At 47.8% G+C, this 553483-nt stretch overlaps 40 protein-coding genes, 1 long non-coding RNA gene and 2 other non-coding genes across 70 annotated transcripts in view; 15 read left to right on the top strand and 28 right to left on the bottom strand.

Annotated features, from left to right (window-relative positions):
- RNF141 (ring finger protein 141) overlaps positions 1 to 4991 on the bottom strand; it is a 12604-nt gene extending 7613 nt beyond the window's left edge. The window contains exons 1-4 of one of the 2 annotated variants that reach the window (XM_062494602.1): positions 4904 to 4991; positions 2875 to 3074; positions 1310 to 1418; positions 174 to 355 (exon numbers count right to left, since the gene is read on the bottom strand). In XM_062494602.1, coding sequence (XP_062350586.1) covers positions 174 to 355; positions 1310 to 1418; positions 2875 to 3059 — 476 coding nt within the window. In that variant the 5' untranslated portion in view covers positions 3060 to 3074; positions 4904 to 4991. Of the gene's footprint in view, positions 1 to 173; positions 356 to 1309; positions 1419 to 2874; positions 3075 to 3481; positions 4066 to 4903 lie in introns of those variants that run through there. The other variant, XM_062494600.1, reaches the window with a different exon arrangement.
- A 3755-nt stretch (positions 4992 to 8746) lies between these two features.
- LYVE1 (lymphatic vessel endothelial hyaluronan receptor 1) lies at positions 8747 to 17036 on the bottom strand. Its single transcript, XM_062495190.1, has 6 exons — positions 16955 to 17036; positions 13389 to 13548; positions 13143 to 13282; positions 10485 to 10784; positions 9627 to 9705; positions 8747 to 8933 (listed from the first exon to the last, which is right to left on the bottom strand). Exons 1-6 carry the CDS (start codon positions 17034 to 17036, stop codon positions 8747 to 8749), a joined length of 948 nt encoding a protein of 315 aa, XP_062351174.1.
- Positions 17037 to 23270: 6234 nt separating this feature from the next.
- IRAG1 (inositol 1,4,5-triphosphate receptor associated 1) lies at positions 23271 to 50891 on the bottom strand. The gene is made up of 20 exons (XM_062494447.1): positions 50823 to 50891; positions 45805 to 45905; positions 44641 to 44711; positions 43172 to 43345; positions 42168 to 42242; positions 41644 to 41693; positions 41181 to 41222; positions 40011 to 40601; positions 38067 to 38145; positions 35561 to 35681; positions 34671 to 34701; positions 33456 to 33596; positions 31275 to 31406; positions 30375 to 30516; positions 29675 to 29724; positions 27990 to 28097; positions 26715 to 26782; positions 25210 to 25329; positions 24456 to 24587; positions 23271 to 23511 (listed from the first exon to the last, which is right to left on the bottom strand). The coding sequence occupies exons 1-20, from the start codon at positions 50889 to 50891 to the stop codon at positions 23271 to 23273; spliced, it is 2538 nt and encodes an 845-aa protein (XP_062350431.1).
- Positions 50892 to 52103: 1212 nt separating this feature from the next.
- On the bottom strand, positions 52104 to 87452 carry LOC134045400 (uncharacterized). Its single transcript, XR_009933299.1, has 3 exons — positions 87186 to 87452; positions 55171 to 55234; positions 52104 to 52143 (listed from the first exon to the last, which is right to left on the bottom strand). It is a non-coding gene; the product is annotated as an uncharacterized LOC134045400 (long non-coding RNA).
- A 28527-nt stretch (positions 87453 to 115979) lies between these two features.
- On the top strand, positions 115980 to 136226 carry CTR9 (CTR9 homolog, Paf1/RNA polymerase II complex component). 2 transcript variants are annotated; one of them, XM_062494273.1, is made up of 25 exons: positions 115980 to 116099; positions 117828 to 117926; positions 118694 to 118933; positions 119321 to 119438; positions 119999 to 120088; positions 121371 to 121519; positions 123824 to 123931; positions 124442 to 124549; positions 124672 to 124908; positions 125647 to 125736; positions 125840 to 125968; positions 126073 to 126256; positions 126836 to 126924; positions 127193 to 127378; positions 127555 to 127642; positions 127878 to 128026; positions 130039 to 130155; positions 130325 to 130470; positions 131864 to 131935; positions 132766 to 132901; positions 133326 to 133472; positions 133917 to 134074; positions 134383 to 134479; positions 134793 to 134905; positions 135140 to 136226. In XM_062494273.1, exons 1-25 carry the CDS (start codon positions 116055 to 116057, stop codon positions 135549 to 135551), a joined length of 3507 nt encoding a protein of 1168 aa, XP_062350257.1. In that variant the 5' UTR covers positions 115980 to 116054; the 3' UTR covers positions 135552 to 136226. The 2 variants fall into 2 exon arrangements, with proteins under 2 accessions (XP_062350257.1, XP_062350258.1); XM_062494274.1 differs by lacking the exon at positions 131864 to 131935.
- A 14884-nt stretch (positions 136227 to 151110) lies between these two features.
- On the bottom strand, positions 151111 to 161289 carry EIF4G2 (eukaryotic translation initiation factor 4 gamma 2). The gene is made up of 22 exons (XM_062495348.1): positions 161138 to 161289; positions 160482 to 160592; positions 160291 to 160356; positions 159758 to 159883; positions 159296 to 159398; positions 158488 to 158619; positions 158330 to 158396; positions 158095 to 158246; positions 157552 to 157662; positions 156951 to 157034; positions 156767 to 156865; positions 156440 to 156581; positions 156188 to 156348; positions 155612 to 155725; positions 154711 to 154836; positions 154372 to 154476; positions 154072 to 154287; positions 153531 to 153789; positions 153106 to 153310; positions 152480 to 152691; positions 152249 to 152370; positions 151111 to 151935 (listed from the first exon to the last, which is right to left on the bottom strand). Exons 1-22 carry the CDS (start codon positions 161287 to 161289, stop codon positions 151870 to 151872), a joined length of 2931 nt encoding a protein of 976 aa, XP_062351332.1. The 3' UTR covers positions 151111 to 151869.
- On the bottom strand, positions 155394 to 155570 carry LOC134045879 (small nucleolar RNA SNORD97). The gene has a single exon (XR_009933336.1). It is a non-coding gene; the product is annotated as a small nucleolar RNA SNORD97 (small nucleolar RNA).
- A 72847-nt stretch (positions 161290 to 234136) lies between the features above and the next one.
- TALDO1 (transaldolase 1) lies at positions 234137 to 240629 on the top strand. Its single transcript, XM_062494411.1, has 8 exons — positions 234137 to 234309; positions 236309 to 236432; positions 236843 to 236950; positions 237526 to 237657; positions 238085 to 238260; positions 238397 to 238594; positions 239715 to 239860; positions 240369 to 240629. Exons 1-8 carry the CDS (start codon positions 234213 to 234215, stop codon positions 240399 to 240401), a joined length of 1014 nt encoding a protein of 337 aa, XP_062350395.1. The 5' UTR covers positions 234137 to 234212; the 3' UTR covers positions 240402 to 240629.
- Positions 240630 to 246109: 5480 nt separating this feature from the next.
- GATD1 (glutamine amidotransferase class 1 domain containing 1) lies at positions 246110 to 251904 on the bottom strand. 2 transcript variants are annotated; one of them, XM_062494771.1, is made up of 8 exons: positions 251839 to 251904; positions 250991 to 251067; positions 250507 to 250612; positions 249836 to 249943; positions 248982 to 249076; positions 247742 to 247835; positions 246889 to 247000; positions 246110 to 246374 (listed from the first exon to the last, which is right to left on the bottom strand). In XM_062494771.1, the coding sequence occupies exons 1-8, from the start codon at positions 251894 to 251896 to the stop codon at positions 246368 to 246370; spliced, it is 657 nt and encodes a 218-aa protein (XP_062350755.1). In that variant the 5' UTR covers positions 251897 to 251904; the 3' UTR covers positions 246110 to 246367. The 2 variants fall into 2 exon arrangements, with proteins under 2 accessions (XP_062350755.1, XP_062350756.1); XM_062494772.1 differs by lacking the exon at positions 249836 to 249943.
- A 9441-nt stretch (positions 251905 to 261345) lies between these two features.
- Positions 261346 to 261738, bottom strand: CEND1 (cell cycle exit and neuronal differentiation 1). The gene has a single exon (XM_062494631.1). The coding sequence runs from the start codon at positions 261736 to 261738 to the stop codon at positions 261346 to 261348; it is 393 nt and encodes a 130-aa protein (XP_062350615.1).
- Positions 261739 to 270654: 8916 nt separating this feature from the next.
- On the top strand, positions 270655 to 278709 carry LOC134044787 (NACHT, LRR and PYD domains-containing protein 12-like). Its single transcript, XM_062494179.1, is given in 9 exon segments — positions 270655 to 270724; positions 270727 to 270767; positions 270769 to 270853; positions 274898 to 276596; positions 277125 to 277259; positions 277492 to 277662; positions 277879 to 278052; positions 278176 to 278346; positions 278508 to 278709. Coding segments are annotated over 9 exon segments (2748 nt in total).
- Positions 278710 to 279089: 380 nt separating this feature from the next.
- On the bottom strand, positions 279090 to 291868 carry LOC134045072 (antigen WC1.1-like). Its single transcript, XM_062494658.1, has 31 exons — positions 291638 to 291868; positions 290447 to 290767; positions 290037 to 290354; positions 289657 to 289959; positions 289269 to 289583; positions 288777 to 289154; positions 288393 to 288701; positions 287928 to 288305; positions 287703 to 287846; positions 287454 to 287549; positions 287156 to 287239; positions 286782 to 286922; positions 286481 to 286594; positions 285714 to 286009; positions 285444 to 285597; positions 284942 to 285049; positions 284302 to 284470; positions 283950 to 284011; positions 283652 to 283738; positions 283261 to 283581; positions 282851 to 283168; positions 282471 to 282773; positions 282083 to 282397; positions 281591 to 281968; positions 281207 to 281515; positions 280742 to 281119; positions 280517 to 280660; positions 280268 to 280363; positions 279970 to 280053; positions 279596 to 279736; positions 279090 to 279408 (listed from the first exon to the last, which is right to left on the bottom strand). The coding sequence occupies exons 1-31, from the start codon at positions 291693 to 291695 to the stop codon at positions 279293 to 279295; spliced, it is 6738 nt and encodes a 2245-aa protein (XP_062350642.1). The 5' UTR covers positions 291696 to 291868; the 3' UTR covers positions 279090 to 279292.
- On the top strand, positions 291865 to 294683 carry AIP (aryl hydrocarbon receptor interacting protein). Of its 2 annotated transcripts, none has more exons than XM_062494180.1 (6): positions 291865 to 292504; positions 292644 to 292823; positions 293018 to 293206; positions 293379 to 293555; positions 293642 to 293783; positions 293869 to 294683. In XM_062494180.1, the coding sequence occupies exons 1-6, from the start codon at positions 292406 to 292408 to the stop codon at positions 294072 to 294074; spliced, it is 993 nt and encodes a 330-aa protein (XP_062350164.1). In that variant the 5' UTR covers positions 291865 to 292405; the 3' UTR covers positions 294075 to 294683. The 2 variants fall into 2 exon arrangements, with proteins under 2 accessions (XP_062350164.1, XP_062350165.1); XM_062494181.1 differs by having other exon boundaries at positions 293642 to 293775; positions 293869 to 294079.
- Positions 294684 to 294897: 214 nt separating this feature from the next.
- PITPNM1 (phosphatidylinositol transfer protein membrane associated 1) lies at positions 294898 to 305892 on the bottom strand. 4 transcript variants are annotated; one of them, XM_062494165.1, is made up of 23 exons: positions 305343 to 305892; positions 304514 to 304728; positions 304319 to 304440; positions 301755 to 301979; positions 301355 to 301669; positions 300943 to 301038; positions 300739 to 300846; positions 300569 to 300630; positions 300254 to 300498; positions 299569 to 299758; positions 299358 to 299465; positions 299122 to 299264; positions 298717 to 298895; positions 298212 to 298382; positions 297865 to 298014; positions 297617 to 297765; positions 297433 to 297543; positions 297183 to 297299; positions 296826 to 296974; positions 296575 to 296724; positions 296064 to 296247; positions 295705 to 295833; positions 294898 to 295599 (listed from the first exon to the last, which is right to left on the bottom strand). In XM_062494165.1, the coding sequence occupies exons 1-23, from the start codon at positions 305418 to 305420 to the stop codon at positions 295333 to 295335; spliced, it is 3663 nt and encodes a 1220-aa protein (XP_062350149.1). In that variant the 5' UTR covers positions 305421 to 305892; the 3' UTR covers positions 294898 to 295332. The 4 variants fall into 4 exon arrangements, 3 of the variants coding, with proteins under 3 accessions (XP_062350149.1, XP_062350151.1, XP_062350150.1); XM_062494166.1 differs by having other exon boundaries at positions 295319 to 295619; XR_009933271.1 differs by having other exon boundaries at positions 295576 to 295599; positions 295705 to 295829.
- A 303-nt stretch (positions 305893 to 306195) lies between these two features.
- Positions 306196 to 307683, bottom strand: CDK2AP2 (cyclin dependent kinase 2 associated protein 2). 4 transcript variants are annotated; one of them, XM_062494170.1, is made up of 4 exons: positions 307172 to 307679; positions 306921 to 307031; positions 306696 to 306828; positions 306196 to 306582 (listed from the first exon to the last, which is right to left on the bottom strand). In XM_062494170.1, exons 1-4 carry the CDS (start codon positions 307256 to 307258, stop codon positions 306515 to 306517), a joined length of 399 nt encoding a protein of 132 aa, XP_062350154.1. In that variant the 5' UTR covers positions 307259 to 307679; the 3' UTR covers positions 306196 to 306514. The 4 variants fall into 4 exon arrangements, with proteins under 4 accessions (XP_062350154.1, XP_062350155.1, XP_062350153.1 ...); XM_062494171.1 differs by having other exon boundaries at positions 306921 to 307014; positions 307176 to 307678; XM_062494169.1 differs by having other exon boundaries at positions 306921 to 307021; positions 307168 to 307675.
- Positions 307684 to 308741: 1058 nt separating this feature from the next.
- LOC134045147 (calcium-binding protein 2-like) lies at positions 308742 to 309914 on the bottom strand. 2 transcript variants are annotated; one of them, XM_062494769.1, is made up of 7 exons: positions 309873 to 309914; positions 309611 to 309772; positions 309460 to 309490; positions 309247 to 309381; positions 309066 to 309175; positions 308841 to 308988; positions 308742 to 308767 (listed from the first exon to the last, which is right to left on the bottom strand). In XM_062494769.1, the coding sequence occupies exons 1-7, from the start codon at positions 309912 to 309914 to the stop codon at positions 308742 to 308744; spliced, it is 654 nt and encodes a 217-aa protein (XP_062350753.1). The 2 variants fall into 2 exon arrangements, with proteins under 2 accessions (XP_062350753.1, XP_062350754.1); XM_062494770.1 differs by lacking the exon at positions 309873 to 309914 and having other exon boundaries at positions 309232 to 309381; positions 309611 to 309710.
- Positions 309915 to 310913: 999 nt separating this feature from the next.
- Positions 310914 to 313373, top strand: NDUFV1 (NADH:ubiquinone oxidoreductase core subunit V1). Of its 2 annotated transcripts, XM_062494485.1 has the most exons (10): positions 310914 to 311022; positions 311107 to 311189; positions 311267 to 311437; positions 311517 to 311700; positions 311784 to 311973; positions 312312 to 312524; positions 312593 to 312759; positions 312835 to 312916; positions 312995 to 313140; positions 313219 to 313373. In XM_062494485.1, the coding sequence occupies exons 1-10, from the start codon at positions 310969 to 310971 to the stop codon at positions 313300 to 313302; spliced, it is 1374 nt and encodes a 457-aa protein (XP_062350469.1). In that variant the 5' UTR covers positions 310914 to 310968; the 3' UTR covers positions 313303 to 313373. The 2 variants fall into 2 exon arrangements, with proteins under 2 accessions (XP_062350469.1, XP_062350468.1); XM_062494484.1 differs by having other exon boundaries at positions 312835 to 313140.
- A 374-nt stretch (positions 313374 to 313747) lies between these two features.
- Positions 313748 to 315293, bottom strand: NUDT8 (nudix hydrolase 8). Its single transcript, XM_062494433.1, has 4 exons — positions 315057 to 315293; positions 314856 to 314988; positions 314161 to 314238; positions 313748 to 314086 (listed from the first exon to the last, which is right to left on the bottom strand). Exons 1-4 carry the CDS (start codon positions 315266 to 315268, stop codon positions 313856 to 313858), a joined length of 654 nt encoding a protein of 217 aa, XP_062350417.1. The 5' UTR covers positions 315269 to 315293; the 3' UTR covers positions 313748 to 313855.
- Positions 315294 to 316053: 760 nt separating this feature from the next.
- MTCH2 (mitochondrial carrier 2) lies at positions 316054 to 319142 on the bottom strand. 2 transcript variants are annotated; one of them, XM_062494431.1, is made up of 13 exons: positions 318999 to 319142; positions 318827 to 318911; positions 318633 to 318739; positions 318469 to 318495; positions 317973 to 318026; positions 317834 to 317891; positions 317687 to 317738; positions 317540 to 317599; positions 317186 to 317279; positions 317031 to 317078; positions 316704 to 316771; positions 316380 to 316455; positions 316054 to 316249 (listed from the first exon to the last, which is right to left on the bottom strand). In XM_062494431.1, the coding sequence occupies exons 1-13, from the start codon at positions 319083 to 319085 to the stop codon at positions 316163 to 316165; spliced, it is 903 nt and encodes a 300-aa protein (XP_062350415.1). In that variant the 5' UTR covers positions 319086 to 319142; the 3' UTR covers positions 316054 to 316162. The 2 variants fall into 2 exon arrangements, with proteins under 2 accessions (XP_062350415.1, XP_062350416.1); XM_062494432.1 differs by lacking the exon at positions 318469 to 318495.
- A 419-nt stretch (positions 319143 to 319561) lies between these two features.
- AGBL2 (AGBL carboxypeptidase 2) lies at positions 319562 to 322905 on the bottom strand. Its single transcript, XM_062494430.1, has 11 exons — positions 322853 to 322905; positions 322339 to 322446; positions 322112 to 322262; positions 321271 to 322035; positions 321031 to 321193; positions 320787 to 320913; positions 320599 to 320696; positions 320412 to 320521; positions 320272 to 320338; positions 320076 to 320162; positions 319562 to 319957 (listed from the first exon to the last, which is right to left on the bottom strand). Exons 1-11 carry the CDS (start codon positions 322902 to 322904, stop codon positions 319601 to 319603), a joined length of 2085 nt encoding a protein of 694 aa, XP_062350414.1. The 5' UTR covers position 322905; the 3' UTR covers positions 319562 to 319600.
- A 1262-nt stretch (positions 322906 to 324167) lies between these two features.
- On the bottom strand, positions 324168 to 334528 carry FNBP4 (formin binding protein 4). Its single transcript, XM_062494429.1, is given in 18 exon segments — positions 324168 to 324363; positions 324470 to 324627; positions 324717 to 325041; positions 325099 to 325247; positions 325354 to 325673; positions 325815 to 325996; positions 326950 to 327083; positions 327367 to 327471; positions 329551 to 329669; positions 330725 to 330733; positions 331594 to 331804; positions 331892 to 332230; positions 332386 to 332503; positions 332584 to 332734; positions 332826 to 333021; positions 333166 to 333302; positions 334146 to 334226; positions 334387 to 334528. Coding segments are annotated over 18 exon segments (2949 nt in total). The 5' UTR covers positions 334511 to 334528; the 3' UTR covers positions 324168 to 324272.
- Positions 334529 to 334980: 452 nt separating this feature from the next.
- NUP160 (nucleoporin 160) lies at positions 334981 to 359533 on the bottom strand. Of its 3 annotated transcripts, XM_062494427.1 has the most exons (36): positions 359226 to 359533; positions 358209 to 359084; positions 357896 to 358106; positions 356724 to 356946; positions 356564 to 356642; positions 355536 to 355650; positions 354714 to 354872; positions 353764 to 353841; positions 353140 to 353237; positions 352466 to 352550; positions 352175 to 352243; positions 351462 to 351545; positions 350863 to 351033; positions 350679 to 350778; positions 349415 to 349580; positions 348761 to 348876; positions 348494 to 348654; positions 347255 to 347388; positions 346913 to 346983; positions 345208 to 345367; positions 344690 to 344759; positions 341896 to 341994; positions 341530 to 341649; positions 340746 to 340841; positions 340557 to 340651; positions 339981 to 340077; positions 339786 to 339891; positions 339508 to 339668; positions 338943 to 339003; positions 337721 to 337831; positions 336605 to 336728; positions 336296 to 336397; positions 335932 to 336073; positions 335618 to 335743; positions 335439 to 335543; positions 334981 to 335343 (listed from the first exon to the last, which is right to left on the bottom strand). In XM_062494427.1, the coding sequence occupies exons 2-36, from the start codon at positions 358409 to 358411 to the stop codon at positions 335257 to 335259; spliced, it is 4185 nt and encodes a 1394-aa protein (XP_062350411.1). In that variant the 5' UTR covers positions 358412 to 359084; positions 359226 to 359533; the 3' UTR covers positions 334981 to 335256. The 3 variants fall into 3 exon arrangements, with proteins under 3 accessions (XP_062350411.1, XP_062350412.1, XP_062350410.1); XM_062494428.1 differs by having other exon boundaries at positions 348494 to 348662; positions 348754 to 348876; positions 358209 to 359533; XM_062494426.1 differs by having other exon boundaries at positions 358209 to 359533.
- A 383-nt stretch (positions 359534 to 359916) lies between these two features.
- On the top strand, positions 359917 to 368030 carry PLEKHG3 (pleckstrin homology and RhoGEF domain containing G3). Its single transcript, XM_062495594.1, has 16 exons — positions 359917 to 359941; positions 362482 to 362789; positions 362881 to 362981; positions 363080 to 363149; positions 363250 to 363296; positions 363384 to 363534; positions 363745 to 363879; positions 363995 to 364177; positions 364387 to 364479; positions 364562 to 364648; positions 364761 to 364794; positions 364881 to 364988; positions 365151 to 365354; positions 365471 to 365478; positions 365555 to 365761; positions 365996 to 368030. The coding sequence occupies exons 2-16, from the start codon at positions 362520 to 362522 to the stop codon at positions 367553 to 367555; spliced, it is 3258 nt and encodes a 1085-aa protein (XP_062351578.1). The 5' UTR covers positions 359917 to 359941; positions 362482 to 362519; the 3' UTR covers positions 367556 to 368030.
- A 645-nt stretch (positions 368031 to 368675) lies between these two features.
- On the bottom strand, positions 368676 to 386590 carry SPTB (spectrin beta, erythrocytic). 2 transcript variants are annotated; one of them, XM_062495591.1, is made up of 37 exons: positions 386545 to 386590; positions 384158 to 384235; positions 383038 to 383235; positions 382812 to 382963; positions 382457 to 382630; positions 382256 to 382347; positions 382093 to 382173; positions 381885 to 382000; positions 381580 to 381692; positions 381313 to 381500; positions 381114 to 381231; positions 380604 to 380762; positions 380218 to 380520; positions 379918 to 380068; positions 378962 to 379829; positions 378741 to 378878; positions 377890 to 378649; positions 377595 to 377797; positions 377421 to 377511; positions 377200 to 377346; positions 376453 to 376716; positions 376103 to 376318; positions 375928 to 376017; positions 375563 to 375838; positions 375090 to 375220; positions 374636 to 374840; positions 374180 to 374554; positions 373795 to 374039; positions 373576 to 373714; positions 373419 to 373503; positions 373133 to 373329; positions 372938 to 373047; positions 372583 to 372667; positions 369821 to 369990; positions 369569 to 369742; positions 369455 to 369497; positions 368676 to 368987 (listed from the first exon to the last, which is right to left on the bottom strand). In XM_062495591.1, the coding sequence occupies exons 3-37, from the start codon at positions 383183 to 383185 to the stop codon at positions 368817 to 368819; spliced, it is 6978 nt and encodes a 2325-aa protein (XP_062351575.1). In that variant the 5' UTR covers positions 383186 to 383235; positions 384158 to 384235; positions 386545 to 386590; the 3' UTR covers positions 368676 to 368816. The 2 variants fall into 2 exon arrangements, with proteins under 2 accessions (XP_062351575.1, XP_062351576.1); XM_062495592.1 differs by lacking the exons at positions 368676 to 368987; positions 369455 to 369497; positions 369569 to 369742; positions 369821 to 369990 and having other exon boundaries at positions 372387 to 372667; positions 386545 to 386586.
- Positions 386591 to 387828: 1238 nt separating this feature from the next.
- On the top strand, positions 387829 to 389900 carry CHURC1 (churchill domain containing 1). Of its 2 annotated transcripts, none has more exons than XM_062495604.1 (4): positions 387829 to 387880; positions 388015 to 388150; positions 388969 to 389039; positions 389475 to 389900. In XM_062495604.1, the coding sequence occupies exons 1-4, from the start codon at positions 387842 to 387844 to the stop codon at positions 389565 to 389567; spliced, it is 339 nt and encodes a 112-aa protein (XP_062351588.1). In that variant the 5' UTR covers positions 387829 to 387841; the 3' UTR covers positions 389568 to 389900. The 2 variants fall into 2 exon arrangements, with proteins under 2 accessions (XP_062351588.1, XP_062351589.1); XM_062495605.1 differs by having other exon boundaries at positions 388966 to 389039.
- A 547-nt stretch (positions 389901 to 390447) lies between these two features.
- GPX2 (glutathione peroxidase 2) lies at positions 390448 to 391602 on the bottom strand. Of its 2 annotated transcripts, XM_062495602.1 has the most exons (3): positions 391473 to 391602; positions 391072 to 391242; positions 390448 to 390993 (listed from the first exon to the last, which is right to left on the bottom strand). In XM_062495602.1, exons 1-3 carry the CDS (start codon positions 391557 to 391559, stop codon positions 390643 to 390645), a joined length of 609 nt encoding a protein of 202 aa, XP_062351586.1. In that variant the 5' UTR covers positions 391560 to 391602; the 3' UTR covers positions 390448 to 390642. The 2 variants fall into 2 exon arrangements, with proteins under 2 accessions (XP_062351586.1, XP_062351587.1); XM_062495603.1 differs by lacking the exon at positions 391473 to 391602 and having other exon boundaries at positions 391072 to 391296.
- A 581-nt stretch (positions 391603 to 392183) lies between these two features.
- On the bottom strand, positions 392184 to 395756 carry RAB15 (RAB15, member RAS oncogene family). Its single transcript, XM_062495596.1, has 7 exons — positions 395619 to 395756; positions 394313 to 394373; positions 394109 to 394169; positions 393943 to 394020; positions 393775 to 393864; positions 392730 to 392795; positions 392184 to 392605 (listed from the first exon to the last, which is right to left on the bottom strand). Exons 1-7 carry the CDS (start codon positions 395740 to 395742, stop codon positions 392450 to 392452), a joined length of 636 nt encoding a protein of 211 aa, XP_062351580.1. The 5' UTR covers positions 395743 to 395756; the 3' UTR covers positions 392184 to 392449.
- Positions 395757 to 396937: 1181 nt separating this feature from the next.
- Positions 396938 to 401997, top strand: FNTB (farnesyltransferase, CAAX box, beta). The gene is given in 13 exon segments (XM_062495595.1): positions 396938 to 397140; positions 397143 to 397390; positions 398367 to 398431; positions 398588 to 398660; positions 398880 to 398971; positions 399256 to 399402; positions 399477 to 399560; positions 400160 to 400246; positions 400322 to 400451; positions 400534 to 400666; positions 400759 to 400870; positions 400956 to 401070; positions 401539 to 401997. Coding segments are annotated over 13 exon segments (1500 nt in total). The 5' UTR covers positions 396938 to 397037; the 3' UTR covers positions 401650 to 401997.
- MAX (MYC associated factor X) lies at positions 401659 to 404929 on the bottom strand. Of its 4 annotated transcripts, XM_062495598.1 has the most exons (5): positions 404862 to 404926; positions 404658 to 404684; positions 403512 to 403619; positions 403183 to 403306; positions 401660 to 402794 (listed from the first exon to the last, which is right to left on the bottom strand). In XM_062495598.1, exons 1-5 carry the CDS (start codon positions 404895 to 404897, stop codon positions 402610 to 402612), a joined length of 480 nt encoding a protein of 159 aa, XP_062351582.1. In that variant the 5' UTR covers positions 404898 to 404926; the 3' UTR covers positions 401660 to 402609. The 4 variants fall into 4 exon arrangements, with proteins under 4 accessions (XP_062351581.1, XP_062351582.1, XP_062351583.1 ...); XM_062495597.1 differs by having other exon boundaries at positions 401659 to 402794; positions 404658 to 404929; XM_062495599.1 differs by lacking the exon at positions 404658 to 404684.
- A 447-nt stretch (positions 404930 to 405376) lies between these two features.
- On the bottom strand, positions 405377 to 408626 carry UNC93B1 (unc-93 homolog B1, TLR signaling regulator). Its single transcript, XM_062494814.1, has 11 exons — positions 408543 to 408626; positions 408322 to 408463; positions 408087 to 408240; positions 407849 to 408010; positions 407643 to 407772; positions 407470 to 407563; positions 407267 to 407391; positions 407011 to 407193; positions 406668 to 406941; positions 406312 to 406430; positions 405377 to 406218 (listed from the first exon to the last, which is right to left on the bottom strand). The coding sequence occupies exons 1-11, from the start codon at positions 408624 to 408626 to the stop codon at positions 405952 to 405954; spliced, it is 1734 nt and encodes a 577-aa protein (XP_062350798.1). The 3' UTR covers positions 405377 to 405951.
- A 1890-nt stretch (positions 408627 to 410516) lies between these two features.
- LOC134044943 (aldehyde dehydrogenase family 3 member B1-like) lies at positions 410517 to 416843 on the top strand. Its single transcript, XM_062494473.1, has 11 exons — positions 410517 to 410614; positions 410707 to 410916; positions 411267 to 411429; positions 413429 to 413539; positions 413627 to 413747; positions 413868 to 413953; positions 414149 to 414230; positions 414396 to 414782; positions 414963 to 415129; positions 415304 to 415403; positions 416483 to 416843. Exons 1-11 carry the CDS (start codon positions 410517 to 410519, stop codon positions 416674 to 416676), a joined length of 1719 nt encoding a protein of 572 aa, XP_062350457.1. The 3' UTR covers positions 416677 to 416843.
- A 428-nt stretch (positions 416844 to 417271) lies between these two features.
- LOC134045066 (aldehyde dehydrogenase family 3 member B1-like) lies at positions 417272 to 422207 on the top strand. Its single transcript, XM_062494649.1, is given in 11 exon segments — positions 417272 to 417372; positions 417644 to 417681; positions 417684 to 417805; positions 418803 to 418913; positions 419003 to 419123; positions 419245 to 419330; positions 419523 to 419604; positions 419838 to 420224; positions 420407 to 420573; positions 420750 to 420849; positions 422014 to 422207. Coding segments are annotated over 11 exon segments (1509 nt in total).
- Positions 422208 to 423257: 1050 nt separating this feature from the next.
- On the top strand, positions 423258 to 425156 carry NDUFS8 (NADH:ubiquinone oxidoreductase core subunit S8). 3 transcript variants are annotated; one of them, XM_062494862.1, is made up of 8 exons: positions 423279 to 423336; positions 423431 to 423511; positions 424020 to 424067; positions 424152 to 424214; positions 424300 to 424389; positions 424475 to 424647; positions 424727 to 424855; positions 424943 to 425156. In XM_062494862.1, exons 1-8 carry the CDS (start codon positions 423279 to 423281, stop codon positions 425072 to 425074), a joined length of 774 nt encoding a protein of 257 aa, XP_062350846.1. In that variant the 3' UTR covers positions 425075 to 425156. The 3 variants fall into 3 exon arrangements, with proteins under 3 accessions (XP_062350847.1, XP_062350846.1, XP_062350848.1); XM_062494863.1 differs by lacking the exon at positions 423431 to 423511 and having other exon boundaries at positions 423258 to 423336; XM_062494864.1 differs by lacking the exon at positions 423431 to 423511 and having other exon boundaries at positions 423281 to 423336; positions 423994 to 424067.
- Positions 425157 to 426835: 1679 nt separating this feature from the next.
- TCIRG1 (T cell immune regulator 1, ATPase H+ transporting V0 subunit a3) lies at positions 426836 to 432013 on the top strand. 2 transcript variants are annotated; one of them, XM_062494265.1, is made up of 19 exons: positions 426836 to 427133; positions 427342 to 427420; positions 427508 to 427737; positions 427829 to 427923; positions 428067 to 428193; positions 428281 to 428363; positions 428483 to 428576; positions 428647 to 428859; positions 429326 to 429476; positions 429554 to 429693; positions 429939 to 430096; positions 430168 to 430258; positions 430339 to 430457; positions 430634 to 430847; positions 430985 to 431075; positions 431134 to 431273; positions 431360 to 431480; positions 431566 to 431737; positions 431829 to 432013. In XM_062494265.1, exons 1-19 carry the CDS (start codon positions 427017 to 427019, stop codon positions 431908 to 431910), a joined length of 2517 nt encoding a protein of 838 aa, XP_062350249.1. In that variant the 5' UTR covers positions 426836 to 427016; the 3' UTR covers positions 431911 to 432013. The 2 variants fall into 2 exon arrangements, with proteins under 2 accessions (XP_062350249.1, XP_062350248.1); XM_062494264.1 differs by having other exon boundaries at positions 430985 to 431089; positions 431163 to 431273.
- A 9529-nt stretch (positions 432014 to 441542) lies between these two features.
- On the bottom strand, positions 441543 to 449698 carry RAD51 (RAD51 recombinase). Its single transcript, XM_062494546.1, has 10 exons — positions 448979 to 449698; positions 448032 to 448142; positions 447471 to 447608; positions 446964 to 447081; positions 446319 to 446410; positions 445550 to 445644; positions 444573 to 444686; positions 444127 to 444256; positions 442656 to 442777; positions 441543 to 442384 (listed from the first exon to the last, which is right to left on the bottom strand). Exons 1-10 carry the CDS (start codon positions 449393 to 449395, stop codon positions 442261 to 442263), a joined length of 1461 nt encoding a protein of 486 aa, XP_062350530.1. The 5' UTR covers positions 449396 to 449698; the 3' UTR covers positions 441543 to 442260.
- A 358-nt stretch (positions 449699 to 450056) lies between these two features.
- On the bottom strand, positions 450057 to 472393 carry KNL1 (kinetochore scaffold 1). The gene is given in 28 exon segments (XM_062495229.1): positions 450057 to 451155; positions 451262 to 451384; positions 452484 to 452602; positions 453129 to 453238; positions 453373 to 453441; positions 453713 to 453813; positions 454300 to 454401; positions 454508 to 454547; positions 454911 to 454979; positions 455403 to 455490; positions 456251 to 456367; positions 456855 to 456945; positions 457173 to 457288; positions 458275 to 458373; positions 458514 to 458581; positions 458686 to 458831; positions 459179 to 463431; positions 467450 to 467502; positions 467835 to 467872; positions 468378 to 468417; positions 468756 to 468811; positions 469216 to 469277; positions 469480 to 469539; positions 469767 to 469806; positions 470663 to 470717; positions 472170 to 472188; positions 472191 to 472306; positions 472309 to 472393. Coding segments are annotated over 28 exon segments (6441 nt in total). The 3' UTR covers positions 450057 to 451049.
- A 228-nt stretch (positions 472394 to 472621) lies between these two features.
- Positions 472622 to 472703, top strand: TRNAS-GCU (transfer RNA serine (anticodon GCU)). The gene has a single exon. It is a non-coding gene; the product is annotated as a tRNA-Ser (tRNA).
- Positions 472704 to 474821: 2118 nt separating this feature from the next.
- RPUSD2 (RNA pseudouridine synthase domain containing 2) lies at positions 474822 to 478617 on the bottom strand. The gene is made up of 3 exons (XM_062494711.1): positions 478138 to 478617; positions 477422 to 477718; positions 474822 to 476530 (listed from the first exon to the last, which is right to left on the bottom strand). The coding sequence occupies exons 1-3, from the start codon at positions 478615 to 478617 to the stop codon at positions 475739 to 475741; spliced, it is 1569 nt and encodes a 522-aa protein (XP_062350695.1). The 3' UTR covers positions 474822 to 475738.
- A 137-nt stretch (positions 478618 to 478754) lies between these two features.
- Positions 478755 to 482612, bottom strand: LOC134044875 (protein-L-isoaspartate(D-aspartate) O-methyltransferase-like). Of its 2 annotated transcripts, XM_062494361.1 has the most exons (8): positions 482357 to 482612; positions 481517 to 481621; positions 481152 to 481183; positions 480606 to 480710; positions 480258 to 480378; positions 480052 to 480137; positions 479768 to 479937; positions 478755 to 479489 (listed from the first exon to the last, which is right to left on the bottom strand). In XM_062494361.1, exons 1-8 carry the CDS (start codon positions 482469 to 482471, stop codon positions 479477 to 479479), a joined length of 747 nt encoding a protein of 248 aa, XP_062350345.1. In that variant the 5' UTR covers positions 482472 to 482612; the 3' UTR covers positions 478755 to 479476. The 2 variants fall into 2 exon arrangements, with proteins under 2 accessions (XP_062350345.1, XP_062350346.1); XM_062494362.1 differs by lacking the exon at positions 480606 to 480710.
- A 186-nt stretch (positions 482613 to 482798) lies between these two features.
- CCDC32 (coiled-coil domain containing 32) lies at positions 482799 to 487659 on the top strand. Of its 3 annotated transcripts, none has more exons than XM_062494488.1 (4): positions 482799 to 482844; positions 483040 to 483277; positions 483984 to 484140; positions 485753 to 487659. In XM_062494488.1, the coding sequence occupies exons 2-4, from the start codon at positions 483049 to 483051 to the stop codon at positions 485910 to 485912; spliced, it is 546 nt and encodes a 181-aa protein (XP_062350472.1). In that variant the 5' UTR covers positions 482799 to 482844; positions 483040 to 483048; the 3' UTR covers positions 485913 to 487659. The 3 variants fall into 3 exon arrangements, with proteins under 3 accessions (XP_062350472.1, XP_062350474.1, XP_062350473.1); XM_062494489.1 differs by lacking the exon at positions 482799 to 482844 and adding an exon at positions 482924 to 482941 and having other exon boundaries at positions 485774 to 487659; XM_062494490.1 differs by lacking the exon at positions 485753 to 487659 and having other exon boundaries at positions 482828 to 482848; positions 483984 to 484144.
- Positions 487660 to 491680: 4021 nt separating this feature from the next.
- Positions 491681 to 492766, top strand: LOC134044952 (prolactin-releasing peptide receptor-like). Its single transcript, XM_062494487.1, has one exon. It carries the CDS (start codon positions 491681 to 491683, stop codon positions 492764 to 492766), a length of 1086 nt encoding a protein of 361 aa, XP_062350471.1.
- Positions 492767 to 503856: 11090 nt separating this feature from the next.
- On the bottom strand, positions 503857 to 504866 carry CHST14 (carbohydrate sulfotransferase 14). The gene has a single exon (XM_062495557.1). It carries the CDS (start codon positions 504858 to 504860, stop codon positions 503889 to 503891), a length of 972 nt encoding a protein of 323 aa, XP_062351541.1. The 5' UTR covers positions 504861 to 504866; the 3' UTR covers positions 503857 to 503888.
- Positions 504867 to 519125: 14259 nt separating this feature from the next.
- Positions 519126 to 551280, bottom strand: BAHD1 (bromo adjacent homology domain containing 1). Its single transcript, XM_062495120.1, has 7 exons — positions 551246 to 551280; positions 529882 to 531513; positions 526387 to 526748; positions 524664 to 524823; positions 523673 to 523749; positions 521526 to 521617; positions 519126 to 519354 (listed from the first exon to the last, which is right to left on the bottom strand). The coding sequence occupies exons 2-7, from the start codon at positions 531494 to 531496 to the stop codon at positions 519165 to 519167; spliced, it is 2496 nt and encodes an 831-aa protein (XP_062351104.1). The 5' UTR covers positions 531497 to 531513; positions 551246 to 551280; the 3' UTR covers positions 519126 to 519164.
- Between the last annotated feature and the right edge of the window lie 2203 nt (positions 551281 to 553483).

The raw sequence follows: 553483 nt of genomic DNA, 5'->3' as shown, positions 1-553483 counted from the left end.
GCAGCTCCCTTGGTGCAAGGGAAGGCATCTGTTCATGTTTGTGATGGTACAAAGCCTGCAGCTGCTGAGAGTGAGCAGTTCTCATCAGCAGGTATTTGTAGTTCAGGTCTGAAGCACAGCTCCCAAAACGCTTATGCTGTAACTGGGTCAGAAGCTAAAGTGTATCAAAATACCTTCCCATCCACAAGCTGGCCTGACAGGAACTCAGAGACATCCAACTCTCAGCAGCTTCTTCAGAAGTACCACTCTGTGCAAGAACTCCTGCTGCTTGACTGGTGATGTCTTTATAAAGTTGAGTGAACTGATATAAGTTCAAGATTCTGGAAGCTTCCACGATGCCACTTGTTTTATTTATCTTAAGATATAAGAATTGTTTACAATTACTGATCAGATTTTAACTTGGCATTGCTCAGAATGTTTGTAAAGCACTGCAGTTCTCATGAAAGGCAGCAGTTCCCTTCCTAAGTGTCCTTCACCACATTAACAAGCTGCAGTCTGCCTCAGCAAGAGCCAGGACTGCCCACAGCTGAGGAACACCACAGGCAGCACACCACAATTTTAGGGCAAGGCAATTACCATCACTAATCAAAAATGGATTCAGGTGTGAATAGGTACATAACACCCAAAAAACGGGCTGAACTGAGAAGCAAGCATATAATTTGATATCTCAACTTAAAACTGCCTACAGTGATGGCTGCCTTAATGAAAATTAGGAGTAAACAGAAAACTACTAATTGTTGGTTTCAGAGTTTGAGGGTTGGCTTGTTTACCCACATGTTAAGATTGCTCAAGGGATTCAGGATCATTAAAGGACTTCACCTGGTAGGATAGAGAGGGGAAAATCTCCTCATTAGACAGAGCCAATTTCCTAAGTTTTTGTCATAAAAGAAAACATTTAATCTTTAGATTGATTTTCTAAGGGATCAGACTATGTACAGGCACACTAGCTCAACTAATAATGCCTGGAAGACTTAATTAATTTCTAGTACTAATTTCAAAATCTACAGTTTGCAGTCTGTTGTACCATTGGATTACGTGACCTCACATATCACCTGCATTTGTAACTGAAGGGCTGTAAGTGCTCCACTGGAAGGCATCATTCCTTTAAACTTAGTTATAAAAATGGTTTTGTTGCTATGCTCTTTGCAGAAACTTAGAATTTAGACTTAATTCGTCTCCAACAGCATCTTTGAATGCATCATCTGTTTCAAAACACATGTAGCAGGTGCTGGATTTTACAAGTAAAAAACTGACAGTCCTCAAATCTTTGCATACAAACTGCCCATCAAATTAAAATGTTCACACTTACTTTGGTACATATTATCCTAACGATCACCTTCCAGAAAGCAGAAGAATCAGACCCAGGCTGCACTTCAAATAACAGATGTTTGTCTTGCCCAGAAGCCAATTTTGCAGTACTGAAACAAAGCAACATCAGTTTAACACCGTGTGTGGACCTGCAAAGATCAGCAACCTCAGCCAAGTGGGATTGGTTTATGACTGTGATTTATGGTTCACCTGTCTGCTCTCTGTCCTTAAAAGAGATTTTAGCAATACTGCCCAGGGGCATCAAAGTATAGTGTAATGACCTTCTTAGCATGTCACTGAATACACAATCCATTTCACTTCAAATTGCACAGCAAACTTCAGAAAATGTTGTGCAAGTCTTTTGACCCAGCATCAGCAAGCAGGTGTAGTTTACAGACACTTAAATTCATATATACTCTCACTGCTTATTACACTAATCACACTAATTGTCTCCAATCTGAAAAGGTTATTTCCTCAACAGGTATATATGTAAAAAAAGTTCAGCATATGCTGATGAAGTGTATTTCTGTTAGTTTATATTAATAATGAGGTAGTCAGGTGAACATGTCAGGTGACCTAAGATTTGTTTCTTTAATGGAACACAGACACAGCTGTCTATTCCATAAGAATCAGAATGCATTCAGGCTTAAGTAAACACTGGAAAGAAAGAAACCACCTGAATAACAGTACGTTGGAGTGAATTATGCTGATACATGCCTGGAGTCTCAGGCAAAGTCTCAGGTTATGTTTTCCAAAACCTATTTATATGTCTACCCAGAAGACAGCTGTGTGTTCTTCAAGGTCATTCAAAGAAGTATGACCCTCACCAAGATAATTTCTAAACTGAATAAAGTTCAACAGCAAACATTACAAAGCCCTTATCCATCATGTGCATGTTTCCACTTCATTTTATCACTCTCATTTTATACCATAAATACAGGCTAAAAATGACAACACTGCTTTTTTGCTCATTTCCTTTTACTGTCATTGTACTGCTCAAACAAAAGGCAGGCTATGAAAAATCTGACCAAAAAGCAGCCTTTTGTTTGGGATTATCTAGGTCACTGGTTTGGGACAGTAAGATACATCTCATCCTTAATGAGGAGCAGCCTTGCATGTCTGCAGAGGTGGCAGGGATGGTCACAAACAGCTCTGCCTCTGGTGCCACCCTCCTCATGTAGAGATCTGCTGTCCCTAGCAGGCTACCATTGCTCCTTCCTACCCAAACTGACAAGCAGAGAGGAAGCAGCATTGCATCTTCAGGTGGAAGGGAGAACAACAGGGGACACAGGTGACACTAATGAAAAGATGATGCTAAATCACCTCTTGTGAACTTTTAAGAGAGAGCAACACTTGCTGGAAGAAGAGCACTGGAGAAAAGGCTTTTGGTTTTGAAGTGTAATTACAGCCATTATAAAAACATTAAGAAATTAAGGAAATATTTCAAAACCATTGAGCCAGTTCTGCCTTAGCCAGCACACAATAATATATTGCATACGCTGTAAAACACAACAAAAACAAACAAAACCAAAAACAAAAAAAAACCAGAAGCAAAGTAAGGCTTACATATCATTAAGTTCAGCTACTCTTCCCAGAAACTCTTCATAGGTTAGGAAACCACTTTCTTGAACCAAAGAAGCATGCTTTGCTACTTTTTCTGGCAACTTGTTAATTACAGTTTGTGTGTGGTTTGAGATCTGTTGACCCATGGTGAAGTTCTTCACCTCAGTTCTGTAGAGAGAAGTTCTCATTCATTTGTAGAGTCTCTGCCAAAAACATTTGAGAGAGTTACATTTGTGTGTTTGTGAGGAGCTACTCCCTCACTTTCTTTTAGCCTACAGTAATTATCCCACAAGTAACACAACTTGAACAGTCAGATCAGAAAAAACGCAGAACACTTCAAAGAGTCTGGAATGTGGCATTATAATCTTCCAGCAATAATTATATTAAAAAGAGATAACTTTCCACACAGATTCAGCTCCAACACACACATATATAAATACATCCAATGGAATGGGGAAAAAAAAACCCCTTAAAATGGTAATTAATGACAATCTTTGTTTATTCTAAATGTTTGTGTGTGGGAATGTCATAATGTCTGCAAATAAGCACATTAATGTCTGTTTATACACAGACATCACATTAGGAATCATCTTCCTTACATCAAACTTACATTGGCAGATCAAAAGAACTCCCACAGCATTCTGCAACTGGTAAGCCAAGGAATCCATGTCAGTATAAACCAATTTAGAGACCTCCCTATCTGCACAAAACACTCAACTTTAGAATGTATTACAGAACTAACTTGCTCAAATGTCTTCAACTCCAACTCACTTCATCTTTCCTTCACACACAAATACTTTTTCCCCAAAAGTCTGCCCAAGGATTAATGTCATGCCCCTCCAAGTATTTATCTACTTACTCTCCTTGATCCCTCTACATTTGACTTCCCCTGAAATGCCTCTCCGCAGAGTTCATTGTTTGTAAAGCAAAGCAGTTGTGCCAGGCCCTTTTAAGACTTCTACAGATAAGAGGTATACAGGGAAAAATGAACTGAGGAACATCCACCTGAACTCAAACACGGAGCAATCTGACAGTAGCTGCGTTACCAACCCCAGATGACAGGCATCACAGAGAAAGCAGCGCTTTGCCCTGCAGGCAGCCGTAGCAGCACGTGGGCTTAACAGCATCCAGAACAAAATTCACAGCTGTTGAGATCTCACCACCGTGTGAGAAAAACACAACACACCAAGCGAGCTCCTCTCAGAGCATATCTATGCAATTTCATGACAGTAAGCTTCCAATTTATGTTTGGAATTGTGACCAATTTATTTCCCCACACAGATACGCTCCCCCTCCAGCCACTCTTCTCTTTCCCGACGGCTCCAGTCGCCTCCTGCCCCGCTCTCCCGAGAGTTTGGTGAGCACACGCCCAGGCCACACGCAGCACAACCTGCCACCTTCCAGGACCTGTCTCCTCCCGATCTCCCAGCCTTGTGCTCCTCCGAGCTTCTGAGGGAGCACCGTGCCTCCTGCGGGCCTGCCCAGCTCAGCACCTAAACCCTAGCACTGAAAAACTGCGGCAAAACACCTGCGAGGATGTCTGCAGAACTGGGTATCGGGAAAAGTTTCACCCCGAGGGTGGTCGAACACTGCAACAGTCTCCCGAGGGAAGTGGTCACAGCATCAAGCCTGAGAGTTCAGGAAGCGTCTGGACAACATTCTCAGGCACATGGGGTGACTCCTGGGGCGTCCTGTGCAGGGCCAGGAGTTGGACTTTCATCCCCGCGAGTTCCTCTATGAAACGTTCCCTGTTGTTACCCTTCAAGACCCGACACACCCACGTCATCCGCAGACCCACGAGGTGCCCCGAGCGGCGCGGAGGGGCCCGAGCACAGCTCCTCATGGCCCAGGCGCGCCCCGCCCGCCCTGCCCCGGTGCGGGCCCTCAGCGCCGAGCGCGGGACGGGCCCCGCTCAGCCCGGCTGCGTCACAGCCGCCCCGTCCGGCCCTGCCCTTCCCGCACCCGCACCCGCCGGCTTGCCCCCGGGCCGTGCGCTCGGCGCCGAGGGGCGGGTCCCGCCCGCCCCGCTCACCGCATCCCCGGCACGTCCCGCGGAGGAGCCGCCGCCGCCCCTCGGGCACCGCAGCGGCCGCTCCCCCGCGCCGCGCAGGCGCGCGCTCGGCGGCGGCGCGCGGAGGTGACGCAAGCCCGCGGCTCAGCGCCGTTGCCGGGACACGGCGGACGCGGGGCCGGGAGCGGGGCCCAGCCAGGGCAGCCAGGGGTAGCTGAGTTGTCGCTGAGCGGAGCGGGCCCCGCCGGAACATCAATAGAATCACAGGATCATTTAGGCCGGAAAAGACCTCTGAGATCATCGAGCCCAACCTATGACCGAACACCGCCATGTCAACCAGCCCATGGCACTGAGTGCCACGTCCAGTCTTTCCTTAAACACCTCCAGGGACGGTGACTCCACCGCCTCCCCGGGCAGCCCATTTCCATGTCTGATCCACCTTTCTGTGAGGAAATTCCTGCTGTTGTCGAACGTGAACCGCCTCTGGAACAGCCTATGTCCTCTCATCCTGTCCCTGATTTCCTGGGGGAAGGGACCGAGCCCATCCTGGTTACAGCCTCCTTTCAGGCATCTGTAGAGTGTGATAAGGTCATCCCTGAGCCTCCTTCTCCCCAGTCTAAACACCCCCAGTTCCATCATCGTAGTTGTGCTCCCGACCCTTCCCCAGCTCCATTGCCCTTCTCTGGACTTGCTCCAGCCCCTCAATGTCCTTCCTAAACGGAGGGGCCCAGAACTGGACGCAGCACTCGAGGTGTGTCCTCACCAGTGCCCAGCACAGGGGACAATCCCTGCCCTGCTCCTGCTAGCCATACTATTATCCATTCTGACACACTGCAGAAGTGCTGTCTAGACTTGGTTTATTTAAGAAACACTCTGTAATACCTGCAATAACAAAAACGGAATCACTTTTCGCTTTGCTCTACCTCAGTGCTGCACTGCCCAGAGTTCACAGTGTCTTCACTCTTAACTATGATTTCTGTTAAATAGTGATTTAAATGATGCTTAATGTAGTCCGAGTGCCTGGCTCAGTGGGATCATCCCAGGCCACAGCTGCTGGTGCACATCCCGGTCTGCAGGGAGGATGTGGGTGGTGGATGTGAGTAGCAAAGGTCGATGCTCACTGACCTTTTCACAAACAAACCCCAACACCCATAAAGGACAACAAGCCATTGAGAAACAGACATCCTAGAACATCCTCTGGGTCATCCACATCCTGATGCTGCAATATTTAATTCTGCATTTTTTTTCCTTAATTTAAAGAGGAGAAAAGGAGTAGTACTTCCCCTTCCTGCCTGCTTCTGTTCACACATGAACACACGTACTTCCCACGACAAAGGCATCCCTATATTCCAGACAGGGATTGGGCTGGACTGGAAACCCTGTTGTATTTCCTGCAGGCCAAGCACCCCTTTTGCCTAAGGTCAGCAAACATCTGTAGCCTCAGTGTGGGAATCTGAGTATGTTACCATCAAGTGACAAGTACAGATTGTGCTCTCCTGCTCAGTGGGATGAATTATTTGTCCAAAGTGCTTGAGCAGCTCTGGCACATCAAGGAGCTTCAGAACGATTGAGAAGGCCTCGTTAAAAAAAAAAAAAAAAAAAAAAAAAAAGTGCACAACACTTGAGAAAAATCAGAAAGAAGAATGAAGAATTTTTCTAAAGTTTCTGCTACCTGTAGTTAAGGGTTTGCTGTTTGACACTCTTGGTCTAGATACTTAAATAAATATTTCCTGTTTGTGCTGTAGTAGTGCATCCCTTGCAATTCCATTAGGAATGTTTTGTACTTTCCAATTCCAATGTGACTGAGTTGTGCCAGCCACACAGACAATATAAAATCCAGTACTTGTTGATTAGTAATTAGAGCTGCCTTTATTCCATATAGAGCAGTGTAACAGCTCCTTTAGCCCTTGTGGTGTTGGCATAAATTGTGTAGTGAAATGGAGGGGCAGATCAAACCATGGGCATTGGTCAGGTAGCAGTGGGAAGGTTGGGAAGAAAGTTTAGGTTTCTAGGTACATGATAAAATAAGACACTTAGAGGTTAAGGCAGTATCTTATTAAACCAGGATAGATTTTTTTTTAGCAAGTAAACACTTCAGGAGACAAAAAGCACCCTTATTTAGCTCTAAAACAGAAGCAACATTATAATTATCTCTTGGACATAGGGGAAAGAATAGAGAAACAGGTAATTTCTAATCTCTAAAGCATGGAAAAGAGAAACAGAAGGGAGATTTTTTTAAATTTCCCGAACTACCTGGAATCCACTATGTTTGCCTGTGTCCTTGGGCCCATTTGCTACTCTGGCACCTTCATGACTGGTGGCTGTAGCTTTTCCTGATGGCCTTACTTGTGCTGTCTACTCCTCACAGAGAAATTCCATTCAGGATACAAGGTGTTACCATGATGTGTGCAAGGAGAGGAGTTACTTAACTGTCTGGAAAAGCTGTGTCTAGTGCTGTCCTCTGTTGAATGTTTTTCTGCTAAAATTCTGCTGATGGACATCTGATATGAGCAGTTTTTAGAGCTGTACTGAATCCCTTGGAGCCATAAAACATTACATAAAACATTTCTGAACTATCAAAAGAAAAAAAAAGGCAAAAAGAGAAAACAAAAAACAACCCAGGGAATCTCTTAAGTATGATGTTAGAAATACACTATAAATCACTACTAGTGGAATGTAAAAACACAAGGCATTTAAATTTTATGTGAATGAAAAACATTAAAGTTCATAACTCAGAACCCTACACTGTTGAAAACACAATATAGTTGAGCAGTTCTATTGCTATTTTAAAAATTGTTATTGTTATCTAAGACTATGTTTTTAAAGCTGCCTGATGAAGGAAAGAAAAATCTTCCTTTGGCATAACAACCTCCTTCACACATAAAGATAAGTTATCTAAATTCTTTATTCAGGTAAATATTTGATAAACTGCTAATGTTGTTATTTTATAACAACTAATTACTTCTGTAACACTAAGGTTATATGAATGCTTTTTACCATGAGACAGTTTTCATGAGAATAAATTGTCCAGACAAACATATCCACCACAGTTTATTTTTTAGGGAGTACTGTAGACATCCCATACCACCTGAGACCTGTATTAAGAAAGCCACACTTGGGTACACACAAAAGATCTCCAGTATAAGTCTTGTTCAAGGGGTTTTTTGTCCCCCTCTGTCAAATATCTGATGTGGAAGAATGATAATGGTTTCAATAAATAAAACAGTAAATTATGATACATTGAAGGTACCTAAGAAAGTTATTCATTGCTGTAAATATATATATATATATATATATATATATATATACACACACAACAGCATCTTTGTACCCTTCCTTGGGTATTTGAATGACAGTGGGATAATCCTTTGAGTTTTTACTCCCCTGTAAACAGAACTGTTTCTTCTGTTTGTAAACAGATATTTTTAAAAACAGCGTGAAACTACTGAATGGAAATAAGCTAATCTACATGAGGAGGAACTACAGTGCCAACATTTTATTTTAGGCATTAGGCTAGCAGACATCCTCCAGCCAGATATAAAAGCAGTTTCAGTATATATTGATGTGAATTCCATGCAAAATAGTTAATGTAGTGCATGTCATTAATAGCATATTCCTAACTGCTTCTTTATTAAAGATGAAAAATGAGCTGTAATATGGATTTGTAGAATTTTTTCAAGTAAATAAGATACCATGTTCTTCTGCAAGAATATTTGTTGCCAAAGATGTAATTATTGAAAAGCAAGGTATCATATGTTAAAGAAAGAGAAAATACGAGTATTTACAATCACTTATGTTTTAAAGCACTGCTAAGTTCTGTGTGCTTCATTTTATATTTCCGTCAAGAACTGTGCATTCTTTCCTTTAAACTTCTGCTTCTAGACATTTTACTGTGGGCTCAGGCTTAGTTTTACACTCTTCTACCTTATTTCCATTATTCTGGGTTTCCTTCTCAGGTGTTTGGTCGTTTGATTTTGTCTCTTTGAGAGCAGTAGTTACAACTGTTTCTTTTTGCTGATTCTTGTTTAAAAATGGGAAGGTTTTCTTGTACCTTTAAAAAAGAAAAGAAGATAGTAAAGCAGAAATACTGACATAGGTTGGTAGAATCACTCAGCTGGAATTAAATTACTCTGCCATACTCCAGTAGAAGTCTCTCAGAGGACAGTGGCATGCTAGATCATTGTGCTTTTTCCAGCAGTGTGCTTTCTAAAGAAATATTTTCATATTTTTTTAAAAAACAGACAATGTATATTCAGGATTTGTGGTATAAAATTATAAAGCTGTCTGGGCTAGGGTGAACTGCACACTTTTTAGTGGCATTTAATGATGCACTGTATTGAAGGTCCAAGTTTGACAAATGAGTTCAACAATTATTTTTTTTCTGAGCAAAATCATAGTGCAATAATAAAAACTTTCACTTTGAGTGTGACACAGAAGAAAAAAGAAGGATAAAACTGCATAAACAGATTTATGTATGAACAGATGCACATTTCAGTGTTGCTATTTTGACACACTTGGCATGGTTGACCAATTATAAATAGGCAATATTTTTTTGTGTTCCCAGCAGCAACAAACCTATCTGCATAAAAACGGGGCTTAAGATTTTTAAAATTTGTGCAACACTGTTATGTCATCATCATTACTTCTCTGCCCTTTATTATATATTTTAAATATTCAGTGAATGCAGTCTAGGAGCTAATTCAATCCAAGAGAGGAAAAATACCCCAAAAAACCAGCAACTTACTTTTTGATATAACAGACTGCTAGAACAACTGAAATAATGAAGAAGAAGATTGCCAGTACAAGAAGTGCAGTGGGGATACCTGGAGATAAAAGTGATATAAGCACAGAGTTTTTATTTATGTACTTAAAGCTGATGATCTGAATGCTTAAGAGCAAAAATCTCTTTGCCTAGTATAAGAGTACCTACAAATGAACTGAAGAATAGAATATTAGGAAAATCAAAAGCTGAGTTACTCCTGCTCATTTCTTTCAGGATAGGCTAAAACTGGTACTTAGGCCATCCCTGACAGATATTTGTCTAATCTGCTCATTGAAGGGTTTTGACAACCTGCTTAGAGAACATATTCTTGTGATTAACTATCCTTACAGTTAGCATGCTTTTCCTCATATTTAGTCTGTTTCTCTACTGCTGTGTATTAGGATTGCTTATTCACACCTCATATCTCAAGAACAATTCTCCTTAAAACTTTCTTGGCTACTTTTGGTTTTAAGAGCCTGGTGAGATTTCCATTACACTGGGAGTCAGATTTGCCAAGATTTGGCAAAAATCTTTGCCAAGATTTTTTTTAGAAATTTATTTACCCCAAATCACATTAATCAGAATGAAGGTACATAATTTCATATTAAAATTTATCATAAAGTATAAAATCAGATCTTAGTTCTTCTTAAAAACTATTTTAAAATCCTCTTCCCTATAAGCTTTGTTCTGCAAAACCATAACACTCCTATTCTGCCTCCAGGTTCAGCTACATTGAAATGGATGGTGGAGCAGCAAACAAAAATAGCAGTGAACAGTTTGACTACTGACTTCTACATAATTAATTATTTTCATTAAATAACTACCACATAAGGCCTTTACCTCCAAATACAACAGCATCATTCTTAAAAGCCAGGTGGGGAGTATGCTTGGGAAAGTCAGTGGGCAAATGCTCCTCTGGCACTGGTGTGGTGGGCCCCTCTGTTGGTAAGATGGTTTCAGTCACACATATGACACGAAATCTCTTTTTCAGGAATTCTTCTGACTCAGTCACAGTCACAGTGGGCACTGCTGTGATGTTCTCAGTCAAATCAGAGGCTGAATATGCAGTGAAGTTCCTTGATGCAGTTGATGAAGGAAATGTGGTAGTTGGGTCTGGTTGACATGAATTAATCTGGACATCTGCAGCAGGGAAAAGAAATGTATACAGGTTATGTTGGATGCCAGTTTTGTGCTTACTGCACACACATTTATTGTGTTTTTATTATTCAGTCTTTCCCTTCTGCAAACTCTTTTTTTTTTTTTTAATTCACAAAAGCTTTACCCAAACCAGGGTATTTTAAATATGTGGTTAAAACCTAGATTATACAGCTTTTATCATTACTCACATAGTTGCACACTCCTTTGAGCAAGTGTGGTCCTCATTTTATGATTCTATACCAGTGACTATATTCCTTATGAAAATGACTTAGAGTAATACTGCATATAAAACCTAAAAGGATAACCTCCCACAAGCTTAACTGCAGATTCAATATACAAAAGTATTTCAATTCTATTATATATATATATATATATATATATATATATATATATATATATGTTCAACATATATGCATGTACTGTTGATACTTGAAAAATCAATTTGATTTCCTGTAAAAAAAAAAAATGTAGCCCATAGAAGTTCCAAATAAATTAGGCACCAATGTGAGATAATAAAGAGATTTGATTCTAAGTGGGGAGGAGAGGGTAGGAAGTAAAAAACTTCAGATTTGAAGAAAAATAAGTAATTTCCAGAAATAAAGTAATTTAATAGAAGTGGATGTTGTTTGTATAAAAAAATGTAGGTGCAAGTGAAGTTTTATATGGAACTGGAAAAGCTGAGTTCTGAATCAGGTTCCTGTGAAAATGTTAACATTCTACATTGCTAGTGAAATTCTGTAAAGCTATAAAAATGTCACTAAAATAACAACCAGGCTACAACATAAATACCAGGGAAACGATGTATGTACTGTTTTCCAAGAGTGAATCCCCACGGGAAGTCTGATGACGCAGTCACCTTTACAGAATAAAATGCCAAAGGGCAGGGAATTGACACTTTTTCCACTATGAGAAATGAAACAAATTTTCAAGAGTTTTGGCAAGTGTTTTGGCATGAGAAAATTGACAAAATGAGCTTCTGACAAATATATTTTGGAAAGACATTGAAAGAAATGCCTAGAACAGGCAACAGTTTGGAAATTAGGATAAAGGACTGCAGAATCATCCCAAAGTGAAATGGACATTAAATGGTTTTCTAACAATTGAGCAATATTCTAACAGTGTATATATGTCTTTATTTTCTTTGAATTAAAGCAAAACAAAGCAAATAATCTGGAGTGACTTGCTGCCTCTTCAGCCTTACCCAATCTACCCAACACTTTTGATGCAGAATTACACACAACTGATGCAGTGAAAACACCATGCTGCACAGGCCTTCTCTCTACAGCTTTATCCTCAGTCTCTTTGGAAGCTCCAGTGTTCACAGTCACCAGGCAGGGTCTCAGGTTTTACATCTTTACATGGGCATATTCTGCATCTCCATCTTTCTCCTGCTTTCCAACCCTTGTTCACACAGTGTTCCTGAAAACTTTTGGGATTTTTGACATATTCTCTTGTCCTTGTTATCTAAAACTTATTGCCAAAGCCTAGGAACTGATTATAAATAATGAAATGATCCTTTATTTGGTCTAATTATTGGGATATTTGTTATGTAATAACCATAGATATGGGACAAAAGTAGAAAAACAACATCTCTAATTGCTTATTTTTATTTAATACTACAGAAGCTATTGAGAAACTATATTGATCTAGTGTGCTGAGATCTAAATTATATCAAGGCCCAAGTCCTGCTGTTGGATCTTCAATCTGTAAATAGCCAGTGAGGGGAAGGGCAGGTCTTTTCACACCTAGGATGATACAAATTAAAAAGAGCTGTTGGATTTTACTGATTATAGATTGGGAATCTAATTTGGTTTTATGGTCTCTTGACAGTTGTGGTTTATAATTTAATCGGGTTTAATGGATACACTTCCCTTTATTTAAAAAAAAAAAAAAAAAAGAAAATTAAAAAAACCCCAAACAAACGAAAAAAATCCCCACAGTTTTCCTGAAGTACTCCACTCTTGGCCTTTTTGAAAGAACAGACACACCACATGCAGATAACCCTGGTTAAAGATTCAATCATTCTCTTTTAAATTATCATGCCCAAATAATCAAAACATATTAAGAGCATTGTGTCAACATTATGGAATGGTAAAAGCAATTCTTCCTCAAGAGCTCTCATGGCAGCACCAAATTATTAATTTGGATTAACTGAATTCACCTTTTGCATTTCTTGGAAGCTTCAGAGCTAAGAACAGCTTGCCAGTGTTTAAGACATGGTTGAAAGGGTCAACAAATTATAGGAAATTACTCACTTTTATGATTTTTTAATGCAGAGTTTAAAAAAACAAACTAATATAAGACAAAACACACAGAAAATGGACTGTCATGCTTACATACCTGAGGAATTGAAGCAGTAGAGATGAAATTTTTTATCCCTGTTAGCATTCCATTTTGCTATTCCAGTTTTTCCTTGACCACATTTCTGGTTGGATGTTATTCGGGGAATAACAGCAAATCCATCTTTCACCCATCCATAGCTACAATTAAAAACATCAGTGTTTTTAGTATGAGATTTATCACCAGCCTCAGCTGTGTGTGAAGGTCTTCACTAAAGGTAGTGGACCACTAACTGATGGCACATACTTGCATGTTTCAAAGCCATGTTTCAGAGCCTCCTCAACTTGTTTTTTGCTTGCCAGCTGTAGATTGAATTGATTACATCCATTACTCGCTTCTGAGAAATTAGCTTTCTGATCAAGATAAATTCCTATACCCTTGATCCTGCAAGGTGAATTAATGGAGCCTGTAATTAAGCCACAGAATAGTCAAGGTTAGTACTGGAATATTAACATTTATTTCTCATTAAGAATTTAAGAGCAAATGAATTTAACATTTTTTTGAGGTTTCTAGCTTGAGGATAGCAGAAAAGTAATTCCTAGAATAAAAGACATTTTTAAAATAGAACTTATTTTTTTAACACAACAGTCTGGGATTTCAAAAAGTTTGACTGTCATTAGACTAAATGTATATACAGCCTTTTTTCCTTACTTTTCTTTTTTAAAATAAATTAAAGCTAGCTGTTGCACCAAGGCATTGATTCTGTTATTACACCCTTCTTTTGAAGGCAGTAAGGTATATAATAGCAAAGAAGTTACACATAATGTTTAATGGAATTAATATACCACTAAGAAAATAAAAATATTTTATCATTTCTGATGTTACTTATTCCTCCTAAACTCTTTTTTCTTTCTTTTCCTAGCTTGGCATGATGCTTCCATCCCCCCAGCCACTGTCAGGTGTTCCATTTACTGTGTTTAGCAGGGAGCAGGAAAAGAGGGGATAGGCCAGGTGAATTTAACACTCTTCCAGGCAGTTCATCCAGCTTTTTAAATAGCCACAGCTGGCACACTCTGTGTGACACCTGCACCAACACATGCTTAGCTCAGGTTACACCTGCTCTTCTTTCTCATCTGTGTTAAGGGCATAGGACAAAATTCAGGATTTGACACAAATAAGGAGAAAGGGTATTACTATTTTGCCTCCATATTTTACTGGGAGCATTTACTGGAAAAAAAAAAGAATATTCTTTTGGAATTATATGCAGTAATTGCCCTGTCAAATCAAACATTTCAGCATTTCATTGCAGACATGTCAGATAACCATCAGACCAGACACAGGTGTCACTTCCTTGCTCAATATGTTTGCCAGACTGTATTCACTAGGTGTGTACACTAATGCATATTTTATAAAATCTGTGCTTCAGAATACAGGCAGTCCACAAACTCTCAAGGCAGGATGAAGTGATGCCTCCAAATCCACTCCATGACTTCTTAACATGACAAGTTAAACTGAATTTTATGAATGAAAATACAGAACTGGCAGCCAAGCCACTCTTGTGATGCGAAGGGGATAAAAAGTAACTAAACTTATGCATCTTCCTAAACTAAAAAAACAGACAGGATTTTAGCTCCTGCTCCCAATGGATGTGGTGGGGCTGGAAATGGCTTTTGGAAAATGATGCATCTCTGCTGTCCTTACATTTAGTTTAAATATTTGGAAGAGAGATCTTTGAATCAGGTGGCTTTATCGCAGCAGAGAGGGAAAGCTGCTGAAGCCTTGAGCACTCCCCACAGACACAGTCTGTGGCTGCATCCAGCCCTGACCTGAGCACAAGTCAAGCCCAAACACATTGCAGGGGATGCAGAAAAGCCCTGTTGCTCAGTGAAGGTGTGTGTGCTGTTATCAAGGACTTCAAGTCTACCTTATTTAATCGAGTATTTCCCTATCTTCAGATTTGAGCCAATACAAACTTTTCAAAAGGCTGAGAAAGGAAGCTTCTCAGTGACCAACTTAACAAATTTCAAATAAAGCTGAGCAGCTGACTGAAAAGAATTCAATGAAATATTAGAAAATTACCTAGGTACTTGTGAACTGCTACACTTATTAATAATTCAGTAACAGGACAGATATTTTCACATGTGCATTTCATGACAGATACACAGCATAATATAGACATTCAGTGCCAGAAACTTAAGTTGCAAATTACAAGAAAAGTGACACTAGGATATGGACCAAAGTTGTGTCTTAAAATTTGCTAGGCCTTTTAAAACAAAACCGTGACATAAATGAAACATTTTGTAAAAGTTATGGATTTCACACTGTGAGGAAGGAATCCAAAAAGAGAACAGCTACCTCTTCAAGTCTCTTCATCTCTTCTTAAATCACCTCTGAATGCTGTTCTAAAGATGACTGAGTTTGTACAGGAGGAAGACTAATCCTTTAGAAGTACATTATCCTTTTTGGTCCACGAGCTACACATACCTGTACTTGAAGCTCTGCTCTATTTAGGTAACCTAGTACTGGCACATTCTGCTCAGTATTTTGGTCTTGGGTTAAAAATTTGGCTTACTGAAATAAGTGGGAAGACCTTGACAGAAGAATCTCACAGAAAGAAAAAGTTGCCAGAGAACAGGAAGAAAATTGTTCAGTTTTTGTAAGATATGGATGTTTGCCTTGTGTATTAGTTCCCTTTTTGCTTTTTTGGGGGATGGGAGCTGTTTTACTCTTTGCTTTGTGTCTAACCTTCACTGTGATTTATTAGAGTTCCCTTTGGCTGCTAGTGTCAGGGAGCAGCAAGCACAAGGCTGTTCCACAAGGAAAGGGGCCAGGAGCAGAGGGTGACAGGGCTGTGCCCTCACCAGTCAGGGCATGGTCCCACAGCACCCGAACAGCAGCACAGTGGGGACAGTGGCAGGTTTCACTGCCAGCCCCAGGGAGCCAGACAATGAATCAGACACCCAGAAAGTCCATTTGGGAACAGCAGGAGATGGTTCTACACATGCCTGAAGTCTATCCTGGAGACAAGGTTACCTACAGCCTAAATCTGGAGTCCACATGCACAGCCCAGTCAGCAAATCACTACAGGAGAGGATATGCCACAAAACAGCTCCAAGACACAGCTGGAGATCAGCCCTGATCTTAACTGCAGTTCTTGGAGCCAGGAGGGTGCATGAGAAGGTCCCAAGGAAGGGTACCTCCTCAAGCTCTCCTTTTCCCCAGTGGAAATTGTACCATGTTGGTTTTGCTGGAGGACACTACTGTTGTTAAGTACTCCAATCCTGTGGAATTTCAGCAGGACTTGAGCAACTAATTCACTCAGTCCAGAAGTCTTTCAGTAGGTGAGAAAACCAATTGTCTGCAATAACTGCATATGTTCTTTAACATAAATAGAACAAGAATTAACTCCCTGAAAAACAGTGAAGCATCTGGAGGCTTCTGGTGTGCATTGAGCATCTGCAGATATATCAGCAGCTACTGCAGATCAGATGGATGCTGCCAAGTTGATAATGGAATTTGAAAGAGAACTGGTCTCATGCTTTGCTCTTTGAGGATTGTACAAGACTGTTTGCTCTGGTATTTAAAATAATACAAAATAAAGTAACATTTCAATAGATCTGAGCTTAATCCTAAATGCAATACCAGATCTTTAAAATAAGCAGTTCTGTGGCATTTAGATAAAAAAGATTTCAGTATTTTCAGCAATTGAATTAGACCAAAAATGAAAGTTTCCCTATATGCCAGTTTTTGTTGCACTGTATTCTCATAGCCCTGTGGTTTCCTCTGCCAGAAACACATTTACACATTCCCCACATTTTTGTTTGTAAATGCAGCTACTTTTTCAAGACTTTAAAAAGTGGAACTTTACATACCTGTTACAAAGTAATTTTGAGCCAGGAATGTCATAACCCAGATGAAAGACACTGCTGAGGTAACTCCAAGATAATTTGCCATTGCCACCAACTTGAAAAACTCTGAAAAGTAGGAAATTCAAGGTAGTTTGTCTCCTGTGCTAAGGAAAGTTAAGGTATTGGATGCTGTCAGATGATGAGATGACTTCTGGAAAGCAACTTCAGCTGTCACTGCACTGCTTCATAGAAAGAATGTCAGAGCCAATGCGTTGATTGTCGCACTCCAGGGCGAGGTCAGGGACCAACCGGAAATCCCTAATCACCCTTTCCACCCGCTTTCATCCAGGGGTTCCTGGAAAATTTCACTACTGCTGATTCACAAAGCACGACTGAGGAAGGGAGATAAGGCTGTTAGACTGCTAAGTCAGTAAACACTTTGAAAGAAATTTTTCTTTTGTTATTTTTTCCTGTTTTACTGATGAACAGATCATTATTCATGTTATCTATTCATCTGGTAAATAAAACACATCTTCTATTGTATCACAATATGCCACACAAAATTTTTCTTTTTTATTGGATGGAAGGGCATCCATTCCCCATTGTCCTATTTGTCTTGATGGACTAGTTTTAGTTGTTTTCTTTTTAATTTAGAGTTCCAATGCCAAAGTAGTTCCCATAACACAGAAGTAATGTAAAACCTAAATCTGAAGAGATTTGGAGATTCATTACTGTATATGGGATACCTTGTGAGACCATAGGTGCAGAGTCAGCAGCCAGTGCTGTCACTGCTGCCTTTTGTGACATTCCAACAAACAGTGATTCCCATGGATTGATTCAAAACACAGATGAACCCCACAGCTATAACTTAGAAAACCTTCAGGAAGTTTTAGAAAAGATTTTTTTTTTCAGAGGTTCCAATAAACAAAGAGCAGGAATGGAGTTCAGGGAATGGGCTAACTCCTTTACTGCCAGTCATGTCTGCTACATCTACTTTACTGCTGACAGATGTTTGTCTAACCTGTTCTCAAAGATTTCCAGTGACAGATTCCTAACATTTCCTGTAATGTTCTTGTTCAGTGTCTCACTGTTCTTTACAGTTCAAAGGTATTCCCTACTCTAACTTGACTTAGTCATTCCCTGCTCTAAACCCATCACTTCTTTCCCTACTGGCAATGGACATGGAAGATAGTTTATGCTCCCTTATGTTTTGCAACTATTTTACATTTCTAAAGAGTTATGCCTCTGCTCCCAGTTTTCTTTCAGCTAAGAAAACCCTGCTGCCTCACTCTCTGGCTCCATGTGATGCCTTGCCAATGCCAAGACTAATTAATAAATTGCTTTACCTGCTTTACAGTTTGAATGGTGTCAGTCTTTATTTTTGCAACAGTATGATTGTCTTACATCATGTTCAATTTGTGATTGAGCAAACTTTTAGTTGTGCAGTGTCTCCAATGTCTTGTGTTTTCATAGTCTGTAGACACAAGTGTAACAGTGTAAAACTACCTGTTTAAACTGTGGTTTGCATTTAGAAAGTCCCCAGTTAATATACGAGATGGCACTAACTTTTAATGGGACACAGGCACATCTCCTGCAGCAGCATGTAACAGGGCTATTAGATGATGCTCTGTTCACTTTTCCTCACCTACAGAGCCTGAGGACAATGCTGGGGGTCAGGGAGTTCATTCATCCATAGCAATGATGAAATGAGAATTGGGTTATGTTTGGGCTGTGGTTTGGAACTGAATTTGATAAAACTCAATGAGATCTTTAGACAAAGTTCTAGCTCCAATTTCTTTTCCATTCCTTATTGTGCTGTACTTACCTGCCTCTACAAAGCCATGGTAATGTCAGGTACTGTAATCAAACTTGGCTCTCACTTGAAGAAGGCTGTAAGAGGATTCACTTGCATTTATAAGGTCGAAGCAGAAACCAATTATTATTCTGTAGCTCCCATGGACTATAGACTGTGGCTGTAAAATACTGAGAACATTAAACAAAATCTTACCATTGAAAATGCTTACCTTGAACTGCTAAGTATTTCCTGCCATAAAAAAAAATTAATGAATAGCTGAGTTTCTGACATTTTAAAATTGCATGTTAATTATCCTGCCAGATATCAACATTTTGTGCCTACTATCCTCACCATGGCAAAGTTCCTTTAGTCAAACTCTTGATGTTTAGTAGGACTTTTAGCTGTAAAAATGAGATAAACACCTTTGCAACACCAAACAAAAATGTGACCTCCTTCACAAGGTCTTACAGATTTGGAGAGGGAGAAAAGAATTTTAGAATGACGAAGCAAGACTGAAATAACTTTGTTTTCTATCTGTTTCTTCCTTTTTGTAGTTCAGCTGTTCCAAAACTGCGTGGAAGATCATTTATCTGGACTGTAACAGTACAAAAGGTCTTTAACCTTTTGGTATGTCTTCTTCATAATCAGTGTGGTAAAAAAACCCAGACCTATACTGAATGATTCATTATTCTTTGACCTAAATACTTATTGTAACCTATATGAAAAATTCTCAGCCTTTTACGTCAGCATGTTTTAAAATACTGATGAGGGTTGCTAAACAGAAAACTTTTGATAAGGCATAACACACGTAACTGCTCTCTACAATAATTTCAAAAGGAACCTTGAAACCTGAACAACAGTAGAGGAAACAAAAAAATGTTCATGTAGGAAATACAAATATCAGGGTCTTTCCATGGAAACAGTAATTCCTTTCCAGGTTGTTGATGTCCCAGAGTGTGTCCCCTGGCAGAGACCATCAGAGATTCAGAACTTGAGGATTGACTCCTACCTGCTGGTCAGGCAAGTCTGCTCCCCACAAGTCCCAGACTTCCCAGACCTCCCAAGTCCACAAGGACAAGAAGCACATAAAAATTCCTGACCTTTTGCCCAGAATACGTGGGTTACAGATTTCCCTTGTGGCTTCCCATGTTCAGCCTCCTCCGTGACACGTGGCCTCCCTCTGAAGCAGGAGTTAAAACTCTTTCCAGGATATTTCAGCTTCCTCTCTCAGCTGGTTTCTAGGGCATGGCAGGGATGATCCTGCTTCCAAACACTTTCTCCACTGACACAGGAGTTTGCTCTCCTCTTCTGTACCTGAAGTTTCCTGAAGAACTGGAAGACTAAGAGCAAGATCCTTGGAATGTGTAACAGTGTAGTCAAGGCAGGACTTATTTCATGAGGACACAGCCATCAATATGCAAACAGAGCATCCCAAATCTTGAAGGTAAAAACACTGAGGACTTTGAAACCATAATTTTATTTCAAAACTCAAGTATGTGATACTATACAGTACAATACCAGCACACTTGTGCAAAATCTTACAATATTATAAATTTAAATATGATACACAAAAATAGTGCCCTTTTGAAATCCTTTTGCTAGAAACATTTGTGCTGTGCAGGAGAAACCATAAATGTGTCTTGTTAAAGCAGGAAAATAAATATTGCACCTCAAGAAAACTATTTCAGTGTTAATAGCATAAATAATAGGTCTGTTTCTTGTTATTAGATGTGATCTTTGAACACAGAAGAGGTTGTTTGGCTTTTTTTTTCCAGATAAAGCAAACTAATATCCAACAGATAAAATTATATTTAGAATAGTTTTTGAGCTTAATCTAGTTTCCTATTAAACAAAAGGTGTTTTAATTAAATAACTGAAAAATATAAGCATAGCTATTTAGTGTGCTGTTAGTCATTGTTGTTTGTTATTTTTAGTGGACAGTTTGCTCCAAGTATTATAAAAAGAACAATTTTTCTTTTTAGCAAACTGTATCTTCATTTTTGCACCTATTAAAATCTCTTGCCTCTTTCTGTTCATTTGTGGCTAAATTATACTTGCCTTAGACACGCAAGTAGTTCAGTTCAAATCAGTACAACTTCTTATGGGAATTGTTCCTTTGCACTAATTCCACAAAAAGCCAGTGTGCTGAATTTTAAGAGAGGATGGAGACCTCATTCACTCACTGACCAAAAAGACTCCTTCACATGCTTAACACTAAGCAATTAGAGAGTCCTGTTGATATCAATAACTTTCTATGCGTACTTATAATAAGTTGTTGGACTTAAAACAGTGCAAGTGAAAATAATAAAAAAATAAAGTTAATTCAATTACAGGCACTGTTAATTATTTTTCTTCAGTGCAGCCCAACATTTCCACGATCACATAAATATGTGCCATAATTTTTGGCATAGAGAAATCTGAATTTTTAGGACTATTTACCTTCAATCTTTATTGTCTTACGAAGTTATCAATGTTATTTGTAATGCATATTAAGTTAAAGAATCTGATTTTAAAAAATAAGTATTCAAGAAACAACTGACAAGTTTCTTCAAATACTAAAAGTACACGAAAGGTCACAGTAGTTCTTCACAGTCAGAAATTCTAACTGAACCAGATTCCAAGTAATTTACAAGAAACCTTCCCCTGTCTTATTCTTTACCAATTGCAGTTTTAGACCAAATCACACTTTCCCGTTATCCTTTTTGAACTTCCTTAAGCACACTATTCCTTGATGTATATACTTTAAAATATTAAAACCCCTTCTAACTTCTCATGGACTCCCTTCTCCACCCACCTCTCCCCAAAAAAGGTGGTAGTGGCCAGCTTTTTTATTTTTTCCATATAAATGTCTCCTAAGAAACACATGGCCAACAAAATTCACCAGCAGGATATTTGTTACTAGTATGTGAACTAAATTTCTGACTGAGTTAGAAACCTGTTTTCTTTGACAGTTAGCTTAAGGTTCAGTGTTTCCACCAATAGAAGACAGGACAATATTAACTACATCAGAACTGAAATTACAGGACTTCATAACACTTATCCTTTTGCTGGAAAACAGACCCATATCTCAATCAGAAAATACCAGGAGAATGCAGGACAGGAGTGCAATCGAGCGTCTCACTGGATTTGCTGTTGTGACTGTAGCTATGGAAAGACAAACATGGTTCACCTTCACTCAGAAGTGATGCTCAGCAGGTACAAATGGCACACCTCCAGTGACACACATTTTGATCTCAGCCCTGGTTGCTGGGTGTTGTACAGGCAATGGCTTCACCATTTTCAAATTGCTTGTCCAAAAATTTCAGCTGTCACATTCTTGTGTTAGAACTCACAACTCCCAAATAGGCAGAACTGGCATAAAATCTGGGCAACAGATCATTCTGTCCTGATGTGGTAGTTCATCTTTGGAAGTGTATCAGATCAGTCATGGCATCAAATTCTGAAAACAAACTACTGAAAACACACAGTGAGCTCTCCTAAGCCCTCACTGCTACCATGGCCTGATTCATGTAGGCACTGGATGGGTTCTGGCTGCTCTCAGAACTCTGTTCCTGCAGCAGATCTCAAAGGATGCCTATTTCCAGTGTGAGCAGGAGGGCAGAGGCTACAAGAGGCTACTTGTATAGAGGTGTGTTCACCTCTATACAGAGGTTTGAAGAGCTTTTGTTTCCTTTTTCAATAAAGAATTGAAGATTGCTTCCCATGTCCAAGACTGCTCTGTTTCAGGCTTGGGTAGCACATGGACCCTTCCAGGCAGCTACCACTTTTGGCTGTAACCAAGGCTGTGACTCTGAGTGGCATACATAAATTTTTTGGAAACTTTTATATATCAGAAGTTCCCAAACTTATTAGATGACATCAGCTGTGCCACCTAGGCCCCATTTTACGTTCTGCTGAGTATCCCATTTTTAAAAAGTGGTGGTCCCATTCTTAAAGTATATAATAAAACACATTTATGCATGTACTTAGCATTCCATTTAAATAATCATATAGATAATTCCTCTTACAAAATTACTTCAGCAGCAAGGCATTTGGTCTTAGAATATAATTATACTCTTCCATGGAAGTGTTTCTATTTCTACCCAATACTCACGAATAAGGAAATTAATTAGCCTCTTAAAACCCAAAGGAGTTAAATGCCATTAGTACTTCAACAATCAACAATAAATTCAGGAAATGCAAAGTAAAGCACTAACTGCAAATGTGGGTTTTCTGATGGCTTTCAAAATTTCAATGTGCAAATCATTCTTTTAAATGTCTGGCAGGTTGCTGATTACTGCCACAACCTTACCATGAGTCAATACTACTTTATTTGTACTTTACAATAAGAGTCCTTTATAATAAGAGGACAGACAGGATTATTTATCAGATTGGCATCTTGGTAAGGAATTCTCACCATGTATCCCAAACCTGGTGGTGTGGAGTAACTCACTTGCTTAAGGGATGACATGGAACAGCCACAGGGATGACTAAGCACTACCTTTAACAACAGTGCTCTATTACACAAACTTGTTCAGGGACCATAAGGGCGTGATTGTTCCTCTGTTATTCCGTGTGTTGCTCCTGTCGGAATCCTGAGTTCCACAAGGAATACTGATGGGCTGCAGAACAGCTGGCCTTCCCTTCAGGTGCCTCTGACTTTTCATCACAGGAGTTGTAGGAATGGTAGATTCCCAACACCACAGCAAAAATGACTATTGCAGCCACTACAAGCCACACCACATTCCAGTGTTTGCAGAGTTTGGGGTACAGGATATATAAATAATTAACGATGACTTCAAGTCTGCTGTAAAATGAAAAGAAAACTATTATATATTAATCAAATGCAAATTTATTATCTTAAGATTTTCAATTTGAAAGGTGTCATAAGTGGTGCACCATCTTTTTTCCCAATACAAACACCTTGTCAAAGGAGGATCAAACTGTAAAGTTCTTTTATGATGAGCTGTACACTCAGATATTCCAACTCCAACTATTCTATGTGAGTAATAGTTGTGAGACAGCTGGAGACTCTAAACTTAACTCCTATTTCTACAACCTGTCACCTGGCAAATCTCAGAGTTTATCATGCAAAATTCTGCACTGTTCATACCTTGTTCAACTAAATTAAATGTTGGAATACGTGGTAAACATTTCTTTCCAAAAGTGTGATGACTAATGATGGCTGCTCTCTGCAGGTGGCTGAAATCTCAAATCAACAGATAGCTATAATGGTTATGGAATGGAAATGAATTCTTCTGTATTAACCTGCCAGAACCTGGGATTGGGCATATGACTTGCTTTGGCCAGCATTCAGTTCCTCTGCAATGTACAGACAGAGAGCACTGGGTACAGATGGATGCTGTGTCACTCTAGTGACAGTAATGATACGCGGCACTAATTCAGGTTCCTAAATTACAATCTTTATGAGGCAGTACATATCCTCAGAGAGATTTTGGCATCTAAGGAACTTTTATGGAGCATTCTTTTACCTCAAATCAGAACCAAACCCCAGCAAGATGAAGCATCTTGATGTCAGCATACAGCTTTAACCGGGATATCAAAATCAAAAGTTTTGCGTTTTGCAACTACACTGTCTTGGAATATTCCTTTTCCGTGAAAATACTGGTATTTCAATATGCTTTCCCAGGAGGAAAACATGCCAAAACAACAGTAAAAAACACTTTATTGGGTACCACAAGTAGAAAAAATTGGCCCCTCTTGTATGGACATATTGCAACACTGCCTCACCTGCTTTTCAGATTTTTTATCTCATCTTCGTTTTCACTTTCTTCATGTTCATCATGACTTTCTTTGGGTGTCTCTTCATCTTCTTCCTTCAGTTCCTGAAGTTCTTTGGCTTTCTTCAAGGCTTCCTGATATCTTAATCAGACAAAACATTTATTTCTTAGTCCAGAATGTTGTATAAGCGTGTTCTCATTTAATGAAAAATTAGCTTTATGTTTTGTTACATGCAATAAAACACAAGTAGTAGTGTTGCAGCACTTGAGCAAGAGTAAAAATTAGCTGAAGATCATGAGTAAGGCAGACAGACATCCACCCTTCCTGAACAGAGGGTTATATTAGAGCTGACACTAAATTTATCATTTTGAACAAAGAAAAGGGGTTGTTCTCCACAGAGAACAATTTCTGTCTGTTGTAAAGGAGTCAGTAAACATTTCTCGATAACTTTCCATCATTTGGAAGATCATCTAGACACTTCTTTTTTTCCTGGAGAATAAATGCAATTCAATGCTAAAGTCAGATGACATTACGGATTCTGCAGGAGAGGATCAAAATTTGTCTTACTCTTCACATAATACAAAATTCTTTGCTTGACATTCAGAAACAAATCCCAAAGTTTTTTATTGCCCCAAAACATACTGTGTAAAGCACTTTGTGACACCAACAACATAACTACTGTATTTAAAACTCAATTTTAAAAGCAGATGTCCTCATCTGGTAGCACATATTCACAGATTTAGTTCACAAAAAATACTCCCACCCCTTGTTATAGGCTTCCTCTTCTATCTTGGCTTTAGTTTCAGGACTGATTTCTTCCAGCCCACTCTGTGTCAGGACAGAAGTTGAGGTTTCACAGTCAGGCTCTCCATTTGACTTCCCACTGCCAAGAAAAAAGAAGCAGACAAATAGAAAACAACATCACAGAAATGTGTTGCATTTGGAGTATGCTGCAATTTTGTGAGTCACGTTTTGTCTGTTTAAATCTACATTGAAGAAATGAAATGTATTTCAAAGGAAAAAAAAACTAGACACCAAGAAAAATATTAGTTTCATGATGGTGTGATTTAAGAACAGTAATTATTATGTTTCTAAGGTAAGAAAACTATAATTTTTATTCTTCTTTAAAAAAGAAAAAAAGAGTCTTTGTTTCCTGGCTCATCCATGACATTTATTTGCAATTCATGAAAACATTTCCCTCAACTTTCTAAAAATCATCTTAGAAATTGTAACCTGCTAGATAAGAGGAACATAACAGAAGTCATGTCAAATACTAATTCAACAAAACATTGTTTATATTTGCCTTTTAATATTCTCCTGTGCTGACTTTATATCTTGAACTGATGCACAGGTTAAAAAAATACACATATCTTTTCTCACTAGAACTTTTCTCAAGTAAAAGTTTGGAGCATGTAGCCTGAAGATAAGCTGTTTTATATTGCTGTCTTCCTGCAGTGCTCTCCTGTCATTTATTTAATCTGGGACAGAGAGTTTAAGTGATTGAGACATAGCACATCTGTCAAAGTTAAGGTTTAATAAGCTCAACAATGGATCATCCCATTTCAACTTCTGGAATCTCACCCTTTTTGCAGGCCTTATTTTCCTGGCATTAAAATAGTTCCACCTGATTGACATCATCTGTGGAGAATGGATTTCCTCTCAAGTCATACTAAGAGTAGAATATATTTTCATTTGGACTTTAAACAAACCATGAGTATAAGCTTGAAGTGCTTAAACATACGAAACTGTGCTGGTCTAGGTAATTCTACATTAGTAGACCAGCTGGCCCATGCACACACACTTATACTCAAAGCTGAATTTCAAGTTCTGCCTCTGCTGTTTGGTAACGTGATTTGTTTTCTTAGGTGCAAAATATTGATAAGGTTTTTTTTTTGGTAGTTGTATTTTCTCACAGAATTTCTGTACAGTTTCAAAAGTTGCTCTAGATCTTGCAGAGTTCTTTTGAATAGTAGCAGCCAGTACTGTAGTTCCCCATTTTTGTTTTCTCAGTTGCTGCATACTTACATTCTTAGTAAAGCACAAGGTAAAACAAAGACATAAGATAAATTTTGTCCTGCCTCAGCACTAATCTAAAATACATGAAAGTCAATATTATGTAGTGATATACACATTGAAAGCTTTTAATTTGCATGTTTAAAACGTTCTAACAAGTAGTAGCAATATCACAGTATTTCGAAGTATGATTCTTTAAATTATCATTTAATATTAGCATTTAATAGGTACTGAGACGACCTAGACAAAACTCACTTTTCTGGAAGTGCTGGCAGAGCAGGAGTAGATGTTAGGCTGCTCCTTCCATTACTGGGTGATTCAGACTGTAAAGTGAAACACAGCAATAAATGTTACATTCATTAATTACTTAACATTCATAAAGAATATGAATAAACTAAATAATTCAATACCAAGTAAAATTCATTAATTAATTTCAAATGAGTGTTCAATAAAATGACAAAGGCAGTGTGCTGCTTATGTTTCCTTCCCACACTCACAAGCAAAGTATCTTTAATGTGGTGCTCCCATTAACCAGAGTAAACAATGGACTTGCACACTAAGAAATTTTTCTGACATTTCCTTTTACCCACTTTATTTTTCCACAGAAAATGGTCTCCTTCATTTATTGATCCCTGAACAGTAAGATTCTTCTATTGTTCCTCTCCTCCTATTCTAAGAACATGAATTTATTAGCTGAGTTTTCAATGGGATTTTAAACAAAAATAATTCATAATAAAATATGGCAAACAAACACACCTAGTTCCTGAAACAATTGACTCTGAGTACATAATAAATAAATTGCACAAACAAATGCTTTTCTTACAAGTAAAACAGATGAATAGATTTAGCTTCTCAGCAAAATCCTCATTTAAATAAACCTGTATTTTTAACAGAAAATTACATAGGCTTTAATGTTATATCCCATCTTAGCTCATCTCTGAACAGTCAGTATGTCTTGCAGTTTTTCTCCAAAGCATTTGTATGGGTTTATTATGTTCAGATTACAATTTAATTTAATTTATTAATGTTTTACAAACAAAAATTCAGTATAGAGACTGATGACTCCACTGACCCCAGATCATCACAGAAACCTCTAAATAACTACCATGTACCTTTCTGTACATTAATTACATTTATTTCTGTTCCGTGGACTTTTGGCAATGAAGAACAGCAGTCCAGCTCTCTTCTGTGGTTTCTGGTTGAAATTTCTCTCCTACAGTGAACAACTATTTTCACTGTGTCTTTCCTGTATGTTACTTCAGATTCAAAGGCAAATCGCCTCACTAACTTCCAGTGCCTGTGAATCAGCAGCCTGCCCTATTCAGCTGTTCCCAAAGGGATCATTCGTGGAGGTAGATTGTGATGTCCCTTACATAACAGCATTGACCTTTGTCCATCCCTTTCACTGGGATGGAGTCAAAACAAGTTAAACCAATGAAAAAGCTTCCATTTTACAGTAACTATGGCTTGCCCCTGTGCAAAAGTGGTTTAGGAAAAAACTAGTAACTTTAAAATGTGTGTTTTACTTACCAGGGATGGCATTGAAGGTATAGGTGAAGCTGTTGGTGACTGACCAGGAATGTTCAAGGAGTTAAATTTAGGAACAACTGCAACACTGACTCTCCTCCGAGGCATATTCTGGGAGAAACAACAATTATTTTTTCCACCATACAACAAGACAGAATGAAGAACAATTCCACGGGTTAATTCGTGTGGCAAAGATGTAGGTCAGTGTCCCCTTTGGGAAAAGGAGAGTTAGGAGCAAAAGTAAAATAAAAGGTCATGGTTTTCCCTAGAAATTCATCTTGTACTGCCTGGTATGGCAAGTGCTTAATGTGAAATGAGGTGTGGCACAGAGATGCTGCTCTTTTCCCTCCATACTGAAAGCCCAGCAGTGTAAATCACACAACAGAAATGTTCTGAGTTTATATAGTCAGCTCTTACCATAGGCCTTTGTCTTTGATTAAAGCAGATGCATAAAGATGCTGGGGAATGTGCCAGTGTCACAATGACTGGAAATAATGAAGTCTCACATGAAACTCTTATCTTGCTATGTACCTATTTTGTTATACTGTACCCACTATGATGTATTAATTACATGTAAACCTATTAATTATAATTTAATGAAACAAAAACATCCACTCCTTCCACAAAAGAGCAGCCCTTTCTCTCCCCCACCCCTGAACTGTTGCATAGGATCATGCAGTGCTGCTTATATTTCCCGAAGACCATAAAATTTCTTTCTTATGACAAACTCATGCTGACTGTAACAATATATTCTAGCTCAAGTACAGATTATGTAAATTTTTGCTGTCATCTGGTAGGTAGCCAAATGCTTCATCCTATAAAATCTATGTAAAATCTATGCTTCCAACTGAGTAAAAACATCAAAACACTTATAGCATCTAACAGCTTTGTTTTAGTGCATATCCAAACACTTCTAAGATTCTGCTCTAGACAACTTTACAGGAAAGGAGTTAAACACAGATTTAGTAAATGCTTAGGAGTCACTCCATGGTTCTGGCTCTAGACAAAACCAACCATACCTATTCATTAATGACAGCTTTATTTAATGTGCTCCTGAAAAGCTACACTGGGAAGTCTGCAGCCATGGTAGGCAGTCCATTCTGGTGTTTGGGTTCTTTTTCTCCTCTTTATTACTTGGACTTGTCTCTGTTCAATTTAGCGTTTTTTTGAGACCTCTGCTTCAACCTATGGGATTCTTGTTCTGAAATCCTGTCTTGCCCTCAGCGTGCTCTGTGCTGTAATTCTTTATATCCAACACTCAGAGGCAGTAGGAATAAAGTAAATGTAAAGAACTACAACCTAATCAAGTAAAAATATAAAAATAAACAGTAGACTGAGTATAATGCACCTGATCATCAAATTTCATACCAGTCACACTGGGACTCATGCCTCCCAAATCACTGGTTGTTTTAGCAAATTTTGTGATAGACTCGATCTCCAACACTTGGAAGTTTTGCAGAAATAAAACACTGCAGTTTCTCATCAGGCACTATCATTATTGCACAAAGTCATATTAATTCATGTATCCAAAATTGCAAAGCATATACACTAAATTGCATGGATGATATTGAGAATTTACTAGCACTGTTTTGTGCTGGTAAATTCTCAATTTACAGCCTAAAGAACTCTATACAGATGAAGAAATTTCACTACATAAAAAGTTTGTTTTCTTTATATTGTAGAAATACCTTTCCAACAGTGAGAGACATGGATCTAGATGAACGAGGAACCCCATCTTCTGCACAGAAACAAAGACAAAGAATAGAAAGACTATATGAGTATCTCTAATTAACATTAATAGAGCCCTTGCTTATATTTCAGTATATTTACACAGGGCCTGTAAGTGACCATGTCTTTATTGTCATACGGTATTGTCGTACAGCTGTCTTCTCAATTACACCTGCACAAGAAATTTGAAATAATTGCAAATAACCAAATCATTACTGTTTTCACTGAATCAGGCTAAAAGCCCACTCTTGGCCTCCATATACAATTTCTTGCAAAGGAAAATCCTCATACTTCAGTTTCCAGCAAAGGAAAGAAAAGGTTGCAAAAGAAAAAATACTGGTTTTAATCATGAAATTTTGCCATCATCTGGTCCTAAAAGGTAGTTGGATTAAAATTGTGCAGGGTACATGGATTTGTAAGAGGCCACAAGAAAATATGACTGGGTCTCATCAGAATTTGGTAAGTGTTGGTGATTTCAAATTACTGTACTATAGCATTAAGTATGGCTCATATGAAACATTTTAACTTATTTCTGTAACTTAAAAATCTGCTGTAGATCAGAACTTCATGAACAGGTTTCACAATACTTTAAATCATTAATTGCACCAACATCTCTGAATAAGAGGCAAGACAAACCCTTAAATTTTTATTTTTCTTTACCAGATGCACCATAGCTTCTGCTAGAATTCTGATTGGCAAGTTTCTTGAACTCCATTAGTTCAGCATGATCCTTTTCATATGTCCTTTTCAGGTTTTCCACATACTGCATCATTACTTCAGTTGCCTTTGACATACGCTTCTCCTAAGGAAAAAAAGAAGAAAATATCCAGGTAAACTCTACACGTGTCCAACAAATCACTGGCTCCATCATGTATGCTCCATGTCAGGGCTAAATCTGGAGCTGTTGTTCTTAAGGAAATTATGGTGCCTCCATGACTGAAAATTCCTAAGACAGTTAGAAGAAAATGCCAATTCATATGCATTTCACAGAATATAATAATTTATTTTGTCATATATTCATACACCCTGCCTGTGTGCCTATCTGATTACTTATGTGGTATACCACATTTGTTTTCAAACCCCCAAAGGGCTTAGTCACTGGCATCAATCTGGTTACTTCAGAGTGCAAAGGAAACATTCTTGAATCCAGGAGGGTATTGATGTGTTCTCATTTATACTTAGTCTGCTCTCATACTCTTTGTAATTGACTGAGCTATTGTCAAAGGCAGGTGACTGAATTAGATGAGTTTTTTGACCCAGAAAAAGTTTACTTCTTTGTGCTGCACTGATTTGAAATTAGTTTCTTGTGATGCAGCTGTAGCTCTGAATAAAATATATGCTCCTGTTGTACCGATGTTAAACAGATTAATGGGCAATCTTCTGCCGCTGGAATTCTATTTCCAGGCTGCAGTGGTGTGTTACCTGACGCTGCAACAGAAGTCTTTCATCTGTCAAAATGGCAAATAAAACTCAAATAAAATAAAAAAATAACCTCTAGCCCAGCTGGAAAAGAGTGAACCTGTGGGTCCAGGATACAATTAAACACCAGGATGGCCTCACCTGGCGAACGGCTCCGACCATCTCGGCACGGCTCGAGAGCCTGGCAGCCAAACGCCGCAGCACCGCGATGTCCTCCAGCAGCTTCTGGTAGGCTTCCCTGTGCTCATAGTGGTGCCACAGGTGAGCTGAAGACTGAAGCAAAAATACAGCAGCTTTATCAGCATGTTTTTAGTTCAAATGGAGTGGCCAAAGCCCCAAAATGGGGTAGGAATATCCAGGCAGAACTCCACATGGAGAGATAAGCCCCAGAGGGGTGCCAGCACTTGCCACCACAGCCAGCCCAGAGCACTGCTGTCCTGTCTGAGCACGGTGCTTCACTGCAAACTGCAGCAACACAGTTCCAGGAGTTATAAAGGGCTTAGCACATTTGCAATACTTTCCCTAATGAAATCTATAGTGAAACATGCCCTGCTACCTGTGAATTCTACAAATGCTAAGTTCATTTCAACTAGCACTTAAAAATGATTGCTGAGGGACGAATGACATTTTCATTTTCTGATCACAATGTATTAAGAAGGCCAGGTGTGTTCTTTCAGTTTCATGATACTTCACTTATTTGGAAAATAAGACATTATATACCCAAGAATTGCAATGTTACTTTGATAATACATTGCAACCAGAATTTGACTGCAAGAACCAAAAAGGCATAAGGGAATATGCTAGAACTTCAGATTTTCCTTTCTTTCTTGGCAACTGCAACCTCCTTACTTTCTAAAAAAATAAATCAGAAATTCATGTAGATTAGCTTTCTCTTGAAATTAGGTTTCTGAATAACACATCAATTATCACAAGACTGACTAAAAAAAAAAAATCAGAAAGACTGGTAAAACCATCATAAAGTTTTAAGCCATAAAACATGTGCCTGTCCTACAGGAATGAAGATAACCTCTCCACGAGATTGGAACAAGGCTAGGTCTGTATGAAAGGGATTTTACAGAAGCCATTACTGCTTTTTATTGCTTGTTAGTTTATTCCATTGTCCAGAACAAAAGCTTTCATAGGGAAGGCAATTTCCATTTTGTTATAAATCATGTAAAAAAGCTTGTAAAAGCCAGACTGTAGCATGTGAACTGCTTAAAGGAAGAAAATCCTAATCATATCTGTCCCGTGCTGGCAATATGATCCTTGGTGCCTAATTAGGGATTCTTGACAGAAATACATGGCAAATCTAATAGACTTATTTCAGTCTGAAAACCCTGAGATTTAATAGGCTGTTTCTGCTTGCTCTTTACATAGGAAACAGAGGTAAGAGCAGCAAAATAGTCGCAACATTTTAATGGAAACAATTAATTTGAAAATGGAGATTCGGAATTCCAGATGAAAAGATGTGAAGATCACAATATTTCTTTAATGGAATATTTTCTTACCTGATGATGTTCTTGATAAAGTAAATGGGAGAATTTTATGTTCTCCTCACTATTTTCATGAATTACAGCACCTCCTTGCAATTATGAATGCTGGGTCTAAGGATATTTCATTTATCAGCCTGCTGTCCAACCATCCCTCCCTTTATGCACAGAGACATGCACAGCACTTAAGTTGACGCATTTTAGCAATTTTTTGTAATTCCAGTTAGAAAACGCAGAGAAAGCTGGCAGGAAGGACTCAAAACTACTGCTGTAAAGGAACTCCAGGGACAGCTGGAATGAAAGTGTACTTAGGCCCAAAACCTGATCCTGAGATTGTATCTATTCTTTTAAGTATTCCTTGCTGTTTCTTTTCACATATTGTGCCTTCTAGTATCTGCAGTTAAGAGGCCTTTCAAGTTACAGATCTCAGGATTCAGGTTTCAAATCTTTTTGGTATCTCTCATATCTGGACGCTTCACATTTACTGCTAAAGAAGGTCTTGCCCCGGAGAGCATGGATCAGTGTTCAAAGTGCAGTTCTGAATGCTTTTAGCTATGTCACAGACTTATTTCAAGAACTGAACAGCAAATTCCTAGTATTTATTCCTGAAATCTGCTAGACCCAGGGAAGCATCCCCTAGGCATTTCCAGCAATGCTGGCCCACTCTGGCAGAGTATGCCCCGTCCCAGAGTAGTAGGGAGCTCATGGCAAGGAGTTTGAGCAGCAGAAAATGAAGGTTTGGAGCTGAATTTACAAGTCAAACACATTTGCAATGTGTGTGCACTTTCATGAACACTATAGTTCAGGAAAAGAATTCCCACTGTTTTCTTACCGTAATGGCTGCTTTAAAGTTTTCCAGTTCCTTCTCAGCATTCTCTTCTGTAAGGTTTCTCTCTCTCTCTGCCTGCTGAATTCTAGATTCCAATGTATAACTATCATTTCTAAAGGCCAAGGAGAGTTGTACAAATACATTCTGTTCGGATTAAAAAAGGCATTTTCCAGTAAGTCTCACAGTAATATAATTTTCAATAACAACTTATGGATAAGGTATGTGTTTAACAAACTTTGCTGCTTAAACAAGTATGAAACTTAAAATTGAAAGTATTTTTTTAATTAGTTCTCTTTGAAAAATCACTTCTATTTACTTCCACTGAAATAGGAATAATAAACGTGTTGCTGCCTTTTCTCCTGGATGTTTTTCTGGAAGTTCTGCAGGGCAGAGACATAATGAAGGAAGCTGCCTACCAGAAAGCACCACAGTCACAATGGATCTGTTTTCTAGCTGGACTTCCTCCAAGGGTCCCCAAGGTTTTTAAACAGATAGTCTGTGCAGAGGAAGTCCAGGGATGAGCTCACCACGAGCACTGTTTTACATAAGGGTTAAACACCTACCCCTGAAGCCAGCAAAAGATTAAGTGCTAATATTTTTATTCTCTTGCACCCTGCTTTTAAAGTCTGCTTCTTTCTTTACAAGAGTCATTATTTCTTAGGATTAATACTTTGCAAAGCACAATGCAACAATAGTTCCAGTAGATTGCAGCATTGTAAAGATAGATATTTTTCTTGACTGGTATGTGATTAAAAAAATACAAGAAACAAAACGCACAAGCTAAAGAGCAACCTGCAAACAAAATTATTGGCTTGGAGAGAGAAAGTAAAAATTATGTAAACTAATAGCAGGATATTATTTAAAAATGCCCCAAAACTGATATTGGCTAATAAAAATGCAATTAAAATTGCTTAGTTTCTCATCTTATTTCATCTAGATTTTTTAAACTACTTTAGAATAATAAAATTATTTCCAAAGGGAACTTGTATTTCATTATAAAAACACAAACAAATGTTTTGCTTATTCCTGTTCTGTGATTTTACAACTTCTATTGCTCATATTTCACAAAATTGTTATTTTGGTGGAGTTCAGTATGGGGTTTTTAAAATGAGAAATATATTTTGGGGAAAAAAATCACCCTATTACCTCATTCTAACAACCACCCTTAAAGTAACCTCTTAAAATTGGAACATATGTCTAAAATAATAACATACTTACTTCAACTTCTTTTTCAGTGAGTGGTGGGGAGCTAGAAATAAAAGATAAAAATTCACATTTTAATTAATTTTTTCTCTAAAAACAAAGCTATTCTAATACTTAATTGAAAAGAACATCAAAATGTATGTTTGCGTTTCAAGAGTTTTCCACTACTTTTCAGTTTTTATTATAATCAAGCCATGGTCTCTCAGAAGTCCTTCACTTCATGCATTTATTTATATAAAATAACGTATATAACAATTAATTCATTATAAATGTTAAATATTTATTTCACCTGCACAGAGAATCCTTATTGACAGTTCAGATAACTGAAGGCTCTGGTGGTTTTGATACACGACCATGTGGGTGAGTGAAGGAATTATTTTTGGCTGAATAAACTTGGAATTGTTTTAATGTCTTGGAAAGTTCAAATCAGTGAATTCACAAGTGAGTCCTTCAACTACATTGCAAAATAAACTCCATTTCCCTGAAAAATTGTCATCAGCAGAAAAATTGCAGAACCCTTACATGCCCAACTTCTACCACTGGAAAGCATCATCTGGCCTGATTATTTTCATGGGGGTGAGAAATAGTATTTTTAATATGCAGATATTTTTAATATCTGCACCAGCAATCCTGGAAACCAGGAGTGGAAAAATCTGTATAAAAATCTACTTGTAGCATGCAATTAAGGCTTAAGACTTTATATGTAGAACTCACAAACTAATTTTAAAAGTTGGCCAGTTACTGGTGCATTCCCCAAAATTGTTCAGAAAATCCATGTTGCACATTTTAAGGTGCAATAAAATAATTTATCTCCTTATGAATGGAACTCCATAAGGGATATTTACTGGAGACCATTAGTGTGCTTTCTCCTGGATGATGTTTTTCCACTTCTAATGAGCTTTTACCTTCCTGGAAGTGATTTGTGCACTCGCAGTTTTCGCAGCAATACATCAGGAATGCTGGGCATGACATCAGAGCTGTTCTTTGTCTCTTCCTCTTCAGTGGGGGAAGGGAGAGGTGAAGGGCCTAAAGACATTTTCAGATTAAACAAAACATTATGTTACTTGAAAAGTCATGCATTCTTTTCTGGAATATTTTAGCTGAGGTTTTCCAATAGAATACTGTTATTTTTTAAGGCTTTAAATGCTACCTGCCAATATGAAATGTAGTATAATGTACTATACTACAGATTTTGTACACCATTTATTGTTACAAATTACATCATGTACCTGTTTGCACTGTATGTTCATTGAAACAGGATATAAAGGTTATGCTTAAATTCTCTGATTCTGACACTTTCATAAGGACCAAGACATGGCCAAGACTTTTTTTTTTTAAATTCATGTTACTCAACTTCAGTATTTTCATTTTATTTAATTTTCCTTATCTCCTTCTGTCTTACCAGAATTCATGAAGGACTCTCTGATAGGAAAGGCAGACTCCCCAGTCTGAATCTCAGACTTGGGAAGAAATCTTTTGCACAGTTCTCCTGTTCATAAGTTTAACAGAAGGATTCTTAGACTTGCCATGTAATTAGTGTGTAAATCTGGAGAGCATTAACATGAAAGACGGAACAGAATGGGAGATTCTTTCCAGCTACATTTTAGTGCTGTGCATTTGCTTTATATTAAAAAATCCCAGTATTTACTTAAGAACAGTCACATGTGTCCCCATAAAATCCAGCCTGACACCACAGTGTCTCCAGATTTAATGCATTCCACTTACCTAAACTTGTGTAGATGCAGAGTTGTGTTTACTCAGACAGTGACAGTAACTTGCCATTGATAAAAACCATGATGGAGACATGGTACTCTGGATTCATAACAGCAATAATGAAGTATCTGGCTATTTCCTATTGTTCCAGCAAAATCACCCCTCCAGTTGAAAAGGTGGCTTCTATGACAATGTAAGGAAGTAGGTCTCCCTAACAAACTAAGAATTTGACCCCTTGCTTGTTTTCCCTACTGAGGACAAAGAGTTCACCCTTAATGTTCTGGCTATCATTGAGATAACTGACTGGACTATAAAAAAACTCGTGATACTCATGAGATCCATGCTGAGAAGCTGGATAAAATAATGGATAAAATATGGATAAAATTATTTTTCCATAATGTTTTCCTCAAGACTTCCAAACCTGCCAAAATTACATAGCAGGCTGGTAAAATGGCAACTATTTTATACTTTCAAACAGATCCTGCTAAATAATTTCTGGGAAATTATACATTAGCAGAGTGACAGGAATAATATTATCATATCTAAGAATCCAAAGATATAATCACTAGATATAGAGGGCAAGAAGTCTCTTTTAATCTTAATTCATTCAGATTGAAGACGAGTCCATTTCCAGACATGATATGAGATGTAGTATCTCAATCATCTCTCAATGTAACAGGAACTTCAAGGCCTGATGAGCTAGTCCCAGTGCAAATGTATCAATTAGCAAAATGAACAGTATTTTAAAAAATTGAAATTGTCTTTGGATTAAATCCATAGTAACCATCTCCATTCCAGTTAATGTCACATTGAACAAGCCCTGAACTAACTATTTAAAAAAAATAAAACAGAGTGTTGGTTGAAATATTTTAGGTTGATATATTTGGTTTAAATATTTTAGCTAAGCACTACTGCTATTTAATTCTTCCACATGTTGAATTATCCTCAGGTTTATCTTTTTGCTCCTTGTTCTTTTAGATCCTTTTAGATGCAGCTACAGGCATCCAAATCTTTTTTTGCTTGTGTTAGATTGGAGAAAACGTTCAGTGCCAGATTTCTTTTTCCTCATTTCTGTAGAGTTTTAGGCCTTTTCCTTAAAGAAGTATTTACTTTTATTTTTCCTTAAAAATCACAGAAATTGAGGTTAAAAAAACCCACTTATTGTGAGATATATTTTTCCAATCCTTTAAACACATTTATGATGCTTCTCTGGCCTTACTTTTTTCATTCACATTGACATGTGGACCAGAAGTGAAAATGCCATTTCAATACTTGCCACACATATACTAAAATAAAAAAGCAGGAGAAAAACCATCCCATCTCTTATTTATACTCTGAGGGATCAAATTCACCATTATGACCATAGTGTCTTGCAGAAGTTGCATCCATTTAATCTATCACTGTTGAAATGTTTTTATAGAAAGTTACTGTAACTTCAGTCCTACAACTATTAGGTACAAGCCAGACTCCATTCCATGTGTGCATCTTTTCCCTTGGTTATAATAATACCTACGGTATCTTTTTGGTTCAAATCATCAAGAAATTGAGGTACTTTCCATTATTGGTCTCTCTTGTTCATCATTTATTACTGTTCTCCATAACTGCTTCAACTATTATAATTTTTTCTCCTCACCCCACATAGTAGTCAATTATAAAAATGAGTATATAACATTCCTTCCAGTTTTTATGATACTGCACCTTTTTCCTGTTCTGCTGCTTCACTAAGTTCAGGAAGTTTAAGTCCAACTAAATTTTGATTTCTCATCAAAATATGCTCCTGTGAAGAGAAACAATAATACTTCTAAGTAACTGAACCGCAAATCTCAATTTAAATATCCCTGCCCCTTGAACATTGAATATAACATTTACTTTAGTTGATAAATATAATAGAGATATTTGCATTACTATAGTCAGATGCTACATAACATGGATATTCATAACTTCACACACACACTGGAATATTATATATTTCAAATTTCAGGCATTATCTAGAAAAATTCCTGGTCATGCAAACAAAGATTAGCAAAATGTGCCCCTTATTCAAGTACATCTATAGAGTTTTGGTAAGGGAGAGCTTTAGTAACTGACAATGAAAAAAGCAGTTTTGGATATAGCCACAGTAATAACTGAGTATCCCAGATAACATAAGAAATTAAGAAAATCCTATATATGAAACTTTGCCACTTTGTATTAAGACCAGAGTTTGGGATGCTTCACTGTTACTGTGTTCTACCTCTATTTCTTACAGGTAGGAAAAAAGCACTCTCAAGGATTAAACCCTGTCTTATTTCTCCTTTTATCATCTCCTCCTCCTCTCCTTTCATATTCTCACATGTATTTAAATTCACAAACACCTGCTTTTGTTTATGAGTAGACAGTTCCTACTGGGGACAGAGCTCAAATCTTGCCTAACTGTAATTATAGATCATGGTGCAATATTTTTTTTATTCTGTTACTTGTGCTTAACAGCCTCTAGGTCATTCAAAATGCTAGAATTAAAGAATTATAAAATGGCTTGTGTTGAAAGGGACCTTAAAGATCATCTGATTACAAACCCCCTGCCATAGACAGGGACACCTTCCACTATCCCAGGTTGCTCCAAGCCCCATCCAACCTGGCCTTGAACACAGCCAGGGATGGGGCAGACACAGCTTCTCTGGGCAGTCTGTGCCAGGGCCTCACCACCCTCACAGGGATGAATTTCTCCTGTAATTATATGGCTCAAGGGTCCCTATAATCAAAACTTCCAGTACATATACACTAAGAGTATGGGTATTATATCAAGAGGAAAACATGAATAATGAAGCTGCCATTCCCAAACAATACAATGGGAATGAATTTACCAAAGTGCAGAATTTGAGGTCCTCACCTGTCAGCCTTGCATTCATCTTAAAATATTAACTGGGGGGTCAAGGAAAATATCCTGATCAAGCTGTTCAGGAAAGTTCCTGCTGCTTCTTTTTTAATTTTTTTTCTTTTCTTTCAAAAGTCATTATTAGTAACAGAGACATGTTCATTGCTTTCTTTTGGTGGTTTATAATTTAATGAAATGTCTGCTTTTATTCTTAGGGTTTAATTCTTAACTTTTATTAATAATTTAGAAAATTATTTAACAACAGATTAGTTAATAGATAGTGCAGCCCAAGCCTATTAATTTAGAAGCTGACAAATTTGCAGCACATTATAATGAGGAACTCTAAGTCTGGGCATGCTCTACCTGCCCTTGCTATCAGAGATGCCCAGTTTTACAGATCTGAACGCTTTGACACATTTTCTGAGAAGGTTCAATAACCAGCTAATCATTACAAACCCATTTCCTTTCCTCTGAGATCTTGCAAATGTAAACATGCAAGAGCACTTGCACATGCATATGTACACATGGAAGTACCACAGTGCACTTGATGCATATTTGAAGAGAACTAAGAAACAGAGTAATTCCATGGAATTTACTTACAGGTTACAATTTAGTAAAGTTGCAAAGGAAAAACATGGTACAATTCTGTATTGATTATGCTGAAACTGTTTCCCATTTTATCAATGTATGTTGCTTGCAGTGATAAAAATAATGCTAAACAAGTTGGAAGTTTAGTAGAGTATGAAAACGACTTTTTAAAATAGGATACAGCTGATGACAGGACTTACCTCTCTGAGCTTTGTCAGCTTCTGCATTCGAACTGGCTGAACTTGGATTTGAAGGTCTTTGAATGCTTTTAACTGATTGCTGGATTTATTACCAACAAAGCTTTTATCTTCCTCACATGGTAATTTTAAAGGGCTTTTCTCTTTCTGTCCAGGCTCCAAGCTATCCCAGGACACAGCCCGTAATAGAGGAGGACGTAGTCCACACAGTTTAAATTCTGGTTTACATGGAACTTTATGGTCCCTCATTTCTGGAACAGGAATTTTTAGCTTTGAGTCCATATTTCCTATTCCTGGTCCTGGTAGATGGGTTCTTAAAGGAACATCATTTTCTTTCCCTTTCTTGAGGAATGATTTTCCAAGTTCATTTTCACAAACATTCATGCAAGTATTAAGAGACATTCTGCCACCATCACCAGCTGAAGGGGAGAATTTAGGTAAAGTATCCATATGTTTACGTGGATCAAAGTTTTCCTTTTGGTCAGAGAGCTTCTCTTTGGAGTTTTCAAAGCTAGGAGAACGAGGAACCAACCTTCCCTGAGAAATCTTTCTTTGATCATTCTGCCTTCGATCAATTAATCCTTTTGCAGCATTCTGAAAGTACAGAGACACATATGAAACAGAGAAACAAGTCCAGATTCCTTTTTTCCCCTGCCCAAGGACAGACTTTCATTGTAAAAAGCCATTTCCTTTTCAGTGACATTTACTTCTGAATATGTGCTGTTGACAAAAGAAATAATTTTTAAAAGGCACTTAAAGAACACTGAATTGGGAATCTCCTCTCTGAACTTTAGAATTAACCTCTCCTATTCCAGAGTCCATTACAGCAATCCTCCTAAAGCCAATCTCCTTAGCATCTTAATGTCATGGAAAGTCTAAACTACTGACATACATCAAAATGGCTAAAGCAGATATTTTTACTTTAAGTATAAAGTTACTTAGTATCTTGGTTTTAACTGAGCTAGAGCAGGGTGTATGATAGGATGGAAAGATAAAGTGATAAGCCCGCTGTCCTCTACTTCTTTTGCAGGTGCTTCATAATTTCTTAGAGCAGTGTCATTTTCTTTTCACTCTGTGAACAATCCTTTCAGCATTTTTAGTCCAATCAGTAAGTCATATGCGTGCAAAGACAAACCAGCAGATTTTGTTCAGCTCTTAACGTGAAACACTTACCTCTGCAGTTTGCCTGTCATCCTCTTTCACAATTCTGTTATTCTACCAAAAAAGGATGAAAAAACTGCCTTACAAGGTAATCTTTCACACCTAGGCTACAAATGTTAGATATAGATATTAATGGCTGAACTTTGAATCTCTTAATTTTTACATTTCTTCTTCTATTTATTTATGAAAAAAACTTCAGGGATTTTTTTTTTCATAGATTAGGGTTATATTGCATCTTTTTCTAGTTTCTACACTTAACAGATCTTTATGATCTTTCAGTTCTTGTTATCTCATGGATTTTCTTCAGCATAAATATTTATTCATCCCTTGCTGTACAGAGAAAATACCAGTAATCCAGTTTTGGTACATCAAATGGTATTCCAAACATACAATTTTTATCAGGGACTAAAAGGACAGGATATTATAATATACTACTATACTAACCAGGTTATTGCACAAACTATTCAGCTCTTACCTGCCCTGGAGATACTGACTCAATATTAGTGGTTGTGCATGCATCAGACCCTGAAAGATACACACATAATTAGGGCATATCCTGATATTTTGCTCAATTTTTTTACTACTATAGCATTAATAAACACATGTGCACAGTTTCCCACAATACATGAAGGACAAAAATTCAAATGTCAAAAATACTATTAAAAAGGAAAAAAAAAAATTCAAACACATAGCAAGTGAAACATCATTAAAGCTTCTCAAAACTCCATTATTGATAAAATTTTAAAAACAGAACATGTGAACTTGCAACACCACAGGAATAAAAATATAATAAAAACATCTATACACAAAAATATATTTTGTATGCATTCAGGAGCTTAATCATATTCAGGTCTAGATGCTTAAATCTACTCTTCACAAGAAATACTAAACAAATACACTTTTGGTGAGCTTTTATAAGTTAAAGTTTGAGCCTGAAAATGGTTGGATTTGATGACCTTAGAGGTCTTTTCCTCCCTTAATGATTCATGATCATTTTACCTGATGCAAGTGGAAGAGTGAGAGAGCTGTTCCAAGATGCTACAGGTGAAACTTTGGAACTAAGAGTAGGGGAAACTGTTTTATTAAAACAAAGACAAAAACAAAAAGGTGATTTTACTTTCTAGGCTTGTACCTTCTGTATTTTTAGAATTCAGATGAGATTAAAACATCAATAGCATGGTCATCAATGATGTGTTTGTCCAGAACCTGACAAGTAATTTTAATTGCCAGGCTGTACTTGAGCACTTAGGAGTTTAGAGTATGTTTCACATCTTGTAGGCCAAAAATGGATAAATTTCTATTGATACAGGGCATCCTTGTTTCTCCTCAGTTTTCTGATACTGTAAGCACTAAGGAGATGCAGCACAAGAGAAGATTCAGGAGGAATTTAAGAAAAAAAAAAAGGGGTGATGTAAGTTGTGGGGTTTTTTTTCCCCTGCAGAGAGTGTCAGGCCAATTTTAAGACAGAGCTTTGTTTGAAGTGGCATTTCAAAGCAAAATGAAAGTCCTATTTCATGGTAAAATGGTATTTTGTTCCACTTTTCAAACACTTCACATAAAAGGAAAAATCATTTAAATTTACATTCTGGAATAAAATATTTTCTTCTGCTGTTTTTAAAGGAGTCCATTTAGCTTAGTTTATGGCTATGTTCAAGAGGCAATGTAATTGTGTCTAGGGGGAATGTTTTTTCAGCAGGATGAATCTAGCCACTAAAATTTCATTTAAACAACAATTTGTGACCATTTTTCACTTTTCAATAGAAATATTTCATGCTTTCTTGTTACACTGTTTGCTTGTAATTTTACTCCATTTTACCCTGACACATCTGAGTACATGGATGGGTCATTTCTATTTTATGTGGAACCTTGTGGAGGACAAGAGGGACTCTGACCTTCAAATTAACCAAGTATAAACAGCAGCAATGTATAGATTACAGTAGGAGTTTCCCTTTACAGATGTTTGAAGGAGAATATAAAATCTGGTTTTCAGGATCTGCTCCTACCTGTGGGTGATTCTGAGAGGCTGCTTCTTGACTTTCTGCCTCTGCGTGTTAGAAACCTCTCACTCACTTTTTTTGCTTCTTCTAACAATTCAAGGTTCTTCTTTTTGTCTTCTTCTGATATTTTGACATCTGGTAGTGGATCATTCACCAGATCAATCACATGACCACTATTGTCTGTGTAGAAAATTAGAATTAGAGCTGGACCTTCCATTTCCAGGTATATTGTGGCATGTGAGAGTAACAAGCTCAAAACAAACCTGTAAATTCAAACCTGGAAATATAGCTTTGAGCTTGCATGTAACAAAAAATTAATGTCATTTCTAATGTTACAATCTCAAGTTCAGAGGAAAGCCCTCAAACCCACTAAGATTAATGCACTGCGATCAAAAATTCTCTAAATATGTGAAACAGGCTTTTCCAGCTGTGTCTCCAATGTAGTTTTTCTCGTTTCTAAATAAAAGTACCATTAGATCCATCTCAACTAACAGGAATCGTGTTTCTGTTGTAGATTGTGTTTTTTCATGGTATTGTCATGTTCAGTTTTTCAAGGCTAAGAACTTCAATCAGCAAAGACTTATGCACAATAGTTTTAACAATTAATTTAACACTTCATTAATCTGGAGCATTAAAATTGGTTGAAAACAGCAAACTTTGAGCACTGATTTTTACAACTCTCTAGCACATGATGAAGCAAAGAAGGCAGGCAGCTATCAGAAAGGCCCTTCTGTGTCAGTCAGTATAAATGGCTTTTATGAGCACAAAAAGAACAGCTTGGATGAGGGGGAGGAAAGTCATCAGGTAATATGAAAAAAAAATAATTAAAATTTGACAAGAGCCATCTGTTTCCAGAAAAGCTAAGGACACAAGCAAGCAGCAAAAACTCAAGGGTTTTTGGTTTGTGGGTATGCAGTTGTTTCACTACTGGTTTTTGATTGATTTTTTTTTTTTGGTAGCGGGAAAAGTCCTTCGACTTTAATTTCCTTACATTTATCTCAATTTCAAAGATGTCAAAAACCGTACTTACAGACTGAATATTCTAAATCAATCTATTTTCAGTGTTTTGGTTTAAACTCAGATTTGTATCTTGGAAGTTTGAGAGACAGACCTCCCATGACAATTTCCCTATCCTAGCAAAAGAGAAGCTCAAGTGTAGCCAAACCAGTATTTTGTATTCTACAAGAAATAAAGCATGTATATGTTGAGCCTTCTGAAAATGTTAAATTAAAGCACCAATTAACAACTTTCTGAAAGTAACAATGTGTGTATTTCCCTGAAATGATCTGCACGCAGTCCACTTACAAACTCATGATTACGATTCAACACCCCAGCAGTATTCCTTGTGCATGCATTACAGAGTGTGCACAAAGAAAAAACTGTGGTCAATACAGTCAGACTCTCTATATAGGTTTTTACTGCATGTCACATTTTCTGAGAATACATCCTAGCTGAAATGAATGATCACTTCTTACCAACAGAAGTCAGTGAACTTGTTGAATTCCTGGTGGCACGGTTGGAATGTCTCCTATGAGGACTCCGAGGCCTGGAGAGAAAAGTGAATGAAGAAAAATTATGGAGCATGGCACCATAAAAGCCCTAATTGCCTATTAAAAATTCATTTTAAAAAGAAAGCCCTTTGATTAAAAAAATTAAGACAAAAAGCATTTATTGCAGTTCCTCTCATCTCCAAGCAACTGGAAATTGGAGGAGATTACAGAAATAAAATTGCAGAAATTGATCTGATAAAGGAGTTTTTAAACATTTACTATTAATCTCATCCACTGTGAACCTTATTTCTCAGAAAACGCTCTACATTTCTTTAGATTATTACCATGACTTAAACTCATGTAAGAACGGTATATAGCAACAACAAAAAAAGAAAACAAAAAAACAACCAACAAAAAAACAAACACAACATAATTCCTTAGGCTTCCACACTGACACTACCATAGGCACTTTCTAAACTGCAAACCAGGTAAAAGTCTCAAACAACTGCAGAAATGTAAATGCTGATCCTGCAAATAATTCTGCTTTTGAAGGGCTGCATATAAATTCTGACTCTAAACTAATCTTGAATTTTGGAGAAGCACACTTTTAAAAATACAAACAAATTACAGATTTACAAAATATATTTTCTGATACATTTTTTTCCCCATTTTTTAAGTTTAGTGGCAGGTCAATAAAATTTAAAAGCCCAGGTCAGAAAGTATGCTTTATCAGAGTAAATATAACAACCCTAATTCAACTCAAAACTGAACTGAACTTTTCAACTTCAAACACAATTATGTTCAGATATGCTTAACCTCAAGAAGGTATTCTTGTCCCATTTGTGTGAAGGGGCCCAAAACTGCTTCAAAACCCCTCATATTACAGTTTTCAAACTAGATATTTGTTGTCCAACTCAATGAGTGGGGTTGTCAGGCTCAGTATTCTGTGTAACTCTACTCTTTTAGTATCAATTATATTCCTGTTCATCCATCCTGCATCCTAAACACCACCCTCAAAATGCAAAGGCAATATGACCAAATTAAAGAGATACAGCAGCAATATTTTCATACAACATACATTTCAGAGCAATGCTTTAGAAACACAGCCCCTGACATTTATGGATGGATTGGTAATGTATGCTACAGTACCTGTTAACCAGATTTTTATCAATTTCTACATCTGATGTAACAGCATTCTCTGGAAGAACAATAGAAGGTGTGCTGCATGTTGTCCCTTCAACAGCTGTGTCCTGAATGGTATGTGACAAATATAAAAATGTAGTTAAACAGAAATTCAAACCACTGAACATTGACTCTCTGTGTGGAAATCAATGTGTATTTCTCAATTTACCTAAAAGAAAAAGTAATTGAAATTAGAGATAATTAACTGTAATTCAACAAAACAAATGTCAATTAGAGGCCTATACTTAAATTACTCAAAAGAGATGATAGAGACCTGGAATTTCTGTTTTCTTTTAAAATTTTTAATGCATGCAAGCTAAATTCAATAAGCATGGAGTTAATGAGAAGGCTTTAAAAAGGCAGACAGTCTGTTTTTCACACAGCAAACCATTCCTCTAGTGAAGTAGATGTCCAAGAGTTCAGTGAATTTATGAACTGAATGCAAGAGTGAAAAACAGCTCTTTGTAACAGGGCTAAATTCAGCACACAAACCTTCCAAATAATAGTAATGTATAATGAAAGCTTGAATAAACACAGTATTAAGTGTACACATGATACCCAAAACCCCAAAAATAATTCAAAGTTATCTTGGTTTTCCCTCAAATTACATAAACATATTTTTTAAAAATACAATTTCAATATCTAATAAAATAAAAGGTAATTTTTAAGTGCTAAAAGAAACTGGCAAGCTGGTACTGAATATTAATATGTGCTTGCCTGCTTAAAAATATGAGACCTTGTCTCAAGAACTTAATCCCACACCTTCTGCATAATGATACCACTCAGCTGAAGAAAAGGAATCTGTTTCCTGTGAGCTATCCCAAATGGAGATGCAACAAGTTGACATAAAGTGTTGTGGATGCCTCTCATGTGGTAAGAACATGATCACTTCTACCCCAAGTACTGCATTCAGATTAAAACCAAATAACAGCTGGAGAGAAAGCTCCCCAGCAGTGGCAATGGACTGCTGTCAAGTGACTTGTAAAATTTAAAGAATAATTTGTAAATTCTCAAATCCTAGTTGCTTTCACTAGGCACTGATATATACGAGTGTTTTGTTTTAGTCTGTTATTTGGAGCCTACAATTTTCTTGAAACTACATCCTGAAGTGTCACAGGTAATTTGTAAGGCAGGTAAGAAAAAGCTGTTGTAATAGCACTAATTTAGGCATTAATAGAATGAAGCATGCAATAAATCACAGTTTAGCAAGCCAATTTTAGACTCTGGAAGTGTTCAAGGCCAGGCTGGGTGGAGCTCTGAGCAGCCTGGTCTAGTGGAAGGTGTCCCTGCCCATAGCAGGGCTGTTGGAACTGGATGACCTTTAAGGTCCCTTCCATCCTAAACCATTGTATTCTATTCCATAACAAAGCTGACTCTTACTTGACTGCTAATGTCTATCATTTACCATAGAATTCCTTGAAATATCTCTTCCAGTGCTGCCTTTTATTCCTGTTGAAATAATTTATTTTCTGATCAAGTCAAAGGACTCTAGAGTACTTGGAAAATGGTATAATATTAAAATACATAGTGTAATCCTTCTACCCTTCAAAGGCAATGAAAGATGCCTTGATTTGGACACATGATTTAGGATTCTTGATTCTACTGTAAATAGCGTAATACTAAAATAATTTTTTTCAAGCAGCTCCACACTTCCATACTCATAATTCTCATATGAACTTCTTTGACAAGTTTACTTTGTTAGCCACAGGAGAGCAGGATGGGGAACACTGTGAAGATTTAAATTTAGGAAAAATATCCTTGTAATTCTGAAAGTGTTAGAATCCCAAAGCATATGTGATTCAAATGCACAAGTGGCATTTTATGACAATAGCTTGAAAGCAAGTTTTAGTAATATCCTTGCAGATATTAAAAAGTAACAATATATTTTGTCAATGACAAAACTTCAGATAGGACTTGTAGGACAAAGCAGCTGAATACACATGCACAGTGCTTATACTAATCTCATGACTGCCAAAAAGCAAAAACTTTTGAATGATGTAACATCAGCCTTGAAGTCACTCAAGTCCATTTTAGGATTCTAAAAACAACTCATTAAAAAGAAAAGAAAAAAAAAAATAAGAAAAAGGGGGAAAAAAAAAAAGAGGCTGCAGCCAAGGCTAGTTCAGGTCGGTCAGGTAGAAAACATTAATCCTAGTCAGCAGCTATAGGAGTCCAGCATCTACACAAGTGAAACCTCATGGTCTCCGTTGTCCAAACCTACGTTGTCCAAACCTACATTGTCCAGGAGAAGGGCAGGAACAGCCAGAGCAGGAAGCTTTTTGCAGGGCCAGCTGGCTCCAGTCAAAAGTAATTGCTACAGACTGAGGAGTGCTCAGGCTGCCCTACAGAGGCCTTGGAAGAGAAGCTTTAACAGGAAGCTTAAGCTGCCTCACATTTGTACAACTGCACAGAGATGACACAGAAGATTTAAATCTGAGTGCCTTTAACTCTGCCCTCTTGGTAGCTTCCAGACCTGTCTGCTCCTCAGCTATTCCCAACAGTTGCCTCTTTTCCTAATTCCAGTGGCTCCCTGCTACCCAAGTCTTTGCTTCCTTTTTGTCCCAAGCCGTCCCTCCCACAAAAATGTAGGGTGAAACTGACTCCAGCTCTGTGGCTCAGGTGGGAACTGCTCCACAAGGATGACCAGGAGCCAAACAGACTTTCAGGGAGGCATGTATAAGGCTGAGAGTGTGGCACGGGCAGTTTGGTCCATAACAGAACAGCCAAGAAGATCAGGGATTCACAGGGTGGATGTAGAACCTGCAGACATTCTGGCTGCTAAGTCCTACCAGGCCCTCACTAAGCATACAGAGAATGTGCTTTTGAAATTTTTATAATCCAGACAAATTGGGATGATTTTTACATTAATGGGATGGAGAGGGGAAAATAAATACAAAGATACTCTGCTGAAAGACCTACAATGCCAGACAGTCAAATGATAGAGCTTTACTGTATAACACCTGAATTCTTTAAAGCACTGGGGGGGGAAAAACCAAACAGGAAAAAGAAAACCCTCTGCCACCTGGCCATATTCTTAAATATTAATTAAAAGTCTGGACTGAACTTCAGAAAAAACATTGGCTGCTGTAACAAATACTGAAATGAAAACCCACATTTGTTTTGTCAAAATGATTTTGAGACACAGAACCCAGGCTTTCCCATCATGTAAAAGCATGATCATACTTGAAGCATACAGAAAGCTACGTGTGATGTAAGGTTAATTTTCTTTTTGACAGAACTATTTTTCAATCTGTGTGCATTTGGACATGCAGGGAGAAGGTGGGGAAGAATCTTCTGAAACAGAACAAGGAAGGTGTTAGTCACCAGACAGTATTTTAGATGAGATGAAATTCCAGAAACTGGAAAATTTTGTTGAATGGCAGAAAACAAATTCACCAGCTCTTAGCTCCTTCTGATGCTCTCTCCTAGTTTGTCCTTATCTCACAATAAGAAGCTGTTTTACTCAGAGTGACTTACAGTCATGCTGTAGAACTTGACCTGCAGCAAGAACCAAGAGTGACAACAGCTAAGAACAAGATCAAATTTTCACAACGTTGGCCAGTGGCAAACCTTAAGTAGGCTAATGAGCAGTGTAGTGTGTTGGTTAAAATCACTCCACTGCGATTTTATGCCTAAAAATAATAATTTATCTAAAATGAAGCTTTTTGCTTCATGAACTACCACATTACCATAGCAGATTTAAGACCTACGTCTAAAAGGCCTGGAAAATATATTAAAAGTTTAATGCTTTTATCTTAGGAGGCTGGAAATTTTCATTTCTGCCATTTGACAAGCACATTCAGGACTAGAATCACTGATGCCTGCTAGATTTTCTTATTTTTCATCTTTGGGTATGTTTCATACAGCAAGTCTTTTGTACTAAAATACTTTTTGCATAGGTGAGTTTAAAAACCCCAGTAAAATCTTCTTGAGCTAATATATGTTATCAGATGGTAATCTTGATGAACTTGTATCCAACTGAGGTGTTTATCTTAAGGCAGGAAATTAACACTCAGCACCATGTGCAGTCCAGATGGAAGGCAGGACAAATCAGTGCAGTGCTCACTGCTGATATTTTCCAACAGTGTTAAAGTAGCGGATGTTTTCACCTAAAGTCTGGAATGCAGTGTCCTCAAACCCAATTGACAGTGTCACATCTTTAATTGAGGATGTGCCAGACTATAAATCCTCTCTTTCTTTCCACCAGTTTGCATAAAAATGAATTTGGATTTGGATAATCTGTAATTTGTTAATCACAGTAAGGTTCTTTACTTCAGCTAAGATAACAACTGAAAAAAAACCCAACCCAATCCCAGTTTATTAAAACAGAGATCTACTTTTTATCTGTGGTATAGATAACTGAAAAGGGCAAAGACCCATCTGTTGTTGATTTTTTTTAAATTTTATCTAGAAAGAAAACATGTAAAAACATGTAGATGCCACACAGATTTGAAGCAAACTGATGAATAAGCCTGGGGAGCACCCACCTGCCCTCTGTATAGTTCCAGTGTATGTTCAGCTACTGCTGTGGCAAATAAAGCACTGAGGAAGACTACAAACCAAAAAAAGCCCATTTTTATCTTTCACACGCACAGGAGTTGCATAACATCCTCTATAGGTGTAAAAGCAACATTAGCTGTTGAAGTGCAAGCCTAAGTTTTGTTCTTAAAGTTTTAATAACATCAGAAAGGACATTTTTGGACAGCTTTGATATATGTGTCTGTTCTGAAACATTTGTAAGCCTCCATAAGAAAATGATAAACAAATGCTTGAACAATTTCTCGTCCCTTAGGTTATAAAATATTTGAGGAACTCTGAAGATGTCAACTAAAGGATCATTCGTAGCTTCATCAATTAAGCAAAACACCCTGATACAGAGCAACAAACAGATTTGATCTTATAAACCCCTAAATATACACAAACATGTCTCAGTCTCAGGTTTCCAGCAAGTGTCAGAAAACACTTTTGTAAGTAAGAGAGCTTACTTTGGCTGGAGGAGAACTGCTGTGCTGGGCCTCTTTTGCTTGTCCCTTGTCTTCAGGTAAGGTTGGCATGGTGAGCAGCGTGAAGCACGTGGAGCTGCAGTGGGCACTAAGAGGACCATGCACTGCTGGCAGTATCTGTTTCAAGTTAGCCTGAAGGCATAAGCGCTGGGAGGCCTCGTGATCTGCAGGCTGGGTTAGATGCCAAAAATACAAATCAAATCCATTTAAAACTCTATGCTCGAAAACTGAGATCACTTTGCAATAACAAACAGTATTAAAGTTTAAATTAAAAATGCTATCTTGTGTTTTATTAACTAAAGCTTTCAAGGTCAAGTATAACTCAGCAAATGCATTCAAAACAGACAACCTTCCATTCTTGCTGCTATTTCCATCTCTTTCCTCCATTTTACAGGTTTTGTTTTGTCACTATGACGTGAACAAACTACCTTCTCTAAATACCCTCTAAGAAGTAAATAGCATCCTGGATATCACAGAACAGCAGCATGGTTCAGGTTGGAAGGGACCACAGGAAGTCATCTGGTCCAACCTCCCTGATCAAGCCAGGTCACCCCAGAGCACACAGAACAGAATTTCATCCAGAAAGTTCTTTAATATCTCAAGTGAGGGAGACTCCACAGCCTCTCTGGACAATCTGTTCCAGTGCACAATCACCTGCACAGTGAAGAAGTTTTTCTCATGTTCACATGGATCATTCTGTGCATGAGTTCCTGCCCTTGCCTCTTGTCCTATTGCTCAGCACCACCAAGCAGAGTCCGGATCCATCCTCTGACACCTCCCTTCAGATACTGACAGACATTGCTAGGGTCCCTTCAGTCATCTCTTCCATAATATGCCTTTTAGTAACTAATAGCCTTAATGCTAGAGATCATGATCTCAAATCTCAGAGAACCAAAACTGGAACCCTAGAGGGTGGCACTTCTCCTTTGAGCAAGGTGAGTTGTGCAAAGACTTGGTGTACCTCTGCACAAGACAACAAGGTGCAAGACACTCCCAAAGCAAAACAGCAGAAATGCCCAAAGAGGGTACAAAATATCACTACCTATTAGCTGAGAAAATTCTCATTATTAGTATCAAGGGGAAGCACTGCATTCACAAGGATAACATCAGCATGAAAGCCTGTACCAAAGTCTGAGGATCAGCAGTGCAAAGCACAAATCAGTCCTTAGAGTGGTGTGGATGGACTGCAATACTTACTGTGACACCTGCCCAGGAATCAGGGAGCTGTCCTCATCAATACTTCAGTGTGCTCATCAGTACATTGGTGTCCTCATCAATTCATCACTGTACTCCCCAGCAGTGCCTGCAGGTCACACACACACAGCTGAGACCACCTGGTGCACACACTGGTGTCTCCACTAGGAACTGCTGACTACTGCATTGTAAATTCACCTGCTACAGTTTTCCCTTCCATTTCAGGGGTGGGAAAAGAAATGTATTCGGGAATATGTTGGTTTATTGAGGTTGCCAATTATATTTGTCAAAATACATCTGTTGCTTTGAAATAAAAGCAAAAAGAGGCAAAACCACTCACAAGAAACACTGAAGCAGTCTCAGTAGTGACAAGTGCCTCACCTCAGCTCTCACAGAAGAAAATCTGTGTTGTAAAACCTACAGAATGTGTGAAAACTTTGGACTACAGAAGCAGCAAAGACCCATGCTTTTATTAGGTTTATTCCACATTATGCTGGAAACTTAATTTTCTCTTTCACTGGAAGAGGAATACAAGGCCATCTCATACGAAATTTAATGCAGAACAAATAGATCGGAAAAATGATCCTACACACATTGGTGTGTTAAGGACAAAGTAATTATATCACTATACTTCCTCAATAACAATTCTGAAAAAGATGTAGCACATGTGACATCATTATGAAGACCAAGATACAGACTCTTTTTGAACAGTGGGCATAAAGATTTTTCAGAGCAGTGCATGCTATAGGGACAGCATGTTTCAAGCTTTTCTAGATATGTTGTACCTGTTAGAGGTGATTTTCTAAGTCTATAAATGTAAGTGGTAATTCACATTTGTATCATGATTTTACCCACCTCTGACTTCAAACAAGAGTAGAGGAGATTTTCTATTAATAAAATCTTTACAAATGGTTATTAAGGCAAAACAAAGTCCCTAATAGGATGGAAAATACATATTTATGATTATGTACATTTTAATAAATCCACAGATTAGACAGATAGCAGTAGCACTGAACATCTGTGTGTTTAAACAATTAATTCAAAATATTTTTTTTGCATCAAACCCAGTCACCAACTATTAGCAACACATGAAGCTGGGATGGAAGCAAGGTAACTAAAAAAAGTGACACAGACTTGCATTTCATCTCTGTAACAAAATCCTGGCATACAACACAATTTCTGAGTTTGCAAGGACTCAAATTCAAATTAAAAAAAAAGAGAGAGAGAGAAAAAAATATAAATCTGGCAGTTTATCTAATCCCTCTTAGTGTTTGCCCTATGAATTTATTATGGTACTGATATATCTAACCCAATGCTGGGCCTGAAAAATCAGGAATGTTTCAAGTCATGGCCAAAGCATGTTTGCAGTCCTACATGGAATTGTAGAAGCTATTGCACCAAAGTGGTTTATTCCCAGTCTTAGCTGAGTTCTTAGAACATACTAAACTTAAAAATAATGCAACTTATCTAGAAACAAGAAAGAGCTATTAAGCACATCAAGTTTCAGTTCATTTTTCAGATTTAAAAAGCAAAAAACCTTTAAAAGAAAAAGAAATAAATCAGCAGGCTTGTCTAAGAATAGAAAGGGACAAATCCTGAGCTGTGTTGTCCTAGAGATGCAGCACAGAAAGTACAGCCAAGGGAAAGCAGAGGGTAGAAAGATGAATTTATGCCACCTTAACAACCCCCAGATTTGGAGTGGACTGAGTTCAGGCTGTCTCCGACACAATTAGAGCCCTACTCTGACTCCTTACAGAGTTATCTTGCAAATAGGAATAAGCTTCACATCTCTGTGCTGATCAGTAGGAAAATTTCTTCTGACTTTCTGTTTTTTCCTGATACCACTCCAGAAAACCCCAGTTCTGAGGACAGTGCTTTAGTATATGAAGTGAAAGCTTGCACATTATTAATATTCTTAGGCTTCTTAAATCAAACACAATGTTTGAACACCTTGACTGCTTTGCTGCAGTCCACTACACTGCCAAAGTGAGGGGTGTTGCATATTGGTATTTCAGTAAAATGATGCAGTTCAATTAATAAACTATATTATTTAGAACTCAAAAATTATTAACTTTCAGTCTAAAAGCTTTAACCTGAGCACTGTTCTTAAAGTCAGTAGCCCAGACTTTTTGAAGACTTTATGATGCTTTCCCAGCACAAACATCATATATTGGAAATGCAAATGGATATACCATGCTCTGCCAGGAGTTTGCCATTTTCTGATCAATTACTGCCTTCTGATACTGATAGGAAAGGCAAAGGTTTAGAAATTATGGGAACTTAAATATTAGTGAATTAATGTTCTTCCATCACTGCTGAAGTGACTTTATGCTCCTTTAGCTGGGCAATGAAAACAGGCCCAGTAAATGTCACATGGAGTCAAAATGCATCGGAATAGGGGGTTTTGTGAGAACAGTCTGGAAGAATTAGAGAAGTTTAACTTCATCTCAAAAATGTAGACAGAAAATAAAGAAATGTCCTTGGAACATTGATGTCACTGGAAGGTACATTTTTTCTTTTCCAGCAGAGCATTAGGGCAGAATGCAGCCTCAGGGCTTACAGAAATTCACACCTCTGTTTACAAAACCAGCTGACAGTGTTACCGAGCCCTGAGCTGGAGTGTGGAGAGCACGATTAGCCTGGTTCTAAACCTGGTTCCAAGCCTGGCTCACCTGTCAGCTATCAGCCTTGGGAATCATGCTGCCATTAGCTTTGCCAGCTTTGTCTCCTTTTCACAAGCACAGACATGTTTCAGTCAAAGAAGGAAATGATATGTTAATAATTCATGCAATACAGTGAGGTACCCACTGAAACACCTGCAACTATTGACCCTGAAGACACTGAAAAGAGAGATGAAAAATACACCTGCACTTCAAAAACAGTCAAGGTGCATGAGCATATATTAGCATCCTAAGCACAGAGATAGTTTCAAGATCCTGTTAGCTGTATTTTTATTTCTTTTTTTTCTTCATTGATCAAGCTCTGTCTGGCCTGCCTCTATCTTATCAAGGAATGTCATTACATCATTGTAGTGTTTTATCAAAGTAAATTATTCCCCCAAAACTCCATTCTTTCAGAAATGGCAAGAGCTTCAAAATTATATTTTAAAATCAAATACTTGCAGAGATTAACTCACATGTCACAGGCAAAGTGGATGTGGGTGAAGATCTACAATCTCAGTATGTACGAGCCTTGTGCACCTACAAAATGTGTTAAAAAAAACACAAGTTACCTATCCAATTCACCAAATTCTGCTCATTCCCACACTAAGATGAGACAATCTAAAGAAAAAAAAAGTAAGAAAAAGAAATAAAAGAAAGGATGGAGTGTTTTTTAACATTTTGGTCTGTTATTATAAACTTACTGCTTAAAATAGTTAGGAAAAAAATGATCCCCTGAGCTCAAATTTGTAGTCAGATACAGATCAGTGAATGCAGAGAACTTTCTTTTACCACTGTGTAGGCTTAGAGTACAATCTCCAGGAAATGGAGATCTGGGAGCTCTATTCCATAAAAGGGAAAAGTATTTAGAGGCCCTTGGCTTTCAGTGTGTTCTCTCTGCAACTCATTTTACCATAGTAGAGAAAGTTAAGTATAATCAGTTCACTTCCCCAGGCTGAGTCATGGCTGAGTCCTTGTCAGTGAAGGCTCAGAGAAAGGTGCTTTACTCCATCTCCCCTGATAGCTGGGCATCTGACCCCAAATGCTCTGCCACATCTCAACAAGGGACACAAAAAAGAGCAGAAATTAAAAAAGAAATAATTTTTTTAAGATTTCTTGACCACATGCTGCCTGCAGTCGAATCTCATTTGTCAACAAGAGGAGTTGGTTGCTCGCTCATGGATGCAGCTGAACTGCACAATTCTGAGTGGCTATTAGTGGCTACTTTTTTCTGTGTTGCCTTGTAAAGTGGTTGTAAAATGTTACCATATTAAAAAGGTACCTTTTTGCACTCCTTTTTGTATAGCTGTAAAAATATATGGAACTCATGTAACATTTTGGATTTGCAGCTTTTAAGTACTTAAGACCCAGTAAACTTCCTTCAAACAAAGTCAGAGCAAAACAGGGTATTTTTCTTGTGTTTGTACCACAAAAGGGTTTTCAAAGACAAAGCATGATTATAGTTTAAGATACACAGTTTGCTGGCATACATTAACTATCCCCTAAAATGTTAAAAACCCAAATCCACAACACAACAAAACAAACCCCCTAAAAACAGATCCAGAATATCTTAATAGAAACACTTTGAAATTTTGCATTAGGACTCCACAACTTTTGTATAATAGGAACATTCACTGGGAAAAGGAAAAAAATCCCACAACTGAAGCTGACTCATGTACATTCTTGCCCTTTGTGACAAAAGGTCCTACATGGAAACTGGAAGACATTTTTTAATTGTCTGCAATACAGGAAAAAAAATTGACTAGTAGTTTCCTACTGCATCTCATTTTTATGACAAATGAGTGGTTTTTCATGTTAAATACTCAAGATTGCAAGATATTAAGATCCTGCTTCAGCCAATTCACCAAACCACAGAATCATAGCCCCAGGACTAAATTAAGGCACCTCTGTGACAACCTCAAAGATTTGAGTTCCACTCACACTAACATCCATACAACAGCCCAATGAAAACCTGGAAGACAAAGGGGTGTATCTCTTTTTAGGATTCAGAACAATCCCACTGGGGCATGCAAAAGGTACATGCAACCACTGTGTGAATTCAAAGGATCTGTTCTCATTCTGAGATTAATTCCTGAGTATTGAGATTCCTGAATGACTTAAATAATACTTCTTGACAATCAGAACACTTCCAGGTTGCAACCTCAGAGGCAAGCAATAAAAGTGACTAATTCTGTCACAAAAATATTTTAAAGGAAGAAACTAGCAAAGGTTGAAGGAAAATACAATTTCTATAAATCTTCCCTCAAACTCAGTGGTTACAGACTTCCTCGGAACTGCAAGCTACACATGTAGGACTTGATTTACAGAGCAGAATGACAGGAAAAAATCTGCTTTTCTGCTTCCTGTTTTCCTCATAGCTCAGGAACACATAAAACTGGATGATTTTCAATAATCTGCTTGAATGGGAGAAAGGAAAAGTTAGGTCAGGCAGAAAGTACAATGTTCTGATGCATGTCCAGCCTGACATGCATCCTGGGAGAATATCTCCAGTAATGGGTAGTTATGACACTGTTGAGACTGAAAACCAAAAGGTTTGGGGGTGAAAGGTGATGCTGTTCCATTATCAACAAGACTAACCCCTACAACAAGGCATTTGATTTGGTTATGTATCAAAATTTACATCAGAGTTTAAAGAAATCTGAAAACTAACTCCAAAAGGGTTTAGTGGAAAATGTACTGGAAGTTCAATACTTAATGCTTGAGGATCCATTTTGGTCCCAGCTTTAGCTTTAGCATTAAGAGAAAAAGCAATTGGGCCTGATTTCACTCTCAGGCAATCTTTTTAACATAGCTATATGGAAACTTAAGACTTACTATAAGATCATAACTGTGTTTGAAAATAGCACTTTTCTTTTTGTAAAATGTCAGCTTCATTTGTTTTAGCAATGTTTTTACAGTTTCTGTTCTGTTAGCAGTCAGTTTAGATTTACTTCTCTTGCAGCAAAGTATCTAGAGGAGTGGCTTACAATGACTTTTTTGGCTTGCAAGAATTCTAGAATTTTATGCTGCAGACAATCAGCAAACAGATGAAGAATGTACATATTTTGCAAGCATTGAGGAGCAGTATTCCACTAACTTTTTAGACTAGTAGACCCAGATTTTAAAAATAAGGTATTTCTTTTACAGTAAACCTATTTTAGACAGCCTGAAAATTTCCCAATTCCACTTTTTTTTTCTTTTTTTTTTTTTTTGGGGGGGGGGGGCAAGTAGGAATTAATGTTGCATGAATCAAACTTTTATAAATTACTCTGGTTTGGATGCAATTTTTTTATTTTTGGGATTTTTTTTGATATAGCACCAAAAAACATAAGGAAATGAGGTTATAAGCAGCACAACCTCCCCATGAAAACAAATAGTTTTAAGAATTACATACAAGTTCAGGAAAAAAACATATGGTCTGGTTCACCTGTAGTTTTTTTTAATTCTGGGAGTTTTCTTTGAACAAATATTCATGAGACAGAACACCAAAATAGTAATTTTATCTGGTTAAGTCTGTGCTAAGATACTGGACTCAGCTCTCTTATAAGAAGGATGTCGTACTGGCATCATTTTTAAATTTTTTTCCATCATTGGGCTTTCAGCTGGAAAAGCAAGAAGACAAGAAGAAGCACTGCTCAGCCAGGTGGCCTCTAAGGAGCCAGTTGGGATGAACTTTAGGTAATTTAAAATAAAATTAAATATATATATATAGATAGATACATACATACATATATAGCGAGAGAGGGGGAAAAAAAGACAGTACTTGTGATATTAAGGAAAAATTAATCCCTGATTTATTCAATATTATGCATAAGTTAAAGAATTCAGCCAACAATAGCAAATCTGGTGATCAGAAGTCTGTCAGATTTCAAGGCATAGTTGCAATATTTCTTTACTTGCTGATTATTTTTTATAGATTTCAAGGGAATACAATTTAAAGGAAAAATGTGAATATAGAGTGGGAGGATATTTGGCATGGAGAATAAGGATTTCTAAGCATAAGTAGCAGCCTATAAGAAAGTGTGAAGGTAAGAGTGGGAGAACACTACATTTAGTGTCATTCAGGAGGGCAGCTCAAAACAAACCCAGAGCTAGGAAGTACCTGGAAAGAAGTCTGTTACAACATAAAGTCAGTGACCTTAAAACAGGATAAAATAAAAAAGAAATAAAAATAAAAAAATTTAAAAAAAAAAATGTTGAAATTGTATGTGACTAAAAATGTTGCTCTTTTCCCTCCTCCTAGACAACTTATTATTTGAAAGAAAATTTGTTTCAGAGGCAGTGCCAGTCTCGTTGTGTAGTGCTGAAGGACCCCTCTGATGCAGGACCTGTGCACTGATAAATCTTCCAGCAGAAATGGTACCATTCAGAATACTAGGAGATAATAATGCCACCCAACATGCTTTTGCCTAAATGAGCATCATGTACAAAGTCACACAGACTCACTTGGGTTTCTTTCTTCTTCTCACAGATTTGGAGAAACCCAGATATATTTCTGCTGTCTGGACTGCATGTATTATACATCACATTCTAGTTACACATTTATTTTTGTTTATGGTGTAGGCAGAGTTGGGAGCTCGAGACGATATTTTCTCAAATTGCCATTTGACTATATCCTTAATCAATGTAAAAGAGAAAAAATACATTTGTGTGGAAAGGAGACAGCTAAGATTAGGGGGAAGAAAATCAGTGTTCCTTGGTGTCAATTCATCCTTTTTTTAAGAAAAATCTTAAGGTTTGTACATGAAGTGAAATTTCTGAAAGCTATTCCTACATAGAAACATTCTATAAATTATTCTGCTTTCTATATTCTATAAATATCCTGCTTTGCAGGGCAGCAGGATATCAACTTTGCATAATTTGGAAAAAACTACTCTTGAAGGCCTGACTTAGAAACATAAATAAGTTGAAGGCAATTAGGGCAGAACACTATTGCTTAGTGACCCAGGAGTCTTGTTGCTAGTCAAGCAACAGATTTTCCAAATGAAGAAATTAAACTAAATTCTTTCTTTTCCAATCACAAAGGGTAATCCCAAAGGGCACGCTTCGTTGAACAAACCAACAATAAAGAGCTTTCTTTGGGATCAAGAATGCAACTGCGGGCTTTCAAGCAGGAAGATTATACTTGGCTTTCCATGTTGCATAGATAAATGTCAAAACAGCAAAACAAGTGTTGTATTCTCATTTTATGCCTCCTGGACACAATCAGATTGACATTTGCTTAATTTAATGATACATGGACACATATTTTTGCACTGCAAAAATGAACACTGCCAAAAGAGCATGAACATGTTTCACTTCTGTTTTATTAGAAAAGAATTATGGATCCTAGTTCACTGATTGTTTTTTTCAAATACTGCTGTACAGCAGGAGAGGAATATCTTCACTATCAACTTATTCAAATAAATAGCCATTGTGTGGATTTTGACTGCTTACTTTTTTTTTTTCCTACAGATCTGGTAGTTCACTCAGCTGGGTTGCAATGTCCCAGCTTGGATCTAGAGATGCTGTATATTTGGTCACAAGAATTGTTGCTTTTGCTAGAAACAGTTCCAATTTTATTCCAAGAGTACCCATTAAATCTGCAGGCCTAGCTGTCTGTGAAAAAGCAAAGCTCATCATATCTCCTCTTCCTTCCTGCCAGCGTACAATACAGAAGTGTGAAAAAGCAGTGTGAAAAATAACATTTTGTAATGCCACCTTTTAAGCTTTTTTTTCCTAGAAAAAGAAACAACTTTGAAGCCAGAAGCAACACTAATTTCTCTTATCAATATCTAGCTCTAAAAACAGGTATAACAACAGCAGCAACAACAAAAACAACAGTAATAATAATAGATTAATAATGCGAAGGATGATTGATCCATTTTAGTATTCTTGAAAGAGGTGAGGTGGGGGAGGAAGTCCTCAGTGTCTCATTCAGGTGTGATGTCAATGCAAAATTGCAGCCAAAAGCTCTTTCTTTCTCAAAAGATCGATTAATGCAGTACAAGATTCTGCAAACACATTTTGTAGAAGGTCTTTTGCCTGCATTGCTGAATCATCTACACATTTCTGTGTGCTGTGTTATTCCTTGCTACTGACTGTATGCTTCTGAGACTTTATAAATACCCTGACTAACCCTTCAGATGTAGTCACACAGTGTTATTTTCACACTATGAAGTTCTTACAGTAAGCATTCTCAAACTGATGTAGCTTTTCATTTAAATTTAATTTTTAGAAGGTGTAATAGGAAGAGGTAGCGTATTTACAGCACAAGCCAACTTACACACTATGTAAAGGCAGACTTTCAGTAGCTTGGATGAAGCCTGATCTTGATTTTTTTTTTTTTTCTGATATATAAAAGCTAAGGCCCACAATATTCACAGACAGAAAGATCACCTTGTTATTGATGCATTTAGCAAAGATATTCTATGTGCATTTTACTGGCCAAGCTAGCAATGAATTGGATTGGATGACCCTCCAATGAGGCACGTGCTGAATTGGCAACAAATTCTTCAGAGTCCCTCCTTGGCTAAATGGGCTAATTTAGGCAGTTCTGAATTTCAAGGTGAAACCAACAAAGCATATTTGATTTAATAATTTGAGGGCTGCAAAAGTGGTGCATTAGACAGGATGATGCAGTAATTAAGACAGAGGTGAAATAAATACTCCAAAATGCACACATCATACAGAAACAAGCTGTTAGCACAAAGACTGTTTCATCAGGCGTGCTCATGGCTGTTTTTATATCTCACACAGTAAAATATCAATTTTCATTCTTTAAAAGGTTATTTTATAACACAGCCACAGCACTGAGTTAAACTTCACTCATAAATAGCATTTGGTGAACTTTGTGAGACAAATCCTTCTGCAAACAGCCCACACAATGTCTTTCCATACTTTGCTTGGATTTCCAATCTCAATTATTGATGCATGTTCCAAACTCCCAGGGCAAACAAAGCATTGAAAGCAAAAGACTGAGGACAGCTGAGTTCTGACTGAAACTTTTAGTGGAGCAGTGCATCATAATACCATTACAACTGACTGACTACACAGATGCTTTATCTGATTACTGAAAAGTAATGCTCTGCCTACTGTCCTTAGTTTGAAAACACCAGTATCCCAAGGGGGAAGACTCAATCTCAGGTAGCACTTGCAAGCCTCTTTCAGATAATCTCTGGCTGGATCTCTGACTTGGGAAGTGTCTTGATTCTGTCCTGCTCTTAGATCCCCAAATCAGCTTCTTGGCCTGAACAACATGTGGCCAGGAGGAGACTTTCCAGTGGCTGCAATCAAGAACCCATGGCCAAAATTATAGGGTAAATAGTTTGCCCTTTTTTGTCCTTATTTGAAATACAGATGTGGTAGCCTCATGAAAATTCAACTTGAGCTCTTTAATTTAATGTGGGGAAAAGGGAGAAAGCATACTTCATCACTTCAGAAAGAATAGATTTGCTGACTTGCAGAAAGGATGGTCTGAAAATGAAAGCAAGCAGCTGTTTGTGAGAAAAGAGAAGCAAGTCCCCATTTCCTGTGTTCTCGAAGTTCTGTATGCTATCGGAATCCAAAATGAGGGACAAGGGATTATTGATAGTACAAAAAAACCCAAACAAACCAATCCAAACCAACTTCAGAGCTGCCTTTCCACTACATCATACAAAGTCTCCACACACAGAATCTCAGGATTGGGAGCACATGGTAATGCTAAAAAGAAAAAAAGGGACAATTCAAACTTTTATTTTTCAGGTGTCCTTAAAAGTAAAGTAAATGTTCTCTTACACCATCCAATTCAAAAGCACCTCAACCATTCTATTTGTCTTTCAGGTATTAACATTGAGGACCTGGAGGAGAATTTAACCATCTACTTGTAGTTTCCTCACTTTAAGGAAACACTGATGTATTCCACATATGGACCAGACTGAAGTCAGCATTTCCAAATGTGCAACATCAAAGCTAACCTTTGATGATTTAAGTGAATGAACTACATAATTCCTCTTACTTTTAAACTTTTCTCAGCAGGAAAAAAATGAGGCCTATTGTGGCTGCTTGTTAAAATTCTAGTTTCAGGATTGTTACAGTTTGCACTCTAATTGGGAAAATATCCTTATTGGCTTGCATCTTCTAGAAAGCATGGTAAGAAAAATAACTTCTCATTTTCTTTTAGAAGGCTACCAGATATAACACACTGAGAACACATCGTTAGCTAACCTTATTTCTTCCATTTTCAATTATTGTTTTTCAAAACCTAGGACTAGGAAAGTTAATAATAAAAATCAAAGCCATCAGAACAAGAAAGGAATTTTTATGCATTGACTGGCACATAACTGTACCAAAACCCCACATTTTCTGGGTAATTAGACAGTTCAGAAAAAAGCTTTGAGGAAAACAACAGCTCTGCTCTTCTGGAATAGCACAAGCCAAATGTAGCAAAATGTTCTTCATGTCCTTTGTCAAAATCTTTCCCTGATAAAATTATTTAGCCAACACCATTCCATTCCTGATTATATCCAGGAGCTGATCCAAAAAACAAAGTGCCAGCTTTATGCACAATCTCATCTCATCAACATCTAAAAAACCCCACATTCATTTGGTATGGTTTTATCAATGTTGTGCACAGGGAGGCCCTAGGGAAGGGATGAGCTTAAACCAGAGAACTACTTCTGCAGGGAAAGAGAATTCTACATTTTGGGGGCTACATTTCACATACTAGTTTTGACATTTTTACCTCAAAACCTAAAATTAAAATAGGGGATGTGAGAAGGGCATAAAAAGGAACAGAGTTACTCATATTCTATTAAGCTTTTAAAAAACTCCAGGACATTCCATGGGTCAAGATTTGCCACAGAAATATCAGACCTACTGCAATTGTCTGGGTTTTTTTTTTTTGTTTGTTTTTTTTTTGTTGTTTTGTTTTGTTTTGTTTTTGTTTTTGTTTTTTCAGGGCACCCCAAGTCTGCAGTAAGAGCAGAGAATAAAGCATGGAATTGCATTTCAGTCCCTCAGTTCACAACCGGCAGCTCAGCTCTGATGCAAATGACTGAGTTTGTACAACACCTCTTGTTCCATTGCAGCTGCTGTTTGATATCCCCAGGGAGAGGAGCAAGGAGACAAAGTGGGGAAGGAGCAGCAATCATATCTTGATGCTGAGCTAAATTGACACAAATTCATGTTTCTTATTCCTGTTTCATTGCAATTTATAAGCCATGCTAGAACTCAGCATTGCTCTTGTCATCACCGTAGTAAGAAATTGAGATATGTATCTAATTATGCTAATTTTATAACTTTATATGAGTCCAAATGGCATCCTGTATTTGCCAGCTTATAAACAATTTGCATACAATAAGTATGTAGTCACATACATCAGTATTTCTTACCTTAAATTTCTTTTCTTTCTTTATGTCAAATAAAGTGAACAAGGTTGCATTACATTAATGAAACCCACTATTTTAAGTTTAAAGCAATTGTAGAGAATTATGGGATGAAAAAGATTCAGTGATTCTAATATATTATGAAATAAAAACCACAAAACCAGGTAAAGTATTTAGAAAGTATCTATTAAAAGAAGATATAGGAACTCACTGTAATTTTAACAATACCATAAATCTACATAGATAAGACTAATCTTTAGTAGAACAAATGCTATAATACCAATGCTTCAAAAGTTTTATTGTTAATCAAAGTTTTGGGGTTTTAGAATGCCTCTGGACAACATTCTGGCAAATACCCAGGAAAAAATGCTGTGCATTATCTACCTGAGGTAATGGAAGGAAAATAAAAAGCCTTAAAGAGACTGAGAATAAAGGCACACAATGAAGGATGCTCATTCTTTCCAAACACCTCCTTCAATATTTTGATGTTGACCTTGAGCTGCTTTGCTATTCTGTCCAAACAAAACAAACTTCTGATTTGAGGACTGATTGCTTTATAATTTTATTATCACTTAAGACTTTCATCCTATTTCCTAACTTTTAGATAATAACTGTCCTAGATAAGAAATTAACATAATATTTTATTACTAAATAGATCCAGATACAAGAATGATAAATTAATACAGGACTGTCCAGCAGTCTAAATTTGTCTATTTCATTACATTCCTTTACAGAAATCAATAAGCATTTTAATACAGGCAACATGTATTTTTCAAGGAGAGGTTTTCACAAAATTTTCTATTAAGCACCTTAAGGAAACTGCTCCCACAGGACAAAAGAGAAATACCTCCTGTAACTGAAGGAAGAAAATAAAGGACAGAAGTTGTTCTGAATGGTGAAGACATTACACTTCCACAGATACTGAGGTGTTCAACAGTGTCCTGAAGAATCTGGAAAAGTGGGGCTGTACAGATGATTAAAGATGAGATGGGAAAATCAGAGCTAAAGACAGCCACAGTAGTTTACACGGTACTGAGCACCTGACTAATAAAATGTCAGGTGACAAAGGCAAGTCCATGCACATGAGAAAAAAACAAATATAACATACACTTACTTAAATAAGAGCCCATAATTTTGTTTTACAAGTCAGGAAAGAGATCAGAGTAATTTTGAATAGTTCTCTGAAAATAGCATTCAGCAGCAATCAAAAAAGGCAAAAATGTTAAGAATAGGAAAGAACTGAGAACAGCATAGAATATGAGACCAAATCTTTAAAACAGTTATAGTCACAAAAAAAAAAAAAGCACACACACCCGAAAAGAACAGAAACAAACCCTCAACAACATAAAAATAAATGGTTCATAAAAGAAGGGTTGGTCAGTAATTGCAAATGGTTTTCATGCAAAATAGACACTTCTGGATAGAATCAGGTTACAAAATGATGAATAGACTGAAGAGGGTGGCCTATTAATTATTTGCTCTCAATTCCTCACAGTACATATGAACAAGGATGCCAAAAGCAGTCACTAGGCAATTGTTTGAGCAGAAAACACAAACAGAATGCAATTAAATAATTGAATTTGTTACTACAGGAAGTTGAAAAATAATTGGAGCACATAAATCAGTTCAACCAGAGATCAGATACGTTTAGAGGAGAGGTACAGTAGTAATTCTATACAGCCCCTGGACCTGGAAAGGCCTGAGCTGCAGATGGTTGAAAACAGTGAGTGTTAAAAAAGGATTCAGCTTTTGGAGTAGCATGAACAAGATCCTTTTGTAGGATCAGATGAATGGTTTGGAAGACCTGGATGTGCAGGCCTTACGCTCACTGGTGGAAACAGCTTTCTGAAAGAAACTGATTGTGAGAAAGTAAACAAAGGAAAAGTGCCTTTTTGTCCATCATGAGTAATTGGCAATACTGAAGAAATGGATGGACAGAACAACAGGCATAAGAAAGCAGTGGAAGAAAAGGACTTTTTTTTGTACATTTTTCTAGTTAATACAAACAGTACATGGTAAGTCCACAGCCAGGACTAAGATCCAGGATGATACTGTGCTGGATTCCTAAGCAGCTTCCATGAACAAGTAAACATATCTCAGGCTGAAGAATGTCTGGCATCTTGCTGCTTTGTCACGTTTTAGATTCTTGCAGATGAGCAATCTTCAGATATTTTTAAGAGGCTATTTGGGTGGAAGGTCACTGAAAGTGTTTTCAGTTCTTTAAGATGCATCATAGAGAAAGAATTGAATTGTACAGGAGAAAGGACAGTAAACCAGCACTTTCCAAACTTTGCAGTCTTACACACACATGCACACACGCACACTAAAGGATGTCCCCAATTTTATGGCTCTGTGAAGAAAATCCTATTTGTCTTTGATGTCTTTTAATAGAAAACGCAGGTGCAAATCAATATAGAAACTTCCAGAAAATCAAGAAGCTGAGACTGGCGTGAAGGTTTACACAGCTCTTGGTTACAAAGTATTATTGCTGTTCTCCATCTTTTTCCTGCTTAGTATCACTGAATCCCAAAACAGCCCAGGTTGGAAAGGACCTTAAAAGATTGACCTGCCCAATCCTTTGTGGGAAAGGGAGCCTGGATGAGGGTACTGAGCATCCTCTCTAACTGTATTTTGAAAACTTCCAGCAACGGGGACACTACCGCATCCCTGGGGAGGTTGTTCCAGTGAATAATTGTTCTCACTACAAAAAATGTGTCTTTTTTTATTTTGAAATGACACCTCTCCCTGTCATATATATTCAGCTGCACAGTGCTGCCTACACTCCTGGTCCAAAAGCCTCACGTGTGACTGAGTCAGAAAAAACATGCTCAAATCAATGGTACGAACTGGGGAAATGTCTTAAGATGCTCTTGTACTCCCACTGGTTTTCTCTTAAAGAATATATAGCAGTAAGAATAAATCCATTTTCTGGGATAGAAGGTTGAAATATACCCTCTCTTCCTCTAATATTTCTTATTAGTTCAGCCAGTGTAAACATCAGGCAAAAAAGTGCAAAATACAAAGATATAAGATTGATCTAAGTTACAATGGTTGGCCTTCCCCCCTGAGATATTAAAAGCTTGAAAAAGGCCACATGACTTCACAACTCTACAAGGTATTTCACACTGTAAGTATTATTTCCCTTGTGTACCTAGTAAACTCAATCTATAACAGAAATTCCACAATAAGGTTGCTTTACCAACAAAGAGACAATACATATATCATTCTATGTTTTCATTCATTATGGCTAGATCCTCCATCATAGATGCACAAGATCAAAACAAACTACATTTAATTCTTGTCTAGCAAATTTTGTAAGAAAACTACTTTATTTTCCACAAATAACAATCAAAGCTTCCACTCACTACAGAAAGTGACAAACTTCCAACGAAAGCTTCCACTCTTTACAGACAATCTGTACATTTTTGTAGTTTGCCTCTAAACCTGCAAGTTTTCCCTGTGCTGTTTTACTGCAACATGATTTATGCCTTTAACCTAGGCAGGTCACATCCTGTCCTCCTATCATATGGCTTGCAGGACAGGACTAAGCAGAGAAAGCTTCCTAATATCAAATCCTGGGAGTAAAGGTAAGTAAAAGAACATGACAAACAGTTCTTCCAAAAGCTAAATTTTTAACTCAGCATCCCTCTTCCCCTTGAAGCTCTCAAATTCAGTTTTGCCTTAGGCATTGTAATCTGATAACCATTATGAAACTTTATCTAGGTTGCTTGTGCCTCTTTATCAATTCAGTTAAACTGAACACCACCTTCGCATTAGTCCTATTATAGTTATTAGAACTGATATAAAGAAATGAAAACTTGATAAGCTGAGGAAGCAATTGTTGTCACACAGACAATGCACACACCTGCTTTATCTTGTCAACTGAAATTGCTGTTTTCATTCAAAGATTCCTCTGTTTGGATATGGCTGGGTACAATTGCTAAATGCTGACCTAAGAACTCTTTCAAGCGCTTCTACCAAAACCAGTAACACCAAAGTTGATGTTCTCTGCAGGGAAGGATCAGGAGAAGAAGAGCCTAGACCCATTCCATTCTGTTCATCATCTTCAATACTGTTATTATTTACAATATCACTTGCCTTCAACAGACTGAGAGGCATGAGAATATGTATAAAGGGAACCTTTCATGAGGAATTACTTTGGTCTGAGGCTATTTGTCTCCTGAAGTTTTCTGTTTGTTTGGTTTGGGTTTTTTTGGTTTGGGTTTGTTTTTGAATCACCTTAAATTCCTGTCTTTAAATCAGGAATTCAATATAGGCTCTCTAAATTGCATTCTGCAGGAACCTTCTGCTTCTTAGACAACTACAGAGAAGCCCAGGGAGACAAACTTTGCTAGGTTAAAATGAACCTTTTTTATAAAATGGCCTTTCCTGAAGTCACTTATTGCAGATTACCTTCCAAAAAATTTGCTTGGGGCAGTGGAAAGAATAGTAAGCTAAAGACAGACAACTTCTATCCTTCTCTTAATTACATTGGCTAAGAAATTAAATTCTTAAGAATTAAAATCTTACTTCTCTTTATTAATGTTCTCTTTTATCCAAAACCTAGGCTGCAGTAATTAGGTAATAATCTTCCTAATATTTTTCCTTACAGATCAAAAGAAATAAGAGAGAAATAGAAACCTAGAACCTAGAACTAAAGTTTCTAGGTTTTCTATTTTAATCTATGTTCCACTCACCTTTTTTCACATACTCCCTTCATTTCTTCTTTATACTCAAAAACTGACTACAAACAAGTTAAAATTGCCAAGCTAGCTTAACAAACAAAATATATAATGTCCATACTTATGCAAAAAAATTATATCCATCTAATCTATCTAAATATACATTAATACAAATGATATTGCTTATCTCTGCAAATAAGATGATGTCAAATTCTGTTGAACATATTTCTAATGCATATAATTTTTTTTTTCCAACACAGACTTTTTTCTTGTTTTTAATGTTTCTTAGTTAGAACAATGTTTATTTGAATTTCCACGGCACTTAAAGACAACCTACAAATTCATTTTCTAAGTGTTCCCTCTAAGTGCAATGTTTTTAATCCTGTTGAAAACAAAAAAAAGTATATTTTTACAGAACAACGAGGATAAAGTTACTAACTGAACATGCCATTTACATTTTTTTGTTAATGGAAATATTTAAATTTAAAGTCAGAGGTACCTTTTTTTTTCTTTTCTAAAATACTCATTATCCACTTAAATCAGAAATTATTTGCTGAAGACACTATGGAATTTAGAAGATAAACAGGACAACTACAGTACCTTCCGTAACAATTTATTTGCCAGCCTGTGTGAATGGCACTTCACTTTTCTATTACACACAGAAAAATCCATTTCAATTCTAAATATGTGTTCAGCATGTTTTTGAACTGAGGTGAAGCAAAAAGCAAATTTCAATCACATAGCTTGTTTGAATTATAATCAGTACCTTAAGTGAATATAACACAGAGCTTCATGAATATTCAACTACAGAGTTACCAATCACACTGTAGCAGCGCTTTTGGCATTAAAAATTTAATTTTCTTCATTTTTTTGCAGCAGGGTGGAGTAATGGAATTTTATTTAGTTCACTCATTAGCTTCATACTCTGTCTTCATCTGTATTTCTTCAACTACATCAACCCAAAGGTCAGGCATTAGTAAGTCACACAACTTTTCTAGTCAGGTCACTCTGCAAAAACAGGCAGCAGCTACTTGTTCAGTTTACTCTCACAAAACAGCAGAAAATAATGGAACTATGTGCTTAAGAAAGTGAGGGATACAATAGTTCAGTTCAGATCCTCTTTAAGGGATCTGGTTCTTCGCTGTATTACAACACATCTTTCTCTATATCCTTCAAATATTTTGGGAAAGATTTTTTTTTTGCATTTTAATAATCTCAGAACAATCAAAATACTGTGAATGGAATTATTCAACACTTTCCAATAAACACTTGCCAATAGAACAAAGATTTACTACTGTGAAGAAGAAATGATGACTCCCCAATGCACTTAAATGAAACTGGCCACTGGTCTTGCTTCTTCACCTGAACTGTTTATCAGATATTGGTACTGTGGAATAAATACTGCTTCAGGCTGGGTCCAAATGATTAAATTCACTGTAGTAAAACTCCTCATTGTGTTATCTAAAAGCAGTTGTCTCCTTTGTTGCACTGCTGAACTAAATTTCACTTTTGTTACATACCTGAAACACATTGCAATTCCAGTCACCAAGAATGCACAGTTACACCCTGAGTTTTATGAACATCCATCTACGTGGAGCATTCAGTTCAGTGGAATAATGTTTGATAGTTATGAGAAAAGATAGAGCTTTTTGGATATTAGTTGGGCAATCCAACAAGGATTTTTACCTTCTAGAAACATTATTTTAGGGTTTCATATCTTCTCATCTATGACCCCATCCATAATTTTTTCTGAACAGCTCAATTAGAATTGTTTATAAAGCAGCATTCAATTTAAAAACTACCAAATGGGCAACACATATGTTAATCAAGAAAAAAAAAAAGACTGAAATACGCTAAAAATTGTCAGAATAACAACTGACCTGTGCAACTCTCCTGTGTACAGGGCTCTTTACTCACTGCACTGGATGAGACCCACAAATGAGAAATTAACCCAACTGTTTCAAATAACAGAAGTAAAATTTAAAATGCAAGCAGAAAGCTTATTACCTATCAGAGGACTTTAAGATCTGGAATTCTCATGATCAGCATAGTGCTTTGCAGCACAAGTGAAGAAAGGATAATGAATATTCAGTAGTCTGATGGCTGGAATGCTGTAGACAGGAGCTTCCTGTTTTAAACATAAAGAAACAAATTTAATATTAGATAGAAAAGGGTGTGATTTTTTTGTTTGTTCGAGCAAAATGAACAACTCCTTCCAAACAGATGATCAGGCAGAGAAAGAAAACTGGGTGTTACTACAGGTTAATTTCTTTCAAATAATCACAGAATAACAAACCAATGAATAAAGAAACAAAGTGTGCGGTCAGTTTGCTTAAGAGTAAACGAGATCTCATTCTGCCATTTTTTACTGAAGTTTACTTCAACAAAAAGAATCTCTAGAAACTTCTGAAGTGAGCTGAAAGAAGACAGAAGGTGTTGTTCTTTAACAGAATCACTATGTCTCATTTTGAGAGCATCTCTTTAGTGTTGTCGGTTTTCTCAATGTCATTTTTTAAAAAGGAGAAGAACAAAAAATACTCTTCATCCATAAACCAAATATCTGCATACTTTGAATAACCTTCAGAGAAAGAGACCAGTATTTTGCTGTATGTTAAAAAATCCCAAACCCTAAACCTATGACAGGTGATTTAAAGGGAACCTAAAGTAGTGGGTCCAAGTGATCAGCATTCATGATGCAGAACTCCTGGAGTTTCAGCAGCCTTAGAGCTTGCCTAATGACCTTGAACATGCACAGAAGGACATAATTGGTGGAGAAACCACTTCAGATGCAAGGAAATTTTCAGGGAACAGATTCCTGAACCCCAGTTGCCTTCTTTAAATGACCAGAAAGAAGATAAGGGCTGCTGTCTCTGAGTATTACTTTATTCTCCCTGGCTGAGCTCCAAAACATCTGTTGCATAAGGAAAGTCTAATTAGGATGGCTGCCTCTACCCGGACAGCTGACATTTACTTGCCATGGGAAGAACCTGTCCGCTACCAACATTCCCATGAACCTGACTGACATGCCTACACAGTGGGCTGAGCAGAGTCTATAGCCTGTTCCCAAAGACTGCAGAAACCTCAGATCTTTTCCTTTTAGGCATTGAGGCCTCGCTGGAAAAATCTGCAAAAGAGATGAGGGTGTGTGTTACAAACTAACAGTGCTCCACACCACTTTGGAAAGCAGACAAACATACGGACTGCCACCAGCTATTAGAACTTGGTGTGAAATCACAGGAGTTAACAGCCTGCAGCTTTCACGATCTGTTACACAGACATTTATGATTTTTTTTCCAAAATAAAGATAGCAGTGCAACAACAGATCATTTAGTAACCTATGTCTCCCTACGTTAAAAAAGGGGTTGTCTCTAACCAGCTGAGCTATCAAAACCTGTTCTTCGGGTACGTTATTTTGATGATTTTGTCTTATCTCCCTCATAGCAAGTTTACATGTCTCCTAGTCTCCTACCAGTCAGGAGAGCCAAGAGACAGCATTTGCTGTGCCTGGCTTTAAGCTTCACACATGCCATGTTGCCAGCTGGCAGATCAAACAGAATCAGTGATAATTTCAGCTCACAGTGGAGCCTTGCCTCTTAGCAGCACTAAGCTGGGTCTCTCCTCTCTTACCACACCACTGATTTTCACTTGTAGGAGTGTAATACTTTTGTAATCCTCTCCTGCCAAATTCAACAAGTTGGACAAGTTCAAAGGGTACTGGAAGGGAATGAAGGGAGGGCAGGGAAGAAGGGGGAAAGATAGTTGGCTGACAACCAGAAAAACAGCATAATTTTTAGTCCAAGGAAAACAATACCAAAAATAGATTTTGGAAAGAATAAATGCATAGCTAACACTTAAAGGAGGCTAGTGGACAACATATAAAGAGAAATGTGTCTCTGAACAATAGCCATGTCATACTTTTTCTCTAGAAAGAAGCTTATGTAACTAATGTCTTGTGTTCAGATCTCCCTCTTCCTCCTGCGCTGCCATAAGCTGATGATGAGTTTCAAACTAAGCTGATGCAGGAACTGGCAGATATCAGGAAGTCTGTATTTCCATGGCAGATGCAAGTTCAGATGTACAACATCTGAAACAGGGACTATATAGAATCACTTAGAAATACAGAATAAACTGATGTGTTAACAACTGTGGTGAGGGTGCTGTAGACACAGTTTTAAGGTTTGTTTCAAGTATTTGACAGTGTCATGAAAAATAAAAGCTAGAGTTTTTAAGTTCCACACATCACCTCTGTTGTCTTCTCTTATTCATGTGACCACATATTCTCAACAGTAAAAGTTATAATTTTGTAAATGAGGCACAGATGTGCTGGTTTTACAGGCACACAATGAACAGCCACAGAAGCACCTTCCAAGCTTGACATAATAGGATAACTTTTGGAATTTTAATTACACAGGACTTTAATAAACAAGTATCAATAAATATTTATGGATCTAACATTTGGACTTCTCTATTAGATTTGAAAAAAAAAAAAAAAAAACGCCCCAAACCAAGCAACAACCAACAGAGCAAACCCACAATCAGTGCTGTTGACATTCTTGTTTAAGGATAAACCCAGGTAATTGTCCAGTACTCCATGTGGAACATGGAATTGAGAAGGAAAGTAAACAGAATCCATACAGAGGTTCATAAAGACACAGGCTTCCACACTCACTGGAGTTTGTGCAGCTGTAAAGCTACAAATTGTCACATTTTTCAACACTTAAAACCAAAATTGAAACATTACAATTAAATCCCAAAGATGCTCAAGATCCATTACAGAAAAATACTGTACTGAGATTGCAAATACAAGCTTGTAGTAATGAGAGGGGGTACAATAATGTATGTAACATTCCAACCCTTATTTTGAGTAAAACTGTGATCCATGTACATGGCAGTCATTTATCCAGTATTTTTAGAAAAATAAAAAAGTCCAAATGTATTTAGAGGTACTGCAGAATTTAAGTGGGCCTTCAAACTACAGAGCATCATTGTTGCCTCTAAGAATCACTTCATCTACATGTTTATAACACCCTTGAAAAAGAGCATTAATAAATAACTAACAACTGAAATAAAAGTTAAAAATACGTATTTCTACCACTGATACATTCTTGATATCAGACCTCTCAACTGGACTTCTAAGAGTATGTTAAAGAAAATACTTGAAACAATTATGTGACTGTTGTGGATTACCATTTGCAAATTGACCTGCACAGTGTTCTGCAATTTGAACCTTGAGGATTCTTCAAGCTAATTGGAATAAAGAGAACCAGTTATTTTGCTTGCAAACAAGGCTTCAATTTCTCCAAGCCTTTCCTCTAACATTCCTTAGGAGTCAAGAGAACGAGGCACAGAAATGTCTGAGGAAACAATTCAATTCCATAACCAAATTACAGTTGCCAAAATAACATGCCTTCCTCTGCTTGCTATGTTTTATGAAGGAAGTCAAATTTCCTGCTCTCTTCGAGAAGCAACTGAATGTTCAAGGCTTTGAGCCCCACAGAGATGCTAAAGATTCCATTAGCTACTATTTAATTTCTTTGCTTTGGGATAGCAGGGTTCCCATAACTGCCTCAGGAGCAAGGACATTTTACACTGACCACTACGATATTACAGGGAGAAAAATCTACACAGGGCCAATGCAGTCTGTAAGCAGGTTTTCACACTTGCTATCATGGGACTGAAGGAATTTAGGGAAAGGTCAACATTTTCAGCAGCCTGTCTTGCAGAGAAATGGGAACTTGGTCCAAATATTCAACATATAAGTTATATAAAGCAACTGAATTCGGTAGGGACACAACTGTCCTGTTTGGGACCCAACTGTTTGGCTCAGCCAGTTTGGAATTCACAGAGTTGGGACATATTTTGCTCTCAAGTGACACCACAGGGCACCTGGAACTATGGGGCAACTCTGCAATATACTGAGCACCTCTGTCACATTCTCAGTCGCACAATCTCCCTGTCCAGGAAAGGGCTGGTAATGCACTGTGGCAATTTGTACACCATTTTTGATATTTTTATTGCTATAGCAACTAAGTGTAGGCATTTAAACATAGCAACAGACTTTTTATAGCACTTTCTTGGATGTCAAAATGGCACACTGTTTTATTTTCCAAGCAGATGCTCAGAAGATAAGTACACATGATGATTGTACAGTACCCACCTTCAAAAGGACGTAAAAACCACCCAGCTTCACAACTTCTGAATCATATGAGCTGACAGATGGGTCTAAGATAAATTGTGAGTTGCAAGGTTTTTGTTATGAGTTTAAGAGACTTTGTTCAGAGAAAACATTTCACCAACTACTACCTAAGAATAAAATTAGGTGAAAAACTCGATGGATCTGTGCCCATTTCATAAAAAGCTGTTCAAGGAATTTACCAAGTCCTGGTCTGAAGGGGAAAATGTCCATCATTTTTTGATCTTTGCCTGTTAAGCAGCACAAAAAGGGAAATCAGCTTCATATTTAAGTGGAGCCAGATTCTCATGAGGGATCAAGGTCCACTGAGACAGACCAATAGGTCATGCACATGGGCAAAACTCCATACAATCCAAACAGCAACAGCGATTTACAAGAAAGGAGTTTAACTTGCTGGATGGTTTAAGGAAATACAACTCATCGTTTTCATAATAAGAATCACAGAATGATTAGGGCTGTGAGGGACCTCTGGAGATGATCCAGTCCAACCTCCCTGACAAAGCAGAGTCACCTGGAGCAGTGACACAGGAATGCATTCATGTGGGTTTTGGATGCACCCGGAGAGACTCCACCAACTCTTTGGACAGCCTGTCCTAGTGCTCTGACACCCTCAATGCAAAGAAGTTGTTTCTCATGCTGAGATGGAACTTCCTGTGTTTCAGTTTATGGCCATTGCTCCTCATCCTGTCCCTGGGCATCACTGAAAAGGGTTTGGTACAATCCTCTCTGCCCACCTTTGAGATAATTATAAGCATTAATGAGATCCCCTCTCAGCCCTCTCTCAACTGACCAGGCCCAGCTCCTACAGGCTCTCCTCATTAGAGATGTTTCAGACTCTTCATCCTCTTTGTGGCCTCCACTAGACCCTCTCCAGTAGCTCCTTGTCTCTCTTGTCCTGAGGAGCCCAGAACTGGACACAGCACTCCAGGTGTGGCTGAGTAGAGGCAAGATCACCTCTCTTGATCTGCTGGCCACACTCTTCCTGATGTAGCCCAGGCTACCTTTCTGGTGTGCAGTATTTTTCCTCTGGGTCCTTAATTTTAGCATCATTTCTGAAGTGATCAGTAAAAATCATCACTTGGTATTTAATGTAATTTCTGAGCACATTACTAGACAGGGAAATACCAAATGGCAACAGGACAGATTTCCTTCCATTACAATTACACGTCAGTTTTGTAGAGACTGAGACGGTTGATGCCTACCATTTTACTAAGAAGAACTTTTAAAATCTGTTAAACAGAAAGTGTCAAAGCCTTGCACAAAATTAATCCAACAGGAAATATCAAGAGTTTCTTATAAGGGTACAAGGTTGTTAATACTCCAGTGACTCTATTCCATTATTCCATTACATAATAGATGAGTTTTGGAAGGGACATTTTAATGTTCCTGTGTTTTATGCCGAAAAAATTTCAAATAGATCCCAAAAGCTCAACATGAAGATAAAAACTGAGTTTTACGTGCTGAGATTTTAGAATATATCCCACAAATTCTTTCTCCCTGTCCCTTACATTTTTAAGTAATGCATTGAGCAGCTTTCACGCCTTCTTAATCTTGCTTCAGGTTCCTAAGATACTTGGGAATTCTGATAAATCTGCTTGAGTTTCAACAGTCTGCTCCCCTAACTATTGCACTTACCAAAACCAGCTTTTAGAGCAATGCTGATCATTTTATCTATCAAAGAATAGGAACAAGTTCTTAACTGCAACAGCCCACAGGGAAGTCCAGATGGGCACCACTACACTGGCATAAGGGAACAAGGCACAATATGTAGGTTTGTTTCCAAGACTTTTCCAGTCTGAGGTGATGTGCAGAACATCAGATTGACTTAGTACCTCCTCCTGGGACAAACTCCACCCTCCCCTGCAACTAGATCCCAATCATGTAATTCTATTTTCATGAGCCCAGAGGTCAGCACCTTTCATTCACTATTTAAAATAAAAAAACATGGGAAATTCAGCAGCTGAAATTGGGAGGCAATTTTCATACATCATCAAATTATTTCCCTTCTTCTCCAAAAGCTCTCCTTCAGCTTATGGCTGGACACTTTATTTTTAATTTTTCTGTTCAGCAGTTACAGCACAGTTCAGCACAAGTTTGGAAGTTCTAACAGGAAACATTAATTGATATATGAGAACTTACTATATTCTACTACCTTCTAAAAGAGACTGGAGAAACTGGGAGAACATTCAAAAACAAAATAGAGGATTTTTCTTACCCAAAATTTCAGAAAAAGCTATCATTTTACAGATTTTGTAATTTGTTAGCACAAATTAAGTCCAAAATAAGATGGGTGAAAATAGACCTGCTTCACCTACTCAGATTGTCCTAACTGAGTCTTTACCTTTGTGGTGCTCACTAAGTGCCTCCTCTGGCAACACTGAAGTCAATGGAAACTTTGCTGACAGTTTCAAAAGCAAAGGCTTGGAGCCAAATTCCCCATGTATAATTTCAGCCTTACAAAACATTCTGCAGAATTATATAAACAGCAATAATTTTACTCAGAAGGCAAGTTTCTACCCCAAAGCAGCTATTGTACTTGCCTCAGCAGCCCAGAATTTCTATCACACGTTCATTTTTAGGATGCAAAATATTACAGTGGGTAGGAAAACCATGTGCAGCTCCTACATAAAAAGCTTTCCCCACCACCACTGTTTGTTATATCAATTTTTCAACCCCTTTGCTCTTTGCAGAAATTAGTTTGCAGTAACTAATCCAGTGGGCCGTATTTTATAGCCATGAGATTGCAGCTCTCTTTGGTCAATCACCAGGAATATTTACACATAAATTAGGGGACAGCAGTGACTCTAAAGTATGCATGTGCACCACGACAAAACACAACAGAATATGCTTTAGTTGGGGAAAAGACTTCCAGCTTTACATACTTACCTGACATATGTTAGCTGGGAGGTTTGCATGCTTCCCTCCCTGCTCCTCCCATCCTCCCCTGTCCCAGCAACCCCTGTTAGCATAAGGCAAGACCATATTCTACAGGTCTTGCTCATCCAAACCCACAGATCTCTACAGATGTTTACCATGCTACAGGTTCCTGATTACTTGTGACACCTAAAGATTTTGTGATTTTCACATTTTAAGGATGGGTGAAAGTTCTAGCACATTGTAAGGTGTTCTTGATTCCAGTTATGAAACGGAAGTGAGTGTATGGTCTTTGTTCTTGGTTTTGTTGTTTCAATCGTTTAGATATTTAAAACATTTGGCAATTCTTAAGTAAAATTTAATTCTCTTTTTTTTTTGAGATTGTAAAATTAATAATAGACACACTGAAATTAACCTAAAGGAACAGAAACATAAAGCAAAAAACCCATTACATCTAATTACTTAGATCAGAGGATTAAATCCAGGGATGCTATTAGAGCTGAAGTTCTCTGTCAACACCTGAGGTTACAAGTCCACTTGCTCTAAACAACAAAATCCTCTCTCCTTTTCAGAATACTTAGGACCTACTTTCCAGGGAGGGAAAGTAAGTTATTATTTCAAAGCACTACCCTAACAGACTTAGCTCTCCACAACAGCTCTACACATGTACATAAGCAGTAATTCATGTCTTGAGTCACTAGCTTAGAAGCTTACAGAGATCCATCACCCACTCAGATTTCCTTTCTGTCAGTGAGACTGAGATCCAAAACATCTCTTTGACCCACTTTTCAAAGGAAGCACAGACAGAGAGCACATCACAAAGAAATTCTCCAGCTTAGTTTACAGGAAGGCGGCAAGTTAGGACAGCAAAAAGATGTATCTCTGCTCACAAATCCCCCAGATCTTTAAATAGCCCACAAACCTTGAAACAGCAAGGATTTTCTTTCCCCTTCCACTCACAAACCATTTAATCCTTCTTTTTCCTGGTCTTACACACTTCTCTAAAAACAGCAAATAGATGAGGAAGGAGAACTCCATGTGAGGAACATGCACAGACATCCTGTGAAAGGAGAAGCTTTCACATCTGTCTCTCCCAGGTCCAACTCCCTATACTTCACTTGCTCACTCTGTCCTAAATAAGCTTAGAAAAGTTATTTGACACCAAACTATCCTTAAAAGCTGTCAGGAAGCAGACTGACTGAAAGGAGGATGGAAGTGGCTGGGGTTAAACATTGGAGTTATGAATGTGGAAGCTAGGTAATTCCTAATTTCTAATGTTTTGGTCCCAGATAAATAGGACTATAGTTATTAAAACTGACTCAGACACATAAAAAGATAGGAGGTAGGGAGGTATACATGTTTCATGCCCACAGACAATTTAGAACTTAATCCAGAAAAATGTGAAGTAGATGGATTTTTAAAAGTTAAATACAATGAAAATCCTGGCTTCTTATCAGCGCTGATGTTAACACAATATTTACCACTATGCACAAATGAGCAACTTGTACTGTATTAAATACACTTTTGTCATGACATCTTTACTGAAGATAAATTTACACATAGGTACTTTTTTATATATTCTAAGTCACAAAATAAAAAAGAATTGTGTGAAATCAGAACAATAGTTGCTGAAGTGCTATATCATGTAGTAAAAATATATAGTTGGTTCAGAGTTGGAGGAGTTAGACACAGGTTACTTATCCCAACCTTTACACATTGTTAAAAATAAGTTATGGAAACTTAAACACCTTCTAGAATACCATCTAAACTTATACATCCTTGCACAAGTTGAAGGGTTGCATAAAACATCACAAGTGTGAGGCAAGACCAACAGATCAAAACAAGGGGCTTTGGAGGCCAGAAATACAAGAATATTTATAAGTGAGAACCCTCAATATTCAGCATTTCATGTACTGGACTGATCCTTAATTTCCACTGCTCTAATAAACTTAGATTTCTGTGAGTTATATCATTAGATTATTAGGCTCCAAGTGTGGTATAATTGTTGATTTGGGATATTATTGTTGATTTAAAACATGAAGGTGAGCTAGAATTTTAACCTAAATATACTAAGCTGTTCACTAATAATAGTCCAGAGAAAAATAAAAGGAAATTCATTACAAGTTTTGCAACAAGATCTGAAATGCTTTAACAAGTAAGCTTCATTTATCACAGTCTCTTGAAGCTGAAGAAAACTTTCACTAAAGTGTACACAACACCTACCATATGAAACATAAATGTAGCAACTTTCAGCACTCACAAGAACACTGTCTATACTCAGAACTCTAAATTCTCCCAATCTCTGTATGGCAGAAACTAAAGACTATGCCTTAATCACTCTGCAGAGACAGAAAATCACTACTGATTGCAGAGAATGTTTTACCAGGTGAAGCCATGCTATGCAGATTTGAAAAAAACAACTCACTAACACAAGTTGTTTGTAATGTGATTTAGTAACAGAAATCTAAATCTTTAATTTCAGCTATCACTTCCTTGCACAGACCTCATTCTTTCACGTTGTTTACATTCTGCTGTCTAGAGCAAAAGAAGACCTTAACATACACACTAGTAAGACAAAAATGTCTTTTAATTTGTCAAGGAAATTAAATACACTTTAGTGCAGGGTACCTACCAAATGGCACAGATAAAACTGAAAACCAAAATATCAGGAAAAGCAAATAATGAGATTTTTCCGTACTAAAGGAAACATGTTTTGACACTTGAAGATACTTGTTTTTCTCTGTACAGCATTCCAATTAAACACAACTTTGTGGTAATAATTTACATTACAATAATTTACATAACAGGACTAAATTCAAACACAGACTTTATAAAAAAATGGCTCTGGAAATGCCTTCTTAAAAGATAAGTTCCAGACAAGTAGGTAATCCACCAATATGAACCACTCCAGCAGTGTTCAAAGCATAAGGGAAGAAAAGTCATACAATATTAAAAAAAAAAAAGGAGAAAAAAAAACAAACAGGAAAAAAGCAACCTGTGACTTATCTGCTTCTCTGTAACATGGATTGCTCCTAAGACTCTCTCTTGGTTAGCACAATACAGATGACAATATCTGCGAAGCAGATTGCCTTGAATTACTGACTAGATACCTTTATTAATCAAGTCTCAGTATAACTAACACAGCTTTTTCTTGTTCATTCTGATATAGTCCCCAACAGCTTGTAAGCAGAACCAGGTTGCATTGACTACACCCAGTTTTCAAGCAGCTAAAATCTGACAGAGAGATAGAATTTGAAGAGGGTGGAAGAAGAAGCAGCTAAAATCTGACAGAGAGATAGAATTTGAAGAGGGTGGAAGAAGTAAAGAACCAGCTCCTCGGTATCACAAGAACAAGGTACTGTACCTTTAAGGAGGAAAAATGGTTCCGTTCTGTTTCACAGCTGAAAGAGAGCTTATTCCTGGTTATAGAGATTACTTACCTAAAACTTCAGTTATTCTTCTCTTTCCCCTCGGGCCAGCCTCTCTTTCACTCTTGGGAGCTTTTACCATTTAAGGTCAATGTTACATCTGGCTCTAGTAAGTAAAGCTGAAGCAATTTTTAACTCGGAGATCCAACAGGCTGCCTAACATTAGAATGAGAGTTTAAATTTAAAGTAACTCTTCAGAAAGCTTTTCTTGCCTCAGAGAATTACAGAATTAAAGGCTCTCCTATTCTGGCATACGTAGTCTGGGTACAACATGATGCAGACATCCCATTAGCATTCTTCAAGTTCAGTGCATATAAGCTCTACTTACTTCTGATTAAAATGGGCAAGTAGGAAGAACAGATGAAACAGTTTACATCATGTTATGTTAACCCTTAGAATTTTTTACTGACACAGATGCTATTATTTTTCATTGCTCTCTCCCTCGCTTTGTTTGGTCAGGAGTCTAAATTAGAGAGCAAATAGAAGGCATGTGAACTTTAAAAGTACACTGGCTTCAGTCCAGTCATGGGCTCTGCTCTCCACTTGCAGAGTAGGAATAATTCCCAATGAAGTCCACAGAATTTGCTTGTTTCCCATGAGAGAATGTAGCTACAAACGAGGCTTGAAGAAGGAAAAGAAACCTGAAACCTTTACCAGAGTACATTCAGGTACCTACAGAGCAATCACGTGCATGTGATTCAGAGCTCTCAGCTCTAAAACTAACAGATTTTACTTCAGCCCTTTAGCTACTTCAGAGTATTTACTTACGAGTATTTCCATTACATCCACAGATCCTAACTAGGAGTCCTCTAATGCCAGGTGCTGGGGAGTTATAAAACCTAAGAAAGCCAAACCCTGTCCAAAAATCCTTTCACAACTGAAGTAAAGACCAGAGAAAAGAAGGTGGGTAATGGGGGAGGAAGCAGATTGCATGTAAAATTATTGCATAGTAAGTTTTGAGGGGATATATTAGAGCTATCTCAAGAGAAAGAAGCAAAAGATACTAAATTAACTGTCTTTTGACAGTGGCTAAGTGGATACGAACAGTAAGGCAGAAACAAATCAGACAAAGGAAAGAAGTCAGGATTTGATGATTTCACTGGGAAAGCACCATAGGGGACTGGTGCATGGCTTGTAGGAGAAGTGGGCAAAGATCAGTTGATGGCAACCTAGCACAGAAAATAAGAAGCTGAACACCTGCTTTGTGTCACATCATGTTTCAGCTGGCATTAGAAAGTCTATTATTCTACACTTAAGACATTCTTAGTTCCAAAGATCAACATAGAGGAAGAAGGCTCTGAAAAACTTCTCTAACACTGATGCTTCAGCTTGCTCCCCACATAAAGGGAGTAACTAGGTTTTTCCAATATCTTTTCATATATTTATGTCCTTTGTCCACTTACAGTCCTTGACACCAGCACTGACTCTGACAAGGCATTTTAACACACCTCCTTTCATCTTTCTGAATTACTACTTCATTACCCACAAACTGCTGTTCTGAAATAGCCTCTTGTGACTCAGCACAGTTTCAGTCTTCCATCTAGCTATCTGCAGCGACAGAATTTTTACTAGCATCTGTAACTCATCATTTTTCAGTTTTATTATTTCAGAATTTCTAGGCCACAAGTGTCAAATGCTTCATATGTCTACAATAAAAGCTATGTTTCTCTTAAATCTGCTTTCATCCCTTTCAGAGCAACAACTGCTCTGAACCCAGCTTGGGCAAGAACAAGTTGTTTACTGTCTTTCAGCATTATTGTCCTCTGGGAAATAAAACTTCTCACTGAAGTTGCTTGTTCATTGGTCTAGCATCCTACAACCACTGTTGGCCAAATTTAACCCAAATTTGTTAAAGTAATTGAGGCCTCAGCATATTTTCAGGTTCCCAGAGAGTAAGTGAAACCAGTGCTTGTAAAGCAGATTTAAGCTACTGCCCCTGTTATGGGGAAAACCTGTAGTGGCAGAGTTTCAGTTTTGTTTTGTTTGGCCCCTCCACTTACACCACAAAAACATGACCCCTGCTGTCCAGGTAGGATTTAGGGGACACAGCAGGATCCTGAAGGTATTCACAAGAGGAGAAAAACAAAGCTTCCATCAATTTTCTGCTCCTGAAATTGGTTTGTATATTCTATTCTATAGCGTTGGCAGATCCTTTGCCCAGAGATTTGTTTAATGTGAATGACTTCAGGCCAAACAGAGGTGAAAGCTGCTAGCTAAAATCTAAATTACTGAATGAGGAAATATTGGCAGTTAAAATTTAAATATTTCAACTAGATTGTTAAAATTCTATAAAGAAGGTAAAGTAACATGTACCATATTTAAAAGTCATTTGCTTGCTTTTTCTTTTTTTAAGATCTGGTTATATCTGTTTTTGTACAAACATTCTAATACAGATGGCTTGGCCACTCCCCCATAACAAAACATATTTATATTGCCAGTATTCCAGTATTGTATACCCCTGGGAGAGCATGAAATTCTTTCTTCTATAAGTCTTTTGAAGTATTTCAGAGTAGCTAGATGCAGTTGTCTGCAGTTACATATGGCTTGGTAGTTATGGGATATGTGTGCCCCCATTCCACGAGTTAACTTCCCATTTCCCTGATTTTCTCAGCTCTGTGACCTATGAAAGCAGCACTGCAGGAGTAGCAAATTTAACATAGCAATATTATGTTTCCTGGGTTGGGCTCCTGAAGTTCTAGGATTTTTCCTTGTCCCTTTGAAGAGATGCAAACCAGCACTAAACACGAGCACTAAAATCCTTGCCATACTGATGCAGGCCCAAGTAGAGGTAAGATCCATACAGGGACTTCATTTTTGGAGCACAACCATTTTCAAGCACAAGCTTTGTCTAGCAACAGCAGAAAAGTGATCTTGCCACAATCTTTGGGTTGGTTTTTCTTTTTTTTTTTAGTTTTGGCTTTAAGTGGGCAGTCTGGGAGATAAGAACTTTAACTCAAATAGAATATTTTTGTAGAAATAGTTGTAAGTATCTTCATTTGAACATTCTCATATTTTTAAAGATTTACATTATTATTATTATTTTTATTTTTGAAGATTTTATGCTTCAGGGCTTAAAGATACTTTGCATTAAAATGGTGTTTATTATCCTTCCTGTGCATATGTAACAGCCATCCATAATGGCAAGTCACAATTACATGCTCTAATTTTTATCCAGCGACTAAAGTATAAAGATTATTCATCAGACAGGCTAAAAATTTGCAGCAGAAGGGATGACGTGCACTTAAAACTGGAGTTCTAGGACACAAGTTTTCACTCTCCATTTTAAAAGAATCTCAAAGGTGTTTTTATCAGTTACAACTTCACTTGCACCACATTTAGAATGCATCTCTGTCCATCTCAGGTCCACCTTACAAATAACAATGTGCATTGACACTTTTCTTTATTTAATCATTCTCATCACCCGATTTCTCAACTGTATGGAAAAACTAGTTACCTGAGTTAAAGTTTATGCCAAATTTTTGCTGTGTCCCCTTGTTTTCTTGCACAGAACATTTTTCCAAATTTGAATATTTAGTTCTGCATAAGGTTTGGGTTTTCAGTGGCTTTTCTGGCTTGTGTGTCGCTACCATCATAGCACACACAAAACTGAAGTCACCTTCTCTCATCTGATGGCACCCATTATGCAAATCTTACTTATGTATGCAATTCTTATCTGCCAGCTTCATCCAGACAGGATGGAAAAAAAACAAAATAAGAACAATTTTGCTAAGTTAATATATGAAACAAGATAAAAAAATCCAAGGCAAAAACACGCAATAAAATTTTCCCATCTGGGACTTATTCTGCTGAATATTAAATCCCAAATGCAACCCAGAAAAACTGAACTAAAATATGTGCTGGTTCAAAAGGGTGGTCTTAATCAATAGCACTTTGCCAGTCAGCTATGCTAGATCATTTATGTAAAATGTAACAAACTTTATTAACTTTTAATAATGTTTATGCAGCAGCTTATCTAGGTAAGTCTCCTGAAAGGCGGGGAATTTGCTTCCAATTTTCTTCAGCAAAAGAGAAGTTCATCACATGAACCAGAAATGCTAAATTAAAAGAATATGCAATTACAGAGACTGCAGAAGGAGGTAAGGAGATGTTTACTAGAGCCCAGTCATCTTAAAGAAATTATCTCTATGGATAAAAATGGAAATCAAGTTTGCTTTGATGTCATGATTGAGGTACAGATGATCCTGTACACCAGCCCATGTTACATGGAAAGATTGGAGACCTTAGGGACAAGGACTCAAAACGCCTGCAAAACCCCTCCTCATCAAGCCACAATGAGTCTTTTTATTTATAAAAAGCTAACATTTTTCTCAGTCCCAAAATAGCCCGCAAATAATCTCTATATGAGAAACAGGCAGGGGCTAAGAAACAAAACATCAATCTGTTTTCCAGCTTTCATTGCCAGATGATCAATAAAATGATCCAAACTGTCAAACACATTTTCAGTGCCCAACTCCTTCTGGACAAATGTTGCTCAAAGCATTTATAGCAATCATTATATTTTATTTTCCCATATTCATGCCTTTTTTTTTCCTTCTCCCTTTAAGAAAGTGGTTTTAATAATGGAGTTCCAATAAAGCACCAAATTAGGATGTTTATAATAACTTATGGGAAAGCAAAACAGTATCAGAAATCTAAACCTTTGTGGGCAAGGAAGTTCCTCTGTTTCCATGCCCTTAAAATCTAGCCTGCCAAGGAGCTAAATATATCAAATATTTTTCAGTACACATAGAGTCTTCCAAGGTCATGGATGCATTTCAGTTAGTCTAATTAACTATTTTCTGAGTTTGAGCTTTAATTTCTGTTAATAGCAATTGAAACTTCAGCATGCCTACAGCAATACATGATTGTCCTGTGTTCAGGAAAAGCCTTTTGGGAAGATGACACAATTTAAACAAACAGACAAAACCAACAACAACAAAACACTTATAGCTTTTTATATTTTGGGGGGGTGGGGGAGAAGAAGAAAAAAAGGAATGTTTATAAATCAAAGAAAATTTTCCTGAAGGGTTGACACAGTCATAGCCATTGGGTAAATAATCATCAATAAAGAGCTTCTCCCATCAGAGCTAATTTACTGTTTTGATTTTGGGGCTGGTGGGGGTAAGGGGTTAAAATGTGAACTAAAATACCAGAAAAAGAGGAAGGATGAAGTTTTAAAATCACTTTTCTGGGGATCTTTTAGGAAAGCTGAAGAGGTTAATAATTACTATGACTAAACTGACCTTGGTTGTGGGAAATTAGACAGAAATTAAAAATTAGGAGAATTCCAAGGGAATACAAGCTTCTCCTTCCACATAGCTGTAGAGACATAATAGCATACTCTGGTAATCTGAAGTACAAGTGAAGGAGACTGGTACTGCACACCAATCTAGGCCAAACCAGTAAATGCTATACTTCTTCCTGAATTCAGAATTCATACTGAATTTGGCCTTCCTGCCATATTCCAGTCTAGTGCAAGAGAAATTAATATATTGCAAGAAGATACTTAAGATTTGCAGGAAAAAAGATGCAATACAGATATTTTTTTAAGGATTTAAGATGACAATCTCTTGTGAATTAATAATACAAAAATGCTAATCTCATGTGAAACTTGATACCAGCATATCTTCTACCCACACTAATCCAGAATGTTTGCAGATTCAATTAACAGTCCTAGATCTTAAGAATTATTTGCAGGCTGAAGTTTACATTTACCACACAGTAACAATAAACTTCTCAGGAAGCAATGTGTGAAGATTTTATTAGGTACCCTGAAATGGTGACTTCCATTCCTACAGCAAAAAGTAAAGGTAAGTATAAATCCTGGTCAGGGACTGATTTTGGTTAACAGTTGCTTTCAATGCTGCAATTTTATGCTGCCATTTATTCTAAAGTTTCCCAAAATATGGATAGAAAACTTATTCTACCTTTACCAGTGGAATTTTAGAGAAAAGCTTTAATACACACTTCTGTTGACTGGATTACTGCTGCTGTCAGACCGTGGCAGGGTTCATTGGATGGTTTGTGTTTTTTGTACTTTTCCTTAGACAGTGTCAAGGCGGTGCATTTAAAAAAGGAAAAAAAAATAGTATCAGTAGGAATGTCTGTTTATGAAATTGTCTTTCACTTTCCATTGTAACACAGCACCTTTGCATTTTCAGATATTTGAGATATGACAAAAGGTGATCATCTGGGTCAAAGCGACTGCTTCAAAATGTTGCTATTCAGCCAGCATGTTTCAACTGTTAAAAAAAAAAAAAAGGCAAAAATTTTTATGTATACACTACATATATAAGAACATTTTCTAAAATTTTAAAGAAAAGGGATTCTACAGAAAAGGAATTGAATTTGGGACTGCAACCATAATTTTTGCTTGTCTCTTTGGCAGTGTGCAAAGAGTACTAATTTCTAATTTTTTAAAAGGCCTCAACACATGTCTATTGAGCACACGTTTGCAGTTTCAGAAAACAACAGGAATTGATTATGCATAGTCAGTATCACCATATGCACATAGCTAAATGTTCATCTGCCTTGAAACCTTTGCAAAGCTGGGATTAATAGAATCATTTATTTTATATATTTGCAGCTTCACATAGAAGTAGCTGTTGGTGCTTCATTCTTTGCCAATGTTTAACAGGATGCATTGCAGTGGGAGTTTTTGCCAGGTAGCCCTTAAAGCACACTGCATTTCTGCCATACCTCCAGAGCTGCCTAAAATATAGTTTTATGATTTGTTGGAAAGATATACCATTATCAACATGAGACTCTAACATTACATTTTCTCTACTGGCTCCTTCTACACCCCCCTTTTCATCCTCCCCTCTGAATTAGATTGCATCTTTTTCACCTCCGACCTAAAGCCTAAAACCTCCTCTCTACATTTGTTCCTGTACTTCAGTCTGATCATATTTTCCTGGTGGGTGTTTATTAATGAGAAGCCACTGACCTATTTTTCTGTATGTTCTCTTCATAAGAGCCTACTCAAAGTGAATTTCCTAATTCTAAAAGGCATAAGTTTTTTGTTCAAAAATGCCAGCAAAATTAGGAATTTTTATTTAATTATAAGCAATATTTTCTATTTTTGATAAACTTGTTCACAATTCAAAAAGCAAATATTTATCTGTTATTTTAAAGGAAATGTTAAGCTTAACAACAGTATTATACAAAGAAATTTAACACTAGAAAATCTCATAAGTAGATGCCCCAACCCACACATATCTATACATATATATATTTATATAAAAATTAATGTCACTTTGTGATATACTGAACTGTCACAAAATGAGACTGACATGCCTGTACTAGGAATTGTATATTCCAAGATGAATCAAGTCATACTGCAACCAGGCAATGAAACACTCATTGGTTCTGTGTTGTAATCACCAGAGCAAGTGATTCTGCTTTTTGAGATTGTTTTTGCTTCATTTGAAACACAGAATCTTTATCCATGACAGCTTCAGACCTACCACTCATCTACTACCCCATAACAGGAAAAAAAAAAAAAAAAAAAGACACAACAATCCAGGACAAAACCAGAACAACTCAAATGTTACTTAGACATAACGAATATGTGAGAATCCAGTAACTCGGATGAGATATGAGGTTCGTGGAACTGAGAGAGTTTAACTAAAGGGTAAGCATATTAACTGACCCTGAATCCAGCCACTCCATATTCTGATGCTGCCACCGTAGTGAAGTTTAGCAAGAGAAGAAATTGCCAATATTATTTACAACTGCATCTTGGAGTGCCACAGTATCCTGCTCTGCCTGGTTGTACAGTAAGATATCAAAGTTAACAGATGCCCCAGTACTCCTGCAGGTCCCAGTATGGCAGGGAGTTCACATTCCCTCTTTCTCCCTCCAGTGGGGTTGGAACAGAGTGGAAACAGCTCTTCTACTTTTGTATGAGAGATCAAACACACAAGTTCAAAGCCCCTCCACTTTTTACCTTCTCTCCCCTAGATGTTCATGAGAACATCTGGGCTTTTGTCAGAAGGATGAGAACTGCTGGCAGCAGCTTGCCTTCTAAAGCTGCTTCCCTCCACCCTGAATGGGATTCACACATAAGCATGTGCTCAGAATCCCTGAGCAGTGAACTATAAGGAATGTAAACAGAGCATAGACAAAAAACCACATTCGATTCCTCCACACAGTGATGGACATGACAGTGAAGGAGATTTGATGTTTTTCCTAGAACAAGCTGCATAGCTTTTACCAGGGGAAGGAAGAAAATTATTCAGCATTGTTTCATCATGCTCTCTTGACTGGCAGCACTGGTTGCATTAGCAGGGGATTGCTTCAGTGAGGAAAAATGACTGTCAGCATTCCTTTTCCCTGGAAATGCTTCCACTGTTTCTGAATTAGCCACATGACCTCACAGTGGTTCAGGTGCTATATCTGCTTTTCACAAAAACCATGTACATTTCCTAGCTGCCTTCATCCTGTACTAAATCAACTTGTCAATCAAATTTTATGACTTCTGGTTTTCCTTCCCTCTGAACCCTGGCTAGGGTGCAATGTAATTGCATTGTTCTTTGAGGGGAACCTGCTGAATTTTTTTGCTAAAAATAGCCACCAAGGTAACAATCACTTCCTGGGAATTTTTTGTCCTCTTGGAAAACCATGCAGTTGCAATTTTGAGTAGAAGCAATTATCCTTTTTTAAATTGTGGTCCAGAGAACCCCAAGAAAAAGCTGCTCAACCAGCACACTGAAATCAAAGTGCTGCTTTTTCACTCTGGCATTTGATCCCTCTTTGGGGAAATGCACAGCTAGCTGGGTAATACTTTCTGATACATTTTTTAAAACTTGCTTTCTATCCTACTTTTATGCTTCCTAAAAAACCCCCAAACTACTATGCTCATTCTGTTTTATTCAAAGACATATTTTTTACATTTACATTTCTTACACTTACTTGTTGCTTTTCCAGTTTTAGTCTCTAAAGACTAGCATGGCTGCTAAGCCTTGTACCCTTGAATCTATTCTGGATTGTATCTTCTTATCAACTCCTCAAAAGCCTGATCACATCAAAATGTTTCTTGGTATTTGTTTATACAGCTATCCCTGTTTTACTTGCTTTACAAAAGAATATGGAATGCTGTGTCTGGCAAATACATTCTTCCCCACAGATTCAAACGTATTTCTATTTGGACATTTTCTAGCCCAAAATACATTTTAAAACCCCCTTTAATTTAGGTTTCTCTTTTCATACATAGTTCACTGCAGTGACTGAGTTTACATCCAAAAGAAACAAAGCTCTGAAAACTTTCAGTAAAAAGCAAATAATTGGGAAAGATCAGCATGAATTGGGAGTGATTCAGTCAACAGGAGAACTAAATACAGAGAACCTATTTCAGCTGGAGTAGAGAATATGCACAACTATTTTATATCAGCCAATTACAAAAAAATAAGATGCCAAATCTCATATTATCAGCTTCTCATCTTAAAAATGTAGACACTCAAATCTTAAATGAGTATGTGAAAATGCCATACAATTTTAGAAGCCACAGAAATCAGTAAATAGATGTAGCTAAGTCAATGCTCAGAATAACTTCATCCTTTGCCTTTGATAAGAATGCAGATAAAGCTATATAAATTTAAGCTCTCTATCTAAAGCCTGTTGCTGTTTACAGGAAACAAGCTCACCATCAAATAAGAGAGGTTTAGAGGTTTACCTCTTGGAAAAAAATCTCTTTTTTTAGAGTTTTTTTAAAACAGTTGTTTACACAAGTGGTTTGGTGATTAAACTGTTAAATGACCTGACATCAGGAGGGGGCAAGAAAAACTGTGCAAAAGTCACCAAACCAATTTGAATTTTACGTGTCTAATTCTATCAGGATTACTATGACTTGTAGCACTAAGCCATCTTACCAACAGGAATCCAGCTGCAGTGATGTATTTTTCACCAGAAACTCTTTGTACACAAGCAAATTCAGTGGAAGTCAATGGAATAGATAATTTTGGGAATTGCTATATGCATATATGCATATTAAGAATTTTCACAGAAGTATCACTATGAAAATCGCTGGATCCATAGAACAAGGGGGTTTTTTTGCTGATGGACTAGATACATTGACCAAGCTAGGAACAATGCAAAAGGCTGAAATTTCTCTACTGTTCTGACTATAAAAATAGAGTATTAAAAATATTGTTCAGAGTTAGCAAGAGCTGCTAATATTAGCCTTCTTAGGGATGATGTTTGGGAGTCATTCTTAAACAAAGGGGGAAAAAAAAGAGATGGAGTCTCTTGGGAAGAAGTCGTGAGTCATGACTGAGTCCACAGAAACAAAGATGAGACTGGCATAATCTTCACAAAGCTGGAAAAGGAAAACAATAAGGAACAGGCAAGGTGAGGAGCAGAAACCTAGTCAGGATAAATTGTACTAGCTGGATGAACGTCATGGTTTAGAAGACAAAAATTACAGATTCATTAACATCTTTCAGCCCCCAGACTGAGAAGACTTTCAGGCAGATAAGACAAGACATACAGAAAGGAAGATTTTGCTGTTGCTTTTGTTGAAACTGGGCATTTTTCATACCCTTAAATAAAGCTTCATGCTGTTTTAAGACTCCCTGAAAACTGAAGTTTCTTGTAGCCTATCATTTTTGGGAGACTTGAACCATAGCCTTAAGACGAAGAATCTATGGAGTAATGTGAGGAATCTCTTAGTTACTTGTCCTCAAACAGGATAACCCCCCAAACATTTAGGATGTTTCCAAAACAGCAGGGATTTAGATTTCTACTACTGTGAAGCAGCAGCAGAGGAAAAAAGCCAGAGTCAAAGGAGGAAAACATGTCAGTGCATACCAAAATCCTTGGAAGCTGACTGCATGCAAGCCCTGTGGGCTCAGGAGCCCAACAAAAGTCTGAGCATGAAGAGTGTGATCACATTTATGGAACAATTTGAAGCAGAGCTACGTTTAAAGCCCTATAAGCATTAAGATGTGAGGCACTTCATCCAAACATCTACTGTTTGCTAAAACATACAGAGAATTCCAGTTGATTTCTCAGCCCAAGAAGGAAAAAAGATGTAAATTTCAGCATAATCAAAATCAAACTATATTTGCACTATAGAAAAACAAAATTATTCCCTTACTGGATCAGTGCCATGTAAACAAGAGAATTTAATAAAACAGAAGCACTATTTGAAAAGTTCCAGTATTTCCTCATATAAAGCTTAAGATTATTTTCTTTCTAAGAGTGATTTAACAGTTACCTGCCATTTTACTATCCAATTTTTGACACTTCAGTCAGAAATCTAATGATGCCTCTAGACAAAATATAATTCTATATCAGGTGTGGTTACCACAGACCACCCTGTGTCCCTTCTCAGCGTGGTAAAATTGCCTTCCTTTTGTGTACACCTTAATTTGCTTGGATATCTTGTTAACATACAGTATTATGGGTAAATTTAGTTATATAATGGATGACTGGGACTCCACCCAGCTGCAGAGAAATAAAAATGCTAAGATTTTACTTAGAGTTTTCTTGTTCTGCCCCTCTACCTCTCTAGACTAACCTATAATCCACAGCATTCCATATGCTGTGGTCTTACGAGGAAGCGTGCTCATACTTTGTCAGGCACACCGTTCTTTTAATTAGGATGTGGTAAAACAAGTACTTTTTTTAAAAGTATTTTTTGCTAAACAACTTCTTAAAAGTGGGTGGATAAAGTCCTCAGTAAAACGTAATTGTAATCAGACAGGAAACTGGGAACAGTCACCAAAGCTAATAGATGTCACTTCTTAGCCAAATCACAGGAACTTTAGAGTAATTCTTCTGATTGTTAGAAGAATTCAACTCTTGCAAGCCATAGGAGCAAGGAGTGGGGAAGAAGGGCTGTTTGCAAATACATGGTAGAATGAAGACTGCAAAGGAGAAATGTTAAGCAAACATTGTTCCCAGGAAAGGACCTGAAGTAATTAGGAAGTGTGATGTGTTCATACAAGTTAAAATATTTAACAAACAGGATTTTGGTATGTTTTTCTGATGAAACATTTAAGGAAATGTTTCATCATTTAAGGAAAGAAAAAACAAAAGAAAAACACAACACCTCAAAAGGCCTTCAGCAACATGAGAATTAATTATAAGGCAGGAAAAAACATCTAAAATCACTGAAATCAGACCCAAATGTGTAGTCCCAAACCCAAACATTTTCTGCACTGTAGATTTACTTTATGCCCTGTCTGATCATTCAGAGATTAAAGAAAGCCACACTTATTCTACATTCAAATAACTTGTATATGCAATTTCAAGAAAGGGAAGGAAGAATTAAAATGGTTCCTTTTAAAGCCTATTAGCTTTTGAACCCCTATGCTGTTTTATCTGGGATAACTGCATGCTTATGCTGCAGGAGCCACTTTATTCTTTTCCCTGCAAACTCAAAAGTCATTAACTGACTTTTAAAAAAGTCCTCCTCTGAATCTGTGCAGTCCTAATGCTCTACAACAAACAGAGCAAAGCCATCTTTAAGTGAGATATTGAAGACAGTCTGGGCATTACTATAACTTAATTAGCTCTATGCTGCCTTTGCTGGGCTAGTGCTGCCTTAGTACTGATATGTCACACTCCAGCCTACGGTGAGCAGTGGCCCTGTTTTTATGTACTCTTGCAGAAGGCATCTGAGTAAGCAGCTTGAATTATCCTACTTCAAATTAGTCCTTTTATAATCCTATATTAGCCTATAAAAGTGAGATTGGTAGAGCAGTATGCTCAGCTGATCTGAACATGTTGATTTATCCAAGGATAAAACGAGAAATTAAATGAAAGTATCTGTCTCAAATTCCATCTCTTACCTTGCTGAGGTCTCTCTTGTTTCCTTCATCTAAGATGGATTCTTCACATGCGGAGTAACTTCTCTGTTCACATTAAGGGGCAGAGATAATGCAACACTTCATATATGACTACTAAACAGGATTTTTTAATTGCATGAGAAATGTTCAAATGGGAAAACTTTGCAAAAATGTTTTCATCGTCTGTACAAGCAAGAATGTAGCATCTGCATGCCTTCTATATAACTCAGGCAACAATATCCTGGCAACCACATTTCAATGGAACAAATCCAGGTAATTAAAATGACTAGATCTAGCATCCTTCTCTTTTTATCATCCCACTTGATAGGCCAGACTTACTCATTTGGAAAGTGATGGTCAAAAATCTGCTAGGTGTAGAGAAGTGAGATGTTGTCTGTCTCTAAGCTACAGAGTCTTTAATTTTGTGTGCCATTGCCCATTTAGCTTCTCTTTCACACACTATCTTCCTGAGAACTTCAGAAAAATGAACTCTCCTGTTTAATATGCTGAACCTTGCAGACATCTGCATAGTTTGGTGGATTTCATTTATACTTCACTAATAACCCTGTCAAGCTTTGTAATTTCTGTATAAAGGCTAAAAGGATTAAATTCACTGCACCAATAAAACCACTCCATGCATTACCATCCTCATCATGTCCACTGACTCATTTTCATAGATTCCTAATACCATAAGTCAAAACCTTGGCTTCCATTCTTCTGCAACTGCACAGCCTAATCCCCCTGCAGAAGCCAAACTTCTGCTAAATGGGACTATGGGGCATGAGTTCAGCAATGAAGAGCTTTTGGATTCCCTTTTTTTTCCAGTGGTCATGTGAGCAACTGCTCTGGATGTAAGTTGGTGTCTGAAGATTTCAGCAGTCACACCATTCCTCTGAAAGGGAAAATGAGGCAGGATGATACTCTGCAGCAAAGTACAAATGAATGACTGTTGAACTAGATCATATATTTGTCAAAACAGACCTCAAACTGAAAAAAAAAAAAGGGAAAAAAAAGGATCTTGCATTTTGGTTTTTAGGTGCAAAAATTAAATGTATCTATATTCAAATTCATTATGTCTAAGATTTAATCCTCAGCCTTAGATACCACACAATGACCTCACTGTCTGAAAGAGAAGTTAAGAAACAGGCTTTAAGGTGACAGTCACAACAGAGCTGGTCATCTACATAAATACTTTATGTTTCCTTGCACTGTATCACCCCACTCTTACCTGCAATTCCCACAGCCTAACCTGTTACAACTACCTCGTTCTCTTCCTAAAATGCAGCAACTTGATTAATGGAAATTTCTGTTCTCACTGTTTATATCTGAGGTTGCTGGTCCTTCCACAATGATCCATTTAAGCAAAGTCAAATACTCCAGGAAAACTCTTCAGAAAGTAAGCGGGAAAGAAAGAAACTAAATCCCTCTTTTAAGAAGGTTGGCTCCTCATTCCCTTTCCCAAGCTTACCTCCACAGTCATAACTATCAAATTAATAAAGGCTTAAATGCTCAAGGTGAAGCAGATTATATTCCCTTAACTGTACTTTGCCTGATTAAGACACTGACCTAACACTACAGGTCTTGCATAGGAATAAGTTTGTTTGTTTCCTTGCACAGGAATAAATATGTACATACCAGAGTCCTGAAAATACACAAATATACACAGTGCTGATTTTTCTTATGGAATCACAGACAAAGCCTTGCTTTGGAACAGTTTGTCCACATTTGTTCTCGCACTTACTCTCTTTTCCTTTTCAAAATTCACCTTGAATTTTACCTTGCCAAGAAACCAAAAATATTTTCCCCTGTTTGATTACATGCTCAGTTAATACCAGCTCACATTCTACTGCCCAATTACTGTGCTGAAACTTAAGATACAAGACGAGGAAAACTTGATAGCATTTTCCACACTTACAGCAAAAGAGAAAAGCACACACACACACATCTCCTGATGCCCAAGTGGACAAAACACAACATGTTAACAGAAACTAAATACATTGCTGTTCGCTTCTGCAGAGGATGCCCTTTTAGCATTTGGAAAGGGCAAGAATAGTTTCATTATGAATCATGAAGTAGAACAGCTTTTGTTACAGATTCAGAATAGCTCACACCATTTAATCTCCATAAATACAAGGATTACTTGAAATGGCTGGGATGTCTCATCTAAAGAGACTACAATGTCATAGCAAAAAGGAATAGATGGAAGCGGAATGATTCATTTTATACTTTTACAAGGCTACTTTTATTTCAGCTTTTAAATAACTTCAAGATTTTTTTGTTTTCAATTAAGCTGAATGAGGGTAGGTTTAGACTAGATATTAGGAAGGAATGTTTTACTGTAAGGGCAGTGAGGCACTGCAGCAGGTTGCCCAGAGACATTGTGGACTCCCTATCCCTGATACTCAAGGCCAGCCTGGATGGGGATCAGTCCAGTGGGAGATGTCCCTGCCCACAACAGGGAGTTGGGACTAGATGATCTTTAACATCCCTTCCAACCCAAAGCATACTGTGATTCTGTGAGTTCTCTTCATAGACACTACTAACACATATAATAGAGCCTGCATTGAAATGCAAAATAATTAGTTAATAAAGTCATACTAAATGTGAGTGCACAACACAAGGCTATGCTGGGTATGCACATATTTAAATTCTTTAGCGACAGTTAACTGAATCTCTAAAAAAATAATGAGCAATGCTTACTGAACTTTCCAACTGCTGTCGAAATTCCAACAATAAGAGCACATAAACTTTCAGTCCAGGAAAGATTACTTTTCTTCAGCCTTTCAAAGACCAGTGAAAACTATTTCAGCTGTCAGACTCAGTGATGAAAGTCACAATGATCAATGATCACATGTTAAACTTGCTGAAAGCTAACTTTTATCAAGGTTCTCTGTAACAACTGATGTAATACAGAGTATTGTGATAATATTTTGGTGCCATTGTTATCCAGAAGAAACCAGTGGATAAAAAGAAAGCACTACAAGAATGGTGCCCAGAGGTTTCAGGTAGTATCCACACTGCTAAGATCATTGATTTCTGGTATTAGAGTCAAGTGCATATTCAGTAAATTATGCTTGAATTATGAATTTAAGATGTAAAGGCTATTTTCTTTCTACTTCATGAAAAAAGGAGGAGAAAACACAAACATTTATATTTATAAACCACAAGCTGCAGCTCCCAGTCTTCCACCACTGCATTCCTCTACTAAACCTCACTTGGATGAGAGATACAACTAGCAGCAACCATCTCTGGCCTCTGTGTACATTTGAAATGGAGGCACATTTGTTGTATCCACAGACTGCTCTGTCTTGAGCACTTCCAAAAGCAATCCTGACAAAGGACTAAACATACAGCTGAGTCTTTAGGAGAGCAGTTACTGCTTCATCACCTCCCTGCAGTACTCGCATTTCTCACAGCAAGGCTGACATTCTTTTGAGACTATAAAAGGCAACAACAGATAAATTAATGGAATTTTTAGAACAGAGCAATAAAGTGCTTTGAAGTAGCAAGCAACTAAAAAAGGAAATCAAGCAGCCATTACATCAGCTAAATGACAAAGGTATCTGAGAATCACTTCAAAATTTGACCTGCCGTAATCTTATATGAGAACATTACTGGTATACATGTTTAGTAAAAAATTAACTTGATCCTTAGGACATTTTAAACTTCTCCCAAAGCCTTGGTTCACAGAAAATTATGTTGTACGAGTCTTATTATAGTTTAATGAATGATGAAATACCAGCTGTTCTTCACTGAGGTTTAAGCAAAGCATTTTTACCTCACATAGCAGAATCTGTCCAGTCAGTCTTAATTTCTGTTTAGCTGTGGGTGAGCACACACTTCATTATTTCCAGCAGCTGACCTGTGACAACTGCTGAGTGAACCTTTGAGAGTTGTTGCCACATGCTCTTCAGCTTTCCTACCCAATCTCCAAATATTTCTGACCACACAAGAAAATTTTAGAGACGATGTGTAGTCTGTGTGGGTTCAGAGCCTGGAACAAGAAGCCTAAGTCTGACAACACTTGGCTTTTTGGTTTGCACCGTCCATACCACATCATACAGTCCTTCAATAAGTGCATATCTCCAAAAAAAGGCAGTTAAATGCATTTTTTAAAAGCAGTTTAACAGATAAAAAAAATCTTCTAAGGGACAGGACAGCTGCAATGTCACTCTACTAAGTAAATCAACTCCAAATGACTTCAAAGTCATACCTTTCTTCTCAACTATCACTCATATATTTAGCTCAAAAAAACATGATTAAGAGTTCTGGTCCTGAATTGTTTCTCTAATATTGCCTGCCCTCCCAACCAGCATTCAGTTTCTTGATTGACATAATTCTTCATTATTTCATCTATCTTCATTTCCTTTTCCTCAGCTTTCTGACTATATTGCTCAGAATAACCTTCCTGACATTGTGATTTTCAGCTTTTAATGACATAACTATTTTTCCAATTCAAAGTCAGCTCTCTGTTAAACCTCAGAAATGTGACTTCTATCAGAAGATGAGAGAAATTAGTTCAATGCTTAGCAAATCTTTCCCCAGGGGTCTAAAATTTTGCTATACACAAACGTATATGCACTGACTAAAGCATATCTGAAAGTTGACTGTTTCTTATACAGTACTCTTCCAATGGTCAAACGATTTTACGTGCTAACATTGTTTTTTTCTACAGATCCAAAGCCAGTGAACAGATTGGGTATATTTACTGTGAACAACACCATGTATATGGAAGCTTCACTTTAAGATAAGGGGAAACTGAGTACCCGAGCATACAATGAAAAATTATCCTAGAAATCTAAAGTGTTTGCTAAAATGCAATGTATTACTTTGCTTCACACGTTTAAACTGTACTACTGTTATACTATATTGGATATATTTACAATAACAATAATGTATATTGTTAATTTTTTTTTCTTGCAAGACAGAGAGATATCAGAACATTCATTCATTCATTATTAAACTTGCTGCAAGCTAATTTTGCCAAAAAGATGCTCAGAAAAATAATGAGAAAAAAAATCACACGAAATTTACTTTGCACCCCATTTACACCTCCACCAGTGAAAGCTAAGAGTTCTTCTTTAAAAATGATCCCAGTTTTACAGGAGCAAATGCTTTGAAAATTCTACAGTGAAATACACAAGTGCTGATAAACATCTCTTTTGTTTACAATGTGAAAGCAAGAGCTGGTCCTATTTCACTGCAGACTGCCTTTAATTCAAATGAAACTGAAAGACTCGATGAAGGAAGTGTTTTTAACAACTGCAAGCATAATATAAATACACCTACTGAGAACAGAGAGATGAAACCTCTCGATCAGCTGCATTATGGTATTTTTTTTGGTTTTTGTAAACTGTTATTATGTGCTTCTGCATTCTATTGATTTTACTTCCCTGGTTTAGTCATGCTTCAGAAGACAACCACCTAAAAGCAATATGAGCACTCGTTTAAATTCTTAGGGTTTGTGCCAGAGTCCTAAGTCAAGATTTTCTTTTAAAAGGTGACAAGTTCAGCTGTGTAACTCCTATTCAGCTGAAAGCTTGGGGAAGAAAGATGCTGGGCTGAGATGCTTTGGAAGACACTGGCGTGATTAACAGAGCTTCTCTTTTCCCATGATGCAGGAAAAATGAAGCAAAACCAAAACCATGAAGCCACATGTGATTATTTCATTCATTCCCAACAAAACTTCAAAATTCAACATGAGGACAGGCCCAGCAAGTGCCATGAGACACTAACAGACATTTCTGAAGGCTTATAAAAGTTACTCACTCCTTCCTTTTAAATGGGGGTAGTATAAATCCAAAAGCATTGGAAACAAATGTATCTTTGGCAATGGGGGACAGCAGGACACCAGAAGAATGTCTTTTAATCATAGCTGTTTATAAAATTAAGGGCACCAACATAAACAATACAACATATAAACACAAGTTTGCAACTGCACCAGTTAACATCTGCTTAAGAGGCTTTAAGCAAAAACAAGCCTTCTAAATATCATTTTCTGACGACCTCCTCTTAGACCCCTTGACTACTTTAAAAATAGGTTTTGTTTGAAGTTTGGGGGGGGATACAATTATTACCAGCAGCATGAAATATCTGTGACAATTCTTTTGGCTGCTTATGGTTGAAATAAACATTGCCAAGGTGCATTTGTGAACTGAAAAAAACAGGTTTCATAATGACTCACATGCCATTGTATAGTTAAGAAGCAGCAATATTTTATTCCTGCTAAGACAGGACAGAAGTATTCCTATTCAAAGAATCTTTTCCTCTGTTTATTTTACATAGACATCTTTACAAAAGTTTCAAATTATTTAAATTTCACAAGTGCTCTACTCAAAACATTTCAGCACATCAGAAATTTCTAAATTTATTCACGAAGTTGTTTGCTTCCTTAACATATAATGGCTTCAGTGACGTAAACAAGACATCTTTTGTCTATTTCACTGGATGCATCATTCTAATTTACTATACCTAAAGTCCTAAATATTTGTATATTTATCTGATAATGTTTATGTGGAAGACTTATTTCTGTCTTGTTTCTACATTCTACCTATTGAACACCAGCTCTCCTTCATCACTGCTTGGAAAGGATTTTCACCTTTATAAGGCATTGTGGAAACCTAAGTTTTTCACAATTAGAAAGTTACAACTGGGCTGCTTGAAGCCTTTGCAGCCAAGTCTATAGTTTTCCTCCTACTGCTCTAAATACCTCTCCTAAATGTTTTTACCGGGTACGACACAGAGATGACACTTCAGTTTGGATTTGGATTTATTTTGAAAACTAAAGTTCATGTGACCTGGGGAGCTGGCAGAAAAAATATTCTAATTCATTATAGTCTCAGTAATAGTTGGATGTTCTGCTTTTCTGCTACATTGCTCTGACAAATCCTTTGCTAAATATGATATTTTTTTCAAGAGCACAGGCAGAATTTTGAGATCTTTCTTGCTGCATAAATAGAATAGCATTATTTATCAAGCTTTATTTTCATTAGAAGTGTTTTATTACAATAACTTATTTGTTACACTGCAGTTGATTAGACTTAATCCAGTACTATTGAAGTCCTTACCCTGTAGGTATTTGTGCACCAAGTCATGCATAAAGATCTTTCTGGAGACTGAAGGAAATACCTGCGTCCCCTCGACAATGCATCTCTATTCTTTTAAATATTTTAACTCATTTTACTTGGCAAAGCTATCTGTTTGCTAATATTATTTAGGTCAATTTCTCTCAAATTATTCTTACTGACTAAATATATCAAGAGGGAGTGTTTTTAGACTGCCAGCTCTTCAGAACAGGAACAGCATTAATTTTACAATGCCAGAAACAACAATGTTATGATCTTTGTGTGTTACTGTTAGTTAAATAAGAAACACTGCCACAGAACACAGATGGGTAAATCTGATCTGAAGTTAGCACCCTGCCTGTTCCTACTTCTCCCTCCATTATTTATTGAAGTTGTTTGGATTTGTTTAAAAAAAAACCCCAGTAACAACAAACTTCTATTTTTTTCCCTGAAAATGACTGAAGAACAAGCTTGCATTGCTTCCCATCACATTAAATAGAATCAAAGCTGAAAACAAAAAGCCATTTCCATTAAAATCCAGTACATGTAACTATCGTTGATGTATAGCTGTCCTAACAATATTTTTCCACCCAAAGCATTGTTATGATTAACTTATGTGCCAAAACAAGAAAGAGTAAGTGTATCTTAACAAATTTTTCCCTTTTGATGCTGCCCTTTGAAAATAAAAAAACAGTTTTCACTACTAAACACTAGTATACAAATTCTGTAAATTTAGGGTAAAAGTAATACATTTATGTGGAGGAAAAGTTCAAATTTTATATGTGCTTACACAGTATGGTGGCAATCCCACATTTAAATGAAACCAGTGTAAGTTTATGTCAAGAACAGAGAGAGAGACACAGATCCTGACTGGATGTAAGCCTCTTGCAGGAGAGACAGAAAAGGAAGACAGGAACCAAAAATAATGGCAGATTGTCACAACTGACATTTTTTGATGCAGGCAAGACTGCTCAGACTTTACAGGAAAAAATAATTATCCATATTCACAGGGAAAACTCACATATCTGAGGCCCCCTCCACTTCAGTGACAGCAGTAAGAATTTTGCCATTCAGTTTAGAGAGCTGGACAGAGCCTCAAGGGACTGATGACAAGGACAGTGTTGTCCTGTTCACAGCTTTATGCACAGTCCACAGCAAGATCTTTCAAAAGATGCTTTTTGCAAGGAGGATTGCCTGCATTCCCAATTAAATATTTTTGACATTCATCCTGATGAATTTAGCAAAGAATGTTGCTATTAAATGTATTATTTTCAATAGCCAGACCCCCAAATCAGCACTGTACTTTTTGCAATTATTATCAGCTATTGTGAGAAGCTTTTATTTATCTCTTTCTCCCCCTACTTCAGTTATGACTCATTTTCTCCTCATAAAAAAGTGTAGTTAAACAGTAGATTAAATTGCTCCCTTTGCTGTTTGAGATGGTTTTTATCTACCAGACTGCTTCCTTCAGAAAATAGAAGCATGTATATGTCACATTAATCAGTCTGTGAGAGGATAACTAAAACATATGTGTAAAAGTGTGTTTTATCAGCTACAGATAGGCTGTCTCAAATACCATTGTTCATCACTCAATCCACCATTATGGATTTTTGTTACACTTGCTGTAACATGATTGTATTGCCAAAAAAAAATTCACCCATTCTAATTATGACCTGGAGAAATATTAGCCTGCTAAACAGCAAGAAAATAGAGCAGTAATTACCTCCTGGGGAAACAAAATTAACAAAAACATTAATGTCATAATAAAAAACCCAAACCAAACAGGAAAAAATAAAGTAACCAACCTTCTTTGTTATAAACTAATCATACCTGATTTCAAAAATCCTATTTAATTTTAACTGCTGTCTTTCTTTACTGGTTTGATACACAGCAAATACTTACACTGCTGCTTTATTATCAGTTGTAAGAGCTCAAGTCTGAACATGCTACAGATTTTGCAGTTCAAACTCAGATTTAAAAAAAAAAATAAAAAATCAAACCAAGAAATCCAACCACACAACAAGCTCCACTCTACCCCTCCCAACTTGTCTGGAAAGAACTGTCTCAGGAAAACTTGAGTATAGTAGGATGCCTTACACATCTGATGCTTTGCAGCACTCTTGCCAGACTGTTGAGCCCTTAGGTTCTGTTTCCTCTCTGGGTTTCATCAATGAAACCCAAATGCAGCCAAAGGAAGTGTGCCAAGGCAAAACTCCTTTGGCTCATTCATTAGTGGCCTGCTAAGTGGCAGTGTCAGGAAGTCTGCACAGGATGGGAGGACAAGAAGCAGCAGTGGCAGGGAAAGAGCTAAGCAAGAAATCATTAAGAGGTGTTTACTTATCCCATTATGATAGGCTCCATTTACAAAGCTTAGTTCACTAAAACTTAGTTTTAACTCTAAACCAGTGAACTCCACATGGAATTGTATGCAAGAATTCTACAAAGTTGACAAAAGCTTGTGAATATGGCAATAAAAATCTTACTATTTTTGCAGTCATAGCAAGACAACATTACACTGCTGCTTATTGTCCATCCAATTTGGCTCATGTCTGCATGTAAATTTTTAGGAGCTGCAGTAAATTGCCACAGCATTTAGATCCCATGTAAGCCATTTTCTCGCTCTGTAAAGCATCTTGTATTCCTAATCTTGCCTCTAGAGTATTGTCCCTTTTCATTACATACAATATTTTACAGAGCACACACTGTATGGAGCACAGAATCATAGAACCATTAAGGTGGGAAAAGACCCCCAAGATTATCAGGTCCAACCTTTTACTGATCACCACCGTGTCAACTAGACCAGAGCACTAAGTGCCACATCCAGTCTTTTCTTGAACACCTTCAGGGATGGTGACTCCGCCACCTCTCTGAGAAGCCCATTTCAATGTTTAACAGTCCCTTCTGTAACAAAATTCTTCCTGATAGCCAACTTCAACCTTCCCTGGTGCAGTTTGTGGCCATTTCCTCTTGTCCTGTCACTGGCTGCCTGGGAGAAGAGACTGATGCTCACCTGGCTGCACCCTCCTTTCAGATCACTGTAGAGGTCTCCCCTGAGCCTCCTTTTCTCTAGGCTAAAGACCCCCAGATCCCTCAGCAACTCCTCATAGGACTTTCCAAACCCTTCCCCAGCTTCATTGCCCTTCTCTGGACTCTCTCCAGCCCCTCAGTCTTTCTTGCAGTGAGGGGCCCAGAACTGGACACAGCACTCAAGGTGTGGCCTCACCAGTGCCCAGCACAGGGGACAATCCCTGCCCTGCTCCTGCTGGCCAGACTATTGCTCATCCAGGCCAAGATGCCATTTGCCTTCCTTTTGAAAAGATAGTCAAAAAGTAATTTATTATTTCTTTAAAATAGCTTAATAACTGAAAGAAAGGCAAAAGTCCTGTTTCCGTCCTTTATACAGTTGCTCTCTACACATATCCCTACTAAAAGAACCAATAGATAATCCACTATAACCACTGCCAGTCTTTCCAAAAGAAATGGGAAATTCCCATCAATTTTGTTTCCAAATCAGAGGTAGAGCATCTGTGTAAAGCTTCTTTTACGAGACTTACTGATCTTACCTGTTTGCTTTTAGAAAGTTTATTGTTAGCTGCATGGATTTGGGAAAATGCATTACACACAGTTGCTTTTAATTCCAGGAATTCAAGAAGCATTGTTTGTAAATGCCCCTACAAGTGTTTGTAAGGAATTCCCTTCCATCACTCTATTCTTTTTTTCTTTCTTTAGAGATTCAGAATAAATTTTGGGAAATGAAAGATTTCAAATTCATTCTAACTTTTTACACAATATACAAAGCACGTGAACAATCTTGACATAAATCCCATTGATTTTATTTTAAACAGAATTTTTGGAACTAAGTTCAGGTTGCCTAAACAAGAGCAGCACATTGGATATCATCCTTTTTTGTTTAATAGTGAACTTAAGTCTTCCTTTAAAACTCCTAAGGAAACATACGGATAATTTCACAGAGAAATGTCACAAACCAAAGCCCTACAGAAGAAAGTAAAAATAAACAATATCCTCTTCTCTTCACTCATCCCATTAGAATAGCAACAGAATATAAACTCAGCAAGAGAGTAATTGGTCATCCTGATAGTAAAAGTCAGCAAAGAATTGCAACTTTACAATATTAAGGTAACAAAAGAAAATCACAAAACTCTCACTCTAATTTTCTACAAAGGTGAAATAAAACTTGTCATGTAAAACTATACAATGAAGTGCAATTTCTACTCTTTTCTTTTTTCTTAAGACTATACAAAATAGAATCTCATTATGCAAGTCCAAAACTGCTTGGCAGCCATTTGAGGGCAATGTGCTAGCGTTTGTGGTGGAGGAGGAGGGGAGGAAGAGGAACACCAAAACACAGGAAGTTACATGAATGATCTGCAGTGCTATGTGCTCGATTTTAATCAGTCAGGGTAACACTGATGTCACAGTCATGGCTTAAATCATTACTTACTGCTTTGTAAGTCTGAAAGCACTAGGAACCTGTGCCTTTTGCAGTCTTCCAGGTGTAACTGAGCTTATCCCCACAATCTCATGTATCTCAACTCCTTTCAGTAACTGGATGATCTGATGCCTGACTTTGATTTCCTTTTCAAGAAGAATGCTCCAAGCACTGCAAGAAGCAGGAGTGCTCAATGTGCTGTTGTTCACAGCAGCGGCCACCACTGTACCCCAGGAGTCAAGAGTAAACCTTTCACATTGTTAAGGTTTGGTCAGGCCCTCATCATTCTCCCCCATATCCCTTCGGAGCTACACTTTCTGCAGGAGATACAAATGTTTAGGGTTGGGGCCCTTCTCATATTGCCACTGTGGGAGTGCCCTGCTGTGAATTTTTTGTTGTTTAAAGCCCAGCTATTCTTCAGTCTTGGTCAGCATTCAGAAAAGACAGTGCTGTCATTAGCAGTTGTCCTAAACTGATCTTTAATTCTTCTCTGCCCCAAGCCTTCCACATCATTCAAAACTCACTACACAAGAACTTTCTCATCTCTAAGCCATCATCTTCAAACACACTAAAATACCACATTACCTTCACAGATGTTTATGCCTACCTCTCTTTGGCAACACTTATTACTCAGCTGCATGTTTAATAGAAATTCTTATTTTTGAAAAAAAAAGAAAAAATAAAAGTGCTGCTGATGTCACCTAACTGAAAAATAAAGATATCTTCAGCATTTTGAAACTAGGAATATTGCATAGTTTTTAAAAATGTTGTTTGGGGTTTTTTTAAATACTATTTCAGTTGGGAGTATATATTCTGACTTTATATTATTCCCACATGGCAAAAATCCCCATTCATCAAAGATAAGAAATACTTATCACTGATCAACATACCCTACCTGCACAACTGGACCTGCTTCCAACTATTATACCAAGGAGGCACTGCCAGTGGCAGAAAGATCTGCTGCTCCAGGAACCAGAGATACTGCAGAGCACCTAATTCCTGCCCAAGTTCTGACCACAATCCAAACACTCACCATACCCTGGCTCTGCTGGGTGCTGATAACAGAGCAGTTCCACCTGCAGCCCTTTCCAACCTCCACAGGATTCCACACCAGCTGGTATTGCATCCTGCAAGGACACACACACAGCAACACTCCCAATTGCCTGTGGCTCAGGAGGCCATTTGCCTGTTAAAACTAATTTGTTTGGAGAGCTGCCAGAAATCTAAACTGACATTTCACTAACCCCATTGATTGTGTTAAAGGGATAGCCCAGCATCTGAGAGGAGCTAAAATTTTAGCTGAACAGCATTCAAACATAGTTGATTAAATGAGGAGAAAAGTGCTTTTAAGAGGCCAGAAATCTCTTTAGGAGTTGTTCTAGTTCAAAATCCATAGATGTAGGCAAATATTTGTGTTACTCTGACAATACCTAAAGTATTTACTTTTCTAGGAGTGAAAAGAGAATTTTAAAAAACAAATTTTTGACAGCCCTATTGAATACATAAAATCAGAAATATTTTGTCTGAATAAATATTGTAACTAACACTTTGTCAAAAAAAAGTGGAAACTAGACAAAGATGTAACAACATTGCTTCTCAGACCGAAGACAGTAGCGAAACATTTGCTTTAAGGCAATTATACAAATTATTAGTGCATCCCAGTGGTTTCAGTAAATATCAGAAGTTCTTTAATGTGACAAGGGTGTTGATAAACTCCCTAAAGTAACACCATGACTGGAATTTTACAACAGACATTTGTTCTTCAGCTTGGAAGTCTGCAATTTTGTCACAAATACACTCTTGAAAAGCATCGCAGAATTGGATAAGCTAAAGGAAAATGCTGTGTCCTACAAAATTCAAGAGTTTACCATTTAAACCAATAAAATTTCAGCTAATATAAGCAATTAGATTGAAAAAAGGATTTGTAATTAATTCAAGTAATGATGACAGCCTAGGACATATTAAAACAGGAAAAAGTTTCCTTAATAAAACTCACTGATTTGGAGAAGCCTCTGCTTTCTATAAATCTGTCCACACATTCAATACAGCACCTTTGGAAAAAAGGGTTTTAAAACATTAGAGCAATACTCACTTGTAAATTGTTCCTGTTGCTATCTACTTCAGCTCTCCAGTAAAGGGGCTGGAAAGAAATAAAATCATACTCTTGAGTAAGAAATAGTATGGAAACCATACTTCCTAAAGACCCCATAAATCAACAATACTTTGCTTCGACAGCACCTGCCATGCTGGTCAAGCTTGCCTTACAGAAGTAACAGACAAAATACTTTTAGAACTATTTTTTTTTAAATGATTGCCTATTTTTATCACAGTTGAGGAGCAACCGTTCAGAAACCTATTTACTAACTTTGGAAGCAGAAATGGTTAAACAATTTTTTTCTGGTCTTCTCATACAAAATCACTGTGCTTCAGCGCTGGGCATGCTTGGCATCCAGCCTCACAAATGCCTATAAAAGTGGTTTGGAGAAAAACTGGGTCTGATTGCAGTTTGTTACAGATGATCCAAAAATGTAGACACATTACCTTGGCCATATTAATTTTATCTAACTTCGAATTTGGCTCTCTGAGGCAGGGATTGACCCAATGACCCCCAGAGCCCCTTTCATTGTAAACTATGCTGTGATTCTATGAATGGAAACTCAAAACACATGGCAACACTTTTTTTTTTTTAATGTCAGCATATTATTACTATTTTATTTATAACTCAATAGTGCCCTCTGCTGATATTTTCCTGCTTGGTTATTTGCATGGAAAAATTGTGAGGGTATGTTATTGGAATGTGTTAACACTTTTCCTGCAAATGAAGGAAGGAAGATTGCAGAATGTTCTTGTTTCATATTCAGTCAGCACAGGGCAGAGAATGTAAGTGATCAACACCTTTACCAGGTCAGTTTGGAAATTGGGTACTTAAGGTCAAAGAAGGTCTCTTCACCCTCTGCCATTAAATTTTAGGACATTTCACAGCAGCCTTCAGAGCTACAGAACAATTCTACCCAGAACACATAAAATCCTCCAAAAAGAATTATCAGCCTCCCTTGGTACAACAACAGCAGGTGCATGCAGGTAACTTGAAAGAGGAGGTTAGAAAGAACATGATAGAGAAACCTCTCACACCTGGAATAGCAGAATTAGCAACCATTCATCTTCACCTGCCTGAGCTGTAGTTCTACATATACAAAATTGTGCAAGTGATAAAGAAAAAAAAATTATTATAACCTTTAGTAAAGAAAGGATTTTGGTGTAATTTAATGTCCTTACCCTTGGCAGAGTCTTCTTAGGAGGGCAACATAAAAACTGGTTTTAAGACACAATTAAAATGGATGTATGCTCAAAACAAACATTACAACACACAACAGAGCTTCTCCAAACACTTCTCAGGATTATGATTGGCTGTTTTGGAAGTTTCTCAGTTGTGTGAGAATTAAATTTTATTAGAACTGCTATAAAGGTTTGCAAAAGAGAGTCAAAGTTATCCCTTCAAAATTTTCAGTCTACTTAAATTTAATTTCTAGGCAAAATTATTCATTTTTTTCCAATTTTACACTAATTTCCAAGCTTTGAGGTACTTTGCAGAAGTGTTTGCTCTTATTTTAGATATATAATTTCTAATTGTGTTTTTTTTCTTTTGTATTCCTACAGTCTCAGTGGCCAGTAAGAGTTCCTACTAAATTGACTATTCCCTAGTTAATCAGGAATAATAGCCTATTAGCAATCACCGTGCTTGAACCATTCTGAGGACAAGATATACAAATATTTTCATAACAGAGGTAAGATATTAGGGAAAATATTTACAGAAGTGACATGGTCATTCACACATACATGAATTCAAAAGATTTCAAATATCCTTCATAGTGTTTAAATGTCTTTCATAAACATCTGTTTACAAAGAAATGCTCTGTTTATATGCCCATGGAAAATAAAAATTACACTAATGAAAGGTAAACCCCCATCTTTTTCTGTGTACTGTTGAATGGGACTGAACAGCAAGGGAAATTCAGGTTAACTTTATGAAAAAAATTCAACAGCAAAGTTAAGCAATGACACTGATCACCAGAAGTGTCGAAAGGTTTCCACCACTAGTTTCAGAAAAATGATTATCAGTATTGTGTTCCTTAGGTACAGCTACTGCACAAAATGGCACAGTTAAATTAAGAAATAAACGTGTTTTTTTAAGATTATATTAGAAAACACAATGACCCTTGACACTGTTCAAAAACTCTCAATATTAGAAGTACATCCGAGTAAAAATGTGAGTATCTGGTTTGTTGATTGTGTTACATTTGATTAACACAAAGGAATTATGCCTAAACAATAATTAGTCATTAACTAGTTAAAGGTGTTTCTCTTAGAAATTTTGGGTTTCCAGCACATTATGAATTACCATACACGCACCCTGAAATCCTAAATTATCTGATAAGGTGCAAATGAGAGCCCAGTGAGGTAACAAGGAGTCACTTGTGAAAGCTGCACCTTCCTTCATTTGAATGGTCTGATCTGTATTCATGTATAGTCACTTGACTGATATAAATAAACTTTTACTCATACTTGCAGAGGCAACACAGTCCTGTGAGTTTCTTTACTGGTGTCTGAATCAACAGAATTCTTGACTGAGTGCCAGCAATAGCTCTCTAAGTGGTAAATGTGCAAGCTGGAAAAAACACGACTTTTCCATTGCAGGATGAGCTTGCAGCTAGAAATGATTTATAAACATACAGCAGCATGGGTGGCAATTCCAGCAGCAAGGACCACAAGGAACCAACAGTACCTGACTGATTTGGCAAATGAAAGCAGTTTAGAACTTCAGGCACGCATCCACATGCATCCTACTGAGAGAGAACAATTTAATTCCTAACACTATTCCGTCTTACTCACTTTGAGGATGGTGGATATTGTTCTATTAAGTGCAAACCCCAGCATTTCCAGGCAGTTCACCATACAGCATTTCTAGTGTAGTAGCTTGCTGCTGCTGTGCCTAGACTCCATTAACACCACAGGCTGGAAATACTAAATCCAATATCTCCCAGTATAGCCAGCCTGATTTATCAGGGAATACCAATTCTCAAAGATGCTGGAAGAAGGAATCCCTGAAAATTTACAAATATACACTTTTTTCTCCCTAAGTATGGTTACCTGCTTCTGGGAAGCTGCATTTAACAGGTACTCAGTTAAATTACTTTAAAATTAATATTTCTTGCCTCTCACACACCACCATTACACTCTTGCCACGTGGCTTTAGAAGTTGAGGAAGAACACCTACTCAGAGCAATACGTGGAAACAGGTCCCAAATGACCTAGTGAACCATTCCTTAGAGTATCTCCTTGCATCTTAAAATAACTTTTGCTTCTGGCTGATAACATTTACTGGTTCTCCTCCAACCTGAGGCCTTAATTCAAGAAGATAGCAAGGCTTCTGCTTAGTCCAGAATCAATGGCTCTACTTGCATGGATCAAGTTAATTGTAAACTTACGTGCTGATAGGAGATATGAAAACAGGCTTTGAGCATGGCATCCATCCACATCCCTTCTCAAATCACTGAACAAAATGTCCCTGGCCTTCCAAGAAGAATGTGCATATAAACACATCAAGTGCTAGGGAGAAACACAGAACAGACATTTCTTAAATAAATTAATAGCTAGATACACACTGTGCTATTACACTGGAGTTTTAAAGTAATCTGATTAATGTTTTCCACCCCCAATGTAAGATGATAAAAAAATAGTTTTGCTTTATTAGCAAGATGCATGTTAAGACATAAGATAGAATCACTGGCATAAAGGCCAAGTTTGAAAAGACCATATTATTTTCCTGGGATGAAATAAATTACAGATAATATTCCTACTTTACAACTAGTATTTAGATCCAGAAGAATAATAGTTTCCATTTTGAGTGGGAAAGAAATTAGAATTATTACTTTTCTCTCCCATATATTTACTGTCTTTTCCTTTGGAACAAAAGTTATTAGTGTGTCCGAGAAAAATTAATTACTTCTATCTGAAAAGCAAGAGGTGCTAATGAAACATTGGGGAGGAGCAAAATTGAACAGATCATTCAGATCTCATCAGGCAGGACAGGACTCTGCCCACAAAAAGTAAGGATGTTGATCTTTGTCACTTTTAGTGCTTAAACAAGAGTAGAAAGGGTTGTGTAAGAGAAAAAAAAATAGAGGAGGTACAGAAGAAAAGTAAATTATCAGAGGAAGGATTTTGGATGTTAGATACATAAAAATGAAATTTTTTTTCTATTTAATTCCTACGTATAGAAGTCAGTATAGAGTTTATATTATAAATCACATTAATGAAAAGGATGTTAGAACAAGCAGCCACCTCCAGGAAACAGAGAAAGATTTGTTGACATATTCCCATAAGCTTTCTTCATCTTCAGGCTAATTCTCAGGCTTCATCCTTCCTGAGAATTTCAGCACAAGTGTTCACTGTTATTTTTGGAACTGACTTCTGCACTCAAGTCCTTGCTTCTATAAAGTGTTTTCCCTTCCTTAAGCTTTCTGTTAAAAGCTTGGGGTTTAGAGAGCATACAGAGATTTCAGAATGCAAAGAATTGTTTTAAAAGGGATATAACACAAAGAGGATATATTTTAAATAAGATGAAGTTCCTTCACTACTTTGTAGCATTTTCCAAAGTACCATTATACTGCCAGAAGACATTGAGTTCTATATTTATTCTGTAGTCTTTTTTTTCCATTTTCAGTAACACAAGTAACTTTCTATTGAATAGGCAAAGTATTTTATTCTAAGCATTTTATTAAAAACAACTGTCATTATCAAATGCCAGCATTTTAGGGCCAAGTACCTGTCAAAAAACCCCCAAACATTTCATGTGTACTAATTAAATCAAAAAGACTGGAAGATGATGGAGATGCTAGATCTCAGTTGTTCTTGGGTTAGTTACTAATATTTCCATTGAAGCATTAATATGATTTAATGTGTTAGAAATGCACTGTTTATTTCAAAGAATGTGGTATCAGAACTCAGAAGTCCTTTTGGAAGAAAGCTTTGGCAGGGAATAATCAGTGTAGTCTCCTCCTCAAGCTTTTGATTCTTTTCAGTTTTCCTCTGAATAAGTGCAAGCTTTTGTAAATTAAGTATTTCTAAAAGAGAGAGGATACAGAACAGCAAAATTCCTGAAGTTCATCATAAGTAAAACCATAAAAAATTAATCCCCCTCTCTATTAAAAGTCTTAAAGACAGCAATTTTTCTTAGCAAACATTATATACCAAAAATCAGTGATATTTTCATTCTTTTAATTTCACCACTGTAATGTCATCTGATACATCTACAGCCTTTTGTGTAAGCCTCACTTGTTCTATTAATAGCTGACTTGCATTTTAAACCTGTAATGCTGATGCATAATCCCTGAAAACAGCCTCCACCAGGAAGAGAAAGGAGCGAGGGACTAATCGGCCTTTTCCCAGTAACTCTTTTTATGGGGTGTTTATAATTCAAATAAAATTCATCATTGAACAACTCAGTGTTTATCAATCACATCTTCCTGGAACAAGTAACGTGTTGCAAAACACTAAGCCAAAAAGGTGACTCCATAGGAAAATGCAAAGCTGTAAGCAGAGAAAGTACAGAAGTCCAGAGGGTAAGTTCAAATCCTCTAAACAGAATGCTGGATAGTGACTGTGAATAGGAATCATCCCTCCGCTTGCCAGAAGGTGGCAATAATGACACTGTACTTGCATGGCCAGCTTGATATTTAGAAAGTTGGGGAGGATTTAAGCGCTAAAAAAAGAATTAACTTTGAAGAACTGCACTGGTACTACTAACTTCTTACGGCACTCTTCATTTCCCACTAGACCTACAGGGGACAAAAAAAACCAGTCTGCATCCTACAGCTGCCTCTCTCGAGTTTTCTAAGAGAAACTCTATGAAGCAAAGCCAAGCTAAGACTGGACTGTTTCCCTGAGTCATTTTTTTAAACCACACTTTTATAGCTACTAAATGCACGACAGAGGAGGTCGATGGCTATCTGTGAAAACCTAACAAAAACTGAACAAACAGTTCTGTCCATTTAGGTGACCACCTAACTCAGTAGAACATCATTTTGTTTAACAGATAAATATGGCAAACACAATCATTTGAAGAAGCATGAACAAAAATAGTAATAGAAGTTAATAACCTTTTTATCCAGCAGAAAATACTGAAGCTTTTAGTAGCTACAAAAATATTTCTTGGTCTGCAAATACATGACACTTTCCAGTGAAACATTGACATAAACCAGGAAGGACCATCCATTATTATAGCTCTGGTTTGTTACACTTCATGATGCTTTGAAGGAAAAATACCCACAACAATGCTCAAAATCCATTTAATATGGCCTACTTCAGCATTCCTTACCAGTGGGATAGAAAACCCTAACCCCTTAAAGTAACAAGTTTGAGATACACAGCTAATACAGCAGCCTCTGGAACCAGCACAAATCTAATTTAAGAAAAAAAATACCCATTAAACCCATTCAATTTCTTAACCAGTCTGCCCAGCATGCTAAATCTGCTTACTACCTTTTCAAGATGTACATATTGTATCAAGGCCTAAAGCAGATTGATAAAAGTTTTCATAGCCCTGGACAGCTCCACCAGGTGTATTCTGCCACTGCCCTAAGTACAGTCCAGAGTTTTTATCCTAAAAATTAACTCTAAAGCTATTTTGCTACTAAAATATCCTGCTCTGACCACCCAGCTGTTTCCAGTTGGGGATTGTTTATTTAAGGACATGCATCTGAAGCATAAATGGTAATTTGCTTGCAAAGAGTAGTGGTTAGGAAGGTAAAGGTCTTTTTTTTAATATTGTTATTAAAGTAGCTTCATTAAGCTCAATTTTCATTCCTGAAAAAGACTTATAATTTCATATGATAATGAAGTTTTCAGAGATTTTTACTATGTATATAACACATATTACATGTGAAAGCTCAATTTGCTGTATCTTACTTCTTTTAGCATAAGTTTTTCTTGTTTAACAAGATCTTCTTAACAATCCAAGTTTAAAAGTAGTAAATTAAATTTCCTCAGTAATAAAATCCAATGAAATAAAAAGACAGCAGGATAAACCAAGAATCTTCTCTTGAAATGTCCCTAAGCACTCATAAAGTGGGGGGGAAAAAAAAGCAGCTCTTTTCACTAGAAAAATAATTTACACACTAAACAGATGCTACATAGCCACTAGTGACTTATTATTATGACTGTATATGGGAAAAAAAATGAGTCTTCCTACTTTAAACAATATAAAAGTCAATAGTATAGCAATAAAACAGCACTCTGCTTTCCTGACACATTTCTCTAAAATAAGTATTTATGGAAGAAATCTACTCAAACAGTAGAAGAAATATTTGGTACAATGCATTGGAGCAGGTAACTCAGTTCAGAATAATTAGTGTATAAAGAAAAATCAGAAGGTCACATTCAAAATGTTAAGTAACGAAAAATGCTACTTACTTTGGCTTCACAAAACAGGCGACATTGCCAGTCATCTAGTCGTTACCACTACAATATATAGTATTGTAGTAATTCATACTTATTTTTAAAATAAAATTAGCTAATTTAATGCCCTATACTTTTATATTCTGTAGATGATTAACCGTAGGACAAAATCAAGTTACTCTAGGGTTTAATAGACTGTGTAAATAACATCAGAGGCTGAGGTTTTTACAAATTATTTCTGTAGAAATGTGTCTGAGGATTTTTTTTTTCCCACTGGGTACAACCGTAAAGTGGCCAAACTGGGTCATGTGCTTACTGTGTTTGTTCCAAATATGCAATGTGTCTACCATCATAATTTTAAAAACACCATTTGGAAGGCCAGGTGTGTAATTCCTTCTTTACTTGGTACCTCTGTGTGGCTCAGTCCCTCACACACTTGTTATCAAATTCCGTATTCGTCATTAAAAACACTCACCTAACTGGAATAGTCGGCCAAGCGGCGGCTGAAAAATTGTAAATACAAAAACGCAAAAGCATCAAAAGCATTACACCAGCTGAGCTAGCCGGATAACACCGATTTGGATTTACACACCGGTTTCCCAAAAAGACGGGGGAAACCCGCACGTTCTAACGCGTTTATTTGGAAACGTTTTGACGACTTTGAGGCGCCGTGAGGAGAGGCGCCGCCTGAGGGAGCACGCAGGTAAATCTGCTCGATCTACCACCAGGGGCGGGCAGCGCTGCCACTCAGCACGCTCCGCGGGTGTGTGCATACGTATATATTTATTGCTAGGGGCGGCTCCGCGGGTGTGTGCATACGCGTATATTTATCGCTAGGGGAGGGTATGCGGCTTTATGCATACGTGTATATTTATTGCCGGGGTGGGTGTGAGACGTGTGCCCGAAGGAGCAGACCCCGCCCTCACACCGCCCTCACACCGCCCCGGGGGCGGGCCCGGCCCGCTCCGCCCCGCTCCCGAGCACGTCCGGGTCGGGCGCTGCCGTGAGGGGAAGTGCGCGCGCGGCGGCGGCCCCGGTTCGGCCAGTGGCGGCTCCGGCAGAGCTGTCTGCCAAAATGTCGCGGGGCTCCATCGAGATCCCTCTCCGGGACACCGACGAGGCGAGTCGGGCGCGGGGAGGTGCAGGGAGGGCGATCCGTCGGCGCTGCCGCCCGCGGTTGCGCCCTGGGCTCGGGACGCGAGAGCGGCTCTTAAACCCCGTGCCAGGGGTCGCACACAGGTGTGGGTCCGGCCCCGCTTTGGTGCCGCAGGGCGGAGGACCCACTCTAAAGTTATTTCGCAGTGAGGCTAAAAACTTAATTTAACTTTTCTTTATTTAAGGTGCGCTGTCACAAGGCAAGGTTAGATTCAGGAGAAGTGTTGTGGAGATGTGCAGCGTGTGACAAAGTTTGATGTTAAATCATTGCGTGGCAGATACTAAATAATAGTGTAGCTAAGTAAGGTGTTGAAACATAATGCTTACAGGTTGAAGAATATTCTTTGTGAATATATGCATACGCATATCATACATATATGCGTACGTATATACGTGTACAGACATTCATACGCACAAATATATATACGGAAACTAATTTCTACGTGGCTGCCTTTGAGGTTTTAACTCACACAAAATCACTTTATTCTATGGAGTTTGCACGTCCAAGGGCTTTTTCTTTTGTGACAGAAATTTCTGTCTGAGGGGTCAGCGTGAATTGTGATCTTGGTGCTGCTGTTCAGGCTAGGACTACTTGGATCCCAAAGTTCTGAATTAATCACTAGGGAATGCAGTCAAATACCCCTCCACTCACCCCTGCTCTTTTTTGCTTCTATTTATTTGCAGCGTTGGTAATACCTGTTTCTCGTGCATAACTCCTTTAGTTAATGGATGAGGGCCACTGTCAAACAGGAGGTACTATGCAAGACAAACTCAAAACTAAAGGGTGCAAAAGTTAAGCAGAAATAGTTTTTTCTGCTAAAAAAGACATTTTAAAAAGACTTTTCTAAAGTCTTGCATAGTGAAAACTCTAAGCCTTTATAAACTGGGTTGCTCTAATTCAGCCTACAGTGGAATCCCAGCATTGGTAATCAGGGCATAGCAACTGCACTTCTTTTTTGCTGTAAAATTAATTTGTAATGCAGATGACTAATTATTAAAGGCTGCATGGCTGAGTAAGGTGAACTAACAAGCAGTTAAATTATGTTCCCAAATATACTACCTGGGGAGTACCTGTTGCCTTTTCTTCATTTTGTATATCAGAAGATCAGATCAACATGGGAGACTAGTGTTCACAAAACAATGCCTGAATGATGAAAAGTTCTTGATGTCATCTGCTGGTTATGTCTACAGCTGTGAATATTCAGAAATTTAGCTGCCTCAATAGTCTCTTAATTTCCTAGGGCATAAAGATGACTTTACAAAATTCCAGGCTTCTCAGTCTTAAGTGTTGATTTTCTGACACCAGATGACTTGGACGATTTTGTGTTTGAGCTAGATCTCTATATTGCCTGTAGGAAAAGTTTTAGAAAGTCAGCAGTGTGCAGTCAAGTTGATTACTAGCTGATTTGGAGCAAGAAGTTGAATTAGGATCTCTGCTTACTCTCCTCACTTGTATCCCAAACAGTGGTTTGTTTTTTCTCTAAAGAGGCCATCACTTTTATCTTGTACAGAATGCAGAATATATCATCATCTCTCCTTTCTTTGTCCATAACCTTGTTTGAACTCAAATAATTATTTATGTTTTATGCTCTGACAGGTCCAGTTTCCTTTGAGCTTAGTGATGGACAATGTTTTTAATTTGTCTTTGTTTTTAATGCTTTGTGAAAAGATGATCTGTGTTGTTTGGTCCTAGGTTATCGAGCTTGACTTCGATCAGTTGCCTGAAGGTGATGAAGTTATAAGTATACTGAAACAGGAACACACCCAGCTGCACATATGGATTGCCCTAGCGGTCAGTATAGATATAAATTGTGTATTTAAATAGTGTATTCACATAATCAAATCATAATTTTCATTTCCATACTCTTATGACCAGTGATACCTGAGTTCCGAACTCAGGAACTTTGTGGGGTCATTCAGTCATTGATTCTAGGCTAGATGTTTCTGATTGACATATGCATATTACAATTTTAATTTCATCTCTTTTTCCTGATACAATGCCTCTGGGGGGTTACTTTCTATGTTGTTTTTCCCCTCAGTCCGTAGTTTTCTTGGTTTGTGCCTTTTATTACGTGCTTCGTGAAAAGGGAGAGGGCAGTATCTATCCTGTGGAAAGTATGGTTAAATGTCAAAACCTCAAAGTAGTTCAGAGGAAGAACAGTGGATTCTTCACTTATAAATAGCTCAAAAACTTGTGTTTTAAGGTGGTGAGGCACTGGCACAGGTTGCCTTTTGAAGCTGTGGGTGCCCCATCTCTGCAAGTGTTCAAGGGCACATTGGATGGGCTTTTGAGCAACCTGGCCTGGTGGAAAGTGTCCCTGCCCATGGCAGGGGCATTGGAACAAGTATCTTCCAAGGTCCCTTCCATCCCAGACCATTCAATGATTCTAGGACAGAAAAATATTTAGCATTATCAGAATACCTTTCTCTGATGATACCTACATTTAATTCTGCTTCATCCCTATGTCCTGGAAAAAGAGTGTGTGGTACCTAAAGCATCAGCTTGATATATTATTTACTCACTGGGGTGGCGTTGTTTGATAAAAATGTGTTTTGTAGCTGGAATACTACAAGCAAGGCAAAACAGAGGACTTTGTGAAGCTGCTGGAAGCTGCCCGCATCGATGGCAACCTGGACTACAGGGACCACGAGAAAGATCAGATGACATGTCTGGACACTCTGGCAGCCTACTATGTCCAGCAGGCTCGGAAGGAGAAGAACAAAGACAACAAGAAGGAGCTCATCACCCAGGCCACCCTGCTGTACACTATGGCTGACAAAATCATCATGTATGACCAGGTAAAATTGAGACCTGATCTAAAAACCATTTTTGTAAATTGGTGATTGTAAAAAAAAAAAAAAAAAAAAATTGATTCACTAAAGGGAAAATGGAAACTGCTAAGGCTTTAAAGTCGCATGTGAGCAAAACTTGTAAAAAAAACTTGAAATGTGCATGGTGCCTCCAGGAATAATTCTTTGTAGCTTGGCACTCCTGATAGAACTACTTCAGTCAACCTTGGATGTTGATTGAAGGTTTGGTATTCTCTTGAAATAATACTCCTGAATTGGTATAATTCAAGAAAAAATTTAACTGTAAAAAGCATTATAAGGCAGTTAATCTTTCATATAGTTCAAACTTCATATTTTGCAAAGATAAATGTATTGCAAATTCTTTTCCTTGTCTAGAATCACTTGTTGGGAAGAGCCTGCTTTTGCCTGCTTGAAGGTGATAAGATGGACCAAGCTGATGCACAGTTCCACTTTGTGCTCAACCAGTCTCCAAATAATATTCCTGCACTTCTCGGTACGAGTTTATGGATATTTCTAAAAATATGGTCTCTCTGGTTGACTTTTGGAATGTATTATGTGTTTAAGGGGTTGTGTGTAGAGAGAATGCGACCAAGATACACATGGCAGAGACTAATCCAAATTTGGGAAGTACACATAGGTGGAAGAGCTAGGAAAAATTCAGTACTAACTGGCATCTTCTGAGACCCATGGGCATAGATCCAGTCGAGCTATTTAAGCTTCCCTGATGGTGGCAGTGAAGCTGGACATGCTGTTATGGGTGAAGTTACCACTAGTGAGGGGTCAACAGACTGTAACTCTTGTAATTTAAGTCATTCACTAGTCTTAGTGTCTTTCCTCTGGACCAATAAGGAATTAAGTTTCTTTTAATTAAGTTTTACTTAAGAAATATATGAAAATCTGAATTTCATGTCTTTTCATGTTTGCTTTTTTCATATACTTGGCATCATCAAATGCAATAAAACTATCTTTGTCTGAATTTTCTGATGACAAATAATACTTGAGCTTCTGGTTTATAATCTTGGTTTTATTCCTGGTTCTAACATGTTCTAACAGGTAAGGCATGCATTTCTTTCAACAAGAAGGATTATAGAGGAGCCCTTGCCTACTACAAGAAAGCACTGCGTACCAATCCGGGCTGCCCAGGTGAGACAGAAAGTATTTGCTACTGGAAGAATTTGCTCTGCTTGCAAACCAGCTCAGTCTTCCTCATTCAAATTCAAAGGGCATTTTTCTGGTCTATATCTGTCAAAAGAACCCCAACCCTCATTATAGAGGGATTTAGGCATTCATTGGCTTGAAAAAAATTTCTTTATATTCAGAGAAGAAAGTTGTGTTTAGGAAAATACTGTTCTTTTGTTAAGGATTACTTTTTAAAGAGGTATTAGAAAATGGGATTTTGCATGTGAGAGAAATTAAAGTTATATGGGGAGTGAGGGAACTGTCCAGGACTCTTGCAGAATTTCTTTCTCTGTAAGCTCTTGGAATAAGGCTTCAGAAATGACATAACAATAATGAAATAAGACATAAAAAGGAAAATTCTACTTATAGTGCATGATGTGAGTTTTTCTGGTCATGTATTATTTTCTTTATGCAAAAAATTTGGGCAAGTGATTTTTACTGGCTGTAAAAGTGATACATGGAATTTAGATACATTTATTCAAGGTATTTACATTAGGAACATAAATACCTGAAAATCTCTTGAGAGATGTGATAGACTTTGCCATAACCTGTTTGAGAAAAGGTTTATTGCAAAGTTGATGTGTGTTCTGTGATCTGCTTTACCATAAGAATGATTGCTACGAAAGCCTTACTTTTCAACAAACCTCTTTCCTTTGCTCCCCTTTTTCTAACAGACACCGGTTTGAAACTGCTGTTTATCAATTCTCTGTGCTCTTAGATCACAAGCAGTTGGAAAGGGCAGTATGATGTGAATTTTCTGTATTAGTCCATCTGTACTTGGTCATGGAAGTTGGAGGATGATAAACAGCATGTGAATCAGTTGATCATTTGAGGAGAAATGCCAGCTAAGTTGTTTATTCATCTGTGTTTTCTGAAGGCCTGCTAGTTTGGGGTGAATTTAACTTACCTGAGAAATGTCCAGCCCTTCCATCTGGCAATTTTCTAATGCTTTTCTCTGTTATTTTTTAATACATCCCCATAAAAGTAATTTTTTATTTGCTTGGCACTGAAGTCTGTGGGAGATAGATAAGTGTTCTGGGGTTTATGAAGAAATAAAGTCTTACTAAAACATTTAAGTTCATTTTGTGGCCAGCCAAGTACGGGCTGCTGCCTTGAAAAACAGCAGTTTGTTAGATGGCTTTACAGGTTTTAAGGAACTATGAAAAATTCTGCTTTCACTCCAGATTGTGGAAGAAAAAAAAAGGCATAAAGTTGGGATTCTGAATGATGTCATGTTGTTCTCTAGCCGAGGTTCGGTTGGGAATGGGCCACTGCTTCGTGAAACTGAACAAGCTGGAAAAAGCTCGCTTGGCCTTCAGCAGGGCTCTGGAGCTGAATTCCAAGTGTGTGGGGGCCTTGGTTGGACTGGCTGTTCTGGAACTCAATAATAAGGAGGTGGGTCTGACTTAACAGTCTGAATCCATGGTCAGTTTACTTTTAGCTAAAAAAAGCAAGTTTTTTATCCTTTCAAAGACAGTCCAGTTGTATGGGTATTAACTTTTATGGTTGAATAATTTCAACCTGCTGAATGATACTATAGACACATGCTTGTGATGTGAGCAACACATTCTGAATAGCTTTCTTATGCTGTTAAAAATCTTCAGGTCTGTTGTTTATAGAAGACATGTTTATAGGTTTCTGTTTATAGGTACAGAAAAACAGTGCTAGGTTAACTGTTTCATTTAAAATAATAAAAATCCATGGTGAGATATGTGAAAGAAGGTCAGGGTAAAAGACATATTACCAGGAGGTTAGAACAAGTTTTTTAGAAGTTCAGGAGTTAAGAACAAATTTTCAAACAAGTTTCAAAGTTACATTCAGGCATGCATGCTGCATGGTAAACCAGAGAATAGGCAAGAAGAAATTTTAACTGAGCTGATAACAGTAGAATTAAGTGGTGATCCTCCTTTCTAGGTATTGTATCACTAGAAAAATACATGCAGATATAGCTTAGTTGGGATCATAACTTCCTTAGCATGAATTAACCATATCAGCTATTATCACTGGAGGATGAGACCCTTAAGGGTTTTTTAAAAAATAAATATTGTTATATAATTGTATGTGGCTGAAATTTAGAGTGCTGCTTTCTGTAGTTCCCTAGAAAGATCTCTTGTCAGCACAGAACGTTGGAAAATTTGTTTGCTACTTCGTGGGGGGAAAAAAAACCCCTGTTAATACTTCCATGAAGAAACTTAAAAAAAAAAGAAAAAAGTGGGCAAAAGAGTTTGTTGGTTTTTTTTTTTTCATAAAACTACAGAGAGAACCAAAAATACTGTAAAGTCAAATTTTAATAAATTTCACGGATGAGAAATTGATGGTATTTGGTATCTATCTTTTCCTGAAGATTTTTTCACTGAAGTCAAGGGATGAGCCCACTCACCTGAAGATTCAAAAAGCTATGATTAAAAGCTGAGCCAGTCAAAGATATTTTGTGTTCTTTCTAAGAAATACATCATCTATGCTTTACTTCAAATTGTTCTCACAACTTTGTGTTAATAGTTAGTGTAACATTGAAGTGTTGACACGGGGAAGGGAGAACACTCCGGGGAAAAGATTCTCTCTGAGTCATTGCTATCTTTATTGTGCTTAGATATTTCTAATAGTTCTTCCTCCCAGAAGATGTTACGATATCAGATCAGGGTTGAGATGACACTGTGCTCTCATTGAGGTCTATCTGATCTACTTTTCCTAAATGAAAGCACTTAGAGCTTTGGGATCTCTACCCTACTGGATTTGGTTGAAATAGGACATGAGACTCAAGTTATCGGAGAGCTTGGACAAGTACACAGTGTGATTATAAACATTTAACTTTGAAAATGAAGGCAGGAATGATTCAATATCTCCTTATCCAGATGTATTGTTATGCTAGGTTTGGAAAGATTGAACCTGTTCAAAATGAAATTGATTTTTTAGCTGCCTTCATGCTACATTTTAACCTCTTAATACCTAATCTGTTCAACAAGACAGCTTTCTGCTCATTATAATTGCAAAGTAAAGCACAGCCATTAGATGATTTCTTTATACCATTTTTGGTGTTTCTGTTCAGAAATAAATACACATTAAGCTGACGTGCTTGCAATACAGATTTCATGGTTGTCCTAAATAAAGAGCAATTATTTTATCAGTTGTGGATTTGAACTTGTAGGTAAATCACATTTTTGCCCGAGGGAAGCTTTCTTTAAGGTGTCAAGTTTCTTTAGAAAAGAGTAAGTTGATGCAATGATATTCCTGTGTAAACACCTCAAACTTGTACTGATTTAAAAACGAGATCTAAAGTTGTTATTTAGAATTTGAACGTGAAAATATCTTCATTCCACTGTTGAATGAATTGGGTAAAACATTGAAACCCAAAGCAGTCACTGGGGACACTGAACAGGAGAAGGAACAGAAGGAAGGCTGTCAGGCTGAGAGTGTGACAGGTCAAAGGACATCAAGACTAAGTCTTCTTGGTTTTTTTGCTTTTTTCTTTTCCTAGAAAGTTCTGCTCTGCTCTTTTCCATCCCTGTATAGTAGCTTCATTTCCCATTTTCCACCTGTATGCTGCAGGAAGAAAAGCTGGTAGCTGAATTTCCTTTTTTTTGTGAGCTCAGTGTGGTGTTGTCAGAATTCCTGAGCAGCCTAGACTGAAAAATAGTTTTGAAGATGATAACAAGATACAAATATTGAGGTGCTGCTGATACCTGTCAATGTTTCATTTAGGCTGATTCCATCAAGAATGGTGTTCAACTCCTCTCTAGGGCTTACACAATTGATCCCAGTAATCCAATGGTGTTGAATCATTTGGCTAATCACTTCTTTTTCAAGAAGGTAAGAGATGGCTAAAATTTTACAGTAAAATGCTTGATAACCTCTGAACAGCAAGAATTCTGTGTTAGAGTCAAACATATTTCATCAGGTGCCTAATATCTGTTAATCTAGATGAATGAGGTTTTTGGTCTGAATTGTGTATAAACCTTTCTCAAGAAAACCAAGAAAAGGTACACTTCAATCAAAATCAACTTTGTGTCCTGGAGGCGTTTTTGATTTTGGGATTTTTTTTTTTATTTTGGTTGGTGGGGTTTTTGTTGGTTTGTTTTATCCCTTCCTTACTCTTCCATGCTTTTAAACATGAAATAGAGAAAAGAATCGTAACAGCTAAAACGAAATCTGCTGTTATTTAGTCAGTGCTGTGATTAAAGCTTTGTTATATTTTCCAGCTATCCATGTTTAAATCATAAAATCACTTGTCTGTAAATAAAACCTTCAAAATTTCTTTTAACTTCTTTTTTTTTTTTTTTTTTTTTTTTTTTTTTTTTTTTTTTTTTTTTTTTTTGTCAGGACTATGGTAAAGTACAACACTTGGCTCTTCATGCTTTCCATAACACAGAAGTGGAAGCAATGCAGGCAGAGAGCTGTTACCAGCTGGCGAGGTCTTTTCACGTGCAGGTAGGGCAGTTTCTGAAAGTCGCCTTTGAGCTCACATTTTTAAAAAGTCTCTGTTATAAAAGTTCATAAAAAGCTTGCTTTTAAAAACACTGACTGTTCTTCATTTAATTCCTTTTAATTAGGAAGATTATGATCAAGCTTTCCAGTATTATTACCAGGCCACTCAGTTTGCCTCATCTTCTTTCGTACTTCCGTTTTTTGGATTGGGTCAAATGTACATTTATCGAGGGGACAAAGAGAATGCTTCACAATGCTTTGAAAAAGTCTTGAAAGCCTATCCTAACAATTATGAGACTATGAAAATCCTTGGATCTCTTTATGCAGCTTCAGAAGACCAGGAGAAACGGGATATTGCAAAGGTGAGTTTTCCTTCCTCCAGCACCATGTGTTTACGTGGAAGAGTAGAACTTGGAAATCAGACTTGAAATCAGATTGTTCCTTAAGTTGAATAAAACTCAGGGTTAGGTGGCTGTAGATATGGAATATTTCATATGGGCTGTCATGAGGGATCATCCTGTCTGTGAAGAGTCACAACTTCTAGATAGAACTGAGACTACACTGGGCTCTGAGTAAAGCAGGAATTCAGAGAAGCCCCAGCCTCATGTTTCTCTTTGGTATGTGAAAAGGGCAGAATTCTTTACATATATATATATATAAAAATATATATATTTCACTGAAGGTGGGAAGTTAGCTCATGATTTTGTGAAGACAGCAAATCAAACGGTGATTTCCAGAAAGCATTTGTCTTGGCTTGGCTTATCTGGAAGGACAGTAGTGCTTTTTTTTTTAAAATGAAAGATATTTTAAATCTAATGTAGGAAATGTTAAGATATTTCTCTAGCTTTTCATGTTGGTGTAATAGCCTTTGCTTCTCTAAGACTTGAAGCAGGTGTTCTGTTCTACAGAAGAACAGAATAATGAAGGAAGGAAACTAATGCAGATTTATTACTGTGCAGATGTTTAGGATATTTGCTTCTGCAGTGTGGTATATCTTTCTAGTGTTATGGTTAATGCCTTCACTCTTTCTTTTATTTCTATTTTTTTTGAACAGGCTGTGTGTCTTTGAAGTGGCCTGATTATCTTCTGCTGTTTTTCAGGGGCATTTAAAGAAAGTCACAGAACAGTATCCTGATGATGTAGAGGCATGGATTGAGCTAGCCCAAATTCTAGAACAGACTGATATACAGGTATTACTACTACACACTTGGTGTGTTATGTGTGTGCTTTTCACAAGAGCATGTAGAGCTCATTCTCTTCTTTCTTTCATCCACTTTCTGTTTCTTTCTGAAGGGTGCCCTGTCAGCCTATGGAACAGCCACACGCATTCTGCAGGAGAAAGTACAGGCTGATGTCCCTCCAGAGATCCTGAATAATGTGGGTGCCCTGCACTTCAGGCTGGGAAACCTGGGAGAAGCAAAGGTATGCGGTTACTCAGAGTTTGAATGGTGTTTCTTGATCACACAGAGGTTTTTCTTTGAGGATATTCTGGAGTGCTTCATTCCTCTTTCCTTTCTGTCCCTCAGAAATACTTCTTGGCGTCGCTGGATCGTGCGAAAGCAGAGGCTGAGCATGATGAGCATTACTACAATGCCATCTCTGTGACAACATCCTACAACCTTGCCAGGCTCTACGAGGCCATGTGTGAATTTCACGAAGCAGAAAAGCTCTATAAAAACATTTTGAGAGAACATCCAAATTACGTTGATTGTAAGAAACTTTTGGCATTTCAGTTCTACAGTTGTCCTTACAATACCAAAAATCTTGTGGTTGACCGTGTCTTCTGCTCTCCTTTTGTCTTTCTTCCTTTGTTTTCACAGTAGTTTTGGGGCTGACCTGTGATGTTTGGCACACATCATGCCCCAGCCTCATCTGTAGCCTTTTCGCTGCTTGTTTTCCATTTTCACCTGCAGATACCCTTCCAAAGCTTATGGAGGTGGGAGAGCTATTTAAAGTGGAGGGAAGGGAATTATGTAACTGATAGATCCTTATTTCTTTGCCATTTTTCAGTTGTCTTTAACTTACGAAGCAAATTTAACACATTTACAATACTTTAACTGTCCAAAACCTGCAGTTTTTGTATGGCCATCATGGGTGCAAGTTCCTCTTCATGTTGTATTTCTCATTGTGAATAGAATGTGAAAGATGTCTTAGTGATTGCTGCCTTTAGCTGATGAAGAGAAATACTGCTTTTGAAACTCATGCATGGACAATATTTTCTTTGTTCAAGATGACTTTAACTGGTTCCCTGTTCCTGATTTTTATTTTGTTTTCCATTTTTATTTTCAGGCTACTTGCGCTTGGGAGCTATGGCCAGGGATAAAGGGAATTTTTATGAGGCTTCTGATTGGTTTAAAGAAGCACTTCAAATAAATCAGGTTTGTAACCCTTTAAGCACTTAACATTAAAGCACTCTAAATAATAAATTAACTTAAAATTTGCTTTTCCTATTTTTGTGTTTTTATTCTGTTTGTTCACATAAACTAGGGGAAGAAGAGAGAGCTGCCAGATCTGCTCTCTGTGTTTTGTTTGGGATTGTTTTGAATATGGAATTATGTTCAAGGAGAGTAATACCTTATACTTGGAAAAGAATCCTTGCAAAGGAAAAGAGTGCTTTTGTGTAACTTGGAATGAATTTTTATTTAGGATCATCCAGATGCCTGGTCTCTGATTGGCAATCTTCATTTGGCTAAACAAGAGTGGGGTCCAGGGCAGAAGAAATTTGAAAGAATATTGAAGCAGCCCTCCACACAAAATGATACTTATTCCATGCTGGCTCTTGGCAACGTCTGGTTGCAGACTCTCCATCAACCCACAAGAGACAGAGAAAAGGTAATGGGCATCTGTCTACCCTGTGTATGGGTTTGTTTATTTTTTGCATGTTATTAGCTATTCAGAAACTCTTCTTGATGTCCATTTGGCATCTTCTAGTTCCTAAAACCTCTGGGTAGATCTTTTCATACCCCATTGTAGAAGTGAGTGACAATTTGGGGTATTTCTTTCTGCAGGAGAAACGTCACCAAGACCGTGCATTAGCCATCTACAAGCAAGTCCTCAGAAATGACCCAAAGAATTTGTATGCTGCTAATGGCATAGGTGAATATCAGATTCTAGTTTTCCTTCAGAAGTGATCATATCCTTATACAGAGCATTGATTCTAATTGAGAATTCTTTTTTCAGGGCCTGAGCACTGTAGAGTGGAGCTCAGGGAATGGCAGCTATGTCAGTTTTTGAAGGGACACTTTATTGAGGCAGTATTGAATTTTCTGTGGTAGGAGTGCACAGTGCATGAACCTGGAAGCTCACACTGTCCATATTCCTCTCCCCTCAGGAGCTGTCTTGGCCCATAAAGGATATTTCCGTGAAGCTCGTGATGTTTTTGCCCAAGTGAGAGAGGCCACAGCAGATATCAGCGATGTGTGGCTGAATTTGGCACATATCTATGTGGAGCAGAAACAGTACATCAGTGCTGTGCAGATGGTAACATCACGACGTTGAACTGCCTTCTGTCTTGGCTTAGATGACTTCTAGATGTCTCTGTGTTGTCAGAGCAGCTGGGAAAGTTGCTGAGCAATGTTTTAACAAGTTCTAGGCCTGTTTCTAACAAGCTGTTGGCTGTCAAGTCTAGACTTAGTAACAGACTGCCAAATGTGGGTGAGGGCTAACAAAGCACCTATCAACTTTTAGACGTTTTTTTGTAGCAGTGTTAGAATTTTGGTTGTGGAATAGATCATTAGTCGGAGGGGTTTCAGTCAATGCAGTTACTGTGTGTGATTTACATTCAGATGTTTCCAAAGTAAGTAAATACAATTCGCTGCTGGGATTTTCTTCTAAATAGCAACAATTCCTGTTTTTGTTCTTGTAAATGATCACATGAATTATTTAAGAGCTGCCTTAAAAGCTGACTGGGCTATAATTTCACTCGCCACAGTTAAAATCACAAAATAATTGATGTTTGGAAGGAGGCCGTTGAGGTCAGCTAGTTTAACCCCGACCTGCCCAAGCAAGTAAATGTTCAAGTGTCAGCCTATTCTGAGTAAATTGATTCAATTTGCTGATGAAAAGCATGTGTTGAACAGGACAGAAACTGAGAACAAACTTGTGTCATTTGAGTTGAGTCCTTATTGAGGCTCAAAAATGCTTCATTCAGAGCTATTCTGCAGCTTTTTGTGATGCTTAATGAAGAAGTGTTACTGGGCCTTTCTTACATGATCAGGAGCTCAGTAGTCACTGTCCTCTACTGAAGTATTGTTAGCAAGCTTTGGCAACAAAGTCACACTCATTCTGTTGAATTGGGTCTGTTGCTTTTTTAGCACTTTTTTGTTGACAGAAAAACCTAATGAAAGTTCTCATTTTAGCAATTGTTTAAGCAGTGAATTACAGTGGGGAAGTGGGTATCACTTTGACCTATCGATTTGGGAGAAAAAATATTTTACTCATTTGCTAATTTATTTAAGAAAGGATGTGATTAGAAATGTATTTATTTACTGAAGTGGTTTATTATTCCCTGGGTTCTACTATGCAGTCACAGTGTGAAATACGTTATATTGGACTCAAAGGGAGACAAATTGAATTTACTAGCCCAGCTTACTGCAGCCACAGTAATCATCCTGCTGAGTTCTCTGCCCTAAAGCATACAAATCTGAGGCAGCTTGAGCTAAACACAGAATCTCTGATGCTGAAGGTGTTCACAACACAGTGAGATTCAAGAATAACAACATCAGGTGTTGCAGTTCAGGGCAGTTTTTCTGTACTTGAGCTGCAAATAAAACTTACTTTGTATTCCTTGCTATTCTGGAGGCTTAGAGAGGGTGAAGAGCTCTTTGAGAAAAGAGTATGTCAAACAGAAGATGCTTTTTACTGAAAAGTATAAAGTATGGTATCTTTGAAGTCTTTAATTCTAGACCCACAGAAGCTATAGTAACAATTGGAGGAAGTGATATCCCTTGGCATAGCCAAGTTGTTCAGCTGAGTAGACAGAAAAAATTTGGTGTTAACTGGAATGTCTGGTTTTTTTTGGGTTTTTTTTGTCTTTCAAGCTAAGTACATCAGATATATGGAATTACTATATTAAGTATATTTCAGTTGGTAAAATATCTGATATTAATAAAGAAAATAGATCATTTGTTTCCCCCACCGTACTGTGGAGAATATTTGAGTGGTCTTAAAATGAGTCATGTTGCCTGGACTTTGTTGCAGTAAATGGTACTTTAAAAAGTATTGTTTTGTATTTAAGACCTGCAGAGCCTTCTGGGCTGCGGCCAGTTTCTAGACAAAAGCAGGTACTTGCTATGGACTACGAGAGAGAATGTTCTGATCAGTGCAAAGGAAGCACCCATGTAGCATAACACACTTCTTTATAAAACAAAAGCAAAAAAAAAATATTAGCAGTAATGCTTTTTAGGAATAGAAACATTTGCTGGAGTTAGCTAACCAAAATAACAAACCTCTGTCGCCTATTTCTTTGATTTTTTTTTTTTATTTTATTTCAGTATGAAAACTGCCTCAGAAAGTTCTATAAGCATCAAAACACTGAAGTGTTGTTATATTTGGCCCGGGCACTGTTTAAATGTGGCAAATTACAGGAATGCAAGCAAACTTTGTTAAAGGTATGGATCTAGAACATCATGCATCACAGAATGAAGTTACTGGTAGTTGATATGTGTTTGTGTTTCTTTAAATTTGGTGGTCTGGGATTGAAATGATGTTGTTCATTCTCTGTATGTCATTTCTGTATCACATTGTAGCTTATCTTAAAAACACGTGGTTTTTTTCCAGGCCAGGCATGTGGCTCCAAGTGATACAGTCCTCATGTTTAATGTAGCTTTAGTACTGCAAAGGCTTGCTACCTCTGTCCTGAAAGATGAAAAAAGCAATCTGAAGGAAGTGCTTAATGCTGTGAAAGAACTGGAGCTTGCCCACAGGTAAAGATGATTTGTTTCTAATCATTATAATCTAATTTGTTGTCCCCTTACAGTATACTTGCATTATTGAGCACAAATCTGATTAGAAGAGCAATCATCTTCTGCAAAGCACTGTGTAATTCTAGAGTTGCTGGTAGGAAAACAAAAGATTGGGCCTGACAAAACTGTGTGTTCAGATTTTGTTCCAGAACCAGTTTCATTTGACCAGATGCCAATGTGTGTTTCTCAGAGAGTTTTGTTATTGCTGTGACCAGGATGCTCTTCTTCCCAGAAATGCACAGTTGAAAAGATGTTGACAATTATTCTACAACTTGAATACTATTTTATGACTACTTTCAAAGCCAGCTATAAGGCTTAAAAGCAAATCTGTTTATCTTACATAAGAAAAATTAATGACTGGCAGTCCCTTAAAACTAATTTTATCCTCCTTTTGGCAAGTAAAACTCAAGTACTGTCACAGTTTAAGAACTGAAGCAGGCATTTGACATATTTTAGTTCTGTTTAAAAAACAATAATATAACATTCTTTGCAGACAGCAGTGTGATTAATCTGATCCGGTTGCCACCATCCTTGAACAGAGCTTTCAGCCATTTATCCTGCTCCTAGGTGTAGCTGGTGCATGATTTGTGCATTCCTAGCTCAGCTGTTGAGGATAGAAGTTCTAAATTAAATTTAATGAGAAGCTTGTTATTTATTGTCTTGAAGAAGTTACATGAATTTATTTTTGCCTATTAACTAAAATTTTTGGAAAATACTCTCCATAGTCTAGAACTCAAGTAAGGAATTATTATATTCATATGCCCAAGAATTTGAGTCTAGCACAAAAACACTTCATTTGAAATGTGTCTGAGGGTATATGGGAAGAAACTGTGGAAATCTTGAAAGCTAGAAGTAATTTTATTTTAAATTGGAGAAACTTTTCAAAGCCCTGATTATCATAACTTACTGATCTACTTGAAAGTTTGTTGTGTTCTCAAGGGCCTGTCCACTAGGTCAGGGAGACTGTTCTGAAAGGATTTTTGGAAAACAAGTTTTCCTTCCTTCTCTTATGCTGAATTCAAGCATGTAATCTATTACAGATAAGGAATCAATCTGTTGGGGTTAGAAATGTCCTTACTGGTAGGAGCCAGCAAATGAAATCTCAGAACTCTCAATTTTTTCCTCTCCACAAGTGCTTTTGAATGCTTTCAATTAGGAGAACTCTGAATGCACTTTTTAACTGTTAAAAGGTGCTGTATTAAAAGGTGTTGGCACAGAGGAAATTGGAGAGATTTCCTCATGAGTTTTACAGGTTTGTAATTCAGGAGTAAATGCTTTGTTTTAAGGCAAAATTGAAATAAATATGTAAGTAATGCCATACTTGCTTACTTTGCTTTCTTGTGATTTCCTTTAGGTACTTCAGTTACTTGAGTAAAGTAGGTGATAAGATGAGATTTGACTTGGCACTTGCTGCTACAGAAGCCAGGTAAAAAAAGAAAAAAACAACCCACAACACAAAAAATATCCTTCATTCAGATTCTAAGTGGAATATTTTTTTCCTGGATTGTTTTGGGGGCTTTTTTGTATTAAAACTAGATTCCAAAATTTCAACTGTCAATTTGTTAGAGCACTAGAAATACAAGTGCAGGGTCACTCCTTGCTACTGTTTCATTCTTTTCCTGTGTTTCACTTCTGCACATTCTTGTAAGATTTCCATAGCCCCATGCAATTACCATATGTTGGCCATCCTGCACTGTACATCTGAATGGTTATCATTGATGCACTTCGTGCAGAAAAGAAAATTTCAATAGTAAAAGAAATGTCATTTTGGCATCAGCTGTAAGAGGGTGTTGAAAGCTTTAATGTTTGATGTGACTTAGACACTTTATGCAAACTTAACTCTCACACTGTTGAGCTTTTTAAGCTTGAATTTTGCCTTACCTTTCCAGTTAGGTTTGTTAGGTTGTTGTGATTAAATACAAGTTCTTATTAACCATACTTCTGAAGCTCTCCAAATTGGTTGGCGCGATTCCTTTTATGTTCATGTGTGAGTTTTGTGTATATGAATTGGCTGAGTTTGAAGTGTGAAGCAATATGTTCTGAAATGATACATTGGAAGATAAATTAGCTTACTAAAAATGCTTTAATTTACTCAAAAAGCTGCACTGCTCTTCTTTGTTATTTAAATTAGCTGTTTTTTTTTTTTTTTTTAGTTCATTGGGGATATGAACATAGTGTCGTGGTGCAGGCACTTCATAAAAGCACTTCTTTTTGTGTTTGCCACCTTGCCTTACCTGCAAACCTTGGATTTTGCAGGCAATGCTCTGACTTACTGAGCCAGGCCCAGTATCACGTGGCTCGGGCACGCAAGCAGGACGAGGAGGAGAGGGAGCTGCGTGCCAAGCAGGAGCAGGAGAAGGAGCTGCTTCGCCAGAAACTGCTTAAAGAACAGGTTTTATTCCACTAAATTCTGTATATTGCATTTTATAAGTGTACAAACTGACAGAATGTGTGCTCCTGCTGCTCTGGGGTGGTACCTAGTCACTGTTTTTCTTAGTCACAGTAAGTGCTAGCTGAAAATACTACAGCTAACAGGTAATGCTCTTTCTTCCCCATGGTCCCAGAAATACTTAGTTGGATAATGAAATAAAATAGATGTGCCAGAAGTTCTGTCATCAGACTTTTACCTATTGTACCACTGGCTTTTTTGTAGAAAACTTTTTGTAAAAAACTTTTTTTTTCTGCTTCTGCTGTGACACAGAGCATCAAAAAGCAATTTTCCAGTCTCCTGACAGCAAATAATTTCTGTGCTTGCTATAATAATCACCATGGTGGTGCAAATACAGTGGTAATGGTTGGCTTCCTTGGTGTTTCAGGAAGAGAAGCGCCTGAGAGAAAAAGAAGAGCAGAAGAAACTTCTGGAACAAAGGGCTCAATATGTGGAGAAGACCAAGAATATTCTGATGTTCACTGGTGAAGTAGAAGGAACAAAGGAGAAAAAGCGTGGTGGTGGTGGAGGCAGGGTAGAACAGATTTTTTTAATCTCTTATTTTGTCTTTTCTTCTTTTAAACCTCCTTAATTTTCCCCTTCTGATATATGGTGTCTTGCAGGAGCACAGGTTTTTAATTTCAAACTCCTAGGCTTTAGTGAGTAAAACTGCACATGTTTAATGTTAAAAGGTCAAAACTGGAAGCTAATACTTAAAAGTTCTGAGTGTGGTGGCATCACTAAAATTCTTCAATTGTTCAATTGTTAAAATAACAGAAGATTATCTTATTATGTGCCAGTTCTGAATCAGTTTCTAAATGATCCCCATCTTGTGCCAACTTTGCCGTAGTGTCTAGAAGGTCTGTATTTTTTCATCTCTTCCAGAACGTGTTCAGCTAAATTTCCATTTTGAAATGTTTCCTGGTAGCTTTGTAACTGGGTTTTAAATAATAGGTTGCATTGTCTGTGTTTCTTACAGCGTTCCAAGAAAGGAGCAGGGGAGTTTGATGAGTTTGTCAATGATGACAGTGATGAAGATCTGCCCATCTCCAGAAAGAAAAAGAAGAGGAAGGGCAGTGGCAGTGAACAGGATGGGGAAGAAGAGGAGGGTGAGAGAAAGAAGAAGAAGAGGAGAAGGTAGCTGATACTTTAATAAATTATTTATTAATGTTAATTTAATATTGGACTTCCCTGAGCAATAGCAGGGCTTTTAAGTAAATTTTCTGCAGTATTTTGTATCAGTTTAAAAACAAACTTTTGTCAAGAGGTCACACGGTTACTTTTTATTTACACATTACACCTTATAAGACTTAAACAGTCCACACTCTGCAAAAGAAGTAGGAGTAACACTTGATGGACATTCCTTAAGACTGGTATTTTTGTGTGTTTTAAGGGATTTTTGCAATGTTATGCTTTATGCCATATAAAATGTTTTTCTGTTCAAGACCCCAGAAGGCAGAAGAGGGGAGTGATGATGAAGAACACGAAAACGGCCCACGGCCTAAAAAGCGACGTCCACCCAAAGCAGAGAAGAAGAAGGCTGTAAGTTAAACCCTGAATAACTGCATCATTCTTTAAATATGCTTTTGGAGTTCAGCATTACCCTGGTCAAGAGAGATTTATTAGTGTTGAAAATTACAGCAAAACCTCTTGAAGCCAACTGGCCTTAGAGCTTATTTTTATCCTCCTGCACTGTTGCTGCTTCATGGATGAAAATGATATTTCCAGAGCCATCTAGAATTAAGTGATAGTAAATGGAAAATTTTTTAAAAGCATGTCTTTTTTTCTGAACTTGTTTCTACATTTGGGTCCTGTGCCATATGAACAAGCAGCCCTTTGTGTTCCCCCTATACAGCCCAAACCAGAGCGTCTGCCTCCTTCAATGAAAGGAAAGATCAAATCAAAAGCCATCATTTCATCCAGTGATGATTCTTCTGATGAGGACAAACTCAAAATTGCTGATGATGGGTAAGAACCTTAATTAACTTTGTATGAACTTAGACTTTCAATGCGTGCCATCACTAGAAAATGCAGTGTTAATAACACAAATATAATGAGAAGTTTTTAACAGTACTAACAACATCCCTTCCCAGTGCAAATGAATTCCACTCATTCTTCTAATACTACCATTACCCAAATCCTGTCTAGCTTTATTTATCAGCTAAAGGCAGCACCTTTTAATACCTTTTTCCCCCGCCACAGGCACGCTAGAAATAGCAACAGTGATTCTGAGGACGGGGAGCAGCAGCACAGCAAACGCATCGTTTCCGATAGCGATTCCGATAACAGGAACAAGTCTGGCAGCGAGGCAGGCACTCCCCGCAGGTCCAGCGCCCGCGCATCCGAGGAGGAGTCTGACAGTGACAGGTCCCCGAGGAAGAGGCGGCGCTCGGAGTCGGAGCAGTCGGACAATGAGTCCGTGCAGTCGGGGAGGAGCCGCGGCTCCGGCGGCTCCGAGAACGAATCGCGCCCGGCTTCGCGCAGCGCCGAGTCCGACAGAGACTCCGAGAGAGGCTCTGACCACGAGGGCTCGGCCAGAGCTTCTGGGAACGAGTCTGAACCAGAGGCGTCCAATGATGAGGGCTCTGAAGGGGGCTCAGATGACAGCGATTAGAGCTGAATTACAGACCATCTTTTAAAAACCTTCATGTAAATATGTCTCAGTTACAGGGGAGATAGAATTTTTATATTTCAAAACTGTGATTTAAAAAGCATTTATGTTTTAGTAGACTGTTGTGAGACCTTCTTGTGATTGTTTCTGTTAGTTACTAGTGAATGTTTCTCTAAGTTGCTTTAATGGTGTATTTTTAAATTGAAACCACTGTAGGTGCACAGAATCTCTGTCCTGTAGTCAGCACACCGAGGATGGAATGCATGTAAAAACTATGGAACATAAAATCTCCTTTGGTGGTACAGTGTGGCTAAAACTTTGTTCTCTGATTATACATGCATAGATGGATCTTAAAATCCTACCAGATGCAAGAAAGAGCTGTGGATATTTATCTTTTTCCTCACTTGGAGTAAAGGTCAGTAGGGAGGTTTTTTCTTATTTTCTGTTGAAGAATAAATGTACCATGATGCAGCTCTTTTATGTTTTCAAGAGTTTGTTCTTTTGCTTCTGTTTTTCTGTTAAATAATTGAAAATGTGCAGGTCATAGAGAAATTTTATAAACCAGTGATGCAGATGTAGATGAAATATTTAAATTGGCTGGTAAAGACGTTTGGGAGAACTCTGTATTACTTGAGAAAGGTGAAGCTGCAAGTGTTGCAATAAAAATGTTTTTGCTTATTTGGTTGGAGTGATTTATTTTACTCCTTAGAAGGTATAAGCGGAATATCTGAAAACGTTGATTTTGACTGTGGAATCTATTTGAAGGAGGTGGCCCTAACTGTATTGTAAGTACATGGCTTTTTGGGAACTAAGTCTTTTCATATAGTGTGTTCAGGAATAACAATGAAAAGTTGCAGTGCTGTGGACTAAAACTGGTTTCTCTCTGTGGTTCTGAAAAAAAAAAATCAGTATTTTGTACCAGGCCAAGGAATTATTTTTTCTTTTTTCATTGGTCATTAAGTCCTGTGTTGAGCATTTGCTAAGAGAAGATTCTGTAGGTCTGGATAGTGTACTAGTAGACATTATGGCCTAAATGGAGGCCGGGATTGTCACTACTGATAGTTCACTTGAAGCACTAAGTGAAAGTGAAGTTTCCCATGCTGCTATTTCTGGTTTGCTGTGAGCATGAGCTGTTCTCATTGTGGATGGGTTTTTTCATGTGTTTATGGGTTGTTGGTAACCATAGCAGACAGCAGAATGCAGAACAGTCAAGATGTGTCTCTTTGTGGCTCCGTTGGTATCAAGTTTCTGTCTTTAGCCTTACCTAAAACGTAGCATCAGAGTAGAAGAACAACCCTCAAGTTTGCTGGGTCAGAGCAAAGCTGAATCATGACCCAGAACCCCAGGGAAGCAGTGGACAGCTGAGGTGGGAATGCTTGGTGCCATGTGGCTTCATTTACGAGGCTGTGGAGAAGTGTGAGGAAATTGGTGCAACGAAGGAAAACTGATAACATGCCAGGTGAAACAAATGGAGTACAGACAGCAGTGGCAGGTGTGAGAATAGCCAGCTCTTACTAATGGGAAGGAAAAGGATGTACAGCACTTACTATGGGATCTTAGAAACTTTTCTCTGCCTAAAATACGTCTCTGCTGCTATAGCTTTATCTTGTTACTAATTCTGTCTTCCTTGTGAAAAGTCTGAAGATTTTGTTTGATACTGTATGTACAGGAAAATACATTTTGTGTTGGCTAAAGATAGCTCTAGATGAAGAAGTGTTGAGTGGGTCTTCAGACCTAACATGCAGCTGGAGAGAAGTGCTTCCTGGAAGGGTAAAATAAAAGAGGTTTTCAGACATCTCTTGTGTGAGAGGTATTTTTTGTGCTCTCCACAGAAAGGAGTTGTGTAAAGAGAGGTTATGACTTAATACAGCTTGAATTGTGTGATGTACAAGAGGCTAATCAACAGAGAAAGAAGGGGAACAAGGGATGCTTTTGCTTCACTGTTCCTCTGCTTTTATGTGGCAAAAGAGGAATCAAAAAGCCACCAAAAACCAGAAGTCATTTTCTCTTCCCTTGAAGAAGGAAAGTTAATGGGAGCATCAAGGTTATATAAAAAGTCATGTGTTGCTGTAATTGGAGAGAAAGCTGTGTTTTAGCTTAATTCATATTTCCTAATGCTTGTTTTCTGAAAGTGCTGTGGTGGAATAACATTGTCGTAATTCTCTCTTGGCAGCATTCCTTGCCTTCTGAAGTAGGTGGTTGGCTTGCAGCTATTAAATTCCTTTATTTTTAGCAGTAATCTATTCCTGGATAAAACACAGCAAGTCAGAAGTGTAACACTAGTGCCTCACTAGAGAAGTGGTTTATTCCTAGTTTCCATTTTGCATGCACAGTTGCAGGATGTGGATTGCATCCATTCAATCCACAGTTCCATGACTCTAGGAAGCGTTTCCTGGTGAGCTCTGTTGCAGCTCAGCATTTTGGTGTCCTCACTTGTGAGCAGCACATCATCCCCAGAATACAAGAGGAAAGAGGCATGTAGAATTTGCTCTCATTCCTGAAATTTGTTGATCTGGCCTTTCACAGAGCCTTTCAAATGTAACTTGTCAAAAAAAATATAAAGTTACTGGGTTGGGTACTTTGGTTTTGGGGTTTTTTGTGGTTTTCTTTGGAGGAGGGGTGGAAGAGGGGAGTTGGTTGGGGGGTGTGTTTGTAAATTTTTCGGTTTTTTAATCCACTTACTCAATTTTCTCTTTCAGAAACTTTACCAGGTCAGTACTTGGTGGGAAGGAATAGCTGTCACTGCTGAATGACAAAGCATCTGTATGTAACTCGATCATTCTCTTCTTAAATGTCCACTTCTAATATAACTCAGAAAACCACAGTTCTCTATCTACACAGAAGTAAGGAATATATCTGGGAATGTGCTGCAAAGGAAGGGTTTGGACAAGGCAAGAACTATGGTAGGAGCACAACAGCAAAAATTTTATCAGTTCTTTCTATAAGGAAGTGCCACTTCCTGGGAATAAGTTGCTTTCCACATTAAATATTTCACTGCTTAGAGCTGTGTTTCTTGCAGTGAAGTTTTAAACTTATATTGGGGGTTAATTAATACTGGTGACATCTTCTATTAAGACTTGAAGGCTTTCTAGAAGTTTGCTCCCTACTTTTTTCTTCCTTACTTTGTTTTGCAGTTTTTTTTAGACTCCCTTGTTAAATAGTGGTAGTTACCTTACAGTCAATAAATCTAGAGTTTAGAACTTACCTGGAGAAGTTCTTACAGCTGGAGCAGCAGGGACAAATTCAGTATCAATACGAGTAACAAAACAAGTTGGCAAAATGGATGTGAACAAAGGTATGTAACTGGGTGCTCATTATTCTCATTGCTATTTTGTTATTTATCTAAGCACTAATTGCTCTGCAGAACAGGGTTTGAATAAGAGAGATAATCTAAGGGAATACCAGATATGGGAATACTTAGGAGAGAAATTGAAAGTCAGTATACTGAAAATGGGTATTATTTCCATCCTGTCTGTGAATTTTGGTCCACATCTGCTCAAACTTCATGCTTTTATACAAGAAATACTTGGAACTTCAGGATTTTTTGATCTTGACCTATAGAAGGTACAGTTGTGTAGTCATGTAGCTTGTAATGTCTTTTTTACCTGTGGTTCAGGACTATTGGAGAGATTAAGAATGCTCATCATAGTTCTGTTGTTCTTTAAGTGCCTCTGGGTTGTTTTCTTCCTCTTTGTAATTATTCCTTTGCCCTGAGGCAAAAACTTCTTTCACTGCAGCTTCCAGAGCTTGGGGCTGGCAAACTTGATTGAATTTACCTCCATTTGAAATGATAAATGTTAAAGAGTCCCTATTGCTGCTTCTAAATATGTGTAATCATTTTATTCGTGTCCCTTTATCCCCCTGTTTGGAGATGCTCCCAACATTGTTGTGGTGTTGCCTGAACCCCAGCAGTGCTGTTTGACTCAGCAGCACACATGAATTTCATGCCTTCCTACCCAGCCTTTGCTGATTAAAATACAAATACCCAGTTTTGGCTGAAGAAAATGGGGTTTGAGCACCTGAGAGTGAGTGTTTGTGGCAGTGACTTCCAGGGTATTTTCTTTTGCCTTGGAAGGTTCCAAGCAATGCTCTGGCTCTTTAAATGTTTTTGAACCCTTCAGAGTTCTTAGCACATCTCTTGCCTCACTCATATGCAAATCCTATGTGCTAATTGCAACAGCCAAAGCATTCTTGGACACACTGAGGAATACCTAAAACATTCTTGGACATTTTGGGGAATACTGTGGGCCCACTCTGGTTCTTAGGGCCTCCTGTCCAAGGTGCAGTTGAGTTGGTTGTACAATCTATCTTCAGTGACTGATAGGTCTCAGCCAGAATGTTGCAGACTGTATCTGCTAATTCAGTAGTGACTTTCTGATTTAGGGCACACACAGGTAGTAGTAGAGAGCTCATCTTTGCTGGCTGCTCATTCTATAGGACAGAGGAGGTAATTTAAGAAGAATCTCATGCAGTGCTGTATTCCCTCTGGTTCCACAACTCTATTATTAGAGAAAACTGGTTTTGGAGTCTTCTCACCTTTGCAACTAGAGGTTCTGGCTGTACAGACACTGCTGGACCACATACTCCTCCTTTAGGCAGAGCTAATACTGATAAATACTACTAAATACCAGTCTACCAGTCTGACAGTTAACTACCAACTCTGCAGATGCCTCAGAGAACATGAAACATCTCTTCATCCATCTCCACTCTTTAAAGACAGATAACTGCTTTGTTCCAGCTTTAAATAGAGTTTGAACTGCTCTGAACTGTCTGTATCTGTTATGCTGTCCTAAATTATTCCAGTACGTGTTCCATTTTCTCATGGGAATCTGTCTAACTAAAAGGTAACATTCTTTTTTCTTGTGGGAAGCTGTCCCAGACCAGCTGGAGAGGAAGAATTATTGTCAGCAGCTATTTACTAACACTAAAAGGAAAGAGGAATTAGGTCTCGTTTGGGTTTGCAGGAGCAAAGCATGTGCATGCACAAATTCAAGGTGGTGATTTTAGTCAAAGTGTTCATACTAACAATTCCATATTCATGCAGCTGTTTTGGTTTTTGGTCACTGCATTAGGGGAATTGGCATAATTCTTGGAGTGTTCTTCATTTCCTTCTGCAGTCTGGGCTGCTCAAGGTTTACCCAGACAGTAGCCAGGGTATGGCTGTGAGGGAATCAGGAGCTGCCATATTAACAGCACGGTATTACTGGAAGGGGCAAGGAAGGAAAGAAAATCAGTGATGTGTCAGATCAGTGCTTAAGATAGATATTATTTATAATCTTGACCCTTAATTACTTGGCTCTCTGTAATTCTATCTTGGATCTTCTATGTTGTTTTTTTTGCTCTGCACTCACTTGTCTGTAATTAATGCCCCTAGAGACACTCGTCTTGCCATGAGTGTTTAAGTTTCTGTTGCCTTTAAACAGTGCAGGAAAAGGATATTTTATTCAGTGCATGTGCAAGAACTATTGATCTATCCAACTGTAAAACCAAAGAGTGGAAATTGCAACTGTAAAATCAAGTGAAGTACACATTAAAAACAGGAAAAATGTAACATAAAAGACATAAGGATCTAAATGGATTTGTCCAGTCCAGACTGTGCTGTGATCCTAGAAGAACCCAAGATTCACCTCAGCTGGCTGCAGTGCAAGCTCTACATAAGTGAGAGGTTGGTGGTATCTATAATATTTGCATAGAAATTGTTCTCAGTTAAAAAGAATTGAAATTTTTAAATTGTTCTCTATCCTGGCCTAAATTGCCCCAAAACAGCAGCAGTTCCCTTCAGCTGTACTTTTGCAGGATGTCCTGTTGCTATATTCCAGCTGAAGTGATGTTGTTATTTCTTAGGTTTTCATACATTTTTGTATTTGGTGTTGCTTTTAAGAAATGTGTAAAAAAACATGGTGGGCAAGGGGTGGGTGAAGATGTGGGATCCAGATTGTGCATCAGGACCCCATTTCATGTAGCACTGACATGAAGCTGCTTTGGGGCAGGATGATTCCTTACTGAGCTGTACTGAACTTTTGTCTGATGTGCAAGGTTTTTGGAGCATAAATTGTACCTTGATTTTAAAAATGACAAACATTGTTGCTTGATTAGTAATAGAACCGCAGCCTCTTTCTCCTTCTTCATGAAGTGTAGTGAAACAGATCATGTTTGGTTTTGAATGGTTTAATTTAAATAAAGAAAACTATAAACACATAATTTTGCTATTAGAAAGGCTGAAGTGCTGGCCAAGAGTATGACTTGAAAACAAATTAGGGCCAGAATTGTCTTACAGAATTAAACCTTTATTGGTAAAAGCTGACCATCCTTGTTGTGATCCCTACATTGAAGAGCTGGGTTTTGGCCAGGCATGACTTGATTCAATTCCTATCCAAATTAAACTGCTATGAAGTTGCTTTGCTTTCACTGAGTGCTTTTTGTAGGCAATTAATCAATATCCCCTGGAGAGCTTCAGCAGAGGCTGTGGTTATAGTTGCTCAATCACTGAGGTTGCCAAATAATCACATGCATTTGTTTTGTTTGGGAAAACTTCCTGTGATGATTTGTTTAAAAAAACCAACCCAAAACAACCACAGACCAATCATTGGGAGTGGCAGTGGGGGGTGAGTGTGGGATGCAGAACCAAAAAGCCATGAAAAGCCCTCTCAAAATCCACATACTATGTGGATTATCTGGAAAAACTTCACTAGACAAACCTGCAGTCTTAGATGTCCCAGTAAGTGAATCAGAACTGCTTTAGGTACAGTCCAGGGATTTTTATCTCCCTAGACTTATGGTCCTATCCTATTTAGCATCCTTCCTCCTGCCTTCCAACTTGGGTTTAGTTTAATGCCCATTCTTGATGGTCTTTGCTTTGAACTCCCTGGTCAATGTCTCAACTACTAATTGCTACGAATGCAGACATTGCTTCTGTTAATAGTAAAGAGGATGTGTTTCTGTGATCTCTTTTTAAGAATTAGTAAATCTGACATGACTAAAATGAGCCTGTGGTGTAACTTTGGGATATAGGAGAAAAGCTGCAGCAGTGCTGGTTATTCCACAGCCAAGAACTTCTTTTCCTGAAGCAGAAATCCTTCTGATTTGCATCTCTCTGATGGAGATGGCCATTTGGATGAGCACATGGAATATGCTTTCTTGTGGATGCTCTAAGTGGTTCATGGGACCAGAAAACAAAGTCAACTTAAAAATCAACAGTGAGAGCAGAATTCAGCTGAGGGTGTGGGCAGAGAAAGGGAGTGGAAGCCATGTCCTGGCTGTGCTTCTTCCTTTCCCTGTGAGCTGCTGTGCCTCGAGAGGAAACGGCTGCTGCTTTAGCCCCTGGTAACAAATGTGCTAAATCCACACCCAATCTTGGGAATCATGTTTAGAAATTTGTTATTTGTTGATTTTTTTTTAAATTTTTTTTTTGTAACAAAAGTCATTGGTAACATTAATCTCAATTAAAATGCTACCCTGTAATTTCAGATTGACCTGTGAAATTGAGATATGTAGAAGGGAATGTTCTTGTCACTTCAGTTAAAGGAAATTATAGCCATGATTAATGTCAAGTGGAAAAGGATTATTTTGAAAGCAAGCTAGGACTGCACAGAATAATGGAGAGTTATCTTGGAGAACACTCATGTAGAACATGAAAAGAATAAGCTAAAAATCCAGCTGAGAGAATCAGGAGAGGACAAAGCTAAATTTAAAGCAAAGCAAGCTTCTTAAATAAAAGGTATTGATATATAATAAATCTAGGGAGTTCTGTCAGATTACAGGGCTTCTTTACCTACTGTCTGCTTCCCAGGAGTTCCTTTTGATTAATGCAGTTGTCCCTGAGCAGCAGAGCATCACGTTCTGTATTCAGTATTGCCATCTTGTTTGATCCTGATTCTTGTTTTACCTGCTGCTTTTTCTCTAAGCCTCACCTGCAAGAACAATGGGAACTAACACTCCTCATTTTGGGGTTTTTTTGTTTTGTTTTATTGTCTTTGGTTGGGTTTTTTTGTTTGGCTGTTTGTTGTTTTAAGTGTTCAGCCTTTGTGGCTGCAGTGAAAAGCCTGGATGTCTGAAAGGAAGCACACCAGGGATGCAAAACTAGAAAAGCAAGGAAAAACAAGCCAGAATTTACTATGTGTCAAAATTTCTAATTCAAACATTCTGGATTTAGATTTTGGTGGACTCATCTCACATCCTTGAAGGGTTAGGGTGGAAAATGAGGGAGGTAGCACAGGGTGATGTGTGGAGAAGCATGTGTGCATTTATTTTCCTTTGTGGTGGTTCTGAATTGCATAATTGTCTCCCCTGGGCTCAGAGAGAGCTGTCTCAGCAATTCAGAGCTGCAGCAGCTGAAGAGGCTGTAGGGAAGTGGGGCTGACACCCTTCAATAGGGCAAAGAAGAGAAGGGGAAGGAATGTGGGTTAGAGGTGTAGAAATCCAGTGTTTCAGAGAAACTCCTGAAGTCTCCAGAAGCAGAAAAATCAAGAATGAAAAACAAAAAGACAAAATAATTCTGTAAATAATGATTACCAATTTGATAAAATGAGCACTTGAAAGACGGTATTAAAATAATAAGAATTTCAGAAACCTTGAGAGACATTATGGCCAAAATTTTCATTATGTGTATTGCTGGTTTTGTTTTTTTCCCATAGAGCTGTATTTCCTGCATCAGATACTACAGGTTATGTATCTAAATTTGAAATTCTAATTAAATGGGTTGCTGTAAGTGCTGTGTGGAGAAAATTACTATGTTGGTTTCCAAATTGCATCAATCTCATGCTGTCATCAGATGAAAGAAAAAAAAAAAAAAAAAAACGGGGGCTGGATCAATCACATTCCTAAATTTTCCTCTAGCAACAATGGCACATTTTATTAGTGTTACAGGGCCAGGTGATTTAAGTGAATTTTATTTATCTTCAGACATCTAAAAATTAGCAGTCTAGACACCTTGTAGAGACTCATGGCCTGGCACCCCCGGGGGGCAAATCATCCCATCCCAAGGTAATTGTGTCAGGTAGGAGGGATGAGTCACTCTGAGGAACCTGTTCCCGTCTGCTGCCCCAGGAGTGTGGGGATGTCTAGACGCCCAGCATTTGGATAGTTAAGTAAGAAGAATCCCACCCTGCACCACAGGAGCTCAGATGTTTTCTTTGTTATTCACTTGAATTAGTTTTCAGTTTAGATGTATGTTTTCCCTCTCTCTCTTCCCTAGACCAAGCCAGTAGGATCAAGCTTACATGAACCTTTTATCACACTGAGGAACTGAAAGGGAGATTTCCCAAACAGGCATGAATACAGCTGGCATCCATCTACCAGCTCCTTTCTTAACTGTGCTTTTGTGAGATTCTTTTGTTACCTTTAGGGGTTTTTCTCCCCAAATTGTGCTTTATGTCTGCTATTTCAGCCAATGCCAACAGAAAACTTTATTCAGATTGTCAGCCAAACTAAGGATTACTTCTTGTGGAGCTGTGAAAGTGCCTAGTAAACAGCATCTGGGAATTGAGAACTCCTGGAGGTGCTGGGGCAAGTATACAGACACAGCACAGTGTTTAAGATGTTGCAGGCAGGGAGACTCTTCCTGTGTGGTGCACATGCTGGGATCCAGAGCTCTCAGCCTGAGCTATTCCAGTGCCTGCACCAGGTTCTGTAGGAAGCCCATTCCCTCCTTTCCAGGCTCCACTGTCTAATTTAGCTGCAGGGTTGTGTGTCTTACTGTACAGGCAACAGGTATAGTGCCAGGATTCAACTCAATCCATAGTGTCTTTTTATGTTCCTTATTGAAGGATAAAATCCAAAGCTCATGTGATGTCAGAAGGAACAGGATTTCCTGGATTTATATTTTTCAATCCAAGGAGCAGCCTGTTTCTAAAGCAAGAGGGGATGGAAGAGTTTGAATCAATGACATTTCCCCTTACAAACCAATTTAAGTGTGTAGAGTCTTTGAGGAGATTATGTAAAATATGAAATGATTCCTGAATTGAGTTGCACTTCAGTCCTTCATGAAGATTATTATGGAATTTGCACTGGCAAGAATTCCACAAGGATTGCTGATAAATACAGAATGTGCTAGTCTATAACTGATGTCTTTTATCTTTTATCAGAGCCATTCCAGCCCCTGGACTGCCACAATCAGTGCACTGCCCCTGACAGATTTCACCTGTTGCAGGTATGTGCTGGGCTTTTACTACATTATGGTCCCTACCTGCATGGTAAATCTACCAAGATATTTATCTAATTGAATTTATGAAGGGCATTTCATCACAGCTAAATACTTCATGGTCTTGCCAATTAAATTACATCAATCCTATAGCTGGGAAACTTTGGGAAATTGGAGGTCACCATGGAAACCTTCACTGGAGCAGGAGATGAAACTGCTGTGTTGATCAAGTGAGTAATCAGTTACGTACAGCCTAAATGCAGTGCAGTGCACCTCCCCTGCCTCTCATGGCTGTGTCGTGCTGGGCCTTTTCCCCACAGCCTGGCTAGGGCTCTCTTGACTTTAAAAATGCTCTTTGTATGAAACTGAGTGAGCCCTGCCCTTTTCAGCTGGGCTCACAGGGCTGTTTAAGGTTAACATGGCAGCTGAACCGCAGGCCAGTTCCTGTTTTGCTGTCAATATTGGGAAGAGGGATTAGGACTAATGCTTCTCCTGTTACTCAGAAATATTAACATCCTAAGCTTAAAATAATCAAGTAACTGAATGGTATTTCTCCAAGAGGAGCAAAAAGAATAAAGAAAAATGGGGATATACATGACATGTATGTGTGTATACCTGTACAAACAGAAAAACCCAAGTTTTTAATCCTTCCCCTGCTTTATGCCTCTGGGAAGGAACACAAAGCTGGCCTGCTTCATGTGCATGAAGCCTTGTTTGTTACTCTGCTCTGGAGGCAGCGGTCTCCGAGACCTGAAAGAACATGCAGTCATTTCCTAAAGAGTTAAACAAAATCCCTAAAGAAATGCAGATCACCTATCTTTCAGTTTTAACACTCTGTACTTTCCACTTCTCAAATTTCATTTTGTCCTACCAAAAAGAGAAGCATCCATTTTGTAACCGAACAAACTCCTCCACACTACCCCACCAGTTAAAGATCCCTTTTCCTTTCACAAACTTAAGTGGTTTTGCATAGCTTCTTAGATAATAAAATTATGGGAATACTTCACACATCAGATCCTTCAGGCACTTCTACTGCTAACGTAAACAAAAACTAAATGCAAGATTGACGTTGTTCTAAACTGCAAAATATTTGAAGATAAAAATCCCCTCAGCTGGCTGCTTTCCTCACTCCAGCCATGTATCCATGCCAAGTGTAACTGTTGCCATGGCTGCTTCGTCAACTCATTAAAAATAACAGTTCACTCCTCTCCAACTACTCTCCCTTAAAGGAAAGGGATGTGGGCTCCCTAAATTAAACCCAGACAAGCCTGTGTACTTTTACAGCACCACTTAAAAGGAACTCCTACCTGAAGAGTTAGTCCCTGACCATCAGGGAAAGGCCTGAACCTGTTTGAGAGAGTTCTCGGTCTTTTAGAAGTGAAGCTTGTTCTGAAATGCCAGGATAGTGGTGGACCTAGGAAGACACTCTAACTGGCTTGCATCTTGCTGAATAACAAACAGCTCCTTCTGAAATAATGACAAGTTTTTTTTGGGGTATATCTTGTGTTGTATGTAGAACCACCCTGCCATAAAAAAAAAAAAAACCCTCAAAGCCATGTTGATACAGTGTCCATTAAATCACTGTTACACCCTGATGCTGCAACTGTAGCTGTACAGCTTTTCCCTTTCCTATCAGAGCACAGCTCCCAGCCCAGAGCTGTTTCTTTTGGCTTTTACAGATACAATTGTTCCAGGCTAGAGCTGTGCCTACAGATCTTTGCCCCCTGAACTGAGCCAGGATCTGCCTGCTGGGCAAGAGGAGTTGCTGTGGGCTCTGGTTCCCTGGCCAACAACATTGGCGATAAAAAGGAGCAGTGATCAATTTACAGGAGATTTATGCAAGATGAGGGAAAAAGCCACTACCTTTGTGTGATATTTTGACCTATTCAGCCACTAGACTCACACTCTTGTCCCATGTCATATTCATTCAAATAATTTGAATCATGGCTTATTTATCAGCTTCCAAGTATCAACCTCCTCCCAAATTTAGAGGAATCCTTGTGGTTCCACATAGCCCAAGCCCTTGCACCCATCCCAGACCAGGACAAGGCTGGAGCTGAGCAGCATTTGAAGCAAACACTGCTTATTTATCAACCACAGTTGATAAATGGAGGTTTCTCAGATGAGCACAAGCCCACCACCCTTCACAGTGCTGTACCAGCTCCCTGGGAATTCACTTCTGAGTATAAGCATGAATTAGCAATAGATTCTTTTTTAATCAGCCTCTGTAGCTGCTTGCCTGGATTGCAACATAAGCCATGAGAATTCATGGCTCAGACGCATCCTAAATTTTTACGGTTCAGGAGTGCACTGAAATGATCAAATTGTTTGGATTTACACACTGTTCTGGGGGAAAAGCACTCAAAGTCCAAATAGCATTCAGAGGGAAGCTTCCATCTGCTAAAAGAGCAGGTCAGATAAGCCACTCTTAAAAAAATTTTGTTCTGAATCCAGCCTCCTCCTTTTCCCACACACCATAAAGGCTTCTTCCTGCACTGTTCCCCAAGAAACAGAACTGCATAGCAGTGATGAAAGTGTTTTGACTTTTAGGAACGGATCAGGTGATTTGGAACACCCCTCCCGGGGGGCAAGAGGCTGAAGCTGGGGTTGTTGAACCTGTGTAAGATTCTTCTGACAAGGGCAGGTATTGACAGGGCAAGGGGGAATGGCTTCAAACTGAGTTTTTAGGCGAGATAAAAGGAAGAAATTCTTGAGCAGATTGCCCAGAAGAACCTGTGGCTGCCCCATCCCTGTAACTGCTCAAGGCCAGGCTTAATAAAAGTTTGAGCAACCTGGTCTCTTGGGAGGTGTCCCTGCACAACACAGGGGGGGGTAGGAACTAGATGTTCCAGGATTCAGTGATCAGAACATATTCTTGGAATTCTCAGATTTCATACCTAAGCACCACTGCAGCTTGGACAGATGCTACTACTGCTATGATCAGTGACAAGGCAACAGCTGAGGATTCACCAGACAGGTCCTTTTCAAAACCCACACCTGACAGCGTTAGGGTTCCTAAATAAGAACTGCAACCTAATTGTGAATTTCAGAGGATCAGAGTTGCTGTAACTGGTAGGAGAGGTGTAACATGCAGCTTCTCTCAATGGTCCTGGCAGTAAAATTATACCCAACACTTAAAAATAATATTAATAAAAACCATTATCATGTATCAGTTACAGTGGTTTAATTTTGACTGAGACTTCACTATGGAGAATTGAGCACTCTGTTTACATTAAGTACAATGCCACTCAGTCAACAGGAACACAGAAGTGAGACCAACCCAAAGCCATCCCATTCCAGATTAGCCACACATTTTGCACTTGAGCACTTAAAAACTTCAAGCAGCAGTAAAGACCATGAAGGTGCTACCCCGTCCTCATCTATGGAGAGGCCACTTTGATGTGCACACACTGCAGTAAGCACCATTTTTACATCAGTTTGAACAACCCAGACCTGTTCACACCACATGAGGTTTTCCCAAGTCACATGATGTTAATTACACCTTTTTGTGGCATTTTCTACTGCTTATGTTCTAGTCTGCATTTTTATTCATTCTTTCTGTAGTTTTCTCAACTGGAGTTCCTAAGTCAGTGATCAGTTAGCAACAACCCAAACTGCACAGTCTCCATGCACTGGTATATAAACGGCTGAAGTAAGGACATGTTAGACTGGGCAAGAATACAAGGCTTAGTTACTATGTCAAGGAGCCCGCAGCTGCCAGCTCAGCCTTCTCCAAAATGTGGCAGAAAGGCTTAGCTGCAGATTCTGTATCTATTCCCAAGTTTTGACTTGCACATGCTTCTACCTTTTCCTCTCACCTCTGGTATAAATGGAGTTGGAAACCACTCTTTCCTGACTTGTAGTTCCTCTCCATCTTCCCTCTGCAGTGCACAAGAGCAAAGTGCTTCAATACAGATTACCCGAGAGACAAAAACTATTACAGCACCACACACCGCTAAACCCACCAGGAGTTAACAGCAAGGTTTAAAGATAAACTGACAAACTTGGAGCAACACAACACTATTAGAGAAACAATAGTAAATTTCACTTCACAGCACCTTATTATATTTAAAAATGCAATTCTTGAACAGAATTCTGAACTAGGACTAAATGAACCCTACAACTACTTGTATTCACCCATCCTGTTGAGCACTGAAGTGCAGAACCTTAGTGCCTATTGCACACACACCTGAGCCTGCACATGGAGTAAGGAGTAAAGTCTGCCCCCCTGTAGTTCTAACAGTGACTACATCCCTCTGCAGATAGGGAAGAGCTATGGGCTTCCCAGGAACAACACACCATTAAATGTTCAGGGAAGCCCCAGAATATCAGCACTCACCACTGCTACCGAGGTGCAGCTCCATCGCTCACAGCCAGCTCTCAACCTCGAGCCACTGAACTGCAGCTGAGCATTCCTGTCTCCCTTAACCGCACCCCACACCAGTATCCTGCTCTCCCCTAAAGTACTGAATGCACCCAATTTCTGAGATGGTACCATGGCATTCTGCTAGCACTCAAGCTCAATACCTTTCATGCCATTTGGCTGGTACAGCACAGTACCTGCATTTCCTGGGCTCCACACTGTACAGAAGTTCCCAAGGCAGCAGCAGAACTCCCTGACAGATCATGGCTCACTCAGGAGGTCAGAGCTGTGACTGGAGCCAGGGAGCCCTCCAAAGCAAACTGACCTGCTTTTCCAGCCACAGCATTACAAGATGCTCCAGGCCAACTCCAACTCTCCCTCCCTTTCCTCAAAGCAAGCCTAATTATCAGCTCTAGTCCTTTTCTTGGGCTCCACTTCTGCACCTTCTGTGATGCATTAACAGTTTACAGGCTACAGCACTCACACCACTGGCAAACAAAGCTCCAGTCCAGGAGCCACTACCCTTTTGGGCACTACAAATACACCTTTCTCAAGTATCAACGAGGACAAAAAAATTCACTGGGGACAAGGTTCTAGGAAGTAAGGTACTTTTGAGTATTTAATAGATGACATTTCAAGCCTGTACAATGCAACATCATTCAAAACTCTTTTGTAGGGATTTTCTGCCAATCTGATTTGGTAAACAGGCAGCTAACAGACAATGCCACTTGATTCAGAAACATGCATGTGGCCTGGGGGAAGCTCAAAGCATTACCAAGTCAAAAGCACATACTCACTGATAAAGCATACATTGGACCACAAGGCAAACCCCTACCATTTCTTCAGCAGAATTCCATCATTTTCCTCCTGTCACAACACATCTGTAGTAGTGTCTCATCTTGTCTGTGACCTTATTTAGAATTCATCTGCGTATCCAGACAAGGAGAGTAAAAATAATTTCAGGATGGCTGCAACCTAAGACAACTCCCACTGATGTTTCCTTTCTTAAGTGAAGAAGTCATCAGCCAAAGCTTTTCTACTGGGAGACATTCAGAAACAAGTCAAGTATCACAATGTTTATTGATAGATACAAGTATATAAAATCAGGGCATGAACATGTCTTGATAAATTAAGTAGACTTAATTTCAGTACTGTAAGAGGGACCAATTCAAATTTCTCACCATGGCATGTTTCACACCCACAAAAACCTCTTCCAAAGGGCATTAAACCATCTCTTCAGCCGATCAGTTTTTGTGCAAGTAAACTGTTCCTTTTTAAAAAAGACTTGTGCACTTGCCCAGGCTCAAGGATATTAAAACCTAGCACATGAAGCCCATTACTAGAGGTAGAAATACAGGCAAATATACTATTACGGCAACAACCATCGATTACAGTTAAGGATTCTCTGTAACAACCAAATGGATAATCAAATATTGCAACAACTCAAGTATTACACTGAGCAAAGTGCATTTCTACAGTATTCAGTGTTGCTATTCAGTTTCTAACTTAAAAACAGCCTATGGTAACTGGCAGCAAAGAAGACCCTTGCAACAGACTGCTTCTGCTCGAGAACTTAGGATGTAATTATTGCATGCTGCTAATACACTGTTATCTAAACATTGAAGATACTCTAAAATATTTTTATTGTAGACTATTAAGACATACTACAAAAACCTTTCGCAGAGAACATCCTACTGACATACTTCTGCTTTAAATATTGTGAAACATTACAGCGGAATGAATTTTCGCAGTGGTTAGGTCAAATGCAGTTACATCATAGCAACAGTATGTTTGCACAATTTAAGGCTTTGGCTGGTTCTTTAGTCAGCTTCTTCTTCAGATTCTTCTTCTTCAGCTGTTTCCAGCCAGGTTAACCACTGGTTTACCTGCAGTTACACAAAATTGGTTTAAGGGAGCAGGAATTGTTTCCCCATTAGCTACTTCTGCAGAACACTCATCTTCCTCCCCAAACTCATCTTAACCCTTGTTCAGCCACACCTGCACCACACACAGGCCTCCAGCAAAGAGAAGAGATTTAGCTCATCTTGCTTTTAACTCCTTCCTAGTGAAATATTCCATGAACTTTCTAGATCTTTACAAGTCTTAGACACTACAAAAAAAATAAAAGCTTTCTCAGACACTCCAGAGCAACAGAAATAACAAAAACCCAAAATTATATTCTAACAATAGCAGATTTACCTGGAATAAAGCTTTGCCTTTCCCTGGAAACTCTTGAGTAATGTCTTCTTTCCACGCCAAGAAGGCTTCTTCTTCAATGATCTCCATGTCATAGAAATGAACAAAGAAACGCAGTAACATGCCTATGGAAGTAAATTCAAACTTTGTTAGCCTGATAATCTTCTTAACAGCTTACTCAATGTAAACAGAAGCAGGGACAAGCCAGTTCAGGTAAGACCTCAATGCACTTACCTTTTGGAAAATTATTGTTGTAGCAGTGCACCTGGAGTGCATATAAAGCACTCACTTGCAGATCAACATGGTCATGGAGGAACTTCTGCATCACTGGCTTGAAGGAAAGAAGCAGCTGTTTTTCTTGTTCAAGCTGCTCTTTAGATGGAGCAGATGAAGAATCCGATTCATCACTGGGTGGGTTTACTTCACTAGAAATATACTGCAAGAAACTGGACAGAAAAAAAGCCAAGCTAAGTCCTGCAAACTAAGATCAAAGCACTTGACACAGTTATCGCTACAGCCATCCTGCAGTTAGGAGCAAGCACATGACTTTTTTGTGGGTCACAGTGCACTACAAAAATCCTTGTTTTGCCTTTGTTACAGCTCTATATTTTAGAAAAAACACATTGGCCTGGACTTCCTCCCAAAGAAAACCCCTCCCTTCACACTGATGCAAGCCTGGAGACTTGCTTTTATTCTCAAATACAATGGGATTTTACTAGATAAGGTTCACTGAGAACAATCCGTCTCCCCATGTATCGCATCTCAGATTTCTGCAGAGCTACATTTGAGCCTCTACAGAGAGTGCCTTACTGCTAGCTTAACCATGCAAGTACCTAGAATACATCAAAACAGCAATTCACCTGGTCATCAATATATTCACAAATCCCTTATCTACATGAAGCTTGGGTGAAATGTTATCTTTAATCCACTTATAGATGGCTTGAGGGGATGGATCCGATTTGATTTGCTTTAGCAGTTCCTTCTCCAGTTTCAGAAGCGGGAACAAGAAGCTAAGTCCCTTCCCTTCCAAGATCTCCAGCATGCGGTCCTTGTTCTGGTCGATCTCTGACAAGGAAATAAAGACATGTGTTAGTGCTTCCCAAGAGTTCTAAGTGAAGGGTCATGGCTCCAGCCACCCCTTAAGAAACATCACTCTTAACAATTATGACAGCTGTAATTCCACCAAGATAGCCCTGCACGTTATTCTACTCCGGCATAAACTAGAACAACATCTCTAGGATCATCTTAGGATCAGGTGACAGAAGAGCTCTGTGGCAACTCTTACCTGGTAACATTTTCTGCATGTTCACTTTGCTTTGTTGGAACAATTCTGTTAGCCATTCACGGTCTTGTAACTTAGCTAACTGCTGAAGACAGAGCAGGAAGAGAGGGAAATGGGTGCCACTTTCCAGTGGTTGAGCCAATTCAGAAATGCTCACCAGGTCTGAAATAATGGCACGGGCTGCAAACTGTGCTAAGTAGGATTTCACCAATGGGATGTCCACCTCCAGTTTGGGGCACTGGTCCAATACATTCAGGAATGCCTAAGAAACAGTACACACAGGATGAAATCCTTGATTCTGTTCCTGTGCAACATAATACTCATAGAATATCTTCTGTAATCACTTGCAAAGAGGATCCCAGATTCCAACTGCCCAAATACTACATGTCTTTTCATTACTTCTTATGCCCCTCATAGGTTCACTTACTATTTTTACCTCCCCACATTAACAAGACTTAAAAAATATTTGCACACTGCCTTTCCAGCAGCTACACACCATAAAGAGACAAAAAACAAAGACTGCAAGATTATCAGACTACAGTACCTGCATAAAGTTGTCACTGGTGGCTATTCCCTCCTGCTTGAGCAAGCTAATCAAAGTACTTGCTTTCTCTTTGTCCTCATCTGATCTGTCTAGGGATTGAAGGATTACTTTGCTCAGCATCTCAGGAATGAAGTGTTTCGGAGCTCTCATTTCTCTCACAGTATTGACAGCATCATTAGCATTTCCATTGTTCAGATACTCAGTCACAACAGCCTCCTGGAGAAGAAAGAAGTACAGTTGAACATTCTTTTTGAGGAGTACATCCAAAGCTCTAAGACCCACTACTGCACACTAACTTACAGTTTGTTTAAGCAGCTCTTCCTTAGAAGGAGGTGGTTTCTTGGTGGTCTTTGCAGGCTTCTCTTGTATAAGTGGTGGATTTGTTTTAAGACCAAGTTGAGGTGGCTGAAAGAGACCAGAATTTATTTCTTTGCAGCACATCTACCTTTACTTGTATCAAGTTTTACAATACAACATGTAAAAAAGCAGATGGAACTCAGGTTTCAGATGTTCTTTTCCAAGTCTTTCCCTGCTCTGTGCAAAGACCTCTCCCCCTCCCTTCCCACATTAAAAATTAAGTTTTCCCAAGTATGAACAGGAAAGTATAGCCAACAACATACAGCCATTTTTTCTATTTACCTGTCCCAAAGGCGGTGTCTGAGTGCGTGGTGGTTGAGCACTGGGAGGAATCATAGTTATCTGGGGCTGAAGCTTTGGCACTTGGTTTTTATTCATTAGAAAAGACTGAGCAGGTCTCAGGCTAATCTGTAAACAGTAAGTCGAAGAAAAACTCAACTGTTTATAAAGTATTCTGACCAACAATACACAGCCACGGACTCACTCCAACTGATCTCACTGAAGCATGACTCCATTTCTACAAAATTAACACTCAAGTACAGATGAAGCCACATGTGTTCAGAAACTCCCCCAAAAGCAAGTTACTGGCATTTAATTCAACTGGTATAAAAATCTAGAAATGCTCCTTTTAGATGCAGTATGTTAGAGACCCAAGATAATAAGCATGTTTGCTGATGTATTTTACAGCCAAGATAAAGCTACCAAATTGCTCAGAAATCGGGATACAAGTCTGGTTAACACTCAAAATCACAATGCAGTTTACTCTGCATTTGAAATTTTGCCTATTAGCCAGTTCTAAACAAAAGAAAACAAAAAAATTAACCTGGTCCAGCACTTCAGGGTTTCTAAAGTTCAGGATTTTCTGAAGTTTTAATTAAATGTACTGTTATCAATAGGATGCATGGGAACTGATGTCAGAGTAGTGTTTTTGGAAGTGTGTGGGAAGGAAGGGACACCCCAAAAAATTGCCCTCATATCTCAGTCTTGCTCATAGGACGCTGGATACCCTAAGGGAAGTGGGGGGGGGGGGGGGGGGAACACAAGGTGAAAGAGGAAGGGACAAAGGAGGAGAATGAGGAGGAGGAGAAAGAGTTCCAGCATTAGTCCTCATAATAACGCGTCTTGCTATAATCATTGGGCAATATTTAGAATAGGCTGTAAATAATGTAGGCATGTCATGTACCTCATCTGCATTAAGCTGTCCTTTCTTAGAAAACCGAGGTGGCATATCCTTCGACTGTCCTTGTTGCTGGGATAAGAGTCCCTGATTCTGGGTATGGTAGAGTTGGCTTTGCCCCTATTTCAGAAAGGGAGATATAGAGAAAGAAGTGCAGATGATGGAGTGGTGTACATCATATGGTAAGTAGTACCAGAAGGACCAGAGGAACAAAGATTCTATTTGCCAGGAAGGGAGAAAGAAGGAGCAGGGGTGGTGGGAGAGTAAGCATCTATCCCTAAAAACAGGGCTATCTTTTAAATAAAACACACCGTTCTGACCCACCAAAGCCACATGCACCTTTTCTTGCAGTTAAAAAAAAAAAAACAAAAACAAAAACAAAAAAACCAAGAAGTGTATGTACTTCTTTCATCTTTTGTACAATTTAAAAAGTGGTTTAGAATTTTTGTATCAGCTGAGCATCAGTTATCAGAATCAAATCTGAATAGGTCTTTCAACATAAACAGACTACAATCCATAACATACGCATCTCAGGAAGTGCTTCTAAACAAGCTGAAATCACTGTGTGAACATCTCCCTTACCTGACTTTTCAGAAAAGATTTGCCTAGGTCTCCAAACTGGGATTGAGCAGAAGGCATGAGGTGACCCCCATGGCCATTGAAGAGTTGGTTTGAACGATGGCGTCCCATGGTGGGTGAGAATCTATCCTGAATAACCCCTGGACCAGTACCAATTCCGCTACCTGGATTAGCAAGGAGACCCATGACAGTTTTAGTTCTTACCCAACACAGCAGAGCCACAGCCATCCCATCACCCCTGCAGTGCCACTGTACCTGGCATTTGTCCAAACATATCAGCAAGCCCTCCGAGTGGGTCCCTGTCAAGTTTCATCCTGGGTGGCATAAAGGGTCCCTCCAGAAAGAAGTCGCTTCGCATCCCTTGAGACATAGGAGCAGGAATAAAAACTCCCAGATCCTTTGAAACAGGAATTATAACTCTGGTCAGTTTCAAACAGCAGCCTCAAGAAATCCAAGTTTTTAGCCCCCAGCTACTGAAGTCCATCTGGTTTTAACCCTCAAGTCAACTGTCACACTGTGAGAACTACTCCCAAAGGTACAGCACCACCAAGCCAGGCTCTGGACCTTACATGGAACACTCACTTTTACTGCATCTTGACGGATTTGATTGATAGTCTTTGGTCCATTGTCAAGAAAAGCTTTGCGAGGAACCCAGTTGTGTTCTCTCAACTCCACAGTATCCTTGGAACAGAAAAAGGTTATTTAAGAAAGGTTTCAAGACAATTTTACAAGAAAAAAGCAGCAGGAAGCCATTTTATCATCATACCTGCAGCAGGAAACGAATCCTTGCTGGCAATTCCTTACTTGACATCAAGGAGCGCATACGGGCAAAGTACTGATCCATTAAGGACTGGGGAAACAAAAGTTATAAATTGGGGTAATTCTATCAGTGACGTTTTCACAAGGCATTCAAGACAAAATAATGCAACAAGCTGCCCTTTTCTGCCATCTCTAGCTCCCTGATGACAGTTTAAAGATCTAATGCATCAAGACACATCAATCAGAGATAAGCAACACAGCCAAAATTCTGTTCAAGCTTACATTCCAAATTCTCATCTCTCCAATCACCTAACTGTGCTAAAAATAGTTCCTCAGCATATCTTTGCAAGCAGTGTTTAGAAAAATCAGTCTCACTTACATGATTTCCTGATGACCCTAACTACATCCTGGTGAAATGTTTAAAACTGTTTTAAAGATTGGCTTTTTCTATCAACAGAATTGGTCTAGGTGCCATAGCTACCACTCTTTTCTCTGAAAAATTAAACCTGTTTTGTATGTATGAATACCGAACACAGAAGATTCAGGCAATCAAAATTCTTAGCCACATAATTTAATTACGTTAATGACTGCACTACAGAGGCACATACCTTGGCTTTTGCATGATCTAATCTAGGTCCCACTGTCCTCATTATCTGACAGAGGCACTCCAAATCCTCCCCCATATCTTTGAGTTGAACTCTCTTCTTCTTTTCCAAAAGCTGAAAATTTAAAGGGGAAATTTAGGATTTAGAATTTTTATAAATGACCACTTATAATAAGCAACAAGCTTTGTACACTGACACATACAAAAACACTGTTTTCTTCTGAAGGCAAACGGACAGAATTCATTTTAAGAACTGACAATTCTTAAGCTGGTGTACTTTGAAGCACCTATGGCACACATTTCTGCCTTGGCCAAACTGCATTTTCCCTTGGAGACAATGCCTATGACTTTGAAAAAAGCTGATTTTACTTCTTAATCATGCCAAAAGATAATAGTAAAGCGACGGTTAATCATCAGGCAACATTTCTGTGGCATTTTATGAGCCTGCTCCAAGACTCCCAAAGCATCACCAACATTTCAAGATTTTTTTGTTTTCGTTTTTAAGTTCTGTTTTTGCTCCTAGCCCCCACCTAGTATGAATACTCACTGTTTTGATGCACTTATGAAGGATAGATTCATGAATAAGATCAAGCTTGCCAAGTTCTCCAATGAATTTGATGTTCCCCAGCATCTTGATCTTGGCAATGGCTCTCTGTTCCTCCTCCTCAGGGAGGAGGGGACCATCATGCTTATCATAGACTGGAAAACAAAGAAGCCTGTTTTACATGGCTGTGGGAAAAGATGACAAATAGATCCTGTATTAAAGTAGTCTTAAAACTTACTATCAACATTTCTGGTTCGGTTTTCAAATTCATCTTGAAGTTTAGATATTAGGAGGCGTCTGAATGTCTACAAAGAGAACAAAGAAGACGATTAAGCTAATCAGGTCAGCTACAAATGCATGCAAAATTTACCATTCCAGACTGAGAGATGCACTCACTGTGCTTTGCTTCTGTCCTGGATGACTCTCTGCTGATGGGCCATCAAAGTTGGGTGCATCTTCTGCCAGTCGCAGACATAGTTGAGCGTACAGCGAGCTATACTTGGGCTCTTCAAGGGCTTTGTCTACGATCTAGAGAGATTCAGGTTGAGTGAGGCAGCAGCCGGCAGTAGGGTGCAAGTGTTATTTGGAAAGTCAGTTACAAGACACAATGCATTATAACCACTCTCATCTAGAACATCCTGTCTTCTGCTAAATCAAACAAAAACAGTACAGTCCAACACTGGTCTTAACGCTGAAGCAAAGGACAAAAGCCATTGCGTGCTACTGAACAGCCTGTATAACCTTTGGCCAACAAGACCCAAATTTATTATCCCAACACCTAAGTTAGTATCACCAATCTGATCTCATGTCAAAAAGTGATGTAACAGTTACATCAGTGTCCCAAGAGGTCACCAGTGGTAGCCTTTCCAAAACTAAGAGGCTTCCTCCTCAGGAAGAGAAAGAAGGGGAGGCCAAGCAAATAAGACAGCTGAACTAGCATCTTAGATTATTTTAAAAAATCATCATAGAACCCCAATTACATTTAGTGACCATGGAGACTTCTGAATTAGAAACTTACAGCATTAAACCTACTTCCTCCACAGTAGATCCTTTTTTACACAGCAAGCAGGGGCAGGGTGCGTGCTTGATAATCCAAATACACAAAAGCATTATTCATGCTACTTCTGTATACCATCAAAACCAACCAACCCCCTGCTTTTAGCATGCAAGAAAACTGTAGTTAAATTAAATGCAACCAGCTTACCAGCAGTATGACCCCTTTTAGGATGAGCTTAGATTCTACACCCACATTGAGGAGCTCAAGGCATAGCTTGTCAAACTTTTCAGGAGTAAGCTTATTTAGTATGCTATAGAGGAACAAAAACCAAAAACACAACATACAGATATTGTAAGCATGCTAGAAGTCACTTTAGACTCAACTGATTTTTTTACTTTTTAAGTCCATTAAGAATTTTAAAGTGCAATTTTCCATTCAACTGTTTTTGGGTTTTTTTGAGCTCTTCAGACTGAAGTACCATTGAAAACACTTACTGTTTACAAGAAGTACTTTAAGTGCTTTCCCTGCTAGATTATCAGGTTGGCTCCTTGCTAAAGGACACACCTCCCCAAACTCAAGGCCCACATCCTCCTTTCTTGCAGCCCATTTCTTAGGTACACACTGTTCATAAAAACAGCAAGGAAAGAAGTAACTTTGTGAAGAACTTACCCTCTTACTTTCCTGAAGATTGCATCATGTCGTTCTTTGTCGTTTGCGGAGTCGTCATCTCGTCTAGTGCTTCGTGAAGGAATCCATTTCTGAGCGTTTTGCCCTGGGGTTTTCCCCAGGAACTCGCTGCAGAATTTTGAAGAACATGGTTATTAAAACAGTAACAAGTGGTTTAAAGAACTGCCCTTTTAACCTTTCAGTGTTCCCTTACTCAAACCAATTCCATTACTTGCTTTGTTAAGAGCACACAATTGCCCCTACAAACACTGCAATATCTGCTGCACAGAAAGTACTCTGTCAACATCAACCTCTGGCACCCGAAAGTTCTCCACACCTTTTACATTAAATACATAAACAAATCCACGCACCTTCTATCAGCCATGAGGTATACTTTGAAGGGCAGACTGGAAAGCATTTAAGGGTCTTTAACTGCCTAGGTATAACTTTAAAGCTAGCCTATTTTCAGTTCCATATTCACTATCAAGCACGCTCTGACTTTGAAACAGTGCAAATCAAAGAGCAAGATGACATACCTGTTGCTGGCAGTCTTGGGATAGTGCTGAGGTGCACCCCTACCACCTCCTCCGCCTGAAGAAGCACTGTAAAAAACAACCATAGAATACTGGGTAAGCCCAAGCATCTCAGTTTTGGTATACACATCACATAAATTTAAGATCTCAAATGAGGTTTTCCATTGCTAACTACTCAAACAAACAAAAGGTACCTGAAACGAGAAGCACCCCCTTCTGCAATCGCACTCTCCACTTTGGCGGCTTGACAACGAAGAATCTTCAAAAGAATAAAATTAAATTGACGGGGTAGGGAAAAACAAAACCTAGAAAGACAAACCAAGCATTCATATTATACTTGTTTACTATCAGCCATAGCATCTCGTTTTAAAAAGTACAAATGTTTGTTAGTGAACGAGAACCCTCCAACACCGAACTTTACAAAAAAAATAAAGCTTTCATTCATGCAATACTCGGGACAGTCACGGAAATTCCGATTTCTTTATTATAGCTGTGTTTTCCAGCGAGGGTAAGGAGAAAGAGACAACGGAATCATGGACTGAGCAAAAACCCCAAATTTACCCAAAAGCCAAGAGTACTCTCAGAGAAGAACAGAAGTACTTTCTTCCGATTACACAGCACAGTGAGTCCTTTATTGACGTGATTTAGAAACTACGATCTATAATAGCACGACAAAGCAGCCAAGTTCTGAAGTGAAAAGCACCAGACAACAAAACGCACGCTTGATACTGTAAAAGGCGTGTATTCTGCGTCTAAATTGCACACTAAGCTACCAAACAATGAAAATAGGTACCGTCCGCCTACTACCCCAACCTTCAGCTTGCAGCAAGAACCTCACTGCATTGCTCACGTAGCAGAAAGGCGAGCACGGAGACAGAAAGGCCTGGGGGAGAGGGAGAGAAGCCTGAAAGCGTCCCGGATGCGCTCGGGGCCCTCCCGGAGCCGAGCGCGACGAGATTCCCCCGCCCGCCCGGCGCGGGCACGAGGAGCGGCTGCAAACATGGCGGCGGCGAACAAAAGGCTCGGCCGCGGAGGGCGCCCCCCGCAGGAGCCGCGCGGCGCCGCCGCCGCCCACCCCAACCCTCCCCATCCCCGCCCCGCCCGCCGGGCGCCGCCCGCTGCCCGAGCCCGCCCGGCTCTTTGTTCTCCGCCGGGGCGCCGGGCGGGACCCGCTCCCCCGCACCACGGCCGCCACTCCGCGAGGCACGAGGGGGAAGCAGGCGGGATCGCCCCGCACAGCGGCGCCCGAGCCCCCAAACAGGAAACGTAGGCGAGGCTGATGCCGCCTGACGCGGCGTTTCGGCGGCTCGCTCTCCCCTCCCGCGAAGGGAAGGCAATGAACAATAGTTTAAAAAAAAAAAAAAAAAAAGTAATTAGAAAATCCTCTCGTCACCTCCCCACCAGCAGTGGGGATCCTCGGACCGCAGCCCGCTATGTGTACCGCGGCTATGCCCTCCAAAGCACACCTGGGGTGGGCACTGCGGGTGCCCGCAGACCGCGGCCAGATCACCATCCTGCAGCCGAGCCGAGGCAACTAATGGCCCGTGCGGACAGTCACTACCCAATCCCGTCTCCCTCGCTCTAACCTGAAACGCCACTACTCAGCCTCCCCTCCGCGCCCGGCGGGGACTGCCGAGCTCCTCCACCCCTTCGCTCAGCGGCGGCGGGGCTCTCAAAGCCGGCAGCGAGAGCGGCCGCCGGCCCGGGCCGCCATTTTGTGCGGGAGAAACAGACAGGCAACTGACAAGAAAATGGCGGCCACTCCGGGCAGCCGCCATTTTAAGCTGCAGCAGTACCCGCTCACTCCCGACCCCAGACCCGCGCTTCTCCCGCCACTCCCGCATTTCTCACCTTCCCTAAGGCCTTGTCAGCTTCCCCGGGTCCCGGCGGCTACCAAGGGCAGGGGAAAAGGCAAGAGAAGGGGGGGGAGGGGAAGGGAGCCGGGGACCGGGGCTGGGGAGGGGAAGGGGGGAGCGCGCAGGGACAGGGCGAGTCTCCGAGTCACCACAGCAGCAGCAGCAGCACCGGCCCGATGCCTCCCCCCGCCACCTCCATAGAGCGCCGACCGCCGCCGCCGCGTCTCGGGCGCTCGCCGGCAGCCCCACTAACTTTATCACCCTTCACGCAACCTACCCCACCTCCCGCCGGCACCCGCCAATCGCCGCCGACCGCTCCACCCGTCCTGCCAATCACAACCGAGGAAGGGGGCGGTGCCAGGGCCGGGGTGGGCGGTGGAGGGAGGAGGTTTGGTTGCGCCGTGCCTCCGCCGCAGTGCAGCACCGGTATTCACGAACACTGCTACGCCAGGGGTTGCCGGCGCCGCCGCGCAGGGCATTGGGGCCTGCGCAAGTGGCGTAGCCGCTCTATGGCGGCCGTTCGGCCGTCGCGTCCCCGTGCTGTTCGCTGCCGAGCTGCAGCCCTCACAGAGTTGCAGTGCCGGGGGCCTGCTGTGCGAGCTGCAGGCGCGTTCACAGACGGGTATTTTAATGTATATGTGCTATCATATATGTTCGTAAAATTTTTGTTTGTTTGCCGTTTTTAAAATTGTATTTGATAAATTTCTTTTAAGCTCCCTCCGTCAGCCCACATTTCAGATTTGGCTGAGGTAAAAAAATGAGCCGATAACGGACGGTAGCCCTGGGCTTGCAGTCAGAGCCGAAGGAGGATGTTTGCTATATGAGCTCCAGGAGCCTGTCTGTAGGGATCCAGTTTCAGGTTTGCTTTTGGGGTTTGGAAACTATTTCTCTGCATGTGCTTTCGGCCGTGAACCGGCCTGCCCGGGGCTACAGGCACCCCTGGGACATCCAGGGCTCGGGAGAAACGTTTGTGTTTGTCGTGGTAAGCACTCAGCTAGTGGAGTGTTCCTGCTCAGTTAAACAAAACAAAGATGGCCAGGCTTCCAGCTGTAGGTGAAGTTTGAGTCGTGGAGACTTCCAGAGACACCCGTGAGGGGTTTTATCCTTTAACAGCCCGGCTTCCATCGCAGGTCGTGGCTAAAGCGGCTGCCACCGTGGATTCCGAAAGGTCTAAATGTAGTTGCCCTGGATGGGGCAGGGTACAAAACAAGGGCTCTGGAAAGGTGAGGAGAAGCCCCACAAACACCCACATCTGCTTTGTTCACACATCCGCCTTCAGCTTTCGGTTTGTGTGACTCACGGTTCAGATGACTGGGAGAAAGTGATCCATGGAGTAACTCCCGAACCGTGCAGATGGCAAGTCCAAACACATGATCCTGCAGAACTTCCAGTTTCTTTCCAAAGACAACCTCATTCCTAATACTTTAAACACAGCGTGCCACCACGTCCCAAGGGTTATGTAAGGCCCAAAGGGGGCTGCCATGCAGGAGTTCTTATGTTGCATCTCATCTGGGATGAAGCTTCTTCAAGGTAGGTTTCCCCATATCATACCTGTAAGCATTAAACACAATTTACTCACTGGATTGTGTTATGGAAAATTTCAAACAAACTACCTGAAAGTAAGTTTTGAGCTCATATGTGTTGAATAAAGGTGACACAACTGTGACAGGTACTTGTTATACCAGAATTTTTATATAATGGCCTTTTCCCACATGTAACAATAACCACACTACTGCAAGAGCTTAGACTTCACTAGTAAATCTGCAAGAACAAAACTGTGTAGAAAGCCACTGAAATCCGTGGAGTCCATCTTGACAGGAGGCAACAATGGGCACAGAGGAAACAGCAAAGTCAACTAAATTTAAACCAGTGTTAAAACTGATGAAGATTATTGAACATTTTCAGAGTAAAAATAATAAAAAAATACTTGCAAATCTTAAAAACAGAAGTGAAAGCAGGGATTTTGTTTTGGATCCAATGGCAGAATATTCTCATTCAGTCTTTCCAGCATAAGCATTCCAATACTGTTAGACTGTAAATGCAAACTAAGAATTTATATATATTTAGGGAGGAAGGGCAGGAAGGGAAGAGGACAGATTGGAAAACCTGAAAAACATAGTAGGTGCATAGTGACAAAGTGTCACCTTTCATTGTGTTTTTTAAAGCATGCTATAAATACTTATTTCCATAACAACAGAAAATCCCCCAACATTTGGTCAATAAGAGAACAGCGATGCTTTCTTAGAGCTGTGGTTGTTTTTTAGGATTGAATGCTGAAGGATTCAGCAGGATATATGGTGTTCCATAGTTCACACTGACTTTAGCAGGTGGGAACCAAAGAAGTTTCTGTGCTTGGCTGCTCATAGCATCCCTTCACATGTGCCACACTTTGTCAGCTCAGAGACCTGCTGCACAAGTACAATTGATGAAGGCAGTGAACCATAGTGCAGAGGACAAAAAAAAAAAAAATTGTGAAATGCCTTCTATTTTATACATCTCACCTGTTCCTTAAATTCCTTCGCTACTTGCCATGGAAGACACCATTATTAATGTCTGAGAATGTAGCAGCCAAAATGTTTGTTTTGACTATTTGATAAAAAAATTACCTAAAGAATCTTTTTTTCAGTCTGTGCCCTTGACTTTACCAACAATAAAAACCCACAGCCCCTGTCCCCCTAACAAACAAAACCAACCAACCAAACAAGCAAAACAACCAAAAATCCAAAAAGCAATTTTGTGGTAGTACCACCTTGCATCCATCAAGTCCCCTTTGTGATTTGTCCAAATTCTACCTCCCCTTAGTATTTTTCCCCTTTTTCTCTTCCACTTGCACTGGACACAAGTGATGCTTTAATTCAAATCAGGTGGTTTCCAGTTGGCATAGTGGTAGTTCTGGATTTGTTCCTGCGAGTCTGAACTTGCAGAATCGATACATAATTCCAGCCTGAGTGCAGTGCCACTGGTTATTTTGAGAAGGGATGTCTGTCAAGTGTCCTGAGGAGCCCTGTGTGCTGCAGGCTGTGCGGCACAGGAGCAGGAGTTACTGCACAGATGCAGCATCTGGCTGAGGGGAAGAGAGATGCCCTTTGCTGCACGTGTGGGAGAGAGCAGAACCTGGGCAGGCTCCTGTGAAAGCAGCCCACAAAATGTGGGAAAGGAGCTTCCAGGACTGGGAGCTTTCTCTTCCTGTTGCTGAGCTGGAATCGCCACAACTTACCCGGTGTAATATGTTGCCTTGCAGTGATTCCAAGGCTGGCCCCTGCTGGGTAGGGGTTCCAGACAGTGCTGGGGACAGGGTGGCTGGGGTAGTGTGGCACTGCACCACCCCAGTGCATCCTGCATCTCATCCCGTGCTGGATGTGGGGCTGGCCGGGCTGGCTTTATTCAGAGTGCTCCATTAATGCACTGTGGACATGCAGATAATGTGAGCCAAAGCACCCGTGTAGAGAATTACTGCACTGGCAATTCACACCCGAGTTTATTCCATGTTAGTTTTTCCAACATAATCACCCTTTGCACCTTCTAATTTTCCCAACAGTTTTTCAGCCTGTGCCTTTTCAGGGGAGCCTTATTTTTCTCCAAAACCATAGTGACCCACCTGATAAATGAAGTAGCTGGCACACACGTTTAACCAAATGTAAAATGTACTAATTTAGTTTTTCCTGTGGTAGAAGCCTCTCTCAAGAAGACCTACCCTTTAGAAAAAAAAAGAAAGAGAAAAAGAAAAAAAAGCAAAACCCAAACTGAAAAACACACCTATATTTTTAATTTAAACATTATTTTGGCACTTCTACTGAAGCAGAATGTTCTTAAGAGCAAATCCATTCATACTGTGCAGATTCACTTTTATAAGAGTTGTTTGCATTGTCTCTTGGAGAAATGCACTAATAATACATTGGGTATGTGCCTAAATTTTACAATATGGCGTGGATGGTGTTAAAGCATTGCAGAATGATTTGTGGTTGTTCTATACAGGATTTTGATTTCCAAAGTATTGGTGTTAAACTGTGTATCTGTAGAGGTCACTTTGAGTGACACTGATTTAACACTCACTGAGGCAAGAGCATTCCAATCCTTCCAAACAGTGGTGCAGTTTAAGCCACCTGGGAGGTCCCTTCTCTTTTCCCTTCCTTTGGGAAATCCATTGCAGTAGATTCCACTGAGTCTTCCATTTGATAAATTATTTTGCTTTCTTTCCATTGTCTTCTGAAATGCTGCATCCAATACTTTAACTCACCAGCTGCTCAAAACCAGACACGCTAAAAAAATATATTTAAAAATCCACCTCCTGATTCCCAATTTAAGACTCAGAAGACTTGCTGGGTTTCTCAAGTGGAACAATACGTCTGGCAGTTACAACTGCACAGGACTCTTAGGGTGGTTCTCCCTCTGAAATCTGGAAAGATACCTGGGGTGTGACTTGAGAGTTAGCCAGTGAAAACTGCCTGGAATAGTCAAGTGTCAGAGATAGTGAGATTTCACCAGGGAATGTTTGTAGAGGCCATGAGGGAAGCGAGGCAGTGCCCATAGCAGCACAGCTTGCTTTGCTTTCACAGGCCTGTTTAGAACAGGGAATATTTTTAGCCGATATAATTGTACTAATGCATAATCATCATAGCTTGCAAAGAGGAAGATTGCATATGTATTCCCAGAGTGGTTTAGGACAACAAACCAACCAAAAAATAAACCCAGCAGTGACTGTCTTCTCATCAGGTCTGGTTCAGTGAAATATATAAGCTGCAACATTTTCACATTCTCTAGTCTTCTAAAATGACAGATTTGTTCATGGTCCTTAGCTCAGCGGAGTGAGTGTGCTGTGCTGCAATTTTCTGTTTCTGGCATTGGTTAGCACCGGCTTTACAATAAAGTAGGAAAGATTTCAAATTTATAGTTTTCATTATTTGCCAGGAGAAGAGCTCTTCTTTCTCCGAACCACTGCCAGCTCATGTTTGAGTTACCTTAAAGCATGTTCATAATTTGTAATTTTTATAGCTATTAGAATTTCTATTTTCTATGCTAATATCTAATTTTGGCAGCTTTTAGGCCCTCCAGTAGCACATTTTAGTGAGTTCTGTGGTTTAATTGTACAGTGTTTAAGAAGTAATAATCCTTGTATCAGTTTTAGGATGTATTGGCTTGATTCCATTGTAATCTGCCTGCTTAAGTGGTTTTGTGGCAGTCATCTTCTATATGAAATCCTTAGCATATTCAGGAACATCTACTGCAGCTGAACACAAAGTACAGTTAGTTGAGTTGGAAGTGCATCCAAATGTCCTATAGCTGCATTGCATTAATCCTTTAAAAACATGTATTATTGATGACCTCAGAAGCATGGATGGGAACTTACTATTACTTGAAATGCTGCACATGATCTTACCTAACCAATTTTGTATTCTGTTTTTCAGTGCAAAAGATGCTGTGTCATGGTTTGTGTGTGAAGAAACAGTAGGAATACAGCACAGAACATTTATATACATTTATCTGCTTGTAGCAGAGGGCTTTTGTTGGATATAAAGTGTTATTCCTTGCTGTTTGCCTTATTTTTCCATGGATAGAAACACAGAATGGCTTCTTACAGTTTAAGGTAATATTCAGGCATAACAGTTTTCAGTGGTTGCCTTTAATATGATTTCTATTAATGAAAAAAGAGAGCATCAATTCTCTGTTAGATTTGTGTAAAGACCATGTTTTCTGATATTTAGGGATCAAAGTTCCACTTGAGCTAGAAAAAGGATGAGGAAAATCGACTTTCCCTCTAAGAGGAAACAGAAACACAGGGAAATCAGGCAATTAGTTATAAATCCAGGTTAACCTTTGGAAGGCAGTGAAGTCCTTCTGTGTTACCCATTTGAAAAGTTCACAACCTTTTAATTTAGAAAGAGATTATTATTTCTATGTATGAGTATGTTATTACAAACTTGTATTTTTAAATAGGTTCAAGAATGTTAAACCATTAGATTACAATAAACAGGATTTCCATTGTTTGATCAATGGTTCCGTTTATTAAATCCAGTCTACTTAGAGTATGTTAAAATTGTTTTTCTGTAGATGCATTTCTGTAGATTAATTTTATATTGTCATTCTTTGCTTCCTTATCCATTTAAAGCAAGTGAAGCTGCTCAAGTGTAGTTGTAATGTTTTCCTTATTTTGGTGAAATCTCTTTTGTTTTTAAAGAAATTGCATAAAGAAGGCGTTTTGGGAAGACAGATGGGAGAAGAGAACCAAAGCCACTACCAGAACATGACCTAAATCAGGACAAACATTGGAAGACTGTCACATGTTTACAAAAAAAAAAAAAAAAAAAAAAATCTGGATCTGACTCTGAAATTTCCATTAACTGGTAGGTATTTCTGGCTTCATGTGGCATGATTTCATGTCATATAGAAACGCTGGTCCAGAGGAGGGCCACAAAAGTGATCAGAGGGCTGGAGCACCTCTCCTATGAGAAAAGGCTGAGAGAGTTGAGATTGTTCATCCTAGAGAAGAGAAGACTTTGGGGAGGGTTTAATGTGGATTTTCAGCACTTGAAGAGCACTTTTAAGAAAGATAGGGACAGATACAGAGCCTGTAGCAATATGAAAAAGGACAATGGTTTTAAACTAAAAGAGCGTGGGTTCAGGTTAGATGTAAGGAAGGATTTCTTTACAATTTGATGTGAAACAGTGGCACGGGTTGCCCAGAAAGGTGGTGGATGCCCCATCCCTGGAAACACTCAAGGTCAGGTTGGACAAGGCCCTGAGTAACCTGATTTAGTTGAAGGTGTCCCTGTTCATTGCAGGGAGGTAGGACTAGATGAGCTTTAAAGTATTCCATGATTCTATGAAAATGTTAAATGTGTTCTGTGGATTGAAAATAATTAATTCTCTGAGGCAATACAAGCTATTTCACCACCATAGAATTATTTCCTGTTAGCCAACTTCACAAGTTTAATGAACAGGAAAGTGATAATCATTAACAAAAGGTAAAAAATGCATCAGAGATATACTTGAATAGCATGGTCCCATTTCTCTAGATTCTCTTTTGTGAAATTTTGAGTAAAAATGGAAGGTCTGAAAAGAAAAGATTCTGAAAACCTAGTTCTTTTGCAAGTTTTTGAGCTTGTTTGGCTTTGCAGCCTCACATGGATGTATGGGAGTTGCTGAATTCTGGTTGGGGAATGATATCAAGAAGGGCTGCAAGGTGAATTTGGAGGTATGGGTGAGTTCAGTTGTATGTGTGCTTATTGTAAAATACCTGCAAGCAGAAGAATCTCCAACTGGAGTGATTTTTTCCTTGGTAAAAAGGAAGTGTCTCTGTTGGTAAAAAGGTTTGTCTCTGGGTTTTTTTCTGATAATTTGTTGAAGTTTAGGGTGTTTGTTTACTTTGTGCTTTGCTGGGTTTTGTTTGTTGGTGGTGGTGGTTTATTTTTTTTTAAGTGGAAACAGTATAAATAAGCATAATTTCATCCTAGGTAGTTATTCTGGTTAACATAAATAATTTTCTGAAATTATACTAATTTTGAAAGGCTTTCAGGTTTAGCATTTACATGCTGTGTGTCTGAAGGAGAAGTCCCACATTCAGTGAATCTGAGTTAACTCCTCTGCCCACCGACACATTTGTTTCACATGTGAATAGCTGAATCCCTAGACTGAGATGCTGTTGGCTTGAATTTACAAAAGTTTATACAGGGTAAATTCTACAGGTAATTTCTGGGTTAAGTGTAAGAGCTGAGCCTCCTGGGACTGAAGTATTGAAGAGACATAAACTCCACTCTTGAGTTAACCAAAAGCTTTAATTCCTTCTACAAATTCCTAGTATTGTGTTTTTAGCAATGGAACTTTGTTTAGGCCCTAAACAGACAGTGAAGGACATAACCACTGACTTAAGGTCAGTTTTATCAGGGATGAATTTCACTCAGTGTTTTATCCATAATGTATACTTTATTGACTCATTTATTGAATGCAGCAGCTCTCAGAGAGTTAGCTGAGAGCACTGCTATAGGGTGCTGGCTTCACATCCTGATACTTCATCTGGTTCCATTAGTAAATAACAGGTGTGTCATGGTTGTTTCCTAAATAACTGGTAGAAAAGCCTATGAAAAAGAGGAATCAGTAATTTGGAGGACATAACCACTGACTTAAGGTCAGTTTTATCAGGGATGAATTTCACTCAGTGTTTTATCCATAATGTATACTTTATTGACTCATTTATTGAATGCAGCAGCTCTCAGAGAGTTAGCTGAGAGCACTGCTATAGGGTGCTGGCTTCACATCCTGATACTTCATCTGGTTCCATTAGTAAATAACAGGTGTGTCATGGTTGTTTCCTAAATAACTGGTAGAAAAGCCTATGAAAAAGAGGAATCAGTAATTTCCATTTAAAGCTTGCTCTGATTAAAGGAGGCAGGTCAGAAGCTGCACTAGAAAATCTCAGCACAATCTCAGATTCTTACTCCTGTAAGGAGTGAAAGTACCTAGAGAAGCAGAAACATACATACACAAGTAATGTTTCAAAACTATCCCTGCCAATGGGTATTTCCATCATCAGTTAGCTTGGTGAAAGCTTTCTGGAGTTCTCTACACTTGTCCTTCTCTTCCTTGGCTCTGACTTTCTTAAGTAATAAATGCATTCTTAGTCAGCTCCCCATTCATCTCACTCCCAGCAACCATAAGGTAAATATACTCACTAAACAGATATAGAACCATGATAGCAGTGTAACAAAGAGAAAAAGTACAAGGATGAAGATGTGTGTCAGCAGGAGAGCACTCTGGAAGATGAGCCCAAACACACACAGTTTATAGATTAATTGAAATTAGAATTTGGATACCTTCAGACAGGAGTCTTAAATTAAATTGTTAAAGCACTTTCTAAGTAAATTACAAAAACAATTAAGCCAAATCAATTTTGTGCAGTAAGAATGTTTGATTAGAAATATAGTACAGTTTATGTGGTCATTTAAAAAGATAATTAAATAACTTTTCCTGTGTATACCTACATAGAAACAAATAAGGACTAAAGCTGTCTGCCTTGAAAGTGGAGTAAAACAATAACTACATTCAGTGAATCTTCATACCACCCTCATCGTTTTTCAGTACTCTAGGCTGTGTTTCTCTGTTTCAGTTTTCATGAAGTTTGGTAGCAACAGGTCTATCACACCAGCTGACAGGCTGAGGAAGAACTTGTACAAAGCTAGATTGTATTATGGAAGGAAATTATTCATCCTCCTACCTGGGACCACCCAACATTATACTTGGCCTGTTTAACTCACAACTGCATCTCCAGATGATGCATTGCCAGGAGGGTCACTCCCAGGAAAGGTACTTTCTTTAAGAGTACACATGAAAGAGACTGACAATTGCTTTGCACTGTGAACCGTGAGCAGCAGCACAGCGTGAGCAGCCAGGGCAAGGAAAGGTGCCAAGAACAGTTACACTCCAGTTCATTGACTGAAGTGAACCCTGGGTGCAGAGTGCTCCCTTCTAATAGTTTTTTCCATATTGTGTTCATAAAAGTTGCAAAGCCATAGAAGCCAAGTTATGGAAGATAGATTTTATTTATAACAAGTTTCTTCCTGCCCAAGTTGTATCATAAACTGCTACAGAAACATCAGATAGAATACAAGAAAAAACTCCAACACACCTGGGCAGGCGTTTTTACCTTCTGGCAGCTACATTTTGGATACTTCAGAGATCCTTTCTCTCTTCTTATCAAAGTTTCCTAGACCCTCTAAACCCTTGAGTGTAATCTTACCTAGTTCAGTGCCAGTGGAACAGGCACAGTGGAACAGGAAATTTAACTTCATAGTTGCTAGAGGTTGTTGTCACTTCTCAAAGGAAATAAGAACAAAAAGTATTTTAAAATAAATTGTAATCAATATTCACATAAGTGACTGTCCAGATCTGCAGAAACTCTGGGTAAGACAGCATTTGGAGAGCTGGTATTTGTGTTGCTGATACATTAAATCCATTAGTGACTTCCTCCACTCTGATAGTGGTCTCTTTCCACAAATCTTTGAAGGACTGGAGGGTTTCACAGGTTGCATGTCTGTTTCAAGACCAAGAATATTCTAATAGAAAACACATTCTAGTTGGTATGGAAAAATTTCATCAGTCAATTATTGCTTCTTTATTCCATCTGCTATTTCATTGATTCACATAGTTTAGGCAGAAGGAATCTAAAAGAATCTAAAAGAATCTTCAGGCTTCTCTGAGAAAATGCAGAACATCACCATGGTATTTATGTTTATAGATGTGAAAATCTCTGTAAATAATGCTGAGAAACATTAATTGTTTTTTTTTGGGGGGGTTAACCAACTAGCAAGGAAAAAAAAAAAGAAAAAAAAACTAACAAAACACTTCAGTATTTATACTCCAGGCCAGCAAGGCGTCAGAATCAGTGAACCTCAGGATTCAAGAGAGGAATTTCCAGCTTGAAAGTTTACTGGAAAGTAAACAAACAAAACCCATGTCAGAAGTTTCACTTCTCAAGCTAACTGGAGCTGATCATAAAAGGGTTGGCACTGATGTTTTAAACTATTTGGTCTTTTACAAGATGCAAAATTGTCACTTCGGTTGTCCCCTCTGAGACCTGATGCCACTGAGCTTTTGAAAGGAAGTCATTACTAATGCAGTTGGCTCTGCCTGGAGAAAAAAGACTGAAAACACTTTTGGTCCCTTTTGATGTCAGTCAGTGATCTGGCCTCACATGATGCCAGCTCCTCTATGTGGTGTTACAACCTCTTAGAGATAATAGCTTGAATTACCTGTAATCTAAAAAAAATTTGGTCAGACTACTGTAATAGCAATTCTTGTTTTTAGGGTGTCTTTTCTGAGAGGGAGAAGTCAGAGAACAGCATCTTTCCTCACAGGACAACAAACACAGAGAGTGGGATGGAAGTTTCCTGCTTACAGTGAGAGAGTACAACACATGCTTTACCTCAATTTTAAGTATGGTTACTTAGAAAAGGAGTAGACAAATTCGTAGATAAAACTGTACAAAATAATCTTGCTCCAAAATGTTTTTGTTGTTGTTGTTGTTGTTGTTACTGAGTTGTAAGATTTATGCAGGCCCTATTGTTGCTAATTTTTGAAAGGAATTTTAGAAATAGTCAGTGAAAACAAGGTTTGTTGTTTGTTGTTTGTAACAAAGGAAGAGGGCAAGACTACCTAAAACACTACCCACCAAGCTGATGTCTAATTGAAGAAGGAGTGGCATTACTGTCTTGCTTGCAATACTGTGAGAATTTATGGTACATTTGGCTTGATAACCTTTCCTATGAGACCAGAATAAAACCTGTTTTGTGCTAAATATATGTGTTATCTATGTTGTATTATGAAATTAATTTGATAAGACAGTTTATTGGCTATTTTCTGGTTATAATTTAGATAAAAAGATAGAAAAGAGTAGTCACATTTCATACAGAATATATAAATACCAGAGCATCTCCTTTTCTCATTCTCCACACTGCTATCCTTAAGCAACCAGGATTGTTGAATCTTGGTTGGGAACTGAAGTATTTTGGTTCATACATGAAAAAAAAAGTTCCTTTCAATTCTCCTTACAAATTAGATGTGATCTTTGCTATGTAATTGACAGCAGATCTTTCAATGTTATTTAAGACATGGAAATACAAAGTAGGGTGGATGGTGTACTATTTTCACAATGAATTAAGAGTTCAAACTTAGTATTTTACTTTTCTTGCTACTTGTCAAAAGAGATCAAAATTTAAAAAAAAGTGGAGGGAAGAGTTCAAATTACAGTGCACAAAATTGAAAATAATAGCTCAAACTGTTATTTCTTATGACACAGGAAATAAAGGTAAAAGTTGGATTCTGTATTTGGGATCTCAGAGTAGAGATCATCTTGGCAAAGATGACCACACAGCCCCAAATGAGAAAATTAATTACTTCCACCTTTGAGATTTCTGTCCAATTTACTCCTTTTCAGAAACTCAGAAATCAGTGTTTATAGCACTGAATGTGTACAGAACTTGTGACACTCAACAGGAGATCAGAGACAATTCCCTCTACAGTTTTTCCCCATGAAGTTTTGATTCTTTCTGTTGACCACATGGATTTATCGTAGTGCCAGATTATTCTGGGATGTATATCCATGTGGGAAAGCTTAGGAACAAGGCTTTTCATCCCAGACTGTCTATTTATTGACAGATCTTTACTGTAAACAGCAAGTGCCTTCTAAGGAATGTGTTCAAATAAATACTATTGTTTCTTAGCTTTTTAAACATGTAGGTGGTGGTCACATAGATCATTATATTATTAGAAAGCCATTAGTAGTAGTAGTAGTAGTAATAGTAGTAGTAGTAGTAGTAGTAGTAGTAGTAGTAGTAGTAGTAGTAGTTATTTTACAGGGAGTACCATAACAAAACTACCAATTGATTTTTATCTCAGTAAATTAGCCCTGGTTGAATAACTTATCTCACACATCAAAATCTTCACTTGTGTGTCCTTCATTTTTGTCTGCTTTTGCTTTTCTAGATACTTGTGTAGTTTCTCTCATTATAGAGCTATGACCAACATAGAAAAATATTGATATTAATAAAAGTATTAATGTAAATTTCTGTCTTGATACAACCTTTCACGTAGTAAATATAATATATGTTCCATGTAGGGGTTTTCACAGTGCTGTAACAAGGACAAAGGAGACACAGTACAAGACCAAATTAAGATGCAGTTAATTAATCTGTGTGATAATCTTTGCAACTGGGAAAGGAAGATTAAGAAATAAAGTCGTTGTCTTCATGGAAAAGTGAGTACTTTTTAAGTACCACGTTATGAACCATTCTACCATATAGACAGTAAAAGGGCATTTTCATGCCAAAATGCAAAGCGGTGTGCAATATCTAAAAATACACCTAAACTGAATTAGGGAAAGTTTGAGAAGCAGGATATTTATGACTAGATGGAGGACATGCTGATTCTGATCCTGAAACTTTATTTTTGTAAAGCACTTCACTATTGAATGTGGTTATACCTTTGGATTTTACTAGGATTCTCTTTGTTCAAAGTAGATTAACCCATATTCAGAGTGGGAAAAGCTGTTTTGCTTTTCTGTCTGGTATGAATATCTCCACCAGGAGTGAGCCAGGGTTGGTAGTAGGCTCAGATTGAGGCGAGTTTTCCTTAATGTTTACTTCCTTATGTAGGCAGACCCCGAGCGAGTGCGTCACACAGGAAGTCTGGGGAGTTACTCCAGATTTATGCTGATGTAACAGGACACGAGAGAAAATTTATGACTTTCTGTCCCAAGCAGATGGAATACTGTTAAGTGACAGCTCCAGCAGGAACAGATTTGGGTAGTACTTTTTTAAAGGCTTGTTGAAGGAGAATGTTTTAAAGAAAAGTTGGAAATAGCAGAAAGAGGAATGATGTTCTTTTTTGAGGTTTAAATAATGCCTGAGTAGTGCATTACAGGTCCATGCTGCTTATAATGCTGGAATGCTATCCAGTGGCCTCTGTTTCCCCAGTTTTATTGTCAACTAATCTATTTAAATTTAGACTATAAAGGGGAAAGACCAATGCTAGTTCTGATCCAAGATGTGGGTACTCCTGGTCTGTGCTGGACTTGTGGTAGGCTGCCTGTCCTTGGTTTGTGATCTTCCTGTTCTACTGCTGAAGTACTGAAAGAAAAATATTTATAATGCTAAAAGAACTGAGAGAGACCTTATAAATGTGCTAAAAAGCATCAGGGCAGATTTAAAGGTCTTTGTAAAAAGTAAAACACAAGTGTGGGCTTTTGCCTCTCCACCAGTGTAGTAAATGTCATCAAACTTCCCATTAGTAACATGTTGTGTTTTCCAAGAAGAGAAAAGCCATCATGTTCATCCTATTCAATTTTTTAAAACATATCTCTCTCTGTCTCCTGCTTCAAAACACTATTGAGGAGACTGAACAAAGTTAAACCCAGCAATTCAAAAGTCAGATCAATTAGCCAAGATGGAATTGGACTTTGTGCTAAAAGAATGGTGAAAAGTACTAACAGAATGAACAGACTGAGGCCTTCTTTAATTTAGATATTGAAAGGTTCTTAGTATCACATATTTTCTGGATAAATTTTACTGAATAGAATTTATTTTTTCTGGCCTAATGTTTTCCTTTGCTCAACAGCCTTATGTTCCTTTTTGTATGATGCATGTGATATAATAAATAATTCTATTCTGTTTTCCAATCAGTATTTGTTAGCTTCCACAACTCAGATCTTATTGCTAGGCAACTGAATGAGAAATCTCCATCTCTGTATGAAGCAGTTTGCTATATCCATGCTGACCCTGTGCTTAACTATACATACATCTATAAAATTACCTAAGTGCAGCCATAAACATCAAATGTAAACATGCTGAATATCTTACCCATATGGAATTTATCTTGAAACTGAGTTGTTAATTGTCAAAACAGCTTGGAAAAAGGCACTGATTTTCCCCTCCCCCATTTTAGATGTGTTTTCCTCACTTGTACCTGTCTTTAAGGGCAGCTTTAGTGCTGACAATTGCTTTTCTTTTGGTCTAAAAGAAATAGGGATTTATGTATTAATCACTGCAATTTTTTCACATCAGGATACTTCCTTAATTTAATTAATGCTTCTGTGAGATTTTCATTACTGTGATTCTCTGTTTGCAAGTTTTCCAAAGGAATTAGAAGGTAGAGGACTTAGTATGAAAACCAACAGCAGGGCTTTAGCAGATTGTAGTGACAGCCGTCTTTCTGCAGTTTTTACAAAGCTTATACAATTAATAATTTACTGAGGTCTTATTTCCATCTTGGTGCTTGATTGCATTTCCAGTGTCATCCAGTGTATTTTGGTGATCTTCTCATGATATGTCCTCTGCAATGTTATTGTCTTATTACTAAAGATTTGTTCTTATTTTCTTCAATGTTATTTTTGTTGCTAGAGTATCACTGTTCTGCCATGGAAAAAAGGGCTTCTGTCGTCACACATTGCACATTTGTATGACCTTTTTATTAAAAAAAAAAAATTAGATTGTTTTTTAACTAGTTCATGACATGCTTTTAACGTATGTGTGGAGTGGGAGTCTCAGGAGTGTAGAATTAAGGTCAGAAGGGGTGTGTGGAGGTCACCTAATTCACAGTCCTACTTCAGGCATGGTTACTCTCCAGGGTTCAGGGCCTTGTTGTGTTCTTTCTCTCTCTTCTGCTGAGTGCCAAGACTGGACACAGAATTCCAGTCAAGGGTGTTTTGGCTGTGGCTGACAAGTGCTGAGTAAAGAGTGACCAGGAGGTGACTCTTACAGGCATTGCTTAGACATGCTGCTGTCACCACCCCTTAGCTGGTGGCTTGGCTGGCTGAATTACAGCTTTCCAAGTAAAAGACTAGGAGGGAACAGGTCCCTTCAAGTACCCAATTCTGCATTTTTAATTCCTCTTTAAACCAGCTTCTGATCCTTCACTGAGGATCTGCAAGAGGAGTTTATGTATATATTTTCATATAGGTAGACCTAAAATTGGTTAGTATAAATAAAGGAGCTGAACTGATCCATTTTTCTGTTCTAATTTTGGTTCTGCTGTGATTAAGGATGTTCCACTGTCCTTCCTGTTCAGATCAGAAATAGATTGGTTACTGACTCATGTTAGAAAATACTTCCTTTAAATATAGAAATGATCGCATGCTGTGGGTGATCCCATGGACTGGGGCTTCAGGTGAAAGGAGGATTTAAATTCTCTTTTCTGCTTTGCTGTCATAGCACTGCTATTATTTATGGTTCCCACGTGGCACCGCTGTTTTTCTCACCTCCTCAGCCTCACTTGCTGCATTTAGGGGCTGAGGCAATCTGGCAAGTACAGTTGAGGGAACGGAGGAAAACTGTAGCTCTGCCCCATACTTTGTGTTTTCATACTTTGTGTGGGAGCTGGGAAGGCAGATGCTGAAGCCCTGCTGAAGTATGGATGGACACAGGTGTTTGTGCTGTGAGAGACTTGGTTCCTGTTCCTGAGTGAAGCAGTACTGCTGGGACCCGGCAGGCACTGTGTGTACTGGTGGCACTGGTTGCTCAGGCTGGCTCATGTGGCAGCCCGTGCTCAGCTTACATCAGGTGCACAAAAGAGCAAATACGTGGAAATAGAATAAGTTTCTCCTTTCCTTTCTTCCAGTTTGAAGTGAGCACTTCTAAAGAGGAAATGGTACCTCACTGTCAGATTCAGCAATTAGGGTCTCTTTTAACTGTAAAAGTTGGTGACAGGCAGTGCTGGTTGCAGTGATGTACATCTCTGATGCAAACCAACCAAACTGCACAGGAATATTCCCTGTAAGCCTCCAAAAAGCCTTCAGATTAAAGAGAAGCTTGCACATGCTCCCATTAGGAATCCACTGAGCTGTCCAGTATCCACAAATTGAAGTTATTATGTTTGGTACAGTTTGCTCAGTAATAACTTTTAGTTTAAGTCCTAAATTAGAGTCACAGAATCATTATGATTGGAAAAGACCATAAAATCCGAAAGGTCCCCAAGTCCCAGCACCACCACAATGTTCACCACTAAATTACTAAACCATGTCCTCAATGCCACATGTGACCAAGATGTATCTACTAGAAATATTATTCCTAGTATAATATTGTCTTATACACTACTTATTTTCTTTAACAGATTCTAGCCAGTCTTTTTGTTTTCTTATGAGAATTTTGTTGCAAAGTATCTAATTATTTAAGATGTTACAGATGGAAGCATGAAAATGGTATGTTATGAAGTAATTAGAAATAGTACCTGCAATGTTAATATTTTTATATTTTATGTCTTTAAAGAAATCCTACATTTTCGTGAAATTAGCTTGTTTTTACTAAAAAAAAGAGCTGTAGATGTTGATTTCTGATAGGATGATTTTCTTAACATATATCACTAAATCTCTTGATTATAAAAACTTGTATCTGTGTGGTCAGGCAATTGGAATAGATGATCATTTTAGGTCCCTTCCAACTGAACTATTCTATTCTATTTAGTACATTTATTTTTGCATGTTTGGGACAGAAAAATCAGGGTAATTTTCAAAAAACAGTTCAGTCTTCAAATAGAGTTGGTTCATCCATCCTTTTCAGCCTTTCTGCAATATTGCTTCAAAGCAGCAAAACCTATCTCAGTGGTGAGTTCATATCCAGACTAAATAAATCCATTTTATTAATCTGTTAGTTCTCTCACCCTAATTTTGCTCTCTCTCTCTCTCTTTTTTTTTTTTTTTTGTGCTTCAGTGGAGAGATGAAGCTGCTTGCCACAAAACAGGCTGAAATCAACACACAGGCTTTCAACCTTCAGGGAAAATGTGTTGGATTTTCAGGATAAGCATGATGGCAGACTGTAAACATGATAAAAGGAACTACATAGCCCACACATTCAGTACCTTCATCTTTGTGCTTGTAGATAACGTGCTGTAGTTGCCACAGCTTCAACTTTCCATCCTGAACTTCCTGACATAGGTGAATCTAACTTGCTCCATTCCTCCCAGGCAAACAAAACGATCTATTTTTTAAATTATTTAATCACAGGATGTTTTATTAAGAGGCAAGCTGAGGTGCAAAAAGGAAATACATTCTGCGGTGCAAAATTTGGCTCCAGCCTGCCCACCACCTTGAGCTAATATTGTCCATGTCTACATTTGCAAGTGGTGCCGTGCAGTTAGAGCCAGTTTGCCTTTGGTGCCAAGAACCTGATGTTCACACTGCATGTGAGTGGGTGGAAAGGAGGGAATGTGCTTTGAACTTGCTCCAGTTTGCTCCTGTGAACTGAAAGTCCAGGAGTAGCTGGGGCACAGGAGATGTTCTGCAGAGTGCATCTTTCAGCTTTGTGTCTTTTCAGGGTATCTGGCTGTACTCTGTGATCTGAGCTCGGTGAAACAAAGTAAGGTGAGAGGGAATGAACAGGAGATTCCCTTCAAAAGCATATTCCTGGTGTGAACTTACAAACTCATAAAGATGCCTCCATTGACTGGATGGTTTGAAAAGTAAACATATTCTGCCAGACTGTAGGGAATTAGTACCTTCTGCCCTTTGAAAATAAATTCTCCTTATATTCACTGATGCTTAAAAAAATATTCTAGTATTTATTCCCTGTGCTAGGGTGAGAAGGGAAACATAGTAGAATAAAAAAGTGTTCACAAGGGAAGTTACTTGTCTGGCTAATAACAAAGGACTCACCTGGTAAGTGATGACATTCTGCTTCATAACTAACATAGGGGGTACATGGACAGAAAGAAAGGTGTCTTCCATATATGTAATTTTACTATGTCAAAGCTCTCACTATTTACCTTTTTCTAAAGCTGCAACTAAGAGAGCTTTCCCTGATTTCAAATATTTTTATTCTTCATAAAATGAAAACTGATAAATTGAAGGCCTTGCATGAAATCCACTTAATTCCATAGCATTAGTTGCAGACAATACTATTGCTACCTTTATTCTTCTGAGTCAATACTGTAAAATAATGCAGTAGTGAATACAGAGAAATATGATAGTCCTGTAATAATGGTGGAACTGAAGAAGGTTATATAATTCAAACACTTGTGAAAGTAGTAGAGTGATGGATTTCTTGCCAAGGCTTGTCTTCTGAGACTGTGATTGTTTACAGGAGTTGTAGCATGGAAGCCCATGAGGGAAGATGAGATGAGGAGGCTGATTCTGTTGCCTCATTCAGATGAAGCAGGACTTGCTCTGAGCAGTGAATGCATTCATTTTCATGAGGTAGTCTAAAAATGGACTACAAAGCAGGATGGAATCCAACCCTACATATTAGCATTCAAATTCTGTTTAAACAACTGTCTGCACAGCACTGGATTGCACTTGTGTTTGGTATGGCTCACAGTGGAAACCAGTGACACCAGTATGTACCACCAAGGTGAGAACACAAAGCCAGAAGCCATGGCACTTTTTACATAGACTTACTTAAAATAGGTAAGTGGTCAGGTGAGCAGAGGTAATGAGCCATGTAGAAATCTGTACCAAAGCTTTTACAAGCCTTAGCATGAGAGCTGCAGCATTTATGTAGCTTTACACATGAATATTGTTGGCCTTTTTAAAGGAAGTCAATCCATAACTGAAAAGCTCTCTTTTAAAGAAGAACATGTAAAATAAGCACTCTTCTAACCCAAACTCTCTCTCCCCCTTTCTGAACCACTCCATATTGTTGTTCCACATGTGATAATTCCTTCAGCACTGCATCAGCCTGTGTGGTGGTCAGTGGGAGTTTTGCCAGAGTACAGTGTAAAGCAGGTTTTGGCAAACTGTGATTGCAGATTATAAAAGGCTTGTGGTAGAGTTAGAAGCCATAACACTGTGAAAGTTGGCTAAGAGAACCAGTATGTTTCTCAGAACTCAGCAGAATCCCTGGACCTGGGAGTCCTTTCTTCATACTGCTGATTTTAAGATCATGTGGTGAGCAGCATTTAATTTCTGTGAGTTGGAGATATTTTCAAATTCTGCTGGGTGTCTGTAAGCACCTTATTTGGGGAAAAATAATATAGTGTAGTGTACCACATTCAAAAACTCTCAGACCCCTTAGCATTTGAGGTTTGATCTTATTTTAATTGTATTTAGGGCCTGAGTAATTCTAACCATTGCTTGAATAGTAAATGCTACTTGGTCCCTCAGGACCCTTTTTTTGAAGAAAGGCAATGGCATATGTAAGAATTAATTAATTCCCTGCAGGTTTTTGTATTCTCTTCAACTCTCAGTCTGATTTTCTGGATCTTTCTGCCTGTTCATATGTATTCAGCAGCTGAGTAACTATGGTAAAAAAAACTGAAAAATACCAAAACTCTATTTTTCTCCTCCAACCTTTCAAAAGATACCTGCAACAGAGAGGGTCAGGAATTTTAATGCCAGCTGATTTGAGACCTAGGAGAACAAATAGCTACATAGCATTTTTGCCAGTGTAATCTTTGGTCATTAGTATTGATTGAAATGAGGCTTAAAAATGTGTTTCTTCTGAAGTCTTTTGAAAAATGGTGGCTGTCAATACGCTTTTAAGGCTGAAACATCTATCAGCAGCCCTGTAAAGATGGTGAATTAATTCTGCTGAAGTACTGACACCTGTGAGAACTCCTCAGTGTGTCTGATGGGGAATAAGAGGTAACTTTCAAATTTTGGATACAAATGGAGGAGAAGAATAACAATTCTCTGTGATGTGCCAATTTATGAGCAATGAGTAATTGCACTATGCAGGTTAAAAGCACCTAATTTTTGAGAAAGCAGCAGGGAAGAAAGTGTAAAATTATGTACTGAGGTCTGACCCCTAAAATACTTAACTTTACAAAAATTATTCACCAAAACCTGTAGAACTCAGAGAGAGAGTTTCCTGGGAAAAAAAAAAAGCTGTAAATGCTTGAGAATAACTTCTTGAGTTTCATAGGGTTGTGATCTGATTATTTAGTTAGGCTTTTTCTCCTTTGAGTTGATATTTGACATCTGTCAAGTTAAAGGTCTTGCACGAGAGTGAAAGTTATTTTACAAAAATTATGTGTTACAGAAATAATTGATTTCCAAGAGCATGGTCATGCTTATGAAGTCTTGACAAGAACATTTTAATGAATTTCTATTCTAGAAGGTAGCATTACATATTTAAATAAATTTAAAACTCCCTCAAAAAGACAAAAAAAACCCAAAAACAAACAAACAAACAAACAAAAAAATGTGCAAAGAGTAAAGTCAAGTAATTTCAGGTAATTCATGCAGATTATTCTTTCTGATATTTTATGTACAGATAATCTGTGAAGTCCCTTGAAGCAGAACAAAAGCTTTAAGGATACTCTAAAGATGTATTGATAATATTCATAAATGTTATCAGTGAGGAAGTAAAAAGCAATTTTTCCTGAACTTTGCCTCAATGAATGATTGTTGACAAAGGACTCTTCAGGACTAAATGTCACATCTTCTTTTTTTCTGTGCCTTGTGATAAGTTGTGCAATCAAAGTGCTAGGGTCACTATTTTTTTTACTAGGAAAGAGTTTATTATGACTACGTGCCCAAATGTTTTAAGTTCTCTGTAACTCTGGTGGCACAATATGTGATGGAAGTAAAGGAAATCAAGGTAATATTTGTGTCTGCTAATACAAACACAGCTGTACCACCTCTTACTAGTTAGGTAAATACTCTGCACAGTTCAGGTCTGGAAGTAAATATCAAAGATGACCAGTGTTAAATGTGTTGTTTAGATTAGGCCCTGGGTTCAGTTTGTTTCCTACTGAAGTTTTCAGTGCTGCTATTGACAATTCCCACTTACATAAAACCAACTTAAACAGATAATTCTTTTGCCTCTACAGCTCAATAAAATAAACTCAAAAGCAATTTCCTTTCCTCAAATACTTTTTATGTCTTTAAGGAGTGAATTGCTGCATAAAACTACTAAGCAGGGCTGTGATTATTTTTGTCATGCTTTTAGCCAACCTTTCTAGAATGGAAAAATATTTTAATTGTAGATCAGGTGCTACTGAAGATCTTTCAAATAATTTGTTACAGTACATAAAACAAATGTAATTTTGATTTGTTCTGTGTATAAATAGCTTCTCTAATGTATTAGATTTTTCTCAATTACTCAGATTACTCATATGTTTCCTACGTTATCAACAGATTTTTTATTTAAAGAAGAGGGAAGATTGATTCTGACATTTTCTCAGTTGTGTGCAATGACACTTTTGAAATCGTAACACTCTCCTGCCAGCTACGGATATTGACTCAGGCATGAGATTTTCGGAAGACGTGCTTACTTTAGAGACTAGTTTGTCATGTTTCCATCTGTTGGATGAATATCTTTTTGACTAAGTGTAAAACCCCAAATACATGTCATCCCAGATGCTCGGGAAATTTTTCACCCAACTGCTGAAAGGATGGGATGAAAAATCCTTTCAAAACACCTGCCAAGTGAGACTGCACAATCCTGTCCCAGGCGACTGGAACAGCCACCTGAGGTTTGGAACTTCAACAATCCCAATGTTGAAAACAGCAATCCATGAGACAAATCTTGCTGCTGGGTAGTGTATGATTACCCAGCAGGTGGGAGATGTAAATCAGGAGCCTGGAGGGAACTGGGAGATATGAGAATGGCAGAGGGTTGTGCGCTCAAGTGTGTGCCCTCTGCAGCCAGGTTCCCGGAAACCTGACCTTGGGTTATTTTGGATGCTGGCTGATAAGAACCTTTTCCTTCTTGTCTGAGCACTGAGACTGAAGAAATTTATATTCCTTCTCTTTGCATTTTATCCTACTGGCTGTACCAGATAGGACTGATAGGGGCAGGTGAGACTGAAATCCCACTGTGCAATCTCCCTCGCTGGCGTGCAGAGATTTCTGTCCCTCACAGGGAGTATTTGTTAGATAGACCTTGGGAAGTGTTCCTTCAGGGTTCTAAGAACAGTGTGTTCACTTGTAAATACTCTTCTATTTCCCTTTCCCCTTTCACTGAGATAGAATAATGTTCTGGTGGCAAAGTCTCTGTAGTCCTTCTGTTGCTTCGCTTCAATAGATGTGGAGGGATCTGTTGTTTAAATAGGAAGTCTTCTCTGCAGCACCAAAGTGCTTTCATTGATACTGGCCTTTTCCTTTCTTAAAAGTATTCTACCTATTGATGTATTTGTCTAGGAAAAAGTAAAAGCAGTTAAGGCAGAAAGTAAGCAAGAATGACAGAAGAATCACTTTGTACTGTTGACTTCTCCACAGCAGGTTTGATGAGAGCAGATAAAGACACTTTTATTTTTTTATTCAGTATTGAGTTTTACTTAACATAGCCACCAGCAGACTTGGTGATCCTATGTCCCATTTTATATGGTGTGATTTTTACCATGCAGCTTAGCCTTTTTCTCTGTTTTTTCAACCCAAAAAGCAGGTTTCTTTTCTTTTGTACTTAATTTTGATTCTGACCAAGGCAGTGAGCAGCTGTGGTCTTGCTATAAGTTGCTACTGTTATTTTCCTTATACTTTCCCAACCTCTGCCTGCAGAACAGGAATGTGAGTCTGGAAGTGACTCATTGGATCACAGAATCCACCTCTTTGCTGCAGAATTCATCACATCTTATAAACTGCCTTTAAAAACATCCAAACTTGGTCTTGAAAATGCTTTGTCATGCACCTCACCTGCTCTGAGATATCCTACATTGTTTAAAAAATGCTGTTAATGAACTTGAAAGGCCTCAGGTCTCCTCACTGCTGCTAAGTAAGCTTTTTTATCCCATGATATCCACATGAAAATAGGGTGTGTAGGTGTTTCTTTCCAGTTGCTCTTGCCAGAAAGCTGCTCTGGGACCCCACTGATTAGAAACATAATTATTTTGCTCAGCCTTCATGGCTAATTGATCTGTGCTTGGAAGTGTCTCCCAGCTTGCAGATTTGGTCGATTTTGTACAGATTTGCAGTTTCTTGTGTTGTCAGAACTCTTCTGGGGAGGTTTCTTTCAAATAAGTCTAGAATTGCTCACTGAGTTGAGTTACGGGAATGCACAAATTTATTTTGTCCATTTATATTACGTGAAGAATGTAGGAGTAGGGTAGAAGATCCAGGGTTGCTGAATGATACTGTAGTAAGGGAAAAAAATGCCTGGATTATCTGAGTATGAACAGACTGAGATTGATTACAAAAGCTTTGTAAATAGAAATATTTCAGGACATCTCAGTTGTGTGTTTAAAGTCAGCGTTGCAGAATTCTACTCATACATAGGGAGGATTTAAGTTTAGAATGCATTGAAAAGTAGTGCTACTGTCTCTATGATTGTTTTTCTAAACCAGTGGGGGGAAAAAAAAAATAACAAAAGCAAAACCTTTAAGAATGCTTCTATGATCACGTAATATCTGAGTTGGAAAGGACCCAGAAGGATCGTCGTGCATGGCCCACATGAGGATCAAACCCACAATCTTGGTGTTAATTAGCAACATGCTCTGACCAACTGAGCTCGTCCCAGGGCTTTTATAAAAGGAAATAGCATGACCCAAGTCTATGTCTTCTGGCAGGAACAGGAATGACAAAAATATCCTTAATTTTTTTTTTTCAGATTCTTTTTCCTCATTCACAAATTCTGTTGTCTTCTGTGGTGAATTTCTATGACCGCTGTTAGCCATGCCATTAAATTGTTCTTTTTCTTTTCAGTTCTTATTTCCTGGTCTGATAACATAACATTCTGAATTGGTTCCATAATTTAGGACTGGTATTATAAATAAAGCAGATTATTTTTGAATTTTAAAAATATTGTGTAAGTAAATTCCACCTTCATCTGATATTCTAAGAATTTACAGTCAGCCTCTGGCAAGGGAAATCAAATGGATTTTTAGATAAATGCAATACAAATTCCAGAAATACCTCTTTAGAACTCTCTTTTTTGATTCAAGTGCTAGTAATCATGGTGTTGTTCATGAGAGATTTTACTGATGAAGTAGGATAGGGCTCTTTCATATATTCCTTGGAGCACTTTATTGATGCTTTCAGGTCACATTTGCACAAATTCCTGCTTTTGGAAGAGCTCTAGCAAAGGCAGTTTGATCCAAGAGCATAGAAGGAGGAAATTTAATAGTGCAAGTGGGGCTGGCTGTGTGCTTCCAAAATTTTAAAATGGCTGCTTAGGGCTTGGTAACTGAGGAAACCTCCTCTGAGTCCAGTCATTCACCCCCACCTTTGTATGAGAATTGCAGATCATATTAACAACCATCTCTTGAGTCCTATTATCCCATTTTGGACTCTGCTACATTCACCGAGTCTCTCGACAGTATTGAATATTTTTGGCTGCAAGGGGCAGCAGCTGTAGAAGGAGGGGGTTTTGTGTGGGAAAGTTGCAGTGTCTGTTCATATATTATTCTGCCACATGATGTCCTCCTAAGACAGGTTAGAATTACAGAATGCAGGCACTCAAACTGTGCAATTCTTCATCATTCAGATATGTATTTATATAAAAGGTTCCCATCTTGTAGTAAATTATTACTCTCATAATATTAATAAGTAATACTATTACTTATATGCTAATACAATACTAATATAATAAGTAATACTATTATTCTAAACTAATCAGAAATACCTAATCTGTAATTTGCTTCAGTTGCTGTATATGAATAGTGAACATTTCTTCTGAGCTGAGCATTATTATTACAGCCTTATGATCACCTGCATTAAAACCCAAAGCTTGATAAACTTCAGCATTTTCAATTTGTTCAGTTTAATCTTATTGGTATAGCTCACTAATTTGCTGAAACATTTTGTGCTAGTTGAGTATTTTTTGTAGGAAGGCGCATTTTGAATGTTGCACACATGTGAGCATTGTAATTAAACTTGTGAATAAATTGCTTTAAAAACAAAAATTAAACAAAATGCTACTTCTATTTAGAGTATGACAGAATTAAGGACTTTTAGGTACAGGGTCCTGCTTTTCCTTTGTGTCATATTACTTGTTGCTTTAAATAACTCTTTCTGTCAAAAATTGGTGTGCTTTATAATGCTAATGTAGTGGTTTTTTGTGTACCTAGGGCTGCACGAATGTTAGTTTTCTGTCAGTTCATTAATTTAGAGGGGATAATCTCCCACCCAGGCAAAGGAAGATATTGAAACTAGAGAAGTGGCCTTGAGGATTCTGATCATGGTGCTGAGCAGCTGGTTCACTGTAGGTCAGTAGTGCACTGAGTTATCTCAGCTCTCAGTGTAGTGCTTCAGAACATTAACCAAAACAAGGATAGAAAAATAACCCTGCTTTGTTTTCAGCAGAGTCAACAGGTCTGTCTTCTCTCCATACTTCATCTGTGTCTGTGCATGTTTATATACATGTACCAGTATGTGTATCTCATCATATAGAACCCAGCAGAGATACAGGTGAAACTTCTCCCCTTGCTCATCTGAGCTTTTACTGTGTTAGAGATTTACATTGGGCATGACCTGTTTATAATAGCACAGGTTTACAAGGTGGTGGGATAGTAGCAGAAAGAAAATTTTCCAATACAGATACCTCAGTTGTTGAAAGTTTACTTGCAGATCTGGCTCTTACTACATCCACTTGACGCTTGGACTTTTGACACACTGCAGGGCTTTCTTCTGGTATGAAATTTAAGTTTAACCTAAACTTCAGTTTAGGATTTTTAAATGGGCTCATTCTTCACTTAAAAGAGGAGGGAAAGGGTCACACAGTGAATTATTAGGGAAATGAAAAGAACTGTTTTCTGTGGAATACTCAGTAATTGGTCCATCCCTCTACCACTAGTTAATTATACTAATCATCACACTATTTCGACATAGATAATGTTCACAAAGAAAAATGAAAATGCTGTTCTAGCATGCCAGTGAAATATGATTTGAAACATTAATCCAGTATTTATTTAAACAATGGTTATAAAATACTTAATTGCACTTTAAGATTTCTATTTCTGTCATCCTACCAGGTGAAAAATTCCAAAGTCAACATATGTCAAGCAATGCAGATGCCTCAAGCACATCAAATACCAGCCCATTATAAAGATTAATGAAAGAAACTGAGCTGCAATGTGCACAGGTATTAAATATTTAATTCTATTTCTGCTCTTTGAGTCTGAAGCAAAAGGGAAATATTCCTCTCCTCTCCCAACCCAGCCCTGTTTGTTGCTGAGGAATGTTAATCAGCTTCCTAGTGCCAGCAGGCTACAATCACCAACTACTAATTAGTTTTAGATAATGATATTGTTAATGTGGCTCTAGTTTCTCAGAGGCACCCGACTGAGCTTGACTCAGATTTATTCAGTTATTTATTAAGAATGTTATTGTGCAGTGTGAACAGTTTGAACATGTTTAATGCCAAATATTCATCTTTCATTTAATAGTATCAACACACGATTTTAAAGCAGGTTTTGCTAATAGAGCAGCTGATTTTAAATTAAGTTTCTATTTAACAATGACAGTATTTGTCTCCTTGCTACTCCAATTGTTAGATTACTCTCTTGGACATGTTTACTACTCAGGCAATTATCTAATTACCTGAAGTAAGGACACTTAATTGGGGAAGTTTTTAAATTAACTTCCTGTCACATTGCCTCTCTAGGAGGTCTGTTCATGGTCTCATGTCAAATGCTGCTATTTTTGCAAGGCATAAAATTCTCTGCTAGATGTTTCACAAACAAGGTTATAAGTTGTTGGAGCTGCCAACTGTGAGGCATGTAATGCTGTTGTCAGATGTGAGGTTTTGTATATTCCCAAAAAGCTAGCCTTAAAACTCTTTCCCCCATTAAAGCAGAGAAGGAATGCCATTATCCAGGAGATGACAATACTGTGGAATACCTGGAGCTGTATTAGGGAGGGAGAAATGAGACATTTCAGCATCTACATGAGGATCTCAGTTTGGAACCACCTTTCTATCTGGTAAGTTTACAGTGGAAGATTGTGTTTAATGGGTAAAAACATGAAAAAAATCCCTGTTTCCTTGTGACATTGTGTATTGAAAGTAAGACTACAGGAGGCAAATGTGTAACATGTTTCCTGGCATCCTGTCTTTGCTTCTGCTAAACATTTCAGGCCTTACTTGACCTTTAATCCCTTAAAAACATCAACCCACTGTCAGAAGATTGTGGTGGAAGAATGTATCATATTGAAATATTTTATATTTTATGCTTTTTGTCTTTTCATGGCTGTCTTCTTCTTTTACATTTTCAGTATTTTAGAGTAAAAGCCTGAATTTTCTTGATACTCCCAAAAGATCAGGTGTTTAAAAGCATGATTTTTGTCAAAGTCACATGTCTAAACTGCAGTTCTGAAAATGCAAGTGCTTTCTTTCGGTGGGCATGTGGAATGCCATTTTTGGGTTGTTTTTGTAGTTGAAAATTCCCCAGTATAATTAAAATATTCTCAATTTTGACAATTTGAGCACTAGAAATTGATAGATTTGTTATTCTTTTGAGTAAATATCTGGAAAGCAGGTTTCAGGGCATATGTAATTGTATTTATGCCATCAAGAAAATGTGTGCTGTTTCTATATTCCACTCAATAGAGCATCTGTCTGAGATGAAAAATACCTCAAGTTTTTGTTTTGGCTTCCAGTAAAATTTCTATTACCAGTAACAAATGTAAGAATCATTAATGAGATGCTGGGTTGCTCTGTCACATGTGATCTTCTACTAGGCCCAAGAAGCCTTGAATTATTTTCTTTGCAATAATGCACCTTCTGCTGGAGGTTGTAGAATGGTTTCCAGCTTGCTTCTTAATACTTTCTTTGGGAAAATGGAAGACATGGATTTGAACTCCCTCATTCTGAGGAGAAATCAAGGTTGAGCTTTATATTTCATAGGTGATTGCTAGGCTCTTCTATGAACAATAATAACTTATTTGTTTTTTAATTGTGTTTTGCCTTTCTACTTCCAAATAAAAAAATACACTCGGAATGTTTCAGCATTGTGATCAGCCCAGCTGAAGCCTAGAGATATCAGGATACATCAGTTATAATGAAAATACAGGTTATATGTAAGTGTGAACCTAGGTTATCCTAGGTTTTAGGCTAGCTGTGTCCTCCTCTGCTCACCAGCTGTATTCTGTGGGAAGTTTGTTTTAAAATATGCTTTCCTTATATTATGATTGTAAAAAACATTTCTTTTCTTTTTTTTTTTGTTTAATGTAATGGAGGGACAAACCTATTCAAAGGTTATAATTTATAAATTGAAATTGTCTACGGTAGATAGAATTTGAGGTTAATGGCATTAGAGTATGATAATTTCTGAGTGACTGTGCATAGCCCTGAACTTTATACTTAGGAAGAAACCTTAAATCAGGAGGAGATTGCTTCATATCGTTTTATTGAGTATGTTTCCCAGACTTGCTGATCAAACAGGGGATGCATCTCAACTATGAGATACTGGAAGCTGATGAGTAAGATCCCATTGACAGAATAACCTTCTCCCTAATTTTACTAGGCACTGAAGTGAGACTGACAAGCCTGTAATTACCTGGGTCTTCCTTCTCACACTTCTTGAACTTTCTGAACTTTCACTTTTCAGTCACCTGGAACCTTTCTGGGCTATCAAGACTTTTCAAAAATAAGGAGAGAGGTGCTGCAATAACACCAGCCAGCTCTTTCAGTACCCTGGGGTGAATCCCATTGGGCCCCATAGGAGATGAGGGTGAAATAGCAGTTTGGTTGAACAAAACAAACTGTTGAAACAACAGTTTGGTTGTACTCCAAATGGTCAGCTGACATTTCCTTTTCTTCTTGGAAGCACATAATGCACATGGACATTTTCTCTATTTCTGCCACACCAATTTTCTGCTTCCTTTTCTCCTGGAAATAGGAAATGATTGCACTTACCAAGGTGCTAATAACTGTGAACTAGTTCAGTGGAGAGCTCGTGGTTTTATCATTTAGACATGCCACGTTGCTGTGTGTCACACAACATCACTCATAAGAGGATTATGGTGTGCTTAAATGCATCACTCTGTGACAAACTCCTCAAAACTTGAATTTCTATATTTATTTGGAAACAAATTCCATAATGATGGTGAGTATTTCAAGTCCTCTGCTAATTTAAATTCTCTTTAGTCTGTCTTGATGTGTGAGCAGTGCAGATCATGAACTTGTCAGTCAGGCGAAGGCAATATTGCTTTACAGCCTTCTAATTATTTTAAAAAAAAAACTCTGTACACACAATTGTCCAGTGAACTTTTGAGGGTAAAGCTATCTTTGACATCTGAGAATCATGATGCAGTGATGCAATAGCATGTGAATCTACTTGGAGGAGTTCTGCTGACTTTTATAATAAAGAACCTATTCAAGTTGACTCTTAAAATTGCTTTACTTTCCTATTAGATACCTAAAGGTATAAGATTTTTTTTTTTTAGCTTTCTTGCCTTTGGTATGACCATGTTGACTGTCACCAGTCACCTCCTTATTTCCCATGTGACTCAGCATACTTTCCAGGCGTATCTGCTCCATGACCTTACGATATTTGAGTTCTGCTGTGCCAATGTACTAACTCATGAAAACTCTATTTTGGCATCCTCAGTTTCCCAGACTTGGGTGAAATATTTCATTTTGGCTTAATGATGTTTTTCTGTTGTGGCAAAAGGCTTTACAAAGAAGAAAAGACTAGCACATAAAAGCTATTTTACTTCAGTCAGACCCAATACACTGATTTATTAGGGAACTTGACCAATGGGTTTAGCAGAGAGTGAGACATCATGGCAGATATCTGTCTCAAGATATCTTAATTTTATCTCAATATGGTTAAATCTCCCCCAGCCCCAAAATATTTTTGTAAATAATTACAAGAGAGTTTTGAAGAGGTGAGGATATGAAGGACAGTGGCTGAATGCCATTTCTGCCTTCTCTGTTGTTAGAAGATATAGGGAAGTTGATGTCTGCCAGAAAGGTAAAGCTGAATGCTCTTTTTGTTGGAGATACTCTGTGTTTTTCAGGCCCTGGGTTCCTGACGTTGCTATCTACTTCCTGAAAACCTGTAGGATAACCCAATTCTAAAAAATATATTTTTAGCTTGTTGTGTCCATCTTTTGAATAAAGAAGTCACATAGCTTTTTACTAATTTTCCTTAATGTGGCTTTTTTTTGGCATGTTAAGTACCTTTATTTTATCATGTGGGAAAAAAATGGGGAAAAGCCACTTTCTTATAGGTATTTTAAGTAAATTTCTGATTTTTTTTGTGTTTATATATGAGCATCTCAGGTGGCAGATATAACATGAGATACACTTTTTAAATGAGAAATGCACGGTAAGAGTGAATTAATCCAAACTAAGACTGAGAAGAACTCAAGGATTATCTGCATTTTGATTTTCTGTTACATCCTGAGGCTGTTATCGCTGAGTGACATGCTCACAGTTAAAGGCAGTTTTGTGCAACCTATTTAAAACATTTTGAAACACAATTTTAGAGTAGCTAAAGTGGAAGTAGATGAAATTCATTTGACAGTGCAGTCTCGAAGATGTATAAATGCTCAAGCACAGCCATGAGTGTACAAGTAGTTATGTCCAAGTTTATGCCATGTGCATGTCAGTGTTGGTTTTATGGACCTGTAAAGGAAGCCAGTTTTTCAAGACATTAACTGTTGTTCTTCATCCCAGGCTTGTAAGACAACTTACTTATAACACTCTCTTCTCCTTCTCCTATCTATCCTTTGCAAATTTTAAAGGTAATATTCTCTTTCCTCTGTCTTTGCACCCTAGGAGTTGTACATATTGGAATTAAGAGTTGTAAAAGAAACACCACTTGTATTTTAAAAAACAAAAACTACTCTCAAAAGCAAAACAAACCTGTCTTCACCTTGTCAGTTGACTAAGAGGCTAAATAAATCAGGAGTTTGGCTTCCTTACCTCCTTCCTGAAGAAGAAAAAATGTTTGGTTTTCACAGTAAAGCACTATGCAAGTGTAATGCAAATCTAATTCAAATTGTATTGCAAATCTATGCTTTCTACACCTATTTTTAAGGAACTCCTGATGTTTCAAGTTGTTTTCCTCTTTTATGCCAGAATAGTATGAAATGTTTTGGCCCTTCTCCTGAAATTGGATTGTCCAAGTCAGAATTTCAGCTTTTGCTTTTGGGAATTGTGTGTGACTATCACCAAGATGTGTATCACACACAAAACACTAGCACAACATGTGGGAGGTCAAGATTTAAATCTCTGTTCTTGGTTGAGAGCAGTTTATCCTGCATTACCTGGAGGCATTCATGGATTTGCATATGGATTCCCTGTTTCAAACCATGCCACTAGACAAGCTTATCAAGCCTGAGCACAAGTTTATGTGAATATATGAATATATGCTTCTCCTATGATATAGTTCTGTGCAAAGAATGCAGCTTGGAATAGCAGTTATGATAAAGTTTCATTTAATCAAGAATACTCTGTTCATATCTATGTGTATAAATAGCAAATAATTAGTTATACTCAGAATAACTCATTAAAATTACATTTAAAGCCATTAAAGTTAATCTGGGCATTTAAAAGGTCGTTATCAAGCAATTAGTTTGCTGTCTGTTGAATACTGGACTTATTTTAATTGCATCTGAAAGGGGAAATTGGAAGTGGAAGAAACTTGCAGACAAAGCAACAAAAATAAATAAAATTACTTGCTGTTTGGTGAAAGAATTCTCCAGAAAAGCAAATAGGGATTTCCAAAAGTAGACTGCCTTTCTGATTGCCTGTTCTTTCCCCTCCCTCCTTAACTCTGCAGAAAAGCTATGTTTCTGTCACTTTTTCATTTCCATTGTGGCTACATCAGAGAAGACCAAATTATTTCCTGAGTGATGAAATGAGGGGGGGGTTAATTGAAATATAAAGTCCTTATTCAAACACGAATTACTAAATCCCAGCATTCTGTGCTGCAATGAAAGATAATGTTCTTAAGCTCCCTGTTTCTCATCGTCATCAGGGAGGTGTCCCTGCCCATGGCAGAGGTGATGGGACTAAATAATCCAAAAGGTCCCTTCCAAACCTTAGCATTCCATCCTCACTATCCTGCATGTGCTCTGCCATGGCTGCACAGTAAAAGCATCCCAAACTGCAGCTGCTTTTTGTCTTTATTTTCTTGATGATTCTTTTTAAGTAAAATAACTAGCAGAAAACTAATTGTATAAACCTTCTGAATTACCACGGTAGTCAAATGACTGGGAGAGTACAATGCCAGAGAGCAAACATTTTGGGGTCACTGGAGACTCATTCCATTTGTAACTTTTCAGCATACTGAATATGCTTGGGGATATATAATATATATAATTCAGGAACACAATTTGGTGGTAATTTGCATTACAATAAGAAGCTGTTAAGCAAATGTTACAAAGTGGTTTAGGTACTGAATGAGGTAAGAAAAGAGACAGAAATTAGACTGCAATATACTGCTAGTGGTTTCATCTCACCTTCCTTTTTTAAGGATGTGTTTAATCCTTTACTGAATTTTTTGTCATTTGTCTCCTAATTTTATTAAAACATTTCAATTCTGCCTACTTAGCTGCTTTGTACTCTAGAGTTACATATGAATGGACCTGTAAAGTGGAACATTTTCACTGGCATGTTCACAGAATAGCACAGTGATATATTAACATTTCTAAGAGTTTCAGTCCAAAGAAAATGCTGCAAGCCCTTGTTGTGAAATAAAGAACATTCTACCTGACACTTGGGCCAGATTCAGCTAATAATTTGGGTTTTTAGTCTTACTGTTTGCCATGGAATCATTGAAGCATCAGCTTCTTTCCCAGATGTTTTATTTAATTTGTGCTGTTGTTCTGCCACGGTGGGTGTGACCAAAGGCTCTTTAGATGATGCCTCCTCACTGTTGGAGTGGGCAGCAGTTCCCTCCTTGAGCAATGGCTGGCTGGCCTCTGGCCTGCCTTGGCCACTGACTGCAACCTCTGCTTTTATTCCAACTATTTCCATCTTGTTGTCTTTAGTGTTTTAAAGTGGGGGGTGAGATGAACTGGCGAGTTAATTGGAGTGAAAAGGCAGACAAATTTCTCATTGTAAAGAAAGGAAATTGTTGTAGCTGTGAAAGATGGAATCCTGCTAATAGCTTTTAACTGAGGTCTTGGCCACTGAGATCAAATAGATGGGTAATACTTCCCTGCCTTGACCCTTCCTGAGAAGATAAATTATGCTTTGGAGAACCTGTCAGCAGAGAGGTGTGGGCTGTCCCATGAAGGAGGATGGTCCAGGAGCCAAGAGTGACAAGGGCCCAGGCAGAACAGTGCCCTTATTGTCCCCAGGGCAGTCCCATATCCAGGTCTCTGGACCCTCGGGCAGTGGTCCTGGGGCTGCAGCTCCCAGATCAGACTGCTTGGGCATTTAAGGGCTGTTGGTGCACTCAAGACCCTGATGGAAGGTTTGTAGAGAATAGATATCCATGGTGAGCTGGCACTTGTATAAAAGTTTTTGTGCAGCTGGCCTCTGGCACAATTTGGAATAAATTTAAATGGTTTAAATTGTCCCTGAGATAATTATTCCCACATTAATGGAATACATTTTTGTCATTTTCTGATACAACATAGTGTATATTCTCACTGTGGATAATGGCCAAGTTAATAGACTGAATATAAGGAATTAAATCTCTCTATCAATACTCCTCAGTATTATGTGGTTTTGCTGTATTATGCAGAGCACTATGCTAATACAGTCACAGGATAAAATTGTGCACTGTTAAGTCTTTGGGGCTTTTGGCCTTGGATTTTTTGGATCACAAAGCTTTTGATTGCAGCATGAATCTTCTTTTAAAACATTTAGGACATTTCAGTGGTAAAATACCATACAGAGTGTTTCAATTCCTTACCATGTAGATTTCTCAAAAGCTTGTAAGAGAAGAGCCATTAACATTTAGACTTTTGGTTGCTTTCTCTATAATCTTCATGTTCAAACAAAACTTTGGATCATGATTTGATGTTCAGCCTCTGTTCTGCTCATGTGTTTTATCCTGTTGTACAAATTATTATCATATGTGGTTATTTAGCTTGCTCTAAGAGGGAACTGAGTTTTAGGTTAGAAATAGCTGGCCTTTGAGAGCCTGGCAGTTTTAAGGGAAACCTAGGCTGCAACAAGGCAAATATTAAAATACAGACTCCTCAAAAGATTAAGTACCAAACTTCAGTAGTTATGTTAGCAATTTTTGTGTGCCTTGTAGTGTTTGTTCCATTCTCTAATTACATTTTGTGCTTAATGAGATCATGTATTTTTGAATAGTGAATAAGTATAGAACTTCTTTTTGAAAACTACGATTTTCTGCATGCTTAGATTGTTTTGCTGAAGTAGTCTAGGCCAAAAGTGAAATATGCAACTTTTAAATGGAGATCTGATGTATTTTGAAGACAAATTATGACTATTTTTTGGAACTGTTTTTATGACGTTTTTCAGAAGAGCTACATCCCAGCCCCCTTTTAAATCAACTCTGCAGGGAACTATTTCTATTTGAATGTTTTGCTTTGCTAGTCTAATGGAGCTCTAAGTTCTAATTATGCTTTTAGATATATTAAAAAAACCCAGCAAAATAAAAAAAAACAACCAAAGAAAATTTAAAAAAAAAGTTGAACAAACACAAGCCCATCATCACCACCACAACAAACAAAAGAAACCAATCAAACAAAAACCAAGACACAAACCAAAAAAACCCACCTCAATGTCCCAAAACTTTGTCACATAGAATTCATTAACTTGCACTGTTAATAGTAAGGCTAATGCAGCAGATCAAGGCTGTAGCTGCTATTTGAATAACTTTGCTTTTGTTTCAGCACAAGCAATCTACAGTGACTGTTCCTGTAATGGTATTTCCCAGAGATCCTCAGGGACACTCACTTCGATTGGCAGTGCTGTAGGACAGGGCACTTCTGGACAATTTATGCCCCTTAAAACAGCCGCTCAACATTTTTGCTTAATGTGCAGTGTTCTATCAGGGCTATAATTTACAGCAAATTGAACGTATTTCCCAGTCCATTTAAAGATTCTTCCATTGTTAGAAGTCTCATGTCCTCTTTTATTTTTGTTGTTATTTTTGTGAGGGTTTGTGAGCTTTGCCTGGTGCCAGTGGCGGATTTATCTTGCCTCTTCTATATTTAATTATAGTTCCAGTGGAATTCTTGCTGTGAAAAAGCAAGTCTGACTTGCATTCCCTCTGAAGCTGTTCTGACAAGTAAAACAAAATAAATTTCTGCATAGTGCTATTCTTAATGTTTCAGGCCACATTCCTGACACAGAGAAAATAATTGAGAAAAAGGATGGATACTTCAAAGTTCTCCTTCTTTGTTTTGTGGTGAGTAGTATAGGATCCCTGCTCAGATTTGTGTCTACATGAGGTTCTGTGAAAACCTGGAGCTCTGACCTCAGTGACTGCTTGACCCTCAAAGCTTCAGAAGTATGAGTAAGGATACACAGATTGTACTTCCCAGGATTTCTTTTAGCAGTAACATAAACCTGTCTCAACAGTTACATCATATTTTGTGACTGTTTTTCTCTGTGGACAATGAATCTTTGTACCCATTTTTCCTTTTTATATTGTCAGTGTGTGCTGGTAGCTTCATGGAAATGGCTTCATTTGTTCTTTTCACCAACTTTGCAGTAGAGTTGTCTCATTTAATAGATATAGTTCCTTCTTTTGGTTTGTCCCTGTGTGATGCACTTTCCTAAGTGAAATTAAATTCCCATCATCTTTTAAAACCAAATTCTTTAAATCTGGTTACAACCCCCTTTATTTACTTCTAACTTGCTGCCCTCTGTCCCATGTAGTTACTCTTTCAATCCTTTGTCAGCTTTCACTGACAAACTGGGTATACAAAAGCTCAGCCCAGGCTGATGAGATTTGGTGCTGCCAACAGCAATCTTTCTTCCTTTGTCTGTTGCAGACTTTGGACTTGAGGGAGCCTTTTAATTCTTCTGTTCAGAGGTATTTGAGGACGAGAAACATCCCTAAGCTTTTTGATACCTGCTTGTTCTGTTCAGTCAGGAGACTCTAGTCCTTGCTCTATTCTGCCTGTGATGCAACTCATTTCTAATTTCTTGTTGCTCTATTCCTCAGTTTGATTCACAGCGGGCTTCTTAGGATGGCTGCTGATTCAGTGCTGGGTTTGGGTTTTGTTTGGGTCATTGTTTAATCTGATGTGGCTTGTAGCTATTGGAGTGACATCAGCACCCTGTTTGTATGATTTTTTCCTGGTGTAGTTCTGGTGACATGTGAACAGGCAGTTTAAATATGTCAAATTTGCATTTCAGTTGATGCACCCACCACTGCTCTTTATTGATTTAAGTGGATCTATGTTGCTTTAAAATGATGAAAGAACTGCCCTTTGTTTTCAATATGTTATTATGATTCTTAAGCTGTACTTGCCATGTTGTAGCTACTTAGGTAGCCACACAAAAATGATCAGGGCTGCACCTTAACATGTGCTCAATGTTCAGTACTAGGTCCATGATCCCTTTTTGCTTTTCTGTAACTATTTCTGGTTTTAGAAGTAGGCCTGGCTTTTTATTTTCCAGGCTGCTTTCAATTATAGGGAGAAAACATCAGGCTTTTGACAAATTCTATCACAAAGCAGATTATTCTTCTATCCTTAGAATATTTCTTGAGCTGTACTAGATATTAAGGTTGGTATATTTTCCACTGAAGTCTCCCACCAAAATGAAAGTGTCGTACAAAGAGAGTAAATGTCTCTTCATGCAGCTCCAGCTGCAGGGCTGAGGTATAAATGGATGAGGAAAAAAGTGACAATTTGCTTTCAAAGGATCCAGTAATCAAGAATTGCTTTTCTCCCCTCTGCTGAGAAAAATTGAACTTATAATTATAGTGTACCCAATATATCAGGGCATGCCTTTCTATTTTTATCTAAGCTGTCTTCCATCTTTTCTATCAAAATGTTATAATACTTATAATTCTTAATTATTGTAGCCAGTTTCTGTCTCTAACAATCTTTGATATTTCAGACTTCCAATCATGTTTGTGGTTCAACGAGCTCCATCTACAATGCAATAATTAGATCTACATGCTTTCTATTTGTTACAGGTGAATAAATATTTCAGTGCTGTGATTTTACTCTATTTGCTGTGTTTTGCAATATTGCTTGGTTATGACATGTACTCCCACAGCTGGTTGCCCATTTAGTAATTCCTAATATTACACAAAGTGCACATCCTGATTAGACAGAAGATTCTGTGTCTGCAGATGAGCATCTCATCTGTTGTGTTTTTGAGAGGCTGGTCCTTTTTGGCTCCAGAATCTAATTTTATGGAGTGAAATTCTGCTTTTGGATAGTGCCAATGATCATCTGGTTAGGCTTGCTTTACTCTTAAGGACACTTTAAATGAAAATAATTTTACTATTTACTGATGGAAAGAGTATTGTGTAATGTGATTTATAATATGAATAATGAACATCACTCATATGCCTACAGTACCTGGTACTGTACACAATTATTGTTATAAAAAGATAATTTAATTGATTAAAGAGCTTGCCAGTACACTTACCCCTAACTAAACTCTGTGAACAGAAAGTTAAGCACTGGAAAGGTGCCTTCCTTAAACTCAGGTGTTCTTGCTTTAATTGTCTGAGAATTTAGAAAATTACTCAACACTAATTACTTCAGTATCTTTTTATATGTGCAATCTACTGCAGAATGCTAGAAATAGAAGTGTTATCTTTTCTTTATTAATGCTTATTTGATTTGGAAGCCAGGGAATATACTAGGAAAACTGCTTGAAGATGTGCTTTGGAATATTGTAAAGATGAATACCCCAATGGAAGAATATTTCTGCCATACCCTGCAAGTGGTTATTATGAAATCTTGGAGTTGAATGCTACCATTTTTTGTTGCAGATGCCATATTGTATGTAGGACAGAGGTAGTGAGCAGCTGAATAAGAACTGATTGTGGATTTCAAGTTGCCTAGGTACTAAACCATGTCTAGTTATAGTTATTATGGATTTACTTTGCAGCTGGGATCAGAAGTGCACATTCTTTCAGGAGCACAGAAATTCATACAATCACCATGTGGTAATTTGCCTATTTTGTCTTCTGTCAGTGTCTTTTGAAGATCTTTTATCTTCTATCTGTTAACAACTGAGTGCCTTTATTGACAGGGCCAGGGAGACTCTCCAGCTCCTACCAGATATCAGTGAGACTTTGATTTAAATATGAGTATGCAGAAGTGAGACCTGGTATGGTAAGAACCATTAGCTGCAGGCATGTGATGAAGCAAAAGCCCTATTTTGCCCCACTCCTTCCTGTTAAGATGTGTTGAATCTAACCTCAAGCAACGTGGGGAACAGATAGTGAAAATGGAGCCAGAGTATTGGGAAGGTTTCTTCCCAGTCTGGTCATAGAATAATGGAGTGAGGGCCAGTGTGTTGGAACTGTTCAGCATCATGGATGGTTGATCTCCCTTCCTGTGTGTGAAAGAAAGTAGGGAAAAGGTTGCTGGTGACATGGAGCACATCTCCCCTTGCTTTCCTCCTCCCCACATAAGAAAGTATCTGTGACTCTGTGAAATATAACTCCTTGCTTTTGTTTTTGAGAGACAAACTGGGGGAAAAGCCTTCTTCACATACAAGGGGGATTTTTTCCGTCTTGTTTAAAAAAAAAATCAGTTTGTCAGCCTTTACTCAGCTTGTTCCCAGTTCAGCTGCATTTGATCAAAACATAGCAGCTTCCAGCAGTATCTCTCTTACCTCATAATATTAATTGCCATTAGGAAGCTGGATAGAGTATTGCAAAGATAGTTTAACTATCAATGACAATAAATACATGTCAGAAGCATGTTTTTGGGGTTTTTTTGTGCAAAATCTACCTGGTTTAACAGTGAACTCTAAGGCAGAGAATTTGTTTTGGTGAACCATTAATTAAGAATTTTGTCTCTTTGACCAAATGAATCAAGGTGTGGCACAACTTTAATCTCTGTGGAAATTGGATCCTACTTTTCGTTCTTACACACCTTTGCCTTCTCAGTGACATGTAGGATACATGACAGGCATATCTTTCTGAATATTCATAACACAGATGTGATATGATAGGTTTAATCTGAGCTACAGCCATCTACAGGATGTAGACTGTATTTCCACTGGATGTCACTCTTAGATTAGATCTGTGGGAGTTTAACACTAAGGTGTTGTCTGCATGAACCTGATACCTGTTGGTTTGTTTTTTCAAAGACATTTATTTAGCCTCATGGTTCTAAGTGTATTTTTAAGGAGAAAAAGTACTAAAGATAGTAATGATGACATGCTGATTTAGTTTTTACTTGTATGATTCTAGCATATTTCTGAAGGGGTGGTGAATCTGTGTAACTCAACAGTGTAGAGATGCACTTGGATAAAATTCTCAGGTATTAAGAGAACATATTCGTGAGTGTATTTCAAACTGTTCCCTTCTGCTTGGGAGAGCTGATATTCCACAATAGACATCCAATATTTTTTTGTATTTGATATCTAACCTTTCCTTATTTAGTTTCTTTGGTTACAACTATGTTGGGGGTTTTTTGTTGTTGTTTTTTTTTTTTTTTTTTGGGGGGGGGGGTTAATTTTTTAAATTTTTGGGGGGTTTTTTGTTTGCAATTGTAGCTTTTCTACAGCCAAAACCAGAAGTGGCTGGCATGGAGTGGGACAACATTGCATTCCTTTCCATCATTTGCTGAGGTAAATTCAGTTTACAAGAAGAGACTTTACCCTGGTAAATACATTCTCAAAAGTCATTTTATGTTATGCGAATGAGCTAAACTGCTTATTAATTGATGTTCTGTAGTACTCTACTAGAAGCAGAAATTTAAAATATATCACGCATAGGTTTTGGTTGCCTGTGTTCCATGAAGTTGTCACAGGAGTCTCCTGGTTCTGTGGTGTTTTATTTTGCACTTCTCTTCAGGGTCGTACAGAACAGCACAAAGCTGCCCCTCTGTATTCACATTTCAATGACACAATTCAGAAATTTGTGTCTTTGTTTTGACACTGACAGTGTCAGAATATATTGGTCACAAACGAGCTTGGAAATTAATGTTCCTTTAAGGTGAGTTGTGAATGTTATGTCTTTGATACTTAAATATCACATGACTTTGATTCAAAGGCAGAGCAGAGGGGATGAAACTAATATAGATGTAGGAGCTTCCCTCTCTTCCCTGTGACCACATATCACAGGAGACACTTATGGGGGCTGGAAGTAAAGCCCCATGGATGAATTTGGAAGTTCTCTACCATGATGGCTTTTGCTCCCGCTGAGCTGCTGTAAGCAGCTGATGCAAGCCTAAAGAAAGAGGTTAAGTGTAAGAGGTTAATCTGTTGTAACTTAGTTTTTCAGTTCTCAGTGACATTTACTCCATGTATATCCCAAAATGCCAAATCAGTGTGTTTGTATTCCAGCCTCATCTGTGAGTTACTGAACACACATAAGCAGGCCTAAATTACTGCAGCTTACCCTGGCAGCCCTTGGCAGCCCATCCTTGCTTGGTCTTTTAGGCACTGACAAGGCTAATTTCTTTTCAGTGTCTGTTAAAGGGAGAGATGACTGTTCATGCATGGTCACCACATACAGCCTCTTTGGTTTTGTATTACTCCTATACAGACTTTGTTCCTATTAGAAAAAATAATATATTTTTAATATTTATATTCCATTTTCTTTGATATTTCCATTGAAAATGCTGGCAATAATTATCATTAATGCATTTGATGGTAATATCCGTGTATTTAGTAACCAAAAATACACCTCATACCCTACAGTCTGACTCATTTTTGGGAGGCTATTGATAATTATTGCAGCAATGTTTTCAACCCTGGTCTTCTGCTAAAAGGAGTTTTCCAGTTAAGAGGTAAAAGTACAAGGTACTTTTAAAAAAATGTAATTTCCTTTCTTGTATCTACTAATTTTCAAAGAAAGGTACATTGTAAAAAGCATAGTATTTACATTCATTTAACTCTCCAACTTCTGCTAAATTTTAAAGCACAAAATAAAATATTTGTCTTGAAATAATTATATTCTGCTCAGTTTAAGCCTTCAGAGTTATGCTCAGGCCATGCATTTGGGTCATTCACTACAAATGAGAAGCTGACACAGTCTGATCAAGCAAGGCCTTTACAGGTGAGAAGAGACACTTTAAATATTTAGATTTTTATGTACAACTGGGAAAACTACCCCCTCAGGTTTCTTTCATCATATATTTAATATGCATAATAGTAGACCTAAACCCCTTTTCTCTGTGTCTATTAATAATTGGCTAATTCTTACTTTAATTTGAATAAATTCAGATCATGGTTATTCAGTCTTATCCTGAACATATGTTTGCATTAGACACTGAAATGTAAATTAATTGGTTCAGTTGTGTGATTAGCTCACAATATCAGTCATCATGATTTTCCTGCTGAAAGGCAGAACCTGGTAAATATGATCTGCCCTGCTTTTCTCACCTTCCCTCTGGAAAAAGAGAGGGACATGGACTGAACAGCACATTATAGCTGTTAAGAACAGTTCTGTTACCAGTTTTATAAAGAGAAGCTCTCAAGGGTCTATTTCTGTTGTATTCACAATACTTGCTGTATTCATTTATGTGAACACACATAAAGACTATTGAAAAAAAATTTTTTACATATATTACATTGAAGACAATATTGTGTGCAAAATGGTGTGATTTGAGGATAATCCCTCCGATTGTGATTGGCATTTGTTTCCATGCTGGAATAGCATCCTTTATGAGTGAATATGGACTGAAGCTTGCCTGAGGGAAACCTGAGGCCCTGACAGAGTCAGGCTTGGAGCTCAGCTGGAGATACAGAGATGCTTTCCAATGTGATCACTTAGATCAGCCATTCATTGACTGTTACTGGTTTGTTAAGTTTGATTCTGCTTCAGGAGCAGGTGTGTTCACTAGATCTTAACTGTTTTGTTGTTGTTTTAAACTGGAAAAAGCTGCACTCTGCTTTCTTACATTTGGGAATATGTCTTGCAGTGGTCTTGATTGTAAATTCAGATGTAACACTAGCAACTAGGTAAGTGGTGTCTATATATTGAAAAAAAAATGCTATTTGACAGTTTCTGAAGAGTAGCTGCTTCATCTAAAATAATCAGATAAAGGCCTGGAAGAGAAGAGGGGGCTTAAATATAGGCTGAAAAAGGTTTACAAATACATACTTCAAGGAAGGTAAACAACTTCTATGAAGGACTGTATCTTATCTCCTACCCTGAAAATTAATGGCAAGAATCAGCCTGAACAGCAATGGAAACATTGTTTCCCTCCTGTCTCCTGTCCTCCCCTTGAATCATGCAACAATTCATAAGGAAATTCATAAGGAGTGTCATTTGGATGTTTTTAGGCAACATGTGAACTTTCTTCCCGCATACAGGGTTGCAAACATGGATGAGAAGTACCATGAATCTTTGCTAGTATAGGGGTTTGTTCCAAAGAGTGAGACTGGAAAATATTGATCCCAAAAACTGTCTCAGTTCATGGTGGGAATGATTTTAAGAGTGAAACAGACCAGTCTAGGAGAAATTATTTAGTTGACCTCAGAAGAGAATATTCCTATGAGGAAATTCAGCTCAGTTTTGCTCCCCACCCCTGTGCTCTTTATACCAAGCAAAGAAAGGAGGCAGCTGCAGAGGTACCTAAAGCATCAGGTAATTTCCTGAACTGTAGGTGGGGAGAGATGTTCAAGGTGCTGCTCATGGAAGCTCTAGGAAATGTGGAACAGCAAGACACAAGGAGTTGGGTGTGTTTGACATCACGTTGAGGGTATGTAGGCACTGAATTTATTTATGGCACATGTAATCCTGTTCTGACTAGCACTACCCTGACTGGCATTTTTAAATTACTTCACAGGTTAAACTATTAAAATTAAACCGGGTATAGATGTCAACTCAGAAATCCTCTCCCTGGATTAAGATACATGGGTTGAATGAAATCACTGCTGTCAAGCAGGTGATAGATGTGTGAAGAAATGGAGAAATTCCCTCTCCATGCTTGGCAAATCTAGTACAATTCACAGGAATGAATCTTGTATTTTTTGAACTGAAATAGGAAATATAATGATACAAATCAATATATTTGTCGTACTGGAACTATCTATGATGTTAAATACAGGTAAAAGTCCAGCAATATGTTACTGCTAAACAACATAAGCCTGTAGACACTTAAAGGAGGGCTAGTTCAGTCTGTAGGTCCCTGAAGAAATGGAAGGATAGGACATTTTGCTTTAAAAATGGTATGTACAGCACAATTATGTGTTTTCCTCCATTATTTTAGTGTATGAGGTACATTGGTAGGAGTCAATTCAACATTAAGGACCGACCTTACAACCAGTCTGTCACTGTTCCAGCTTACCTTGACTCCCCTGTGGCTATATTGGCATTTAGGGATTGTTCTTGATTAGAGATGCCATCTTTTATTTGTTCTTGTATTTAAAGTTTGCATTTTTGTTCCTTTTTATTGCCTTTGCATGCATACATTTAGAACAAATCTATTTTATTTGATGGGAACAGAGTTTTGGAGATTTTTTTTCCCCCTTCCTTTTTAACCAATACTTGTTTGCTACAATTCAGGGTTACGATTTCTGTGTCAGAAAAGCCCTAAATATAACATGGACTTCTTTTTGCATTTTTACTTCATTATTTCACCTCTTAAGGTACATTCAGTGTCTTAACTGGGAGTCCTTAAGATTTTCTTAGGTTGCCATCAGGAAAATGATTGGCAGGCTGCTAATAATTTCCTGCTGTGGGGAAGCTGACAGTGGAAAGAAGGTAAGAGGAAACAGCTTCTCTGGTTTGAAATGCATGAAAGAGCAAAAAATCACTCTACTAACATTATTTTCTTCCTGAATATATGGATTTTTTTCTTCCTTAGGCCTCCAATAAGTGTGGAAATAATAAGAAAAGGATGAAACATTGCTACTGCATCAAACATTGTAAAAGTAGTTTGTTCAGTTTTCTGTCCATGTTGCATTTCCATTGCTTTCTCCATAAGGAACAGTAAACACTTTTGTTGTTGCTTTAATGAGTCATTTGTGTTGTTGCCTTGCATCATACCTTCTGCAGGAAGTTTCTCAGCTTTTCTCTGTAGCTTTTGACATTAAACACTGATCATCAAAGCAGTATTGTGGAATTAGGGTGTAACTTCAGAGATTTTAGTGTTTGTTCTTTTAGAAATGCAGAAATAACAACTGACATAAGTTCAGAAGATTTAGGTTCCCTTTTGACAAAGCTGTCAACTTTTGACATTTCTAGTCACTTTTTTTAACAACTCAAAAAGAGATTGATCCTTTATTTTTGTAGATCTCTTGCTGATGTTCTTACAACATTATTCTCAAAGAATTCCAGGGACCGATAGTCTTGATTTGTGTGGCTCTATTTTATTCTAGATGACTCAGTGCATAGATGACTCAGGCCATTGTTCCTAGGCAAATGAGTCAAAAGTCTATAGCGTCCACCCTGTTTTCATGGTAGAAGGATCTAAAAAACGTTATCAAAACAACTTAGATATGACCTATGATTTTTTTTTTTCTAGATAGGAACGGGTGAAAATTTACATTCCTGTCTTGTGACTGTTTAGAAAAAGTTGTTATATTGTTTCTCTCTATTGTTACACTGTTTCTCAGACAGCAATTTTCCCATGGGCAACATCCCCCCTAACCTTTTGCTGAGTTTACCTCCATTTTAAACAAACAAACAAACAAAAAAACTATAAAACTGGAGATTGCCTGGAGGGGAAAAAAAAAATCAATCACTGCTTGATATAAGATGTACAATGGAAGGGAATGTCTGGATGTAAATCCTGTTTGGCATTTCTCTTACATTCTGGGAAGATGATTTATCCACTGAGCTCGTCTTTTTTACACTGAGCTGTTCTTTTTATACCCTCAACTCGAGCATTTCAGTTGTTTGCTTTGTAAAGTGAATTCCCATACAATTACATCACCAAAGGCAGGAGTGAGTATGGGTCAAAGGTTGATGCAGAGGATTAGGGAGACATTTTCAACCAGAGGAGAAGAGGAGCCATAATCTATACACTCACATGTACACAAGAATAAAATTTCTCCTCATACACAAGGAGAGGGCCTTTTTTTACAGTAGCTGTATTAAAAGTATGAAAAAAAACCCCGTGGGTTTTTCCTGTGTTTTGCCCCTTGCCCCCAAAATATTTTCTGCTGAAATTTTTTCTTGCTGAAAGTTTTCCAAGCATTTCTAATACCAAAAGAAAATTCATATAGTGTGTGAGGTTTATCAGTCAGATGTTGTAGTAACCTTTTCACATGAACCAAACTGATTGAGTGTAAAATAATGATGTATTTTGTACTGATGGGCAGCAGGAACACTTTAAAGTTTCTGTGGTGCTAATCTGTAAATCTGGTTGCAGAGAAGAGCATTTGTCATGCTGAGGGGTAAATCCAGTGTCATTGCATGGATTATTTTACTGGGTTTAGTGGGAACTTTTTCTCCAATGATAATTTTATCTGGATTATGAATGTGGCTTGCTGCATTAGGATATTTCTGAAATGGACATAATAGGATTTGTAAGAGTTCCCACATATTGAGAGGAGGATGTGCACCAACCTCCCTCTGTTCACCAGGCAAGTTCACACTTGACCTAAGGAACCTGGAAAATTGGAATTGTGAACAACAATAATCAAACTCTTTTAAAAAGTTGGACCTTGAAGTTGTTGAAGTGCATTGGGTTTTGCATGAACAGGAATGTTAAATACCCTAACAAGTTTGCAGTGAGCTCCAAGAGAAACTCACTGTCAGGAAGGCTTTGTGGATATTCTTGTACACAGTGATGTGTGTCTGGATTATTGCTAATGGTGTAAGAAGTGCAATTGCGTCAGCCTCAGTTTTCGTAGTTCACTGATCCAAGGGACATAAACGAAGCTTACCTTCTGACAATCTCATTACAAGTTCATTTTTCTAATTAAAATTTAACAGTCTTTGTGTTTTCCTTGCTACTATATTAATTAAACAACTGTGATGCTGCTCAGGCTGCAGATCAAATCCAGCAAACAGGAAAGAAAGTGAATTATGGCTAGGCTATTAACTCAGATGAGAGTCATGAGGTGTTCTAAGCCTATTTTCTATTGGAGTTCTGGGCTTTGAAATTCATGTTGAATCAGAATAAGGCTGAGCTGTAAACTGTGACCTGATTCAGGTAATTTTGATTCCTGCATAGAAAGTCCTAAACCAATTAATGCTATCATAGAGAGAACAGCTAGCTTGGATCATATTCCTATATTTTCAGATGTTGCCAAAGTTGTGGTTAGAAAAGCTGTAGTTAGGAACTAAAGAAGTGCTTGGGTCAGAGTGACTTGGAACTGCAGGCACCCAAGAAGCTCCTTGTCACATGAACGACCTCTTTTATCCCAAATAATCTCAGAAGGGGCTATGGGTACATATAGAACCCTGTGTGGAGCTAATTAGCTCCCATGTCATTGGAGTTTGATCAGATTGAAAGTGAGGGCAGTCAGGTGAGTGTGGAAACCTTCCTTAAACTGGTGAGATTCATTAACTTTGCTGCTGTTATTTGTGGTGCCACTGACAGGAATGACACTGTTGGGATGACTTAATTTACCTTTATAGGAGAACCTGTATTGCACAATTGTAAAGAGTTACTAAAAGCTTCCTGTCTAGAAAAAAATGTTGTGCTAAACTCTTTATTTTTTTATTGATTTTGATGGGTGACCCTCATGCTTCCTTTAATGGGTGTGCATGTGAGGATAAATCTTTGAATGATCGGTTTTCACGTAGTGTCACCTGAAATACTTAAAAAAAAAATAGTTGGTAAGATGCTAGTTATATTTGACAGGAAAAAATTCCAAATTTGGTTATTTTCTGATACTTTCATACATGTGAATTTAAGTGTCTCTTCTTGTTCTGCTATCAGAGTTATTCTCAGTCCTGTTTACTCCATGCTGGTTTTAGGGGAGATTGAGGACTTAATTGTTAGTGTGCAGTAGCTCATTTTTCATTCAATCATGTGGTCTTGGTGTGATAATAAAAGAATTGGAATGGGAGGATGGGCCCTAACACATTAAAAAAAACAAATTTAAGGTTTGTTTTTAATGTGACAATTAAAACTAATTAACCTTTAGACCATGTTTGAATCCAGTGAGATTTCAAAGTTTCTTTAAAGAAAGCGCTGTAACTTAAAAATGTGACTTGTTAATTTAAAGGTTTAATACCTTTAAATTAGCTAAGTAATTTGAAAGAAGTTACTTTGCCATCACTTTGAAACTTGCTTCCATTGGTGGCTAATGGCACTTGAATTCTTTTCCAGATATAATCTGTTTCATGAGGGTGGCTTCATGTTGCAATAATCCTTCTCATAGCATTTCTAGCATTTGACTCCTTTTTTCCTTAATAACACTCTTGGCAACTAGTGTGGAGCAGCTTACTGTTTTAATAACACTCTTGGCAACTAGTGTGGAGCAGTTTACTGTTTCAGGTGTACTCTGCTTTTTAAAAATAGCACTGAAGCTCTGTAAAGTTTGCTTAAGGGCTCTTCTTGATGACTAAACTGAGGATTATCAAATACCTGCAGTGTTTCCAACATGCAGAAGGGATCTCAAAATCTGTGGGTTTGTTTGCATTTCCTGGACCTAAGAAAAATGTCTGGGGGTTTGGAGAAAATAGTTTTGTCTTTGTTTTCTTGTTTGGTTGGGGATTTTTTTCAGTAGTAGTTGTTGCACAAAGCCTTTATAAAAAAATCTGAGTGGGGTTGCAACACAACTCATTTAAGTCAAGAATTCTGTGTGCAGTGTTCCCAGATGGATGTTCCAAACCCCTGCAGTACTCACTGGGAGAAATCCTGATGGTTTCTTTCTATGTTAGAATATTATTTCCAGTGCCTGATGCTGGCTCATAAATGTCTGGTTTAAAGTTTTTTCAGAAGGACTACTGCTCCTCAAACACGGTGAGGATGGTGTACCTTAGTGACTTTCTAGTTCAGAGCTGTTTCAATAATTGCATTTAAGTAGATGTAGCTGATTCTGCTGTGTCTGAAAGGACTAAGCCTGCAGGGTGTCTCATTAGACTGTTTGTGTGGTTTTTCTTCAGCTTGGAAAAGAAGTGCAGTGAAAGGGCACATGACTAACTTGCCTTATTTTCTAATGGCAAAGGCTCTTTGGAAAACTTCCAATCCAATGACCATTCCACTTCAACAAAGCAGTGTCAGAAAATAGTCTTGCCCCATTAAACATGGAATAATTATATTATGTTGCCTTTATTAATTTGATCAGTGTTTTTATAAATTGATTCATTTAAAGAATACAGAAAAACAGAGTCTCTGAAGATAGAAAGACTCAGATTAATTTAGAGATAAATACTTTTTATGAGTTGTTCTTTATATTCCTCCATTAATTTAAGGGCTTGGTTTAACTATGTTATTCTAGTTTTTATCACATTTCCTATGTCAGAACCTGTTTGCATGTCAATTGCTTAGGTAGCCTAAAATAGTGGGATGAGCAAGCTCTGGGCATACTCAGTGGTTTGTATTCCCCTCTAGTTAAAAAAAATAAGGCCCCTTTTCTTCAGTTCACCCTATTTGTTTGCATTACAGGTCTCTATTGCTTGTATTGCTACATTGCATATGGCTTGAAAAGGGGCTTTAAGCCAAAAACATCAGTGTGATGGAAAGTGATCCTTTCTGAGAAAAGTGTGGGAGCAGCATCTTTCAGATGGAAAGATGCTTTCCCCTATTAGTTCCTAACAGTTCTACCAGCCTGTGGTGCAGATGTTCACCCATGTATTTACATAAGCTCCATAAAGCAGGATGTTCAGAATGAGGAAAATATGAAATAATTATGAATATGCACAGCCATTTGCTGGCAGTTATTTTTGCATATAAGACTGAGAGGCAAATGATGTTCTTACTGAATTCCAAGTCAGAAATGGCTAAAATTGGTATTTTTATACAGCCAGGAGCCATATGTGAGGTTTAAGTGGGTGTTGGAACTCTAAATTGAGCCAATAGTTAAACTCTGTGCTGTGATGAATATAACATATTGTGTTGGTCATGTGCTTTGTCCATTGAGGCAAAATGTTACTGAGAACTAATCCAGATTAAAGATTATGTAAAATGCAGTTTAAGACTGCTTTGTAAATCATGCTGTAAGGACCTGGAGTAGTCCTCATCCTGGTTCCAAGTGCGTTAGTTATCAAGGTCTTTCTACAAATGGCGTGCTCTTGGCAGACGGTGATGGTGTGACTGTCCTCTATTGGCAGTGAGGAAATTCCAAACTCTAGATCAAAGGTATAATGAAACATTTACTATATGGCACAAAGACTTGGTTGTGTGGTTTTGGAGTTTTTTTAATGTGGGTATATGCTTGCAAATCTAAGCTGAGATGTACTGATTCAAAAACACCAAACCCCAACATCTGTTGCTTGTATGGGTGTTTTGAGTTCTAAATCTGCTGTCCTCAGTGTTTTTGCTCTTTTTTCATTTTGGTTAATAAAGCCCTCTGTTCATCTGTTAACTCGGGCACTGGATAACAGCAGCATATTTGAGCTGGTTTCTGTATTGTGTTGGATTTAGTGATACTGGAGTAATTGCCACAATAGTGTTTAGCTCACTGGGAGTGTGAGGACTCACAAAACACGCAGCAGGCTCTTATGAGGCAGGGGGTAGCACCACTGCTGTCACAATACTCAGGTGCTTGACTTGACTGATGGGTGCTCCCTTGCTTGCCAGACAAAGTATTCTTCCCTTCCCTTCCCTTCCCTTCCCTTCCCTTCCCTTCCCTTCCCTTCCCTTCCCTTCCCTTCCCTTCCCTTCCCTTCCCTTCCCTTCCCTTCCCTTCCCTTCCCTTCCCTTCCCTTCCCTTCCCTTCCCTTCCCTTCCCTTCCCTTCCCTTCCCTTCCCACCATGGGAGTTGGTTTGGGCTGTGTGGCATAGCCAGAACAACAGGTTTGGTTTGATGGTCCTGATTTAGGCTGAGATGTTGGAACAAAATGCTTCCTAGCAAGCACTCCAAGGCAACATGATTTTCATCTCTTATTATTCCCTTTCCCATTTCCTGTCCCTTTTTTTCCTGCTGGCATACTTCCCTTTCTCCTATCCAGTCTTCTCCTTCTCTTTCTTTTTATCTTGGTCCCAGTTTTGCTGCATCTGTACCCAGATCTGACATTTCTGATGCCATTACCTAGATACTCCCAGTCTTTCGTGGTGCTGCTGGCCTCTACTCTCCAGAAAATCGCCAGCACTCTCCTTCAATTATCTGTGGAATTCATCTGTTTTTTGTGTTACTTCCATATTCCTACCTGTGAAGCCCAGTTGTTCTTTCATTTTTGCTGTCTGTACCTCTTGTCAGCTTCTTACCTGTGGCATTTTTCCATGCCATGCTCAGCTGATTTCCATGTCCCTGCAGCCTTAGTAGGCATTTAAGACAAACTCTCCTTCTGCCATGCCTTTTCTCAGGTGGAAGGGCTTCTCTGGGCAAGAGCAGGTTTTTTGATAATTCAAAATGTTTATGAAAGGCTTTTTCCTTGCCCAGCAACCCAGAGAAGTAAAATAAAACAGTCATGGCATGTCACTGAGCACTGAAACTGAACTTCATCTAGTACTTCATCACTGCAGTTTAGTTATTTTAAGAAAAAGCTTAAATATTTTGTGACTCATGGGCTTCCTGTTGTCTCAAAAGTTGTGCTGTCATTTCTATGGAGACAGAGATTCTTTTTCCAAGGTAGCACCAATATTCCAAAGGTTTCCCAGGCTAACATAATAATTCTGTTTGGTATCCACAAAGATCAGAAATGGTCTTTCAGAATAGTAGGTAAGAGAAAAATCAGTTCTATTACTGGTCAGATGAACTGGATAAAGACATTAATATTCATAAGTCAAAATTGATATGTAAATAATAGTAATGCTTTTACTCACATAATACCCTTTTTGCTTGAAAGGAAGCAAGAGGAGTTTTCTTTACATTATCTTACTTTTACAAGTTTTTTGCCTTTGGCACAGCCAAATAAATGGAAGTAAAAGGAGCAACTATAACAATGCATAGAGGATGTAATATTGGTCTGTTAAAACATTTGATTTAAAGAGCATGTCTGTTGTCTCTGACCTGACCTCAAGACATTGGGAGGATGAGTTTTGATTCCTGTGGAAAACAGCCACCCTTCGCATCGAGGTGCCTGTGGCCAAAAGTAGCTGCTGCTTGCTAAAATCACAAATATCACAGGTGTCTGCTAAGGAAGCCAGGAAATGGAAAATATAAATCCTCTCCCTCCAGGTTATTATAATTTTGAAATTAAGGAGCTTTCAGGAAAATATATGGGAATAGAAATAAAAGTTCTTTACTAGAAAAATAAAAAATAAAATACAGTAAGAACCCAGTACATACAAAACAACAATACAACACCAAAACACTGACAGAGTCAGAATCCAAACTGACACCCCATCAGTCAGTCAGGGTGTTGGTAGCAGTCCTGTTGAATGGTGGCTGCAGTCCTCCTGCAGTGACAGATGTGGTTCTGTTGGAGCAGTGCTGAAGCCTGTTGGAGTGCTGGCCTGGATTTGGGAAGAACCAAGTATCCTGGAACTGTGAGGTTTTTCCTGTCAGAAATCCATGATGAGGATGTTTTCCCTGGCTGTCCCAAGGAGAAGGATCAGCTCTGGAGTTGTTGCAGCCAAAGGCTGGGGATGCATCCCCTGAAAACCAGTTCAGGATTGTTCATCTGAGTCTGCCCCTGACCCATGGCTTCCAGGGACCCTCCTGGTGTTCTGGATATTCCCAGGAGAGGATATTCCACCACCTGCCTTTTGAGCCAGGAATTCCAGACCCAGTAATTCAGTCACATTCTATGTGAGCTATCCCAATAGCTGGATGGGAGAGAGAACACCCCACATTGCTGTTTGAGACATTCCCAACTGGAATGGGGACCGGCGGGGCATTTTGGAGCACTGAGGCCACAAGTTCAGCCTCGAATGGCATTCACAGGGAATGCTGAGGCATCCCATGCCTGTGGTACTCAACAAAACATCCCTGATGTGGAGCAAAAAGAGGAGGGGGGAAGTCCTGGGTTAATGGGAGGATGTTTCTTGAATGGAATTCTTAGAGGTGCTGGTCATACCATGGAATCATGGGGTGGTTTGGCTCGGAAGGGACACAAAGACCCTCTGGACTCTGTCATCCAATTCCACGGCAAAGAATACATCCAAAACTGCCTTCTCACCCTCATGGACAGCAGGAATGTCTTCCACAGCTCTTGTTTAGGAATGGGAATGGCTGTTTGAAGCTCTGACAGGAGCACCTGGAGACCAGGTAAGAACACCAATGGGATTGTTTTGGCTGCTGCTGGATGTGGTTTTCTCTTTTCAGGATGTTCCTCTGATTGGTGTTTTCACAGTAGTTTCCAAGGCCTCATTTGAGGGTAATTCCAAATGTTGGAAGTAGCTGGGAAACAGTGGGGAAGAAACATGAACCTGATCCATTTCTAGTAATTCCCAATTTCTCCCACAACACCGTTCTGGGTGAAAGCTGGTTAAAGGATAAAGGTGCCGAGGAACCAGTCTTGTAACGCCCCCTGGATTTCTGACAGAGCGAACCTTCCAATAAACCCAGTACACCTGTCTGAGACACTCTGGGATCATAAGGTTTTTTTAGGAAAGCAAAACAAGCACAGAGACAAGGGAATAGGCTTCCAGTTCATAATGATTTGATGGATATAGGAATGATTCTTGCATGTTTGATGCTCCCCTTTTTATTCCCTGAATAATATTTAAATTATTCCTTTAACAAATTATCTAAATTTGATAATTTAAATTTGAGAGGAAATGTTACAAAATAAATGCATGGAGAGATGACAGAATCCCAAAATGCTTTGAGTCTGAAGGGACCTTAAGGATCATTTCATTCCATCCCCTCCCATTCCATCCACAGCCCAGGGTGCTCCAAGCCCCATCCAGTCTGGCCTTGGACAGTTCCAGGGATGGGACAGCCACGATTTCTCTGGCTTTATGGGCACAGGAGGAAATTTGCAGCAGGAATGGAGATGTCTCCTTTGCTCTGTCCAGCCCCAGCAGGACTTTGGGAGGCAGAGGGTGTGGGAGCAGGAGCTTTGCCCACGGCCTCGGGGGAGTCTCTGATGTCCCAAAACGCAGCAGAGCAAACGTTTGTGGTTTAACATCCCCTTAAAAGGAGATGCCAAGCCAGGAACAGGAGCGGGCTGTGGAGCAGGGATGGTGCCCAGCAGCGGGGTGACCATCCAGAGGGTGCCACCAGTCCGTCCCTGCTGTCCAGGTTTGGGATGAGCAGGCTGGTGACTGTCCCTGTGTTTGGTCTGCAGGATGAGGAAGCCACCCGTGCCGAGGAGGAAGATGAGGAGGTGTGGGAGGATGGAGACAGCGGCCACTGAAGGCTGGGGAAGGCAAAGGTCCAGGTAGGAGATATTGCTGTCCAAGGAGAGGGACTTGTCTGTCCTGCTGGCATTTTGGGGTGTGAAGCCAATAGAACAAAGGGTCTGATTCCATTTTCTTACTCGAGCCAGGCTGTATTTAAAACAGCCCAAGGCAGCAGAGAGCTGGAGTAATTTCCTAGCAGGGAGCTTGACTTGGAAGCTGCATTCCAAACTTTTGTCCACGTTTATTTTATCTCCCACATGAAGAACGCCTAAAGAAGCAGAGGTGGGGTGCTCCTAACAAAAGAACATCCAAATTCTTCGGTGCTAGAGGGCTCAGAATTAAAGTATGAGTACAGGTGCCTTTAGGACACTTCCAATTCCTTAGGGTATGAATGGAATTTAAATTAAATATCCAGTCCTGACAAGCTTATATGAACTCCAAAGCCTCTGCAAGTGTTTTACAGCCCGGGAGGGAGACAAGAGTCTGGAGTCTCTCCCCAAAAACTGGCTGCTGCTTTGTTTGACCAGGCATAGGAATGATTGTCTATTGCCTGGGGCTGTCCTTATGGAGAAGGGTTTATTTATGTGCTCTGGGTTTATTCAGTGCATCTTCAAAATGATGGAAACCGATTCCATTGAAATGCCAGAGGTGCCAAATGCTTTCCCCAGGTAGAGCTCAGAGCCATCCCTGTGGGAAGGGGTTTAATGCCCATTTTCCCAATCCCTCGAGGCAGCAGCACTGGAGCACCTGAGCTGAATGTGCCCTGGCAGGAGGCAAATCCAGGGAGTGGACAGTGGGAGTTTGCACTGCTCCTGGAATCCCAGACCTGGAGCTGTGCTTCAGAGATGCCAGGAGATGCTGCCTCACTCAAACCTCATGTAAAGCTCAGCATCCCTCCTGCTCCCTTGGAATTATTGTTGGTCCCTTTGCTGCTGTTGCCCAATATTGTTATTGTTACTGTTGTTACTATTACTAGTATTATGATTGTATTAAATTCCTACTCCATGTCTTCCATAGCTCTTTGCTTTGCAGAGGTGGTGCTTTAGGAAAGCCCCTCCAGCCTGGGAAGATGCTTTTGGCTCCAGAGTCATTCCCAGTCCCAGGAGCAGCAGGACCTGTGCTGTTCCCAGCAGGTGAGGCAGAGCTGCCTTTCCTTCCTTCCTTCCTTCCTTCCCTGCTGCACTTTGGCTTTTCGAGGGCTGTCTGGGGGTCTCAGGGAGAAATTCTTTGTGATTCAGGGCAGAATTAGCCCTGGTCCCACTAAAAGCAGGAGGAATAATTTTATCCTTGTTTTTGGATACATGTCTTGTGTTTTCTCTCTGTTGCTGACACCGTGTGGTGAAACAGCAGCTCCCAACCTTGTCAGTGCTGCTCCCTGCAATAGTTCCAATTTGTGACACAATTAATTCCCTGCTGGAATCCCAGTCACAGCCCCAGATTGATGTGCAGTTTAAGGTCTTGCACCCTGACCAGGGCAATTTCCTGTTTCTAGGCATAGAAAATGGGGAAAACTTGGACTGGACTGTAGCCAGAATTCAGAATGGGGGAGTGAGGCAGTGTGCTCAGCTCAGGCTGGGGTTGGCACAGGGGGTGGTTCCCCATTGGATGACACCTGTGTAGAACTGATCCTTTTCTTCCTTCATCCAAAGTCCAATGGCAAAGTATGCAGTAAGTCACAAGTGGGGCCTGGAACGAAAATGGTTCTGTTAAAATTAGGCAAATAATTCAATAAGAAAAAAATGGGCATCCTTTCTATGTATGAAAAAAGTGGGGAATAAAATGTTAAAAAGGGGCACTTTTATTTGATGCCATCTCTTTTTAATTTTTTTTTTTAATAGAACCCTATAGAGAGCTATCAGAAGTGGGAAAGACAGGAGCCTTTGACTTCCACAGTGGACCTAATTTCCATTTTCTCCTCTCTTTCAGGACAGGAAAAAACACTTAACTCGTCCCATCTTTGCCAAAAGCTTTGGTGTTTGAGCAACCAAACCCAACAGGCTCCAGCCCTGCTGGCCTGCACTGGAGGGTCCCTGGTCCTGCCCATGGTGTGGGATGAGTCCCCAGAGTGTCCCAAACCCAGAGGGATCTGCCCTAGTTTCAGACTGTCCTTGTCCTGGTCCCTGCAGTCACCAACACCTGACACAGAGAGTCCTGTCCAGAGGGGCCTTTGTCACCTTGTCAGGAATGTGGTGGCAGCCCCGGGAGCAAGTTGGAGGTGAGAACTGGGGCAGTGTCTGGGACTGATCCAGGCCAGGTCAGTGTTTCCCTGTGGGGATTGTCCCCACACGCTAAGTTAAGCAGGATCAGGGTGACAGATGCTGAATTTTGTGCATCCTGAGAGTTCCTGTCCCCCCTGGAGATTTCCTGCTGGGATGTGGCAGCTCAGGGAGCAGAATTAAACCTGCACCTCCCGTGGGCAGTGCTGGCCTTTGTCTCTCTGTTGTGCCATCAGCCTGTGGGAATTTGCTGCTGTCACTGCCAGTGCCACCCCACCTGGGGCTGCATCCTCCTGGCAGCCCCTCCCAGCCCCACGCTCCAGCTCCAGTGGTGCCTGTGCCGTGTTGGGAGGGTTTGCTGGGAATGTGCCTCATCCCTGGGAGTATCCTTTTGTTCCAGAGCAGCCAGACAGAGCTTTTGGGCTTGTCAGCTCCAGAGTTTGATTGTAAAAGTCCCCGAAAGGAAGAATAACAATGAGGTTCGTTAAAGTGGTGCTTTCAGACCCCACCTGACAGTCTGTGCTTTGTGTTGGAGGTTGTTGTGTATTTGCACCGCGGGGAATGAATGTTCCCTGTCCCAGTTCAGCCCAGCAGATCCAAAGGCTCTTACAAGAATATTTATCCTTTGCTTCCCTTTGTGATAACTTAATCCCCACCCTGCCATGAGCCATTCCTTGAGTTCTCCTGGAGAAAACCTCATGGCAGAGACAGTTTGCAAAGGAGTCCAGAGCTGTGTTTGGAGCAGGGAATGCTGAGAGCTGCATCTGCTTGTGCTGCCCCAGCCTGGCAACATCCACATGGAACAGCCTGGGCAGATGGGATTAGATGGAGCAAAATCCCTTCATGGAAGAGATTTTCTCCTGTGCAAACCAGGCATGGGGCAGGCAGTGAACTTTGGAAATCAGCTGATTTCCCCCAGGAAGCATCATTCCCATCAGCATGAATGACAGGACCTGTGCCCACAGCTCAGGATTCACCCAGCCAAAATCAAGAGCAAAGGTTGGTTTGGGTCTGAGAACTTGAAATAACTTTGAAAGAGAAGAAATCACCTTTTTCTTCTTCCTTTCTTTCTTTCAGATGCTGGAATTGCCTCTGTGGACGTGTGCTGAGCTCTTGCTGCAGGGGACTGCCAGGCCTTAGTGGCTGCGAGGTCATGTTCTTCTCACTGGGGAACTGGAAATAATTATTAATTAATTGCAGAAATGTTTTCTGAAACTTTCCCCCTTTGGTGCCCCACCGTGTGGGACAAGGACAGAGAAAATGAGCAGAGAAGCAGCCTCAGGCTGGGGAGGGGCAGGAGAAAGGCACGGAGGGCAAAGGGACCTCCCTGGGGGTAAATGGAGGTGAGGAGTGGAGAGTTTAGGGCAAAATCTGAGATCATCTACAGGGAAATAAATAAGGGATATTTTTGAGGGAAAAGCTGAGGTAATGAGTTCACTCACCTTGACCCAAGTTATGTTTGCACAAAGTGGGACCAGAGGTGAAGGGCAATCCAAAGCCAACCCTACACAAACTCTAAATCCCAGGATAAATTCTACAAGCTGCCCATTGAGGGACTAAAAATCCAGAAAAAATTGAACCAAGAGCATTAAGAAGATTCCTGGAAATCCCATTACAGTGTTCTCATAGCATTTTTAACAGATCTTTGAGCTTTTTATGCCAACAGTGCATTTCTCTGTTGGGATTATTCACTCTGTGGGCTTTGGATTTGAACTTCCTCATGGTGGCCCTGACACAGCTCAGGAGCTGGTAGGAAAAACAGTTAGAGCTTGTGGCAGGGGCAGGGTGTTTCCAGATCCAGCTGGATCCAGGCTGGTCGGGAGGGATCTGCTTTGGCTCCTGTCTTTTCAGGGAAAGAATGTTTTCAATTGATTCAGATGAAATTTCAGCAGCTTCATCTCCCAGCACTTCCTGGGCAGCTGATCCTCTCTCCCACCTCTCCTACTCTCACCTACTGCCCAGCTGGGGCCAACTGCACAGAGGGAAATTTGTCCTGCCAGCAGCAGGGGAAGGACAGGAGCACTCACACCCTGGGAGTTGGATTGTCCCTTTGGAGGATGCTGGGATTTAGATAATTCCATATATTTGGCTGCTGAAATCTTCCACTCCAGGGCTCTGGCTGACAGGGCAGCACAAAAATTATTCTCTGTGTGTGCCTAGATGTGGGGTTCATCTTTGCTAGTTCAGATAAATTACAGCTATAGCCCTGAATTCCCTGCTGGAATAATCTCATAGTGCCACATGGAGTGTGGATACTCCCATGCAGAGCTAGCTGACTGTTTGACAGCAGCTCTGTCAGGAGCCAGGAAAGGTTCCAAGGAAGCTCAGTGGGATCAGGACAAAGTCAGGTTTCTATTCCATAGAATTTGTTATTTATAACTCTCATCCCCCAGCCCCACCCATGTCCCTGGGGGACACTTGACAGAGTTCCCTGGAATTCAGCAGGTTCTACCCGCGAGCTCGGGCTCCAGGTGGCATTTTCCAGTGGAGAAGGTGCTGGCCGGAGGCGCTCCCGGCCGTGCTGAGGCAGCCCCTGTGCCCAGGGGAGGAAATCTCACCCTGCAGCAGCTGAGTTCATTCCAGAGCCTCAGGAATGGCCTCTGGAAGCTCTTTTCCCTGAGGAAAGGAAGGCACATCCCTGCTCTTGGGCCACCTGCGGTGTGACCCATCTGTGACAGCTTCCCATCAGTTCTGCAGTTCCAGCCGGCTCCCTGAAAAATTCCCAACTTCATCCAGACAAAACTTCATCCATCTCTAACCTTTTCTTTTAAGGCATCTCCGAGGGCAGTGCTTGGGATTTCATTTCTGTGAGGGAAATTCCCTTGGCTTTTGGAACCGTTGGAGGATGTCCCCAGGCAGGAAGCGAAGGGATTGGGGGTGGCTGGGACATGCCCCGTGCCTGTGTGGATTTAATTTCCATTTGCTGGGAAGTGCTGCGGGGACCGCGGGCGAGAGCGCGCGCACCGGGGGCGCTGTGCTCGCGCCGCCGCTCGGCGTCCGCCAGGGGGCGCCCCGCGGGGCGGGCGGCGCTGAGGGAGCGGCGGCGTCCGGGGGGTTCGGGGCCGGGCGGGGACGGTCCCCGAATCCCGCTCGCTTCCAGCCGGGATCCAGCGCCTGATCCGAGGAACGGCCACCTCCTGCCCGGTACGGCCCCGGCTTCCCGCGGCCGCACCAGCCCGGAACCCCGGCGGGACCCCAACCCCGCACCGGCCGGAGCAGGAGCGGCTGTGCCGGGCTCGGCCCCAGCGCCCGTCCCGGAGCGGCTCCTTTCGCCCGTGGTGATCCCGGTACCGATCCCTGCCCCGATCCTGCGGCCCCAGGACCCCCAGCAGCCACCGGCAGGATCCAGCCCCGAATCCTGGGCCCGGGTCCCGTTCCTGGCCCCACCTCAGCGCCTCGAGCTCCGCGCAGCGCCGGGAGCAGCCCCCGGCCCGGGGCTCCGCTCAGCGCATCCGGGACGAGCATCCACAGCGCAAAACGGGCGGGGCCGGCTCAGGTGTGAAGGGAATTTTGAATTGTCATAGAGAAACCCCGAAATTAATGGATATTGGGTCACGGTAGGTGGGAGGGGCGGGCAATGTTCTGTTTTAAGTTAAAACACCTTGGGAAAAAGAAATCCGTGGAACAGCTCGTTTACTGTCCCGGACTGGTTTCTGTGTGATCGGCTGTGATTCCAGCTGTTCACATGGGATTTTCAGCCTGTGGGAGTCCAATGAAATGCCAGGTGTTGAGCATGAGAGAAAATAATGGGAAATCTCTCTTGATCAGGCAGTGCCCAGCATCCCTGGCTGGAATTTGGGGATCCCAGCACACCTCCCCAGCACATCCCACTGCTTCCTCAAGCCCCCTTTAGCCAGGATCCTTTTTTTGGGGTTAGGGGCACCTAAACCCAGCAGAATTTGCTTTAACCAGTTTTGAGGATCTCCCCTCCTCACCCCCTTCCTGCTGCCAAAACCCAGCTCCCCATCCCCTCAACCTCTCCAAGGAATTACACTCGGATTTCCCAATCCAGCAGGGCAGCAATACTGTTCTCCTCACTGTGTATCTTTATTTGCAGTAATTGCTTAAGAGATAATTAAAAGAAATTCACAGAATGAAGAGACAATAAAGAAGAGCTGCCAGCTCCAACCAAGGGGTGCTCAAGCCCCTTCTCAATTACTTGCTTTAATTAACCAATGCAAATGAACCCATTAAAACCACACTGATACGGTTTTATTCTTTTTAATCGAGTTCTACAGAAATATTGCAGAATAGAAAATAATATCTTTAACCCCAAAACTCTTCTAGGAGATCCACAGGGCAGGGCTGCATTGCACCCCCACACTGGGAGAAAAGACAACCCCAGACTGAGATTCCTGGGGGATTGGTGCAGCTTCTGCCAGCCAGAACAATCCTTGGTCTGAACACACACCTGTGAATCCCTGGAACCTGGCACTTCATCAGTATCCTCAGGGGCTTTTTATTAAAAGCAGATTTCCACAGAGAATTAATGAAATACAGAAAATGAAACAGAAATGTAAAGGAACAGCTGCCCCAGCCCAGCAGGCTGCAGCATCCAAAAGAAAATGAACAGAAAGATTATGATTGGGACCATCACCAATCCCAAATCCCTGATGTGGAATAACACTCTATAATATAAATCACCTTTCTCTTAGTGAACAAACCCTTCAGCTTTGCTTCCAATGCACCAAGTTCCCAACTGTGGCCACCAAGATTCTGCCGGCCCGTGTCCACGGTGGGATGCAGGGAAACACGCTGGGTATGGTCCCTTGGGAACGCTGCCCAGGAAACACACGGAGCTCATCTGTGCCTGCAGCCCCAGGGGAGATCTCTTCCCAACAGCTCTGGCTGTGCTGGGTGTGTCCCGACGTTCCCAGGCTGACGCACCACAGCTTCCTCCGCCTGCTGCCTCGGGAAGTGTCCCAAGGTGTCACCAGGAAAGGAGCCTCTTACAGACACAGAGTCTTGGGATTCAGGGGAAGAAAAGGAGTTTTCAGTCTTTAGCATCTCCCACTCCGTCAGCATTGATAGCAAACATGGCTTCAGCCTCGGGAAGACACGGAGAGTCGTAGATTTTACAGATCCTGGTCTCACCTCGGCCTTTCCGCAGGTACAGCCTGACAGGGAGAGGGAAGGAAACAGGTCAGGAGGGACAGCCTGCTCCCAGAAAAATCATCCTAATCCATAGAGGAGTAAACAGAGCTGTGTGAACTGCCTGAGACATTCATTTCCCTGAGGACTGAGGCTCAGGAGGGAAGCATGGGCTGGGTTCTTTCCCTGACTCGGCCGCCGTGGCCAAGGCCTGGAACAGCAGCTGCATCTGGCAGTCGCTGTTAAAGCCCTGGCAGAGATCACCTTGTCCAGGGTGTTGCTGCCAGAGGTCATTCCTGCAAAATCAGGGGGAAGAAAGGGATGAACCTGGAGTTAGCCAGGAGCTTTGGTCCAAAAGACTGGAAGAAAAACTCTCATCCCCAGCAGAGATAAAAACAAATGGAAAAGATGCAACCCATAGTGATGAAAACAAAATTGAATGATTGGAACCATTTGAAATGGATAAGAGGAAAAGGCCTCGTGATACCAGGGGAGATTTAGATCTTTCAGCCACGGCCAGGAGCTGCTCTGGATGGAAAGACCCCTCCATGTCCATGCATGTGGCTTTTCCCTCACTGAAACCCAGTTCTTACAGTAAATTAATCCCAAGTTTTTGCTCCTCCATTCTGCCACAGTTCACATCAAATACCACTGGATTTGGAGCCTTTCAGTGGCCAGGGCAGCTCCAGGTGCCACAGGCAGGACCTTGGTGGAGGCTTTCCCTTGTCAGCAATTGCCAAGGGACCCTCCAAACACCAATCCTGTTGTTTTCATTCATGGAACTAGTGGCATTCTCAACCCCGCAAGAGGCAGAAGCAACCATAACCCTGGCCCTTCCTCACTAGTTCTTTCAAAATAAGCCAACGTTTTGTGTGTCTGTTCAAATTACCTTCCAAGGCATTGATTTGTCAGAGAGGGTATTCCATCACTCCTGAAATCCATTGGGATTTAGAAATGGACACAAAATAAAAAGGAATAATTTCCTGTTCTGCATGGAAATAAGTAACAGCTCTGCACCCCCGGAGCCTCAGCTCCTACCTTGGAACCTCATGAACACACACAGACACGCACAGTGACACTGGGAAGCCTGGGCAGCCTGGAGACAACTCCCTGCCACTATAAATAACCATCAAGAGAAGATAAAGATCAGATGAGGGATTATTCCCGTGAGCACTGTTTGCTGTTTAACCCCCAGCAGCTCTGCAAGGGAAGGAATCCCAGGAGTTTTCCACCACAAGTGGCAAAAATATAGGCTGGCTTCATCAGTCCATCCATAGGTCTTGTTTCTCAACATCAGCCCACCAAAGTGACCCTTAAGGATCAGGTGCCAAAGACGCTGCACGGCGCTTTGGCTCTCCATATGTACAGAGCCATTGGAATTACAGAATGGATTGGGTGGGATGAGACCTTAAAGATGACCCAGTTCCACCCCCCTGCCGTGGCCAGGGACACCTTCTGCTATCCCAGATTGCTCCAGGTTCTGTCCACCCTGGCCATGAACACTTCCTGGGATGGGGCAGCCACAGCTTCTCCGGGCAACCTGTGCCAGGGCCTCCCCACCCTCACAGGGAAGAATTTATTCCCAATATCTCATCTAAACCTACCCTCTGGCAGTGGGAAGCCATTCCCCCTTGTCCTGTCACTCCAGGCCCTTCCCCAAAGTCTCTCTCCAGCTCTCTTGGAGCCCCTTTAGGCCCTGGAAAGGGCTCTAAGGGTTCCCTGGAGCCTTCTCTTCTCCAGGATGAACATTCCCAGCTCTCCCAGCCTGTCTGTGTAATGCTCCAGCCCTTGGAGCACCTCCTGGCCTCCTCTGGACACCCTGGAGGGTCTCTCCATTCATGCCAAAGCCATCACAGGTTGCACAGACAGAAGCTGCCTACAGGAGGAATCTGCCCTAAGGGAAGGGCACACACAAACCTTGCTCTGCTGGAATCACAGAGCCAGGGAAGAGCAGCATGAGCTCCCAGCACTGCTGGAAAATTTCAGCTGAGAAAAGAGCTTTGTTTCACTGGAGACAGCAGCTCCCCCTTGGCTTTAGACACAACCAAAGGCAAAGCACTGATGAGAGGCTGAATAAAACAGTATATTCCAGTCCTGCCCACCTCTCCTCCAGGGAACTGACAGGGTGCAGGGTTCAGACAACTCTCCTTAATGAGAAAGAATTCTAGAAAATGGGCAAAAGCCCCTCCCCTTTCCTCAGAAGTCTTGGAAAGCTCACTTCCAAACCCAGAACCAACCAGGCCACCCTTTTGCCTCAGGCTTTTTTACCAAGGGAAAGATGGCTCTTCCACCTTTTAACAGCCTCAATGCACATTTTTCATCACCAGCTACTCCATGGTACAAAACCTTCATCGAAGTAGTTTTAGTTCAGAGTTTAGAGGCTCCATCTGCTTCCTTGTTTCCATGAGCTCACACCTTGGAAAGGATCAAACCCCCAAGTGCCACCAAACTCCTCCCAAATTCCATACCAGTCCTTTGCCATGATTTAACACAAAATTTCCAGCTTCTAATCTTCCAAAACTGGAAGCCCAGACCAGCAAAGCGCTTGACCATCCACTTTCCTGTCATCAGCTCTAGCCTGGCAAAAAACCCTCAAGCCAGGCTGGTTTTCCATGGCTTTCTGTTCTAGTCTTTATAAAGATTTATAAGATTTACTACAAAAGAATTCAAATCCATAGCAAAATACCTTAAATCCAATTATATCAGCAAAATAATTTATTTTTCTCATTCACCCCATCTCTGGTCCTGGTAGGAACATCAAGTGGTACAGCTGCAGTGTAGAGCAGAGAAAGAGTTAGGATCATTTCCCCAATTGCAGTTTTCTCAGTGAGGTTGAGAAAAATAAGGAGAATTTAGTTTATGTGAGAAGATTGGAGTCTTGTTTTTAATGACTGGCAGGCAACACACATAGGAAAGCATTTCCACCTGTCTCAGCACAGGCAAACCATAAATAGCAGAATGGAATCTTGGAACAGAAATGATCAAGTGCCTTTAACCAAGGTGGCATTCCCCAGGCAGTGGGAGAGGAGGGGAGGGGTCTCCCTTCTCCTGGGATAGCTGTTGTACATGTTTACCTGCCTTGCACACTCTCAACAGCAAATTTTCCTTATGGATAACACATCAGAAAAAAAAAATTGCAAGTGAATTGTTTATTTGCCAGGATGACAGCCCTGGGACAGACTTTTTCCTGCTGTGCTCCTGTTCTTTTCAGAGTAGCCTGAACAAGTTTTCCAGCCAGGAGACTCCATCTCAGCACAAATAGCCACCCCAGTTATTTACACCTCAGCTCTTGGCTGCAGAGAAGTGTCCTGAAAGCCCCAGCAGGGGCACAACCTTCAGCACAGGTCCCTTTGCACAGTCCAGGTGCACACAAAGCATACACCAGTCTCAAATCCTCCCTCCTAACTCAGTCACCTTCTGGAATGCCACAAAAGAAGGAATTCCAACCTAACTGGGATTTCCTTCCCCTCCCTGGCCTGCTGGATTCAGTCTGACTGCTCCAAGCTCTTCCCCCACTGTGGAATTACAACTGAAATGTTCCACAGGGCCAGGAGCTGTCCCAAAGCATGTGAGCTGAAGACAACCCTGCAAACCCTGCAGTGGTATCCAACATAAATTAGTGGTTTCAACATTCTTCTGACTACCTAGCACAGCTAATGAGGGCAAGAAAATTAATTCAAACTAAGCACAATGGGCTCATTTTCCAACACCAGGTTTTGAAGGTTCACAAAGAACTGAGCTTCCCCAGTACAGGGATTTCAAACCACTGGCCAAACCCAGTAGGTCAGAAAGTGAAAAACAGAGCTGCTGGCAGTGCTGGAAGCACTGATTGCCCTAAGTTACAACAACTTGACCTGAACTGAAGAAGAACATGAGCCCCTGCAAATACGGCATCAGGTATCTGTGCAGGTTACATTTCATAAGCAAAAAGATCCATGGGAAGTACATTAAAATTGTTCCTACCTGTCCTTTCACAAGGCAAAGCTGTATTTCCACACAGCAAATGTTTTTTGAATTATAAAGATAACACTTCACTCAGCTGGAGAAGAAAAAGATGAGATCTGCTAAATTTCTCTAAACCAGGCAACACAAAACAAAACAAACAAAACAAAACAAAACTTTTCAGTTTGGGTCAAAAAGAACCATTCATTCCACTTTTTCACCATTTTCAACAATCTACCATATTCATTTTGTCTCTCTTCAAACAAAAAGTCAATTCAGCTTTGAAAACCGTATATTCTGGTGTCCCAAGCCAACACATAAATGCATTTCTCTTCTCCTGTGCCCAAATACATCTTAGAATAGAAACATCCAAATTCACTTTTCCTGGGAACCAGCAGCTCAGTGTTGCCTGATGAAAACCCCACAGGTTTCCATGGGTTCTGCCTACTTGGATTTTCAATTCCTCTTCCCCCAGCTCCTCCCTGCTCTGGCATCCGGGGGCAGTTGTTTCCACTGGGCAGGACAGGGAGGGGTTCACACCTCATCTTCCCCGGGAGCTGCAAGGGAGCCTTTGGGTCCTGCTGTGTCAGCCTCCCCAGGCCCTAAAGCAGCATTTCCTTCCAGGGGCTGCCTCACAGCCTCCCAGGAAGGCGCCATATCAAACCCCAACAGCTTTGGTTTGCTGCTTGTTCCCAGCCCCAGGGGATGGTCACTGAAACAAGGGCTGAGAATTTTCCTCAGAAGAGGAGCAGAGGGACCCTGCCCCTCCAAAGGCAAACTCCCCGCCACCACCACTCCTGTTCCAGCACTGAACCCACATTGGCCCCGTTTTCAGATGGGCCTCCACTAAAACTCCAGTTTTTCCTCCTGCAGGAATTTTGAGGCCCAGGGAGTGCCCAGGAGATTTGCCAAAATCCGCTACGATTTCACAGTGCGAAACGCCAATGAGCTCTCAGTGCTGAAGGATGAAATCCTGGAGGTACGTGACCACTCCTGGGAAAAGGTGGGTCCTCTCCCCTTCCAAGGGGCAGGAGAGAGCTCAGGATACCAGCTAGCACCAACTTCATTTTCCCTGGTGGTGTCTGAGCAGGGACACGGAGCTTTGCTCAAATCCAAAGCTGGAACTGTGCTGTGCTGTGTCACTTCCTCAGCTCAAACACTTCAGTCCCATCTTAACCACAGTGAGGAGGGAGAACAACAACTCCCTGTCCTGCCCTGCTCATCCCCTGCTGGGCACAAATCTGTTCATAACACCAAGTTATTTTCCACAGTCCTCAGGAGTTCTGTGAGGAAAGTGACACTGGATGAAGTGTCACTGGAATTTTCATAGAATCACAGGATGGCCTGGGCTGGAAGGCACCTTCAAGCTCATCTCATCATTAATGTGTTGCTCATTCCCAGTTTGTGCTTCCTGCCCCTCCTGTTCTGCTGTGAAGCAAAACCTGGAGCTCTGGGATCAGCAAATTACTGACTGGAAGTAGCAGAGAGGACTGAAAAGGTCTCAATCCCCAGTCTCCAACTGTAGACTCTCACAGATCTGTCCTTTCATCAGGCAACAGCCAAGGGGTGACGGAAGGAGAATAAATAGCAACACAGAGGCACAGGAAAATGGGAACGTGGTTCTCAGAAACAGAGTCCATCCCCCCAACCTCTGCTGCCTCACAAGGGCTGGGATCTTCCCCTCTTGCTGTGAAGCCTGCAGGGCAGTTCCCTTATTTCACCAGCCCAAAGGGAACTAGTAACTCAAACCCAGGAAGATGACAAAACCCCAACACCAGCCCTCAGGGAACAGAAGCCAGTCCCCTGTCACCACTGGAGAGCACTGCTGGGAGCACAGACTCTGCCACATCAGACTCACACCCCTGAGCACACCTAGAGCAGGAGCTGGTGGGTATTGAGGGGTTTTATGTCCTTTGAATGGGGCAGGAGGAACAGGGTGAGTTAGAAACATGAGAGAAACAACTGGTTAAATTTGTTCACAAAAAACGTGAAAGCAAGGTTGTCTCTCTAGTCACACTGCAAGAAAACACAAAGCAGCTTCTTAGATCCCTCAGCTGGGATTCTGTGTTCCCTCCTCTCCTTCATCCTGCAGAAGAATTGCAGAAATTCTAGGTTCTCCCAAAGAGAAAATGAGGTTTCAAAACCAGAAGGGAGACTCTTGGCTCAGGGGGAAAGGGGAGATCCCCCACTCTCCTCCAGGGCTCTCCAGTCTCCAAAACCACTGAGATCTCCCTGTACACATTTGTTCCTGATGGTATTCTGAAGGTCCAGATGTCATCGCTCACTCTATTGCTCCAACAGAGCACTTCAACTTGTTCTTTAGAACTAAAATACAAAACTAAGTGCTTTTCTGGGCTGTATTTACAGAGTTAATAAAAATGCTGAGCCACATCCCCATTTTCCTTACAATTTCCCCACAAACACATTTAATGGGATTTTTGACTGAAGACTTGATTTCATTCCCTACCTGTTTCTATAGAACTTATTCACCAAATGGATGAGCTGAATGATGAGCTGCTAAAGAAGATCACAAACAATAAAATTCAGCCTCCCCACAGGAATTTCAAAGTGGAAAAGCCTCAGCAAGTTCTTGTGCCCCTCACCTTTGAATCCAGCACTGAAGAAGTCAAAGCCTGGCTGGAGGCCAAGTCATTCAGCAAAGAGTAAGATTTGCTTTGTTGCCACCTGGAATTCCTGTCCTTCCCGGGAGAAGGAGCAGGGGAGGCCGCTGGCACCATCTCACCTGGGACAAGTCACTGGGATTTACTTACAGAGCCTGTGCTGCAAATTAGATTTCAACCCTATTAAATGCAGGCTCCATAACCAGGTCGTTCAGAGCCCAAGCTCACTCCCTTTCTCTCTTATAAACATTTTATTGGAGAAAAATAATTAAGGAACTAAACCCACAGCCTGAAATGCCACTGGAATCAGAGCTGCCACTCCAGCAAAGGCCCAGGGCCCTGTGATCTGGTCCCAGTGCAGCTCCCAGCCCCCATCTCCCATTCCTCACTTCTGACACAAGGCCACGTGCAGCACAACCATCATCTCCCCACTTTGTGTCTCCCCAGGACTGTGGAACACCTGGGCATCCTCACTGGAGCTCAGCTCTTCTCCCTTAACAGAGAGGAGCTGAAGAAGGTGTGTGGTGATGAGGGAAACAGAGTCTACAGCAAGATCACAGTGGAGAAAAAACAGCTGGAGGTAAGTATTTTTCTGGATAATTCCTGCTGGAATGGGGGCTGTACCAGCACTGTCAGCTCATTAAACAGAAACATATTTTTAGAAGTACAATTGAAAAAAAATAAACAAACCCAATGCAACCAAAACCCACACCAGCAATAAAACAAACATAAAAATTCTGAAGTGTCTTTTAAGCAAAAAGGCCCCAAATCTATAAGGGAGATCTCTCTGTTTCCACTAATTAATCTGCTTTTTACTGATAATCACCCAACTCTTTGAAACTAGCTCTACTCCTACAGCATTCATTAAATACTGTAATTTAACTACGGCTTGAAGTTCAAATCCAAACTCCCTGTTTTGTTTCCATTCCAGAAAAGCAGAGGAGAGTCAGAGCTCCAGGAAATCATGAAGCACCACCAGGAAAGGATTGATTCTGCTAATTAAAGTCTCTCTGCTTTATTTCAGCTCTTAGCCCTAAGTAGTGCAGAAAAAAAGGGAATGAAAGCAATGATTCCCAGCCCAGGCCAGGGGCAGCAGAGCTCCCCTTGGGGTCCAGCTGCCATCAGAGTGACAATTCCTTGAACACTCTTGGGAAGGGTTGACAATAAGACCATGTCCCACTGGGAAAGGCGTTTTAATTTTGCATGAAGTATTTTTTTTATATCTATATATTTTATACTGGAATTTTCCATGCATGCTATCGGAGCAGGATTCACACGGGGCTGGATGTACCACAAGGGCTGGGCTCAAGCAGACAAAGACCCCCAGAGCTTTTCTCCGAGGGCTGTCCCTGCTCCCCCCTCACTGGCGGAGCAGGCGTGGCACACAGCTCAGGGGAGGCAGCCCCAAGGCCTGGAGCCTGCACCACGGGAATAAGGCTTTGGAACCCTGCACTGGTTTGGGTTTAAGGAAAGGACATTAAGCTCATCCCATTCCACCCCCCATCCTGGGCACAGACGCCTCCCACAAGCCCAAGTTGTTCCAAATCCTGTCCAGCCTGGCCTTGGATGCTTCCCGGGATGGGGAGTCACAACCTCTCCGGGCAACCTAAGGCAGCCCCATTTCCATTTCCTCCTCAGTGCAGGTGTCCCCTGCAGCCCACAAGCACAGGCCTGGTGACAACTCCCTGTCCTCCTCCTGTCTCCCTGTGCCCCTCATTGGACAAGGCTAGAATGGCAACACACATTCCCAAAGTCTGGCCGTTTCCTTAAATCCACAGACCAGTTAATGCTGTCTCTGAGCAGCTGAAATGAGCTCTTAGTACCTAGAAACTAGCAGGAGTGGCAAAGGGATCTGAATGTGGAAATAGCCGAGTTCCACCTGCAGAGGCCTGGGCTCAGGGCAGCTGTGCAGCCCTTCCCTGGGCCACTGATCCTGCACTGGAATGTTGTGGTGTTGCCAAACCTGGCCTCAAACCAGAAGATAAGCCCTGACCATTTGCTCCTGACCCAGGCACACCCACAGCCCTTCCCAGGGTGTTGGTCACTCATCCCCACCTTCACGTTTTCACTGCAAAAAGTCAGCTGAAATGATTCCCAAATAGCTGAAACCCCAAAGCACACTGGGAAAAGCAGGTTTAACTCCACATAAATGGGCATAAGGGAAAAAAAAAAATCTAATTTAGCACAGGATGTTGCTCTTGACTTCCTGTTTTCTTTCATAAAGTTATGTGCATTTGTATATAACAATCTGTAAATAGGGGTGAGGAAAATCTCTTTCCCTAGAGGCAGAATTTGTGGTTATGCTTCCAAAATTTACTCACAATCTCAAAACTCGAGCAAGCAGCGTAGTTCCTGTCCACAGCAAGGCTGGCACATTGCATTTCTATTTCTATTTATGTGACAGACCAACATGATTGCAAAGCAGTGAAGCAAACACAGCTCCAGAGCTGCCCACAGCCCAGGGACAGTTGGGTTTTCTCTCTCAGCATGTGCTGTGTCTTTGCCCAATTTTGTGCCTGTCCTTGTACATTTAATGGAAAAAGCTTTAAAACAGCATCTGGGGAACTCGTGTCTAAATCTGAGCACACCCAGTGCACCTCAGTTTTGACTTTATTCTTAAGTGTCTCCAATGGATAATCTCTTTTCTTCATTTGGAAGTAGACACTGCTGGCACCAGCAGAATTAGGGTGCAGGCAGGGGAGGATCCTGGGTTTAGTCACAGCCCTGCTGGGATCTGAGAAGGGCACTCACCTTGTCAGGGAGGGATGAAGAGGACAATCCTCCTGAGGAGCCCTGGCTCTGGATTAGGGTGGAGAAGGGAAACAGGATGGCAATTGCAGGAGGCAAAAAAGTTTCTAAAACGAAAATAAAAACAAATGTTGAGCTAGGAAACATATTACTTTCTAGTCCTGGGGTGTAGAGGAAAGCAAATCACAGGGAATTACAGTTATCTGGGATTTTAACAGGAATGTGCACGACAGCTCTGTTAAGCTGGGAGCCACAGGAACACTTCCTAAAACAAATATCTCAGCAGACCTTATTGCAGAGGTCAGTTTCACAAATTTCCACGTGACTGAGCTGTGCATCTGTTCTGTTTGTACTGCCTGCAGACATTGCTATAAAGTACTGTACCTTGATGTACCTGAGCGAAGGAGACAATATAACCATGCACTGTACAAGAGTTATTAAAATAGTTAAGTTATAAATCCATGTCCGTCTCTTTCACTGGCTTTTCATAACGGCTTATCACTGAGATTCTCAGAAACTCAGCAAAATGTCTGAAACCACACATTTCCTTTTGGGTTTGGGGACTGACATTCAACAGGAAGGGTGGTATGGCCCGGATAGCTGTGTTTAAAAACAGAGGTGAAAATCTCACACATTATAAGAATTAAGTATCAGAAAAGCTGCAAACTGAACCCCTTTTCTGGTCTGGTCTAGTGGAAGGTGTCCCTGCCCATAGCAGGGGGTGGAACTGGATGGTCTTTAAGGTTCTTTCCATCCCAAACCCTTCTAAGAATCTGTGATTCCATGACTCACAAGTGAGGCTCTCCTATTCCTTGGCAAAGAAATCCGAGTCAGTACGAACCTGTTTCCTCCACAGTCACAGAATTCAAACAGGACTTAAACCTAAAGCTCCTTTGCATTATCCTTTCCTGGGTTGGGCAAAGCATGAAAATGCTGTACAGAAGCACGTTCTTGCCTATCGGGAAGGGGAACTTCCGTGGCAGCTGTCCCAAGTGGAACAATACAGAAAGAAGGAATAGCATAACCCCATGACACAGCCAAGCGACAGATTATCCAGCGTTTCCAGCCAAGGGCCGGCCATTCTCTGTCTCAGCTGAACAACCACACTAACAAGATCGCGTCCTCTACAGCCCAAATAAAGTTTAGGCAGACCAAGAGCCCAAACCACCGGCTCTGCTGGGTCGGGGGCTCTCTCAGCGGCTGGAGCTGTACCGCACAAGGCATTTCGAACCTTTGCAGGACGGCAGGGCAGGGAGCACAGAGCGCTGAGCTCCTGCGGCAGCGGCGCGGCTCCGAGCCTTCCCTCACGGCCGCCTCCCCTCAGGGCCTGCCCGCCGCCATCTTGCGGCACCGGCGGCGCCCGGGCCAGCGCGTCCCTGAGGGACGGGTGGCTCGGGGGCCGTGCCGGCCGAGGGACAGACAGGCCCCCGGGTGGTGCTGGACACCGGAGATCCCGGAGCCGGGAGATCCCGGGGCCGAGACACTCCCGGCCGCGCTTTGCTGGGAACAATGGCGGCGTCAGGGTCGCCAAGGCGACCACCCGCCCCGACCCCCAGCGCCACGCGCCAGCCAATCAGAATCGTCCTCTCAGTCCCTGCCCCGCCCCGGCTCCTCCCGGCCGCCTCCGTCCCGAGTCTGCGCTCCTGATTGGCCGCTGCCGCCCAGCCGGGTTGGGACTGGCGGCGGGAGCGCGCGGGCCGCGGGTGCGCGCGCAGGCCGGTCCCCCCCGGGCACTCACCGTCCCTTAGAGGCGCGCGAGCTGCCACAGCCGCTGACATGTCGGTGTCCCCCGTGAAGCGGCAGAAGATGGAGTCGGCGCTGGACCAGCTCAAGCACCACACCACGGTGGTGGCCGACACCGGGGATTTCAACGGTGAGCGGCGGCGCGAGGGGATCCTGTCACCGCGTCTTCTCCTTAGCCCCCTCTCCCGCCCCCATCACGGAGAGTGGGCGCGCCCGGCCGACGGGACGCGCGCTGGGGGGGAGCGAACCACCCTGAGACCAGAGGGGGGAGCGGGGGGGAGGGCGCTCGGTGGCGGCGCCTTGGTCCCCATGCCAAGGCAGATCCCGCCCAGCCAGGACGTTTTCCAGACCCTGCCGTGATCTCCTCCCAGCCCGCCCTGACCACCGCGTTCAGCTCTGCGTGCCGTCAGGAAGAAGTGCCAAACTCAAGCCAGGCTCTGCTGTGCTAATGAATTCGGGTTTTCTTCCAGCGACCTGTCTAGATGTGGGACTTGTTTGGGTTTTTTTTCCGAACTCAAGGCAAGGCAACCCGGTCCAGTGGCAGCGAGTGGAACTGGACAATCTTTAAGGTTGCTTCCAACCCAATCATTACAGGATTCTGTAAAAATAATGCCAGAGTGTTTTTGTTTCCATTATCTCCTGAGAATGAGCCAGCACACTCGTTTCTGAGAAAGGGAGGTGGCCTTCGATTAAAAAGTCACTTGTTCCCAAGCTGTCACTCCTTGGCCCAGCACGGACACTGAGCCTGCTTGGCCCTACAGAGCCAAGAATTCCCTCCCTGGATGTCTGTGGGTCGTGTAGAGCAGCCCTTGAATCCTGTCCTGTGCTCACCCAGGCCTGCAGTAATCCCTCCACTGCTTGCCTAATCCTGTTGGTGTAACAGCAAACAATCCCAAATGGCCACTGTCAAATGTCTTAAGACTACTAAACTTGAGGTGAAGAGAGCACAGGGGTGGCAACAGCTCAGACACAGGAAACAAACAAACCCCCCAGGATGGCCAAGGGGGTGTTTGTGTGCAGGCAGCAGCAAGGACTGTAGAACATTCCATGGGGATCATCGAGTCCAGCTCAGGATATCCCCCCCCCAGTTGTTCTCTGGGCTGCTTTTACCACCTGGAGGTTATTCTTGGAGTCCTAACAAGGCAAGAACCTTACCTGGCTCACTCCTGGCATGTTAAACACTGGTTAAACACTGGTGCTTGTTGCTGCTGCTGGTCCCAGCGGTGATTGTAGGTGTCAGTACAGAACAGAGTTGCATTTCTGTGCTCTCTGCTTTAAGCAGTACCCGCGTGAACTCAAATTCTGAAGGACCTGTTTGTATGGAGTGGACCTCTCTCCAGGATCCTGATCACTGCCTTGGAGGGATCTACGGAAAAAAAAGGGTTTATTTTTAGTGCAGTTGCACTCTCCCACTTGGGGTTTCATCCCTGACAGAAATACTGAGGAGAAGGGGCTGGTAATACATATTTTGTTATTTTTTTGACATTTTGATTGCATTGTTGAAACTACTGAGTGGCCTGCAGAGGTTCTGCCCCTGGCAAAAGGGGTTTGATGTGTGCCACAGGCTTCCTGGAGCAAAACCTGGCATCATCTGGAACAGGCGTAGTCCTGGGCTTGGGGTAAGACCAAGGGTCAAGTGTCTTCCTGGTAGGACAAGGAAATGAGAAGAGCAGATACTGAGACACTGTAGCTGTTTGGAAAAGGTTTAAAACACAGTAAGAAAAGGTGCTAAGGTGTTGGAGCCTCACAGGTGAATTCACATGTCCTGGCCCCATCAGTTGGACACAAACAAAAGCCCGAATTTCTGCTTGAAGTGAAGAGCTCCTGTTTCTCGTTCCCCTCTGTGATTTCTGGAGCTCAGCTATGCTGGTTGGGATGAAGTTTGGAAATCAGTGTTACTACTTCCTCCATCCATCATTTCTACAGATTTATACTTCTGGGCAATTTCTGCAGTTTATAAACTTTGAAGTGGTTGTTGTGTAGTCTGGCACAAGCCAGCCTTCAGGCAGTGTTTAAAGCTGATGTGCTCTGTCATTAACAAGTGTTTACATTCTCACCTGGTTGAGCAAAATCCTTCTGATTTCTCAGGCTGGCTGGTTGTTTCAAACAGGCTGGGTTTCTTTCTTTAGCCATAGATGAATACAAGCCCCTGGATGCCACCACAAACCCCTCCCTGATCCTTGCTGCGGCTCAGATGCCGGCGTACCAGAAGCTTGTGGATGATGCTGTTGCCTACGGGAAGAAGCTTGGTGGGTAAGTAAAGAGGGGTTTCATCTCAGCAGACCTATATTTAAAATGCCTTATTTACACATAAGCAACGTGCTTGGGCTTCCCCCTCGTGTACTTGTGGATTTGTCTCCTGCCCCAAAAAGCCTCAACACTTCTGAGAAGAATTCCTTACACCCATTCCAGATGTGCTTTTAAGAAGTGCATCCACATTTCTCAGCTCCCACCTGGCCCTCCTTGATCAGGAAAACAACAGCACTGTAGGAAAGAGTGTCCAAAGGCTAATCCTGCTGGCAGGACAGAAGTGGCTCATTTGAACTCTGGAATTTAATGTTAAATGGGCTGTGAAATTTGATCTTCAAATCCACAGCAGAACGTAAACTCGCCTTTTTTTTTTTTTTACCTCCATAAATGCTTTTGCTCTTTATGGTTTTCAGGTCAGAAGAGGAGCAGATCAAAAATGCTTCTGACAAACTTTTTGTCTTATTTGGAGCTGAAATCCTGAAGAGGATACCTGGCCGTGTGTCCACAGAAGTAGATGCAAGGTTGGCTCTTTTCCCTTTGGGTTACCCTGGGTATTTGTAAATACAAAAAGTGACCTCATGTGAGCTAGGGAAAGATTTTTTTTTTCTTTTTTTTTTTTTTTAGATTAGAAGACCAGCGGGACTTATATTAATATTTAAGAGTGTGGATTTCCCTTAGTTTGATTAGAATTCTGTAACAAAAACAAGTAGCACTGACCTTGGATTTTCATAATCTTCCTGTTACTGCTTAAGCAAGGGGAACTTCACACATCCAGTCATAGTTTTGCTCATACTCTTCTATATGATAATAGCTGCTCAATTTAGCAAGAGATCTGTTTGAACAGTTTTTTTCAAGACTTGCACAGGACATGGCTGTTAATTTTCTCAGTGCCAATTTTTGTTAATCATCAGCTTCTGAATTTATTATGAGAAACTTCCTTCTCAAAGGTCTGACAGTCCATGAGGGATCTGAGAATACAAACCTGCTGTTGGCATGTAAATGCTGATAAAACAGGATAGTGGTTTTCCATTGGGCCCTGGGGGGAGAGAATTTTAAAAAAAAATCCGTTTTAAACAGTGTTGCTCTTGCTTCAAAGGTTGTCCTTTGATAAGGAAGGAATGATTCAAAGGGCCAGGCGCCTCATCGACCTCTACAAGGAAGCTGGAGTCAGTAAAGATCGGATTCTCATCAAGCTCTCTTCAACGTGGGAAGGAATCCAGGCCGGCAGGTAAGGCTGTGTGTGCCTGGTGTGCTGATTCATGGCATGCTCCTGCCTGTCCACAGGCACTGACATCACATTCTGCACTTGAATAAACAGCAGTGCTGAAAGCACGGCATGAGGAAGTCTGTCATGGGCACAGAAGGTGCTCTGCCACAGCTTGCTGTTGAAATAGGGAGTTTCTTCATACAAGGGCCAGGCCACAGTTTCCTGAAATACCCTGCTAAGATGGCTGCATTTGGCTAGAGGAACAGCATTCATAAAGCTGAGTTTGGCAGCACAAAACTTTTGCCTTTAGCTGATGACTTTAAAGCTGACCAAGTGCACCCCATTCCTAAATGAACTCAAGGAATTCAGTAGTTTGAACTTAGCTTGTTCCTGAATATGAATTCCATAGGTGAGCAAAGTGCTGTTCTAAGCCAGCCTGTGTCTGCAGGGTTCTGGAGGCTGAGTATGGGATTCACTGCAACATGACCTTGCTGTTCTCCTTTGCTCAGGCTGTTGCCTGTGCTGAAGCTGGAGTTACTCTGATTTCCCCATTCGTGGGACGGATCCTGGACTGGTATGTTGCAAATGGAGACAAGAAAACCTACGAGCCTTCAGAGGATCCAGGTGAGCAGAGATTTAACACTGCAGAGAAAACAACAGCTGCTAATTTAAACAGTTTACTCGTAAAAATGCTCTTATGGAAGATTTGAGCATGTTCTAAATAATCACTTACAATAAAGTTGCTGATTTCTACTTGTAGGAGTGAAGAGTGTCACCAAGATCTATAACTACTACAAAAAGTTTGGCTACAAAACCATCGTGATGGGTGCCTCGTTTCGCAACACGGGCCAGATCAAAGCGCTCACAGGCTGTGACTATCTCACCATCTCACCCAAACTCCTGGCAGAGCTCAGCAAAGAGCATGTCAAGTTAACTCCCACACTCAGTGTCAAAGAGGGTAAGTCCACTCCTAGAGGATTGTTCCATCTTCCTTTCTTCTCCAATGTTGAGAGTCTGGGGTTCCAGTCAGTGCTGTGGTACTTGCTGCCATCCTGTTTTAGGGATAAATCCAATTTCCTAGAGGAAATATTGTAGCCTCAGAAGGAAATACTGTAGCCTCAGTACAATATCACTGCTACAATTGCTGACACACTGAGCACTAATTGGATTACAGTGGTTTGGAGTGTGCTTCCATACTGTGCACCTCTCCCCACAAGACAGGAAAAGTTAAACTTCACATGCTCAGGATTAAATTTTACTGAACAGTAGCAAAGATGCCAAACTTGGTTTCATCTTAATCTCTAGACATGCCAAGAGGTGTTTTCCCTCCAGAAATTAGAAAGTAATCATACACAAAACTAAGTGATTTGATCTAGTGATCACTGTGCCACAATGGCTTGGAATCCTTGTTCCCATTACACTACTTCGAGTCCAGGTTGGATGGGGCTTAGAGCAGTCTGGGATAGTGGAAGGTGTCCCTGCTTGGGGCCAGGGAGTGGAACTGAATGGGCTTTAAGCTTCCTTTGCACACAAATCTTTCCAGGATTCTGTGATACTCTCCCTTTTCTGCAGCCTCATTAAAATGCTGGTTTACATCTCAGAAAGCAGCTCTGTGCACAGCTGTAGCCATGGGCTGCTGCCCACAGGCTGCTGCTGGCCTGGGAGCCTGCTATGAAGTGAGCTTTTGTTAGTTCTTGCCAAACAATCAAAGCCCTGATTGTTTAGAATATTTGCTTAGAATGTCTCACTTGCTGTGGGGCGGTTGCACAATTCCTCAGAATAGGCCTGGAAGTGTTGTGCCACTCACCAGCAGGTACAAGATAATGGCACACACACTCTGTTAAGATATACTCATTTATTAGCCTACTTTTTTTCTTTTTCCTGTTTGTTCTCCTCCAGCCATATCAGGAGCACTTTCAGTCTCACATCTCAGATTGTGTTCCTGCAGCAAGTCATACTGAAAGCATTTAAAATTTTTCCAACATCTAGAAATGGTCAGAACTCAAGGCAATTTTAGGAAGTCTGAATTTTGTAAGCATCTGATCACCTGGTCTGTTTCTTTTTCTACTTCTGCACAGCTCAGGCATGTGATCTTGAAAAGATCCACCTGGATGAGAAGGCATTCCGCTGGCACCACAACGAAGACCAAATGGCTGTGGAAAAGCTCTCCGATGGGATCAGGAGATTTGCTGCAGATGCAGTTAAGCTGGAGAGGATGTTAAAGGTAGATACCACGTTCCTCCCATGTACTGCAGCCAGCCTGGTGTGGCTGAGGATTAAACTAGTCTGGTCAGGTCTTTGGACAGGTTATGTAGAGCAGGCCACCTGAATTCAGTGAATTTGGTAAGCTTCACTGTATGCCAAGAAAGAATTTTTGCCAGGTGTGGGCCACACCTGCAGTTTGAGGCAGCTTATCAGGATAACTGTCAAAGTGAGAAGTCCCTTAAATCTAATTCTGAGCTGTCAGCAGCGGTACAGGACACAAATAATCTGCAGGTAGTGAGCTGGAAATAAATCATGTTTGTACTTGGAGGCACTAAAAAAGAGCAGATCTGCTGTCAAAGTGTTATGTCAGATTGTGGAGAGGCTTTCACACGGGATTCATCAAACTGTGTGTTTTGGGGAAGAAATACTGATTGTAAGTATACCTGATCTAGGCACTTGGTGACTGGCAACTCCTTGCATCATTCCTGGACTCTTACTCAGCCGTGCTTTGTTTATCTCTTTTCTAGGAGCGAATGTTCAGCACTGAAAATGGAAAATAAAAGAAGAAAAAAATAATAATCACCATTTCCCTGAGTGCTCTAAACTGAGGTGGATCACCTGAGGTTCAGTGGATGTACAAATGTCTTACTGTAAAAGTATCATGCTGTGTATGGATAGATTTCTGTATCATGCTTTTTTTTTATCAATTTGCAAAGGGACAAGTGGAATTTCAAATTTTTGTGGCACTTTTGTCAATACATGCAAATTAAAAACTACTTGCCTTGTAACATGGTCAATTCATTGCTGCAGGAGACACCTGATAGACAGGATTTTAATTTTCAAATTCCAATTTCAAATTCCTAATTAAGTCTTCAGTCCTAACACACAGAAGAAAAGTTTTTAATTTCAGGTGGTTTTAAAGAGCAAACACATGTTTCACAAGCCCCTCTCACAAATACTCCTGTGAGACACATACATGTGTCAAAATACAGATGTATCTTAATAGTTTATATAGATCCTGTTCTATGAAGAGTAGACAAGAACAAGTGATAGGACAAGAAGGAAATGGCCTCAAGTTGTGCCAGGGAAGGTTTATATTGGATATTAGGAAACATTTCTTCACTGAAAGCTGTCCAAGCTGGCACAGCTGCCCAGGGCAGTGGCCGAGTCCCCACCCCTGGAGAGATTTAAAAGGCATGTGGATGTGGCACCTGGGGACAGGGGTAGTGGTGCCCTTGGCAGTGCTGGGGGAATGGCTGGACTTGATGATCTCAGCAGTCCTTTCCAACCCCACTGATTCATTCCATGGTTCTGAGAGAGCCCTACTTATACGTGGATGCAATTTGCTGTTTCCTGACAAAGTTGGCTGAACTTTAAAAAAAGGGAGAAAAGGCAGTAGTGTGGCTCCAGCACTGACACACACGTGCTCTCTCCAGACCAAGGGAGGCACTGATCCCTCACCCCAGTGTGACACAGCAGTTCTGCTGTCAGCACATCCAGAACAACCTGGCAGCTGCTGTTCCAGCCAAAGGAACATCCAGCTACAAGCAGACATGGACAGCTGGTGCTGTGCTCCCAGCCTGCCCTGGGAATAGTGCCAGTCTACCAGAGGGAGGTGAAGTCCCCAGGGGACTCATCCAGCCCCTCCAGCTGTTGGTGAGGGGGGAAGCAGACGAGGCAGAAAGCAGGCTGCCCAAAGGGAGGTGACCTTTTTTCCTGCCAAAGTCAAGCCAGCACTAAGTTTGACCCTGCCCCTCTCTACCCCTTCTCAATTTGACTTAATTTTGCATTTTTCACTTACTAAACAACAGAGAATTCCAACAGAGATTCCTAGAATGGTTTGGGTTGGAAGGGGACCTTGAAGATTCCACCCCTCTGGCATTAGCAGGTTGCTGTGCTCTACCACTGCACCCACCAGGACAGGGTAGGGATTTGGGCACACAGAATTTGGGGACTTGGTGCTATTAAACTGGCTGGTCAGGGGCTTGAAGCCTCTGGAATAAATGTCCCTTTTTCCCCCTGAGTGAGGCAAGAAACTTCATGGAATCTGTCCCCTCACACAACTGAGACACAACTGGGTCAATAACACTGTGGAGCTCAAATGAAACTGAAGCATTTCAAAAGGTGCTTAAGAGAGAATGAAGTACTTCAGTGAAAGGGGATGAAGAGGTGCCTGAGTAACAGTTAAGCCTTACTTCACTTACCAACAGACACCTCTCAAGAGGGGAGTAAGTTATGCTTAAAATGTTCAGTCATGGGGTCCCTTCCCTGCTGTGGTGGCAGCTGGTGTTTCCTCCTCAGCACTGGGGTTCTTTTCTCTGCAGCACAGATGGATGTTGTGAGGTGCCTGACATCCGTGGCTAAGCCACAAAGTCCACATCCTTTCTGAAATGGTGAAAAAAAACCCAAGCACCACATAAACCTTCAGTCTGTACAGCTCTTTCATCAGTCACACAAAGTGTGTTTATTCCTTAACCTCTTCCTCAACTTCCCCACTCCTCAGCAGACAGAGGGACCTCTCCCAGGGCCCTGTCTGTGCTCTGCTTACAAACTCCTGGGATTTCCCAGATCTCCATACCTCCTCAGATTAAGAAATCAGGAGATATCTCTTGTCTCCCAGAAAGGTCTCTGGCTCTCACAGTCACATGGACAAGACTCAGGATTTAGGGGCAGATACAAGGTTTGGGGAAATCCCAAAGACTCAATACATAAACTTTAAAGCATTGATTAAAAATTACAGCACCTTTCCCAACCTTTCCTTGTGGTGGCTGCTCTCTGATTCCAACATCCAGCTCTGTGCAAACACACAGAGCTTTGAGGGGGGTTGGAAAAGCTTTTCCTTCCTCCTCCAGCCATGCCTTCCATCCCATCACACATTATGCTAAGGGAGACACACTACTGCTCCCAGCACATCCTCCATTCTTGAAACAAGGTACAGCAAAGCAGAGCTGTTGGAAGAACAGACACAATAATACACCCATTTATAGTCATCCTCCTGACATGGAATTCAATTTAAAATTAGTCCTTGGATTCACTGGTTATGTATATCCATTACAGCCATCACAGGCCAGTATGGATGGCACCAAACCCAGACAGCTCCATTTGAAACTTTAAAGTAAACCAAAGAACCACTTTCATCTCTTCTGGCCCTTGTTTGAATGCACACAAGATGAATAAAGCAGCAGGTTACATTTAAAAAAAAAAAAAATTAAGGGTTTGGTATTTTTTTTACAAGATTGTACTGTGGAAACTCCAAGGAAATAATCTTAATTAAATATGTTAATACACAAATGGAATGCTGGCATGACCAACAACCATCAGCTGCAGACAGGGCCAGATTTCAAACATCTTGTCATCTGTTTCCTGACAAAGTTGGCTGAACTTTAAAAAAAGGGAGAAAAGGCAGCAGTGTGGCTCCAGCACTGACACACACGTGCTCTCTCCAGACCAAGGGAGGCACTGGCAAAAACATGGAAATTGAGATCATACCCACAGCCAGGTCTTGGGGCTCTGTTTTCCAGAGTTAAGCAGTTTCCCAACTGCTGCACCAGCACCCCTCTTCCCAGCTTGGGTGTAAACCTGCCAGAAAAGGCACCCATACCTTAGGGATGGTGGGCTGTCCTCTTTTTGGCGAAGAAACCCTTTGAGGGGTGCAGGACAGCTATGAGCCAACATCTGTGAAAACTCATCCCTTTGGATTCATCCTGCTTCATGTGCTGCAGAGACACTCTGATGCTTCTAGCAACTACCTCCATATCTGCCTGTAAAAATATCAGAGGAAAAGAGGATATGGTCCCAGCTGTTAAGACCAGAGATGATGTAGCACTGTGAGTCCCAAAAAAATCAATCAGTAAAACCCTAGAAAATAAAACCAACCCCCCACCCAACTAAATAAAACAATAAAACCCATCAGCTGAATGTTACCAGAAACAGATTTCCAAGGAAACAAGCCTGGCTGGTGACATTCCTAGGACCAAAGCACCAAGCACTGCACGACACAATGCTGAAATAATAAAGGTTTGTGTGGGATGAAATCTCCTAAATTTGAAGTTTTCAATTCTTTGGGAAGCAGTTTCTGCCCTGGAGACAAAAACCACTCTGTATAGGCACCACTGCTTGGATGCCTGGGATGGGATTGTTCACAGAGCTCCTCAGCTGGCACCAGGCACAAGGTACAGAAGATACAAACTGAGGTATCTAAATTTTTCCCACAGGAAATTTAAAAGGCAAGAATTATCAAAAAATAATTGGATAATGCCTCCTTGTGTAATGTCACTTCATTAATTGATGTAACTATCTTTTAGGTAAAAGAAAATAAAATAACAGTTTGTTTGTAGAACAAAATTAACACAGAAAATAAACAGAATAAAACTTTTCTGAACATACCTGGATGACATTCAACAACTTTGTGCTTTCTACATTCATTTGATCTTCTTTTCCCACAGTTTTTGAACATTTTTTTTCCAATTCCTGGCTTAAATTGATCATACTGTACAAGAACTTAAGAGCTATTGTCACTAATGGCCTCAAGTTGTGCCAGGGGAAGTTTAGATCAGATATTAGGGAAAATTTCTTCATGGAAAGGGACATCAAGCACTGGAACAGGGCAGTGGTGGAGCCACCATCCCTGGAAGGGCTCAGAAAACACACGGATGTGATAGCTGAGGTTGAGTGGTGAACATGGTGGTGGTGCTGCACTGATGCTTGAACTTGACCTTAAAAGCTCTTTTCCAACCTGAATTCCATGATTCTATGACTCAGATGGCTCCCAGTTTGTCAGCAAGACATGTGAAGGTGACACAGTCCAGCCCACCACATCCAGAGCCACCCCACAAAGCTGTCAGCCCACACCTGCACACGTCACCTCTCCAGTCACTTGCTGCTCCACACCCTTCTCCCCCAAATTTTCCCAAGAGCAACTTCATGGCTGAACAGATAAAAGTGGATGTGTGATGGGAAAGAGTGAAAATACACAAAGGAACTCATCTTTTTTCTGCTCTCATGTGGGAGGAAAACCACAGCACCAACAAGTCCCCAGGCAGTGTACTTTGTCCAACTGTTTGCTTCCCAACAGAGTCACGATCAGAGCAATTCCAGCAGATCCTGGATGCCAAAATAAGGAGAAAATTGCACAACAAGGGACTGATCAAAGCCTGTAGTGGTCTGAACGCTGTCTGCTCACCTGGCAGCAGATGAATGAGCCTGGACAGAACCTCATTTAAGGAATGAAAACAGGACACAGGGTAGACACCAACGTTCTATTTTTACAGGTAAGCAGTGAAAGATGTAGTGATTTTGGCAAAATCCCACAGAAACACAGTCCCTAAAGAAATACAGTCTCCCATTTCACAAATAAGATGTGGCTTTCCAGACTGAAAGGATTCCCTGATGGTGTTAACATCAAATCCCCAAGATGGCTTGTCAGGAATGAAGATTTAAATTATCAAAGCTCAATTTTAATTTCAAATTCTGGTTTTAATTTTCATCAGTGCCAAAGATCTCTAAGATGGGCTCCAGAATGCAACAGCAGAAGACCCAGTAAAACCCACAGCAGTCTGTCTTTTAAAATCACACTGAATTCTTGAGACAAGAGCTTAAAAAATGGATTTCCATAGAAAAGACAGAATTTCCCTAGTAGATGACTTGTTAGAAGCAAAATTATGTAACATCCTGGTAAGAGAACAAAAATGCAACCCCATTTCTTTAGGGCACTGAAGAAATGTTGCCCACAATTCCAAGAGGGAAGGAAAATCAATTATCTGAAAGTTAATTTATCTACTTTCCAATATATTAAGTATGTTTGAGCCTGAAACAACTTAAAAAAAAAAAAAATCTCAGTCTGAATGATTATTTCTTTCCATGCTCAGCTTCAAGTCACACCTGCAGCTCAGAAGGAAGTTGGGAGTCCAGACTCCACCCTACAGCTGACTCCTCAGATGGGACCCACATCAGCCACGTGCATTTTACAGTGCCCTAGTCCACAAAATTCCAGCAAGAGACAGCAGCAGTTTACTTCCAGAGAAGTATTTCCAAGAGAACAAAACCCACAACATAAGCAGCACAAAGGAGAACAAGTAAACAATTGTAGGACCGTGTTTTTTTTTTTTAAAAAAAAAAAAGCTGAGCAAACTTTTTAAACACAATTTCAGCGACGTGAACAGGAAGAAAACAAGGGCATGCTGTGCAGCAGTACAATGCCAACAAGGGTTTAGCTTCAGCAATTTGTATTCACAGCACCAGCTTTGGGGGGGGGGGGGGGGGGCGTTTGAGAAGACAGTTCCCCCATCTGTAAACTGAGAGTCTAGTGAGAAAATGGAGCAGCAAAAATGTAATGGCGTGTCCCAGATTCTTCTGACAACTTTCATCCATTCCATCCACACAGAACCTGGCACTGCCAACTTCCCTGCCACAGGCACTTCAGAATCCAGGACAGGGGTTCAGACGGGTGCTTTATCCAGGTCACAGCCATGGAAATCCTCAGCCTGCTGGCTCTTCATCCATCCTCTTTGCAAACAGATCTTCTCCTTCATTTCCTGCTCAAGGAAACACACCCAGACATGACAGGACCTGTTAATGCACAGCCAGGACAGGACTGGTACCACACACTCACCTGAACAAAAGAAGGGGTTTTTGGTTATTCATATGTGCTCTTCTATCTGACAAGATGACACTCAAACAAGCCAAGCCATTTCCAAAGAAATTAAATTCATTCATTCCCAGAATCGTAAATCAGAGCTGACTCAAACCCAGTCTGCCAAAGCTCCAGAAACATGAAATGCTCCCCGAACAGAAATGTTTAGTGAAGCTTATGCAGTATTTTACTTTGCCAGTTCCACTAAAGTTGTGCATTTCCCCACACATTTTCATCTCCTCCTTTGAAATAATCAAATGCTCTTTGTCAAAAGACACAACTGTATCAAACAGAAGTGACACACAGTTCAGCAGAAAACCAAGGGGGAAAACCCCCCTTCTGAGGGACAGTATTCCCCAAACTAAAAGATGCTCACCACTGGCTGTTCCCAGTTCTTATGCCCAAATTTGCCTCACCTGACGTTGCAAAGAATCAGAAGGTTCTGGACAGCAGGAAGGGTGGAATTCTCATTCTGTCCTGTCACCAGGTGCCTGTCCAGCACCACATGGACAGCATCTGGGCTGCTGGCTGAAGACAGGAGGAAAAACACAGGGATTGCATTAGAAGACACAAGTTCAGTGCCAGAATCACACCACTGATAAACACACCACAAGACATAACTATTTTGGCCAGACAGATTTGCTGGGTGCTGATCTATCACCCCAGCAGAAAGGGACAGTCTCAAGCCCCTCATCCTGAAACAATTTCCCTAGAAAATCCTTTTCTGAAAGGACTGGACTGGGTCCTTGATTACCCAGGTGGGTAAAGCACACACATCTGGAGATTTTCATCATAAAAAACTCAAAGTATGCATTTGAAAGTTACAATTACCTCACAATACAACATAAACTCTTTTTATGACAGATATGAGCTGTGATCAGCATGCTACAAAAATTAAATACTCATTTTCTGGCCAATTACAACACCCCAGCGTGCTCTACCAGCAACTGCTCAGCACCCCAAATAGAATTTTTAAGTTACCTCATTCCAGACAGACTCCCAGATGGGTTTGGGTTGGAAGAGATCCTAAAGCTCATCTAGACCCATCCCCCTGCCAGAGGCAGGGACACCTTCCACTACCCCAGGCTGCTCCAAGCCCTGTCCAGCCTGGCCTTACAAATGACCAGTGACATACTGGGAATATGCCACTGGGAATGCCATATGAGAGATCCTGCCAGAGTCCTGCGCAGCTGGATACAACCAGCACACAAATACCCATTTCTCAAAGGACACACGAAGTGCCCATCCTGCACACCAGGCATGACTCACCACTGAATGTAGCTCCAGAATCCTTCACAAAATCCTCCATAATAATGGACAAACTGGCAAAATTTGGCTGCCTTACCAGCTCGTACACAGAGGGCTGAAATAGATCAAAAGGAAATTAGTTTGGCTGGTTTTTTACAGAAAAAGCCAAGCAAAACCATCACATTATCTCCCTGAAATTTATATTTCTCTTCCCTGTACTATTCTCCCAACCAAATGGCCACAAGGAGCTTTGATGGATTTTGTGTAGGGAGCAAACTGGAAACTCTTAAGTGAGTTAAATAAAGAGGAAACAACATGACCACACAATTTCTGCAGGTGTGATTAACTTCAGGAAAGCACACACCTGTCTGTCTGTGGCACACAAATATTTGGACACAGATGCTGTGCCACCTGCAGAGTCCAGAAACAGTTACCCATGCTGGAATGAATATGGGAAACAGCTTACAGACAGAAAACATAGGAGCACTTCGAATTTTTATATGCAAAAGGAAGGAATTTAATTTTATGGCTTCCACAGCAACCATAGCTAGGCCACAATGTGATTTAAAATATTTCATTGTGGACTATAACAATCCATATGGAGCCATAAATAATCCTTAACTCAAACAGAAGCACATGAGAACACTAATAGCTTTTGTGAATCACAAAATCTTAATTTCTTAACTTTCCATGTGAATTTTCCAAGCTAGAAAGCTGTACTAGGGCAATTAGCATCACTCTCACACTATAAAATGGGCTGTGAGGTCAGAGCACAGAAGATAAAAGTACCAGCAGTAACTGGCTGCTTTAACTGCAAGCCAGTTTGTACAAACAGCCTTTTCTCCAGAAACTTCTTTTTTTCCTAAGACTCCCTCTACCTTTTAAAAGGAAACAGCATCTTCAGAAATACAACTTATCTTCAGCATTCATCAAGCAAAAAATGTTAGAAGTCCTCAACAACAACTGCAAAGAGCTGCAGCAGGAATTTCCAGCTTTTTCTTTTTTTTCTTTCTTCGGTTTAAAGTCTACTGAACAATCACAGGGAAAGCATTCCCCACGTGCCACTTAAGTGGGACAAACCCTTTGTGCACTCAGGGCTGGGACCCTTGTCAAAGACAGCTCTGTACATCTTGCACAAGCCAAGGGTACCAAACTGATAATTTATATTTAGAGAAAGTTCCTGGGTAAGACCAAAACCACCAGAAATCACACAGCAAAAGAAGCCTCCAAACAGCAAAAAACAGGTAAAAGCTTGACTTACCCCTGTCAAGCTGTATCCCTGGAAAACCCAGGATTTATCCTCATTGGTGGCACAACACAAAGCTGCCACTCCCTGTCCCACAGCACAGATAGGCTCTAGAAAGGAATTAAAGCACATTTGTGAGCATCTCCAAATGCTTAAAACACAGGTTTTTTTTCATGCTGCCCTCTTGCAGTGAAATTATATTGCACTGATAATGTTCTTTTAGGTTGGAGGGGCTTTCCTGCACACTGTAGCAGCAGTTATTGTCTATAATAAGAATTACTACAATTATTTTATTATTATTACAATAAGAGGAACAAGAATTGTAGTTTTTAACTCCAAATGCAGAGACAGCTCCACAAATGCTCAAATGTGGAGCACACCCCAAGGCTTCGTTAACTGCAGCCCTAATGATGTTCCTGGGACATTCCACACTTGGCTCTGAGCCTTGAATGTCACTGATTTGGACAGAGCCATTTCTGTGCCACTGTAAGGCAGCAAATCCTTCTTCTGAGACAAGCTCTGAAGAGCTACTGGCATTGCTCTTTAAGATACTTTAAGACCTCTTTTTCCTTTCCAAGGCTCCCTTTTTTCTATTTAAGACACATTAAGACACTTCTTTCCTTTTAAGACTCCCTTTTTCCTTTTAAAGACATTTTTGGATACTTTTTTTTCTTATAAGTCTCCCTTTCCTTTTCTTAAAGGCCCATTAAGACACTTGTTTCTCCCCTTGAAGACACACTTTCCCTTGCCAGCTCTGAATGCTCTTTTAGCCATGCAAACACTCTGAAGTCTCTGGAAGGCAGCTATCCTGCAGAGGTAGCACAGGAGCCCTCTTCCATTCACCCAGCCCCCTGAGGATGTTCACCTACTGCTCTCAGTGCTGAAGTGCTGCAGGATCTTGGCCAGGTACCCACTGTTGGCCAGGTCAGTCACAGCCCCAGGACAGTTTGGGATCAGCAGGGCATGGTACCGAGCCCCTGGTTGGGAGGAAAGTAGGAAATGATTGTAGGACAGGTAAAAATCCCAAAAAACCTGACCATAAATCCACTGCACATTTGGGAAAAAAAGGACAAACCCACATAAATCAGTCAAAAATGACCTAAAGGTCCTTCTTAGGATGAGAGACACACATTTTTAATGAGCCCAGACAAAACTTACAACTGTTCTGTCTGCTGCCTCCTACTCCAGCAAAGTATTTATTTTAATAAGCAACAATGTAATGTGTGCTTATGTAAAACACAGACATTATATGAATATATTGGATATATATTAAAAGAGAATAACCATTCCAAGATAAATAACAAAGTTGCAAAGCAGTTGCCAGGACTTCCTCTTAAACAGAAGGTAAACCAACAACTGCAGCTGCCACGGTTTTTACTTGAAACACAACCTTCCTGCCTTTTCTGTGTCATTCTTCCCTAAAATCCTGGCTCTAAGCAGGGGGTTTCCCTTACAGTGAGGGGAAAGCCCTTACAGTGACCCTTTCATTCACTGTTTTCCTGACAGTGGAGGTGACAGTGGCCCATGGTGACACCCTTACCATCAATGGACTCCAGCTTGGCAGGGCTGGCGTACGATTTCATGCGGAAGTCCTGGATCCAGCGTGTGTTGCCCTCGTTCACATCCACAAAATCAATGGGCTTCCCCTAGGGATAACATGGTTCACACACTGTGGTCAGGATCACTGCACAAGCACCCCTGACATTGCCTGAAGGATGGCCATGTGGGATTTTGAGATGCTTTCAGCTCTCAAAAGACTGAAGTTTTCCATTTTTCCCACTGAATTACTGTTAACAGCCTTCCCTCCATTCTTTGTGGGAACAGATACTGGACAGAGAAGTCCAAATCCATGCTGTAGAAAGGCCTCAATCACTCCAGCATTAAGAAACAGAATTAAAGAGGTCCCATAATGTCTATGGCCAATAAAACACCTCTCAATATATTTATAGTACAATTATCTCATGACAACTGAGAGATCAATTGGTTTCAGGCTGAAATCACACTATTTGTCCATTTTCACTCACCCCAGGAGTTGCCACTTGCAGGTTAAAGGCAGAGCTGGCCAGAGTAAAGCAGTGAAGGAATGACTGGGCTGAAACACCTGGAAAACAGATTCCAACACCTTAGGGAAACAACTGTGATAGTTTAATGCAGACCACACTTTATCCAGCAAAGTACACAAGCTTGGGCGTTTGCTCATCTTGAAAGCTCTAGATAATTCCATATTATTACTTTATTATAATTTTAAGATATGAAAAATACACAGCCTTCATTAGAGGTGAGCTGTGTGCTGGGGAACAGAATCCTGGAATGATTTGGGTTGGGGGGGACCTTAAAGCCCATCGCGTAGCAACCCCTTGCCATGGGCAAGAACACCTTCCACTATCCCAGACTGCTCCAAGCCCTGTCCAAACTGGCCTTGAACCCTTCCAAGGATCGAGCAGCCAGAGCTTCTCTGGGCAATCTGTGCCAGGCCCTCAGCCCCCACAGGCAGAGATTCTTCTCGATAACTTCCGACGTGAGCCGACCCTCCCTGCCCTCAAAGCCACGAAAGCCACACGCAGAGAAGCCAACCAGCACAGCTGCACAGGGAGGCAGGCCACACCTGCAATGCGGATGGAAAACGAGCACAGCTGTGCAGGGAGAGCACACGTGGGCACACGGCTCGGCTGCGGCGTGAGACACACACACACACCCACCCACCCACAGGGCACACGGGACAGAGCAAGGCCTGTGGGGCGGGCACACTCTGGCACAGCAACACCGGGGACAGCCCCAAGCGCGGCACCGCCCCGCCGCTCGGAAGGGACGGGGAGCGCGGGACACCCGCAGAGACGGGAACCGGCGGGGTGCCCCCTCGAGAGTGTCTCACCCGCGGTGGCGGCGCTGGCGACGATGAGGCAGGAAGGCTTGGCCAGCCGGTCCGACATGGCGGGGCCGGGCCCTGAGGGCAGCGGCGGCACCGCCTCGTGCGCCCGCGCGTGCGCAGTGGGCGGAGGGGCGGGGAAGCGCGCGGGATCCTGAGGGGGGCGGGAAAAGCGCGGGAAACGCTGAGGGGGCGCTGCCGCCGCCGTGGCCTTTGGAAGGCCTCGGGTGTCCCGGGAATCCCATCCCGTTAGTGCCGCGTCCCATCGGGAACTGTGATTGTTTCCTTATTTCCCCGCTTTTGTAAACCTCAGTGTTAAACTTCTGGGTTTGCGTCTGTCATGCCGTGTGCGAGTTTAATGGGTGTATCCCTTGCTGGCTGCTGGTGGGTTATAAAATGAAAGATATAAAATAAAGACAGCACAATGCCACTCTTGGCTATTTTATTTTATTATTTTATTTTATTTTTATTTTATTTCTAGCCTGGTTTCCTAAAGGAAATGTAGCTTATGTCACCTTGTCCATCTCTTCAATCATCTGCCTCCTTTTCTCTCCAGAACTGTGTTCTGAATCCGTACACTGGTTAATCTGGGTGTTCCTCACTGCTCCAGCTTAGATACCAGAAAATGATTTTTAAAAAGGAAAAAATGCATCTTATTCACTGTTTGGTTTTGCTGTTGTATGGGGTACTTCAGGACTTAGTGCTTCTCCAGCATGCTAAGCCTTTATATCACAGAGCATCGCATTTATGTCTTATTCTCTGCTTGTGACCCCAGTGCTTTTTAAACAAACACAAACTTCCCATCCTCCCTACACTGCCCCAGGCATGTGCAATTCCACACATTGGGAATGTGTGACTGTGGCCAGTGGGAGGCTCAGGCCCCCATCCACCCCAACCTCTCAGCTCCAGCATTCCCACTCAGAAAACAGGAATTTATTTGATCTCCTGCTCCTGCCAAGACAAACTAAAACTCGAGTCCCCAGCGTGTCTCTGCAGCAAAACCCTCAGATGATTACACTTTTGCAGTTGAGGGATGCCCTTTTGTCCTGACCCTGTGGAATTTGCAGGATTTTTCTTCCCAGTTCTTAAGAAATTAATTTCCAAAAGCCTGCAGGCTTCTGTCGGGACACTGATTGAAGCAGGTGCAATACAACATCAACCCTGTGCTGCCAAAACCCTCCTCCCTTCCAAGAGCCTGGAGGGAATCTGTGCACAGGGACCCACAGACATTACCCAGTGCTCAGGGAATGGTTTGTTTGGGAGGTGTTCCCATGCCACCTTAGAAACAAAATCAGAAAACCAGCACGAGAAATCTGGCAGGAGAAAGAAAGCAAAGAACTGGGGGTGAAGGCTGGAGACCAGTCTGCGGGATAGGGAATCTTTTGGATCAGAAATGTTTCCCCTGTGTCTCTGAGTAAATCTACGGTTCAATTTAGTTCCTATCTGGGAATAACAATAATCATCCTCTGCCTGCTTTCCCTGGGCAGGCTGGAGTTTATCTGGGGAAGGAACTGCCTTTTCTCACAGTTCTCAGTAGGATCACTAATCCTAGAAAACATTGAGCCTTCAGGAAACACAGACATAGAATCCAGGAATCATAGAATGGTTTGGGTTGAAAGGGAGACTTAAAGCTCACCTCGTTCCACCCCTTGCCATGGGCAGGGACACCTTCCACTATCCCAAGTTGCTCCAAGCCCCATCCACCCTGACCTTGGACGTGTCCAGGGATGAGGCAGCCACAGCTTCCTGGGGACAACCTCCAGAGGGAGCACAGCAGGTTCCACTTACACCCCCAGGTACACGAAGATGTTCACGGGAGGAATTATACAATCTCTCTATGTGTGTGTATATATATCTATATATAGTTTATTTCTCACAATCCTGGTAAGAGTTACAGGTGTATTTGGGAATCATTTACAGTTTCACAGCATATGGAGTGGCCATACAGCTTGTGATGTAACATACAGTGTGTAGAGAGCACACGATTCCGACCCATCCACCCACCACTCACACAATGGGTTTCCAAAGCTAATACTAGATTCAGCTACGGAGAAAGCCTGGAAAATGTCAGGGTACAGCGTTGGGTGTCATACAACACTGTCAGTCACAATGGGACAAGCTAAACTACTTTAAATTTTCAATCTAGTATTTCTAGTCTACCTGCATTATTGCATTTATACGCTTTTTTTGTTTTCAAAGTCAAAGTAAATAGAATACTATATGGGAAAGGAAAAAATTCTTGACTATTTTAGGATTTGAGCTGCAGCCCATACAAAGTGTCCATAGAAGCATAGACAAGATTATAAATTCAACAAGGTATAAATTAGCTGGATAGCTTTGTGTGTAGGTAGGTGTCCATTTCCCTCCAGGAAATGTGTCTAGCAGCATATTGTTTCTGAGAGCAAAAAAAAAAAAAAAAAAAATCCCAAACCTGTATGTTGAACACAGGTAAAGATGTGTAAGTGACAAGCAGGTCTGGTTGTACAGGGAAGAAATCAAGGTTTCACTTGGAAAATTCCTATCATTTGGAAAGCACACTCAGGAGCTGACTCAAAACCCACCGATGTTGTTGGAAAGGTGCCTGAGGCTTCCAAAGGAACAGCAGGCATTTCAGTCTGACTTCCAAGGGCTTTGGATCAGTCCCTGGAGAAGTAACAAAATCCAAACAAACTGAAAACAAAATAAAAATCCCCTGTAATCTGACCTTCGAGTTCCCTTCCTACAATTTTAGCTCCTCCACAAACTTATAGCCAACTTGCACCAACCACTGGAAGAGAATTGGTTTCCTGGGGAGATGAAAGTTTGACTTTTAAAGGCTTCAGTTGAAACAGTCCTGGGAAAAGGCACCAGGGTTATGAAGGGCTGCTCAAAACTCAGTAAAGCCAAATTATTCACTTGTTGGTTGGTTGGTTTTTAACCAAATAAAATTGTGTGGCACCCTTGTTCTCATCAGCTTGCCCCTGAAGCTTGGCTGCTTGAAGCGGCCGTGGCAAAACCAGGGATACGATGCAGGGACTTGATTGTTGGAAAGGTGTTTTTAAAGATTCCTCTTGTCCCGGTGGGAGCTTTGGTGCTGCAGCATCATCACACAGACAGAAAGAACCTGTACGTTCATGCTTGGGATGCTGTGCTGGGACTGAGAAATGGAAAGTTGATGGAACTGTTTGAGAATTGCAAGCTGGGAACAACCAGAAGAGAAACATGAACAGCCAGTCCAAAGCCTATTTAACCAAGTTATGCTTTTCAGAAAAAAAAAAAAATCTATTTAATTTGAAGAGCATCAAAGAGTAGAGGGCACGAGTCCCAGAGTACTGCATATCCAAGCACACACTGTCCAGAGGAGGAAGCAGAGCTGTAGCACAAGGTAGATCCAAACTCATGAACTGGAAAAGCCAAAAGATCTCTCACAGGATTTTGAGGCCTATTATGGTCAGTTGAATGAAACATGAATTTTAGAGGCCCGGAATCCCACAGTTCTCTATTGCACAGTGACACCTGATCAGCTCATTCAGATGCGACAATCCTTGCACTTCCTGCACCCTCACCCCTGGCACAACAGCTGATCCTTCCAGGGCAGCAGAAGTACATGTCAACTTCAAAACTTCTCTTTTCCCTCTGTTTTTGGTGCACCAGAGGAATGAGGGAGCACTGGTTGCAGCCAAGTGCAGTGTGTGCTCACACCATGTCCGCCCCTCTCAAGCAGCCAGAACACCTCACACCTGACTGACAGGGAAGGAAAAGAACAGGACCTTCCTGGGGATTTGTCATCCATGACAAATCCTGTGGCAGATGAGCACTCAGCCTCTTGCAGACTTAGACCCTCAAATGTGAGGGCAGAGCAAGGCTTCACACATTCCCTGTGACACACAGTCTGGGGGGACCAGCACTGCCTGTATTTTTGAGGGACCACCCAAAACCCGCCTTAGCCAACCCAAAATCTGTCCAGCCTTGGGCTATGGAGAGGCCACATCTGTAGAGCTGCCTAGGAAGAAATTAGGGAAAGAGGATACAGTGCAGTGGCCAAAGAAGGAGGAAAGAACGAGCAAGGAGTCAGATCAGAAACCAATGGAAGTAGTTAATAGTAGCTGAAGATTTGGTGTGAACAGACATCCCAGGAATTATGGAATTTAAAAGGAAAGCAGCTTACAGGGCTGGACTCATGGTCTCAAAAAGTAGAGGGAAAAGCAATCATAAACTCCAAGGCTTTTTGGGGCTGTCAGTCAAGTGTCACTCGTAAGACCCAAAATGTGCCAATAGATCCTCAGCATTAGCAGATTTCTCCCCAGAAGAGTAAAGGATCAAATACCTCCAGTGTAAATAGCAGGAAATATTCCCAATTCCAATGTCCCACAGCGAGAATTTACTGGAATACAGAACTGTTATGCTCCAGATCAAAGCCAATTCCTCTTCTTGGTAGGAAATGCCCAACCTGTGCAACAGAACTGCAGCCAGCTTATGAATATGATGTGATGCTGCTTCCTGCCTCTACGAACCTCACCCAGCTTCGTGGTGAAGGGAATGACAGCAAGGCCTGGGAAGGGAATCAGCATTCCTGCTCCAGCATAAAGGATGGACCAGGAGGATGGAAGTGCGAGCAGGCTGCATTTGCAGTCCTTGTCGTAGAAAAGCATGTGGAAAGGGAACAAAGTCCCTCCTAAAGTTCTGTCAGTTCCCCTTACTCATGCAAAATTGCTTGTAGAAAACTTCAGGTATTTTTCTAACCCTTTAACATTGCACAGAGCCAGCAGGAATTCATCTGGGAAAGGCAATTAGCAGAGGTTAATTTGCATGGCACCAGAGCTCATCATTTTTGCCTTTTTCTGAGGGAAAAATAAAAGGGGGGAAGAGGATATAAAAGTCAGCATGTCCTTACCAAAGCTATTAAGATTATTAAAGAGTGCTTTTTCTCTTCACTTCTCTGCTCTGTTTCTTGCACCCTCTCAAAAGCTTCACCGACTTGAAGCTTTCCGTGGAGCTGATTGAAATTCCAAGAATTTCACCTTTCAAACATATTTTTTCATTGCCTTCCTTTTTTGGTTCATTTCTCAAAAAATCTTTTTTTTTTTTCCAATCTTTGGCACTGTTATTTTCAACCAATTCTAAGAACAGTTAGAAGGCTGCTAAATTCTAAAACCCAGTAGCATTTCCAGGAAAAGTAGGGAATATTTTAAGGCATAAATCATCTCTCACCAGCTCCAGGGGATTTTGGTTGCACTGCTGTTGTTCATACAAAAATCCCGATGCAGGATCTCAATCCCAGGCAGGGCTGCCTTGGAGAAGAAACTTCCCTTATGCTCAGCCTAAAGAACGTTGGTGTCAATTTAAAAATAAATGTGTAATTGAGATGATTTTATGATGACCTGTGATCATATCCCTGGTGCCAACAAGAACTCAGCGGCCAGAGCATGGTGAAGCCAATGGAAAAATTCCCCTTGTTTTCAGTATTCTATGGATCGACCTTCAAACTTTAGTCCATAAGAGACACAAATGGATGTTTAATTTATCACCCAGCCTGAAGGAACTAAGAAATGCTTCAGGGCAAGTGACTGTTGAGTGCTGTGAGTGAGTCCCAGACAAACAGCACCTGCAGGAATGTGTTCTTACCCTCCCAAAAATGCTGCTGCATTATCCCCTGGCTGCCAGATTTGTTTTCATCCTGCTGCAGCACTGTTAGGAATAACAGGACTTATCTACAGGGTATTAAATCAGTAGGAAGAGGAAGCAGAAGCATAATCCATTTCATCTTTCTTAAAATAGAAGCAGCAAAAACCTTCTACTGAGTTGTCCAAGACAGCAAAATGACATCTTTATATTCAACTAAAATTTACGGTTCCCTAAAAAGAGATTGAGATCAGGTGCAATGATTCAATTGAGAGTTTTGGTGACAAGCTGAAAGGTCTGAAACCAGTTTTGCCAATATTTAATTTATCAACTTGACCAAAAGAGTAAACTAGCAATCTAGATCTCGTCAAACCCCAAGCACAGACTCTAACTAGTTTTAAGTGTTAATTCACTCTCCCCACGGAGATGTCACTGGAAGGACTTCATACCACAAAAATCACACAAAGAAGGACATCAAGCAAATAACGGCGTGTGCTCAGTACGAGAAAAAGACAACTATTTATTTAGCACAGCGAGGTCAGTCATTTAAGCCTTCTGCTTCGACAGATTTGGGGCTGAGAGAGGGGGATTTGCTCCCTCGGCCTGGTGCTCGCTGGACATTTTTTGGCTCAGAACAAAAGCACTGCACAGCCTGGCACAGTTAAGGCAGGACAGGAGGTGTTTGCAAGTCAGGGCTGCGGCGCGCTGTGGCGTCTACGCTGGATCTGCCCGGCTCAGCTCTAGACCCGCGCTTGGAAAAGCGCTACAGCACGGTGCAGGATAGTCTAAAAGTGCCTCATTTTAAAGCAAAGAGCTCACATGACTACCCAGGGTGGGAGCACACCACACACTCAGCACTTCACCAGCCAGACATTCTTTGCACTGAGGAGAAACCAGGACCGGAAAGGAATTCAGGAGCTGCATGGCGTGGTGGGAATGGCACAGAAAAGACATCACGGACACTTGGTGGGAATGGAGGGAACAAAGGAAGGGGCATCTCCAGCTTGGATTCTCTCCCCCTCCCCGACTGCAGCAATACAACACAAAGGTTTGTAGACATACGCACGCAGGATGTGCTTCAAGGCACACACACACAGACACAGACGGGTGTTTTCCAAACCAAACTGCCAAAGAGGTGGGTTCCAGGTGCTGAACCTGGACAGCAGACTGTTAAGTGGAGAATCCCTTGGGAACAGGACAGATCATGTTCAAAAATCCCTTACAAATAAGACATACCAGGTTTGCCAGTGCAGGGAGGGCTTGAATGAGCGACATGCTCCAATGAGCAGCCCTATCACCACCTCTGTGGTGTTTCTGGATGAAATTGGTGGCCTTGCATCCGAGTGCTCTAAGGGCAGGCAGGATTTGGAGATGGAAAAAAGGTTAAGGCCATTGGCTGAGAACTGTTTTTCCCCTCCTCTGTTGCCAAAGGTGAAGACAAGGAAAATAAAAACATTCTAGAAAGTAAAACTGGAGACTTGAGTGAAGTAGGTGCTTCACTTTCCTCCTCCAATCTATCTATCTATGCTGGTCAGGGCAGAATAGATAGATGCTGTGCCTAATGTCACACACTGCTAAAAACAATCCTAGGCCAGAGCTGAGAGGGAGGGAGGGGACAGGAAAGGTAGAAACATGTCTTGAAAACAGAAGTCACTGTCTGAAAATCACCACCCTACTTGGCAAAACGTGAACCAGAGCAGGAGGGGGGTGATTTCCCTTCCTTCTGAGCAACGTAAGCAAAATTCCCAGTGAAAATTTCCCTGCAAAGTTGTGCTGCAGAAATATGAGGGGAGAGGAGGACCCTTCTGCTTCTAACCCTTCCCCAGGCTGTGACACACTGCTTCTGGGAGACACATCCACAGCTCATGCCAGGAGTGCTTTAGGCTACCAGGATCTCACCTGGAGCTGTAGCCCTTCTTCCCAAAACTCCTGGGAGCCCAACATGCCTGCTCCAGTCTCTGTGCTGGCAAAAGTGGAGGCATCAACCTCCAACTGCACCAGGACATGGTGTCTGATATTCCCAGAGGCCATACACCTTTGGGAATATTTTCTGAGCTCACCATAGGAATAGCCATAGATTCCAAGACCATGTGCATTCAGCAGGTCAGATTTGGAGGTAAATAAGACAGACATATCCAAGAGAAGAATTGCCAGGTCAGGTTATATCCCCTCCCACTGTCCCATCCAGGGACAGTGCCAGAGGCAGACACTGCATAGGCAGCACCTGAGGAATGTACACCTCCCTCTATCCCTGCAGCCCCTGAATTCATTCATCCATCCATCCATCCATCCATCCATCCATCCATCCATCCATCCATCCATCCATCCCAGTTAAAGGTGCACAAGGGGCTCTGTAACAGAACTTATCCACTGTGTCACAGCCTCTTTCTAATCATCACTCTTGCCCCTGCCCATGGGCTGTGGCTGCTGACAAGCTCCCATTGGGCCTCACCTAACCTCTGACCCAATTTAAACCCAAAATGTAAGGGGTTTTTACAACACTATTTTGCAGCAGCCAAGAGAAGCCTAATGGAAGCTTTCAGAGGCAGATGTCCTCACCTCTTGTTGTTTAGTGCCGAGCATTGGCCAAAGCACTAAACACCCTCTCTCCTCCCCCTCACAACGTCTGGCTTTAGAGCCAAGGTACTCACCCATGAAATCAAGCTGATCCCGAGGGCAGGGAATTTGTTTCCATTTCCAAAGTGTGGACGAGTTACAAATCCCTGCTACTGTCACAAGAGGGAGGTAAGAAATCCACCCAGGACAGATTCCAGTGCCTTTGACAGGGGTTTCCCTGGTATAAAGCAGGTAGGTCAGTGTCACTCTCATGGGGTCCCAGGCCCTCTCTGCCCCTAATATCAGCTCATGTCTCCCCCTTTTCCTGTCTTTCCATGTGCTGAGACCACAGCCTTCAGTGAGGGGAAAAAATCCAGTGAAAGGCCTTATCCAAAGCCCAAAAAATGAACACAAATAGTCCAGCCAACCTCCAGGGAGCTTGGACTGAGGCCACAGCACCCTGCAAAGCCCAGCCTAATTTCAGGAAATACTAGATCCAAAACAAAGTCTCTCTATCCCAAATGCCGCCTCATGTGACCCTGGCGAACCCTGGGATCCCGAAGGCCACAATGGGGCTTCTCCAGGCCACAGCACAGCCCCTCTGGTCACTGTCCCGCTGGCAGCTCAGCCAGAAGAGTGACCTGAAGTGACATCCCAGGCTCACACTCGGCTCTGCCACGCTGCAGACCCCACCTGCAGCAGCCCTGGTTCCTCTGGAGCACTTCCCAGGCAGGTGTTCCAAGGCGGGATGACGAGCAGATGCACAGACACCCATTAGGGATCGCCAGTGGCTGCTGGATCAGGGAGCTGCCTCTTTCCTGCCACTGCCCCTGCACTTCCCTTGTCCCAGGCGGGCTGGAAAAACACCCCCAGCACAGCGAGCCGGGCCTTAGCACTCTCCTTCCATCTTCTTTACCATAGCCCAAGTTAAAACAGAACCAAACAGAAACCAAAACACAAACTGGGACTCCGAATGGGACGTAGAACACTTCGGACTTGAAAACGGGACTGCAAGGGGGAAGGGGGCGGGGGGGTGTCTCCCAGGGAGGACAGCAGGGGAGGGGAGGGGACACCGTCATTTACACGGATCAGGAGAAGCTGTAATCTATACACAGCGGTATAAGCCCAGATATATTACATGAAAGAACACACTGAGTGCATGGAGTTACCCACAGCGGGTCAGACTGGCACAGTTATCTTGAACAAGACCCTGGAGTTGCAGTTGGTGTTTGTTATTGACCTATCTAGCTCACTCTCTCTATATATAGCTATGTATAGAATTTCTCTGCATGCATTTGTCTCAAAAGGAGCTGTACAGCTGGGCTGGGTTTCTCATATCCCACCCCGTCTCGGTCTTCATTTTTTCCGGGCTAGGAATGCCACTCCCACAATCACAGCCAGCGCAGCCACCGCCACTCCTCCGACGATGATCAAGGGCTTCATGTTGTCGAAGAAGCTGCCCGGTGACTCCTCGGAGCTGTTTCCCTTGTGGTCAGAGTCAGGGGACTGGCCGCTGGCCTCCTGCGTCTCCGTGGCAGCAGGGCTGGGTTTCAGGTTGCTGTGGTTGTTGGCGATGGCGGCGTCACCTCCGGCCTTCTTGGTGGCCGTGGCAGGAGCAGGCTGCTCTTTGGGGGCCTCCTTCTTGTCTGCATTCGTGGCAGGCCCAGGGTTGGGTTTTTCAGGCTTCCCGGAGCTGGCGGCCTTGGCGTCGGGTTTGTTTCCGCTTCGGACGTTGCCTTTGGAATCCATCCTTAGGGGTGCTGTGGGCAGCGACTGGATACGCGGAGCTATCCCAGCTCTTCTCCCTTGCCTGGCTGCTGCAGGAAGCAGAGGAGCCACCTGAGCTCAGGACCCGGGAGCGCTGGTCTTGGGATGCTTGTTAAGCTGGCAGTGTCCTACCTGGACATGGTACAGCACCTGGAGGGGGAAGCAGAGCAAGGAGAGGTGAGTGACAGGGCAGAGCAAGCCAGTGTTGCTCTGCCTGGAGGTGATGGAGGAGAACAGAAAGGAAGATTGGAAAGCTGCTGGCTCCTTCTTTCAGAACTGTGAACTCTAAAGCATTTACTACAGGCTCTGTGCCTGTAACAATCACAGAACCAGAGAATGGCCTGGGTTGGAAGGGACCTTAAAACTCACCTTGATCATGCCACAGGTAGGGACACCTTCCACTGGATCAGAGCCCTGTACAGCCTGGCCTTGGACACCTCAGGGATGGGGCAGCCACAGCTTCTCTGGTCAATGTGTGCCAGGGCCTCAGCACCCTCACAGGGAAGGATTTTTCCCTAATATTGAACAGGAACATCAAGTTGGACTGACTGTCATCTGTGGCTGCCACATCTGGGCATCCACAGTCCAAGTCCATCCTGGCTGTGTGTGTGAGGCCACTTGTTAGGAATCACAAACTCATCCAACCAAATAAACCTTACTTTGCCTTTGTTCACCTTCTCAGTTCCTTATGGTAAGGAGAGAACACTTTGTTCCATGGGAAAAGAGATGGATAGATCCTCCCTGCCTCTCTCCACCATTTCTTTTGCAGCACTATCCCAAGGTCCATTTAGGAAGTGGTTATGTGATCTTGTGTGATAGTCTCCCTCCAGATGGATACTGCAGGAAAACTAGGATTAGTTCCTCAGTTCTCACAGGTATCAGAGATAAAAGGATTATTCCTGCCAGCATTTTGGTGGAGCACCAGCAAAACAAAGTGCCAGATCCTCAGCTGGTGCAAAACAGAGAATTGACTGCACAGATTTCCTACAGAGCTGGATCTCGTAGTGACAAAGACATCTCCTTCCTGTCATCTCCTTTCAGGGTTTGCTGGACTTGCCCATGAAGCCAAACGGGATGCTGGTGATCAGCTGGGGCTATCTTGCCCAGGAAACTGGTGGAAGCAGTGAACAGCAAGGCTGCACCATGGGAATTCAGCAAAGGGACAAAGCGGGCTTTGAGGGGATGTAAAACTACTGCAACAACCTCACCCCGCAAACCTGGCAGGGCAGAGTGAGCTGAGGATGGAGCTCCTGTGGCTGCACTTCCATGTGATGGGAGGAGAAGACAATGCACTGGGCATTTTGCCACCAGGCTCTGGCAGTTCAGCACCACATCAGCTCCAAGCTCAGGAAATAAAGAGGAACCAGGAGGCAGCGTCGGATCCGAGCCGCCGGCTTTGCTGGCTCCCTGCTGACCTTCAGGGCTGCCCGGAGCCTGCCGGGAACTTTCTGCCTGCTAAGTGAAATCAGAGCTCATTGTCTGGATTGAGAACTGAAGAGGCTCCTCAAAAACCTCAGCCAGCAAAGGTTCCTCCCACAGCAGCTCAGAGAGCAGATCATTCCTCTAATGACAGGAACAAAGTCCCACAACTGCAGCAATGATCTGTGCTGCTGACTCTGCTGGAAAAGAGGCTGACAGATGTGGGGCTTTCATCTCTGTTCAGGCAGGAATGGAGGAAATCCCACAGAAATTACAGGTTTGGGACTAGAGCAAAGCTGAGCAACACCTTATGGCTCCTAAATATAAGATGGAAACGCCTCCCTCTCCTGGTCTCCCTTGCCAGCCATTGCTTGGTGGCCACCAGCTGTGCCAGTGCCAGTCAGCTGGAGCAGACTGAGGGAACTGCAGCACCGAAATCATGGAATTCCATAGCTCTCACAGAATATCCTAAGTTGGGACCCACAAGGATCTTCCAGTCCAGCTCCTCACGCTGCACTAGGCCTGGTGACCATAAAACCCCATATTTCTATTGACTGCAGGTGGACAGTGCTTGCATTCCCTAATTTGGGATACTAAACCCTTTTGGAAAGCCCAGCGTGTTTGCTGAGTGTGCATCAGACACTTGGGCATCCTGTACCACACAAACACCACCCCAGATGCTCACCATCTTCAGACCTTGCTGTGGATTGGGAAGGAAACAAGGACCTGCCAAGTACAAGAATATTTTCCTCTCATTGCTCATTCTGTAATATTTCTGTAGATATCACCTGCCTCACCTTTTCTTATGCTTCCAGAGAGCATCCATACTGCTCTGTCAGCACAAGTCCTACATAAATCCAGGGATGAGGCTGCACACAGTCACTTCCAGGACTCTGCTCCTCTGGTTTGGGACCAATTTATCCTTCTTTTTTCAATCTGGTACAATGAGACACAAAGAAATAGTAAGTGGAGCCCACAACTAAAGTGGCCTCAGAAGTTAAAGCAGGAAGAGTCAGATTAATCGTGGCATAAATATTAATTTACCTTCTTTATCACTTTGATATCAGTTAACTGGGCCACTCACTCTGATATTTGTGTGGTTACAGCACATGGACCTACAAGCATTAAACTTCTGCTCTTTCCCTAGGAAAATCATGTCCAGCCTATGGAGATTGTGAGGTAAATCAGAGAGGGGGAACTCACCTTTTTGCTGAAAAATGGGGACCCTGCAAGCCTAGGCACCTTAGTCTTTATTCACACCCCTCACTGAACCAGATTCCTGGGAACAGGAAAGCTGTTTTTGCTTGGAGCCCGTGCTAGGCCATGGAACTTTGTCCTACCACCATGCCCTGCATTGCCACAAACAGAATTTCCTGATTCTAAGTGCATTTCCACTAAAAGCAACACAAACCCCTTGTGTAGCTTAGAAAAGGTTTTAAAAGATGCAGAAACCAAACTAAGCCAAAAATCAATATTGGCAGTTCTTAAGTGCCCACATAAAAGGGCTTTTGTCTGTGCTTTTCCATCACTGCAAGTAGCCACAGGATTGCCCAGCACCTCTGCAGACCCTCTGGCCTGGCTCCTCCTCTGGCTCCTGGGTACTCTTAGCAGCATATCCTCTTCCATCCCAGTTCTTAACCCTCTTTTCTGTGCTCTTAGCTCCCTACCTAGGGGATCATCTCTCCATCCTCTACTTCCAAGGGCATGACCATGGGTTCATCTTTAAGCACCTCTGTCTCCCCCAGGCTAAAGAAAGAGGTGCTTCCCTCATTTCCAAAAACTAACCCTGCATATGAGGGTCCCCCGCCTCCCTTTCCTTTGTTTCCTCCTCCTCCCTCATTCCATCAGAAAAAACAAGTTTTTCTCTAATGACACATTTTCCTACCTTTGCTTTCTTCTTTATAGCTCCTCACATCTTTTTTTTCCTTCATTCTCTCTTGTCAGCTGCTGTCTCTGCCTGTCTACCCATTCCTCCCCCTTTCCAGCTCCTTCTCTGCCTCCTACACAGGCAGCAGCACTAGGGAATAAGATTTTGTGGGAGACAGGCTTCATTCCCTCCCTTTTCCCTGCTCCATACTATTTCTGTTTAACAATCAGTGCCCTTTCAGGAAGGTTCTCATTGCCAGCAGCTAACCAGCTCTTTCCCAGGCTGGGAAGTGGGAGCTGGCATAATAAAACCAGGGATGATAAAGGAGAAAAAAGGAAAAGGAAAGCCTTCCAAGTTGCTGCTGCTGCAAAGATTGGCACACAAACGCCACAGCTCCCCTGGGATGCTCTCAAGGTCAGTGCAGTCGGACTCACCGAGCGCAACAAGCTGCCCTCCACTGGAGCAACAGGAACTGCTTCCCTTGGCTCCCTGAAGGGCACTTTTCCTGCCTCAAATCCCAGCAAATCACCAAACACATCTATTCATCTGTCTCCCGCGTGCACAGATGAAAGCTGCATCAATCCTGCACCAAAGGCAGCGGATGAGTCACTGCTAAGCTGTGCCACAGCACAGCTCCATCAGGATGGCCCCTTCCCACTGCAGGGATCAGCCCCATCCCATCTCCAAATCCTCTCATCCTCCCCTACTGCTTCCATTTGGAAGGAAAAGTCAGTCACTTTGCAAGGCCGAGGAGCTGCTCCAGGGTGTGGGTCTGGGGTGCAGTGGGAAGCTCATCCATAGGGTTCTTCCCTCTGTTATGAAAAGCAGCACATTTCCATCAGGTCCTTGACTGCCCCACTGAAACTGGCAGCAAGGAAGGATTTAACAACACAGTGGGGTTATGTATCAGGATTTATCCTGCAACAAAGGTCCATCTCCATACTCCAGGTGTCCTGCAGTTGGAAACATCCACCTTGGAAATAGCTACTGACCACATCTGTCCTGGAACAATGCTGTGCAGAGAGAGACAGAGATGGCAGGAAACACCTTATCTTCAAATCCTCTCTTCATCCCCTAATCTCCTCTTCCTTTCTTCGTCATTCCTGCCTGTCTGGAAGAAAGACAGTCATCCTCCTGGGCACAGGACAGACCGACCCTAGCTCTCCCTAAGGAAACAGCAGCTGGCACCAAAGGTGGCTCTGGCACAGGGAGCTCCAGGGAGCTTGGGGGGATCCTTTCCCAGCACTCTCACCATGCCATTCTCCTCCACCTTCTCATCTAACCCCCAAGGAATGCAGCTTGGACCACGCTGTCTTTGGGAAGTGACCTCAGGGATCTGTGCCTGTCCCCTCTGCCACATGTGGAATGATCTGTCCGGGCTGGAAGGATTTGTGCCCAGTCCCCTCCTTCAACTGTGCAGCATTCCCAGTGCTTCAACTCCCAATTTCCAATGGGTAAAACCAGCATTTCTCATTTTTCTGAGCTACTGGGGGAACAAATGTGTTAAAGGCAGGGAGATGCCAAGCAAGCACCCAGGAGAAGGACGGCAGAGTAGTGACTAAGCTTTTCCCCATGCCCAAGAAGTGCAACAAAGATGGATGAGGTAATCCACTGCCTCTGATATTACCATAAATATTAAAGCAGCTTTACATAAGGAGCTTGTGTTCCCTCAGCTGCCATGAGCAGCTCCCCAAGGAGGATTTTAGCTCCCTTCCAGGCTATTTCAGCCCCCAGCTCCTGACACAACACACGGCAAACGTGATACGACGCAACACAAACCTCACACCAGCAGAGCCACTTGTCACAGACACTTTTGAGCAGCCTCAGTGCTGCACAGCTAGGGACAGACTGTACAGGAGCCGGCTGTGCTTCCCAGCCCTCCCAAATCCGACCCTCAGAGACAGCAGCACTGAGTCACAGCAAACACTGGTGACCCACTTCACTCTGATGAGATATTTATGAATCCTTTTCCCAATCTGTTGTTTGTTACTCCCCACATCCCTCCCCCCATCCCTGGATTAAACATTTCCCTCTCAAACAATCCCTTTGAATCTTGTTGTGGAGAGTGTCAGATGCTGGAAGTATTTTAGCAGTGGCAGCAGCCTCAAATCGCTGCCACGGGGGGAGATCTCCCAGCCAAGCCTCTGCTCCACGGCTGCGGCAATTCCTGCAGCTGCTCTGAGCACCAGCATGCTCCTCACTGGTCCAGCTGGTGCTGGCAGTGACCAAAAATCTGCACCCACCACCCCCACAGCCCCCAGAACGTGGCCAGGACTCCCCTTCTCAGCCCCAGTGCCACCAAGACATGTCCCCTCTCTCCAGGCTGGGCAATGCATCCACACTCAGAGATTGGATTGTACCTGGCACCAAGGTGAGGTGTGGGAACAGGATGGATTCCTGTAGCCTAGCAAAGGCATCTTTGCCCTTCATTTGCAAAAGGAAAGGCTCTGGGATGCAGACCCTGGGCCACCAGCTGCACAGAGGTGTGACACCATTGCCAGTGTCCTCTCCAGAGGCTGCCCAGCCATGCTGCTCACACAGGTGACACAGCACTTCAGTCTCCCCACCAGAAGGAGCCCAGGAACAGGACATATATGGTCTTTTTCTGCACCACAACCTCTGCGGATGACAAGCTCTGAGCTGAGCGTCACCTCTGCAAACCACACACATCCTGTCCCCAAAGAGCTCTTGGGATGGATGTGGCAAGACATTTTATTCTCTGAGAGATGGAGGCGGCATTGCAGACACACCACACTCCTGCCAGGGGCTCATCCTGTGTTCTTTTGTGGGGGTTTAACCCCAAACACAGCTCCAACCTACCCTGTACACAGCCACATGCACAGCAAAAACCAGGCACTGCCAAGCAGTCATGGGAGAGAGAAGATTTCATCTCCAGCCACGTGCTCCGACTGACTCCGTAGGGGTGAGCACTGAGTCACTCCTGGCATGGCCCTGACCTGCTGCCAGCAAGAGATCACATCTGGCAAGGCACCTCAAATGCCACCAGCCTCCCCCACACAGCTGCACTCTCAGACACATCTTATAGCAAAATAATTTCTAGAATTTGATAGAATCTGGAAATACTTTGCTGAGGCTGGGTTGGAAATACCCTGCTGCAAAGCCTGGCTCTTCAGTGTCCCAACACAGTCCCCAAGTCCCTAAAACAGAGTTCAGAGCAGTTCAATTTACTTTGCTAACCCCACCTTAATCTTGGGTTTGAACCCCCCTCAGACACAAAAATCAAATTCTCTTTTCCCCTGTAGAGTTTCATTTTTTTTTTGTAGCAGATCAAAACTGTAGTTTTTATCCTTCAAAAAGCACAAGGTGTTAGATCTTGAGCCTCTCCTTTGCAGGGCTGAGCATCCCTCACCCCAAGACAGAAATTCAGGGCACAAAGGAAAGGCTTCTCATCCAGGATGACATTTTTTTTTCCACTGCAGCTGTTTGTCAGGACACTGGATTGAAGCACTGGAGCAATAATGGGGAATACTTTGGGAGCCACCACAGCAACACGAATCCTGGAGCCTTAACCCATGAGTGTGACTCCTCACAGGGATCTGGGTACATCCTGAACCCTACCCTAGGCAATTCCTCATCTTTTGACTTTTGCAAACACATCCCGTTCATTTCTTTATAATGTTTTTCCAGCCCTCCCAGATCAAAAAATTCAATTCCAGTAACACCCTGGGTGGGACCATGGGGTTTGTCTTGGTTCTCTGCTCAGATCTGATCTGTGATGCCAGCTCAGGGATAACGTGACAGAGTCAGCAAACATTCCCTGCCTCTTGGAAAATGGTGAATACTCATTCCTTCCTACCACAAAGCCCTGCTCCTTACCCTAGGCCTGCCAGCACTTGGGAAAAGCCTTTGGGAAGAGGGCAGATGCTTCCAGATTGGGGGTGCTGCTCCTCAAGCAGCCACGAGCCAATCCCAGCTTCAGGAGGCTGATTCCCTTTTTGACAGACCTTGCTTTTAGGGCATCTTTCTCCCAATCCTGTATCCCAAATTCAATATCCACAAGCAAAAAAAAAAAGGATGAGGGATATATGTGACAAAGGGAAATAGCCCCAACCACTGCAGGAAGCAGCAGCAAATTCAACATCCCTCCCCAGTTTATGGGCATCTTAAATCCATCCCTTCTGCCTGACGCACCTTGTGGCTCAGCTGGGGCCAGCAAAAAGGTTCTAGAGGCAATTCCTCACATGCAGAGCTGGGTCTGGAATCTGGCAGCCCCTGGATCTGCAGGCATCAGCCTGAAAACTGTTGCTCTGCAGCTGAAATCTAAGAAGCCACTGCAGGCAGACAAGGGGCCAATTCCATATGAAGCAGTGACCTTCCAGGGAGGCTCCCCACACTCTCTGGGTAAAACCTATCCCTTACCTTGTGCAGCAACACCAGGGCACTCTCCTTCCCAGCAGAAAGCTGGAAAGCATCTGGGGAAGGATGGCCAAAGCTCCTCCAGCATGGAAATCCCTGCTCAGGAAGCTCCATGCCTCCCTCCATCCCATCTGTCAGCCCCGACACCTGATCCAGATGGGGACCATGTGCCAGGCTGTTCTCCAGCACCGCATCCTAACAGCCTGCCAGGGGAGGGGATGGATGCAGTTGGATGAAAATGCACTTTTAGGGGAGAATTGGGATTTCTTCCCCCACCCTACCACAATATCACAGGGTTAGATGTTGGTGTTGGGCATTGCGGCTGAGAAAGAACAGATGGAAAACACTGAAGGTCAAACCTGTGAAGGTCAGACTTTTGGAGGTCAGTCCTGAGATGGAGCAGGGAGCTTAATCCAGCATAGTCCATCCTCCCTCTCCTGACGGCATCCTGCCCAAGCCCCACCCAGGAAAACGGGGCTGCGGCGGGGAGGTTTCCTCTTCTTGTCCCAATACCCAAGTTCTGCCAGCCTGACCTCGATTCAATTTTTAAAATCCTTTTCTTTCTCCCTTTGCACCTCCCCAGAAGCCACCAGAGGGACAGAGAAGTAAACAGGAGCAGATCAACAGGTCCCTGCAAGCAGACATCACAGGGATGCACATGGATGCGCAGAGAGCAGGTACATCAGACTGAAGAGCCATTCCCAAAGCATTCCCTCCCTGGAAGCACCCACCGTGACTCAGGAGGCCTGGTCTGGTATCCATCCCTCTCCCACTCCTTCTGTGAATATTCTCCCTTGAAATAGGCACTACTGCCTCTCACATCTTTCTCCTTTTGTTGTTGTTGTTGTTTTGGGTTGGGTTTTTTTTGTTTGTTTGTTTGTTTGTTTGGGGTTTTATTTGGGGGGGGCAGATTTCCCTTTGTGAGCTCCTCTCCCGCACAAACCAAGGGTGAAATCAAAGGATACACTCCCTCATTGACATCAAGTTCTCCCTGCCCAACAAAACATCACCCTTTCCTCGGAAAGGGTGAAGGCTGAACCGAGCTGCCGGCTGTTCCCGCTTCCCTCCTGCCTCGGGACTGACAGAATGAAACAGAATCAATAAATCCATCCACGCAGAGCAAAAGGCAAACAAATCCCACTGCCCATGCAGACGGGAGGGGGGAGAGGAGCCGGAAAACCTTTTCTGGGAGGTGCAGGCACTCTCTCGCCAAGGCTGGGGGGGCTCATCCCGGGATGCTGCCTGCCCTCCTCCCTCCCAGCAGCCCTGTTTCCGGCACATGGCCGGCTCCGCTTCCCCGGCCCCGGCCCCTCCTGCCTCCGGAGCGCTGCTGCGGCATCCAGGGCCTTCTCCTTCCCTTCCTGTCCCGCCTGGGATCGGGCGCAAGGCTCCGCTCGGGCCGGCCGGCACAGCCCGCAGAGGCGGAGGCTGCAGGTACGTGGAGGCGGCAGGAAGCAGCGGGCAGGAGGCACCCGTGCATTTCCAGGAACACCCTCTGTGGCTGCCTGACCTTCAGGGAGCGAAACACGGGAGCTGCGACGGGAAGGGGGGCCGGCCATCCTCACCTTGCTCTTTGTTTGGGGTCAAAAAAAGCTCTTTTTGCCTCTGGTGGGGAAAGCTTGTGGGGTGCTGGCTCCAGAGGCAGCCGGCCTCCATCCCAGGCGGATGGAGGAGGTGGACACTCACCTCGAGCAGGTAGCTCCATGTCTGCATTTCGCTTTGTCACCCTGTGCAGGAGATCCGCACGTCCCGGAGCCGGGAGCCTCGGCCCTTCCACCCCGCGCCCCCCATCCCAGCAGCATCCCTTACCTCTGTCCTCCGGCCGGACGAGTCACACCTTGGGAGCTGGCTCTTGCGCAGAGTGGAGGGAGGGAGACAGGCAGAGGTGGGGGGGGAGGGGGAGCATGGGAGTTTCCCACAATGCATCTCTGCAGACTGCATGAAGATGGAGAGCGGGGAGGGGGGGAGAGGGCACGCCAATCCAGAGGGAAGGGCTGGGATCTGGAGGGGCAGGATGCCAAGGAGGGGGTTGCAGGGTGGTAAAGGCAGCCCAGCTGCATCTTCACATCCTCTGTCATTTGGGGCTGAGCTGGCTCGGCAGTTCAGGGCTGTCCCTGCGGCACTGGCCCCTCTGCTGGTCCATTTGTTTCTCCTCCAAATCCTGCCTGGATTTGCAGCAATTACATGAAACACAGCAACCAAACAGGGGGGACACACTGGGAAAAATATCTGGGAGCAGGCCAGCCTGATAAATTGGGATGCCTCCATGCAGACCACAAGAGAAAGGAGTGTGAGGCTTCCTCTACTAGCATAAGGGATTTCCAACCGAGATGATCCCTGGCAGTGAGTTAAGGAATGTCAAACTGACTTGCCAAGGAGAAGCTCTGCACAGTGCAGGGAGGACACTGAAATACTGCACCTTGGGGTAGTTCTGTGCCAGCTCTGTTTCTTTCTCCCCAGAGTGCTCCTTGTCCCAGCAGACTGGGTTTTGACACCCTTTGCCAGAGCAGAGCCGGGCACACAGCCCAGTCCCACTGCAGAGCGCTGTCAGGCAGCCAGACACTGCCAGACACAGCCACCTCATCCTCAGCCTCATCTTCATCCTCATCAGCTAAAAGCAAAGAGCCTCTCTGTTACAGCCTCACCTCTCCAACTAGGTACAGGGCTCAAATTCCCATCACTGTGTCACTTCCTGCTTGTATCCCAAACCTCATCAGGTTCTGGCATTGTCTGGAGCTCTTTTAGACCTTATTTCAGAGCAAGTCAGGTTGTCTGCTACTTGCCCATCTGCCTCCATCAGTTATTTGGGACTCACCAACCACCCACCAGTGCCCAGCCAGGTGCATATCATGTCTAAAAAATACTCAGGTGGCTGAAATCCCACTGTGAATTAAAATCCTGCCTGTGTTTGAAGAGAGCTGCAGAATGAGGGGCTGGATGCAAGATCCCAAATCTCCCAGGGCAGGCTGTGCTTTCCAGGGGCTGCTTTGGGATGCAGTTACCCACATCCCCTCGAGGCAGGGATGAGCAAGGTTATTCCTTCTGTAGTCCTTGGCTCCAGAGCCAGCTCAGCTCAGACAGGCTGGCACGGGACAGGATTAGCTGTGGCTGATGCTGATGTTCCCTCTGTTCCCTGTCTGGTCCTGCACCCAGCAGTGCCAGCACTCCCTGCTCTTTCAGAGACTTGTACCAGGCACAGCCAGGACATTTCCATGGCTCCAAACAGCTGCTTCCCCTTCCTAACGCCTCCCAAATCTGCTGATCTACTGACAGCAACAGAGGGGCTGAATTCCTGCAAAGCTGGTAGAAATCCACAGTTTAATGCAGTTGACACCTCCAAAATGCTGCTTCCTTAGCAAAATTCCTTTGCTACTTCTCTATCAGGCAAGAATATCCTCAAGGTGGCAGGAGAAGGGAGGGAGCCTCCTGCAAGTGGGAATCGCTGGGTCTTGTCCCCAGAACCTGGAGGAGCTGAGGCCAGGGGTTCTGGCAGTGGTTTCCTTGTGTTCACACACTCTGCCTCTGCCTTTGGAGATAAACAGCCCCATGTGACACTCTCACACGCCTTGGACCGGAATTCACGTTGTATTAAAATTCTGAATGTAAGCTTTTTTTTTTTTTTTTTTTTTTTTTTTTAACTGAGGTAGGAAGAAAGGAAGCGAAGGAAAAGCTGTAAAAACAATAAACTTCCCCCTTCTCCCCATGGCAGGGTCACATCCCCCCTAAGGCAGCGCAGGCATAGCAAGCAGCAACCCTGGCTGAGACACAGCAAGGTGAAAATGGCTTTTTCAAGGTCAGAGGGAGTGGGAAACATTTAGAAACAGTGCTGGTGGATTTGCCCCTTCCTCTCAGCTCACAGCACCTCCCAGGAGGAGTTATCAGGGATAAGGACAGCCCTGGCTCCTGTCCCCCCTGTAAAACCCACTGGGGAATGTTGGTGGTAGCAGCATTCTTGGGAAGGAACACAGAATCATGGAATTGTTCAGGTTGGGAAAGCCCTCTTGATATTACCAAGACCAAACATTCCCCAGCACTACCCAAGGCCATCACTATCCCATGTCCCCGAGTGCCACATCCACATGGCTTTTAAATCCCTCCAGGGATGGGGACTCCACCACTGCCCTGGGCAGCTGTGCCAAGACTGGACAACCCTTTCAGTGAAGGAATTTTTCCCAGTATTCAGTCTAAATCTGCCCTGGCACAACTTGAGACCATTTCCTTTAGAGAGAAATAGTTACCCCCACTATTATTTGACATCCTGCAAGCAGGAGGGAGAATGTACTGTCTGGCTCTGAGCAGGGAAATAAGGAGTCCATAAGGAGTCCTTAACTCCCAATGTGCCTTAAAACATTCTTTCCCCCTTTCCTAGTGTCCCTCACAGGCAGCTTTGCTAAACACATCATCTTGAAGCTTTTTTTTTTTTCCATCATGGAAAGAAAACCATCACTCACAGAAAATAAAATTATCAAGAGGGTTACCCCCTCCTAATCCAGACACAAGTGCCCTGTTCATAAACTGGAGCAGGCAAACCAGGAGAGCAGGTCACAGCACAGGCTCACACCCCTTTCATCCCTGAGCATCCAAAGATCCTAGAGGAGCCTCTCTCCTTTCCTAGAGCCCCAGTTACAGCCTATCCATGGCTGGAGAGGGGAGAAAAGGCCACACAGCCACAAAACCATGTGGCTGTTTGGGCAGCACTGTTTTTTCTTACCTCAAACTCAAAGAAAGCAGGATGGAGGATGTTTCTCATAGTGGTATAACTTGCTGCAGCAGCCAAGGTGGGTTTGCCTGGCAGCGGGAAGTCCTTGCAGTAAAAATCCAAACCCTGCTCCCCCTGGGGTGCTATTAGTAGCCTGGAATGCTGAGCAGCCTCACCTGGAGCCTCCCCACTGGCTGGCATGGGCCTGGGCTCTGAGTTCAGTGCTGGTCACTCCTTGTTGAAGCTGTGCTGGGGACAGGGTCACCGGCTGTGTCCAGACAGCTCATCCCTGCAGTGAATTACATGGCCTTGTATTTCCTCCATAGATGTGTTGTTTAAAATCCCACAATGGTTTGGGTTGGAAGTGACCTTAAAACTCATCCAGTGCACTCAGCACCTTCCAGCAGCCATCTGGGCAGACTTTTTCCTCCTGGGATGTGGATTAAGGATATTTCTGTGGAGATCTGTGCTCTGGGGCCCAGGGACAGTGCCTTTGTCCCCTGGAGAATGAGTCAGAGGCTGCAGGCAGCCCCAGGTAGTTGCCTTTGCTCCCAGGTGGGTGAGAATGATAAAACAAGAGTTGAGAGATCAGGATCAGGACGCAGAAGAAGAACTGACCGGAGTCCCCAAATCCTCACAAATTGTGTCCTTAGTGCCCCAGCCAGACTGAGGAGAGTACTGAGCATTGAAATAAGTGGCTGCTGGTGTGTTGGGAGCACAGGTGGGCTGGTGGGGAATTTGTCTGGGGTGGGGGCTCACCCTGCTCCTCATCAGCACAGAGCACAGACGGGACAGCAGAGAGCACATGGTCCGGGAGCCCCACCAGGACAGGGAGCTGGGCACCTGTCCCAGGGAGAGCCCCTCCTTCCACAGCCGCTTCACCACCCTGACCATCACCAGGGAGCCTTGGAGCAAGCCTGGAGCCAAGGATGGAGCTGTGGGAACCAGCCAGGGATGTGCCAATGCCAGCGACAGAGCAGCCACCACCACCATCACCGCTGCACTGTTTGAACCCGACAGAGATGGGCAAACCCCACAGGTTGTGGTGCTGGTGGGGGCCCCAGGGATGGGGAAGACAACGATGGTCAGGAAGGTGATGGTGGAGTGGGAAGAAGGGACACTCCACACACAGTTTGACTTTGTCTTCTGCATTGACTGCAAAGCCATCGTCCTTCCCATGGAAGCCAGTGTGGCAGACCTGGTTTCACGGTTCTGTCCTGGCCTGCGAGTGCCAGCTGGGAAGATCCTGGATGACCAGAAGAAGATCCTGTTTATTTTTGATGGTTTTGAGGCCCTGAGGTTTTCCTTAGTTCAGCCCAAAGCTGAGCTGAGCTCTGACCCCAGGGAGGTGAAGCCACTGGAGCTCACCCTGATGAGCTTGTTGAAGAAAACTGTGCTCCCCAAAGCCTCTTTGCTCATCACCATGAGGCCAGCAGCTCTTGGAAGCCTCAGGCAGTGCCTGAAGGGTGAGTATTACATGGAGATACTGGGATTTTCAGCAGCCAGGAGGAAGGAGTATTTCCACAGGTATTTTGAGAACCCCAACAAAGCAGACATGGCCTTCAGGTTTGCCAAAGGCAACAAGATCCTCTATAGCTTGTGTGTCATCCCTGTCATGAGCTGGACCACCTGCACTGTCCTTGAACAAGAGCTTTGTGGGAAGAAAAACCTCCTTGAGTGCTCCAAAACCACCACAGGGATGATAATGTTCTACCTCTCCCAAATACTGAAGCACAGGGACAGAAACAACCCACAGGTCCTCCAGCAGTTCCTACTCCAGCTTTGCTCATTGGCTGCTGAAGGTATCTGGAAGCACAAGGTCCTCTTTGAGGAGAAGGAAATCAAGGACTGTGGCTTGGACCAGGCAGGTCTTCTCCCATTCTTCCTTAATGAAAGGATCCCAAGGGAAGGAGAAGACCATGAGAGTGTCTATGCCTTCACCCACCTGCACCTCCAAGAGTTTTTTGCAGCAATGTTTTACGTTCTGGAGGATGATGGGGAAATGGCCAGCAGTTTGGGGAAGCTTGAGAAGGATGTAAATAAATTATTAGAAAGCTACAACAAGTCCAGAAAAGATTTGAACATAACAGTGAGGTTCCTCTTTGGTCTGGTTAGCCAGAAATCCATAGAGTACATGTACAAAACCATTGGGTGCAGAATTTCACCACGAGCCAAAGAAGAGCTGATGGAGTGGCTTCAGGGGAGGCACAGAGGCCTCTACCACCCTGGCCAAGCACTGAAGATTTCAGAGATAGACACTTTCCATTTCTTGTTTGAGATGAACGAGAAGAGCTTCACACAAAGTGCATTGGGTGATTTCACTGACCTGGACTTGAAGGACACCAAGCTGACCCTGCATGACCAGATGGCTCTTTCCTTCTGCATCCAGCGCTGGGCTGGACTAGGCTGTGTCACCCTCCAGGGATGCTCCTTCCAATGGCAGGATCCTGAGGCAGAACTGGATGTGTCAGTGCCTTGGTAAGTACTGCTCCTCCTTGCTTTAATGACCCAAGAAAGATTTCTCTTTCTCTATCCCGAAGGATGATTCAGCTCCTCCCTCCCACTCACCAGCTTGGCCTTTCCTTGGGTGTTTAGTTCCTCTGCAGAGGATTTACTTATTCTTGGTGAGAATAAGGAACACATGGGCTCCTCCATCCGCTGCCCACCGTGGGATGGATGGTGATGGAGCTTCTTGGCTCGACCTGGCCAGGCCCATCTGTGCCCGCCCAGCTGTCACTCTGTCTTCCTGTGCCCCTTCTCCCTCGAAAAGGGAGATCCCTGGTGTTGGAATGTTAAGTGCACCCTGTGACTCACATCTCCCCGGGTGGCTCCAGCAGCAATGCTCGAGGTTCTTCACACCCTCAAAGCCACAAAAGTCTCTCGGAGGAGCCCTCCCATGTGCTGGAGGCTCTGCTCGGGATGGGGGAGTTGTGTGCCGGTGTCAGAGCCGGGAGCTCCCCGCACTGCTGAGGGCTGTGCGTGCCCCGCGGCTCTGTTTCCCTGCAGCTCTGGAATCTCAGGAGCCGGAGGACATCCCGGTGCCCTCATCGTGCGGCGGCGGCGGCGGGAGGAGCTGCCCTGTCCCATCCACCTGCTCTGCCGGGCTCTGCGGCACCGGGACAGTGCGCTGCAGGTGCTCCGGTGAGAGACGTGCGTGGAGCCCAGACCAGAGCTGGGATCTGGGGTGTGGGTGGAGGCACCCCAACCACAGTGCAGTGGGTGAGGGGGTTGGTGCTGCCCTGCTGCTCCCTGGGGACATTGGCAAGCGGTCATAGGGCAGCCAGGCCCTGTTTACCTCAGGGTGGGTGTTGTCCCTCGGGTTTGGTGGACAGGTGAGGTGTGCTGAGCCCCCATTCTCCCTTCTCTCCTGCAGGCTGCAGTGGTGCCAGCTCTCCGAGAGCTGCTGCGCGGAGCTGGCAGTGCTGCTGGCAGAGCACCCTGGCCTGGCCCGTCTGGAGTTGGCTGACAGCTCACTGGGTGACAGTGGCGTGCGCCTCCTCTGTGAGGGGCTGAGGGCTCCAGGCTGCTGCCTGCGCATCCTGCGGTGAGCAACCCCAGAATCCCTCGGGCATCTCGGAGCTCAGAGTGGGGGAGGCGAACCAAAGCGGGGGGGGGAGGGGGGGGGCATGATACCTCTATCCCACTCATCCAGGGGAAGGAGCTCCAAGGTTGTGGCTCCAGAGTGGAGACCGCCACCATGGTAGGATGGCATGAGGGCACTCAGGAGGCTCTGAGGGTCTTTCCCGGGGGTTCCCGTCAGGCTGCGGTATTCCCATATCACCAGCGCCTGCTGCGAGGACCTGGCCGCTGTGCTGAGCACCAACACGTGCCTGGAGGAGCTGGATTTATCCTTCAGCGAGGGGCTGCGCGATGCCGGTGTGAAGCTGCTGTGTGAGGGGCTGCAACACTGTGCCTGCCCACTACAAACACTGCGGTAAAGGGCCTGAAAGTGGGGAACTGCTCCCTCCTTCCTATCCAGAACTTTCTCCTTCCCACCTGCAGCAGTTCACCCAGCAGAGGCCAAAGCCCCCCTGCCCTGTTTCCCTCGGTCCCACAGGCTGGGCAGCTGCCGGCTGTCGGGCGCCTCCTGCCCAGCCCTGGCTGCACAGCTGCTGCAGGGGCCGCGTCTCACCTGCCTGGACCTGAGTGACAACGAGCTGGGAGCCCACGGCGTCCTGCAGCTCTGCCAGCAGCTCCGGCATCCCGCCTGCCCGCTGCGGAGCCTGGGGTGAGGGCCCTGCCATGGCCTCTTCCATACCTGGCATTCCCGAGCCGGGGAGAAGATGCTGCGGGACAGGCCGGGCAGCACCGGCATCACAGCTGCTTCAGCACCTCCCTCCCAACAAGGTCTAACACCTTCTCCTCTTTTCCTGTCTCTCCCATGCCCAGGCTGAGCACGGACGGCTTCAGCCGGGCCCTGCTGCAGGAACTGGACGCCCTCCGGGCACTGCAGCCCACCCTGAAGATCGGGAACCTCCTGGAGCATGACGTGCCGCAGGCAGGGGCCATGGCCCGGCTGCCCTGCCACCGCGGGCTCCTGCCGGGGGGCAGGAAGGCGCTGCCCTCCTTCAGAACACGTCCCCTCCTTTAGGAAAAGCCCTTCCAACAACCGGAGCCATTCCCAGCCCAGCTCTCGGTGCTGCCAGCGGGTCTGAACCTGCCCCACCCGCTGGGCACACGGAGGAGATCCTGCTGAATCTGCGGGGCAGGGAGAGGGGGGTCCGGGTCCTGCTCTCTCCCTTTTCCCCTCGGTGCTCCTGGGAACAGCTGTGTGCATTCGGCTGTGATAAATAAAGACACCGCAGACAATCCCAGCAATCTCCCAGTGCTCTCCTCCCTGATCCCTTATCCCATCATTCCCAGCAATGTGTCTGTACTTCCACTTTGTGTTCGGCACCCCAAATTAATGGCCGACATAGCCATGATGCAGATTCGTGTGCTGGAGTAAGGCCCCAGCCTTGGGAGTGAATCTCTGACCAGTTTGGGCTTTATTAGGAAAAAAGGAAAATTTACATTAAAATCAAAGAAAATCCCTACACTGGAGCTGTTTTCCTGCCGTGCTCCACAGGGTGGGGTGACCTCTGTGGACGGGTCCAACCCCTTCCTGGGGACAGACCCCCCCCCCCACATTGCCACACACATGTCCCCGGGGCAGGGCCATGGCCAGGGAATCTTCATGGAGCTGTCTGCAGGGCACTGCTGCCAACATCATCATAGTCCGTGCACCCCGGGGACTGTTCCAAGGGGTCCCTTCTGGCTCCTGCAGGAGATGGTGGGGAAGAGATCGCACCTTGGGGACAGCACAGAAAGGTGCCTGAGGGGGCAGGCAGCTCCATGTCCCCCCGCTCGACAGACCCCACTTGGAGTCTGGACCACAGAACCCATGGATCTGCTGCTGGGTCCCTGCCCACATGCTCAGCCAAACCCTACATGGATTGGCTCTGCTGAGGGGACAGGGCAGCTGTGAGGCCTCTCACCTGTGGGCAGGACACAGATCCAACTCTGCTGTGCCACTTCCTTGGGCATGTCCCCAGTGCTGGGAGAGGGAGGCTCCTGTAGCACATCCAGGACATCGTCGTAGCCGTCCGGGATTCCTTGCTCAGTCCAGGCAGGGAGGTCTGGGAAAAGCACAGGGGTCCATGGCAGTGAGCAGCAGCCCTGGCAGGGCTCTGGCTGCACCATCCCCTCTGGCCTTCCCACCGGAGTTGTACTGCTGACCCTTGGGTCCAGCAGGGAAAGGCAATGCTTCCCTGCACACTAACAAGGGCACGACTTGTCCCCTCAGCTCCCCAGCCCGGCTGTGTCCCGTCTCCCCTGCTCTCCCTGCTGCATTCCTGACCTGTGGCCCTACCTGGGGCTATGTTGGTGTCACTCCCCTCCATGCTCTCCTCGCTGTAATATGGCAGCTTCTTGACTGATCCCTCGGACAGGGAACCTGCAGGGGATAAATGGGGACATGGGCGTGGCCTCAAGGGGCACCGCGGGTGACAGAACCTCACACCACACAGCATGACTGCTGTGGGATCCAGGGGCCACCCCGGCCCATGGCCGGGAGCCACTGCTGGGCAACCTGGACTAAAAGCTGCCACGGGGATGTCAGGCAGAGCCTTCACTTGGGACAGAGCTGGGACACCAGGTGCTGCACCCACCTGGGTGACTGGGCACCACCTGGTACTCCGGCTTGGCCGTGTAGTCCAGCTCCTCGTAGACAGCGTTGGAGATGGCATCTGCAGCTCTGCCAAGGCCTGGAACCAGAGGCAGCATTTACCTGGGGTCCTGGGCACCAACCTTGGAGGGCACCAAGATCACCCCTGCCCACCTCCCGAGCTGTTCCACAGAGCAGGAGGACCTGGACCCCCAAATCAGGTCTGTCCCGGCCCCCACCCACCAGGACCCACCTCGGCGCCAGGCACGGACTCGGCACAGCAGCACGGCCAGGGCACCCAGGGCCAGGCACAGCAGCGTCCCCAGCACCACGCACAGGATAACTGGCACAGGCACCCTCTCGACAGCCACTCCCGGGGTGCTTCTGCTGGGAATACCTGCGGGGACACAGCCAAGCAGTGAGGAGAGGGGGATGCCAGCCAGCCCACTGTGGGGGGCACAGGCACGGGCAGAGCTACCTGTGCTGGTGGCACCCTCGCGATATGGAGTAGCATCTGTCCCAGCGGTGCCATCGCTCTCCTCCTCCTCCTCACAATCCACGTGGGCGTGCTCGCCATCGCTGCAGCTCTGCAGGTGCCAGGGTGCCGAGGGGCACCCCCAGAGTGAGCGGGCCCCGTCCTCGCAGCCCACCCAGGCCAGCCAGGCACGGGACGGCTGCTGGGCACGGACGGACAACAGCGTGCCCTTGTGCCCACAGCCCAGCTGGCGGCACACGGCGCCGGCCGTGCCGGGGCTGGTGCCGTTGAAGCACACGCGGCCCCAGGTGCCGTTGTAGGACACCTCCAGGTACCCATGGCAGCGCCCACGGCCGCCTGCCAGCCGCACAGAGATCTGCTCTGCAAGGGGGACAGGGGGGTCACGGCACAGACAGGAACATCCCTGGGCCTCAGCCAGACCGTGATCTGGGGGTGCCCGGCACTGACCTGAGCACACGGCCCCCGCCCCAATGCCGCTCCCACACTCGCGCCGTTCCAAGCGTCTGCATTCCCAGAGAGACTCCTCAGTCCCGGAGCAGTCGGGGATGTACGGCCACAGCGGCCCCGTGTCAGGACCGAAGGGCCCCGAGCTCGGGGCCTCCAGGGCCGTGCCACAGCCCAGCTCACGGCACACAACGGCAGCGTCCTGCAGGTCCCAGCCCTCCTGGCACACGGTGCTCCAGCTGCCACCGGAATAGACCTCCACACGCCCGGCACAACGGCCTGAGCTCCCCACCAGCCTCACCTGCCGGCTGCCTGTGGAGAAGGAAGGATCGAGCTGGGGTGCCTGCTTCGAGCACCAGCAACTCTGGCCCTTCTCAGGACACCCACTTGAGCAGACAACCACCATCTCCTCAAGGCTTTTGTTTGGTGCAGTGCCCACCAATAAGACATCTTCCATCTCCTCCTTCTTGTCATCAATCTCCTCAGTGTTGCTATTCAGCGCAGAGCCCACGCCCAAAATGAGGTCTGACTCGTCAATTATGATGCCCACGTCGATGGGGCCGCTGCTCAAGGCAGCGTCCGATTCCAAAGCGGTGTAAACGTCTTTGGGAATGCCGCAGCCCAGCACCCCGCATACCATGTGGACATCCCATTTATTCCACTGCTCAAGAGGCACACGTCGCCAGGCCGGGCTGGTGATGGTCTCTTCCAGCCGCCCATCACACAAGCTCTGACCGTCCACCAGCCGCAGGGACTCAACAATACCTGTGAAGTACCCAGAATCAGCCCTTCATCCGAAAATAACCCTGTGTGTTCGGATCAGAATTCCTGGGGAGTCCCAAAAGCCCCTGAGGCTCCTCCCGCGGGTGCCGTACACACCTGAGCAGTTGACAGCAGCGGCGTTTCCGGCGGCACAGGGGGGCTTCCCCAGCACGGCCACGGGGCACTGGCCCGGGTGCCGCTCGCTCCCGCTGCAGCCGAAGGTGTCCGGCCGCAGCGGCCCCTCCCCGCTGCCGAAGGAGCCTCCCGGGGGCACGGGGAGGGCGCGGCCGCAGCCCAGGTGGCGGCACAGGACGTGCGCATCGGGCAGGTCCCACTCGGCGGCGCACACGGACCCCCACGTCCCCCTCACCGCCACCTCCACTCGCCCGGAGCATGCCGAGCTGCCGTTCTCCAGCCGGAAGCCCGTGTAGGCTGCGGCGGGAAGGGCGTTGAGGGCGGGCACGCTGCACGGAGCCCAAGAGCCCCCGGTGGCCCCGGCACTTACGGGAGCAGATGATGCTGGCGCGGCCGCTGCAGCCCTGGCTGGGGGCCGGACGCCGGGCACAGGCACTGAGGAGGGGCTCGGTGCCCTTGCACTGGAAGCTCCCGTCCCAGAGCGATCCCGACGCCGCCCCAAACCGGCCACCGCCGCCCATGGCGAGCGCCTCACCGCAGCCCAGCTCCCTGCACACCACCTGGGCCGCCCGCATGTCCACCAGATCCTCGCACACGCCAACCCAGGCCCGGCCCTGCCGCACCTCCAGCCGCCCGGCACAGGCTCCGTCACCTCCGAGCAGCCGGGAAAATCCTGCAGGAGCAGCGCAGGCTCAGTGTCAGCGGATGAAGTGCACGACGTCCCACACGTCCCCCAAGCCCAGCTCCTACCTTGGCACACAACGGCAGCGTCCCACTCATGGAGGTTCCCGTAGGGTCCCCAGCCACGGATCTCGCAGTCCCAGAGAGTGGCCTCGTAGCCTTCGCAGTCCACCATGGCCAGGCTGACGTTCCCGTCCCCGACGCCGAAGCGCTCGCGGGCGGAGTAGGCACCGGCAGCCGAGCCACAGCCCAGCTGCTGGCAAACCACCTCGGCGTCCTCCAGGTCCCAGTCGTCGTCTGCCACCGAGCCCCAGTGTCCCCGCAGCTTCACCTCCACCCTCCCGGCACACGGACTGCCGCCGCCCGCCAGCCTCAGCTCCACGCCATCTGCACCGGGCCAGGGACACGGCTCGCTCAGCCCTGCCCGGGATGCTCCAGCACAAGGTGGCCGTCCCAGCACGGCCGGCGTGTCCCCTCACCTGTGCACGTCACCCCCGCGTGCCACTCGTGGCCGCAGAAGTGCCGTCCCCATCCGAAGTGCGGACACTCCTCCAGGGCATCCTCGGTGCCGTTGCACAAGTAGGGCTGCAGCCAGATCCGCCCGCTGCCCTGCCCGAACGGCGCGTACGGAGACGCCCGAGCCACCCGGCCGCAGCCCAGCTGCCGGCACACCACGGTGGCCCAACGGGCTTCCCACTCGAAGTCGAAGACGCACACGGAGCCCCACTCGCCGTCGTGCTTCAGCTCCACTCGCCCGGCACAGCGCCCGCCGCCGCCCACCAGACGCAGCTCCCCGGATCCTGCGGCACGGAGGCTGCTGAGCCGGGCCCGCCACCGCCGCGGGCCCCGCTCCCGGCGCCCGGCACTCACCCGCACACAGCTGCACGCACACCAGCAGCCCCAGCGCCACCAGCGGCCCCATGCCAGCGGCTCCGAGCCAGCGCAGCCAGGGCAGGTCTCGCCGGCGCCCGAGCCAATGCAGGCAGCGGCAGCAGCCGGGCAGCCTTTATCAGGTGCCTCATCTCCCGGCTCTGGGGCCGCCGCCTCCAATAACCTGCTCCGTGCCCAAATATGAGCCTCGGCTCCGCTTCTGGCGTCACACAGTGGCCTCGCCACAGTGGGCTGCCACCCGGATGTCTTTCGGGGGAGGCAGCCCCCCCAAAGACACCTGCGCTGGGGGTGCGCTTCCTGTACCCCCCGTGCCTCCAGCTCTGATGCTGCTGCTGCAGCCTGGCAAGAGCCCCCCTGATGGGTACAGCCGTCACCCCACATAGCTAGCGGGAGCATCAGTGACACCCCTTCCAGCTCAGGCAGCTGCAGAGCTGCAAGCCGCCGTGCTCGGGGCGCTCCCCTCCCGGGGTGCTCGGAGCCCCGCGGGGGGTGGCAGCAGCCCCCGGCTCCGCGCGGTGCTGGCAGGTGCCGGGTCCCCGGTCCCTCGCGGCGGCGCTGGCACATGGCGCTGCTGCCGCAGCTGTGGCCCCGCGCTCGCCTCGCCGCCAGGGCAGGAAGGAGGCGGTTACCCCCCGGCGGCTCCCGGCCTCGCCATCGACCGCACGCAGCTCCCGACACCTGCGCTGCCGCCGATAACGCCGCGGCTCCGCGCCGCCCCTGCTCCACCGCTCCGTTCCCCTGCGGCTCGGCAGCCGCGCTCGAAAGGAAACTTCCCGGCCTCACCCTTCATCAGACTCTCTGTCGACACATTCCTAATCAAGGAACCGCTTTCCCTGCCGGCACCTTCACGGCTGCGGCTCCACGGACCCACGCTGGCCCCGGAGCTTCCCCAAACACCCACTCCCACATCCAGACCTCACCTTTCCTCACGCGTTGCACCCCAGCTTTCCCACGGCAAAATGACAGGAGTGGCCCTCCCTAAATCCATTTTCTGCTGCCGCAGGAACACACAAACAGCCCCACCTGGCTCATTCCTCCCTGGACGGTCCCAGGCAAAGGAACCGGGCTTGATCCTCCACACATTCCAAGCACACAAAATTCTCTTTAAAGTCTCTCTTCCTCCTGATCCAAGTCTCCTACTGTCTATCTCAGTGTACCTCACCTGACCGGAACCACTGCGTTCCCCGGCCCTTTGTTATGCCAAGGTTCGGCTCTTCCCGGCCTCTTTTCTCGGGCTCCCCATCCGCCTGCACCGCAGCAATTCCTCACGGGCAGAATGTGCCGGTCTCTCGTTGTGCGCCGGCGGGAGGAGCTGCCCTGTCCCATCCGCCCACTCTGCCAGGCACTGCGGCACCGGGCAGTGTCCCGGAGCCGTCCCTGTCGCAGACGCACGCACTATGGACACTGAGCCCAAAGCTGGGGTCACCTGGGGTCACCCCAACGGCAGCGGGCTTGGTGACCGGGTGGCTGCTGCCCCGGCCACGGGGGACAGGAGCTCTCCGAGTCCACCGATACCTCTGGGGGCCTTCGCTCGGCTCGAGCCTCTTTCCAGGGAGTTCTCATCGGGCTGCGCTATCGCCGCCTCACCAGCCCCTGCTGCGGCCGGGACCCCAGGCACTGTCCCGCCCTTCCCAGCTGCAGCAGCTCCCCGAGCGGACGCCAAAGCCCCCCTGCCCTGTTTCCCTCGGTCCCACAGGCTGGGCAGCTGCCGGCTGTCGGGCGCCTCCTGCCCAGCCCTGGCTGCACAGCTGCTGCAGGGGCCCCGTCTCACCTGCCTGGACCTGAGTGACAACGAGCTGGGAGCCCACGGCGTCCTGCAGCTCTGCCAGCAGCTCCCGCATCCCGCCTGCCCGCTGCGGAGCCTGGGGTGAGGGCCCTGCCATGGCCTCTTCCATACCTGGCATTCCCGAGCCGGGGAGAAGATGCTGCGGGACAGGCCGGGCAGCACCGGCATCACAGCTGCTTCAGCACCTCCCTCCCAACAAGGTCTAACACCTTCTCCTCTTTTCCTGTCTCTCCCATGCCCAGGCTGAGCACGGACGGCTTCAGCCGGGCCCTGCTGCAGGAACTGGACGCCCTCCGGGCACTGCAGCCCACCCTGAAGATCGGGAACCTCCTGGAGCATGACGTGCCGCAGGCAGGGGCCATGGCCCGGCTGCCCTGCCACCGCGGGCTCCTGCCGGGGGGCAGGAAGGCGCTGCCCTCCTTCAGAACACGTCCCCTCCTTTAGGAAAAGCCCTTCCAACAACCGGAGCCATTCCCAGCCCAGCTCTCGGTGCTGCCAGCGGGTCTGAACCTGTCCCACCCGCTGGGCACACGGAGGAGATCCTGCTGAATCTGCGGGGCAGGGAGAGGGGAGTCCGGGTCCTGCTCTCTCCCTTTTCCCCTCGGTGCTCCTGGGAACAGCTGTGTGCATTCGGCTGTGATAAATAAAGACACCGCAGACAATCCCAGCAATCTCCCAGTGCTCTCCTCCCTGATCCCATCAATTCCAGGCATGTGTCTATGCATCCATTCCTGCCCCACATCCCCAAGGAATGGCTGATGTACTCAGGATGGAGTCGGCTAGGAAAGAGTGAGGTTCCAGCCTTGGGAGTGAAACTCTGACCAGTTTGGGCTTTATTAGGAAAAAGGAAAAATTCATACTGAAATCAAAGAAAATCCCTACACTGGAGCTGTTTTCCTGCCGTGCTCCACAGGGTGGGGTGACCTCTGTGGACGGGTCCAACCCCTTCCTGGGGACAGACCCCCCCCCCCCACATTGCCACACACATGTCCCCGGGGCAGGGCCATGGCCAGGAAATCTTCATGGAGCTGTCTGCAGGGCACTGCTGCCGACATCATCATAGTCCGTGCACCCCGGGGACTGTTCCAAGGGGTCCCTTCTGGCTCCTGCAGGAGATGGTGGGGAAGAGATCGCACCTTGGGGACAGCACAGAAAGGTGCCTGAGGGGGCAGGCAGCTCCATGTCCCCCCGCTCGACAGACCCCACTTGGAGTCTGGACCACAGAACCCATGGATCTGCTGCTGGGTCCCTGCCCACATGCTCAGCCAAACCCTACATGGATTGGCTCTGCTGAGGGGACAGGGCAGCTGTGAGGCCTCTCACCTGTGGGCAGGACACAGATCCACCTCTGCTGTGCCACTTCCTTGGGCATGTCCCCAGTGCTGGGAGAGGGAGGCTCCTGTAGCACATCCAGGACATCATCGTAGCCGTCCGGGATTCCTTGCTCAGTCCAGGCAGGGAGGTCTGGGAAAAGCACAGGGGTCCATGGCAGTGAGCAGCAGCCCTGGCAGGGCTCTGGCTGCACCATCCCCTCTGGCCTTCCCACCGGAGTTGTACTGCTGACCCTTGGGTCCAGCAGGGAAGGGCAATGCTTCCCTGCACACTACCAAGGGCACGACTTGTCCCCTCAGCTCCCCAGCCCGGCTGTGTCCCGTCTCCCCTGCTCTCCCTGCTGCATTCCTGACCTGTGGCCCTACCTGGGGCTATGTCGGTGTCACTCCCCTCCATGCTCTCCTCGCTGTAATATGGCAGCTTCTTGACCGATCCCTCGGACAGGGAACCTGCAGGGGATAAATGAGGACATGGGCGTGGCCTCAAGGGGCACCACGGGTGACAGAACCTCACACCACACAGCATGACTGCTGTGGGATCCAGGGGCCACCCCGGCCCATGGCCGGGAGCCACTGCTGGGCAACCTGAACTAAAAGCTGCCACGGGGATGTCAGGCAGAGCCTTCACTTGGGACAGAGCTGGGACACCAGGTGCTGCACCCACCTGGGTGACTGGGCACCACCTGGTACTCCGGCTTGGCCGTGTAGTCCAGCTCCTCGTAGACAGCGTTGGAGATGGCATCTGCAGCTCTGCCAAGGCCTGGAACCAGAGGCAGCATTTACCTGGGGTCCTGGGCACCAACCTTGGAGGGCACCAAGATCACCCCTGCCCACCTCCCGAGCTGTTCCACAGAGCAGGAGGACCTGGACCCCCAAACCAGGTCTGTCCCGGCCCCTACCCACCAGGACCCACCTCGGCGCCAGGCACGGACTCGGCACAGCAGCACGGCCAGGGCACCCAGGGCCAGGCACAGCAGCGTCCCCAGCACCATGCACAGGATAACTGGCACAGGCACCCTCTCGACAGCCACTCTCGGGGTGCTTCTGCTGGGAATACCTGCGGGGACAAAGCCAGGCAGTGAGGAGAGGGGGATCCCAGCCAGCCCACTGTGGGGGGCACAGGCACAGGCAGAGATACCTGTGCTGGTGGCACCCTCGCGATATGGAGTAGCATCTGTCCCAGCGGTGCCATCGCTCTTCTCCTCCTCCTCACAATCCACGTGGGCGTGCTCGCCATCGCTGCAGCTCTGCAGGTGCCAGGGTGCCGAGGGGCACCCCCAGAGTGAGCGGGCCCCGTCCTCGCAGCCCACCCAGGCCAGCCAGGCACGGGACGGCTGCTGGGCACGGACGGACAACAGCGTGCCCTTGTGCCCACAGCCCAGCTGGCGGCACACGGCGCCGGCCGTGCCGGGGCTGGCGCCGTTGAAGCACACGCGGCCCCAGGTGCCGTTGTAGGACACCTCCAGGTACCCATGGCAGCGCCCACGGCCGCCTGCCAGCCGCACGGAGATCTGCTCTGCAAGGGGGACAGGGGGGTCACGGCACAGACAGGAACATCCCTGGGCCTCAGCCAGACCGTGATCTGGGGGTGCCCAGCACTGACCTGAGCACACGGCCCCCGCCCCAATGCCGCTCCCACACTCGTGCCGTTCCAAGCGTCTGCATTCCCAGAGAGACTCCTCAGTCCCGGAGCAGTCGGGGATGTACGGCCACAGCGGCCCCGTGTCGGGACCGAAGGGCCCCGAGCTCGGGGCCTCCAGGGCCGTGCCACAGCCCAGCTCACGGCACACAACGGCAGCGTCCTGCGGGTCCCAGCCCTCCTGGCACACGGTGCTCCAGCTGCCACCGGAATAGACCTCCACACGCCCGGCACAACGGCCTGAGCTCCCCACCAGCCTCACCTGCCGGCTGCCTGTGGAGAAGGAAGGATCGAGCTGGGGTGCCTGCTTCGAGCACCAGCAACTCTGGCCCTTCTCAGGACACCCACTTGAGCAGACAACCACCATCTCCTCAAGGCTTTTGTTTGGTGCAGCGCCCACCAATAAGACATCTTCCATCTCCTCCTTCTTGTCATCAATCTCCTCAGTGTTGCTATTCAGCGCAGAGCCCTCGCCCAAAATGATGTCTGACTCGTCAATTATGATGCCCACGTCGATGGGGCCGCTGCTCATGGCAGCGTCCGATTCCAAAGCGGTGTAAACGTCCTTGGGAATGCCGCAGCCCAGCACCCCGCATACCATGTGGACATCCCATTTATTCCACTGCTCAGGAGGCACACGTCGCCAGGCCGGGCTGGTGATGGTCTCTTCCAGCCGCCCATCACACAAGCTCTGACCGTCCACCAGCCGCAGGGACTCAACAATACCTGTGAAGTACCCAGAATCAGCCCTTCATCCGAAAATAACCCTGTGTGTTCGGATCAGAATTCCTGGGGAGTCCCAAAAGCCCCTGAGGCTCCTCCCGCGGGTGCCGTACACACCTGAGCAGTTGACAGCAGCGGCGTTTCCGGCGGCACAGGGGGGCTTCCCCAGCACGGCCACGGGGCACTGGCCCGGGTGCCGCTCGCTCCCGCTGCAGCCGAAGGTATCCGGCCGCAGCGGCCCCTCCCCGCTGCCGAAGGAGCCTCCCGGGGGCACGGGGAGGGCGCGGCCGCAGCCCAGGTGGCGGCACAGGACGTGCGCATCGGGCAGGTCCCACTCGGCGGCGCACACGGACCCCCACGTCCCCCTCACCGCCACCTCCACTCGCCCGGAGCATCCCGAGCTGCCGTTCTCCAGCCGGAAGCCCGTGTAGGCTGCGGCGGGAAGGGCGTTGAGGGCGGGCACGCTGCACGGAGCCCAAGAGCCCCCGGTGGCCCCGGCACTTACGGGAGCAGATGATGCTGGCGCGGCCGCTGCAGCCCTGGCTGGGGGCCGGACGCCGGGCACAGGCACTGAGGAGGGGCTCGGTGCCATTGCACTGGAAGCTCCCGTCCCAGAGCGATCCCGACGCCGCCCCAAACCGGCCACCGCCGCCCATGGCGAGCGCCTCACCGCAGCCCAGCTCCCTGCACACCACCTGGGCCGCCCGCATGTCCACCAGATCCTCGCACACGCCAACCCAGGCCCGGCCCTGCCGCACCTCCAGCTGCCCGGCACAGGCTCCGTCACCTCCGAGCAGCCGGGAAAATCCTGCAGGAGCAGCGCAGGCTCAGTGTCAGCGGATGAAGTGCACGACGTCCCACACTTCCCCCAAGCCCAGCTCCTACCTTGGCACACAACGGCAGCGTCCCACTCATGGAGGTTCCCGTAGGGTCCCCAGCCACGGATGTCGCAGTCCCAGAGAGTGGCCTCGTAGCCTTCGCAGTCCACCACGGCCAGGCTGACGTTCCCGTCCCCGACGCCGAAGCGCTCGCGGGCGGAGTAGGCACCGGCAGCCGAGCCACAGCCCAGCTGCTGGCAAACCACCTCGGCGTCCTCCAGGTCCCAGTCGCCCTCTGCCACCGAGCCCCAGTGTCCCCGCAGCTTCACCTCCACCCTCCCGGCACACGGACTGCCGCCGCCCGCCAGCCTCAGCTCCACGCCATCTGCACCGGGCCAGGGACACGGCTCGCTCAGCCCTGCCCGGGATGCTCCAGCACAAGGTGGCCGTCCCAGCACGGCCGGCGTGTCCCCTCACCTGTGCACGTCACCCCTGCGTGCCACTCGTGGCCGCAGAAGTGCCGTCCCCATCCGAAGTGCGGACACTCCTCCAGGGCATCCTCGGTGCCGGTGCACAAGTAGGGCTGCAGCCAGATCCGCCCGCTGCCCTGCCCGAACGGCGCGTACGGAGACGCCCGAGCCACCCGGCCGCAGCCCAGCTGCCGGCACACCACGGTGGCCCAACGGGCTTCCCACTCGAAGTCGAAGACGCACACGGAGCCCCACTCGCCGTCGTGCTTCAGCTCCACTCGCCCGGCACAGCGCCCGCCGCCGCCCACCAGACGCAGCTCCCCGGATCCTGCGGCACGGAGGCTGCTGAGCCGGGCCCGCCACCGCCGCGGGCCCCGCTCCCGGCGCCCGGCACTCACCCGCACACAGCTGCACGCACACCAGCAGCCCCAGCGCCACCAGCGGCCCCATGCCAGCGGCTCCGAGCCGGCGCAGCCAGGGCAGGTCTCGCCGGCGCCCGAGCCAATGCAGGCAGCGGCAGCAGCCGGGCAGCCTTTATCAGGTGCCTCATCTCCCGGCTCTGGGGCCGCCGCCTCCAATAACCTGCTCCGTGCCCAAATATGAGCCTCGGCTCCGCTTCTGGCGTCACACAGTGGCCTCGCCACAGTGGGCTGCCACCCGGATGTCTTTCGGGGGAGGCAGCCCCCCCAAAGACACCTGCGCTGGGGGTGCGCTTCCTGTACCCCCCGTGCCTCCAGCTCTGATGCTGCTGCTGCAGCCTGGCAAGAGCCCCCCTGATGGGTACAGCCGTCACCCCACATAGCTAGCGGGAGCATCAGTGACACCCCTTCCAGCTCAGGCAGCTGCAGAGCTGCAAGCCGCCGTGCTCGGGGCGCTCCCCTCCCGGGGTGCTCGGAGCCCCGCGGGGGGTGGCAGCAGCCCCCGGCTCCGCGCGGTGCTGGCAGGTGCTGGGTCCCCGGTCCCTCGCGGCGGCGCTGGCACATGGCGCTGCTGCCGCAGCTGTGGCCCCGCGCTCGCCTCGCCGCCAGGGCAGGAAGGAGGCGGTTACCCCCCGGCGGCTCCCGGCCTCGCCATCGACCGCACGCAGCTCCCGACACCTGCGCTGCCGCCGATAACGCCGCGGCTCCGCGCCGCCCTTGCCCTGCGGTCAAGCCATTGTGGAAGGGCACAGGTCCCATCTGATTTTTGGGGGACGCACCTGCGTAAGCTGGGACGGAGTACCACCGAAAGCCAAAGCGTGTAAGACGGGAGAGCATCAACTCCCTTGAAGTCTCTGGTGTGTGAGGGTGAGGACGGGGCTGAGCCACTCCGCAGCAGTGCTGAGCAGTTAAGAGTGCTGGCAGAAGAGAGTGCTTTTTACGAGGTCATTCCTGCAGCAGCGCAGTCACCTCCATTGTGCTACCAACCTTTCTGTGGGACCCGCCACCTGCCAGTGTGCTTGTGTCACCCTCGGATGGCTTCTAGACTGGGCTGAACCCTGGTAAGACCTGAGCTGTCCCCCCAACTGTGTCGCACAGCCCTGCCGTGGATGCCGATCCTTCCCGCCCGCACGCAGACCCGGCCGGGGTTGGCGGGAGGAGACCACCCGGTTACGTTTTCTCCGTGGCGGACAGGGAGCCTCATAGTGGGTCCCGGCGACATTATTAACCTCCTATCCTTCACCGCGGCCTTCCCATGTAGGCGGCAGTGTCACAAGAGGTTTTTACTCCGGAATGCCTCCCGTGTCTCCTGGAAGGGCACACGAGAAAGGTGGGGGAGACAGAAAACCAGGAGAAGCAATATAGGAACCGGCTGACTCGCTGGCCACGCCCCCTGACCAAGACTACGGCCCTTTCAGAGCCCCCGCCCCTCAGAGCCACCTCCTGGCCGGCAGGGGGCGCCCCGTGCAGCCACCACTATCCGGAAAGATCCGAGCGGCGGCGGAGGCGGCCGAGACTGGGTTGGCGGCGCGGGTGGAGCAGACACGATGGAGCAGCAAGTCGAGCAGCTGCGGGCGGACGGCGTGGACAAGGAGGTGCTGCGGGAGGGTACCGGGCCGCTGCCAGACTTCCGCGACGGCACCAAGGTCAGGTCTGCGGGGGGAGGACGGGCGGGGTGGGGGATGTGGGAAGCCAAACGCAGAGAGGGAGGCGCGCATGCGCACGCCCCCTCCCCCCCCGTGTGCGTCGCCATGGTGACACCGCGGGCCCCTCCTGCTTGTTCAGGCCACTTTCCACTACCGGACGCTGCGGTGCGGCGATGAGGAGACGCCGGTGGACGATAGCAGGGCGCGGGGGAAGCCCATGGAGCTCATCGCCGGAAAAAAGTTCAAGCTGCCGGTGTGGGAAGCGGCGCTGCGAACCATGCGGCCCGGCGAGCGTGCGCGCTTCCGCTGCGACGCCAAGGTGGGCGGGACCAAGACCTGTCGGGGCGTGGCTTGTGATGCGGGGGCGTGGTCTGTGCGCGTGGGCGGTGACTTCTTGTTGCGGGAGGGGGTCGCGGGCAGCCTGGTGCGCTCCGGCCGCGGGGCGCGAGCGTGGAGCATCCTGACATTCTGCTCCCCTCCCTCTCTAAATTCCCGCTCCCTTCTCTCCCGCAGCACGTCGTGCTTTACCCGCTAGTGTCCAAGAGCCTGCGGAACATCGCAGCAGGGAAGGACCCGCTGGAGGGGCAGCGGCACTGCTGCAGCATCGCCCAGATGCATGAGCACTACTCCCTGGGGTACCCCGACCTCGACGAGCTCCAGAAGAATCCCCAGCCTCTCATCTTCGACATCGAGGTGCTGAAGGTGAGGTGCCAGCATGGGGAGCTCAGGCATGGACACATGGTCCAAAAAACACACAGATGTGGGATGTGGTTTAGTAGTGGCCTTGGCAGTGCAGGACTCGATCCTAGAGCTCTTCTCCAACCTAAACAATTCCATGATCCTGTTCTCTGATTCCATGATGGGGTGCTGGCAGGTGGAGCCACCCGGCTCCTACCAGCAGGACCCATGGGCCATGACAGATGAGGAGAAGCTCCAGGCTGTGCCCCAGATTCACAAGGAAGGCAACGAGCTGTACCGGCAGGGCAAAGTGCCTGAGGCAGCTGCCAAATACTACGATGCCATCGCCTGTCTCAAGAACCTGCAGATGAAGGTAGGTCTCCCCAGAGGCACACAGGCATCCCCAGGAATGCAGGGCTTGAGAGCTGCCCCTTACTCCCCCTGCTCTGTCTACCACAGGAGCAGCCAGGCTCTCCAGACTGGATTGAACTCGACCAGAAGATCACACCCCTGCTCTTAAACTACTGCCAGTGCAAGCTGCAGTGTGAGGAGTACTACGAGGTGCTGGACCACTGCTCCTCCATCCTCAACAAGTACGAGGGTAAGGAGCCGTGAGCCATCGCAGGTGGTTGTGGTGGGCACCAGGAGACCCCCATGCTCTGCTGACCCTGGCTCTCTCCCCACAGACAATGTCAAGGCCTACTTCAAACGGGGCAAGGCCCATGCAGCCGTGTGGAACGTGGCCGAGGCGCAGGCTGACTTCGCCAAAGTCCTGGCGCTCGACCCCTCGCTGCGGCCCGTGGTCTCCAAGGAGCTGCGGAGCCTGGAAGCGCGACTGCGGGAGAAGGACGCCGAAGACAAGATCCGCTTCAAGGGCATCTTCTCCCAGTAGAGTCTGCAGCAGCGAGGGAGAGCCCAGCGCTCTCGGGACAGGTTCTTTTAGATATTCCACATGTGGAATGGTCATGGATGTTTATTAATGTTTAATACAGATTTTACTTATTTGAAGTCAGTGGAAATGGCCCCAGAGCTTGCCATGGCTTGGGGACACAGCCAGGCACTTAGGTGGCAGCATAAAACATCGCAGCACACAGCTGAAGCTCTTTGCTGGGCTCTACACTCTGGTTGCTGTCACACCGGGGATGTGTGGGTGACAAGAGCCCGCTGCTCCCTGCCAACTGTTATCACTTATTTGGTGTTTTTATACTTTATGATGGCCATGGAGGAGTGGCACCAAGCCTCAGCCCCAGCTCCAACCCGTTCATGCCTGTCCTCCTCCGTGCCATGCCATTGTCACTTCCCCAGGCTGCTGCTATCATCCCAAACCGGTGTCTCCTCTTGTCATGTCAGTGTCGGGAATATTTTATATAGAATAACAGCTTGTTCCTGCTATCTCTATAAACCTCTGGTCATGCTATGGCAAGATAAACTCAAGTAAAACCAGTCACATGCCCTGGTCACTACAAAAATTTGCTGCTAGAGGTAAAGGAGGGGAAACCAAGTTGGAGAGGGGGAGGGTATCAGTGTCAGCACAGCCCACACACCCCAGGCTCTTTTCTCTGTCTTAAATTGCTTGTGACCCAACTGCTGTGTCCCACAGCCATCTCCTTGTGGGATGTGGTACCCCTGGAAGCTCCCCAGGGCATTCCTAGTGGGTGGGAACCCTGGCTACCACAGGCACAGAGCAGACTCATGGGTGCTGGCGCCTTGTCATAACATCTCTTTATTCAACACCAAAACGAAAGGGGAGAACAGAGGAACCACTCTGAAACCCCAACTGAGCCCTGCCCCGTGACACCAGACGGAAATAAATACGTGGGGAGGTGCCACTTGGTCTGGGGCACAGCCACAGCCCCCAGTTCTGCACAGGGATAATGACCCTAGGGTGCAGACCCCACTGGGCACTGCCCAACGGCCCCAAAGGACCAGAGGGAATGGGGGCAGCAGGGAGGACTCAGGGTGGCTTAGCCCGGAGGGGATCACTCTGGTCCTCTGGGGGGCTCTGAGCCATCTCCCAGCACCCTCCACTCTCACGGGACCCAGTGCCCTCATCTTCCTATGGCCTTGTGGCCCAGCACCAGCTCTGTCCCCAGGTGCTCCTTGCTGAGAAATCAGGGGCGTGGCAGAGGGGGAACATGGCTGTGCCACCCTCACTCCTCACCCTCCAACTTGAGGCTGACGCTGCGGGGCTTGGCCCGGGACAAGCCAGGGGGTGCTGAGGGGGGCCCCCCATCCCGCTCTACCTGGCTGGAGCCCCGGGAGCGCAGGAGCTGGCTCTGCTTCCGCAGGAAGTCGACAGGCGCTGGGCAGCCGTAGGTGCCTTTGCCCAGCACAGGTCGTGGGGGGCCCTTGGGGGAGTGAGCCAGGGCTGCGGCTTCCAGCTGGGCCAGGTGGGCAACATAACCCTCGGAGAGGAACTGCAGGGCACACAGAGAGCCTGAGCCCGTGGCCACAGTTGGCTGGTGGGGTCAGCCATCGTCCCCTGCATCCCCAGTCTGTCCCCAGCTCTGCCACCACCCTACCTGGCACTGGTTTTGGAACTTTTTGACGGTCCGTCCCACGATGTAGATGTGTGCGGGCGCAAGTCCTAGCGAGCTGTAGACGGAGACATCCTTAGTGGAGCCGTAGCCAGCGACTATGGAGATCTCTGCCTGCCCAGGGAGAAGAGCATTAGGGCAGAGAATAACGCTTCCCACAGGGGCTGGGACAATCTCATGTTAAGAGGGATGGCAGGGAGCTGCCCTGAGAAGCTTCCAGCTCTGCCATGATAGTGCAGTCCAGCTCCCAGCATCTCCACTGGGATGCAGAGGTGCACGGGATTCAGCACAGCCTGCACCACCCCACCAGCAGCCCTGTGTCCTGGCAGCTTCCCCATGTGTACCTCGGTGCGCAGGCTCTGCAGGAAGGCGGCTTTCTGGCGCAGCGGGTCATGGGTGAGCCCGTCGCAGAAGGAGACGGCACCATGGGGAAAGTTGTGCTGGGAGAGCCAGGCCACCACACGGTGCTTCTGCATGTCAGGGCGTCCTGTCACGTAGATGATCATGTACCCCGAGTCCTGCCAGTGCCTAGGAAGAGACACGGGTGGCTGCCTGGGTGGAGACAGTCCTGCTATGGGAAGCTGGGATCACCCACTACAGCATGTGTGGGTGCTGCCTCCAAAAGCTCCCTGCTCCCAAGGATTTTATCAAGGAGAAGGCACAGCAGAGCTGTGGGGATAACATCGAAACTCGGAGAGGATTATTTTCCACAATAGGGCATCAGCATAGAGATGATGTGCTGGAGGCAAGGGAGGGTGGAACACTCTGCCCTTTGTCCCTGCTCTGACACCCCCCAACTGAGTTGTCACACCATGAAAGATGGAGAGACTGACTCCCTGATTGAAGGGCACCCACCTTACAACATCCACAGCCCCTGCCCGCACTTTGGGGTCACTGCCCATGATGGAGACGCTTGCAGTGAAGGAGCCATCAATGCTGAACACAACGGACTCAGTGCCACGGGCCACCACGGTCAGGTATGCCTCGGCGTAGCTGTGGTCCCCTCTGTGAAGGCAGAGGTGGTGGCTCAGCACTGGCTCTGCTGCCAGGGCAGCTGGTGCAGCTCTGCCAAAAGAGCTGGCAGAGAAACTGATGCAACACCTCACCTGACCACCATGCGCACAGGGTAGATCCCAATGGCCAGAGCCTTGTCTGGAGGGATGGTGAAGGTCAGGCGCCCGCTGCCACTTGTCACCTCAGTGCCGTAGTACAGCCACTTCCCTGACAGCGGCTGTGTCATGATGTAGATGTCCACCTGAGAGAGGGAAATGGGCTGGGCACTGGCTGAACCCCCACATCCTGCTGTGTTCCCATCTGCAAGTCCTTACAACCTTCTCCTGCCATCCCCCACAGGATGCTAACCACATCCTTCCCCTAACTGTGGGTGACACCAGCCCCATGCCTGATTCTGGACACCCCACCCTATTTGAGGTGTCCTGGTGGCCCCCTGAGCCCAGCAATACCTTCTCCCCAGTCAGTGTCACTACATCCAGTGGTCCATACATGAAGCGCCCGCTGAGGACCTGCGCTTTGCCCTCGCACACAATCACATCGCAGGCGCGGTGGTTGGCTGTCACATTCTGCAGGCACACAGGGTGTTCAGAAGCTCCTGGGGGAGCTCCTAAGGTGCCACCAGGACACCACTGGGTCGCGGGATTGTCCCAGAACCCACACACCCCAGGATGCCCCGGGTGGCTCCCACTGGCCACATACCCGGATCTTCACTTGGGTGCGCTTGCGCTGCCACTTCTCCCGAGGGATGGCGGGGCTGTAGATGGAGTTCTCCTCGCTCTCTGCAGGCTGCGGCCCCTCTTTCTCCATCACCTGCTGACAGCACAGTGCCAGCTCAGCTTCTGCCGGCCATGGCTTGCCACCCACCCCATTGTGCCCACCATACCTGGCGCAGAATGAAGGCCACCACATCGGAGGATTCCCAGTAGCTGGCGTGGAAGAGGTGGGGCAGGGTGATGGTGGGGAAGGCAGTCAGGGCATCGGGGCAGTACAGAGAGTAGTCGATGCGCTTTGGGCCCCACCAGCGCTCCAGGACTGCAGGGAGAGATGGAATGAAGCCTTTTCCAGACCTCATCCCTTATTGTGCAGCCTAAGGTGCCTGCATAGGATGGGGTGAGTGGCAATGACACTTACTCTTGACAACCTCACTGGTGCTGGCAGGAGTGGGGAGCTCTGTTGGCTCATTGCCCTTCCAGAAGCCCCCAAAGCTGCCAGTGGGGGTAGGGGGAGCAGCCACATCCACTTTGGGCAGGAACAGGGCAGAGTGTGTCTGCAGGGCCTCCGCTGAAGAGAGAGCTGGATGAGCACACCCAGAGCACATAGGAACACCCACCATCCCAGGACACCCCTCCAGTAGAGACCCAGAGCAGTGGGAAGGGCTTACACATCCCTCTCTCCCCACCCAACCAGGATGTGGGTGCTCTGGGTACCCTGATGTGGCCCCAGGGTGCCTGGCACCAGCTTGGTAGGAATCTGCTCACCCAATAGGGATGAGGTGCCATCACCCAGGGGGTACTTCTGGTATCGGGGCACGCTGAGCGGGGGCACAGCGTGGAAGGCCTTGGCCAGGAGGGGCTCCAGGCGGGAGGCACAGGGATCGGCAGCGTGGAAAAGATTGTAGATCTGCTCGCAGGCAGGACGCAGCTGGGCCACTGCAGCACAGAGCAAGGTCAGGGGTGCCCACGAGGGCTGGGGAGAACCAGGAGCAAAACACCCAGAAAGGGTAAAGCAGGACACAGCAAGAGGAAAGGCTGGAGAGGGAAATTTGGGGCACCAGGGATAGGCTGAGGCTGGCACAGAGCAGGGACACTCAGCCACCCACCAACACCCACACACCCAGGGCTGGGCATGTGAGGGCCTCAAACCCAAGCAGGGCTCTCTGGGGTACTCCTGGGGAGCTCAGGCTTGTCTCCTGAGCACGACTCAGGGATTTGAGCCTTGCAGGGAGGGTCAGGGGCTGGCACGGCAGCAGGCAGGGATCCTCACCATCCAGAGCAGGCATGACGGTCTTGCGCAGTGCGAGCACCAGCCCCAGTGGGGAACCGAAGAGGAAGAAGCCGGATACCTTAAATTCCAGGCGGGCGCTGGCACCCTCTGCCCCATCCAGCGCCACGGCACTGTTCCGGGGTGCCTCTGCCTCCATCAGGGTCTCACTGGACTGTAGGCTGGGACAGCAGAGACAGTGGGCATGGGGAGGGATGGCAACACCATGGTCCCACCATCCTGAAGACAAAGCTGTGCCTGGTGTGGCCCTATTATCCCAGAGGAGCTCCAGCAAGATCTCCCTGGGGCAGGTAGCCTCCAGGAATTTTTCCTTCCCAGCCTGGAGCAGATGGGAATTGCACCCTTTCCATAAAGCACAAGGTAGCCAACCATCCCCCTTGGGCTCACCTACACATGGAGCTCTGCTGCTGGCTGTCCCCCTGTGTCCCTGGGGGCTCAGGGCTGGCTTGGCCCAATACTGGTGCTCCCTCTGTCCCATCAGCCAGCGGGTCTGGGCCGCCAAACTGCTCTGGGGAGATAGGCTCTGTGCTCTGCAGGGAAAGGCAGCAAACACTCAGACCCCATGTAGCCCCCAGTGCACCCCCAAACCCTCCCCAAGGGGTGTTGGAATGCAAGGCACTTGCCAGGCTGCCACGGCGGCTGCTGCTCCGGCTGCCCCCTGAGCCCACCCGGCTCTGGCACAGCGCATCAAATCCCAGGATACCACCCATGCAGTCTCCCAGCAGCACCACCTGCAGAGACCACAGATCCACATGGAGGGTGACATCCCTAAACCCTCCATGCAGGATCACAGCTGGACCCCAGAGCCAAGCTTCCCCCCAGATTCCACCTCACCTGGCCACAGAAGCCGGTGCCCTCTCCGGAGTGCAGGAAGGCTGCGTAGACCTGGTTGGCGCGGGTGATGATGGTGCCCACGGCGTGCTGGTAGGTGCCTGAGGAGGTGGCCAGCAGCGGAAGCGCTGCCAGCGGGATGTGGTCCTGGCTGCTGGACAGGCTGTCCCTGTCATGGCTGTAGGGGCTGAGCCTGAGTGGGACACGGCAAAGGATGAATGGGACTGTCCTGATGTCCTCATCCCACTGCATGGTACTGGTTCACCCTGCCACACCAGGAGTAATCCCCATCCCCTTCCCTCCCACCACAAGGTATTTGCTCACCTGGGATGCTGTATCCAGAATTATCTCCATCCCATCCAATTCTATGCCATTTCATGCTGCCCTGAGGTCCCCATGCTTGCTCAACCCAGGATGCTGCACAAGGAGTAAGCCTCATCCTACCCCATCTCATCCCACTCCACTGTCCTCATCCCACAACAAAACACCTGCTTGACCTGGGATACTACACCAGGAATTACATGTATCCCATCTCACCACACAACACTTGCTTGACCCAAGATGCTGCACCAGGAGTAAACCCCTATCCCCTTCCCAGTCCTTAATGTCCCACCAGAAGTGGGACAGAAGTCCCCTCTCCAAGGACTCCATCTCCCCTGTTCCCTGCTTTCCCAGCAAGAATCCATACTTGGAGACAAGGGCGTAGGCCGCAGCACAGATGGGTGGGCAGGGCACCAGGCGCAGGGCCACATGTCCCAGTGCCTCAGGAAAGTGGACGCGGGTGACAGCATCAAAGGTGGCTGCCAGTGTCTGCACATCAGCCTGCTTGGAGCCTGGCTCGCCCGCTCCCTGATCCAGGATGTTCCCGCTGTGGAGGATGAGGAAGAGCGCGTGGATCCGGCACATCTGTTCTGTGCTCTCTGCTGCACCAACCTGCAGGAAGAAGAGCAGTGAAGTCGGGGGGCACGGCAGGAGGGTACAGCCTGAGGGAGGGGACACGCACCTCAGGGAAGGTGGATGTTCCCAATCCTTCACCATCCCCTTTGGTGGCACTGGCTCCGTCCCCTGCGAGCACACAGCCCTGGTAAGGCATCTGGGGTCTCCAGTTGGGAATCAGGCCCCTCCCAAGACACTCACCCCAGGATTTGGGGCCAGAGCATCCCTATTGCTCACCCAGTGCCTCGTCCAGCTCCGCTGGCCGCTCAAGTGTGTCCAAGAAGTCATTGGAGCTCCACTTGGTCATCTCCTTGGCGAAGACCTCGTCGCTGTCAGACAGATCCTCTGTAGAGGCAGGAGGGAAGCATGGGGTTGGGGACCTGCATGCCCATCTCAGACACTCTTGCCCCCACCCAGCCTGTTCCAAGATGGTGACAGTACCATGGGCATCGAAAAATTCCTCTTCGGAGCTGTTCTCTGAGTCCCGGGCAATGTTCTGCATCCGCCATTCCGAGAGGCTCTGAGGAGACACACCCCCTGCCACCCACGGGGGGGGTCAGCACTCACAGCCCCCTGCAGAGAGATCCCTGCTCCTGCCCCACAGCTCCCCCTTGGTCCTGGACACAGACCCCCAGGGAGATCTGTGACCATCCCTGGGTCACCCAGAGTCCCTCTAGGAGACCCAGGACCATCCCTGGGTCACCGAAGGCCCCTTCAAGAAAACTGGGACCCGACCTGGGACACCCAGAGCCCCAGCCCAGGACACCCAAGCCAGGCAAAACAGTCCCATGGTACATCTCCTATGGATAGCGTCAGCATCCAGGGCATAACCATAGCAGACCTGGTCTCTCACCTCCATGCTGGGAAGAGTAGGAAGACCGGGAAGAGGTAGACCACTGCTTGGCAAAGGTATCATCAGAAGGGGTATCAGTCCCTGCCTGCAGCTCAGCCTCCTCCTGCCCACCAGGACCATCTGGCTCTGGCTGCCCCCCAGGGCTGATCCCAGCTGTGGGTGGCTCCTCGCCCTCGCCACACTTGGCCATCTTCTGTGCCAGCATTCGCGCCGTCTCCTCCTCCAGCTGCCGGATATCCTCCATCGTCAGGTCGGTCCACTCATCCTGCCAGCACCAGGCTTGGCGGTGAGCGCGCAGCATCACCTTCCTCAGTCCTACAGGGAGAAGGGGGGAAGCAAGTCCAGGGTGATCCCGCGGCTGCCCAAATGACCCTCCAGCTACCCACGGGTCCGAACTCACCCACATCATGGATAAACTGCTCGATTTTGGACTGCATCCCCCAGTATCGGAACTCCACCTTGCAGAGCTTGTAGGCGCACATGAGGGGCCCACTGGCCGCTGCTGCCTCCAGCCAGTCATCCCCCAGTGGCCCCCGGCCCGTCTTGGATGAGTGGTAGAGTTTGGGATCCTCCTCAGGCTTGTATTCCCCAGGGGAGATGGGATCACGCACAATGTCAATGGTATCTGTGGGGGGAACGGCGCTTGTCACCCCGCAGCACTTGGCAAGGGGGCACAGGTAGGAAAACAAGGAAAAAGGGAAAAAAAATCAGGTCAAATTGTTCCCACAAGCCATGCACCCAACACAGCTGGCAGCAAACACTCTCTGTCCTAGAATTCTAAAATCTTGGAGTTCTGGAATCATAGAATCCTGGAAGGGTTTCAGTTGGAAGGGACCTTATGGATAATCTCATTCCATCCCCTGCCATGGGCCCTGACACCTTCCACTATCCCAGGTTGCTCTACACCCCATCCAACCTGGATGAAGCATCTACTGCTTCTCAGGGCAACCTGTGTTAGAGCCTCACCACCCTCACAGGGAAGAATTTCCTAATAGAACATATAAAATCTCATGGCTGGAACATCACAGACACCCTTGGTGCAGCTAAAACATCCCCATCCCTGTGTGGGATCCCAATCCAGCACTCCAAGGAGTGGCACGGGGGGGAGGGGCTGGGAGCTCATGGAGAGCCAGTGCTGGCACACACACATGCATTAGCTGGCAGATCTGGCAGCTACAGAGTGATCCCAGCCACCCTGGGGAACATGGGGGCTGAGGACAGGGACAGTGCCTGAGGCAGCTTGGCACAGCTCCTGGCTCCACCCCCAAAAAGCCCAAGGGACCCCCAAAAACAGGGCACAGCAAAACTGCCACATGACACAGGGAGCCTCAGGAGAGCCAGGGGAGGGAGGGCAATGAGCCCCATCCCCAAACTAAGGTCATCTCTCCCAAAATGAGGATGACCTCCCAAGACCAGAGAGAGGCTTCGGAATGACACCCAGAAAAACACTATCCAACAGTTGTTCAGGTTCAGTCCAGCATAAAATCTCCTAGAATTTGGCTTTTCCAGCCCTGCCTTCAGGTAATGGTGTGGGGGATCACAGGGCACCCCACTGGCTCCCAGTACCATCCTGTAGCACTGTCCTCATTCCCAGGTTGTGCCAAGCCCTGCATTTATTAGACCCCCTTGATGTCCCCAAGGTGCTGTCAGCCTCTCTTCCTCAAGCTTGGGCTGAAAAAAGGGAGAAAAAGAAAACTATAGATGTCCTGAATCCACAAAAATGACGCAATGCAGAGCACAATGCCAAGCATCTTGGATAACAGCGGCAAAGAGCTGGGATAGGACCTGCTGTCCCCAAGCAGCTCCTGGCTGTATCATTCCCATCACAGTCCAACTCCCTTTGCTTTTGCCACTAGGAGAAAGCTGCCAAGGAAGCAGTTATCCCTGCGGATCACCCAGACCATGTTTTTTCCATCGCCCTTTGAAATGTGAGAGGGGTTTAAATCTGTCAGTGCTACAGGACACCAGGGCAGAGAAAATCCCAGCGGGATCCACACTGGGGCTGGTCCCACTCCAACCCTGCTCCCTGTGGAAGGCAGCAGCCACTAGAGATGCTGTGGAATGCCCATGGGACAGGCACTAGAGCGGGCAACCAGGCAGTGGGCACAGGGCCATGCCCTGATGCCATCTGCTTGGCCCTGGTTGCTTCCTGAGGGCAGAAGGGGCAGAATTCCTGCCCCCAGGTCTGAGCCATCGGTATCCCAGCCGGACATCCCCAGTGCCGCAAGAGCCAGGGAGAGAAATAGGTCAGATGAATCATTTCCTCCGAGTGCCTATTTTAGGCCTCCATTTTAAGAGGCAGCACGTCACATTCCACACTCTGGCGCCTGAACTGACCATGTCCACACCACTGGAAATGGGAACCCAGCGGAGAGGGAAGAATCCCACCCTGAGCTCCCAGTTCTGCCCACCAGTCTCCCCAGAAAGGAGCCAGAGAACAATCTGGAGCAAAGCCCTGGGGAGAGGGGAAGCAGGGCAGGGAGTAGGAAAATGGGGACATGTTTTTCCAGCTCTCCCTGCCCCAGCTGATCCAAAACACCCCACAGGACCCAGGTCCCATATACACCAAGAGAGACTGAGAAGGCAAATCCATGCCAGAACAAGGCTAGGACATGGAAGGAGAGGGGAGCAGGCTGGCACTAGGAAGGAGAAGCTGCAAACGGAAATAGAGGCAAGGGATGAGACAGGACAAAACTGTCCCTGAAAATATCTTTAATGTGGAACTTAATTCAGCAGTGCTGAGAGGGAGGGGGAAGGGAGCTTGGAGCAGGGAGCCAGGGGCAGGGAGCTCAGGATCCAGGGAGCTCTTTCCCTTCCAGCATCTGTGAAACATGAGGACCAGCAAGGAGAGTGAAGTTGAGCCCCTAAGTCCCCATCACAACCACACACCCATCCCAGAAGCGCTACATGGGAATGCCAGCAGCCACAGTGTCCTGTCCAGCTCCCCAAGCCAGCCATACCCACCCAAAATCCTCTGCCTCTTCTCTGCTGCACTTAGGTTGAAGATGTTTGTCTGCTGCCCTGCATCCGGGCGGTAGTATGTCTCAATCTCAATGGAAAATTTCTCCACAAAGGGACACGTGTACCTGGAAGGGCACAGGACTGAGCCCAGGGGCACGGCCAGTCCTGCAGCCCACCCCGCCGCCTCCCGGCTCCCACCTGGTGCGTGTGTAGGGATAAGCATTCCAGGACTCCTCCTCCACCTGGAGCGCAGCTTTGGGGAGCAGCGCCCGGAACCAGCTGGGGATGTGGGAGCCGACGTGATAGATCTTGTGGGTGTATTGGCCGCTGCCGCCGGGGCCATCACTGTAGGGTCGGTTGGCCAGGATCTCCACACCACTGCCCTCACCACTCGACTCCTCCCGGCTCTTCTTCTGCACAGAGATGATTGCTCAGTGCAGCCTCTCCAAGACCCCCATGGGTGCCCAGGGTCCTCATACACTCCCCTCCCCATATGCTGATATCCCTCAGCCCCACACCTGCTCACAGGACCCCCTGCTTGGATCGGTGGTCCCAAACCCACCTGAAACCTCAGCGACACACTTGGAAACCTGCCAGTCCCTTAGGATCAGCCTCCGTTGGGATCACTCCCCTCTGTGCCACTCCAGCCTCCATGCTCAGCCCTACAGCTCCCCAGGTCCCCACACTCAGCCCCACAGCCCCTTACACTCTCCAGCACCCCCTGATCAGCCTCAAAGCCCCCTATGCACCCCCAGCCCTTGCACCCTTCATGCTCCCCCAGTACCCAGTGCACCCCCCAGGCTACAACCCCCAGCCTCTCTCAGCCCCTTGCACCCCCTCAGTCACAGTCCCCAGATCCCTGCACCCCTCCAGCCCCCCACGCCCAGCCCCACAGCGCTGTACTCCACATCCCTCAGGCTCTGCCCACAAACCCCAGAGCCTCATCCCTCATCCCTAACCCTCATCCCCCAGAGCCTTACAAGCCCCAGGCTCCCCCAAGCCCTCCTGTTCAGCCCCGCATCCCCACCTGGATCATGTACAGCTGGGCCACCTGGTACTCCTCCAGGCTCATGGGCAGCAGGATGTGATACTCCTTGATCAGCATGGCGGCGGCGGGGGCCGGCGGGGGCAGCTCCTGAGGGGGCTTCCGTTACACCGGACCGGGCCGGCTTCGGGACAGCTCGGGCCGGTTCAGCACCCTTTCAGAACCGCTCGAGGCGTTGCCAGCTAAGCCCGGAACCGCTCGGTCCAGATTCGGCCCGTCTCGGAGCCACTCCGCCCCCGGGTTTGACTGAGTCCGATACGGCTCGGCTCAGGGTTCGGTTCGGTCCGGTACCGCTCGTCTGCGCTCGGTCCCGGGTTCGACCCGCCTTGGCAAAACGCTCGGCTGAGTCCGGTACCGCCCAGCACCTCTCTGCCCCAGGTTCGGCCCGGCTCGGAAAAGCTCGGCCCCGGGTTCGGCGGAGTCTGCTACCACTCGGGTCCCGGTTCGATTCAGTCCGGTACCGCTTGGTCCCCCTCGGCCCCGGGTTCGGCCCGGCTCAGTCCCACGTTCGGCTCAGTCCGGTACCGCTCGGCCCCCCTCGGCCCCGGGTTCGGCCCGGCTCGGCCGCACTCGGCTCGGCTCCGTTGCCATAGCAACGCTGCCCCTCCACTCCCTCCCGCCCGCCCGGTCCCCGCCGCCCCCCGGCCCCACCGAACCTGCGCCGCTCCTCACCGGCCCCTCGGATCGTGACATCACAGACCGTTCCCACGGCGACAGCCGTGACGTATGAGGTTGGGGGGGGGCCGTGACGTCAGAGAGCGGAAGGCAGCGAGCGCCACTCACGGGCGCTCCGCGTGTACCGGCACCGCCGCCCCCGGGAAAACCCGGTGTTTTATTTAAAAAGCCACTTTTTAAAGTGTTCAGCGAGTGGTTTGACCACTCCCGCACCTCTCAGCTCCGGAACACCTACGCAGCGCGGCTCCAAACCCTCCCCACGACTGCCCCACCTCTACCCCGCGTCCCACCATCACCATCGGGACCCACCCCCGTGGGGACACACCGAGGCCAAGTCCCAACATTGTCCTTTATTTATAAAAACACGCATTTATAAAGAGCGGAGAGCGCGGGGAGGGGGGGCTCGGGCAGCACGGCGGCCCCCCCGCCCCCGCCGCCACCACCGGGAGGTCCCGGGGGGTCCCGGGTGGCAGCTGCCGTTACGTGCGGGCGTTTCGCTCTGTCTCTGCCAGGCACTCCCTGACCAGCGCCCGGGCGTGGATGATCCCTGCGGGGAGAAGCACAGGGACACCTCGCATCACGCTCCAGTCGCTCCCCGCGGGGCTGGGGAGCCTCGGGAGCGCAGCCCCGCGGCCGCCTGGTTTTCCCCGCCGCCCCTACCCCGCTTCAGCCGCTCCATGGCGCTCTTGCTGCCGGCGTAGGTGGGCCGGATCTCCTTCCCCATCTCCTCGATGACCGAGAGCAGGTCCGTGTAGGTGCTCTGCGAGCCCTGCGCCCCGGGGGGCTTCATGGCCTGCGGGAACAGGGGCACACGCAGGGACGGAAGAGTTGGTGGCCGCCCCCGCCGCCGCGCCCGGCCCCACCGGCCCCGGTCCCGGGCCTCACCTGCACGTAGCCCATGGACGGCGGCCCGAAGTCATTGAAGAGCGGCCGGAAAGGGGCGGCGGCGCCAGGGACGGAACCGGAGGGCGACGGGACACTCGTGGCTGCGGGAAACTGAGGGTCACGGCCGCACTCCCCCTTCCTCGGTACCTCCCTCATCCGGTACCATCCCTTCCTGGGGTACCCCCCTCCAGTCCCGCTCCGCTCCCGGTGCCCCCAGTCCTCCGCGGATACCGCGGGGTTCTCTCACCGGCGGACGGTGCCCCGGGCCCCGGCGGGGCGGGGCTGGCGCTGGCGGCTCCGGGGGTAGCGGGGGCGGGAGCGATGGGCTTGTAGGACATCCCCGACGGCCGCCCGCCGCTTCCGGATCCCTGGAGCGCCGCGGCGGGGGTCGGCGTGCGGCCCCCGCGCTCGCCCCGCCGGTTGTATCGCCGGTGCCCGCCTCTCTTCAGCTCAGCTCGGCCCCGCTCGGCCCGGCGGGAAGCCGGGAACCGGAGCGGAGCGCGGCGGCCCCGGCCTGACCCGGATCTCTCCCCCCTCCGCCGCCGCCGGCGCTCGCGGTGATGACGCAGGCGCGTCACGAGCGCGACGTCACCGCGCCGCCGCGCGCCCGCCGGCCGGTCACCGTGGAGACACGAGGCGTCGGCCCCGCCCCCTCGGTGCCTCTCCGGCCACGTGATTAGTGTGTAGGCCACGCCCCCTCACCCGGCGAGCCCTCTCCGCGTCACGTGACTGACCGGCGCCACCGCCTCGGGGGGAGGGGGCAAGGTAGGGGCACCGTGACCGGCACCGTCGGCACCGCCGCGCTCCTCCGGCCGCCAAGGCACCCCATGTGGACACACAGCCCCGAGCCGCCGCCGATCAGGGCGCCCCGACTCTCTGCGGGGTTGAACCCCGGCCCGGACTTTGATGAGCATCGCTCCCGCCCGCCCCGGGAACCGGCCCCACCCGCCGGCCGTGCATTCCCCGGAGCCCTGTGCCCGCACAGGTGAGCGGGTGTCCGCGGTCCCGGCTCCCTGTGGGGCTCCCGTGAGACACAGTGGGAGTCCAGGGTTTTGGGGAATGGCACGATCCCAAATAAACCCTTTGGAAACAAAGCACAAAACAAAAGTCTGTAGAGAGAGTTTTATCATTTCAAAAGGGCAAAAATGGCCCCAAAACTGCAGCCAGGGCAGGGAGGGTACCTGCAGCAGCCCCGCCTGCAGCTGGCTGAGGCCCTTCCACCCAGCAATGCTTTATTTCTCTCCTCGAGGGTTTCCTGGCTGAGCTGCCAGGAGTCTCCCCTGTGCCAGAGGCTGCCAGAGCATCCATGAGGGTCTGTGCCAGCCCCGAAAGGGGAGGGATGCCTCATCCTAGGCAGGTCTGGGGCAGGTCTGAGCTCAAACCATGGTGATGGGGTGGGTTATGCTGTGCAGTCCACATTAGACATGGTGCGGGGGGAGCCTGAGGGGCTCAGTGTGGCACACAGAGCGGGAATGGAGGCTGGAGGGATGAGCACAGCTGAAGGAGAGGAGACCACAGTAGTGTGACTTTTAGAGTCAGGTCTGGGTGGGAAGGGAGATGATGCAGGGAGAGCAGAGATGAGGGCGACAGTGGTCAAAGCTTGGCCAAGCCTGTGCCAAGAAGGGTCCCGACTTTGGCCCCGGTGCCTCCCACCACAGTCAGAGCTCAGCATAGGAGCAGCTCCAGCACCCGGCTCTCACCCCAGGCATGGGCGCCACTGCACCAGCACTGCCCCAGCCCTTGGAGCTGGGGGTCCCTCTGTGGCCCCCTCCTCTTCGTAAGGCACGGGGGGCTTGGGTCCCGCATTGGCACACACCGCCCTCAGCGTGACATCATCCGCACAAACTCTGTCGGGGGAAAACACATGTGGAACATCCCAGATATCCCTGGGGTCGCTCCTGGCCCCTTCCCTACTCCTACCTTCAAAATCCACCAGGCCATCGCCGTTGAGATCCACGTCCTTGAGGATCTCATCCACCTCCCGATAGTTGAGCTGCTGCCCCAGGAGCTTGCGCATGGCCTCCCGCAGCTCTGCCATGCTGATCTGTCCGTCCCCATTGGTGTCAAACTATGGACAAGGTACCGTTGCCACCGGCCACCCTGGCACATTGGCAGCCTACCCGACTGTCCTTGCCATCCCTGTACCTCACGGAAGGCATCACGCAGCTCCTTGATCCCAATCATATCCGCTGTCTCCGCCAGCATCTTGGGGCCCATCAGCTCCACAAAATCATCAAAATCCACCTTGCCCCCGGCTGCGGCAGGAGAGGGGTGTTAGCAGGGCATGGGGCAGGGATTGATGGAGACCCACTGCCCCACCACATACTGATCTGCTGGGACAGCTCGATGAGCTCCATCTCCGTGGGCATGTAGCCCATGGTCCGCATGCACTCGCCCAGGTCCTTATAGCTGATGTAGCCATCGTGGTCCTTGTCGAACTCCCGGAATGCCTGCTTCAGCTCTGGGGACACCACAGTGTAACTACTGGCACCCTGGCACCGCCACCTACCTGAGCTGGACCCCCTCCCCAGCTCCTCACCTTCAATCTCCTCGGGCCGCAGCTCCCGGTCCTGGGGAAGAGAAAACAGGAAGAGATGAAGGAGGGGTCCTACTCCCAGGGATCCCACAGGGATTCTGCCCTAAGCTCCCTGGGAGCACAGGCAGCACACGGGGAGGGGACAGTCGCGTACCCGTTGGGTGATGGCGATGCTCTGCCGCAGGAAGATGCAGGCTGGCCCCACCAGCCCTTGAAGCACCGAGTATCCCTGCATCGGAGGAGTCTGTGCCACGTCCAGCACGTCCTCAGGGTCCCCTGCGCCGGAGCTCGGAGCACCCGAGCGAGGCTTCCCATCCTGCGGTTGGAGCAGGCGTCAGCAGCGAGGGGGGGCAAAGCAGGGACCCTCTCCTCCTCCTCCTCCTGCTGCCCCGCGGGGTGTCACAGCCCTGCCATACCTTGGGGAGCCGCCGCTCAGGGGTCTTGGTGCAGTTGCCCATGGCTGGGGGCTGCCCCCGTGCCGCAGGACATGCCTAGCCCCGGGGGGGGGGGTTGGCTGGCGCAGACCGTGGGGCTGCCACCGGGGATTTGAGGTTTTTATGGAATATCTGGGGATATGCAGGGCAGGCGCGGGGGGGTGGGTGCCGCGCCCGCGTGCATAATCCTCCGGATTATTCCTCGCTCGGTCGCCCTGCTCCAGATGTGGGCAGCCGCCCAGCTGTTCCCCAGTCCCGCAGCCTCCCTGCGAGGGTACGCAGGATCCCCGGCACCCACCGTGCTCCGGCCCTGTCCCCGCCGCCGGTTACCTGCCCAAAAGCGGGGGGCGGCCGGGGCCCCGGCTCCTCGGCAGCCTGCTGACGGTCCATGGGGGACGCACCACTACGGTTTAATCTCCCCCGGCTCCCTTCAGTGCCCGCGGTACCGGGACCCCTGAGACGAGGGGCCAGGCGGGAGCTGCGGGCAGCCCTCCGGCTGTCGCCCTGGTGCCGGGGGGTGCCCCGGCAGGCTGGGGGCGCGGGGCTGCCAGTGCCGCGCCGCTGCGGCCCGTGGAAGAGGAAGAACATTCCGCCCACTCCTGCTCCTTCTCCCCACGACCGGGGCCAAGCGGGAGAAAGCCAGGTCGCCCCGAACCTGCGCTCGTCCCTCGCAGGGACGAGGCCACCGCGGTCCTCGGTACCCGCCTCGTCACCCAGGAGATCGGGTGGAGCGCAGCGACCCCCCGGGGCGCCGGTGGGGGGGAGCGGGGCGCCCCGGGGGGCTCCGGTGGGGTGGACTGGGGGCTCCAGTTTCAGCGCCGAAACCCAACCCGGGCCCGGGCGCGGGGCACGTGCCGGTGCGCCGCCAGCGAGGCCACGCCCCCTCTGGGCCCATGGGCCGGCCCCGTGAACGCGCCCCCAATTCTGGCCCCGCCCCCTCCACGCGCCCCCGCCCCAAACGGACCCTGGCCCGGCCTCTCTCGTGACGTCACTGGCGCGCCGCCGGCGCTCCCCCTGACGTCACCGCGGGGGCGGCTGAAGGTGACGGTGGTCGGTCCCGGTGCCGGTGCCCCCCGCCATGGCTGGCAGACAGCTGCTGGCGTTGCGGCGCCTGCCCGCCGCCTCCTTCTCGGTGAGCGGGGACGGGGCGGGGTGTGCGGGGACCACGCGGGACGGGTCCCGGTGTTCCCGGTGCTGAATCCGTGTGTCCCCGCAGACGGCTCCTAAGAAGACGCAGTTCGGGTCGCTGCGGGATGAAGACCGGATCTTCACCAACCTCTACGGGCGGCATGACTGGCGGTGAGTAGCGGGAGCAGCGTGGGGAGTGCCGGTGCCCCGTGCTCCGTGCCCGGTGTCACCATGCCCGGTGCCCGCAGGCTGCAGGGCGCGCTGCGCCGCGGCGACTGGTACAAGACGAAAGAGATCCTGCTCAAGGGCGTGGACTGGATCCTCGGCGAGATCAAGACCTCGGGGCTGCGGGGCCGCGGCGGCGCCGGGTTCCCCACCGGACTCAAGTGGAGCTTCATGAACAAACCCCCGGACGGGAGGTGAGACCGGGACCGGCCACAGCTCCGTTACCGCGGCCCCGCCGTATGGGGATCCCCCTCTGACGTGAGCTGCCCACAGACCCAAGTACCTGGTGGTGAACGCAGACGAGGGAGAGCCGGGCACCTGCAAGGACCGGGAGATCATGCGGCACGATCCGCACAAGCTGCTGGAGGGCTGCCTGGTGGCGGGGCGGGCCATGGGCGCCCGCGCTGCCTACATCTATATCCGAGGGGAGTTCTACAACGAGGCCTCCAACCTGCAGGTGCGGGGGAGCACCCCACAGCCACCCCACACCCCCTGGCGTGGCTCATGATGCTCCTGGCCTCATCACCTGCCCTGCTGCAGGTGGCCATCCGTGAGGCATACGAGGCTGGGCTGCTGGGCGGTGATGCCTGTGGGTCAGGATACGCCTTTGACGTGTTCGTGGTGCGCGGTGCCGGCGCCTACATCTGCGGGGAGGAGACGGCACTGATCGAGTCCATCGAGGGCAAGCAGGGGAAGCCCCGCCTCAAGCCCCCCTTCCCCGCTGATGTGGGTACGTCCCGCAGCTCTGTTCTGAACTCCCAGCTCCCCTCCCAAAACAGTTGTCCCCAGGACACCGTCCTGTTGCAAGGACAACACCACAGCCAACAGCACGTCCGTTGAAGGCTCCCTCTGTTTCATAGAATGGTGTGGGTTGGAAGGGGCCTGAAAAGACTGTCTCATTCCACCGTGCTTCCATGGACCATATACCAGGGTCTCAGGTTGCTCCGAGGCCTGTTGAACCTGGCCTTGGACACTTCCAGGGAAGGGGCAGCTACAGCATCTTTGGGTCACTTGTGCCAGGGCATCATCACCCTCACAGGGAGGAATTTTTTCCTGATGTTTTCCCAGGTGTGTTCGGCTGCCCCACCACAGTGGCCAATGTGGAGACGGTGTCGGTGGCCCCCACGATCTGCCGGCGCGGCGGCGCCTGGTTCGCCAGCTTCGGCCGGGAGCGGAATTCCGGCACCAAGCTCTTCAACATCTCGGGGCATGTCAACACACCCTGCACAGTGGAGGAGGAGATGTCAGTGCCGCTGAAGGAGCTCATCGAGAAGCACGCTGGTGAGCGCTGTGGCCGAACTGGGCCGGAGTGGGGCTGGAGCTGCCTGTCCTGATCCTCCTCTTTACAGGAGGTGTCCGCGGAGGCTGGGACAACCTGCTGGCCGTCATCCCAGGTGGCTCCTCCACGCCACTGCTGCCCAAGTCTGTGTGCGAGACGGTGCTGATGGACTTTGATTCCCTGGTGCAGGCGCAGAGCGGGCTGGGCACGGCCGCCGTTATCGTTATGGATAAATCGGTAAGGGATGGGCACCCCATGACTCCCACAGCCACGGTGGGACCCTCACCTTCCTCACCCTCCCTCTCTTCCCAGACCGACATCGTCAAAGCCATTGCACGCCTGATTGAGTTCTACAAGCACGAGAGCTGTGGGCAGTGCACCCCGTGCCGGGAAGGTGAGCAGGGAGCAGTGGGTGAGTGGTTGTGGGGCAGGACACTGCAGGGACCCATCCCTCTTCCCCCTATTCCCGCAGGCGTGGACTGGATGAACAAGGTGATGGCGCGGTTCGTGCGGGGCGATGCGCAGGCTGCCGAGATCGATGCGCTCTGGGAGATCAGCAAGCAGATTGAGGGACACACCATCTGTGCTCTGGGTGATGGCGCGGCCTGGCCTGTGCAGGTGAGGGGCCTGGAGGGTTTTGAGGGGCCAGCAGCCTTCCTCCCCCCCATTATTAACCAACTCCCCTGCTCCATGCAGGGCCTCATCCGCCACTTCCGCCCCGAGCTGGAGGAGAGGATGCGGCGCTACAGCGAGGCCAAAGCCCGAGTGGCGTCAGCATAAGGATTCACCACCATACCTCCCTTCTCCTGCTTGGAAGGGGTTTCTGGGGTGCTGGCAGCACTCAGAGGGTTCTCCAGAGGGTCCTCAATAAATGCTGCTGTGCTCCCAGGCTCTGCTGTGGACATAGAATGGTGGGAAGGGGCTGATGGGTGGGGTAGAAGGCCTCTGGGTCCTTCTGTACCTGGAGCAAGAGATCCCCAGGGATCATGGGGTCACACAGCTGGGGCCTGGATACCCCAGAGGAGAGATCCTGGATTTCCATAAGGCTGGGGGTGGGGCAGAGGCAATGGCTGTAAGGTACACAGTCCCCTCTTCGGGGACCCTACGCTCCGTGTCCCCGCTGCAGTAGCACCAGGACTCCTCCTCCTGTGCCTGTGCCAAGGGACAGCTGTCCTGGCCCCACTCCACAACTCAGAGCCAGGGGCAGTTCCAAACATGGCTTTTACTGAATCACAGTGTGTGACATCATTGCTGGGCTTGGAGCCGTTTCCCCATGCACGGGTGGAGAACCGAAGCAGAGGGACCCCACAGCTGCCCCCTGCCCCCTCCCTGCTCAGCCCGGGGCTTTCCGGGGAGGCACGTGGGTCTTCCTGCGGTAGTGACCAGGCACCAGCAGCTCCAGGGTCAGCTCGGTGACAATGGCCGTGAGCCCCCACACCTTGTGGGGGCCGTTGAGGAACACGGGCAGGGTGTATCCATAGCCGCTGGCCGTGCGAAAGTGGGTGTAGCCCTGGTTCTCCTCGTGGAGCAGGTGAGCCAGGGGCAGGGTGAACACCTCCTCCACCTGTCAGCACAGAGCACAGTGACTGGGAGCAGCTGCCATGGGAAAGGGAGCAGGCCTAGGGAGGAGTCACTCACCTCGTCAGGGTTGGGGTTCAGTGTCAAGGCCTCCAGCGGCCCCAGGTTGGCCACGACAGGCGCCACGGTCATTCCATGCTGGAAGGTATGTCAGCAAGGGACAGGGTGACACCCTCTCCTCAAAGTGCCTGGGCCACCCAGGCACCCACCATGTGTGTCACCCCCCCACCAGTGCCATTGCCTTGTGTCCTGTCACCTTGAATCCCCAGGACTCTTGTCACCCATATTCCTGCTGCCCTGTCCCTATTGCCCAGAATCCCCATCATCTGCAACACCTATCACCTGTGTCTTCAGCCTCCTGAACCTGCCACACATGACCCTATTACTTTGTCCTTGTCACCTGTGACCCTGCTGCCTTTTTCCTGTCATCCCAATCCTCTGCTGCCTGCAACCCCTGCTCACCTGTGTCCCTGTCACCCAGAACGCTTGCTCTGTCACCTGTGTCCCTACTGCTTTGTCTCTGTCAAATGAACCCTTCCTCTGTGTTCCCGCGGCCTTCTCCTGTCACATGTACCCGTCACCCCAAACCTATCACACCAAAACCTTTGTCCCCGTCACCTTGAACCCGTCACCCATGACCCTACCGCCTTCCCTGTCACCGTGAACCCATCACTGTGTCCCTGCCACCTGCCCTTTTGCTCTTGTCCCCGCACGCCCTCGTCCCCGCGCCTCCAAGCCCCGCCGCTCCCCGGTACCCGGTCGGGCAGCGTCCGAAGCTGTCCCCAGACGCTGGTGGCTGTCACCGCCACCCCCAGCTCCTCCCGCGTCTCCCGCAGAGCCGTGGCCACCGCGTCCCCGTCCGCCGGGTCCCGCCGCCCACCGGGGAAACTGCGGGAGGGATCGGGGATGGGGGTCAGGGCCGGCTTGGTCCCAGTGCCCGCTCCCCCCGCCGGTACCTGACGTCGCCGCTGTGGGGGCCGGCGAGGCGGCGGGAGCGGAGCGTGAAGAGCAGCGCGGGGCGGCCGCGCACCGAGCACAGCGGCACCAGCACCGCGGCCGCCGCCGCAGCGCCCCCCGCGCCCCCCGCCGCCAGCCGCGCCCGGCACCGCCGCTCGCTGCCGCCGCTCAGCACATCCCCGGGGTCCCCGGCGCCACCCGTGCCCGCCATGGCGCCGGTACCGGGGCGGGGAGGAGCCGCGAGGGAGGAGGGATCGGCACCGCCCCCCGCACCGAGCCCGCCCCCGCCGCGGCCCTTCGGTCCCGGGGGTGCGGCAGCCCTGCCCGGTGTGCGACAGCCTCCTCCGGCGTGGAACGGCCGCCGCCGGGCGTGCGGCCTTTAAGCGACATCCCTGCCAGGTGTGTGACCCACGTCCCACCTTTGCAATGTCCCTGCCAGGTGTGCAAGCCCCGCTCCAGCCGTGCAACAGCCCCCACCAGGAGTACAACTGCCAGGTGTGCAACCTTCCTTCCAGCTTTGCAACACCTTTCCCTGCTCTGCCAGCTGTGCGAGTCCTGCTCCAGCTGTGCTCTAACCCTCACCACGTGTGCAGCAGTCCCTGCCAGGTGTGCAGTAATGCCCCCAGAGAGCATCCCTCTAGCAGGTATGTGACCCCATCTCCCATCTCTACACAGCTCCCTGGGTGTGCAAACCTCTGGCCAGGTGTACAACTCTCATCTCTGCCCCCTCCATGGGCCTTGCAAGGACCCTTCCACGTGTCCAACAACCCCTTCCAGGCATATATTGTCCCCACTTCTGACAGTCCCTCCCCATGCCACTGGCCCTCTGTGTCACCAGGTGCCTGAGGTTATCAGGGAATCGACCCTGTGGAAAGAGCCTCAACAGTGTGCGAGGTTGGGAAAAGGCTCCTGGAAAAATCAGGGAATGCTGGTGACTGGCCAGCCCCTCTTCCCAGGAAATCCCCATGAACAGAGATTCACACCCACACCTCCAGCTCTCAGCAGGAAATGATTTTTAAAAAACTGTATAGAAATCATCACTCTTCATGATTCTTTGCTTCCAGAGCCCGGCATTGGCTCCACAATCCCACTCCCATCTCTGGAATCAGCGGAACCTCCGCTCCTCCCACACATATCGCTTCCCTGCTGGAACCTTGCGGAAGAACAGGCTGTTCCCTCGGCTCATGTTGCCCTGGAAAGGGAAAACGACCATGGAGGGGCCACACAAGGTCCAGGGTGGGCTGTCTAAGCCCCATGGAGCTCCCAACCAGCTCCTCTCAATGTCCTGGTGCATGCCAGCACATCCCAGCTTCAGCACGTACCTCCCTGTGCAGCTGGCTCCAGCAATCCAGCCAGGAGGAGTAGGTGGGTGCATAGGGAAGGAGACCCCCAGCCAACCTGGGGAAGGGAGGGAAGACCCACCAGGAATTATTCCCATAGGGAATTACAGCCACCCGGGAATCATCCATTCCCTTGTGGCTCCACACTGGGTTGAACCCCGAAACAACACTTTCCCACTTGAAGCAAGGAGGGATCAACTTTGTGGAGCACTGGAAAAACCTTTCCACCTGGGAATTTTGGGAAAGTGGTTCCAGGAGCTGATCCAGGACAGAGGGACACAGGTGTCAGTGGGATTAGGGACTCACCCGCAGTTGTTCACAGCCATCAGGTTGGAGACCAGGACGAAGGGGTAGGTCAGCATGCTGGCAAAGAACTGCAGGAATAGCAGGGATTGGTGGGATGTTCCCTCTTCCCTCCACATGGGGGAACCCCTGGGAGTTTCACCCCAGGGAGGGAGCCCACTCCTGCCACCTCCACAGGGTCACACATGTCCTCCATGGAGCATCCCTTGGCCTGTGGGCTGATCTGGCTGATCCCAGCCTGGCTCCATCCCCACCCTGGCAGCCGCAGGATTCTGGGAACACACAACTCCCTAGGAAAAGGATCTACTTCCTGCCTGTGGCTGTACTCACCCCAGTGACTGCCTGGGAGTAGCTCTTCATCTCAGTCATGGTGGAGACCTAAGAGAGGAGCAACAGCACCTGAATCCCCCCAAAACGGGGTCATGGCTCCCAGAATACCACTGGAGCTGCCCCCATCAGCTCCCAGATTCCGGAGCGGAGCCTACCCCGTTCTCCAGCGCGTATGTGTTGATGAGGTAGGCCAGCATGTTGCACAGCCACAGGGAGAGGATGTCCCCAAGGAGCCGCGGGATGAGGCCGCTGCAAGGGAAGAACAGTGGGAATGTCGGCTGAGGATTGAGATGTGACTGTGCAGAGAGCTGGAAACAGCTGGTTTGGGACAGGGGGTGGCTGTTCCCACAGCAGCCAGGTGATGGGGTAACAGCCATCCCTGGGAGCAGGGATGCTCAGGTGAGTGATCCAGTGCTGCTGGAGAGATTCTAGATACTCCCAAGAAGGCTTTGGGACCTTTCCACTGATGTCACCCCCACCATGCCCCTCCCTGCCTTCCCGGCACTCACGCAAAGAATCCCAGGATTCCCTCTTCCCGGTAGATTGTGGCAAAGGCGCTTAGTGTCCCACTGGGATAGGGAGAAAGAGGAGGGATAATGTCAGGGAGAACCCAGGATCCCAAGCCTCCCAAAGCACCCAGAGCCCCCAGGCCATACCTATACTTCGTCTCACGGCCGATGAACTGCACCATGCAGCGCAGGGTGATCACTGTGGGGACATGGGAATGACATAGGAGTGATATGAGACTGACAGGAGGCACCTGGCACTGTGCCCCCAATCCTCTGGGATGGGAGGACACCTACCGTGGAAGGGATGGGTGATGAGGGTGGCAGCAGAGCGAGCGACCATCTCCCGGGAGGTCTGGGAACAAAGGGAGCATCACCAGGAGGGGACAGGGATGTGACATCCCACTGCCTTCCTCCTCCTCCTCCTGCTCCTCACCTCCTTGAGCACCTGCTCCAGTGAGGACACTGGCTCCTTCTTGCTGGCTCCAGGCTGGAGGAGAAGGAGTAGTCAGGTGGGAACATCTACCCAGAGAGGGGACGTTGTCCCCAGGACAGGGGTGGAAGCTCCTGGCCCCCTGGAGCACTCCAGATGCAGGGCTGGGGCTGGGTGTGGGGAGGCGGGAAGGAGGTGAGGAAAGGACAGAGAGAAACAAAGGGAAAAAGAAGGCGGGAAGGAATGGAGAAGGAAAAATTGAGAGAACAAAATGAAGAAAAGAGGGAAGGAGAGAGAGAAGAGGAAGAAAAGAAGGAGAGACAGAGAAAAAGGAGAAAGGAATGAGGGAAAGAAGTGAAAGGAGAAGGGAGGAGTAGAACAGAGAAATGGAAAGAGGGAGAAAGGAAGAGACAGACGGGAAGGGAAGGGAAGGGAAGGGAAGGGAAGGGAAGGGAAGGGAAGGGAAGGGATTTCTCGTGGGAAGCACCTCTGTACGCACCTCAGCCTGCTCGGCCTCCTGGTAGCTCTGTGGAGCAAAGGGCAGGGTCATCACAGGGCCAGCACTGCGCTGGGAGCCAGGGGGCCCCGGTGTCCCCCTGTCCCGGAGGCAGTACCCCCAGTTCCCGCAGCGCCCCGGGCCCGGCGCCCCGCCCGTGCCGGTACCTGCAGCACTTTGCTGTGCACCATGGTGCCGATGGCGCTGGAGCAGAGGCGGGGGGTGAGGCCTTTGAAGAGTCCCGCTCTCCCGTCCACCTTTACGATGTGTTTGGCTGGGGACAGCGGGGACCGTCAGCCCCGGGGGGACCCCACGGCGGCACTGGGACGGCGCCGGGGCGGCCCCACCGGGGCGGACTCACCGTAAGAGAAGAGGCCAGGCAGCTGGTATACCTGGCGGCCGAAGATGTTCCTCCCCAGGGTGGGCGGCAGCGGCTCGTAGCCCACCTGCAGCGGGGACGGGCAGGCTGTACTCCCCGCGCGGCCGATACCGAGCTCGGTACCCCCTCTCAACCCTGCCATTCCCGCCCTTACCTGCACCAGCACCTTCACGTACATGAGCGGCTGCGAGAGCACGGTGAGCCCCGAGCCCAGCAGCACCTGTGAAGCCGCGTCCGCCATGGTGCCGCCCCGGCGTCACGGCACAGAAGGACACGGCCACGGCTGCCGCCGCTTCCGCTTCCGCCTCCCCGGTAGTTCCGGCGCGGTCGTGACGCACTTCCGGCCGCTGGGGGGCGCCTGGGGAGTGTAGCGGCTGCTATGGAAACAACCGGCAGCGCCGCTGGCGTGTTGCCATGGCAACGGGGCCTGCGGGACTGGGGGACCCACGGGGCCTGTGGGGACACAGTGGTGACAGCGCTTAGGGGACACCGGGGTGGCAAGAAGTTAGCGACACCACATCCCTAGAGCCCAAGGTGACACCATGGTGGTAGGGTTGATGTGACACCATGCAATAGAGGTGACACCCTGGTGACAGGGTCTAAGGTAACACCACAGGCATAGATAGGCTGACACCATGGTGTCTTGGGGTTGGTGCCAGCAAGTGTCTGTCCATGCTCGGGGACAAGGGGACCCCTGAGGGGACATCACAGTGACAACAGGCAGAACCAGACACAGACATGGAGATGGCAGCATCTTTACTGCCGAGCACAGGCACAGCAGCGTGAGACCACTGCAGGGACAGTGAGGGGATGTGTCCTGTCCCTGGGCCTGCGCCTGCCCCGCTGCCAGGATGGCCCCAGGATTGCTCCCATGGCTGGATCCCAGGAGTAGCCACTGGTGGCACCATGGTGGCAGGGGCTCAGTTGTGGCTTGCGGTGTGTCACAGCACTTGTGCCACTGTCCAGCTGATGCCTTCCCATGGTGGCACAGCGGCCATTCCCTGCTCCAGCTGCCCTGGGAAAAGTGATATTGGAGCTGGCTCTGGGCTTCTCTCCCGCACTGCCACCTCCGTTCTGGACACCAGGAAGAATTGGATGCCTGCAAGTCCCAGCCTGGGGGGCAGAGAAGAGGGGTCAGACCAGCTTGAGGGGTGGGACAGCACTGGGAATAAGTGTCCCTGCAGGACTGTCCCATCAGGGCCTGGATGGACTGTGGTGGCTCCAGGCTCACTGGGATGCTGGTGTGGCTCCGGTTGGTTCGGCGCAGGCCATTCCTTGCTCGCCGTCTCTGCAGCCGCTTCCTCCTGTGTGACTCCATCTGTTCCGGGTGGTAACATGGCACTGGGATTTCTGCACCCTCTGTCACCTTGTTCCACCCTGGCTCTGTGTCCCTCCCACCTCAAAATCAGTGGCACACAGGGACTCACCAGCCGGTCAGGGCTGTGGAAGTCATTTGGGATCCCATCGGACATGGAGCTATCGGAACCACTGGTGCTGCAAGGGGAAAGAACCATCTTCACCCCCTGTGGCACCACGGGGTGACAAGGGCTGACAGGGGATGACATACCTGGACTCAAGCTCTGAGGGGGACACATTGCTCCAGCTGCCTCCAGAGCCTGGCTCAAGACCCATCTGCTGCTGCAGCAGCACATCTGCCTCCACCAGGCACTGCTGGAGCTGAGGGACAGTGCCAGTGTCACAGTGTCACCGTGGTCCCACGGCACCAGGGCACCCTGGACCAGGTGCAAGCCCACCTTGCGGGGTGCAGGGTCGCAGAAGTCGAGCAGGGTGTCACAGAGGAGGCGACCCAGTGACTCCAGGTCCTCCATGCTAAAGTGGGACCTCCTTCCACCTGGAGGTGACAGGGAAAAGGAAACGAGGGCAGCTTCCCAACCCAGCACCATCCCCCGGCACCATCCCCATGGCTGTGGCAACCCCTCACCCAGTGTGGAGCCACTGAAAGCCACCTCTAGGGTGTAGCTGTGGGAGACACCCAGGCGCCACATGGAGACCCGGCCTGTCCGCTCTTTGCTTTTCTGCACCTGGAACTTGCAGCTGGAGAAAGAGAACTGGGGGGCCCCAGGGTCAGAGGGGTCCCAACCCCACAGGGACAGCTTGGGAAGCAGCACTGTGGCTGTCTTCCCACTGTCACTGCAACAGGTCGCTCTGAGGCATCCATGTCCCACCTTGTCAGGGGCGTTTTTGCTCAGCATGAGGGGGAACACGCGCTGGTGCAGCCGTGTCCCGGTGCCGTCCCCACTGGCATCGCAGCCGTACATGAAGACGTTGTTCTTCCGGCTGTGTCCATGGAAGTCGCAGTATAGCACCACCTCCTGCTCTGCCAGCACCCTGCATGCATCAGGATATGGCCACCAGCACCGCCACAGGAGCGGCCCCATCCCACTGGCTCCCCACGCCCGCCTCACCTCTTCACCATGGCCCGCAGGTGCCACACGCCGGGGAAAGAGCCAGGAAGCGCCATCCCGTAAGCCCTATTGGGATCCCGTCCTGCCAGGGAGCAGCGGGAGTTGCCCACCACCACCCCATCGGGGTTGAGCATCGGCACCACCTTGAAGACGAAGAGGCGGCGCAGGAGCTGCGCATCCGCATGGGCGCTAAGGAGGAAATCGAGGAATCCTCTCATGGCCCAGGAGGCGCCGCTCTCTCCAGGGTGCACGCGGGCGCTCACCACCACTGCCCGCTTGCCGGCCGTGCCGCCTGGGCTGGTGATGGTCAGCAGGTACACGCTGTTGCCGGCCAGGCTGCGGCACAGCTTCTGCACCGTGCAGTACCGCGAGCGCGCCGGGTCGGCTGCCAGCGCACACAGGTAGCGCTGCAGGTCCGAGTAGGTGTAGGGGTAGCAGGCGGCAAAGAAGCACGTGTCTCCATCGTGTGGGAAGCGCACTGTCCAGCTGAGCCGGAACAGGGGCGGCTCCCCCGCACTGCCACGGCAGTAGTGGATGTCGGTCCCGACCCGGCGCCAGCCTATGCCACGGCTCTGGGCATCCTGCTGGGAGTAGAGCAGTGGCTGCAGGCCCTGGCCGTAGAGGCTCTTGGGCTTGGCCATGTTGGCGATGGTGAAGCGGTAGAGCGGGTCCTGCCGCGTGTTTTGGACACGGAAGTAGAACCACTGTGTGTGTTTGGCTGTGTACAGGTCCGGCCGCAGCATCAGCACGTACTCGTAGGGTCCCCTGTGTGGAGGGAAGGGCCATGCTCCAGATCCAGGCCTGACACAAGAGACCCCACGCCCCCCAGCCTCTCTCTTACACCTTGATGGCTTTCTGGAGGTTCCCGCTCTCAAAGCGGGACTCAAAGAGCAGTGTGGTGTCCTGTGGACCCTCCAAGGGAGCTGCTGGTGATGAGAGTGGCCCCGGGGCCCCCCCAACCCGAGCACGGGTAAAGCTGGAGCCTTGGAGCACTGTGGGGAAGCAGGGACAGTGATGGGGGCCTGGGGAGAGCAGAGGCACACAGGGGTGCTGCCTGTGCTCCGTTACCTGGGCTGGAGTGGTAGACAATGGTGCCCTGGTCCTCACCAAGAGTGTACATGGGCTGCTCCGGGCCCATGGGTGGGCAGAAGGGCTCCGGGTTGGGGGGCACCCACTCTGGGAGAGGGGAGAACACAGACAAATGCCATACACACAACAGGGGTCTGGCACAGGGGTGAGGCAGGGGGACAGCTGGGAGTATCCCCTCACCAATGTGCTGAATCGTGTCCTGAATGACTTCACACTCCACAGGCCAGCGGGGAGCAGGGAGGGAGAATGGAGCCTGTGGTTCTGGAGACATCCAGGGCTTTGTTGAGGGGGCGAGTCTGCCCTAGTGGGGGATCTGCTCCACCACCCTGGGGGCTGCAAGAGCACTGGGAAGGGCTGGGGGTCTCCAGTGTGGTTGGGGTAGGGGCATCCCCCAAAACCAAGGCAGGGACTGGGAGAGATCCTGTCCCCACACTTGCTGTGCTGGGAGGACACTGTGCTGGGTGGCTGTGAAGGGCTGTAGGGTTTTACTCACGATTTGGCTTGTGCCCAGGACCTCGCTGCCAGCCAGGGCCGGTGTTGCCCATGGTGGGTGCCTTGGGATACTGCCTGGAAGGTTCCCCCGCAGATGTGGCAGTCTCTTCCCTGCCCGTCTTCTTGTCTTGGGGACAACAGCACTGCAGCCAGGGGGCAGGGGACACAGCCCAGGGACAGGAGGGGACACCGCACAGCGGCCAGAGCTCACCTTGGAAGTAGCCATAGAAGCGCAGGTGGGTGCGGATGAAGCTGTCGTAGGGCTTCAGGACCTGACCCCCACCAAATCCCCCCGGAGCCCCCTCCCCTCCCTGGGCAGCACGGCGCCCTGCGGGCTCCATGGCTGTGAGAGCTCCGGGAGAGCCGGAACAGCACTGGCAGTGTCACTTCTCGGCTGACACATGGTTGCTGAGCTACAGGGAGGAACAGGGCAGTCCTGGAGCAGAGCTGGGAAAGGAGCCAGGGGGATTTCACAGTCATTAAGGTTGGAAAATACCTCTAGGATCGTTGAGCCCAGCCTCGGACTAATACCCACTTTGTCACCCAGACCAGAGCACTGAGTGCCATATCCTTGAACACCATTCCTTGGACACCTCCAGGGCTGGGGACTCAACATTGCTCAGCAGTCCATTCTGATGGCTGACACCACTCCTCATGTCCAGCCTCAACTTCTCCTGGCAGAGCTTGAGGCTGTCCTATCCCTTGTTGGCAGGGAGAGTCTGACACATCACCTGGCTGCACCCTCCTCCCGGGAGTTATGGAGACAGGTCCCCCCTGAGCTTCCTTTCCTCCAAGCCAAGTCCCACCCCCGTCTTGCTCCTCCTTGTGCTCCAGACCCCTCTCCCACTCCATTCCCTTCTTTGGACAGCTGCTCTCTTGCCATGAGGGCTCCAGATCTGTCTGCAGGGCTGGAGGTGGCCCAGCAGTGCCGTAACAGCAGATGTGCCTGTGGCCACACCAGTGCTAGCACGGCCCACGTGTCATCGCCTTTTGCCCAGCTGGGTTCATGTTCGGCTCCTCTCACCAGCACCCCCAGGGCTTTTCCCATCTCTCCAGCCTCTCTTCCCTCAGACTGGAGCATTCTGCAGGCTTTGTGTGACCCAAGTGGAAGACCTGGCACGTGGCCTTTACACTCACACCTTTAGTGTCAGCCCTTCAATCCAGCCCGCCTAGTTTCCTCTCCAGAGTCTTCCTGCCCTCCACAATCCACACGTCCATCCAACTTCTAATATTTTAATTTGTGGATTACTGGGTTCTGTTGTGCTCCCCATCCCCATCTATACCACCCACCCTCAGCAGCATCAATGAGATGGCACTTCCCAAATTGCTACAATTTATTGGACAATGGTCAAAGGAACTGTACATCTGTAAAAAAAAACAAAACAAAAAAATCCCAAGAGGTGGGCACGGCACTGCATGCCTCACGTGCTCGAGGCTGTTTTCCTCCGCTTCAGCCGTGAGCGCCAGTCCTCTGGCAGTGCCTCGAAGTTGGCATTCCTCTCAGCCATGCCACTGCAGGGATAAAGCGGGACGTCAGCACCCAGCTGGCCCTCTCATATATCCCCCACCTTTACAAAGGACCAGGAAATATGCTGGTGCCAGCCCCTGGGGTCTGTACCTCATCAGCTGCTGCTGCTTCCACTCCTCGATGCGCCGCTGGGCTGTGGTCTCCCGGTCCTCCTCGCTGGAGCTGGAATTCTCCTCCTCATCCAGCTCCCGCTGGATACTTTGCCATTTCTTCACCAGTGATGGCATCTTTGTCTTGCCCTTCTTGCTCTGTGCCACAAAAGTAAGAGTGGTGAGCGTGGCTGGGAAAGGGAGGAGGGAAGGAACAGTGTTGGTGTGGGACCACCCATCCATCCTACCTTGTCCTTGCGCCCCTTCCTTGGCTTTTCCTTCTCTGGAGGTGGTGGTGCCTTGGGGGTGGGTGGTGGGGGTGTCTGTGGGGGTGGTGGGGGTGGTGGCTGCTCAGGTGCAGCACCCGTGGCTGGCAGGGCTCCCCGTGCTGGTGCCGGCTGCGCGGTGGCCGTGCTGGCCAGGCTGACGGGCACGGTGCACTCCGAGTATCCCATCATGGAAGGTGCAGTAGGTCCCGTCACACCCAAGTAGCTGGACTGTAGGCCCAGCGCTGTGGGCTGAGGGCCAGCATGGCCTGGAGCCATGCGGAGGTTGGGGCGTCCCTGGATCTCGCTCTGGAGGCGCTGGCGTGGCCTCAGGGAGGCCAAGGGCACAGCTGATGGCTGGTACTTGCCCGTGGCCATCAGGGGCTGGCTGTAGATGACAGGGCAGCTGCCAATGGTGGCCGTGCGCTGCATCAGCCCTGGGCTCATCTCCACTGCTTTCCTTTTCTGTGGCTTAGCCGAGAGCAGCGGGGCTGGGCTCGGATCGACAGTGGCCTGGAAGAGAGTGCCAAGGTGAGTGTTGAGCCAGGAGGTTTATTGCACACCCATTTCCCAGAGTCTCACACTCTGGAATCACTGGCATCCTGGCTTCACTGCTCACCTGGCTGCTGCTGGCAGCAGGGCGCACCAGGGACTTCAGGGGAGCATCTTCCTCTGTTCCTGGGGCAGGTGGCTCCTCGCCCCCCTCATCTTCCATCTCCACTTCCTGGATCTCCCCATCTTCTCCAGGTGGTGGGGGTGGTGGTGGTGGTGGAGGTGGTGGGGGCGAGTCTGGGGGGGGCGGAGGCGGCGGAGGCATTTCCAAAGGCAAGGGAGGTTGGAGGACCGGGACAGAGGACTGAAGCAGAGTCCAAAATGGAGTGAGCGGCATGAGAGACGTAGAAGGAACTTGGCCCGAGAAGGATTCTTTACAAAGGGAGCCTGAAGAATACACAGTGACACGGGCTTGAATGCCCAGCCTATGGCCTGTACCACCTGCTCCTCTACCTTGGAGGCACCAACACCAGAGACTGCCCTGCTTCCCACCCTCTGCTCTGGATCCCCTCTGCCAGTGAGGCTTACCTGTGGGGCGCTCGGCGGGCCCCTCGCTGTGCTCTCCTTTGTCTTTGGGAGGTGGCTTTGGAGGACCATCGGGTTTTCTGTCAACGGCGCTTTGCTGTCCCTCCTCTTCGTCCTCCCCGTCGGGGAACTCCCACTGTGACTCTCCCGAGCGCTCGTTAACATAGAAATAGCGTCTATGCTCCCTAGATCACAAGAAAGAGAAAGAGGCTTCAGCTTCCCTTCTCCGCCCCCGACACTCCGAGGCGGGCCTGCCCACGACAGCGGTGCGCTCTCGCAGGGGAGACCCTCGTGCAGCAGGGCTGCCACTCTCCCACACACAACAAACAACTTTGAGGACAGAGGCAGGAGAGGCCCGAGCCGACTCGCTCAAAGCTATTTGCTATTGCTCGCTGCGGGAACGTCGCCCTGAGCCCCCCGCTCTGAGGGAGGGGAGGGCCGGGAACGCTGGCGACGTCTTGCTAACATTGCGACTTTCAGCGTGGCCTTGGCTGAAAATCGCCCTCCGAGAAGAGGCACCGGGGAACAGCCCAATGGAGGGAAGCGGCTGCCCCCCTACCCCATGGTGCGCAGTTTTTTATGATACTCTTGGTGTCAAACACACAGTGAATGCTAGAGAGAGGGAGCGGATCTGGGAGCTGAAAAACAAAAGAGCAAAGATTTCAAACAAAGGAAAATTAATCAAGAAAGCCAAATAGACAAAGAAATGTTTGGGTCTGACCTGCTGGCAGGAGACAGAAATCTTGTTCTTCATTCCGTCGGTGAGTTGAAGTTTGTCCTTTGGAAGAGCTGTTGGTCAGAAGAGTTGATCCAGAGATCCTGCAAAGTTCACAGAGCTCTCGCATGCGCGACCCCCCAGGCCCGCCCTCCACAGCGCTGGACACTCGCGAGGGACAACCAGCTCTGTCCTTCAGGGAATTGGCTCCGTCGCAAAGCACTGGGCACTCCGTTTGGATCCTCCAGTTTGGTGGCCGGCCCAAACTCTGCGAGTGCCGGACGTTTCTCTGCCTGCCCAGCACTAACAGAAGCTGCTCTCAGTCCGCCAGAGGGACGGCGCCAGCGTCGTCAGGTGGTTGATGGTCACAAATCATGTCTGAGATGTCAGAGATGAAAGGTGAGAAAGGAGGAGAGCGCGTACCTGTCCCAGTGGCAGGACCAGCCTTTAGGGGTGGCGTTTATTTCGTATTGTTTAAGCTGTTCGGCTGCGTCTTGGAGTTTGCGTTTGAGGTAGTTTCCATTGAGAGCACCTTCTCGCCAGTCTGCAATGCGGGTCTAGAGGGCAAGAACCGGGGGAAGCCGGTGAGGTGGGCTGCCAGCGGCCCTGGGGGGGACGGGACTCAAGGATCGGGAGTCTCCCTTCCGGCACGGGACGCGGGGGGCCAGGAGGAGGAGATCCCGCCTCCGCGCCAAGCCACGCTGTCCCCCCGCCGAGGAAGGGAGGGCCCTGCGTGACAAGGCGCCACGAGGCTCACGCAGCACCGGCGCAAGTGACGGCGGATTGCATCCGATCCGCTCCGGAACACAAGGCCGGAGCAAGGGGCGAAGGCTCGGTTACCTCTGTCTGCAACAGCAACATGTGGAAGTTGGAGATAGATTGTCTGTTGATGCCCAGGAACTCCAATTTACTAGTCAGAGTATTTGCCAGCTCTCCAATCTGAAACTGCCAGGAGAAAGGGCAGAGTCAAGAGCCGCCCTCTGGGAGCAGCATCGGGCGGCTGTGGCCCTGTGGCTGTCAGGAAACTGCTCAGGACCCACCCACAGTCCCTCAGCCTGGAGAGACCCAAACGTGCCACCCTGACCCTGTGTGCCTGTCACCCCACCTCCCTCTGAAGTCCTGCTACATTCTGCTACATTCCAGGGACAGGGCAGTGTGGGTGGTTGGGTGACAGCCCCTCCACGGGCTGCACTTGACCCTGTGCGGACGGACAGCACAGGCTCAGGTAGCTCTGTTTGGAGTTACAGCAGAACCATTGCCATGGCAGGTATCTAAAAATGTTTCCCAAATAAATGGGCCAGGATGTCATTCCAAGTTCTGTAAGTAACTGCTTTCCAGAGAAACTAGCTCTGGAAAGCACCAGGAAGTGCTAACAGCTCTGGAGTTACTCCAGAGCAGAGGCAGCAGCTACATCAAAACTCAGGTCAGCTCATGACGACCATGGCTATTCAACCCCAGCATCTCATGGGAGTGAAACCTCCAAATCTGGGGACATGGGGATCCCTGTGTCCATCCCCCTGCCTGGAGGCACTGCATGGAAGCAGCCACAAGCTAGAAAGGAATCAACAACAGGAATATCTGCAAGTGGCATTACCACTGCTTCAAGGAAGGCTCTAAAAATGTCTTATTTTTAACTTGACTCCTCAGAAGAGGCATTGGAATGTCCACCAAAGCCACCAAGGAAGCATCTGTCTCCAGAGAGAAGATGGGTCAGACAAGCAAGCCCTAGAGAAGACCAAGGCAGGCATATGAATTCCCATGGTAATGTGGCTCTGGAGAAGCTAGGGAACATCCTGGAGCAGAAGGTGACTTGGGAGCGGTGGCCCCGGCGCAGCTCCTGTAACCAGAGACATCCCAACCCGATGAGCAAACGGTACTGGTTACCCAGGGAGCCGGCATTCCTCCGAAAGCTCTAAGGGAATCCTGCATGGAAAAGCATCACATGGTCCATAACACTGCCCACTGGGACCGGAAAGAGGGGGGACAGCAGATGGGACCACAGAGTCCAGCCCTGCTACAGGCCTTTAAATTAATTTAAAAATCAGGTCTCAAATGTATGCTGCACTGACGGAGGCTCAGTTTTGGTCTGGGAATGACACACCTCAAAATCCTTTAAGGAATTGTTTTAGGAGAGAGATGTGAGATTTTTCACAAGGACTAAAGGACCTTCGCTTTCACACAAGAACAATTATTTAAGTGGTGGGAAATGAAGACAGCGATGGGCAACTCTCACTGCAGGTTCCACCCAGGCTCCACCATGAGCTGGTGTTTCCCCATCTGCCACAGGGAGGTGACAACATTTCCCAATGTCACAATTACTCCAGAGCCAAATTTTATGATACAGGAGATCTCAGGATAACAAGTGACATGGGGACTAAAGGACAAATGGGAAAGATCTCCCCTACTGCTCTGTCATACTGCCCTAGAGCCTGGAGCTCTGCTATAGATCAGGGAATTGATCCAGTGCAGCCAAAGGAGCAAACCAAGGCTCAGAGAAGAGTTATCAGCAGGATGCTGCAGAAATCCCCAGGGCTTCCCCAGCTTGCATCTAAAAGTAATGCCGGGCGAAGGGCAGAGCGGTACCGTCAGCCTCAAGAAACGGAGATATTACGGACGAGGAGTCTTCAGCCTGGAAACGGGACGACTGACCGGGCCAGAGACTGGAATATCGTTATTGGTGAAAACAAAGTCAAGATCAAAGTGGTTGTTCTCTGTCACAGTAACACCCAGGGCTCAGTCTTTGCCGCCCCACACCCTCCTTTCATTCAGGCTTTTGCTGCTGAATCCTAGTGGACACAGGATATTGTCCCAGTCCTGCACAGCCCTTCCTTCACAAGCTGTTCCCGCAGCCACACTGGGATCTGAGCTTTAAAAGCTTCAGGAGGGCCAAATCCAGAGCCCAAAGCTCCGGTGTTCCCAGGGAAGAGGTGGCTGGGGGAGCCAGCATGTCCCTTTTTCCTGCTGGCAGCTGGAGCACCCATCACATCCCTTATCTCATGGACATGCACCTCTGCCTCTCCATACCTTCAGATCCTGCTCCTCCTCTTCCACTTTTGGAGCCCCTTGGGATTTGGCTTTTTCCTGGGGCTCCTCAGATTCTGCCTCTTTGTCTGAGCTCGGATCAGTTCCTTCCGTGCTTGGGGCTGCAGGAGAAGGAAGGAAAGGTCAGTCCTTGTCCCACCACCCCCCTGGCAGTGCCAGCAGCTGGCTGGACACTGTGCCTGGAACAAAGCCAATGTGGGCAACAGTGGGGAAAGAGCTAGGACCCACCAGAGCCAGTGACAAGACCCTGAAATTAAAAATGAGAGATAGTCACTGCTCTATGTTTTGGTGGTGGGGATCCTTTGGGAAGAATGACATGGGAAGGGGATGGTTAGAGCTGCTCCAGTGCAAAGCAGCAATGAGGCAAGGCTGGAAAACTGTCTATCAGGAAAGCAGGAAGAGACTAACCCCCAGAATCTGTCATCTTAATAATCTGTCAGTAACAGGTACTAGGTATTAAATAAGTTCATTATGAAAGACTGAAGAGGTCCCCAAAAGCTGCCAATACTAAAAGGTTTTGCCTTCAGATGACCAATTCACTGTCAAAGCAATCAATTCCAAGGAAGGAAGTTTGTGACAGAGTCCCACAGGCCTCTGGGGAAAGAAATCCCAATTGAAGAAACCAACATGTCCTGGTGCTGGAAGGCAGGACACTTCCCTAAATCACCCTCCAGCAGCAGGGTGCTCAATTTAAACTGGTTATTTTGGAGTGACAGCTTATTGTTCCCCAACTTAAGGCAGAATCTGGTGCTGCTAGGAAGAGCTGGCTTCAGGATTATTTGGAAACCCCTGGGGCAAAACCATTTTTCCTATGCAAAAATGACATCGCTGATTTAATGCCAGAGTTGTCACACAGCTCATGCCCCTGCCTGAAGCAGAGGTGCCTCAGGGCCACAACAACCCTGGGATGAGGCAGGCACCAACTCCCACTCCAGCAGGACACAGCCTGCTGCAGGTACTTCTGTTATCAGTCTTTCCTTGGCAAAGCAGTTTCATTCAGCTTTCTGTGTTGCAGGCACACAAATCTTGTGCTGGGAAGGGACTGGCACACCCAGAGAAAAGGAGATTGGGGGGACCTTCTTGCTCCCCACAATGCCCTGAGAGGAGAGTGGAGCCAGGCTCTGCTCCCAGGGAACTAGACAGGACAAGAAAAAACAGCCTTAAGCTGTCCCGGGGGCAGTTTAAGTTGGATATTGGGGAAAATTTCTTAATGGAAAGTCCAGTTTGGCCCTTGCACACGCTGCCCCAGGATACGGTAGAGTCCCCATCCCTGGTGGAATTTAAAAGCCATGTGGATGTGGCACTAGGGGACATGGGTTAGTGGTGGCCTTGGCAGTGCTGGGGGAACAGTTGGACTCCCATGACCTCAGAGAGCATTTTCAACTTGAAAAATTCCACGATTCTATGATCTGGGACTCCCAGAGCTGGTGGGCACAGTGTTCCTTAAAATGCTATAGCTGGTGCATTTTGGAAGCACAGCTCTGGGGATCCAACAGGAACACAAGGGGTAGTTGTATATGATGGATATATCCACACACACCCTGAGGTGAGCCAGTGCCACAGAAACAGGGGATGCCTTGCCACAAGGGCTGGAGTTACATTCCCTACACTGAGTGTGGGGCCCTGGAGTGGCTCCAGGGACACTTCAGCTGTCTGGAATTTGGTACCAGGCAACTCAAAAACTGAAATTTAGAAGCAGAGGGTGACAATTTCCAGTGTGCTGCAGGCTGGATTTGTAACACTGGGAGGAACGGGAAGGCAATGGGATGTGAGGCAGCTGTTATCTGTGTCCCTTCTCCCAGGGAACCACTAAATATGGCACTCTTCTCTTTATGTGGGTAAATAGGATAGAGAGATCGTGGCAGAGGAGCAGCTCATCCCAGTGAGGCTGAGCTGTGAGACAGCCACCCCTCAGCTGTCCCCACCTGGCACACATACCTCATGGCATTTCCTGGCTCTGCTCTGTGGGTCTTCAGGGAAAGGAGACCCCCTGCTCCTCCCTCCAAAGGAAGCCTTTCCAATTACCTGCTTCTCCTGCTTCTGGGCTCTCCCGGCCCGTTTTGCTGGAGCCTCGACTGGCAGACTCAGGGCTGGCAGCTCCCACAAACAGCTTCCATTTCCCTCGCTTGGAGGTGAGCCTGCGGGATGCGTCCTGCGAGGCCGACTGGCTCCCATCGGAGAGCGGGCTGGAGCCCGAAACACTGCCATCGCCTTCCTCCAAGGCACGCAGCTCTGCCTGCCAAGACACCACATCCCAGTTTATCCCCAGCAATACCGTGGCTGCGTGGGTGGCCCTGTTTCTGTGACAAAGGTCTCCCCTTACCTTTTTCCTCTCCAGCACCATCTCCAGCTCGAGTGTGTCCTGCTCCTCCTCCTCCTCCGCGCTCTCCCCTGACTGCACCACGCTGCACAGATCCTCGTGCCCCGTGTCTTCCAGGGGGTCCCTGCTGGGCTCTGGCTCTTCTGGGGCAGTTGCTGCCTCTACCACTTTTGCCTCCTCTTCCACAGGTGGTTCAACCTCCTCTTTGCAGATCACTTTCCTCCTCCAGCGCTCCTCTTCCTCCTTTACCACATCAGGCAGGAGTGGGGCCAGGAGGGCTGCAGCCACTCCCTTCCTCTCTTCCTCACTGTTGGAGAGAGCCTGCACTCCTTCATTCACTTCCTGTGGGATGAGCTCCATGTGAGCTTTTTGGCAGCTACCTGGGAAAGAGCCCATGCTTCCAGGCCCCTCCTAGGGCTGTGGATGGAGCAGAGCATCCCAGGTGCTTTCAAGGAAGCCTGCAAGCCCTATGGCAGCCAGAACCCCACATGACTGACCTTCTTCACCTCCCGCTTGCTGAGGCCAGCCCCACGGCCAGCACTGCCTGGGGTCCCTTTTTCCTGAGGGAACGGGTCTGTGGCTGCCACGAAGCTGCCGTTGGTGCCTGCCACGGCGCTGCTGAGGAAGAGGAGAGGGAATGAAGGGTGGGATTGGGACAACCTCCCATAGGGCAACATCCTGGAGGTCTTGCCCACCTGTGCTGGTAATGCTGCAGGCCCTGGACCTGCGTTGCCAAGTACTGTGGCAGCTCCCAGGTCACCTCGTTGCTCTGGGTGTTCCAATAGTAGTAGCAGCCAGTGTTCTCATCCCACACTTCCTGCCAGTCGCCCATTTCCAGCTCTCCCACTGCCAGGGGGACAAGGACAGCCTGTCACTCCCCTGTCCCCAGTGACACCTGTTTGTCAGCACCCCCTTTGGAGAGAGGAATGGCGCTCACCTCCGGCCAGTGAGCACTGGGTGTCATACTGCCACTCCGGGGCCGGTGCCGAGCCCGTGCCGTTGGCTGTGCCCAACGATGTGCCCGAATCCTTCGGCTCCGGGCGGGGAGGTGTGGGGGGTGGCACAGAGGAGGAGGAAGAGGAGGCAGTGGTGGGCTCAGAGGGCTGCGGAGGGGCCGTGATGGCATCGATCTCCTGTAAAGACGGCATCCCGCTGTGAGCTTCAAATCCCAAGCCAAATCAAAGAACTTCACTGGATGAGGACAATATCTTGAGCCTTGAAACTCCCCTCTTCCCGCCACCCCTTCCTCCCTTTGTCCTCGCTGGAGCAGCACTCACAGCCAGGAAGTTTGCCAGGGTGCTGTCAATGTCAGTAGAATTGCTGCCATTGGCATCCGTGGAACGGGCTGGCTTCTCCAGGGGCTCTCCCTCCTCATCATCGCTGTCGGCATAGGCACCCAGCAGGCACAAACCTCCTGGAGAAGGGAGAGCAAATCCTCAGAGGAATCCTCCTGCTGCCACAGGGCACTGCATGCCACCCTCACCCTCTGCTCCAGGTGCCACTATCATCCCAGGGGGGAAAAGCCCCTGTACAAGTATCAGGGACAGCCTGGGAGGAATCAGTACAGGAACCAATAATAAAATGCATTTAAGAATGAGCAATCACCTCTTGGGAAGTAGCAGTGTGATTAAAATAATTAAAATGAAAACAAGTCCAGCCCCAAAGTGAATTATTTAGGTAAGGGTTAGCTCTCTTCCCTTAAAAATAATAGTTAAATGTGGATAATTACCCTGTGTTAAAAATAGGGGTTATGGAGAGGGGAACACAGTCCCATAAAACCCCCTATGTTTAGCACAATACCCACCACACTTAGAACCAAAAAACCCACACTCTGCACCTCCAAAAACTATTTGGAACCTCACAGCTCCACACTTTTAGGACAAAAGCCTCATACATACGACCAAAAAACAATCACACAAAGGACCAAATTAATATGTTTAGGACCCCCAAGCCTCCACACTCAGTATCAAAAACGGCTAAACTCAGGACAAAAGTCCACTTTTAGAACGAACCCCCCCCACACTGTGAACTTTAAAAAAAGCCCAAAACATGCTTCAGACCCAAAAAATTACATCTGAGAATCAAACCACTCCAAACTTAAGACAAAGCCCCATTTACAACCAGAATTCTAACATTTTCTTTTAAATAGCCATTATTGTGCATCGGGGTCCGCAAGCACCCCTAAATCCTGAAATTCTCCCCATTGTTTTTTAGGAGGGGATGTAATCCCGTGTCTCAGCCCAGCGCGCTTCCTTACCTGTGGCCTTGACCGCGGCGGGAGCGGGAGGCGGCGGATTGGGTGGGTTGCGGGGCGGCTCCGCCACCGTCTCGGGCTCATCTGCGGGGCAGAAGCGTCAATTACGGGGGACTCAGGCTGGGGTGATCGCGGGGTAGTGCGGATCGGGCCCCCCCGGTCCCGCCAGGCCGCGCTAGGCCGCACTAGGCCGCGCCCCGCCAACGAAGCGCCCCCTCGCTCCCACCCGCCTTCTTCGCCTTACCCGGTTCGGAGCCCGAGTCGCCCCCCTCGCCCGCGGGTCCCGCCGCCTCATCGCGGCGCGGCGCGGGCGGGGAGAGCTGCAGGATGGGCCGGCGCCCGGGCGCGGCCCGCGCCTTCTTCCCCATGGCGGCGGCTGCGCCTCAGGGCTGTGGCCGCGCGCGCCGCGCGGAGGGGGCGGGTTGTGACGTCACCAAAAGGGCGGAGCCGCCGCCAAACGCGCGCGCTCCCTATGGAACGGGAGGAGCAGAGGACGGGCAGAGCCTCAAGCGGACCTGCGGCTCCGTCCTACCCCTCGATCCTAGAGCCCCACCTTATGCCAGAGCCCTGTCCTACCCTCCCGGGTTGTGCTGCCATGCTGTCCTATAGTATAATCCCATAGTTCTTCCTGGGGGCTATAGCCCCTTATTATCCTATATCCGCTTCCCCTGAACCTCCCTTGAGCTGTATCTGCTGTGGATATAGGTCCATCCTTCCCAGGGGCCCTACAGCTCCATCCTGCCCTATATCCCAGCCCTAGGGCAAGGAAAGTATGGGGATGATCCCTGGAGAGGAGCAGCACAGTCCCCGCTTTTCCCACCACATCCTTATGCACACCTCAAATAACACTTCCATTTTATTAAAGTTGATCCAAAAACATACCAATAAATAAAATAAATTCCCAATAGTTCCACGTCTGGAGGAGGCAGAGATCAAAGGAGTGTCTCGGCCACACACCTCAGGCTCTGTTGCTCACCCACTGCCCACAAAAGGGACAGTGAGGGGACACACCCATCAGCACTTCACCTCCCTGAACCAGTTCTTTATGCAAAAACGAAAGGTAAAACCAGCCCGGCGGGGTGGGATGGTGACGCTCCTGGGGATGTCACCTGGACTAGGGTCGGCAGTACAGGCGCTCCATGGTGGCCACGCTGACCTTCTGCTGGTAGTCCTCCATCCTGTCGTTGAGCTTCTCGTAGAGCTGGGAAAGGTAGGAGGAGTCACGAGGGATCCCACCCTGTCCCACCACCCATCCCATCCTGCCCCCCCATCCCAGTTTGGGAACTCGGTACCCACCACGACGCTGTTCTCGCTGGCGCTGCTCTCCCGCAGCGCCTGCAGCAGCTGGTCAATGGCAGTGTAGGGAAGCCACATCGTGGGGGACGCTGGGGACAGAGGGACCTGGAACAAACAGGAACCCTCACGTCATGTCCCCAAAGAACATCCTGCCACATCCCAACAGCGAGTGAGCTCACCTCGATCCCAAAATACTGGTGCCCTTTGCCCAGCACAGCGTCCACATACTCCAGGACCAAATCCACGGCCTCCTCCAGCAGATCATAGTTCAGGTACAGGCGCAGCAGCTCGGCAGCATCCACCTCCTGCCAGAAAGAGGGAAACTCAGCCAAGGAATGTGACCAGGACTGGGACCACGCTGAGAGAACCTGCTCTGAGCCTCGGTACTAGGCACAGAGCACCTGGCAGGTGTCCACTGGAGTGAAGGTGATCCGGCAGCTCTGGGACAGCTGGAATTTTGGGGTTTTTGGGTACAGCTGTCTCCTGTTCTCACCTTGTAGCTGTTAATGAGCCAGTTGGGTAGAGGAATCCCGTGTGCCAGGAGCTTGTTGATGACACAGCGATGGTATAGACTGTTCTGGGATGGGTAGCGCTCCAAGTAAGATGACAGCAGCCTCCAGGCTTCATCTGTGGCACTGTGAGGAAAACTACCCCATGGAATACCTGCCAGCAGCTCCTGCACTGTCTGTGAGGCCATGGTGTACTCCAGGTGATGTGGGGACAGGGTGGAAACACAGCTCTCCCCTCATGCTGCACCCACAGTTCTGGCCTTCGGGGTTTGAGGGACCCTCTGGATTCACACAGAGCTTCTGTCTCCAGATCATCCTCCTACACCCGAGCTGTGGAGATAAACCTACCTGGACTCCTTGGTGGTGACCAGGGCTGAGAGTTGGTTGGCTGCCAGCCAGTCCCAGGCCTTTGCCTGTGCCGCTTCCCCTCCCAGCTGGAGCTTGATGCACCTGCACGACCAAAAGCCATGGGAAGGTGGGTCCCTACAGAGCCCAGCCCCTTCCCACTGGCATCCAAGGCACCCCTTGCAGGACTATTCCCAAAGAACAAGCCAGCTGGACCAGCACGGAAAGAAGGCTCTTGGGCAAGTTCCACACCCAAGCTCCTGCATCCCTCCAGCCCTGTGATCCCTGAGATGGAAGAGCACCCAGACATACTTGAAGGTCAGGCCCTCAAAGATGGGCGTCAAGGGCAGCTTGAAAGTTTGGCACAGGGTGATGGCCGAGTCAAAGAGCCCAGCCCGGACCAGCAGAGACACCATTTCCTCAGGTGTGGAGTTGCCTGAAGGGGAGGAAGAGCAGGTAAAGCGTCTCCAGGTAAAACCTCAGTGCTCACCTGGGCCTTGCCCTGTGTTACTCATTGAGAGATACAGCAGCAGGGTGCCAACAGCCTCCAACACCCTGCAGCAGTACTCCTTAATCCATGGCTGGAAGCTCTCCTGGCCTCTGGAGCATTCCATGAGCCCAGGAGCTATCCCTGAAGGGACTGACAGAGCAGCTGTGACCCACAGAGCTGTCCCTGATGGGGCACAAGCTGGAGAGGGACTGGAGAGGGACACAAGAAGCAATACAAGATAGGCAAATGCTGTTTAGAATAATTGAATTGTTAAGGCTGGAAAAAGATCCCCAAGATCATTTTGATTAGGGAGGGGACAGCCTCATCACAGGTCTGTATCCAAGCAAACAATTAATCAGCTCTGCCAGCACAGAAACTGTGTCACTCAGCTCCCTACGTCACCACTCTGCCCTCAAAGCAGCTGTTCCATCCTTTTCCTGCAATCCTGTGTTGGGAAGTCACCTGACATTTAGAGGGGAAAGAGGTGGACATGTTGTGTAACTTGTACCAGAGATACTAGCAGACTCTGGGTGAGAGAGCTGTACCTTCCTGTTCCCCAGAAAAGAACAACTTTGACAACTTTTGAACACCATTCCATGAAGCAGGATTGCCCAGGAAAATAAATTATTCCTTAATTAAGAAGGTTGGATTTGATGATCTTGGAGGCCTTTTCCAACCTTAATAATTCTATGCTCCCATGATTTCCAAAATGCCTTTTGTCCCAACTCAGAAGCTCATCCCACCCTCCACTGCAGACCAACAGAGCTTGAAAAAGCCAAAAAAAAGGTGGAAAAGTTAAAATTGATTCTCCTGATGTGCATCACAAAACCTGCTGAAGTCAATGGCTGGATTTCATGGTAGGGATGGGAATCTGATGGTCCCTGGCAGATTCAGGTTTGCCTCTGGGACAGGACAGAGTGGCTGAACCCCCCCCTCACCTGCCACAGCTGCTGCCGACACGTCGTGTTCCACCAGGGTGAGCCGGATCCGGGCCAGCAGACATTCCCTCTCCAAATCCTCCAGCTCCAGGATCTCGATCTGGTGATTGGCTGGAACAGATGCATATTGGGCTCTCAGTACATCAGAAAGGGCTCTTTGGGCACTGTGCAGAATGCCATGGAATCATGGAATGGTTTGGGCTGTAAGGGACCTTAAAACTCATCCACTTCCATGGCCAGGGACACCTTCCACTATCCCAGGTTGCTCTAAGCCTTGTCCTACCTGACCTTGGACACTGCCAGGGATGGGGCAGCCACAGCTTCTCTGGGCAACCTGTGCCAAGGCCTCAGTACCCTCACAGGCAAGAATTTCTTTCAAACATTCCATCTAGTCCCACCCTCTGTCAGTGTGAAGCCACTCCCCCTTGCCCTGGCACTCCATCCCTTGTCCAAAAACCTTTTTCAGCTCTCTTGGAGCCACTTTAGGCACTGAAGAGGCTCTGAGATCCTCCTGTACTCCTTGTTAAAAACATCCCTACACCCCTCTGCCATCCTACAGAAGATCTGTACCTCAAAAAGCACCAAAAGAATGACCAAGATTTGCTGACTCTTCCCTGTCCCCTTGACTGTGCTTATGTCCTTGATACCTTCCTCCCACTCCTCCTCCGCCTCCAGATGTTAGATAATATTTGGGAACAGCTGCTGCTTTGCCTGCCAGGCACATACCACAAAAAAAAAAAAAAAAAAAAACACCTCTTCAGAAAAAGCAGGTTTAAAAATACCTGACCTTAAATTTTCCTCCTGGAACACTGAGGATAACCTGATCCCACATCCTGGGCTGTGACAGACACAGGAAGAGCTTATTCCTGAAACGATTTCCAAGGGCAGCAACAGCCTTGAACAACTAGAAATTGCCTCAAAAAGCTGGTTTTGTTTTAAATTATAAGCTTCTTCCACTGAAAAAAAAGTGCTGTCAAGGCATCAAGCTGTTGGGAGCTTGGGGAATAGCTGCTCCCTTGGGGAAACTGCTGTACTCCTTGGAGAACAGTGGTGGTGTATTGCAACTGGGAGACACTGGGAGAGTTAATGACTTTAAAATCCCATGAATTATTGATCTGGTGGAGGCAAGAGCTGCCCTGAGCTATCTCTCAACTCACATGGGAGCTGCAGAGAGGCTGTGGAAACTCTACAGGCATGGGAAGGACCAGGACTGGGAACTTACTGGGAACAGCCATGCACTCTCCATCGTGGCTCCTCTTCGGGGATGCTCCTGGGCGCTCGTACTTGCAGGAAAAAGCACAGAGGATTTATACCCATGTGGTTTCTGAAGGATAAATCTCTGATACTATAAATCCCAACAAGAGCTCTCAATTTCAAGCCTTGATTTGGACCAGGGAAGCTGTGCAGTCCCTTGGGAACTCAGGTTACTTTATCCCTGGCTATCAGGAACATCAGGATCAGATGACCAGGTTGCAGCCACCACCTTCCTGAGTCCTGACTGGGATTTGAAACACAACCCCTGTTACACTAACTCTCCTCTGGACTGGTATTCCAGCTGTTCAACTCCCCAAAACATTTGCTGTCTTCAACACAAGGCGACATACTCCCCTATCTATCCATCAGCCCATCCACAAAAGTTATCCTGCTTCCCGCCCTGCCCTAAAAAGGGAGGAACGGCTCAAGAATGATGGATAGGGTTGATGAGCAGCAGATTAAGAAGTCCAGTGTCTCTGCTCCCATCAGAAAGGATTTTGGAAGCTCCTTTTCAGGAAGCTCAGCACTCTTACCACGGCTCCAGAGGCTGGCTGTACTATCCAGGCATACTCCGGGCGGATCAACCGCAGGCAGTTAATGGCAGCCAGGAAACAATTTCCCTGTTTCTGGAGCCCTCGGAGCGTCCGCACCTCCCTGCCCAGCCGCATGCCGTACTCAAACATCACTGTTCCAGCTGAGAGCAGGGAAAATTGCATCAGCCAACAGCCTGGGGACTCCACACACCTGGCAGGGGCAGGGAAAGGGTGTCCCAGGTGGGTGGGCAGGTACAAGGTGCCATCCCAAGCTTTACCTTTCCGGTAGTTGTGCCGGTACACGTGGAAGGCGTAGAGCAGCTCGTAGTAATTGTGAGTCATCAGATCCACAGCCCGAGCGTGGGACTCGATGATCCCAACGACCTGTAGCACACAGAGGCTCCAGTGGGTCCATAGTCCCTTTAAAAGGGAGGGCTGTGCCCCTCCAAGCCGTGATCTCAGCACAGGATTACCTCATTGTGCAGGTTCACGTAAGGGAATTCCACCAGGTCCTGGAGCTGGGATCGCTCGCAGAGAACCACCACTAGCTGGCGTAGGCAGTCCAGCTGTCTGCAGAGGGAAGCACAACCCTTTGGAGGAGCAGGAATAAATCCAGGAGCAGGAACAAACCCGGGACTTAAGCTGCAACCAAACACTCTGTGACAAGCTCCTTCTTCCAGATGAGCTCTGAAGGTTTTTTCCTGACTTAGAACCAACTTCAACTTTTCGAAACTGAAAACTCAAAACTAATTATTTTCTTTATTAAACAAAATCAACTTGGCTCCTACAGCTTTTAAACAGAGAATGCTACACATGATCCTTCAGTCTCTTCCCTCTTTTTTTTCCTCCCATTTTCCTCTTTTGAGAGGGTGCCAATCCCATGTGTCCTTCAGGTGAACATCCAAAAATTAACTCTACATTTTTAACCCCACCTCTACACATTAATTTAATGCAGCAGTCATGCCCTCCCCTAAACTTTTGGGTTTTTTTCAGTTTCATGGAAAAATGGGACCGTGGACCTCCAATAAAATCACAAGCCTGTCACCTACCTGCCTGGATCTGGGTTTTGTGTTAAGGCTACATAGGCTTCGCTATTGTGCCCCAAATCCAAGTGATGTTTGAAGATACAGGTCCTCAAAGTAGCCTGAAAATAGCACATATAAGTTATAAAACCAGCAATAAATTCTTGTGGATGAGCTTCCTGAAGAAACAGCTTGCTGGGAAAGAAGTGGCTGTACCTGGCTTCTCCAGTCATCTGCTGATTCCATGATGGCCAGCGTGGCCAGCTCGATGACCAGCTCCGGCAAACCCAGCATCTCCAATAAGCGAAGGACCTGGGGGAGGAGAAGAGTCCACTAAAGAGCTGGCAGGAGGGGGTTTTGTTGGGTTTCTTTAGGAGCTGTTCCTGCCCCTAAAGATTTTTAAGGGATTAGACTTTAAAAGGGAATATTTATGTAAATCACATGGATCTGGATGAAATCACAGTACAACAGGACCAGGTTATTACTTCTCTGGAGGATTCACCTCTGTACATGAGGGATTTTTGAGGCATTTCAGCATTAATGATTAGTTTTCTGGATCCTAAATCCAGGGAATCCCTCCCCAGGAGCCCAGCTCCAGGCCTGCATCCTGCCTGAACCACAGCATTATGCAGAAGAACGATCCTACCTTAATTTAAACCTATTCATTTTAATTTGCCTCAGAGCTTAGTAACATTTGCCTTGGGCACCATCTCACATCGAGCCTGGACATGTCTGGTTTCTGCTTCCGGCAGCTGGATCTCAACCTGCCTTTTTCTGCTGGATAACAAAGTCCTTGGCTATTAGGAAACCAAGAGGTGGAAAGTACCTAAATTTCACGTACTCAGCTTGTCATTACCCCCAAACAAAGTAAAGAAAGTACAAATGTTTCACATTCTAAAAGCTGAGGCTCAAGTCACTTCCCCCAAAGCCAGAGATTGAGCAGGAATTCCCTCTCCAGTGTGGAAGGACTTGCTGCCAGTTTACCTGCTCATGACCATACCTTGTTATAGTACTGCAGGCGTGGCGTGGAGACCACCTCGCCCTCCTCGGGCTGGATCAGCCTGTCCAGGAACTCCTCTCTTCCCACCTCAGAGGCAGCTTGGCAGAAGCAATCCAAAGCCTGGAAGTAGACCAGGAATCAGCTTGCTGTCCCCTCAAGTGACTGATACACCTCCTGTACAGGTGAGGGGACAATACTGCCTGTTCCAAGCTTGTGAGATCTTCCCAAGAGGAGATCATACCATGCTGCTTCCATCCCATCCTATCCCAAAGGAGGCAGAGCTTGGGAATGATGTTTCCTGTGCACCTCCTCCCTCCCATGGGAAAAGATCCCAGGCCCCAGGAAGGAGATGAGGGAAGGCCTCACCTTGTGCCCTTCACCCATGACGAGATAGCACCTGCCCATCATGAAGCAGCAGGAGCCCATGTTCACGTGGCACCACGGTTGCAGCAGTCGGATGTACTCCTATGGGAGAGAAGGAATGGGAGCTTGGATTCAGGTCAACACTTGCTTGTGATCAGCAGGCACCCAGGACCAACAAGTTTTTGGTGGCCCCTTCAGCTACTGTGCTCAAATAAATCCTGCTTCTCCAGCTCAAGGGCCGGTCTTTCCAGCCCCAAAGTTCCTTGGATGCACTGATCATGAAATCCTGGAATGGTTTGGGTTGGAAGGGACCCCTTAAGCCCATCCAGACCCACATCCCTCTGAAAGGTAAGGACATGTTCCACTATCCCAGGCTTCTCCAAGCCCTGTCCAGCCTGGCCTGGGACCCATCCAGGAATGGGCAGCCGCAGCTTCTTTGGGCAACCTGTGCCAGGGCCTCAGCAACCATACAAGGAAAAATTTCTTTTCAATATCACATCTTGCCCTGCCCTCTCTCAGTATGATGCCATTCCCTCCCATCCTGTCAGTCCAAGTCCTTGTCCAAATCCCCTCTACAGCCCTCTTGGAGCTCCTTTAGGCACTGGAAAAGGAGCCTTCTCCAGGTTGAACATTCCCAGGTCTCTCAGCTCTCCAGAGCAGAACTGCTCCAGCCCTGTAAGGGGGAGATATTCCCCCACATGGTCCTGGGATAAAACTGCTCTAAACAGCTCCAGTGTCCATATAAAGCGTCTCAGAAACAGCTCCCAACACACCCAAAAATCAAGACACGATTCTTCCTACATCCTGTTGCAGGGAACTGCAGGGGAAATGTGGACAGGACGTGGAGGGCAGAGAGAAGGCTGCAGTACAATGGGCGAGGCAGGTGCTAGAAGGGGAACACCTGTGCAGGACAGGGCCAGCAGCCAAAGAAGCCCATGAATTACAGCGTGTGGGAGGGAGTGCTGATGACACTGAGGGCAGATAATGTGAGATGACCCAGCCTGGGACTGTGCCCGCAGAGCGTCCTCATCATCCTTGGAGAAGCAGCCATGTCCTGTTAGCAGGGCCATGGGACTCAGCAGGAACTGGGAAGAAAAACCAGGACTTGGAAGTCAAGTCACCTCTACAGGTGCACAAAACCACCAGCACCTCCTGCCTCACCTTTCCTGGCCATGAGTCCTCTCAAAACCGTGTTGTGACGCATCCGGAGCCCAGATTGACTGCCTGGATTAACAGCTACAAGGGATAAATCCTGCTCCAGCTTGTTACACATAATGAGCAACACTGAGAGGTTTTGGCCTGTGTCCCGGGCCTCTGTTTTGTCACCAGACCATCACTGTGCCTGCCTGCTCCTTTCAAGGAGCTTCCTGTACCCCCACAGTTTGGGTCACCATGCTCACAGTAAAGCTGCTATCTCCCCGGGGTCAAGGCACTTAATCCAAGCTTCCGTGACTGACTCGGATCAGGGAGAGGAACAGAAGGCAGTGGAGGGGAGGAGGAGCTGGGCTCTGTGGAGATAAAAGCCTGGAGGAGACACCAGTGAGGCGAAAGAAATGTGAGGAGATTCAAAGGCTGCACATATGCCAGGAGGGAGAAGATGCTGCTCCAATCTTGGCATTTCCTGGCTCAAAAGCTCTGAAGAATTGAAATTCTCCTCTCAGTTCTTCTCAGCAGCAACACAAAAGCAAGCAATTCAGCCCCCAGGTACGAGGGGCTAGGAGGATAAAAGGTTCTGCTGAAAAACAGGTCATCACTAACAGCCTGCCTGGCCCTGGTGCCTCCAGGAATGCCCAGACAGGGATAAAGCATCACGTGGAGCTGCAGACAAGGAATTGTGCAGGTCAGAACTCGAGCACAAGCAACTCCAGCTGCCAAGAGCACAGGGAGACATATGGAGGAACACTGACCTGAAATACGGCAGTCTAAAACCCCTGGAAATCAGAAGCTGACCATCCCTGCTACAGGGATGCCAGGAACAGCCTGAGATGGAATGATGACAAGTATTTCTCACACCGTTTTTCACTAATAAGAACATTTAAGAAAGAGATGAGACCTTTCTGAGCTGAAGAAATCCTTCTGAACCCATGGTCCCATGGGCAAAGGTGGTACAGGGAAGGTTGTGGGCACACCAGCAACCAACAAGCTCTAGGATTGCTGGGGTATTTAAACAGGCTCTGCAAAGATGTTTCAGGAGCATGGCATCACGTGGTCAGACAAGCCCTGGGAGAATAAACTCCTCCATGGAAAGGGAATAGCACAAACCTGAGTATCTGGATGCCCTTGAAAACAGATGAAAGAAAAAATGCAGAAGATGATTCCCCCATAGCAGGGGAGTAAATGAGATGAGCTTTAAGGTCCTTTCCAACCCAAACTGTTCTGGGATTTCATGACTTCAAATCACTCCCCATCAAACACTCTGTGGCATTGTCTCAGCTCAGAGAGCAGGGATTAGGAATGGTGGTTTAAAACTAAACCAGGAGAGATTTACATTGGATATTGGGAAGAAATTCTTCCCTGTGAAGGTGCTGAGGCCCAGCCCCAGGTTACCCAGAGAAGCTGTGTCTGCCCCATCCCTGGCAGTGTCCAAGGCCAATCTGGACAGCTCTTAGAGCAGCCTGGGATAGTGGACAGTATCGCTGTCCACGGCAAGGGATGGAACTGAATCTCTCTCTGAAGTCCCTTCCAACCCAAACCATTCCAGGATTTCATAACTAGGGGAAAGAACTCCAGCACTTGGAAAGAGGATGCTTTGGGAAGTTTTCCAGCACATGTGAGAGGGCTGGCATGATGCACTCACCTGGAGCTGGGTGTACTGACAGCTCCCCATCAGGCACTCTGGGAAAAGGAAGCTGGGATTGCTAGGCCATCTGAGCAGAGGTTAAGGAACACAGGAGAATGCAGCCTGGAGAGCTTGGAGAACTAGTCTGGAAGCCAACGTGCCTCTCATGCTCCGTTTGTGGGGCAAAAGAAGATTAAGCTGCTTTTTATACAAATCATTATTCTGTAATAAGATTTATCCATATTAGAACAAAATCACCAGTACATCTAATCCCCAACTCCTGTTACCCTTCCAAATCCCCCAGCATCCCACCCCACCAAGTCAAGTAGAGAGCTCAGGGGCTTAAAGTCAAAAACTCAAATCCTTTATCATGCACCTAAACAGGATGAAATCTGTGAAATCTTAAAATACCCACAAATCCCATTAATGCCAACAACCTCACTCCTTCACGAGGGTTGTCTTGGAAATTTGGGGGTAGAAAACTGATTTTGGAACAGCAGGAGGCTCAGTGGCAATGGATTCACAGCCAAGGATACAGGAGAGGCAGAAAATCAGCTACTATTGAGGTGATAAGGTGGGGCCAGTTCAAACTTGTCTCAGCCAAAGAGGTGTTTGGTTGCAGGAAGAGTCGGGATATGATGTGTTTTCTGGCCACTTCCTGAAAGAAGAGCTCCACGATTGTTTGAGGGCTGGACACTAAAAGTACAAATTAAAGGAACAGTGAGTAGAGAGCCTGCAGCAGAGATCCCAGGTTTCCACCCTGTCCTGTGCTCATCGGCCCAAAGAGCACAGATTAAGTCAGGGCAAACCAAAAGCACGTTCCACACTCCAACTTGTTGGTTTTGGGTTTCTCCTGCCGTCTGGTTAAGTCAGACAGAGCAGCAGGAGATCAAAGTGCCCCATCCTGCAGTGTTTATTAACCACAGCTCAATTAAAACATACAAAAAAAGGGCTCTGCTCCCTCTCCACTTGTTATTCCCAGCCCAGCCGCAGCTTTCCAGCACAACAGGGCTGAGGGAGTGCTGAGCTGGCTGTTCCATTCCCTCCCTCCTCATTCCAGCACCCCAAAAATCCCCCCTTACTGACTGTTCCAGACGCCTCTCCCTGAGCTGCCACCTCCTTCCCTATGCTTCACATATTTTTCCCCAAAGAACAGTGGCCTAACAGGACTTTCCTCATGAGCCAGCCAAGAAATAACCCACGACACCGGCACACACAAAGGATGTTTTCAACTTCCCTGACATTTCCAGCTTCCTTCTGCACCCAGATGCTCCATCAGGGAGAGCTTGGGCTCTGAGGATCACCGATGTCAGAAAGTGGAGGAAGCTCTTTCCCAGCACACACGTGGCACTGCTGCCTGTTTGTCCCAGATTTCCTCAGCTCCCTCTGAAGTACCTCAGCCTCCAAGTGCTGACTAGTCACAGCAGGCTCTTACCTGCATGTTTCCTACCCATCCCTGTTCACCACCTCCCTCTGGAACCATTTCAAGGCCACATTTCCCTAATTAAGCTGCCTTATATACTCCCAATAAAAAAGTAATCCAAAAGCTACATCTTTGCAGCAAAACTTTAAAAATATAACCCAAATATCAGCTACAATGTTTTGGGGAGATATTTCCACATTTACAAAGACGATTTGAGCAAGTACTTCTCCATTTTCATGCTTCCCTAAAGTGCTGGTCTTGGCTGCTGTAGGGTAAAGGCTGGAGAGCAGGACAGGTTGGATGGAGCAGCTTGCTCTGAGCAACTCCAGCTAGTGGAAAGGTGTCCCTGGCATGGCAGGGGGTGGAATTGGGTGAGCTTTAAGGTCCTTCCAACCCAAGCTATTCCAGGATTCTGCAACAGACCTGGTCTGAGCTACTACAGCCATAGTGAAGTACATGAGGGCTAAGTCTGGCTGATGCTGCCAAGGTTAGAATGAAAAAATTTTGGCTGAGTGAGGCATTCTCATCCTGTTCAGGCTGAGAGTAAAATCCAAGTTCAACCTTCCAAGATCCTTTGTTGTTGTCTTTTCTTTTCTTTTCTTTTCTTTTCTTTTCTTTTCTTTTCTTTTCTTTTCTTTTCTTTTCTTTTCTTTTCTTTTCTTTTCTTTTCTTTTCGACAGTCTGACAAACATCCCCACTTAAATCAGGGTCATTCAACCACACAGTCCATTAGCTCACTGCACAAAGTGCTTCCCTCAGGTGGCAGAGACAGGCTTAAATAACAGAAAGGGAGAGTTGATGATCCATGGACACCTTACCCAGTTTGTGTGGTGTCAGAGCCGTGGTGTCTGCTAACTCCAACACGGAGAGATGCTGCAGATTAGATTCCCTAAGGAAGAAAGGAGCCATCAGTGAAGAGACAACAAAACACCTCTCGCTTTAATTGTGCTCATTGTCCAACTCCCACAGAGCACAGAACAGTGAGGCCTCGCAGGGCAGATTTAGCACAAGGCAGAGTCAGCTCAGAACATGGAAGGGAAAAAAACCCTCCCCAGTGCTCCTGGAGTGATACTCCCACAGCAACCACCTGCTTTCCATACCAGGAAGGGCATTTCAGGTGGATTAAGGAGGAATCAAAGCCAGGCCAGGTAGAGACTTACAGTGTGTCCACAGGGACGTCGGAGGCCAGGCACTGGCTCGCCCACCGGATAAGGAAGTAGGACAGCAGAAGGGGAGAGGTGCGGTGCAGCAAGTCCTGCTGGGACTGGAAGAGCTGTCCCCCTCCCAAAACCATCTGCAAGAAAAGCACAGAGCTTGGCATACTTTGAGCAACAGCAGGACAAGAGCAAACAGAGAGGTCTGTATTGTCCTTTCTGTGAACACCAAGGTGCTTGACAGCCTGGCAGGAACTCAGCCCTCCCAGGGAACCATCAGGACTCTTGCCCCACCTCTGGAAGTGTTCAAGACCAGACTGGAAGGTGCTTGGAGAAACCTGGCCTAGTGGAAAATGCCCCTGCCTGTGTCAGGAATTAAACAGTCTTTAAGGTCCTTTCAAATCCAAAGCAAATGGATTGTTGTCTCTGAGACTGAAATCATGGCTTTGCTGCAGAGATAACCTCAGGGTCTCCATGAGCTCCAGCAGAGCACAAGACACAGGAGATGAAACAAGCTGAGCTTTTGAAGGACACAGGTACATCAAGGTGGGAAAGCAGCAGGTCACATGCCTCGTGGTCTAGGAGATCCCAGCTCCAGAGGGCACCTTGCAATGCACCTTAAATGCTACCAGGACAACCTTATCTAGGAAAAAGGGATTTATTTTCAACCAGGAAACTCCTGGCTATTTCTAAGTAAATAATTTTGGTTTAAACAAGGCTGTTCTTGTCTGGGGACATGTTCTGCATCCCTGTGTCCATCCAAAGCAGCAGCACAATGCCTCATGTGGCTTCAGGCTTGATGGGACAGACCCAGACCAGTCCAAACAAAGCTAACATCGTGGGGGCTGTTTGCTATGGCCGAAGCAGCTTCCAAGGGGCTGAAACTGCAGACTTGGAGTGTGCTGCCAGAGAATGGAGCTGCCATCGGTGCTAGGAGAGGGACAGGGGACAGCTGGGAGAGCTGCATGTGTGCTGATTCACACAGGAGGCTGGAATCCATGCCCTCCTCCCACAAATACAGCTTGGCTTCCTGCTTCCTGGGTGTTCCTGGAGGAATAAAGGGAATTAGGCTGCTTTGCTTAGGAAGACAAAAGCAGCTGGAGGAGAGAGCAGGACTTTCCCAAGCCTCGGGCTATTCCAACAGCCTTGTGGGAAGAGACAGAGCTCCACCCTGCAGGACCAGCAGAATGCCACAGGATTCCCAAGTCCCAGGAGCGTGGCAGCAGCACCGGGGGCTATACTCACGGGATCTCCGAGGCGCAGCAGGAGCTGCTGAAGGATGAGCAGGTCCCGGCAGAGGAGGAAGCGGATGGTGCACATCTTGGCCACCCCCCCGCACACCACGTGCGCCGCGGTGCTGCTGCCAAAGAGCTGGGACAGGCTCATGCGCAGTGCCAGGTGGGGAGCTGCGGGAAAAACCACCCAGGTGAGGCGGGAGCCACACAGGCAGGAACAATTCCCAGGATAAGGACACTTCCTAGTGTGTCCCAGAAGCTGGTGAAGAGCTTTCACCTCTTTCCATGTCTGCATCTGTCTCGTAGTCCATCTCTCGGATGAGCAGTCCAATGGCATGGACGGGGCTCCTGATCTCCTGCAGTTTGCTGTGGATATCCTCCATCACATTTTCCCTGCAAAACCCAGAAGATCCTTGTCATCACAAACGGCAACCTGAGGTTCCAACTGAAGAGGGCTCCCTCACACTCCCTTCCAGTGAGGATCAGTATCTGATCAGCCTGGACATTGCTAACTGGAATCCTTGGCTAGCTTGTGAGTTTTATTACAGCGCCTGCAGGGACCAGTCTATTTATTCCACTCCCTCAGGCTACCAGGAAATAGCAGCCAGATAGTTGGCATTCCATAAAGATATTATTTCGATTTTGGGTTAGCACAGGAACCAGGCAGGGTTTGAACAAGGCTCTGACCCCTCCCTACTGTCTCCACACACCTCTTTCCACAGCTAACAGGAAATTGTCCCTCTTCTGCTCTCCAGGATGGAAGACCCTGCTCGTAACACCAAACCATGGTCCCCCATGTTTGGAAAAGTCCCCTGCAGCACAGGGCAAGGAGCCCACACATCTCCAATGCCCTTGGATGTCAAGCAAGGACGGCTCTGGACAATCCCAGCTCAGCCACCTTGAGAAGCTTCTGGAAAACACATCTCCTTACGTGTCATTAGCTATCAAGTCCTCCAGGATCTGCTCTGCAGCCTTTTCTGGAGGCTGGAGGCGGGAGCAAGCCATTTCCATGATGAATGCCATTTCCATGGAAATTGATTCTCCGATCAGGCGAAGGCACTGGACAAGACAGACAACATCACGAGACATCTCCAAATCTGCAATGAAAGAATCTAACTGTGTATTTTCCAAGAGATTTCCAAGGAAAGGTGGGAAGACCATGCAAAACCAGTTAGTTCAGCTCCTATTACCAGCAGACTGGTCCCAGTTCCCTGTGCCAAACCTTCCCCAATAACAATGAGGCTAAATTAAAGCTCAGGAGTTGACAAGTGAAAGATTTGGGCTTTATTATTCGGAAAATAAAAAATGATGTAACAATTAAAAAAATTAAATTCCCTCCAAGGGATCTTTTCCAGCCATGGGTTGAAAGAAAATAATTAGTGCAAAAAACTACATCCTGGAGAAAATGGCTCGGCTCAGCTCAGCTCTACAATCCCTTATGGGTGTGATTTTAAATTAAATCAATTTTTTTTTGCAACTGTGACTGTTTAAAACACCCAGGGCAGGAATTGCTGGGGCTCCCAAATCCAGCCCAGGCCTCCAGCTTTCCTTCACTCTGCTCCACAAAAAAGCTCAACCAAACAGATGACGATCCCACTTTATAAAAATATATAAAAATCACTCAAGCATGAAAGTGGAGCTTAGGTAACATTTTCCATTGCCTTTTTCTTAGTGAAACAGCATTCCAGGGCCAGCAAAGCACAGAGGGCACTGTGGTGACAATATTAATGAGACATTTTCCATACTCTGGCATTCACTTCCTGGAGACAAGGAACAGCATGGCCCCTCTCCACAGCTGATGTGAAAACATTTCATAAATCCTGAAATGGTTTGGGTTGCAATGGATCTTAAAGCCCATCCAGCCCCACCCCCTGCCATGGGCAGGGACACCTTCCACTATCCCAGACTGCTCCAAACGCTGTCCAACCTGGCACTTCCTGTCCCACTTCCAAGGACTGGGCAGCCACAGCTTGTCTGGGCACCTGTGCCAGGACACTCCCACCCTCACAGGGAAGAACTTCACCCAACCCAAACAATTCCATGATTCTACTGGCAGCAAGTTTCACAAAATAAGTATCCCTGCAAAGCCAAAATAAAACTATCTCCATGCAACTGTGGATCAGGAGCTCTTCAAATGATCTCTATGGAAGCTCCCACATCTCTGACAGGAGGGAAGAAACTCCATGTATTCTCACCTTCAAAGATGACAGCATCATCCTCAGTCAGGAGGTGCTCGTTGGAGAGGAGATAGAGATGATCAACCAAGGAGCAGGGCACAAGGAAGGACATGGAGCCCTGAAAGGTGAGGAGAAAGTCCTTGAGCTTCCCAAATCCTCTGGAGAAACTTGTTCAGGGAATCTCACCACCACCCAGCCTCACCTTCTTTAGCAGGCACACCATGCTGGTGTAGGGGTTCACGTGCAAGGCCAGGGGCCGGGAAAGAGCTTCCTGGTACTGCAGGCAGCAGGCATAGAACTTGGACCAGAATTCCACCTGCAGCTGCCAAAACTCCTCTGGGGAGCACTCATACTCTGTCACACTGCCCTGGAACTGGTGGGGGCAAAACAAGGGCATCAGGAACAGGCGAGTAAAGAAAGAACAGGGTAAAACAAGGGAAGTTCAGATTAAAAAAGAACTTAAGGATCTCTCAGGTAGGTCCTCTAATCATTGTTACTTGAATTATTTAGAAGATTATCTCTCTATTTTGGATTCTCTTCCAAAATGACGAGCAACCACTCTGCATGGTGGTTGCTGGGCAGCCTGTGATGGGTGACTGAAATGCACACAGGGAGCAGAGACAGACTAGGCAGGATTCCAAAACACAAGAGGGAAAGAAAACCCTGGGCAGGAAGGATGAATACTTGTTCATTTTGCAGTTACATTCATTCCCTCCGGAGAAATGAAGGATAAACCAAGGCATGGTGTCACCTGGCACCTAAAACATCATGGTAATATCTTGGAAGGAAAATCCATCTCACCTCGTTTTCCACAGCTAAAGTGACCTCTTTCCTTAACTCATCCCATGTCAGATCCATGTGCCTCTCAGTTCCTTGAGAAAAGATCTGCAAAGCAGCACAGGAAACTTGGATTTTAAGGCAAAATGAAAGTCTCACCAAGGGTTCAAACAGCACTGAGTGAGGTAAAGCAGGACAGGAGCATCAGCCACCCGTCTGTGGGACTGAACTGTTAAAAGAAAGGTCTGGATGCTAAATCTGGGATACATGAATGTGTGGCAGTGTGTAGCCACCCCACCTCAAGGGATTTAAGATCCATGTAATGTGGTACTTGCGGACACGGTTCAGTGGTGGTCCTGGCAGTGCTGGAGGTAACCATCAGATTCCACCATTTCAGAGTTTTTCTGACCTTAGTAATTCCATGATATATCCTGACAAACACCACCACAGGGCACGAAGTCCCCATTTTCCTGGCTAAATCAGCAAGAATGAAGAACTCAGCAACTTGCTGTGCTACCCAAGTGGGAAAAAACCAATTATCTGGATTCCAGATAAAAAGAATGTGCCTCCAGCTGTGGGCATGCTGCGGCTGCAGCACAGCCCAGCAACCACCAGCTCACTCCAGGGACTCCCCATGTAAACACTCCTGGCAAGAGCTACAAGGAATCCTGCAGCCTCACATTGAAAGGGCCAGGAAGAGTATGAAGAGAGAGGATCCCAAATTCCCTCTCACTTACCTGCAGAGCCTTCTGGATAGCTGCGTTAGTGAACCGGCCCGGCATGAAGAGATATTCCAAGTAGATTTCCTGCAAAAAGATCATGACTTAAGGAAGCTCAAGGATGAAGAGAACATTTAAGCTGCTCTTTCTGGTCTTTCCTTCCACTCTCAAGTTCATCCCCTGGATCTGTGTTTCTGCTCCAACCTGGGATCAAAAAATGTCTTCCTGCACACTCCTGCCTTTGTTTATTCCCATTTTCTCTCCTGAGTGACCTCGTTATTTTTTGGTGCTGTTCTATGACTGGCTCACCCTGGGGTCCTGATCCTGTCGGACTGTCACCTCCTCCTCAGGGAGTGGCTGCACAAACACCTGGTTCCACTGGCCTGCAACATTCCTGAAAGGAAACAAACCTGGAATCAGCCTGACATCCACCTGAACCAAACCTGTGGTTTTTATCAGCAAAAACAGCCCTCTGCGTGTGGAAACAGGAGGCTTGTGCAGTGACAAGGGACAGATTTTGTCAGGGGAGGTTAACTGTATCATTCCTAGCCATTAGCTGATGCAACAGGTTGGAATCCTTCATTTAAATCAACATTCTCCCCATCCCAACAAGCTCACAAGCAACTCTCAGACTGACCAGTAGCACCTTCTAAAATTTGCACACTCACAACATTTTTCATCCACTTTCAACTCCCTGGCTCTGCACCAACCCCACCCTCTCAGCTTCATATTCAGGGATGATCCTTTCCCATCACCATCTCCCCAAAACATTTTTTTCCCCCGGAAAGGAACACCTGGTTGTTTTTAAGGAGCTGTAGGAAGCACAATGCTCCCTCTCCCACACTAAAACTCCACTTTCAGCAATCCTACTGCCTGGATTTACATTTTCCATGTTCTGGCAGCTTGAGTATAAATCTCTTAAGTTGAGGAGCTCTGTCAAGGTTTTCCTGCAGTTATCCCAGTGATCCACACCCAAAACTCACTGCTCAAAGTTGATGTATTTCAGAACAGTTTGGCTCTCCTCATTGTGCCACAATGCCCAGATCTCAGCTGAGGTTAAGGCAAAGTCAACCAGAGTCTCCTAGGAAAGAGGGAAAGAGCCAATTTCCTTTCTTATCCCCAAATGAGCATACAGCAGAGAAAGGTGGGTACTTAACAACAGCAAAACATTCCCTTGTGGAATTTAACAGGCTCTGGGAATTGTTCAGCCCAAAAAAGAGAAAGCTTTGGAGTAAACTAATTGCCCCTTCCAGTACCTGAAGGAAACCTACAAAAAAGATGGAGAGGGACTTTGGACAAGGGCTTGGAGCAACAGGACAAGGGGCAATGGCCCTAAACTTCAGATGGGATATTGGGAAGCAATTGTTCCCTGTGAGGGTGCTGAGGGTGCCCAGAGAAGCTGTGGCTGCCCCATCCCTGAAAGTATCCAAGGCCAGATTGGACAGGACTTGGAACAACCCGGTCTAGTGGAAGGTGTCTCTGCCCATGGCAGGAGATTGGAGCAAGAGCTTTAAGGGGTTCCTTCCAACCCAACCATTCAGGGATTTTATGATTTTAATCCCAAAGTCCAGGCCTTTCCCTCCTGAGGGCCAGGCCCCAGCTCTCACCTGTGAGGAGAACAAGGAGGAGATGTGGTCAAGGCTGTAGCGGTTGCTCTCAGTGCTCACCAGCTGGAAGACACAAAACTACAAACACACCTCATAAATCATTTCCTGAAGGACTAAACCACCACATAACAGAGAATCCCATCATTCCACTCCATCTCCCTGCCTGGTGTTAGGGGTAACAGAAACCAGAGGACAAAAGGGGTAAGCTGAGCACAAAACTGGACTCTTGGAACAAACATCCTGGCTTCACCCTTCTACCCAAGGACACTCATCCATGCCTGGACCCGAAGGACTCCCAGGTCTTTCCAAACACTAAACCTGAAAAACTGTTAAGACCACCACACCTGGCACTGCCAGTGACCACAAGATGTGGAAAAAGAAGGAGACTAAGGTGGGAAAGCCCCAATTCCTCAGCTACAGGCCCAGCACTGCATATCCTTCCCAGAGCAGAGCACTCATGGGACAGCATGTTACACACTCTTTTTCTATGTGGGAATTCCCTGGAGAAAGGGATAATCTGTCTAACAGATGAGCCTGTTTTGTGCTGTCACTCCCCTCCTGCTAAATTTATCATTCTCCACAAAAAGCTCTCCCCAAGTTGCAGGAGCATCCACACACTCCCAAGAGCCTGGTGTAAACACACCATCAGCAGTTCCATGCTTTCAGCTTGCTTTCGGACCTTTCCTTTTCCCACGGCACATCCATGCTTTTGGAGCAGGAGGTAAACAAGTGAAGTAGCCCTCATGGATCAGCTTAGTCACACAGGGAATTCTACTCCCAGGGCTCGGGCACATTACAATGTTTTGAGGGGGAAAAAAATGTTTATTTTGAAAGCACTGAGCCCTCCAGAGGGTCACATGTGAAACTTTTCCATATTTCTTGCCTTCCAAACCTAAGTCCTAGGGGAATGACTGCTCTTCCCACAGCCTGAAGAGCCCGTGGCTCCATACCTGCCCTCGCTTGGGAGCGTGCATGTAGACTCCCAGGTACAGGCCCAGGGACTGGGAGAAGGCCAGGCGCAGGCGGTGCCCGGTGCCAGCTGCCAGCCGCAGGTCCCTGCTGACCGGCATGAATTCCAGCAGATCCGCCACCATCAGGCACATCTGATCCTGCAAAAAGCATCGGGAGAGCAGCTTAGGAGATACTCTGGGTTGAGAAACTGCTCTTCTCCCTCCTCTTCTTCCCCTTCCCGACAACATCTGCCCAGAGTTTTCCACAGCAGATGGTAAGGCTCCACACATTTACCTGAACCACTCCTTGGCTTCTCCCAGCTCACCTGGGCCCCCTTCCCACCAATCCCACGGGCTGCCAGAGCCCAGGCATGTAGGATAAAGCTTCCTCTCCCTCCCATGGCACATTCCAGTGCCGCTGAGCCGTGAAAGCACCGTGCTGCTCCATTAGCTCTGGCACTCAATATCTGGAGCAAGAGGCTTTTATTAACTTCTTGTTGACAAAGACACTTTCATTACTGCTGAAAGCAGGAGAAAATCCATTTGGGATGGCTCCTTGGGCCTCAAAGCGCTCCTGCCTGCCTTCCCAAATGCTCTAGTAGATGTGGAAACAACCCTTATCCCAGGAATGAGGGTGGGCAGGAAAGCGCTCACTTCACAGACACTGCTACAAACACACACCATCACTGTTTTCACATATTGTCCCAAGTCCCAGTCTGGAGAACACACAGCCACAATTAAATGGGAGACACATCCATGCCAAGCACTCAGCCGTGATTCCTTGGGCTTCATTTTGTTCCCCCAAACCCAGGTTTTGCTCACCTTGTAGGACCACATCCGGAGCTTATGGTCCTGACAGAGGGCGAAGAGGAAGGCGTCGTGATCCAGGCAATGCACAGAGAGGCTGACGGGCACATCCGAGGGGCCGCCATCGCCTCTGGAAAACCAGAGGTTACATCAACACCTTCAAAGAAAATTCTCCATCCCTGGAAATGTCCAAACCCAGCCTGGACACTGCTCTAGTGGAAGGTGTCCCTGGTCTAGGCAGGGGGTGGGACTAGATGAGCTCTAAGGCCCCTTCCAACTCAAACCATTCCAGGATTTCGTGGTTCTAAAATCACATCACATGCACACATCCAAGGCAGCGGAGTTCCACCCTTGTGCTTAAATCCAAGTAAACCAGTGAGTGAGATCAGGAGAAGGGAATGTTCCAGCATCCATGGGGCAGAGGATCCCACCACACCAGTGACATCTAGTTCTTCACTTGCTTTGGTGGAACCGAAGCACATTCCCATCCCCAACCTGATACTTGCAGAACACAGATGAAGGATCCATAGGGGAAAAAGGATCCAAGTAGCCACCAGCAAGGATCGGGCCAGTCCCCAGGCAACACCCCCCAATAGTCAAAGTCATTCATGGCATCAAGGGACTCACTGCCACTTCCAAGAAAAAGACCCTAGGATTGAGCTGTGTGCTCTAACACACCCTAACAATCCCAACCCACCACGGAGCATCCGTGTGATCCCCACATAACCTCTGCTCGTCAGGAACGTGCCTGGATCCTCAGCACCAGGGCAGAGTAATCCCTAATCCATGCTGGCTGCAAGCCACATCCTGGGCAAATCCATGGAGGCCAATTACTAGAGAACATATTCAGACAAATGGAATCAGCAGGACCCTGCTAATCCAGCATTCCATTCCTAACTTCCGTATTCCGATAGCTCCTGTGACCCTTGCTAACTTTTTTGGGTGGAGTATTTATAGATGCCTGTATGACTCGAGCTAAAAATTCCAGGTGAGGGGATCTAAAATCCAAAATTAGCTCCGTTTATCCATCTGCAGGCATTCACCTGATGGCAGTAGGCATCCAGCCTGTGAGGAAACGCTGCACCACCGAGCTCTGCTTCAATTCCACGACAGTAACGCTTCCTTCAAAAACAAAAGGAAAATCCAAAATGAGATTGAATGAAATTCCAAGATGGGAGAGGGGTTGTAGTGTCCAATCCTTACCTGGAGCATCAGGAGGAGGCAGTTTAAGGACAAAGATCCCTCCAGAGGCAGAGGGGAGGGCAAAGAGAGCCTCCCCCTCGCTGCTCAGCCAAGCTGCAGAGGCCACGGAGTTGGGAGCCAGGCCTGGCACGCTGGGAATCACATAGTAATTGGAGGGATCCCTGATGTGGATTTTGCTGATATCTGTAAACACGGACTGCACTTGGCTCTCTGTTATCAGCTCCTGTGGGGAAACATGAGAAAACAGGCTCAAGTTGTGCCAGGAGAGGTTTAGGTTGGATATCAGGGAAAATTCCTTCATGGAAGGGGTTATCAGGCACTGGAACAGGCTCCAGTGGTGGAGTTCCCATCCCATCTGGATGTGGCTCTTGGGGACACGGGTGGCCTTGGCAGTGCTGGGGAATTGGCTGGACTTCATGATTCTAGAGAATTCCATAAAACATCAAATCCTAAGCACACATATCTAAGGCACAGAATAAAAAAAATACAAACACCAGACACTGATGGAATGTCAACTGTCGCCTTGATAAAAAGGAATTTTGCTGCTAAAAATCTCTGGGTTAAGCTCAGAGGAAACCGCTGGTGACAACTGCCAGGAAGAGCAGCTCTGCCACAGCACTGTCTCATCCCTTAGGAAAACTCTCCAGAGCTCTAAAAGCAGGAGAGAAGCTCTCCAAGAGGACAGAGGATTCTGGTAAGAAGCAGGCACAAGAGGAAAATTCAGAGCACATGAGGAGAATCACTGCAATGAATCCTGCAATGGTTTCCATCAGAAGAGACTTAAAAAACCATTCAGCTCCAACCCACATCCATAGAAAGACGGCAAATGTGATATAAACCCTGCCTAGGATACATCTGCCACATGAAATACAGACTCCAACCCAGACAAAACCAGCCTGCAGCCTTCTCAGCTGAGGGGAAAAAAAGACAATCCAACCAAGAAGGACTCTGTAGAAGCTGAGGCTCATTCCCAGCAGCAGCTCAAATCCATTGTCACCACAGTCCACATAACACAAGCTGCACACATAGCCAGTTCCTGATCAAAACACGACCAGATTCCCCAGACCTCCACTTTTCTTCTTGTTCCTGCTGTATCTTGGGTCGCCTACCCCTTCCCAAGCCCTCCCTGCGGTGACAGGGACGCCTGCCCCGGCGGCACTGCCAGCACTCACGCTGCGGTAGAGGCGGGCGGGATGCGGGAGCAGCAGCCGGTGCACCGTCTGCGCCGTGAGCAGCAGCACCACCAGGTGACTCTGCACCTCGCACAGGTGAATCCCGCCCGGCAGGAACGGGCAGCCCTGGATCCGCAGCCGCACAGCGTTGTTCAGCAGGTTCACGTCCAAGGACTCCTCCACCAGCTCCACCGTGTCCCCCGACGTGCTCCTGCGAGAACACGGGGGCAGAGGATGAGGAGGATCTGAGAGGCAGGAAGGTGCGGATGAAGAGGGTCTAAGCGAGGCCAGGAGGAGGGGGGCGTGCACTCACCATCGCACCCAGCGATTCCTGGTGGCGGCCCCGAGTTGCGCGCTCTCTTGGTAGCAGAAGCCGCCGGCGCTGTCGCTGTAGCGCCCGGCGGGGAGCGGGGCGATGCCGGGGGGAACGAAGAGCAGCTCCTGCGGGAGTCGCGGCGGGGCTCGGCCGGCCGCGCTCAGCTCGAGGCAGCTCCGTGCCGCCAGAGCCGCCGCCATCTTGGGCCGCCGCGTTCCCGCCTCGACCGCGCGGGGCACGACGGGAAGGGGGGAGCAGGCGCCCCCCCCCGGCGGGCGGGAGGACGGGGGCAGGAGGGGAGCGGGGCTCCCCCTGGCGGACGGGAGGACAGGGGGCAAAAGGGAGAGGAAGGGAGGAGAAGGAAGGGCTAGGGGCAGGAGGGTGGGGAGAGGGATATGGGATGGAGATGTGTTAAGGGGACTATGGGGAGGGGAGAATGGGGAGAAGGTGTGGGAAGCAGCTACAGGGAGAGGGGAAGATGAGGGGCTGCAAGGAGAGTGGATAAGGGGAGAAAGTAAGGGGGATTTGGGGAAGGAGTTTGAGGGGACAGGACAGGAGGTCTGGTTTACTGGGGTCGTGTGTCCTCAGCAGCACCCGCCCTGCCAGCTCCCAACACTCACCTGTGCCCATAACCTCATCCCGGCAAAGCAGCCACAGCCGCCTTGCTGGACATGCCCATCACACTGGCCCCAGCCGCTGGCAGAGCACGTTCCCATACTGGTGAGGACAGTGGGGACCCCACCGCCCCACGGATGCCTCACGTCCCCCCACAATACCACACAGTGCCAGTGCTGGGCCTGGCCAGGCTCCCGCCGCGCTCGGAACAATCCGGCCTTTGAGCAGGATCCAGCGCCGGCGGCACGAGGCGCCTGCCTGTAGAATGGGCCCATTCTGGTGGCAGGTGTCGTGATGGGCTGGGGGCTCCAGCTGGCCCCCAGCTCTGTTGGGGGAGGTTGAAACACCCCATGTTGGTGTGGAGAGCTGGCACACAGTTGGATTTGGGGACTCAAGTACCTTGGCAGTGCCAGGGTCGTGCAGCAGACATGGAAAGGGTTGAGGCAGAATGGAGGGGCATTGGGACCAAGCCCCACCGGCGGGCACCCATCCCACCTTAACACCCTGCATCCATCCCCTGGCTGGTGGCCATGGGTGTCAGGGTCCCTGTCCATGTCCCCTCGGGCAGGAATGGGGGGTGTCGTCCATGGCTGGGGCTGCGACCCCTTCGGGTGCCCGTCTCCCGTGGGAAGGGATCCCACGGGTGACCCGGGGGCTGCAGGCTCCCATCCGCCACGCTCGGTGTACCGCGGGACAGGATCAGGACTGTCCCGGGACCATCTCGGGACTGTGTCTGGACAGTACCAGGACCACTCCAGAAGCACACCTAATTCTGTACCGGAACAGTACCGGGTCTATGCCAGGATCGTGCCGGAACAGTACCTGAACCATACCTGGACTGCGCCGGGTCCGTGTCAGGACTGTACCAACACTGTACCGGAGCTATGCCTGGACCGGACCGGTACCGGGACAGTACCGGACCGTGCCCCGCGGTCACACCCAGGCTCGCTGCGGTACTGTCCCGTTCCCATTCCGGGAATCCCCGTTCCTATTCCCGGGGTCGGGCGGGGCGGCCTCTGTCCCCGCCCCGGGGCGCTCCCGCCGCTTCCTGCGGGCACGGCCGGGACGGGGCGGGACGGGACGGGTCGGGGCGGCGGCGGTGGTAGCGGAGTGCGGTGAGTCGGGCCCGGACGGGAACGGGGCACGGCCGTGGGGTCCGCGGGAGGGGAGCCGGGTGTTCCCGCCGGGCGGGAAGGGGCGGTCCCGAGGGTCCCCGGCAGCGGGGACCTCCCGGTGGGGCAGGATCCAGGGGTCCCGGTGCTGCAGGGGCCGTTGCATCCCGGTGAAGCGGGAGCCGAGGGTTCCGGTGGAGTGGGAGTCGTTGCATCCCGGTGGAGTGGGATCCCTGGGTTCCCATGCGGCGGGAGCCGTTGCGTTCCCGCGCGGCAGGATCTGTGGGTCCCGGTGGAGCAGGATCCGTGGGTCCCAGTGGGGCAGGAGCCGTTGCATCCCGGTGGAGCAGGATCCACGGGCCCTGGTTAGACAGGATTCGTGAGTCCAGAGATGCTCGGAGTGAGGCAGGAGCTGGCGGTCCCCACGGAGTGGGAGCTGGGGATACTGGGGTACCCGAGGGGCAGGGGACAATAGGACCTTGGGGTGCTGGGAGACCCCCGGGGATAGGTACCCAGAGAATTGGGGGTGTTCCTCAGGCCGAACCGGGGGTGCAGGACAGCCTGTGGCATGTGGGGTGACCCTGGACTGGGGTCCCAGTGGGGAGTGGGGCAGTCCTGCGCCCCTCCTTCGGGATTAGGCGGCGCGACGCCATGGGCGCCGGGTACTAAGAGGCTTTGTCAGCCCCGCGGGTCGGTGCCGCCTTGTCCTGGGAATGCCGCGACACGGGGACCCCCGTGGTGCCGAGCCCCCCGAGTCCCCGCGGGCGGGAGCGCCGGCGCCCAGCCCGTGCCCGCCGGGCAGCGGCGGTGCCAGCCGGGGCCGGGAGCGACGGCCGCAGCAGCTGCGCTGGAGCCGGCGGCGACCTCCCCGCTCCCAAGGCCGCTGGGATTCTGGAAAATGCCTGGAAATGGTGAACCGCCTGCCCTTATATGGCTCCGGCGGGCTGGCGCGTCGCGGCCCCTCTCCCGGCGTGCCGTGCCGTGCCGTGCCGGGATCCTGGGAAAACGCCGTGGGCTGTTGCCTCGCGCCCCAACTCCCTCGCTGGAATGTGCAACGGGGCCGGCGATCCCACGGTGGGGAGAAAATCCCACCTCCCTCCCGGCTCGGCACAACAAACCCGGCTCCTGCCTCAGTTTCCCCCACCGGGGAATTTTGGGGACCCACCAGAGCCCCCGTTCGGCACTCCGGGGGGATCGCCCCTCCTCTGTGGCGAGGTTGGGCAGGATCGGGGGCGTGAAGGTCAAAGCTAATCCCACCCGGAGCAGGCGGGAACGGGAGGGCTCTGGGTGGCCATGTGCCCCCCGAGGTGACACTGCGGGGGTAAGAGGATCAACCCCCCCCGATCACCGGGCCGGGATGACGGTGGCTGATGGGCCGAGGCGAGTGGCCGCGGTCCCGGTGACGTGGGACCGGTGCCGTAATCCCGGTGCTCTGAGCGGATTAGGGTGGCTGGGGGTGGCCTTCGGGGACGAGCTTCGGTAGCCACAAATCCCGGCCCGGGTGTTAGGTGGGGGAGCCCCTGTCTGGTCCCCCAGTGTCACCTGAGGGTCTTCTCTTGTTCCCTCGGCAGGGTGGGATAGGGGTTGGACACTGCCGGGAAGGATGCTCGGGGTCGACTGTCTCTGTTGTCACCGGCTGGGTGACTCCCCAGGGCAGAGGTGACCCCATGCCTGTAGGGCTGAGGAATGTGGGGGCTGGGGGAGCTGTTCCCCAAATCACCCTGATCCAGGGTGCCCAGAAGGTGCCCGTGGCAGGTTCAGATGTGCCAGCCCCCGAGATCCTGGGCTGTGGCTCCACTGGGGACATATGCCCGAACCCCACTTAGGAGGCACCACAGTGCTGTTTTGGGGGGCTCCTGGTCTGCTCGGGGAAGCCCCGGGGAGGGCGGTGTCTGGATGGTGGCCACGCGGCACGGTGGGTGTGGGGAAGCGCCGGCAGGAACCGGCCGGACCGGTTGGGTGCCGGCACCGGGGGTGCTGGGGGGCTCGGGCGGCCACGCCACCGGCGCAGCACGTGGCCCAGCTCAAGGTCACTGTCCCCAGGGTCACCCGCAGCGGTGACCTGGCTCAGTGGCCTTGACACTCCCACACGCTTTGCCACTGGCCGCTGTTTTCTGGGTGTCTCAACCGTGTTAGTGGCACTGAGCGGTTTCGGTGTCACGGGAGGATCCCGGTGGCACTGGTGGTCCGGAAGGGCGAGCCTGCACTGAGCTCACCTGGAAGGTGTCCCACGGGTGCGGCGGTGACGCATGGCCCTGGTGGGTGGGGGCAGAGGCTCGCTCGTCCCACCTGGTCCCAGCAAGGTGCCTGGGTCTGAGTTGAGGAGGGGGGTCTGAACTCCCAAATCTCAGCATTGGTGGGTGGGCTGTGCAGAGACCCCGTTGTGCTGTAGCCAGGGATTTTTGGGGTTGGGGATGCTAGCACTCCTTGGCAGTGAGGGTTTGGCCATCAGGACTCTTCATCAGGGTAACACCCCTTGGTGCCACACGCCAACCATATTTGGAGGCTCTCTGCACCCCCTAACCCACCATTCCCCCCCCCAGAGGCTCCCTGTGCCCCACCAGTGCCAGGGGATGCCGGGATGCCGGTGCCCGCGTGCCCGCAGCGCCCTACCCTGAGCCCGGAGCCCGGCTGTGCCATGGAGGATCCACCCACCACTGAGGCGTGGGCCGAGGGGCTCCATAACGCCAACAACAACGCATCCCCAGGAGGGTGGCCGGGTGCCCGTGGTGGGCACCCCCTGGCAGCTTTTGGGGGTCCCGGGGCCAAGCCCAGCTATCTGGACCGCGTGGTGCAGGAGATCGTGGAGTCAGAGCGCACCTACGCCCGTGACCTGCGCAGCATCGTGGAGGTGGGTGCCAGGGGGCACATGGGGGCACACCCTTTAGACATGGTTTGGAGTCTAGGGGTGCAATGGTGCCAGCAGCATGGGTGCCTGGCAGGGTTACCTGGGCAAGATCATCGACGCGGAGGAGCCAGTGCTGCGACCAGAGCAGGTCAGCGCGCTCTTTGGGAACATTGAGGACATCTACGAGCTCAGCAGGTGGGGGACTGGGTGCCACTGGGAGGTGACAGGAGTGCGACCCTGTCCCATGGGTGTGTGGGGGGCTGTGGTCACCCTGTCCTTTCTGTGCCCCCCAGCACCCTCCTGCAAAACCTGGAGAGCTGTGCCAATGACCCTGTGGCTGTGGCTGTGTGCTTCGTCACCCGGGTAAGGGCAAGCAAACTGAGGGGCACAGGGAGCACTGTAGGGACATCAGTGGGGACACCGTGGTCATACCAGGCTCTTTCTGTGTTCCCCTTACCTGCAGAGCCAGGAATTTGCCATCTACACCCAGTACTGCAACAACTACCCCAGGTGGGTAGGGGGCACAGCTGGGTGAGCAGGGAGGTGGGCAGGGGGCACACGGGTGGGCAGGGATCTGAGCCCCCTCCCTGCCTGCAGCTCGGTGGCAGCACTGACCGAGTGCATGAGGAGCAAGGTCCAGGCACGGTTCCTGCGGGAATGCCAGGAGAGGCTGCGCCACGCGCTGCCCCTTGGGGCCTACCTGCTTAAGCCTGTCCAGAGGATCCTCAAGTACCACCTGCTGCTCCAGGTGAGTGCCTGGCACCCAGCATGGCATGGTGTGGGCACCTGCTGTGGCATGGGCGCCTGGCACAGCCGAGGATGACACAGGGAAGGGCTATGGGCATCTGGTCTAGCCTGGGTGCCAGGGGTGGCACAGGGACACGGCTTGGGTGCCTGGAGCAGCTCAAGCACCTGGCACGGCACATTCCTGTGTCCTCATGCCACATGCTGCATCCAGGAGATTGCCAGGCACTTTGAGCACAAGGCAGGGGACGACTATGAGCTGGTGCTGGAGGCCATTGACACCATGACCTGCGTGGCCTGGTACATCAATGACATGAAGCGCAAGCACGAACATGCCATCCGCCAGCAGGTGGGCACCGGGGGGACACCAGGGAGACACCAGAGGGGTAGTGGGTGGCATCAGGTGACACGAGATGGGCACTGTGGCAGGGATGCTGATGCCCCTTGTCTCCCTTTCCATGCAGGAGATCCAGTCACTGCTGCTGGGCTGGAAGGGCCCAGACCTGACAAGCTATGGGGAGCTGGTGCTGGAGGGCACGTTTCGGGCACAGCGGGTCCGCCACGACCGTGCCCTCTTCCTCTTCGACAAGGCCCTGCTCATCACCAAGCGCCGCGGTGACCACTATGTCTACAAGAGCCACATTCCGGTGCGGGATAAGGACAGGAGACTCTGAGGGTGACGGGTGGGGTGCCAGGGTGCCAGGGACTCCCATGAATGCCTGGATGGAGGAATAGGGTGGATGCCAGGAACGACAGTGGGTGCTGTGGTTGGGGGAACTGGAGAGTGCTGGGAATGGGGGAGTGCAGTGGGTGCTGGGGTGGGAAGTTCCAGGGATGCTGATGCCTCTCCTGGCAGTGCTCCTCACTGATGCTGATTGAGAGTACGCGGGACTCGCTGTGCTTCAGCCTGGCACACTACAAGCATGGCAAGCAGCAGCACAGCCTGCAGGTAGGGGGCATTGGATGGGGGGCACCCTGGGAATCCCCTGGGGCCCCCTGCTCGACCCCACTGCTCTCCCTGTGCCCCCCAGGCCAAGAGTGTGGAGGAGAAGCGCATGTGGACTCACCACATCAAGCGGCTCATCCTGGAGAACCACCATGCCACCATTCCCCAAAAGGTGAGGGTGGGGGGTTGGGCACCTCAGTGACACCAGGGACCTCCTGGCACAGCAAGGGGGCGCAGCTGTACCCCACCTTTTCCCCATTTCTCTCCATCCTCCCTCCACCCAGGCTAAGGAAGCCATCCTGGAGATGGACCTGTTCTGTAAGTGCTTACCAATGCCCTACCATTCCCTCTTTGCTCTACTCTGTCCCTCCCATTTCCCCTGGTGTCACTCCCTGTCCCCACAGACCCCCCACGCCTGCCCCGCTGCAGCCCCGAGCGCCTGAAGAAGAGCTGGTCCTCCCAGCCCCCGGGTGACGCTGCCACTGAGCCAGTCCAGGGACGCCGGCAGTCTGGTGAGAGCCGCATGTCACCAGTGTTCCTGCTGTCCCATGTGTTCCCACCATGCTACCCCACCGTCAGCCTTTCAGCAGGTCCAAGCTGTGGCTGGGTGACACCAATGCCTGCAAGGAGGGTGGCACTGAATGCTGATGGTGCCCTTGTCCCTGTTCCCACAGAGCCCTTCCAGCACCAGGGGCACACGGAGACGCTGCTGGAGCGGCTGCAGGGACATGAGGGGCGCAGGCAGTCGGGTGCGGACAGTGGACGGGATCAGGGGGCTCGGGGTGCTGATGAGTTGGGGAACACGGGTGTGATGCCACTGTCACCTCCCCTCCCCCCAGAGCCCATCAAGCACAACCTGTGGCACTTGAGTGAGCAAGGTGAGCCGGCACGACTGTGGCACTGGTGTGGCAGGCAGAGGGGTGGCTGGGGGCCGTGGGGTAAATTTTGGGTGCTCCCTCCACTAATCTCTGCTTTTCTCTATCCTGGCTGGCAGGGTTGAAGGTAAGGCCGGGTGTGGTGGGTGTGGTGCCTCCAGCCCTGGCACGGGGTGCTGAGCCCGGTGCTCACCCCCACACAGAACACCGGCAGCGACGGGGCGCTCCTGGAAGTGGGGGAGCCCCCCCAGCACCCCAGAGCCTGGGCAGTTGCTGAGGGCATGGTGGCGGAGGAAGAGGAGGAGGAGGAGGAGGAGGAGGAGGAGGAGGAAGAGGAGTCCTTGGGCAAGGACTGCCAGGAAGAGCTGCCGGGGCCTGGGGATCTGCTGTTGGAGCCCCAGAAGGAGCAGGTACCCAGACCAGCCCTTTGAACCCCAGGGAGGGAATGCAGAGCACCTCAGATCACTTCTGGGGCACTCCCACATCATTCGTGGAGTACACCACATCACTACCAGGACATCTCACATTCCAGGGCACTCTGTGTTGCTCCCAGTGCTCCCTCCCATGGCTTGGCTGGGATTTATCCTGTTCGGAGCACCTGGGTGCCCACCCAGCTCATGACTCCCCACATTTGTCTCTCCAAGGCTGGGGGACACCCGTGGGTGCTGGAGGGACCCAAGAGGCCGAGCAGCTGGGGGCCTGGGAGCTGTGAGAAGGTCAGTATAAGCCCCCGGCCCTCACCCGGGGGCACCCAGGGATCCAGCACTCACCCCCCTAACAGCAGTACTGGGGAGCACACCAAGGTCCCCAAATCTCCGTCCCTGGTGGGGACCCTGGCGCTGCCCAGTGGGGACAGGGAACAGGAGCACGCTGTGGAGGATTTGCAGGTGCTGAGCAGCGAGGAGGAGGAAGAGGAGGAGGGGGAAGGTGCCGCCAGCATCCTGCCACCCTCAGTGTTGGATCAGGCCAGCGTCATCGCTGAGCGGTTTGGTGGCGGCAGCAGCTTGTCCCGAAGGAGCAGCCTGGCACTGGAGGGTCCCCTAGGACGCACACCCAGCCATGGTGGCAGCACCCTCAGCCTGGATGGGGGCCCCCCACTCGAATCTGGGGACCCCGGGGGGTCCCGCAGTGCCATTCCCTCGCCCGAGCCCTTCACCAGAGCCCGCCGGGAATCACTGCTCTCCAACCGGGACCGCCTGCTCCTCGACAAGATCAAGAGCTACTATGGCCACGCCGAACACCGCGATGCCGGTTTCGGGGTGCGCCGCCGCGAAAGCCTCTCCTTCATCCCCAAGGGGCTGGTGCGGAGCTCCGTGTGCCGCCTAAATGGGCTCCCACGGCCCCCTGAGAGCCCTGAGCCCCCCACCCAGCCCGAGGCACCAGAGCCCTGCCAGGAGAATGGGGCGCAGCCCCCTGAGCCGCTGCTCATCCTAGAGGAAGATGATGTGGGCACCACGGCATCACCCCCGGGGCCACCCCCGCAGCTGCTGCTGACACCCCCTCACCTGGGCACCAAGGTGTACCAGCTGGCACGACAGTACAGCCTCCGCATCAAGAGCCGCCACGCAGGCACCCGCCGCCCCGCGCTGCCGCCGCAGGAGGACAGAGACCCCCTCCCCAGCACCTCTTCGGTGGCTGTGCCGCGGGACGAGGCGCTGGTGGCCTCCCCGTCCCCTCGTGCCCCCCGCAGCCCCTCGAGCCCCGTGGGGGCCGAGCCCTTCGCCTGGCCCGACGTGCAGGAACTCCGTGCCCGTTTCGGTGCCCCGCGGCCGCCGCCGGTGAGCCGAAGCCGCTCAGCGCCCGAGGGTCCCAGCCGTGGTGGGCGCCCGGCCGGGAAAGAGAGGGGCAGCGGCCGGAGCCGCAGCGCCGAGGCCACCGGGGGCTCCGACACCCCAAACCCGGCACCAGCACGGTACAGCAGTGACGGGGCGCTGTGGGTGGCGGCCGAAGCCCCTCTGGGTCCCGGGCAGCGGGTGCTGGTGCTGGAGCGGCTGCCGGAGCCCCCGGCCTACGTACAGATCCGCTCGCCCACCACGCGGGAGAAGATCTGTCTGAAGGCGGTGGTGGAGCGCTGCAAAGCCTACCAGGCATCCGAGGAATACCGGCGGCGCTGCCCGGAGCCCCCTGGCAGCCCTGAGCCGCTGCGCCACGGCCTCGTCAGGGACCTGCGGCAGAAGTTTCAGACGCTCGACACTGCCAGCTAGGGGTAGGGACGGGTAGAAGGGGTGTCGTGGACCCCCACAGGAAGGAGCACCCCGTGGACCCCTAACCTTCCTGGGAGAAGGGCCACCACATGGACCTCAAGTCTAGTTGGAAGAAGGGTCACCCCATAGATCCTCAACCTGCCTGGAAGAAGGGGCACCCCATGGCCCCCCAAGCTGTTTGGAAGAAGGACCCCTTTGGGAACTTTCAGTCTGTCCAGGAGGAGGGGCACCCCCGTGGACCCCTAGCCCTCCTGGAAGAAGGAGCACCCCATGAACACCCAGCTTGCCCAGGAGAAGGAGTACCCCATGGATCACCAATCTACCTGGAAGAAGCGGCATCCCATGAACTCCTCCAACCCACCCGTCAGAAAGAGCACCCTCAGAACTCTCAACCTGCTCTGGGCAAGGGACACCCCCTGTTCTCTCTGCCCACAGGACCAGGGGCACCCCAAGAACTTCCCCCTACAAACACCACAGGCCCCCAGTGCCCCGCAGGCACCCAGCACTGCACTCTGCTCGCTTTCACATCTTTATTAGAAAAAAAAAACCCAAACTGAACCCAAAGTTCCTCTGTGGTCGCCCGCACCCCCCCCCCCCCCCCCCATCGCCCCAGGGTGTCTTGGCCCAGCTGTGGGGTGCACGGAGTCCCCCCACCCCGGCTGGGGGGGGACACGGGATGGGGGGGGTGCCAGAGAGGGATCCTCCATGGGCTGACACTCTTTGGTTGGTGCCCGCAGGGGCCAGGGGGTGCCCGCCTCTGCCCCCACACACTGCTGTGGGAAGGGGGAGGTTTATGGCTTTGGGGGGCACCCACGCACCCCCTGTGCAGGTGCTGGGGGGATCCATGCACACCTGTGGGGCGCCCACCTGTGCCGTGCGTGCGGAGAGGGGCCGGGGGTGCACCTGCATGCGGGGACACACGTGTGCAGACGTGTGCGTGCAGGGACACATAAGGGCATGGGGGGCACACCCCTGGGGGGCACCTGCGGCCGCCTTCGCGCAGGGGCACGCCTGAAGCATGTAAATGTATGTATATATATAAATACAAATATATATATATACACTGTGCACACGGACACGTGTGCTCGTGGCGGGGGGGGGGGAGGGGGGGCTGGGGGGCTCCTGCCCATGCGTGACCCCCACGTGCCCCTCTAGATCTGGTGGCACCTGTACAGGTGCCTCACACACGTGTCCTTACACACATGTGGCCCCGCTGGCGTGATGTGGGGCGTTATTCCTTCCCCCCCACCATCCATGGGGGTTATTTCTTTTTTGGGAAGAAGCTGAAGCGTTTCTCCTTGTCCTTGCGGGGCAGGGGGGCTTCGGGGGGGGCCGGGGGTATGGGCAGGGGGAGGCTCTGCACCTTCCCTCTGCTGCCTCGACACTCCATGATGGCCGCACTCAGCCCCTGCAGCCAGGCCTGCAGCTCCTCCTGCAGGCATGGGGGGTTGGTTGGGGGGCTTCCCTGGCCCCTCAGCAGCATCCCAGCCAACCCCAGGGCCCTCTGGGTGATGCCAGTTGCTTCAAGTCTTCTGCAGGCACCCATGTCCCCTTGGGCACTGCCAGGCTCTCACTGTGTCCTTATGGCACCCCTGGTCATCCCCTGCCCCTTTGAGCATTGCTGGCCACATCCCTCTGCCATCCCTGTGTACCCTAGTCACTGCTGGCCACCACCACATGCCCTAGACAGCTACAGCCACCCCATATATCCCTGGGCACCACTGGTGTCCCCCTGGGAGCAACTAGGATCTCTCTACCTCTCTGACTACCAGTTTTCTCTGGGCGCCACTGGCCACCCCATGTGTCCTTGGGCACTGCTGTCCACTACCACATCCCCAGCCACCCTATGCTCCCTGGGCTCCACCAGCCACCCCGTGCCCCCCAGGGGTAACCCCTCACCTCATCCTTGCCATGGAACAGCCACTCGCTGCCATTGCTGAGCCTAGGGACAGAGCACAGACACCAGTGCCACGCATGCCCACTGTGCCACCCCTCACAGCGCCACACCCTCACCTGAGCTTGAAGACGTGTTTCTTCTTCTTGTAGCCCGCAGGCACCTCGCAGCGGGCATCCCACAGCCCCAAGGGCTCCTCGCCCTGGCACGGCAGCCCCAGCGCGCGGCTCTTGGCGTCCTTGAAGAAGGCGAGCTGGCCACCCCGCAGGACGCAGTACCGTGTGCTCCACGACCTGCACCAGCACCGTGTCACCCCAGGGACACTGTCCCGCCGGGGACACCGCGCTCACCGCCACCGCTTCTGTGCCTACCGGTTGGATGCGCGCTTGGTGGCCGCCTCCAGGTCGTGCTTGCGGCCAAGGTAGCCCTCCAGCTGGACGCTGCTGACACGGGCGGGCAGCGTGGCGGGCTCCTCCGGCTCCTCCCGCGGTGGCCGTGGGGTTGGTGACACTGGCTCATCGTCACCTGTCCTTGGTGCCAGCTGTTGCAAGGCAACAGCGCGGTTATGCCGCAGTGTCACCCACCCACTGCCCCTGATGGACCCGTGGCACACGGGTTGCTGTCACCAGTGGGTCACCCCCAGGTCTCCACAACAGTGACCTCACCAGCTCCAGAATATGGGAACTGGTGTCTACTAGGAGGACCCCAGTGAGTGGCTGGATGCCAGTGATCCCACCAGTTCCCATAGGGAGGAACTGGTGATTGCTGGGAGAACTGCTCAGCATCCCCATCCCAGATGCGATCCCTCAGTGAGTGTCTGGGATCCTGCAGTGAGTCCAGCCCTGGGACCCTCCATGTAGTGCCAGTAACCCTGCCAGATCCAGCGTGTGGGAACTGATGGTTATTGAAAAAATCCCAGTGAGCATCTGGGACGTGGTCCAGCACAGGGATTCAGTGTGGTGTGTATCCACATGTCCAGCTCAAGTGTGCAGAAGCTGGTGGCTATTGGCAGGACCCCAGTGAGCGGCTGGGACATGGTCCAGCCTTAGGACCCCCAGATCTCGGTGCCAGTGACCCCACCAGCTCCAGTATGTCAGAACTGGTGGGTGCTGCTAAGACCCCAGCAATCAGCTGGGACCCTCAGCACAGTGCCAGTGAAGCCACCAGCTCCAGTGCACAAAAACTGGTGGCTAGTGGGAGAACCCCAGTGAGCAGCTGGGACATGGGCCAGCCCTGGCACCCCCCAGTTCCAGTGCCAGTGTCTCCTCAGATTTGGGGTGATGAGGTTGAATGAAGCTAGATGAGCAGTCCTGGGAGTCACCTCAGTGTTGTCGCCAGCCCAGGGGACATGGGGATATGGAAGGTCTGGTTGGGGACTGTGGCATCATCTCAAGGCATCAGTGGTGCCTGATGAAGGGGATACCTATCCAGCTGGGTGCCACAGGAGGGGCTTGGCCAGGGTCCCTGTCTCCAAGGAGCCAGGAGATGCCCATGTGCCCAAGCAGGCAATGATCTTATCCCCAGATGTGCATTCAGGGGTCTTGTCACCAAGCAGGCAAATGTGATCTTTTTCCCAGGGAGGCAGGAGATGTCCCAGGTAGAGGGGGCTCCTGTCCCCAAACAGGGAAGTGTCTCTGCTCCTGAGCAGGCAAGTTTAGCACCCTGGCCCCAAGGAGCCAGAAGATTCCCATGTACCCAAGAGCACAGAGCAGGACCTTGTCCCCAAGAAGATGCCCCTGTCCCTGAGCCAGTAGAAATGTTCTTGTCCCCAAGCAGGTTCTCAAGGATCCTGTCCCCACGCAGGGGAAAGTGATCTGGTCCTCAGGGATCCAGAGGATGGCCATGTTCCCGAGCAGGCTGGCAGTAAGCTGTCCCCAAGCAGTTGAAAGTGGCCATGTCCCCAAGCAGGCACAGAGGATCCTGTTCCTGAGTAGCCAGAAGATGCACGTGTCCCTGTGCTAGCAGAAATGATCTTGCCCCAAAAAGCCAGGAGATGGCCATGTCCCCAAGCAGGCAGAAGAGGCGGAAGGGGTTCCTGTCCCCAAGGAGCCAGAGGATGCCTATGTCCCTGAGTAGGCTGGCAGTAAGCAGAGAGGGCTTTTGTCCCCAAGCTGATGAAAGTGGCCTTGTCCCCAAGCAGGCAGAGGAGTACACTCTCCCTGAGTAGCCAGAAGATGCCCATGTCCCTTATCAGGCAGAAATGAGCTTGTTCCCATGTAGGCACTCAAGGATCCTGTCCCCGGGCAGAGGAGAGTGATCTGGTCCCTGAGGAGCTAGCAGATGCCCACGTCCCCAGGTAGGCAGAAGAGGAAGAAGGGGTTCCTGTCCCCAAGCAGGCAAAGCCACAGAGAGCCATCGTGTCCCTGCTCAGGCAGAGCACATGGGAGGAGCAGAGAGCTGGCAGCGAGCACAGGGGGGCTGGCACACGGTGACAATGCCCTGTGGGCGATGATGCCTGCCTGGCAGGGTGACAATGCTGTAGGGTGTAACGATGCCCCATAGAGTGCTGATGCCTTGTACAGTGACAACGTCCCACAGATGATGATGCCCCACAGGGTGACAGTGCCCCACGGGGTGACAATGCTCCATATGGTGTGACTGTGTCTCTTGGGATGACGATGCTCCACAGGGTGATAATGACCCACAGGGTGAAAATTCCCTGCAGAGTGCCAATGTCCTGCAGGTTCCAGTTCCAATGATGTCGATGATGTCGCACAGGGTGACAATGCCCCACAGGGTGATGATGCCCCAGTGGGTGATGATGTCCCATACAGCAATGATGTCCCTTGGGGTGATACGGTGGCCCCAGGGCCAGCCACTGCAACTCTGGCTGCTGCACGGATCCCAGACACACGCATACACCTTGGGTGCCACCCCCCATGTCACCCCAGGAGTTGGGGCAAAGTGGAGCTGCAGTGCCCCTCTGCCCATCTGGCCTTTTTGGGGTAATTCAACATTTATTCAACACAAGGCAAGGACAAGGTGAGGGTTGGGAATGCGAGGATTTGTCAACACAATGATGTCATAGTCACAGGGAGTGGCAGGAGCTGGGGGACATGCAGGGACACCTTTGTGCATGCAGGGACACCTTTTTGGTCACTGGGGAAGGTAAAAGCTAAACTCAAGAACTGACCGGCTCTGGTCCATCTGTAGTGGGCAGCGAAGTGTCCTGTGTGCTCACATCCTTCTTCTCCTCTTCTTCCTCCTCCTCCTCGGACCTGCACAGGGAGACAGCCGGTCAGCATCCCCATCCCAGACATGATCCCACAGGGATGGAGCTGAAGCTGCTCTCCTGTGCCCCCAGAGGAATGAAAGCCCTGTCAGGGTGAGTCTTGACCTTCATCTCTCCTCTTCATCAGCATCAATTTATTGCTTGGAAAAGGCAAATGGCCAAAGAGCCCCTTAATGCTAAAAAACCTCAATGCTTTGAGAAGAGGGATGTAGGAACAGTGTCCCTGGTCACATAGGATGATGGTGGCATCCCTTACCCGGCCTCCAGCTCCCCATCCAGATCCAGGTAGTAGTCGGGAGCTTCAGAGCGCGTCGTCCCATCCCGCACCAGCCCCTCACGCAGAGACCGCCCGCCCAGGAGCTCCAGCTGCCAGGCAAGGAGTGAAGGTGGTAAGGGATGGGGGGGAGACTGTGGCAGGGCAGGCAGAGGCCTCATCCCGAGCCTTTCTCACCGTTGTCAGCTTCCTGAGGGCGGCAATGCGCTCCTCCCAAGTGGCGGAGGACTTCTCAAAAGCCTCATGCCGCTTCAGCAGCTTCTCCACCGCATCCACCGTCTGCCCATAGTCACTGCTGGCCAGGTAGGGCTCCTGAGCAATGAGCCACGACTCGGCCACTGAGGCATCGCGGGAGAATTGGCACACCTCCAGCACTGTGGGAGGGATGGGCAGCGCTCAGTCCCCGGGCCCCTGTGCTCCCCGGCACTGCTGCACTCCTCCCCAGCACCCCCGGCACACTCACGCAGCCGCAGTCGCTCCCAGCGCTGCTCCCACGTCTCCATCATGGCTTTCCTCTTGTCCACCAGCTCCACCAGCTTTGCCTTGATCTGTGAGGGGATGCTGTTAGGAGTAGCCCTGATGGCACCACCCCCACCAGCCCCCACTCCTGATTCCCTCACCTCTGGTGAGTCCTGGTGCTTGCGCTGCAGCAGCTTCTTGCCCAGCTCGATGCAGTTGGTGAAGTTCTTGCCCCGAGCATCCACCTCAGCCTTAATTCCCTGGTGGTATTTCATCAGCAGCTCCACTGAGGAGACATCCCTGAGGACACAGAGGCACCAGGGTCAGTGGTGCCATTGGTTCCATGTCCCATCCCGGGTACCCTCTGCCTGCATCCATACCTGGGTTTCTCCTGTGTCTCAATCTGCCGGACAGTGCTCTCCATCCAGGAGAGCAGATCCCGTGCCATACTGAAAAAATGGTGCTTGTCAGCCGTGTCCGTCAGCCGTGCCCGGCGTCCACTGCACGCTTCCAGCAACTCCTGCAGCGCTCGGGACACCTCCTGCTCCTGCTCCTGGATTCCAGCTGCCTTCTCCCCAGCATAGGCAGTCTGCAGGCGTGCTGCTGTCTCCCGAAACTGCTGCACCTGCACGAACCACAGAATGGCTTGGGTTGGAAGGGACCTCAAAGACCATTGAGCCCAGCCTCCCACCATGGGTAGGGACACCTTCCACAAGACCACAGAGAATGCTGAGTGCTGGTATCTGTGTCAGGTTAGAGCCTCACCTGTGCCTCCAGCAGCTGGAGGTCCCTCTCAAAGGCGTTGTGCATGCGGTGGAAAGCCTCCACCGTGCCAGCATCCTCGCCCAGATCCTGGGGCAGTTCCTGGCGCCGGGTGGCGATGAGGGCCAGCAGCTCGGCACCGTCATAGAAATATTTATGGAGGTCATGGGAGGCGGCGAGAAGCTGCATGCGGGTGTCGATCAGCTCCAGGAGGTCGGCCCAGCTCTCATTCAGCCCGTCCTTCCACTCAGCTATGGTGGCCGCCTCGATGTGCCCCGCATCAATGAGGTCCTCAATGGTCAGGTTCACCCGGTCCACGCGCTCCTGCCCCACGCTCCCTGTCTCCCGCGCGAACTCACGAAACTTCTCCCGCAGGAGCTGCATGGAGGGAAGAGAAAAGTCAAGTCTCCCCCCTCAAGCCACCTGCCAGCACTGCCACATCCACTCCATCACCCTCACCATGACATGGTCCAGGTCCTGCCCCATCTCCGGGGAGGAAGCAACCACGTCGCGCTCGGCAATCCACTGCTCCAGCTCTTCCACCTCCCGCTTCAGCTGGAAGAGGTTGGACATGTTCTCCAGGCGCCGGCGGCGCTCCTCGGCCGCCTCCTTCAGCCCCGCGTAGTGCTTGTCCACCTGGCCCTGCAGCCGGATGATCTGCTCCCTGCGCGGCCCCGGCACACAGACACCCAGTTCTCACCCATGAAAAAGTGTCCCCAACCCACTCGTGTTGACATCCGGGGGGTTTGGGGGTGAAGGACCCGCTTTGTGCTCCCCATATCCCTCTCTGACCACCTCCCTGCCCAATTGGAGCAGCTGACACTGCCAGAGCTCCAGCCAAACCCCCCACCCACGCAGTGCTGAGGGCACAGGGTCGCCCCGAAGGACAGGGGACATGTGGCGTGGCACCTACCCCTCGGGGTGGCCAGCAGAGAGCAGCTGCTGTGCCCTCCCCGCCAGCTCCTTGATGGTTTGTCCGTAGTCCTCAATGGAGCGCAGCTGCCGGACGTGTCTCTTCAGCATCATCAAGCAGCTCTCCTCATCCTATGGCATGGAAAACATCGATGCAATCAGCACCTGGCATGGTTGGAGCACAGGGACTAGGGTGTAGACTCAGTGCCTGCCCTACAGGAATGTCCTGGTTCCATCTGATGCCGCAGGGAGCAATGGTGAGCTCAGTGGGGCATGGCATGGAATGGGATGGATGGTGTGTAATGGCAAAGGAATGACACATAAGAGCAGGACACATCACAGTGTTTCACAAGTAGATGATGTTTAACAGAACAGCGTAGCACCTCCAGGGTCAGCACTGGACATCCCAGCAAGGCATAGCCCAGTGCAGCACAAACCCCCAAACACAGAGCACCACATGGAATTGCTCCTCACCTTCGGTTTCTCCTCGGGTCCCATGAAGAGCTCCTGCTCGCTGACCCAGGTCTCGGCCTCGTCAGCATCCAGATAGTACTGCTGGGCCTCTTCGGCCTCCCGCAGGCGCCGGTGCCGGGCGGCTGCCTCCTCCTGCAGCGTCTCCCACAGTGCCCGCAGCTCCTGTGCCTGCACCGCCAGCTCCGGGCCTGGCTCCTCACCGCTCCCCACTGCCTCTCCTCGGCTCAGCACCTCACCCAGGCGGGGGGCATGGCCTGCCAGCTCCTTCTGCAGGGTCTGCCAGCAGGAGGGATGTCAGAGTGAGATGAGATGGATCCCAAGGGACGACCCAGGATGGTGGCTGTTTCTTCAGTACCCAGGCTCACCTCATTCCTCTTGGTCAGGCGCTGCACACTTGGGAGGTCAGTGCCATGATCCGTTGACCTCGCCAGGGAAAGCCGCTCCTGCACCCACAGCTGTGGGAAGGAGTACTCACTGAGCTGCCTGCAGCACCCATGGGTACCCCCAGCCCCCAGCCCTTGCCACAGCAAGGACACTCACCGTCTCATCCTCCAGATCCCGCCCCAGCTGGTACATGGCCTTGGCAGTCTCCAGCTCCTTCCTCTTCCTCTCCAGAGGCTCCAGCAGCTCAAGGACTCGCTGCCGGAGCATCTGCTCCTGCCTGGTGGTATCTGGCACATCCCCAGCACCAGGGGTGCCCTGCCACCCCAGTTCTTCCAGCTCCTTCATCCATGTTCTCACTTGCTCTTCCAGTCTCTGGCAAGGAAAATCCATATAAGTTAGGGATCTGAGCCGAGATGGAGAACCCCAGTCCCACCTGGGAGCAAACGTCATTGCCTTGGACCTCCTGCCCCTTCCCAAAGCACCCAGTGAGTGGTGCCAGTACCCACCGTCAACCTCTTCAGCAGCAGGTTGGTGGCGGTGAGGTCCTTGACCTTCTCGGCATGGCGCAGCTCCTCCTGCGCCCGCCCCAGCCAGCTCTCCAGCTCCCCGTAGCTCCGGGCGTACAGTGCCGAGCGCTCAGCCTCAAACAGTTGCTGGCCCTTGTCCTCGGCAGCTCTGCGCAGCTCAGCCCAGCGCTGGCGCAGCTCCTCCAGCCGCTGCGTCACCACCGTGCCATACTGTGGCTTGCGTGTGGCCAGTTCCGTCCCCTCCTGTGGCAACAGCAGAGAGGTGTGTGGTCACTGCAGCATATGAGGACATTCCACCCATGCAGCAGGCTGGGAGCATTCCAGAGTCCTGGAATTGTTAAGGTTGGAAGACAACTCTCAGGCTATCGAGTCCAACCATTCCCCCAGAACTGCCAAGGCCACTACTGACCCATGTCCCCAAATGCCACATCCACACAGCTTTTAAATCACTCCAGGAATGAGGATTCTTTCCCAACAACCCTTTCCCTGAAGAAATTTTCCCTTATATGCAATCAAAACCTCCCCTGGTGCATCTTGAGGCTGTTTCCTCTTGTCCAGCCCCCAACTGGCTGCACCATCCTGTCAGGGAGTTGCAAAGAGCAAGAAAGCCCTCTATGAGCCTTCTTTTCTCCAGCCTGAGCTTCCCAGATCCCTCAGCAATTCCTCATGCTCCAGACTCTTCCCCAACTCCATTCCCCCTCTCCACAATCACGTGCTGGCACCCACCGCCTCAATCTTCTCCAGCCAGCTCTGGTTAGGTGCCAGCTCAGCCATGAATGCCTGGTGCTTTTGCCACTTGCTGTGGAGACCACGGGCTTCTCCATAGGAGACATCCTGAGCCATCAGCATCTTCTCATCCACCCAGGCATCAAACTGCAGCAAAGGAGAGTCAGTGCTCAGCCGGCGGGGACCCCCCAGGGATGCCACCAGCCATGTTGCATTCCTACCTCACGGCAGCTCTGCAGGAAGGTCTGTAGGTCATGGTTGTCCTGCATCAAACCCGCTGCCTCCTCCACCTTGTCCATGACGTCTCCATGCCTGGCAGGGAACCATGGATGTGCAGCATCAGCCCCGCTGCGCACACACTGCCCGCCCACCCTCCGGCCCTGTGTCAGGCTCACCGCTCCTGGAGAGTTCGGCATTTCTCGGAGATCTTCTCAGCAAAGATGTTCTCCTCAGCCACCAGCTTGTTGCCACCAGCCACCACCTCCGGGACCTTCTTGGCATTGCTCTCCACATCAGCCCGGAAGTTCTGGAAGCGGTGCAGAGCAGCAGCCGAGCCCTCCAGCGTGGAGGGCAGCTCCAGGTGGGACAGCGTGTACTCCTGAGGGGTGGAGCAAGGTATCAGCGCACGATCACCCGTTTTTGGGGCGCTCATGAGCCAAGAAACCCAAAGGACATGGCTTGAGCACCCACCTGCTTGGTGAGGAGGATCTCCGCCTGCTTGGTGTCGCGAAGGAACTCCTGGAAGTTGCGGCACTGGGTGAGGAAGCGCTTCCGAGCCTCTGCCATCTTGCCCAGGGCAGCCCAGCCGTCCTTCACGCCGCCCAGGCGCTGCCGCAGCCCCTCATACTCGGGGTCCGTCTGCCCTCCTAGCACCCGCTCTCCCGCCTCCGTCAAGGCAGCGAAGGCTCCCGCATGGTCCTCAGCATCGCGCCGGGCCGCTTCGTGCCGCTGCAGCATCTCCTCTGCCTCCCCCAGCGACGCCGGCACCTCATCGACAGCCGCCACGGCTTTCTGAGCACTGAAGAGCCACGCCTGGAAGTCATCCAGGTCCTGCAGGAAACTCCGGAGCTGCCCGGCTTCCCCCAGGGATGCTGCACGCTCTGCCAGGGCTGCCTGCAGCTCATCCCAGGCGGACGTGGCCACCGCCAGCTTCTGGGCCACCTCCGTGGCCGCCTCGGGCCGCTCCTCGGCCAGGCGCTCAGCTTGGGAGCGCAGGGCAGCCAGGCGGTCCTGGGCCACTGCCAGCTCCCGCTCGATGCCGTAGAGCTTGCGCTGGGTGGCCAGGACACCAGCCAGGTCATGGCCCAGCTCGGCCGTGGCCTCCACCGCCCGGGCTTTGCTCCGCAGCCATTTTTGCGTCTCCTCGGACTCCAGGTTGTAGTTGAGGAGGCGCAGTGCTGAGCCCACTGCCCGCCGGCGCTCCGACACCAGCTCCCGGAACCGACCCCACCTGTGGGATAGAGGCAGGGGATGGTGGGGTATTCACCATCACCGTCATGGTCACTGTCATCTGCCTGCCCTGGCACCACCCACTGCTGTACCTCTCGTTGAGCTGCTCCCGGCACTGCCGGACCTGGGGGCTCCGGGGGTGCCCGCTAGCCAGGAGCCCGTCGGCTGCCTGGTTGACTGCAGCGATCTGGGAAGCCACGGTGGCCATGTCTTGCTCCAGCCCGTCCAACCTTTAGGAACATCCAAGCTTAGAACAAGCGGCAGCTCGGGACAGGGCATGGTAGCACCGCCAAGGCAGGAGCTCCATTCCTACCTGCGCTGTGTCACATCCAGGTCCTCCAGCGTCTGTGGCACCTCCAGCTCTCCCAGCCAGGTTTCCTTGGAGCCCATCCAGAGATGGCAGGCGTCGCTCTCCCCGAAAACAGTGTAGAGGTCCAGGGCATCCTGCAGCTGGCGGCCACGGCGCTCGGCTAGCGCAGCCGCCTCGGCGTGCAGCTCCCGAAGGGTCGCCAGCCGGCTCTGCGCCTCAGGGCCAGCGCGCAGCTCCGGCGGGAAGCCCTCAGCCTGCTGCGCCAGCCTGTCCAGCTGCTCCCGGGCAGCCACCAGCTCATCCAGCAGCTCCTGGTGCTGCCGCAGCAGGACAAGGGTGCGAGATTCATCCTGGCCCAGCTCCTCGGCGGCCGCCCGCCGGCGGGCATCCTGCAGTCCCTCCGCCAGCTCCTCCACCTCCGCCTGGAACTGGAAGAAGCCCTCGGCTTCCCGCAAGCCGCGCCGTCGGAACGCCGCCAGCTCCTCCAGCTGCGCCCACAGCACCCGCACGGCCGCCCCCCGCTCCCGCAGCTGCTCGGCCGCCCGGCCCGCGGCCGCCAGCCCCTCACCCACCGCCAGCGCCTCCTCCAGCCGCCTGCCCCGGCTCCGCAGCTCGGCCTCGAAGGCAGCGTGCCGGCGCTGGAGCAGCAGCACACCCGGCAGGTCCTTCCCAAAGTCCAGGGAGGAGTAGAGCTGCTCCTGCTCCTTGATCCAGCTCTCTGCCTCGTCCAGCTCCCACAGGCAGGTCCAGAGGGAGCGGGATTGCTCCAGCAAGGCTCTCCTCCGTGCCGCCAGCACCTGCAGCTCTCGCCGGCACATCTCCAGGTGGCTCACACGGTCCCGGATGACTTTGGGGTCGCAAGGACGATAGCCTGGGCAGGGAGCAGGTTGGGTGCTTGTCAGTACAGTGTCCTTTCGCTTGGCCACCCCAGGGATGAAGGGGTGTCCTGGCATACCTACCCTCAGCGTCGGCAAAGCGAAGGGCGGCAGCGCTGATAGCCCGGGTCTTTTCTGCCTGTATGGCCATGTCGGCCTCCAGCAGACGGTGGGTCTGCAGCATCTCCTCTGCTTCCAGGAGGTGCTTCCCAGATTCAGGAGATGCCAGCTTCACCTGCAGGACACCCTCAACTATTACCCACTGACACCCAAAACTCAGCACCAGCAACCCAACATCTCATCTCCCTCCCCAGTGATTTCCCACCAACACCTGGTGGGACAAAGACACCTCACCCATGATGACACCCAATCCCCACAGCTTACCTTGACCTCATCCATCCAGTCGATGCAATGGAGCATCTCCTGGAAGAGGTGCTGCAGGGTGAGGTTCATCTCCAGGCGCTGGCGCCGGGCAGCCAGCAGCTCCAGGAGCTGCTCCCAGAGCCGCAGGATGTTGTCCTTCCGCCCATTAATGCGCTGGATGTCGTGGTAGCCCTCCAGCTCCAGCTCCTTGGCCACTGCCTCAATGGCCTGCACCCTCTCCCTGTAGGCAGCTGTGTCTGTCTCGATGGCCTCGTGCTTCTTCTTGGCCGCCTCCACCGCCGCCAGGTCCTGCCCAAAGTTGTCCTGCCCCGGCACAGAGCTTGTGGTGAGGCTCTGGTGAGCTCTCCAGGGTGGAGATCCCCAGGGTGGGTGGTCCCCCCCCTCACCTGGGCCACCAGGCGCTGGTTCTCACTCAGCCAGGCCTCTCGCATAGCTGCTTTGCGGTCAAAGCGCCGGGCCAGCTGCTCTAGCTTCTCCTGACGGATCAGTTCATTGCGCAGTGCCAGCTCCCGCTCATGCTCCGCTTTCTCCAGCTGCTCCCAGGCCTGGGGGAAGGCAGCACTGGACAGGCGGCAGCCGCATCCCACATCCCCCCCACCCACCCATATCTTGTTCTGTTGGCGAACCCCAGCATGACGCCCAGGTGGAAGAACACAACCTGGACCAGTCCTGTCCCAGTATAGATTCAGCACATCCTGGGATAGACCTGAACTGCCTCAGGAGATGGACTCAACCTGCCCCAGGGCCCATCTCAGCATGCCCAAGGACCTGAACTGCTTGGGGATGGAGCAGTTCTCCAGTCTGCCTCAGGAGAGGAATTCAGTTTCCCCCGGGAGATGGACCTGACCTGACCACAGGAGATGGCCCCCAGCTACCACGGCAGATGGGGCCCATACCCGGTTGATGTCAGAGACCAGGCGCCCCTCGTGTGGGGTGTAGACACGCTGGTTGTTGGCCCTCATCCGCGACTGGATGGTGAAGAGCAGCACCTCCAGGTTGCCCTTCTCCTGAAACCTGCCCCAGAAAGAGCTTAGCACTGGGCACCCTCGGGTGCCCCACACCACCGGATGCACATGGGGAGCAGGGGCCTCTTACTTGGGGGGCTTCTCCACAGTGCGGTAGGTGCTAAAGGCTTGCAGCTGGTGCTGCACTCCAGCCAGCGAGTTGGCGAAGCTGCGGCTGTTGAGGGAGGCAATGGTCTGCTCGATCCAGGTGAGCAGGTCAGACGCCAGCCCCCCATAGCCCTCAATCATCCGCTCCGTCTCCTTGGCGTGCTCGATGACCTGTAGTGGGACCAGGGGTGAGCGTGAAGGGCCAACACCCCAAGAGAACACCCCCAACCGCCTCAATGCCATTCCCTACCTTGCCCAGGCGCCTTCCCTCCACCTCCAGCACCTTCATCTTGGAGAAGTAGTGGTAGAAAGCCACCACATAGGTGATGATGGACTTCTCATCAGGGTTCTCCGTGAACACATCTGCCCAGTGTGAGCAAGAGGCGTCACTCCTGACTCAAACTCAACCCACCTCACAGGCCACCACAGCCTCATGAGGTCCCTCCTGTGCCCACCCAGGCCCTCCTTCCATGTATTGGGAACCTCTGTGTTCCATGGAGCTTGGGAATGTCCCAGGGGAAACTGAGGCAGAAGAACTAGCAGCAACTGCCTCACCTTCGGGGTCAAGGAGAGGGGTGATGCCCAGGTGCCGCTCTGCCACGCTGAACGCATGCTCTAGGTTGTGCCGGGCGTTGGATTTGGTAAGGTTTTGGAAGTCTACCAGTTCAGGCCTGGGGACAGAGGGCACAAGACAGCGGTGACACACCTGTGGGACATCTCTCAGTGCCACTGCCACCCTGGTGCTTGCCACCATGCCATCTACCTGTGCCTGTGGATGAGGGCATTGAAGGCCAGCCCGTCCTTCCAGCTTGAGGTGAAGTTGGTGACGTTCACGTGGGGGTAACTGCGATAGGGGCAAGGTGTCACTGTCACCCTCCAGACACTCCCAGACCCTGATGAGGTCACATGGGAGTCCCACCACCTACCCTGCTGTCTTCATCTGGCACCAGAGCAGCAGTGCATCCCTGGCAGAGCGTGTCTCCCGGCCCTCCTGCGTCTCCACAATGATGTCCTGAATCTGGGGAGAAAAAGACATTCTGGGGTTGGAACAGCAGTTCCATGGAGGATGACTCCCATTTGGGAGTGAGGTGTGGAGCAGAGGGATGCCCCAAACCACATGTCCTCACCTGGAAGCGGAGGATGATGGTCCAGATGAGGCCGAGGACGAGACGGTGGTTGCCGTCCACGATATCATGGGAGCCCATGTTCTCCAGGTGCACCCGCTGCTCCTTCAGGAACTGTAGCGCCTTGTCCACATTCTCCAGGCAGTGGATCCGCATCCGGCCCTTGGTGGGCTTGGGCTGGGGCATGACAGTGCTCAGCACCCTTCCTTCCATACCAGGTACCCCAAGCCCTGCCTGGGGACACCCCCACACCCATGCTGCCACCCCAACCCTTGGCCAACACCAAAAGAAATGGTGTGGTGTGGCATGCCATGGCAGGCCACAGGTGCCAGGGTGTCCAGCTGGATGGGATTCCTACCAGAAGCTCTCCTGACAGCACTTCCAGCAGCTTGATGAGCACCCGCCCGTCCCGGAGGTCCATGTAGAGGTCCGAGATGCGGCAGGTGACACGAGCCAGGTGCGAGTTCACCCACTTGGTGAAAGTTTTCTTCTGCACGGCCTCCCGCTCATCTGCAGGGACAGCGGGCATGGGGTCACCCACAGTGGGGACAACCCAGGTGGGACCGAGGGGACCTGCCACCCACCTGCCAGGGCTTTGATGCGGGAGCGCTCAAAGAGCCGTGCAGAGCTGTTGTCGTTGTCCAGCTCATCGTCGGACGCGTCCCAGCGGACATTGATGCGGCTGTACTGCTGCTGCAGCTCCAGCTGCTCGTAGTCATTGGCCGAGGTCATGGTCCCAGTGTGCCCCGGCCTGGTGGCCGTCGGCTACCGGTGAGAGGCCCCTGGGGGACAGCAGGACCGTGAGCATCAGTGAGGCCACCGCGGCTCACCGGCCCTGCGGCACGTGGGGATTTGCGGCTCAGAGCCTCGGGATAAGCTACTCAGAGGGATTTAGCCTCGCCCCACCCAGGTGTTGGGGGGGGCAACCTGGCAGCTGCTCACTCCAGGACCCCCATGCTGAGCCCTACCAAGCTGTGCTAATGGCTATTTACGGTGCTGCATCCCCACCTCGGTCCCTCTGCCCAGCTGAAATCCCAGCCCACATCCCCAGAGGTGCCCCCAATCCTTGAATGCCCCCAGGGAAAGGGGCTGCTGCTCACCCCTGCCCCAACCCCTGCGCCACACTGGGGCTTCACCAGCACTGGTGGCAGAAAGTGGGTGACAGCTGCCGGCGGGGCGGGCCACCCACCCCCGGGGACATTTGAGACACAGATAGGACATGGCTGGTATCTAAAAATGCCTCTGAGCAGCTGTCGGTGGCTGCTGGGGCCCCTGAGGGGTGCAAGGAGATGGGCTGGGGCTCCCCACAGCCAGCAGCATGTCCAGGACCCACCCCTGCAACCCAGAACTACACAGAGCCCTCAGTTGTCGGTACCAGGGGGAACCCCATGTGCCCCAAATCCCTGCTGTCCCCGTGAGCTGTGACAACGTACGGGCCCCCAGGCTCCCCCTTGGGTGCCCTGGGCATCCCCCAGGTCCCCCCTGGCAGGGTTATCGGGGCGGTCCAGGCTGTGCCACACCCCAGCTCTGCACCCTAATCGAGGTGTCGCAGGCAGGGCCTTGGCTTGGACCTGGAGGCACTGGGAGCATGCAAGGACATGGAGGAGCGTGCAGGAGTGTGGGCAGTGCAGCAAGGACACACAGGAGCACACCAGAGTGTGCAAGTGTGAGGAAGGGCATGGAGAAGGGTGGCAGAGTGTGTACCTGTGAGTCAGGACATGCAGGGACTCGTCACAGCATCCACATGTGAACGAGGACATACAGAAGTGTGACAGAGTGCACCTGTGAGCAAGGACACACAGGGACATGCCAGAGCGTGCACAGGTGAACGAGGACAAGTAAAAATGTGCCAGAGTGTGTATGCCTGAGCAAGGACACACCAGAGCGTGCATGGAACACACACAGCAGGCACACGAGTAGGTGCAGGGCCATGCACGTGTGTACCGGAGCAGGCAGGAGGGTGCAGCCCCTCATGCCATGACTCTGTGCCTCTGCTAGAGCACCCAGCTTGCCCTGGCAGGAAAGCCCTGTGGAAGACCAAATTCCGGGATTTTGCCCCCAGAACTTCAGGGACTGCCAGCAGGATGGATGCTCTAAGTTGTGTCAGGTCTCTGCAGGACACATCAGTTCTGGCTGTCCCCGACAACACAGCAGTGGGGCCATGGCTGCGAGCATCCAAGGAGGAGAAAGAGGAGGAGGAGGAGGAAGAGGAGGAGGAGATGACGCCGAAGGGAGCCACAGCAGGCCCATGGGAGCATTCCGAGCACGGGCACTCACCCACCCTTTAAATCTCCCTCCACCGCACCGGCGCTTTCCGAGCATCCCTCCCCGCCACAGCCACGCCGCCACCAGTACCGTCCACCCGGGAATTGTCATTCCTCCCGCTCAGCGTGAGGAAAGCGGGGAATGCCAGCATGCCGGCCTCGCCGCCAGCATCCTGCGGCCATGGCCCGGGCAGCGTTGCTTTCCCCGGCCAACGGCTCGGCACGGTGAATCAGCACTTCCCGGTGAGGGGCTGGCACCGTGCCACCACCACAGTCCCCCCGCTGGGCACAGGGAATGTGCCCCCACACCTCAAGGGCGGCCAGGGCAGTGGTTGGCACCTGGCACCTACAGCACCCTCAAACCCGTTCCCTGGCTCATCCCTCAGAGCCACAGCATGCTGCCGGAAAGCCCATTTCCAGTGCACAGCAACTCATCAGAACCCCCCAAAACACCCCAAAATTCTGCCCCATCACCACCACCCAGATCCTGGTGTGTCCCCATTGCTCCACTTCACCAAAACATTTGGATTTGGCATCTTCCCTCCATCCACAAGCGGTCATGCTCTGGTTGGGAAGGGACAGGAGCTGGGGGGCATCCCCCCAGCCCCCCAACAGTCTCCTGCCTGCCAGGCACAGGGCCAGGGCCGGGAGCAGATGGTCCCTCTCGTCACGGCCGCGCGGCACAGCACGGGGCGCTTGGGCATGGCAAAGCACTGCACGGGTCCTCCGGCTGCGATGCCCTGCTCCGGCCAGGGCTCCCCGGCCACACTCCCACCCGCCAGGAGAATTTGGGCTTCCCCAGGGCCACATGCCGGCCATGCCAGGACTGTCCCATGTCACCCAAACCAGCACACGTGCTGACACTCCACAGACATTTTTGGCTATAAATAGGCCTCCCCTGCGCACGGCGCCAGCCGAGCCCCACTTCCTTCTTAGGAGCTGCCCCCCACCCCGCACCCCAAAATCACCAGACTGTCCCCCAAAACCACACTACAGCTATAAAATACTCCGTGGGGGGCCACACTGGCACCCAACAGGGTTTTCTAAGTCTCGTGTGCTTGCCACATCTTCCAGGGCGCCCCAATCCCCTGCTTTAGGAGCTGGAGATTTATAAAGGGAAAAGCTGGGAAATCAGGCCTGAGGGACCCCTGGGTTATTGGGGTGAGGGTAAGCATTCCCCCAGCTCAAAGTCCACCCATGAGCATCCTCCTAGCACCGGGACAAAGGGGCCCAAGAGCATGGCACCCCAAAATCCCTTCCCAGTAACTCCAGTTTGCCCCAGTTGCTGAAAACTGGGAGACAAAGTCGGTTGGGTGATGTGTCCCAGCAAGACCCTCAGGACTCTGCTTTTCCACCGTGTCCCAACAGTGCTGGGAGCATCAAGGACTGGTGTGGGGAGCTCTCCAGGGGTTTAGCACCACAAGGAAAAGTGTCCCCAGGGTGTCCCCACACTGTCCCCGTGCTGTCCCCAGGGTGTCCCTAGAAAGTCACTGCTACTCGCCGGCCACGTCCTTCCCGAGAGCAGCCCCGAGGGACACAGGGCGCCAGCAGACCCCCCCGCCTCAGGGCGAAAAGGGGGTTCAGGCTCCCCAGAGGGCTCTTCACCACCGCCACCAAACTTTCCTCTGTGCCCACCGTCTCCCCCCGGTATCGCGCCCGGTGTTCTGTGCCGCACCCCCACCCGGTATCCTCGGGGCGGGCAGTGGCTGCCGTACCCCCCCCCCCCCCCCCCACTCCCGCGCGTCCCCGGGGATCGGCGCCTCCCGCTGTTCCCCGGTCCCTCCCGCGTTTCCCGGAGCGGCGCATCCCGGTACCGCGGGGTCTCACCTGCGCGGGGCGGCGGGCGGGCGAGCGGCGGCGGCGGCGGCGGCGGCGGGGCCGGTGCGGGAGCGGGGCGGGGGGAGAGGAGCCGCCCTGCACCGCGATATAAATAACATTATCTGGGCGCGCAGGGACATTCCTACCCGCTGCCCGGCCCCGATAGCCCCGCTCCCCCCAGGAGGGCCGGACCGGGCGGGCGGGGACGGGGATGGGCGCAGGGACGGGGACGGGGACGGGCCGCCCGCCCCGCAATGCAGCACAGCGGCGCCCCCCGGCCGCCAGCGCCACCGGCACCGGCAGTAGCACCAGCAGCACCGACACCAGCGGCACCGGCATCGGCAGCATCATTTGCAACAGCACCGGCAGTAGCACCGGCGACACCGGCACCTGCAGGCTGCGGAGAGGCGCAGCGCCCCGCCGACACCGGCGGGGGTCCCCGGCCATTCCCCCCGGGCAGCCCACGTGTCCCCCGCTAGTCCTGGATGCCCCTCACCTAGTCTCAGGCATCCCTTAGCTAGCCCTAGGCGTCCTCCACTAGCCCTGTGAGTTCCCCGGTTCGTCCCTAGCACCCCACAGTTAGACCTCAATGTCTTCCAGCTCGTCCCAGGCACCCCCTAATTAGCCCTGGGTGACCCCCCACCAGCCCTGGATGTCCCCCAGGTAGTTCGTAATGTCCTCCATCTAACCCAGGCAGTCCCCAGCTAGCCCTGGATGACCCCCAGCTAGCCCAAACCACCCTACAATCAGCCCTGGGAGTCCCCCACTATCCCAGGATGCCCCCCCACAGCTAGTCACAGTCACGCTGCACCTGGCCGTGGGTACTTCCCTCTATTCCAGAGTGTCCCCCAGCCAAATACCAACACCCCAGAATGTCTTGAATGTTCCCCAGATAGTCCTGGGTGTCCTCCACTAGCCCTGGACCCCCCTCAGGTACTTACTATGGTCTCCCACTAGCCCTGAATATCCCCCACCTAATCCCAGGCAGCTCCCAGTTAGCCCTGGGTGCCCTTCGCTAGCCCTGGATGCTCCCCAGGTCATTCCAGGTGTCCCCCACTAGCCTTGGGTGCACCCAGGTAGCTCCAGGGGTCCCCCACTAATCCTGGGTGCCCGACTAGCCCAGACCCCCCCACTATCCCTGGTTGCTCCAGGCTGCCCCACGGCCCCTTAAGCCACGCCCATTCCGTCAAACCACGCCCATGTACGCTAGACCACACCCACCCCTTGCGCCTCGGCCCCACCCCGTCACTAGGCCCCGCCCATGGGCGCAGGTCTCGCGACATTTGAGGAGGGAGGGAGGTGCGAGATGTGTGGTGGCTGTGTGGGCACCGAGTACCCGGAGCGGGTGAGGGCGGGCGCGGTGGGCACCGAGTTCGGTCCCGGTCCCGGTCCCGGTCCCGGTCCCGGTCCCGGTCCCGGTCCCGGTCCCGGTCCCGGTCCCGGTCCCGGTCCTACTCCTAGCCTGTGCTCCCTCCCTAGGGCACCACCTGCCTGGAGGGCGGATCTTTCCTCCTGAACTTCGTGGGGTGCGCGCAGTGCGGCCGCCGGGACTTCGTGCTGGTCAGCAACCGGGCCGAGGGCCTGCAGGGCGAGGAGGAGATCGTCACCTATGACCGTACGGTGGGGGGCACCGGGGGAGTTTGAGGGGGTGGGGGAGCCTTAGGAGGCTGGAGCTTGAGGTTCTTGAGGGTTGGGGGCGGGGGGGAGGGGCTGAGGGAATCTTTGGGGTCTGGAGTTCTTGAGTGCGACATTTGGGGGATCCCTGAGCCATCCCTGGGACTCAGGAATCGCTGAAATTTGGGGGTCTGGAGGGCCGGGAGGGGTCGGGGGTCCGGGGGTGTTGAGTGTTGGGGAGGGTCTTGGGTCGTGAGGGATGCTGAGGGCTTTGGAGTACCTTTGGAGTCTGGAGCTTGGGCGATCTTGAGGGCTGGAGGGGACCTTTGGGATCTGAGGGCCTTGAAGGCTGGGGGACACAGGTGGATACCTTGAAGGTTGAGGCCTGTGGCATTTGGATTCTGGGGAGTCCTGAGGGCTGGGAGGGGTTCCTGTGGCGTGGGGCCTCTCAAGGGCTGGAGTGTGATGGGGAAGGCTCGGAGGTCAAAGGATGGAAAAGCCTAAGGGAGGATTAGTTTGAGTAGGCAAAATTTGGGGCCCCAATATTTGGGGGGCCCCTGATGGTGGGAATAGTGGATGCCCAGGGAGGGGAGGTCTCAAGTTTAGAGGGAGTATCAGGGAGCTGCCAATGGGGATGAAGGGGGTGAGTTGCTGTGGGGGGAATTTTGGGGTCTTGATGTTTTAGGGGCTGCAACATTGGTGCCCTGGGGGGTGAGGGCAGGGACAGGGGATTGGGGCTTGTCCCAAGAGATTGGGAGTGGGGGGCTGTCTCAGGGACAGTGTCCATGTCCTCTTACCGCACTGTCCCCTGCCCCACAGACCTGTGCAAGAACTGCCACCACCTGATTGCACGCCACGAGTACACCTTCAGCGTGGTGGACGACTACCAGGTTTGTCTCTTGTCCCCCAGAAGCCCTTCCTAACTCTGTGTCTGGAATTCCAGACCCACCCTTCCATGGGCTGATTCCCACCTTCCCTGGGACAGAGCCTTGAAGGATTCAGAACTTCATCCCTGTGTTCATGGCTACCTGGAGTCCCCCTAGCAGTAGTCCATGCTTTGTGGGGGGAGCCCAGCTCACCTGGCATGGGAATGTGGGTGATGGGAGGGGGCTATGACCCCCATTTCTCATTCCTGGCACATCTCCTATGCAGCAAACCGTTGGAAAAAGGGCTCAGGGGTGCCAGTGGGGTTGGAAACAAGATCCCCTGGCTCTGATTGCAGTCAGGGATCGGGTACCAGATCTGGCTCGAGTTTCCCTGTGGGAGAGCAGGGCTGTGGCAGCCTCCCTTTTTCCAGCCCCCCCCTCCCCTTTTCCTTCCCTCAGGAATATACCATGCTGTGCCTGCTCTGCGGCCGTGCCGAGGATTCCGTCAGCATCCTGCCTGACGACCCTCGCCAGATGACCCCGCTGTTCTGATCCCCATGCGTATCCCAGAATGAGCTTCCAGGAGCTCTGGGAGATCCCTGGATCCCCAGCACTGTAATTTCTGGGGGCCACACAGTCTGTGACATGATTTGCTCCTCCAAACTTCCATCCTGGATGCAGCGAACAGCCAACACCAGATGTTCCCATGTTTCTGAAGCCTTTTGGTTCTGACCCTGACTGCAAGTATGGGATGCAGTGCCACGGCCTGAGCTGCCCATGTGTTGAGGACATGAAGGGGTCCCCCAAAACAGAATCCAGAGGGATTCCCACCCCATCCCACCTCAGAAGCCCTCATATGTGGGGTAATAAATGTGACATGTGACAGCTTGGTGGCACAGGCAGGAGTATTTTGGGGGTGGGCTTCAGCCCCTGGGGTTGGTGAAGTGTGTTGGGGGATGATGCAGGGGACTCTTTCCATCCTGGGAACTTGTGGAATTCTTCCTTGGCCCTTCCCAGCACTGGAGAGCCCCCTGCGCTCTCCCAGTGCTCTGCTAAATCCTGCAGAGAAATCACTGGATCGTTTTTCCTGAGGAGCTGGTTTGGGATCACTTCCCCCTGGCCTGGGGTTTGTAACCTGGCCGTGCCCTGCTGGGAATTCCAATTCCTGAGGCGGAAAGGGATGGGTGTGGAAAATCACTGCCCTGGGGTGGGTGAAGTGCTGCTCCTGGCACCTGGCCCCAGCAACACCCATGGGGAACTGAGTGCAGCTGGCCTGGCACCCACCGATCCCTGACCCTCCATTTCCTGGATCTGGCACCTCAGGGCTGCGTCCTCCTTCCTGCTCCCCACAACAGCCCCCAGAAACCATGTGGGTAAGGGTATGTTCCCAGAAACCTCATGGACCCATTTACACTCCCAAAAACCACATGGATCCAGGCACGTTCCCTCCAGCTCATTTATTGCCACCAGCTCACGCCGCCCCAGCGGCTCCAGCCCTCTGCCCCCATCAAGCCCCCTCCCCATGGAGATTTCAGAGGGAGCTGTCATTCTGCGGAGAGCTGGGGCCATGCTGGGGTAGCGCTGGAGCCAGGATCACACCAGAGCCAGGATCATGCTGGAGCTAGGATTACTTGGCCAGCTTGAGAAGACGCTGGATATCAGGCTCCAGCTGGGCCGTGGGCACATGGGGACTGTAGCGCCGGAATGGTTCCCCCTCAGGCCCCACCAGGAACTTCTCAAAATTCCAGGAGATATCAGAGCGCCGCACAGGGCTCCAGGTGACAAAGCGGGGCTCGGTCATCAGGTGCGTGGCCTCATCGGCCGGAGCAGGCAGGTGAGCCTTGAGGTAGGCAAACACGGGATGGGTGTCGGTCCCGTTCACCTGGCACTTTTGGAACAGAGTGAAGTTGGGCTCAAAGCCACCCCCAGGCCGCACGTGCTTCAGGGTGTTGAGGATCTCCTCGTTGGTGCCGTTCTCCTGTGGTGGGGAAGGAGAAATCCAGAGCCCTTTGTTTCCCAGCTCCTCACCCCCTGTCTTGTAGCCCGTAGGACTTACCTGGTATCCAAACTGGTTACAGGGGAAGCCCAGCACGACCAGCCGCCGGGGGTAGCGGGCTTGGAGCTGGTTGAGCTGGGTGTAATCCCGCACCGTGGTGCCTCAGAGCGAAGCCACATTCTCGATCAGGACCACACGGCCCCGGAAAACCCCAAAATCCACCTTTTCCCCCTGCAAGGAGGTGGCGCTCAGGTCATAGAAGGACTTGGCGATGGGGACGGTCATGGCTGCAGGTGTGCGGCTGTTTGTGCCCCGTGCCCTGTGCCGCCTCTTAAGGGCTTCCCAGTGCTCACGTCATGGTCCAAAGGTCTCCAGGCCCCACCGTGGCTCAGGAGAAACTAGAGCCGCCCGTCCCACCCATGGAAGGAGGAAGGTGGCACGGAGCCAAGGCGATGCTCTACCTGCCTCAATAATTCATGGCACGGCACAGTGCGGCTGCTCATCCTAGCGCTTGCAGGATGTGGTATGCTCCCAGCCTGGCACAGCATGTTCCCGAGGGTTGGGAATGACAGTGAGAGTTGGAATAATGGGAATCTGGGAGCTGGGGCTCTGTGGGGCAGAGGAGGAGGGGACAAGTGCCCCAGTACTCTTCCTTGCCTGGTGCTGCCACGGTATCACCTCTGGGGCATCCTGTCCTACCCATCCCAGTGCCCACCAGGCTCAAGACCCACTGGTCCCAGTACCAGCTCCACCATTGTCCTATGGTGCCTGTCCCAGTGCCTGGCGGCATCCTGGTGTCCACCTAGATCCCAGTAGGTTCCACTGTCTTAGTCCCCACCATCATCCCAGTAACCACCCCTCCCAGCCCGCCACCATCCTGTTGCTGGCTCATCCCAATGCTGCAACCAAGCTTTCCAGCCCTGTTCCCTCAGCTGGAGCTGATCTGGTAGCCTGGCAGGACTGGCTACCCACACAGGCACCATGCCCCACCTCTGTACCCAGCCTAGAAAGGGGACACCATGCCAGCAGCCCCAGATCACCCTCAATTATTGATCACCGCTCAGGTGTCCATGCCCAGGCTATTCCTGCCACCATGGCATCATGCCCCCAGCCCCCCTGGAGCACACAGACTACCAGCCCCTCCAGCATCACCTTTATTCTGCAAACCACTGTGTAAAACCAGGGGTCCCACGGGCATGGGGTGGCACGGAGTGGGCACACAGCGCCTAGACAGCCCCCACCCTACCTGCAAACCGAGGGGGGCACAGGTGCCAGGATGGGGGGGCCCCCTTGCCACCTTTCCATCCACCCTGTCCCTGGGGGTGTCCCGTGTTGCCCCCTACTCCATGGGGGCTGCCCCAGTCCTGCCCCTACCATGCCCCCCGACACACCCTGGGGAACACACCCTGGGGAGGAGGGGTCAGGGGGGTCCCAGCCTTCAACACCAGCAGGTTTTGGGGGTGTCCTCGCTCCCCAGGGGCTGCTGCTCATCCTCCTCCAGCCGGGCCAGGGTGGGGGCACGGGGTGGCCCCCGCAGCTCGTCCAGCTCCTTGCGATGTGCCTGCAGCACCAGCTCCGTCAGCCGCGTGAAGGACTGTGGGAGAGGGGTGGGGTGAACCTCAGAGACCACTCCAGTACCCCCTGACCTCTCCAGGCCCCCCAGGCTAACCCAAACCCCTCAGAACCCTAGCAACCCCCCCTTCCCAGTCCCCTCATACCTCCTTGATGTTGAGGTTACTGCAGGCGCTGGTCTCGTAGAAATCCATCCCGTATTCCCTGGCCAGCTGCAGCACCAGGGGTTTGGCAGGGAGGGGGGTAGCATGATTTGGGGGGAGGGGGGATTCAATACCCCTGGCCTCCCTCTCTGGAATGCACATAGCTGGGCACAGACAGACAGGATAGCTGCGGGGGGGTGGGGGAGGTGGCGGGGCTGGCATACGGGTACACATGGGGCTGAGTGTTAGGTGCAGGGGGCCTGGGAGGGGTGCTGGATGCTTTGGGGTCCACAAGTCACTGGGAGAGATACTGGGGGGCACTGGGTGCTTTAGGGGTGCAGAGGAGCACGATGGAGGTGCGGGGAGGGGTTGAGGGTTCTTGGACACCCTGGGGTAGCACTGGGTGCTAAAGGGATTTCCTGGATGCTCTGGAGCTGCAGGTGGGGGTGGGGGGGTCAATGGTCCCTGGGTTCAGACTGCAGGAGCATGGGGGGGTCACTGGATACAGGTAGGAGTGTTTAGGGACCCCTGGATATGGGTAGGGCTGCGGTAAGGCTATTGGGGTCTATGTGGAATGCAGCGGGTGCCTCGTGGAGGGTCTGGCCCTGCTGGGACTGCAAGGAGGTGCACTGGATGTTTTGGGGGTCAGGACGTCCCAAGTGGGACACCGAGGGGGTCACTGTGTGCTTCTGAGGTTCCAGCAGGAGAACATGCTGGAGGTGCAGGGAGAGGTTAGGAGTCACTAAACATTTTGCAGGTGGGGAAGAGGGAACCTTGGGGGTGCACAATCACTGCAGGGGAAGAGGGTTCCCAGACACTGGGGAGCTGGTTTGGACTGCCTGGGTATAAATTGAAAGAGGCTGGGGGGGTCCCTGGTCGTGCTGGGAGGGGCTGGGAATGCTTGGGGGTCCCAGATAGAAGTAGGGCTGCAGGAGGGCTGTCAGGGTCCCGAGTGCAGAGGGGCTCAGGGAGAGGCTGGCCATGCTGGGGGTGCTGGAGGGGTCCTGCTCCCTCGGGGGGGGGGGGGCACACAGCAGCCCCCGCTCACCTGCAGCCCTTGCTCTTTGGGCACTTGCCTCTTGTGCTCCTCGTCCGCCTTATTCCCGATGAGGATTTTCTGGACGCCATCAGGGGCATACTAGGCAGGAGAGCAGTGTAAGGACCTTCCCCCCGACATGGCTGGGGAACCTCCAGACACCCCCTCACGAACCCCCACCTCATCCACGTCGCTGGCCCACTTCACGATGTGCTGGTAGGAGCGCTCACTGCTGATGTCGTACACCAGGAAAATGCCCTGCAGGGGTTGGGGAGTGGCCACTAACAACCCAAAACTGTGCCTCAGTTTCCCCTCTTGTGTGGATCAGGACAGGGAGCCCCCCTACCTGTGCCCGCCGGTAGTACTGCTTGGTGATGGTCTGGTACCGCTCCTGGCCAGCTGTGTCCCTGCCCAGGGACAGCAGGTCAGTGCCACCATCCATGGCATGAGTTTGGCAGGGCTCAGCCCCTACCTTGGGTGGGGGGGAACGGGACTCAGACCCCACCAAATTTCTTCCCTCTTCTCCCCGGGATCCAGTGCTGCCACTCACCAGATCTGTATCCGCACCTTGATCCCATCCACCTCGATGGTCTTCATCTTGAAGTCAACACCTGGGATTGGAATGGGAGAGGTTGTGGGGTGTTCTGGTGTTTGCCTCGGCAGGACCTGCTGTCACTGGGTGCCCTCCAGTCCCCTCACCTCTCCTGACCCACCCCATGCCCCATTATGACCCGGTGCTGGTCCCCACACCCAGTGCCTGGCCTGGCATGAGGCCCCAGTGCCAGATGGTGATCCTGGTACTCCCAACTTCCTGGTGGCTGCAGCTGTCCAGTTCTCCCATTTCCCCAGTGCTACGGCTTCTCGGTGCTGTGGCTGCCCAATGCTCCCAGTTCCCGGCTGCATGCTGCTCCCGGTTCCCCTGTGCCAGAGGTGCCTGATCCTCCCAGTTCCCCGGGGCCATGATTTCCTGGCTCCCTGATGCTCCTGGTTCCCTGGAACCGTGACTCTCCAGAGCCCGCGGTTTCCCAGTTTCCCTATGCTGCAGCTTCCCGGTGGTCCCGACTTGCGGATGCCCATGGTTTTACCGTTTCCCGATGCCCACAGCTTCGCTGTTCCCTGGCGCTGCGACTCCCGATGCTCCTGGTTCCCCGGTGCCCGCAGTTTTCCCTCTCCCCGGTGCCCACTGTTTTCCCGCTCTCTGGTTACCTGTTTCCCCGTGTTCCTAGAGTTGCAGCTCTCCAGTGCCCATGGTTAACCCTTTCCAGATGCCCCCGGTTTTCCCGTGCCCACCACTCCCCGGTTCCCTGGTTCCCACGACTCCCGGGTGCCTTGGATTCCCGTTTCCCCCATCCTGTGGCCCCCCAGCTCTTCAACAGTCCCGGTTTCCCGATGCCCACGATTTTCCCGTTCCCTGGGTTCCCGTTTCTCGGTTGCTGCGTCTCCCTTGTCCTCCCGGTTCTCCGGTTCCCACGGTTTTTCCGCTTCCCGGTTGCCTATTTTCCCGTTTCTCCAGTGCTGAGGCTTCCCAGTACTCACGGTTTTCTGCTGCCCACGGCTCCCCAGTTCCCCAATTTCCCTTCTCCCCGGTACCGTGGCTCCCATTGCTCCCGATTCTTTGATGCTCCCGGTTTCACGTTTCCCCGGTGCCGCGGCTCCCCGTTTCCCCGGTGTTCCCTGTTCTCTGGCTTCCCGTTTCCACGGTGCTTCGGTTCCCAGTCTTCCCGGCTGGCCGGTTCCCCGATGCTCCCGTTTCCCCGGTGCTGCGCCTCCCCACTGCTCCCTCTTCCCCAGTGCTCCCAGTTCCCCGTTTCTCCGCTCCCGCCGCTGGGGCCGCCGTGCGCTGCCGGTGCCGGTACCGATGGTGGAGATGTGGGCGGGGTGGAACTGGTTGTCGGTGAACCGGCAAAGCAGGCAGGTCTTGCCCACGCCCGAGTCCCCGAGCAGCAGCAACCGGAACAGCACGTCGTACTGCTTGGCCATGGCGGGCCCGGGCCGCCGCCGCCACACCGGGGCCGCTCCGGGGCCGCGAGCTGCGCCGCCGCCGCGCCGGGCCGGGCTGGCACCGGGGGATGCACCGGGGCGGGGCGGGGCGGGGGCGGCGGCGGCGGGAGGGGGCACCGGGAGGGGAAACGAGGGAGGCGACACCGGGGATGGACCGGGGGATGCTGTGGGAAGCGGGGAGGGGACACCGGGGATAGATACACCAGGGATACACCGGGAGATGCTGTGGGGAATTGGGCGGCGACAGGAGGGATGGACTGTGAGGAGAGCTGGGGAGAACAGGGGACGGAGCCAGGAATGCGCCGTAGGATATGTTTGGGATGCTCTGGAAAACGGGAGTTGGGAGACAGGGGATGTACCAGGGAGACTAGAGGGGACTCCGAGGGCTCTGGGAGTACCAGGGGTGTACCCGGGGTTGCTCTGGAGGATTTGGGAAGGGGACAGAAGTGTACAGCAGGGGACACTGGGGTGACACAGCTGCACCAGAGGAACTGGTGGCACTTGGGAAGAATGGGATGACACACAGCAGGACCTGGATGAGGGTAGGTTGTCCAGGTTGTCCTGTCCAGGGACAAGGTTCCCAGGAGAGCCTCATGGGAGTCAACGAGGCCAAGGGCAGGGTTTGCATATGGATCAGAACAGCACCCAAGATAGGTGCAGGATGGGGTGATGGGATGGAGAACAGTGCAGATAAGAGGAATCTGGGGGGATGAGAGGCTGGATATGACCTGGCAACATGTGCTGGCAGCCCTGAAAAGCCACCCATGTCCTGGGCTGTGTCACTGGCAGCATGGGCAACAGGTGAGGGGAGGATTGTCCGCCTCTGCCCCACTCAGACGAAACTCCACATGGAGCACTGTGTCTAGCCCTGGGATCCTTGTATGGGAAGGACAGGGAGCTGCTGGAGCAAGTCCAGAGGAGGCCACGGAAAGGCTCCTAGGGCTAAGAACAGGATGGGGAACTGGGTTACTCAGCCTGGAGAAGAGAAGGCTCCAGGGAGAGTTAGAACCCTTTCTGGTGCCTACAGGGGCTCCAAGAGAGATAGAGAGGGACTTGTGATGAGGGCATGGAGTGACAGGACAAGGGAAAATGTCTCCAAAGTGGAAAAAGTGAGGTGTAGATTAGATATTGGGAAGGAATTCTTCCCTGTGAGAGTGGTGAGGTGCTGGAGTGGATTTCCCAGAGAAGCTATGGCTGCCCCATCCCTGGAAGTGTCCAAGGCCAGGCTGGACGCAGCTTGAAGCAGCCTGGGATAGTGGAAAGTCTCCCCGCCCATGGCAGGAGATGTAACTGTATGGGTTTTAAGGCTCTTATCAACCCAACCCGTGGATTCTATGATGATGCAATCAATGACGTCACATCACGATGACGCAACGACCCCGGGTGTGGCTTCCCCGCGCACGCGCGCAGGGGCTGGGCGTGACCAACACGGAAGAGGCGTGGTCAGATTGGAAAATGGGCGTTACCATCTCTGGTGGGCGTGACCAGGAGCGCGCCCGCGCGTCCTCTCCCGGCCGCCGTCGCCCGCTGTCCCCGCGGCCGCAGCATGGCGGGAGCGGCCCCCGGCCCCGGCGGGCGGCGGCGGCTGCGGGACGATGGGCTACGGACCTGCACCTCCGCCGAGCAGGTGCCGGGGAGTTCCAGGGGGCTGCAGTGTGGGGCGTGGGGTGCCGGGGCGGTGGGGTGCCAGGCTGCCGTGAGACTGGGATTTGGGGTTCCATGGGAATGGGGTTTGAGGTGCTGGGATGCCGTGGTACTGGTCTCTGGGCTGCTCTGGGAAATGGGGTGTGAGGTGTTGGGATGCTGTGGGGCTGGGCTTTGTGGTGCCGGGATGCCGTGGGACGTGGGACTGGGCTTTGGGCTGCTCTGGGAAGTGTGGTTTGGGGTGCCATGGGACTCGGTGATCCCTATCCCAGTATCCCCACGCAGCTACTGTCCCCACACCCCCTGTCACAACAGCCCAGCAGCGACCACTCTTTTGAGGTGCCTGGCGATGCTACTGCCTGCCGGCCACGACAGCTTCCGCGGGACACATCCCCCAGAACCAGTCGTGGGAGGGTGAGGGGTCCTGGCACAGCCAGACTCTCCCCTCTCTTCCTCTATCCTGACCCAGCCCCTGACAGCTCTCCTGGGTGCTGGGACAGGGTAAAAAGTGTCTCCGGGTTTCCCAATCCATGGAGTTCTTGCTCAATTCTGCTCTGGCAGGACACAGTGCCATGAGTGCCGGTCCCTGTGTGGCTCCTCCTCAACCCTGAGGCTGATCCCGGGGTATTTCCTTGAGGATTACCATGGCTTGGAGTGTCCAAGTCCCCATTTATCCCAGTGTGAGTGGGAGGAGGGTGTTTTCCATGACAGTCTTGCAATGAACCAAACTCAAGCTGAATTTGTAAAGCAGCATGGGATGGTGCTGGATTCTGGCATAATTTGGGGCACAAAGCTGCTAGGAATTCCCACTTTGGTTTTACTGGGTGAGATGGGGCTGTGAATTGGATAAACCCTGGGATGGGGTAGAAGCCTCAGGGTTCAGTGGAGATCACGTTTGGGATGTGCGGAGCCTCTTCCCTGGGCTCACTGTAGTCTTTATTCCCATTTTTCTTGACAAGTCCAAGGTGGAGGACATCGTGCAGGAGGTCTATGATGCCTACAAGACAAACCATCACTCCTCACAGTGAGTATCAAAACTCCCAATAATCACAAATAACTCTCATCCCAAAAAAGCCATTGAGCCCGGTGGGTGCCACAGTAGGATTCTTCCCCTCCTGCCACTGTCCCCTTGCTTTTTCAGGCCACCTTGCCTGGTCATCCTATCCTCTCTGTATTCCAGGTACGTCCTGCAGCGGGAGAAGCACTTCCACTACCTGAAGAGAGGCCTCCGGCAGCTCACTGAAGCCTATGAGGTACTGGGAATGCTGGATATGCCACCTGGAGCCACTCGCTGGGGTGAACCCCTTGCCCTGGGCTATCACCAGAGTTGTTTGTTGCCAGGAGTTTGCCAGCCCCAGAGTGGACGCAGCATCCCCTGTGTGCCCATGCTCATCCCAGCAATTCTCTGGGCTCTCTCCTCACTCCTGCTGTGTCCAGTGCCATTCCGTGACCGTCCCCTCTGTCCCTTACAGTGTCTGGATGCCAGCCGCCCCTGGCTCTGCTACTGGATCCTGCACAGCCTGGAGCTGCTGGATGAGCCCATTCCCGAGTCGGTGGCCTCTGAGTAAGTGGGGAGAGATGGGGAGACCCCACCATGGCCACTGTCGCTGCTGGCCACCGCGTGACTCTGGAGGTGCCACCTCCCGCTGTCCCCAGAGCAAAGGAGTGCTTTGTCTCCCTGCCACCGTCAATGCCGCCCATTCTTCCGGCGGCTTCCTCGTGACGACGGAGATGGGAGGGTGACACCCCCGGCTTCGACCTCAGGGGGATTCACGAGGCTGGGAGGGGATGTATCACCCCAGTGGGGTGACACAGGTGACACTGAGCCCCTTCCCCACCTTCCCGCAGTGTCTGCCAATTCCTGAGGCGGTGCCAGAGCCCCCAGGGTGGATTTGGGGGGGGTCCTGGTCAACACCCCCACCTCGCCCCTACCTATGCTGCCGTCAACGCGCTCTGCATCATTGGCACCGAGGAGGCCTTCAGTGTCATCGACAGGTCTGGGGGGCTGGGAGGAGCTGGGTGAGAGGTGGGATGCATGTCCCCCCTCTCACAGCTGCTGGCTCCCACAGGAAGAAGCTCTTGGAATACCTGCACTCACTGAAGCAGCCAGATGGCTCCTTCCTCATGCACGTGGGTGGAGAGGTGGATGTCAGGTAGGTGAGGGGGTGTTTTGGAGGGCCTGGGCATTTTGGGGAGCCAGTGCTGGAAGCAGATGCTGTGGTGGGGAGCTGATGCCATTCTGGGGATTCAGTGCTGGGAGCTGGTTATGTTTTTGGGAGCTGGTGCTATGGTGGGGAGCCACTGCTAATTTGGGGTATAGTTTTGTGGAGTCAATGCTGATTTGGGGAGCAAGTGCTGGGAGCTGGTGCCATTCTGAGGGGCCAATGCCATGACATGGTTTTGGGGACCCAGTTGTGTTTTGGGGAGCTGGTGTTTTGGGGAGTGACTGGCTCTACACTGGAGTGACAGTGCTGTTTTGGGGAGCTGGTACAGTGGTGGGGAGCCATTGCCATGGGGAGGTGTAGTTTTGGGGAGCCAGTGCTGTTTTGGGGTGGTGGTGCCATGGCAGGGAACCAGTGACATGAACTACTGCCATGGCAGGATGCCATTGTGGGGAGCCACTGCTGGATCAGCGACCTTGTGCCATTTTGGGGAGCCAGTGTAATTTTAGGGAGCTGGTGCCACTTTGGGGTGCCAGTGCCACATCCCTGAGCATCTATCTCCTGAATCTCTGGGCACCCTTTTCCCGCAGGAGCGCCTACTGTGCTGCCTCAGTGGCCTCACTGACCAACATCATGACACCTACGCTCTTTGCTGGGACGGCCGAGTGGATTGCCAGGTGAGAGCTGGGGACAGGTGGGGGATAGGGGATGACATTCCCGATGTCCCTGCTGCCCTGACCCCACTCCCACAGGTGCCAGAACTGGGAGGGGGGGATCGGCGGCGTGCCAGGCATGGAGGCTCATGGTGGCTACACTTTCTGCGGCGTGGCCGCATTGGTCATCCTCAAGCAGGAACGTCTGCTGAACCTCCGGAGCCTGCTGGTGAGTGACCCCTCTCCAGGATACTGGGGATCTCATCCTGATGGGGATCTTTGATCCCACACTGGTTCCCATCACCCCACAGCACTGGGTGACCGGGCGGCAGATGCGCTTTGAAGGGGGATTCCAGGGCCGCTGCAACAAGCTGGTGGATGGGTGCTACTCCTTTTGGCAAGCTGGGCTCCTGCCCCTGCTCCATCGGGCTCTTCATGCCAGGGGTGAGTTGCCACAGGCTTCCTCTGTCCCCAGAATGGCATCTCCAGGGATTTGACACCTTCTCTGGTGTTTCCCCTTTGGGTTTCCCTTCCAGGCGATCCAGCACTGAGCATGGCACACTGGATGTTCGACCAGCTGGCACTGCAGGAATACATTCTCCTGTGCTGCCAGTGCCCAGCTGGCGGGCTGCTGGATAAGCCAGGGAAGTGAGTGCAGGGGGGAACACTGGGCTGCCTGGCATCAGGGATGCCCGGATGCCCCCTTAGCATCCTGGTGTCTCCTTTCATGCAGATCCCGGGATTTCTACCACACCTGCTACTGTCTGAGTGGGCTGGCCATTGCACAGCACTTCGGAAGCGGAGACCTCCACAATGAGGTGGTCCTGGGTATCCCTGAGAACTGCCTGGTAAGTGCTAGGCATTGCTGAGGTGGGCAGGGATGAGTTTCCAGCGCTCCACAGCACTGAGAAAGGCAGATCCAATGATAGTAGAAAGAGCTGGGGTTCAGCCTGGAGAAGAGGTTTCAGGAAGAGCTTAGAGCTGCTTTGAGGGTCTCAAGAGCTACAAGGGAGTTTTGGAGTCAGGCTTTGGAAAAGGGTTTGGAGTGACAGGACGGGGAAATGGCCCCAAACTAGAAAAGGGAAAGGGGAAGAAATTCTTCCCTGTAAGAGTGCTGAGACCTTGGCACAGGCTGCCCAGAGAAGCTGTGGCTACCCTATCTCTGCAAGTATCCAAGGCCGGGCTGGACTGGGCTTGAAGCAATCTGGGATGTCAGAGATTCCCTGTGCACAGTGACTGCATCGTCCTTAAGGTGCCTTCCCACCAAATCATTGCAGGACTCCGTGATTAACATTCTCCATCTCTCTCTCCCACAGCAGGCCACACACCCTGTCTACAACATTGCCCCGGAGAAGGTGGCGAGGGCAGTGATGCACTTCCTGCAGTATCCCGTGCCCAGCCTGGATCCGGTATCTGCTGCCAAGTAGGGGGGTCCTGCTGCTGGCTCGGGGTGCCAAGCCCCGGGAGTAACTGGCACAGCCCATCCCCACGGCGGCCTGGCCAGGCAGAGCGAGGTGCTCAGGGCGCTAGCAATACCAAAATCCAGTCTGCTCCGGGCCTGGTGTCCCGCTGCCATCCTGGCCAGGGCTGAGGTGGGACAGGGGCTTTGGCAGTTTTTTTGGCATCAATAAATCAGAAGTGACACCCGCCGTGTGCTGGTGGCCCCGGGGATGTGGAGCAAGAGGTGATGCCACGTCTGGATCCGGTGGCACCAACTTCCCCCATTCCAAGAACACGCGGTAACCATGGGGGAGGATAAAATAAGTGGAATTTTGGCTTTTTTTGTTTATTATTTATAGTCTTATAGTAAAGGGAAGCCTTAACTTGCAAGACATCTCTGGGCAGTATGTACAACATACCTTAGATCCATGGAATGGCATCAAAATGGGGGGAAAAGGGGCACCTACGGGGCAGGGACGGGCCACTGGAGTTCGGAAAATGCCATGGAGGTTGGGAAGGGTCAAAGGAGGGAAGGAGGAGTGGGGAAGGAGCCTCCAAGCCTGGCTCTGTGCTCCGCCGACTCGGGCAGGTGGAGTTGCACACGGAGAAAATAAATAGGGAGTTCCGCCCCCAGTGCTTGCTCCTTTTTCTGGGGGGGGGGCTGCCCGGCTCCTCCCCATTCTGGACTGCACTGGTCCCCGGGTATAAATAGAAATGCTCCTATAAAACCAGGAGGGAAGGGGAGGGGGATCACTAGCAGAGGGGAGTTGGCGGGGGAGTCTCCCTGACCCCCCCCAAGTCTTTCTGCTCAGCCTGGCCGGCTCCCCCCCGGGGCCGGCGCGGTGGGAGCAGGGAAGGGGCCGGGGAAGGCTGGGAAGCTGCAGTCCGAGAGCTTCTAGGAGCGGAGGGAGCAAGTCCTGCCGCGGGCCGGGGGGCGGCGGAGGGGCCTAACTGGCCTCCATGCGCAGCTTCTTCCTGTTCTGCGGCTCGTCGGGCTCCGAGTCGGAGCTGGAGTCGGAGCCACCATCGAAGGCGGAGATGGCGCTGCCCTTGGGGTTGGTGTAGAGGCTGTTGTCTGCGGGATAGCTGGCCTGGAGCTGGGCGCTGGCTCGGGCCTTCTCCAGCGCACGCACTGCGAGGGATGGCACTGTGTGAGCCCTGGGCCCAGCCCTGCCTGCAGCCCAGCCCCTGACAGGCCCCAGCTCCCACCCACTCCTGAATCCTGAACTCTTCTGGACCCCAGATACTGCCAGACCCCAGCTCCCACTGAATTCTGGAGCCTGCCAGACCCTGGTCCTGCCAGACTTCAGTTCTCGCCAGAACCCAACTGCCACTGGATCTCAGCTCCCACCAGATCCTGGACTCTGATGGATCGTACCTCCTGCCAGACCCCAGCTCCCACTAAATCCTAGATCTCAAATGCTACCAGACCCCAGTTCCTGGCTCTAACTTTCCCAGACCTGAGCTCCTGGATCTCAGACCCTGCCAGACCCCATCTCCAGCCAGATCTCAGCTATCACCTTGCTGCTCCAGCAGCGCATTCTGCCGCTTGAGGTCGTCGATGTCCTGCTGGTGTGTGTGGTTTTTCCGGCGCATGTACTGGATGTACTCTGTGGCTTTGTCCAGGATTTGGGCCCGGGATGCCTGTTGCAATAGTGGGAAAAGCCAGAGGCAAGATAAAGACATAGTCCAGGAGTGAAAACTGGAATTTCACCTGCCTCATCCCACCCTAGCTCTGGCCTTACTGGGGACTCCTGTGGCACAAGAGAGCCTTGGGAATGTCCCAAATCGAGAAGCCTGGACCATGGGTGGGTGTTGCCTGTGTTCCCAGCACACTCCATAAACTCACCTTCTCTCCTTGGAGTGAGGGCACGGAATCCCGCAGGCTGTGGAAGCTATCCTTGATGTGGTCCCTGCGCTTGCGCTCCAGCGCATTGTGATGAGCCCGTTTGTCGGCCTGGGAGGGGGAGATGGGTGACACGGGGAGAAGGCCACTGCCTGCACCCCCAAAATTCCCTCTGCGAGCCGCTGTGGGAGCTCGGCTAAGCCCCCAGGGTGGCTCCGTGGCCGTGACGCCTCCGGCTGGGCCGCGAGGGCGTGGGAAGGAGGCGGTTCCCAGTGCTTTCAGTTTCCCCAGCTTCCTGCTACCGGGGCAGCTCCGGGCACCGGGGAGGGGGGGGGACGACACACAGCACTTTTCCCCTGGAACATGATCACCTCCTCCCCTGCCCCCCAACCAACCAGGCACAAGCCCCCCACTGTGCTGTCAACTCCTTGTGTTGTTCCCTTGTTCCCCCAAACATAGCCCTATCTCCCCATATGACTCGGCCCCACAAATAATGCCCCCCCCTCTACACCCCTGCTTTAACCCAGAAAGTCTCTCACTCCCCCTCCCCTAAAGAGCCCCAGATCCTCTTCCACATGACCACAAGCCCCACTCCCCACTGGTGTTTGCCCCCCATAAGACCCCCAGCCCCACAGGACACCTGCAAACCCAGCTGCCCCCCCACAAAAGATATGACTCCGTGGATCCCCTTACGTGTCACAGCCCCCAACCCAAATAAGACCTCCAAGCCCACAAGTATCCCCTCCCCAAGCCCAACCCTGCTCCACAAAAGACCCCAACCCCTACTGGTGTACCCCCTTTCCAAGAATCCCATCCCCAAGGACACCCTCAAGCCCAGATTTCTCCCCCAAGATCCCCATCCCCATAGATCCCTCTCCATGTCACAGCCCCCCCAGAAGACCCCAGCCCCAAAGGTGTGTTCCCCTCAAAAAGACCCCCAACCCCAGTGGCGCTCCCCTCAACACCCCCAACCCCACTGATGTCCCCCCAACACCCCGATCCCCACAGGACACGCTCATTACCCCCATTCCCCTCCAAGACCGCAATTCCCCTTTCATGTCACCCCCTCCCCAAATCCCACTCCCCTCACACCCCCGCCCACGTGCTCCCGATCCCGGGGGCGCTGCGGGGCGGCCCCCAGCGACCTACCGCGGACTGAAACCTCGGCTGCTCCTCCTGAGGAGCCCCGACCCGGCCGAGGAGGAAGAGGAAGAAGATGGTGGGGGGGGCGCCGCCATATGAAGGAAGAACACACACAAACCAAACATTACCCCATTCTCAGAACTCCTAAGGTGGCGAAGAGCCACGGGGGGTTATCCCAGGGATTGTCCCGGGGTTGGGGGCCCAACTCACGTCGCTCTCCACCTCGATGTCATCGTTGTCGCTCATCGCTCCCGCCCGGGTGAAGCCGCGGGCCGCGCCGCCACAACAACAGCCAGCACCGCGCATGCGCGGAAGTCGGGGGGGGGGTCAATGATGGCGCTGGGCGACGCGAACGGTAGCGGGAGTTGTGGTTTGAGCGGGCAGATGGAGGCAGCTTCCACGTGGCGGGGACTACAACTCCCGGCACATATCGCGCGGGGCAGCGCGGGGCACGTTGGGAGCTGTAGTCTCCGCTTGGGGAAGGGGGGCGTGGCCGGAGGATGGAGGAGGTGAGGGCCAAGGAGATGGAGGGAGCGGGTTTATTGAAGTAAAATGGGGATGGGAAGGGTCGGGAAGTCTGCGGGGCCGGCCTGGGGGGCTGCAGGCTGAGCTAGCGGGGGTCCGGGGCAACCTGGGGGTGGGCTGCAGAGTCTGCCTGGGATGCATGTGGGGCTAGTCTGAAGGGCTGTGGGCCAGTTTGGGAGGGTGTCGATCTGCTTGGGGTCTCCTGGGTAGCCCTGCGGGGTCTGGCTGGGGGCTAATATGGGAGAGCAGGGCATCTGCCTGGGGTCTACAGGACTTTGTAGATGGTTGCAGGCCTTGCTAGAGTGTGCATCTGCTCAGGGGTCTGTGGGCCTCACCTAGCGGGGCTTTGGCCAAATTTGGGGGGACTCCAGATCTGCCTGGGGAGTGTGAGTCTTGTCTGAGGGGCTGTGGATTTGTATGTGGGGGCACTGGGGCTGGCCTGGTGGTCTGCAGGTTTAACCTGAGCAACTGCATCATAATCTGGGGGGATATGGGCCTCCCTAGGGGCTGCACCACAATTTGGGGGTCTCTGTACCACAATTTGGGGCATGTAGGTCAAGCTGGAGGCTGCAGACCTCACCTGGGGTGTCTATGAGCCAGTCTGGGAGTCTGTCAGCCAATGTGGGGGACTCTGGGCTGCCTGGGGGCTTTAGGCTTAGCTTGGGGAGCTGCAAGCCTGACCTGAGGGGATTTGCAGAATTTTGGGCCCACCCAGGGGGAACTGTGGAACCCCCTCAGGTGCCAAAAGCAGGATGGAGCCCAGGCCAGGCTGTCCCTATCCCAGCTGCTCCCCATCCTCTTTTGGCAGCTCGTCCTCTCTGGTGGCCTCGGTTGGGTGCCTGTCATTGTCCTCCTTGTCCCCATCACCGTCGGAGCCAGTCTCATCCGAGTTGTCCTCCAGGTAACGGTATCCACGTGTTTTATGGCGTGGGCGTGGGATGCGGGGCAGCCGGACTTCCATGTTTTGTGCCACCTTCCGCTCCATCCACAGGTATGTCCCCACTGCCACCACCAGCGTCAGCAGCATGATGGACAGCTTGGCCTGCAGCACAGAGAATTTTGGGATTGGCATGGGAGTGTGTCCACAAAAAGCCTGGAATGTCTCAGAGTGGGCTGGGGCAGATCTGGGACTCACCTTCATAGGCAGCCCTGACCACAGGTAGACAGTGAAGATGGCCAGGGCCTGCCACCAGTGGTAGATGGTGAAGATGAAGTCTTGGCGCTCCTTTTTCTTGTACATCATCCCCAGGAGGACTGTGGCAGAGACTGGAATCAGTGTCCCCTTCCTGTGCCACGTCCTCTTGGCACGGAGACAATCACAGTGGGTCTGCCCCATGGATCCAGGGAGTGAGACCACAAACTCGCGGTGCCAGGGGACACGAGGAGAGGATGTGTGGAAAAACTTGGGACAACCTAGGCTATTTTGGGGACCACCAAGACGTTTTGGGGACAACTGAGGACCCATTGTTTCAGGACCTTCCCGCTACTCACTGCTGATTCCGGTCTTGTTGAGGGCACTGCCCGTGCCCCAGAGCACGGCAATGCTGTAGAGCAGAGGTGCCTGCGCCAGGTACCGGGGCTCTGGCGCCCAGCAGAAGAGCGTCACCAGGAGTACAGCGTGGATGAAGGCTCCAGCCAGGAGTGGGATGTGTCGGCGCAGGCGCAGCATGCATAGGGCCAGGCTGGAGCATGCCGAGGCGGAGAAGCCGTAGGCCATGAGGAGATACGCCAACCTCTCCAGCCCCAGGGCACACACGCCGTAGTTCTGCAGCAAGCATGGGCTCAGAATGACCTGTCCCAGCTCTGTCACCTCCCACCCCATCACAGATCCTACCAGGGAAAATCCAGTGCAGACAAAGAGCACCTCGAAGCCGCTGTAGATGAACAATGGGAAGAGGTGCCGCAGTCGATAGTCCTTCATGTGCTTGAAGGGCAGCTGGAAAATGTTGCCCCAGCCGATGCTGCGCATGTCGATCTCCTCCATGGGCCGGTACGCTGCGCCGCAGAGCACCAGCACCTGCAGAGCGCCTGCAGGTGAGGTTCTGCCATCATCCAGCCCGTCCCCTGTCCCCTTCCGCCCCGGCGCTCACCACCAGCATGGCGAGGAAGGCGGCAGCCATCAACACGCTCTCCACGATGATGAGGTTGATGCTGCGGGGAAGGCTCTGCAGCACTGTCTTGTTGAAGCCAGGCAGTGTGCCGTGGCTCAGGGTTCCTGCCAGTGGGGCACAGGCCATGGTTAATCCCAACTGGGGGGCTCCTGGTGATGCCCCGTGCTTACCCACAGCCTCACCACAATGCTTTACTGCGAAGAGCGTGTGGTTGAGTTGGTAGAGGTAGTTGTTGAGGAAGAAGACCATGGGCATCTGAGCGCAGACGAAGCTCAACTACAGGATGTAGAAGGGTGCATACTCAGTGCTGCTGGCATGGCCCCCCACCCATCCCAGCCAGCCCCCTGGGGCTCACGTGGAAACAGGAGTAGAAGATGGTCTGGAAGACAATGATGTAGGCATTGCAGGCATCCCGCGGCGCCTGCTGCCTCTCCTTCTCCTGCTCCTCCTTGTAGTTAACGTACTCGTAGTACTTCTGAGCCATCCTGTATGGAGCAGCTGGTAAGCCAGCACCGCCTGCATCCCCGCTCCCCTCCCCCCCCCCCCCCCCCCGCTGCCTACCGCGTGATGTAGGTGCCCATGGAGGCCCAGAGGGGCACGATGACCATGCCGATGGCCACCGCAGAGGGCACCAGCGTGTAGTAGCGCTCCCAGTAGTTGCTGGAGACGAAGAGTGCGTAGATGCCGACCGCCAGGAACATGGCCCACTTGGTGCCAAAGAACCTGCCAGGGCAAGGAGCGGAAGCGTGGGTGGCCGTGCCAGCGAGCTGTGCCAGCTGGGAGCATGGCGGGGCCATACCTGATGAGGATGGGTGTGTAGAGCAGTGCTGCCACGGGTGTGACATTGATGCCCATCAGCACCTTGTGGTCGATGTCCTCCAGCCGGATGTTACTGTACTTCACCTCCCGGTAGGTCTCGTCATAGTGGAGGATCAGCTGCATCTGCAACAGGCCTGGGGGGGGGGTGTCCAGGGGTTGTCACTCCATGCCCTGAACACCCCAAATTGTTTTGGGGGTCCTTAGGAGGTCCATACCCAGGTAGACACTGTAAGTGAGGGTGCCAGCCAGGCTGGCAGCCACCACATTCTTGATGACACCGAGACGCTTGCGGCGAAAGTACTTCTGCTCCTCCTCCTCCTCATTGTAGTCAGGATGAGCACCCATAAAATCATCCAGCTGTGGGTGATTCCGGCTGTCAGCCCTTGGGGATGGCCACCAGGGGCCTGGTTCCCCCCTGGTGTCCCCCTGCTCTCACCTGTGTCTCTGTCCCCTCGGTGCCCAGCCCAGTGCTTGGCACTGTCTTGGCCCCATCCTGGCAGCCATCGATGTTCTTCTCCATTGGTGCTTCTGGAAGGCCCGGGATGGTGTCAGGGTGGGGGAGACCCTGTTGGCATCCCAAGTCTTGCAACCATATGTTTTGCACCCCTGTGTCCTGCACCCCCAGCCCTTGCACCCCTACATCCAGCACACGGCACTCCCAGGTCCTAAACCTCTGTGTTCTGTACCTCCGAAACCTGCATTCATGATTTGCACCCCTATACCTTCAGATCCTGCACCCCTGAATCCCATACCCCCTACCCAGCTTTGCACTCCCCCCCGCCCGGGTCACACCGACCCCTCTCCTGCTTGCCCGTGCCGGAGCCTCTCGGGGCGGGGCGGGCGCCTCTTCCTCTTTCGTTTAGCGCGGGCGGGACCGGGGTGGGTGGTTAAAGGGGACGTTCCCGGACCCCCTTCCCCCTCTCCCGGACTCCCCGGTCCCTGCCCACTCTCCTCAGTGCCCCCCACCCGCGTCCTTTCTCAGCACCCCGACCTCCGCAGCACTCATCATACCCCAACCCGCACAGCACCCTGACCCCCTCGCACAGCACCCACTGCTCCCCCCACACAGCACCCCAGACACACCCCCCCTCCCCCCCCGCCCGCCTCTCTGTGACCCCCCAGCCTCCCCAGCACTCTCACCAGGCCTCGGAATGGGTGCTGCCTCCTCGGGGTGCCCCGTGGCACTGGGCGCTGCGCCCTGATGCTTTCACTTCCCCTTCCCGGCCCGGTGGATGTGCCAGAGTGCCTGGGTGGGGGGACACCCCAATCGGGGGGTGTAGGGCACGTGCCTGCCCCGGTGTCACCCCAAATATGGGGCCAGGAGGGTGCCCGGGTGTGTGGCACAGCGGGGTGCCCCGGGGCAGGGTGAGGGGATTGCTGGGCCGGGCGGATGGGGTGACTTCTTTGGGGCAGGATCTGGCCCAGCCGGTAGTGGGGGATTCTTGAGATGGGACTCTTGGGAGGGTGCTGGTTTCTGCAGGATAGGGGGGATACGCAGGGAACAGCCCCAGAAGGGTCGTGACAGTGGGTTAGGGGCAACACCCACCCTGAGGGTCCCCCACACCCTGGGGTGCCTAGGCAAAGGGCCCTTCCTGGAGGTGGTCCTAGGAGCAGGATGAGGAAAGTCCATTGGTCATGGAACCCTTGGGAAGCAGGATGAAAGATGTCAGTGGGAACCCCATTAGTCAGGGTGATCTTGGGAGCAGGATAATGGGTTTCTATTGATCATGGAACCCTTGGGAAGCAGGATGAGGGGTGTTGGTGGGATCCCTGTGGGTCAGGATAGTCATGGTAACAGCATGGTGGGTGTCTATTGATCATGGAACCTTGGGAAGCAGGATGAGGCGTGTCTGTGGGAACCCCACGGGTCAGGGTAGTCACAAGAGCAGAATGAGGGCTGTCTGTGGGCTACAAATGGGTCAAAGTTCAGGGTGGTGGTGTGGTGGCTCTGGGAGTTCCATCACCCCAAGGGGGAGGTCCCGTTCCATCCTATCCCATCCCAGATGTTGCCCTCACTGCCAGCCCCACAGAGGCGGAGCCCAATCCTTCCCGCCCCTGGCCACGGGGCATTTAGGGACCCCCACCCCAAGCCTCAGCAGTGCCTGCCTGGCCTCACTCTCCTCCAGCTTCCACACAAGCTTCTCAGGTGAGCGCTGCAGGGTCCCCAAAACTGGCACTCCCTGCATGGCACCCTCTGACACCCCCATGCTGATGGGGGCTGTGGGGCACAGGGTGGGGTGGGGCATGGGGTTTCCATCGAGGAAGGGTGGGTATCTGGGCATGGAGAGGGAGAGGGTGACAGATAAGGGGCTGCACCTCTGCCCCCCAGATTTGGGGCTGTCTTGTCCCTGAGGTCCCCGTAGGTGACCCTACATCAGCAGGGCAGCCTGGGCAGGTCAGTGTCCAGAGGATGGTGATTATCCCGGGAATCCCAGGCATCTCCCAAGGCCTCTGGACTGAGTCATCCCAAAACCAGGACTGCCCCGAGCACCAAGCCACCCTTCAAAGGTGCCGAAGTGCTGCGAGTGACTCCTCTTGGGACTGAGCCGGCATCTCCAGCACTTCCATCCTGGCATAACCCACGCAGTGTCTCTCCCCAGGGCCACCACACTCTCCATGGAGACCAACAGCTCCTTCCAACAGCTTGGCATGCAGCAGACCCTCGAGCCCCCCACGCCACAGCTCTCAGGCTACGGCAAGTGCAGCACCACGGGCAGTGATCCTGGCAAAGATCCTGGGAAAGCTGCTGCATGCAGTGGAGGCAGTGGGATCAGGAAGGGGCCAGTGCCAATGGTCTGCAGCACTCCATGGTGAGAGCAAGGGGCTGGGGGCAGGAGGGAGACAGAGAGGTGGGCAGGGGAGGCTGTGGCAGTGCCAGGGCTATGGGGACCCCAGGTTGGTGCTGGGGAAAAGTCTGAGGTCTGTGAGCCACGACATCCCAGCATGGCAGAAGGGGGAAGACAGGATCTGCTGGGAATGGTGCTGTGTTGGGCTGCTCCCAGAAGCAAGGGAGACAGGTGTGTGTGGACTCCCTGCCCTGTCCCCAGGGAATCTGGGGTCCAATTTGATGCTGGGATGGGATAATGTGGATTTGAGATGATGTGAAGCTCTGGGGAGGTAGAATGGGGCTGGGTCCCCTCTAACACCCTCATCCCTGTAGTGGGAACCCCTATGCAGGGCTGGTGAGCCATCTGCGGGCATCCTGGCTCTCAGGGAAGACGCGGCCCATGGAATACCGTGTGGCTCAGCTGGAGGCTCTGGGACGCTTCCTGGATGACAAGAAGCAGGAAATCCTGGAAGCCACTGAACTGGACATGGGAAAGGTAAGAGGGGCTGGGAATTGGGGGCCATTGGCAGGCATCACATCTTTGAAGTCCTTCATACACCCTTGTCTGGGTATAGCATCCTTGTGGGGGTCTGGACATAGGGGTGTCCCTTCCTTGGGGTCCTGCTTCCCCTTTGATGTGCTCCTAGGCTAGTGCATCTGTAAGTGCTGGATCCCAGCAGATCCAGGGATAGTGGAGGGACTGTGCTGTTGATCCCATCCCTGGTGCCCTGAAACCAGGCAAAGGCCCTGGTGGTGATCAGCAAAGGTGGGAGCATTTCACACTCTGGTCTGCATCCTGGGGGTCCGTGTGACCTCCACAGAGGTGACATCCTGGGGTATGCCTGGCCAGCCTGGCACACCCAGGATTACTGGCATTGTGTAATGTGCTGGCACTGCACATTCCTCCCAGGGCCTCCAAGGGACTGGTTTCACTGGCACAGTGGCATGGGCAGGGCTCTGGATATGGCTCAGGGTATTGTGGCATGCCAGGAGCTCCTGGATGATGAAGCTGGTGTAGTAGGAGCATCCGCAGCATGGGTAATTCTAGTGGTCTGAGTTCATCATCCCTGGAAGTGTTCAAGGCCAGGTTGGATGGGGCTTGGAGCAACCTGGGCTGGTGGAACATGTCCCTGCCCATGACAGGGCAGAATTGGATGAGCTTCAGTTCCAGGACTACATAATATGATCCTCACTTCTTTGTTCGGCATCACAGAAGTGTCCCATGCCCTCAGCAATGTCTTTCCATGTCCTGCCATCTCCCAAGGCTCCTAATTGCCTTGTTTGTTGGTGAGGCCTTCTCCTTCAGCCAGGCCTTGATAGGCATCAGTGCTCTGAGTGTGTCCATCGTCTTTCTTAATTATGCCTAATTAGATCCGGTTGTCCAGTAATGAGCTTGTTATGCAGCCAGGCCCTCATAGCTAGATGGACACTTCACCTGCTCTTACGTCGCTGAGGTGGTGTCTCACCTCCAGCGGTGCCAGTTCCTCTCTGGTGCTGATGATTGGTGGCACTTGGATGACCTCAGACTTAATGTGCTATCTCACAACCTTTGTGTCCCATCAAAATTTTTAATGAACCGTCATCTTCCTTATCCTAGTGATGCCATCGTCATCCTGGGTTGAGAACAGCCCCATTGCTTCACCCGATTATCTCATGTGCCTGCTGAGTCTTCACATCTAGGAGGGTCCTCGCACCTCCTGGCAGCTGCATTTCAGGGACCTGAAGGTCTCTTGGTGGTGGAAGTTCCTGGGAATCAGCAACCAGCCTTCCCAACCCCAAAGTGGTGTGGGGATGGGAGGAACACTCCAATCCAGGGGTGTTTTTGGGTTGGAAGAGTCCAAAATATGATGTTGCAGAACAGGAGTTTGCTCCCCCTGCTTTCCACAGTCATGAGCCTGCTGTGCTATCCCTGCTGTCTTCACACTTCTGCAAGGATGATATGATCCCAGTCTGTGCTCCGCAGCTATGGAGAGGACCCACTTCTCCATCACAAGGGATTCAATTAAGCTGTGATTCTTATTACTTCCTTTTAGTCAAGGTCTTAAGACTTTGACTAAACTTAACACTAAACAGTACAACTTTGTCCACAGGTGGTGGAAGGGAGCTTGGGGCTTTGCTTCCAGCTTGAATATCCAAGTGGTCAGGATGCCTTCCACCAGGACTAGCTCTTTAGGAGCTTTGGTGACATTGCTTTGGTGTCCCCTTGGCTCAGGGCTCCGTTGCTAGTTCACAGTGCTGAGCTCAGGAATTTGTTAACTACCATGAAAATATTAAATTTTGTGGGTTTTTTTTTTTCCTTATGGCCAAATAATTATTTTCATAACATTTCTGGGACACTGATATTCCCTGGGAGTTACAGGAGGTGATGGAAACTTCTGCTGAGGAGATCCTCCTGCTGTTCACATTTGGAAGAGGGGAGAGATGCCTCCTGGCATGGTGGGGTTAGGGTGCCAGGGTTAGTGATGGGATAGCATTTCCGTGATGTCTGTCCCCAGCCATCCTTCGAGGCTTTCTTCAGCGAGATCCTCCTCTGCAAGAACGAGCTCAATGTCACCCTCAACAACCTGTCCCAGTGGATGAAGGATGAGCACGTGGACAAGAACCTGGTAAGAAGGAAGCTCTGGGAAAAGGGAAGCAGGGGAGAGGGATTGCTGGTGGGGAAGGCAGTGCTGAGGTCATGTTCTTCCTCAAAGGTGATGCAGCTGGACTCTGCCTTCATCCGCAAGGACCCCTACGGGGTGGTGCTCATCATATCACCCTGGAACTACCCCATCCACCTCTTCCTGGTGCCCCTCATTGGGGCCATCGCTGCTGGTGAGCACGAACTTCCACTCCCCTGGGCTGCAAGTGCCAAGGTCTTCCCAGGGGTCTCTTCCCCACAAGGGCTGTCTGTCACCATGTCACTGTGCTGATGTCCTGTTCTTCTTCACTCAGGGAACTGCGCCATCATCAAACCCTCAGAGATCTCCAAGAACACAGAGAGACTCGTTGCTGAAACGCTGAGCTGTTACCTGGACAGTGTGAGAAGCCCTTTTTGTCCTTGTCTGTTGTTCCTGGGCCATGGTGTTCCCCACCCTGCCTAACACCCTCCATCCCCACACATCATCTATGTGCAGAACCTCCTCCCTCAGCGCTCAGCCAGTGTTCCAGATTCCTGGGATGCTATTGGTGGAATCAGATAGTGACACAAGGGGATTTTTTCTGTTTTGTTGCAGGACTGCTTTGCTGTGGTGACCGGTGGCGTGCCGGAGACTACCAGGCTGCTGGAGAATAAGTTTGACTACATCTTCTTCACTGGTGCGTCCCATGGGACAGAGCAGAGCCTTGCCTGGGTGTGCTTCCAGGATCATTTGGAGGATCTGGGATGTGTATCTGAGATCTGGCAGGACCCAGTGCCACATCCCAGAGCTGTGTGATGGCTGGTGGGATTCCCACCTCAATCCATGATTTCCCCACCCACAGGCAGCCCCCCAGTGGGGCGGATCATAATGACAGCCGCTGCCAAGCACCTGACACCGGTGACACTGGAGCTGGGGGGCAAGAACCCCTGCTACGTGTCCGACACCTGCGATGTGACCAATGTGGCGCGGCGTGTGGCCTGGGGCCGCTTCTTCAACGCGGGGCAGACCTGCATCGCACCAGACTACCTGCTCTGCACCATAGAGATGCAGGAGAAGCTCATGCCCGCCCTGCGTGAGGCCATCACCGAGTTTTTCGGCCCCAACCCCCGAGAATCCCCAGATTTCGGCCGCATTATAACTGACAAGCAGTTCCAGCGCCTCCGGGCGCTGCTGGGCAGCGGGCGCGTGGCCATCGGGGGACAGACGGACGAGGCAGAGCGCTACATTGGTGAGGCTTGGGGGTCATTCACATCTTGGTGAGCACAATGGCCGTTTTCAGGGGGTCTTCATACAGAGGGGAGGTTCTAGAGGGAAAAGAGATTTAGGGATGCTTAAAAATGGCTGCTGAAGGGAGGTTTCATCTCAGACCTCTGTGGCTGGCTGATGCTGTCGGATTTCCTCTCCACAGCTCCCACAGTGCTGGCGGATGTGCTGCCCTCAGACCCTGCCATGCAGGAGGAGATCTTTGGGCCCATCCTGCCCATCGTTGTCATCTCCAACATGGATGAAGCCATTGACTTCATCAATGCGCGGCCGCGGCCATTGGCCCTCTACGCCTTCTCCTGCGACAGCAAGGTGTGTCTGTGGAGCAGAAAAGGTGGGAAGGGAAGTCAGGCACCACCTCCACCATCCCCAGGACATGCTCTGAAGGGTCTTTAGAGCCCAAACACTCTGGGAACGTCCGATGGGTAAATTGGATAATGTTTTCCAAGTGCAAGCCCCTCATCTACCTTCTCTGCTCCCTCCCAGATAGTGAACCAGGTCTTGGAGCGGACGAGCAGTGGTGGCTTCTGTGGCAATGACACCCTGATGCATGTGACACTTTCTTCGCTGCCCTTTGGAGGCATTGGTAGGTCCAAAATCCCCAGTCTTGGCCACTGGGAGCCAGGTGTGATCCATGGCCTGAGCCATGGTGCGGAACATGAGTTTCCTCCTACAGCCACTGTGGTTCTGGGCTGGATCCCTTAATATCCCTCAAGAGCCAGGTTGTATCTTCATTCCAACTTTTAGGACAAAATAGTAGGAACAAACATTTATGAAAACCTGGCGAATCTCTTATGGGATCTTGAAGAAGAAGAAATTTTTGGTCTCCAGAGGCAGCAATTTTTTTCTTTCTCAGGTGAAAAGTAAGGCTGTTCAGCCCTGGTCTGTGGGTGCAGCATGGTCCAAGAATACTGGAATACAGGAATGTTGTTTCCCGTAATACTTACCCATGTCTTGATCTCTTCCAAAATATTTCTGGGATAAGTCCCTTCATTTGGTGCTGCCCTTGCTCAGCATCTCTGTCGGGGCTGGCACCTGAGTCAGACATAATGAAACGCCCAGACAATTGATTCCTCACCTGCCTGTGGCTCAGGGAACAATTTTTTGTACTTCCCATTCCGTAACTTATCTTAATTGGCGATGATTCAGGCCAACCACCTTCAATTATCGGATAAAGACACTTTAGAGCAGGTGAAGGGGCTGGAGTCACTGGGGTGAGATGGCACCAAAGCTTCCACGGGAAGTCACCAGGCTCTTAACCTCCAGTTAAACCAGCCAGAGGAACTGGGAGAACTGGTGTTGTCAATGTGGCTCCAGGATTTTAGAGTTCCAGGAAGAAGGTTGAACAGCTCCAACCGTGGGGAGATACGGTGGAGCGTCATAGAAGGAAATCAAGACTTGCAGGACCCAGCAAAGCTTGCGTAGATAAATGAAGGTGGGTAAAAAGGACACGCTTGAGCCTCCAAACTGCTGAGCTGCAGCAGGATTGGCTGGACTGAGCATCCTTATACCTGAAGGAGGCACTGGAAAAATGGAATTCCTCAATCATGTCTGTGCTGCTCAGAAAATCCTGTAGGTGTCTTTTCCCCTCATTTTGATGACTGGAGAAGGTGTCATCAGGAGCAGAGTCCCGTCCTGAGCATGGACCTGTTCTGTGTGTTCCAGGGAACAGTGGCCTGGGAAAATACCATGGGAAGTTCACCTTCGATACCTTCTCCCACCACCGTGGCTGCCTGCACCGGAACATGGGGCTGGAGACGCTCAACACCCCACGCTACCCCCCCTACACCCAGCAGAAGTTAGGGCTCATCACAACAACCTTCGAGGTGAAGCGCAGGGGCACCTGCACCCTGCTCTGAGGCTGCCACGGAGTCAGCATGGAGAACTGGAACTGCCCCCCTCTCCATCTTCATCACACTCCCCACTTCTGCACCTGTCCTTTACCTCACTCTGGAGCATGTTGAACAGCCAGGATGGACATCCCCTCCTGCACCCTTGTGGCCTCTGCTCCAAAACAATTTCCCAGGACACAGCTGAAATGACCAAAACCATTTTCTTACCCCAAACCTCTCTTTCTGGTGGAGTAGCACTCTTATCAGTCCCATCTCCCCTCACGTGGACTTTTCCTTTGGAATGAATGTCTCTCCCTGCTCACTGTTGCTCTTTGCTCCGTGTAACTCTGCCTGTAGTAAAGACTTTGCATCAAACTCTCTCCCAGCCTCTCTTTGTGTCTCCCTCCTCTGGTTCGGAGTGTGCTGGGAGGATTGGAAGGGTTTTCCCTATCCCAAGCAGTTTTAGCTGGAATGGAGCCAGCAGTGACTGTGTGGTGGGATGGGCAGACAAGGGTCAGGCAGGTGGCCAAGGGGCAGGGCAGAAAGTTGGCAGCCTCCCTGTTAGAGGAAAGCTGTGATTGATAACCCTGGCACAACCATTCTGCACCACCCCTGTGGGAGCATGGAGACTGGAGCTGTCTTACTGCAGGTCCCTGAGAGCAAGGCCAGGAGAGCTCCCGAGGATGATGGTGGGAATGGGAGTGTGGATGGTGATGCCACAAGGTGAGAGTGTGGAGGGACAGAGAAGTGGCAGGAGGGATCCTGGTGCTCCATCCTCTCCCTGGAGTGGCAGCTGGATGCTGGGTTGGGGCAATGTCAAGCTCGGAGGAGCTGGAATGGGGCTGGCGTCCCTCTAACACCCCTGTCCCCGCAGCAAGGATCCTGGTACTCCATCCTCTCCCTGGAGTGGCAGCTGGATACTGGGTTGGGGCAATGTTGAGCTCTGAGGAGCTGGAATGGGGCTGGCGTCCCTCTAACACCCCTGTCCCCACAGCAGGAACCCCTTTACAGGGCTGGTGAGCCACCTGCGAGCATCTGGCTTTCTGGGAAGACTCGACCCATAGAATACCGTGTGGCCCAGCTGGAGGCCCTGGGACGCTTCCTGGATGACAAGAAGCAGCAGATCCTGGAGGCCACTGCCTCTGATTTGGGCAAGGTGAGAGGGGAGAGGAACAGGAGGACTTGGTGACTGGAGCTAAGGGGCTCCTGCAGCCCAGCTGGGGGTGCTTTGTCCTTCTCTCACTGGGTTCTCCAGCCCTGCCTGGGCTCTGCCTCGGGCTTGCAGCCTCTGGATTTGGGAGACTAAGGTGAAGCATGTCCCAGCCACCATCTTCCAGAGTCCATCCCTGCTCTGCCATAGACAGAGGGGGCTGTGGGGAGCCCCGTGACATGGATAGCTATTGACGACTGAGAGAGAGAGGGATTGAGTCATGATCCAAATCCAAATTTACCGAGCTGCATATGCTTATATTCCATTTTTAGGAAGGCTAGTAATTTTTTACTACATTCATTGGGTTAAACATCACATAGACAAACTTCACATTTCTGCTTAGTGCAATCTTCTTTCCTGTCACCAGACTTGATCCAATCTTGTTCTAATCTTCTATTTGCTCTTGGTTATCTTGGTTATCAAACTGGATATGCTAATTAATTCCACAGTACTCTCTATCATAGCTTGCAGATAACCATTCCCACACCCATCATCCTCAGTTTCTCTCTTCCCTGGGCAGGTTAATCCCTGATTTCTGTCCCTGCTCCCTGCCCTGAACTTCCCACCTGATGTCACCCCCTTCCCTCCTGTGGGACTCACCCAGGCTGCAACTCCTCAAGTTTGGATTCCCTGGCTCTGCAGCCAGAGCCTTAATACCACACAGGGCTCATTGTCTTCTCTTCTCCAATCTAGTCCCTTTAGACACCCTCCATATTCTTCCTGTTGTCTGGATGAATGGGATCTGCATAATTTTTCCTATTTTTAAGCAACAACTTCTTAAAAACGTCATGTTGTAGACACAGGGGGTGCTCAACACCCCTAGGGATTCAAATCCAGCATGGGATGTAGAGGGCTCCATTCCCCAAATCCTAGGCAAAACACTATGGAGTGTTGGGATAAGAGGACATGCCAAGGTGACATGTTGCATCCTTGGTGTCTGCAGGCACCCTTTGAAGCTGAATTATCTGAGATCCTGCTGTGCAAGAACGAGCTCCATGAGACCCTGAACAATCTGTCCCACTGGATGAAGGACGAGCAGGTGGACAGGACTCTGGTGAGAGGGAAGAGGAGAAAGAAGGTGGGAGGCAGAGCTGGGTGGGATGGTGGTGCAGGGTGGGACCTGACATGGCGGGTGTCCCACAGGTGATGCAGCTGGACTCTGCCTTCATCCGCAAGGACCCCTACGGGGTGGTGCTCATCATAGCACCCTGGAACTACCCCATCCAACTCTTCCTGGTGCCCCTCATTGGGGCCATCGCTGCTGGTGAGCACGAACTTCCAGTCCCCTGCCCTGGAGGATCCCAGCAGTGCCGAGCACTGGTGAGGGCACCTCATCCATGGCTGTCACCATGTCACAGCTCCAACATCCTGTCTGTCTTCCCCAGGGAACTGTGTCATTGTCAAACCCTCGGAGGTGTCCAAGAAGACAGAAAGACTTGTGGCAGAAGCACTGCCTGGCTACCTGGACAAGGTGGGACACTCTTCCCATCCCTGTGGCATGGCTGGGGCACCCCTGCACACACAGAGCTGCCTCACACAGCATCTCTGGTTCCATATACTGTCCAACTTCCTTCCTGCATGGCTAGCCAGTGTCCCAGCCTCCCAGGATGCTACTGGTGGGGACAGCTGGTGATAGGAGGGGGCTTTTCTCATTTCCTTGCAGGATTGCTTTGCTGTGGTGACCGGTGGTGTGCAGGAGACTACCAGGCTGCTGGAGAACAAGTTTGACTACATCTTCTTCACTGGTATGTCCCATAGGAAAGAACAGAGCCCTGCCTGGATTTTGTGTGAGGAGGAAGATGGATTCTCTCCAGATATTCACTGCTAAGAAGGCAGGGATTGGCTGGAGATGTGTGCCAGGATCTGTTGGAGGATCTGGGATGTGTATCTGAGGTCTGGTAGGACCCAGTGCCACATCCCAGAGCTGTGTGATGGCTGGTGGGATTCCCACCTCAATCCATGATTTCCCCACCCACAGGCAGCCCCCCAGTGGGGCGGATCATAATGACAGCCGCTGCCAAGCACCTGACACCGGTGACGCTGGAGCTGGGGGGCAAGAACCCCTGCTACGTGTCCGACACCTGCGATGTGACCAATGTGGCACGGCGTGTGGCCTGGGGCCGCTTCTTCAACGCGGGGCAGACCTGCATCGCGCCAGACTACCTGCTCTGCACCATAGAGATGCAGGAGAAGCTGCTCCCAGCCCTGCGTAAGGCCATCAGTGATTTCTATGGCCCCAACCCCCAAGAATCCCCGGATTTCGGCCGCATTGTGAGTGACAAGCAGTTCCAGCGGGTGCAGAGGCTGCTGGGCAGCGGGTGCGTGGCCATCGGGGGACAGACGGACGAGGCAGAGCGCTACATTGGTGAGGCTTGGGGGTCACTCACATCTTCATCACTGCATGGAGCACGTTTCAGGTTTGGAGAAGATTATAACAAGAACTGGGTGCTTGGCTAAATGCCGTTCTGTACAGGAGGTGGGTCCTGGGGGGATGACCAATGTGTCACTTCTGTGCCTGGCTGATGCTGTTGGGTTTCCTCTCTGCAGCTCCCACGGTGCTGGTGGATGTGCAGCCCTCGGATCCCGTCATGCAGGAGGAGATCTTTGGGCCTATCCTGCCCATTGTCATCATCACCAACATGGATGAAGCCATTGATTTCATCAACAGCCAGGAGAGGCCCTTGGTTGTCTATGCCTTCTCCTCCAGTGACAAGGTAGAGCCAAGCCAGGAGTACATCTGCCCTGCTCTTTGGCAGCTGTATACAGCCGTGTTTGTGCTCCAAGTGTTTCCCTTACAGCACTCAGCCCTACTTAGGGGGTATGGATTGTGTTTGGAAGTAGGGAAATGGGGTGGGAGACCCATATCCCATCTTCTTCATGTCATTCCCAGGTGGTGAAGCAGGTCCTGAGGCGGACAAGCAGTGGTGGCTTCTGTGGCAATGACACCCTGATGCATGTGACACTGCCCTCACTGCCCTTTGGAGGCATTGGTAGGTCCAAAATCCCCAGTCCTGGCCACTGGTACACAGGTATGATCCACGGTCAGGAAGGGTCTCAAGAAGAATTCTCAGCTCTGGAGGGCTCAGTAGTCCTTAGGGAAATTCTCCAGAAGCCCTTTGCTTCACCTTGGGCTCTTGGGCTTTGCTGGACACCTGTGGAGCACCTGGAGGTTCTTTCTCTCCATACTCCCCATCCCAGGCTCTGTGTTCCCTGGATCCATGGAAATGTCTTGTTTAAAATATAGGGAATCAGCTTGAAGCAACCTGGTTTAGTGGATGGTGTCCCAGCCCATGGCAGGGGAGTGGAACTAAATAATCTTGAAGGTCCTTTCCAACCGAAACAATGCTGGGATTCCATGATGGAGACACCCCCTTTTTATGGGATGATCTCCACTACCAGCTCCTGTTTTCCACCTTTTTTCCTCTCTTCCCGCTCAGCTGGCCAGGATGCATCAGTGACCTCCCTTTATCCTGGGCTACTGATATGCGAGATAGCATCACCCCTACCACAATTAGTGTTTTATCAGGAAGACTGACTGTCTCAGGGTGACTCATGGAATTTTATCCCATCTGTTAGCAAATGATGTGTGGATTTTCTTATTTTTGCCAGCCTTCCTGGCTTTCCTGTGCTTGCTCCTGGCCAGCCAGCTTCCACCTCCCAATATTCATCTGTGGTGCTGGGTCCCACCTCACCAAAGGCAACTTGGTCATTGTGCCTCTCCACCCCTGAAGTCTTGCTCCCTTGCAGCATGGCTGGATCCAGCATGGATAGGATGTCTATTGAGTGTATTCCTGTGGTAGGGAAGCTCATCTGGTGGGAGCATCTTGCTGCTGCCATCACCTTATCAGTGACACCCTTGCAGTTGCTAAATATGTTAACTGAAATGGTAAAATCCACTGACAAGAGGGTTTTTGGGAATCTCTCTACCTCCCAGCCTAATCTTCCCACTCCATACATCCACTTGGGTGTGCACTTTGTCACCTCCATGGTCCTCTTTTGGTCACATTCCTGGGGAGCTAATCCATGGCTTGGAAAGCAGCTGGATGAAGTCATGGTGCTGCTTTTACAGAGCTGGGAGCTTTATTTGGGGTTCTTTGACCCCAAAGCATGGCCAGATACAGCTACCCACCAGGGTCCTGTGCTGTGTATTCCAGGGAACAGCGGCCTGGGATTGCACCATGGGAAGTTCAGCTTTGACACCTTCTCCCACCACCGTGGGTGCCTGAAGCGTGGGATGGGTCGGGAGTCCCTGAATGCCCCACGCTACCCCCCGTACTGCAAGAAGAAATATGGGGTCATCCAGGCCACTTCCAAGGTGACACGAAAGAGTGACTGCACCCTGCTCTGAGGATCTCCACATCCCACCTGTAGTCTCCCCATTCAGCACACCTCTTGCTGCTGGGCCCGGTGCCCAGGTGCAATAAAGGGTGTTTCTCCACATCCTGTGTGCTTCCCTTTAACGTTCCTGCACTCCTGCTCACCCCAAAAGTCCCTTGTCCCCCACATCTCCCTCCATCCCAGTCCCACATCCCCTTTTTCTGACTCTTTGGGGCTTTATTTCCACTGGTATGTCCAGAGCAGAGGGATCTCCTGTGCCCCTCATTGCATATTCTCGCCTTGAGATGTTCCACGACAACTCCCTAATCCCAAATCCTTGAGCTGGGATGATCCCAGTTTCCTTTGCCCCATCATCTCAGTGTCCTTTGCCCCAGTGCTCCAGGAGCCCAAGTTTCCTTCGCCCCATTATCTCAGCGTTCTTTGCCCCATGTTGCCGTTTATCCTGCCCTATGATCCCAGTTTCCTTCGTTCCATGCTGCTCCATTTTGGGGGGCTGGTTGCGCCGGTAAAAGGATACCCCATTTCTGCTGGGCTGTGGGTTGTCCTGGCTGAATCCCACAGGGATCCGCCCGGGTGAGCGGATGGAGAGAACTGGACGAGGGAGTTGAGATAAAGACAGTTTAATAAGGAATAGGAAACATTCCCGGTGCCCACTTCGAGGAACTGAGCCGGGGCTGAGGGGTCGTGGCCAACGCTGAACGCGCCAAAGGTGGAGCCAGTCTTTGTAGTGAATCCAAGTGTCTGGGCCGCTCCAGCCTCGAGATCTTCCGGCACCCGAGACCCGAGCTGCACCAGGAACCGGACGGAAAGCTCCGGAGGCTCGGGAAGCCCTGGAAGAGCCAGAGGCTCTGCGCCGGCACCGTAACCACGCACCTCCTCCCTGAATACGCGCTTCCGCTTCCGCCCTTCGGTCACGCCCCCTCCTTCCGCTCCACCAATCACCGCTCAGCAGGGCCGCGCCCACCCAATCAGCGACGCTTTCTCCTCTTTCTTCCCGCCCCCCCACCCGCTGTGGGACTCCCACCAATGAGAAGCGCGTCCGCCGTCACTCGCCCCGCCTACGGCGCTGTGCCGCACGCGCATGCGCAGTGCCCGCGGGGGCGGCCAGGGGTCAGAACGCTGCAGGGCCCTTGGGGCAGGTGAGGCGGAATGGGGGAGCCAGGGGGAGCTTGAGGGGTCCAGAGGGCTGTCTGGGGCTGTGGTCGCAGCTCGTGGCGTGTAGTGGCCTCCTAAATCCCGTTTGGGGCAGAGGGAGCGGCCCGGACACTGCGCTATCCTCCCCCTCTCCCCCCCCCTCCGTAGGGACACACAGAGGCTGAGCCGGGAATTTGGGGGTGACAGGAAGGGTCGGTCCCACTGAGGGCTTAGGTGGGTGCGGGGCGGCGGGGACGGGCCTTGAGGACCGGAATGGGAGAATACGTGGGTCCCGCAGGACATCAGGGCCCCTGGAACCTTAGGGATGGGAGGGGATTGGACACTTGGGTGCCCCTGGGGGGTGGGGGAGCAGGATGCGCGGGTCCCTTTTAGAGGGTGGGTGGACAAGATACCCGGGTCTCATGGGGGATACACTTTAAAGGGGCCTGCACGTAGGGAGAGGATGCCTGGGTGTCTTAAGAAGGGTTAGCAGAGGAAATAGGATGCCTGAGTCCCTAGGAGGAAGCACTTGCAGTCCCTTGTGGGGGTGTTGGGACAAGGGTGACTGGGAATCAGGGTGTCTTTGGGTGGAGGGGTGGAGATGAGGGCGCCAGTGTCCCCCCCTGGCAAGTGGGGGACTTCTGACAGCCCATTACTGGTAGTTGCTGAGGTTCCCTCTGCACCCCAGGACCAGCCATGGCAGCGCTGCGACTACTGTACCAGGCTGCCCGTGCAGGTGAGGCCACCCGGGAATCTCCAAAACTCCTGAAACCCCCCCAAACCCCATCTTGACCCTGCTGACCCTCCTGTCCCTCCCCAGGCCCCCCGGCCCCACTGGGCTCCCTGCGCCGGCTCAGCACCAGCACCCCCAAGGACTGTTACAGTGAGTACGGCCATGCCACCCCTGTGGGGGCTCAGCTCCTACCTCAGGGCTCTGCAGAGTGGGCACAGCTCCCCTCTTCCCACAGAGTACGTCAATGTCCGGGAGCCGGCCATGGACATGCAATCCATCACTGACCGTGCCGCCCAGACCCTGCTCTGGACTGAACTCGTCCGAGGTGAGACCGCGCTCACCCCCTTCGTTTGGGGTACGGTGACGCCCCCCTTCCCAAATATGTCATAACCCCTGTTTCTCCCTCGCAGGCTTGGCCATGACCCTGAGCTACCTTTTCCGTGAGCCGGCCACCATCAATTACCCGTTCGAGAAGGGCCCGCTGAGCCCGCGGTTCCGCGGGGAGCACGCGCTGCGCCGGTACCCGTCCGGGGAGGAGCGCTGCATTGCCTGCAAGCTCTGCGAGGCCGTGTGCCCAGCACAGGTGAGCCTTCCTCCCCCTTCTCCTCCTCCTCCTCCTCCTCCTCACCCAGAGCTCTGGCTGTGACGGTGTCCTGTGCCAGGCCATCACCATCGAGGCCGAGCCCCGTGCTGACGGCAGCCGCCGCACCACCCGCTACGACATCGACATGACCAAGTGCATCTACTGTGGGTTCTGCCAGGAGGCCTGTCCTGTGGATGCCATCGTGGAGGTGAGTGCAGCCTGAGGGGTCTGTGGGGATTCCCCTCTCTTTTCCCACCACGGTGACCCCAAGGGTAACCCTGTACCACCCCGGCAGGGCCCCAACTTTGAGTTCTCGACGGAGACACACGAGGAGCTGCTCTACAACAAGGAGAAGCTGCTCAACAATGGCGACAAGTGGGAGGCTGAGATTGCAGCCAACATCCAGGCCGATTACCTGTACCGGTGACGGCCCCTACCTGCCCCCCAAATAAAGTGTTTGGGGGTTCACCCCCTCCGTTGGCACTGTGGGTGCCAGCCCCTTCCCATAACTCTGTGTCTTTTCCTTGCCCTAACCCCCAACCTTTGGGGGGACCCGAAGTGTGGTTGTGTTTTGGGGAGGCAGATGCACCAATGTTGGGGTAGGTGGTGGTTTGCAGGGAAAGATGTGGGAGGTGAAGGGGGTGCACGCAAGGATGGAGGGGCAGTGCTGGGTGGATTTGGGAATCTGGGAGGGTCATTTCCAGCTTTGGAGGGCAGCCACAGTTGGGGGATGGGGGTAAGTGATCCTAGCAAGGGGGTTTCACAGTAGTACTGGTGTGAGGGTCTCAGTGATGTGATCTGGGTGATCCCAGCAGAGGGTCCAGATGGTACCAGTGGGGGAGCCTGTAGTGCTATTGGTATGGGTGTCCCAGTGGTGCTGGTGTATGGATACCAGCGTGGAGTGCCTGGCAAGTCCAGCAGTAGTCTCACAGTGGTACCAGTGTGGGGATCCCAGCATGGAGATCTCGGTGGTGCCACGTGTTTGGACCTGTCCCTCGAAGGTAAGAGTAATTAATGCAGGGGTGAATTAGAGTGAAAGGACTCTTAAAGATTGGTGTCTGTAAGTATGTATGGGTAGGTTTTATTTCAGAACAATTGGGTTGCAATGGAAAGCAGGTATGTAGCCATTTTGGTCATTATTATCTGCAGTAATACAGCAACATGAAAGCATTAAAAATACTACTTTAAAGAAATGTGTAAAGGAAAAGAAAAAAAATAATGAAAAGGATAAAAACAAATCGCCCCTGCAGATCTTGTGACTTGATTGTTGCAATTTAGTTGTCTCTTGGTCGAAGCGATGGTTTTGATCTGTTGATGGTGGGGGAAGAAGCCCACAAAACAGAAAGTCCGATGGGTTAAAAATGTGATCAGGCTCAGGGGGAATGTCTAGATTTCAGTTCTCCAGTGAAAGGCCTCGGAAATGAGTCTGGGAGCTCTTCGGGGTTTTTGATGCTCAATGATTCCTTCTCAGCTGCCTGTCAAGGAGGCGCAGTTCAGCCGGTGATGCCGGAGAGGAAGTATTAGAACTGAGCGAGTTGTGCAAGGGAGGGCCAATGAGCACGACGAGAACGACCGCTGAGCCTTGCAGGATGTGGGCAGTGATAGTTCACCCCCTTTGTTTTATGCTGATAGGGCAGTAGCACCTCAAACTTCCAGGGATAGCAAGCTGGCTCCTGCACAAATAAGGATTTGAGTACACGCTAACAGTACGGTTTCACACCGGTGTGGGGGTCCTGCTGATATTGGCGGGCGGTTTCCCGGCTCCGGGAAACGTTTCCCATTTCCATCCTCCTCGGGAGATGTTGCGGGGCTCCTGTCTCCGAGGAGCTGCTCCCCACGCGGTGCGGGGTGCGGCACGTCCCGGGGAGCGGGGCTCCGGGGGGCGGAGGGGCCGGGCCGGTCGGTCCCTCCCTCCCCGGGGCCGGGCTCTTCCTGGGGAAGAGGAAGTGCTGGATCCCGGCTGAGCTCGGCGGCGGGGTCCGGAGAGGGTCCGGCCCGTGGGCGCGGTCGGGGCGGTCCCGGGGCGGGGAGTGCGCCTGGCCTGACTCAGAGGCAGCTGAATGGGGCGGGGGGTGGAGGGGGAAGGGGGGGTGGATTTCGAAAGTACTTTGCCAGCCGGGTGCTGGGCACAGCTGCGTGTGACTGAGCGGGCCGGTTTCCCACGGTCACAGCCCGGCTCCGTCGCCGCAGCCGCCGAGACACCGGGGCGACCTCTACCCAGTTGTCCCCCTTTCCAGCCCTCGTCCCCCTTCCGCTCAGTTTCCCATCCTCATCCCGCCCCATTCCCTCCTATTCCGTTCTGTCCCATACCCAGGTGTGTGCCCTGACGCCTCCGCGCCCCGGGCCGGACCGGGGGTCTCCGGGGGGCCATGGGGTCCCTGTTCCGCAGCGAGGAGGTTTGCCTGGCCCAGCTCTTCCTCCAGTCGGCTTCTGCCTACAGCTGCATCAGCGAGCTGGGGGAGCGCGGGCTGCTGGAGTTCAGAGACGTAAGTAGGGGCTGGGGGGTTCGTTTTGGGTGTCTGGGGTGTAGGGGTCTGGGGTGTAGTGGGTGCACTGGGTTTGGGGTGGGTGTTTTAGGGTGCCGTGGGAACAGGGAAGTTGGTCAGGCTGGGTTTAGTGCCTGGGCTGCCTGTTCCCCTGCTATGCTGAAACCCCAGTCCAATGTGGGGCCATGCCTTGACTGTACCCCCGCAGCTGAACCCCAGTGTGAGCCCCTTCCAGCGGCGCTTCGTGGGCGAGGTGCGGCGCTGCGAGGAGATGGAGAAAACCTTCAGTGAGTGCTTGGGGTCTGACTTTGGAGGGGGCTTCTCAGGCTCGGACCCCTCAGTCTGACCGGGTGTCCCCCCGCCCCCTTCTCCAGATTTCCTGCAGCAGGAGCTGCGCGCCGCGGGGCGGGTACCGGGGCCGTGTCCCGAGAGCCCGCGGGCGCCGGCGGCGCGGGAAGCGCTGCGGGTGCAGGAGCAGTCGGAGCAGCTGGCGCAGGAGCTGCGCGAGGTCTCCCGGAACCGCTCATCCCTGCGCGGTAACCTGCGGGATCTGCGCCAGTACCTGCACGTGCTGCGCGAGGGACAGCGCTTCACCAGCCTGCCGGTGGGTCCGGGGGTCCCCGCGCACCTGCTGGGGTGCTGCTTTGTGCCTCAGTTTCCCCCCAGGCTCATCCCTCTGCTCCGCATCGCCGCAGGCCCCCCTGGGCTCCCCGCCGCGGCCAAGGGCGCTCTCGGAGCGTGAGCCCATCCTCGACCCCTCCCTGCACCAGCACCTCGAGCGCAAGATCAAGTGAGAGGGGGAAGGGTGTGGGGTGGAGAGGGGCTCTGGGGCAGCTGGGAAGCTGTAGGATAAGGCTTGGAGATGACCTGTGGGGCAGTGGTGCAGCCATGGAGGGGTTCGCCTATCCCAACACTCGTGCTATGTCTCTGCAGCTTTGTGGCCGGTGTGGTCCACCCGTGGCGAGTGACCGCCTTTGAGCGGCTGCTGTGGCGCGCCTGCCGCGGGTACCTGGTGGCTTCCTTCGTGGAGATGCCTGAGCCAATGGAGGACCCGGTCACGGTGAGGCAGCACCCGGGGGGCTGGGGGGGGTGCTGGCACGGCTGTGGGGCTGGGACACCAGAGTGACATGGACTGTCCTGTCCCCAGGGCGAGAGCATAACCTGGGTCATCTTCCTCATCTCCCACTGGGGCGAGCAGATTGGGCAGAAAATCCGCAAGATTTCAGACTGGTGAGTGACCATGCGTCTGCCTACGGGGAGGTTTATTTGGTAACACCCATTCTGCCTGCCGTGAGGCCAGGCTGGGGAGCCCTGACACCCGCCGACACGGTGGTGTCCCTCCGTCCCAGCTTCCACTGCCAGGTGTATCCATACCCGGAGAGTGAGGCCAGCAGGACGGACACCATTACCAAGCTGCATGGCCAGATCCAGGAGCTCAGCGTGGTGAGCTGGGTGCCATGAGGGGGTGTGGGGGCCGTGCTTGGATTGCCATCCCTGACACAGGTGCCCACAGACGCTGGAGGAGACAGAGAAGTACCTGGCGGAGGTGCTGGACAAGGTGGCTGTGGCGCTGCCCACCTGGCGCGTGCAGGTGCAGAAGATGAAGGCCATCTACCTCGTCCTCAACCAGTGCAGTTTCGATGTCACCAAGAAGTGCCTCATCGCTGAGGTCTGGTGCCCCGTGCAAGACCTCACCCAAGTGCAGGATGCCCTACGCCAGGGATCTGTGAGTGGCTTGGTGTCCTCATCCTGGGCAAATTCGGTGTCCCCGTGTCCTTGCACCAGGGATTGTTCAGTGTATCCACATTCTTGTTCTGGGGTTGCTCTGTGTTCCCCTGTCCTTGTGCCTGGGTTTCTTGGTGTCCCACGTCTTCGTGTCAAGGGTTTCTCGGTGTCCCCATGTCCTTGTGACAGGGATTGTTCCGTGTCTCCATGTCCTTTTTGTGGGGTTGCTCAGTGTTCCCATGTCCTCATGCCAGAGGTTGCTTGATGTCCCTATGTCCCCTCATCATGATGGGGCATGTGCCGAGCTGGGGGGGATTGTGGGATGGGTGCCAGGAACAGGCTCCAGGTGCTGGGGGCTGGTGCCAGGAAGGGGGATGTTGTGGGGTGGGTGTCAGAGGCAGGCTCCATGTGCCAAGCAGGAGAGTGCCGGGGGTGCCAGGATCAGGTTCTGGGTGCTGTTCCTGCAGTACCAGAGTGGCTCCAGTGTGGAGTGCTTCGTGCAGCGCGTCCCCACCTCAGAGAGCCCCCCCACCCTCATCCGCACCAACAAGTTCACCGCCGGCTTCCAGAGCATCGTGGACGCCTATGGGGTGGCCAGTTACCAGGAGGTGAACCCTGGTAAGACACCCTGGCACCCCCTGAGGCCCAGGGCTGAGAGGGGACCCCTTGTGTAATGCAGTTCCTGTGTCCCACAGCACCCTACGCCATCATCACCTTCCCCTTCATCTTCGCCATCATGTTTGGGGATGTGGGGCACGGGCTGCTCATGTTCCTCTTTGCGCTCTGGATGGTGCTGTACGAGGACAGCCCCCGCCTGCGGCAGGGCACCAACGAGGTGGGGGCAGGATGGAGCAGGATGGAGGGATGGGATACAGTTGGAGACATGGGATAGGGTTGGGGGCGTAGAGTGGGGTTGGAGGTGTGGGACATGGTTGGGGATGTGGGGTGGGGTTGGATGATACAGGATGGGATTGGTCGCTCAGGACAAGGATAGTATCGGTCAGGGCGGTGCTGTGGGAAGGGAACGGTGTGGGGCAGGGGAGATGGTGTGGGACATGGGAGCGGTGTTTGCCCCCCTAGATCTGGCTGACATTCTTCGAGGGGCGCTATCTCATCTTGCTCATGGGTGCCTTCTCCATCTACACCGGCTTCATCTACAACGAGTGCTTCAGCAAAGCCACCACCATCTTCCCCTCTGCCTGGAGCGTGGCCACCATGGCCAACCACTCTTCCTGGAGGTGGGGTCCCACCCCTGTGCCCCCTGCCCAGGTTCCCATCTCCCTGCTGACACCCCTCACTCTGCCCCTAGCTCCGCGTACCTTGCCACCCACCCCTCGCTCACCCTGGACCCCAATGTCACCGGTGTCTTCCGAGGGCCATATCCATTCGGGATCGACCCAGTGAGTGTCCCATGGGGATGACAACTAGATAGGGCCCTCTTTGGGGTGGTGCAGAGTCTCACCCACCTTGTTCATGCCAGATCTGGAGCTTGGCTACCAACCACCTCAACTTCCTCAACTCCTTCAAGATGAAGATGTCAGTGGTGCTGGGCATCGTGCACATGGGCTTTGGCGTCATGTTGGGGGTCTTCAACCATGTGTGAGTCCTTGGGCTGCACCCACGGGCTCTGGTCATGCCAAGGGGACTGGGATTGGACTCACCTGGGTGGGATGGGATGGCAACTGGGATCTTGTATCCCTGCACCTTGGTGAGTGCCGAGGACGTGCGAGGGTGAGGATGGACAGGCTGAGCACGGCCGATGTCTTCCCACCCAGGCACTTCAAGCAGCGGCACCGCCTGGTGCTGGAGTTCCTCCCAGAGATGGTTTTCCTCCTGGCTCTTTTTGGCTATCTGGTTGTCCTCATCTTCTACAAATGGATCAAGTTCAGTGCTGCCGACTCCCGGGTGGCCCCCAGCATCCTCATCCACTTCATCGACATGTTCCTCTTCACCTCCAATGCTGAGAACCTCCCACTCTACCCGGGGCAGGTACCACCATACCACCGCCCTGGCTCCCCACCTGATCCCCACCTGATTCCCCACCCCAGCTGGGAGAGCAGGTGTCAGGAGTGGGGCTGTTCTCAGATGGAGTACACCCCAAAATGCTCAAAGTCTGCATGCCACAGGTGCCAGTGCAGACAGTGCTGGTGGTGCTGGCGCTGGCGTCAGTGCCTGTCCTGCTCCTGGGGACGCCGCTCTACCAGTGGTGTCGGCAGCGTGCCCCGAGGACGGTAAGACCAGGGGCTATTGGAGGCTCTGTGGGGATCACAAGGAGGTCTCACCACCTGTGCTGTCCTGGTGCAGCCGCTGGCCACAGGGGAACAGGAGCCGCTGCTGGAGGGACAGGAGGCCGGGAACTCCGTCAATGCCACCATGGAGGACGTGGAGAGTGGGGGCCACAGCCCTGATGCCAAGGTGAGGGGCATCCAGGCGGGCTTTGGTGGTGGGATGAAGGTGTCTGTGCCCTCTGCTGATGTCCCATGTCCCCTGCCTGCCTGCAGCACTCGGACTTTGCCGAAATCTTCATGCACCAGGCGATCCACACCATTGAGTACTGCCTGGGCTGTGTCTCCAACACCGCATCCTACCTGCGGCTCTGGGCGCTCAGCCTGGCACATGCCCGTGAGTCCCTTTGGTCCCACCTTGTCTCATTCAGAGCCAGGCAGACCCTCACTCCCCCTCCTGCTCTTGTCTCTCCCATTCCCAGAGCTCTCAGAGGTCCTGTGGACCATGGTGATGCGGAACGGCTTCGTGGGGCTGAGCTATGTGGGTGGTGTGGTGCTGGTGCCCGTCTTTGCCGCCTTTGCCGTGCTGACTGTGGCCATCCTGCTGGTGATGGAGGGGCTCTCTGCTTTCCTCCATGCCCTGCGCCTGCATTGGTGAGCCCCTAAAGCTGACGGGTTGCTGGTTGGGTCTGGGTGGGGTGATGGACTGCTCCCAGAGCACTCCTCAACCCTCTCTCCTTCCCAGGGTGGAGTTTCAGAATAAGTTCTACGTGGGTGCCGGGTACAAGCTGTGCCCCTTCGCCTTCGCCCCAGACACCTGGGATTAGCTATGCCACGGGGATTCCAGGGACTTGGAACATTGCTGCACGCCAAATTCCCCCCCAGTGGACCCCTGGAGCCTCCTTGGCAGTGAATAAAGGCGTCCCTGAGTCTCCCCCCCAGTTCTGCGTTGCCATTGCTTGTGTAGGAGGTGCAGGGTGGGCTTGGGGGTGCCCCCTGTCACTGCTGGCTATAGCCAAAGGTGGGGGCTGCAGTGGGGCCGTAGGTGCTGAGTGGGGGGAAGGCAGGCAGGGGGTAGGGCAGGGGGCGGGGTTTGCCTCCCACATAGGCACCAGGGGGGCAGGTGAGGGGCTGGAAGGTAGGTGCAGGGAGCTCGGGAAAACTGGGGGGTGCTACTGGTTGTTGGGGGGCAGGAGCCAGAGCCCCGTGGCTGCGTGAAGCCCCTGCAGGGAGGAGAGGCAGCAGCAGGGGCTCATCCCCCCTTGCAGCCCCCCTACCTTTCTCCTGCTTCTCGGGTCGGGGGGGCAGTGGGGTGACCCGGGCACGGGGCATCGCACTCAGCAGGGACCCTGCCGGCGCCCCGCACCTGCAAGAGAGGTGGGGTGGGGGCTCAGGGGCTGGCTCAACATCCTCACCCTGGTGTGGGGGTGACGTCCAGGGGTGCCCTACCATGGCTCGGGGTCGCCATCCCGAAATCCCTTTGCAAAGGGGTTGCTGGCGATCTTCAGCTGGGTGATCTGCGGAGGGGAGCAGGGTCAGGGAGTCCCTGGGAGGGGTCCCCAGTCTCCTTCTGGCTGGTGCTAACCCGGTGATTCTGGTAGGCTGTCACTGCCATGAACTGGGTCTCGGGGAAGCTGAAGGACTTGAAGTTCTGGTGGGCAAAACGCTCGCTGTCACGACGCGGGTCCACAAAGACGATGTGGAAGCGGGGCTGGTAGCGGTGCATGGAGTTGAGGATGATCTAGGGGTGGGAAAAAGGAGGTGGCAGGACCGCCCCCGACAGGGATGCATTATGTCCCCCCCATCATCCACCCCTCAGGGGGGGTCCTCACGTGGCCGTTGTCATCCAGGAGGTTGTTGGTCAGCTTGAGCTTGTCGAAGGACACGATCTGCCGCATCCACTGAGCACCCTTGGCCGGGGAGTCGGGGTGGAAGTGGACACGGCCAGGAGCCGCTGGCTCGGCTCGGCCGGCCGCCAGCCAGGATGAGCTGTGGAAGGCGTATCTGCAGGGCAGGGAGGTGCTCAGCTCCCCCAGATCTGGTACCCTGCCCCCCTTGCCCCATCCCCACCTGTATCTCTTGTCGTCCAATGGGATAAAATCCATGAGCAGGACGTAGTCGGCCAACGGATCCAACCCCGACAGCTTCACCTGGAAGGTTGGGAACATCCTCCTGCACAGACAGAAGGGGGGTGGGAAGGGGGTGCGACCCCATCTGTGCAGCCCCCCCCCCAGGCCCCTCTGGTTCCCACCTGCCTGCCTTGGTGACGATCATCTCAGTGCCCAGGCGGTTGAACTCCTCCCAGAGGCTGCCCATCTCCAGCCGTGCCACAGCGTGGCACACGTGCCGGTTCTTGCCACCGGCCCCCGGCCCCTCGCCAGCCCACCCGAGGCTAGGGGTGCACGGAGACCCCTCACCCGGGCTCCCCAGGAAGGCTGCAGAGGGTTGAAGGGGCGTTGGTCTGGGGGAGCAGACCCCGTGCAGGACTACTCCATCACAGCTTCCATCCATGGAGATGGCAGGATCAGGGTGTCCCGTCCCCCACCGCAGTGGGGTTTTATCCCCGTTCCCGCCACACCCCAAAACGCCGCAGGACCCCACCATTGGAGGCGGGGGGTGTTGTCATGGGTGGGTTTTACCTGCCATAGGTGTGGTGGGAAGGCAGGAGGTGTCCGTGGCTCCGTTCCCCGGCATGGTAGCAGTGGGACCCCACCAACGCCCCCTCCCAGTGCAGCGCCGGCTCCGCAGTGTCCCTGCAGCCTGCCGGGGGTTTTATGCCCCAGCTCGGGGCTGGAGAGGCGGGGGCTGGAGCCGAGGTGGTCCTTGGGGGCTGGAGCACGGCCCCCTTCCCCAGCCTGCCTTCGCGCCTTGACGTGGTGATGATGGACGGGAGGCGAGCGGTGGCACTGCTGGGACCACCACCAGTCCCGTAACAGGGCTTGGGATGCCCCGGGATGGGCAGGTGCATCTTTATTGGGGTCCCCTTGTCCTTTCATATCACAGATCTGAGCGGGGGGAGGTGGGGGCTCCCCCAGGCAAAGCCCCTCTCAGTACACGGCCGTCACCACCTGATATTGAAAACCACGGTGAGGTGCCGAGGCATCGGTAAAGATCCGCTGCTCCAGCAGAGCCTCTGCGGCTCCGCAAGGAGGAACGAGATGCCCCCTCCCCATAATCCTTCCCGCAAGGTGCGTCCAGTCTCTGCCCTGGTGCCTGGGACCCTCTGTGCCCTTCACGGCAGTGACAGCAGGAGATGGATGGGGACAAGCGGGCGCCGCGGGGCCGAGGGCTCTTTGTGGGAGGAGGCGGACACCGGGATGGGGCATTACAGGGGAAAAGTAGGGGGGTTACTCCAGAGGCCCCCTGCTCCCCTCTGAACTGCGCTGGGGCCATGGCCGCTATCTCATAGCGCACCATGGAGCGTATTCTAGAGGGATGAAGGATGCTGAGGCTCTGGGAGAGGCTCTGGAGGACATGGGGATGTCCTTGTGGGGATGCTGGTGGCTTTCTGTACCTGTTGGTGTCCCAGTGATGGCGGCACTGGCCCGAAGTCCCTCCCTGCTCTGCACAGAGATGGACATTTTTCTCCCAGCTGGGACTCAGACTTCTGTCCTGCCTTGGGTTAGTCACTTGAATCCTTCCTGTGTCCATCCTAACACAGAGGGGACCCCGTGTCCCCAGGCATTGTGGGGCATCCAAGGGGGCAGTCTGGGTAGCACTTGGGACTAGGGCCAGGACTGATGTGAAGCAGGAAGAAAGCACCTCCCCAGGTTCCCCCCGCATCCCCCCCACGTGTCCGTGCCCCGCGGAGCCGGCTCATCCCCATCCATCATCTCCCGCTGTCAGCCCGGCTTGGCTGCGGGGCCGGTATCGAGCGCCAGATGAGGAGGTGTGAGAGAGGCAGAGCTGACAGCGGGCAGGAGGATGGAGGGAGCTCAGCCCCGGGCAGGATCCAACCTGCCAGGGCTCATCTTCAGCTCCTGGGTGGAACTGGAGGAGCTTTAAGGTCCTTTCCAGGCTGAGCCATTCCAGGATTCTCACCGGTGTGGGTCTCCTGAAGCCACGTTGAAGCACATGATAAGAAGGGGCTTTTCAAAATGAACTTTCTTTGGTCCCAAATGGGCAAAAAGGAGCCAGAAAAACAAACAAGCAAACAAACAAAAAAGCAACTTCAAAAAGGGAAAACAGTGAATCTTTCCCATGGGGAGTAATTGCCCCAGACTGTAGGACAGGCTGGACAGAGATATGGAGGTTGTGGTGGCCACAGGAGAAGAGTGTTAGCAGATGGTCAGATGACTGCCTGCAATGAGCCTCTGACTCAGCTGGAATGGGGAAGTAAAAGCTGCTTGTGGGGGCAATGAGGGGAGAAGAAGAATTGACCCTGTTTCACATGGTGGGGGGCAAGAGGGAAGTGAGAAGGCAGGAAGTGGCAATACTCATTTCTCAACCAGAAATACACGTATCTGTTAGGTCAGAGTGGGCAACTCGAGCAGAAGTTGGCTCTTTAAAATTAATAAATAAAATCAATAATATTTTTTCTTAAATTTTTAAAACCCTGATTGAGAAAGGAGGAAGAGAATTTTAGCAGGTAAAGTTATACTCTGGAAATGTCCAAGGCTGGATTGGCTAGAACTTGGAGCATCCTGGTCTAGTAAAAGGTGTCCATACCCATGGCAGGGGCTGGGACTGAATGGTCTTTAAGGTCCCTTCCAATCCAAAAAATTCCATGTTCTAGGATCTGCTCTAGGGAATGTGTAGTGCAAAAGAAAATTGATAATTGCAAAGACAAAGCAATAATTTCCTTAATTATGTCCATCACTTAATATTTTCCCCCCCTCCCATATATAACAAAAGATATATTATACAAATATAATTATGTATAATTTAAAGGTAATATAGAAATACAGAATAATTGTAAAAGTCTTTGAAACTCAAGTGTTCAACCAAGCCCTTTGATTTTGTTTCACTCCTCCTGACACCATTGTGTACACGAGTGGCATTGCTCCAGCTCTGCAGGCATCCATTGCCATGTGCTGTGGGGATCCCGTCCCTAAAACCCAAGAGAGAAACCTCGGGATGGATCCCAAGGCCTCTAGGGAAGGCTCATTCTGTTTTCAGGTGCTTCAGAGACCCTTTGGCAGCTGTTTCACATGGGGAAGGTATAAAACTTCAAATCTTTCAGCCACATTAGAGGATGGAACAGGAAAAACTTCCTGATTTCAGCAAGACCAATGGGACGTGAGGACTTCAACTCGGGGACTTGTGAGTATCTTGATTCAAGCTGCCATTAACTAAAGGGTGGAACTTTAAGTGGTTTTGGGTGAATTTTTTGCTGGATGGGGTCAGTCATAAATTGCATTAGGAGTGGGTGGTTTTCCCTGGAAGCTGCACGTAGATGAACTTGCAGTCAGGAATGCTGGTCTCGTTTTAATTGATCCAAATTGATTGGAAATCACTTCAACGGTGTTTGTTGTGAATTTAATGCAACACTAATTAACGTGGAAAATTAAGGCTTGATGTTATTGTATTTATTCATCCTTAAAAAATAACATCTCCCACCCCCTCCCACCTCCTGCAAAATGTCATCCCTTCCAGGGATGAGGCATCTGCAACTTCTCTGGCCCTGGCAGAAGTATCCAAGGCCAGGTTGGGCAGGGCTTGGAGCAACCTGGAATAGTGAAAGGTGTCCCTGCCCAAGGCAGGAGGCTGGAAAGAGATCAGTTTTAGGATCCTTTCCCACCAAACCCATTCCAGGATTCCATAATTCTGCGTGCTGTATTCAGCTCGTTCGATGCCTCCAAACCTCCTGCACCATCTCTTCTCCAGCGTGTCTCTTTCCACCCAGGCAAGGCTGATTTTCCACCCCAGCTGCAGTTTTCTGATTATTCCTGCTTCCAGGTTTCAGGACTTGAGTCATCTCAGCCCAGCACTCATCCTCTCTCCTTGGAGGCTTTGAATGAGTCACCACAGATTCCCCTGATGAAGACAACAATGTGTTTGGGGGCTTTGACTCATCTGATCTATTTTAAACACTTTTTTTAAAATGGAAAAATGGCATGGATTTCTCCACTTGCTGGCTGGTGGTGAAGGGTGGCGGGGTGACACAGTCACGTGGGAAATGCAGGATTTATTCAGAGCAGGCACAGGCTGGAGAGTCAATTTGAGCCTCAAGGGCTTAAATTCAGACTATAATCATCACCAGGAAGTGTAAAAATAATTTGCAGCAGGAGAGTTCCTGAAAAGTTTTCCCTTTTACTGGTTTGCAGGTAGAACACTTCTCCAAATCCTGGGCTGTCTCCCAGCTCCTAAATCTTGGTTTCCTACATCAATTCTTTATAACTCCCTGTGGTGCCAATAGATCAGTTACATATTCCAAGAGATAAATTTGTAGATATATAACTATGTATTTCTAAGAAAAAATGCTTTATATATATTAAGAAATTGTATATAAACATTTATATATATATATATAAATGAATATATTGAAATTCTTTTATATAAGCTTTTTAATAGATAAAATAATATAAAAATAGATATATGTTATATATGTATACAGAAGTAGGAAATCAATCCTCAACTTTCCATTTAACTTTCTGAAACGGATTGAATTTATTTAACTAATTGTGTTTATTTATCAGTTCAGGTCTCCTCTTAAGAGCTGCTTCCAAAGTCATCAGCTCCCAAACCATTCCAGGACTCTGTGACTGTGCATGGGTCTCACTGTGACATGGCACATCTTCTTCTGGGCTACCTTGAGTGTGTTAATCCATCCAATTCTACCTGAGATATCACAGGATATGGAAAGCTGCTTCAGCTGCACCTGGGAGGAAAGAGGAGCCAAAATCTTCCTTCATGTGTGTTTTCTTTGGGTATAGGAAAGAATTTCTTCCCTGTGAGGGTGGGGAGGCCCTGGCACAGGTTGCTCAGAGCACCTGTGGCTGCCTCATCCCTGGAAGTGTCCAAGGCTAGGCTGGACAGGCTGATCTTGGTGAATCCTAGGACAGCCTGATGGAACATCCTCTACTGCCTTGCACAAGGATCTTATGGAATTTGAGTAGGAAAGCAGGTGCCACAATGGAGATCCTTAGCCCGGGAGGACAAAGATGAATATTCCACACAGAGCTCATACCAAGCACCTGCCTCTCAGCAGGGATGAAATCTAATCCCTGCTTTTTAACTGAATTCATTTCCATTCTATGCCTTGGATCCTTCTCGCCAAGCAAAGATGGTTTGCTGGGTAAGGAAAAGTGAAGCTGAACTTGGATTAATCAAGAAATCGAGGTCAGTTCTCTGATGGGGCAGATTTCCAGGTGCAGGCAGGTGGATGCTGCCCCCAGGGAGGACTCATCCCCCAAACAGCTTTTTTTTCATTAAATTTCATTAATTTTCATTATCTGTAACGTCTCCAGCACCATCCCGGTGCCGCCTCGCCTCCGGCATCTCCTCATGGGTGATGAAAAGCAGCTCTAAATCTTCATTACAGCACCAGGAGACTGGACACATGGCTACTGGGACCTCTGAAACGGAATGTCAGGTTCTGGGGATGAAACTCAGCCCTTCAGCCAAGGTTCATCTAATAATGATGATTTTTAGGTTTGGATCCATTTGCCAGGAGCCTGAGGTGCCTACCCTTGGTTTACTCTCTGGTGTAACTCTGTCAAGCCATGATTAATGTTATCCAGGAGAAAAATCAATGTTTATTTATTCTATCTGTCACAGAGTGGGATTTTAGGAGCTGTTGATCTCTCCCTGGTGAGCGGCAAGACAGAGCCTGAATTTATCTTTTATCTCCAAAAGAAGAATCGCATCTACAGCGCAGTGAGCTGAGACAAAGCCCTGCTCTTACTCTTACTGCTTCCACCTAGAAAAGCTCTTCCTGGCACATGGGGAGCAGGAAATTATCCCTCAAGTGCTCAGGCTGGACTGGGAGCACAGAGAACTCGAGGAATATTTTCATTTTTCCAGCAGGCACTGGGAAATTCGTGGACTTCTATGTACGAAAGGTTGGAGCAGCACTAAAAAGAAGCCTTGCGACTGACTTATTCTCTATCCTGGTAAAGAGGTATTTTCCTCTTTTATGTCCCAAGTATCCCTTTTTCCAGGGGCTGCTCCCGGGGCTCAGCGGGAGCGGCGGCGCGCAGGTGCTGCCACCTGCGGGCGGAGCGCGATACTGCACCATAGGGGATTGCGCATGCGCAGTGAGGGGTATGGAAATTCGCTGCAATGCGCATGCGCAGTCCGAGCTTGTCAGCCACCCGCCCCCCCTTTCCTCTTTGTGTCTCAGTGCTGCCGCCCTGTGGCAGCGCCCCGGCATTGCAGGCCCCGTCCCCCGGGAATACCGAGGCGCGCTGGATTAGCGGGAGGATGTTTCTGGAGTGGAATTTGGTTCAGAAGGGAAAGCCCATCTAAACTCCTGCTTTCTGATTCTGCAGCAAAGAAAGCGTCCAAAACGAACTCCTCGGCCTCACAGACTTGGTCAGGACCTTCCATAGTGCTGCCCGGGCTTGTCTGGGAATGGGAACTCTGGCAGAGCACCTGGAGATCAGGTAAAAATGAGAATTGGGATTGTTTTGGCTGCTGTGGAGTGTGCATGTCTTTTCAAGATGTTCCTCTGACTGATCTGTGTCACAGTAACTTCCTAGAGCTGGAGTAATTTCCTAGCAGGGAGCTTGACTTGGAAGCTGCATTCCAAACTTTTGTCCACGTTTATTTTATCTCCCACATGAAGAACGCCTAAAGAAGCAGAGGTGGGGTGCTCCTAACAAAAGAACATCCAAATTCGTCGGTGCTAGAGGGCTCAGAATTAAAGTATGAGTACAGGTGCCTTTAGGATACTTCCAATTCCTTAGGGTATGAATGGAATTTAAATTAAATATCCAGTCCTGAAAAGCTTATATGAACTCCAAAGCCTCTGCAAGTGTTTTACAGCCCGGGAGGGAGACAAGAGTCTGGAGTCTCTCCCCAAAAACTGGCTGCTGCTTTGTTTGACCAGGCATATGAATGATTGTCTATTGCCTGGGGCTGTCCTTATGGAGAAGGGTTTATTTATGTGCTCTGGGTTTATTCAGTGCATCTTCAAAATGATGGAAACCGATTCCATTGAAATGCCAGAGGTGCCAAATGCTTTCCCCAGGTAGAGCTCAGAGCCATCCCTGTGGGAAGGGGTTTAATGCCCATTTTCCCAATCCCTCGAGGCAGCAGCACTGGAGCACCTGAGCTGAATGTGCCCTGGCAGGAGGCAAATCCAGGGATTGGACAGTGGGAGTTTGCACTGCTCCTGGAATCCCAGACCTGGAGCTGTGCTTCAGAGATGCCAGGAGATGCTGCCTCACTCAAACCTCATGTAAAGCTCAGCATCCCTCCTGCTCCCTTGGAATTATTGTTGGTCCCTTTGCTGCTGTTGCCCAATATTGTTATTGTTACTGTTGTTACTATTACTAGTATTATGATTGTATTAAATTCCTACTCCATGTCTTCCATAGCTCTTTGCTTTGCAGAGGTGGTGCTTTAGGAAAGCCCCTCCAGCCTGGGAAGATGCTTTTGGCTCCAGAGTCATTCCCAGTCCCAGGAGCAGCAGGACCTGTGCTGTTCCCAGCAGGTGAGGCAGAGCTGCCTTTCCTTCCTTCCTTCCCTGCTGCACTTCGGCTTTTCGAGGGCTGTCTGGGGATCTCAGGGAGAAATTCTTTGTGATTCAGGGCAGAATTAACCCTGGTCCCACTAAAAGCAGGAGGAATAATTTTATCCTTGTTTTTGGATACATGTCTTGTGTTTTCTCTCTGTTGCTGACACCGTGGTGAAACAGCAGCTCCCAACCTTGTCAGTGCTGCTCCCTGCAATAGTTCCAATTTGTGACACAATTAATTCCCTGCTGGAATCCCAGTCACAGCCCCAGATTAATGTGCAGTTTAAGGTCTTGCACCCTGACCAGGACAATGCCCAGATGGGCCAGTGACTTATAATCATGTGACTTTATGATTCTTGTGGCTTTTTCCAACTCAGAATATCCTGTGCTCTGGAAATAAACCGCTGCTTCCTCAAGTTTAACCAGGATCCTTTTTTGAGGTTAGGGGCACCTAAACCCAGCAGAATTTGCTTTAACCAGTTTTGGGGATCTCCCCTCCTCACCCCCTTCCTGCTGCCAAAACCCAGCTCCCCATCCCCTCAACCTCTCCAAGGAATTACACTCGGATTTCCCAATCCAGCAGGGCAGCAATACTGTTCTCCTCACTGTGTATCTTTATTTGCAGTAATTGCTTAAGAGATAATTAATAGAAATTCACAGAATGAAGAGACAATAAAGAAGAGCTGCCAGCTCCAACCAAGGGGTGCTCAAGCCCCTTCTCAATTACTTGCTTTAATTAACCAATGCAAATGAACCCATTAAAACCACACTGATACGGTTTTATTCTTTTTAATCGAGTTCTACAGAAATATTGCAGAATAGAAAATAATATCTTTAACCCCAAAACTCTTCTAGGAGATCCACAGGGCAGGGCTGCATTGCACCCCCACACTGGGAGAAAAGACAACCCCAGACTGAGATTCCTGGGGGATTGGTGCAGCTTCTGCCAGCCAGAACAATCCTTGGTCTGAACACACACCTGTGAATCCCTGGAACCTGGCACTTCATCAGTATCCTCAGGGGCTTTTTATTAAAAGCAGATTTCCACAGAGAATTAATGAAATACAGAAAATGAAACAGAAATGTAAAGGAACAGCTGCCCCAGCCCAGCAGGCTGCAGCATCCAAAAGAAAATGAACAGAAAGATTATGATTGGGACCATCACCAATCCCAAATCCCTGATGTGGAATCTATAATATAAATCACCTTTCTCTTAGTGAACAAACCCTTCAGCTTTGCTTCCAATGCACCAAGTTCCCAACTGTGGCCACCAAGATTCTGCCGGCCCGTGTCCACGGTGGGATGCAGGGAAACACGCTGGGTATGGTCCCTTGGGAACGCTGCCCAGGAAACACACGGAGCTCATCTGTGCCTGCAGCCCCAGGGGAGATCTCTTCCCAACAGCTCTGGCTGTGCTGGGTGTGTCCCGACGTTCCCAGGCTGACGCACCACAGCTTCCTCCGCCTGCTGCCTCGGGAAGTGTCCCAAGGTGTCACCAGGAAAGGAGCCTCTTACAGACACAGAGTCTTGGGATTCAGGGGAAGAAAAGGAGTTTTCAGTCTTTAGCATCTCCCACTCCGTCAGCATTGATAGCAAACATGGCTTCAGCCTCGGGAAGACACGGAGAGTCGTAGATTTTACAGATCCTGGTCTCACCTCGGCCTTTCCGCAGGTACAGCCTGACAGGGAGAGGGAAGGAAACAGGTCAGGAGGGACAGCCTGCTCCCAGAAAAATCATCCTAATCCATAGAGGAGTAAACAGAGCTGTGTGAACTGCCTGAGACATTCATTTCCCTGAGGACTGAGGGCCCAGAGTGGTGCTGAGCTGAAGCACAGGCTGGGCCTGCCATGGTCAGGCTATGGAAACCCCAGAAGTAAAAGCTACTTGGGCACAATTCCACAAAACATTCCTAACCCAGGCTCCTGGGATATGACCATGTCTTGTCTCACCTGGTGGTGGAAGCATGAGCGATGATATTGCCTCCAATGGGCTTTTTGGGATCTGCAGCAAACATGGCAGCTCCATCTACCTGCGCCACCACCTGGTTCGTGATGACGACAGCCACGCCAAACTGCAGGAGAAACAACCCAAACCCAATTATTTCCCACAATCAGGACAGAAAAGCAGGGAGAAGGACACACAGGGGCACTCCTGGTGTCCATAACTGTGGGATCCAGCCTCTCCAAACCAATGGGAGCAGAGGTGGAGACAAAGCCCTTGGGACCAAATAGCTGTTTGTAAGAAAACCGATGAGTTTTACTTTGGCAATTGTATTGGGTTTGTATGGCCAGGATTTGGCAGCAGGGGGGCACTGAGGTGGCTTCTGTGAGAAGCTGCTGGAAGCTTCCACCATGTCTGGCAGAATCAATCCCAGGATGGCTCCAAGGGGGACATGCTGCTGGCCAAGGCTGGGCCAATCAGAGATGGTGGTAACATCTCTGTGATAACAGATTTCAAAAGAAATCAAAACAAAACTTGTGGTGCAGCTTCAATTCCAGCTAGAGAAGAGATGGAGTTAGAATATGAGGAGAACAAGATGCAGACATTAAGGGCAGTGAAGGAGGGGGAGGAGGTGCTCCAGGTTGCAGAGTTGAGATTCCTCTGCAGGGCATGGTGAGCACCATGGTGATTCTCCCTGCAGCCCATGTGGATCCAGAGGAATGCAGAGATCCACTCACAGCCCATGGGGATCCACAGGGGATGCAGAGATCCATGCACAGCCTGTGGAGGAGCCCCATGCTGGAGTGGGTGGATGCCTGGAGGAGGCTGTGATCCAGTGGGAGATCCAGTAGAGAGTGACCCTGCTCCCAGGCTGGAGCAGCTTGTCCTTGAAGGACTGACCCCGTGGAAGAGTGACCCACACCACCAGAGTTTGAGGGGCACTGTTGCCTGTGGGATGGACTCCCATTGCAGCAGCTCACAGGGAGCTGCTGCTTGTGAGATGGAGCCACACTGGAGAAGTTCGTGGAGAACTGTCTCCTATGGGAGACAGCTGGGGAAGAACTCTTCTCCCTCAGCAGTCGGGGAAGAACTCTTCTCCCTCAGCAGTAGGAGAAGCCTTGGGTGGATTAATTGCCCAAACCCCCTGTTCCCATCTCATTGCACCAATGGCACAGGAGGCAAGAGCTGAAAAGGAGGGAGCAGTGGGGGTAAGGTGTTTTTAAGAGCTTATTTTACTTCTCATTATCCTGCTCTGATTTTGTTAGTAACGAAGTCACTTCAAATTTCTTAAGTTGAGCCTGCTTTTGCCTTGATGGTAATTCATGAATGTTTTCTCCAAGCCCTTACCTCAACTCACAAACCCTTCATTACATTTTCTCTCCTCTGTCCAGCTGCAGAGAGGGGCGAGTGAGCAGCTTTTGTGGGTGCCTGGTGTCTGGCCAGCATCAACCCACAACATGAAGCCCAGTGGATGCTCACCTCATCCGCCAGGCGCAGCAGCATCCTCAGGAACCTGGCCAGGTGCATCTGCCTGGCAGAGAGCTCCCCCCTTCCCGAGTAATCCGTGCGGTACAGGGCCGTGGCGCTGTCCACAATCAGCAGCGCGTACCTGGGAAGGGCAGGCAGGGCTCTAAGTCTCAGTTCCAATCCCTGCACAGCTCTCCTGGGAGCTTGGAAATCATCAGCACTATTTCTAACCACAGTTCTACACTGAGCTTCCAAGTTGCTCCTCAGGCTGGCACTGAGGAACCGTGAATTCCCTGTGTTTGTACAGCCACATCAGCTGGAGCCAATTGCTGGCACCCAGAATTCCAACAGCCAGATGTGCTGCTGACACCTGAGTGCCCGTGGAGCAGGCTGGCTCCCTGGAGAAGCCAAAGGCTAATCCCACGTGGGAACATAATCCATTAAATCAGTGTAATTACCGTGACTCAGCCATCATGGCTGAGGCCTGGTACAGCAGCTGGGTCTGGTGGTCGGTGTTAAAGCCCCGAGCATAGGCCACGTTGTCCAGGACATCACTGCCAGACAGGCCATACCTGCAAAATCAGGGAAAAGAAAGGGATGAACCTTCAGTGACAACTTCATCCATAGCGGTTAGCCAAAGCAGCTTTGCCAAAAGACTGGAAGAAAAACTCACATCCCTGGCAGAGATAAAAACAAACGGAAAAGATGCAACCCATGGTGATGAAAAGAGAAGGGAATTTGGAACCATTTGAAATGGCTAAGAGGAAAAGGCCTCACATGATCCCAGGGGAGGTTCAGGCTGGATATTGGGAAGTCTCTTAGAGGTAAGGCTGAACAGCCCTGGCACAGCTGCCCAGGGCAGTGGTGGAGGCCCCAGTTCTGGAGGGATTTAAAGCCGTGCAGATGTGGCACTTGGGGACATGTGACAGTGGTGGCTTAGGCAGCACCTGGGAACATTTGTGCATAGGGATCTCCCAGGGCTCCTCCAACCTGAATGGTTCCATGATTCCAAGGACTCTGTACACAGCCAGCACAGACACACCTGTGCTTGCTGCAAACATCATTTCACTTCCTCTCCTTTGCTTGGCTGCCAAATATTCTGGTGATGGGGAACATGGGAGCAGTCCTTGCTGTGGGAGAAGCCAGCAGGATTAGATCAAATTCTCTTCAGAAAGAACTTAACAGAATCCAGCCAGTCCTGTCCCAGCTACTTGTGAAGCTCCCAGTGCCTTCCAGTAGCAAAAGAGAGGAAAATCACCTCGTGCCGAGGCACAATGACACGAGAGCTGTGAGGAGAGAATGACAGGGACAGGAGAGGAACGGCAACACCAGAGCTTTCCAGTGGGAACACCTGCCAAATCAACCTCCAGGACCTGTGGAAAATGTTTTCCAACTGAGTAGTGAGTCCATCTATTCCTGTTTTCCATTCACGGACCTTTCAGCCACGGCCAGGAGGCGCTCTGGACGGAAGGTCCCCTCTGTGTCGATGTACATGGCTTTCCCCTCGCCGCCCCCGCGGTCTATGGGGAGCTAAAGGAGAAGGGAAGGAATGAACAGGGAATAAAGCATCCATAAATACAGCAGATATCGCCACATGCCCTCACTGAGCTCACACAACAAATAACATTCCAAGTTATTGTGATTAAAGTCCCATTTAGCTGGGCAAAGTGAAAGAAAAGATCCCCGGTCCCCATTGCTGACACCTTCCTTTTGTAGGACCTGTCACCCTGGAGTGCCAGGACAAGGGGGAATGGCTTCCCACTAACACGGGGCAGGGAGAGATGGGGTACTGGGAAGAAATTCTTCCCTGGGAGGGTGCTGAGGCCCTGGCACAGGTTGCCCAGGGAAGCTGAGGCTGCCTCTGGATCCCTGGAAGTGTCCAAGGCCAGGTTGGACAGGGCTTGGAGCAAGTTGGGATAGTGGAAGTTGTCCCTGCCCATGCAACTGGATGGGCTTTAAGGTCCCTTCCAACCCAGCATGCTGGAATTCAACTCTACACAAGATGACAGGTGCTCAGCTTTGAGCTGGGAAGTTTAGGGAGTCAACTGAATGATCAAACTAAGTCCAAGCCTCTAATATTTTAGGGAATAGCAACATCTAGACAGTAATAAACACTTAGAAAGCCAAAGAAAGTGCCCAAATTAGCAAATATCCCAAGGCTGTGGGGTCTGAATGTTGGATTTTAATAAGGTGAACTCCCCCACCTGACAGGTGACGGCCAAGGTGTGACACAGCTGCGTCTTTCCAGTACGGAATTCCCCGAATAATTCTGTTATGGACCCTGTTTCTATCCCTCCTGAAGGGAAAATAATAGTAATAATTATCAATAAAACTTAAAAGGCCACATGCTACACATATGATCTATGTACCTACGGATCTATCTCACAGATAAAACATTACATTGAAAGAGACTCAGTTAAGCACTGAATTTGGCTGAAAGTTTCAAAGCTAAGAGGGAAAACTGCTTGTCATCATGAAGTTTGTTCATGCTGTGGTTAAGAAGTTCGTGGGTGTTTTTGAAGATGCTGAAGAGCTGAAATTACTTGTTTTAATTTTTGGATTACCAGAGGAATGGGGAGACGGTGGTTCTTGGTTTTGTTTTCCCTAAATGCATCATGGACTTAAATAAACCAGAAACATCGAAAAATGTACAGCTCTGGGTCCTGTATCATGACTAAAAACTACTTCTGCAGTTTCTAAAATAAAAGCAATTATTCAAGAGCAGTCCTAGAGGTTTTTAATCCAACCAGGATTTGCCTTACGTGTTTCTGTGCAAGGATCCCACTCATGGGAAAACCTCACTCAAATAACAGAGGTTAAGCAGGAAAAAGAAATAATAAAATGCTGACCTTGAAGCAGCTTATCCAGCTCTTTGGAGCCAGTGGTGATCTGGATGATCTCCGACCGCCGCTGGTGGAATTCTGTGGCTGTGGTGAAGCCCATGGGAACCAGTTTGGCTGCCTCAGCCTGAGGGAAAACCCAAGTGAGCAGTGCCAAGGGAGTTCATGCCATTAATTAATCCCCCAGTAATTAGTATTTCCTGCCTTGTGGAGGGGTGCCTCTATCATTACACGCCCATTTCATAGACCTTGCATTAGTTGGTACCTCTGAACAGAACTGAAATTCTGCTCTGAGAAAAAGCTACGACATCCCTTTTTGGTGTTTTAAGGAAATATCCTCCCCTTCTTCAGTTCAGTCCTGTCCTGGTGCATTTTGCCTTTTCCCATCACAAGTCATGTCACACCTCTAATCACCCTTACTGCCCTTTGGAGACCTTCCAAATTCACCACAATGCTTTCAGTCAGCAGAAATAAACCTGTGGAATATCTTGGGTTAAAGTTGCAGAACATCCTTACCAAGATTTTGTCGGCTTTGGCTTCGCTGATGCCTTTAATGTTCAGCAGCTCCTTCTTTGGTGCATAAGCCACGGCCTCCACTGTGTGAAATCCAGCTTCTTCCAGCTTCTTCACATCATTGGCATTTATGCCACATTGCTGGAAGAGAGGGAGGGAGGGAAGCAAAAAGGACACGTTTGCATTTTTGGGTAATTCAGGGTTTTTTGTTTGATTGTTTTTGTTTTTGTTTTTTTTAACAGAACACAAGTAAGAATTTAGCAACAGAGTTTTTGGTTTCACCTTGCTTTTAAAAAAAAAGGTTTAGGTTGGATATTAGTAAGGAATTCTTCCCTGTGGAGGTGGTGAGGCCCTGGTGGAGAGACTGGAAATGCTCAAGCCCAGGAAGGATGAGGCTTGGAGCAACCTGGGATAGTGAAAGGTGTCCCTGCTCATGGCAGGGGATGGAACGGGATGAGCTTTTACGGTTCCTTCTAACCCAAACCATCACAGGATTCCATTCTAGGAAAAAGAGCAGTGAGTGCATCCATGGAAAACTTCCTCCAGAGATAACTCCTCACCTACCTCCAGCCTGGATATGAGCTGTGGCCCAAAGCTCTCCTCCTCTGCTGACGTGTCTGCGCTGCCCTCGAGCTGCATCTGCATGGCCATGGCAGCCACGGCGCAGGACACCCCCTGGAAGGAACCAAACATTTCAGTGATCCCTTTTAGCAATAAGCTAAATGGTCACATAAATCAGAATCGTGGAATTATTAAAGCTGGAAAAGTGCCCCAAACCAGCCCCTGATATTGGGGCTGGGCTGTGCCCCAAAGCTTGTCCTTGGGACTGCCACAAACACCTTGGAAAGGGCTGGAAGACCCTGCAGAGGATGTGTACCACCCCTGGGATTGCTGAGCAGGATGGCAGGCAGGAGCTGTCATGGGAAACTGAAGAATACGAGGGAATTCACACACTTGGGATTTAACACGGGATTTGAATATTATAATGGCAGGACAAGGGTGAACGGATTCAAACTGACAGAGGGGAAATTTATATTGAATACGGGGAACAAATTCTTCTCTCCGAGGGTGATAAGGCTTTGACACAGAGAAACTGTGGCTGCCCCTGGATCCCTGGAAGTGACCACGGCCAGGCTGGGTGGGGCTTGGAGCAACCCGGGACAGCTGAAGGTGTCCCTGGCCGTTGCAGGAACTTCATGGCCATTCTACGACTCCAACTTTACCTGGGCACCTCCCAGGCGACCTGCACCCCCTTGGGTCCCCTCATTTTGCTCAACTCCAGCCCTTTTGTTTCACGCCCTCCACGGCTCCCCACAGGTGACGGCCTTCCCACCCCCCTCCGCCAACGCCCCTCAGCCTCCCGCGGCCGCTCCTCGCACCGGGGAAATCCCGCGGCCCAGGGCCGGTCCCGCCCGCCTCAGCCGAACCCCGTGCCGGTGTTGGTGCCGGTACCGGTGACAATCCCTGTTCCCGTCCCCGTTCCCGTTCCCGTCCCCGTTCCCGTCTCTCACCCCGGCCCCGCTCCGGCCGTTCGGGCGCTCCCGCCGCCGCCTCACGTGACCGCGCCCGCGCAGGCGCAGCCCCGCCCCCGGCGGTGCCTGAAGGGGGAGCGCGGGAAGCGGCGCCGGCAGCGGGGTCATGGAGTGCCGCGCCTTTTCTTCCTTTTTATTTTCTTTCCCCCTTTTTTCCTCTTCCTTCTTTCTCTCCCCTTTTTGTCCTCCTTTTCTCATTTCCCTACACTTTTCTCTCCTTCCCCCCCCCCCATCCCTTTTCCTTTTGCTTCTTTCCTTTCCAGCATTTCCTCTTACTTTTTCTCCCCTTTTTTTTATTTTCTCTTTTCCCTCTTGGAGCACAACCCTGTGCCCCCCATCAATCCAGCAGCCCACACAATTCCTCAGCCAAATCCCAAGGTGGAGATCAAGACACATCTGGAGCAGAGGTTGTGATTCCAGACTGCAAACCCCAGCCTTTGACAGAATTCCTTTGCCTTGAGGCCTTGCTGGGCACAGCTTGGACCTGCTTCATAGAAGTGAAGTTTCTATGATTTTTTTTAAAGCTGGACAGTGGGATAATTTCTACTCAAGCTCTTTTTCCTACTACAAATGTGTGGCTTCACCTGCTACTTTGACTCAGAGCTCTGTAATAAACTCTACCAAAAAGTCCACTTCACTCTTTATAGTTTGTGATGCTTTAGTGTGTAAATCCACTGAAAGAAAACCAGCCAAAAAAAAAAAAAAAAAAAAAAAAAAGTGGTGGATAATGCTCCTGGAGAATTGCCACAGCAATCTCTGCTAGTTAGTGATGCACACAGAAGGGCCTGGAGAAATTAAAAATTCCAGGTATAGTACCTACGTTGAGAGTGATTTGGGTGCTATCTTCCTAATTAAATTACAATAAATTCTTGTGAAAAGGCAGGATGTAGAAAACTAACACTAGAAAAGGCAAGGAAAAAATCATATTATGAAAAGTCTTCCCAAGTATTTAACATAATTATTTCAATATTTTGAATTGAATTTAGTATTGAATTTTCAATCACCAGTTTAAATAGAGCAGCCCATAATCCCCATTCGAAAGAGGAAGAGTGATAAATCCAATCTTTATTAAACTTCCACTTTTCAAACAGATGCAAACTTTGTAAAAAGACAACATATATAAACACTAAAATACAGGAAAACATTTTTAAATTCAACATATTTTACAAGGTACAAAGATTTGCAGCTGCAGAACTGAGAGCTGGGCCAGGGTTGGTGCTTTGGCTCAGCAACACAGGGCAAGTTCCAACAGCAAGACTCACATAATACACAAAACCAAGCTCAGAGATACTCCCAAGTTTAAGTTCAGTCTCCTCACTAAAATTCCATGGCATTCCAAACCCAGAGATTGTACTGGACTAAGACAATGAATTTCAGAACTAACTTCAGCCAGAGAATCATACTGATGGGCTTTGAGGCTGTTGCATCCCAAAGTCTGTGGGCAAGCACAGGGATTTTTAGCCTTAATTCCAAAAATATTTCTGACTTTGGTGACTGGGGTTAATTGCTACAGGTTAATTGGTTAATTAATCAGATGCAGGGATACAGTGTCTGACCTGGGAGGGGTGCCAGGCAATGGATAAACACCAGATGTGGTGGGATCTGTTAAATTGTATGTGGTAGTGAAATAATGACAGCAAAAGTAAATTCTAGTGGTAATAATTTAGAGAACACTCAGCACTGCTTTGTCAAAGAGCTCTGTAAATGACAAAATTAATGGGCTATGGAAGAAGAATGTCCATGCTTGGAATGATATCCAGTCATGACTATCTATGCCAGGAACGACCACCAGTGACTGACAGAAGATAAAAGGCACCTTGAATTTACAAGGGATCTAGGCTTTTCCTTCTTCTCTTTAGACACCCCTGCTTTTGTAAAACCTGTAGCCTACACCAAGCATTCTGCTTGGTCTAAGCCACAAGGATACTAAAGAGGAAGGAATACTAGAGCTGAGTGGGTAACAGCATTCCCATTTCAGGGAGACACAGCTGGAATTTAAGACTAAATTTGCAGAACTACCCATTTTGACTGCTTCAGTCTTCCCTGTGGATCATCTGGGACCCTGGAGCAGATTCTGATGGATGGAGATGACTATTCTCTGCAGATAGTGGTGACCAGCTGGAACTCTGGAGAGAACAGCAGCAATTTCCTGCTCCCTGGGGAAGATAAAATTATCACACATGTTGGAGAGGATCCCAAGGGTTCAATCCCCCATCCCTACTTGGAAATGGAGTCACATGCAGAGGTGCTTTGTCAGCTCACCCGATATTCCCAATGTGGGTTTGGACCCTGAAGGGAAGTACAGCAGATGGATAATCATGAGAGAGAACCAGAGTCAACTCAAACTTTGCAAAAGCCACCGAAGAGGAGAACAGAAGCTTCACCCTGTGGAAACAAACACAAAGATCCATGCAAAGCAGTCATATGGGCTGCTTCCACCTTGGAATTAGTGCCAGGAGCAGACATAAGTGATGTCACTGATGCAACAAGCACAGTAACTTCTAAAGAGTTCCAGACCCACAGGAATTTAAGGAATAAGACAAAAAAAGGCCCTTTCACACTTTATCAACACTGCAGAATGCAAACCCCCAACTTCCCCCACAGAAAAAGTCAATGCACACATAATTCACAGAACCATCCAGAAATGATGGGAGAACAGAGACTAAAAATATGTTTTCTAGTTAACATAAAACATTCCCAGGAAGTTAAGGTTTTCTAATTTTTAAGTAGGACTGATTTGCCTCCAGTTCCATAGGACTTTTGGCACTCTTGCAAAGGGAGCTACAAAATTAGAATAACCTGTGGAGAAGCACCAAAGTGGGCAGAGCAAGTTAATAATTGGGCACTTCTTAATTAAAGATATGCATCGATAATAGAAGGATGAGGTGAAATTATATTTATGTTGTACCACTGGGACATGCCACAAAACTGGGAAGTAGCAAGGGAAAATGGAAAGCAAAGAAAGTAAACTTCAATTTCAGTGCCTCCCTCCTTCCACAACTGATTCTGCTTGGCTGAGGAAAACACAGGATTAAAGGAAACAAAGCCCTAAGCCACAGGTAAACTCTTGGCTCTGTTTCCTTTGCATTGCTACAGTTTGGCCTAAATATTTAAGAAAGGCAAGTCAAGCAGGAAAACAGCAAGGAAGGAGAGGCTGTCTGATAGTCATGAAATCAATGAATCCATGAACAGCCTAATTTCCATGCACTGGGACAGTACTGTGCAAGTAAATGAAAATAAATTAAATTGTTCTTAAAAATGTCTGCATAAAATATCACTCTTAAGAAAACAAAATTGAAACTATTTCAGTGTTTTGCTTCTGATTATCTAGAAACTCCCTCTTAAGGCTACTGTGGACTCCATCTTACAGAATCATGGAACATCCCAAGTCAGAAGGGACTCACACCAGGATCATCAAAGTCCAGCTCCTGGCCTTGCACAGGACACCCCAACAATCCCATCATGATTATCTGAATTTACTCACTCTGTGCCTTTGATATCTGTCTCCAGGAGATGGAATTTTGCACCCCACCTCTGCAGAAATTCCAACTCCTCTCCCAAGATTTTGCACCGATTTACCACCAAGGAGATGTCAAAGAGAGCCTGGGGGGGGGGGCAATCAGAAAATCAACATCAGCACTCAGGGGGTGACCAAGTGATGCTTGAACACACAGCTCATCCTAAAAAGTATGAAAAATAAATGTGCTTCAGCTGCTACCTCAGTTTGGATGGAAAAATGAAATTGTACAAGTATAACAAATGTACATTTTTTTGCTTTAAATTTGTCCTTTCATCTTTGTCAATGGCCATGCAGCAACACAAAAGTTTGGCTTGGCAATTTAAACCTACATTCTTCAGGAGGCAGAATGGCCTTCAGCTCAATTTTTTTTTCCCAGGCAAAAAAAAAAAAAAAAAAAAAAAATTAATAAACTTCAGCTTTTCGGACTCCTGCCTTCAGAGACAAGTATTCCCCCTCACATCTTAGAATATTCCCAAAGCAGATTTTGGTTTTCATTGCTGAAGCTTTCATGAAGATGCTTTGATTCTCAGCTCAGCTCTATTTTTTTCTATTGCAGAAAATAATAATTGGACTTTTTTTTCAGTCTTCTAAGTTTCTCTGGAATGTTACCTGGGGCAAGTAGCGCAGTGTGGGACATTTTTCCTGCCAGCTCCCCTTACTTTCAATAAACTGGAAGATGAGCTTTTGGACTAAACACGAGGAGGGTGGAGCTTGTTCCTCTGCAACACAAAAAAAAAAAAACAGAAATCTTTGAAAAGCGGTTTCCTAACGCATTAGAAGATCAAGCACACATTTAGTCTTTCCAACAAAAGATTAGCAGGGCTGCTACTTTCACAATATTCAAAAATCTCACCATCCAGGAAAGATTCAAAGTCCAGGCTAATGATGCTTCTGGATGGACATGCAGCAAAAAATTCACCATCTGAGAAAGAAAGTTAAAAAACTTCAGTTATTTCCATGCTTGATTCTGGAGTTACAGCTCTCCATCTTCAGAAACAGCCATGCATTACTTATATTTCTGAATTTTCATATGAAAAACATATTCAAAGCCACTTCTCTCAACTTACACACTGTAGTATATTTTCTATTTCCTACTTCCTTTCAGCAGATCTTTACAAATATGGGCATTTTAGGTTTCTATTCTCTAACATTGCAAATTCATAAAACACAAACCTACCCATTTTGTGACTCACCTACTGGGGGTCCAAACATGACTGTGAGTGTCACAGAATCATAAAGAAAATTAAAGACAGCTTGCTGCTCACTCCATTCCATCAGGTCCCACTCAGTGAAGCTGAAAAGGGGAAAAAAACAAACCTCACCATCACCCCAAGTTTCAACCAACCAACCAACTCAAAACAATTTCCTGAAGGACAAAATATCAGTGTATTAAATGCACTTGCAGCTCTTAACACATCACACAGCAGTGAAGTTTTCTACAGCCACAGTCTCTCATTCCAACAGAATATAAAAAAAAACCTGTTGGGAATGCAAGCATATTACTATAAATTTTATGTAAATGCCAATTTGGTGATTGAAGGAGAGGTGGATGTAGAAACCCTGAATAGAGAGTACCAATGCAAAGCTCCTGATGGAGTAACTGCCTCACATAGGGAAGTTCTCCAAGGCTTTATTGCCTACCCTAGGCTGCAAGGAGATGGGCATTCCAAGACTTCCCACACCAAATAACAAGGAAAACCAAACCCAAACACATTCATGTAGAAATATAAAGCCTCACAAACAGCTGTTAAAAAATAAAACCTGGAGGTGTTTTCCTTACTCATATTTCTTCAGGATTTCCAGGCAGGCCCTTTCATTATTCTTGAGCTTCTCCATCTCAGCCAAATTAAGCTCATCCTCAGCATCCATCTCTGACAGTTCTCTGCAAGGATAAACCAATCTCATGGGATGTGGTACAGTGGTTAAAAACAGGCTAACACTCTAAAATCTGTGTGTGCACCTGATTCTTAAATCCTCTGATATCTTACCTCAGAAGTTCCTCTTCTTGGGCTGTGATGCTTTGCAATTCTAAAGCAAAGAGAAAAAAGGGGAGAAAAGAAAAAAATTAAAGAGCAGCACAGGCAGCCCTAATTTGCTGTGCACTCACTGCTCTTATGGAGTTAAAGGTTATAATTACTGGACAATAAATTGCTGAATATGACAACCAGCACACACTCTTCAGGTAGCAAGTTCTAAATTTCCTTTTTCCAGGGAAAAAAAAACAGTCCTTTCTATTCTTTAACACCTATGTAATTAGCTATGTGCAATGCAGGAAAGAACCAGCAGTGTCTGCATCCCTCTCAGAGTTAATGCATCAGGGTGGGTTTTGAGTATCACCCTCTCCAGGTTCTAAAACACCAGACAAAAAGTGCATTCAGCTGCTTCCATTACCTTCCTGTACATTCTGCCCTCCTGCTGTTCCAGCACTGCAGCCAGCTTCCTCTTCATCCCAAAAAGAATCTGTGGGAAAGAAGTGTCAGATCTATGCAAAACTCCCAGACTCAATAATTGGAGTTACTTTTGTTTGTTTGTGGGCTCTAGAAATCTCAGCATTTCCAGGTTAACTAAATATAAATATATATATATATATATATATAAAACACCATGGAAAAGTATCTACCAAAAACCTCAATAAGTGACAATAGCAAACAAAACTTGTTTTATTGCACTGTTGTAGAGCTGCTACTGTGCAATTTGATTTCTACTCAAGGCATTGGAGAAAAAGAATTGAAACTACAGAGCAGCATTACACAGTAATGAGAAGTTCTGACTTCAGTTTGTATAAACAACCACAAACACAGAAACCTGAACTGACCTTGTAGACAGCAGCTCTGCAGAAAAAAGAGAAAGCAGCATATTGTCCACCTCTTGGGAAATACACACCTGATTCCAGAGCAACCATGGAGCTCTCTGCCTCCTTCATCCAGTCAGCCACCTTTTCTATTCTTGATTGGAGTTTCCTGTATTGCTCCTAAGATGGGAAAATTGTACTTGAGTCAGTATTTTAAAAGCTGAAATCATCTTCTGGGATCACCATGGGGCTCTTTGTTTGCTAATTAATTAAAGCAGCTAGTGAAAAGGCAACTGACAAACCGTGGGGCAATAGCCAATAACAAGAAATTACTAAATACATCTTTGATCCCTGTCACAATGCATTACTTGTGCACTTCCTTGTTACTTATCAGAGAACCCCTGAATGGTTTGGATTGGAAAGGATTTTAAAGACCATCCTATTCCAATCCCCTGCCAAGGGCAGGGACACTTTCCACTATTCCAGGTTGCTCCAAGCCCTGCCCAACCTGGCCTTGGACACTTCCAGGGATCCAGGGGCAGCCACAGCTTCTCTTGGCAAACCTGTGCCAGGGCTTTAGCACCCCCACAAGGAAGAATTTCTTCCTAAATACTTGCTACCACTACTTACCTCCTTGCTAACACTGCTATTGCTGTAGTATAAAGGGCTCATTTTTGCTGGTGTTTCCTTTAATACTCCATTTTTTCACTCTTTTAATCACCAAAACTCTTAGGCAGAAGGTTTTTACAGTGTAACTACAAGAAAGTCACTGTCCCAGTGTTATATTTGCATAAAAACAAAAGGGATTTGTATTTACAAGAAAAAAACTTCCATGAGAGTAGACACTTGTAATAATTAAGCTCCTACACATCTAAAGACAAGAAATGTGGTAGAAGTGATTTTTTTAAAGGTAACTGCCTGCATCCCTGTGGCTCCTTACCTCAGCACTCTTCAGCAGTTTCCTGTATAATGTCTCCTTCTCATTGTGAGACAAGATTTTAGCCTCCTTGGTGAAACAGGATTTCATCTTGTTCAGTTCTGCTCCAAACTTACTCAGCTGTGATGAATGGGAAATACAGAAGGGAAAGTGAATGGAAATATAATCCTTCCTGACTCTAGCTCTGCACTCAACCTCAGTGATATCCTACACCAAACTAACGATGAATTATGAAAAATACTGTGTCTCTAATCAATTTAGACTCTTTATTTTCAAGGAATAGATCTTTATTCTTGGCATTAGAATCACAGAAATCAAAATCTCTTGATCCACTTTCTCAGTTCTTGTGGGATACTTTTATAAATTATCTAGGTTTTCTGTGCAGTAACTGTGGGTCGTTTCTTTCCCCTTTAATATATTTCAAAGGACACATTTCCTTGGATTCTCCTGACACACTGGAAGTTCTCAGCAGTTTTCCATTGAGAAAATATTTTGCCTTCTTTCACCTGCTGTTATTTTGTGACCATTCTGGTTCTTATTTGAAGTGAAAAAATAAATTCACCTCACTTCTTCATTACATACAAACATTCTGTCCATGCAGCATTACCTCTTCATCAGTGCAGGTTCTCAGTACTTCCCACAAACTCCTGATCACATTCACCAGGGGCTGATCCAGGACAGTCACATGTGGTTTTAACCTGAAATATGGGGGGAAAAAATGTTGAAAATCTTGTAGCAATTTCACTGACCACATAAAGCAGTATGGTGATATTTATAAATTAATTTCTAAATCTGTAATAAACTACTGACTATATTTTTACTTTTTCTGTATGTAATGCACTAACTTTCTTCAGGCCACTTCCATGCACCCAGAGCTGAAAAGAATGGAATTACTGGCAAACTGTGTGACTGGAAAAACACTCACTCCACTATTTTCTGAGACAAGTCCTGGCAATCCTCCTCATAAATCCTCAGCTTGGGCCGGTGAACATACTGGCTGTAGATGAGATCCTCTGTAGTGGGAGGTGCACTGGCTGCACACTGAGTTAAAACACAGGAAAAGTAAGAAGAAAAAGAAAAAAAAATCCATATTTTGCAGAAATAGTAACTTACAATCATTTAAATTCTGCTTTCATGCCTTGTGCTTCCTCACCCCAGAGCACAGGCTTCCTTCTGGGATATGTGCCTCATCATTAGAGCTCAAAAAAATGAAATTAAATATTACTGAAAGTGTTCTCCCTTTTAGATAAAGACTTGAAAACATGTACATGTTATGCAGATAACAAGAGTGCTCCCCAGAAAAACAATGCTTCATTCAAAGTTATGCTTAATTCAGAATCAAAGCTCCCAAGACTTAGGGAAGCCTTGTGCAGCTTTATTCCTCAAATAAATATAAGGGGAGTATTTCAGCAAGCTGCTTGTGTAGTAAAGCCCTTAAATAATCGACATTAGTTACTTGCACTCCTTCAAATAAAGTTTTCAGGGGCTTTTGTGGGGGTGGTGCCTGCTTTTTATCAATCACTAGTCCACAGTAGCAGCGTTGTTAAGCCTGATGAATATTTAGAGACAACTCAGAGTGAAAAAATTTGTAAAGTGTAACTAAGCTGGGAGAGCATTTTAAATAAAAAAAATGGGAGGGGTTTAGAAGGCAGACTTCTGTATTTCTTCCTCGTCCTTCAGGTGAGGAAATAAGAGTAGCAATATCATGGTGAAGCATTTCTAAAGGAGAAGGGGGCAGGAGGAGCTCAGAATAGCTGCAGGCAGTAGTGGCTGATGGACACAGTGAGAAGACAGAGTGGAAAGGTCAGACAGAGGCTCTAATCCTTTCAAACTTATTGTCCTTAAAATAAATTTAAAAAGCAAGAATTAGCATATTTATCCAAGAACAATAATCCTGAACATATGGTATTTGGTGAGGAGATGGAAATCTGTTCTGGTTTTCATTTAAAGATGTCCTAATTGCTAAAAGTTAAAATCCAAACAAACACGGGAGTATTATTTAAGGTCAATTATGTTTTTCCACTCACACTGGCTGGAAGCTGGCTGTGCCGGGGCTTCTGAATCACAACATGGACTTGAAGAAGGGTAAAAAACTCCCCAACTGTGATAGCACCACTCTGAAATTTCTGTACATTTGAGAAAAAACATACAGGTAAGTCCATGTTTTAGACAGAATTCAGAAGACAGAATGCTCAGTGGTGTATAAGCACAGGAGTTTTTTTTCCTGTTAGCACAGGAAATTGCTGTCTTCTAGCCCTGTCCATACCTCCCATAAGTTTTCTTCACAAATGCTGTCTGTGAGAAGCTGGGACCCCACCTGACTGCTGCGCTGGACTGGGAAAACAAAACAGAAAAGAGGAGGCATTGGTGGGGTTAATAACATTCTTACAGGGCAAAGAACACAAGGTTTGGGACTCTCATCACAAATGGTCTCTTACTTGTTGACTCTATGTCAGCCTTCACAGAATCCAGGGAACTGCTGGTGCTGGCCTGAGGACACTCAGAGCTTTTAGCTGTGAGATTTGGAAGTTCTCCAGTTGCATCAACTTCTGCTTGGTCCTGAGGCCCAACATCAAAAGTCACCAAATATTAACAATTTTTTAAAAAATAAATTAATATAGTTACATAAAACAACCTAACTTGGATCAGTGGTTAATTGTAGCTATTCCTTGAAAGGATTAAAGGGATACTATGCAGAGATTGGTTTAAAATTGGCAAATCCCTCATTCTGCCTGTTTTGCCTGGTACAGGACTGTTGCACACACCAATCTGATTCTTCTAACTTGGCAAAACAATGAAAACCACAGGAAAATGACAGCAAATTGGTGATTATGAAAAACAAGAAAACCTACTAACAGATCCACTTACACCCCCCAAAACTTAAACCCTGGTGGTGTTCCTGTATCCTTACAGTGAGGGACCAAGCTCACCTCCAAGTCTTGAGAGACCCCAGCATCAACATGTTGATCCCTCTTGGCCTTCTTGGGGCTTTGAAGATCCTCCTCAGTTTGTCCTAAAGCTCTTTTCATGTTGCAAGTTTTTGTCTCTTCAAAAGGATCCTTTCCAGAGTGGGGGGTTTGGTTTTTATTTTTATCATCCCAAGCGTTTTCCATGAGCTCGGAGCTGACAGATTCATTGGAATCCATTTCCTCCAGGCACACAGGGAGAAATTCTTCTGCTATGAACTGAAAAGGACTGAAGTTCTGCCTTCTGGACTTGTTACCTGGGGTTTCACTGGTGTTTGCTGGAGCTGGGGCTTCTACTTTGTCTGACTTTGTATTTACATCTTGTGCATGGGTAACACGCTGCCTCTTGTTTGGTAATTTAGGCTGGAATATACCCAGAGGGATATTTATTCCTGGATATTTATCCTTAGGTGCCATTCCTATGGGATCAGCTCCAGATTCCAGAGCTGTGTTCTCCTGCTTTTTGGCATCACAGAAGTTATTTGCTTCACTGACAGTGTTTTTTCCCAATCTCAGGGCATCCTCTGGCTGAGCTGAAGAACTGGGAAACTGGTCAGAAGAAGCAGTTTTGGAAACAAAAACAGATTTCCTTGTAATATCTATCAGTTTTGAACAAACACCTAAAATACCTGAAGCTGCTGGTGCAAGAGTGGGATGTGTCTGACTCCCTGAACTGTCACTGATCAAAGGTTGTTCAGAGTTTATTTGAAAGTCTTTTGGAGCCACCTCCCCTTCAGCTGACAGCTCCTCATTTTCCTTGGATTCCTTGTTAGCAGCTGGAATGAGGTTTGCTCCAGCCGAGCCCAAATCTGGATCTCCACATGGAGGTGAATCCTCTTCCACAAGCTGATTTCTCTGAGTATTAGGGGTATCTGGATGATCCTTCCTAGGATCTGATCCCTGCATGGGAAAGGCAACACAGGATCCCAAACTGCCACTTTCCTCCCTGTGATCCACAGGCCCCTTGCTTGGGAACTCCAAAGATACTCCCTTGGATTGCAGTTTTTCTGGTGGTGTGAGATCCTGCTCCCTGCTTACAGGGACAGAATTATCTGTGGGAAGGCCATGATCCTGTGGTGCCCCCACATCCACAGGACTTTCTTGAAGGGAGACAGAATAAACAGAATGTGGTGCTCTGCCACTGGGGACCTGGGTAGCTCCTTTCTCACTAGGAAATGCTGAGTCTGACAAAGCAGAAGAGGAAATGCTGGGCTTATCCTTAGGTTCTGTTGCATACTGTGAGGAATCCATTTCACCTCTGCAGGGCACCAACCCCCCATGCACATGCTGTGGTGGCTGTTGGGTGTTTGTGTGGGGCACCTGCTGGGCCTCAAACCCATGGATATTCTTACTGACAGCAACAGTGTGGGACGCAGTGATGTCCATGTCCTCCTGGCCGTGGGCAAACACGATGGTTTTGTCAGCAGGAACAGCTAGGATGGGCTGTCTGTGCTGTGCTGGGTGAGTCGTGGTGATCTCCATATCCTCAGCTGGAGCAAAACTGATGGTTCTGCCACCTGCAGCCTCCTGCCCACCCTGCTCCACCGGCGTTGTTACTGTGGCCCCTTTTTCTAAGGACGTTGTTTCATTTCCACCTTGACCAAAGCATCCAGGTGCTGCTTTGTTTTGTGACAAAATGTCGATGGTGTGATCTGGAACCACCACTACACAACTGCCAATCGTGTCCACGTTTTTACTGTGGAGAAACACAACAGAGTTTTCTCCAAGGAAAGGCAACTGGGAACTTCCCTTGGGTGCCTCAGATGTCCTGGCCCACACTGGTTCTTCCACACCCCTCTGGAGCAGCCCATGAGCTGAGGGAGGAGTTTTTAAATCCTCTCTTGAAGAACCTGTTTTACCCATGGAAAGATGTCTGTCAGAGTCTCCATGGATTGGCAATATTTTGCTTAGTGCCCTCACAGGCTGGAGTTTCTCCTGCCTCTCTGAGTTTTGGCTATCTGCATTTATTCCTACTGCTGTCCCAAATTGTTGATTTCCTCTCATTCCAGAGGGAGCAGGATTGTTACTGAAAGAAAATGAATGACTTGAAGGCAAAGCAGTAACAATTTTCTTATCGGTGTTCATTTTCAAGTCCTCACATTCCATTGCTGCAGTTTGAATCACAATATCCACACCACGACGACTGGAAAATGGGAAGGGCTGCTTGGATAGTGCAGTGTTTTGATTATAATTATTGGATTCTTGTTCAGTGTTAATAGGAGCAATCTCAAAAGCAACAGGATGAGCTTTGGTTATGTCCATGCTTTGATCACCTAAAAACACACCTGTTGTGTCATTTGTGCAGAAATCTGAAAGGCTTGGAAGGTTTTTTTCCAGAGGTTGTGATACAACTCCTTGGCTTTGCAAAGACAGGGATGCACTGGTGTTAGTGACAACATTCTCAGGGACTCCTCTGTTTTGCTCTTGTAACAAACACATGTTCTTGGCACAGGAACTCAGTCCACTTGCCTGGAAGTTGGTTTTTCCAAGCTTCTTATCGACCATTATCATCCTAATATCTTGAGCATTCCTTTCCATAGCCTGGCTCTTTTTAATATTCCCATCAATACTCCTCACTTCAACATTTTCCTTGTCCATATCTACAGAATATGCAGACATGTCACCCCGAGTGACATTTTTGTTCTGATTCTGTCTTGGAATGATTTTACAGGTCATTTGTTTTGGTTCTGCTGTTATCCCACTGCTTTGACCATCAAAGAAAACAGTGTGGCATCTTGTTATTTCCATTTCTTCCTGCTCAGTTACATTGGAAGACATGGATCTGTTACCCAGGAAATGAGGTTTGCAGGTGACAGAGGTAAACACTGCTGTGGGATGTTCATTATCAACACTCATTCCACCATCCTTAACATAGGTTTTAGCCAAGTCCATGTCTTCTCCTGCAAATATTACTGTCTTCTCACCTGAAAAAACAACCTGGGAGTTTGCAGAGGGATCAAACCTGCTCTTCTGAACACCACCAGCCACCAAATGAGTATGTGAGCCAAATCCAGTGCTGGCTGCAGCAGGACCACAAGCTTGGGACACATTCTCCACATGTCCACCCGAGGCTGAAGACAGCTCAAGTGCACTGATTTTACAGGGCCCAGCAGCAGGATTATCTCCAGGTGCCAGACCCTTTGGGATGTCGCCACACGCCGGGGATCTGCTCCCTGCGAGCAGAGGGTTGGTACTCACTGGCTTTTCACAGGTTTTATGGCATGAACTGTCCTTTTCCGTGGTACTGACCATATAGGTGATGTCTGTGTAATTTCCAGTCATTTCCATGTCATCACACTTGGAAAACACAATAGTTTTGTCTCCTCTGAAGACAGTCTCAGACGAAACAGATCCCTGGATGCCAGACAATGCCCTGGCCTCCTGCTTCCCAGTTCGCAGCACTGGGGGGTCTCCTCTGCCTTCAGCACTTGCAGTTTTACTGTCTGCACAAAGCTGAGGGTCCTGCTGAACATTTAAGTTGTGATTAGATGCTCTCCTGAACACAGAACTATCTGACTCTGTGGGTGGGAAATCCTTTGGGAAGTTGAGACTTTGGTTCCCCACAGTGGAGAGGGCAAAGGACACTTTTGCAGTGTGACTGGTGGTCACGTCCATGCCCTCATCTGCAAACGCCTTGGTGACATCTGCACACTCCCACTGTTCTGGTGGAACCTCGCTGATGCCAGGGAATGGAATTTTAACATCAGCTGCCTCACATTTTGTCATCTCCATCCCACCTTCTCGGCCTCGGAACACTTTGGTCACATTGCAGGTGTCTGCAGGCTCATGGGAATAATCAAATTCCCCAGACAGTCCTGTCACATCTCCTGAGCCTTGGGAAGGGACACAGCTAACATTGTCCTTGTTAGGTCCCTCAGCAGGATTGTTTGACTTCAGTCTCAGCAGAAATTCACCAAAATCTATTTTTTTCACAGCAGTGGCTTCTTCCTTCTGTTCCAAAGACGGGTCTGGATGGTTTGTGGGGTCAGAGAACAAATTCAGCTCCTTGCTGGTTTCTGCCTTCCCCTGGCTGGAGTTGAGCTTAGCCAGGAAGGAGGTGAAATCTATTTTCTCAGTTCTGTCAGGCTGCTGGGCTCTGAGGTTCCGTGAGATCACAGCTGTGTGACTGGCTGTCATCTCCATCTCGTTCTCCTCTGAGAAGAGGAGGGTGGTGTCCATCCTGTCCATCCTTGGAGCCACAGGGTCCACCTCATGCCACTGAAAAACAACAACAACAACAACAAAAAGAGAATTCAGTGACTGGCACTTAAAACAAATGATCAATGATTTATTCTATTTAAAACAGAAGTCAGCAAATGTTGACTAATATAAAGTCCTAAGGTCTTAGCTCTGTAAGTCTTTAAAAAAAACCAAAACAAACAACAACCTGTTAATTTCAGGCCTGACAAACAGCAACATATTTGAGGACAGGACAATGACTAAATTATGCAAATATATTTGAATGGCTTTTAATGAAACAATATGTCATCTTACACTTCAGATCTAGCCACACCTTAGCAAGCAAAGACCAGTTACTTATGGAGACTTATGGATCATTATTTTCTGTTTCTCTACAACATGATTTCCACCTTTTATTTCCATCAGTTTATTGTCCACCTGCCCCAAAGCAGCAGCACCATGCTGGATGTTTCAAAAGACTTTCCCCCCATTGATAAGGAAGATTTTAGTTTCTTTAACAGAAAGCACTTACAGTTTTATACCTGTGGGGGGAAATTGTAATGAGATATATTGCATCAAACACATTACTAGATGATAAATTGTCTATGCCTGGTGAGTTATCACAATGCTTACTCTCCAAAAACTACTGGTTTATGGAACTGCTCAAAGCCCATTGTATAAGAAAGAGAACTGGAAAATTTACAGAAGTTTGTAATCAGTGTTGGCCACTTTACACACTGGAAGATCAAGAAAAGTGGCCTAAGGATGGAACCTTGCAATATAATATATATCACAAATTAATGTTGTTTTGTAGAATGGAAAAATAAGTGGGATGAAATTCCTTGTACACTTGAAAAGGACAAGAAAGGCAAAGGGTTGAAAGAGGTGTTGCTTTGTGTGCAGCATGGGACAGAGGTGCTTAAAGTGCAGGTGAGAACAGGGGGAGGATGATTTAGAGCTGATGGTTGCTCTGTGACAAAGAATAAAGGGGGTGAATCATTAATCACAGGGAATATGGTCAGACACAGAAGCAAGTCTTGGAAAAGTGACTGGAACAGCAAGAACATTTCAGGGGACCGGAGGATTGTGGTCAAACTGCAGGACACACTAGAAGGCAGCAAGGAGATGTTGGGGGAGATGCCAGGGAAGTTCTGATGGCTCCCCTCCAGCAGGTGGTTGGGAATTATGGTCCAGTTTAAATAAAAATAAAAACAATTTTTTTTTTAACAGTGGATTTAATGCCATGGAGAAAGGTGGTAGGAGTTTAAAGGGAAAATCCAGACAGAGTAGCTAAAGTGTTTGAAACCATAATAAGGAGTCAGGACCCCCCCTTCAGACAGAAACAATTGGTTGGTTATTACAATAATTGGTGACTAAAGTATACTTCAGTAATTTGTATTAACTAGTGGCTGAAGTATATCTGGCAATTTGTATTGTGATAATTAGTGTCTGAAATGTATTTGGCACTTTGTGTTGTGATAGTTGATAGCTGAAATGTATTTGGTAATTAGTAAAGAAAAGTGATATTGGAAAAGGGACTGTCCCCAAGCCAGGCAAATCAAACAAAGAACCTAAACCAGGTTCTTCAAGCTATCAAGCCCTTAAGTGAAAATGAAAAAATCCCTAAAGGAAGCAGGGAAATCACCCTCAGCTGAGCCCTGGTTACATTATTGCTGGCAACAAAAGGGTAAATTTTTTAATTGATACAGAAACAACTTACTCAGTACTGAACATGTGCAGAGGAAAGCTTAGAGCCTGTAAGTGTTGTGGGTGCAACAGGGAGGAAAGAGAACAGGTCTTTTTTGCAACGATTACTATTTAAATTAATAAAACAGTAGGGGGGAATACCAATATGTATACTCCTGAATACTCAATCCCCTTGTTGGGAAAAGCATTCATTGGAAAGATTGGATGTTCAAATAACTTTCTAGGATGGGGAAATGCAAATTGAAACACCAGAATCAAAAACCATCAAGGCAAAGATTTTTATATTACAGGAATCACAAGAAAGTTGGATGAAATCCCAGAGGAGGCAGAGAATGTTCTAACCCTGTTGGTATGGGTGACTGAGATGCCTGGATGACCAAAGGTGGCCAAACTGGTGGGGATTACTCTCAAACCTGAAGCCAGACTGGTGAAGCAAAACCAGTATCCTATTAAGTTTGGGGCAAGGAGAATTTGGAGAGACTTATATAAAAAAATTATAATATTGAAAGGATATGAATTAGAATATAACACCATATAACAGAATATTATCAGTTATAGATTAGTAAAAGATTTAAGGGCCATTAATGTAAAGCTCCTGATATTCATCCAGTGGCAGCTGATCTGTACACACTCTTGACAGCACAGAAAACTGGAAAGTTTTCTGCCAGCAATCAAGACTGAAAGTAAGTGGCTCAATGCTGCTCTAAGTCTGCTACATTTCTTAGAACAATCTGAATAAAGGGTGTCTAAGAAAATGGCACAAACAAGCAAAGAAGCAGTAATATATTTTAGTTTTGAGGTTTTGCAGGAAAAAAAAAAAAAAGAAGCTTGGGAAGCAAAATGTTGAATGTCTGGGAACAAAAACCAAATCAGGACAGGCAAGCAGCCCCACCACTGGAAGCTACAGAAAATCCCAGCAAGTGATTAGTAAACTCGTGTAGGTGAGTAATTGTACCTCCAAATTAATGTACAACAGAACTCAAACCATCAAGAAACACTTCAGGAAACAGAAAATATAGTAACTAATTTATAAAGGAATATAGTAAGCACAAAGATGACAAATTAAGATCAGTTACTGAAAAATAAGTAATTTGCTTTGAAAAATAATCTCAAGGAAGGAAGACCACCTCCAAGGCTAGTAAAACAGAGGAATTCACCAGGTAATTAATTCATCAGGTAATTATTGTCAAACTGAATTTGCAGAGCTGCCCAGGCAGAATGAGGGGCTGGTACATTTTAGTATTTTGGTAATTTCCCTAGATGGCCAGCAACTTTTCCCTGCTGAACCAACAAGGCAAGGGAAGCCTCAAAATTTTACTGAAATTAATATAGTAGTACTAAAATTAACTCTTTTAAGTTTTAAAAGGTACATTGTTACCAACAAATTATTGGCACTGGCTTGTACCTCCTTTCAAATCAGAAGATCCAGTGTTCATCAGAACCTGGAGTTTTGGACCAACCCAGAGAAGTGGCAGGGACCATATCAAGTGCCCCTGGTGACCTACACTGCACTCAAGAGTGGAAAGAATTGAACCCTGAGTTCATCACATACAGATAAAAAGAAGCAACCACACATTAAACACAGCACAGACAAGATCTAGATTAAAATTATAAATAATTACATATTTATAATAATAGAAACTATATTCTTAATTTCTGGGAAGGAAAATGTAGTCTTAAAATTAGAGCAAGATTTTGGCAAATGACAGAATGTAACTTCTATAACATGTGGGACCTTACCAAACAGATTAGCTTTAAAGCTATTACTGTTACACAAACATGGAATGTCTGCTTATTTGAATTTAAACAACAATACTTGTTGTGTGCACATTCCAAACGTGACTGCTAAATCAGATGATCAAATAAGATAAGAACTGGTTGCTGCATCTAGCAGAGAATTAAGGGCAGAATTAGAAAGTAACTAGTTAAATAAAATATTTTAAAACTTTGTATTTTGTCTCACTGGTTAGTTTGCCTTACTTTTGCAAAATATAATTGCGATCATACGAATAATTGTGATTATTATACTTGCCTTAAAAGCTTATATTAGTAAAAAAAGTAAGTGAGGCTTATGAAGGCTTGCAAAGAAAATAAGAATGGAGGAACTAGAACTATAACTGATAAGTTATAAAGGAATTTCATAAGCCAGAGTTATTTATGTTGCAATCTAATGCCTATCAGATTAGGACACACTTCAAAATATAGAATATTCACTTTCGAGAGAATTTTATGTGAATACAAAGGCTTAATATTTAGGCAGTTAACATTTTCAATCTTTACTACACAAATTCTTGTGATGTCTTTTGGACACTGGTATTTTAAGCACCAAAAAATTAAAGCCTCCACATACCTCAGTCTGCTGCCCCACAGCCTGGATGGGGGCATGAAGCAAAGTGTTCATCCCTGTGGAAAGAAAGGAAATACTCCAGTTTTTGTGCTGTTTGCTTATTATTTTATGCACTGAGCTGAAGCTCGTTGTGCTGAATAAATAAATACAATTAAACCCAAATATATTCTGAAAAATATTTTCATTGCTCCTTTCAACACCTGAAAGGGCCACCCCAGACTTCCATAACAGGATTGTTGTAAAACAACTTCAAGGGACAAAGCCTATCCAGAGAGAACTCTCCCAGGGCAAGGAGACTGCTCTAGGCACATTAAAATTTCTCAAAAATATTCAATGGCTTAAAAAAACCCCAGAATAATTTAGTTATTAAATCTCTTTTCAAACTCACCAGTGATCTCGCATGGAACAGTCCCATGGTCTTCATTCCTACAAAAGGTGAGATTGAGTTTGTTAAAAGGTTTCAAAGGGAAGCCTTGATCAATAAACTGAAGAGAGAGAGAATTGTGTTGCACAGAATTCCATGGCACAGCTCATATGGGTCTGGGCAGCAGATATCAGACACTGCTTATTTGTCTTCAATATATTCTAATTTGAGTCACAATCTTGTTTTTCCCATGAAATTAATCTTTTATGCCACAAACCACTGTTCAACACACAGCTGTTTAATTTTAGCTCCTTTAATTTTTAAAGGACAAGAAAAGATTAATCCTTTATTTTTCATAGAATCTATGGTTCTATGAAATTCCTCTTCTCACATACAATGTGTCTTGTCTGTTATTTTACCACCAAGTGATTTTAATTTTACAGATCCCACCACTGTGTTTTATCTACAAGAACTTTGAGGCCAGACTAATACTTTACCTTTTTCTGAGGAAAATGTTTGGAAATAAACATTGAATAACAACAAATATCTAGCAGACATGATACTTACTGATTAGTCAAGGTATCATCCTTCTCATCTGCTGAACACCCTAAAAATAAGAAAATGACAACATTACAATGTGAGAAGCATGACTGCATTTGTACTTGATTATCTAAAAGCTTTTTCCCACCCCACACGATTTTGACTCAATAAAACATTGAGACAAGAGTGAAGTGCACAGAAAACAATGTTCTGAAGTTCTCACTCTTGATGTGTCTTCTCATGGCAAAAACTCTTGTGACCAAGGACTTTTCAGCCAGGCCAGGAAAAAGAGCTGATCACGCTGTCCCTTTTCCAAAAGGAAAAGTTCTGATTTCTTAAATTCAAGCTAAAATCTTGATGCTAATAGTCTGAGAAATCTTACAGGAAAATAAAAAGGAGTTTTACCTGTATTTTGTGTCTCTGATGTGCTGTTCTTAAGATCTCGCTGGAAGACTCTGCAGCTAAGAACAAAACCACCATTTTTAAAAACACGAAAACATCTCTAAAAGCAAATTAAAATAAAATTCAGCATTAATGTAAATCTTTTCTACATGTTTTTAAACGAGGTGTCAAAAAGCCAGAAGTGCACTGAACCCAGCTGTATTTTTCAGCTAGAAGATCCCATTATGACATTTAGGATGTGTGAATGGAAAACAAAAATTCCTAACTCTATTAATTTCACTGAACTGGGCTTTTTTTCAGCCAGGAAGAGAAAATGAATAATGGCTCTCAGGGTTCAACAATCTTCCTGCTGCTTGCAGTCATTTGGGATTGCTCAGTGAGGACACTTCCAGGGGGAAGAATTATTCCCTGCAATTTTTTGGCTAAGGAAGGGATGGAGGTGTGCACCCTTCAGCTCCCTCACTTGATGGTGTTGGCGAAGCTGACCCTGCGCGAGCTCCTCCTGCGTCTCTCCATGTGGATGTCCTGCCAAAAAAAAAAAAAAACCAAAAAAAAAAAACCACAACAGGTTTGCACAGCTGTCCAAGAAATACAAAACCAAACAAAAGTGGTGTGTTGATTCTGTTATCAAAAATGGTGCATTAAAAGCACTGGTGTTATTCAAGTGACACGGTTTAATCAGCAAAACACTGAGGAGGATTGGCAGGAAAGGGCTTGATAGACCTACCTGGGTCATTTCATTCCCATTTCCCAGGTCATCCAGAGGATTTCGTGGAGCCTTTAAAATCTGAAAGAAAATACAATAGCTGAGAGTTCAGCTGCAGATCCAAGAGCTGGTTTCTTGGCTGAAGAGAGTTTCTAAGAGCCAGCAGTGCACCAGTCAATCCTCCCAGTGTAACAGGCTCTTTTGGAATGCTTTTCTTCAACTCCCAGGAGCAAGCAAGCTCCTCTCTCAGCTTCCCTTGGCTCCTTTCCCCCTTCACATAATTTCAAGGAATCCTGTAAGTTACTTACAGAAGACAGTCGCTTCCCTCTGATGTGCTCAGTGTTATCACTGCAGGGGAAAAGGGAAACAGGTATCAATGCCTGAAGTGTTTATCTTTCATGTATTCTGCATGTATTTGTAGTTCTGTAGACACTTAAATGCCTCAGTGTTAACTCCCAGTACTTTCCCACCTTTCCTTCCCACAGTGAACAGGCACTTATTGACACATTCCTAAATTTTATTTTAGTCTTGCCTATTACTTCTCCAAGGACATTTAATTTTCCACCACATAATCAGTGGCACAATAAAGGTAGGGGAGGAGGGCAGAAGCCAGGGGGAGATTACCAAACCAACTGCTCCTCTCATTGGACAATACTGGTCAGATATTCTAATTGCCCAATCCCATCAGTTGTAAGGATCTAATTTGAAGTGCTGTTTTTTCACCATATTATGTACCTGAAGGCTTTAAAGTAAAGGTCTGCTTTTATATTACCATTATATAGCCTGGAAAAGTTTGTGTTCTATTTCCAGGCATCAGTATGAAGGCACAAAATTGCACTAAGTGCACGTTTCCTGAACAGTCCTACCATGATTTTGAGGTTAATAAATTGATTTCTCTGTTATTTTTTCAAGTGTGAAATTAAATAAACAATGTGCTTGGAACAGATTGATCATTTCAGCACTGGTTCCCAGAATAAGCTTTGGAAAACTCAGCAAACTGCTCCCCCAAACCCATCGTCAGTTCGTCTCCTGACAATACATCACTAGAAAATCCCCTCACCACACACGAAAGAAACTCCCTGGCCTTCTCCACAATGGAAAACACATTTAGTTCAAGAGATGTTGAAGTGCATTACGAAAAGTTTTGTCTCTAATAAGGGCAATATCTATACCACAGTAAAAGTCTTAGAGGGTTTCAACTCACTTCTCCATGTTAGGGTCTGTGTAAATCTTGTCCATTGATGAAGGATGTGCTTTTCCTATAGAATACAGCACCAAAATTCAAAACCATTAATAAGCCTCAGTAGGAAAACTGCATAAACCCACAACTGGCTATGAACTTTTGATGCTGGTTTTTTTTTTTCCTCTCCATCCTTCTCTAGTCACAGAAATGCTCTGGAGTACAACAGGACTCTCAAGTTGATGTTCTCCTGTTATATTCACATTAGACATGGATTTCCTATTGAAGATCATATTAGAAAACAGCTGTGCTAACAATTTAACTACTACCGGTTAAATTTAAGATTATGGTAAATGTTGGGAAATAAATGAGATCAAACCTTATCCAAGACAATGTTTACTCTGTCACATACAAGACATTTTCCCTCTCGCTCTAAACTGAATTTCTGATACTTCAGCTTGTGCCTCTTGCCTCCTGCTCCTTCTCTAGATACAACCAGAAGAGCATGGCTCAATTTTCTTAAAACCCTCCTGAAAGGAATAAGAGGAATGTGCTTTTACAAACTACGAGTCTGCCTAAGCCATGGACTGATACCCGCGTTAAGCAACAGAGTGCTACTTACATTGACACAAATTGTTGCTGATCCAAGGCCCTGCTAAATTCCTGCACTCAGAGAAAAAAAGAACAAAGATACAAAGAAAAAGAAGGGACAGGGGGGTGCACATTAGAAGAGGATCTGTATCAGGCAATTCGGGAAGCCTGTATCTCTCAAGCACCTCAGCCAATGGGGAAAGGTAAAAATAGGATAAAAAGGAGGCTGCACCCCCCCAGCAATTTGAGACACCTCATGGAAAATGCCCCATGGCCTCTCCCTTTATTCATGAATAAAGCTACGAGACTCCTCTGTCTCCTTGTTGGACATAAAGCTCCGGCGTCATTAATTACTTTTCCCAATACAGGGACCAATTTCTTCCCAAATTTCCCATCTAAACCCACTCTCGGTCAGACCGAACACACGAAGAAGGGAGGGACAGGGAAGATCTGTAGGAGATAAGCTTGGAGCTATAAAAGCCCTGATCACTCTGCTACTGGGGATATTGATCCGAAATTCACTTCCCAAGCACCTTCCTCAACTGTTCTTCTCTAATCCTGCTCGGAAGTCCTCCACAATCCTTGAGGGACGAGCTGCTGAAGAGCTCCCGGTTTTATCCCCATCGATCACAAACCCCGCACTAATCGCCCCTGTTATTAATTACGCCACATTAACACCTTCCCCACACATTAATTACCTCGGGTCGATCCGCACCACCCTTACCGGGGGGTTCCCCACACGTTCCGCGCCCACCGCAGGTGGCACCGCCTCAGCCTTCTTTCCATCTAGCCGATCCCGAGGCCACTCCCGGGGCAGCACCGACCTTCTCCTCCCGCCTTCTCCCGCGCTCCCGCCCCGGGCCCCGGCAATGGCCGCCGCCGCTCCCGCGCTGCCCCGGCGCCGCCTCCTCCTCCGTGGGGGTCCCCCGGCCGTTCTTACCTCCCGCTCGGGGCCCCCCCCGCTCCCGAATCCCGGTTTCCGGATCCCTGGTCCCGGCTCCCGCTCCCCGGCCGCCGCCGCCCCGTTCAAATCCAACCGACCGCCCCGCGCCCGTGACGACACATTGGCGCCGTACAGGATGGCTGCCCACGGCTCCGTACAACATGGCGCCCTCTTCTGCCGTACAACGTGGCGGCCTCCGCGGGTCGCTCCGCTGCTGCCATTTCGGCGTCTCCCGCGGTCCGCGCGCCCGCAGCAGCGGTGATGGGGACGGCGCGGTACTGCACGGCCTCCGTGGGGTGCTCGGTCGCGGCGCGGTGGTTTCGCTCCGCGCTGTGCCCGTGCAGGACTGCCGTAAGCGGCGCCGCCGCACAGGGGAACGGCAGGTGGGGGGAGATGGTGGAGGCGGTGGATATACTTCCTTATAGATCCGGTGAAGCAGTAGTCGCTGTGACGAGGTGGCCGAGTGGTTAAGGCGATGGACTGCTAATCCATTGTGCTCTGCACGCGTGGGTTCGAATCCCATCCTCGTCGAACGGGAAATTTTTTTTTTTCCTCCCCACACATCCAAGGGGACATCACCCTTCTGCCTCTCCCTTCAGTCCATATGGGGAGAAAGAAAAGCGGAGGTGGCACCCGGAACACGGCATCCTGCGGATTTAGGGTCACAAGACAGGATAGAATGTCCCAAAGATTCTAGGGGTCACAGCCAGGACAGAGTGCCATGAGGCATCCAGGGGTCACCCAGGATAGTGTCCCAAGGAATTTAGGGGTCACAGACAGGACAGAGTGTCCCGAGGGATTGAAGGGTCTCATCCAGTATCCAGCTTCCTGTGGTGCCTTCTCCATGGGTTAGCCTGACTTACCTCCTTTCCTCAGAACACAGCTCTGCTGCAGAGTTTCCAGCTGTGACACTGGGAACAAATCCCTTTAATCTCAGCCTCCTCTGGGATCCCAAAAAAGCATCCTATTTGAGCTGTCTGGGTCCTTCATGAAAGCTTTGAGTAAGAATTAGAGAGATGGAAGAAGAGGAAAGGCTGAGACAGCTGGGATTGTTCAGCCTGGACAAGAGAAGGCTCCAGGGAACCCTTACAGCCCCCTCCAGTGCCTAAAAACCCTCCAAGAGATGGAGTTTGGACAAGGTGGAATGGCTCTGAACTGGAAAAGGGGAAATTTAGATGAGATATTGGGAAGAAATCCTTCCATGGGAGGGTGAGAAGATCCTGCCACAAGTTGTCCAGAGAAGCTGTGGCTGCTCCATCCCTGCAAGTGTCCAAGGCCAGGTTGGACAAAGGCTGGAGCAATCTGGGATAGGGGAAGGTGACCCTGGCCATGGCAGGGGGGTGGGACTGGATGGGTTTTAAGGTCCCAGCCACACACCGGAAATTACATCAAGTTCTCTTCAGATAAGTAATTACTGAATTTGGCTTTGCCTTCCATCAAGTTACAGCAATTTAAAGAAGCATAAACCAGTGTATTGACAAGATACAGGAAAACTTTTCCTCTCTGCCTAAGCCATCCATGGTCCACTTAAAAAAAAAAAAATCTGGAATCAGAGGCCTGGAAGTAGAGGGTGCAGCCTCACAAAAGGTTCCCAACCACAATGTATGGGTTAAAACACAACTGGACAAGAATCACTGTGTGGAAGGTGAGTGTTTAGGGGCCAATTCCAGTCAGTCCTGCACAGGGAAGTTTGCCAGGAGGGTTTATTTGTATGGAAAAGTGCTTTAGCACAGTGAGATCGATATTCTCTTGCTAAAGACAGAATTATAAGATTGTCTAGGATGGAAAAGACCTTCAAGATCAAGTCCAAACCTAACCCAGCACTGTTAAGGCATGTCCAAGTAGAGGGATACTAAAGAAAGGAATTCTTCCAGAACCTACACTTTGTATGGAAAACTTCATGCCCACAGCCAGGATCCAGGATTTACCTCAGACCCAATCTCAGATGGGAACTTAGCACAGGGCATCTCCAACAGCAATATTTTCCCAGCTAACAAAACATCAAACACTGCTTTGACTTTAAATAAAATACAATTAAATAAAATGCAATTTGAGGTAGGATCCTTGTGAAATACATCCTCAATTTTCATTCTTCAAAGAATCTTGGAAACAGAAGCCCATGGGTTTATTGACCAGGAAATTAGAAGTTGCCAACTGCAGCCATTATTCCAGAAAAAAAAGAGGGAAAAGCAGTGCTGAGCTCCAGTTTCTCATCAGGCCCTCTGGCCCCAATCTCAGTCAGGAAAACCCCTGCCAGAGCCTTTTTTTGGTAACAGAAATTTCTTACCAAAAACCTCCCAGCATAACTTGGGACACATCAAAGTCCAATTTAACTGTCATCCCCTAATCCCCCCTCTTTTCCCCTGCACCCAAATCCAGTAACAGCTCCAGCCACCCTTTTTCATACACTGAAGGTGCCCAAGTTCCATTTATTTCCATGAAAAGTCTATTCCAATGCATCAAAAATTTGGATAATGTTGATTTTCAGCATCATCTCTAAATATCTGGAATTAAATTAGAATCATGAAACCATTGACAGGATGTGGAAGAGCAATGCTCAAACCTGAGTGAATTTTTACGGAAATATTCAACGTTATCTGGATTATCCAGCAGAAAAATATATCACTTGGCTCTTTTGGCCTACTGGAAGCAAGCAATGGTTTTTTGTGATTTGGCAGCCATGTCCTGACTCTAGTGACATCATCAAGTGATTTTAGGATGAAGGCACTAATTCCTGTGGGCTAGCCAACCTGACATCTCCAGAATTAATATAAAAACCTTCCCAGAATCCAAGAAACAACTGTGTAAACATTGATGAAAATAAGAACTACGGTGATATTTATCATTCATATAAAATTATTTTTAAAAAGTCTTATGCTTCATAACACTGCTTTTTTCTTGAAAGCCGACTGTCATCCTGAAGTATTCAAAAATCTCTTCAAGACAAAATCTGGGGAACAGTACCTCCAAAATCAAGCCAAATGCCTGCACCCAGAACTACTAAATTAAGTAATTATTTGAATGTATATTGGTAATTTCAAAGGCAAGTGGATTTTGCTGACAAACAGCAGGCACAAAACAGATCACAGTGTTCTGGTTTTACCTCACAGTGTTCTCAGGAGTAATCTTGTAATTTTGAAATCAATCTGACAATAAAATATAGTAAAACCATTTTTTTTATGACATGACATCCAGCAGCTCTTACTGTAAGACACAAGAACACGGCAGGCTGAAAGAAAAATCAGTTTTCAACTTTTAGTGCATGCACTCCCTTATCCATATGGATAATTGACCCAGAATCCGTTGAGGTGAAGGCAAAGCTGCCTGTGCCAAGCAGACTTTGGTCCTTGCTGCCCTCAAGTGCCAGTCCACTGAGGGGCAACATAAAACTCTTGTTTTAGCCTTGTTTCCCTGCTCATTTTTATCTGTGGGAACCAGGATAGTTCTCCAGCCCCACCTCAGCTCAAGGCACACTTGGTACACCTCAACCACAATGAAAAGTCAATCTTTGGTCTTTGCACGCCGCTGTCCCGGCCAGCAGTGCCCGCAGGTGCCAGGTGTCCTGGTCATTCCTCCCAGTCCTCCATGGCCCACTCGGGCATGCTGGAGCAGTACTCAAAGTCCGTGCCCTTGTAGCGCAGGGCGTGCAGGAACATCACCAGCTCCTTGGGAGACGGGTCCCGCCTGCTTGTCCTGCACTCCACACACAAAGGGTCCTTCTCTTCCCAACCCTTCTCCCCCGCTTGCCCATCCTGATTCCCACACAAACTGAGCTCTTTGTCCTTATCAAGCATTTCCAGGTTGATATCAGAGTTCAGTGGACAAGCTGCTACGTCGTCCCTCTCTGGATCCTTCTTGTCCTCGGCAGGGCAGGAACTCCCATTTATAGGATCAGCCTCCACAGACTTTGTGCAGTCACCTGAATTCCCACAGTCTTTACTTTCACTGCTGCAGTTCAAGTCCTCTTCCCCAATACCCAAGACCTCCAGGCTCTGTTTGGAACGATGCTCCTCTACCAATGCCTTCAGGAGCTCCTCATCCGTCTTCCCGATCTTGCCACCCTTTCCCCTGTCGGGGCCCCACGCCTCCATGTTGTAGATGGGATCGTTGACAATGGGGTGGCCCAGGAACTGCAGGTGGACGCGGATCTGGTGCGTGCGGCCCGTGCGTGGCAGACACCTCACCACACTGCTGCTGCCGTTGTAGCTGAGCCTCTGGAAAAGGGTTTGGCAGGGCTTCCCCTTGGGATCCACACGGCACACGCCCACCTTGTAGGAAACCACCAGGATGGGCTCTTCACAGACCACCTCGTGCTCCGGGAACTCCCCCACCACCCGGCAGATGTACTCCTTCTCCAGCTGCCAGGAGACATGAGAGGAAGTCTCAGGAAACAGAGTGGAAAACACACCCAAGCTCCAGCCTTGCTCCTCCTCCTTCTCCCCTCAATAAAACACAATTTATTACAACATGAAAGGGAAAAAAATTAAACCAGCTACTTAAAGCCGAATTTCCCCCAGCTACTTGGGGAATCAAGAACAGAAAAGCCTGGCTTAGACGCCTTGTATTAAATTCAGGAGCTGTCTCTCCACAGCCTCTGGCTCACAGCCCTGAAGCCAAATCCTGGAAAAAGTTTTGTTCGGATCACGAGACTCTGGAAAAATGGGAATTTTAAAATTACAAAAGTAGTGAATAGTTAACATGTGTCCACCCAGAAAGAAATCTCATCTCTAACTGGTTTGCACGATCCCAGTAAGTTTGGACAGTCCCATGGGACAACCCCTTAGGGAAGAAGATCACCTTCAACCCACTATTACTGAAATAATTTAAATTTTTAGGAGATTACTTTCAACCTAAAATTACCAAAATCAATTAAAGTTTTAGGAGACCCTTTTCAGTTTAATATTACCAAACTCAATTAAATTTGTAGGAGACCCCTGTTAGTCCAGTATTACCAAATTTAATTAAATTACCACATTGAACTAAATTTTTAGGAGATCCCTCTCAACCTGATATCAGCAAATGAAATTAAATTTTTAGGGTTTTCAATCTAATATTATCAATCTAGTATTACCAAATTAAATTCATTTTTTAGGAGCTCCCTTCCAATGAGAAGCACCAACAGATCAGAACAGCAACACAACCATAAGTTGTCTGGGGAATTTGAGCTCATCTAAAGCCCAAATCTGGCTGACTTTGGAGCACACCTGCTCCAGGAGAGTGCAGCAGCAGCAGCAGCTCCAAGCCCTCACCTGCCTTTGCCGGACCTGCTCGTCGATGCGTTTGGACACGGCCGCGGTTTTGGCGAACATGAGCACGCCCGAGGTCATGCGGTCCAGGCGGTGCAGGGTGTGCAGCTCCCGCAGGCCGTGCTCCTTGCCCAGGATGAAGATGACCGTGTTGTGCCGGAACCTGCCACACGGGTGGACGGGCAGGGATGAAGGCTTGTCCACCACCACCACCTCCTCATCCTCTGCCAGGATGCGGATGGGCTGGGCCGTGACTGGCGGCTCGTGCCGATGCACAGTATTCCTGAGGAAGTCGTTGTTCTGGAAGGGATATGGACAATTAGCCTGAATCCAGCTCGTGCAACCACCCACCCGGCCACAAACAACAGGGACTTGACATTGTGGGAGAAGAATGAAAGCCTCTTTCTCCTGGCACCCCGGATTTAATAAGTGCGTGTGTCACCACGCAAATCCAATAACCTGCCCATTCCCGTTCCCAAGGGCCAAGGAAGCTGTGGGACACGCGTGGGGCTGTAGGAGACACATATCCCCAAAACCAGTGGTGCAGGGACTCCCCAGGAGCTCCCGAATTAAAAGGAACCCACCAGGATTATCGAGTCCCAACTCCCGGCCCTGCGTTATCTAACCACGCAGCTCACGGGGTGATGCTCACGGCTTGGGGCAGGCCGGGCTCTGCCCACGATGCCCACGGGAGCGCGCCCACCCCGGGGCCCGCCCACCTTGAGCACGATGTCCAGGTCCCGCACGGGCTCCTCGTTGAGGCGCAGGCGGCCGGCGCGGGCGGCGGCGCGGTAATAGTCGAGGGGCTGCGCTCGGAACTCGGTGCCGAAGACGTGCAGGAGGCTGCGGCCCACCCAGCGCCCCTTGCAGTACGTGCGGAAGTCGAAGTAGTAGGGGCGCACCTTGCGCAGGCCGCCCTCGAAGTAGTACGAGGTCTCGGCGAAGTGCTCGGCGCCGAAGCTCACGCCGGTGTTCAGCTTCCGCGGCGGCGGCACGTACCGCTCGCCGCCCGCCAGGCGCCGCTTCTTAGGAGCCGGCGCCGCCTCCTCCTCCTTGCCGGCGGGGCCTGGCTCCTCCTCCCGGGCTCGGTTGGGGCCGGGTCCCGGCTCGGCCATATCCCCGCGGGGCGGCGGCCGGATCCCGCTGCCCGCCGCGCGCACCCACGCCGGCCACACCGCGCGCCGCACGCCGTGACGCATCGCGCTGCGCCGGGCGGCGCAGCCAATCAGCGCGGGCCGGCGCCGCCAGGCCACGCCCCCCGGGGCCCCCGTCCCGTTCCCCGCCCCCCCAGCCCCCCCCACGGCTCCGGGTCGTGAGGGCGCGGGAGGAGGCGGTGGAGAAGTGAGAGCGTGTTTATTTATTTAACCTCCGAGCAGTTTCTCCCTTCAGAACTGGTCCACACCTCACCGAGCCTCCTCAGTCACCCCCTTGCGGGAGCGACACGTCGGGAAAGCCGAAACGTGAGCATTTTTTCATAACCCAAATATCAGAAAAGCCAATGCGCGTTTTTTGTAATCCCAAAGAGGGAGAAGTCCAGAAAGGAGCATTTTTCAAGATCCCAAACAGAAAAAGAGCATTTTTCATGACCTCAAAATCCAGTGTTGGTGCCCATCATTGAATTAGTGCAGGCAGGAAGAGAACATGCTCCCATATTTAAAAAATTGACAAATCAAGGTACATTGCTGCTCCGAGACACTAAGTGCGACTTATTTTCGCCAAGCATTAGGCAGAGTAGTCGATATTAAAGTGGTTTTAGTGAAGCTTTAGGTATTCCTGTCTGCTTTTGGAATTCTCTATGAATTGATGTTATCTCGAGTTTATCAGAGAGGACAGCTGCAGTTGTCTGGATCCACTCCCTGGAAGCTGCCAGGACCTCCAAGAACCTCCCAATGTCCTGTCCCTGTTCTCCACCCCTCCAGAACGAGCTCCTCTGAAGCAGAACTTCCCTTTATCCATTGATTAAATTTCCATTGAAAAGCAAAACCATACTGACCATCTACAGGCCTAAGTCCCTCTCATGAGGTTTCTGACGTGCTTTTAGAGATATCCATCCATGTGTCAGAGGTCATCCCTGAGGCAAAGGAAAACCAGCAGTTACTACTCCCTCAGCTCTATACCAGCACCACGTGGAATTTAAAAACACACACAGGCTCCAGAGAAAGAGGCAATAAAACTCTGCAAGCTCTATCAAACAGAAGATACCCCCTACTTTGCCAAGTTGTTGTCTCCTTTTTTTTTCTTTCCCCACAAATAGCATCTGCCAAGGATCCAGGACTCGGTCAGCAAAGCCAAGGAGAGCAAGCTCAGAGGGAGAGGAAGGAGTGTTCCTCAGGGAAGAGCAGATTTTACCGAGGCCACTGCTTCTCCTTGTCTGTGAGAGGGACGTAGATGACGCCCATGAGCTGGGTCTCCACGATGTGCCCATCGCTGGTTTTGTCGTACTGCATCAGCACCTGGTTCACTCCCTCGGGCCCCACGGGCACGATCAGCCGCCCGCCCGGCTTCAGCTCCTTCAGTAGCTGCAGCACGGAGAAATCCCTCTCAGCAGAGGCAAAAACAGCCCCACAGACAATGGGAAACAGCTTCCAACAGTTCCCTCATTTTCTCTAGGGACACCCAGCACGGCCACTCACCTCCTTGGGGACGGTGGCTGCGGCTGCTCCCACGTGGATGGCGTCGTAAGGCGCCTCCTCGGGGTATCCCTGCCTGCCGTCTCCAACTACAGAGAGAAAACACACAGGGAAGACTGGTTGCCATAACAACTCAAAGCATCAACAGACTGGAAAGGACTTAGAGGAGCAGAGGCAAGGAAAAAATGCCTGGATTGCAGGGAGCTCACCCACGAGCTTCACACGGCCGGAGCTGAGCAGCGTGGGATCATCCTCTTGGACGTTCCGGATGGATTCGTGCACCAGCTCCTTGATGTGCTCCACACCCACAGCTTTTCCCGTCGGGCCAATCTGGAAAGAACATCAGTCTAACACCTGATGCCTCCCATACAGAAGAGACAGGGCAGGTTTCAGTGGGAATTGGGGAATTTCCAGGAAGAAACTGCAGAGAAGAGGTTCTGAAAAGGAGGTGCAAGCACTATGCCCCTTCCTTGGTTTTAAGGCTGAGCAATCCCTGTTTTTACAGCTAATTAAGGGATGTGCTTGGCAGACTGGGAATAAGAGTGCCATGAGCTCACCATCCTGGCGAAGCACGCGGTGAGGTATCCGCTCCCAGATCCCACATCCAGCGCCTTTGCACCTTCCACCAGCTGATCCTTGAGCAGCTCCAGTGCATGGGCGTGCTACAGGGACACCCAGGACAAAGGAAGTGGCAAGCATCCTGGGGTTAGAATCCTCTTCCAATGATTTTCCTTGTTTTCTAATTTAAATCACAGCACACCTGGCCTCGTGCCTGACACTTCCAGAGCAAAACTCAAGTGTCAGACCTGGAAGATCTTTTGTAGCACATCATTTAGGCAGGGGCTTAGGAATTAGATGTGAAACAGAGGGAAAAAAGGTCTCATGCAAAAAAAGGGACAGCATGGAATTCCCATCGAAGCACACTTTTAAAGCAAGTCAAAGAATATAGGGGAAACTCCTACTAAAAAGGAAAATCCCTAAAGAAACAAGCAGGATAATTATGTCCATGGGATGTTTCAGTTTTCTACTTGAAGGAAAAATAAATATAAAAAGAGAAAGAAACAATTCCCTCAATTTCTGTTGGAAGTGAGTTTTCACCTTACCATGTGTGGGGCGCTGATCGTAGCCTTGTAGCCTAAAAGGAAACGGGTGACACAAGTTATTTGATAAGCAGTAAAATTCCCAATGGGAACAGTCCTTAATTCTACTCTACCATCCCATAAAAATAGGAATTGTCTCCTTTCACAGAATGACAGGATGATTTGGGTTGGAAGGGACCTTAAAACTCATCCATTCCTAGTCCCTGCCATGGACAGGGACACATTGCCTTAGACCAGGCTGCTCCAAGGCCCATCCAACCTGGGCTTGGACACTTCCAGGGATAGGGATTCCACAACAACACCATGGAGCACATGCCAAGGCACCTTGTGCCCTCGTGACAGCAGATGTTTTGACAGAGTTGACTCACCAATGGATTGAGGAGAATCCATGTATGGGAAATACTTGATGTAGTGACCTCTGTCTGTAGCCAGCAGCACATCGAAGACTCGCTGAGACTTAATGATTCCTTTTTCTGGGAAGGAACGAAAAGGGAGACAGGCAGGACTGAAAACCTCAGCATTCCAGCAAGAGATTTGAAAGGGGAAGCACACTTCAGGGAGTTCATGGATCTGGGGGAATTAATGAGGGATCTAAGAGAGACAGCAAACCAAATGCTGATGGAAGGATATCCTTTCCCATTCCCACTAGGGGCCCAGCTACCAGCCCATCTCCAGAGGGTGGCCACCCAAATCCACAACACCTCAGGCACTGACAAGTGTTACGGGACTGAAATGGAATCACATTTCACGGCAGGAAAAGGAGACTCCGCTTCAGGTTTCGGCAGTGAACTCAAGGGCCATGACTGCAGAGAGATCCAACATCCCTTCACACCTTTCTGCGGGAATTCTGGGGAAGTTTACAGCTGTTTTTATGTGTGTTCCAGCCCGCTGTCCGGAGCGGAGCGGAGCGAGAGCACCGGGCACCACTCCAGCCCACGGGCAGAGCTGGAGGCGCAGCATGGATGTCCGGGACACCGAGCTGCAACACTTTAAAGGGCGCCACACACTTCCGAAGGAAGGTGTGGAGAGGCTTTCCTGCCCCTTCTGGCATAACACCTTCTTTCCAACTATAAATAGAACGAGTTCAGACTAGGGCAAATGCCGAAATTCAGGAACATTAACCCCAACCCTTCCGAGTGAGCCGTGTCACACGGTGTGCCGCTAAATATCCGTACACTGACATTCCAGCGGATGCTGCCGGGACTCACTGTAGAGGTTGTTGACCAGCTCCGCGTGCGTTTTCCCGCTGGATGTCCAGGCCATGGTCCTGGCGAAGAGCAGCCCCATGAGTGCCAGCAAGGCGCCGGACGGCAGCTGGCTCATCCCACGGACACGGCAGCGGCCTTCGGAGAGATGGGTGGTTCAGAGCGACGCCAGAGCTCCCCGTGTCCCGCTGAAACACATCCCGCTCTCCCTAAGCCATGGCAAATGTGACAGAGGCTCAAGGATGTCACACCCCACTCACCCGCGCCGCCCGGAACAACTTCCGCCCTCTGCCAACATGGCGGCGCGGCGGCGTCAGTGTCCCCCATCCTGCGGACCAATGGGCGCTCTCGCTCCTCCGGTGGTGCACGGTGATTGGTCGGATCCTGTGTAGGTGGCGGCGGTGATTGGTCGGACCCGGCGCCGGTGATTGGCCGGGCTCGGGGCCGGAGAGGCGCGGGCGGAGCTGCCGCGGTGCCCGGAGCGTGGGGCGGTGGGTGCGGGATCGGGGCGGCCCCTCCGCCTTACGGGCAGCCCTGGGGACATCGCTCCCTGCAGGGCATCCTGGTGGGATGAGAATTCCCTGGGACGTCCGCTGGCATGACTTTGGCAGAGGGAGGGAGGGAGGTGGCGGAGGCCTGGGCGGGTGGATCGGCTCGGTGTTCACCGTTTATTCCCCCCGTGCCAGGATCCCACGATGAGGATGATCGAGAGCGTGGACTCCGTGGTGACTAGGTCAAGCGAGGACCTCTGGGCTGACATCTGCGCTTGTCTGCCACATCCCGAGCACAAGGACTCCGGCGATGCTTTCACAGACTCCTTCATGGATTCCTACGCCCAGGGCAGTGGATCGGGTGGCTCTTCCCGACCTCCCTTGAAGCCCTGGGCACCCCTGAACGACTCAGAGGTGTATTTAGCATCCCTGGGTGAGTGTCTCCCGCTGCCGAGGTGCCTGCTGACAGCTCTGATTATGTGGTGCCAGCGCTGTGGTCAAAAAGTCTCCCGGATATTTAACATAGAATCCGACTCGTTTTCCTCAAGTGCAGCACTGGAAAGGTGAAGCTTAGTCAGAGCATCTTCATGTCTGCCACACAAAGGAACTTTTTATAAAGTAAAGGCTGAAAAAATTGGTTCTTACCCTCCACAATAAGTAGGAGGCTGCACACAGCAACAGAACAGGTGGCAGAAGTGGCTTTTTAAGCTTTTATTTCTGTCAGAACTTTCATCATGCATTCATTGCTGTTTCACAGCACACCAAGTAGTGCAATGAGAGTAATTTATATTCCAATTTGCATGGAAATTGGGGGAACTCGGTGCCTGCAAGATCTGTGCTCTCCTGTGTGATTTCATGGAAACTGAGCAGTAAGTGTGAAAGTTATTAAAACCCCAAATGGGCTCAGTTGGCTGATTGCACAAACCTTATTTCCTTCAGCAGCATCACCTGAAAAACATCTTCTTGTGTGTGTATCAGAAAGAGAGCCATGCAGCCTTGAAATACAAGGGGGAGATTATTTTAAAAATAGAAATTAGTCTTGAAAAGTTAACTTACTTTTGGATATAGAAGTCCAGATCCTTCTCTCCTTTCAGAGGAAAAAACAACAACGAAAATAACAATATCCCCTGTTCTCACAGAGAGAAGACTGATGAGGATCAAGGGCCTGTCCCAGGAGGTGACCTCCAAGGACATGCTGCGCACGCTGTCCCAGGCCAAGAAGGAATGCTGGGACAGGTTCCTGCAGGAGAAGTTTGAGGCAGAATGTTACGTTGAGGGCCACGATGCTGATGAGAGGTAACGACACTCAGTGGGGAGGGGTCACCATGTGCCTCTTAAAAAACTAGAAGAAGGTTTTGTCAGGACATTACACAGAAATTCCATCTCCCTGCAGCTCGGAGAGGCTGTCACGGGATTCCTGCAGCATTCTGGGAGTGCCTGTTGGGGTTGTGCTAGAGGGAACACAGAGAATGTAGGATTTGAGCTTCCAGTGCTCCTTTCTGGTCTTTGCACCCCTCAGACTGCATGGAAGCAGCTGGGACCTACTCAGTGATTTCCCTCCTCACACGTGGGGTGGGGAAGGAATGGAGCAGAGGAGGGAATGTCCAGTGGGTCTCAGATGAGCGTTTGGGGTTGGTGCCAGTCCTGGGATGAGATTTCCCTTCCCTGCCTCTCTTACAGTGCTTCTGCTCTCTTCCCCCATTGCCCTCTCACAGATGATGTCAGAAGTAAGGTGGGAGCCTTTTTCCTAAGCAATCTCCCATTCCCAATCACATGGAACCCTCTCCAAATTCCTCATTTCTCATCTGACATTTTCCTTGATTGCTTCTGGATGATGAGAAGATTATTTCTCTCCCTTGAAGAAAATCTACTTAAGCCAGAACTATGAAAAGTAATCCCTGTTTATAAGGAGGCTTCAGATGGTTTCTTTGGTCCCCATAAATTGCATTAACTTAAATGCAATTTATATTTAAAACCAAGCTTTTATGTGCGCTTTCTACTGTTTTTAAAGGGTGAGGATGTTATCCGTGAAAGAATTTCAGTCCCTAGAACTTGACTATGAAGTTAGAGGTCACTCCTGAATGGTGCTGAAGTTTTGAGTCTCACCCACTGATGTAATTAAACAAGCCTTAACTTCTAAGTGCACTGAATTATGGTGGTAGACTATTGTGGTTATATAGTTTTTTTAACTTTTCAATGCTATTAAGGCTCACACATTTTGAGATATTCTTCCTGCTTTGGTTTTGTTCCCTTCCCTTTCTCCCCATATTTCCTGATCTTCATTACAAAGAGGCAGTTGGTGATTTGGTTTGTTTGAACGAGAGGTTTTTTACTTCCAGCCCAGAAAGCTGGAAGCTCCTAGAATCAGACTGGTTTGGAAGGGACATTTAGACCCATTCAGTTCCACCCCCCTGCCCTGGGCAGGGACACCTTCCACTATCCCAGGTTGCTCCAAACCCCATCCAGCCTGGCTTTGAACATTTCCAGGGATTGGGCAGCCACAGCTTCTCTGGACAACCTGTGCCAGGCCCTCAACACCCTCACAGGGAAGAAATTCTTCCCAATATGCCATATAACCCTGTCCTCTGTTTGACTGAGTTGGAGTCTTTGGCTACAGAGACAGAGGAGAACTTCAGGTGTGTAAAGGCTGAAAGGGGTCCTGTTCAGGTCCTTTACACTGAAAGAAATCAGAGCACAAAATGTGTTCTAACCACAGGTTAAAAGGCCCACTTGCAGGGAATGGCTCTGTAGAATGACACATTCTGCTTGTCCCTCTGGCACAAGGATCCACACCTCATCAGTGGGAGCGGGAATACCTGCAGAGGGGCAGGAAATGCCTGTGGAGGCTTTTCCTGTCCCTTCTCTTGTGCGTTCCCGTGCAGCTCCGTCATTCCCTGGTGTCACAAAGGTGTCCCTTTGCTGTCCCCAGCACTCTGGAGCACCTGAAGCGTTGGCTGCAGCCTGACAAAGTGGCCATCAGCGCCGAGGAGGTGCAGTGCCTCATCCCACCAGAACCGCAGCCGGAGAAGCCGGAGGTTGAGGAGGAGCCTCCAGCTGCAGAGCAGTGAGAGCCCCCAGCCATCCCCGGGGCTGCCTCTTCACCCAGCCCGCAGGAAGATGTATAGGAATAGCAGGAAGGGGGGCACAGAGCAAATTATCAGTGATTGGAAAAGTAATTTTTAAAAGGAAGAAACCCCAACACACCAAATTCCAGCTCTGGAGCTCCGCAGACAGCAACTGGCACTGGTAGGGACGAGTGGGGACGGCTGAACCTAAACCTCACATTGGTCTTCTCCAGCCTACAGCCACTTCATCATTCCAGCCTGGATGTGGATTGTTTGGAATCCATCAGGAGACACATTAAACAATAACAACAAAAAAGAAGTAGTTGAGAAACACCAGAAGAACATAGTGGTCTAGAACAGAGCAGAGAAACCACTTAATCACTTTCTTCTTGTCTTTTATCTTTTGATTATTCAGCTGGGCATTTTTTTCCCTTCCTGCCAAATCCACTTTGGTGTTTTCTCCAGATCTTCATTGTTTCAGTCTTACTCGGCCCCAAGCTGCTGGGAAGAAGACGGATATTTCTCACCTCTGTGAATTTGGGACCCTGAAGGAAGCTCTCACTGCAGTCAATAAATTGATGGTGTCATTGACATTGTAGCTGTTTCACATTCCTCTCTGTAATGTATCCCTTAATATCCCACTTTATTGCCCAAACTCTCTCTTATAGACTGTAGGGGGAGTATATTTCCTCTTGTTGGTCGCTTCGTAGCTGTTCTTTATTCCTTCAGCCTCTCCAGAAAAAGATCAGATGAGATTCTGTATTGGGAAACCAAGAGGGGTAGCCAGGGAGGCTACAAACAATTTGTTTTCATCTCAGAATTGCATAGAATTCTCTGACTTGAAATATACTTAGTATTTAATTATTTTTTTTCACCCTGCTCAACTCTTCAAAGGGTTATTCCCTTTTACTAAACCAAGAATCTGATTTTGTGCTGATTTTTCGCTGATCTGTGTGTTCTGCCTCGGCACCAACACTGGAGGTCGGTAGAGGGAAGCAGCAGAGTCTGTCAGAGCTCTTTAGGGGAAATTGTGGTTCTAGGACTTAATCCACACCAGATTCATACCGTGTTCATTTATGTATCTGTTTGAAAATACTTTTTTAGGAGTAAATTCTTGCTGGAGCCTCCCAGTTTCCTGTCTCTGTACCCTAACAGAGGCACCACCATCAGCTTTCCTGGTGTAAACTCCCACCCCAGGCTCACCTTCCAAAAAAAGTCACTCTCAGAATTCTCCATTAACAATCCCTTGTTTTTTTAAACCTTGAGAATTAGAATCACCTGATGCACAATTGCAGGCCTCGTGTCTTGCTGGTTTGGTCATTGAATGTCCCTTTTAATTTATCCTTTAACTGTCCTTTATTATATTAAGTCTGTGTCCTTGTGCAGATCTCTCTCACCTGATGTAACAAAGCTGTGGCAAATGTGCAGAGCTCTGAGCTGTTCCCAGGAATGGTTTGTGCAGAGAGAGAAAGCAGCAATTTCTCTGTCCCCAGCCTATTTCCCAGTCAATAAAATTCTTCTTATGGGTAGCAAGCACTGTGAGGATGCTTTATATTATCTTATCTGTTCTTAAACATGTTTGAAGAAGAAATGTACCCAAAAGAACTGTGCTAATTCCACATCCACATCAAGCATTTCCTTTGCAGAAGGGACCTGAGGGAACAGCTCTTACCATTTCACTTGTAAAAATAATAACCATTCCAAGATTCTCTGACCTGCTCTGTGTGGGGCAAAAGAAAATCCAGCTGATCATTGCAAAGATTGACCAATAATTTCCTTAAATTAATCCTTGATGTAGAGTTAACATTTCCCTCTCTGATATATAATAAATATAGTTACATAAATATAATTATATATAATTATATATAATTAAATTATACCCGAGAGTATAGACTTGGGGTGGGTCTGTACTTAAATCACTATTAAAAAAACCCTTTAAAACTTCTTTACAAAGTCACTGTAACTGAATAGGAGTGTGATGTGTCCAAGCAGTGCTGTTGGACTTGGTGATGCCATACATGATTTGAGTAGCAAGGGCTTTACCTCCCAATACTGGGGTTTATTTTGGGGAAAACAGGCTGCTGAGCTCCTCTCCACCAAACAAACTCCTGTTGGTAAAAGCAACAGCCTCACTCAGGTGGTTTTGGCTTCTACAGCAGCACCCCTCTTCCTATATGTGGAAATAACTCCTACAGAGGGAGAACTGAGGCTGGAAAAACCCTCTGGGATCATCAAATCCAAGCCCAGCACAGCTGAGCCCACCCGTGTCCCCAGATGCCACAACCACACAGCTTTTAAATCCCTCCAGGGCTGGGGATTCTACCCTTGCCCTGGGCAGCCTGTTTTTAACATTCTAACCCAAATTTTTGCACAGGCACAAAACAACCAGCAGATACAGGGAATTACTTTTGGGCAGGATAAATGAGTAAATCACAAAGAAAACAGCATCCCCTCTGTACTTCTTAAAGACAATATTTTACCTGTTTCTCTGCATGAAACAGCATTTCTGAGCCCCTCGAAGCCAGTGGAGACCCCATCTGGTGGCACAGCCCTGGCCTGGCAGGGGTTTGCTTTCAAAATGGGGCAAAATAAAATTGTAATTCTAACAGAATTCACCTGTTGCCTTGTCAGAGCAAGGGGAGGGCAGGGCTGACAGACCACTTTGGGCTGCAAGGAAAGGCTCTCACCCATCCAAACGGGGGAAAAAAAAATGTGGCTCTCCACAAGCTTGGACCAAAGGAATGGATACCACAGAAGCATGAGCTGGCAGCACCCTGTGGTGATGCTGAGAATCACAGAATTCCAGGATAGTTTGGGTTGGAAGGGACCTCAAAGCTCATCCAGTTCCACCCTGTGCCATGGGCAGGGACAACTTCCACTATCCAAGGTTTCTCCAAACCCCATCCAACCTGGTCTTGGACACTGCCAGGGATGGGCCAGCCACAGCTTCTCTGGGCAACCTGTGCCAGGGCCTCACCACCTTCGCAGAAAAAAATTTCTTCCCAATGTCCACTCTAAACCGTCCCTCCTTCAGCTTATAGCCATTAAATATTCCATCCTCCTCTGGAATTGACAGGGTCTCAACGATCTCTGGTTATTTCTAAAAACTGCCCTGGTGACCTGGAAAAGAATAAAAATCACAACAAACTGATTCCAGTCCATCATCTGTATGGGATTGGAGGGACACCAGGATGCCACAGGAGGCATCACCAGCACCTCCAGCTCCACCATCAGGGTGGGCTGCAGCTTCCAAACCCATCCTTGTACCCCTGAGCCAGGACCCGGGGCGGGGCAATACGAGCTCTGGGAATAAGAGTGATTTATTCTGCAGGCTCTGGAAGCAGCAAAGGTGATGTCAAAGAAGGTTTTTCCAGGATGAGCCTGTGCAGAGGGAAGAGTTCCCAGTGCTGCAGGGAGGTCACCCTGGCCATGGCGCATCCGGGCCGGGATGGAGCCTGTGACTGCCTTGGGGTGGAGTCATCACCCCGCTGTCAGCTCCACAGCCCAGCTCTCCTCTCAAACCAGCCTCTGGCTCTCCTTATCTGATCGTTCTGCTCTTTAAAATTAACAGCGGCTCTCGTCAGGCGCTGATACGGAGACAAATATGATTTTCTTCATGCTGATTATTCGGCAGGGGTGAGCACTCTCCCCTGGATCAGCTCAGCCAGCTTTAATAACCAGCCCAGCTCCATCAGATTGGGACAAATTAATCACCATCTTGCACGAAAACTCTCAATTTTGCAGAATTTCTGTGACTGCTCTGACAGTTCCCATTCCTGTTATCCTCCCAAAATTCCAGCGGATGATCATTATTTATCATTCTCCCTTATTTAAGTAAGGCTCACTCTGCTGCCCTTTCCCATTTGGGGCAATTCGCATTGGCTGCACCACCCTCACCCCATCCTACACTTGCCCCTCCAGCTGGGCCACCAGCACCCCGGGGCTGGGTGCCCATCACCCTACGGCTGGGCCACCCTCACCCCACTCTGCCCTCACCTCGCTTTTCCCCCCTCTTCCCTCGCCCCCGGGCCGGGATCCCCGACGGGACGGGCGCTGCCGAACCCCGGGAGCTCCGCGCGGTCCCTGCGCCCGCCCGCCCCGTCCTCTCCGCGCCTTCCCCTCCTTCCCTGCCGGGAGAATTGTCCTTGGATCCGGCGCCGAGGGCGAGGGAGGGGCTCCCCGCAGCCCCCCGGTGCTCCCCGCCGGGCCGGGGGTGGGGGATGCGGCTCCACCTGCGGTGCGGGGCGGTGGGATGTGCGCGTCCCCCCTGGTACCTGGAACACCGAGCGCCGGGGGTGGGAACGTCCTGTTCCTCCGGGACTGAAAGGCTCAGGCAGCGGGGGAAAAAAAATAATAAAGACAAAGCGACAAAAAAACCCCTCACACCATAAAAGCCCGGCTGAGAACGGCTGTGCCGGCGCCTCCCGGTGAACACGCTGCGAAGGGAACGCTCCTCCTCATCCTCACGGGAACATCGCCGGGCAGCGGGCGGCTCCCAGCCCTGAGCGCTCCGGACCCCTCGGCAGGTAAGAGCGCTCCGGACCGGGGCAGGGGATCCCGTCCACACCTTGGAACCCCCAAACCCCAGTCAGAGCCGTGGGGTTCAGTGTTTTTTGGAGAGGGAGCAGTACCTTGGCGATGCACAGAAGGGCTGGTTTGATTCTCGTGGGTACACGAAGCAGAATTAAAGAATTTAATTGAGCCTCAGAATTTTCATTCTGTAAGTTAATGAGCATTTTGGCTCCTCAGCTGCAAGTTCCCTGATGGATTTTTTGTTCCTGCCCGAGGCAGGGCACTGGGACCTGGAGCTGTGGTATCTCAGCGTGCACCCTGTGAGTGCAGCTGGGATGTAGAAAACCACAATATCCCTCAGTTAATTACAAGGGTTTCTTAATTAATGCTGATTTGACTCTCCACTGGGGGGAAAAGACTGTCCAGATCCTGGTGAGGGGGATCAAACAATAATTTTGACAGTGGGGCTTGAAGGGAGGGTCCTGGAGGGGAACTCTTAGTTTCCATACACTTTCTGCTGGAATATATTTCACCTCATTCCCCTGAGCTACTCTGAGGGGGTTTGTGGAGGTGCCCAGGGAGCCAGGCACTCCCTTCTTCCCTCCCTCCCATCACAGCTGCCACAGGGAAAGACAGGAGAAGCCGAAGCTCCGTGGGTGGTGAAGATATAACCAAGGGGATAAAAGAACCCAGAGGGATGGGTTGGCTCGGGGATACACAGGAGTGCAGGGGATGGAAAGGATGCTCCTGCTCAGCCAGGTGGCGTGGGGCTGGTGAGTCAGGGTGGAATTAACTGGGAAAAATAAAAAACAGTGGAATTAACTGGGAAAAATAAAAAATCAAGAAATGCAGGAGTGTCTTTTGGGTTTTTATTTTTTTTGTTTGTTTGTTTTTTTGCCTTACATCAGTGCAGCTCCCAGGTCACTCTCCATGAGGTTTCTTGAGCTGATTTCTGGGTCCTATTGCTCCAAGCTGGCAGCTCCCCACAGATTTGTGCTGGCTGTTTAACTATTCACAGCCAGCTTCTCAACTTTCCTCCATACCAGAGCTCCTCCGTGTCTGTCACAGGGCATCTTCACTCTTAAGCAAGTCATTTAAACCAGCCAGTGCCTCAGCACAAGGCTGTGTAAAAGGCCCTGGCTCTGGGGACAGGTCCTTCTGCCCAGAAGTTCAACCAAAATGTATTTGTGTCCCCTCCAGAGCTCACAGGCTCATCTGTGCTTGGCTTTGAGTTGTGGAGAAGCTGCACAGGGGCTCCAATGGCTCAGCTGCCCAATGACTCCTGGCACAACGACTCCGCCCTGATCTTCACCGGCCTGGACCTGCTCCTGGAGTTGAAGCCGCTCTTCATCCCGCTCTACGCCACGCTGGTGACGGTGGCGTGCATTGGGAACCTCTTCCTCATCCTCCTCATCGCCCTCACCAAGAAGCTGCACTGCACCACCAACTTCCTGATCGGGAATCTGGCGGTGGCCGACTTCATCATGTGCCTGGCCTGCGTCCCCCTCACCGCCTCCTACGCCTTTGAGGAGCGGGGCTGGCTCTTTGGCATGTTCATGTGCCACTTTGTCACCCTGCTGCAGGCTGCCACCGTCTTCGTGTCGGTGCTGTCCCTCACGGCCATCGCCATCGACCGCTACGTGGTGGTGGCGTACCCGATCCGCCGGCGGATCAGCCGCAGAGCCTGCCTTGGCCTCGTGGCCTGCATTTGGCTGCTGTCCTTCGTGGCCTCGGTGCCCACCTCACTGCACACCCACTACCTGGACCTCAATGCCATTGGCCACGACATGATCATCTGCGAGGAGTTCTGGAAGCACGAGGAAAGGGAGCGGCTGCTGTACTCGTGCCTGATGCTGCTGCTCTCCTACATGCTCCCGCTGCTGGCCGTGTCCGTGTCCTTCTGCGCCATCACCTACCACCTGCGCAGGAGGAATGTGCCGGGCGCTGCCCATCACTGCCAGGACAAGTGGACCAGGACCAAGCACAAAACCTTCCGTGTGCTCACCATCTCCGTGGTCTGCTTTGCCGTCTGCTGGCTGCCTCTGCAGGTGGTCAACTTCATCCGGGACATCGACGAGGAGTTCACCATCCTGGACAAGAGGTACGTCAACGTCATCCAGGTCTCGTGCCACCTGATCGCCATGAGCTCTGCCTGCTACAACCCCTTCATCTATGCTTCTCTCCATGACAAGTTCTGGTTCCACCTCAGCAGCTACTTCTATCGCAAGAAGCAGAGCTCCAGGACCATGTCCTGCAAGGCTTCCCGCTTCAACACCTGCTCCACCCTGGCAGATGCTCCCACTGGGGCCTCGGACAAGATAGCTCTGCAATCCAGGTTACCTTAGCCAGAGGACCTTGAGGAATTTGGTTTGCATAGCCCTATACATATCCCTATATCCCGAATCATGGCTGGCTGTAGTAGGAGGTGTCCAGTGCTACATTTGGAGTTCAAAGACTTCACCCCATGGTTTATGCAGGAGGTGCATCTCTGTCTGAGCAAGGCAAACACCCATTGTGTAAAAAACTCTTTGGAGAGCGCACATCTTCATTTTGTAGGATATAGATTGTTCCTAAGCAACAGGCAGCACTTTGTGCCATGGGAAGAGGTCGACCTGCACGGGGAGCCGTGAAATTGCTGCGCATTTATCCTTTAAAATTCACCTTACTGGTGGAAGGACAATGTAGGCTCAGAGACGTGCATTCTGCAGGTGCAGATGGGGGCATGTGGCTGCTGAAAGCAGGTGGCTGGTTTGGAATGGGAGTGACTTTCATAACCTGCTTGGCCTGCTGGAGGAGCCACCCCTGTAACCAGACAGGGCATCCCAGTTTTTCCTGCCAAAGGTGCAGGATGCAGCTGGGCACAGCCATGAAGTCTTCGCTGCTCTTCATGGCCAAGTAGGACTCGAAAGATCTCAAGTGATGAGTCTGCTGGGAATGATGTCTCAAATTCTGCTCCCAGGGAAGTTTAGCTCAGTATATGTCCATGTTCAGGATCCTGCAGGGGTGGTGGGAATCCCAATGCCAGGCTCTTCTATCCCAGAAGCTGCCAGATGAAGGCTGGGTGTGTTTGTCAGTGCTCCTCTGTGTCTGAGGTGCCTCTGTGGCCTCTCAGGCTGCTCTGTGCAAGCAGCACATGCAGAAGGCAGCGTCTCCTTACACCCAATTCCCATCTAGGTTTTAACCTCTTGATATCCCAGGAGAAACCCTTGGGAACAGCCCACAGGCACCAGCACTGCCATAGGCACCACAGCTCAGGGCCATGGCAGCTCCCATGCCCTGTTCTGTGGGGCCAATCCATGACCCCCCACTGCTTCTTGTGCCCAAGGACAGCACCTCAAAGCCCCCAGGTGACAGCTTCTCAGCCCTGCATGGAACCTGCCCGTGGCACTGGCCAGTATTCCTGCTTCCACCAGCAGCTTGGGATCACCCAGGGCAGACACAGCTGGCTGAACCTCAATAGGGTCCCTAATCCACACCCCTTATGCCCACCCACAAGCTCGTTCACCTTCTGGCTGAGGCCATCATGGTGGCCCTAGAAGGATTTGTGATCTTCTGTGCGGTGACAACAGAGACAGGGACTCATCCAACACAGTGCTGGTGGCCTCTGTTGTGTTCCCACAGAGCAGATCCCTCCTCAGCTTCCTGCAGCTTCCCTGGGCTGCTCACCCCAGAGGGGCCAACCAAGGCAGAAGGTCCCTCTTTGTCCTTCCTGTAATAAAGGCTTCAAGAGCTTGGGCTGTGTGTGTGTGCATTGATGTGAATCCCACAAAACCCAGAAACCCCTCACTGCAGCTCAGTCACTTCCCAGGAGGATGCCAGCTTGGATGTGGTTAGTTCTGTCTCAGTCCTGGGCAGTGGCAGATCCTTGGAGGTCAGGATGGGATTAGTGCTGGACCAGGTTTCTTCAAGTCCCATCCAGCCTGGCCTTGGGCACTTCCAGGGATGGAGCAGCCACAGCTTCTCTGGGTGCCCTGTGCCAGGGCCTCACCATCCTCAGAGACAATAATTTCTTCCCAGTATCCCATTCAACCCTGCCCTCTGTCTGACTGAAGCCATTTCTCCTTGTCCTGTCGCTGCTGGTTAGAGATTCCTTCTCTCTTCATTTCATCCCGTCACAATCTCTACTACTTCACTCTTAATTAAAACTCCTAGGTTTCACTCAATTACTCTCCTTAGCCTTTTTTCTCCCCCCAACTCCACCACCCCACTCATTCCCATCACTGTATTTATCTGTAGGACCATTTAAAATCCATATATCCATCCTGGAGAACTGATCCACAAAGAGGATGAGGTTTCCTCTTCCATATTTCCAGACTAGACTAGAATTTGCAGCTATTGAGCACTGAGAAAGAAACTCCCCACCCACAGGTCCCCCTGTTGAGATGTTTTGCTCATTCCCCAAATTATCTGCAGGAAAAGGAAAACACTGTTTTAGGAGGGTGAGCTAAAAGCCGAGTGACTTCTGAGAATAAATACAGAAATCCTGGAGCTGCAGTCTGTGATTCACAGAAACTGGATATATAAAGGAGAACACGGTTGGTTTTCTTAATGAAAGTAAATTAATCAGATAAATGAGGAAAGAAAACATGTTTGAAGGCTGATTCTGCAGAGCTTTTCTCAGGAAGCTGCTCGAAGCTTTTCTCTCAGGAACCAGGGGGTATAAAGGGGATATTTTTGTTAAATTATCCTCAATTATTAAGAGTTTTACACAGTATTCTCCCTGAGGCTGTTTCTTTCTCGCAAACTCTCTTGTTGGTTGAAATATGGTTGATAACGATTTGATTCGATGATCTGAAAGATCTTTTCCAACCTAAACAATTCCATTCTGTGACCCCCTTCTCTACCAGGATTTGGTGCCTGTAGCTCTCCCATCTGCCAGGACGCAGCCCAGGAAGGGAAAATATTGGCAGCCTGTTTAGGTGTTTACAGCTCTAAGGGGCAGATAATATAATTTATTCCAGTGATGTTCTTTCAAAAGCACTCGAGAGATGATTACTTGAAAGAGCTTACCTACAAGCAAGGTATTATTCCCATTATTTGATCCCCATCCAGGTTTCTCCCATGGCTGCAGATGATGAGGCCCTTTGTCCTGCACAGCAGAATGAAATGAGATGAGCATCAGCTCTAAATGCACATGGAGGATCAACAGTTTCCATCTGTACTCCTAGAAATTTCCTCCTCTGTCTCCAAATCAGGCAGAGCAAACAAAATTTGCCTGGTAATTTTCCATTGACTTTTAGCCCCCCTCTCACTGTGTTTGTTCTGTCTGGATGTCACCACTGATGACAAAACATCCATAAGAGAGAAGTTCTTCCACTGAAACAGGATCATCGGGCAAATTTTATTTGTGGATGTGGAAAAGGCTTAGAAATTGTTGATTCATTTATTTTTATTTTTATTATTATTACAATTATTTCCTGGTTTATTGTGGATAACATTCTGACTCAAGCCACTGCTTCTGATTTCCTTGACAAGGCTTGCAAAATATCTTTTGCGTTTCTCTGAGCAGATTCCATGGGCTGTACACTTCTTTTGGCTAAAAGCACAGTTGATACAGCTCAGGCTCACAGTAACTACATGGAATGTGGGATGGGATGGGATGGGATGGGATGGGATGGGATGGGATGGGATGGGATGGGATGGGATGGGATGGGATGGGATGGGATGGGATGGGATGGGAGGGACCTTAAATCCCAGCCAGTTCCACCCCCTGCCGTGGTCAGGGACAGCTTCCAGCAGCCCAGGTTGCTCCAAACCCCATCCAACCTGGCCTTGGACACTTGGGGGCTGGATCCCAGTGGATCAGGCAGACTGAGCACCTTCCCATGGACATCACCTCTCTGTGAACAGCTGGATCTTGCAGCATGGTTGTATTATTGAAAGCACCACCGCTGATTTATGGATGGACCCATTTCCAACTCATCCCATATTCCCCCGGTGCCTCCTCCTCTGTCGTTGGGAGTGCTCACACTTTAATTTCTGTCAGCGTGGCGAGCTCACTGCAGCAAATTAACCAAGATTTCCTAAACCCCAGTCTACTCCTGATTCATCTATTTTATCCATCATCCCACTCCCGCAGCAGATGCCAAGAATCTCCTTAGTCATACACCACGGTCACCATGCCCTTGCTGGGGACAAGTCTGGCACTTACCAGGCTTAGCTCAACACTGCTCCCCAAGGTGATGCTGAGGGATGGGGTGTCTTGCACCAGTCCCAAAAACCTACAGACACATTCCTGGATTGTTGCTACTGCCTGGGACTCTCCAGCATGCCAAAGATGGAGCGGGGCTGGGATACACCCCAAAACCCTCCCACTCAAAGCATCATTTTTACTGCTTGTTAATACCCAATTTTGGAAGCAGCGTGGGAAACCCAGACGTTTCATGCAGCAGGGATGGAGTCATCCCACAGCCCCTGGCAGCAGAGATCTTGGGGTGCTGCTCCAGGCAGATCCCCCCAGGCAGGGGGGGATTGGCTCCCCCCGGATGCTCCAGCCCTTCTCCCGGCTGTGATGAGCAGGATGAGGCCGGGCCAAGGGCGCTAATTCCATAAATGAGGTGAGCGCTGATTGCCACGCAGGAAAGCGCTGCAGAGCGGCTCTTGGTTGCTATAGGAACCCATCAACCCCCCTGGGAAAAGCCAAATTACTGGATCGAGGCGGCTCCTCTGGTGGTGACAGTGGGGGGCTCTTCATGGTGACACTCTTCCGCTCCAGGAATGGAACCAGAGCAGCCTCAGGAGGTGAAAGACGGCCATGGGGATGCTCAAGGCTCCAGGGACACTCTGGAGCCCCTTCCTGCGCCTAAAGGGGCTCCAAGAGAGCTGCAGAGGGACTTTGGACATGGGCCCGGAGTGACAAGGGAGAATGGCTTCCCAGTGCCAGAGGACAGGATGGGATATTGCGAAGAAATTCTTCACTCTGAGGGTGGGGAGGTCCTGGCACGGATCACCCAGAGAAGCTGTGGCTGCCCCATCCCTGGAAATGTCCAAGGACAGGTTGGATGGGGCTTGGAGAGCAACCTGGTGTAGTGGAAGGTATCCTTGCCCAGGGCAGGGGCTGGAATGGGATGGGGAACAAAGGGTCCCTGCAGAATTTACCAGGGCTCTGAAGGGAAAGTCTGCATTGCTGAGAATGTATGCATGATGCTGATAAAGCTCCAAAGTCCTGAACTAGGATACTCGCAGCTCTTTATCCCAAAAATGTGGCAAAAAGAGATATTGCAATAATCCCACTGGGTTGCAACAAGAGCCTGGTGAAGCAAATGGACGAATTTTCAGGATTTACCCCCAAACTCACCCCAAAGCACAGCCTGATCCTTCTTACTCCGTCAGGAACTGCCACCTCCTGGGCTGCCCTGAGCCCCAAAGCAACACCTGGAAATATCCAGGCAGGTTTACTGATGCTTATCCCTCCTGCATTAACAAGAAATCTTAATTTCTCCCCTTGCCGTGGGGTTTTTCCAGGCTGCCAGCTCCCTCCTTCCACGGAAGACGACACAGTTCCTGGGTCTCCATAATTATTTACATGTGGGCTGTGTTTATTGGCAATTAAATGGTTCGATGGCTCCGAGACATTAGTCTCCTCTAAACATGCTGTCTGCCAGATTGCTTCCTGCCAGCAGTCCCTGTGGGATGGGGAATTCTGCCGAGCCCTCCGGGGCTGCATGTGGATGGGAGAGAGCAGCTGGCAGAACCATCCCCCCAGGAAAAATAATGCTCTAACAGAGCAGGTTTGGGATTGGGAGCCACAGGGAGAGTGGGGTTGTGTTAAACACTGCCCGAACAGGCGGACCTGAGCCCTGGGAGATCAGAGGGCTGGCAGGGATGAGGTGTGCATGAACATCCCAGCCTGGAGCAGGGAAGGGAGGGATGCTACAGTGGGGCTGTGTAGTGCTGCCCCAGCCTACCCCGGAGGACACTCACCACTTACAAGCCTTCAAAGATCCACTGGAACGCTGCAGGGCTCGCCCTCGCTATTGCAGGACTTGGTTAAAGTGATTTTTTCTAAGGAATTGTCTGAAGCCAGCGAGCGGAGGGTGGATTCCTGCAGAGCTGCTCCGGGAAGGAGCCGAGTGCCCGCGGCAGCCGCGGTGCTCACAGAGACTTTGTGTCTCTGCAGCATCGTCCTGGCAGCGCCAGCAATTTGCTGCCAGAGCAAGTCCTGGCTCCATGGGGCTCTTTGTAAGCACTCAGCAGGATAGACCCCCCCCAGCCCTGCCCTGCTGTCAGGGCTCTGCCACAAACCAGATGTTTTTGTGGCCGTCCCAAGTGTTCCCAGCTTCTCATCCCCAACTGCTGCTTCCTTCAAAGCCCCCAGCCCACAAAAGCCTCTTGACCCCCATGATCCCACGGAACATCTTGATTCTGGATGGGGCTTGGAGCAACCTGGTGTAGTGGAAGGTGTCCCTGTCCATGGCAGGAGGTGGGCCTAGATGATTTTTAAGGTCTGTTCCCACCAAAATAATTCTGGGATTCTCTCCAAAGGTCAGGCTCAATGGGCTTTCATCAGCTTAACATCCACTTGGACTTGCTAATGCTCAAGAGGTGGGATTGAGGTGTGGGGTGAACAAGCGGCATGGGGATCCAGATATTTATATGCCTTTACTATGTTTTCACATTTTAAATCTCAAGCCTTTGCTGTTCCCCCCTGCCTGGCCCTTTCCCAGGTTAGAAATGAGCCTGAACCTTCTCAATTCCACTCTGCTGCTGGCAGGGGATCTGAGCCTACACCCAGCCACGCTCACTGGCCTTTACTCCTCACTCTGGCACCTTAAAATTCCTTCAAACAGTGGCAGCTTCCACAGGGGTTTTCTCAGGCACCTGTGTGTTGTTGCTGGTTCCCACATCCCTGCTTTCCTCCTCACCTGATGCTGCCCAACAACAATAAACAGGATTTTTGCTCTGAGCTTCCTCCCAAGTCCCCAGTGCTGTCAGGAAAGCAGAAGGATGTGTTTAGATCCCAGAGTGCCCTGTTCCCATTCCAAGCTCCCACCAGCAAATACCACTCACCAGAGCCACTGAAAGGTGCAGTTTCCACACTGATTCTGAGCCTCGCTGAAGAGCTCTGCAGCTCATGGATAAACCTTGATGGAGATTTATTTTGGTCCCTCTCATAGCTCAGCAAGGATTCTGTAGCTCCCATTAGCACTTTGGAGAGGTATAAATCAAATTCCTCAAGCTTCTTGGCTCAAAATCATGTTTAGATTTGCTGAAAGCAGCAGAAGATGCAGTTTGTAATTGCGGGTCTGCAAAGGAAAAGGATTTTGAAGAGTTTAAAACCCAAAGGTGTTTTTTTTTTTCCCAGAAGAAAAGGAAGCCACCTTGTCTGTCCTTATAGGCAAGTGGAAAACAGACCTGGAAGATTCCCAGACACAAAGGGTTGGATATAACTGAGACAGGAGACTCCTGCCTGTTACCTGAGATGGGATTCCAGCTTTGGCTCCAACCCTGCTACCGACATCCTTTGGGATCCTAAATGTGGGGCAGCTCTGTGGTGGCACTGGCACTGTGAGTTCTACAAGCCCTTCCCATCCAATCACGACACTTCTGATTTCTCCTCTTTTAACCCAAAGGACAAACTGCCAAGGATAAGGAAAACCATGGGCCCTGGCAGAAGGTGCGTGACCGACAAGGTGTTCCCTCCTCCCTCCCGCTGGCGCCGGGCCTGGACATATTTTGCTCACGATGCAACTTCCATTATTTCCATGGCAACCATCTTTTGTCGGGGCTGAAGACTGGAGATATTTTAACAGCTCCCCGTTTGCCAATTCAAGTCCCAGAAGGAAGTGGGGAAGTTCTCATTCACATGCAAAATAGCCGCGATAAAAGCCAAGGGGTGCAGGGAGGGGGCAGCGCTTGGGCACGGCGTTTTCCATCCCAGCCTTCCTCATTTCCTTGGTTTCCAGTGGCAAAGAGCCTCATCCAGGGATGTGGCTGGCACCCTCTCAAACCCACCCATGGCAGGGGCTTGGAACTTGACGACCTTTAAGGTCCCTTCCAACCCAAACCATTCCGGGATTTTATGAATACCAAAATATCCCGACACATAATAGACCCATTGGAGACGCTTTCTTTTGGCTCTTTCACAATCCTGCCTGCCAGGAAAGGAACAATCCCAAGGATGTTTGTGCCCACCACAGCCCGTGGTGACTCTGGTCCATCAGGAGGGAGGCTGGGAGCCAAGAGGAGCAGAAGCCAGGCTGGTGTGATGCCGTCTGCAGGCGGCAGAGCAGCCGTCCCTGGCACCGCTTGCTCCTGCCACCATTCCCAAAACTTTATTCCCACTAGATCCGGGGTCATGGCTACCAGCCAGCTTGGCGACTGGTGGCCTTAATGTGTTTATTTCAGCCCCAGTGACTGGCCAGGAAGTTGGTTATTCCTGCAAAATCCACAGAAGACCCACAGGAAAGAGGAGAAACCTGACATACCCCCTGACGTACATGGGGACCAAAGGGAACATGTTCCAAAGCCCTTCCCAGAGTCACGTTACCAAAAGCCAACAGCTTGGGGTTTGGGAAGGGTGGGAAAAGGCTTTGCAGGTCCAATGTCAGAATTAGTAAAGATGACGTGTGATCTGAGATTGTTGGAACAGTAATGGTTCCTAACCTGTCTCGCTCCCTGATCCACAGGGGAATACCAAACCAGCTCCAAATTCCAAAAACTGAGCAGGAGAAGTGACTAATGACAAAATACAGTAACATTGTGGTACTTTAGAGGGAATCAGAAGGTTTCTGTGTCATGAGGTGGAATTAAACTGTTGTGGTGTCTCCACATCCCTGGACAGGGTTCTACAGGGAGAATACGAGAGCAGTGGGGTCAGGGGTCATTTATCAGCACAAAATTGGGATAAGCAAGTGAGGAAAAAGCAGGGACAAACCCCAGTGCCAAAACCTCGGGTTGTTCCCTCGGGGAAGTTTGGGGCATTCAGTACAGAATTGTGGATCAACAAAGTATTATTCAAAAGAGGAATTGCTCCCTTTTGATTCTGTGGGACAACTGCATGTGTAGGGATGGAAAGGTGGGAAAAGGAGTGCCAGACTGGAACAGATCCAAAACAGTTCATAACTTCATGTTTTCCTCCCTGCTCCTGCAACCATCACCCCTTTCCCCGTGCTCCAAGGGATGGCTGGATCCTGCTCAGCACCTCCCACCTCCAGCGCCTGCTGTCAGCTCCGGAATCTCCTCCTGATTTATTCCACCCTGGAGAAACACCTGACAAAGGAAAGAAATGATACAGCTGGAGAGGGAGCTGACTTGTTTTTCACTCTGCTTGTCCAAAGCTGCCACGGAGAATTGCACCATTGGTCACAGATAAAATGAAGCCCAAATAATGGAAACCTGATAAATTTTTCATTTTTGCTGACCTGTAGACAAACTTCTTCCCAGGGTACAAGGCTCTACCTGAATTAAAATCCTCCTCATGGGGAGGTACAAGGATGTGGGAGCCTGTTTGCTTTACTTAAAGAGAAAAGGGTGATCAGTGATGCCCAGAAAAGGAGTGAGAGAGTCAGAGAAAAGCAAAATCCTGTGCACGGTAAATTAGATTAAGGGGACAAAAGACAGAAATGTAATATAGAGAACAGAAGCTGCAGTAGATAAACAAACAAGCAGCATAAACCTTTAAAACTACTGAGGAATAATAATTTAATTAAAAACCAAATCACTAAACAAGCGGGAAATGTTCCCAGAAGCAAAGATAGCAAAGTCTCACCAACTTATTCCTAGTTAGGGAGACCTGGAGGTCAGGTTTAATTACAGCTCAGCCCACCCTACCCCAGAAGCATCTGTATTACAAAACAAAATCCAATTCGTAGCTGGATCTGGTGCCTTTGGCTGGAGATCAGATCTCCAGTTCTCCCAGCACTGGGCACCAAAGGCCCTGGGGACAGACAGGAATGCTGCTGATTTCAGAGCAGGCACAAAAAGAGAAAAGCCAATTTCTGATCCATTTTTTGGCTTGGGATCAATGTCCACAGATTCAGGACACAGCCATCAGCTCAAATCCATGAATGTTCCAGTCATTGCCCCCACACCCAGCCATGACCCTCTTAGCAAAGACCCTCATCATCCCTCATCCCTTGGCCACTTACCCCAACAGTGGGCTTGGATGAGGCTCCATGCCCTTCTTTCAGAAAATGTTAAAATCCTGAAGAAAACACCTTCAAAAGGGGGAAGGAAAATTAGGAGAGGAAACCCAGGAAGTTGCCAGCTCTATAACTCATCTCTACCACTTGGAACCAACTCCACAGTAATTTGTAGCCCATTCTGCTACATTTCTCCCATTTCCCTGTGTTCTGTTATGCATTCGGCTCTGACATGTCCCTTCTCCATGTATTGGTACTGGGCTGGCAATTAAAAACATTAACTGATCAGGACAGGAACAACCAAGTCATCCCACCTTTGTGTTGTGGCTCAGCATGAGGGGCAGAGGCCTCTCCAAAGACACAAATAATCCCAAGGAAAAGCACTAACAGGCTAATTCATATAAAAACTTTATTAGAAATGAGGACACAGCCTCCCAGGAACAACATCCCGCGTTATCTCCCAAACCTTTATGATTTCAGATCCATAGTTAAATACAAGAGCTACAAAAAGGATGTGCACAGCTATTAAAGGAGGAAGAATCAATCCACATATCACCATTGTTTCAAAGATGGCTGGAGAAAGAGGTTTTCCACAGTGGTTTCCATGCAGGGTCCCACGAGGCTGGCATGTAGCCTGTGGGATTTGTTTTCCATCCTGAGGACCAGGATGGACTTTGATCTTATCCTGAGTCTGTATTGCTTCAATTCAGAGAAAAGAGCAGAATGTGATGGCTTGATATTGCATCCGATACATGATGTTGGGTAAATAGTTGTACTTCCAAAATCACCCAAAAAAAGGGGTATTATCCAATCCCTAATTATATTTCAATGGTAAATAATAATAATAATAATAATAATAATAGTAAAAATAAAACCCAGAGGTACTGACAGAGAAAAAATTACCAGCCTCATTTAAGTACCATCTACAATGAGAAAATAAAGGATAAGTGGGGCCTGGTTTACCTTTTTTTTCTACTTATACCCAAAACCCATCCGGGATGGGTTTAAAAAGGCTAATTTTTAGTGCATCAACTGCCATGTTATGATCTCAATTCAACCAATGTTTAGTACAAAATCCAAAAAAGGAAGAAAAATACTTAAAATATACAAATTTCTCAGATTCATTACAGGAGTTCTCCATGTCCTGGCATTAAAAAAAAGGCTTTAGAGCAAAATAGAGATATGAAAGCTACTGTGCTCGAGCCTGCAGTGTACACGGGAAAGTCAGAGAGGTACAAAAAGGATCCTAAGTAGCAAAGGCAGTAGAGAGAATTTTATACAAACGGGGCGCTTGCAAAGTATAAAATTGGGAAATAATGCATAGAGGAGCGTGCTTCACACATCAGCACGGGCCAAGGCAGAATTCCCTGCGGACAGGAGCTGCTCACTGCCTGCAGAACTCGCTGGTGATGTTGGGCAGGGGGTAGGCGAAGAGGGAGAAGTCCAGGATGTATTTGGGGAGGAGCTCTCTGAGCAGCCGGCGCTGGGTGTTGCACAGGTAGTAGTGCAGCGTCTCGGCCGTGACGGGCTTGTACCAGGCTTGGCGCTCCGGGAAGCGGACGAAGGAGGGAGACTGGATGTGCTCCAGCACGTGGTTGGCGTCGGCGTGCAGCCGCTCGTAGGAGCCGATGAAGTCGTACCTGACGGCGCAGGGCTGGCACAGGTTGTAGATGGGCATCCAGTGCTCGTTCATGCGCTCCACGTCCTCGTCCAGCAGGTACTGCAGGAACTCGGAGAAGGACACGTCGTCGCCCGCAGAGCTGCCCCCGTTCTTCCGGTACCGCCGGACGATCTCCACGCCGTACTTCTGCTGGTACTCCTTGATCTCCCCGAATTTATTGCGGTAGGCCGAGAGCAGCCTCTCCATCGGGTTCCGCACGAAGATGAACTTGTAGTAGTGCTTCAGGCGGTAGCTGATCTCCTCCGGCTTCATGTCGCCCAGGAACACCAGGTCGCTCTTGTGGTCCATCTTGCCCTGCACGTCCACGCTCTCCAGAGCCCCGTCCAGCACCTTCAGGATGCGCTTCCAGTTGGAGCAGGCCACCTTGGGGACGTAGCAGTAGAGGAAGCGGTACTTGTCGCTGACCAGGAGGTGCCGGAGCACGGTGCGGCGCTGCCCGGGCGGCAGCTCCCAGACGCTGCGGGGCATCGAGCGCTGCCCGCACAGGGCGCGGATCGTGCGGTTCCGCGTGTCCCGCAGCACTTCCAGCTCCAGCTCCGCCGGCGAGTCCCGCCCGTCCCGCCGGGACAGCCCCGCGGGCGGGTGCAGCGGCGGCGGCCCGACCTGGGCGAGGATGCCGCGCTCGATCATGAGGAGGAGCCCGCTGGAGGCCAGGATGACGCCGAACATCAGCATGGAGGGCAGGAGCGCCGCGCCCGCCGCGCCCCGGGAACGCGCCCGGGAGCGGCCCGACGGGAGCGCCCGGCGGGGCTCGGCGGGGCCGGGGCCGCGGGGCTGCATGGCCGGGAGCTCCCGGGCCGGGCCGGGCCGGCTCGGCCGGGGCTGCGGGGGGGTCCGGGCGAGGCGGGGCGGGGCGGGAGCGGTGACGGCGCGGGGCGGAAGAGGCGGCGGGACCGCCCCGCACTGAGCCCGCCCCGCCCGGGGCCCTGCGGCGGGGACGGCGGAGTCCCGGCGGAGTCCCGGCATAACCGAGAGGCGAGGCTGCAGGGAGGGCACCTCAGGCCGGTGCAATGCCACCTCGTGCCGTGGGCAGCGACACCTTCCACCGGTCCAGGCTGCTCCAAGCGCCGGCCAGACTGGCTTTGGACACTTCCAGGGGTCCAGGAGCAGCCACAGCTTCTCTGGGCGACCTGTGCCAGTGCCTAGCACCCTCACAGGGAAGAATTTCTTCCCGATCTCCCCCCTAACTCTGCCCTCTGGCCGTGGGAAGCTGTTCCCTCTTGTCCTGTCCCTCCATCTCTTGTCCCGAGTCCCTCTCCAGCTCTCTTGGAGCCCTTTAGGCACTGGAAAGGGCTCGAAAGTCACCCTGGAGTTTCCTCCAGGCTGAACATCCCATGCTCTCCGAGCCTGTCTCCACAGCAAAGCCACTGCAGCCCTCTAATCATGGATTCACTGCATCATCCAGGTTGGAAAAGACCCCCCCCCAGACCACTGAGCCCAACTTGTGACTGATTCTCAGCCAGCCCAGAGCACTGAGTGCCATGTCCACTCCTTCCTTGAACACCTGCAGGGATGGGGACTCCACCACCTCCCTCCACAGCCCCTTCCAGTGCCTGACAACGCTTTACACTAAAAAAATCCCTCTTGATGTCCAACCTTACCCTCCCCTGGTGCAACATGAGGCCATTTCCTTGCTTGTCCCTTGTGCCCTGTGAGCACAGCCTGACCCCCCGTTGTACCTTTCTGTCAGGGAATTGTAAAGAGTGAGAATGTCCCACTCAGCCTCCTCTTCTCCAGGCTGAGCCCCCACAAGCTGCTCCTTACTCCCACTGATCATCCCTCTGGAGCCAGTCCAGAGCCATCCATCCACCATGTTGGGATGTCGGTCAGGCACAGGTGTGAGCAACACTTCACACTGCTCTCATCCCAAAATACACTTATTTAAGTCTCATTTCAAACAGCCCACCGGGTTTACTCCGAGGTTCCAGGCACTACACAGTTCACATCCCAGTGCTTCCATGGCCTTATGCGGCGAGAACGGATTGGTTTTGCAGTACCAGGCCAAACTACCCATAATTAGGCATTGTGCCCCACTTCATGTAATTCTATAATTCTATAATTTCTGCACAGGTTTAGCACCTGGAGCAGGAGAAGACACTGGCTACCTGCAGAGCCGAGGAGGCTGTAGAGGGCGGGATTTTCCAACACTTGGCAGGCGTTTCCCCCAAACCACCTCTGAGAATGACCCAGCCACTCACCTGCTGCTTCAGGCCATCCCCTGGATGCCCGAGGGACTAATCCAGTCATCAGGATGCCATTTCCTCACACAGCCCTTTCCGAAATCATTCCACACTGCCATTGTTCTCCGAATTTTCCTTCAAGGAGTTTAACTAGCCTACCAAGGGGCCTGAGCTCTTAACCAGCCTTGCAGGGACTCTCTGTCAGGAGCTTTCTTAACATCAAGAGAAAACCAGCTTCCACTTACTTTCCTTTGATCAGGAGCCAAGAGCATTTTGTCAGCCAAGGCAGACAAAGCACTTGGAGCACAGCACGAGAGCCTGCAGCTAGATTATTGCACATTTCCCGGTTTTATTTGGATGTAAATACAGCATTAGCTCTAGGAAGAGACCGATATTCAACCCTGCCACCACCAAAGCTGCACTCAAGAGGCGTTATCAGATTCCTGCTCTCATTTCAGAGGGCAGGTCCTGATCTGATCTCAACACCAGCCCAAACTGAAGCCGTGCCAACGTACATAATCCATGTCACCGAGACAAAAATCAATCCCTCCTCCTGGGGAAAAAGCCTGATTGCAGCAAACTCCAAAGCAGCCAAGGGGAATTTTTATTTCTTCGAAGGCGTGTTAGTCTGGCACTGCTCACCCCTTTTTGTTCCTATTCCCACTGATATCTCTAGGTCAGGAACAGTTATATAGGATAGCCCCCTGGTTCTGGAAATGCAGAGAAACAGGAAACTGCCCATGAGGTCAGCAGGGCTATTTCCCAAAGGGAACTTGGATTTAAGGACTAGTCTGAAGAGCAAAGGTATGGGGTGGGATGCAAAGTCTCTATAGGAACAGCACAGCCAAGCAAATACACAGTTCAGGGGCTGGTTTGCAGGGCTATACCCTGTGTCACCAAGGAAAATTAATTGTGGTTACACTCAGTCTGCCTAATTAACACCCAGAGTGAGCAGTAATTTGATTTCCAAAGCAGTTAAAAGCTGCCTCATGTTCAGAATGTGCGAAACTATGGGAATATATTTCCCAGACAGATCCATCCCTTTGGAAAAAAGCACATTTAGCAAATAAAATGTCACTGAGGAAACCCAACTTCAGGGTGCTGGGGTTTACCTACAAGTTTATACAACGCATGCAGTGATGGAAGGGTTTGGTTCTCTCTTCTGCAGGAGAAGGGAAACCCACACAGCCCTTCCCAGGGAAATGCTCTGCCAGGCCTCAGTGTGATCTACTACCAGGGGCTGGAGCAGCAGCCTCATCCCTTTAATTCCCACTTACAGGTATAGAAAGGTTTTTGTATTTCCCAACCCTCTTCAAAATGCCTCCAAGTAATCACCTTAAGAGCACCACAGCCTCCACCCTGGATAACTTGGAGCAGTAAATTTCTGGGCCTTTTCCTCACTGTTCACTTGCACGAGCAGAACAACAACATTAAAATACATTATTGTTATAATATCACATGATAATATCGACAACATTACACTGAGCCAGTCTCCCAGCAGCATTTATGCACACACAGGTTTACGGGAGGCTGTTGAACTCACCTGGGCTGTCAGAAATCAGGAATGTGTATCAGCATGACAAGGAAAAGGCCAGTTTCCAGAGGGGATGGAGAGAAAGGCTGAGGGACGCCCCTGTCCTTCCATCTTGGAGTGAGGCTGGACACTGATGTCATCACAAATGCCCTGCCAAGGCTCTGCTGGCCTTTGGGGTGAGCTCAGATATTTATTTCGGTCTGAAGAACTGCAAAAAAGGACAAATGGGTGAGGCCTCTAGAAAAGCTGAGTAAGAGAAAGGAGGTTTCTTGAATAAAGATTGTTTTGGGCCGATGCCAGCTTCCCAGACAAGAAACAGGACGGTGATTCCTATCAGAGGAGACCCCCTGGATTGGTTTGAGCAGCTCTGGATCAAAAAGTAAAACAAGCAAAGCAGGAGAGATCCGATGCTGTGGCTGCGTGTCCAGAGATTATCCTGTAATTTGGTATAATAAAGCCTCTTATCCAAGGGGATAAGCACAGAAGCCGCTCCACAATCAGCTCACTACCGAGGTGGAGTTTCTTATCTCTGGGGAAAAAAAGCCTTTTTAAACAAAGTCAAACACTCAGGATGAATGCACTGAGTAATTCCAAGGAGGCGGTCAAATGCAAAAATCACTGTTTCCAAGGAAAACTTTGTGCTGAAGGATCTGGTTATAAATTCATTGCTATGCAGCCGGCTGGACTTGCACAGACCTTGGTTTGAGCTCAGTGCCTTTACTCCGAGCCGAGATCCTTACTCAGCTCCTCAAGCTGAGCTCCGTTCCGCTCTCTCTGCTCCGCTGAGCACGACTGTGGAATCACTTCTGGATGGAGCCATCCCAGCTGGAAGACCCAACTCCTCTAACGTCAGGAGAACCAGCAGGCACCACTCGCTCCGCAGAGCCCGTGGCAGCTCTTCCCGCTCCGATTTGGGGTGAGGACGCAGGGAGCGCATCCCGGTGCCCAGGGATGGCACAGACAACGGGACGGGAGCGGAGGCTGCGGGGCAGGCAGCCAGCAGGGCTGGCAGACACCGCATGGATGGATACGCATCCCCCCGGGCAGCGCAGAGCTGTCACACACTCCACACGCTCCAGCTGGGCTGGAGGTCGGAGCGAGGTCAGGAATACCGCAGGCGCCAGCGCAACCGGGACAAGCGGCTCAGGCACAGCTCTCCCGGTTATTCTCCCGCTCCCAGATCTTCCCCCCTCAAAAAATCAGGTTGACACGCAAAGCCCATTGGCAGGCTGAGCGTATCCAGTTTTAAGTCGGTGACAACTCCCTTGTTGCACCCTTTATCCTCCCGCTGACCCATCACTGATCCTTCTGAGCCCAGGGCTGCTGGATGCACACACAGACATCCTCGGACTGGCAGCCAGCCGGGGTTTTACCACCAGCGCTCTGTACGAACACACATTAAATCCAACACAGCTCCCAAACCTGTGTCGCAGGAGAGTCTCCAAGTCTCTTAACTCATTCCAGGTCTATCCGCTGCTCTTTACATGGAGTTTCCCGAGGCTCCCAGGCGGCTCCTGCGGGGCTCTAATGAAGTCGTGACTGTGTGTGTGTGAAGTTCCTGCTGGAATTTGTAGGCAATTAATGTTTTTGTGGTTTCACAGGCAGCAGGAGGAGGATTGAATCTGCTCCAACACCTCCAAAACCTCCAGCATCTCATCCCCGACATCAGAAATCATTGTCCCCAAGGCAAAAAAAAGGGCAACAAAACAAACAAACCAAATCAAATCAAACCAAACCAACCCAACCAAACAAAAATCTAAACTACAAAAAACTGGAAAGGGATCGATAAGGACCCATTTAATTTGTTACAAACCTGTTTAGGTTTGTAACATCCTTCAGTGAGCCAGGAGCGATAATGGTCTGTGAAGGACCGTGCTTTGCCCCAGGAAAAGGAATATTTGAGACTGATAGTGGATGGGTGCTGGGAAGTTTTGGGGATAAACTGAATGAGAGGAGGGAATCTGGCTAGAAACATGGACAAATTTTTCCTGGAGGGGACAGTCGGACATCGGAGGAACAGTGCCATCTGTGTGGAGTCCAGGCTGCCTGACTCGCAGAATCCCAGCAGCATTTAATTTGGAAAAGGCCTCCAAAATCACCAGGTGCAATCTTCAGTTGTGGTACTGGGGAAAACTTCTCAAAATTCGATCTTTTTCTTGTTCTTCTTTATATGGTTTTCCATTTGTAACCTGGATTTTATAGGAACGGGAAGTTTTGTGCCTTCAGGCCATCCTAGGCAGCATGTTATTTAATTTGCTCTGTAATCCCTAAAAGCATTTTTCTGTGTATTCCAGAGGCACTTCCCAAGGAAAGTCTGAGGGTTTGTCATCAAGCCCACTGTAAATGCCAGTCGGAAATCCTGGGTCAATTAATCACTGCAGCGTCATTCCTATTTTATTATTACTGACATGCACCCCATTTGTTTTTCCACACTAAATTCCCTGTGTGTGCACAGCAGGATCATACTGGCACTTCTAATGAATAAACATGTAAAATTAGTATGAAATCTTCCCTAAATGCAGCATATTTGGAAAGTTATTTCTAGTGTTTTCAAGCCTGAAATGTATCAACATCAAGGAGGTTTGGAAAGTGAGCCTTGAAGGGAAGAAAAATGAGGGAGGAAACTCAGGATCTAGGGGAAGGCAAAGAGCAAAGAGTACATGAATCCCATCCCTCATGAAAAATTAATTGTTAGAAAAATGAGTTATTATAAAACATGAGCCATTGTTAATTAGATCAAAGAACATAAGTGACTCCAGCAAGAACTCTGGCCTGACATCTGTCCCAACAGGATTAATTTAAAATAAACATCAGGAAGAATGAAATAAATCAGTCTGTTTGTGCCTCCTCTTGCTCTGGACCATGGAAGACTGAGACTTTCTGTTAAAAAAATGATCAAAAGGGTTTTCCCCACGTATCTATCAATTAAAAATGTTATATTATTTCCAGATTTTAGAAGAAAACAAGAAAACTATTGAGAAAGTTAAATTACAAGAAAATTTGCTCAAATGTTAGGAAAAAAATGGGTCGGGAGGAAGGGGCCTGCCCCTGGAAATGGGGGGCTGCTGCCTGCCTGGATCCCAGTTTCCAGACACACTAATATCCTTGGGGCTGCTTTCGGGACATCATGTTCCTGAGACAGGGAGATCCCATGAGGAAATCAATTCCCACGGGGAGTCTCAGCTTTCATCTCACAGGGAGGTGAGAACAAAACTCAACTGTGCTCGTTAACGTGCCATATAATTCCCTTTTTATAGACTAATTATCCAATGTGCTACGAATCCAATCCCACTCACGGATCTTTGGCTGTGACAGGGAGAAACATCCCCCAGCCTGGGACAGGGAGAAATATCTGACTGCTAAATCACCCTCACTTGGAGCAGTCCACAGTCTGATCCTTGAGAAATCAATCTCTGCGGCCCAGGGCAGCAGAGGATGCTGTTTCCTGCCAGGGGGGGTCATTTGTGTAGAAGGAAAAAGAGGGGGAAAAGGGATTTAAGTGGAGGTGAGGGAACATTCTGTGATCTGAGAGCACAAACCACTGCACAGGCTGACTGAGATGTGGTGGCCAGGGGCATCTGCTCTGCTTCTTAAATCTGGGTTCAGGTACCACCCAAAGGATGGAGGAGAAATCAGAGCCAGCTTTGTGAAGCACAGTCTCTACGTATTAAAAAGAAATAAAAATGAGATGTTCCAGGGACAAAGGAAACCCAGGGGATTTGCTCTGTGCCCTGAGCCAGGTGCTGAGGAGCAGGAGAGTTTACCTTTCACAGAAGAAGGGAGTTTTCTCACCAGCTCTTCCCAGAGAACTTGATTCTTCCAAAACCATTGTATTCCCAGGGCGGGAAGCAAAAATGCTCTGGGAACAGTAATAAACTGCTTCCTCGTGGGAAATCTGGCTGCCTTCCTGTTCTTTTCTCATTTATGGAGTGCTAAGCACTGCCAGGTGCCATCATCCTTATCCCAGCTTTTATATGGACTTTTACAGTCACTGCATCCCTGCACGGGAATAACAGTGAGCACAGCTACAGAAAAAGCTGGATTATTGATGAAGTTATATGATTATTAATTACATTATTTATGAGTGCAGAGAAAACAGAGCAACAAAGCAAATTCCCAACAAGCTGGCTCGCTGCGGAGGCTCCCAGCCTTGCTTTGCACCACATCCTTTCAAAAATCCCTCTCCACCAGAACAGCTTGTTTGTTGTTTTCTAATACAGCTATTCCGGTGCTCCTTCTGAGAGCGGAAGAATATTCCTGGAGAGGCAGGTTTTTTCCAGTGCTGTTAAATTGATTTGCTTTTAAGAATCACTGGGCGGTCGAACCGCTCTGGCTCCGGCTTGTTTGTGCAGAACACTCTGGAGAGGTTTATAGAGATATTAAAATTAAATATGAAGTCACGGAATAAATGGGGCCTCCATTCAGTGTGCCTTGTAAATCCAGTTTAAATGGTTCCCTTTATTAAATATCCTTTCCTCTTAAAAATGGATTAACTGCTCTCGCCGGAGGCTCTGACGGAGAAGCTGTCGGATCCCTATGGCAACGCCGTGCTCCAGGAGACCCCTCACTCTGTGCCAGCCCCTCACAGCTTCATCCTAGTTCAGGTATCCCCTTTATACCATCTCCAATTATTAATTATCACCTCCCACTATTAATTACAACCCTGAGGCCAGCACTGAGCACTGTGCCACAACTTCGTGCTGCCTCAGTGAGTCCCATCCCATATGGAATACATGAATATAGAGGTCGGACGCCTTTCCCAGCACACCTGGAAGTGCTCACCTGATTCCTCCTCTCTTCCCCTGACTTTTTGGGCTCCTTGGTTTCCTTTCGTTCCTAGTTTTGGCCTCAGTCTCTCACACTGCCACTCCCAACATGCTCTCAACATGTGTTCCAGGCTGGCATTTTGAATTTAAGGAAAATTCACACACAAAGGGATGATTTAGCTGGATTTTGGGGTTTTGCAGGAGGCTGAAGCAAAACAGTCCTGGCCAGTCCCTTAGCACAGTTCCTTTCCCAGGGGCCAGACAGGAATTACCTTTCTGCCAAGGGCTTCATTACAGGAAAGAGCCTCCAGGAATGTCCAGCTTGATGTTTCCAGAAAAATGTCTCCCTGCACTGCTGCTCCAAGACCCTGAGGTTTTGTGCACAGGGATGCAGCCATGGCAGGAGCAGCAGCTGGAGAAGAACATGAAAAGCTCAACCTCATTTTTATTCAGCTTTGAGTGACACAGGTAGTGCAGGAACCATTCCAAGAGTGATTCTGCGAGGCTGTGGCTGCTTTCCCATGGATGGAGCCTGTGCCAATGGAGCTGGGGGCTCCCTGTGCTGCCACCGCAGCATTTGGAGCAGCATAGAGCATAGAGTGAGAGCCAACGCTGGCACGCAGGGATTAGCAAGCAGTTATCCATTATCTCCCCTCAAGCCCCCAGCTCAGTGAGCCAAGTGTTTATCCCAGCTGGATGGGGTGAGAAAGGCACAGTAAAACGGAATTACCCACACTCAGGTCCCTGGAGGCACCAGGTTAAGGGGATGTGTATCCCTTTTCCCTGTGTGGCACCAACCCTGCCAGGGCTGGCTCTGCCACGGGTGATGGGACAAATTCCATGCCCAGTCCCTACACGGCTCCTCCATCGGCAGGGACGGAGCTGGGCGGTGCCGGAGAGCTCTGTCACGTTCATGTGACAGTCCCAACTGCTCAACTGCTCCCGTCTCTTAGCTCGCAGGGATTTGGGCAAAATTACAGCCTATTGTAATTAGCGGCATTAAAGCCGCGGTTAAATGCAAGCAGGAGCTCGTGGCTTTTTCTCCAGGTTGGAAGAGACTTCAGCCAGTCCTGGATGCTGCTCTGGATCTGCTTGGCTGGGACATGTGGGGAGTGAGGTGAGGAAGCCCCAAGAAGGCTCCCACAGCAGCACCAGGAGACCAGCTGGCACTTTCCCTGGAAAAAAAAGAGCTGCTCCAAAGTAGAACAAAAAGCCACACCAGCATCCCTGAATCTGCAAGACACTGCTGTGCTTCTCAAAGAATTAATTCCCAAAGGTCAGGATGCAATTTTCAACAGCTCCCACCCTCTCAGTGTGCTCATCCTGGTGCCCAAATCTTATCCAAAGCCTCTGGAACTGCCCACAGCCCCAGCACCCCAAATACCTCCTTCTCCCTGCAACTGCCTCAAGGCTCTATCACCTTCTGACACCACACATAGAAATGAGGGAAATGGGACACAGCAGGTTGGCTCTGCTAGGTACCTGAACCACTGCTTGTCATCAAAACCTGACAGGAGATGCCCAGCTGGCCAAAGCTGGGAGGGATTCCAATGGCCACACACGCCATGCTTTCCAACCAGTGAGCCCACGCCTTCCTTAAGCATGGGGGACTCCAAGGACAACCTGTGGCTAAAAGGACTCTGCCACAGTGGCAGCAGAACACTGCTGGCAGCATCAAGAGCAGTTTGCTGAATGTCAGATCCAGGAGAGCTGGATACGGCTCCGCGTGCCTCCCTCGGGTAGCAGATTTCAAGAGTAAATCCAATTTTGCTTGACATTAATCCCAACTTTTCAGCCTGCCACAGATTATCCTTTTGGTGACGGCTCACCATGCAGGAAGAGCAGGGACAGAAAAGCTTTTTCTTGCTTGTCTTTCCAAGGGACCTCTCTGAGGGAGCATCCAGACCCAGATACGCACCAGAGCTGGCTGTGGGTCACGTACAGGGGAAGGTTTCTCTTGCATTTCTGGCACCCACATCACTGGTGGCTCCCAGTAACCAAGTCACATTAAATCCAACTGGAAAATCTCAAATTGGTTCTTCAGCACAAATCCCAGGCCAAGGGGTTGGAAATATCATGCTCAGTGACCTTACACCAGCTCACAAATGTACATGTCCCTGGATGAGTTCCTTCTTCCCTTTGGGAGGAAAATTCCCTGATGAATTCACTTCAACACTGTGGTTTCCTTTTTCAGGAATTCTTTTTAGTTTGATCTTCTTCTCCAGGTATATGCTTCTGGCAGCTCCCTGCAAGAAGCTGTGCTGACAAGGCTGGGAGCAGGAAGCAAAAGGCAAGGATTCTCTAGCAAAATACCTAATCCTAGGAAGAAATTTAATCAGGAATTTAAGAACAGGTGTGATGCCAGCAGGGCTGCAAGGGGACAGGGACTGAGCATCCCCAGCTCATCTGATGGGTCCATCTCAATCTCCTGCTCAAGGTGACCTGGGAGTGAAAGATGCTGAAAATTTTTGGAAAGATGCAGCTGGGATCCAAAGGATTATCCAAGGGTTATGCATACAGTTCTGCCATGTCCAGCTCATCTGCATTTAGCCCACAAGCCACATGTGCCCCTCGGTCCATTCTCTGTAATTAGGAGCCTACTCCATATCAGATATTACTCTTTCCTTCTGCCCATTCTGTTCCCAGAACTCATCCCCTCCCTCCCCAGGTGTGCAAGCCCCAGGAAGGAGCAGAACATCTCAACATGGAATGGAAATTATGAAAGCCAAGGAGGAACCTGTGGGACAGCTCCAGAGGAGCCATGGCTCAGGACTGTGTAGGAATGGCTGTGTCACCACTCAGGGCCATGGGAGCTGCTTCCCCTGAGGAAGAGTGTGCAGGAGCCCGAACAATGCCCCTGCATGTGCCTGTGCCTTCAGCCTCACACCCCCTGGCCCTGTTGCCAGCTGGGAGCATTCCTGAACAGCTCTCACCTGCATGTGGCTGCAGACATTCCCATCAGGTACTCCTGATCCCACTATCCTGCTCCTCAAGCTGGTTATTTGACTCCTGTCTGCTCTCTTTCCCCTTGGAATCCTTCTGGCCGCTTGGGATGTCTGTGTAGATGGCTCGGCTATCAGACCTGCCCTCAGGGTGTGTGTGGCACTTGGTGCCACAGGGAGGGGACATGCAGATGGCAGAAGCTGGTGGAGACAGTGGTCCAAGTAAGATGCTTTTCCAAAGCAACATTCCTAAATGCTTCCTTCAGGGTTCCTAAAGCCTAGCTGCCACCACCACCTGCCCTGCCTGAACAGCAGACTCAAATATTCCACTGACAGCAGCTGTCAAGAGCAGATTGGAAAAAAGTCAGTCAATCCCTGCCTATCCTGCTGCCACTTGCTCTATTTCCACACAAAACCCAAGAGATCGCTCATCCCACAACCCTGAGCAGCCACATCTGCTCCCAAAGCACTCCTAACTTTTGCAACCACCAGGACCAGGCAGGAAGTTCATGCAGGAATGTGAAGAACAGTCCAGCACTGGTTTGTTTTGTTTTCTAAATCAATACAATTTTTCAAATTTATTTTTTAAGAATTACTTCTAATATATCTTTCTCACAGAAGAAGGGAATAGGGAATGTTCTCATTCCATCTGTAAACAATGAAATACAGATCTGGGAAACCAGGGAAGAGACACAAAAAAGTGCATTTTACAAAATTATCAACTAAAATATATTTTACATGTATTACGCTTCAATTTAAATTCTACCTACTGCATTTTTCAGTTTCAAAAAATATTTCCGTATCTAATAGATTAAAAAAGCAGGAAATCTTTTCATTAGGGATAAGACATTTCAGTTCATTTACATGCTGTTTGCACAACAGCATCAGCAACCACGTGAACCTCAATGTCCATGGCCTGAAGCAGATTCAGCATGAGAAAAGTCAGGTTTGTCCTCTCCAGAGCTGGACCGGAGCCCGTTATGGACCCAGGGCAAGGATAATTTCCCTGCTACCTGGAGAGGAGCCAGGACAAAGTGGGAGCAGGGGTGATGGGGCAGAAGGAGGAATTTCGTTGAGTTACTGTGGTTCCAAGGCTGGGTCTCACACCTGGGCCCAGCTGCAGCAGTGCTCCTGCTCACCTGGCTGGTGGGGTCTTGCAGCATTCCATGTCCAAAGCACTACCAGGGAAAAACGGCCATGGCAGCTCTCCTGGTTCAGTTTCAGGGGCAAAGGAATCCCCATGAAGTTAAACACATGGATTTAGGGTTTCCCATCACCTTCCACCCACTGTGGGGTGCAGCTGCTTTATACTCCCCCCACGTCTGGGCAGTTGCCATTCCCTCCATGTCATGGGCAGGAGCAGCTCCACTTTCCCAGTGTCCTCCCTCCCTGCTACAGGGGAAAACCACTTCATATCCTCTCCCAGAAGCATCAGAGACCACATTCTCCAACACCTCCTTGCAGCCCTTCATCTGAGTGTCCCCAAAGTGCCACCACTTCCCACCCCAACACAGGCCCACCACATCATTCCAAGAGACCCCCAGTGCCAAGCAAATTGTTCAGGAGAGATCTGGGCAATCCCTTTGACACCAACAATATCTTGAGGTATAAGTGAGAGAAGATGCTTCCTGACAATTCTTGCTTGCACACCTGGGATCCCCTTTCTTGGAGCTGGGTGTCCTCCCTGGGCTGTGCAGGTGGGAACAAACAGGGATTTTCCAGCAGGAGTCATCCACCAGCTGCAGAGAGATGCCTGCCTGCTGCAGTGGGTGCCAGACCTTGTCATTCCCTCAAGCCATTGCCTCCAGACACATTCCCCTCTTTGGTATGTAGAGCAAATCTCTGGAGAACTCCTGTGTGCCTGAACTATTCCATGTGAGGAACTGGATGCCATGGGTTTTCTCTTCAGGCTGGGGAGGTGTGTGGCCACTGGAGCAAGGTGACAATCCCTGCATCCCCAGGGAGTACAGGGAATGCTGCTTCCACTGATGGAAAATTAAAGCAGAATGGACACTTCCACCATGGAACACAAGTTCAGAAGCCCCAAAGGACTGGGAAAACGCAGATCCCTCATTTCAGTGAGCAGTTTCAGCCAGCAGGAATGTGGGTGGCACAGGGTTGGTTCTGCTGGACGTTAGTGCAATCTCGGGCTAGGCTCCCAGCCTGGTGCAGTGATTCCCCAGGATATGACACTGTCCTTTGGTTTGTTTTGGAATTAACTCTAAGTTAGCATTGAGATAAACTAAGGTCTGTCTGGGATCTAAGGTCTGTCTGTGATCTGTACAGGTAAGGCAAGAGGCAGGACCTGCGGGGCTCACATGGTCCATGCGACCCTCTCCTGATGCTCAGGTCCTTTCAGGAGCCACAAAGCCACTTTGGTGAGCTTGCTCGGACACCAGGATGAATTTGGAGGAGAGGCTGCTGATGGCTTCAACAGCACTCCCAGGATCAGGACAGGCACATGGGGAAGGAATTTTAAAATGCCAAAATCACGCAAGAAACGGGTTTGTCACTTCCCCCTCTGGCTTCTTCCCACTGCAGACACACAGGGATAAGCAGGGTCTGTAAACGACATTACAGGAAACAAACTGGGAAGAAAGAGAAAATCCAGGGCCCCCTGAGCCATCAGAGGAAGAGCAACACTCAGAAGAGGAAACACAGTTCTCCCCAGCAGAGCCCACTTTGTGAGCTCCAAGCTTCCAAGCGACGTGTGCCGCTGAGTGCTGGGCCTTGGGAATGGGGAATAGGATCCTGTGGGCTCAGTCAGGACACCTGGGGCAGGACCAGCTCTAACCCTACACTGGGGTGTGACACCTGCCATCTTGCCAGCCCCCTCTGCTTCACCATGGAGCAGGCTCCAAGCCCCAGCCTAGGTGGTGAATCATGGAGCAGTGAGGTGAGGGAAAAGACAAGGGAGAACAGGGGTCACCTCTTCCCCTGATGGAGCGACACCTATCCAAGCATGACACAAGGAAGGCCACTCTGCACCCAGGCAGCTCCCAAAGCTGTATTTTGAAGAAGCTCTCACCATGGGAATCTTCAGAGTCTGTCCTGTGGGATCAAGGAGACTCTCCTGTGCTCTGCCAAGAACTGGGCTCAGTTCAGGGCCCAAAAATCACCAACTGTCCCAGCCAGACTCAACAAACACTGCACTGCCACATCCCTCCTGCACCTTTCCACCATTCCCCCAGCCATGGCTCTGCATTACTTCCTGGCTTTTATCCCCTGCAAACCCTCCCAAACAGATGCAGCTCTACATACATATATAGATATAGATTTACTTATGCAAATCCCTATATCTATATACATAGATTTATTTTTTACGTATATATTTTCATTTATGCTTTTAACGAAGTGCTGTGCTTTCAACTGCTGCCTCCCTCCACGGGCTCCGCTCCTCGCATGCTCCCGAGTCCCAGGACGGAGCGCTGGGCGCTCCCACCTGCAGCAGCATGAGGTGGGTGAGAGTGCACAGGCGTCCCAGGTGTCCCAGGTGTCCCAGGCCACAGGCGCTCCGGTACTGCCTGCTCCCGCCGCGCTCCGACGGAAGGGCTGTGCTACTGTGGGTTCTTCAGGATGCGCCCGTGCCGGAAGTCATAGACGTGACGACAGAGGAAAACCAGCTCGGGGTCCGTGTCCTCGGGCACCTTGCGGTGTGGAGGGGTGGAATATTCCTCCGAGGGAGGAACCATGATGGTTTTCCTGCCCGGAATCCCTTCAACTCGACGCTTTGCCAAGGCACAAAATCTGCAGGGTAAGCACATCGGAAGAGTTATCAGAGGATCCTGGAATGCTTCGGGATGGAAGGGATATTAAGGCTCATCCAGTCCCATCCCCTGCCAAGGCCAGGAACCTTTCACTAGGTTTCACCTTTCACTAGCCCAGGTTGCTCCAAGCCCCATCCAACCCAGCCTTGGACACTGCCAGGAATGGGGCAGCCACAGCTGCTTTGAGCCAAGGCCTCACCACCCTCATATGGAAGAATTTATTCCTAATATCCCACTTATCCCTGCCCTTTGGCAGTGTGAAGCCAGTCCCCCTTGTCCTGGCACTCCAGGCCCTTGTAAACAGTCTTCTCCATTTTTCCTAGGCTCCTTCGAGGTACTGGAAGGGATAATTAGGTCATTCCAAAGCCTTCACTTTTTCAGGATGTACAATCCCTATTCTCTCAGCCTTTCCTCATAGGAGAGGTGCTCCATCCCTCTGATCAACCTGATGGCCTCCTCTGGACTCGCTCCAACAGGTCCGTGCCCTTGCTGTGCTGGGAACCATGAACTCATTCCCTCTCCTGCTGCCTGTATCCTGCTGGGAGCCACAACTGCAGCTGCTGGAGGATAAGGGGAAGGGAAGGAATGTGGACAAAGCTTTTTTCAAAGAGAACTCCTGCAGGAAGCAACACAAGTGGATATCGTATAGCACCAAAGATTATACCAATTAACCACCTTGTTTTTACTGCTTTGGCCTCGTTTTTGTTAGTTAGCCCTTAATAAATGCTTTTGCACTGATCTTTAGGAAATCAAAGAATTCAGGATTCCTTCAGGGAACATCTCTCAAAAGTGACCTGACCCACAAGACCATGAAAAAATTCCTGCCCATAGCTGTTCCAGAAGACTGGGGTGTTAGAATAGAAAGGAACTGCTTTGATCCAAAGCTTGGGGATGGGGGATTTCGTTTGGTTTGTTATTGTTGGGTTAGGTTGGTATTTTTTTTTGTTTGTTTGGGGTTTTTGTTTTAGTGTCCTCAAAAGAAAGATCAAAACTCAGCTTCCAAAGAGTTTGTATACACCAGTTTGTTTTTAGAAATTCCAAGAGCAGAGCCCTGAGCAAGGAGCAGGCTGAGGAGGAGGCCTCAGGCACACCCTCTGGGGCAGGGCTGCACTGACCATGAGATGAACCCAGCAAAACTGAGGAGATTTAAAGCACTGGTTTGCATTATGGGTCTGTGACCATTCAATCCCTATTCTCCTTCAGCCCTATGTATCCATCACAGGACGGCAGGCTGGAATATGGATGCTGGGAAGTTCTTACTGGCAAAGCTGCAATTCAATCAGCAAGAGCTCAACTATAACAGCCAGATTCACTGCTCCAAGGGGTGCTGCTGCCAAAACCCCAGGATCTGGTGTCCAGCACAAACACTGGCAACTTGTATCAGCAGGTTTTTTGGTAGTCTGGCACCCATGTCTCACAACGAATGGATATATAAGATCTCTTCCTAGCTCACTCAGTTTTTAGCTCCAAGCTCCACATTTTCCTGCACGCCTGTTCCTGTCTCCCTTGAAACCACAGGCAGTGGTCATGCAAGCATCAGTATTTGGAAGTCCCTTGAGAGGAGCACAGGAGGTTGGGGAAGGGCTTGGAGCACCAGGAGTGGCTGAGGGGGCTCAGCCTAGAGAAAGGAGGCTCATGGGGGATTTTCTGGCTCTCCACAACTCCCTGACAAGAGGGTACATCCAGAGACCATCAGGCTCTGCTCCCAGGGAACAAGGGACAGGTTGAGAGAAAGCAGCCTCAAGTTGCACCAGGGGAGGTTTAGGTTGGATGCTGGGAAAAATCCTGCAGGGAAACGGTGGTCAGGCAGTGGTGGAGTGACCATTCCTTGAGGGATTTAAAAGCTGTGTGGATGTGGCACTTGGGGACATGGGCCAGTGGTGGCCTTGGCAGTTCCAGGGGAACAGCTAGACTCGATGGTCTTAAGGGTCTTTTCCAACCCAAACAATTCCATGATCCTACAGAATCCAGACATGTAATGGATCTGGAGCGGGGGAAGCCCCCAGCCTGCAGCAATGCAAGTGTCACTACCCCAGCTCCAGCCACAGCAAAGCCCGCAGCGCTGGGACAGCTGGGCTGGGTGGAAAGGGTGAGAGAGGCTGGAGGCAGGGGGACGTTTGGGAAGTGCAGCAGGTTCAGAGCTCCACCTACCTGCAGTACTCTGCGAAGGTCAGGACGTAGCATTTCTCCTCGATGCAGGCGACGCTGTTCTCGTCCTGGTGCCGCGAGGCGAAGATCTCATTCTGTGCGAGGAGGGGAGGGGACAGGTCACCCAGCTGGCCCCGAGCCCCGGGAGGCACGGCCAGCTCCACACCCTTACCCACCCAGAGAGGGAAAGGTGAGCTCTGCACCTTCACCCATCACCTTAAGGTGGAGTCACCAAAGCATGCCCACGGTGAATACTCTTCCGAGCCAGTGTCCCACATAACCCAGGCACCTGCCACGTGCTCTGTGCACCACATTTTTATCCAGCAACAGTGAGCAAAGCAGTGATTCTCCCACCACTTGACCCTGCCCAGCACATGTTGTGAGACCCAGTGCCCCAATCTCACATCAATTTCCAATGCCACAAAGCTCTTCAGCAGCAAGGCCATGGCTGGCTGCATCCCTTGGTCTCCCCTTTCCTCCTGGATTCTCTAATCCATCTTTATATCAAAACTTAAGGAAACCCTTCTTGTCCAATCACTTCCACATCCCAATTCAATTGAAAAGGCTGGCTTAGTGAGAGAAGTAGCAATAGCCATTTTCAGAATTATGGAATAGAACCCTGGAATGCTTTGGGTTGTTAGGGACCTTAAGGATTATCTCATTCCACCCCCTGCCATGGGCAGGGACACCTTCCACTAGACCAGGTTGCTTCAAGCCCCATCCAACCTGGCCTTGAAGACATCCAAGGAAGAGCAGCCACAACCTCTATTGGCAAACTTCTCTCCAATTTTTCACAGGGTAATTTAGGGAACTTGGCTCTGCAGCAGGCAGGATTGGTTACACCCAGTGTAACCTGGATGGAGGCACTGAGAAGAATTTCAGGTATGGTTAGATCAGCAGAGATAATCTCTGGGAACATGGATGCCCTGCACAAGTCCGGAAGCATTTCCTGCAGGCTCCATTTCTGCTTTGCTGGAAGGGAAAACTCACAAAAGGGTGAACGTCTGTGGACAGGGTTGATCAGGGATACTGGGAATGCCACACCTGCCTTCTCTGCACCTTGGGGTTCTGGTTTACTCCTTGAGTTAAAACTACCTGAGTCACCCTGGCAAGCCTGGCCCAGCCCTCAACCCAAGCTCTCTCTTGTTTCAAGAACTGTGTAATTTAAGTGGGTTTGCGGGTTAATTCCTCCCGGCATTCTCCCTGGAGTGAAATGCAACTGGATACACTCACCTTCCATCTATAAAGTGCCACATTTTGGTTTAGAAACTCACCTGTGCCCTGCAAGCAAGGCAGTTACAATTCCCTGGCTCCTCCTGAGTCCTGCTCTCAAACCCTCCCTCCCTTTTAATTTAAAAAAGTAACAGAAATTAAGAAAGCACCAAGTGTTTAAAATTGGGCTGAACACAGCAGTGAAATCCTCATTCCCAGTTAAAACCAGCTTGTTCTGTCACCCAACACAAGCCCATGCAAAGCAGAGCAAGGCGTGAAGTTACAGTGATTCACACATTTTTTTCTTTAAAAAGCAACTCTATTATCCTGGCACAGCATCCTCAAGTCAGACTTTAGTTATCACCATAAATCTATGCAGGGCAAGGATGATGCATCCACGTTTTTTAGTACAAAGCTAGCACGTTTTTAGAGTTTAAGAAGCAGATTAAGGGTTTTATTAAAAGGCAGCACATGACACAGGCACTCCAGTTTCCTGCAAAATGGCAGCAGGAGCTTTGCATCAGGCTCTGCAGTCCTGTAGGAATTAGAAGATGCTTTTGGAAAGGTGTCTGATCTTGATTCAGTATAAACTTATTCTTCTTTATTCTTAAGGTAACAGTCAAAATTACTTTTTACTTAATATGTGGAATTCTCTCCGATTAAAGGGATAAACATCAACACTCAGTTTCTGTTAGAGCCTCCACGTAAGGAACTCAGCAGCGTTTGTAAGAGCCCAGAGTTTCTCCACAGGACAATAAATCTGGGGGAAAAGCCCAACTGCAGGACACTATCACTCAACACATCTGGCAACAGCTGCATCACAGCCAAGAATGCTTTGCTGTACTCAGCTTGAGGCCACCCAGGAATGCAGGGAGATATTGGGGGCAGCCCCCTCTTCCTGCAGGAGCCCGGGATGCCCTGCTCCGATCAGGACTCACCTGGTGCATGCTGGGGTTGCGGCCTCCCTGAGTGTGCTCTGGTCTGTAATACCACAGGAGACTCATCATCAGCTCCCCTGCAACAACAGGGATTAAAACAAGTCAAGCCTCAGCCTTCTCCAGGTTCCTCCTGCTGCTCCATCCCCTTCATTCCCACAGCGCTCACGGAGAGGCAGCTGTGGCTGATAAATATTTCATGCTGAACTAGGTGTCCTTTTGTTACAGCAAGAAGCTGCATGGAGTTGGTCATGTTGCTTTTCCACTACACATTCACCTCCTTCTACTCAGGTTACAACATCCCAAAGAAGGCACAAAAAACTCTCCAAAGATTCAAAAATCTAATGTTTGCATCTGAAAAAAGACTCCATCCAGCACACAAGCTGGGAAAGATGCTCGTCCAAAGGTGGAAACTTGCAGCATTGATTCCCAGGTTCAGGGCAGAATTGCTGCTGCACTGACACAACCACAATGGGCCTCACCACACCTCGATTTATATCTTTTACACAGAATTTTTGGGGATTCTTTCCCCCCTTTTTAAGCACAACCTCTACTTTAAAACATTTGGCTCAGCATCCCTGGCTTAAGACCTCACCCTAAGTCCCCACAACCCCCATCCCCAGCTCTGCTGGGGTCCATCAGAGCTGCTACAGAAGAGCCCTGTTCCCACCAGCTCCCAGACCAGATGTTGGATTGGAGCAAACAGCAGCTCCCCTGACGTTTGAGCAATGAAATAATACGGGAGAGGGCTGCTAAGACGGGCACTTGGCAAATATTACACGCATTCACATCCAGGAAGATTTCCATTTATCAGCCCCAGACGAGTGATTAAGAAGCATTTCAATTCCTGCAACAATCCAAATGGAAGCCACGGCGCTAATCTCCTCTCCACCACCCTGGTACCCTAACCAGCCTGCTGCTCTCCTGAGATGCATCCCTTTTGAGCACATACACACACACACACACACACACACAGACTCTCCTGGCACAGTACCTGTCTTGGGGTCCTCCCAGAGTGCAGAGATCTTGGCGACGTAGGGCATGGATTTCTTGCGGGGCCCGGATTTGAGGAGCACGGTGTCCCGCACCCGGATGATCTCCCCGTCCCTCTCCACAGCCTGGTAGCTCTTGCGCATGGCCGGCTCCGGCTCGTTCTGCACACACAGGAACAAGAACAAACCCAGTGAATGGGCAAAGGGTGACTTTGTGGTTCTCCTCCATAGTGAGAATGAAGCGGCTCACCAGGGGGACAGCACATCTCACAAAAGCCCTAATTGCTGAAATTAATACTCTTACTTCAAATTAAAAAACACTCGCTCCTTCCATTCTGCATGCAAAACCACAGTCTCCAGGAGAATCACCTTTCCACCTGCTCACCTGGAGGTTTGTTTTTCCTTCCCATTCAAAGGCACCAAAAACTAGGTGCGTTTTGAACGCTGTTTCTCTGATACAAATATGGTAAAAAAACAATAAAACATGAAATATTTGACATAAGCAGGGCAGGGAGTGGCAGGGAGGCCGTGGCACAAAACCTTCCTTAGCAGGACTGCCAATGATTCCTTTCTACCCTCTGACAGTACAAAATAATCACTTTTGCGACTATGAACCAGGAGTTTTTAGTTTGCTTTTGCTCTCAGTTTCATTTCAGAAGGCCTGAGCAGGATGGTTTAACCTCCTGCCAGATCTCCCAGGCAGGATTTGAAGCATCTTCAGGAGATTAACGCCTCGCTGCTCCTTTGGGGTGTGACAGCCTGAGGGATGGATGCACAAGGCCAGTCCCTGGCCTTGACAGGTTTCATTCTGGCATAGTCCTTGGCACCTGGACACAGTCCCAATGGCTAAAGCTCCAAAACCTGCCCTGGCTGCTGCTCTCAGTAGCCCGAGGTTGTGCCACCACACCAATCAGCAGCACAGATCCTGCCTGGACCATGGCCCTCCTTCCTCCTGACATCTACTGCACAGCAATGCCTTGTCCCACCTTCCCAGACACCACGTGAGGCCCATTTCAAGCTCTTATGCTTTAATAAGATGAAGGATATTGCCTTCTCTCGCAATTGAAGTGGACTTGACTGGAGCTAATTGAATTCTCTGGCAGGAAATCTCCCATCTTACAGGAACCAGTCTCTGTCCCTGAATGCAACAAATGGGAAACTACAGACAGGAAATCCCTGGAGGAACAACCGGCTGTGCCACCGTGACAAGTTACAAGAAAGGGGATTTTGGGTGCTAGAAAAATTCCATTGGGGAGCCTTCATACTGTTTCAATCCTCTGTGCTCTGAGAGAACCTTGTGGGGCTAATAGACACCCTAAGTGAGAGCCACCTTACAAGAGCTGCCTCTAGACCTGCTCCTCATAACTGAGGCTACAACAACCCTCCGCTTCTCAGACAGGTTTGACCTACCCAGGAGCAATCAGCTGGAGCATAGGATAGACTCCCACGTGCCTCAGGTGCCACCCTTGTACATGCCAGAGCTGGGAGGATCCGTCACCTTTCAGCTGAGGCCAGCACAGGAGCAGCAGGTTCTCCTCCCCTCCCAAACCACACCGTGCAAGGTAACACCAGGGCACACAGACAACAGAGCCAGCAGCGCCTCTGCTCCTATCGGAATTTCACCGAAACAGCACCTAGTGACCATTTCCAGCCAGAAGTGAGCCCCACGACTCCCAGGCCTTCATGGCAGCTGTTCCCACCCAGACCCAGCCCTCAGACACCTACCACAACGTAGACAGCCTTCTCACAGGCCGTGCCCACAGGGATCCAGCCGTTGGTGGCTCTGCGCCGGCTGATCCGCTGCTGCTTGGGGTGGGAATGGCCTCCTGCCGCTTTGCTGTTGGAGGCGTGCAGGCAGCCCGGAGTATTCCTCAGCCCAGACTTGGAGCCGCTGGGAGGCTTGGAGCTCTGAGGACATTCTCGGGCCATGGTCTGAGGGTCAGAGTTGGGGGTCTGCAGGTGAGGAACGGGCTCTGCAGCCGGCGGCACGCTGGGCACGGGACATCCTGAGAGCGGGTGGGCAGGCGACGCGGGGTGTCCTGCCACTGGGATTGTGAGGTTCAGCTGGTCCAGAGACTTGCAGCCTTCTAAGGGAAGGGAAGAAATGAGTCATGGATCTCATCTGGAACATAAAGCATACATAGCCGGGACTGTCCCACACCACGGCCGCTTTTGCCCGAAATCCCCTTTATTGCATTACAGCTGTAAAGACTCTCCAGGCTGTAATTTCATTCTGCACTGTCACTGGATTGTAAAAGCAAAGCCATTTCCGAGCCTGCGTGTTCCGGTGCTCCGCCGATGACACTGCACCACAACAAACCCATCTGAATCCCCAGTAATGCCAGCCAGGAATACACACAAGGCTGGCCAGTGTCCAAAGCAGTTCCAGCCTGTCAATATGCATAAAAGAAATAAAAGGCTTATCGAAACAATGGGAAGGATTAAATCACACTGCCAAAAGCAGCCAGCTTCTTTCAGAAAGCCAAATTCTACTAATCAGGGAAAATAGAGAAGATTCTCCAAATTAAGTCCAGAAAGATGAAACAAGGTGGAACACAACTACAAGATGCTGCACCCTCAGCAAAACCATGTCCCTGCAGCAGACACGGGAACCTCAGCAGGTTGGAATTTGGCTGATGCTGCCTCTCAGAGCATCCCAGAAATTCCTTGCTCCACTCAGGAGTCACAAACAAGCCTCAACCCAGGTCAGTGCAAAAACCAGTTGTAACTATGCCCTATCAGCAGGAAAAGAGCTCCTGGACAGTATATGATGCAGTCCTGTTCTCTAAACCTGAGACTGTGCTTTTTGGAGTGACCAAAGGACAGCTCCAGTCAGGCTCCAGGAGATGCCTCAGACCAGAGTGTACAAATCTGAAGGGAAAATTCCATCCAAAGCCACTCAGCTCCAGCCAAAGAACTGCTTGGGACCCCTTGCAGAGACAGGAAGTTGTTCTCTCCTGCCTCCCACCTTACGCTCCCCAAGGGCTGCAGCCGAGCTACTGTGGAGCTGTGAGTGTGAAGGATGTCACAGATCATCATCATCACTGATCAATAAAACAATTAATCAAATCAACACCAAGTAGCAAATGCCACAGGAATCCCCAAGAAGGTCCGGACATCAGGATGCAGGCACTGGAAGGCACAGGACACATAAAGCAAGAAATCACCTCTCAGGTACTTTACTTACAAATGCAGCTTTTAAGCTTGAGCTAGAGCAGGATGAAGCTTCACAGAGATCTCTACTGAACGTCAGAGCCCTGGTGCAGAGCTGGTCTTGGTGGCACCCCTGGCACTCCTTCCTTGGTCACACACACTTCCAGCCTCTCTGATGGCACTGGAACTAAAGCAGCTCTCACAGCCTGTCCCAGCTCCTTCTCACCACTCTGCTTCCACACTGCCCAACCACCACCCAAGATCACAGCCCAGTCCCCAGATTTGTACCACACAGACACTGATATTTCCCTATAAACACCTGGAAGACACCAAATCAGACAGATGTAGCATGCAGCAGTCGGCATGTCAGGCTGGATGCCCTTCTGTCGGGAGCCTGCTGCTTGCAGATAAAGTGCTCCTTCAGTTCACTAAAATGCCCCACCCTAGAGAAGGAAAATATTTCAGAGGTGCATAATTAGATAAAAATCAATCCCTAAGCCTAAGGCCCTGCCAATATTCTCTGAGACCTCCTTATATGCTTCAATCCACAAACCAAAATCTCAATGATTCTGGTGTTATAGATTTTTAAATCCAAGTTGCTCCCAGGAAGAAAATCACAGCAAGGGAGAACTCAGTAGCAGGGTGACACGCTAGCAAATACCTACTCCTGGAACTGCTGCTGCCCTTGCCAGCACCAGAAGGAATCACTGAATCCACAGGGAGGGCTGAGCTCAGGAAAATACTCAGTCTGCACTGCCTGCATCCTTCTGGCTGCACAAAATCAGAGGCACCAGCGTGCAAAAGCTGAGGAACAAAGCAGACTGGTATGACCTCAGGGCACTACACAGAAACTGTCAGGCAAGAACACACTGCTGAGCTGGTTGCCTTGTGAGCATTCCACTTTCAAGAGCTCTGAAGCCACCAGTGAGCCCTGTCTGGCTGCTGCCGTAGGAAGCAGCACCATGACAGCGGGGATATTTCGGGAAAACAGAAATTACACTTCAACCAAACGCTCCTGAGTTACAGCAGCTTCCTACAACGGAAGATGACAAAGCCTTGCTTGAACCAAAACTCCATCCACCTACCTGAAAATCTGTTCTCAGTGGGTAAGTCATGCTAGCTCTTGGCTGGAACACGTGGCTAGTTAGTGGAAAGATCCCATGCTGGCACTCCCAGCAGCTGGAGAGCAGCCTCCTCTACAGACCAAGTGTTTGCAGCACTGTCCAGCCTGATGGCTTTACACACAGTACTGGTACCTGATAACCCCCACACATCACTCCACTTTTAAATATTTAAAAAGGTGTTTTTCAGTGGCAGAGGCAAAGCTCCAAGATAAAGCAGGAAGTCTGAAAAGCAGGCGGGGACAGAGGACAGCCAGGCAGGTCATGACGTTTCTATAACCCCTCACCTCTCCTCATACCAGTGCTTCAATGTCAGACACGGAGAGCAAAGATGGCATCAAGAATTCCCAAACTAACAGTGCACCTGGCACTCAGACCACCACAGTGAAACTCCCTATACAGCCCTGCCAGCTCTGATCGATCCACGGAATCCAAAAAGCCTGCAGTCCCCAGCTGGCACCACAAGAGTCCAACAGCAGAGGCAATGCCTGCTTCTCCACATGCTCTGTGAGGATGCCTCAGCCCCCACAGCCAGGTTTTGGGATGGGAGGAGTAACTCATCCTGGTGTGCTCCCGACCCTCCGCTAGGAACAGCACAGTGGGGATGGCGTGCAGGAACTGAACCCTGCTCGTTTTACACAGATCAAAGCTCAGCATTAGCTCCAGCGTGACAAGCCGTGAGTCAACTTCTTGCTGGCCAAATCCTTTCACCGATTCTTTGCTTTCCATACCAACGAGACCTTTCAGTGGGAAAAACCCTCCGGGCTAAAAACGGGGGAAGGGGAGGTGGAAGGCGGATCCCTTCCAAGCCGCAGCTCACAGCTCGGCTGTGGAGCTGAGAACCGCTCGCAGAAGGAACCAGCTCCAGGCAAGCAGGCACTGCGCCGAGCCACCCTCTTCTCCCAGGAACGCCGGCCCCGGGATTTGAGTGCACTTTGGCCCTTACCTGCTGCAAAAGGCATTTTGTAGGGATAGCTGCTCCGTCCCGCGTGCACGCCGCCGATCCTGCCCTCCGGCACATGCACCACGCCGCAGACGCTGTAGCTGCTCACGGCCGCTCCCTCCCCGCAGCAGTACGGAGAGCTGCACCAGTGCAGGGGCTGGAGATGAGCACCTGATGGCAAGGAACCGGAAGATACCAGGAGCCCCTCACAGGTGGCAGCCTGCGACAGCTCGTCCTTGGGATAAACGGAGCAGGGGGAATAGCCACTGTATCCACTTTGGCCATAATAAACATAAAACCCGTTCAACGGAGTCAGATCTGAGGATTCATAGAGACATCCACAATCCGCGTGATTCCCGGGCACAGGCAAGGGAGGGAACTGCTGCACGGGAAAGGAAGGCTGATGAAATTCCTGTTTGGGGGTTGGGGATTTCTCTCCGGGTCTTCCATACTCCGGCTTCATGGAAGCTTGACCTCCCATGAGCAAAGGCAGTCTGTGGTAGAAGCCCTCCGTGCTGGCATAGGAGCCAGACAGTGACTCATAGGGGACAGGCTCTGTCGTCCCATAGTGCCTGGAAGAGTCCCGCTGCTCCCCTTTCCCAAACGTGCCCAGGGTCTGGCCTTGCCAGCCATGCTGCCCATCCATTTTTAAGCTAGCCACTTCCTTCTTGGATTTGACACAGTTCTTCCGTCCAGCTTTGGCCCATTTGAGTGTAGATTTTGAACAGTGGTTCTCGGACTTGCCCTCTCCGTCCGATTTATTCCTCTGTTTCAGGGGTTGGTCTTTCTCGTGGGTCAGCTTCAGGAAAGCCACGGCGTTCAGGCTGGCCAGTCTCTTTGGGGTGGGATGGTAGGAGACGGCACCATCCTCCCTCTTTGCCCCATCATCAAAGACCTCATCCAGCGAATGCTCGCAGCTATTGCATTTCTGACTGGGCTCATGCCGGCTTTTTCCTTTCCCCGTTTTCACAGCCGGTTTTTCCAGGGCAGGCCAGTTGTCACCGGCTTTGCACTGCAAGCCCTTGAGGGTACAGTCCCCAGCAGCCTTCCCAGAGTCCCTGCGGAAGCGCCTGCTGGCTAACAAGCCATCATCCCGTTCGAACAGCAGGTTGTTCACCGCCTCGGCGTTCAGCGAGGCCAGCCGGCGCTTCCTGGGCTCCGAGGGAGCAGGATCAAAGTCCTGCTCCTGCCCGGGATAACTTACTGTGCACTTCTCCCCAGATGACTCACTCTTGCCCGCTCCCACAGGCTGAACTTGTTCCGAGAACAAAGCAGATCCCAAACCCTCAACCCAGCTGGGAAGGTGCTTTTTTTTACAGCTCGGGGTCTGTTTGGACAGAGAGCCAGCCACATCCTCCAGCCTAGTGAGGAGCACCTTGCAGGTCTTTTTGCTCACGGAGGGGAGCAGCCGCCTCCGCAGCGGGTACGTCTTTCGCACTTCACGCAAACTCTTGCTTTTGTTATTCCCTACAAACCCACTGGGACAGTTTGGAGCCTCCGAGGCATCTCCGTCCCGCTGCTCTGCGTTGGCCCTGTCCATCCTCCTGCTGTTCTGTTGGCCAGCAGAACCAGCTGGATGTTTCAGAAGGAAAAGTTGTTTTTTCCGGGCATGCGTCATAGGATCAATGTCCAGTCCTGGGAACGAACGGGAGAAAACATCTATTAATATCGCTGAGAGGGTCCCATCTCCTCACAAAGCACCAACTGCCAATTAGGAAATATTTGGGGAAGCTTGTTTCTAGACAGCAGAGTCTATTTGGGTGATGGCTGGTTAAGCCAATTAAGAGACAGGATGCAATTAGATGTGGTTTAATATTAAGCCTTGGAACATGACAGTAATTAAAAGCAAGGTGGTGATGGCAAATGCCACAGCAGCTGGGGAAAGCTGGGTCCGGACAGAGAGCTGTTCACCCAGCTCCCTCTTCCACTGATGCTGTTCCTAACACCTCACAAATTCTCATCAAATCTCCAAAATCTGAAGGCTGGTCTAGGGCACAGAGAAGAAATAACTCCCGGTCTGTAACTGCCTGCATGTTGATACAGGCAGGTTATTCCAGTATCATTTTCTGAGACAATTAGGCAAAAGAAAAACAAAAAGTCCACCTACTCAGGTAAAAAGAAAACTTGGGCTATTAAGCAGAGACCTGCCAACATTAATAAATTAAATACATGCAAAACCCTGTGCAGGTTGGAACCTGGCTGCCTGCTGCTCTTGTCATTCCCCGTAGTTGTGTTTTATAAAAGTTGTGGGCACTGAACACCAAATCAAGATGGGCAGAGAAGCCCTAAAGATACATTCATGGCAGGAAAAAGAAGCCTGGACTTCCTGAGTTATCCAACACCCAATTTTTAATTAAGGAATTCTGCAGTCAGAAGGAGCACATGTTAGCATAAGCTGTAGGTCCAAGGCTGAGACAGGATATGGCTGGGTAATACCAACCTATGGACATTAAAAATGTCAGTGTAAATGTGCGATAGTGGAATAGATTTAATGAAGTATGTCTCTGAGCATCAGAAACAGCAGCAAAGGACGATTACTTTCATTCAGTGGTATTTACAAAATAGTCAAATTCCATTTATTGGCAGCAAAGAGCTGATATTTTTATCAGCATCCACATAGGATGGGTTTGCTCTTCCCTGCAATCAGGATTCGGGATGTAACTCCCCTCAATTGACACTGGTCTGCCACTTTTGAGGCTTTTAATTAAAGCTCCTACTGCTTTGGCAGTGATTAGAACAAAGCTCCCGAATTACAAGAGCTGTTCATTTGATATGGTTTAATCAAGCTGATAATTAGATTATCTATTTGAAATAAGCCCGATGTGTTTTAATTGCCTTACTTATATATGCATTAACTAAGGGAAATTCGGGAATTAAAACCCACTGGGGTTTGCACGGTGCTTTTCTAGATGTCATGGTCTTGGCAATGTGTTTTGGGGTGACTGAGTACCTCCAGCCCGTTAAACAGGGTATATCTCATGGCTGGTGCCCCAGGAGGAGAGCTTGGTGGGGAACAAACATTTATATATGTCACATCTTTCTTATTGGAAAATCAAGCTCTGCGAATTAGGAGGATGAAGTCAGACAGAATTTCCTTCAGAACTGAATTCTTCTTGCACTAGAGGCTAAACTGACCACATGTAATCTCTGGAATTTGGAAGGGGACTACAGTTTAAAAAATAGATCAGGCAGAGCAGGGTATGGCAGAGGCAGAAGAGGTATCCTGCAGAACATGCCCTGGGGAGGACAACTCTTCCCAGGCTTTATGGACCAGCAGCTTCCTTGCAACTTTCATCCCATTTTCTACCGTCCCTACTGAGAGACTCAGCCTCTGGCAGAGGTGAAAATCCCAAAATAAAAAAAGCCATGGTTTGCCTTAAACCCAGCATAAGGCACCTTGTTCCTCTCAGGTTTCCACAGGCAGTACCCTCACTTGACCTGACACCACACATCCTGGGATGGGGTTCATGCTCAAATAAGTTGGAATAACTGCTAAAAACTGGGTGCTGTAGCTGTGACTGTTCATGCCATAGATGCTTTAGAGTTAGGAAAAGGCTTGGAGGGACTGAGGGAAGGGGGTGTAAGAGAACTGGGACTGTGCAGCCTGGAGAAGCTTTGAGGTGACATGATTGTCCATTCCAGTAGTTTAAGGGGACTACAGCAAAGTTGGAGAGGGGCTTTGAACAAGGGCCTGGAGTGACAGAACAAGGGGGGAATGGCTCCACCCTGACAGAGGGCTGGGTTAGATGGCATATTAGGAATAAATTCCCTGGGAGGGTGGTGAGACCCTGGCACAGGTTGCCCAGAGAAGCTGTGGCTGCCCCATCCCTGGCAGGGTCCAAGGCCAGGTTGGATGGGGGTTGGAGCAACCTTGGATAGTGGAAGGTGTCCCTGCAGGGGGTGGAACTGTTTGAGGTTTCAGATCCCTTCCAACCTAAACCACTCCATGATTCTATGATTCATTGCCAGCACTTATGGAACACAATCTATCCTTGGTATTTGGGACTACTCAGAGGTTCTTCCACACTTCTGCAATCACCTGCATTGCACAGAATGCTTTGTGAGGGGGATTCTCCTGCTCCCAGCTCACCTGGGATCCAGCAATTCCTCCTCTTCCCTCAGCACAACACAGAGAAAGAGCTTTTGAACACATCTCAAAACTCAGCCCTCCGACAGTGAAATGCATAATTCCTCAAAATCAGAGTCCTGCCGAGCTTCCTTCCAGCACGTATTGTGCTCCTGCCAGCTGGGAAGGGAAAAGTGGCAGAGCTCTTCATCCTCTCTCCACCTTTGTATTGCTTCACAAAGCACAGAAAAGCTGCCTGTGCCCAGATGTCTCCAAGAAAGTGAGAGACAATGTGAAGAACTGGAAGTGAAGATACTTAAATCAGAACCACTCGTTCATTGCTTGTGGCTGAAGAACTGGACTAACGGTGAGAAGACATTGAGGTGTTGGAAATGAAAGTTCCAAGCAGCTCAGACTATCCAGCTGCATCCAGAGCCCACCAAGCATTTTAAAGCTAGTTGAAATTGCTGCATCCTTATCATACAATCACAAAATGGTTTGGATTGGAAGGGACCTTAAAGCTCATCCCATTCCAACTCCCTGCCTAAGGTAGGGACACCTTCCACTGTCCCAAGTTGCTCCAAACCCTGTCCAACCTGGCCTTGAACACTTCCAGGCATGCGACAGCCACAGCTTCTCCAGGCAACGCTCCTCTGGCAACTCCTTCCTCAAACCAGACTAGTTCTCAAAAACCATCTTGCCAGCTACTGAACCCAAACCAGATCAGAATAAAGAAAAATTAAACCCACTTTTAGTTTCATGCTAGAAAAAAAACATTACCCAAACAGCAAACTCAGGAGAGAGTTGATGCCTCATTAGCAGGAAAAGAAGCAAGTGTGATAACAGCTGCATGTTCTGTAATCATGCAGCTGCAGCATCTGTCTCTCCCTCTCCAGCACTTGATTGCAAGTGAAATTAGAAGAAACTAGTCTGGGACTACCCCTTCAAGCCCCATTTCCTCTCCAGAGCTTCACTACGGAGACGCACGCGTTCCAAGAGACGATGCCAAAAGCACAGAAATTAAAGCTTTTAAAGCTCCTAATCCATTTGGCACTTCAATAACACACAAAGAGTTATGACAACACCAATCCTCCTCTCCACGCACAGCCCTGCTCCAATGACTCTCAGCCCCATCTACTTGAAGCCTATCCATTTCCATTGGAACAGCTTATGCTGTGACAACAGCCCAACAACTGTGAGTATCTAGAGGATTGGCTTCTTTCTCCCTGCTGCTTTTGCAGGTGAGTAATTCCTAGTGCTCCAAGGAACATGCTGCATGAAAGGAGCATTGCAGGAGTTATGGGAAATCAGGATAAATCACAGCAGCATCAGGTATCCCAGGCTGAGTTCCTTGAATGGCACGCATGTCCTGTGAGTGGAAACATCACCTCCCTCTCAAGCATTCAGGAAATCTGTAGCTGTTGGAAGCTTCAATTTGTCTTCCCAGGGTCCAGTCCTGATTTTTCTCCTGAGACCTACCGAAAGCTCCATCATCTACATGTTCTGGAGGAAACTGTTTATATAGAGCTTATTAGGCTACAGCAAGGGCTGTTTTCTCTCACTCATCAGCATTGCTCTGACCCTTGTACCAGAGCAGGGTTAAATGGGATACTGGGAAGAAATTTTTCCCTGTGAGGGTGCTCAGACACTGGCACAGGTTGCCCAGAGCAGCTGTGGCTGCCCCTGGATCCCCGCCTGTGTCCAAGGCCAGGTTGGATGAGACTTGGAGCAACCTGGAATAGTGGAAGGTGTCCCTAACCATTGCAGGGAGATGGATCTTTAAGATCCCTTTCAACTCAAACCACTCTAGAATTCTATGATTCATTGCCAGCAGCTCCTGAAAGCCATATGGACACGCAGCCTCCACAGGTTCCAAAAGGCTTATAAAAAGGGATGTGGGGCAGCTCTGGCACAGCCAAGAGGATCTCTGGGAGCTGTCCTGGGCTGGGCTCTGCTTCACTCCCTGCTCCAACGCCCGTAATTATCCCCCCATTGCGAAAGCCTGCGTGTGCTCCAGCCACCCGGCTGGGAGTTTCACAGCCCGTGTGTGGCCGTGATAAATCACAGACAACTGCAATGAGAGCCCGGGGCTTCACACCCCGAGTGCCCAATGTGTCCGAAAGCAGCGGCAGAGGCACAGGGAGCAAATCCAGCTGGGCACAGGCCTGACCTGCACTACCCGGAGCCAGAGCTGGGAACAGCCCCGAGGAGCTCCCCGGCTCACTCCTTGGGAAGGTCTGGCTCTGCCTCGGTTATCTGGTTTCAGATCTTGCCTAGTGGCAGTACTCTGTCTGGGGAAGCCAAAATTACATTTCTCTGGCTTGTTCTCACACTCTCTGCAGCCTCAGCAAGCAGCATTCTCAGGGAAGAGGAAATGGGAAAAAATAGGGGAAAAAGAAGGGGGGGGATAAAAAGAAGGGGAAAAGAAATTGGGGGGGGGGGGGGGTGTGAAAAGAAATGGGGGATGAAAAAGTGGGGAGGAAATAAGGGGACAAGTGTAAAACACCAGTGGAAGTGAACAATGTACAAGCGTGGGGGAGAGTCATGGGGCATTTCCTCAAAATCAACAACAGGGCAGGTTGTTTGGATAATTAACGCGACACTGAGAAAAGGACGTTCCTTCTCGGAAAAGCACCGGTTTTCCTTTCCCTTTTACCAATGGTAGGAAGCTGCAACACTGTGTAAGGTTGCCAGTGACAGGCTGCCACCGAGAAAAACAGGCAGGAAATGATGAAATGAAAAACAAATGTAGGGACTGATAAGTGACCTCAGCGACTCCAACACTGGGCACCAAACCCTAATCAAGTCTGGAGCCCCAAAGCTCTGGGGTCTGGTACGTATTTGCATTAAAGCAAACCCCAAGTTTCTGAAAGCAAAGCCTTCACTGAACACATGTGATCAACACTGGCAAAACCATCTCCTACAGTCTTGAAGAACTGCAGATTTCCACCCCAAGAGCTGTCACAAGCCTTTTGCTTGTGACCCCAACATAAAGCAGCATTGTTCTGTGTGTCTGTGGGAAGCTCTGGTGCCTCTTCTGCTCTTTGCAGCCTTCCAAATCCCACCAAAATTGGCTTGAGTGGGGTCAGAGCTTGAAAGGCAATGGCACAGCCACAGTTTCATACTCACTCTCTGCAAAAGAGATGCAAAAGCTGTGCTTACCCACAGGCAAAGCTATCCTTGCCTTCCCAAAACTCTTAAACCCACCCCAAAGCCAGGAAAAAACTGGAATCAGAGACCAGGATTTGTTTCTGTGCCTTCATTTGCTCAGAGATGGATAACACTACTACCTTCCTACTCTCAAGAGGGGATGTATTTTCTTTGCCTTTCAACAAGTTAGGGAGGGATCCACCAGGAGGAAAAGGAAACTTGGAATTAATGGATTCTAGAGTGTGATTGAGCATATGGCAATTCCCAAACAGCATCCATCACTCGTGCTTCCCACAGGAGCCTCCCAGCTACAGCAGCAACCCATGGACAACCACAGATAAGCAGCCTTAAGCATGCTGCTGCAAGGAAAGCCCAGGTAGGGCAAAGGAATTCCTTGGCATCTGCAGGTAAGTACAAAGATGTGGGGGTGGAAATGAGGCTGAGCTTGTCTCCAGGCTGACAATTTGATGGAAAGAGATGCTTTGACACTTGGCTTTTGGTGCATCACTCCCCAGTGAACCAGTTACTAAGGTTTCCTTTAAATGAAGGCATTCAGAGTCCAGAGATTAAGCAAGAGAAACATGGGAAAGGATGGGAGATGCACACTTGGAAAAATGGGAAGGCTGAAGCTTACACAGATATTGCAATCCTGAAATACCCCAGGGAACAGCAGCAGCAAGAAGGAAAGGGAATTTTAAAAAGAGCAAGTAGTGCCAGGATAAGAGGGAATGGCTTCCCACTGCTAGAGCACAAAATTAGACAGGAAATTGGGAGGAAATTCTTCCCTGTGAGGGCAGGGAGGCCCAGGTTGCCCAGAGCAGGCTGGACAGAGCTTGAAGCAACCTGGGGTAGTGGAAGGTGTCCATGCCTGTAGCAGGGTGTGGAACGAGAGGATCCTTAAGATCCCTTCCAACCCAAATCATTCTGGGATTCTCGGGTTCTATAAAATACCAGATCTATTAAATATCACTCATTTACACAAAATTGCCTGTTACAACTTTAAATAATTTCTATACAAAGCTGCCATGTGACAGCTACGCCAACAACACCCTAAAACATGCCTATAAGTAGTTTGAAAAACCAAGTCAAAAATATACCGGGACAGCTTTCGCAGTCGTGTTTATAGAATGAGTACAAGCTTTGCCAATCAAGGTTTTAAAAAAATAACCCACACAAGCCCTGCTCATCTGATTTTTCATATATGCAAAATGCAAACTCAATTCCTTCGTGGCAGAAGGCTGAGTCTGGTAAAATATCAATCATATGTCACTTTGTTCAGATAGCTCTGGCACCCTTCCTGTTCCACGGACAAAATGGAATAACAAATTATTCCCAGGGCTTTCTTTTGAAGAACAAGGTGTAAGGTTTTTCTATAGTAAATATTAAAGCTCTTCTATATATTATAATCACACCCTTCCACTACTGCTTTAGGAGCTTCCTTCAAGCGGCTGAGCTTAAATAATTCAAGCTGCGCCGTGATTCCGTGTTCTACACGTGAGGCTGCAAACTGTGCTGCCTGTGGGAATTTCAAGGGCAGGTGCATCCCTGCCAGCTCCTCTCCATGTCACGGAGCTGTCATTGCCATCCTATCCCTGGATCCGGATTTCCCTTCTCCTCCCTCTGGTACGTCTCTCCCACAAAGGTCTCCATTCACTCTCTCCTGACTAGGAACAGACAGCACAGCACCTTCCACAGCATCCAAAGACAACACATTCCTACTCCACAAGCTCAAAACTGGCTTTAGAGGAGATAAAAGAAATGCAAGAAATTCAGGGGAGGGCAAGGCATTAATTCAACGCGACATTTAACTAAATGTTTGATTTAAGCATTTTTTTTTTTCCTTTAAATGATCTTCATCCTATTTCCTCACTTCAGTGTCCCTCAAAACTGCCTGTGCCTCACCTCAGTGTCCAAATCTTTGGCACTATGGCTCCAGGTATGGACTCTAGAAATTATCATCAATGAGGAGTGCAAAAGACAGCCTGAATTTGAAAATTTAAATTTACAGAAGCTTTAAACCCAAGCAGGCAAAACAAAGCTCTGTTAAAGAACAAGTTCATGTAGTATTTTCTAGGATTCTTGTATTCTGACTCATCTCCACTTGAAATACACTGACCAGAACTACCTCTTCAGACAAAACTGCTATCTGAATTATTTTCAGTTCTAGAATAAATACTTTAGACAGTATCATCTTGCATTTGGAAATACCTTTTGTTTCGATATGGTTTAAAAAGTAGTAGTACTCCACTTCACCCTCAGCTGGGTTGCAAGTTGTCCATACAGCAAAACAGCTCTCTGGGGTTTCCTTCATCAAAGGTTTTGATTCCTCTTTCTATTCAAAGTTTAACAGACATTTCAAAAGAAAACAGACTTTCTACTTCTTAATTCTCACTTTCTGATCATCACTTTAAACACCAGCGTTAACCTCATACGTTCCCAGCTGAGGACAAAGGTGACAGAGGATGAGTTATGATAAGCATTTTTCCATTTGAGAGTTTCAATCTCATTCCAAAACTCAAGTCAAAGAAACATTTTACAGAACTCTTGCATTCCCACTGCAATTCCTGGAACCAAACCCTCTCCTTCTCTGATGTCTTGTAAACCACAGTGCTGCACTGAATCCTGAGCAGAGCTTAAATCTGGAGCCAGCTTTGCTGGATTTCAACGAGAATCAGAGAATCTAAATCATCCCTGTGAGGGTGGTGAGGCCCTGGCACAGGTTGGTAGAAGTTGTCCCTGCCCATGGCAGAGAGTGGAAATGGATGAGCTTTAAGGTCCCTTCCCACTCAAAAACATCCTGGGATTCCATGAATCACAGAATGATTTGGGAACTTCTGGAATAAAAGTCCAGATGTGGCTTGAAAATACACACATTCTTTTTCCTCCAAAAAATACAGGACCAATCACCACCACAAATACAGGCGTATATTTACACATATTCTGGTGGCACAGTTTTAGCCAAGGCAGAACTGCCAAGCCTACCTAAACCTGCTTTAAACCCTTCTTCCCTCTCATAAGTGCCAGAGACAGTATTTACAAATCCATAACCCACAAGGTAAATGAAGAAGTTCCACTTAAAATTTCACAACTCAGCTGGTTTCATGTATTGGGTTAGTCCAAGGAAATGCAGCACTGCTGAATGGTCCTGCAACAACTGAAGCCTCCAAGGAGAACAAGTTCCTTAATTCCTAGGGTGTTAGCAGAGAAATCATCTAAATTTAGATCAAATTGGATCACTCAAGCCCAGGAAGCAGGGGACTCAGTGTTGCCAAAGGTCCTGAGCTGAGCCAGGCTGGAGGAGCATTTTTAGGAACCAGCAGCTGGCACAGATCAGAAATCTGGTGAGAGAAAACTCAAGCAGGAGGTGGATGTTGTAACATGTTAAAATCCCAGGAACCACAAGCCAAACACAGGCAATTCAGCCACTTTAGACAAGGAGAAGCCCAGCTCGCTGGAATGCTGCTTCCATGAGAACCCGTTTAACTCCCATTAGGAACTGCCCCAACTCTTTCATCCCTTACCCACATCGTTAGAGGTGTATTTAAACACACATCTTTGCTTGTGCCCCAGGTTTGATCAGTCAAGGCAACAAATACCACCTTTAAATAGACTGGACAGGGTTTGCAGCCGGCGCTGGGAGTGATCTGGTTTATATGCACTCATTAAAGTGCATTTATCAACCCACATGGGTGTGATGCCACTTGGCCATTCTGAAAGGCAGCAATTAAACACACTCAGCTCTCCAACCCAGGGCTAGGATCAGACCTTTTCAATAAGATGGGCCATACAGACTTCATCACACCAAAATATTACTTGGATTTCACTCTGCACCTTGCACAGCCATGAGGAAAATAGACTTAAGAGCATCAGGAATGGTAAGAACAATGATTAAGTCACACCCTTGGTCCCAAGAGCTCTCGGTTGAATTCTGGGGGGACGCTGAACACTCCCACCAGCACAGGTCATCATGGAGCCAGTGGGAACTCCAGAGGACAAACCATCAGCTCTCTGGCAAAGGAGTCTAATTACAACTTCCTCTGGGGAACCACAAAGCTTTTAAACAGTGCAGCCTAGCTTTATGGAAATGACACACGTGCCTCCAACTAATTTTCAGGAAGGTCCCTTGAAGTCAGGCTGAGGCTTCAAAACACCCAGGTGTGCTGAGTAGCAGGGAGAAGAGTCCTCCAAGGACTGTTCTTCCAAATGATGCTCTGATACTGCAAAACCACCCCCACGTGCTTCCTCCAGCCTAGAGGAGAATATTCATTATAGGGAAGAAAAGAGCAAAACTTTTGAGGAGCTTCTGCACTGGCAAGTGCAGAAAAAATAAAATCAGAATCATCCCCCTCATTATCAGCTACATGATTGGAGAACATTGATTGCACATTGAGGTATTCAATGGATCAGAGGGATGGGGAAGGGAAAACTGCCCTCATCCATCCCAGGCACCAGCGCAGGAGCACAAGTGTAACAGATGCACACGGTTCAGAGCACCAGGCTTCAAGGAACGGGGTTCAAGGAGACAATGTGTGAAGCCAGAGCACGGGAAATGAGACTGGAGAGGCGATCCCAGAGGGATTCCTGAGCTGCACGAGCTGCCAGCTGAAGCAGAGCCAAAGTGGCAGCGGGAGACGCTCACAGCTACCGGTCGGTCGAATGTCGGGAGAGCTGGTAGGAAGTTTCCAGGAGCTGCTGGAAGATCCAAGCAAGCTGCAGCAAGCTCTGCTTTCCCAGGCTGTGCCCAGCGTGGAAGGGTAAACAGCTGATAAGGAGGAATGTGCTGCAAAGCCCCCTCCATGAGCAGCCAGAACTCCTCTGGTATTCCACAGCTCAGCCCAAGGACAATTCCCAGTGCCTGCGCCCAGCACACACCTCCCCTCAGCCAGTTTTGCTGCTGGCAGTCCAAATCTCGGGAGATTTGATCCAAAGAGGATCTGTTTCTGGACAACAGCTGCAAAAAGCACAGAGCTGAGGAGTTCTGCCTCAGACTGCAGTTACAGTGCACAAGGAGAGATGCATCCACGCAGAATATCCCCAGACACCAGAATTTCAGCTCCAGCTATTTGTCACAGTAAAACATTTTAGGGCAGCAACATTCTTCAAACTAAAATGACAGATAATATCCCATTTTAGAGCTCCAAAGCTAGCTCCCCATTCCTCATTTCAATAACTAAGATAAACATTTTATTTAACAGCTGTATTAACAAGTAGAAACACACTTTGCTTCAGTAAGGCAGGCAGACTTACAGCCCTGACTTTCTGCAGCATTTAAACTCTCAGATCAAGATGAATTCCTGGAAATGGGGCAGGGGAACCTTCATTTCTTCTGAATAGAAACCAAGCACAAAGTCTATATTTGAGTCTCCAGCTCTGCTGCTTCCCACCCTGCTTACCACTTTGCCACACACGTGGGAGCACCAGCAGAGCTGAGTGACACTTCCTAGAGGATGCCACAATTTCTGTAAGGTCTCTGCTATGGTTGACAGGGGGTCTGCAAAAGGAACAGACCCCAAATTATCTCTGGTGCCTCCTGCTCAGTGTCACCTCATAGCTTTCCTTCTGTGCCTCTGCTCGAGCTGCGATCAGCCTCGAAGTTCTCACACCTCTGGTGCAGGATGAGCCCTTGAGGAGCCACAGCACCTGCAGCTTATCTGAGGGATCGGGAACAAATATCCAAATATTCACCGACTTTCCTGCTCCCCAGGCAAGGTCTGTCACAGTTACTGCCCTCCAAACACTAGAACACCGGTGTGCAGCATTAAGGTGTTTTATCCTGGAATGATCTGGGTTGGCAGGGACCTCAACAATCACCCCATTCCAACCCCCATCTGCAGAGACACCTTCCACTAACCTAGGTTCCTCCAAGACTTGTGCAGCCTGTCTCTTTTAACTTGACCAGGACACTGGTGTTAAATTTATCTAAACACTTTCCATTTATATTTTCATGGGGATCTCAATACACATATGAAGACTCCTTTGGGCCCATTCACAGCTTGCTTTGTTCAGCTGAGGGCTGGATAGGTTTTTATATGGCTGCATGAGCTTTCTAGCCTGAGAGAAAGAAAATTAGGACCTCACTACCCAAACCCATGATTTCAAGCACTGGAAGTGGCTGCTCAGGACAGTGGTGGAGTCACCATTCCTAGAGATGTTTAAGGAATGACGGGATGTGGCACTCCATGCTCTGGTCTGGCTGACGAGGTGGTGATCAGCCACAGGTAAAGCTCAATGATCTTGGAGGTCTTTTCCAACCTAAAAGATTCCAGGATCTACATAAGAAAGTGCAGAGCTCTATGAGCAGGATTGAGGCCTCACAGAAGCACCTGAAGCCACTTTCTTATTTTAAAATTCACTATGTTTGTTTTACATATAACGCAGGCTACTCCACCTGACCCTCAAGGCCTCCAGACACTGCTGTATATAGGGTTATTACAGCAAACTGGAGTTTAATTATATTTAAAGAGTGAAAAGTCAAAGCACTGCTACTGCTGCGCTAGCCTCCCTGCCCCTCCATGATCCACTTCTCCCCACTGCCTCCCATGGTTTCCTTGGAAACATATGCAAGCTTAAATTGGATTGACATTCACTTAGTGGACAGATGGAGTTTGGAACAGCCCAGCGCCTGAAATTCAAGGCCGAGCCTTGGGATATGTCACATTATCAATACAAAAAAAACAGCCCTCGAGCTTTGTGGGAAGGGTAAGGATCACCTAATTATTCAGTAACGAGCTCTGAGGTGGCATCTCAGGAAGGTCAGCGCTCACCCATTGTTCCTGATGAAAGCAGCGGGTCGAGCACGCGACCAGTTTTGTTGGGAGGGAAGGATTTAATTTTTGTTAAGCACTGAGAAAACAGGGGAGCTCTTAAGCTCATTAGTGGTTTCAGGCAGGAGAACTGCTGCAGATCACACGTGGGCCCAGCACAGACAGCGATGCTCCATCCACAGTCATTAAGCCACTTGCATCCAAAACTTCAACCCTAGGCTGAAGTTATTCCTGGTAACTGATCCTGACCCACAGACACCAAGAGGGACACGGTTTGTATCACTCCTTTATAGCACCAGAGGTGTCAGGACTGCACTTTCAGCCATGCTGGCAATTTATTCTCCAGTGGGAATTATTCCCTGGGTCCTCTTTTACTATATGAGAAGTAACAGAACCGCAAAGAAATGAAATTAGCTTTTTTTTTTTTTTTTAATGTTGGCTAAACACTGCTTCCCAACCACACTGTCTCTCCTAACAGGATTGGAAAGTATTCACCTCTTTCCAACCAAAACACAAGGAGGACAGTAGAAATCCCAAATAACTACAACCCTAGAGATCCCTGATGAAATTCAGCATCTAGGAAGAAGATGACAGAGTCCTTGGGAAAGAAAAGGGGGGTAGCCAGCAGTCATTGCATATTCCCCCTCAGCAGGTGCTCTGCCCACCACATGCTTGGTTATTGCAGGGGCCATCTCCAGGTAATCACCGCCTCCAGGAATTAGGGACATGCCACACAGTCAGGGTGACCAAGTAATTTTTAAGGAATAAATCCCCCAAATGTCTGTTTTGCTTCTGTTGCCTGTGCCATTTGCTAAAAGCTAGGAATTCCCAGGTTGGGATTTACCTGTCCAACCTAGGATTTCTATACCTGTTCTGACACCTGGCATTTAGCCAGGAATTTAAGAAAATCTTTCTTCTCTATCTACATGTGATTATAGCTGCCAAATCCTTTTCCTTTACTATCCTGCTCACCTTGGAGAGAGCTGTGCTCTGTCTCCTTACTCTGAGCCATCTTCAACCTTGAATCCTTCCAATGACTTTGCCTGAGCTGAACAAAGGAACAAACCCAAACATGCCTCTTGCATCTGTTCCTTACAAGTTCTTCTTTCATTAAAAACAAACCTCCTGCTGCCCATTACTTCCCTGCACTTTCCTGCTTTCTCTCCTTCCAAACCATTCATATCTATCAATATGTGATTATTGCAGCTTGATCCTCATTGCTTGCATCCCCCGGTGCCTCTCCATCCTCCCACAGCAGAGACCTCGACGCTCCTCTCCACCCCGCCTCAAATCCTTCTCTTTTATACAGAATTCCCAACCCTGAGCCAGCGAGAACACTCAACCTGCCAAGTGCCCTAACAGAGAGCTCCTAAAGGGATTTCAGGGATGTGGCCCTCCATCCGTTTCCAGTGAAGATGTTCAGTTCACCGAACTTGCCCGGCGAGGATGCGAGGACTGGGAGCGCGAGGATGCTCCCAGCTCCAGCAGCATCCATCCGCCTGCAGCTGCTCTGCCACACTCCCCGCGGTGCCTGCTCCCTCCTGCCGCCAAAACTCAGCTCGGCCATCCTTCCCTCGCATCCCTGAACTCCCCATTTCTCTCCTCCACTGCCGATTTAAGCCTATTCCAGGTATTCCGCAGGCACTGGGAGACACACAATGAAGACGAGCACCGGATAATGCTGTGCTGCGGGAAAGCTGGCTGAAGCTCCCGATTTTCTGTGCTTCCCACAGGCCACAGGCAGGAACAATAGAAGGCCAGGCACGGTGCAAGTAGGAAGCAATGCCTGGGATCTCGATGCTTCCCCTACACTGAGATTTTATTTCAAGGATGATAATTCAGACACTGAAAAATCAGCCGCCAGTTTTATCCCAATCAATGTGAGGAAAACGCCTGCTTTTTATTTCTAAGAGCCTCGTAAATAATTTGAAATATTGAGATATTAGAGGCAGCCTCTAAAAGCCAAGATCTCTCATTAAAAAAAAAAAAAATCAAGGCTGCTGAGCCGTAGAGTTTCAAAGCTGAGCATGAGAAAGCCCTTAAAAAAATTGCTGGAAGAACAATGGGTGCCAGTGAGCACTGCTGTGATGTGCCTTACAAAGGGGGAAAACCTAAAAACCATCATTTTCTTTAGTCATACCTTTGTTTAGGAGAACTGGGACACAAGGAATGCAGCACCCGGCAGCTCGGAGCCCAAGCATCATCTTATTCCTGAGCACCACACGTTGAACACAAATCCCACCCGCTCTCCACGTGCCTTTTCCCAGAACACTTCCGTCCACAACAGGGCAGCGCCCAGGGAATACAGCAGGAGAAAAATCCCACCTGGGCTGCATTTCTGCAGGGGAAGGAGGGAGCCACAAGACACATGGATCCCAAAGCCTGCCTGCTCTCAGCATCACCATGCCATCCCATGGGATGAGCTGACACCCTGGCGATGCCACCAGACTCCTGTCACGGTGCCTGGCTGCACGTGTGACAAGCATCCCACAAAACCCTGCGCTGCCAAGTCTCCAAAAGCACTGGGAATCTTAAACGGGGCAGGAAGGAGAATGACAAACCGAGGGATTCCAAGCAGCCCCTCAGTCAAGGTCCAGCCAAACATCTCTACTGAAAACTGCACCTCCAACCTAAGCGAGAGCTGCTAGAAGAGGTGATAAAAGCGGCATTCCCGGCCGTGCCACGTGGGAAAAGCGCAGCGGCAGGGCCCAGAGCTCGGCGTGCTCCCGGGGAATGACACACATTCCCTCCCCATTTAATAGTGTTTATTTAGCCGCACGCCACCGGCACACGGCTCAGACCCCAGCGGGGACTGCCCCGTGCCACCGGGCTCGCAGGGTGTTACATTGCTCATTCCCACACGGCTTAATTTAAGCTAAGACACACTTGAAACGTTTTCCCCATCGCCAAGCAGCAAGAACCCGGCACTGCCAATTGTGAGCATGGCTCACAAATCAGGCCAAAATCAACAGTGTCCCTTGAATTATTTTTGACCCATGTGGAGTTAATAACCACTCACCCTCTATGGAAGATGTCCTGAAATTTAATGTATACCAAGAATTAGCAGACTGAAGGGAAAACAACTGCTCCTCCAGGGCAGCCCTCCTCATTTTCAACTACTTTTCTCCAGAAGCAGAGCAGCACTGTCATCCCCACTGAGGGGCTTCCACTATGATTTAACTCAAGATTATTCTTTGGAGATTATACAATCGTAACTTGGGGAGAGCCCAGAGATTTCACAGAGAGGTTCAGGTTCAGTTCCCTCAGCTGACTGAACTTCTTATATCCTGCTAGCTCTCCATACTCTCATGTTACAGGCGTTTCACCTACACGGCCAGAGGAAAAGAAATAACATGGAACAGATCAATTAAACCTCAATGGCACAAATATTGACAGGGTCCAAATGAGTTGATTTTAAACCAGATTTATATTTATTTTTCTTAATGATACCCTTGGTTTCTCTTTTTAGTAACTTCAGTCCCTCATTTCACATTATTGCATTATAAAGTCTTCCAGTATCTTGGTCTTCTAATGGAAGGGGGTTTTGTTTATTCACAAGAAATATTACCGTGATTCTACTTTATTCTACTTTATTTATAATAAAACTCCATGCTGAAATAGCGAATCTGGGCAATAAGTGGACAAAGTTATGGCACTGTCCCCTACAATCTCGTTTTTTTTCTTTTAATAAATAAAACCTTTTAATAAATAAAATCTAAGTATATTTCCCCATTTCAAGGCTATCAGGTGCCAATACAAGTGTGAAAGCATAGAGAGTTAAATAATGATGGTCTTCCTACAGGTAACTCATTCACTGAGAGCAACAATCTGGCCATGAATTTGAATATTTTCTGCAATTAAATCCATGTCTTTGGTCTCAATAAAAAGAGGAGCTGCCATGCTGGACAGCTGTGATCATGGCTGAAGGACCCAAAGCCTCCAGTTCTCATGCTGAAGCACAAGGAACAATTCCTTGTGAGCATCCTCCACAAAACATCCCCTGTTCTTCCCTTTAAACATCGTCTGCATCCAAAACTGTGGCATCTTCCAGCGTTCACACTTGGAGAATAGCTCAAGACAGCCCAAGTCTGCAGCTGGGAATATAACAGCTCACCTATGAGCTGCTGGAAACAGGCACATAAATACACCATGAGTTCAAGCAGGAGAGCAAACTGAGGACGGAGCCCTCGGATAGGGAAATCCCCTGGGATCACAGCACATCCCTCTTTGTCACAGCCCAGCCACTCCAGCCTCTGCCAGCTCACAGATTGTGTTTGAAGCTATTTTCAGATTTATGACTTCTTTGGACTGCTTATTTTTGTTCTTTTTTGTTGTTGTTGGGTTGTTGTTTTTTTTGTTGTTGTTGTTTTGTTTTTGTTTTTTTTTTTTTTTTTTTTTTTTTTTTTTTGTATTTACCAGTCAGCTGAATGCTGCTTCATTTATTATTACCAACATAAGAGCTGGGACTTAGTTCAGCTGGTTGGGTGCAACACTGAGGTTGTTCCGCTGCTGCTGCTTCCATAAGTTGTCTCCCCATGGTTAACTGAGATTCCCAGAAGCAATGAGCTTGGAAAAGGAACTCCGAGATGATAGAGTCCAACTTGTGACCAACCACCATCTTGTCATCTAACCCACAGCACTGAGTGCCACACCCAGTCCTTCCTTGAACACCTGCAGGGATGAGCATTCTGCCACCTCCCTGGGCAGCCTCTTCCAGTACCTGACAACCCTTTACATGAAGAAATCCTTCCTGATGTCCAAATGGCAACAACTAACCAGGACACGGGGCAAAAAAAGCCCCAGACAGCTCCTTTTGGATGTGACATTTGCACATGTGAGCACATCTTCCCTGGTTTTGCAGAGCCAGATCTCATCATTCATTCATTTGCTTGCGATCTGAACATTATGCCAAGCAGAGAATGCCTTTGCCTACCACTCCTAATTATTTTTCAATTGTTTACTTTGGACAGATTTGCTGCTAAGGGCTTACTTTCAGTACTGCAGCAGCATTAGAAAAGCTTTTGCTGAAAGGTGGATTTCCCCCCAAATCACGGGCTCCCTAAATCGGATCTCCACAGACCGGAGCAGCACACGTGTCCCACAGAAACCTCTGAGTCACACAACAGCAAAAATTAACCTGCATCACATAAAACACAAGTTCTTCCTCAACAGGAGGAAGAACTTTCCATTGAGGGTGGCAGAGCACAGGAATAGGCTGCTCAGGCTGTCTCCCTCTCTGGAGACATTGCAAACCCACCTGGACACATTTCTGTGCCACCTGCTCAAGACGGGGATGGTCTCCAGAGGTCCTTCCAACCCTAACTATCCCATGATACTGGTTAAAAAGCCAAATACACACTAAGGCTTCCAGAGTGGAGACAGAAAGGTGATGCAGACATTGGCAAGAAGGACAGAGCACCGACGTTTAACTGAATGATTCAGCTGGATGAGAAGACGTCAGTGGCCTCCAAAATAACACTTCTGCCTCAAGACACAAGGGTGTGACTGTTTTACCCTCAAACCCCATGTTTCTAAGTCACATTTTATTGTTCTGTGCAACTGTCATCATCAACCCCCAGCAAACAAAGCATCCAGAAAGGATCCACTCGCACAGAGTTCAGGGAATTATTTTCCCCGGTAGGCTTGGCGTTTTCCAGCTGATTTTACACCTATCAGTAGTACTACACTTCCTTGCTCTGCTTGAGAAAAGCAGCTGGAAAGCAGTTGGAAATGCTGCACTGAGTTCATGAGGAAAACAAACAGAAATCAATGTCTAAATCCAAAACGCCCTGGTAAATCACACTAATGCACAATTTCCTATCACCAGCAAACATTTAGACAGCTCCAGCTGAAGCTTGGGAATGATTCAGGTAGCCAGGACATGACAAACGTGAAGGATGGCTCGGGATGAATATGTGAGCAGGATATTTCTGTTAAAGCGATCAGCAGCGTGCTGGTATTTAAATCACATTAAGATTTCAAAAGCATCAGTCTATCACGCAGCTCGTGTCACTCTTTCTCAGGAACCAGAAGCCTTAAAATAAAACCCCGAGCCCCCCAGAACACCACAGAGCCCCTCAGCGTGGAGCAAGCACTTGCTAATTGTGGCAAACTGATGGACAGATCAATTAACCAGGCAAGCAAAAGCCCGGCAAAGCCTTTCGCTTTGAGGTTCGCCTGCTCCTGACAATGATGACTTCAGATGGAGAGCGAGCACGAGGGGCAGCTGGATTCTTTAAAACAAAACACAACCAGAACCTCTTTCAGATAAGCATTTCGCGGAAAGAGAGAGGGGAGGGGGGAGGAAGAGGCAAACAGAATAGATCCCAAATGCTCGTATTTTTTAAGTTTCCACGGCTGCTCTTATGAAAGAGAGGGGGTTCCTGTGTCTGCCTGCGCCGAGGCAGGGAAAGGGACATCGGGGTGTGGGTATCCCCGTGCTGGGGCTGGCTGTGGAGCAGGAGCCCGGGGAGCACTTGCTAGTCTTCCCGAGATCTGCCCAGTCACATGTGCTGGCTCCTGCGCCTTGTAGAAGCAGCTGGAAAAGAGGGAGCCAGCGGAGCTGCCTCCATTAGGAGCCACCGCTACACAAAAGGAGAAGAGGAAACAAGCCGTCGGCCACCGGAGCAGCCGGCAGGAAAGGAGAGATGTCCAGAGCCACGGGGGAGCGCACGGCAAGTGGGAAAAATCACGATGGAAACCAAAACTGCTCTGCTGTCCCCCAAAGAGGCTCGATGGCACCTGCCTGACAGGGACACGGGGCTCACAGCCCGCCCGGCATCACATCCTCCAAACCATCGGGAACTCGACGGACTCAACCGCTCATCCCTCAGGGGAGGGGCTCATCGCCCCGCTCGGCCGTGGGGAGCCCCGAAACACCAACCCCGAGCCAGCCCGTCCTGTGCCAACTCCCGGCCGGGCAGCGCCGGTTCAGCTCCGAGATCCGGAGGGGCCAAGGACAGCGGCGGCTTTCCCTGGGAATCGCCCCCGATCCGGCGATGCCCGAGCCGAGCAGCGCCTGGGGCAAGGAGCCCCCCGGGGCCACGAGCCCCGCAACTCCTCCGGGCCCCCCCCCCGGCCCGGCCCGGCCCCGCCGCCTTTGTGCTGCCCGAGCAGATGGGGCGGAGGAGCCCGGGGGGGTTCGGCGGGGCCGATCCGGCCTCGCACCGGTGGGACCGCGCGGGGTAACGGCGGCCCGGCCCGGCCCACCCGCCACCGAGCCCGCCGTACCCTCCTGGCGCTTCCCCGCCGCCGCGGGAAGTTCCCGGTGGCCCCGCGTACCCCCCGCCCCCCCAAAGTCCGGGGCGGCGGCACCTGCTCCCGGCCCGGCGGAGTTCCCGGGGGCGGAGGGACGAGCCGGCGCCGCGGGGGCCGAGTGTGGACTCACCGGGAGGCTGCCGCAGGCCCCGGGGGGGAGAAATCCAGCGGCGGGAGCGCTGCGAGTCCCGAGCTCCGCGCTGCTGCTGCGTCAGCGCCGCCGCCTCCTCGGCTGCGGGATGGGGACGAGGCGCCACCGCCGCCGCCCGCCCCTGGCCGCGGGGCGTCGCGGAGCGGGCGGGCGGAGGCCGGAGCGGGCGGCGGAGGGGCCGGGAGGGGCGGAGGAGGGGGCGGAGGAGGGACCGGGGGCGCCGCCGCCGCCGCTGCCGCGAACTCCCCGCAAGCCGCGAGCGCCTCCGGCCTCCTTCCTGCTTCCTCGTCCGCAGCCAATCGCCGCCCGCCGCTGCCGCTCGCCCCGCTGAGCCGGCCAATCACGGCCGCCTCTCCCCGCCACCGCCGGCCAATCGCCGCCGCGCCCGCCCCCGCCCCGCGCCCCCCTCGGCGCCCCCCCACTCCCCTCGCGGAGCCCCCCACGCTGCCGGCCCCCGCCCGTGGCGCGGGATAACCGGGATATCCGGGAAAACCGGGAAAACTGCCCCACCGGAGCACCTCGATGGCCGCGATTCCCTCACAGGACGGGGGCGTGAGGCGGCTCCGCGCGCCTGTCAGCCCCCCCCTCCGCCCCCCCCCCCCCCCCCCCCCCCCCCAGCGCCCCCGAGGGTCCCTCAGAGGCGCCCGGGGCGCTCTCACACCCCGCGGGTGTGCCTGGCGCATCCCGGGGACAGTCACGCTTAAACCGAGCCCTGCATCCAAACTCTGGGAAAGTTGGAAGTCGCAGGGGTCCGGCGGGAGTTCCGCTGAGAGCTGCCAGGGAGGAGAGGCAAAAGGCAGAGCGGGTTTGAGCGCCCATCATTCCCACCCCGAGATGGGCACTGGAGAGGCCACGGACGCCCCCTGTGTGGCAGCTGTCCCTGACCAGCCCTGGGAGTCAGGGGACTATCCCGTTGCATCTTAGGGAGGAAAAGGCCGACAGGGAATTCTCAGGTGTCCTAGAGCTTCCTCACAGAATCTCTCCTCGCTGAGACACTCAGATGTCCACGGCTTCCATGGTCTTACCGACAGGTGAGACATGGCAGCAATGAAAACATCTGGAAAACTCCATGTTTTCCTGGGAAAATGAGTTTGAAGCCCTAAAGCAGACCCAACAAGCCACGGAAGTTATTTGATCAGTATCTTTAGCAGTACTGCAGTCCCTATCACTGAAGCGTCTCCATCAGAATGGCGTTTTTCCATAGAATCATGGAATTTCTTGAGTTGGATCCACAGGAATCAAACCCCACTCCTAGTCCTGCACAGAACAACCCTCAAATCCCATCATGTGCCTGAGAGCATTGTTCAAACACTTCTTGAGCTCTCTCTGGCTTGGAGCTGTGACCTCTTCCTGGGGGAGCCTGTTCCAGTACCAAATTTGTCCTATTTCTTTTAAATTTGAGAAACATCTGGGAAGGAACTGGCACACGGAACAAGCAACCCATGGGGCTCCAGGAGATAAATGCACACACAACGAGGGCGAGACCCTGATGATCTGCTTGAAATTCAACTAAACTGCCGGAGACCTAAGAGCCTGAAATACTTCCTGCCTTGTTCCAGTGGTCCACAGGGATCTTGTGAACAAGAGAAGGATCAAGCACTGGTATGATTATTGCAGGATCCAGATGTTACACAGGAGAAGCTTGAGAGGAAATCCAGCTATTTGGAGAAACTGACTGCTGAAATAAATACCAGTTGTTGGTGATGGAGCAGGGAAAAAGAAATAACCTTAACAGCTATACCCCTGGAAGCCCTCAAGGTGCAGTAGGGCAACTTTCCTCAAAAACTGATATTATTTACAAGTTGGACTTGAGTGATCCTTGTGCATCCTTTCCACTTCAGGATATGCTGTGATTACCCCATTTCACTGCTTCCCTTTGGAATGCAACCCTTTGGATGAGACTTCCAGGCTCTATTTAATGCAGCTGGACATCACCAAGAGCCACTCCACAAGCACAAATGTTCTCTCTCAGACCAGAGCTGCTCCCCACCTGAAAAGCGAAGGCAGCTCATAGTGCTGCCAAATTGTTCCCTAAAAATGATATTTTATTGGAGTTCTTCCCTCTGCTCTCCCCTCCTCCTGAGCCACAGGAACAGGAGGGAAATCACAGCACTCTGAGATCAGAGTTCAATTTTGGTGTTACACAGCGCACACTTACTCCATTTGTTAGATGTGTTCCAGTGACTTCCAAAACCTACCACCTCAGACTCCCATAGC

The sequence above is a fragment of the Cinclus cinclus genome, chromosome 6 (genome assembly GCF_963662255.1).
Source record: "Cinclus cinclus chromosome 6, bCinCin1.1, whole genome shotgun sequence".
NCBI lineage: Eukaryota > Metazoa > Chordata > Aves > Passeriformes > Cinclidae > Cinclus > Cinclus cinclus.
This window is presented reverse-complemented; position numbering and strand designations above follow the sequence as displayed.

What these genes read in the sequence shown, in the direction of transcription:
- LYVE1 (XM_062495190.1), bottom strand. Translation starts at nt 17,036, where the DNA reads ATGGCAAATTATCTTGGAGTTACCTCAGCAGTGTCTTTCATCTGGGTT. An exon ending in TCAAAATTACTTTGTAACAG is followed by an intron (nt 13,549 to 16,954) that starts GTATGTAAAGTT and finishes GCTTAATTACAG; the next exon opens with GCTCCATTAATTCACCTTGC. An exon ending in TGATGCTGTTGTATTTGGAG is followed by an intron (nt 9,706 to 10,484) that starts GTAAAGGCCTTA and finishes TTTTATCTCCAG; the next exon opens with GTATCCCCACTGCACTTCTT.
- IRAG1 (XM_062494447.1), bottom strand. Translation starts at nt 50,891, where the DNA reads ATGCCAACCTTACCTGAAGACAAGGGACAAGCAAAAGAGGCCCAGCAC. An exon ending in CCTCTCAGAATCACCCACAG is followed by an intron (nt 42,243 to 43,171) that starts GTAGGAGCAGAT and finishes TTAATAAAACAG; the next exon opens with TTTCCCCTACTCTTAGTTCC. An exon ending in AGCAGCAGAACAGGAAAAAG is followed by an intron (nt 35,682 to 38,066) that starts GTGCAGTATCAT and finishes AAATGTCTTTAG; the next exon opens with GCCCTTCACCTCTCCCTTCC.
- CTR9 (XM_062494273.1), top strand. Translation starts at nt 116,055, where the DNA reads ATGTCGCGGGGCTCCATCGAGATCCCTCTCCGGGACACCGACGAG. An exon ending in ACATCAGTGCTGTGCAGATG is followed by an intron (nt 128,027 to 130,038) that starts GTAACATCACGA and finishes ATTTTATTTCAG; the next exon opens with TATGAAAACTGCCTCAGAAA. An exon ending in AAGCAGAGAAGAAGAAGGCT is followed by an intron (nt 134,480 to 134,792) that starts GTAAGTTAAACC and finishes CCCCCTATACAG; the next exon opens with CCCAAACCAGAGCGTCTGCC.
- EIF4G2 (XM_062495348.1), bottom strand. Translation starts at nt 161,289, where the DNA reads ATGTTTGCAGCCGCTCCTCGTGCCCGCGCCGGGCGGGCGGGGGAATCT. An exon ending in TTCATAAGTGCATCAAAACA is followed by an intron (nt 157,663 to 158,094) that starts GTGAGTATTCAT and finishes TTAAATTTTCAG; the next exon opens with CTTTTGGAAAAGAAGAAGAG. An exon ending in CATGCAGAAAATGTTACCAG is followed by an intron (nt 153,311 to 153,530) that starts GTAAGAGTTGCC and finishes TTTCCTTGTCAG; the next exon opens with AGATCGACCAGAACAAGGAC.
- TALDO1 (XM_062494411.1), top strand. Translation starts at nt 234,213, where the DNA reads ATGTCGGTGTCCCCCGTGAAGCGGCAGAAGATGGAGTCGGCGCTGGAC. An exon ending in TACGGGAAGAAGCTTGGTGG is followed by an intron (nt 236,433 to 236,842) that starts GTAAGTAAAGAG and finishes TATGGTTTTCAG; the next exon opens with GTCAGAAGAGGAGCAGATCA. An exon ending in CACACTCAGTGTCAAAGAGG is followed by an intron (nt 238,595 to 239,714) that starts GTAAGTCCACTC and finishes ACTTCTGCACAG; the next exon opens with CTCAGGCATGTGATCTTGAA.
- GATD1 (XM_062494771.1), bottom strand. Translation starts at nt 251,896, where the DNA reads ATGTCGGACCGGCTGGCCAAGCCTTCCTGCCTCATCGTCGCCAGCGCC. An exon ending in GCACTTCAGCACTGAGAGCA is followed by an intron (nt 249,077 to 249,835) that starts GTAGGTGAACAT and finishes ATTCCTTTCTAG; the next exon opens with AGCCTATCTGTGCTGTGGGA. An exon ending in AGGGATACAGCTTGACAGGG is followed by an intron (nt 247,836 to 248,981) that starts GTAAGTCAAGCT and finishes GATCTATTTCAG; the next exon opens with CCCTCTGTGTACGAGCTGGT.
- CEND1 (XM_062494631.1), bottom strand. Translation starts at nt 261,738, where the DNA reads ATGGATTCCAAAGGCAACGTCCGAAGCGGAAACAAACCCGACGCCAAG.
- LOC134045072 (XM_062494658.1), bottom strand. Translation starts at nt 291,695, where the DNA reads ATGCTCTCCCGTCTTACACGCTTTGGCTTTCGGTGGTACTCCGTCCCA. An exon ending in CGCTGCCGTTGTGTGCCAAG is followed by an intron (nt 289,960 to 290,036) that starts GTAGGAGCTGGG and finishes CTGCTCCTGCAG; the next exon opens with GATTTTCCCGGCTGCTCGGA. An exon ending in GGCGGGGGCCGTGTGCTCAG is followed by an intron (nt 288,306 to 288,392) that starts GTCAGTGCTGGG and finishes TCCCCCTTGCAG; the next exon opens with AGCAGATCTCCGTGCGGCTG.
- AIP (XM_062494180.1), top strand. Translation starts at nt 292,406, where the DNA reads ATGGAGCAGCAAGTCGAGCAGCTGCGGGCGGACGGCGTGGACAAGGAG. An exon ending in TCGACATCGAGGTGCTGAAG is followed by an intron (nt 293,207 to 293,378) that starts GTGAGGTGCCAG and finishes GGGTGCTGGCAG; the next exon opens with GTGGAGCCACCCGGCTCCTA. An exon ending in CATCCTCAACAAGTACGAGG is followed by an intron (nt 293,784 to 293,868) that starts GTAAGGAGCCGT and finishes CTCTCCCCACAG; the next exon opens with ACAATGTCAAGGCCTACTTC.
- PITPNM1 (XM_062494165.1), bottom strand. Translation starts at nt 305,420, where the DNA reads ATGCTGATCAAGGAGTATCACATCCTGCTGCCCATGAGCCTGGAGGAG. An exon ending in GGAGCTGGACGAGGCACTGG is followed by an intron (nt 300,631 to 300,738) that starts GTGAGCAATAGG and finishes GTGTGCTCGCAG; the next exon opens with GGGACGGAGCCAGTGCCACC. An exon ending in CCTGTGCGCATGGTGGTCAG is followed by an intron (nt 296,725 to 296,825) that starts GTGAGGTGTTGC and finishes CTGCCTTCACAG; the next exon opens with AGGGGACCACAGCTACGCCG.
- CDK2AP2 (XM_062494168.1), bottom strand. Translation starts at nt 307,258, where the DNA reads ATGTCCTACAAGCCCATCGCTCCCGCCCCCGCTACCCCCGGAGCCGCC. An exon ending in GCCCGGGGCACCGTCCGCCG is followed by an intron (nt 307,022 to 307,167) that starts GTGAGAGAACCC and finishes AGTTTCCCGCAG; the next exon opens with CCACGAGTGTCCCGTCGCCC. An exon ending in CGTCCATGGGCTACGTGCAG is followed by an intron (nt 306,829 to 306,920) that starts GTGAGGCCCGGG and finishes CTGTTCCCGCAG; the next exon opens with GCCATGAAGCCCCCCGGGGC.
- LOC134045147 (XM_062494769.1), bottom strand. Translation starts at nt 309,914, where the DNA reads ATGGGCAACTGCACCAAGACCCCTGAGCGGCGGCTCCCCAAG. An exon ending in CTGAGCGGCGGCTCCCCAAG is followed by an intron (nt 309,773 to 309,872) that starts GTATGGCAGGGC and finishes CTCCAACCGCAG; the next exon opens with GATGGGAAGCCTCGCTCGGG. An exon ending in CGAGCTGTCCCAGCAGATCA is followed by an intron (nt 309,176 to 309,246) that starts GTATGTGGTGGG and finishes CTCCTGCCGCAG; the next exon opens with CCGGGGGCAAGGTGGATTTT.
- NDUFV1 (XM_062494484.1), top strand. Translation starts at nt 310,969, where the DNA reads ATGGCTGGCAGACAGCTGCTGGCGTTGCGGCGCCTGCCCGCCGCCTCC. An exon ending in TACGGGCGGCATGACTGGCG is followed by an intron (nt 311,190 to 311,266) that starts GTGAGTAGCGGG and finishes CGGTGCCCGCAG; the next exon opens with GCTGCAGGGCGCGCTGCGCC. An exon ending in GCGCGGCCTGGCCTGTGCAG is followed by an intron (nt 313,141 to 313,218) that starts GTGAGGGGCCTG and finishes TGCTCCATGCAG; the next exon opens with GGCCTCATCCGCCACTTCCG.
- NUDT8 (XM_062494433.1), bottom strand. Translation starts at nt 315,268, where the DNA reads ATGGCGGGCACGGGTGGCGCCGGGGACCCCGGGGATGTGCTGAGCGGC. An exon ending in CCCCACAGCGGCGACGTCAG is followed by an intron (nt 314,989 to 315,056) that starts GTACCGGCGGGG and finishes TCCCTCCCGCAG; the next exon opens with TTTCCCCGGTGGGCGGCGGG. An exon ending in TGAACCCCAACCCTGACGAG is followed by an intron (nt 314,087 to 314,160) that starts GTGAGTGACTCC and finishes CTGTGCTGACAG; the next exon opens with GTGGAGGAGGTGTTCACCCT.
- MTCH2 (XM_062494431.1), bottom strand. Translation starts at nt 319,085, where the DNA reads ATGGCGGACGCGGCTTCACAGGTGCTGCTGGGCTCGGGGCTCACCGTG. An exon ending in GCCTGGCCTCTTCTCTTACG is followed by an intron (nt 318,740 to 318,826) that starts GTGAGTCCGCCC and finishes CGCTGTCCCCAG; the next exon opens with CCAAACACATCGTAAAGGTG. An exon ending in TGCACAGCAAAGTGCTGCAG is followed by an intron (nt 318,496 to 318,632) that starts GTACCGGCACGG and finishes TTTGCTCCACAG; the next exon opens with AGCTACCAGGAGGCCGAGCA.
- AGBL2 (XM_062494430.1), bottom strand. Translation starts at nt 322,904, where the DNA reads ATGGGCAACACCGGCCCTGGCTGGCAGCGAGGTCCTGGGCACAAGCCA. An exon ending in TCCTGGGCACAAGCCAAATC is followed by an intron (nt 322,447 to 322,852) that starts GTGAGTAAAACC and finishes CCCCTCTCCCAG; the next exon opens with AGTGGGTGCCCCCCAACCCG. An exon ending in CTCCAGAAAGCCATCAAGGT is followed by an intron (nt 322,036 to 322,111) that starts GTAAGAGAGAGG and finishes CCCTCCACACAG; the next exon opens with GGGACCCTACGAGTACGTGC.
- NUP160 (XM_062494428.1), bottom strand. Translation starts at nt 358,411, where the DNA reads ATGGCGGCGGCTCTGGCGGCACGGAGCTGCCTCGAGCTGAGCGCGGCC. An exon ending in GTCAGTACACCCAGCTCCAG is followed by an intron (nt 341,995 to 344,689) that starts GTGAGTGCATCA and finishes TCTCTCCCATAG; the next exon opens with GAGTACATCCGACTGCTGCA. An exon ending in TCATGGGTGAAGGGCACAAG is followed by an intron (nt 341,650 to 341,895) that starts GTGAGGCCTTCC and finishes GTCTACTTCCAG; the next exon opens with GCTTTGGATTGCTTCTGCCA.
- PLEKHG3 (XM_062495594.1), top strand. Translation starts at nt 362,520, where the DNA reads ATGCCGGTGCCCGCGTGCCCGCAGCGCCCTACCCTGAGCCCGGAGCCC. An exon ending in AGTACCACCTGCTGCTCCAG is followed by an intron (nt 363,535 to 363,744) that starts GTGAGTGCCTGG and finishes TGCTGCATCCAG; the next exon opens with GAGATTGCCAGGCACTTTGA. An exon ending in ATGCCACCATTCCCCAAAAG is followed by an intron (nt 364,649 to 364,760) that starts GTGAGGGTGGGG and finishes CCCTCCACCCAG; the next exon opens with GCTAAGGAAGCCATCCTGGA.
- SPTB (XM_062495591.1), bottom strand. Translation starts at nt 383,185, where the DNA reads ATGACCTCGGCCAATGACTACGAGCAGCTGGAGCTGCAGCAGCAGTAC. An exon ending in CCATCATCCTCCGCTTCCAG is followed by an intron (nt 382,348 to 382,456) that starts GTGAGGACATGT and finishes TTTTCTCCCCAG; the next exon opens with ATTCAGGACATCATTGTGGA. An exon ending in TGCTGCTGAAGAGGTTGACG is followed by an intron (nt 376,319 to 376,452) that starts GTGGGTACTGGC and finishes TTTCCTTGCCAG; the next exon opens with AGACTGGAAGAGCAAGTGAG.
- CHURC1 (XM_062495605.1), top strand. Translation starts at nt 387,842, where the DNA reads ATGTGTGGTGGCTGTGTGGGCACCGAGTACCCGGAGCGG. An exon ending in GGAGATCGTCACCTATGACC is followed by an intron (nt 388,151 to 388,965) that starts GTACGGTGGGGG and finishes TCCCCTGCCCCA; the next exon opens with CAGACCTGTGCAAGAACTGC. An exon ending in GCGTGGTGGACGACTACCAG is followed by an intron (nt 389,040 to 389,474) that starts GTTTGTCTCTTG and finishes TCCTTCCCTCAG; the next exon opens with GAATATACCATGCTGTGCCT.
- RAB15 (XM_062495596.1), bottom strand. Translation starts at nt 395,742, where the DNA reads ATGGCCAAGCAGTACGACGTGCTGTTCCGGTTGCTGCTGCTCGGGGAC. An exon ending in GGGCCAGCGACGTGGATGAG is followed by an intron (nt 393,865 to 393,942) that starts GTGGGGGTTCGT and finishes TCTCCTGCCTAG; the next exon opens with TATGCCCCTGATGGCGTCCA. An exon ending in CCAAAGAGCAAGGGCTGCAG is followed by an intron (nt 392,796 to 393,774) that starts GTGAGCGGGGGC and finishes CTGGTGCTGCAG; the next exon opens with CTGGCCAGGGAATACGGGAT.
- MAX (XM_062495597.1), bottom strand. Translation starts at nt 404,776, where the DNA reads ATGTTTGGTTTGTGTGTGTTCTTCCTTCATATGGCGGCGCCCCCCCCA. An exon ending in CCTCACTCCAAGGAGAGAAG is followed by an intron (nt 403,307 to 403,511) that starts GTGAGTTTATGG and finishes CTATTGCAACAG; the next exon opens with GCATCCCGGGCCCAAATCCT. An exon ending in TGCGCTGCTGGAGCAGCAAG is followed by an intron (nt 402,795 to 403,182) that starts GTGATAGCTGAG and finishes CATCCCTCGCAG; the next exon opens with TGCGTGCGCTGGAGAAGGCC.
- UNC93B1 (XM_062494814.1), bottom strand. Translation starts at nt 408,626, where the DNA reads ATGGAGAAGAACATCGATGGCTGCCAGGATGGGGCCAAGACAGTGCCA. An exon ending in TCTTCTACTCCTGTTTCCAC is followed by an intron (nt 407,564 to 407,642) that starts GTGAGCCCCAGG and finishes TACATCCTGTAG; the next exon opens with TTGAGCTTCGTCTGCGCTCA. An exon ending in CAACAAGACCGGAATCAGCA is followed by an intron (nt 406,431 to 406,667) that starts GTGAGTAGCGGG and finishes TCTCTGCCACAG; the next exon opens with TCCTCCTGGGGATGATGTAC.
- LOC134044943 (XM_062494473.1), top strand. Translation starts at nt 410,517, where the DNA reads ATGGTGATTATCCCGGGAATCCCAGGCATCTCCCAAGGCCTCTGGACT. An exon ending in CACCAAGCCACCCTTCAAAG is followed by an intron (nt 410,615 to 410,706) that starts GTGCCGAAGTGC and finishes GTCTCTCCCCAG; the next exon opens with GGCCACCACACTCTCCATGG. An exon ending in TGACTACATCTTCTTCACTG is followed by an intron (nt 414,231 to 414,395) that starts GTGCGTCCCATG and finishes CCCCACCCACAG; the next exon opens with GCAGCCCCCCAGTGGGGCGG.
- NDUFS8 (XM_062494862.1), top strand. Translation starts at nt 423,279, where the DNA reads ATGCGCAGTGCCCGCGGGGGCGGCCAGGGGTCAGAACGCTGCAGGGCC. An exon ending in CTGGACTGAACTCGTCCGAG is followed by an intron (nt 424,390 to 424,474) that starts GTGAGACCGCGC and finishes TCTCCCTCGCAG; the next exon opens with GCTTGGCCATGACCCTGAGC. An exon ending in AGGCCGTGTGCCCAGCACAG is followed by an intron (nt 424,648 to 424,726) that starts GTGAGCCTTCCT and finishes GTCCTGTGCCAG; the next exon opens with GCCATCACCATCGAGGCCGA.
- TCIRG1 (XM_062494265.1), top strand. Translation starts at nt 427,017, where the DNA reads ATGGGGTCCCTGTTCCGCAGCGAGGAGGTTTGCCTGGCCCAGCTCTTC. An exon ending in CAATGGAGGACCCGGTCACG is followed by an intron (nt 428,194 to 428,280) that starts GTGAGGCAGCAC and finishes TCCTGTCCCCAG; the next exon opens with GGCGAGAGCATAACCTGGGT. An exon ending in TTACCAGGAGGTGAACCCTG is followed by an intron (nt 429,477 to 429,553) that starts GTAAGACACCCT and finishes TGTGTCCCACAG; the next exon opens with CACCCTACGCCATCATCACC.
- RAD51 (XM_062494546.1), bottom strand. Translation starts at nt 449,395, where the DNA reads ATGTGTCTTGATCTCCACCTTGGGATTTGGCTGAGGAATTGTGTGGGC. An exon ending in CTCCTGGCCGTGGCTGAAAG is followed by an intron (nt 444,687 to 445,549) that starts GTCCGTGAATGG and finishes CTGATTTTGCAG; the next exon opens with GTATGGCCTGTCTGGCAGTG. An exon ending in GCCATGATGGCTGAGTCACG is followed by an intron (nt 444,257 to 444,572) that starts GTAATTACACTG and finishes TGCCCTTCCCAG; the next exon opens with GTACGCGCTGCTGATTGTGG.
- RPUSD2 (XM_062494711.1), bottom strand. Translation starts at nt 478,617, where the DNA reads ATGCGTCACGGCGTGCGGCGCGCGGTGTGGCCGGCGTGGGTGCGCGCG. An exon ending in ACCTGGACATCGTGCTCAAG is followed by an intron (nt 477,719 to 478,137) that starts GTGGGCGGGCCC and finishes TATCCCTTCCAG; the next exon opens with AACAACGACTTCCTCAGGAA. An exon ending in AGCAGGTCCGGCAAAGGCAG is followed by an intron (nt 476,531 to 477,421) that starts GTGAGGGCTTGG and finishes GTCTCCTGGCAG; the next exon opens with CTGGAGAAGGAGTACATCTG.
- LOC134044875 (XM_062494361.1), bottom strand. Translation starts at nt 482,471, where the DNA reads ATGAGCCAGCTGCCGTCCGGCGCCTTGCTGGCACTCATGGGGCTGCTC. An exon ending in GGATTCTCCTCAATCCATTG is followed by an intron (nt 481,184 to 481,516) that starts GTGAGTCAACTC and finishes GTTTCCTTTTAG; the next exon opens with GCTACAAGGCTACGATCAGC. An exon ending in CGATCAGCGCCCCACACATG is followed by an intron (nt 480,711 to 481,151) that starts GTAAGGTGAAAA and finishes GTGTCCCTGTAG; the next exon opens with CACGCCCATGCACTGGAGCT.
- CCDC32 (XM_062494489.1), top strand. An exon ending in GGTGTATTTAGCATCCCTGG is followed by an intron (nt 483,278 to 483,983) that starts GTGAGTGTCTCC and finishes CTGTTCTCACAG; the next exon opens with AGAGAAGACTGATGAGGATC. An exon ending in GGCCACGATGCTGATGAGAG is followed by an intron (nt 484,141 to 485,773) that starts GTAACGACACTC and finishes TGCTGTCCCCAG; the next exon opens with CACTCTGGAGCACCTGAAGC.
- LOC134044952 (XM_062494487.1), top strand. Translation starts at nt 491,681, where the DNA reads ATGGCTCAGCTGCCCAATGACTCCTGGCACAACGACTCCGCCCTGATC.
- CHST14 (XM_062495557.1), bottom strand. Translation starts at nt 504,860, where the DNA reads ATGCTGATGTTCGGCGTCATCCTGGCCTCCAGCGGGCTCCTCCTCATG.
- BAHD1 (XM_062495120.1), bottom strand. Translation starts at nt 531,496, where the DNA reads ATGACGCATGCCCGGAAAAAACAACTTTTCCTTCTGAAACATCCAGCT. An exon ending in GCAACCCCAGCATGCACCAG is followed by an intron (nt 521,618 to 523,672) that starts GTGAGTCCTGAT and finishes CTCCTCGCACAG; the next exon opens with AATGAGATCTTCGCCTCGCG. An exon ending in ACCTTCGCAGAGTACTGCAG is followed by an intron (nt 519,355 to 521,525) that starts GTAGGTGGAGCT and finishes CTTACCCTGCAG; the next exon opens with ATTTTGTGCCTTGGCAAAGC.